General features: G+C 40.1%; 4 protein-coding genes across 15 annotated transcripts; 2 read left to right on the top strand and 2 right to left on the bottom strand.

Annotated features, from left to right (window-relative positions):
• The first annotated feature begins 84,655 nt into the window (after positions 1 to 84,655).
• On the top strand, positions 84,656 to 110,853 carry CRBN (cereblon). The gene is made up of 11 exons (XM_022572518.3): positions 84,656 to 84,765; positions 88,299 to 88,411; positions 90,511 to 90,713; positions 91,556 to 91,705; positions 96,211 to 96,370; positions 104,201 to 104,263; positions 105,412 to 105,496; positions 106,180 to 106,295; positions 106,780 to 106,844; positions 107,690 to 107,821; positions 109,162 to 110,853. Exons 1-11 carry the CDS (start codon positions 84,699 to 84,701, stop codon positions 109,340 to 109,342), a joined length of 1,335 nt encoding a protein of 444 aa, XP_022428226.1. The 5' UTR covers positions 84,656 to 84,698; the 3' UTR covers positions 109,343 to 110,853.
• Positions 110,167 to 129,323, bottom strand: TRNT1 (tRNA nucleotidyl transferase 1). 2 transcript variants are annotated; one of them, XM_089919575.1, is made up of 8 exons: positions 129,259 to 129,323; positions 128,005 to 128,179; positions 121,980 to 122,173; positions 118,858 to 118,996; positions 114,840 to 114,966; positions 113,404 to 113,597; positions 112,508 to 112,761; positions 110,167 to 112,314 (listed from the first exon to the last, which is right to left on the bottom strand). In XM_089919575.1, the coding sequence occupies exons 2-8, from the start codon at positions 128,150 to 128,152 to the stop codon at positions 112,066 to 112,068; spliced, it is 1,305 nt and encodes a 434-aa protein (XP_089775701.1). In that variant the 5' UTR covers positions 128,153 to 128,179; positions 129,259 to 129,323; the 3' UTR covers positions 110,167 to 112,065. The 2 variants fall into 2 exon arrangements, with proteins under 2 accessions (XP_089775701.1, XP_022428227.1); XM_022572519.3 differs by lacking the exon at positions 129,259 to 129,323 and adding an exon at positions 128,803 to 129,170.
• An 18,463-nt stretch (positions 129,324 to 147,786) lies between these two features.
• On the top strand, positions 147,787 to 190,533 carry IL5RA (interleukin 5 receptor subunit alpha). Of its 11 annotated transcripts, XM_022572523.3 has the most exons (13): positions 147,791 to 148,168; positions 149,445 to 149,580; positions 153,105 to 153,172; positions 153,768 to 153,852; positions 155,381 to 155,526; positions 156,495 to 156,633; positions 157,317 to 157,470; positions 157,545 to 157,732; positions 159,827 to 159,972; positions 163,273 to 163,411; positions 175,867 to 175,963; positions 177,226 to 177,310; positions 181,867 to 183,898. In XM_022572523.3, the coding sequence occupies exons 4-13, from the start codon at positions 153,780 to 153,782 to the stop codon at positions 181,951 to 181,953; spliced, it is 1,254 nt and encodes a 417-aa protein (XP_022428231.1). In that variant the 5' UTR covers positions 147,791 to 148,168; positions 149,445 to 149,580; positions 153,105 to 153,172; positions 153,768 to 153,779; the 3' UTR covers positions 181,954 to 183,898. The 11 variants fall into 11 exon arrangements, 7 of the variants coding, with proteins under 7 accessions (XP_022428235.1, XP_022428234.1, XP_022428232.1 ...); XR_002644390.3 differs by lacking the exons at positions 153,105 to 153,172; positions 177,226 to 177,310; positions 181,867 to 183,898 and adding exons at positions 168,859 to 169,935; positions 173,012 to 173,086 and having other exon boundaries at positions 147,787 to 148,168; XR_016394747.1 differs by lacking the exon at positions 153,105 to 153,172 and having other exon boundaries at positions 147,788 to 148,168; positions 176,048 to 177,310; positions 181,867 to 181,905.
• Positions 190,534 to 190,903: 370 nt separating this feature from the next.
• CNTN4 (contactin 4) lies at positions 190,904 to 515,146 on the bottom strand. Its single transcript, XM_022572532.3, has 21 exons — positions 513,380 to 515,146; positions 506,295 to 506,470; positions 435,280 to 435,375; positions 382,108 to 382,305; positions 366,750 to 366,852; positions 363,569 to 363,753; positions 350,859 to 350,995; positions 348,503 to 348,632; positions 334,099 to 334,249; positions 272,054 to 272,181; positions 222,766 to 222,941; positions 217,905 to 218,025; positions 213,716 to 213,874; positions 211,459 to 211,608; positions 209,667 to 209,737; positions 208,375 to 208,609; positions 206,308 to 206,420; positions 205,552 to 205,738; positions 205,011 to 205,123; positions 197,439 to 197,607; positions 190,904 to 195,062 (listed from the first exon to the last, which is right to left on the bottom strand). The coding sequence occupies exons 1-21, from the start codon at positions 513,658 to 513,660 to the stop codon at positions 194,962 to 194,964; spliced, it is 3,180 nt and encodes a 1,059-aa protein (XP_022428240.2). The 5' UTR covers positions 513,661 to 515,146; the 3' UTR covers positions 190,904 to 194,961.
• Positions 515,147 to 576,716: the final 61,570 nt, after the last annotated feature.

Below are 576,716 nucleotides of genomic sequence, written 5' to 3'. Positions count from 1 at the left end.
TTAGGCTTAAGGTGTTTGGTGATTTGGCATAAGTGTAGGGAGGATGTTGGGGAAGTGTTGCTGATCAGTATGAGTGGGGTTCCTTTGATGTTTTTCAGGAGGCACAAGTAAGGATTGGGGTTTCTTTTAAATACCCTACAGTGCCAAGACCGTGCTTCTTAGAATGCACCTTCGTGTAAATACTGGACCACGTGAGGCCCACAGATATATTTAGGCTACAAGTTATCATCTTACCCATATTCATTCCCAAAAAGCAAATATCTTGTATTTATTTCTCTGCTGTTTTTCTCCCCTACATAACTTACTCACCTTCAGCATATATATATGTGTGTGTGTGTGTGTGTATATATATATATATATATAGATAGATAGATAGATAGATATATAGATGGATGGATGTATAAATTCTAGCTGCCTTTTTCTCTCTTTCATTGGTTGTCATTTTTAAAATTTTTTATTTGCATACAATTTTATGGGTTACTTTTCATTTACAGTTACTACGAAATATTGGCTGTATTCTCCATGTTGTAGCATACGCCCTTGAGCCTGTCTTATACCCAATAGTTTCTACCTCCACTCCCCCACCCCTACACTGCCCCCTACCCCCTATGGTAACCACTAGCTTGTCCTCTAAATATGCAACAAACTAGTGAATATAATAACAAAAATGAAGCAGATTCACAGATATAGCTGCTTTTTAAAATAAATCATCATTGTTATCACAATTATTACATCCACAAATATTTCCCAGTCCTGTAAGACCTCACATTCAAGCATCCCTTCCTTTTCTCTTGGCTCTTTCAGGTTTTTGGTTGGTTGTTATTCCTCAGTTCACTGCCATCAAAACTATCAAGTGGGCCTTAATTTTTCTAATAAGCAGTCCAAAGTTTGAGGCAGGTAAACACTTAAGCTGAAGCATTCAGAAGAAATTGACAGAGAAAAGTTGAGGCTATGTCATATCAACTGACTGAGCTGCAGCCACTGTAAGGTCCCATAATTATGTTCCTGTTACTCCCTACAAGATGCTACGTAATCCTCTCATCAAGCTGTGCATTTGAAATATTATCCATGAGCAAAATTATCAGGTTAGATTGATTTTCCCATCCCATGTTACTTACATAATTGAAGCTATAGTCCAGCAGCCATAAATCAAGTCACATCACGTTGAAGTGACTGAGTTCCTGGTGGGGTGTTGGAGAGACACTTTGATAGCACCCTGTCAAGATTTCGTTCCTGGTTCCTTTCTCCTGTGAGGTGAGAGACCAGCTGAGCCTCACGTTTCCCAAGCTGACTGGTGTGATAGCATAGTCTCCTTTATTTACTGAGGGAACTCATAGGCACTAAAATTTATCTTTCCAGAGTGGAATACAGCAAAAATTTCCTGAACCCTCACATAACCAGTGGCATCCAGGGTAATACAGGGAGACCAAAAAAGCCACCAACAGCCACCCAGGGCATTTTTGGTGGCACAAGCTGACCAGAAACAATTTCTCCAGAGAAAGCAGATAGGCTTATATCTAGAATATTCCACTACATATGTCAGAAAGAAAGATTTTGAAGTGAAAGTTATACATTATAAAGGAAAATGTGTACTCAGGAGAGCACATTACTTAGTTCATAGTAGGAGATACATAACGATTGGTTAAATAAATATTTTTAAGTTAAAAGATGTTGATGGTTTAATTTTTCTTCAAACTTTGTGCTTGTTTTGATAAATTCCATACACAATTCCATAAGTTTCATGAAAGAGGAGAAATGGGTTTTTTTAGATGCCATAATGTAGAAAATTCTCCTGGGTTTTAGTTCTTAAATTCATTTTTCAAAACTTTTTATTTTGAGATAATTTTAGACTTAGAAAAAAGTTGCAAAAATAATGCAGAGTTCCCACATTCTCAGCTTCCCCTTCTGTTAACCCCTTACATAACTGTAAAACACTGATCAAATCTAAGAAAGGAAACTTCTACACTGCTATTAATTAAACTGCGGAATTTATTCGGGTCTCACTAGTTTTCTACAATTGACTTTTTTCTGTTCCAGGATTCAGTTAGGATCCCAAATTGCATTTAGTTGGCATGTTTCCTTAGTCTCCTTTTATCTGTGACAACTTCTTTTTCTTTCCTTGTCTTCATGACCTTGTCACTTTTGAACAGTACTGACAGTTGTTTTAGAGAAAGTCCCTCAATTTGTATTTGTCTGATGTTTCTTCACTATTAAATTGGGGGTGTGCATTCTTGGAAGGGATACCACACAGGCGATGTGCTTCTTTCTGTATCAAATCAGGGGGTACGTGATCATCGATAAGTATTATGGGTGATGTTAACTTGGTCACTTGTCTAAGACACTTTGCCAGATTTCTTAAATATAAAGTTACTTTTTTTCCCTTTGTTATTGCCAAATACTTAGAGGAGATCCTTTGAAACTATGCAAATACTCTCTTCCTGCTTAAACTTTCACCCATGAATGTTAGCATCCATCAGGGTATCTTCCCAGAGGCAATTGTTACTCTGGTGTGCCAAGGATGATTTTCTATTTCATTCTGCTTATGTTTATTAATTGGAATTCTTCCGTACAGAAGAGTCATTGTTTCTCCCTGTTTTATTTGTTCATGCATCTATATCAGGGTGGGCTCATGGATATTTATTTTGTACTTTGGGTTATATTCTAAAACTGTCATTTATTTGATGCTCACATTGGTCCAACTTTAGCCATTCAGAGCTCTTTCAGTATGTACCGTTTCGATATGCCCCATCCTTCTTGTTTTGTTTTGTTTTTGAGCCCTTCCTCACTATCTGGCACTCCAAGATGCTCCAGATTCATCTTCTATTTTCCCTGCCCCAGTCCTGGAATCAACCAATTCACCAAAGAGCCCTTAGTTGCTTTTACTGGAGAATGGTGTTTAAAATGGTGATATTGAAGTGCCACAAATTCATCATTTTTAACATTTATTTGCCAGGTCAGTGCTTCAGGAAGTCTCTGTTATGGACTAAATGTGTCCCCCCAAATTCATATGTTGAAATACTAACTCCCAGCATGATGGTCTTAGGAGGTAGGGCCTCCGGATGGTACTGCAGTCTGAAAGTTTGTGTCTTCCCCAGGATTCGTATGTTGAAATCCTAATGCCATCGTGATGGTATTAGGAGGTAGGGTTTTTGAGAGGTATTTAGCAGGTGAGGGTGGATCCTCATGAATGGGGATAGTGCTCTTATAAAGGAGACCCCAGAGAGCTCCCTCATCCCTTCTGCCAGGTGAGGACACAATGAAAAGGCTGTGAACCAGGGATAGGGCCCTCACCTGACACCAAATCTGCCAGCACCATGATTTTGGAATTCCCGGGCACCCAAACTGTGAGAAATAAATGTTTTTTGTTTAAGCCACCTAATCCGTTGTTTTTGTTATAGCAGCCCAAACAGACTAAAACAGTCTCCCATCCCATCCACCCCCATTCCCGCCACAAAACATAAAACACAAACCCTCAGCCCTAAATATATCTAACACATTGACACATAATCGTGTTGACCAAGAGTAATATTTTTTTTAATTCACAATCATGGCATGGGCAACAACCAGTCACATTGAATACTAGCCTAAACCCTGGGGCAGGGTCCTGGACTTGCCCCCTGTGACAGGTATTTACAACCCTTTATTTCTAGGTCTTGAGGAGATACTGGGAAAGTGGAAAGTGTAAAGGGGACCCATAGGAGGAGCCACAGCAGCTTAGGGTCAAGGGACAGGCATGCAGGGGACTCAGCAGCAACAGTTTCCCACGGGTAGGATTGTTTCTGTACTTTAAATATTGGTAGAGCCATCGTGATACCATGATTTATAATGAGAAATATGTATTTGGTCTTCATCCCCATTTCTGGCACAGAGCTCCTAAAACCATTGAAATTTCATAAGTTTGGAAGTGATAAAGATGTCTCTTCTTAGGTTATGAGTTGAGTTTTGGAACGCACCTGAGGAGGGGGGCTGGTTGGCAGGGGACCCAACCATGTGATTCGAAGGTTCGAGCTTTCAGTCCCACCCTCCCAACCTCCTACCCCCGGGAAGGGGAAAAGGGCTGGTGATTGAATCAATCGCCAACAGCCAATTAGTTAATCAATCATGCATATGTAATGAAGCCTCCGTAAAAACCCAAAAGGACAGGGTTCAGAGAGCTTCCAGGTTGGAGATTCTAGGAGAGCAGTGCCTTCAGAGGGCATGAAAGCTCCACGCCCTTTCCCCCTACCTAGCCCTATGCATTTCTTCCATTTGACTGTTTCTGAGTTATACCTTTTTACAATAAACTAGTAATCTAGTAAGCAAAATGTTTCTCTGAGTTCTGTGAGTCACTCTAGCAAATGAATAAAATTCAGGGAGGGGTGCATTGGAACTTCAAATCTGTACCCATTTGGTCAGAAGCACAGGTGACAACCTGAACTTGTGATTAGCATCTGAAGTGGGGAAGGGCAGCCTTGTAGGACTGAGCCCTTAACCTGTGGGATCTGATGCTGTCTCCAGGTAGTACATAGTGTCAGAGTTGAGTGGAATTATAGGCCACCCATCTGGTGTCTGAGAATTGCTTGGATGTATGGGAAACCGCCCCCTCCAAACACACACACACAGACACAAATCGGAACGGGATGACATAATTGTTAGCCCTTCATGTACACAGCAGCTGAATATCAGGCTCTCTGTTGATACCTTACAGGCGGGGTCCTCTACGAACTGGATGCTAATCCTGAATAGTGATACTGGATATGGGTCAGTTTAACCTTCTAGCTGAGGGTCAGGACTTTGGAGTCAGCTCAAACTGCATTTGAATTCCATTTCTACCACACACCAGCCGTGTAATGCTAGTCGAGTTACTTGTCCATTCTGAGCCTCAGTTTCCTCAGTAGAAGCAAATAATGAGAATACCTACCTCAACGGCGTTATATACATGATATAATCCATATGGATCACGGCATAGTGCCCAGCCCAGAGTACTGGCCCAGCAAACGTTAACACTTTACTGCTAGTGCTATTATTATAAATAATAATAATAAAGATAATAATGTTAGTCATTATTTGATCTATCATTGAGTTTACTTTTTTCTACCCTCCATAGAACCAGCAAACACTCCAGTATGTTCTCTGCCAAAGGGGAGGGACTCTGCAATTTTGTCAAGATGATGCTATGACGATGAGATGGAACATTCCACCTCCAGTTATTAATTACCTGGCATATTTCACAAAACTGATCAACTTTGCATGGCATGGTAAGGTAATGAAATTTTGCTTTTTTTTGTCTTTACGAAGCCAGAAACGGTAATTGCATAGAAGAAATTTGATCTCTGTTTGCATGATTAGGTAGGATGTCAATTAGTCTTCATGCTATAAATATCTTGGGCACAGTTTTAAGGTTTGCACCACCTGTAATTATACTCATAGAGTACTGAGGCAAAAGTAATCTTAATGAAATTTTAGTTTGATAAACTCGTTGTGTACAAAAGAAAATTGAAAATCAGAAAAGTAAAGGGACTTTCCCAAGGTCACACAGCAGCATAATATGTTTACCTCAGGACCCCAGTGCTTTCTTTCAGACACAAAATACCATTCTGCAGATAATTAATTAGTACCCACTGCTTAGAGGTGAAAATTGTGCCCTGATGACTCCAGTGTTTAGCTGACTTGTGTTGTATACCATGTCTTTAAGCTGGCAGCATCTAAAGAGGTAAGCAGAGAAAGGTTCATAATGGTGATAACAGTATCCTTTCAGATTCCACAAATGTTAACTCATTTTATGGTCAATACATCCCTGTGATCACTGTACTGTAGATAAGAAAACTTAAGCTCTTGGATCTTGGATTTGGAACGATGCACTCCTCTTGTGGCAATCAAGGAAGACTTTGTGGAAGAGGTGGTGTCGCAGTGAGCTTGGGCTGTTATAACAGAATACCATAGACTGGGTGGTGTAAACAACAAACATTTATTTCTCACAGCACTGGAGTCTGAAAGCCCATGATCAGGGTGCCAACATGGTTGAGTTCTTGGTGAAGTCCCTCTTCCTGGTTTACAGATGCCCATCTTTTCATTCTGTCCTCACGTGGTAGAGAACAGAGAGGGAGGAAGCAAGCTCTTATCTTTTCTTATTAAGGGCACTAATCCCATTCATGCGGGCTCCACCCTCATGACCTAATTACCTCCACAAGCCTACCTACTAATACCATCATATTGGATGTTAGAATTTCAACATATGAATTTTAGGGAGAATTCATTCATTCCATAACAGATGGCACTTAATCTGGGACTTGAAGGGTAACGTAGAATTTTACTCATGGAATCAGAAAAAAAGGGGAGACGTTCCAGGTAGAGGAAACAGGGTGAGCAAAAACAAGTGGTTTATCAGGGTGTTAACAAAATCCCTCTTACGCCTTGATTTAATGTATTAAATACTACATGGGAGGTACCAAATGAAAAAGGTATTTTCATTGGTTGTAGAATTTCAAGGGCTTATCAAACAGTTAATGAGCAAAAATTGTGTACATTTTGTGGTTACAACTTTAACAAATAGGCAGAAGGGGAATTTGAATTTTATCTTCCAGTGTCCATAAAATAGCATCATGGTACTGTAATTATTAATATAATCATTAAAAAAAAACAGTTTAGTTAAATTTAAGGAAACCTAGACTCATGAAGGCATAGTGTCTTCATCAAAGCAGCTCTAGTCCAGACAAAGCGAGCCTTCTAAATTGACTGTGATGCTTTGAAATAATTATAGTGTGTTCTGAAAAGCAATTATTATCAGTCGCCACTGCTTTCCACCACGAGTTCTAATTTAATTACATTTCCTCTGTTTAAAATGTGCTGTACTCTAAGGTACAGCAAAGGAAAAAGGAATTTGTTACTAAAAAAAAATAATAAAGGTATTTTTTACACTGAAGGTAATTAGTCTTGGACATAACTGCTTCCAAGAGAGACACGGGATTTTGAACTCATTAATTTCAAGTGGTCATTGCTACAAAAGAATATTCATCTTCAGAGGTGGGGAAATAGTTATCTCCCAGGTGAAATGAGTATAGAAGGAAAGAGACAGAGCGTGTTCATCTATTCACCCTACCAGCTGCTCAGTGCCTTCCAGGGATCTCTTTCAGCCAGGATTACTTATTCCAAGAAAAATGAAGCGTACAGATTTGTGTTATCGATTGTGAATATTTAACAATTGCATTTGGCTTCCAACTCCTGTTGATGAAACAACCATTTTGCACAACTTGTGAATTCACTTTTCCCATATATAATGCTGAGAACAAAAGTGGCTGTGCGCTTCCCTGGCAGAAAACCAAGCCATACTGACTTTTTACAGAAAAGTCTTTCCCCATCATTCTCACAGTACATGGCTTATCTGGTGGCACTAACATTCCTCCTGTTTCTAAATTCGCTGTCTCCCTGCACGGTGGTGAAGAATCATTGCGTTCTGTGGGTGGAAAGAGTCCTTTTGATCACAGGCTCACCGATTTTATACAAACGACGTGACTGAGAGTTGTGGGCTTTAAATGGACTCCTCAGGTCACCAAGATGCCAGGCAGAGCAGAGACTGGATGCCAGGTCACCTGCCTTTCAGTTCCATTGAGACAGGGAATATTCTATGGGAATGAAATTGGCATTTGACCTTGACCTGTAGAATGAAGTTAGGCTCCACCCTGCCCCACAGTTTTGTTTAACTGTGATTAGTCACCGCTTCTCAGAGGCTTCCTAACAGTGTTTCAAATCTGCCATGTGAACATTCCTTTAAGACGAATTTTAACTGCACATTTCTGGATCCTATGCCAGACCTATTCGATCAGAACATTCACAGTGAAGTTTTAAAATATTGCTCTTCCCCAGTAGCTCTCAGTCTGGGTGGAGGAGCTTGATGTAAAATTCAAGGAACCTCTTTGGAAACACACATACCAAGTATTCCCTTCACTACTACCCCTGGTAATATACCTAAGAATGGACTCTGAAAAAGAGTATCCCCCAATATGAAAACCATTGCTCTGAAGAACACAGCAACAAAAATATACCAGGTTAAATATCCTGCAGTAGAATAAATGTGTTCTGTGTACTTATTTCTAGCTGCTTATAGTGAAAGACACAGATAGAATGATTAAAAACAAAGAAAAAGTAAAGAGCAAAATCAATGAAATAAAGATGTCTTGGGAGAGAAAAACTGTACAGAAAATGGAAGTTAATGCAGCTAAGACAGAGCACATAGCAACTTCTGTGTTTCCTGGCAACCAATGCAAAAAGGGAAATACAAACTGCTGCAGTGCTCTCATACTCTAACCAGTTCAAAGGAGTGTTGGGTTTTTCTAAGCATGAAATTCTGAGAGAATTTAACAAAATAACATTGAACATCATGGGAGCAATGTTTGTCCTTTTGCATGGTTGTTCTAGCACTTTCTGAGTATTGTGAGACAATGCAATAGGACTCGGATCCCTATATATCCCTTGGTCTCATCTCATTGTGCATCATGGGGCAAAAAGAGAAGCAGAGGCAGAAAAGGACATTTTGGGGGAGTAATAACAGCCTACCTCAGTTTGCCTTCATCATGCAAATAAAGATTTTCCACGTGAAGCTGTTGCCATGCACAGCTGCCATGCAGCTGCCACGTCACCATCAAGCTAATGACGCCTGTAGAGATCCAATCAGGGGAATTTTGCATTAGGTGCACTGCAGTTCACCAATGCCACACCACAAGAACACAGCCTTAAAGACTCAGACATCCAACCAATCATATACTTTGGAGAATATACTCAGACATCCAACCAATCATATACCTTGGAGAATTCTTGGAGAATATGAGCTCCGGTTCACTGCAGGAGCTTACTGCAGCACCCCTTACATTAACCATCCCCAATGTGTCAGTGTAAAAACCAAGCTGCTCTTCCCTTTGGCTGAAAATTCTATGACGTGAGTGGTGTTCTGTCAAAATATTTCTCAGAACTTTTCTTGAGCCTATAAAACAAAACTAAACAAAACAACTTATCTACAGGTCAGTTACTCTCCAGAGAGCCATAAAGATAATTTTTTGTTTATGTAAAGGGGAAAAAATTGTTAAAAACGAAACCACATAAAGACGTTAAAAAAAAAAAAACCCACAAAATCTGGCCTACAGGTTTTATCTGACTCCTTTTGAATGCTCTGATGAAACTCTAAACTATAGTAAGTTTGCCCTCCAAAGGAAGAGGCTATCAAAAGTAATGCAAATAGTCTATCTTAGCCATGTTTTCTTGAACAAGTAGATTAGGACTTATGTGATTTCGTTCTTCTCATAGTGAGGTGCTGTATATTTTTAAGTCTTGTTTTTAAACATGCGGCCTATCACACCAAAAGATATTATCAGGCATATTGGTATATCATCTCCCAGGAGGAGGAGGCCTCAGACGCAGCAGACAGTTTTGTTTGAGCTGCCAAGTGCTCTGGAAGAGAAATGTCACCCCCTCACCAAGGGGATTTCACGCTGGACTGTGACTCATATTGCTAATCGTGTGCCTGATTCTCAGGTCATGCTTGAAATCATCCAATTCTAAGGGGGGCTCCTCAGAGATTATTTTTCTTTTGCAAATTTGACACTCAAATTAGAGAACGGAAGTTACAAGTCTCCAGGCCTCTCCTTTCTTTATCCATCCTTACGAAGACTTTACTCCTCTGCTGTTCCATCTCAGCCAGAGAAGTCTGAGGTCCTATGTCAGTCTGAAAACACTGAAGATTTTTCTTCACTGGACATTTGTACCTGAAAGCTAGCCCTGAATTGTGTCCCTTCACTCAGGGGTGGACTGAACAAAGAATTGGTTGGCTGTCGGAACCTTTGGGGGTGGGAGAAGGTGGTATCAGCGTAACGCTGAAGCTGAACACTAGAGCTTGAAGTCTAGTCTCCCCCCGCCCCCCACCTCATAGAATCACCTACTGCGCCACCCGTTGTCCCAGATATGAGTTGTGTACTCCTGGAGGACCCACATCACCTCTCAGAGACACAAAGCATTTCTAGGAAGGATTCTAATGACTCTTAGAGATGCTTCTGTCATTCTCTTCCTCTCCTAAAACAGTCGAAAGTTCTATTGGTGAGTATAAGATGGCTCCCCAAATCACACAAGAATATGCAGATTCTCAAGGAGGCTAAAAGCTGCCACGATGACACACCCCATAAAATCCTCCTGATGGGACCAAATATGGAATAACAGTAGCCTTGAGCATCCCCTTGTCACCAGGGCTGGTGACAAGTAGAGAGGAGAGAGCCCATCTAAACACACTTCCCCGCCCCCCCCTTCACCTTGGGCTGAAAATACAACTTCCTACATTCGTTTTGAAATGCAAATAGGTTCTGTCTTATTTCTTCCTGAGACAGGCTTGAGTCAGAGGACAAAGGACTTCGTGACAAAAGAACAGAAAAAGGGGAGTGGCACAGAAATCAGAGGCAGTGTTTGCCGAAGGAGAAACCTCATCTTTTCAGTATTTTTGCCCTAGGCCCCAGTTCAACTTAAAAGCAAAAAAAAATTTACTCTGAAGAGCTAGATATCATCCTCTTACTATATATTTTACTAAAGATTTCCAAGGACAATATTTTATTTAATAAAATAAAATTTTTCCTAATAATAAGGCTAGTCAATATTATTATCTTCTTTTTTACAAGAGGCCTAACACTTGCTTTATGGATGCAAAAAATAAATAAATAAATCTCATCAGCCCAGTATTACTTGGAAACATTAAATGTCTAACAGGATGGAAGAAAACTGAAATTCATTGTGATTAGGGGAGTGGAAGAAAAAGCTAAGACACTCAGAGAATAAGAAAAAGTAGCATAAATGGGATAACCTCTGAGCACGTTCCAGCTCTCAGCATTCCAGGTTAACATTTCCCAAAGTGCTGTCCTGCAGACGCTCTGCCTCAGGTTCACAGGTATGCCGAGGACACAAGTGTTCCATGCTCGAACGTGTTTGGGAAACTAACAAAATAAACTAACAAAATTCTTTGCTGCAGGTCTTCCTAGGGTTATTAACGTGTATAAAATATTTCCTAAAGGTGGTGGGTAGGCATAATTAACCCACCACTTTTCAGGTTTTTGCAGGCCTCTTCCTTGCTGATTTTTACATCAGGAATCCAAGATCTTTGGTTCTATAGCTACTTCCATATAGTTGGTGAAGTAACTCAAAACACTAACCCTGGGTTGTTGCATCCTTGCTACTCTCTGCTCTGAAGGACTGTGGATAAGTGAATCCTATAAATAATGAAGGAAAAAAAGAAGAGGCAGTCACAAATACATTGGATCAGTCAGTGTTCACACCCATCCCTAAGAATCCAACTTCAATCTGATTCAAGGGCTTTGTGAGCTCATATTCAAAACGAAAGGAGAATCTATGTTCTGCATCCGCCAGTGATATTTGGGTCTGAGGCATCATCATTGGTTCTTTATGGTAAAAGGCAGTTTCCAGTGATTTCTAAATCAGTCGGTATTTTAAATCTTCTTCCCTCCGACCCACTCCACACAGACAGAACAGAAAACTTAAACTGAATGATCACGAAAAACAAAGGTCAGAAGTTTATTATATACACACAGATGCGATTTTAAGAATCTGCTCTATGGGCCTCCCAGGCTTTATTCTTGGCTTAACTAGCTTCCCTTAAGTCACTGAGAGTCAGCTCTCAAAACCAAACATGGAACGCCAAGACTTTTGTGCCAGGAAGGCACCAGAATGGTATGAAGTATTAATCAAGCCAGGTGGGAAGGGGTGAGTGAGATCTCTTTATACTTCTAGGTGAGCTTCAGTGATGGTCATCAATATAGTGTTACTGAGCAAAATTATATCAGGCAGACCAAATGGAATAATCCCTTAAACAAGAAGAAATTGTTTGCAGGTGCAAACAAGCATGAAATAGAATTCTGCTAATGAGTGTCTATTACTAGCTAAACACATAATCAAATTATTTAGGCTCAACTCATGACAGTGAGAAATCAATTATTTATCATAAATCTGGGGCTGTGTATTGACCATCTTGGTATGTGTCTAACCTGGTTTGTAATGAATAAATGTTTTGGTTTCAAGAGTGTGTTGTCATTAGCACATAGGTACTAAAAAAATCAAAAACAGTTGAAAAGCTCTGAAAAATCAAAATGGCTAAAAAGTTTTCCTTCAAGGTCTTTTAAACACAAGAAGTATATGAGGGTAAAAATTAAATTTCTTCTTTTTAAGAAATGGTCCTGAAACAGTTGGCTATCCATGTTCAAAAAAATAATCCTGAACTCAGATTAGCTAAACTTAATAAAAATTTAACACAAAATGGATCATAGATCCAAATGTGATACCTAAAACTACAAAATTTGTAGAAGAAAACCTTTGTGACCCTGGGTTTAGTAAAGATTTCTTAGGACACAAAAAACATGGTTCATAAAAGAAAAAGAGTGATAAATTGGATGTCATTAAAATTAAAATCTTATTTTCAACAATACTGTTAAAAAGAAAATAAAAGCCATAGGCCAAAGGAAAGTATCTGCAAAATTCCGATCTGATAAAAGACTACAGTCAAGAATATATAAAGAATTCTCACTCTATAATAAGAAAATAAACAACCCAATTTTTTAAATAGGCAAAAATTTGAACAAACATTTTACCGAAGAAGACATATGGTGGCAAAGAAATACATGAAAAGATGTTCAACATTATTAGTCATTAGGGAAATGCAATTTAAAACCATAATGCGCAGTGATTATACAACCATTAGAATGACTTAATTTTTTTAATTGACAATATTATATGACTGTGAGGTTGCAAACCATGGTTGGCAGAATAATGCTGCCCACCTACCCAGCCCCCAAAGAAGTCCACGTCCTACCCCCCCACACCTGTGAATATGTAATGTTACATGGCAAGGGGCAATTTTGATTGCAAATCAAAACAAATTTGTTAATTAGTTGACTTTAAAGTAAAGAGATTATCCTGGACTAGCCAGTGTAGTCACAAGGATCCCTTAAATGTGGAAAATGAACGTGAAGCATCTGTGTCAGAGTGAAGCCATGTGAGAAAGACTCCACCAGCCATTGCTGGTGTGGAAGATGGAAGGGGCCACAGGCCAAAGAATGTGGACAGCCAGGAGGAGCTGGAAAAGTCAAGGAAATCTTCTCACCCTAGAGCCTCCAGAAAGAAGTGCAGTCTGCCACCACCTGCCGTCCTCTATTCTTCTGACTCTTTCTTTTGAATAGTGTTTACTACATGTTTTACAAGCCTGATAACCTATATTAGATGTTTTAAGGGAGAAATGAGGTATTTTGGATATCTGACCTCCAGAGCTACGAAATAATAAGTGTGTGCTGCTTAAAGTCACCAAGTTTGTGGCAATTCGTTATAAAAACAGTAGAAAACTAGTACAGAAACTAATTGGAATGCTCCTAAATGTCTGATGAATGCATAATGAGTACAAAAATTGTTTTGATGGGAAAGCAAAACTTGGCATTATCTAATAAAGTTAAAAATACATCTACCATATGACCCAGCAGTCTCATTCCTAGATATTTAAACATTGATCCACTCAAATGTTTATTGCTACTTTTTTCATAATTTATCTCTGATTAGTAGATAAATATGTAGTGGTATATTCACAATAGAATGCTCAGTAATAAAAAGGGGGTGAACTCACTAAAGAAAAGGGATGCAGACAATAACAAGGATGACCCTCAAATGTAACAAAGTAAAAGAAACCAGACTCAAAAATCTATGTATACTCTGTGACTATGTTCATATGACTTTCTAGAAAAGACAAAACTATAGGAAGAGGAAACAGACCACCGGTTCCCAGGGACTGGATGGGTGAGGAGATTGATGGTAAAGGGGGTGAAGGGACTATATCAGATTGTGGTGGTAGTGGTTACATGGTTGTATGTGTTTGTCAAAACTCATAGAGTTGTGTACCAAAAAAGGGTAAACTTCACTGTTTGTAAATTTTACCCAGTAAGCTTGAATATATGTATAAATTATCCATGCAAGACAAGCTGCCTTTGAGTCAAGGAATCTAAGAAACGCTGTCTACTGATGGCCCCTTGCTATTGTCTCATAAGAGTTACGTTTTGGAAAAAGAAATTTTAGAACTGGAAGGAATATTTTTTAACATCTTTATTAGAGTATAATTGCTTTACAATGGTGTGTTAGCTTCTGCTTTATGACAAAGTGAATCAGCTATACATACACATATATCCCCATATCTCCTCCATCTTGTGTCTCCCTCCCACCCTCCCTATCCCACCCCTCTAGGTGGTCACAAAACACCGAGCAGATCTCCCTGTGCTATGTGGCTGCTTCCCACTACCTATGTATTTTACATTTGGTAGTGTATAATGTCCATGCCACTCTCTCAGTTCGTCCCAGCTTACCCTCCCCCCTCCCCGTGTCCTCAAGTTCATTGTCTACATCTGCGTCTTTATTCCTGTCTTACCCCTAGGTGCTTCATGACCTTTTTTTTTAGATTCCATATATATGAGTTAGCATACGGTATGTGTTTTTCTCTTTCTGACTTACTTCACTCTGTAGGACAGACTCTAGGTCCATCCACCTCACTACAAAGAACTCAATTTCATTTCTTTTTATGTGCCACATCTTCTTTATCCATTCAACTGTCAGTGGACACCTAGATTGCTTCCATGTCCTGGCTATTGTAAATAGAGCTGCAATGAACATGGTGGTACATGAGTCTTTTTGAATTATGATTTTCTCAGGGTATATGCCCAGTAGTGGGATTGGTGGGTCATATGGTAGTTCTATTTTTAGTTTTTTAAGGAACCTCCATACTGTTCTCCATAGTGGCTGTATCAATTTACATTCCCACCAACAGTGCAAGAGGGTTCCCTTTTCTCCACACCCTCTCCAGCATTTATTGTTTGTAGATATTTTGATGATGGCCATTCTGACCGGTGTGACGTGATATCTCATTGTAGTTTTGATTTGCATTTCTCTAATGATTAGTGATGTTGAGCATCCTTTCATGTGTTTGTTGGCAATCTGTATATCTTCTTCGGAAAAATGTCTGTTTAGGTCTTCTGCCCATTTTTGGGTTGGGTTGTTTGGTGTACTGATATTGAGATGCATGAGCTACTTGTAAATTTTGGAGATTAATCCTTTGTCAGTTGCTTCATTTGCAAATATTTCCTCCCATTCTGAGGGTTGTCTTTTCGTCTTGTTTATGGTTTCCTTTGCTGTGCAAAAGCTTTTAAGTTTCATTAGGTCCCATTTGTTTATTTTTGTTTTTATTTCCATGTCTCTAGGAGGTGGGTCAAAAAGGATCTTGCTGTGACTTATGTCATAGAGTGTTCTGCCTATGTTTTCCTCTAAGAGTTTTATAGTGTCTGGCGTTACATTTAGGTCTTTAATCCATTTTGAGTTTATTTTTGTGTATGATGTTAGGGAGTGTTCTAATTTCATTCTTTTACATGTAGCTGTCCAGTTTTCCCAGCACCACTTATTGAAGAGGCTGTTTTTTCTCCACTGTATATTCTTGCTTCCTTTATCAAAGATAAGGTGACCATATGTGCGTAGGCTTATCTCTGGGCTTTCTATCCTGTTCCATTGATCTATATTTCTCTTTTTGTGCCAGTACCATACTGTCTTGATTACTGTAGCTTTGTAGTGTAGTCTGAAGTCAGGGAGCCTGATTCCTCCAGCTCCATTTTTGTTTTTCAAGATTGCTTTGGCTATTCGGGGTCTTTTGTGTTTCCATACAAATTGTAAAATTTTTTGTTCTAGTTCTGTGAAAAATGCCATTGGTAGTTTGATAGGGATTGCATTGAATCTGTAGATTGCTTTGGGTAGTGGAGTCATTTTCACAATGTTGATTCTTAGAACTAGAAGGAATTTTAAAGATCAGTTTTCAAATCATTTTTGTTTTCAGAATCCTTTCCCCAAGTACAATAATATTATTAAGTAGATACTGTATGCCATACACTACAGCAAGCACTTTACTTCTTTTAACCCTTAAGACATCCCTGTAAGGTGAATATTTTTAATAGTAAAAATAATAAAGGATATGTTGTTAGTAATTATACAGGTGTGCAAATGGAGGCTTATAAAACTTCACACAGCTGCCAATGGTGAAGTGGACATTCAAACTCTGTCAGTTTGATTCTGGAGAATATTCTTGTAAGCATTACATTGCACAGCTTTTTTCTACGAAATTCTTAGAAAGCAACTGTGTGTGGAGCTGCTCTGGGTGCTGAATGTGTGTCTGTGTGTGTATGTGGTGGCAGTGGGGGTCTGGGTCCTGTTGGTGGTTTCACAGTAACAGTAGAATTTGAACACTACTAATCTGGTCCAATGATATAATTAAGTAAGAAGGAATTTGCAGCTAAGAAAGGTCAAGTGACTTGCTCTAGGTCACACAGCTGGTTAGTGACTGTCCTGTCACTCTCCTGACACTGGTCAAGTGTTCCTTCCTCAACTCACAACACAGAGCCCATTTTGAATACAAATATCTATCCTTTTAACCTATGCAAGGCAAAGTCAAATAGAAAATTTATCTATTAATTTAGATTTCCCCTCTTTATGCCATATGCTTCCATTTTAAAAATAAAATACATTCAAAGGAGTAGTATTGATCCCAAAGAAATGAGTTGTAGAAGGGTAAATAAAGGCCCAGCTGTTTCCAAAATATGTCCCCTTGAAGCCTGCACTGCATTGGAACCCCAGTGCATGTCATTTCCCCTGAGAACTGCACATCAGACCTAACTGGGAACAAAGGCCCAGCTGATCTTCCTCCAAGTAAATCCCAGGAAAATACTACCGCAGTTGACAAAGTAATGCGGACCAATTAAGAGTTCAGTATAGTAAGGTGCTAAAAAATGAAGTATGTGAATTTCACTGTACATATTCTCACATTACACGAGACCAAATGGATTTCTATGGTATCTCATTACACAGGACAAGAATAAGGATTGGTGGCTTTAAGTAACTTTCAATAGAAGGTAGGTGCAATATGGTCTCAGTTAATTAATGTGAGTCTGATTCTGTTAGTTCCACTGACCTCCTGGGATCTAGTCCAGAATATCCAGTCAGCACATCTTTCATTAAACAGTGATGTATAGCAGGGATGTACTTGCTTCATTCATTCAGTAATTTATTGAGCACCTACTATGTGCCAGAACTGGGCTTAATGTTTTCCATCCATTACCTCAGTGAGTCCTGTATAACATTCCTAGAACATTCCAGTCCTTCCTTCAGTTTTCTGAGCCACTCCTGTGTCTCTCCCAGCTGGTGAGCCAATACATTGCATTCTTGTTGGTTGATTTGTTTTAGACTAATTCGAGATGGATAACTTGTAATTGCAAGAGTCCTGACAAATAGAAAAGAAATCACTAAAGAAGAAGTCCAAATGTCATTGTATGTATGCGAAGTTCTTTACCGCCGTAAGAATTAAAAATATGAAGTGAAACAGTAATATCATTAGCTCTCTATCAAACTAAAGAAGACCAAAAGATATAATGATACTCAGGGCTGGTTAAGGTAAAGGAAGTGAACTCTTATAAACTCCTGGTGGGCGTGTAACTTCAAAAGCCACCTGAACGTGTGAATCAGCATGTGGCATGTGCGTTCCTGTTAACCTAGCAATTCCTCCTCTAGTAATTGATTCTGAGGAAATAATTGTATACGCTTACAAAGGTGCATATACAAGAATGTTTACTGCAGAATCATTCATAATAAGAAAAAATTGGAAGAAGCCCAAACGTCCCTATTTGGGGGATTTTTTGGGGGGGGGATTTTTTTGAGGTAACATTTGATTTATAACATTATATGTTTCGTGTGCATGCCATTATATTTCTACTTCTGTATACCCTAGAATGTGCTCACCACCAAAAATGTATTCTCTGTCCATCACCATACAGTTGATCTCCTTTACCCATTTCTCCTTACCTCTGGCCTCTTCCCCTCTGGTAACCACTACTCTGTTCTCTGTATCTACTTGTTTGTTTTTGTTTGGTTTGGTTTGTTCATTTATTTTGCTTTTCTTTGTTTATTCGCTTTTTACTTCCTCACATGAGTGAAATAATCTTTCTCCATCTGACTTATTTCACTTAATGTAATACACTTAAGGTCCATCCATATTGTCACAAATGACAATATTTCATCTTTTTTTATGGCTGAGTAGTACTCCGTTGTGTTTATGTTTACATGTATGTATGTATGTATATATCACATCTTTTTTATCCATTCATACATTGATGGGCACTTAGGTTGTTTCCAAATCTTGGCTATTATAGATATCTTTTGAGATTAGTGTTTTCATATTATTTGAATAAATACCCAGAAGTGGGATACCGAGGTTACATGATAGTTCTGTTCTTATTTTTTGAGGACTCTCCATATTGCCTTTCATGGTGGCTGCATCAATTTACATTCCCACTAACAGTGCATGAGGGTTCTCTTTTCTCTACATCCTTATCAACACTTGTTATTTCTGTTTTTTTTTTATAATAACCATTCTCATAGGTGTGAGGTGATATCTCATTGTGGTTTTGATTTGCATTTCCCTAATCATTAGTGATGCAGAACCTCTTTTCATGTGCCTGTTGGCCATCAGTGTGTACTTGTTGAGAAAAAAAATGTCTAGTTAGCTCATCCACCCATTTTTTCATTGGGGTGTTTGGTTTTTCTGTTGTTGAGTTGTATGAGTTCTTTATATATTTTTGGTATTAGCCCCTGATGTGACCTATCTTCTGCCATTCAGTAGGTTGTCATTTCATTTTTTTTTTTGATGGTTTCCTTGCTGTGCAGACGCTTTTGAGTTTGATGTAATCCCAATTGTTTATTTTTGCTTTTGTTTCCCTTGCCTAAAGGGACACATCTAGAAAGATATTGTAAGACCAATATCAGAGAACATACTATATATGTTTTCTTCTGGAAGTTTTATGGTTTCAGGTCTTATATTGAAGTTTTTAAGCATTTTGAGTTAATATTTGTGTATGGTGTGAGATAGTGGTCTAGTTTTATCTTTTTGCATTTGGCTGTCCAGTTTGGGGGGAATTAACTTTTTAAATGATGGTATGGTGATAGAGATGAATACTGTTCAACGGTTTTAATGATTACAGCAGATCCTTATGTAGTGACATTTGAAAATGTCTACAGTGTACTTTCATGTGATCAAAACATGATACAGAATAGGAAATATAGTGTGACCTAATTTTCATTTAAGATGTATGTGTTTATATGTATGCATAAAAGAATCTGGATGATCTGGTTATCTCATGGAGACTCAGGATAATGAAGGAAATTTTACTTCTGAGGAATTATTTAAATATTTCACAAAAAGTTTATATTATTTAAAAATTCAAAAATATGTTGCCATATTCTTATGGGAGGAAAGGATGTAGGAAAAGGATTAGACCAGTAGCCTTGGGAATAATCACATCATGGAACAAGTGAGCTACTTAGGCTTTAGTTAAACCTTCTGTGAATGCAGAGCAGCTACAGACTGACAGACAAGATTTGGAAGAAACATGTAAAATTTTCATATGGTCCAAAACATAGGAGCTAATCTGGAGCTGGGTTAAATCTCCACAGCTTTTCCTCCTTCTGTGCCAAGTGCACCACCATTAGAAGTAGACCCCTATGCCCAGCCCCTACTCCACTAACAGCAGTTTTGATCTCCTGAATTCAGTGACATGACTCCATCACTGGGATTTGTAGAACACTGGCAGTCTTTACTGAGAGGGCAGAGAAGGTTTAGGTTTCCCCACTTTTAGGTTGAACCGTTTGAAATTGCCACCACTGAACCACTTCGACCTATAGAAAGGTCAACCTATGATTCATCAAAACACACTCTAACACAGAAGTTTATATTTTATACAATCTGTACGAAATGTGTCTTCAGCAGCCCATAGCTACTGATCAAGAGGTAGCACATATTCAGTCTGAGTGGGTATTTGGTCGCTCAAGTTTGGATGATGTAAAAAGGCATGGTTGCACGATCTGAACTGTGTACGGTTGCTAACATTATTTCAAAAAGGTTGGTAGAAACTCATTTCAAAGCTCTCCCCCAGCCACCACCCACGTACCACACGAATTTCTATCGCATCTCTGTTTTTTCACACTTACTAGAAGAAGCTTTTAGAATATCTTGTTGTTTTTGCTTCAGAGAACTATTAAACACAGAGGCAAAGCATAAAATCAAACTGTGAAAGTTCTCAGAAGCTAAAGTATGCTCTGTCAAAGACGTGAGAGCAAAGCTAAATCAAATAATGACTTGTAATTTTTAGGTGGCCTAAGTTATAAATTGCAAGGCAGCAAAGATAATTAAGAATAATGTTCGAAAAGGTAGACTCAACATAAATCATATAAAAAGGATAGCAAGGCTTGTCAACTGGACCAATTTTGAGGCAGGTTTTAAGCTGGGTGTGTCTGGAAGGCACCAATGCAGGTGATTAGATACAATCTTCAGCTTAATGTGCAGGAAAAGCAATTGGGATGAAGCAAATCAGTTTCCTGGCTCTGATGCAGGGAATGTGGAGGGGTTTATTAAATTTAAATTTAAATTTAGATTTATGGCCAGTGTTGATCAACTAGAAGGAAACTGACATTATCGTATCATTCATTTTTAATTTCTAGCTTCAGATGCCTTATTAAACAAACAAAAAATAGACCGAAAGAAAAAAGTCAGCATCAGTTACAGAATAAATCTTGCCTTTTCCCATAATTATTTCATTCTATACTCATTTATTCCCTGCATCGGGGTCACAGACAGCGCACTGCAAGTATAGAACATTATGTTAAGGTGTAGATGAGACACAGGGGGAAGACATTTTCTAATATTGACCTTTTATATACATGAATCAAGTTATTCACATTTTAAAAGATCTTTTTATGACTGATGATGCCAGAAGCAATAGAATTTGTCTAGAGAAAGTAGTGCCGGGTAGCCATTTCTTCGGAGGTGGTTTCTAAGCAAAGTCAGATGTATTGAGGTACGAGGATGAGCAGAGAGGACAAATGTGGGAGTTATCCAGAGGACTTGTCACTCCCACATACTGGGGTGGATAAAACTCAGCTACTTCATTCTGGGAGATGCTCCTGAGTCCTGGTGTGACAAGGCAGTGTCCCCCTTTCAGACACTCCCCCACCCTTATGCTGCTTTGCCTATGAGACGCAGCACGGAGTGCAAATGAAACCAGTGTAAGGTGGAACCCCGGAGAGGGATGTTACTCAGGTTTTACCACGTAACGGGAGGGGACAACAAACAGCTTAAAAACTTGAAATGTGATTAGGTCATGAATGTGGAGGTATCTGGAGAAACTGATGAGAAAGGAGGAATATACTCTACCCTGGAATAAGCCAGCTGCTGAATTTCCATGAATGGTGAGTTTATTTTCCAGGCTCATCTACCAGGACCTCTGCCATTGCTCAGTTGTCAGAAGTCCCAGATATTCAATTCCCACCACTGTATGGGAGTAGACCCACCTGTCGCCGCTGATTGATTCCTAAATCCTTGATCCCCAGGTGTGAATATAGTTTCCCGGTGCAATTCCCACCTGACTGGATTGTCAAGGAGTTGTGCCTTGGCTCCCTGACTCAGAGTCTCTACAGATTCCTTCCCGTTAGCAGACTTCTAGTCATTGCCATCTCAAGGCCACCTTGTCCTTTTGCCACTTCTAGCCTGTCAGGGAAATAGCTCAGTCCTCCCCTGCTCTGGGGGATTGGAAGAGAGACTCTTTCTCCCCTAGAGGGGTTGGAATGAGAAGAATTTAGGGCAGATGGGTGGAGATTGGTGTTTTATCTTGCCCATTTGCTGATATTGTTAGCACTAAGTAGAAAAGGAGTTTCTGGTCCCCTACCCCACACCTAAGCCCCACTAAGGAGGCCCTCAAAGGCCCCAGTGAGCCCCAACTCCAAGTCACGTATCCATGATGGCAGCATTTGTTTCCATAGTGCACACGTGGTACATCGTGATAGGTTGATGACGGAAGATACCCAGGATAGTTTTCAATGGTATAAATATGTAGCCGATGACTATTTGAGTAACATAGCTATCACATTGCATCAAACTCATGAATTTATGGATTGTGTAGGATGAAGCTATGGTAGAAGTGGTGAGTTTATTTAAAGAATAAACATACAGGCGGTACAGAGATATTGAAAAATAATGAAGGGCCGCACAAATGACTGGAGGTCAAGGGCACTCACACTAGAGGATTTAAGGAGCACAGGTAAGACACCCACAGCAGCGGGCCTGGGTGGTTCTGCCAGGAGCCTTGTGCAGAGCTGGGTCCTTGATTTTACACTCTGCCCTAGAGATTGCCATGATGCCAGGTTGAAGCAAACTTTCCCTTGTCCAAAACATCTGGCATGTCCCAGTCCATGAGCCAACACCAGAATTCAGGATAAAGACAAGCTCCAGTTGTGTTTGCCAACTTTGGACCCAGGTTCCAGCTTCTCCCCTGGACCCTCAAACACGAAAGTGTTGATGATGCTTCTCCCAGTATCATGGTGGTTTGGGCCCCTCCTTCTAGGGATGACTCCGCTGAGTGCTGCTAGACAACCCGGTTGGGGCGGGTGGCTGATTCACTGAGGGACTCAAACGTGAGTTCCCCCACCTACCCTCAGGGGATCAGGGCCGTTTGGGGGCATTATCCTCCATGGAGCCAGGAGAGGGGAAATTTTCTCCATCAGTGTCTGTAATAATAAGGGTCAGCATTTAGAGTGGTCCTCTGAGTGAGGATCTGTGGAGTAATGTGAGAAAATATCCATGGATTAACACTGATATGGATATTCAGAAATTTCACTTGTTTTTTTTCCTGGTTCTGGGCTTTGTTAAAACTACTTGAGGTTTTATGGTTAGTAAGTGAGGAGATACTGAATATTAATAGAAAATACCTATATGGTAAGTGTATTAGTTTCCTAGGGCTGCTATAACAAATTACCACACACTTGGTAGCTTAAAATAATAGGAACATAGTCTCTCACAGTTCTGGAAGTTCAAAATCAATGTGTCAGCAGGACCATGTTTCCTCTGGAGGCTCTGGGGAGAACCCATTTCTTGACTCCTCTGGTTTTGGGGGACTTTTCATATTCCTTTCACTCCTTGGCTTGTGACCACATTATTCCAATCTCTGCCTTCATCTTCACATCACCTTCTCTTCTATGTGTGTTTCTCCTCCTTTGTCTGCTTCTTATAAGGACACTTGTGACTGAATTTAGAACCCAACCCAGATAATCCAGGATAATCTCTCCACCTCAAAATCCTTAGTTTAGTCACATGCTCAAAGACCCTTCTTTCAAATAAGGTAACATTCATAGGTTCCAGGGTGTAGTAGTCACAGTATTCCAGAGAAACAGAACCAACCGGATGTGTGTGTGTGTGTGTGTGTGTGTGTGTGTGTGTACACACAAAGAGATGCATATGTATGTCCACACACAATAGGGTGTCTATGTGTGTGTATATATATGTACACACACACCTCAGAGATAGTGCAGGTTTGGTTCCAGACTGCCGCAATAAAGGAAATAAAATATCACAATGAAGCAAGTCACATGGATTTTTTTTGTTTCCCATTGCATATAAAAGTTATGTTTACACTATAACGCAGTCTATTAAGTATGCAGTAGCATTACGTCTAAGAAAAAAAGTACATACTTTAATTTAAAAATACTTTATTGCTTAAAAATGCTAACCATCTTCTAAGCCTTCAGTAAGTTGTAGCAGTAACATCAAAGATTGCTGATCACAGATCACCGTAACAAATATAATAATAATGAAAAAGTTTGAAATATTGTGAGGGTTACCAAAATGTGACACAGAGACATGAAGTGAGCAAATACTGCTGGAAAAATAGCGCCCATAGACTTGTTCGATGCAAGGTTGCCACCAACCTTCAATTTGTAAAAAAAAATGCAGTATCTGTGAAGCTCAATAAAGCAAAGTGCAATAAAATGAGGTATAGTATGCATGTATATACATATATGTGTATATATGTGTGTACACACACACACAGACACACACACAGATTGATTGACTGATTGATTGAGAGATTTATTTTAAGGAATCGTCTGATGGTACTGTGAGGGGCTTGGTGTGTCCCAAATCTGCAGGGTAGGCCAACAGGCTGCAGACCTGGGAAGGAGTTGCCGTTCAAGTCCAAAAGTAGTCTGCAGGAAGAATTCCTTCTTGCTTGGAGAAGGTCAGTCTTTTTTCTATTAGGGTCTTCAACTGATTGGTTAAGGCTCACACACATTATGGAAGGTAATCTGCTTTATTCAAAGTCTACTTATTTAAATGTTAACTTCATCCAAGAAACACTTCATAGAAAAATCTGGAATAATGTTTGACCAAATATTTGGGCACCATGGTCCTGCCAAGCTGATACGTAAAATTAACTATCACCCAGGGATTCAGATGTGGGCATATCTTTGGGAGCCATTATTTGCTTACCATAATAAACATATATTATTTACTATGGTAGGCTGATACCATAGTAAATGCAAACTTATGTACTTCTCTAAGCTTTTATAGATTACCTCATTTAATATTGACAACAACTTTAGAGGTAGAATTATTATTATCTCACCTTACAAAAACAGAAACTGAAACAGAGAAGATAAGGAATTTGACTCAAATCACACAGTTTGTAAGTGATGGAGCCAGGGTTTGGACTCAAAGTCTGGTTTAATCCATCAAATTTGGACTAAGGGGTCATCTTTCTGGTAAATCTCCATCTTTATTGTGTCATGGACCTTTGAATTACGTTCAATATTTCACATTTCTGCTGTATATTTTTTACTTGCTAATTCATTGTATGAGAATAATAAATACTAAGGGTAGGGCAGTTTCTGTACTAATTTCTCCTTTTTCCTCTTCTTTCTCATCCTCCTAGTGCAGCGATTACATCACACCCTGTTCTGACTTCTTACACCTACCTCCAAAGTGGCCTCTGCCTTCATTTGACACTTAATAAACACTTACCGGGTCTTGTCTCATGCCAGGCCCTATTCCAGGTGTTGGAGGCACAGTGAGAGCTCTGTGTTTTATGTCAGTGCTAGCAGCTTCCTCCTGAACCCACGTATTATTCCATTATCTTTCCCTGAGCGATGCCGGAAATTGGCTCAGAGGAGCTAAGAGGATGCCTGTCCTCTGATTCAGTTCATACCTAAAGGGGTCAGTGAGATACTCTGAGTATCTGCTGATCTTGGGAGAAGATAGCAAGGGTGTTAAAGTATTTATAATCATCCAGGCCTTTCCTTATCTCAAAACCTGGGTGTGGCCAAGAAATCCAGCACATCACAAGGATGAGCCGGACAGATGTAAGTAAAGATCCAGGTAGAGCTTAGGCAGCTTTACGCTGCTGCTGCTTCTTCTCGGGCTTCCAGCAGAACAAAGAGAATCTCCGTCCTCTTAAACTGAAACTTCATAAAACTAAGGAGATTTCAGTATCTGTTTCCCTTTTCCTAAAAACTGCTTTCGAAAGATTGAGATTTTAATATCTAATGTTGTGTATTTTCTGTTATAATTAAAGTTTAACGAGACTCCTTTTCTATTGTAGGGCTTCTGTTTTCTAAGTGCTTTCACACATGTGATCTGGCTCGGCCTCCCAACAACCCCACTGGATAGATAGGACAGGGAGGTGCCTCATTTTATAGATGAAGAAACCCAGACTTGGGGGAGTGAAGTGCCCAATCAAGCCTGAACAGTAACAACAGGCACCTCTGTTTTAGAAAGATAAGAACTGCCGTGGTCCTTTATCATCTCTCCACCATCGAAATGATTTTCTCGAGCTGGCTAAGTCCTAACAGTTCCTTGAATAAAGTCAGGTTATTGAAAATGACCTAATACATTCTATGCAAAAATTTAAGTACTCTACATAATTTCAGTCCTTTATAACCTATTATGATACAACGAGGGAAACATATAAATTTTTATTGCACTTATTTTTTGTAGCACAGTGTGATGACAGAAACTGAGCCACTTAGATAAAACTGCTCCAACCTGACCTGATTAATTGGTCAATCTTTAAGCCCTAGCTACAGATGAATATAACTGATGACGAGTATAAAGAGATATGAAACTGATATATAGCATATCACGTTATTATAAAGCAGAAACTAACACACCATTGTAAAGCAATTATACTCCAGGAAAGATGTAAAAAAAACCCCTTTTTGCCTGGGAAAATGTGAATGCATATTCTACACGGGGGGTTTTAAAGTGGTGATTTTACTCTCATATAATTTATGCTAAGTTTTCTAAACAAAGTTTTACCAGAGCTTCTAGAGCACATATACCCCACACATGGAGATACCTACATACATACACTATATACAGTTAAAAGAATAAGCTGAGGTATCGGACCACTCACATGAATCAGTAATAAGCTCTGTGACCTTAGATAAATTACTTAATCTCTCTAAGAATTGTCTTCATTTTCCAGAGATAGGAAATTAATCATTTGATCTGTCTCATGGACTTGTTTTGACAATTAAATGATATAAGGACTGGACAATGGTAGGGCATAATTGCTTGCCCACGATTAAGGCTCAGTACGTATTATCCACTGTTGTTATCATTCACAGGACAGTCTCATCTACCCAAAGTGGTTTAGACAGCAATACAAAGGAGAGTATAAAAGAGAACCAGAGGGCAAAAATCAAAAGGCCTGTGTATTCCTTTCCTACTGCTGTTATAACAAATTACCACAAATCTACAAGTAAAAAACAACATCATTTATTATCTTACAGTTCTGGAGATCAGAAGCCTGATATCAGTTTCACTGGGCTAAAGTCAAGGTGCCAGCAGGCCTGCATTCCTTCTGGAGGCTCTAGGGGAGAATCTGATTCCTTGTCCTTTCCAACTTCTAGATTGATCCTTCCTTCCCATCTTCCATGCCAGCAATGGCTGGTCAAGTCTCACACTGACATTCCTCTTCTATGGTCACGTATCCTCCTGCCTCCTTCTTATAAGGACTCTTGTGATTACACTGGGCCCACCCCGATAATCCAGGATCATCTCAGGATTCTTAACCACATTTGCAAAGTCTCTTTTGCCACGTAAGGCAACAAGTACACAGGGTCTAGGGATTAGGATGTGAACATCTTCGGCAGGAGGGGGCATTACTCAGCCTACCACAGTGAATGCCAAATATATGTCATAGGGGGCTTCCCTGGTGGCGCAGTGGTTGGGCGTCCGCCTGCCGATGCGGGGGATGCGGGTTCGTGCCCCGGTCTGGGAGGATCCCACGTGCCGCGGAGCGGCTGGACCCCTGAGCCATGGCCGCTGAGCCTGCGCATCCGGAGCTTGTGCTCCGCAACGGGAGAGGCCACAACAGTGAGAGGCCCACGTACTGCAAAAAATAAAATAAAATAAAATAAAATATATGCCATAATAACCATATGTTAAAAGTTCATGGACTCCATTCATTGGAGAGTTCCAGCTCAGAGCCTTCCTTCTTTTAATTTTGGTGCTATTCCAATAAACTTGGTGCTTTAATTCTTAGTAGCCCATTGCCAATTAGAAACAGTGAATCATCATGTGCCTGGAAAAGGCCTGGAATTAGGGACCTCACTTTCCCCACATTCCATTGGTCAGAACGGGATCACGTGCCTGCCTTCCTCCCCAGACTCGAAGGAACTGGGAAATATGGGTTGATACCTAAGAGACAAAAGAAAGAGTTTTGTAAATTTATACCAGCATCTGTCACATTCTCCAGCTGTTGTAATAATCCAATTTAGAAATGAGAGCAGAGGAGGGTCTGAGAGGGTAAAAAAACACTGGAAGGGAATAGAGACATAACTAAGATAAGCTTCCACTTTATAGTTTGCCAAAGACCCATAGGGAACAGTGGGGAAGGCCTGAACGTCTGAAGTCAACAGCTTAGTCTGCATTGGCTTAGACAGAGAGCCTTGGAGGCTGAGCCAGACTGTCTGCTGGAATGACTCAGAATGACTGCGAATGTCCCAGGCTGGATTAGAGACCAGTGAGCTGATCCACATTGAAAATGCATAGAACTGCTTCCTCTGAGACAGTTCTCTCTGATGAACTGAGAACATCTAGGATACCAAATTTATGCCTTCTAAAAGTAAAAAGGGATACTTTTTAAGTGAAAGCAAATATCTTTCCATTTTGCTTTCTAAAGCTGATTAGTAGATAACAAAAGCAGAAAGAAATTAGAGAACTGGGAATTGGCCTCAAAGCACAGACTGAGTCCAAGTAGCTCTTAGGGAGATTGACTCAGTTGAAGTGAGTTTTCTAGCACCTCGTTCTTCTCATCACAAAACATCCCTTTCACTTTTTTTTTTTATTTTAACATCTTTATTGGAGTATAATTGCTTTAGAATGGTGTGTTAGTTTCTGCTTTATAACAAAGTGAATCAGTTATATATATACATATGTCCCCATATCTCTTCCCTCTTGCGTCTCCCTCCCACCCTCCCTATCCCACCCCTCTAGGTGGTCACAAAGCACCGAGCTGATCTCCCTGTGCTATGCGGCTGCTTCCCACTAGCTATCTATTTTACGTTTGGTAGTGTATATAAATCCATGCCACTCTCTCACTTCATCCCAGCTTACCCTTCCCCGTCCCGGTGCCCTCAAGTCCATTCTCTACGTCTGCATCTTTATTCCTGTCCTGCCCTGTTACTTTTAGAGGTAAGCCTTTTCCTTCCATACTTTTGAAGTTAGTTTTAGATAGGATTTGGAGTATCGGGTTGCCTTTTCTCTGGGTTTGAGGAACAGGAAAATTAAGCTTAAATACAAAGTTACCTCTAAGTTACCAAGTGTTTTGGTAAAGTAAAACAACTGGTGAGGAAAGAAAGACACCAGGCAGTCCCATAGAAAATAAAGGCATCAGGATAGGGTATGGATTTTTAAAGCCATGTGTAATCTTTTCAGCATGTCTGAATAATTTGAATTAGAATGTTAGAGCCCATTATTTTCTGTAGTTTTAAAATGACCATGAAAATGTACACTCGTCCACAGTCCAGGGTTAGGAGAAACAAAGGTACCAGATGGAAATCACAGAGTATGTTTGATGAAATCTCTGTACTTAGGAAATCTCTAATACCCTTTGCTACTCTGTTCTAAATCTTATTTTAATTCGGCTTTCGTGAAATTTTGAGACTAGAATAGTCTGGACTCAGCTCAAGAATAAATCAGTACCAAATGGAATGCAGTCATACAAATAAAAACCTCTTCCAGCCCTGGCACTGTGGCTCCAAGTGACCAGAGAACACACATTTGCCTTAGAATGACCCCCTATTGACAAAGTAAGTTGACTAGATGAGGTTAATGTCCAAATCTCCATGTAAGCCACCCTCTGGAATCAAACAGTTGCTTTTCTGCAAAGTGGAAGATTGTAAATACAAATGAAATACTAGATATGAAATTCTTTTGAAAGCTCTAAAGTACTACACAAATGCAGACTGTTAACATTTTCAGTAGATTTGTTCATATTCCACGGAGGCATGTTTGCTGCAGATCAGGTATCACATACCTATTGGAATCAGATCTGGTTTCAAAGCCACCATTTACTAAACATCACAGCCTGGGCAAATTTTGTAACTTCACTGAGTTTTAATTTTTTCATCTTTTTTTGGGAATAATAGGAACTTCATAGTTAGGAAGATTGAGCAAGAAGGGTCTGGCACAGTGCTTCAGTTAGCATTAGTTTCATTCACTTACTTCCTCACAGCATGAGGGTCGGTAGCATCTCTCTATGAATGTGGATATCCTTGGTGCAGGATTTTGACTACTGAAGTTCAGAACCTACAGTGAATAGAAGTCACCATAAGATGTGGTCCTTTGGCTAACCCAAACAGGAAATCACTACATGCCTCCAAGTAAACCAAAGGTTAGGTCACCTGGCACAAATTGGAGATGCTGAACCTTATCAGATGGAGTGTTTGCCTACCTATCAGGCGAGCCCTCCTGGCTGAACTTCACAAACCTCTTGAGTCTGAGAAGAAATTAGAAATGTCAAGGGCAGAAAGCGCCTGTGACTATTCTACACAGTGATAATTCAGAACCTTACACCATTTGAGAGAGAAGGGCGGGGCAGGGAGTAGAGGGAGAGACAGAGGCTGCAAAGTTTCACTTCCATAAGATTGCTAACTGCCCCCGAGACTCAACATCAAAGACGGGCTTTGTTTTTGAGAATTGGCACTTTTCAAAACCCTGTGTGCCAATTATGTTCCAAGCATGCTAACTACTTTACATCAGTTATCTCATGTAAGCCTCAGATGACAGCTTTATGAGGAGGTACAATTATCATCACGGTCTCTAGGTCACCATGCAGGTATTCCAGCTTTAAAGTCCATGCTGGCAATGACCTTGTGTTATGTCCTGTCCTCAGGAGAACCTCTTTCAGATAAATCCACAGATAAAAGAGAGTATTTCGCGTTGTGTGCAATTGTGCCCCTGGCTGTTCGAAGATAATTTTAAGTTGTTCATGACATTAAGTAACATTGACTAGCATAGTAAGAAAATTACTCCCTTCCTTTTTTTGTACCACAAGGAGAACCTCTCAGCTTGGTGTTGGCATCTCTTAACTCCTCTAATGCTTTTTAATCCCCGAGAGAGCAGACCTCAGGCTGATGAGATTTCTGTTGCCAGTACTGTCTAGCTAGAGATTAATATCTGTTCTTGCTTTCAGTATATATTTTTAATTTCTAATTACTGCTGTACTTCTATTTATGGGAGTGAGATACATGTTTCCTTTTTAAGTATATTTCCATTTATTATAAATTTACTTCCATTAAAAATAGCTTTAAGGTGTACACCTAAGACCAATATGTTGTATGTCAATTATAAATAAATAAAAATAAATAAATAAATAGGAAGACGAGGAGGAAGGGGATTCCCACCAGGAAAATGAGAAGCAGACAGAGCTTTCCTCAGCAAATCTCCATGTGAGGCTCCCTCCATGCAAAGTCAGGGTGAAAAATAGTTAAGAGGACAACTGATGGAGGAGTGAGGGAGATGGAACTGTCTTGGGTGGCTGCCAGGTTTCAGATTAGATTCAACTTTTCTCAACCAAGATTCCTGGAAGCGTCAAAAGCTCTGATGTGCAGAGGTGTCTACTGTATATAGTAAATTAATTCACTACCCTCCTAAGCATCTAGAATGGTTCTATCTGTGCAAAGAAAAAATAGCTTTAAGGAACGTTACAGAGTAAATAATAGTACAGGTGGCATAACAATCGTGAAAAGTAGTACAACAGCAATGCTCAGAAACGTAAATGTGGTGTATTCTAGACCAAAATTTGAGACATTCTCCACTGAAATACAGTAGAGGCGCCCTAATAGAAGCCATTGTAAAAGGGTGAATCCTGCCCTCAAGTAAGAGCTGCAGTCCCAATGGTTTTCCATCAGGGGCAGTTTTCTCCCCCTGGGAACATTTGGCAGTGTCTGGACACCTTTGGTTGTTAAAATTTGGAGGTTGGAGATGGGTGTTGTACTACTGGCATCTAGTGGGTAGAGACCAGGAATGTTGCTAAACATCCTACAGTGCACGGGACAGCTCACCACAAACAATTACCCAGTAGCGTTGAGGGGGAGAAACCCTGCTCTACCCTGACTGTAAGTGTTGGAAGTGATTCAGCTACTGCCACCTATCTTATCTGAAGGCCAAGTCCCTGTTTGATAAAGTTCAGATATCACCTTATGGTTGACAATTCTTGTGGGGTGATTTGACCATTGGTTGTAATTTTCTGCTTGTTCCAAACACATTATTTGATTATAAAGTATCTTTATTTTAACTTTTAATTCAGAGAGAGCTCCAGCAGCGAGCTACAGTCTTGTCCTTGGTCCTGTTATAACCAGATGTGTGGGCCTTTGGATAACCATTTTTTGAATTGTTTCAACTTTAAAAAGGAACGTCATGTGGGTAGTTCTGATCAAAGGAGTGCGATAGTTTTTATTGCAGCTGCTTCGACCATTTCATTGAAGATTTTCCTACAATTTTTATCTTTTAGCTTATTTTTACCCTTTCACTTGTAATCTATATTTTATTTTTTTCAATCTTTCTATAATGGCATATAACTCACGGCATGCAATTAAACAGGTGTGATGTTAGCATTCTGAACCTCAGCTTCTATATTGGAGAATGCACAGCAACCTGATCTGAAATTGTACCAACCTTGGTCCATACCCGGAAATTGAATTTTCAGGCACATTACATGAGCTCATTTTTTTGTCTCTTTCTCCTCAATAGAAACTTCAGAAAATAAAAATTAGTTCATTGAAGGTTCTATCACTGGGGAGATAAAAACATCAGAATTTTGCTGTAATGACATTATCCTGTGTTCAGTGAAAAATACTAGTTTCACCCCTAAAATGGAAATGAATCATGCAAAAGTCTATAAATTCATTTTTATAAAAGAATGAAAAGATATTCAATTGCTTGATTTTTATCCTAGAATTACCTGAGGGCTGGGAATCTTGGAAGCACAACAGTGTTTACTAATAACAGACCCCTTACATAGTTAGCCCCTACCCACGAACTCAGGCTATTTGTCCATGTTGGGTGGTACTTTATTGACTGAATATTTGTCAGTTCTGTGCTTCAGCAATGCAAAGCAATTACAAAATAAAATTTCAACTGCTACAAATCTTGCCCCCAAAATGTAGGATTTCAGAAAGTCTAGAGTAGGAAAACTGTTCTAATTGAACACAAAGCCATTGACACATAAGGGTCTAAAGAGTTAGACAGTTAGCAATGAAGAGGAAATCGACAAGAATGATTGCAAGACAAATGCCTCAGAAGAGAAATATTTAAATATCAAAGTTAAAGAGAGACTCCTGGGAAAATTGATGAAGCCTTCAAACACTTTTACAGAAGTGACTCTCTTGATTATCACACCGTGAAAGTCAAACATGAAATGAAGGTTATTGTTTCACTTTACGCTTCAGATTGGTCAGAAAAGAATTATTCTCGCCCCCAAATAATCAATGCTTGGTTCAAGCTGTGCTCATTCTGACATTTTATACATAATTACATTTATAACTTAAATGTTGTTAATGTTGCAATAAAATTTTATAATTTTGATTTCATTTTTCATGATATCATTCCAATCAAACTTTTCACTATTTGCTATGAATTTTTGGTTCCCATATTAATTACATTCATTTTAAATGGGCTTTTGACAGTACCAATTATCCATGGACAACTATCACCTTTTGTAATAGCATCTCCTAAAATAGTAGAGTTGAAAGAATTTTCAGAAGGCCTCAAGTTCACCACTCTTTTTCAAATAAAGAAATTAAGACTGAATGAGAATGTCACCTGTCCCAAGGTTACAAATTATACAGAACATTTTTTAAAATTTATTTTATCTATTTTTGGCTGCATTGGATCTTCGTTGCTATGCTCAGCCTTTCTCTAGTTGTGGAGAGTGGGGGCTACTCTTTGTTGTGGTGCGTGGGCTTCTCATTGCGGTGGCTTCTCTTGTTGCGGAGCACGGGCTCTAGGCGTGCGGGCTTAAGTAGCTGTGGCATGCAGGCTCAGTAGTTGTGGTTTGAGGGCTCCAGAGCACAGACTCATTAATTGTGGCACACGGGCTTAGTTGCTCCACGGCATATGGGATCTTCCCGGACCAGGGCTCGAACCTGTGTCCCCTGCATTGGCAGGCAGATTCTTAACCACTGCACCACCAGGGAAGCTCTATACAGAACATTTTAATAGAGTATAAAGATCACCATAGGCCAATACAATAATTTCTAGACAAGAAGGATAACTTTTTTTTTAATTAATTAATTAATTTTTGGCTGCGTTGGGTCTTCGTTTCTGTGCGAGGGCTTTCTCTGGTTGCAGTGAGTGGGGGTCACTCTTCATCGCGGTGCACGGGCCTCTCAGTATCGTGGCTTCTCTTCTTGGGAGCACAGGCTCCAGACGCGCAGGCTCAGTAGTTGTGGCTCACGGGCCTAGTCGCTCCACGGAATGTGGGATCTTCCCAGACCAGGGCTCGAACCCGTGTCCCCTGCATTGGCAGGCAGATTCTCAACCACTGAGCCACCAGGGAAGCCCTGGGATAACTCTTTTGAAGACCCTTTGTTGGTGCTTCTGAATTTGAAATTGTTTATTTATATAAGAGTAAAAAGCATAACTATTTTTGCCCATATTCTTCAGTCCCCTTTATGTTTTCAGTAAATGGGTAAGCGAATAGGAATTATCCCGTATTTACCACTGCCTCTGGGTTAGTCATTTGCTGCTCCTCCTGAAAATCTATTCCAGCTCAGTGTTTATTTTTATTTTCTCCTTCACCTAGTGTAATCTGTGATGGATCACTATGCAGTTAATTCAAATTACCAACAGATCAGTATGATAATCTTGTCAACTACCTTGTATTGAATATGGTCTTTATTTGACAAGTTCTCACTGTCTCGTATGAGAAGCCATATGAGTGCATCTCCTTTTGTCACACTCTGAGGATGATGAAATTACCATGTTCTTACAGTGTTGTTTCTCCCCACTTCCATCCCCCCCACCCCATTTATCCCAGGCTTCTCAAACTGGTGATCCATGAGCCAGAGATAGCCCAGAAAAGTGTTTTCCCTATGTCAATTTCAAAATCTATGTCATTTTTAAAAATTTGTATTAGTGGCCAGCTTCAAACATTGGATTGTTTACATAACTCCAAATTTCTAGCTTCTCTTTGGAAAGGGGGCAGATCTTGGAGTATCAATTTGCAATCCGCACCAGTTTGCCAAGGCTTGGTAACACCTGGCCCCTTTTTATAGAACACCCGTTTTGTAGTGTGCCTCCATAGCATCAAATCCTAGAGCCTCTGTAAAGACAAAATAACAGTTGCTATGTTGTATTTGTGTGAGCCTTTTTCTTACAGTGATGTTGAGGTGAAATATTTCATGTACCCATGTCCATAGAGAAAGAGGAAAGATGAAAAAAACAGAGAGGGCTGCCTATCTCACAGAGAATAGGAGGGAGCCTTCTTACATTCAGTTGTTTCCCCCAGGGATCCCATCAGCACTTGAGTTGGCACTCTCTGATTTAACCTATTGTTCTCCATCATTTAAAGTGTGTACTAGACTTCTCAAGAGAAACAGAATCATTAGGACTTTTTTTTTTTTGCGGTATGTGGGCCTCTCACCGTTGTGGCCTCTCCCATTGCGGAGCACAGGCTCCGGACGCGCAGGCTCAGTGGCCATGGCTCACGGGCCCAGCCGCTCCGCGGCATGTGGGATCTTCCCGGACCGGGGCACGAACCCGCATCCCCTGAATCAGCAGGTGGACTCTCAACCACTGGGCCACCAGGGAAGCCCCATTAGGACTTATTTAAGGTAGCAGTTCATGTGATTACGGAGGCTGAGGAACTCCACAGTCTGCCATCTGTAAGCCTGAGACCCAAGAAAGCTGGTGTTGCATTTCAAAGGCCTGAGAGAAGGGGAGCCAATGGTGTATATTCCACTCCAGGTCTGAAGACCTGAGAACTGGGAGCATGAAGGGAAGGAGAAGATTAATGTTACAGCTCAAGCAGTCAGGCAGAGCTAATTCAAGCTTCTTCTGCCTTTTTGTTCTGTTCAGGCCCTCAACAGATTGCATAATGCCACCCCCCTACACACACACACTGGGGAGAGCCATGTGGTTTACTCAGGACATCGATTGAAATGCGAATCTCATCTGGAAACACCCTCACAGACACACACAGAAATTATGTTTAACCAGCTATCTGGGCATCCTGTGACCCAGTCAACTTGACAAATAAAATCAACCATCACAGTGTTCCTGGTGAGGGCATGAAAAGTATGAATCAACAAATGAATTAACACAGAAGAGAAGTGTGTATATATGCTTTATGGACCAAGGAAGCCCGTCCATGGGGATATTCCACCAGTGTTTGAAAGTGTATACCACAAATCTTATACCCGAGAGTTTTTTTGTACTGGTCTACTGGATATTTGATTATCAGATTGTTTATTCCCAATCCCATGCCTTTTCCAAAGAAGTTTGAGTTCTGCCAGAAATTTACATGAAAAGAGGACAAGACAACAAAAAGTCTCTCTCTGGTATTTAGAGCTTTAAAATCATCTTGGATTTAGTTACTCATTTTTTACTTCCTTCCCTCCTCCTTTTATAAGGTCACCATAAGGAAGTCTCATGCTATCTAAAACTGATTTCAGCTTAAATGGAAAGATTTGCTTGCTTATCTTTTTTTAATTTGAAGTATGATTGACATACAATGTTATATTCATTTCAGGTGTACAACAGTCATTGGGCATTTGTATACATTGTGAAAGGATCACCAGTCACCATATAGAGTTACAGATTTTCTTTCTTATGATAATAATTTTTAAGATTTACTTTCATTTTTAGAATACATAATTATTGACTACAGTCACCATGCTGTTTGTACCTTACATCCCCATGACTTACTTATCTTATAACTGGAACGTTGTACCTTTTGATCCCCTTTACCCATTTTGCCCACCCCCAATCCCCCTCCCCTCTGGAAACCACCAATCTGTTCTCTGTATCTATGAGTTTCCTTTTGTTTGTTCATTTGTTTTGTTATTTAGATTCTACATATAAATGAAATCATAAAATATTTGTCTTTCTCTGACTTATTTCACTTAGCACAATGCTCAAAGTCCATTCATATTGTCACAGATGACAGGATTTCATTCTTTTCTGTGGCTTAATAATATTCTATTCCATTATATTATATATAAATATATATATGTAACATCTTTTTTTTTTTTTTTTATGTAACATCTTTATCCATTCATCCATTGACGGACACTTAGGTTGTTTCTATATTTTGGCTATTGTACATAGTGCTACATTGAACATAGGGGTACATGTATTTTTTAAATTAGTGTTTTCATGTTTTTTGGATAAATACCCTGAAGTGGAATTGCTGGATCTTATGGTGGTTCTATTTTAAATTTTTTGAGGAAGCTCCATACTGCTTTCCATATTGGCTGCACCACTTTGAAGTCCTACCAACAGTGCACAAATGTTGCCTTTGCCAACACTTGTTATCTCTTGCCTTTTTGATGATAGCCATTCTAATAGGTGTGAGGTGATATCTCGTGTGGTTTTGATATGCCTTTCCGTAATGATTAATGATATTCAGCATCTTCTTCATATACCTGTTGACCATCTGTTTGTCTTCTTTGGAAAAATGTCTATTCAGATCTTCTGCCCATTTTTAAATCAGATTATTTGGGTTTTTTATTATCATTATTGAGTTATATGAGTTCTTTATATATATATGTTTTTTTAACATCTTTATTGGAGTATAATTGCTTTACAATGGTGTGTTAGTTTCTGCTTTATAACAAAGTGAATCAGCTATACACATACATATATCCCCATATCTCTTCCCTCTTGCATCTCCTCAATTTCATTTCTTTTATGGCTGAGTAATATTCCATTTTATATATGTGCCACATCTTCTTTATCCATTCATCTGTCGATGGACACTTAGGTTGCTTCCATGTCCTGGCTATTGTAAATAGAGCTGCAGTGAACACTGTGGTACATGACTGTTTTCGAATTATGGTTTTCTCGGGGTATATCCCCAGTAGTGGGATTGCTGGGTCATATGGTAGTTCTATTTTTAATTTTTTAAGGAACCTCCATACTGTTCTCCATAGTGGCTGTATCAATTTACATTCCCACCAACAGTGCAAGAGGGTTCCCTTTTCTCCACACCCTCTCCAGCATTTATCGTTTCTAGATTTTTTGATGATGGCCATTCTGACTGGTGTGAGATGATATCTCATTGTAGTTTTGATTTGCATTTCTCTAAAGATTAATGATGTTGAGAATTCTTTCATGTGTTTGTTGGCAATCTGTATATCTTCTTTGGAGAATGTCTATTTAGCTCTTCTGTCCATTTTTGGATTGGGTTGTTTGTCTTTTTGATATTGAGCTGCATGAGCTGCTTGTAAATTTTAGAGATAAATCCTTTGTCAGTTGCTTCATTTGCAAATATTTTCTCCCATTCTGAGGGTTGTCTTTTCGTCTTGTTTATGGTTTCCTTTGCTGTGTAAAAGCTTTTAAGTTTCATTAGGTCCCATTTGTTTATTTTTGTTTTTATTTCCATTTCTCTGGGAGGTGGGTCAAAAAGGATCTTGCTGTGATTTATGTCATAGAGTGTTCTGCCTATGTTTTCCTCTAAGAGTTTGATAGTATCTGGCCTTACATTTAGGTCTTTAATCCATTTTGAGTTTATTTTTGTGTATGGTGTTAGGGAGTCTTCTAATTTCATTCTTTTACATGTAGCTGTCCAGTTTTCCCAGCACCACTTATTGAAGAGGCTGTCTTTTCTCCATTGTATATTCTTGCCTCTTTTATCAAAAATAAGGCGACCACATGTGCGTGGGTTTATCTCTGGGCTTTCTATTCTGTTCCATTGATCTATATTTTTGTTTTTGTGCCAGTACCATACTGTCTTGATTACTGTAGCTTTGTAGTGTAGTCTGAAGTCAGTGAGCCGGATTCCTCCAGCTCGGTTTTTGTTTTTCAAGATTGCTTTGGCTATTCAGGGTCTTTTGTGTTTCCATACAAATTGTGAAATTTTTTGTTCTAGTTCTGTGAAAAATGCCATTGGTAGTTTGATAGGGATTGCATTGAATCTATAGATTGCTTTGGGTAGTATAGTCATTTTCACATTGTTGATTTTTCCAATCCAAGAACATGGTGTATCCCTCCATCTGTTTGTATCATCTTTAATTTCTATCATAAGTGTCTTATAGTTTTCTGCATACAGGTCTTTTGTCTCCTTAGGTAGGTTTATTCCTAGGTATTTTATTCTTTTTGTTGCAATAGTAAATGAGAGTGTTTCCTTAATTTCTCTTTCAGATTTTTCATCACTAGTGTATAGGAATGCAAGAGATTTCTGTGCATTCGTTTTGTATCCTGCTACTTTGCCAAATTCATTGATTAGCTCTAGTAGTTTTCTGGTAGCATCTTTAGGATTCTCTATGTATAGTATCTTGTCATCTGCACACAGTGACAGCTTTACTTCTTCTTTTCTGATTTGGATTCCTTTTATTTCTTTCTATTCTCTGATTGCTGTGGCTAAAACTTCCAAACAGTGTTGAATAATAGTGGTGAGAGTGGGCAGCCTTGTCTTGTTCCTGATCTTAGTTGCAATGGTTTCAGTTTTTTACCATAGTTCTTTTTATGTTTTAACATTGACTCCTTACTAGATATACAGTTAGCAAATATCTTCTCCATGTGCTCAGAGAGCTTTCTGCCTGTTTTCTTCCAGAAGTTTTATGGTTTCTGGTTTTATATTCACGTGTTTAATCCATTTTGAGTTAATTGTTGTGCATGGTATAAGAGAGTGGTTCGGTTTCATTCTTCTGCATGTGGCTGTCCAGTTCCCAGCATCACTTATTGAAGAAACCGTCCTTTTCCCACTGTATATGCTTGCCTGCCTATCTTGATAAGAGCTGACTAATACCTTTTTCTTCTCTCCAAGTAAAGAAATCTCTAGAATGTAAAAAACTGTCGATAGCAGGTCCCAATTCCCAACAGACAGAGAGCTCGTTTACGTAACATTCTGCTTTGGAGGCTACGCTTAGAAGTCAAGTCCGTAATCAAAGCTCCAGTGGAATATTTTTAAATGCAGCCAGTAACCATCCAGATATTGGCCATACAGGAGAGGTAAAAGCTCTTTGGCATGTTTATATCTGACATCATCTCTTAACCTCGAAGAAAGGTAATGAAACTTGTACTCAAGAGAGATTATATTATCTACTTCAGAATAAATCTGTTTAATGAATATGTAATAAGCAAATTTTTAAAGAAAATAAAATTCCTGGGGACTCTTCAGAAAAAATTTAAAATCACAATTTGAGAATGTGTTTACCATATAACTATGTAAATGATAATTAGCTCACAATTTCTGAGCCAGAAAGTTTCTTCATTAGTAAGTAATGCGCTAGAAAGAAAACAAACCACTACCACAAGATCTGCCATGACCAGCATTGGTTAAATATGGATTTCTAGAATCCTGTTTTAACTAGCTGTATTAAAATACCCTGTAACAATATCAAACAGTAATAAAGACACTTGGAAGGAGGGGTGAAAGAGAAATGAAACAGCTGTGATAAAAATAAAAGTACTTTTATCTTGAGTGATCTATAGAATTATGAAAGGGATAGGAGATGGTTAACTGTGGTGAAGGAGCTTCATTTGTGTTGTTTGCCTATTTACGGAGGGGGGCGGTAAGACAGAGGTTAAATGAGAGAGCTTATTAATGCTTTGCTCAACCCTTTTAAGTCCCTTCCCCACCCCCAGCCATTACTTTCCAAGGCAATTGGAAACTGCTTCTGGCGATCAAGATCCTTCACCATCTTGCCTTTGCTTCTGTGTTTTAAACAGATTTCCTACTGCTCCCCTCAGAAAGTAGTAAGGCCCAGGGTTATGCGTCTGGGTTTAATTTCTAATTCTACCATTAACTGTGTGTGGGACTTTGGATGAGATAGTCTCCAACTGTAAAAGGGGTCATTCATCATAGGCGTACATGAGGATTCAATGAGGTACTAGCCTATGTCACGGACTTAGCTCCATCTTTGACATAAAGTCGGTGTACCAGAAATGTTAGCTATTACGAAGATAAATTTAACTTCTCTCTGTTCGCTAGTGGTGACCTAGCTTCAGGCTTTTGTGCGTATTAGTCCTTCCACCTCAAAGAGTCTTCCCACCCCATCTCTTCAAGTCCAAATCCATCCTTCACGTGCCTTTTCATAAAGCTTCCTGACTCCCCACCTCCTCTGAATGTCACCTTTAGCTCTCCTGCTTCCTCTTCTTTTCCCCGAAAGACGGGCAGTCCGCAGTGGACCACACACTCTGTGAGGACAGGAAGTATGTCCTGGTCATCTTAGTTATAGTCACGGTGCCAATGCCTGCGTCCAGTGATAGTAAGTGCTAACACTGGGGGATGAGAGAGGCAGAAGGAAAGGAAATGAGGGGAGAGGAATGGAAGCCAGAAGGAGAAGAGGCAAATGGAAGATGAGAACACAGATACATATAAGAGAAGCCCCACCCCCACCCCCGGAGGGCTGAGGAGGGAAGGACTGAGTGGGGGAGAAGGAAAAGCAGATCAGAGGTATATGCCTATGGTTTTCCCTCTATGGTTGCTGCTGCCAGCCAGTAAATGGCTCCTACAGCTCTTCAGTGGGATCTCTGCTAGAATAAAGCCACTCTGTGTAAACAGTATCCCTGTGTGGTCATCAGAGAATGTGCAATAGGCCCTCTGTGCGAGGGAACATATAATAGGCTCTCTGATGAAGTCGCTGCTTAGACCCCTTGCTATCTCTGTGCACAGCTCTAATGAAATCTCAGAATGTGTTAAAACTAGGACCACTGGAATTATAGTGTTGGAAGGGCTGGAGGGGGAAGGAGTTAGCCCTTCAGAGGCTCATGAGCTCTAAAATGATGACCCCTTCCACCACCACCGCTGGATGCAGCCAGCCTCAGCATCCATGGAAATAACTCTCACTGTGCTGCTTGCTCACAATTCTGGTTCTTCCCTTACTTACACTCTACAGCTGCTGCTGCCTGTTTTCTCTACAAGGTAGATTTGGGGGATTTCTTTCTATTTTCAGCCATCCTGTTAGAATTTAATAATCCTCTTCCGGGGCTGTCTCTGCCTGAGATTTTCATTACTTGAGGTCCAGAGCAGCTGCTGGAGAGGTCCTGATAAGGAAGGTTGAAGCTGGGTGTCACTGGGGACAGGAGGGTGCCAGTCCTGAATTCTCCTCCCTGGAGCCCAGCTGTCTGGAGCTCAGGGCCGATCTTGCAGACTTCAGAGACAGCTGTTCATGATGTGTGGTTTCAGGGGCTTCCGAAGGGGCCTTGCTCCCAAATTCTCCCAGGTCAGCCTCTGTTCTTTGAAGGACCGTGGACAAAAGTAAAGGCTCAGCATACAAATACCCTGAGATAATAGATACAGTTTGATGTCGTGCTATGTGCTCAGTCTCACACTCTGCATTTTACAGATATTATGTGCTTTAAGTTAGTCCCTAGATAATTGTATTCGTTTGTATATTCATGACATTTACAAAGCATCTATGCTGTTTCAAAACATGGAGATAAAGCAGTTAACAAAATAAAGTCTCTGCTCTCCTAAAACTTACAGAAATAAACTAATAAATATATAATATTTCAGGCGGTACTAGTGCCCTGATGAAAATGAGCAAAGCCCAGACAGGGAGAGGGGAGGATTGTTGTCTTATATAAAGGGATCAGGGAAGGCCTGCCTGACAATGTCATTCTTGAGCAAAGATCGGAAGGAAGGAGGGAGTAAACACGCTAGGAAGAGCGGTATAAGCACGGGGGCCAGAAGTGCAAAGGCCCTGAGGCAGGAGCATGTTGACTGTGTCCCAGGAATAGCATGGAGGTAGGTGTGGTGGGATTGGAGTGCGGCAGAGCAAGCGGTAGATGTGAAGGCAGGAGGGAAGAGAGCGTCCTGGTCATGCATGCTCTGGTCGGGGTTAGAATTTTGGATTTCCTTGAGTGAGATAAGGAGTGCTGAGCAGGGAAGTGCCATGAGGTAAGTTGTGTTTCACAAGATTCACTCCTGTTGTGTGACAAACCACAGGAGAGAAAGTAGAAGGCGGCAAGAGTCAGCAAGAGGTGATGGCTTGGACTATGGTGGTCAAAGTGGTGAGAAGTGGTTGAGTTCTCAATACAGTTGCTAATGCATTGAATGTAGAATATGTATAATAGAAAGAAACAAGCCAACAAGATCTCCAGAGCTTTCAGCTGGACCATTGGAGTTGCCATTTCCCAAAATGGGAAAGGCTGAGAAAGGAGCAGGTTAACCTACATCTCTGAGGTAGGGATTGTTGCCCCATTTTACAGATGGAGAAACTGAGGCATTGCCCAAGATCACATAAGTAGAAAAAGATGAAGTGAATTTGACCCTAACCTTGTTTGATTCTATCAACCTTAATTCCACAAGGGAAATATAAATTACAAAATATGTATTGTGTGATAATATATCTTATAAAATAAATTATATTACTTACGATTCTCTTAGTTACACGTGGCAGAAATTCTAGAGAAACTAACTGAGGCAAAAATATAGAAAATAAAGTAAAGGAGAGGGTAGTCAACTCTGTTGACTTGTGTGGCTGGGAAGTATACTGGGGTAGGTAACTTATAGAACCGAAGAACGAGCTTTGGAACCTGGGGTCTCAGGACCTGAACTGAGGGCTCTGAGCCAGTAGGACTCTCTCTGTGCACCTGGCATCCTCTTATTGCCTTCTTCCCTTGAGCATCATACTTAATGTCTCCCACCTTTGAGGGCCTCTTCCACAGGATGTCAAACATGGACATTGGCAATTACAGCTGTAGATTCCAGACAGAATAGAACTTCTCTCTTCCAACATTTATATACCAATCCAAGGTATAACATTTTATATTATTATTCAAAATAATTATTCCCCCAATAAGAGGATTGTACCTCCCTATCCATTGCCATGGGACTTGCCAGGCCTCTCATGGGATAAGCCTGCATCCCACTTCATTGGCTTTGAGCTTGGCCACGTGACGTGCTTTAGTCCCTGGAATGAAAGTGAACAGTGTATGTCAGTTACAAACATAAGCTTTATAGCTTTAAGAGACATCACAGGTTTCTGCCAGCCCTCTTGCTTTTCTCTTGCATCATGAGACCAGGCATACCCCTTACAGGGGCTGCTCCATTGGCCTGGGTCCAAGAATGAAAAGATACGTAGAGGCCCAAACCCAACATTAATCTGCTGAGGTGTAACATGAATGAAAAGACGATGTTTGCTGTTTTGAGCCACTGAGCTATTGAGGATGTTTGTCATTACAGCAAAACTGCCGGATAGGCCGAGGGGTCTCCCTTTGGTTATCTTAATGTCACATGCCCTCCCTTGGACCAATGACTGAGCCGGGGGAATGGAGCTCCGTGTTACTGAAGGTAGCCTAGGCTGTACTGTGGTAACATTCCCCACACCTCTGTGGCTCAGCCGATCAAACTTTATTTCTAATCATACAAATCCCAGTGTGTACCAGCAGGGCTCTCCTCCATCAAGTAACTCAGGGGTCTAGGCTCCCTTCTTACACCACTGGATCTAAACACCTGGCCTCCAAGGTCCCGGGACATGGAAAGAAATCTAGAAGTCTATAAAGGATGTCTTTAAGGGCCGTGATTGGAGATTGCAATACCATTCTCATCCATAGCCCACCGAGTAACATGATTCCACCTAATAGCAAAGCAGGTTGGAAAATAACAAAGTTCTCCCATGTGTCCAAGGAGAAGAAAACGAAAGTGAATTTGGTTATCTGGTGGCTCAATCTCTGCCATAAGAACTGTTTGCCCAGCCTAAGCCATGTCCCACCTCTGTTGTCTTTATTACAAAAGGAGAATAGGAACAGTGAGAAATCCTGAACAGTAGAAGCCACTGTCCACTCTGCAAGGTAATATTGCTCTGGGTCACTAACTGTACTGGCTTAGGAACCAGGAACCAGCTCTGGTTCTGTATCTTTAACTTAGAAAGAAGAGCAGTAAAACCTTTATCCAGGAGTCTACTTTCATCATATGTAAAATGTCAAAATTAAATATTTCGGGGGTCATGGACCTCTTTGAAAGTCTTGCAGAAGCCAAGGACCCAAAAATTGCATAGACACAGGAAAGATTTAGTGGGTTCAACATCCTTCAAAGCTTATGTGCTTCAGGTCACAATCCTAGAAAATGATACGTCAGGCCCCTTCCAAGTCTGACACTTCATGATTCAAATGGATAGATCTGAGGGAAAAAATGGAGGGAAAAAAGGAGAGCTGTTGGGCAGTGGAGTGGAGACCTAACCTACAGGCGATGTGCTCTGCAAACCTGCCCCATGGAGTCTCATCCTCTCCTTTTCATCTGTAATAAAACTTACCCACAGGGCTTCCCTGGTGGCGCAGTGGTTGAGAATCTGCCTGCCAATGCAGGGGACACGGGTTCGTGCCCCGGTCCAGGAAGATCCCCCATGCCGCGGAGCGGCTGGGCCCGTGAACCATGGTCGCTGAGCCTGTGCGTCTGGAGCCTGTGCTCCACAATGGGAGAGGCCACAACAGTGAGAGGCCCGCGTACCACAAAAAAAAAAACTTACCCACAGACATTTTTATCGTGTCCCATTGGAACAGGTCAAAAATATATATATCAGGTAGATTTATTTTCACACATTTTCAATGAGTTGACAGTCTGTTATTCTTAACTGAAATATGGTTTGGGCGATATCATCTCATTTGCAACACAGCCCACTTTGTGCATCTGAGTGACAAATTGTTGATCTACAGGTTGGTAAATAAGGAAACAGCCATCAGCTGTGCCCTGTTTGCAATCGATCATTAACATGAATCAGTTTTACATGATGCATTGTATATCTTAGAGCAGAGAAAAGAGCATCTGTGTAGGGCAGAGACTGGAGAACAGCTTGATGATACCACCAACTTCTCTAGGTAGTTTGGCACTTATACCGTCTGCTACTTGTCTGTTTATCAGGAAAACGGGTCTCAGTCCCTTTCATTAAAATGTTATTCTTAAGAAAGAAAGACACCTAGTTGCACCCCACAGGATTGGGGTGTTGGGGAGAAGTGGGGAGGTTAGCCTCACTCCATTCTGCAGCCATAACTGAGATCCTTGCTTTAGACTAACCACTGTGGAGATGTCCAAGGTGGTTTTTGTGGCAGAGACAGGATGGGGCAATTTGAAGGTATTGTTACTCCTAGAATTAAAAAAAAGTTTAAAGGGCAATCCCTAACTCTGGCATCTTCAGAGTTGAGAGTTTGTTCATTCCCTCATTCAGAAGACATCTATTAAGTGCCCAAAGTGCATTGGGTATTGTTGTGAGATGACAGAGGTCCTGTTCCAAAGCTCGAGAGTCCTATTCGAGTTGGGGAGATAAGATACCTGTCACAGAGTCACCTAGTTAGCAAGGAGATTCTAAAGTCAGCACCAGAGGCCCAAGATGCTCGTAGTCAGCATTCTGCACGAGGTCCCAAGGACAGGTGTGGGCAGTGTTGAGGACCAAGACGTCTTGCTCAATAAGTCCAACAGAGCCAGGTTTCCCAGTAGTTGGGACAGATCATCAGTTCTTTGGTTGAGTAGGATATGAAGGAGTTGACTTCCCAGAAAGAGGAAAATCAAGTCAAATTTGGTGATGCTCAGTGCTGTCTCTGCCTTGGGAACGACATCTGGTGCAGCATAAGCCGTATGCCCACCTCTGTAGTCAAGGTTCACTATGTGAACCTCTCAGTAAACTGTATGGGACAAGTGTTTAAAGATACATGTTTGCATTACAGCATGTCCTAAAGGGAAGTCCATGAGGGCTGGGACCCAATATTTCTTCTTATCTGCCATCTGGGTCTATTCCAGGGCAAATAACCATTGAATGGAATGACATGTGAAATAGTCTATTGTATATAAATTTAAAACACATCATTTATCTTTCTTCTTTTATCATTTGCTACATACCTTTTTTAAGTTAAAATAACCTTTTACAAATGTTTTACTCTGTACACTGAAATATATTTCAAGCTAGAGTGTGAAAACTGCTGTAAGACAAGGACCGTCAAGTACTACTAGTCCCTTTACAACAAAGGAATGGTTACTTCCAGGTGAGATCATTGAGACTGACTTCATGGAGAAGGTGGAGTTTGAACTGATCCCAGAGGATGGTGAGATCTCAATATTGAGAGGTTGGGAGAAAGACATTTCAGCTGGAGAATATAATCAGGAAAGGCCTAGAGGTGGCCATGTGTGCATGTATATCACAGAGGGCAGCCATAGTTAATATCACGGAGGCAGCGATAGGTAGTGATGGAAAATAATTTGGAACAGAAAACTGCAAGGCTTGAATGCCAAGCATAGGGTTTTGAGGAGGATGTAGGGTGTCGGGACGTTTTTCAGGTGAGAGTAACATCATTAGACTAGTGGTGGCATAGTTTTAAAGCATTAGAAGTGGAAAGTTTGGAGGTTTGAAGGCCGCTTAGTATACAGCCCAGAGGTATAAATCTAAACTAGTCAAGATGTAGGAGGAGGGGATAAGAGGAGGAAAATGGTTCTATGGGGGCTGACTCCATGATTTTAGCAGTTAGCTTTACAAAGGGATGAGAAGAGAATGAAGAATTAGAGATGTGTGTGCCTGTGTGTGTGTCTGTCTCCCCAATTAGACTGTTAAGTCTTAGAGGGAAGGGACTCTGTGTTCGTGTCTGTATCTCCTGAAGTAGCTAGCATAGTCCTTAGTACACAGTTGAAGCTCAATAATTGCTTGCTGAATTTCATCCCTTCCCACAACATTTTTGCCATCTATTCCCAGAAACTCTGCTCCCTAGAGGATAGAAGACAGTTGGTCCCCACGATAAAGCAAACCTAGGTCTTTCTGGGTCATAATATCATAGATAGTCCTCTCAGGTTTAGACAGAGAATGGAGCCAGCCATTGGTAATGGACTGGAAAATTGATTTCCTGTATGGGTAACAGCTAGAAGGATATCTACCCTTTATGTGGTTTCGTTGTTTGATTATTGCCTTTTAGTGATTTGGAATAATAAAAACTCAGAGACAGACCATTAGTCCAATGTTTCTTACATCACAGAACTACTCACTGCTTTGGCTAGACTTTCAGGCTCCTTGCCTGAAGATTTCCAAGGTCAAAAGATCACTGCCCTGACATTATTGGATGATTCTATTCGTTTCCAAGTTCTACAACTTTTACCTTTCTCCTCTATGGTTTTTATGTCACAGCTATGGACTGCTATGTACTTGTAAACACCAGCCTGACCCCTGCCTTTTTCGTATGGCTGGGATCCCTTCAGGACCTAAGGTTACCTACAAATAAGACAGAAGACTATTTAGAAGGATCGTGGGAGACTTTATTAACACGTCACATTCCCGTGGAATAGGAGCCATGCTGTGTTCAAATTCAGGCACGGTTGGGGAAGGAAAACTTTCACAAATATTTTTAAGCTGAATTTTATGATATTTGCAATGGCTTTCCCCGATCACCACAGCGTCCCACGTAGCAAAAAGGACATGGATGTGAAGTCTGATGAGGGGCCTCCTCTCGTTCTTGGGTTTTCCTAGATTAATACTATCAGATTAACTCACCTCCTTGTGATTTGACAATCCAAATTTTGCTTATCATTGGAGTTGCTGGGGAAAGAAGGAGAGAGATACTGTAGAAAAAAAACCAGAGATACTCTAAAGCATTTAGTCGCAGCAACAGGAAGGGGAAACACATCACAAAAGCCATCTTGTAATTCTACATCAATTCCTGAAAACCCACTTAAGGTCCTTTTGCCTTGGGAAATATCGCAGGTCTTTGGCAGACAATAGGGTGAAGGGGACATGATATTCTCCGGTATCACACAGCAGTAATCTGCACCTACCAGCCCTATTTTTTTCACCTAGAGAAAGTCAGCTGCTTCTTCCACATTGCAGCTCTCACATCTCCATTTTCTTCATGGGGCCATATGTTCTCAGTTCTTCCAAGCAACCAGCTACTTAGGGATTCAAAGATGATCAAGACTCAACCTCTGCCTTAAAAGTTCACAGTCTCCAAATTGTCATGGTTTCCACACCCTCCTCCCCTGCCTTTCCAAGAGCCTTTTCCACATACTCTATGATGTATCATCGTTCTGTGAAATGCGGCATTTGGGATCAAAACCAGTAGTGTCTATCTAACCTGACCAGTTCGGAAGGTAGTGGGACAGAAACCTTCCCTGTGTGTTAAACATTATGCATTTGGTAATGATACCTAAGAACCTGCCAGCTCACGATGAGCATATGCTTAACTGCAGCTCTCTGGTCCAGATATCCTATGTGTCTTGGTGCAATCTTCTTCTTTAAACTTTAGTAAAAGGCTATATATATATATGTGCTTTCCCATCAGATTTATCTTAATGGTTTGGACTCTTGATTTGTGGTTTATTAGTATCAAAATCCTGTTTAGATGCCAGACCCTAGCAGACCCTCTGGTCTGCCAAATGTGAAGCAATGCACTATAAGAAGTCAGGTGCTGTCACTTCCAAACCCCTCACCACGGAGTACTCTAGAAAAGGGAACAAGAAGAGTTGAGGTTCAACACTGAAAAGAATACCTATATGCAAGTTTGCTATAAAGCAAACTCTGCCTTTTTAGGGAAGAAAAAAGTGAAGCTCTCTATGAAGAATTTGAACATTCCCCTTCAGACTGTTTTAAAGATATAAATCTAAGTTCATCCATACAACACTGAATGGTTTGCTTAATATCTGGCACACCTGGCTCACAGGCTAACTCCCTCCCCCATGCCTGCGTGCAAGTATCACATCATCTGGAAGGAAATGGCATTTCCATAAGCTCTTTCAAGGAATTTAGTGCTCCAGAAGGAGCTATATTTTTCAGGGGCTCCCAAACTCACCCCTGAGATACCATAAAAGATTAAGCTCGCCTCATTCATGGGAAGTAGCTTTTTTTAAATTCCTGATTTATTTCAGATTTGTGTAGTAAAGCATTCTGATCAACCCCATGTGGATAAGAGAAACAAAGAGAATAGAAATCATGACACAGAAAACATTTGCTGAAAACTGTTTCCTTTTCCCATCAAGATGCATTTCAACAATATGCAAATTAGGTGGTGCCATTGTAGAGTAATTATGTTTTCTTAATGTTTCCACAACAGCTCTGCTTTTGCCAGACTTCAGTATTTTAGCAGCATAAGGGTCACTTTGGAAGGGATGAACACCCATTGTATCTAGAGAAGGAAGACCTTGGAAAATCAAATTCAGATAATGCAAAGAATATACTTTCCATTGCTAATTTGTTTCGCAGTTATCTTAGCAAGGGAGAAAAATAGAGTGCTCTCTCCAGGAAAAAAATATTGGATAAAATGCAAGTGAATTAGAAACATCCTGAAATGCAAATCCCTCAAATTCTAAACCTATACTTAAAAACCTTCCCAGGACCCTTTGACACACAGGCTGGATCGATCCCCGTGTAGCTGTGACTCATCAACGTGTGAGCCACTGGATGCAAGTTCTGGGCAGTTAATAAATGCTATCTTTTGTCAAGTCAATTTGCAAAAATGCACTAGATTAAACAAAGTTAACCAAGTTTTATTCCCATAGGAACATTCTTTAATATGGTGATATTGAAGAGTTGTCCCAAGCCAGATAAAAGCATTCCCAAACTGTGTGGAAATGGAACCCTGTTTTCACAGAGACTCAAGAGATCGGTGTGCCAAGAAATGCTCTTTGGGGAACATTGGCTACACCAGTCCCCATTGTTAAAATAATAAAACTGTAGCCCAGGAAATTAAAGAGACTCTTCTGAGGACACCCAAGTGACTCAAGGTCAAACTAGAAATAAAATCTCAGATTCCCTGATTCTCGGCTCTCCACTCCCTCTTGCTCAGTCACTGCCTGCCTGTTGGCAGAAGCTCATCTGATATTGACACATTTATAAATGCTTCCTTTTTAGAAGATTCCAGAATTTTTCTATAGGGAACAACAGATAGGTGATATCCTAGTTTATGCTTTTCATATCCTAGATGAATTTTACAGTTTAAAAAATGCATATCTGCCCCTAGATAATTGTTTAAATAGATGCAACCCTTTACAGCAGAGGTCCCAAGCCTCCCTGCCTCCAGGGCCAGGGAAGGACTGCACATGAGACAGCTCAGCTTTAGCCAACTACTGCTTTGTGGAAATCTGAGCCTTCTGTTACTAGTTCTGATTATTTTAAGGAGAAAGCCAAAAGTGAATGCTTTTGTGTGAAAATCATCTACTTGAAATTGTAACAAGTGGCTCAAAATAAAAAATAAAACAAAATGTGGGCCCAAAAAATAGATCTACAGGTAGAATTTGGCCTGTTTTCAGGCTGCTGGTTTTCCATCTCTGCTTTACATTTTCAAATTATTCCAATTCTCTCCTTTGGCCCTGGTTGGGGCAGGTGCAGTGGTGGGAGAGAGACTCTGGGAGTCCTGGGACACAGGCAGACACTCAGCAGGTCAGAGCTGTTGCCCACTTCCGTCTTCCATGACGACCAAATGACGCAAAAGAAGAGAGAAAGCCCGAGAGAGACGGAGAGACGGCCAGAGATACAGAGAAGTAGAGAGAACAGTCAGGATCCTGGGCTCCTCCCACTCCACGTTTATCTCAGTCTTCTTTTTTGTTCTTTTATTGGTTTGTTTTTTTTTTTTGCGGTTCACGGGCCTCTCACTGTTGTGGCGTCTCCCGCTGCAGAGCACAGGCTCCACACGCGCAGGCTCAGCGGCCATGGCTCACAGGCCTAGCCGCTCTGCGGCATGTGGGATCTTCCCGGACTGGGGCACGAACCCGTGTCCCCTGCATCAGCAGGCGGACTCTCAACCACTGCGCCACCAGGGAAGCCCTCAGTCTTCTTTTTGATTTCTTAATGTATTTTTAGTAGAGTTTGTTTTTTAGAGCAGTTTTAGGTTCACGGCGCAATTGAGTGGAAAGTACGGAGAGTTCTCATGTACCCCCCGTTCCCACACAGTGTCCCCCACTATCAACATCCAGAACCAAAACGGCACATTTGTTTCAATCAAGGCACCTACACCGACTCATCATTAGTCCGTGGTTCACACTAGGGTCACTCTTGGTGTTGTACATTCTATGGGTTTAGACACATGTATGACACAAATCCATCATTATAATATCACAGTGAGTATTTTCACTGCCCTAAAACCCTCTGTGCTTTGCCTTTTCATCCCTCCCTCCCCCCAACCACAGGCAACCACTGATCTTTTTACCTTCTCCATAGTTTTGCCTTTTCCAGAATGTTGCATAGTTGCAGTCACACAGTATGTAACCTTTCAGATTGGCTTCTTTCACTTAGTAATATGTATTGAAGTTTCCTCTGTGTCTTTTCATGGCTTGACAGTTTGCTTATTTTTAGTGCTGGGTAACATTCCATGGTCCAGTTATACCAGAATTGATCCATTCCCCTACTAAAGGACATCTTGGTTCCTTGCACGTTTGGCAATTATGAATAAAGATGCTATACACATCTAGTGCAGGTTTTTGTGTGGATATGAATTTTCAGCTGCTTTGGCTGAATAGCAAGGAGTGAGATTGCTGGATTGTACAGTTATGTTTAGTCTTGTAAGAACCTGCCAAACTGTAGCATTTTGCCCTTCGACCAGCAGTGAATGAAGTTCCTGTTGCTCCACAGCTCTTACCTCTTTTAATACCTGATACAACTTCTTGTTCTCAGCTTACTGATGGATATGTAGTCACCCAGTGAAGTGCTAGAGGAAGTTTCTGCTTCAGGGGCTGGGTCTCAGAATACCTGAGGGATGAGAGCCCTTCTTCTGTTCCTTGTGGGTTTGGTTCATTTTGGAAGTTGGACGTTGCCTGGCAAAGCAGCTTCTCACCAGGGTCTGGCCATAGGCCTCAGGCCCTCACGAACTCTCTCCCGACATTTTCATTGGGAGAAATCCATTTCCTCGCTACTATTCCAAAAAGAAGTTGGGCAGCATAGATTGTGAAAGATTTTCCCCTCAGGCTTTTAAAATAGCCCAGCCTTTAGTCTGAGAGTTGGCAAATTGAGCTGAGTAGAGATATGGATAAAATTAGAAAGTCGTAAAGCCTGTACGGCAGCAAACTTCGCTTTTTAACTTCTGTAACACTTTTCTTACGTAGCTGGGCTCAATGACATGCAGGCAGAAGACAACTTTATTGTCTCCCATTATATGTTCGAATTCACCACTTGGATGAAATCTTGGTCAGACCTCAGAACTTGCAGATAATTATAAAATCTCCCCATAGGGCTTCCCTGGTGGTGCAGTGGTTGAGAGTCCGCCTGCCGATGCAGGGGACACGGGTTCGTGCCCCTGTCTGGGAAGATCCCACATGCCGCAGAGCGGCTGGGCCCGTGAGCCATGGCCACTGAGCCTGCGCGTCCGGAGCCTGTGCTCCGCAACGGGAGAGGCCACAACAGTGAGAGGCCCACGTACCGCAAAAAAAAAAAAATCTTCCTTTCAGTGCAAGAATCAAAGCTCTAAACTCTTATCTGATAGTAAAGATTCTCAGCCCCAGGCTCAGTAGTGCTTTGAGTCTCTTAGTTTTGCTGAAGCCAGAGGAGACAGAGGGAGCCCCGTGGTTTACTTCTTGGTCTCCTGGTCCTCAACAGCTGATTTACCCTCCAGGCCTGGGACCAGGGGGTGGCAAGCAGGTGAAAAGGGCTCAATCGCATGTGGCTGATGCTGCCATGATTTGGCATCAGGACCCTCTGCACTTGGAGGATGTTTGAATCTATGTCTTTCTCTTTGGTGCATTTTTTTCTCTAGTTGACTACTTTTGTAGGTTTCTCAGTGATTCCCTTCTAGGAACCTCCAGTTGCCCCACAGGGACATTTGTCTTCATCAATTCTCATAAGATTCCCTCCCTTAGGCTCTGGAATAACACCACAGGAGTTTACACCGATAATTGTGAATAAATTATCCAAACCCCTGATGTCTCAGTTTCCCCACCTTTGCAACAAGATGATAATAGAATCTACCTCATAGGGTTCTGAAAAGGATTTAATGATATTATTAATGTAAAGTGTTTAGACTAGAGCTTAGCATATAGTAAGATCTAGTAATAAATATTGTTATTGTTAATATAATGTACAAGTAGTTTGAAGGCAGTGTCTAGAAGATTATTACCAAAGACACAAATTCCGTGTCTAAGAGGCTAAGAACTAGCTACAAAGAATTCTGGCAAAGAGAAATAAGAAATATGTTCTAAAGTTACACATGATGTCATGGTAAATTAGAAAAACATTGGACTCACTTTCAGGAGACATGGATTTTAGTCCTAGCTCTGCTATCAACTGCTGTGTGCTCCTGAAAATGTAGCAGAAACTGTCTGTTCTGCAGCTCATCTTCCTCCCCAAATTTAGATTAAGAAACATGGTTTTCAGTTCATCTTTTAATTTTGCTGGTTTGGTACTGGCCAAATTGTACAGTCCTCAGTGTCTTCATCTTCAAAATGGAATCAGCAGCCCAGCCCACCCCAAAGTTTTGGTAAAGATCAAGTGAGATGCTCTGTAAATGAGCACTCCATAAACTCTAAAGTCACTCAGCGTACATTTATTGGCCAACTCCGGCCCCAGATGCTATGAAACAGTAAACTATCACTAACATCACCATGAAGGAACTAGGTCAACTCCAGTGTTTCTTCTAGCTCGAAAATTCTTGGAATCAAATCATAAAAGAAGGAATCCTTCCCATTGTCCATGAATGGTTTGTAGCTAGTAACGTAGAGAAACATCGGAAGTAACTCTCTCCAACTGAACATCCCGTGGTGATGGAAACGTTCTATGTCTGTACTGACCACTGTGACAGCCACTAGCCACATGTGGCTGCTGAGCCCTTTAAATGCAGGTAGTGCTCCTGAGGAGTTGAATATTTAATTTTACTTAATTTAAAATAACTTACATTTAGGAGAACTTGCAATGTGTTTCACTGGCACTGTTTCACCTGTTGTTGGAGCTCATCGGGCTGTCCAGCCCCCCACCTCTCCACCAGTTGTGACACATTCCTTCCACATCTACCTACATGAAAGCATCCGTCTGTGATGAGGACAGTGCAGTGGTCCACACAGAGTCCAGCGCCAAGAGGGAAAACCGTGTGGCTAACAGGGTCTTGGTGCTCCGGCTGGGTGTCAGGCCTGAGCCTCTGAGGTGGGAGAGCCGAGTTCAGGACCCTGGACCACAAGAGACCTCCTGGCCACACGTAGTATCAATTGGAGAGAGCTCTCCCAGAGATCTCCATTTCAACGCTAAGACCCAGCTCCACTCAATGACCAGAAAGCTCCAGTGCTGAAGAACACCCCCTGCCAAACAACTAGCAGGACAGGAACACAACACCATCCATTAGCAGAGAGGCTGCCTAAAATCATAATAAGTTCACAGGCACCCCAAAACATACCACAGCATGTGGTCCTGCCACCAGAAAGACAAGATCCAGCCTCATCCACCAGAACACAGGCATTAGTCCCCTCCACCAGGAAGCCTACACAATCCACTGAACCAAACTTACCCACGGGGAGCAGACACCAAAAACAACAGGAACTACGAACCTGTAGCCTGCGAAAAAGGAGACCCCAAACACAGTAAGTTAAGCAAAATGAGAAGACAGAGAAATACACAGCAGATGAAAGGGCAAGGTAAAAACCCACCAGACCGCACAAATGAAGAGGAAATAGGCAGTCGACCTGAAAAAGAATTCAGAGTAATGACAATAAAGATGATCCAAAATCTTGGAAATAGGATGGAGAAAACACAAGAAACCTTTAACAAAGACCTAGAAGAACTAAAGAGCAAATGAACAAGTATGAACAACACAATAAATGAACTTAGAAATTCTCTAGAAGGAATCAATAGCAGCATAACTGAAGCAGAAGAAAGGATAAGTGACCTGGAAGATAAAATAGTGGAAATAACTACCACAGAGCAGAATAAAGAAAAAAGGATGAAAAGAATTGAGCACAGTCTCAGAGACCTCTGGGACAAAATTAAATGCACCAACATTCACATTATAGGGGTCCCAGAAGAAGAAGAGAAAAAGAAACGGACTGAGAAGATATTCCAAGAGATTATAGTTGAAAACTTCCCTAATATGGGAAAGGAAATAATGAAGCCCAGGAAGCACAGAGTCCCATAGAGGATAAATCCAAGTAGGAACACGCCAACACACATATTAATCAAACTATCAAACATTAAATACAAAGAAAACATATTAAAAGCAGCAAGGGAAAAGCAACAAATAACATACAAGGGAATCTCCATAAGGTTAACAGCTGATCTTTCAGCAGAAACTCTGCAAGCCAGAAGGGAGTGGCAGGACATATTTAAAGTGATGAAAGGGGAAAACCTACAACCAAGATTACTTGACCCAGCAAGGATATCATTCAGTTTCAGTGGAGAAATTAAAATCTTTACAGACAAGCAAAAGCTAAGAGAATTCAGCACCACCAAACCAACTTTACAACAAATGCTGAAGGAACTTCTTTAGGCAGGAAACACAAGAGAAGGAAAAGACCTACAATAACAACCCAAGACAATTTAGAAAATGGTAATAGGAACATACGTATTGATAATTACCTTAAATGTAAATGGATTAAATGCTCCAACCAAAAGACATAGACTGGCTGAATGGATACAAAAACAAGACCCGTATATATATGCTGCCTACAGGGGACACACTTCAGACCTAAGGACACATACAGACTGAAAATGAGGGGATGGAAAAGGATATTCCATGCAAATGGAAATCAAAAGAAAGCTGGAGTAGAATTCTTAACAGACAAAATAGACTTTAAAATAAAGACTATTACAAAGGACAAAGAAGGACACAGTATAATGATCAAGGCATCAATCCAAGAAGAGGATATAACAATTGTAAATATTTTTGCACCCAACATAGGAGCACCTCAGTACATAAGGCAAATGCTAATAGCCATAAAAGGGGAAATTGACAGTAACACAATCATAGTAGGGGACTTTAACACCCCACTTTCACCAATGGACAGGTCATCCAAAATGAAAGTAAATAAGGAAACACAAGCTTTAAATGACACATTAAACAAGATGGACTTAATTGATATTTATAGGACATTCGATCCAAAAACAACAGAATACACTTTCTTCTCAAGTGCCCATGGAACATTCTCCAGGATAGATCATATCTTGGGTCACAAATCAAGCCTTGGTAAATTTAAGAAAATTGAAATCGTATCAAGTACCTTTTCTGACCACAACTCTTTGAGACTAGATATCAATTACAGGAAAAAAAAAACTAAAAACTACAAACACATGGAGGCTAAACATACACTACTAAATAACCAAGAGATCACTGAAGAAATCAAAGAGGAAATCAAAACGTACCTAGAAATAAGTGACAATGAAAACACAATGACCCAAAACCTGTGGGATGCAGCAAAAGTAGTTCTAAGAGGGAAATTTATAGCAGTACAATCCTACCTCAAGAAAAAAGAAAACCAAGAAGCAAGAAACAAGAAAAATCTCAAATAAACAACCGAACCTTACACCTAAAGCAACAGGAGAAAGACCAAAAAAACCCCAAAGTTAGCAGAAGGAAAGGAATCATAAAGATCAGTTAAGAAATAAATGAAAAAGAAATGAAGGAAATGATAGCAAAGATCAATAAAACTAAAACCTTATCTTTGAGAAATTAAACAAAATTGATAAACCATTAGCCAGACTCATCAAGAAAAAAGGGAGACGACTCAAATCAACAGAATTAGAAATGAAAAAGAAGTAACAACTGACACTGTAGAAATGCCAAGGATCATGAGAGATTACTACAAGCAACAATATGCCAATAAACTGGACAACCTGGAAGAAATGGACAAATTCTTAGAAAAGCACAACCTTCCAAGACTGAACCAGGAAGAAATAGAAAATATAAACAGATCAATCACAAGCACTGAAATTGAGGCTGTGATTAAAAATCTTCCAACAAACAAAAGCCCAGGACCAGATGGCTTCACAGGTGAATTCTATCCAACATTTAGAGAAGAGCTAACACCTATCCTCAAACTCTTCCAAAATATAGCAGAGGGAGGGACACTCCCAAACTCATTCTACGAGGCCACCATCACCCTGATACCAACACCAGACAAAGATGTCACACAAAAAAGAAAACTACAGGCCATTATCACTGATGAACATAAATGCAAAAATCCTTAAGAAAATGCTAGCAAATAGAATCTAACAGCACATTAAAAGGATCATACACCATGATCAAGTGGGGTTTATCCCAGGAATGCAAGGATTCTTCAATATACGCAAGTCAATCAATGTGATACACCATATTAACAAACTGAAGGAGAAAAACCATATGATCATCTCAGTAGATGCAGAAAAAGCTTTCGACAAACTTCAACACCCATTTATGATAAAAACCCTCTAGAAAGTAGGCATAGAGGGAACTTACCTCAACATAATAAAGGCCATATATGACAAACTCACAGCTAACATCATTCTCAATGTTGAAAACTTGAAACCATTTCCTCTAAGATCAGGAAAAAGACAAGGTTGTCCACTCTCACCACTGTTACTCAACACTGTTTTGGAAGTTTTAGCCACAACCATCAGAGAAGAAAAATAAATAAAACAATCCAAATTGGAAAAATGTAAAGCTGTCACTGTTTGCAGATGACACGATACTATATGTAGAGAATCCTAAAGATGCTACCAGAAAAATACTAGAGCTAAGCAATGAATTTGGGAGAGTAGCAGGATACAAAATTAATGCACAGAAATCTCTTGCATTCCTATATACTAATGATGAACAATCTGAAAGAGAAATTAAGGAAACACTCCCATTTACCATTGCAACCAAAAGAATAAAACACCTAGGAATAAACCTACCTACAGGGACAAAAGACCTATATACAGAAAACTGTAAGACACTGATGAAAGAAATTAAAGATGCAAACAGATGGAGAGATATACCACATTCTTGGATTGGAAGAATCAACAATGTGAAAATGACTATACTATGCAAAGCAATCTACAGATTCAATGCAATCCCTATCAAACTACCAATGGCATTTTTCACAGAACTAGAACAAAAAATTTCACAGTTTGTATGGAAACACAAAAGACCCTGCATAGCCAAAGCAATCTTGAAAAAGAAAAACGGAGCTGGAGGAATCAGGGTCCTGGACTTCAGACTGTATGGCAAAGCTACGGTAATCAAGACAGTATGGTACTGGCACAAAAAGAGAAATATAGATCAATGGAACAGGATAGAAAGCCCAGAGATAAACCCACACACATGTGGTCACCTTATCTTTGATAAAGGAGGCAAGGATATACAGTGGTGAAAAGACATCCTCTTCAATAAGTGGTGCTGGGAAAACTGGACAGCTACATGTAAAAGAATGAAATTAGAACACTCCCTTACACCATACAGAAAAACAAACTCAAAATGGATTAAAGACCTAAATGTAAGGCCAGACACTATAAAACTCTTTAGAGGAAAACATAGGCAGAACACTCTGACATAAGTCACAGCAAGATCCTTTTTGACCCACCTCCTAGAGACATGGAAATAAAGACAAAAATAACCAAATGGGACCTAATGAAACTTAACGGCTTTTGCACAGCAAAGGAAACTATAAACAAGGTGAAAAGACAACCCTTAGAATGGGAGAAGATATTTGCAAATGAAGCAACTGACAAAGGATTAATCTCCAAAATTTAGAAGCAGCTCATCTAGCTCATTATCAAAAAAACAAACAACGCAGTCCAAAAGTGGCAGAAGACCTAAATAGACATTTCTCCAAAGAAGGTATACAGATTGCCAACAAACACATGAAAGGATGCTCAACATCACTGTTTATTAGAGAAATGCAAATCAAAACTACAATGAGATATCACCTCACACTGGTCATAATGGCCATCATCAAAAAATCTATAAACAATAAATGCTGTAGAGGGTGTGGAGAAAGGGGAACCCTCTTGCAGTGTTGGTGGGAATGTAAATTGATACAGCCACTGTGGAGAACAGTATGGTGGTTCCTTAAAACACTAAAAATAGAACTACCATATGACCCAACAATCCCACTCCTGGGCATATACCCTGAGAAAACCATAATTCAAAAAGAGTCATGTACCACAGTGTTCATTGCAGCACTATTTACAATAGCCAGGACATGGAAGCAACCTAAGTGTCCATCGACAGATGAATGGATAAAGAAGTTGTGACACATATATACAATGGAATATTACTCAACCATAAAAAGAAACGAAATTGGGTTCTTTGTAGTGAGGTGGATGGACCTAGAGTCTGTCATACAGAGTGAAGTAAGTCAGAAAGAGAAAAGCAAATACCATATGCTAATACATATATATGGAATCTAAAAAAAAAATCGTTCTGACAAACTTAGGGGCACAACAGGGATAAAGACACAGACATAGAGAATGGACTTGAGGACATGGGGAGTGGGAAGGGTAAGCTGGGACTAATTGAGAGAGTGGCAGGGACATATATACACTACCAAATGTAAAATAGATAGCCAGTGGGAAGCCGCCGCATAGGGAGATCAGCTCAGTGCTCTGTGACCACCTAGAGGGGTGGGATAGGGAGGATGGGCAGGAGACGCCAGAGGGAAGGGATGTGGGGATATATGTATACGTATAGATGACTCACTTTGTTATACAGCAGAAACTAACACACCATTGTAAAGCAATTATATTCCACTAAAGATGTAAATAGATAAATAAATAAAATAACATATTTAAATAGCCACACTTGGCTAGTGGCTACCATATAGGAAAGTGCAAATTTCTAGCACCTAAGCAGACGGTGGTGCAGGAAGAAAACAGAAATGCAGGCCATGGAGTCTGATTTGAGAGATGTATTTGCAACTTGGTGGGAGTGTATGTTTGACTGCAGATGTTTGGTTTTTTTGTTTTTCAGTTTTGAACACTAGAACTTGGATAATTTGTATGTATCTGGAAAAAACTCCAGCTTAAGTTGTAAAGATTTGCCCAGTTCCTTGCCCTGAAAAGGGGATGGGAAAATCCTTAAGCTTTCTGTTCTTACAGAGTATAATTATGTGCGTTTTATGAACTAGGAAGAATCAGGGACTTTTTAGAAATTTTCCACTCATTGGTCCTTAAAACAGGCATGATTTAAGAGGCACTAGATACAAACAAATGCATTTCTTCCTAAGTGTACCATTGTTGGGGATGTAATAATGAATGATTTAGAAAACATATATTAAGTGTCTCTAATTGTGTAAATTCTGTAAATCAGACCTTGCCGGATGGTATTAGAGGCAGGTAGGCTTACAAATTCACACCCTGAGTAGCAGGTTGGCATGTCTTTTTGAAAACAGATATTCTGAAATGCCTGGTGTAACCAAAGGGATGATAGAGTCCAAGTTCAGTCTCATGCCAGGCCCGGGCTTTTCCCCACTTCTATGAACGTGGTGAAATTTCCCATATCTATTAAAATGAGATAGCCAGACAGGGGAGACAATGTATACATAGGAAGAACTCTGTGTTTCGCCTCTACTATTCATGCAGAACTCTTCTGTCACCTGATGTGTCAGCTTTTTCCCACACCAACCAATTCTGTAATACTGGCTGGGTGTCCTACAGTTCAGTTTGGTTCTGACCTAACTACCTAGAGTTAGGTCAGAACCCCCAGGTTAAGGGTCCAGACCCACAAGACTGCCCCACTTCAGATGCCAACCACAAGTCCCAGGTTGTCACCTGTGCTCTAACCAACCAGCTATAAATCGGGGTTCCTGCAACCGTTGGGTTTGACAATTTGCTAGAATGGCTCACATAACTCAGGACAACATAATTTACTGCTTTATTATAAAGAATATAATAAAGGATAGAGATGAATAGCCAGATGGGAGAAGCTGTTTCCTTACCTTTTCCATCTTCTAGATTCCTCCTGCTTTCCTTGGCCTGTGGCCTCTTTCCCCCATCTTCACAGCACATTGGTTTAACCTCTGCTTCTGTTGTTCTATCTCCCTTTTTCTCCCCTTGACCCTCTTGCCTCCCTCTTAGAAAGATGCTTGTGATTAGATTAGGTCCACCCAAATAATCTTGGATAATCTCGCATCTCACGATCCTTAACTCAATTACATCGGGAAAGTCCCTTTGTGCCATGTAAGGTAACATATTCGTAGGTTGTGAGGATTAGCCTGTAGACACGTGTGGGGACCATTATTCCATCCCAGAGTCCTAAGCAGGTAACAAGCAACTTGAACAGTGAGCAGTGTGCCGCGGGCTCTCTGCTTTGCTTGGACCAGTGGTTCTATGAGTGCTCTTCCTGGACCAGCAGCACCTGGGAACTCGACAGAAATGTGCCTTCTTCAGCCTCACCTCAGACCTGCAGAATCAGAAACTCTAGGGAAGTGGAGCTCGGCAATCAGTATTTTCACGAACTCTTAGGATGATACTGATGCACCGCTGAAGTCTGAGAACCACTAGCCTGGGGAATGATTTGGGGAACCAAAGACTGATATTCTTTTCATGCTCTTGGGAGCAGCTGTCTTTCCTGTATTCTCTGTCAAGGAGAGATGTCTTTAAGTTTTTTAGAGGCTAAGTTTCTTTACGATTTAATATCATTATGTATGTGTCATAGTTATTCCCTGCATTGCTCCAAGTGGGACTTAAGATGGCTTACAAAATCCAGTGAAGTCATGTTAAGTAGGTGAAGTTTTAGTCCAGTTTTGTTGCCTCTGGGATATCTGTGCAGGGGAGACAGGGTTTTGAGGAGAGGGCAGTGGAGGGCCCTCTACCCCTTTTCTCCTTTTTACCACCCCATTCTCTACTCCACCGGAGCAGCCTTGCATGTATTATTTATGAGTCAGAAAACACCTTGTTGGAGGAGGTTGGGTAAAGTATGAAGCCACTGATTTACAGAATTAGAAAATGTTAGAACCAGAAGAGGTCTCCAAGAGCATGTTTCCAAGGCTCTCATTTTACAGATGACTCTGAGGCTCAAAGAGGTCACACACAAGGTCACACGGTTAATGTGTGGAAGTCAGTACTAGCGGCCCAGATCCCTGATTTTATGCCGGTCACGTAGCACCTCCAAGACAAATAAAAAGTATGAAGTGTTTTCACCTAAAACAAAGAAACGTGACTAAAACAAGGTGACTCTGACCTGCTCTCATTTTCATTAAGGCTCCATATACTGTGAGGAGAGTCAGGTAGCAGAATGTGAAAATGAAGGTACTGGCTGTAATGCGGAGCCGAATGAAACTGAAATTTATCTGAGGTGTGTCCAGAGCAAGGGTAGGCATAAGAAATCATTCTAGTTCTGTAGAAATAAAAACCCTTTGAAAGCAAAGGTAAGAATTTTAGAAAATCATTGGGGTACTTGAGGTTTCTGAAGCTAGTTGCTGGGGCAGGTGGATGGGGAGTGAGAAGTTGCCCGTACAAAGGAGTGGGGTTATGAGAATAATGTGAAAATCCAGATGCTAAATTATAGAGCCAACGCGAGGAGTTCTTAAAATTTCTTTATAGGAATGAAAATATACAAGAAAAGTGTTCACCGTGAGAGCTAGCTGAAGAATGAAGAGCAGGATTTCCTTTCTTTTTTTTTTTTTTAACATCTTTATTGGAGTATAATTGCTTCACAGCAGAAGATGAAAATGTTGATGATTTAAAATGCAGAAATTTCTCACCATGGTCTAACGCATTGAAGTGTGGGGCTTTAAAAATAACCAAGAGAATATTTTCTTGGTGTCTCTTTTCTTTTTCTTCTTTTCTTTCTTTCTTTTCTTTTTTTTGTCTTGGTGAGAGGGAATAAGGTTATTCTAGTGGTAAATATGATTTGGGGACTGATGAATTCAAATCATTAGCATCAGTATGTAGGGTCAGACCTCCTAAGAGGGGCTACTGACCCACTTATTAATTTTCACAGGCAAGGTTAGGGGAAATTTTTCCACTTTTAAAAACTTAGCTGAGCAATTTTTAACGCCTTTCTTTTCCCATCTGCTTTCGTTTCTTTATTCATTAAGTAGAAAGAGTGTGTGTGCGAGAGAGCGCGAGCGAGAGATCCAATTTCCCGCCATGCACTCTCTGTAAATGTCAACTGCGCCATCTGGTGGCAAATGGGTATTGGTGCACCTGGCCTAAATTTCGCTTTGAAAGATGAACATCAAATTTGAAAAATATCAATATCGTGATTTCTCATTACCTTCAATCATTAGATACCAATTCTGATGCCATGAATATTAACTAGAATTCAAAGTGAAAATTAACTAGATGCTTGTTGTAAAATATTTGTTATGAAATGAAGGGCAATTAAAAATTTAATAGATACAAAACTTTTATCAGGTTCTTACCCATTAACAAAGCTTGAGAAATTGTCCAGGTCTGTGATGACAGCTGGGAAGGCTTTTATTTTCCACCCAAACTCAAGGGGGCCCCCCTCAACCCTCATCCTTCTCTACTTCAGCCCCTTATTATTTCTTTCAGATTTATTTTTTATAATTTCCTATTATTTTTATTTGCTTTTTCCTCCAGCATTGCTTTTAAAATGAAGTAAATTTCACAAGATTAGGGATTGCTTTTGTGGTTTTCACCCTTGTACCCGCAGTGCTTATAGTAGACACTCAATAAATATTTGTCAGTGAATTTAGTTGAACTAAAAATACTTCATAATAAAACCTGAAATTTAAGAAAAGCACTTATATGAACAACCAAATTAGAAAACTCTCTCTGAGTGAAGTAGACTAACATTTTTCAAGAAATTCAGTCAAAGTGGTGTGGATATATCCCCGGTAGTTTCAGAAACTGCAGTTTTTGAGGCCATGCTTCTGACAGTAAAACTGCTAGCATGCATCCGTTTTTCAGTGGGGTGGCATTCGTTTTAAAAGCCCCCTTTTTTAGGCTGGCGTCTTTAGCAGTAAACTGGTGCCTTTCAGAATCAACAGTCAAGTCAAAGAGCAGCTGGAAATAAACATTTCGATGTTTGCCAGATTCCACTGGGTTATTAAGTGACCTTTAGATAACTGACTTAAGCCCCACCATTGTGAACTTCATAACTCGCTAAGCTTGTAGACGTCAATGCATTGGAAGCAAAGTGCTCGGGCTCTGCTTTCTTGGACGTGAACTTAGTCATGTCATGTGAAGCATTCATTTTCAATCATAGTACTACACTTGTACTTTGAAGTCTGACAAATGCCAAGTGTTTCCTGACATACATATTCTTATCATGCAAACCTACTTGAGCAGCAGAAGAAATGGTGGAAAGATAACTGAATTGCACGTGGATTTGAGGTGGACACGGTGCAGATTTCATGTTCAGTTTAGTACATTCAATTTAGAGAGCAATCTTGTAGGTTCCCGAAGATCCTCCTAGGGGCATTATCCACTTTACTGAAAGTTCAAGAACCTCCCAAAGGAAAATGGGGTGCAGAGGAATTAACCACCGTAGTAAAGTCTGGCTCATATTTAGGGGAGGGGATGTGCTCTGGTTGGCCCTTCTTCCTCCTCCTGCCCGCTCAACGCTTGCTGGGGATCCCAGTGGACCCTGGAGAGAGTATGGAAGTGGGGCTCTACCAGCTGAATTATTGTTATTTACAACAGTAGGATCCAAAACTTAATGTTTATTAAAATCACCTGGGAAGCTTGCTAAAATGCAGAGTCCTGGGTCCAGCTCCTTCTACGTCTATAGATGTGTAGGAGCCAGGAGTCTGGCATAGAACACACCTTGGGACACCGCTGCTGACTACTCTCGGCCCTAGGAGTGCGTGGCCTCTGTCTTCTTCACCGCTGTGTCCCAAGCACCCCAGGCACATGGTCGGTATGCAATGGGTAGCTTGTAGGGTGGGGATGAGGGAAGGGTGGATGGGTGGAATGCTGGATGGAATGATGCAAGATTATGTGTATTCAGGAACTTAAAGACAGGGTGCACCAGAGTAGAAGAGAGACTGGTGAAATTTCTAAGGTTCCCACGGATCCTTTGAATTTCTCTTTAAATTTCTGATACATCATATGTTGCATTTGCCCCCTGATTTTCTGTGACCTTTATTTAAATACCATCTCTCTTTAGAAACAGAGTAATTTCGTCACTTGGGATTAAAAATGATATTTTTGTAAAATGGCAAACCATCTTGACATTTCATAACAAGCCTTTTAACAAATTCCTGTTCTCAAAACTCTTCTTCCAAGTAGAACAAAGCCTCCCATCGGTGGTTTTATAAAAACAAAATGCTTGTTTGCCACGAGAGTCCCGTCAGAAGGGCTACGGGGGGCAGTGGAAAGAGGGTAGGCTGTGCGCCAGAACAGCTGGATTCCACCGACAGCCCCTCTTCTGTAATCATCGTGTGACCTTGAGCAAGTAACGCCCCTGTCTGGGCCCCAGGTTCCTCCCCAGTAAAGTGAGAGGTTTCACCAGATGGTCTCCAAGGCCTTGTTGGCTGTACCTGTTTTTTAGAATCACTTCGAGGCTTTGGATTTCCCCCCATACCTCATCCTTGGGAGCAAAACACAGACTTTCCTGAAGGCCTCCACTGAGTATATTGGGGGAGGCGGAATTATGCCCCCCTAAAGATGTCTGTGTTTGATCCCCAAAACTGTGCTATCTTACGTTGGAAAAGGTATTTTGCAAATGTGATTAGGTTAAGGACCTTGAGATGGGGAGGTTAACAGGAATCATCCAGGTAGGCTGCGTCTAATCACAAGTCCTCAAAATCAGAGAACCTTCCCTGACTGTGATCAGAAAGAGAGATGTGATGATGGAAGCGGGGTCAGAGAGGTCACTGGTGGCTCTAAAGACAGAGGAAGGGAGCCCGGGGCCAGGGAGCACGTGCCGCCTTCAGAAGCTGCGAAAGGCAAGGTTCAAGCCTTGCCTAGAGTTTCCAGAGAGGAATGCAGTCCAGCCAGACCCGAAGTGGACTTCTGACTTACAGAGCTGTAAAATAATAAACCTGTATCGTTTAAGCTGCCACATTTGTAGTGATTTATTGTGGCAGCAATAGAAAACTAACAAGTATGCCCTAAGAATCCAAGTACTATTCAGGAGTTTGGCATTTTCCATAGCTCATTGGGTGGGAAAACCAGGACCTCCTGGGAGAGGACTCGTGAGGGTCATTTGGCCTGGGCCTCAAACTCATCAGGATCCTCACATTTAGACGTTTTGACCTCGGTCTCTAAAGAATTCCTTTGAAATGTGTGTGTGTGTGTGTGTGTGTGTGTACCTATATGTGTATGTATATGTACATACACCAATATATTCAGCTAGAGTGATTTTTCAGCACCCCTAGGAAAACCATTGAATGGTCTAAAAACACACTTGGTAACTCATAACAAATGCCACTCAGGCTAAGCCGGTTGCGGTGGGTACACCCAGTACAAATAGTAAAAGGACCTTCTGAGGCAGCTAGCCTCTATCATGTAGCTCTGGATCATAAACGTAATGAGTCTGGGTCTGAGGAACTTGGAAGCCAAAAGTAGCATCCAGATACATGTGAAATGATAGAACAGAAGGGGACCGTCAAGATCTCCCAGGCCGCCTCCTTCACCTGCAGGGAACTAAACTGAGGTTCCAAGGATCAGGAACTGCTCCAAAACAAAACCTGAAGTACTCTTTCTGCTACAGCAGATGTTCTCATCAATGAGAAGAAAGCAGGATTGGAGAGTAAACGTTTATCACAGTATCTTAGAATCCGCATTGCCTCAGCCTACCTTGCAAATCAGCAGGTGCATCACGTTTTGAGGTCTTGCTCCCCAAAGCAGGAAACTGACCCTGATTTGAGGGGACAGCCGTGGAAGGCGAGGCAGCTGGATGTACGAGCTGACACACAAGCTGTCAGCTCAGGCTGACTAGAGACTGGCAGACACATCCCCAGATAATAAACAGAATCTCTGCTTTAACATGATCTACAATCTACTTTGGCCTAAAGTATCTGGAAAATGTGGATATCATCACTAGTTTGTTTGATCCCTTAACTAACATTAATGATCACCATTTAGAATGATAGAGCTGGAAGAAACCTTAGGAGTGTCTAGTTCATTCCTCGAATCATGTACATGCAAACGGACTCCAGAGGTTAAGGGCTGCATCCTAGTGGCAGAGCCAGCATTTCAGCCCCATTCATCAACCCCCAGGCACTTGCTCATGCCCTCTGCTCACTGGAACCTACATGATGCTTTTCTGTGAATGAAGACTCTTGAAGCATCATGAAAAGTGGTTTTAGTTCCAGCCCATGTACTACCTTGTCAGTCTGAGAACTGTGTCTCTTGAGTTCAGAAGTCATGTTCTCCGATAGAGGGGAAAAGAATGGACTTGTAATCCCAACTCTTGGGTGACTTAATAAAAGGCATTCCACTTCTAGGCTGAGGACACAGCTTTTTCAAGAAGACTGGAGTGGAAAGCACTCGTTACTCGCCAGTGATTTGATACTCTAATCACCACAGTGTTTGGGAAAACCACAGATTCCTCACTTACTCTCCTCTCATCCAGGTAGCACTGTGTGAGCAGTGTTATTACACAGTGACTATCCAGACACTCAGCTTAATATACTTAACAGTAGATGTCCATCCAGAGTCATTAGATAAACCTGAATTTGATGTGAAACCTAATTTGAAGATGTTGAATGAAGAGGCACCCAAAATGCTTACCTGTCAAGTGCTACCATTTTAGGAAAATTCATTTTACTGTTAATGCTTAAGGGACTGGGGAGGATTCCAGAATTGGGGTATCTGCATTCTACTCTGATACTTGATGGCTGTCCCTGTGCTGGTTTCAGATCTCATCCTAGACGTGAAATGCATATGTAAGACGGGTTGCGTTCAGTGAGCACTGTATGTGGATTATCCATTTGCAATGATTGATAACGCCACAAAATACTCTTAACTTTGAAACTGTGAGTACTAAAATGTTATCTTACTTTGATCGTTCTGAATGCACTTTAAAATCATGCAGTGCCTTGGAGTCATTGCAGAGAATATTGCTTTTTATAGGTCATGGAACCATAGAACTTTGGAAGTGAACAGGACTTTATGTCATTCAGGTGAGGGTTGATAACTAGGTTTTGTATAGTTGCCAACTACAATTGATTGGCATGGCTCTGGTATGCCACGCTGAGAAGAACTCTTTGGCTACTGGGGCTCAATGGACGAGTGTTATGTGATCGATTAGCAATCTCTGCCCTGGCCAGGAGGAAAGAATAGTCACTGGCAGAGCACATATGTTCTGTCGTTAACAAGTCCAAAATTTACAAGCAGCCCATGCAGCTCAATAACAAAAAAACAAACAACCCAATCCAAAAATGGGCAGAAGACCTAAACAGACATTTCTCCAAAGAAGATATACAGATTGCCAACAAACACATGAAAGGATGCTCAACATCATTAATCATTAGAGAAATGCAAATCAAAACTACAATGAGATATCACCTCACACCGGTCAGAATGGCCATCATCAAAAAATCTAGAAACAATAAATGCTGGAGAGGGTGTGGAGAAAAGGGAACACTCTTGCACTGTTGGTGGGAATGTAAATTGATAGAGCCACTATGGAGAACAGTATGGAGGTTCCTAAAAAAACTACAAATAGAACTACCATATGACCCAGCAATCCCACTACTGGGCGTATACCCTGAGAAAACCATAATTCAAAAAGAGTCATGTACCAAAATGTTCATTGCAGCTCTATTTACAATAGCGAGGACATGGAAGCAACCTAAGTGTCCATCATCGGATGAATGGATAAAGAAGACGTGGCACATATATACAATGGAATATTACTCAGCCATAAAACGAAACGAAATTGAGTCATTTGTAGTGAGGTGGATGGACCTAGAGTCTGTCATACAGAGTGAAGTAAGTCAGAAAGAGAAAGACAAATACCATATGCTAACATATATATATGGAATTTAAGAAAAAAAAATGTCGTGAAGAACCTAGGGGTAAGACAGGAATAAAGACACAGACCTACTAGAGAATGGACTTGAGGACACAGGGAGGGCTAAGGGTAAGCTGTGACAAAGTGAGAGAGTGGAGTGACATGTACATTTATACACTACCAAACGTAAAATAGATGGCTAATGAGAAGCAGCCACATAGCACAGGGAGATCAGCTGGGTGCTTTGTGACCACCTAGAGGGGTGGGATAGGGAGGGTGGGAGGGAGGGAGACGCAAGAGGGAAGAGATATGGGGACATATGTATATGTATAACTGATTCACTTTGTTATCAAGCAGAAACTAACACAGCATTGTAAAGCAATTATACTCCAATAAAGTTGTAAAAAAAAAAAAAAGATACTTTCTGAAATTAGAAACTAAAAAAAAAAAAAAAAAAGATGAATAGCCTGAGGCCAAGCATAGCTCAAAGGACTGGTGACAGTCAGCCAGCTGGTCTGTGGCTGAGCAGGACCGGCCACCTCTGTAATGTCAACTCGTGACTTCTAGAAAATAGGAAATCAAATAACAGTTTCTTGGGTGTCTAAAAACTTTGGCAGGGAAAAAAAAACCCACAGCAAAGCAGAAAAATATATTTGGACGGTGATGTACATTACCTAGGAAATTGGTGACAGTTTATGGAAAAGTTCAAAAGAATTTGATCTTTCAGTGAGCACCATGTAGTTTATAATCATGCTTTCAAAATTCATTTTTATACACTCAATATATCTGTTTGGATGCCTGTTTAATGCAAGGTACTGTATTAGAGTGGTGAGAATAGTAATGAGACATTCCAGGCCGAAGTCCCCCAGCATCCATTCAGGAGACATTTACTGAGCACTTACTTGAGGCAGACAGTGCACTCATTCTTGGAGATTTGAAACCAAGTAAAACTCTGCTCTGAAGGAGTGTTCTCTTAGTACACGATATCTGGCACCACAACCAATGGTTAGAGCAACTTTGTTTTGTCTTCTAGATCTTCAGGGGATTCCAAGAAACCCAAGGTAGAGATGACTCTCTAAAGCAAGCTAAAGCATAGTAAGGGAGAAGCTGGTAATTTTTCAAACTCAATACCCAATAAAGATGGGAAACTTCAGGTTGTAAATATTTTAATCTTTTACTGAAGTAGAGCCCACTTCCTAAATCAAAAGGCATGGCTCAAGAAATAGAACATTACCAACCCAGAAACCCCTGTGTTTTCCCTCCCCATCCATACGCCTCACATCAGCCCCAAGGGTGGCAACTATCCTGACTTCCAACACCAAATATTTTTTTCAGTTTTTGAACTTATATCGATGGAATCACATTACATTTTTTGTTTTCTGTCTTCTTTTGCTCAACAATAGTTTTGCTAGAATTATTCTTGTTCTATATAGCTATAGTTCGTCCAATTTCTGTTACTGTATAGTATCCCCTATATAAATAGACTTCAATTTCTTTATCCATTCTGTGTTTGGAGGATATTTGTGTTACTTCCAGATGGGATTTGTCCCCGAAAATATTTCTATGAACGTTCTTGTACATGCATCTCTACCGGGGACATCCCTGCGATGTAATAGCTGGGTCACACGTGTGAGCATTTTGTACGCGCTTCCACAACGTTTGCCAGAGTGGCTGGAACCAATTTATACTCCTGCCTGTCGTGTTGGAGAGTTCCCATTGTTCCACAGCCTCATGAAGATTTGCTATTCTTAGTATATTTAATAGTAATCAGTCTCGTAGGTCCCCTAGAGTTTTAATTTGCATTTTCCTAAATTACTAAGAAAGTCAAACGAGTTCTCATGTTTGTTGGGCGTTCGGATATCGTCTTTGGGAAAGTACATGTTCAAATGTTTTGCTCATTTTTCTTCTGGACTTTTTACAAAAGAATTGTACAGGTTCTTTGATAAGTTGGATTATATTCAAAGTAAGAACTCCTTTTCATCAAAAGACACCACAAGAGTGCTTCCGTCAGGGTCCAGTCAGGAGACATAAACCACCCCCTGTTACTTGCAAGGAGAGAGTTTAATACCAAGAATTATTCGCTAGATACAAAACTGCCATCTCTGTAACGGAATATCAGACCGAAAGAAAACACCAAGGTCTCGCGGAGGTGGCAACTGCCAGAAAGAGGTGCCCCGACCTGCCTCCCAGGACCGGGGGAGCACAGGGAAGTGTTGACACCATTAAACTCAGAAACCCTGAGAAGGGGCTCCCGCCCAGCCTGCTGAGCAGGAATTTGGGTGTCTGAGGAAGAGGCACAGCCACCTGGTGCTGGGTCTCTGAGACGGGACGCAGGAGTGCTGGAAAAGCCGCAAACTGGATTTGATTGCTGCTCTGGGAGCAAAGTCACACTGTTGCAATGAAGTGCTTGGTGCCTTGGGAACAAGAAGCAGGCAGGAAGGCTCGGTGCCCAACTGCTCCAGCCTCGCAGTATCCCGCTAGCGCCCCCTACCGGCGGCTGTCCAAGCCGAGCCTGGTGGGCCAGGTCGGGCCCCATCACCGCAAATAGAGAAGAATGGGGTCGGAACTGAGAGACGAGAGCTTAATACTTATCATGAGAACACGAAGGCAAAGAGTGGGGAAGATAGAACCAACAACGGGCTTGAATCTAGGCTTGAGATGTGTAGCAGTTCAAAATAGCTAACCTTTAGTAGTTAAAATAGCTAAGCTAAGCACGTGTTTGCTGTGTACCCGCTTGCTGTAAAGCTTCACCACATCATCACACCTCATCTCACATCAGCCCATTAGGATGAGCACTCTCACTATTCCTACTGAAACGATGAGAAAATAAAGGCAAGAGAGTTTAAGTGACCTGCCCAAGGTCATCCAGCCAGGAGGTGCCAGGGAGAACAGATAACAATTCAGGTCAATCTAACTCATTTTGATCTTCATACTCCAATCCAAAAATAAAGAGGCTTTACTGTAAAACTGTACAGGATTATGGTAAATGAGACAGGAAAATTCATAACAGGTCTCCTGACTCCAGGGAACTTTTACAGTCATCAGGATTTTCTGGTCGTATTAGCTCATAAAAATATGGCAGGTGACATCGATATCTTTCCTTCTTTACCTTTTTTTGAAGTCCTTATCTTCTTTTAGCTGGTCTTTCAGGCGTCCTTGTCACTGTGGTGAAAAATACCACAGATTCTACACATGTGCTTGAAGCTACTTTTACTGACTGTCGCTTTGATTTCTGTACTTTGTTTTCGCAGATGGTAACTGTCTGGATGAGAACAGTCCTTTGCCTTTTCTACAATCGAAACCTAGACCCACGCTGCTCCCAAAGCCGTAACCAATAGGAAAACTGTCCGGTTTATTCCCTTCCTATACACAATTGTCTGAATGCAGTTGAAGCACCTATAGACACAGCCACTGCACTTTCCTCATTGTGGACGCTGCGTCCACATGCTGAGATCTGGAGAAACTGTGAGAGCTCTCTTGTTCATTTATCGTCCGGCTGAAGTGTAGGGTGAGCTAAAAATCTGACTTCCTTTAAAAGCTGAACCTGTGCGGCGCTCTTGTGGAATTAGTTGGGGGAGCCAAGTCTCACTGGGCAGCCTCTGGCTCTCAGGCGTCTCCTCGTCCTCCCCTCCCCACGCCGTCAGATTCTCCACCTGGCAGCCAAATGCTAATTGCCAGACCTGATGGCGTGACTCCCTGCTCTGGGGAAGGGGAAAATTCTTAGTGTGGTCCTCAGGGTGTGCTCTCCCTGCAGCCTCACCTCAGCCACCTTCACCTTCACGCCCTGTCCTCCAGCCCGTCGGGTCCCTCCTGCCTCAGGGCTTTTACGTATGTTCTTCCCGCTATGCCATCCCCTACCCCACAGACACAGTGTTCCCCACCCCACCCCCCTGGAGTTGGCCCTTGCGCACGCTTCAGGGATCACTTCCCGAGGAAGGGGTTTGGGGCTTCCCTCCCCAGACAGGCCAGCTCCTCCCGTGAGAGGCTCACAGCTCCCTGGAGTTTTCTGTTCCAGCATTCATCATTTGTGACATGTGCTTGCATGTCTAAAAAATCCAAGTCTGTTCTGGTTTTCCCACCAGAATGTAGCTTCTCGGGGAGGATGCAGTTGCTGGTTTTGTTCACCATCGTGTGTCCTCAACGCCTAAGAGTTCACTGGAACATGGGCATCGTTGAAAAAAGATGTCATGAAGGGGTAATTGACCTCCATGAGCACAGCTGGTGGGGGGCAGTGAGCAACCTCTTTATCCTAGATCTGCTCGGAATTTTCCTCTCCACAAAGGCCATTGCAAAGCAATATTCTCGTGTCAGCTGCTTTCATTTGTTTTTATCTGTCTGGGTAGGCTCTAGCTTGATGCACCCTCTGTCACAGCAACACACACAGGTTGTGGGGGGCGCTGCATGGGCGGTCCGATTGGGAGGTTCTCAGGCGGGGCCCAGGGATCTGCATTTAACAAGCACCCCAGGCTTACCTTGAACACACTGGCCCAGCCACACACTGCTCCATCCCCACCCCAGACCAACCTGACCTCAGAAATCTTGTCTCCATTTCAGGACCTCTGTATCTTTAACATTCTGCCCTGCATTAGTTTCCTTTCACCACTGAAATAAAGTGCCACAAACTCGGTGCCTTAAAGGACACAAATTTATTGTCTTATTGTTCTGGAGGTCAGAGGTCCAAAATCAGTCTCAGAGGGCTGAAATCAAGGTGTTGGCTGTGCTTCTCCTGGAGGCCCTGGGGAGGCTCTGTTTCCTTGCCTTTTCCAGCTTCTAGAGGCCGCTGAGTTCATTGGCTCGTGGTCCCTCCTCACCGCACCTCTGCTTCTGCATCACATCTCCTTCTCTGACTCTGACCCTCCTGCATCCTTCTTGTAAGGACCCTAGTGATGATACTGAGCCACCCAAACAGTCTACGGTAATTTTCCATCTCAAGATTCTTAGTTTCACACATCTGCAAAGTCCCTTTTGCCACATAAGGTAACATAGTAACAGGTTCCAGGGCTTGGGCTGCGGAGCTCTTTGGAGGATCGTTATGGCACCCAGCATATGCCGCAACCCTCCCCGCAACATCCTTCCTTTCCTCCTGTTTCTAAGGACTGAATGTCCCTCATATTTGCCAAGGCTTTCACCACACCCGCCTCCCTTCTGCTCTGCCCCTTGTCCCACAGGGTGTGTCCCACCTGTGGTCAGACCATGCCTCTCATGGTCTTCAACTAGAGTGACTAAGTTCTTTTTGGAGACAAACTGGTGTGAATTTGAATTGCCAGCTCTGCTGCTTCCGTGCTGTGTAGGTTTAATAACCAAACTTAACCTCTCTGGTTCCCTTCTAGTGGGCTTAAAAATGCCTACATTTGGGGCTATTGGGAGAATTAACTGAAATAATGGATGGAAGCTCTCTCCCAGGGCTTGGCAGGTAGAAAGCGTTCAGCTAAGGTAGATTATAACAATCATTATCTTCCATGTGTTTCCCCTTTCTTTTGTCCTAACTTGGGGCCTGGAGGCCTATACTACCTTTTTTTATTGACGTATATTTATTTACAATGTTGTGTTAGCTTCAGGTGTGCAGCAAAGTGATTCAGTTATACACATATATATATGTGTGTGTGTGTATATATATATACGCCCTTTTTCAAATTCTTTTCCCTTATAGGTCATTACAGCATATTGAGTAGAGTTCCCTGTGCTATACAGTAGGTCCTTGTTGGTTATCTATTTTGTATACGGTAGTGTGTATATGTTAATCCCAGACTCCTAATTTATTCTTCCCCCCCTCCCCCCTTTGGTAATCAGAAGTTTGTTTTCTATGTCTGTGGGTCCATTTCTGTTTTGTCAGTTAGCTCATTTGATTCATTTTTTTTAGATTCTACATATAAATGCTATCATGTGGTATTTGTCTTTCTCTGTGTGACTTAAGTTCACTTAGTATAATAATCTCTAGGTCCGTCCATGTTGCTGCAAGTGGCATTGGGTTCTCTCTGAAAGCCATCCCTCTAACAGCACATACTATGACAGGATAGACAGAGGCTGGACTTTTCTGTCTGTCACGTTCTTTTTCAAGTTGAATTTGGTCCAACAGTTGTTTATCAACCCCATCCCAGCACTGGGCTATTCACGGAGCATACAGAGATGAGTGAGGCATGGTCTCTGTCCTCAGCAGACACTCCACAGATAATGGGACAGATAAAAATAAAATTTCATAATAAAGTGGCAAATGCCATAGTTGCTTGGAGAGATTGGGAAAGATTTTTGGATGAAGGGACCCTTGAGCTGAGTGAGGTAGGAAATACTTTTTCAGGAAAAGGCTTATGGCTTTTCAAATTCATTGATTACATCTCTGCCCAAGGCATTGGGCCAAACCATCATCAGCAACATTTACACTTGACTATTTCAGAATAACAAGAGCTTCACCACTCTGTTCTTTTAAGCCCAAGCCTGGCACAGTGAGAGCTTGTGCTGAGGGCCTGGCTAATCCCAGGATGCTCTGCTTTTCCAGGGGCAGGCCTGACGTATATTTAAAGCAGAACAGTCGCTTTGCTTGATTGGAATATGGTGGCTGCCCAAGCATCTTAGCCACCACAGAGAGACTCCTGCTGAGAGTTCAATAGCCATGTGATAAAGCACAAAAGACATCAAGCTGGACTGTAAATCATTGGCTCTCTGACTTCTTAGCTCTTGACTCATTACAGCAGTGCAAAAGCCCTACCTCTGTCCATCCTATGTGTTCTGGCTTTCTAGAACAAAAGAACTCCAAGATGGCTAGATGATGGAGTGAACACAGTAACAATCACATCTCTGAAAATGCTTCAGTCAACCAACATAATGATCAGCAAGGGCAAATCCCCAAATAATTTCTCAATTACATCAATTCATGAAACGATGAGAGCAACAGTCCAGGACCAAGACCGACTGAGACAGCACAGACGCAGTCCATGGAATCCAGAACCCTTCCAGAAAGTGCTGGGAACCCCTTCACCTCATGCTTCCACGTTCTCACGCTGCCATACTTGCTGTACTGCCAAAGCATTGGGTAGTTTCCAGACTTCTTGATAGAACAGAAAATGAAAGTGTTTAGCAAAGTCTAATAATACCCCAATTTTAGTTTATGAAAACCAAGTTTCAGTTGCCCTTATTTTTAAACTTCATTAATAAATAGTCCTCCTTGTGCATCAAAATGAAAATCTCTATGTGCTTGTGTCTACTGTCTCCAAAGAAAAGACTTTCATCCTGGGATGCATTTACCACCCATCCAGGAAAACCCCTGCAGCCTGCAGTGGAGTCAAGGCCACACCTAATTTTACTAGTCTAGAGAAACCTACATGCATTCTTCATCTTCCCGCCCCATGGACTTGCTTCTCCATGTCATCTGTCTTGGGGGAAGCTGAGGGGTGTCCAAAGAAGCAAGAATAGTGCTCCAAATCTATAGTTAAAGGACAAATCTGGAGGTAGATCTAGGCAGTGGAGAGGTGAGGACCAAGTGGATAGGATAAAGGTTAAGGAAAACACTGTGAGCTAAGATCTGAGTTCACCAAGTCATAGAAAATGAAAGCTGATTGGGACGTAGAAAATTATTCAGCCTGAACCTCCCACTTCAATGGGAGAAAGTGACTTGTGATCATAAAAAATAGGGATGATAGCACCTGCCTCTCAAGATTGCTGTAGATTCAATGAAAGGATAGCATGCGTATCAATTTTGGATCAGAGTAACCATTTAACATGTGTTTTTGCTGGTCTGCAAGTAACAGAACCAGAACTAAGTCTTCTAACTTAGAGGAGGTGCTCTGTCAGGCTGCCAGGAGGCCCAAGCACACAGGAAACTCATAATAAAACAAGGACAATCTCAAGAGCATGATGCTGGGCCCAAGACTTGGTCCGCTCAGGTGGATTTTATATGTTTCTGTTTGGATAGCAATGAACCTCGAGGCCAGTGTATGACTCCATCTAGTAAAGTAATTCTTTATACACTACTCTCCCACGGCAGGAAGTTCTTCTAGATAGCGCTTGTCACGTTGTGGCTTGTGCTCTCACTTATGTGTGTCTTATTTCAACTACTATTGTGATCCCTTTGGGAAAAAAAAATACACCTTTTAATTTTTTTTTAATTATGATAGTACTTACAGTTATGTTTACTCATAAATTATTGTAATCATGACATCTTGGAAAACTAGAAAGGTTTTAGAAGCCAGTGGGGGGAGGGAGGAATCCCAGTATCCAGAGGCAACCACTATGTCAGAATATTTCTTTATTTTGGTTGTGTATTATTTTGTTTGTCCATTTCGTTCCATATATATCAGTCAGGATTTTCGGTAACAAAAAGAAACTGATGCTGACTCATTCAAGCAGAGAAACAATTTGTAAGGAAGAGATCAAATGACTCAGAAAATATTGGACATTGACTTGGTTTCCACCTTGCATGTTTTAAATAATGCTCTTTCGAACATCTTTGTGTGTAAATTTTTGTCTGCTCTGTGAATTATTTCCATGGGATAAATTTCTAGATGTAAGGACTGAAGGTGAATCCTTTTACATAATAAGATCCCTCTTCTTGGGTCCTTAGTTTTTATTAAGCTCTCAGATGGCTACCATTAAGTCTGTAAGTAATTTTTATGAAGGAAATTGAGCGAGTGATACATCCCTTCAGTGCTTGCCGATCTAACATGCTTACACTATAAGGCCTACCGACTGCTGGTTGCTGTAGCCACATGCAGCGGTCTGATGTCATCAGTGAAATGTGGACAATTGAAGGAGAAGCTTCTTCGTGTTGCCACTGCCACGCTAACTAGCCCTGTGTCAATGCCGAGTCCAGTGGTTTCGTAAGAGTGGTGAGGACCCTCTCCTCTTAGAAGGTCCCTGAACTCCTTATAGAAATGCGTCTGCTCCTTCCAGCAACCGTCATGGTTTACATACAGTTTCTTTTGACAAAAAAAAGCAACGTATAATGTGGCCGCTGCTCTGGGTACTTTGTTAGGTTGTTTATATGCTGCTTCCCCCGCCCCTCACCTTCACACTACAACCCAGCCAAGGGCAGAGACTACATTTCAGTCATCTTTTTTCTCTAACTAACTCATTATCCTCATTTTCCCAGTAGGATGTAAGCTCCCCGAGGACAGGCACTCCTGTGTGTTTCCTCGCGCTGTCAGTTTCCCTGGTTCCTGTAACATCACCTCGCACACAGCACACAAGCAGTGAACATGCTTATTAATCTGAGTTGAAGAAGAGCCAAGTAATTCAGAGTCTGGAGTCTTAGAATGATTTTTGTCTCTGAACACGTCCAGGTTCTGTTCTCAGCTCTGGAGCTGGCTTACACATCATCTAAGCCTTTTTCTGTCTACTTGGTTTTCCAGTTAGTTTCTCTACCGAACACATTATTAGACTGTTTTATCCAACTTTCTATTTTTCTTTCATTGAAAGCCACATTTCTCATGCATCCATTAATAACTTCACATGACATACCTTTCCCAGTTAACACCAAGGATCTACATTTTTCTGCCTCTTCTTGACGTGAAAGGTAAACTAAAGTCAGTGGTAGGTAAGAATGCATTTACTAGAATTTGGGGACCCAAATCCTCTTCACGCCATTGGAATCATATTTATTCAGACCCTAATCTGAGCGGTTTTTCCTTTCTCTCTTCTAATCTCCCTCTTGAGTTGCTTGACCTTTCATATAGCGCAGATGTTATGAGATAGTTTATTCTCATTACGTCTGCACTGGTCATCGTGCTGGTCTCTTATTTTTGAGCTAGTAGCTTATGAAGTTACTCAATTCCTGGCCTTGGGTCACATCACAGCGTTTTAGAACTGTCCATGGATTGTCGAACCATGGTGCCCCTTAAGTGTAGAAGTGTGATGAGAGCTAAAAGCATCGACCTCAAGCGTTCCACTTTCATTTGTTTATTTATTTATTTATGCATCCGTGTAAATTTTATCTGGGCAAAGTATTCTGAAACATATATGGGTATGTATCTGAATATATGTGTATATATGTGTATATATGTTTGTACACATATGTACATTCATGTATGCATACACACACCCACAGACACACAGGAAAAGCTCTGAGTTGGTTCCACCCTGTGGCAGATGTTACTGGTGCAACTAAAGTACAGAGTATTTTGAAGTCAGGCTTGGATTCACTTCAGCCAGTGCAATATGCGTGGAGGGGACAGGTGCCACCAGCAGGCGGGAACACTTAGGAGGCAGTGCTGAATTCTTCAGGCCTTTTTCTATACCATGGCAATCGGTGATTATAGATGTATATACCTATAAAGAGATGGCACAAGGCTGAAGAAGCAGACTAGACTGGGGATCCATCTCAGAGGATCATCAAACCCAGAACAGACCTGATTTGGGAGAAAAAAAAAAAAGAAAAACTTGTGTTAATCCACTGAAATTTTGTTCTAATTGCAAAACTTCACACATCCTGGCCATTGTAAACCGTTACATGCAAGACCAAGAATAAAAGGACAGCGGGGGGAGACACTGAAATGACCCAGCCAAGACCACAGCTGGAAACAAGGTAGTGACTAGAACCCAGGACTCTGTACTCTTTGCTTTGCGTTCATCTCCCTGTGATACTCTGGATGCCTTTAACTGCAGTGGAAACAGCACGTGGCGTCAGGAAAAGCTCCTGGATGAGTCATGAAAACAGTATACAAGTTTAAAACCATAAATTGCCCAACACTTTACTGTCTTGCACAAGCTTCCCTCTTTTACCTGTCAGGTCAGAGATGGATGGGATGGCAGGAAGTCTCAGTAAATTGCAGCATTAAGTATCATCACAAATAATCATTTTTGCAAATAATCCAACCTGCTTGGACTTGAATAGGCTCTGGTGTATCTGCAAATATTACCGTAGCAGTCAAAGATGTATATAAAGGTATTTTTTCGAATCCCAAATGATTCACCATATTACTGAAATATGAAAGCGAGTAGTTAATAAAATTGTCAGCATTTTGAAGGGGCCATGAAATATCCTGATACATCTGGTTTTATGCCTTCTCTCTCCCCTCTAGGGCTGCATAAACAGCCAGGATCCATCTTTCATTCCCTTTTAACTCTGAGATTTACAGGATAATAGATGCCAAAATGCACATCCTGTGACAATGGCTTCCAGACCCAGCGCTTGAAGGTGAGAAGCAAAGAAGAGATGCATTGCCCCGATAGAGTATTACCTTTCCTGATATTCGGGTTGCCCGCACCCCACCCCCCCACAAATTAAAAAGATCTCTCCACTTGGGCAAGTTTTGAAAACTAGCTATGGTTTCTGGAAATTAGGAACATGAGACTTAACAGGATTTTAATTCCAAAGATTTTTTCTTAAGTTAGTAACAGCACTACTTCATGAAAATGTTGCAGAGCTACAAAGAATTGAAGATCCCTAACTCCAACCCTTTCTTGTCAAGGAGTGCTAAACATGACTTGGAATCCTCCACAGTGATTGTTGAAGACTGCATAGACCCGGCACAGTGCTCCAAGCTCCTCAGGAGCATATAATTCATTGTCCAAACTGGCACACTTTGGAGAGGGGAATGGGGCAGTGGGTGCTCTGGTCCACTAGACACACACCACGGCTGCCGTGGTCCAGTTAGGGTTGGTGTCACTCTCCCTATACGTGCCCATACGACAGGTGGCAAACACAATGCCGAACGGATCCAGGCGGGGCCACCCCATCTAAAAGGGCAGCTGCCATTTTCTTCAAGGCAAGTGTTCCCACACATGAATCTAAACTACAGTTGCCAAATGTTCCCATTTTTAAAAGGAAATCAATATTTGTATGTGTATCCTTCAATGTCTAAATGTTGTCAGTTCATTCAAAAACTCAAAATACCACAAAGACCAAACACTGCCTTCGAATTCTCTCTTGGGGGTCACCAGTTTTTGACCTCTGTCTTAAGAGTGGTAGACAGAAGTGTCGCACTGGAAGACTGGGAAAGGGCTCTGGGGCCGAGGTAAAGCTGTCACTTACGTGTGCTTTTGCACACAAAGGTAAAGAGTCAGAAGATTTACGGAGTTCCAAAATTAATGAACGAATCCCTTCATTTAAAAATGATAATATTATAACTACAAGTAAACCTAGCTTTGATTTTTCTGAAGTTCATGATTTCCTTTGAAAGCTCTTTTTGGCTGTTTGGACTAGCTGGCTGGTTTTATTGGGCAAACCAGTATGGAGCTTAATCTTCATCCCTGCAGGAGTGAGTAGGAACGAAATCTCTTCCTTTAATCATGAAGGAAAAACTTTCCGTTTTCGCTGTTCTCCATGGCTGCCAAGCCGACTTTCTCTGTGTTACATCAGCCAGAAGAACTGTGTCTCCTGGCTGCCACGAACTGCAAAAAATCACAGGGAAGGGGAGTGGGCTGTGACGGGCTTAGAGCAAATGTGACTCTGGGGGGCTGGGCACACCGTTGCCCCAACCAAAATGAGGGTTCTTAGCCAGGAAGAAGAGAGGAATTGGTGTCGGGTCAATCAGCAGTGTCTCCCATAACTGTGCAATTCATTCATTCCTTCATTCTATAAACATTTTTTTGAGCATTTATTAAGTGACAGGCCCTTGGGACACAGGAGTAGACACAAGGGGCATAGATCTCTGACTTCCCCCACTGAGTTTACATTCTTGGAGTGGGGAGGATATTTTTAAAAAGTAAGCTTCACAGTATTTTAGAAGGTGATCAGTGCTCTGAAAGAAAATAAAACAGAGAAGGAGGATAGAGGGTGATGAGACTGGGGTGGGGTTGCAGTTAGATATTGGGTAATCTGGGAAAGACTCCCTAAGGGGGGACATTTCATCAAAGACCTGGAAGATGTAAGGCAGCAAATCACATGCCCACACAGGGGCAGAACATTCCAGACAAAGGGAATAGCCAGTGCAAAGGCCCTGAGGTGGGAGCAGCCCCTGCCTGGTTGTGTAACAGAGGGGCCAGAGCAGTGGGAGAGCCTGGACGGTAGTGAAGGGAGGTCAGAGCAGGATGTGGAGGCCACTGGGAGGAGGTGGCTTACAGTGAGGTGGGGAGGGAAGGAGGGGCTCTGAGCGGGGTGGTCACGTGGTCTGACTCTGGCTCCTTTGTTGAGAATGAGCTGTGGGCACCAAAGGTGGAAGCCAGAAAACCATCACTGAAGCTCTTGCAGTAATCCAGGCAAGAGGTCATTGGCTGCTTAGACCAAGGCGGTAGTTTTCTTTAACACATTAAAAATCTATTTGCAGATAATACAAAAGCCAGAAGGGAGCCCAAAATGTCTCTTCCCAGTATGTGTATCCCTTGCTGCTAACATAGTGTAGAAGCCAGAAATTAAAAGTGCAGTGGGGCTTTTTTGATTCGCATTTTCTCTCATCTAATATCAGCCTTAATTATATCCTATTAAAGTTAATTCTCGAACTATAAGACAAAGATCTATGAAATTATAAGTTTCCTTTCCCACTGGTTTGCAGAGCTCCTTATCAATGAATACATTTCATACAAACAAGAAGGAATGTAAGCCACTCAGTGTGATGCCTTATTTCAGGATAAAGTCACCCAATTAAAAATAAATGGTGAATGATCATGTTTTCCTTTCTGGTTTTAATAACCAGGGCTTAATTCAAGAAACCTGCTTGCTGAGATGTTTTTGTTCAGTGATCATTTGTTGTTACCCCTATTGAAAGACAAAGCTATGGAAGACTGGGTAGACTCCAGCGAAGGGGGGAGGGTAATGAAATGAAGGCGGGAGCAGATGGTGAATGTGAATGGAGGCCAGGAAAAGGAGGTGAATGGGGAGTGAAAGGTACACAGATGGTAGCATCAGTGACCCTGGGGCTGAGCACAAAGGAAGAAAGAGGAGCGAGTGCTTTTCCAGCCACATCTGCTGACCCCGCCAGGCTCACAGCTGTCCTTTCTTGCCCACAGGGTTCTTGGTTGACCAGGGGTGCAGGGCACAGTGCTGGTACCACCTCTGGGGAGGACCCGGGAAGGTCAGAGCTTCCTTGTTTAGGGGCCAGATGTTTGCTATGTAAAGAAACTTCTGCTGCAGGTAAGCACAGTTCTTTGCAATTCTATAAACCATACTAAGACTGCTAATGTATATATATATATATATATATATATATATGTGTACTTGCTATCACCGTTCTCTCTGTCTCTGTCTCTGTCTCTCTCTCTCTCACACACACACACACACACACACACACACACAGAGCCCAACCTTTCTCTCATTGTACTCTCTCTCTCTCCTGCATTCTCCTTTCTCTCATCCTTCACCTGTCTATAGTGACCATCTCAATTCTACTAACCCATCACAATAATGTATCCTATGTCATTGTTATTAACCTATAGTCTGTAATTGTTATATATAACCATAAAAGGCAATGCTATCATTAATACTGCAGCCATTGTTAATTAGAACAAATCTGAGATGCTGTTTGACCCACTCTCATTTTGCAAATGGGTAAACTGAGGCCACAAATGACTCGACCAAGGCCCGAGAGTGTGTTCAGGGACAGAAGGCCGAGTGACTCTGAATGGATTCATCAGCCTCTCTCCCGAGGTTTTCTTTCGGCTTTTAACTTTTCAGTGAGCAAACTTTTGGAACAAACATATTTTAAAATACCGCATTCACTATTGTTTTCTTCAGAGCAGTCCTCTCACCCCTCTCCTCCCCACCATGTTTAGGTGTTTTATGGCATATACGGAATTGTCAGTTTCCTCCTTCACTGAAAAGATGACTTGAAAAGATACTAAGGAAACTTCTCTTCATCCTCCAAAACAGGAACCTTACCAGTCAACAGAATTATGTATCTTTTTGCATTCTGCAGTATTTTTTTTTTTGGCCATATAATGACTCATTTCTGTTAAAGTAATAATGAGTAAGCTGTTTTATATTCTGACAATCTCACGTGCCAATCATAGGCCCTTTTGTATTCTGTGTTATCATCATTTCTAGTATTTGTTTCCGACCAATACATGTTAATTATATATGTAAACTACTTAAGACTGTTGAAAAGAAAATCAGCTACAACCCAACCGGCCTTGGAATAATTGATGCATTGGCCCAGTCTCCATGTATACGGTTTTTATTTTAAAAATTGGAGCTAATGCTATATAATTGGGTTTCTATTTGCTCCCCGGCCCCCTCGTTAAGAGCGAGGTGGAGACTAAAGAATCTGAGCCTGTTTCTCCACGTGTAAAGTGTCGTGCCAGGGGCGGGAACAGGCGACGGCTCTCACCGAGCGAGGCGGGCACCAAGTCACCAAGAGCAGCGGACACAGCGCTTGGTCCCCGTGGCGACGGCCCCCTCGCCCGCTGCGCCTTTCCGGGCGGGCCGGCGCGCGGTCCGCCCCGCGGGCGCCGCCAGAGGGCGCTGTGGCCCCGGACGCGACGGCGGCGGCGCGGCGAGAACCCTCCCCCGGCGGCTCGGCCGCCGCCCTGTCCCAAGCTCCTCTGCGGGTAAACAGACATGGCCGGCGAGGGAGATCCGCAGGACGCTGGGAACAACATGGGCAATCACTTGCCGCTCCTGCCCGGTAATCGCCCGGGGCCGGTCCCTGGCGGCGGAAGGGGGAGAGGCCCGAGCCGTGAGCGGCACGGCGGGGCCGGGGAGGCGGGCGGGCGCTGTGGAGCCGGCGGGGCCGCGCCGGAAGCGGCCGCGCATCGGGCCGCCGGCCAGAGACCCAGTAGCGGCGCTTCTCCCCGCGGCTCGGTCCCCCGGGCTGGGGACGAGGGTTTGGGAGGCGGGGAGGGCGGTCTCCCCCAAAAGGCAGGGATCCCATGCTGTCCATCCTCCGTGTGTCCAGAACTTGGCTCCCAGGAAATGGTCTGAAACTGGGTCGGGGGAAGAGAGGGGGACTGGGACAGAGCTCAGCAGCCCAGACTTTTCCTCGACTTCTTCCCTTTGTTAAGGGTGACAGCTACCATGTATTATTAACTGTTACCACGTCACGGGCCCTGCCATAAGCGCTTTGCATGCGTTTCTCCGTTTAATCCTCTCCGCATTTCTTTTCTAATCCGGATCTGGTGGGTGAGAAATGGATTGGTAGATTAGTGTGTGACTTGCCCAAGGTCACACAGTTGCAGGGCCAGGACTCCTATCCGAGTCTATCTGTCTGCATAGGTGGTGTTTCTCAACCACTTCACGGCCAAGACCGTATTTGGTCTGTTCTTAGGCACATAGTTCAAACACATGGTAGAACAAGCTTAATTAGAGATTCTTAGGACTGTGATGTTAAACTCAGTTTTCTCTCTCTTTTATGTTTTATGAAAATTTATACTTTGGACTTATGTTGGAATACTGGGTACAAAAAAACCTGGAATCATTGTACAGTTTTGTCGTGGAATGCTCTAGACAGGAGATGCTTTCCAAGAGGTGTATCAGCCAAACGGAGACTATTAGCTGAGTCCCTTCACTGTGTGTCAGGAAGTATGTTAGGTGTCCTGGAGATGAAAAGAGGTATGATACACAGTCTGATACCTGAGGAGGTTTATCATCTATATGAGGCTCCTGAAAGTATAACTAGCAGAAGGCTGTTGATTTAGGCCAGTTAAGCAAATGCTCTTACCCTCCATCAGAGGGAGGGATTGTTCAGGGCCGAAACGGATTGGGGGAAAGCCCTGTGGGGTGTCCTGGAGACATCCAAAAGCCTATAACTTAGGAAAGGCTTGCAGAAGATAAGGCCTGGAAGCTTGGGTCGGAGTGGTGGGAATCTTGCATCTCTTGCCGGTGAGACTGGGGGTTTCTTCTGTAGGTTGCAAAGAAACAGTTGTGGGTTTCAGACCTAAGAGAAGCTGTGCTTGGAGGACTAATTTGCCCACTGGGAGTGGCGTGGGTTGGAACAGGAAGAGACTAGAAGGCATGCCCTCCATATAGGAGGGGCCTTTTCCAGAGAAATAAATCAGGATCAGACTCAGTGGTCGATCCGGAAGCAGCCTAGCTGAATTGGACTTGACTGAAGAGCTGAGCTGTTTTTTCAGAGGCATCAGCCCCGCTCTGTCTGTGCCAAAGCCAGTGTGTCAGGGAAGATGCTGATGCTCTGTTGGCATCCGCATGCTGCTCCTGCATGAGATGAGTCACCACACTTCACCCTGGAAGCTCTCAACAGTCAGTGTGTTTTGTCAAAAAAAATCGGGTGCAAAAGGGCTCAGAGAGATTGTCAATACGATAATCATGCTTTTGCAAATCATACATGAGTTTTATTTGTAGAAACATTGGATTGTTCATACATCCATGTAGAATGAATTGTTTTGAAGAGTAATCCACTTTAAATGCTAAGGAACTAGCTTAATATTTGATTCGAAGAATCTGTCCCAACCAAACAAAACATTAATAGATAAACAGCCAAGTGGGGGAAGTAGGTTTCTGCCCTATACATGAGAAAGACTACTTTGTGTAAGGAAATCATTTAGAGACGGAAGTTGGAACAGTTAAAATGTAAATTTTAAAATTATGAATTCTAGCCTTTAAGCTAAAATTTGACCTTTTAAACTCTGTAATAGAGCAATAAAGTGTCAAAATGCTTAGTGAAAGCAATGCTGTCAGAATTGTGAATGCAAGGAAGTAGATTCAGAATATTTTTGTCATCGGTTTAGATTTTTCTTTGTTATCTCTCGGTCTCTTAATGAAATTCCTTTGTGCTTAGGAAAATTTTGTATGAAGTGTTCAACCACTGCACATTTGAATTTAAATTGAAATAATTATGTTGTTCTCTTTGACAAAGCCTTATGTATCTAAGAAATTTATAAGAATTGATAGAGAGTCCAAGGCATTTGCCATGTTGAAAAACATTTATATTTTCTTGTCAGGGACCTAGCTGGAGGTGGTTTGATTTAAATAGTGATATGCACAAAGGAAAATAATTATTTTGTAAAGACATTTTATCCACTTAGAAGTTTATTTGGGGGCTTGCTTGCTTTCTTCCTTCCTTCTTTCCTTCCTTCCTCTCTTTCTCCCCTCCTTCCTTCCTTCTCTCCCTCCCTCTCTCCTTCCTTCTTTCCTTACTTCCCTCCTGTCTTCAGAAACTCTTTAAAGTTAAACGTTTGAAAGAACTTTAGAGATTGTTCTTGTTCATGCCTGTCATTTTTCAAATGAGGGAACTAAGGTTTAATCAGGTGGGATGAATTGTCTGAGGTGTCAAAATTAGTTCCTAGCAAGGGAGAAGAGGTAAACCTCCTCTGCAGAAGAATTTCAAATCATTTATGCAGGTAGGTCCCCCTTCAAGGAGGTGGAACATAATCCCTGCTTCTTAGATGTGAGTTGTCCCCAGTGATTTGCTTACAAAGAGTACAATGTGGAAAGGAGGGGGAAAGTAGCTTTCCAGTGGAGAAATCCGACTAACACTGCCTCATCCAGGTGAGCACGGTCAGCTTCAGTAGGTATAGGTGACGTCGATAGTGTGCACCCTTGATAGGACATGATGAAAATGGCTCTGCACCTTCCTAGGCTTCTTCCCCAAAACACAAATCCTAATTGAGGGACATTCTACAAAAATGCCTGACCAGTAGTCCTCAAAACTGTCAAAGCCATCAGAAACAAGGAAAGTCTGAGAGACCAGCCCAGCCCAGAGGAAGAAGCTAAGGAGACATGAGCTAAATGTAATGTGGTGTTCTGGATGCGGTCCTGGAACAGAAAACGGATATTAGATAAAAACTAAGGAACTCCAGATAAAATGTGTTTAGTTAACGGTAATGTGCCAATGCTGATTCCTTAGTTATGACAGACGTACCGCACTAATACAAGACATTAGCTATCAGGAAATGGATGTGAGGTATACAGGAACTGTATTATCTTTGCAACTTTTCTGAAAGTCTTAAACTCTTCTAAAATTAAACATTGACTTAAAAAAAGTAGTTGGTGGCAGAGCCCAGCCTAGACCCCAGCCCTCCAGCTGCCTCTTCACGGTACTGTCCAGATTCCCAAGTGTGTGTGGTGTTTACAAGAACCTCTCTTTTCATGGGCCCAGAATCCTCATGAAGGAATTATGTATTTGAAAGGGAACATAGCTTTTACATGTTCATGCCTCTGTTTTTCGTTTGTTTTTTTCCTTATAATATTGTACTTCTACAGCAGAGGGTGAGGAGGAAGATGAAATGGAAATGGAAGTGGAAGACCAGGATAGCAAAGAACCCAAGAGACCAAACATCATAAATTTTGACACTAGTCTTCCGACATCACATACAGTATGTAATTTTGTAACAGATCTAGTATGATAAATACGTACATTTAACTGTAGATGGAAGTTCTTGAAAACGAATGACTGCTTTTAGCATTACTGGAAATTACCTCACACCAGAAGTTGTGGATGAGGACGTGGGCTCTTGACAGTAGATAAACAGTCTTAAGCTGTAATTTTTAAGCACTTTGATACCATGTGTGTTACTAGTTGTAATTCTTTGAAGAATTGGTGCCCTTCTTACGTCTTTGCTAGTAATGGGGCTATTAAAGTACTTCTTATTCTCTGTACTACTGGGTCCCAGGGTGTGATTTAACATTCTAGCATTTTATACTTGCCATTTATGCTCTTTGGACATAGAGATGTCTAGCTTAGTCAAAATCAAATATCAGGTTGGGGCTTCCCTGGTGGCGCAGTGGTTGAGAGTCCACCTGCTGATGCAGGGGACACGGGGTCCGTGAGGATCCCACATGCCGCGGAGCGGCTGGGCCCGTGAGCCATGGCCGCTGAGCCCGCGCGTCCGGAGCCTGTGCTCCGCAACGGGAGAGGCCACAACAGTGAGAGGCCCATGTACCGCAAAAAAAAAAAAAATCAGGTTGGCCAAAAAGTGCTTTCGGTTTTTAAGTGAAAGTAAAAGACATTTTTCATTTTCACCAAGAACTTTATTGAACAACGTATTCACCCTTTTGTTCCACTACCTTCTGCCATTTTTTAGGCAACTTCATAATTCCATCTTCCCAAAACTTTTTATCTTTTTGAGCAAAGAATTGTTCCAAGTGCCTTTTACAGTCTTCCAGGGAATTGAAAATATTTTTCCATTAAGAGAATTTTGTAAAGACCAAAATAAATGGAAATCCAAAGGTGCAGTGTCTGGTGAATACAGCAGATGAGTCAGAACTTCCCCGCCAGGCTGTAACAGTGTTTGCCTGGTCATCAAAGAAACATGCGGTCTTGCGTTATCCTGATGGAAGATTATGCATTTTCTGTTGACTAATTCCGGACGCCTTCTGCTTTCAGTTGGTCTAATTGGGAGCAATACTTGTTGGAATGAATCGTTTGCTTTTCCAGAAAGAGCTCATAATAGAGGACTCCCTTCCAATCCCACCATATACACAGCATTACCTTCTTTGGATGAAACCGGCCTTTGGTGTGGTTGGTGGTGGTTCATATTGCTTGCCCCACGATCTCTTCCATTTGCATTATTGTACAGTGTCCACTTTTCATCACCCATCACAATTTGTTTTAAAAACAGAACATTTTTGTTACATTTCAGTAGATAATCGCATGAGGATATACGGTCAAGAAGGTTTTGTTCCCTTAACTTATGTGGAACCCAGACATCAAAGTGATTCACATAACCAAGCTGGTGCAAGTGGTTTTCAGCGCTTAATTTGGATATTTTGAGAATGTCGGCTATCTCCCACGTGGTATAATGTTGATTGTTCTGAATTACTGTCTCGATCTGATCGCTGTCAACTTCAACTGGTCTGCCCGACCGTGGAGCATCGTCCAGCGAGAAATCTCCAGCACGAAACTTCGCAGACCACTTTTGAAACATTCGCTCAGTCACAGCATCTTCTCCCTACATGGCACAAATCTTTTTTTGTGTGTTTCAGTTGCATTTTTGCCTTTCTTAAAAATCATACTGTGATGAAAATGTTGCTTTTTTCTTCTATCTTCAATATTTAAATGAATACACAAAAATTCACCAATTTTGATCAGTTTTTTTTTTAAATGCACGCTGATATGACAGCTGTCATGGTAGTCTGACAAAATTGTTTCGAGTGGAGTTGAAGACAACTAAGCACTGCTAGAGCCATCTTACGGAAAAAAACGAATGAACCTTTTGGCCAACCCAATATTTTGAACTTAAAAAATGCTCTTGAATTTTTATGTATGTGAGAGATTCTTCACAAGAAATTAGAAATTCTACTTCTAAGAGTCAAAAATGGATTTTCATGTGGGAGCTGATACAACAAGTTTATTATTTAAATATTTGTACCCTCTGTGTGTGTTTCCTTATGCTGATTTGCTGTTCAGTCTGTCGAGCTTGTGTTTCTGTTCCATATCTGTACTGACACTGACCTTGTGTGTGTCCCTCTGTAGTATCTGGGCTCTGATATGGAGGAATTTCATGGCAGGACTTTGCACGATGACGACAGCTGTCCGGTGATTCCAGTTCTGCCCCAGGTGCTGATGATCCTGATTCCCGGGCAGACCTTACCTCTTCAGCTTTTCAGTCCCCAAGAAGTCAGTATGGTGCGGAATTTAATTCAGAAGGACAGAACCTTTGCGGTGCTTGCATACAGGTAAAATCTTAGAGCTGACTGACTTAACAGTCTCTCGTGCAGTCCCAGGAGAGGTGGTTTTAAAGCCCAAACTGACTACTATTCTGCATGCACAGGAGATGGGATGAGGTTGGGAAGTAAAACATTCGGATAAGACGTGTGAAAGTGCAAGTTGGAGTATTTCGGTATGATCATTACCATCTAAATTAGGCTTTACCTTTCACACACATTTGAACTTTCTGGTATTTGAGAGGTTTTATATCATTAATATTTAATGAAAACATTTCTAGAATCTTATTTTCAAGAACTATCTTTATTTAAAGAAAAAGAGGGCTTTACATTGTAATGTAAAGGATTACTTTTGCAAAAGAGCAACTAGTTATTTCACCGCCTCAAAATTCCTAAGCTGTCCTTTTACAGACCCGTGCTAAACTGAAGCTGAATTTCAAGTATCCCATGACAACTGGAGGAAATCAGTGGTAGAGGCAGGAAATCCATACAGGAAGGTCCCCCTCCCGCCCCTGCCCCCCAGTACAGTGCTGCTGAGAAGCAGCAGAAAGGACGGTCTGCTGAATAAAAAGAATGTTTGGTTTGGGAAGGGAGAGTTTAAACTCCTATCAGTCCTAAGTCATTTTCAATGACTAGCAATCTATTCTTTTCCTAATGGGCTCTAACTGTACTTCCTGAAGCCTCTTTATATATCTCAATCCCCTGTGTGATTCTAAAATAAATAAAATTAAATAGCTTTGCAATGAGAGCCGATTGCTATAAATTGTTTTCCCGTGTGTATTGCTTTTGTCAACTTTGCATATCTGAAAACTAAATGTTCAAAACTGTTTCCTTTTTAAAATTTACCTTGGAAGTAATGTACAGGAAAGGGAAGCACAGTTTGGAACAACAGCAGAGATATATGCCTATCGAGAAGAACAGGATTTTGGAATTGAGATCGTGAAAGTGAAAGCAATCGGAAGACAAAGATTCAAAGTCCTTGAGCTCAGGACACAGTCAGATGGGTAAGAAACACCATCTATCTTAAAGCTCCTTGAACATCATAAAATGAAATGGTTTTCCTATATTTTTTCTGTTTTGCTGACCCTTCACATTTTGTGACTTTTAACTAGTTGTTCTTTTCCCTTTGAAAGTATAGCTTAGGGGTTTCCAACTTTGCTGTGCATCAGATGCCCTGGAAAGTTTTTCAAACTATAGATGCTTGAGTTCCAACCGCCCCTCCCATCCGTAGAGAGCCATCAGGCTGGGAGGGAGGCCACAGCATCGTTTCTGATGATTTCCAGGTGATTCTAATGTCCCTCTAGGTTTGGGAACGGTAATGTAAACCCTACAGGCAGTGTCATGTGGGGCAGGGCTTCTTTGGGGTTGAAGACCTCTCTTCAGATTGAAAAGGGTGGGAGGTCAGAGCCTGGCAAGCTGTGTGTGGCGTGGCATTCCTGTGCTTGGGGAGCCATGGCGGTCAGCCTGCCACCTGCTCCTTCTGGGCTGTGAGGAGCGTTTACACGGAGTGCCCATCTCCACTGTGAACGTGCTTTCACCTGTAACAGGTCATATACTGAATAAGTGACCAGGAAGCACCTGTCATCTCTGTGCCATACCCAGTTTAGAAATTCTCAGAGTGTTCTCTTTTAGCAGTTAACTATTCTGGCGTGGCTCTCATGCTTAGGGTTTTCTCACAAATTTAAGGAATAACTCATTTTAAAAAAGGCAGTTCACCTTTGCTCTTAAAACAAACAAACAAGCAAACCTCCCCAAAAAAGCACACAGCATATTGTCCTCAACGCTGCACGTTTCCTTTTATAGGAGTGATTCTTAACTATGGTACCTAAGAATCACCACTGAATCACCAGTGAAGTCTTAGAAACAGATTCTTGGGTCCCCCCAGCCCTAGTGAATTGGTCTCTTATCTGTAGCCACGGTTGAAAATCTTGTCAGGTCTCTGTGTTGCACAGGTCACGTCTTCCGAACACATGGACACTCAGAGGGATCTTTAAAAAAGAATATGAGCTGCCTGTGGGCAGTAACTTTTTGTCTGTTCCTGTTCACATAGTGGGCATTCATAAATATTATTGACCTATGAAAATATCGAGGGGGTCAGCCACCCTTTGGAGCTTGAGAGAGCATAGAAGAAGGAGGGGTGCAGAGCCCTCGGGGGAGGGGTTAGTGCTACCCTCCTGGTGACCCCCACCCAGAGCATTCGCTGCGCAAACCCTCCGAGCACTGAACACAGCGTACTGTCATCGTAGGGTTGTGAGTGTCTCCCTCAAGAGGCGAGCTGCTTAGGACGGTGGCTGAGACTTCTGTGTGTCCTGCATTTAGGACCGTCAGTGTTACGTGAATGAATGAAAGAGTGTACCCCGAGGGCTCTGCATTGAGACAGTTGGCAAGCTGTTTTGTTGCTGTGGATTTTACTAACGGTTCCATTTTTAAAGTACTTCCTATCCTCATGCTTATAAAATTTTGAGTATTTGTGAATACTGTATTCCAGAGACCATAATGGCAAAGTGACTTGGGGAAAAGTATACTTCTGAGACTGTCGACATCAGTGACTTGTGATTGTGGACAACTAGTTTGAACACAAGATGGCAGTAGACCCTTAACTGTGAAAGCAAGTCAAGGGATATACCTTTGACTCTAGTAGAGATGAGTGTGAAACTGATAGGGCCAGACGGGACTGGGAAAGGGCCCATTCTCTGTAGTATCCCTGAGACCCACTAACACAGCCTCTCACAAAAGTGAGTCTGTTTTAATTTGAAAGACCTCCACGGAGTGAGAATCCTCTGTCTCCACTGCCCTTCTGGTTCTGTCACTACCTTCACTGGAAATGGTGAAACAGAAGAAACTATGGAGATAATCTAGTGCAAGCTCCTCTTTTTTCAAATAAGGAAACGAAGTGCTAGAGAGGTAAGCAATTTGCCTAAGGTCATACAACTAGAGGGCACCACCTGGCTGGTTCTGGGTCCCTAACTTCCAAACCAGTGCTCTTCCCACTAAACCTGAATTCCTCCATCACACGTTTGCACCTCAGGCCAGTTTCCTTTTCTTTAGTAATGCAGTACCAGGTAATAGTCATTTGTCTTCTACATAAATGACTCTTCATATGTAAAAAGCATACTGCTACTTTTCCAGAGTGAGTCTTTATTTCTGTGGCATCTTCTGAGCACATGGAAATTTATTTGAAAAATTAATTTTAAAAAATGGAAGTGTATCATTGAATCACCATAGGACTCTTCAGGAGTTCCTGAGTATTTCTTACATGTAGAGAGGAAAAGGAGATTAATACTCTATTTGGAATTACCAAAGAAGTTCTCTTACCTGTCATAATTGAGATGAATAATTTTTAGTGAAAAGGGTTAATTAAAAATGGAAGTCATAAAAATTTACACATATATACTTAAACATTTTATTTTAACTTAAAATATATAAATGTCCCTTCGTTCATTTTACGTTTGATGGAAAGACAGGATACTTTCTTCGAATTGGGTCTGCAGATTAGAGATGGCACTAGTCTTTCTTGCATTAACAGCTTTCATTTTGCATCATCTATCTGCAGTGTATACCTGTAGTTTTTCTTCAAAGAGAGGTTCTGAAGATACTCACAAGGCTGTCTGAGCACCAGAAGCCTTGCAGATTTGTGCACTTTTTTTCTTACCGTTAGAATTGTCTGAACCTAATTTGAAAGCATTTTTTTGGCTCAACCTAATATTCATTGAAGCAGTTTTAACTTTGTACTTATATTTTATCAGTTGCTATAATATTTATATAAATTGTCAAACAACAAGATTCTACTGTATAGCCCAGGGAACTATATTCAATATCCTGTGATAACCATAATGGAAAAAAATATGAAAAAGAATATACACACAGACGCGCGCACACACACACACACACGTGTGTGTGTGCACGCGCGTCTGTGTGTGTGTATATAACTGAATCACTTTGTGGTACATCAGAAATTAACAGAACATTGTAAATCAACTATACTTGAATAAAATAAAATTTAAAAGAAAACTCCTTCCACTTCAAAAAAATATTTATGTAAATTATGCAACTGTAATCACAAAACAACTGCCATAAACAGGTCAGGAAGAAATAAAACTAGTTTATGTTACAACCAAAACTCAGCTGCTGGGAGAAGCAGCAGCCGTGTGCAGCAGACCCTGGGCGGGCTTCACAAAAGGAACAGAGAGCAGTGCTTAACCCTGTGAGGCAATTCAGACAGCCTGTGTACAGACTAATGATTAAAACGATCACTAAGCTGATTTTTCAGTAGCGTTACTGTTTTTATCATAATAAACTCTTACATACTAGGTGGGTAAAACATAATTCTTATTCAGTTACTTTTGTTTTTAATGAGCTCTGATAACATAAGAACATTAGAACGTAGTTTGAACACAGTCAGATTTATTTTACCGTCTTCCAAAGTCATGTAGACATAAATTTGAGCTTGCAGGAAGGAATTGAAGTTAGTGGAGTGAGTCTAATATTATCGTTAAATTAAACCTACCTATTTTCAGACACATTTAGCTATTTTCATTTAATAAATCAGAAGAAGTATCAAAGTGTCATAAGTTTTTGTGGGTTGAGACAGTGGTTACAATGAAAGACCACTTTAGAATTCCTAAGCATGATTAATAGTGAAGCAGAGACTTGTAATATTTTTGTAATTACTTTGTAATATATTTGACTTCATCAGTCTGACAGTGTTTTGTTCCAGCATTTGGATGTGTTGATACCTTCTGCATTTGAAAAGGTATGCTGGGAGATAAAATGGCTCGTAAGACGATGGTTCGGAGGTACAACCTTCCTCTTGGCATTAATTCATGATGAGATGTTTGCAATTATGATATTCTCAAGTAGCATTCTAGAATGATGACTTTACTGTCATGAGAGTTGAAGTAATTTTTAAAGTAAAAAAATAATATGATGGATATTTTGATTCTTTGCATATTCAGGGTAAATGCTGAGGAATGAGAAAAGGAATGCACATAGAAATAAGGCTACTAATTCTTTAGTCTTATCTAATCTTATCCACGTAAATGGGTTCTTGATTTCTCTTCCTTTCTCTACCTACTCCTCAGGTTTGGTGATTTATGAGAAGGCATAGATGTAGGAGTCGGGCAGCGTAAAGAGACGGGGCGAGGGGAGGGGCGGGGTGTCTAATGATGTCTGAGAAATTAATTTAGAAGTTATCAAGATATGCATAGGGGTTGGTTGTATATTGATTTTTTAAATTTTGTTTCACTTATAGACTATCTGAAATGTAAAAATCTCCCTTTCCATTCCACAGTGAGATAAAAAATCTTAGGTTACCTTTGGTTTTAACTTTGGTACGATTTATGAAACACAGTATTTTTTGAAAATTTCTTATAATAGCATTTGATGAATATGTTGAAAAAAGAAAACTGTGAAACTCTTAGTATTTAAAATTACCCATAATGTTTAGAAACTTAATAGTTGGAGTTAAGATTATCTAAAAAATGAACATGCCTGGTTCTCTTTATTTCAGAATCCAGCAAGCTAAAGTGCAAATCCTTCCTGAGTGTGTGTTGCCTTCAACCATGTCTGCAGTTCAGTTAGAATCCCTCAATAAGTGCCAGATGGTTCCTTCAAAACCTGTCTCCTGTGAAGACCAGTGTTCACATAAATGGTGGCAGAAATACCAGAAGGTGAGAAACTTATTTTTTATGCCTCTTCAAAAAAAACAAAGACAGGTTGCTTTTTTCCTGTTTAAGAAAGAAAAACAAACAACTCTCATGATTTCCTTCCCCAGACTCCTTCTGGACAATACTGTAGCCACGTTTGATCATGCTGGAGCTTCTAAAAATGTCATAGGCAGCTGTGTATGTAAAAGCAGTTTGCAACAGTAGTAAAATGTTACCGTACTGTGAGGTATTCCAGCTATTATGCCTGTAAGTTATGTATTAACTAATAACGTGTGGTGTTAAGTTCTGCAGGAGGCTCTCATTAGACTGGTCAGATGAGGTGCTTGGCTCTTGAGTCATAAACGCTTTACCTCAGAAAAAGCGTTTGGGAGAGTGCACAGGAGTGAAGCACGTTTTCCTCCTTCTGCACTTCTGAAAGGAAGATTTCTTTTGCCCTTTTTGTACAACACTATTGACATCACAAAAATTGACTGGAGACTAGGTGCTCTTTAAAAGTATTGCCTGTTGGGGCATTAATTCCTGTATATACCCTTTTGGCTAGATCATTCTTTCTCTTAGAAAAAATACTGATGAAGCTTGTTTGTACTCATTTGTGAGATGTATCAGTTACGAGTATAAAATACCTAATATTTATGATTTCTACCTAAAGGAAACAATTTGCTAGTTCCTAAATTTAGAATCAGTTGGCTTTTTGAGATTTATCTTTTAAAAATATGGAAAGACAATTTTCATAGTAACCTGAAAAATCCTGTGCTAATCATCCTTTACTCTTCGTCATGTAGAGTCGTGAAGTTTTTAATTTTGATGTGGATTAGCATAGGATCCTAATTTGATGTGATCAGCATATATGATTCATAAGAGGGTCTCATACACTAGTCACTGTACCTCCACTTTTAGTGGTCTTGCAGTAGAAGTCATCCAGTTTCCAGAGAGAGCTTTGTGCAGGATGGGTGGTTGATGGGCAGCACGCTCATGACTGGCTCTCTGTAGGCTCCTTGGTCTCATTTTGTGTTTCAGCTGACCAGTCTGTGTCATGATATACTGTGGTTTAATTCGTGTTTCTAAGACGATTCTGATGAGAAAGTTTAATTAGACTGCCTGAAGTTTCCCAAGCTCTGACACTAAAATTTTTGAAGGTTTCAGAATATTGATACTGCCGTAAGTTTACAGTAGCTTTTGTATAGCTGTGCAATACTTGTATTTTCAGACTTGATACAGGCACTTTAAATATACTTTTTCTCTTGTTTATTTTAGCAGTAGAACAGTGGGAGCTTTTGCTGTCATAGTCATTTTCAGTGTAACTGCTGAAATAAGTATGTGGAGGATAGCTCTGTTGGTACATGGCTCCGTGGAGCGGTTTTGGAACGTGTGGAGTCATTTAGGGCCTAACGGTGTGTCTGGCACTGGGTGGTGCTGAGATGTGGTTCTTTGGTGGGGTAACCACATCGGGGTGTGCCTCCACAGCCTCAGTATTTAGACAGCTGTGTATTTCAGTCACTCGATAAGTTTTCAGAAGGTAGTAAGTATTTTGATTTATATAATAGTTCTTCCATACCAAGATTTTTGTTAAAAACTCTTAACCGCTTATAAATCGTTAACTGTTTGCACAGCTCTAAGCATAGTGTGACAGCGATTGGAGTTAGTTCCTGACGTAAGTGCTCTGGACGACTAGTGCTGTGTTGTCTTTGCAGGTCCTTGCCATCTTAAACCTGAACTTGGGTTAGGCAAAACTTTTTACATGTAAGTTTTGTGTGACTTACTGATTAAGCTCTTCCTTTTCTGTGGTTAAAGCACCTCCACGTGTTCACATTGAATTCAGAATTAGGCCTTTGCAGCTGGGTTGTCACTGGCTCAACAACAGCGAGGAAGGACACATGTGCAAAGGCCAAGGAAGCACATTTTTGTTTGGAACCAGATCTTTTGACCTTTCCCTGTTGTCTTATTTCTCCAGTAATTCTGGACTCTCAAACATTAGCCCTCAGTTATCTTCATATTCAGAGTTGCCAAGAACTAAACAGAAGGTGCTAAGGAATGAGAGAGACATAAAAGGCTTTCAGAGATAGAAATGCCTCATCCCATGTATTTTTCAGATCGTTCAAGGGGTTCCCTTGCTTAAACTTTGGGTAGAGTTTCTTAGGTTCTGAAATTTGGATCTAGATCACTAGGCCAAGAAAAATTGCTAGCTGAGCTATTTTGGACTCCAGGTGCCTTACAATCTCTGTTCTACTTTAGAGAGACCACTTACAGCCATCCTGCCGGCATCAAAACGTGGAGTGGAGCAGAGGGAAGGGATGGCAGGTGACACCGGTGGGAACTCCACTGGCCCTGGTCCCGTCTCAGTGGGTCGTCCTATTGCACCCGTAGCCGGACACTGACTTGCGTCACAGCGCTTGTCTTCAGGCAGATCTGGGGCTCGGGTCAGCCCTCTCTGTAGCGTTTATTTACATCTGACTTGTGTGTCTTTGTGCCTGAGAAATGGTTCACGGGGCCAGAACTGGGAGATGCTTAGTTGATTCTTAAGCCAACTCACAGTAATCGGGTTGCCACACACTTTTCCTCCAGAAAAGATACTTAAAGGGTCTAGGAGTGGAGTGTAGTCTTCCTGACATGTATGCAGTTAACCTTGACACTGTGCACACACCTCTCTTAACATTTGCCATTGAAAACTAAAAAATCCAAATGACAGAATTATTTACGCTTCTGTTATCTTCCATCCTAACAAGGGAACATTGGAGAAGATGTCCCTATTGATTAAGGAGTTAGGCCAGTATTATCAGGAAGCACTCTTCCAAACCCACTTCTATCTGGAAACCTTCCTCATTCAGTGATTCGATCTTTGAATCTCATGTTTACTTATTTCCTTTCTTATCACGGTGCCTTTCTCTCTTCGCTGGGCTTACTGTAGTGGGATTTCCTGAAAGAGAGGAAAGTGTTGTTTCACCTACTTGGAGTACAATGTGAATGTTTCTAAGTACACTCCCTGCTTGCCCAGACTATCTATCTACTTGTTCATTTGTAAAGCCCTTCTATGTTAATCAGAAAAAGAGTTGAGTATGAAGTATAAAAAGAAATCACACGTGGGTGGGCTTCCCTGGTGGCGCAGCAGTTAAGAATCAGCCTGCCAATGCAGGGGACATGGGTTTGAGCCCTGGTCCGGGAAGATCCCACGTGCCACGGAGCAGCTAAGCCCGTGCACCACAACTGCTGAGCCTGCACTCTAGAGCCCGCGAGCCACAACTACTGAAGCCCACGTGCCACAACTACTGAAGCCCACGCGCCTAGAGCCCATGTTCCGCAACAAGAGAAGCCACTGCAATGAGAAGCCCGCACACCTCGACGTAGAGTAGCCCCCAGCTCGCTGCAACTAGAGAAAGCCCGCGTGCAGCAACGAAGACCGAACACAGCCAGAACAAAAATAAATAAATTTGTTAAAAAAAGAAAAAAAGAAATCAAATGTGGGAACATATTAAGAAAGTGACTGAAGAGTATCCATCTGGTCTCTGCTAAATTTATAAGCCATGGTTGCTCCTGCTTCTCGTACAGAACAGGGAGGAACTGAGCACTAACTCAGAAGGGGGAGGCCCCAAACAGGAGTTCACAGGTTAGCGTCTCAGTCTTCTTCCCAAGTTTCCTTATGAAAATACAGATAAATATTCTAACTTCTTTCCTTTTTCCTACGTAAAAGGATCCATACTGTCCTGCACCTTCCTCTGTCCTAAGAGTGTAGCAGATTCTTCTGTACTCGTTTCTGGAGCCCTGCTGCCTTCTCTCGGAAGCTGCACGGTATTCTCTGTATGGATGCACCATAATTTATATAACCAGTCCCCTCTGGACGACAGACCTGCACTAAGTGCTGCGTAGAAATGACCTTTCATACAGGTGAATATATAGGGCAGAGTTTGAGAAGTGGGATTATTGGATGTCAGGGCAGCTGCTCTTGTAATGTTGACAGGTGTTTTCAAAGTACCTCACTAAGAAGGTTGTTCCTATCTGTGTCCTGATTGTCAGTGTTTCACCAAGGCTTTAGAGTATCCAGCTTAATTTTTGCTGATCTGATAAGTGAAATACAGTATCTTGTTGGAGGTTTAATTTGAGTTTCTCTGAATATGAGTGAGGTGTGGCATTTTGTGTTTCAGAGCGATTCGTATTTCCTTTAGTTGGTATTGTCTTCAGAGTCTTTGCCCTTCATTGATTGCTAGGAGTTCTTTACTCATTAGGAAGCTTATCCTTTCGTCTGACTGATGAGTCCCAAATATTTCCTTTAGTTTGTCATTTTTTTTGTCTTTTAACTTTGTTTTTGGTGTGCTGTCATACATAGTTGAATTTATCTTTTTAATACTTCCATATTGTGAATCATAACTAGAAATACTTCCCTGTGCAAAGGAGTCTTCATTCCTTAAGAACAGGAAAACATGTAATCTTTTACTTCTGATTTCACTGTCTTTAATGACCAGAGTGTAAGCTTTGATCCAAGTGTAGTTGATCCTGCTATGATTTCAGTGCTCCTTTTTCCAGGTGGCTCCCGGTTGTCCTGTGACCATTTTCTGAGAGGGTCATATTTTCCCTCCCTGAGATGCTCTTATTATAGACCAGATTCATGTTTTTTATTTTTTCTTCTGCTCTGTGATCCGTTTGTTTATGCCTCAGCAGGATGCTGCTATAACTGTTGACAGTTTATAATCTTGTAAGTAAGCTATGACCAGCAACCCCTCACTGCTCTTCGCTTTTTAAGGTTTGTTTGGCTACTATTGCGTCTTAAGTTTTGCATGTGAACATTAGAATCTGTGCTTGCCTTGTTCCAGGATAATAGTAGTAGCAGGAGGAGCAATGATATTTGTTGTCTATTTTTATCGTAAAGAGAAGAAAAGTCTTGGAATCGTGGCTATGTGTATTCAGGGACTTCCTCCAACCAGAGTAGGGATTTCCCTGGCATACGCCTTAAGCTTATAGTTGTCCATCTGCCATTATGAGCTTATAAGCCTCGGGATCAAGAAAAAGCTTGCCATTCCATTCCAGTCTTATAAGCAAGTAGGATTAGATGAAGGAAGGAAGGAAACAGAAACTTGTTTCAAAAACTCAAAAGCTTGAATTATTTGGAAACTCTTTCTATCATTTACATTGCTGATTGTGATAGGCCTTACTACAACAAACGACCACCTTTGGTCACTGTGTGAACCAGTGGTAACGTTTTACTATTCACACTTAGCCTTTCACGTTACTCTTCCAATTTCATTGCACTTCAAAGAACCATTTAAGTGGAGTTTGACATTTTTTGAACATTCTACATTGTTGGGAGGCAAAGCCGAAGCTACAGTTAAGAGGCTTAAAAATGGAAAAAATGTGATGGATTACCTCCACGTAACAGACAGTAATTTGAAGGGCCTTTCTGCCTGCTTTCAGGAGTGAGTCCTATTCCTGGAGCGAATACTACTTCATTGGAGAATCAGTCATTGATCACTTTCAAGCACCTAACTTTTTGGCTAGTATTAAAATTTTCTTGAAGTATAGCCCTTTTAGGAAGTAAATCATGGTGTTGATAGACTTGAAGAATGCCCATAAATTGCTGGGACTTATCGTCAGTATTACCCAGATATAAGTCGGGCCTTTCCTATTGTGCCAGGAATCTAAATGGAACTCTTAAATCTGAGGATATTGAAGTGGCTTAAATTTTGGCAGTTCAGTAAAAGCTAGCTGATCTCTTCTGGTTTACTTCTCTTCAGCTTGTACACTTGACTTTGTAAAGGGTGTAATACCAAGGTTGTAGTACGTATATTTAATTGATTTGTAAATACAACTGTAGAATCTGTCAGGGTAATCCTGATAAAGAATTTTAGAGGCCGCCTCACGTTGAAACGCCTCACGTTGAAAAGCAGGGAACAGAGACCTGAGGCTGCAGCTTGTTCACATTCACAAAGCCTGGTAGGAGCAGATCGGATGGTCATGACGCTGACCCTGATGGTGCCTTGCCCTTCATATCCTATTCGCTGTATATTATAGTGAGAAGTAATGTTTATATATAAATACATTATGTTAATTTCTTTTTATCTTTCTGTGGGTGTCAAATTACTTGCTTTTGTATCACAGAAGTGATCATTTTGATGTGTAAAGTATATATTAGTGACTGAATTCAGAGTGTGTCAGTCATCCAACCTGAAACTTCATTGGATCTTTGTCATTTCATAATGCTAAGTACCCCTCTAGAAAGTACGCTTCTGCCCACTAAAACGTAAGCTCCACAGGGCAATGATTTTATTCTTTTGCTGTGCTTTTAATCATTGGTAAACACCAAATGCATAAAAATGTCAGGTACATCCTAGGTGCTCAGAATATTTGTTGAATAAGTAACGGTTGGAGCCAGACCCCCTGAATGCACATCCTAGCCAGTCCCCACTTACCAGCTGTGACCTTGAGCAAGCATCCTTCTGTGCCTGTTCCGTTACCTTTAAATTGGGGTGGTAATACTGCCAGTCTCATCAAAATCTTTGAAGACATGTAAAGTGGTTGCCGTTACTATTACTGAATATTCAGTTACCTGACGGGCTGTTAGCATTTTTTATTCTGTAACTGGACTCTGACAAAAATTCTTATTAGCGTTAGGTTTTGGTATGACTCCTCAGGCTTATTAAATCACTACCTGAGCCTGTGCTCAGAGGCCATCCCAGACCATCTTTGGGTAGCTTCAAACATAAGAATTATATTGAGTCCCAGATTCTTCTTTAACAAGAATCCACTGGTTTGAGCTGTAGCCCACGAGCCTTTGAGGGCAAGTCTGTCGTTATCCACGTAGCAGTTTCTGATTTATTCGTAAACAAGTATCACATCCTCTTGAGAGGCAGCTCCAAACCACACATCCCTAGTGTGAACTCTAGACCTTATCTTCAGCATCCTGGCCACTGACAGTGAAAGTTCCCATTTGTGACCATCACAGAAGAGCAACATTACTGTCTCATCTTAGTGCCTAGTCTTCTTCTAAGAGCGTTAGAGTAAGATTGTGGGGCGGGGGGAGTAGGGGGTGAGCTCTGCAGTGCGTTGGTTAGTTTACAACCATCAGCTAAGATCCCAAGTCCTCTCTGCATTGGCCGTGTACCCACGTTCCCCATCTCGCACCCACTCACTTGGTCTTGCAGGTGCAAGCGTAGGATTTCCCTTTTATCTTGTTAAAGGTTATCTTGCCTTTCTTGTTCCACTCTGATAGTTCTTTCTGATCTCCCGTACCCCTTTCCCACCCAGTTTCACGTGTCATGCCATCTGTCAATTGACAGCTTGTGTACAAAATTATAAATATGTGTACATATGTAGGTCTTGTTTTGTTTATTAAGAAAATGTGATCATTCTTTATATTGTATACATTCTCTGGTGGGGTGCAGAATCTTCTCTGGTGTCAAAGTATTCTGTTGTATTTAACTATTGTTGAGAGATGGTTAGGTTGCTTACAACCGCAGCGCATCCTTTCAATCCTGTTTTCGTATCCTGTAGAACACTTCCCTTTCCAGATTTTCTTGGTTGTTTTTACACATCTCTTCTTTCAGGTGAACTTTAAATTATACTTCTAAGTTCCAGTCTCATTGGTATTGCATTGAATATATACTCTGAGGACTGACATCTTAATTATTGGGTCTTCGCAACATTGAACTGCTGCAGGAATTCAAGTAAAAACATCATTGTCAAATATAATAGATAATCGTCTATTATGGGATTATCTGCAAGCTTTTCCATCTTTTTGAAATTAGAAAGTCTTCCTGGGCCAAGATCATTTTTTAAATGTGTTTCTTTCTACTATAAGATCTTGATTCTGTGGTGGTTTTTAAGTGACTTTTTTTTTTCTGTTTTCAGAGAAAGTTCCATTGTGCAAATTTGACTTCATGGCCTCGCTGGCTGTATTCCTTATATGATGCTGTAAGTAACTTACCTTGAACTTTGTGCTCCTGGGGGAAGCCATGGCATAATTAAGGGTCATTAGAACAAAATAGGCTTTCATACCCAGTGGGGTTCAATTTTTGGAACTAATGCCATTCATTACATTTAAGTGGAACAGGCAGGAATCATACTGCTGGATAGACTTGGCTCTTAATTGGACAGGTTTTTAGTCTTCCCTCAGTTTATAGTGGCTCGCAGCTTCAGGACAAGATATTGAGGCATTTTAGGGTTTATTAAGCATTTGAAATTTCGCTGAGTCAAGGGCTAGTTACATTTAGGAAAAATAAACAATCCTTCAACAGTGTTGTGGTTTTTTCCTAAACAAGTGTATTAACTTCAGTTTCCTGATCCCTGGTGTACTAACTGATGCACCCACCGGTGTTTTTGCACCTCACGTTTTTTTATTAGGCATCTTGAAAAATTCATTAAGAGACTACTGGAATAGTTCAGAGAATCTGGATTTTAGACGCAAGGACTGTGTTCAAAGCCTGATTTCTGTTACTGTTCCTGGGGTGTGGGGCAAAACTTGATTATCTATAAAATGGGGAGAATGGTAGTTATTGTCTTTGGGACGTCACAGACGGTCAACAAAGGTTGTTAGCCTTTCGCTTAGGGAATCAGCCCGCCCACAGATATGGAGCCCTGGGCAAACTAAACCCATAGGTTGTGAGCACTTACCACATGGGCAACACTAAAGGAAACTACAGTTCCTTCTGCCCTTCAGCAGCTTTTGAGCCATTACAGACACACACTAGACAAGAGTGGTTTTTGCGTCCACTGGTGAAAAGACAGCATCTTATGTAGTAAGTGCCAAGGAGGGTGTTGTAGGTGGCAAGTGCGGGTGTAGCTTACAGGGACCGACAGAAAAGGCTTCCTGGAAAGGGGAAGAGGAGGCCTCTGAGATAGCCAGCGCGTGGGAGGAGAGGCCTGGAAAGCCAGCCTAGTGCTGTGCAAAGCTGGGTCTTCCATCATTTCTGCCTAAGAAAACAGACACATTTAAACACGAAATTTTACTAGGTAGTGATGACTTAAATTGCTGCTAATATATATTGAGTTGACAAGCTGCCAGTAAAGTGTAAACAGTCTGTGAACCTTACTATGGCTACTTTTGTTTCAAACAAAACAAGGAAACCTTAATGGAGAGAATCAAGAGACAGCTACATGAATGGGATGAAAATCTGAAAGAGGATTCTCTTCCTTCAAATCCAATAGGTATGAAAAATCAGTTTCCTTCCTGTGACCTGTGATGCCTTATTGTTTTATGTTTTCTGTTTAATGAAAATGAAACCCCCAACATTTTTTTACATTGGTATTCTGAAAAGCATACCCACTTCTTTTGCTTTGAGCAATTACAAAAAAATGAGTATTTTTTAGTTAGTGGTAGCAAAGGTCTTAAATTCTCTGAGCACTCCTATTTTAGGCAAGGTTTTCATAAAAAGTTCCAGTTGCAGTAAATGGTGTGCATCCAAAAACACTGTCTGAGTGTAAAATACTCTCCTTTCCCTGGTCTTCAAGGTGCCACTGAAAGTGACTGCAGTACCAGGACTTATTATTACCTTACTTACAGATCTGTTAATTAGGTACAGTTAAGCTGTTCTTCGAGTCTCGTAGCAAATAAGTGACTTATTCTAACATGGGTTGAGTTCATGTTTAATTTAAAAGACGACATTTACAAAAACAAGCATGGGAAAAGAAGTTACATTGTAGAACCTCCTAAGAGTATATATACTTGAGAGCTGGTATACTGTAGTACTGTTTATAATTGTGTGAAATGTGTTCTTTGGGAACCCCGTAGAGAAGGGTTTATTTCAAAAGGATGTTATCGCGTTCATAAGCTGTCCTGATCTTAACTCCTTCCTAAGTTTAAAGCTTGAAAAACCCACCATGTCTTTAAGATTTTTCTTACAGAGTAGCTGCTTGTCTTCCTATTGATGATGTATTAAGAATTCAGCTCCTTAAAATTGGTAGTGCGATCCAACGACTTCGCTGTGAACTGGACATTATGAATAAAGTGAGTAAAATGAATACGTTTGGATGCCCATGTTCAGTCAGTCTAGAGAGCGAGGGTGCACTGTTAGGACCAACAGAACTATCTGTAGGCTCCATTCATGTCATGGAATTAGAGAACTAGTTGTCCATCATGGTTTGCATTAAAAATATTTTAAAGGATTATTTTATATATTTCATTTGGGATCATAAGACAGAAACTTGACTTGTTTTGCATTCCTCAGATATAACCTGTATGTGATCTTCATTTAGACTCTGAACACTTGATTTCTACATGAACCATGTATGGTTTTTTATATATGTGTCACTATTTCTGTATCCTAGAAGGTCATAAGTTTTGTGAGTGAATATGTTAGATCTCAGATTGTGTTTTTCTTGTCCCATCTTTAAAACTATGTTGTTGAACGGTTGGAAGGAGAGTATGATAATCAGAGGGATCAACGCCTTGGGAGCATTTTCCCCACTAATTTTCTCTTAAATTTTTTTAGTGTACGTCTCTTTGCTGTAAACAATGTCAAGAAACAGAAATAACAACCAAAAATGAAATATTCAGGTGAGATCTTTATTACATTTTTAGCATAGATCTGAATACGTTTTGCCAACCGCTGTAACAGAATTACAGGCAAGACCGTATTTCCGTTCTCCATATAAATGACAAATACTCAGCAAATGAAATAGGGCGGGAATTAACTCTGCCGTTGGGTAAGACAGTCTTCCTGATTGGGTACCCAGAACAACAGTGGGGGCATGTAAACCATTTTTCATAGGTAATGAGCATGGTGAAGTAAAACAGCTGAGCAGTCCTCTCGTCCCCACCCCCGCCACCACCTTCCTTGTTGAAAATCTGTCAATTACAGGATATCTTCTTAGTGCTTAAGGACCTACCTCCCATGATATTTCACTCAAATATCAGTTTCGCCACATAGCGTCAAAGATAAAGGACGACATGCTTCTGAACATGTACTGATGCTGTGTGACAGTGTTTGTGTGAAAATTATTTTCTGACAACAAAGTCATTATGAATCAAGAAGGGAAGAACTGCTGTTTGCAGAGTACTCAGATGCCCAAGAATGACCAAGTGGAAACTTTTCATTGGCCTTCCCCTCTCAGGCTCCTCAGGCTCCTTTAGGGGAAGTTGAGTCCACATATTTGACAATGTATATCTTGAGGAAGATTTAAAAAACTATAGCAGTATTTTCCTTTTTGTCATCATGGTGGAAACCATTTAGACCAAATAAAACTGGGCTGACTGCCAACCTCTTAGTAGTAGTTTTAACTAAAAGGTTCAAAACTATAGCTCTTAGAACCTTGTTTCTTGGTGAACTTTTATTTACCCCCTACCCCCAACCCCACCCCATTTTGACTTGCCTTATCCTCTGTACTGATTCTTTGTTTTAGTTTATCCTTATGTGGGCCGATGGCAGCTTACGTGAATCCTCACGGATACGTGCATGAGACGCTTACCGTGTATAAGGCCTGCAACTTGAATCTGATCGGCCGGCCTTCTACAGAGCACAGCTGGTTTCCTGGGTAATGTGGTGGTGGTCACTTTTTTTTGGTTTTGCCTTAATTGGGAAGAAAAACCCAGAGTCCTAAGCAGAGCTGCTAGAATTATAATCAGAAGTAGACAATGAAGTGAATAATTCTATTTAAATGTTCATTTCATGAACGGCTAGAAAACGTTCTTCTTGCACAGTCTCACTGAATGTAAGGTTAGGGACAAAGAAGGTGGCAGCTGTACTTCTCCTCAGATTAACTATACACTTAATCAATCCACACTCATTGTCCCGTCAGCTCCATCTGAAAATCAACTGTTGTATGACCCAGTAAAACTACATTTGACCCTTAAACAACGTGGGTTTGAACTGTTTGCATCCACTTAGACGCAGGTATGGTTCACTAGTAAAATACTACAGTAAATACTACAGTTCTGCCTGGTCTGCAGTTGGTTGAATCGTTGGATGCTAGAGGAACCACAGATACGAGGGCCAACTGTAAATTAAGGATTTAACCCTAACCCCTGCGTTGATCGAGGGTCCACTGTGTATCTGTATTCTGTAAGGTGTTAAACTAGAGAATGTTACCCAAGCAGTAGACACGAAACACGCAGAAACCATGCTTGCTTTTCTCCTAGTGTGCACGTTTTGTTTTGTTTTTTACTTTAGCCCAGTGCCCTTCAGAGTATGACTGTGGGACCAACAGCACCACCTGTTAGATTCCTTGAGCCATATTATTTTCAAGACCCCCCCCATTATTTGTCCAAATACTGGCTCAGCCTTTTTATTTTGAAAGAGGCAAGCTGAGTAGGGATTAGTGCTTATACTTGCTGTAAAGCCATGGCTTGTATTTTTGGATGAATTACCTGACAAATCATTCTCATTTTAGAAATCTTTCTTTCTTATGTGAGAAAAACACTTACCTCCCCCATCCCCAGTTTTAACTCACACAAAAGTGCATATTTCTACACGTGGTTGCTGTTTTCTAACTAACTTGAGTGCAATACAAAACAAAATGCAGGTGCAATTTAGTGTGGGCCTGGCAACCAGCAATTTGTATAAAAACATCTGTATTAATAAGATTTTTTTCTTTCTTGGCATTGGAGAAAAAAATTTTAAGCACAGCTTAAGAGCACAATCAAGTAATATATATAAAGACTGATGCATTACCATGATGAACCATTAACAAACTAGAAAATCTTTTAGAAAATCTTTTTGTGAGGTTTGTCTCAGGAAACTGTATATAAATCCAAACTCAGAGTATTCCTTCTTCCCATTCTTAGAATTTGGCTCTAAGATCTGTCTTCCCGACAGGTTATATGGTGACAGGCTGGGATACACAGCCTCAGCTGATACCTTTCCTTAATTTTATAGGTTCGCCTGGACCATTGCCCAGTGCAGGATCTGTGCAAGTCATATTGGATGGAAATTTACAGCCACCAAAAAAGACATGTCACCTCAAAAATTCTGGGGTTTGACTCGATCTGCTCTGCTGCCCACGATCCCAGACACTGAAGATGACATAAGCCCAGACAAAATAATACTCTGCTTATAAACGAATACGGTAGGGATAAGGTTCCTTAGCAAAATCGGTATTCTAACATCAGGTCAGGTCTGCTTTGGAAATTACTCCTTTTGATGCATACCGAAGTAAAAAGCGACATTACATGGAAGGTTGCAGTTTCCTAGTCAAACAACAGTATTTGAAGATTTAGACTAAAATATACTATTGAAGAGGATGAAAAGCAGTCTAGAATATGTGGTTTCGGGAGTTATCTATTTTAGGAGCTTGGTGCTCTTATTCTGTGGGATCTGACAGGACATGAAGACCTCTGTAAAACAAACTGGTGAGAGTATTTCCTGCACAACATACCTGAAATTCCTATAAATTCTTATAATGTGAGGGTTCCTCACTTGATCCATGGAACAGAATGGCACGTTTGTATCAGTGCTCCAAACAGCAGAAGTTTCCAAAAGCTAGGGTGCCAAGCACTAGTACTGTTCCTTTTTGAAAGAGGCAAGGCAGTGCGTATTATTTTAAAAGGGCTTTGTTCTTTCTGATTTTCATTAATGAAACTTTCAAAATTTACAAATCAGTATCTCAGAGAAACTAAAGAGTTACCTAATACGCAGTTTGAGCCCCAACATGTTTGTTAAGTGAAAATCGTATTTTGTGTATTTGCTCAGTGTGTGGTTATTCTGTCCCAAAGTTCCATTTCAACCTAAGACTACTGTGGAACACAGATGCTAAAACACGTCCCCTTCCTCCAAGTGAGATGTGCTAATGTATTTTATAGGCTACTTTGTTCAATGTAAACTAAAGAAACTCTGTAAGTAAACTGTAAGAGCAAAACTAAATTAAACATGTTCTTTGTTTAAATAATGTAAAATATCTACTCATAAGCAGATAATCTAGGTGTAAGAAATAATTCTTAAGATAAAGTTCTAGACAGACTGATTTGCCACCTACCTCTTTGCTTATACATTCAAGGGGTTTATTGGATACTTTTACATTTGCGTAATTTTGATGTTCCTTCACTGCTTTACATATTCATTGGGAGAAGTTCAGCTAATCGGGTACAAGGGATGTGGCCAAAAACGGACTGTTAAATTTCTCTTAAATTTCTCGTTTGAATTTGTCAATATTTTCTTCTTCCAAACATGCAATGGTTTTGACTGCCTAGCCTGGAATCGGCAACCGAGTATCATGTTGCACATTTATGTAAAGAGAGTAAATGAAAAGCAACTCAAGAACGCTGTTGGTTTTTTAGCATGTGCCCCTTCTGTATTCAATATGCCTAACCTTTACTTTGTTACGACTAATAATAATAACCTTGGGTTTTTAATGACTCTATTTGTTCATGTAGTCAGTCAGTCTTACACTGAACTAAAACGTCCTCTAAAGGGGACTCTAGGGAGTTCTTTTCAGTAGCACGGCACATCTCTTTATATCTAAACCAGGTGTAGTGAGGGAACATTTGGCCCCCTGAAGAGTGTAATCTCAGAATGTTCTATATTATTTACTGACACTTGCAAATAAAATTTCCTGGTATATAAAAACACGCATACTATTTTAAAAAGTCTCTTTATACATGACGAAACCAGACCTCAAATCTGCATACTTCCTATATAGCACAGTACGAATTCTACAGTGTTGGTTCCAAATAGGTATCTTAAATATTTCAGTGGGTTATAAGACGTTTAATTACTGACCTGTGTGCAGTCGTTTCTGAGGCTCCCTTTCTTGCAACATAGCCCCTGTTTGTACACTGTCACACTTCCTCTTAGCAGGGCTTTAACAGAAATATGCTTTTCAAGATTGTTTTATCAAGGTCCCAAATTGCTATTTACCAGTAGCACACAAAGATGCTCTGACTGGCTACACAGAAAGGAAAATCATAAAATGTCAGAATGAACAATACTTTGTGCCATACACCTCTTCACCCACTGCAAGCATCTAGCCTCAAATCTTTAAAGAGCAAAAGGCCATAACGTTTATTTTACTTTAAAGAGACAGGAGTACCGTCACTATGTAGATGGCACCTGTCATATATACACACACACACACACACACACATATATAGATACCCACATTTATCTTCCAATTCCTCAAGACTAACCCTCAAGCTAATCTTTCCCGGCTTAGCAGGAAGTTACGGAAATTGTTCATCATGGCAGAGAAACGTATCAACTACATACTAAAGTACAGCTCCCTAGAACAAGTCCTGAGTGTAGGAATGACGGCCACCTGGGACACATCTGATCTTCACATTTTATATACGCAAATCTGTCAGCTATTTTCAAGCACAAGTTTATTCTGGAATTCAGATAAAAACCGACACTTATCATACACAATTATTGTAGAAAATTAAACCAGGTATTTCCATTGCAAATACTAAGAAACACCTTTTTCAAGACAGTTAGTTACCACGTGTTAGGATTAATCTTAGTACTGCCCTATGCAAAAACAAACCAAAAAACCCGCTTTTTTAAAAAAAACCTAGACAGATTAAGCGAAGCCAACTCCTTTTTCTCCTCAGTAGGAACTATTCCAAAAGAATTGCAAGGTTCAGTGATATAAATCAGATTAAGAGGAGGTAGACTTTCCTTTAATGCCTGAAATATAATTATATTTCACAAAATAAGACCTTTACTCTTCTGAAGAGATCCTCTAAGCTGGCTTTTATTCCAGTCTCTTCAATCTCACTAAGGGGGGACGGGAAAAAACTAGTCTTACCAAAATGTTTCTGCTTTTTTAGTAGCCAGCTCTCATCAAATTTAGGTCTTCTTTATGTAACTTAGCAGTTCATCTTTTTCCATTTGGTAACCACTTTTCTTCCACTGTTCTCTCAACTGCTGTAAGAGAACCCCAATTTCTTTTCCGGAAGAAATGCCCACTTTTCTGATGTCATGGCCACTTACAGGAAATGGAGGAATGGACCACTGCTGCATTTCCTTCAGAAGACCGTGCTCTCCTTGGTACTTGAGGAGTTCACACACACGAGCAGTTGCATCGGAGTCTCTAGACTAAGGGCCAAAGTCAAACATTACCACACTTGCTAATGATCTTATCCTAAAATTTAAATAAATGCTCAATGTGAAATTTTTCATTTAAAATAAAAGAAATTCACATAATACTTTGTGGGTCTTAGTATTAATAAATGTGTTCCACAATTAGCAAAGATGATTTATATTCTGACCAAGCCCAGAACATACTTACATCTATAATGAAGTCTTGATAGGGTTTCAAAGGTTCTGAACTATCTGTTGCTTTAATTAAATCTTTCCTGTTTTTAACTATAAATAAACCAAGATTCTTCTCTTCTTTTGAAATCTTCAACCTCAGATCCAATTTTGTGACATCATCCTGTACTTTTAACAGTGAGGTCAAGAGAGTCATTGGCTTTGGGGAAAAACCTTCAACATTTTTACTGACTTTGTTAAATTCTTCTAAACTTGCACTAGCAGGTAAGCCTGTAGGGACAAAAGCATTTTTAACCCACTTTTAGAAAGAATAAATTTAATAAAATAAATTCATATCTTAAGCAAACACTGTTTCCGTTTGCAGAAATGCCCTGGCCCCAGGGCTCACTATGGGTCCAATGTGCTGCTCCATCTTACAGATGAACCACTGGTACACTGCTGCTGCCCTCTCCCACATCGCAAAATCCCGCTGTTGCTTCTGAATATTAATTTTAAACCTACTGAACTATTTCCATGTATAAGGCAGGTCTTCTCCGTGCTGTACATGCATTAAAGCTCCTGGAAGCTCTCAGCCCTTCCATTAGACAGATGCCATCACTTTCATACCCCTCTGTTAGATTCAGAAACTAACACGTAAGGAAATAAGGCAAGTCACAAAGCTGATAAGTAGCAAAGCCTCACTGAAACCCAGGATGGACTGACTCCAGAGGCCACTTTGTTCCACCACAATGTGCTGTCTCTGAGCTGTCCCCTACCTGTGAAAAAACTGTCCTACTCCTGACCTCAAAGTTTACCATCTTTTAAAATACTCCATTTTTCCTTTTAGAATTGTTAAACATTTTTTTTCTTACGAAATTTTTAAACCAGATGTGTTTCATGACCAAAAAGGCAAACTTTTTAAGTTGGACTCACCTATGTAAGGAGCCACATCAAGATCATAGATGAGGTGAATCAAATGATTTATGTGGTTACTAGTAAGAATTTTTTTTAGTTCCACCCAAATCCTCTCTCCTGATATTCCAGCCAGGCCTTTTGCATTTTCTGCAATTGCTTCCAAAGTCTCAGGATCGTGGTCACCAGGTGTATCTACAATTTTCCCATAAAACCTACAAAGCAAAAGTCTCAGAGTGTACTACCTCTATGCTGGTGTTTCACCAGAAAAATCTGCTTGTCATTTTACCAGTACTATTGCAGACATCTATTTAATCAGAAACAACAGAGAAGTAGTTAGGTCTAGGAGGGACCTTAACAACCATCTTGGTCAGTTCACCTTCTCTCTTTTCTCACATGAGAAAACCTGAGGTCCAATAAAGTATAAGTAACCTTAAAGTCAGCAAGAACCAGACCCCGGCCTCACTGCACTTTCACATCACTGACTGAAACGTTAGAATGGCCATCAAAAGAGGTCTCTGAATTGGTACTGACACTGGATGCATAAACCAGAGCAGTCTTCTCCAGGCACTAAAACAAGACTTGAAACGCCACGCTGGAGGAGTCTTAATCCCTCAAAGGTTGCCTGTCTGTACACATCAATACTTTTAATTAAGAGCTTCAAATAAAACAAATCTCGCTGCAGACAAGGGAGTGTATTTCATGGACTCTCAGAACTGGAAGCATTAAAGTATACCTGTTCTTACCACTCGTATCTTCAAAATTCGTTCATTAGTGATCTAAATTAAATGATTAAATGGCTATGGCTGTGCCTCAGTCTCTGTCCTATTATTTGTAAAGAGAGATGGTTTGCAAACACTGAAGTCTAAAGGGATAGCATTTATTGACAAAATATGTAGACTCTGTCAAAGAATATTCTGAGTGATCCCAACCAGTGAAAAATTAATATCAGTAGACATAAATTAGCCAGTTACAGTAGTTTTCTTAGAGTTCAGAGTTGAAAAAGCATTGATACCCACAAGACCACCCAAATGCATTTCGTACCTCCCCAATTCTTCGGACAGATTTCCCATGACCACCTAAAACGGTAAGCCACATGAAGGCATACTTTGACTCACTACTCTGTTCAAAGCACCTGGCACAAGGGTTGGCTTGTGATAAGCCCTCATATCTGTGTAATGAATGAATGGTGCAGAAAATAATCAGAAAGAAAAAAGACCTTTTTAAAGCTGAATTATTTAAAAGATCATCACAGAAAGGAGCAAATAACTGCTTTGCACAATGAAAAGATGAAGTATCTAAGTATCATGAGTCACAGTATCCTGTCTCTTGGAGACAGGCATTTGGGATGTCACCACTGTGTACAGCAACCTGCTGTGCATTTCACATGATCAGAATTATGCTCTGGTAATAATATTCAACACTGTATCATTAATGTAATTTATAAAAATCCTTACCTGAAATATCTTAAAATTCGAAGATAATCTTCTTGTATCCTCTGTTTAGCTTGTCCAACAAATCTAACTTTCTTATTTTTTAAATCTTCATAACCATTAAAATAGTCAAATAAAGTACCATCGAAACCTATTCATTAGAAAAGAGGGAAGAAAAATCACTATTAACAAATAAGAACTGGAAAACAATGGCACATATGCAATGGAATATTACTCAGCCATAAAAAAGAATGAAATCTTGCCATTTGTGACAACATGGATGGATCTCGAGGGCATTATGCTAAGTGAAATAAACCAGACGGAGAAAGACAAATACCGTATGACCTCATTTTTATATAGAATCTTAAAAAAACAAGCTCACAGATAGAGAACAGACTGGCGGTTGCCAGAGGCTGAGGCCAGGGGCCGGTGCAGTGGGTGAAGAGAGTCAAGAGGTGCAAACTCCTAGCTGTAAAGTAAATAAGTTCTGAGGAGGTAATGCACAGCATGGTGACTATAGGTAACAATACTGTATTCCATATAAGATAGAAGACCTTAAACGTTCTCATCACAAGGGGAAGAAAATTCTGTTACTATGTATGGTGTCAGGTGTTAACTAGACTTTTTGTGGTGATCATTTCTTAATATATACAAGTAGCAAATCATATTGTATACTTAAACTAATGTTGTAATTTCAATTACTACCTCAATTCAAAAAATTAAAAGGAACTGACAAAAAAATTGGAAAACTTAAGGAAATTAGCTAAAAACTATCACAAACAGTAAAAACTAAGCGAAGTGAAGACTTACAAGGTTGAAATACAGACATGAATAGCATTCATCTATATCCAGTATCAAATGGAAGATATAATGGAATAAAAGGCTGCATTTACACCAGCAATTAAATACACTCAATAAACTAAACAAGACCTATGCCAGTATGAAGTGGGCTGAGACAACATCAAACAAGCTGATGTTCAAGTGAATAATGGAAAATAAACAAGAACTGCCAAAATAATCCAGAAACAATACACAGTAGTAAAAACTCTCTGGAGAAACTAAGTACTAAAAGTAATAAATAATAAACCATAGGAAACAATTTTATCATCCTGAAATAGGGATGACCTTTCGTCGTCCCTATTGGTAAAATATAATTACCAAGAAGAAACAACAAAACACAACACCAGAGCCTTCAAAGAAATTAATAAATCCAACTACATAAAACATCAGATATGGCTGCATAGCAAAAAAACATCACAATGCAAAGCATTAGACAGATGACATACTGGGAAAAACACATTTCAGTCTGTATCATAGAGACAAATGGCTAATTTTGATAATCTACAGAAAGCTCTTAAATAGAAAAAGACCACATAAATGGAAAAATGAGCTAAAAATATATACAAGGAAATACAAAAAGCCTCTTTAAAAATGAAGATTTTCAACCTTAGTCATAAGAAATGCAAGTTTATGAGACACCATTTTTCAGCTTTGTATCAGCTTGGCAAGGATCCAAGTCTTATTACACTGTCAGCAAGGGGACAGTAAATCTGATGGTGCCACTTCACCATGCAGCCTTTTAAACTTTGCGAATTTTGAACCATGTGAACCTAATATCCGTTCAAAATGTTGTAAACCAATTTCTACCACAATATGCTCTCTCACATGTTGAACAAAATGAAAAAAAACCTAATTTTAATATAAAGTGCATAAAACCTCAGGTATGAATAAAGTGATCAATTCATCCCAGTTATCCCAGGACCTTGCTGATTTTAAAACTGAAAATCGCAGGTCTCAGGAATTTGTTCAGTCCCAGGCAAACTGAGACAGATGGTCACCCTGAGAACAAAGGAGGAAAAAAAGAAACACTTCGAGCAAAGACACAGGTACCATTCAACCACCCAAACGGGGAGCTCTGTAAGCCTAAGAGAGACTTCACCTCATGGCATCACAGAGAGGAAGCACTGCCACTACTACAAAAAATGACCACTTGTCATTTTAATTCTCTTGAACCTGAGTGCTCTTTGATTATCCCAAATGCAAAGACACTGGTAAACTCAGGCTTAATACTTGCCAAGCTCTTTTGGTTGATGTGGCATTTTGACACTTAGAGCCAATTTATAAGGCTCCAGATTCAGAAACATATAGCAGGAAATGAAAACAAATAAACAAAAAACTACATAAAGAGACAAAGATAACGATTACAAAGTAGAACATAAATGTGGTATATATCTGTCTCTTCATGTTACTTCTCTTAATGAAGAGACTCTTAACTCCCTGGGGAATGTGGAAATAATAAGATCTTTTTCAGTGAAGGGAAGATCAAATTTGGAGGAAAAAAACATAAGTGTGACAAAACGGAAAATAAGGGTTTGAAAAGCAAAGTAACCCTCACCCCCAGAACCAGGAATGCTTTATCTGATAAGGCTTGAAAAGTCTGGATGGGAAAATGAGCTAAAGGTAAGGATTACTGAGTATATATCAGTGTGTACTTTGTTTTGCTCTGAATACCCTTTAAAAAAAATGATGAATAAAAATGAGAAATAAAGCTGTGTTGCTGAGCATAATGTGGTGGTTAAGGATGTGACCTCTGGAGCCAGGATGCTTACGTTGGAATCCTAATTCTCCAATTTACCAGCTGCAGGACTTTGAGCAAATTATCGTGAGTTAAATACCAGGAACTACTCATAGGGTTGGTGGAAGATTACATTTATGTGATGGGCTTAGAACAGTGGCCGGCACATTATGAGGGTTCAGCAAATGTTAGAAAACAGTAGTACCAATAAGAACAGTTTTTATTTTTATAAAATAGTATCTTGAAAAAGACTATTAGTTTCTTTTAGTTCTGTCTGCATATGAGAAGCTAGTTGTAAGATTTTTCATACACTGCACTAGTTGGAGCAGTTTAAATAAAACTGATGTAAGAAGAAATTAACACCTGGAGTTACCACCCCCTAATGGAGAGAAAGCATGCCTCCAGCTGGGCTGCCTTTGGTCATAAATCACCCAGGCTTCGGAAACCAATCAAGGCTCTCCATGACTTGAGCTCAAGTACTTAACATCTCTGAGTCTGTTTCCTCATCTGTCGAACGAGTTTAATACCCACTTTATGGAACTTTTCTGAGAATTAAATGAGCTAAAGTACATCAAGTGAGCACTGATGCGCCTCGAACCGAGTAGGTGCTCTAGAAATGTTATTTGGCATTAATGTAATTAGCAAGAGGTCCCATCTGGGCCTACAGCCCCCTTCCCCATCCCACGAAGTGGAACCCACTGCTTATTCCTTTCACAGTTACCGTGCCCCAAAGTAGGTTACGAAGAGTGGATGCTCCGTCTCTCTTTTCTAATCCAGAGATTTAAACCTAAAGAGCTTGTCTAAAATTTAAAGGACAAAAAATAATGCTTCAATTGTGCACCAAAACACTAACCAAATTCACATCTACTCCCATTATGATTCTCACTCCTTTCATGAACAAGTTAAGCTGAGATGATACATAGGTTCCCTCTCACACGCCAACTCTGACGGAGTACAGACAATTCCTGAAACACAGTGCTACAGAAGACTGTGAAGTGGTGCTCGGCACACGGAGCAACAGGCAACGGAAGAGGTGAAGTCACTGACCAAGTGCACCACCGGCACCAGCAGAGAGGAAGGGGTGGAATGTGTGCACGGGAAAGACAGAGGAAAAGGGGCACAGCGTGTGTGTGTGTCTGAGTGCACGTTTCTGACCCGAAACCTAACATTTTTAGATGCGATTAATAAGGTGCCAGGCACTGTGCCAGGGATTCGCCATGACCAACTCCTTTAATCCTCACAACAACCCTGCAAAGGAAGCTAATATCACCTTCCTCATTTTACAGCGAGAGAATGATGGAGTCCGAGGAACCCAGGGATCTCGGCTCCAGGGCCGTCTTTAACCAATAGGCTGTCTCTTAGAAGAAACTAATGCAATCCCTCATGCTGGGGAACGTTTCCAGGATGCAGGTTTCACTCAAAAAGAAGGCATTTGGACTGAATTAAAACATTATCTACATATATTACCTAAAAACATAGAATTTATAGTGAGATCTCTGCGTTCAGCATCTTTCTGCCAGTCAGTTGTGAATTCGACCTCAGCATGTCTTCCATCAGTGGCAACGTCAATCCGTAGTGTAGTTATTTCAAAATTTTCTTCATGAAGCTGGAAATAAATATATGTTTTTTTAAAATTCGTTTTTAGTATCACTGGATGAATTGAAAATAACATGTTAGTCCTGACAGGTATCTTCTTTCTTTTTACAGTCAACTAGTGCACATATACCTTGAGACAGGAAGACACCCACAGTATTCAAAGATAGATCCAAAGAATATTTTTAAGAAATAATAAACCCATCTTAATTAAAAAAGATGAGTCTGACATATAAAAATGGCATGTCTGACAAATCATGTGGCAGAAGGGAAGAGCCCTTAAAAACAGTATATTCTGGTTCTTCAATTTCAAACCAGACTACTCTTTGAAATATTTTTTAACAGCTCCAGTTTGCAAAGAGCTGAATATCAATTTACAGAATATATACCAGAGTGAAGGACTGACAGAGGAAGAAATACAGGTACCACACCCTGCAGCTCCTTTACTGGTAATCATCAATGAGGTTAAAATACAGTGCCACATATATCTCGGGAAGAGAGATTACCTCCAGCTGGGAAAAGGTGGGTAGCCTCATGTTAGAGGGACATGCGGTCTTAGCCTTGAAAAATAAGTAGGATATGTACATGCAGATGTGGGAAGAAGAACATTCAGATGAAGAGAAAAGATGACCAAAGGCACAATGGAGAGGAAGAGGGATACGTGTAAGAGAAAGCACACTGCACAAGTAGCCTATCAGCATGTAGGGGAAGACAGCAAAGGTCGCTACATGCCAAGCAGGAGTTCGGAATCTCTTCATTAGGAACTGAAAGTCATTAATGATCAGTAAAAGTCTGTTCTAGAATTCCTCTCAACCTCATGCATACTCTTCTCTACAAACAAACTAGTTCTCACTACAGAATTCCAGAATCAGGAATTTGAGGCACAAGTTATCCCAAAGAAAAGGGCATGAAATATGAAGACTGCTGAAAATCCGTGTAAGAAAAAATTAGACCTCCAGAGTGACTCCCTCACCCAAGCAGAGAAACAGAGATTAACCAGAAAGGCTGACTCCAAAATAATCAGAACTTGGGGCACCAGACACGGGACCATGGGAGTGATGCACCACAATGAAAATAACATGAAGAAAAACCAACATAACCCCTATCCCTTTCCCCGCTTGGTTTTCAATATGCTAACAAGCAGGCTTATTCTAACCTGGGTAACACTGGAGGATTCCTCTGAGGTCTCCTAATGAAAAGTCCTCCTGATATTGACAGTGGTGGTCCCATAACTAACTGGCTGACGCTTCCCACACAGAACTACAGTAAAGTGCTCAGGTCATTATGCACACAGTAGATCACCCAAACATAAAGAGAGACCGAAAAATACCCACACCGAAGGAAAGCCAACAGCAAAGACAGAACAAGCTCAGAGGAAATAAAGACATTGTCGAAGTACCTAAAATTGATGCCCTAAGGGAAATAAGAGAAGATACTGCATCTGAAACAAGAACAGGAAGCTTTCAAAAATACTGTAAGAAAGACCTTGAAAATTTAGAAGACAGAAAAAGTTGCCAATACAATAGGAAAACTGGATGATCAAGTTAAGGCAATCTCAAAGTAAAATAAAACAAATGAGAATATAAAATAAGAGACAAAAGATAAAACTAGGAGATGAGCCCCTCTGGTCCAACATCCAACATCACGGGATTTTCCAAAGGGAGAGACATTTAACAAAGGGGATGACATCATGAGGGGAACACAAGGGGGCCCTAAGTGCCCTACACAATGAATGAAAAAATAAATCCGAGCCAAGGCACGTCATCTTGAAATTGAAAACACCAGAGATAAAGAGATCAGAAAGGCTTCCAAGAGGAGAAAAAAATAATAATTATCAGGTCTCAAACAAAGGAGAGATTCGAATGAGCTCAGACTTCTCAATGGCAGCACTGGAAGGTAGAAAAACAAAGCCTTTTGTACATTTCTGCCTGAAAATAATTCCCAGCCTTGAATTCCACACCCAACCAAACCATCAGATCAGTGTGAAGGTAAAATAAAAACATTTCACACATGGAAAGCTCTCTGAGGTTACCAAAATGAGGGCATAATCCAGGAAAGACTACCACGGGATCAGGAACCAGGAGGTCTGGTAAGTAAGAGGCCAAGGAAGCTCACAAGATCTGGTGTGGGGAAATCCCAGGACGTGAGTGGGGAGCCGGCCTAGGGCGCACAGATGGGAGAAGACAGACTGCAGCCGGTGAGCTGGCTCCAGAAAAAGGAACTGACGTGGTGAAAGCCACCGGGAGGAACTGCACAGCACAGGAGGAATGAATGAGCAGCACACGAGAGCTGTGTCACAGAACTACGCCGTTAACTGCAGGGAAAACCCAAAGCACGGAACACGAGGAATGTAGCTGAAACACACTGCACGATCTAGCCATAAACAACAGTTATGAACTGATTTAACCAAAAATTATGGCATATGTGTACTGAGAAAATGAGGGAAGGAGCATCGTATGTGCTTGCTGTTGAGGAGGGTGTGATAAGAAGGCTCAATCACCTTCCCTGCAGGAAGTCAACAAGCAACATCTTAAGACTGGAAATTAAAAACGAAAATGGGGCTTCCCTGGTGGCGCAGTGGTTCAGAGTCCACCTGCCGATGCGGGGGACACGGGTTCGTGCCCCGGTCTGGGAAGATCCCACATGCCACGGAGCGGCTGGGCCCGTGAGCCATGGCCACTGAGCCTGCGCGTCCGGAGCCTATGCTCTGCAACAAGAGAGGCCACAACGGTGAGATGCCCGCGTACAACAAAAATGAAACACTGGAGCGTAGAAAGGTCTTTTCTAGAAATGTGGAGGGAAAAAGTAACTACTATAAAAATAAAAGGGCCTTCAGCAAAGGAGGATGCAGGATTTAATAGAGGATAGAGGAGACTGACTTTTTTTTGTTAAACTAGGCTTTTTGTTATTCGCTTTTTAAAAACTACAAATGATCTATAACAATTCTTTAACTTACCAAAAAAGGCAATGCAGTTCCTGTCAAACTTTTCACTTACCCTGGCAGTGATCGTCCCGTGCTTTTCTCCTTTGTTGTTGATCATACGAATGCCGACTGACTGAAACAGCTCCTTCATTTGAGCAGGGGTAGCAGTGGTAGCAAAATCCACATCCTGCGGCTTTACTCCGCTTAATAAATCCCTCACTGCTCCTCCTGCTATTCTTAATTCATGATTTTCTTTGACAAATAATTCTGAGGTGAAAAAGAACGTTTTCTGTTTCAGTGTGTTTCTTTTAAGCGCAGAAGTACAAGTTTTCCCATCTATTTGGGACAGCAGAGATTACTGAACTCAGCCTTTTTACATAAAAATTGGGAGATCAAGGCCCACAGCAATGAAGTGACCTGCCTACAGCGGAATGCCTCTAACAAACATGAGAAGCAGGGAACGTGCAGAATTTCTTTTAGGTTAATTCGGAAGATAATTTAGAATTCCACAGTGCTTCAAGGTCATCAATGTAAATTTGAATTACTACTAAACAGTAAGGTGAATAATTCCGCGCTCTCTCTCTCTCTCTCCCTCCGGATTTATGTGCATACTTTAGAATTGTGAAGTGTTCCTGCACATATTTCTCTCTGTGTATTGTGCTGAGGCAACATATTCATGCAGGAAGCCATCAGCATTAGTCTATCACACCACACACGATAAACGTTATAGCTAAGAACCCTTCAAGAAAGAATCGACATCTGATGTCTGAAACCAGCTCAGAGCTCTTCTATGGAGAAGCCATATGACACTGGGGCCACCATGAGGACCTGAGTCCAGGACACCCAAAGCAGGCAGAGGACAAGGCCGAGTCCACCACAACCACCCATGTGACTAAGGGACACCACAGGGACCCAGTGAGCATGACGTCCAGGACCCGGCCTGACACCACCACCCATGCCTTGGTGTTGCTATGAGTTGGACACGCACAATGAGGCCCAGGTGGCCTCCTGTGGACATAACCGTGGCAGAGAACATCCACAGCAGACAAGGCCACCCTGTGACCAGGATCAAGACAACTTGTCATCATGTCTGAACAGATGACACAAACACTGTCCAGACAGCACCGGGTAACAGTTCATACGTGTGATACTCTTAGTTCCCAGTCAGCGTTAGCCTCACGCTGTGTATGTAGGCTTCCCATCTTCCAGGTAAGAATCATTAAGACAATCACAGGTTAACCCCTGCTTCCTGACACCACCTGATGCACAGCAAAGCCCCGCTTCTTCAACTTGCCCCAAAAACACGTGATTCAAGCTCAAATCCTACAAGACGTCCTTTCTACACCCCTGTTACTCAGAGGCCCCAAGGTGCCCCAAGGTTCCCCACGGTCAGGGCTCCCCGTCTCGGCAAGGGGTGCTCCCGCTGGCCTTTGGCAGGAGAGCGCTGACCTGAGCGTTTGGCTAAAGGCATCAGAGCTCTAGCAACACTAATCACAGCTCAAAACGTCATCGTCCGTCCCCACGCCAGTCTCTGTGCTCTTTGTCTTCCTCCTCCTCTGCCTGTTCTTCCCAGGCCTTCCAGCTGCAGACCTCTGCAGACTCCCTAAAATGATCTGCTAAAAAATAACAATGGTTCCCTCCCTCTACCTTCTTGCCTTAACTAAAGGCTCTCCCACAGGGTTACCACTTCCGTGAGTCCCCTCCCAGAGGAAGTGTGCAAACTCCTTTAACTCCACATTTCCATTCAAGTCCCAATGAGTCCTTAAAATGAGGTCCATGGCCCCTTAAATTAAAATATAAAAATCATCTGTTAGTCCAAAGTTTTCCTGAGACTTAGAGAGGTAAGGTAAACAAGAGTTTCATGAAGTAGTACTTACCCTTGCTATACATACCATGCAATCTAATCTATTCTATTCTTTATCTCTTTTCCTCTATTTTTTAATGCTGGTCATGACCACTAAGGTGACTTTATGACCCACTAACTGGTCACACAGTGGGGAACACACACTGACCCAGCTCACCCTTACTCAACTCCTGCTACCTCTCCGCAACGGGAGAGGTACTCAACTCCTGCTACCTAAACTCAACTCCAGTTTAGGAAGTCTCTCCCCGTGGTGGAGTAAAGTGAATTCCACCTAAGCTGGGAGAGCAGCCTATCTTTAATTACATTAAAATTACCTGTTTATGTCTTTGTCTCCCCACTTCTCAGAGTAGCAAACCTATCTCACTCAACTTTATACCAAACTGGCTCACGACGGAACTGAACTGTGATACACAAGCTTAAGAAAAAGAACGAAAAGAAAAAAAAGAGGGATCGCTTCACTGAAAAGTATACTTTTTAAAAAGCTTTTCTTCCTTCAGCTTAAGAGAGTACATAAGAAACTGTTGGAATGCAAAAAATGGGCAAGTTTTACTTTCATTTGAACCTACTTTAAGAGGATGAAGGTCAAGGCTGAACACAAAGATAACCACTGTTTTGAGATTCTCAAGCTCCGTCTAGTAAAATAAAATTGTAAGTTCAAAGTCACCCAGTGTATTAACTACATTACAGAAAAAAAATGTTCCAGAACTGGAAGTAATCTATTCACCATTTTGATTAGCCCTATGGAAATGGATAACTATGTCCAAAAGTTCTCACAATCCTAACATTTCGATATAAATGAGAATGGCACATAAAGGCATATGTACGTGCCTGTGTGAAAGAGCAGTCATAGAAACTGCAAGAAAGGCATGATTTTATATTGACCCAAAAGAGTAAGGCTTATCCAGCTTAAAGAGGCTCCTTTTGCCCCTCAGTTACTGACGTCTTCAATCTTACAGAAACAAGGACACATTCCACATTCCCACAAACTTCGTAAACTACATAAATACTCAAGTGAACATAACACCTCATACAACTAAATTTAATTGTAAATTCAAGCTTAAGACTCATGAAATGCAGGATCTCATCATTCCAAATGGTCTTAATTTGTGTCAGCTGCCACAACTGACAGCAAGCTATTATTAATCAGTCTGAAGAGCAGCCAAAAGACCAAGACATTAATTTGTCAGAAAACTTGTAATTGTCTTCTATCTTCGAAATTTTACTTTAATTTTCAGTCAAATTTTCAGTAACTGCTTCACTTTACAATTTTGAGTTTTGAGTATTGGAGGTTGTACGGATGGAGAGTGGGCAGGAAGTGTTAGTAAAAAGACCACTACACAGCACGACTGTTACTACCAGAAAACAAGCTATCTGTTCCTTAGCGTTTCTAGGAACTCCCAAACTTCAAGAGTGATCAGCTGTTCCAACTGTCCCAAATGTTAATACGACTTGGTGACATCACATACCTAAGCAGCAGCGGACAGCTAACCATGGACCACTATCTCCCAGCAACCCCGGCCTGTCCACTAACTGTGTAACTTAGGCAAAAAGCACTAGGTTTGGAACTTCAGTCTCATGTATACAATGAAGAAATAATTTCATATGCCACTGGTATTATATGGCTGTCCTTAGCAAAAGGAAACATAAATTACATGACATAAACTGACGTTATAAAACGCTGTATGAGCATAATACACTGTCCTAATCTCCCAAATTCTTGCACGCTGGGAACTAATTTTACATTTGGCAAAACAGCTATCATGATTTAAGAACTGGTACAGTATGAAACTGCACAGCATCACAGCCACCTTTTTTTTCCTTTGTGTGTTTTTGTGCATTGTTTTCATACAGAACATTATATTTTACCAGGATACTCAAGTCTTTAGAAAGTAGCAAAGATCAAATAAAACTAATTAGTTGATTTTCTAACCATTGGGCACTGCACCAAAAGATTCCATTCTTACCAGTTCCACTATAACCTAGAAAAATGCAATCTTAGAAGATGCCCATGCTCCCATTTGCCAGTCTTTCGAGGACCAGACCACTGGGCAAATACTACCACTCTCTTACCATACTATTCCGTCTCTAACTTCCTTAGGACTTCACCACTCAAGGTGGAGAAAACTCAGCTCTTGAAGTCAGGGTTAGTAAGCCAAATGCAACTGTTAAAATAAAAAATGTTCAAGGACCTACAGTAATCAATATCCACAGCCTTGTTTCCAAAAGAAAAATGCAGAAGGATCTGAGATAGGTCCCCAAGAGTTAATTCCCTACATCCAATCATTTGGCCCTTACAACGGAAGACGGGAAGAGTGGGCGCTGGGAAAGGCATGTAAAGAAAGAACAAGCTAGAATTCAACTCGAAGCTGAAGCTTCTAGATATGAGCCATACAAACAGTGGCCACACGTGGTTCTTGAGCACTGTGAAATGCGGCGAGTCTGCATTAAGACGGTCTGTGCGTGCTAAGGACCAGATTTCAAAGATTTACAAGCAAGAGAAGGAATTATCTCACTCATAATTTTTACACAAATTTGACATTAAAATGATGGTATCTTAGATATACGGAATTAAATAAGTTGATGTACTAAAAATAGTTATTAAAATTCATTTCACCCATTTCTCTATTTTTTTAATGCAGTTACCAGAAAAGTTTATGTAGCATATATGACTCACTTCTATGGGACAGTGAGTCTCTAGCATTTTTCACTCTAAGTAAAAATCACGGGCTTCCCTGGTGGCGCAGTGGTTGAGAGTCTGCCTGTTGATGCAGGGGACACGGGTTCATGCCCCGGTCTGGGAGGATCCCACATGCCGCGGAGCGGCTCGACCCGTGAGCCATGGCCGCTGAGCCTGCGCGTCTGCAGCCTGTTGCTCCGCAACGGGAGAGGTCACAACAGTGAGAGGCCCGCGTACCGCAAAATAAATAAATAAATAAATAAAATCACAGCAAAGCATCTGCTTTAGGCCCTCCACTTCAAGACTATGTGAAGAACCTATAAAAATCAACAAGTTCTGGACCATTTACCTCTGACATACACCTAAAAAAATCACCTTATTTCAAGAATAGGAAAGTAGCTTTGTCAACATGCTAATGCAAGGAAAGTCATTTTAAAGCAATGGTTCCTCCACCCTCTGGTCATGAGAATTAAGAGAGGAGAGTTTTTATCAAAATTTATAAATGCCCATGCTCCCTAGAGATTCCGATTCCAGTTCAGTAGGGCAGGAGTGGGACACCAGCACCTGTATGTTATAAAAAGCTCCCCAGGTGAATCTAATGGACAGCTCCCCAGGTGAATCTAATGGACAGCCAGGGTGGCAAACCAACAGTTAAGGTCATGTTTCTACACCCATACACCTTAATATATTTCTGAAGGCGTGACTAAGATACCATAGGCTTTGAAATGCAGCTGTGTGCACTGCAACAGCAGTAGCTAATACTGAGAACCAACATAAGAAATGATAGAACTGCGGCAAGCAAGATGAAGCTGCTATAATCCGGCACTTAGCTCAAGTTGTTTCCTGTGTTCCTTCCAGATAAGTTCTGCATGTGCACAAATGGACGTAACTCCCACTTCCTTCTACCTTCAGTTGTTTCACAGAGCACTTATACCTGGGGTGGAAATATAGCTTAGTGGTTACAAGCTGGGTTCTCAAACCAAGACTGTACAAGTTCAAAATCCAGCTCTCCACTTACTAGCTATAAAAACGTTGGAAAAGCATTTCACATTCCTAAGCCTCTGTTTCTTCAACTATAAAACAAGAGAAAAAGTACCTACTCCTTAAGTTAGTAGGCCCAATTCTGTGATGCATATAAAGTACCTGGGTTTTGTTTTTTTTTCCGGTACGCGGGCCTCTCACTGTTGCGGCCTCTCCCGTTGCGGAGCACAGGCCCCGGACGCGCAGGCTCAGCGGCCATGGCACACGGGCCCAGCCGCTCCACGGCATGTGGGATCCTCCCGGACCGGGGCACGAACCCGTGTCCCCTGCATCGGCAGGCGGACTCTCAACCACTGCGCCACCAGGGAAGCCCGAAAGCCATGCTTTTTAACTGCAATCATTATTTGCCTCTTCTCATGATTTGGCTATAGCTTTGGATTACCCATGCATGGGAAACCCTGCTTTCATTAGCTTAACAACAACAAAAAACCATAAATGTTGGCTAAAAAACGTTAACCCTCTGCCTCTCCATTTTTACAGGCTTCCAAAGCAAGAGGAGGCATCCTAATCTCTCACCTGTCAGACTCTTCAAGCCTTCTGTGAAAAGTGACTGGAACTCTGGAGACTGCAACTTCATTGTAAACAGAGAGTGCTTCAGAAGGAACAGTCTACTCCAGCTGCAGCTCAGCAACTGCCTGTGCCAGGGACCCAGGCACCTCAGCATCTGGAGATAAAGTCACCAACCACACATCTACAAGACAAGCAAGCATGCCCAACAATGAAACTTCCAAGTGTAGGACAACAAAGGGATATTCTGCGATTTTACTTATCAACAGAGAGAGACATTCATCTCCTGTTCAGATGAGAGGCTGAAAAAAGCGACAATGGGAGGGAGAATTACAGTTGGAACTACGCTTGTCGTTATCCGGTTTTGCACTCGTGAAGCACATACTACTGATACTACACCCGCATGTGTATTTTACTGTTAGGGTGCTCTCCCGGGAGGTGGTTTAAAGCGTGAGGGCTGCCAAGAACAGTGGCTCTTGAAAATGTAACTCAAAGACATGCAGGAACACTTGGTCTCCTCCAGAACAAGTCACGGTCACATACTTGCCCCCAAGCACCTGAGACTTATGACCCAGGGATATTTCCTAGGCACTGTAAAATAAGGTATTTCCCCATGACCGGTCCTTGCTCCCGGCTTCTTCCTCATTCACCATCCGCCCCTCGCATCACGTCTCCTGAATCCCACCCATCCACACCCCGCCTTCCGTCCTCCCACCCCGCTTTCCACATAAGGTGGGCCTCCGTGAGGCAACAACAGAGCTCAAGTGACCCCCAACGGAAACCACTAGAGAAGAACCATTTCTTTACTTGGAAAGCGGGTTTCAAAGGCGCTTCCCACCAGGGGGCGAGCTCCCCTCATCCAGACCACTGGGGAGGACAAACACGGCGCTTCCTTCCACCTCCGGTTCAACTCAGAAAAACCCAGGGAGGGGGGACCCAGGCCCTGAAACGGCGTGTCCCGCCCCTCCCACGACAGGTGCTGGACAGAAATGGGAGACCCTCAGGGGCCCGGCCGCGAGGAAGGGAAAGAGCCCGGGGGAAGCCCGATGAAGCAGCCCGCGGTCAGCGAGACGTGGCGGACACGCGGCCCCGCGACCTCCACGTCGGGCTCTGTCCCCTAGTGCGGAAGAGGCCTCTCACTGCCCCCGGCACCCGCCTTCCCCAAGACCCGGCCCGCGCGAGAGCCCACAGGCAGCTCGCGTCGTCGCCGCCGCTCCCCCTCCCAGCGGCGCGCACCCGCAGATACCCCGCGCGCCCGCTCACCGGCCCCGCTGCGCCGTCATCGCCGCGCGCACTTCCTGGCGGCAGGCGAGGGGACGTCACTGACGCGCGCCGATCAACGGCGAATGGGAAGTCGCAGCAGGGCGTGGGCGGGGCCCGCGCAGGCTCTCCCCGGCCCTTCCACCTCCCCGCGGAAGCCGCTCGCTGGAGCGCGGTTCCCCAGCTCCTCCCAGGGCCAAGCAGCCAGTCGTCGCTCCTGGGGCGACCCGAAGGACCAGGGTCTGTACATTTGTTTTAATTACGTCTCACCGCGCCTCTCTCTGGCCCTGAGGTAGTTAGGCGCCCATCTGCACTGCATACCTGTGTGACCTTGGTCGAGTGACCCCGGCTTCCTTTGTAAAATGAGACGATCACTAGAACCTCTCTCAGGGTCTTGTCAGGCTTAAATGTCACGTTATTCCCTAGTAAAGAGGCAGTGCTCAGTAAATGTGAACTTGTTATTGTTGCCTGCTCCCCGGTTCGCACTTGACTCATGTTACTATTCTATACCTTATCTCTGCCCAGGAGTAAGAACACATTTTTTAAAATACACGTACCTAGACAAGACCTAGGCAGAGGGTTCGAGAGACATTCGTTTTAAATTAAAAGCCTCCGGTCCGTTGAAATTACTGGGTATATTTTAATTTTCCCATCTGAGGTTTGTAACCGTTGGCTTTCACGGTCTGGAGACTTGTGCAGCTGTAGAGCGAAGAACTTGGATTTGATTCAGTGCTTTCGTCTTTCGGAGAGCAGAGAAGAATGAAGAAAGTGGCCAAAGAGTGGGAGGACAGCCCTAAATTCTTAACATGGGAAACTTCCAAGAAGTTTTCCAATAACCTAAAAAATAACTAAAATCTGCATCGTGTAATGTCGTTTTAATATTGTAAGTGTAGTCTTTTTGCTTTAACTTTAATGTCCCTAAAACTGTCCTAGAAAAATTCATATGCTATGGTATTTCTGTGGCTTCCCTTGATGAGACCTCTTATCTTCAGAGGGGTTAAGCATCCCATTTTGAGGCACATATGACTAGCCTTCCAAGTTGCCACTCAGAGACAAAGCATTGATTCAATCCAACTCCTTAACACAGTAATGAAAATACATATATATATATATGTATATATATATATATATACGTCTCCTAACTAAGTTGGCCAAGAAAAAAATACAGAGAGCATTTAATGTAAAAGAGACCATCAATGGGGACTTCCCTGGTGGCACAGTGGTTAAGAATCCGCCTGCCAATGCAGGAGACGTGGGTTTGAGCCCTGGTCTGGTAAGATCCCATATGCCGTAGAGCAACTAAGCCCATGCGCCACAACTGTCGAGCCTGCACTCTAGAGCCCACGAGCCACAACTAGTGAGCCCGCGCGTGCCTAGAGCCCATGCTCTGCAATAAAACAAGCCACCGCAATGAGAAGCCCGCACACAGCAATGAAGAGTAGCCCCCGCTCGCCGCAACTAGAGAAAGCCTGCGCACAACAACAAAGACCCAACACACACACAAATTAGTTAATTAATTAATTAAATTTAAAAAAAGAACCACGCTCACAAGTAAAAAAAAAAAGAGAGCCCATCACTGAAGACATATGGACATTAACAGGATAATAGGAGACACTATGGACAACTGTATGCCAACCAATTTGATATTATAGATGAAATGGACAAATTCTTTGAAAAATACAACTTATCAAAACTGAAACAGGATCAAACTTTTAAATCTGAATAGCCCTTTACTATTAAAGAAATCAAATTTTATTCAACAAACTTCCCATAATTCCGGGCCCAGATAGTTTCAGTGGTCAAATTTATCAACCACTTAAGGAAGAAATAACACCAATTGTGAAGAATTTTTGTTCAGAAAATAGAGGGAACACTCTTTCTCTCATTTGAGGCCAGCGTAGCACTGATAACAAAACTGAAATAGATATTACCCAAAAAAGAATTTACAGTTCAACATCCACATGAACACAGAAAGAAATACCTCTAATAAAATCTTAGCAAATTGAATCCAGCCAGTTGGATCAAGTTGGGTTTATTCCAGGAATGCAAAGTGGATTTAATATTTAAAAACCAATCAATGTGGGCTTCCCTGGTGGCGCAGTGGTTAAGAGTCCGCCTGCCGAAGCAGGGGACGCGGGTTCGTGACCCGGTCCGGGAAGATCCCACATGCCGCGGAGCGGCTGGGCCCGTGAGCCATGGCCACTGAGCCTGCGCGTCCGGAGCCTGTGCTCCGCAACGGGAGAGGCCACAACAGTGAGAGGCCTGCGTACCGCAGACAAACAAACAAAAAAAAACAATCAATGTTACTCACCATATTACAGGCTAAAAAATAAAACCTATATGATCATCCCAATAGATGCAGACAAGGTGAAACCTAGCAGGACCTTGTGGGGCTCCTGGTCACAGAAGCCTTTCAAACACTTGCTAATCAGGGAAGGGAGGGGATGCAGAGACAAGGGAAGAGCAGTCAAGAAACATTAGTGTACCCTTGGGGCAGGATCCTGGTTCTGCCTCAAGGGAGACATGTAACAATATCTTTGAGCTCTTTTACAGAACTAAAACCCCCCAACAAATGGAAGATGTTAGCATTTTTCATTGCAGAGAAGCTCATCATGAGACCATGTAAGGCCAGATGAAAGGAACGGTAGAAGCTCATTAGTAGATCACCTGAGGCTAGATTAAAGGAGTGCAGGCCCTGCACACACCCTGATCCTTATCAGCAACTCCACTCTAGAACCATTGCTGTTAAACTCCACCAAATCCTCCAGGTTGGGACTCTCAGTTTTTGAAGGGCACAAGCCCGCTGTGTCCCCCTTTGCGTGGCAAAACAATAAAGCTATTCTTTTCTACTTCACCCAAAACTTTCTCTCTGAGATTTGATTCGGCACCAGTGCACAGAGGCCGAGTTTTCAGCATCAAAAGCACTTAAAATTCAAAACACATTGATAAAAACTCCAAAAATTAAGAAGACATCCGGGCTTCCATGGTGGCGCAGTGGTTGAGAGTCCGCCTGCTGATGCAGGGGATACGGGTTCGTGCCCCGGTCGGGAAGATCCAACATGCTGCGGAGCGGCTAGGCCCGTGAGCCATGGCCGCTGAGCCTGCGCTGAGGCCACAGCAGTGAGAAGCCCGCATACTGCAAAAAAAAAAAAAAAAAAAAGACTTCCACAATCTGGCAAAGGGTATCTCTGTAAAATGAACAGCTAATATCATACTTAATGGTAAAATATTGGCTTTCTCCCTAATATCAGCAACAAGAATGCCCATTCTCCGTACCTCTTTTCAACATTTTACCATAGTTCAAGCCATTAACTAAGGCAAGGCAAAGAAATAAAAGATATAATTGAGAAGGAAGCGAAATTGTCTGTTTTCAGATGACATAATAATTTACACGGAAGTCATAGGAACTGGCAAAAGTACTAGAACTAGTAAGTGAACTTAGCAAGGTCTTAGGATTCAAGGTTAATAAATAAAAATTATTTGTATTTTTATACAGTAGCAGCAAATAGTTCTAAATTCAAATTTTAAGAGTAGCTGAAGTATATGGATATAGATATATAGATACATAGTATAGTGTAGAAATAAATGGAATAAAAGAAGCTATATGGTTGGTAACCAAGCATAGGTAAAGTAATTCAACATCACGCATTAGGGAGATGCAAATTAAAACCACAGCGAGATGTCATTACATACCTATAGCACATTTTAATCAAAAAGAAACAAACGGGCTTCCCTGGTGGCGCAGTGGTTGAGAGTCCGCCTGCCGATGCAGGGGACACGGGTTCGTTCCCAGGTCCGGGAAGATCCCACATGCTCTGCAGCGTTTGGGCCCGTGAGCCGTGACAGCTGAGCCTGTGCGTACGGAGCCTGTGCTCCGCAACGGGAGAGGCCACGGCAGTGAGAGGCCTGCGTACCGCAAAAAAAAAAAAAAAGAAAGAAAAAGAAACAAACAAACAAAACCCCTGGTAATATCAAGCGCTGATGAGGATGCGGACCAACTGGAACTCTCAGACATTGTTAGTGAGAATACGAAGTGCTGCAGCCACTCTGGAAAACAGTTTGATGGTTTCTGATAAAGTGATGTATACACTACCCACCATACAACCCAGCAATCCTGTTCCTAGATATTTACCTGAGAGAAATAAAAGCTTATGTTCATACTAAAAAAAATGTATGTGAATGGCTACAGTAGCTTTATCAATAATCATTCAAGCCTGGAAATAAGCCAACTCTCCTCCAATAGATGAATGGATAAGTAAACTGTGGTCGATCCACACAAAGAAATATTACTCAGCAATATAAAAAAAGTTAACTGCTGATCCACACAACACGTCTAAAACTCCAATCAAAAAAGCCAGACTCAGGAGGCTACACTCAGAATGATTCTATTTATAGGACATCCTGGAAAAGGCAAAACTAGAGAGGCAGAAAACAGATCAGTTGTTGCCGGGGCCTGGAGACAGAGGGAGGGATGTACTACAAAGGGGCAGGAGAGGATTTTGGGGGGTGATGGAATGGCTCTATATGTTGATAATCGTGGCAATCACATGACGGTGCGTCTTTGTCAAAACACACAGAAAGGTACACGAAAAAGGGTCAACTTTCCTGTATGTAAGTTATACCTTAATAAACCTGACCAAAATATTGTCTTTCTACGTATTAGCAGAAAAACACCTAGAACATGAAGTTTTTTAAAAATATATTTTTAAAGGCTCTCAAGGAATGCTTATTCAAATGGATTCAATTTTTAAAGCACTGACATAGAAAAGGAGAATGAAGAACTTTGAGGGTATTAAAGGGGGAAGAACTCTGTAGATAAAATGCCCCCCTCAACGCTCCTCCCCAGTGTAGTGAAGCTAACCATAGCTCTAGAGAAGTCCTCTGTCCTCCACACAGGATGTTTACTATTATCTCTTAATACAGACCCATCCTGAGGACCATAAACATTACCTGCCAAGAAGCTGACATTTACCACACTGAAATCCTAAAGGAAGTTTTTCTCTTTGTATAGTATATACCCAAAAGTAAACATTATGAACAGACAGGACTTTTAGGGTTCGGCAGGTATCTATACTCTGGAAACATCACAGCCGTGAGTATGATTCTGCAGTTAGAAGGCGAAGTATTATTAAAAAGAAATGTCAATAAATTGAGATAAGAACAGTTTAGAAACATGTATCAATATTTATTATATATACCAACTTCAGGCCTTAACAGTTACCAATGCTTGTTTGAAAACTCACTAATGCTTGTTGCGATATAAATTCAGTGCTGGTTAAAGATTCTCTCAAGAGTGGACAGCTTCCATATTTCTTCACAGGAAATCAGATCTTTGATTCCAGTCTATATGTCTAAGTGGCCAAAATTTGGGTCCCAAATGTCTAGTTGTCTCTTCACTCATCTAAGTTTTGGTTGTGTTCCTCTGAAACTGATTCATTTCTGCAAACTAGAGAGAAGTAATGGTGTATGTATAGCAGTTATGAATGTAACACTGTTTTCTTTCTTCCTTTCATCCATCCATCCATCAAATGTTTGTTTAGTGTCTACTATGACCAATGACATGCATGAATACTCACAATAAAGATAAGTTTATCTAACTATTTATATTGTGTTTAGAACAGGGCCAGGCATTGTATTAACACATTAATCCTCACAAACAGCCAATGAGGTATTTTACCAAAGAGGAAACTGTAGAGAGGTTAATTTGTCCAAGGTCACACAGGTAGTAAGTGGTAGAAGCTGAAGCCAAACTCAGACATTCTGACTCAAAAATCACCACTGTCCTCTGAAAAAGGTGGAAAAACAGACAGGGACCAACAGATCATGCAGGGCAGGGCACTTCACAGGATGACATTTGGTTTCTTTTTAATGGTAATACAAAGAAATTAAAGGTTTTCTACACAGGGCTTTCTATAAACCCATTTGTGTTTTCACCGGATGGGTCTGGCTGTAGCATGGAGAATGGCTAGAAGGGTCTGGTGCATAAATTTATTATCTCACAGTTCTGGAGGTCAGAAGTCTAAAATGGGTCCACAGGGCTGAATTCCTTCTGGAGACACTTCGGAAGAATTAGTAGTAGTAGTAGTAGTTTTAAGGCCAACTGGCCCGAGGCAGGGGAACACAATCAGATTCACAGGTTGCATCAGACCGAAATTCTCCGGACCACCCAGTTCCAGGAACTGACCTGGGGACTTTGAACCCAGCCCAGCCTTCCCGCCTTTCGAGGGGCAGGACTAAAGGTCCCCCAGGGTACCCGAAAAGACCACCAAATAAGGAATACCCTGCGCCCTCCCAGATTCACCACACCCCTTTCCCTTCTTCCCCTATAAAATCTTGCCCGACCCTCGCCCGGGTGCGACTTCTCCGGCCCCTTTCTCTCGGACCAGTGAACCTCGCCCGGGAGCGCTCCCTAATAAAGCTCACTTGAAGCTTTCCTCTGTTCCGTGGTGCCGTTTGTTAAGATCCGACCTTACAGTAGTAGTCTTTTCCAACTTCTAGACGTTCCCTCCTTCCATCTTTAAAGCCACCAGCGCAATATTTTATTTCCTCTCTCAGCCTCCTGCCACTTTCTTACAAGACCTTTGTGATGACATTGCCCCCCACCCCCACCCCGGATAATCCAGGATCATCTTCCCATCCAAAGATCTTGACCTTATTCACATCTGCAATGTAAGGTGATGTGTTCATGGGCTCTGGGAATTAGGATATGGCTATCTATGGGGGACCATATATCAACCTACTGCAACCCCAAGTGTGTGCTTTAGTGACTGGGGGATGGGAAGACATAGGAACACCATGGATTATTAAGTTACAAGCCAACTGACTGCTCAACTTGGGACGTTCACTTCATGGATCTTAATGAGGAATACTTTTTTTTCCTTTTCTGGGCTTTAGGCAGGTGGTTTTATTTCAAGTAAAAACACAAGGCTGAACAGAGGTAGAGCTATTAAGTGGCAGAGTGACAGCCTTCGGGATCATAGTTCTGCATTCCCCCTGGCAGCACCTCACTCCAGGACCCTTTAGCAAAAGCCCTAATTAATCACTGCTCCCAGGAGCATTTGCATTCAAAAATAGGACAGGAAGGGAGACTAATGCTTTGCATAAAGATATGAATTTATAATGAAAGCATGTTAGGCCCCTTGGAGATATCTGAGGCAATATGTAGACAAAGGCAGAATAAAAACATAATTATAAGCAAATTTTAATATTCTGCAGTTTTGTAGTGGTGGTAGTGATCTACTCAAACCTGTCCCCCACCGTTTTCTTTTTTTTTTTCTTTATAAGGCACGCTGAGTAATTTGTTTAAAAGAACAAGTTCTGTTTCAAGAGTGCATTCTTTCATTAAAACAACAAAAAGTACCTGTTTGAAGAAAAAGTCATTCACTCGTTTTGTTCTCATAAAAGTTTAATAGAAGCCAACTAAAGTTTAAGATGTCCCAGAGGACAAATATATTTCTCAGCAAATGTAGAATCGCAATTTTCATTGGTGCTAGGGGATTTTCCACACAAATGCAATTTTATTTCACATTTAATACAGGTAAGTAAATAGACAAATCAATTTTAGCAGTTCTGAAATTTCATACTGGGTCATTAGTTTTAAAAGATGGGACTTCAGTAATAGTTAAAAGAACAGAGGCCCAAGGGTAAAGACTGAGAATAATCACCTTCAAAATTCTGACTTAGCATCAGCCTCAGATCAGAACCAAGAGTGGTGGCACAGTGGTTAAGCCTCTGCCTGCAAATGCAAGGGACACAGGTTCGATCCCCAGTCCGGGAGGATTCCACATGCTGTGGAGCAACTAAGCCCGTGCGCCACAATTACTGAGCCCACAAGCCACAACTACTGAAGCCCGTGACTGTAGAGCCTGTGCTCTGCAACAAGAGAAGCCACCACAATGAGAAGCCCTCATGCCTCAACGAAGAGCAGCCCCCGCTTGCCCCAACTAGAGAAAGCCCACGCGCAGCAATGAAGACCCAACGCAGCCAAAAATAAACAAACAGATAAACATTAAAAAAAAAAAAGAGGAGTGTAAACCAGCTTTCTTGTGATGTTCTCCATCAGATTTATTACTTTTAAATATAGGAATTCCTATGGAATTCCTAGTGTAATTACACAAACCCCCTCTTCTTTCCTTAAGACTGCATACTCTGATGGATTCTGACAAGACCAAGCTAGATAAAATTAACACCTGTCCTCACATCTAGTGGTAGAAACAGAGATATAAACATAATATTCAGTGCAGCATAAAAATAAAATTGACAGGTAAATGCAGCAATTGAACATACAAAGTAAAAAGAGTAGAGTCAGAGAAGAGAGTCTTCCCATAGGAAATCAGACTTAACCTAAAATAATTAAAACTTTCTCAAGACGAATCTCCTCCCGCTTCCCCAGCAACACCAAGTAAGATATTTAGTCCCAGTTAAGTACTTGTTATACTGTTCCTTTTAAAATAATTATGGCAATTATATAAGGTTTTGCCATCCTGGGCAATGTGACTTTGGAAAGCACCATAAAGAAGCTGTGCTAAGTAACTTCCCTGAGCCTCAGTTTATTTATATGTAAAATAGGTTTACAGGAATGTGTGTAAAGCAATCGAAGTCCCAAGCACATAGGAGGTTCCTTCTAGACTAAAAGGGAACACTAATTTACATTAGTAAAGTAAGTTTAATTTTTAGTTAGTTTTTTTACATTCTAGTTCATTTCCTTTATCTGGCTTTGAGAGCAAAGAGCTGGCCCCTGCAAAATCATTTCACACTATAGACTTATATCAAATCCTTATGTTGTTCACCTTAAACTTATACAATGCTACATGTCGATAAGATCTCAATAAAACTGGAAAAAATAAAACTGATCACTGAGTAAAGAACTGAAAAAGCTTAGGTTACTGAGATTCCTTACTGAAAAAACACATGCTTTTAAATTTAGCTGTACACAGTAAATCCCGACTGATTTTACACTGGAATTGTTCTAATAACACCTGGGATTCTATTTAAACCCTGTTAGTGCATCTTCCTATTTTTTTAATAACAGTTTTATTGAAACATAATTCACATGTCATAAAATACATCTATGGTTTTTAGTATAGTCACAGATTAGGCAGTTGCCACTGTAATCAATTCTAGAGCACTTTCATTACCTCAAAAGAAACCTCAAACCCTTTAGCAGTCACTTCCCATTCTGCCCAAGTTCTCCCCATCCAGCCCTAGGAAAACACTAATCCACTTTCCATCTCCATAGATGTGCCTATTCCAAACATTAAATGTAAGTGGAATTATGCAATATATGGTGTTTTGTGAACTGGATTTTTTTTGAATTTTTGAATTTTATTTAATTTTTTATACAGCAGGTTCTTATTAGTCATCCATTTTATACACATCAGTGTATACATGTCAATCCCAATCGCCCAATTCATCACACCACCACCACCACCACCCCCGACGCTTTCCCTGCTTGGTGTCCGTATGTTTGTTCTCTACATCTGTGTCTCAATTTCTGCCCTGCAAACCGGTTCATCTGTACCATTTTTCTAGGTTCCACATATATGCGTTAACATAAATTCCACATATTCTTAACCCACTCATCAGCTGATGGACATTTGTGTTGTTTCACTTTGTGGCTGTTATGAATAATTCTGCTATGAACAGTCACATATAAATTTCCGTGTGGATGTATGTTTTCAATTCTTTGGAGTATTTGCTGAAGAGTGGAATTGCTGGGTCACATAGCAACTCTATGCTTAACTTTTTTGAGAAATTACCAGACTGTTTTTCGAAGTGACGGCACCATTCTACATTCCCACCAACAATCTGTGAGGGTTCCAATTTCTCCACATCCTCACCAGTGCTATTACTGTCTCTCTTTTTTTTTTTTTCCCGGTACGTGGGCCTCACACTGCTGTGGCCTCTCCCGTTGCGGAGCACAGGCTCCGGACGCGCAGGCTCAGCGGCCACGGCTCACGGGCCCAGCCGCTCCGCCGCATGTGGGATCTTTCTGGACCGGGGCACGAACCCGTGCCCCCTGCATCGGCAGGCGGACTCTCAACCACTGCGCCACCAGGGAAGGCCTTGTCTATCTTTTTTATTTTAGCCATCCTAGTGGGTGTAAAGAGGTATTTCACTGTGCTTTTGATTTGCATTTTCTTTCCTGATGGATAATGATGTCAAGCAGCTTTTCATGTGCCTATTGGCTATTGGTACCTATTTTGAAGACATTTCTATTCAAATCCTTCACCTATTTTTAAATTGGGTTATTTCTCTTTTCACTGTTGACTTTTAAGATTTATTTTTTTTGTGGATACAAGCCCCTTATCAGGTATTTGATTTGCAAATATTTTTTCCTATTCTGTGGGTTGTCTTTTCACTTTCTTGCTCGTGTACTTTGTTTTTATTTTTTAATTGAAGTATACTTGATTTACTATGTTGTGTTAGTTTCTGGTATACAGCAAAGTAATTCACAGATATATACTTTTCCAGATTCTTTTCCATTATAGGTTATTACAAGATATTAAATATAGTTTCCTGTACTATACAGTAAGACCTTGTTGTTTATCTATTTTCTATAAAGTAGTGTGTATCTATTCATCCCAAGCTCTTCGTTTATCCCTCCCCCGCCACCGCCTTTGGTAACCACGAATTTGTTTTCTATGTCTGTGAGTCTGTTTCTGTTTTGTAAATAAGTTCATCTGTATCACGTTTTCAGATTCCACACATAAGTGATGTCGTATGATATCTGTCTTTCTCTGACTTACTTCGCTTAGTATGATAATCTCTAGGCCCATCCATGTTGCTGCAAATGGTATTACTATTGCTGGTGTCCTCTGTAGCACAAAAGCTTCTAATTTGGGTGAAGTTTAATTTACCTTTTCTTTCCTTTCAGTGCCTATGCTTCTGCATCATATTTAAGGAACCACGGCCTCATCCAAGGTCACAAAGGTTTATGCCTGTGTTTTCTGCTAAGAATTTTATAGGTTTAGCTGACTGTTAGGTCTTTGGTCCCTGTAGAGTTAATTTTTATACATGGTGTGAGGTAAGGGTTGAATATCATTCTTTTGCATGTGTATATGCATCACTTACTGAAAAAACTGATTTTCTCCCCCACTGAATCATCTTGGCAACTTTGCCAAAAAAATCAGTTGATAACTAATGTGAGGGCTTATTTCTGGACTCTCAATTCTATTCCATTGATCTCTATGTCTCTAATATTTTTAAAATATTTTTATTCCGGCATTTGCATTGAATAAAACATTGGTATATATAGAAGCATAAGAAATTTAAAGGAAATATCATAAGAACCTGCTGTATAAAAAAATAAATAAAATTCAAAAACAAGAAAATAAAAAAAAAAAGGAAATATCAATTCCCCTGTGGGAGAACAAGCTACTGGTTCCAATTTTCACACCTCTCTAGTGGTTATATACACACATGCCCTTGCCTTATCAAGGTGGGGGAAATGTACTGTGAGTGTGGACCATCTGACCCTGGGCTTGTCCATGCAATTAGCTCTGACTCTTAGGATGTCAGTGAATGCGACATAAGCAGACACTTCAAATGCTCTTGTACAGTTGGTCTTACTTTCTTGCACTTCGGGGATCACATGAAAAGAATATGCCCTGCACAGCCCCAGGTTCCAAATGAACAACAGATGCTTGGAACAATCCTGAAGCCGCTCTGTGACTGGGAGCCCAGCCAAGTTTAGCCAGACCCTAGTTAAAACTCAGAGGCTTGGGCAAGAAATAAATGCTTATCACTGTTTCCCACTACAGCATTTGTGGTTGGCTGCTCTGTAGCAATACCTAACTAAAACGCCTACCACTTAGAGAGAACCACTCCTATCAGTTTGGTCTTTTGACAGAAAATGAGATTATGAAAAATAATTATATATTTATATATGCATATCTGCACTCCTGTTGTTTTTACTTAGCATTTTCCCATAATACCCTGTGTTTAAAAGTTCTTGATAAACACTCCTTTTATTATCCACCTATTCCAACCTTTAAAAGCCTTACATTTCTCTTAACCATTTCTACATTACTTTTATTATTATAAGTAAAAGTACAATGAATTGTGTTTACTTTCCCTCTCTCAGATAAATCTTCTACATTTCACATGTTTTCCAAGGAATGGATTCCTAGAAGTAAAACCTTCAATAAGCACCTTTAACCAGGGTTCAAGGTAAAACCACTGCATCCAGATTTCCATGTTATTACTATTCATATTTTCACTTACACTCTTCAGCTAAACCCAGACTATTTAGTTTCTTAAGAAATACAGGCAAATTTGATTTCACTTTTTGAAAAACCATTTTTCTGAATCCTTCTAGCATGTTCCATTATACTGTCTTTGGACATTTACAATTTATTCTAAAGAAGAGTCGTTCCCACACACAAAGAAAAAACAAACAAGAAAACAACTATACAAAGCCCTCCCTTTCTTATTTTCCTTTGGGCTTATTTGGAAATAGGGCATGGGGACAAAACGTGAGCACATTTGTTTTTGCTTTTAATATTGGCATAGTCATATACCTACAGTGATGGTATCCAGGGTACAAGCCAGGTCTAATTTTCTTTATATCTGTAACAGTGCCTGGCACAATGCATAGGTGCATTCAATAAATATGCGATGAATAAATGTATGTAAGAAATTAAGAAAATGTTAAAACAGCCTTTCAGGCCAGAAATTACTGCCCTCACAATGATTAATAACTAGTTTTAAGGCTTCTAGAGTGACGAATATGCTACAACTAAAATTAGATATAGGACTCTAAAGAGCAGACCAGATGGCTGAGACTATATCTGAAATTTTCTGGGTTCTTCTTAGCAAACAATTGTATCTCTCTCTGTTCCCTCTTCAACTTTCCTTTCCCCAAGGAAAAAAAATCACATTTTTTTTTTCAGATCATCTAATAACAATTTTTGTTTGTTTGTTAACAGGTTTATTGTGATTCATACACTCAACTAATTCACTCAAACCCCTTTGTAGTTAATATTAAGTAGTATAAAATTTCAGGATTAATGCCTAATTCTATTTTTTTAACATCTTTATTGGAGTATAAATGCTTTACAATGGTGTGTTACTTTCTGCTTTAAAACAAAGGGAATCAGCTATATATATATACATATAGCCCCATATCTCCTCCCTCTTGCATCTCCCTCCCACCCTCCCTATCCCACCCCTCTAGGTGGTCACAAAGCACGGAGCTGATCTACCTGTGCTATGTGGCTGCTTCCCACTAGCTATCTATTTTACATTTGGTAGTGTACATATGTCCATGCCACTCTCTCACTTCGTCCCAGCTTACCCCTCCCCCTCCCCGTGTCCTCAAGTCCATTCTCTACGTCTGCATCTTTATTCCTGTCTTGCCCCTAGGTTCTTCAGAGGCTGGTATTCTGTTTTTTTTTTTTTTTTTTTTTTTTTTAGATTCCATACATATGTGTTAGCATACGGTATTTGTTTTTCTCTTTCTGACTTACTTCACTCTGTATGACAGTCTCTAGGTCCATCCACCTCACTACAAATAACTCAATTTAGTTTCCTTTTACGGCTGAGTAATATTCCGTTGTATATATGTACCATATCTTCTTTATCCATTCATCTGTTGATGGACACTTAGGTTGCTTCCACATCCTGGCTATTGTAAATAGAGCTGCAACGAACACTGTGGTACATGACGCATTTTGAATTACGGTTTTCTCAGGGTACATGCCCAGTAGTGGGACTGCTGGGTCGTATGGTAGTTCTATTTTTAGTTTTTTAAGGAACCTCCATACTGTTCTCCATAGTGGCTATATCAATTTACATTCCCACCAACAGTGCAAGAGGGTTCCCTTTTCTTGACACCCACTCCAGCATTTACTGTTTGTAGATTTTTTGATGATGGCCATTCTGACCGGTGTGAGGTGATACCTCATTGTAGTTTTGATTTGCATTTCTCTAATGATTAGTGATGTTGAGCATCCTTTGATGTGTTTGCTGGCAATCTGTATATCTTATTTGGAGAAATGGTCTGTTTAGGTATTCTGCTGATTTTTGGATACGGTTGTTTATTTGATATTGACCTGCATGAGCTACTTATAAATTTTGGACATTAATCCTTTGTCCATTGCTTCATCTGCAAAAATTTTCTCCCATTCTGTGGGTTGTCTTTTCATCTTGTTTATGATGTCCTTTGCTGTGCAAAAGCTTTTAAGTTTCCATTTATTTTTGTTTTTATTTCCATTTCTCTAGCAGGTGGGTCAAAAAGGATCTTGCTGTGATTCATGTTGTACAGTGTTCTGTCTAGGTTTTCCTCTAAGAGTTTTATAGTATCTGGTCTTACATTTAGGTCTTTAATCCATTTTGAGTTTATTTTTCTGTATGGTGTTAGGGAGTGTTCTAATTTCATTCTTTTACATGTAGCTGTCCAGTTTTCCCAGCACCACTGATTGAAGAGGCTGTCTTTTCTCCATTGCATATTCTTGCCTCCTTTATCAAAAATAAGGTGACCATATGTGCGTGGGTTTATCTCTGGGCTTTCTATCCTGTTCCATTGATCTATGTTTCTCTTTTTGTGCCAGTACCATACTGTCTTGATTATTGTAGCTTTGTAGTATAGTCTGAAGTCAGGGCACCTGATTCCTCCAGCTCGGTTTTTCTTTCTCAAAAATATTTTGGCTATTCGGGGTCTTTTGTGTTTCCATACAAATTGCGAAATTTTTTGTTCTAGTTCTGGGAAAAATACCATTGTTAGTTGGACAAGGATTGCACAGAATCTGTAGATTACTTTGGGTAGTAGAGTCATTTTCACATTGTTGATCCTTCCAATCCAAAAACATGGTATATCTCTCCATCTGTTTGTATCATCTTTCTTTCATCAGTGTCTTGTAGTTTTCTGCATACAGGTCTTCTGTCTCATTAGGTAGGTTTATTCCGAGGTATTTTATTCTTTTTGTTGCAGTGGTAAATGGGAGTTTCCTTAATTTCTCTTTCAGATTTTTCATCATTAGTCTATAGGAATGCAAGAGACGTCTGTGCATTAATTTTGTATCCTGCTACTTTACCAAACTCACTGATTGGCTCTAGTAGTTTTCTGGTAGCATCTTTAGGATTCTCTACATATAGTATCGTGTCATCTGCAAACAGCGACAACTTTACTTCTTCTTTTCTAATTTGGATTCCTTTTATTTCTTTTTCTTCTCTGATTGTTGCGGCTAAAACTTCCAAAACTGTATTGAATAATAGTGGTGAGAATGGATAACGCTGTCTTCTTCCTGATCTTAGAGGAAATGCTTTCAGTTTTTCACAATTTAGAATGATGTTTGCTGTGGGCTTGTCGTATATGGCCTTTATTATGTTGAGGTAAGTTCCCTCTCTGCCTACTTTCTTGAGGGTTTTTATCATAAATGGGTGTTGAATTTTGTCAAAAGCTTTTTCTGCATCTATTGAGATGATCATATGGGTTTTCTCCTTCAGTTTGTTAATATGGTATATCACATCAATTGATTTGCATATATTGAAGAATCCTTGCATTCCTGGGATAAACCCCACTTGATCATGGTGTATGATCCTTTTAATGTGTTGTAGATTCTATTCGCTGGTATTTTGTTGAGGATTTGTGAATCTATGTTCATTGGTGATACTGGCCTGCATTTTATTTTTTTTTGCTGACATCTTTCTCTGTTTTGGTTATCAGGGTGACGGTGGCCTCGTAGAATGAGTTTGGGAGTGTTCCTCCCTCTGCTATATTTTGGAAGAGTTTGAGCAGGACAGGTCTTAGCTCTTCTCTAAATGTTGGATAGAATTCGCCTGTGAAGCCATCTGGTCCTGGGCTTTTGTTTGTTGGAAGATTTTTAATCACAGTCTCAATTTCAGTGCTTGTGATTGGTAGGTTTATATTTTCTATTTCTTCCTGGTTCAGTCTCGGAAGGTTGCGCTTTTCTAAGAATTTGTCCATTTTTTCCAGGTTGTCCATGTTATTGGCATATAGTTGCTTGCAGTATTCTCTCATGATCCTTTGTATTTCTGCAGCGTCAGTTGTTACTTCTCCTTTTTCATTTCTAATTCTATTGGTTTGAGTCTTCTCCCTTGTTTTCTTGAAGGTCTTTTCCTTCTGTGTTTCCTGCCTAGAGAAGTACCTTTAGCATTTGTTGTAAAGCTGGTTTGGTGGTGCTGAGTTCCCTTAGCTTTTGCTTGTATGTAAAGCTTTTAATTTCTCTGTCGAATCTGAATGATATACTTGCTGGGTAGAATAATCTTGTTTGTACATTTTTCCCTTTCATCGCTTTAAATATGTCCTGCCACTCCCTTCTGGCTTGCAGAGTTTCTGCTGAAAGATCAGCTGTTAACCTTAACGGGGATTCCCTTGTATGTTATTTGTTTTCCCCTTGTTGCTTTTAATACTTTTTCTTTGTATTTAATGTTTGATATTTTGATTAATATGTCTTGGCATGTTTCTCCTTGGATTTTTCCTGGATGGGACTCTCTGTGCTTCCTGGACTTGACTGAATGTTTCCTTTCCCATATTAGGGAAGTTTTCAACTATTAATCTCTTCAAATATTTTCTCAGTCCCTTTCTTTTTCTTCTTCTGGGATCCCTATAATTCGAACGTTGGTGCATTTAATGTTGTCCCAGAGGTCTCTGAGATTGTCCTCAATTCTTTTCATTCTTTTTTCTTTATTCTGCTCTGTGGTAGTTATTTCCACTATTTTATCTTCCAGGTCACTTATTCCTTCTTCTGCCTCAGTTATTCTACTATTGATTCCTTCTAAAGAATTTTTAATTTCATTTATTGTGTTGTTCATCATTGTTTGTTTGCTCTTTACTTCTTCTAGGCCCTTTTTAAATGTTTCTTGTATCTTCTCCATTCTATTGCCGAGATTTTGGATCATCTTTACTATCATTATTCTGAATTCTTTTTCAGGTAGACTGCCTATTTCCTCTTCATTTGTTCGATCTGGTGGGTTTTTACCTTGCTCCTTCATCTGCTGCATATTTCTCTGTCTTCTCATTTTGCTTAACTTACTGCATTTGGGGTCTCCTTTTTGCAGGCTGCAGGTTTGTAGTTCCTGTTGTTTTTGGTGTCTGCCTCCAGTGGGTAAGGTTGGTTTAGTGGGTTGTGTAGGCTTCCTGGTGGAGGGGACTAGTGCCTGTGTTCTGGTGGACGAGGCTTGTCTTTGTGGTGGGCAGGACCGTGTCTGGTGTTGTGTTTTGGGGTGTCTGTGGACTTATGATTTTAGGCGGCCTCTCTGCTAATTCATGGGGTTGTGCTCCTGTCTTGCTAGTTGTTTGGCATAGGGTATCCAGCACTGTAGCTTGCTGGTCGTTGAGTTGAGGTGGGTCTTAGTGTTGAGATGGAGATCTCTGGGAGCGCTTTTGCTGATTGACATTACGTGGAGTCGGGAGGTCTCTCGTGGACCAATTTCCTGAACTCAGCTCTCCCACCTCAGAGGCTCTGGCTTGACACCCGGCCGGAGCACCAAGACCCTGTCAGCTACACGGCCAGGTACGTGGGAGTTTCTTGCCTTTTGGAAAGTCTGAGGTCTTCTGCCAGCGTTCAGTAGGTGTTCTGTAGTTCTTCCACACGTAGATGTATTTCTGATGTATTTGTGGGGAGGAAGGTGATCTCCACGTCTTACTCCTCAGCCATCTTGAAGGTCTCTCTCATCTAGTAACAATTGATCTGGTTCCTTTTTGGCAACTGCGAAAACAATTACCTTGGGGATCCCAATGGCTGTCCTTGCACATGACATTCACTGACTTGCAGGATGTCTCATTGAGGGTCCCAATCATCTGTCATCTTACAAACTGAAGCCCTTATCTCACCTGGCCATCACCTCTCTCTGCGTCTCCTCTGTGGGGACCTAGGCCCCTCGGTTCCCAGTTGTGCAGTGGCTTCTCAGGGCCTGCCGTCACTCACCATCTTGGGCTAAGCCTGGAGGTCCCCTTGCAAAGGCAAAGACTCCCACCTGGCTCAGACACTTGATACATTAAGTGCCTCTGTTGTCTATTCACACACGGGCAACATTTTTTTTTAAAGTCAGTTTTGCAAGTCAGTGGGCTGGAAACTCCCCAGACAGAAATGGAACAAAGGACAGGAAAACCCAACTAGGTTTACTTAAACTGAAGGTACTGAGGAAAGGACAGCTGAGGTGCTACACTGGGAACCGGGAGATGACAGAAAAGGGAAGGTCCCAGGGTACGCGCAGACTGACACAGCCACCGTTACAATTTGTTCAGGGCGCGTCCAGGCTACCGACGCCAGCAACTGATGGCACCCGGAGACTCTTTCTCCCTCCTCTGCCCCCTCCCATGGCACACACCCATCTCTCTGAGGGCGCAGGACCTGCTAACATAGCAGAGAAGGGTTAATGCATCCCCAGAAAACTGAGAATTGCTGCTCAGCTTGTAGGGAATGGTGGATGCCCCGTTTTTCTGTCAAATCATGTGCCTGGTATTGTGTAAGTAACAGAGGCGCTATACATACCCTAGTTGACTGAAGCACGTAAAGAAAACAGAAACGCAGGGCTGGAAAGTGCCCAGAGAAAACCTGATTACCTTGTCACCCAGGAGCAAACGTTCATTTCAACTCCTGAAGAGAACAAAGCATCTTGAAAGAGAATGAAAATGCAGATGAGACAGTTATCAGATAGTGGCTATCAGGACAAGAGAGATCCTTCACTTTGCAGCAGCTTAGTCCTCGGGAGTTTCGGTTAAGGCTCGTCCAGAACTGCCCGCTCACAAACGCTCCTGAATATTTGCTTAGAGTAGCCCTGCTGCCATCCCATCGTCAAGGAAACTGGCTGTGAGTTTTTAACCATTACAGCTGCGATGATGAAACAGTGAAGGAGATCCGTCTCTAAGTCAAAAAGTGCACCCAGAGATAAGGTTCATTTTCAATGCCCTGCGGCTGCTTCTGATGACATGGCACTGCACTTCTCAGTAAGTGGGGATCCAAGGCTGATTCATCTCCAGTGAGCAAATGTCTCTTTCTCTCTAATAATACCCTGGGCTCCACCTCCTAATGATTTCATTACACAGTGGGGGCGGAGGGGGGATGGGAAAAGGGACAGAGAATGATTTATAAATATACGGCCAACTTTTAAATAAAGGGGAAAACAAAACCCCTTGAAACTCTATTACTAGCAGGGACAGAACTAATACTGGTGCTATGGACATGGTATCAGGCAGGTCACAGAGACTCTGGGTGTAGCGTTCTATTCCTGTGTGTTGGCTAAGTAACTGAGGTGTGCAAATCCGTGCGAAGGTGAGTCACATTAAAATAACACCTACAGTACTTGTTGATGTTTGTGTAAGAGGTTTGTTTCCCACCGTTGCAGATACTTTAGTGATTCAAATGAGAACATGCATTCTGCCAAGATTTCTGAGGAAATATGTGAATTTAGAAAATAGGGTACAGGATATAATAAAATATCTCAATATTGTGAGGAAGTTTCAGTTAATTGAGAAAGCTACAAATTAAGAAACAACAACAACAAAGAAGGAGATGATTGCATTGCCTCTAACTGAAGGCATTCTGTTTTTTGTTTCTTCAGGGGGTTCTAGGATTTTCAAACAATTTTTTCAAAATCGTTTGATTTTATATAAAATGTACAAAAACTTGCTGAAATATCTCACTTGGTTTTATGTTCAGTAATTCAATTTTCACCCAAAGCAATGTAAACATATCTCCATGTATACAGAAGAAATGGATGGAATGAAGAAAAAAAATAAAGGAGAAAGGAAGACAAAGAAAAATCTGAATCTCTTATTAATTAGCCTAAAATTCATCAACACATGTAAAATGACTGCTTTTATAGCCATATTGATTACTGTATTTGATACCCAATTTAATGAATTATCAGGCCGAAAATTCCATTACCTGGTGCAGCTTCTACTTCTTGTGAAAGGGTATGCCTTCTTTCGTAGTTATTGAAAAATATGTTAACGTATGTAGCTATTTGTTCAAAGTTCGCATTTCAAACATAATAAAGTTTTGGAATGCAAATCACCTCATTTGTTTTCATTACTTGAAATGCTGCTTGGGGAAATTTTTAGGCAAGTTACCAAAAGTATCACACCTCCCCCAAAACAGACCAGGCTTGTTATATGTTCCCAGCCTGCCGTGCTCTCATCTAACTTGTCCCTATGCTAGGTTTTACCGTAAAGGGCTTGACATGTTAAGGGTTGTGTGTTAATTTGCCTTTACTCTTTATAGGGCCAGGCATGTGCAGCACCTGCCCTGCACCTGACACTGTGCTAGGGGCTGATGGACGTGGTCCTGGCTTTCTGCTACTGAGTGCAGTCGTGGGAAACAGGAGGACCGCAGGAGACAGCTAAGCCCAGGAAAGGGGGTGAGTCTGGGGAAGGGAACGCATGGAGGTGGGATGACAGTGCACCACGTGCAATTCGCTAGAAGACATCCAACCTCTGGGAGATTTGCAGCAAACTCCTTCTGCCAGCAGTTTCCAAATACTCAGGGTGGCAGCACCTTTTCTGCCTTGGCTAACACGTGTTTATGACTGTGGCAACAATCTGAATCCCTGAGTTACATTTTAGGACTATTTCAGAAAATTCATCAGAAGTTCCGTAGCAGGAAAAGAAAGAAAAGTTGCCTGCCTTATATATGGCCCTTGTTACCCACTTGTATTTTTAGGAGTGTGTAGATTTCTCATTTGGGGGTAAGGCAACACACCTAGCTACCTGTCTAAACATGTCATTTGCATTTTACACCTTGGGTTATTTATTTATTCTTCATCCCCCAAGAGATAGGTTTTATTGCTGATTACGCTGTACAGGAAAAAAAAGGAAAAAAGAAAAGACGAAGTAAAAAGTAAACTCTACTTTTAAGGGCTTAACAGACCATGAATCCTCTCAGTTGCTTTTCAATTTCTGTTCACTGAGATTGAGTTTGAATTCACTGTCACCACAGTTGACTCAAAAAGTTTCTTTAAAAAGGGTAAATTCAACTTTGGTTATAAAAAACAAATGTACCAGGGCAGAAAAATATGTGGGAAAGAGAGAGGGGAAAATATTGTCTGAACTTCAATAGAATCTGACGAATTCTCAGGAACACTGGGGAAATTTGTCGCCAATTGTCAGGACTTCACCCAACTTTCTAGAAACAGCTGTAGTGCAAGAGATGGTGCTCTGGTTTCCTCTAAATTTCAAAGAATATAACACCTACTAGAAGCCAGATTCTCAAGAGAGCGCTCGAGAAATTTTAGATTGACTCAGCGAAATGTCACACGAACAGGTAGCCCACGGACTCTCTAAGACACTGAGTGTGGTTTTTTTTTTTTTTTTCTTTTTTTGGCTGCATTGGGTCTTCGTTGCTGCACATGGGCTTTCTCTAGTTGTGGGGAGCAGGGCTACTCTTCTTTGCGGTGCGCGGGCTTCTCATTGCAGTGGCTTCTCTTGTTGTGGAGCACAGGCTCTAGGCGCGAGGGCTTCAGTAGTTGTGGCCCGCGGGCTCAGTAGTTGTGGCTCACAGGCTCAGTAGTTGTGGCTCATGGGTTCTAGAGCGCAGGCTCAGTAGTTGTGGTGCACGGGCTTAGTTGCTCCACAGCACGTGGAATCTTCCCGGGCCAGGGCTCAAACCCATGTCCCCTGCATTGGCAGGTGGATTCTTAACCCCTGCACCACCAGGGAAGCCTGAGCGTGCATTTCTGACAATCGTTAAGTAGGAAACACATGGTTTTTTTTGTTTTTTGCGGTACGCGGAGCTCTCACTGTTGTGGCCTCTCCCGTTGCGGAGCACAGGCTCCGGACGCGCAGGCTCAGTGGCCGTGGCTCACGGGCGCAGCCGCTCCGCGGCATGTGGGATCTTCCCAGACCGGGGCATGAACCCGTGTCCCCTGCATCGGCAGGCGGACTCTCAACCACTGTGCCACCAGGGAAGCCCGGAAACCCATGTTTGCTGCATTCTGCTGAATTTGAATCTTATTTTAACAATGTAACGGTTTTCTGCTGGATTTTAATTGGTAGCCGTGAAAAGAATGAATTGAACATGTCATTCTGATATATTTTTAAGGTAGCGAAATAGCCTATTGCACAATGAAATATTACCCAGTTGACATCTATATAGCAGTATATCTTTGGATTAAAGAGATGACCCCAAGAGATTCAAGCTGTTTTTCCAGTAAAGGTGATTGCTATGCCTGGAACCAGAAATATTAAGGCGACATGAGCAAAGGCTGAAGGTGTTTTCAGGGAACAAGCAGAGCAAACAGAATTACAGAAAATACGGGATCAATTGTCAAAACTCCAGTAATACCCAGCCTTGTATGGAATTTATCTGGCCCACAAAAAATTGTCATTCTTGGTAAAATTTATACTCCCACTTGACTATCTCATGTTACCTATAAGACAACCATTTTTCGGTCAAAGTTATCATCCTGTTTAAGAGAAAATATCACAATAAGATGGGGGAAAATAGCGTATGGCTGTTTTATGGCCAAAAAATTAATCATTGAAAAATTTTTGAATGATCAAATGAAAATTTGAAAAATAATTCTATATTCAACAGCTATAAAAGCAGAACACATAGCAAATTCTAGGGGAGACTGCTTGGTTGTGTAAAATATTCAATTATCTCCCCACTGAGACATTCAATAGTTTATTACTTCAACAATTTAAGTGCAAAGGATAGACATTTATTATTTTTACAAGTATGGTTATAACTTACTACTTACTCTGTCAGGCAGTAAAAGTCACTCAGGAATATCAATGTTACATTTTTTTCTGACCTAGAATTCTTCCTGTTAATGACGATTACTGCAAAGTTAGAACATATGTGATATTATTTCCGGAAATGCTGACATTTCAAAGACATCAGCTTCTAAACTTGAAGAGGAAGCTATCTTTGTTGTTTGTTAACGATTTTTTATTTTTGCTTCTCAGGCTTAGTAAATTACTAATGCTTCCCTTTAATTCCTTAACATTCTCACTTATTGAAACCTTTAAAAATACAAGAATACTTGCTTTTATTGTCACTGTTGTTTTAAAAATTCTTTTCCTACATGGTGTGAAATCATCAGAGAGAAAGAAACAGGATTATTTTTATCAAAAGCGGCATAACTCTGATTAGTAATACTTAAGTTTGTTTGAAAAAGGAGTTAAATGCTTTGTATGCTGTTTCTGTTTTCTATGTTGTGACATTTTACTAATTTCATTAGCAAGTTAAACAGTGATAACAGTAAGTTAAGTTGTAAAAGTGAAGAAAGCGTGGTTTTTGTACTTCCTGAACGTATCCATTTAGCCAAGTTCTATCTTCTGTGGTTCTACCAGAATTATGTTTGGAAAACACCAAACCATTTAAATAAATCTTTAAATTGAAAATCATGTCATTTAAATTAGTACAGAACAAAGGTTTTATGGTTGGAAGATCTGAGATTGGGTCTACGTTCCATGATTTACCAGACACGTGATTTTTGGCAAATTATTTAACTCGTTAGACACCTTTTCACCCTCGTAAACTGGATAATAACCACACACCATTTCACTGGTGGGGAGGTGTGGGAGGTAGCTCATGAGAGAGAACAGGAAGAAATGCTTTGTAAAAGCGAGGACAGCACACAGCAGGTGGAACGTTACTTTTGTTCTTTAAGTTCATATGAAAAATGCCTTCCGAAATTTTTGGAGGAAACACTCAAGATTTCTAATCTACAGTTCCCAACAAGAGATCCTCCACTCTTTTCTTTCACATGTAAAAAAAAGTTGCTGAAATGACCTAACCACTTTTTCAGATGGCCACACTTGAGTTATGCTAACTTTTCCACTCGAGATTCCTTTTCATTGTCTGCTTATTTCAAATAAATAGAAATATTGTTTTTATCTTCTCCAGGCCTATTAACTACATCTTCATTTTCTTTTATAGCCTGTTCCTTTCTGGCTTCATCAAAAAATTCAGCCTCTTCACAGTTCAAAGTACCACACACATTCTAGGTTTGTGATACAAATTTTCTCTTTCCTACATTAAAATTGTTTTAGATTTAAGTTTCTTGTCATGTTGGCTCATATTTAAATACTTATTAATGAAACTGGCAATGGTATTTACTTTCAATTTGATTAACTCTGCCTAGAACTTTTACCGTTCAAAGATCTGCTCTGGTCTCCCGCTGAATAGCAATCCTCTCCTATTTTCTTTCTTCTCTTCCGGCTTTGCATGGCTGTGTGCAAGGCCACCAGAGATGCCTGTGCTCACTTGTGTGTGTGTCAAGAACTCTAGTTCATCCTTTAGGACTCAATTCAGAAGTCCCTTTGCTCCTACTGTGCCCCATAAACATCTTTATGGGAGCAGCTTTTAGACTGGAATTACAATTATCGAGTTACACTTCATTCTGCCTCTCAGATTACGGATCCACACTGGCAAGACAAAGCCCAAGATCTCTTCATATTGGTATTTCTAACACGTAACTGAAAGGTCATAAATGTTCGTTAAATGGCAAAATGACTACATTTTTCTTTATAAAGGAGCTGCCAGTTTTTCTTTAAAATGGCAACAGGTGGCAATTTGGATTTTTGTCTCTGTTTTCTGTAGGATGTCATCATCATGGCACCTGCATCACTGATTCTTTTGGGGGCCACAGTGATACTGCAAGTAGACTTACTTCCTGATAAAAAATGTAAGCACCGTCTATTAAATTCAATAATATTTCTTTTTCTGAGAAAAAGTACATTACAAAAAGGATAGCATTATTTTCTCCTAAATAATAATTAATTAGGAAATTATGATTTTTTAAAAAGGGATGGAACATTTATTCTTATCAGAATACAAACTCTTTAAACATGCTCTATTTTAAGAAAGCAACGTCGGCTGAAATGCACATTTTACGCTGCAGTTTACCCACACTTCATATTCCAAGTGTGGGTAAACGGGCACTCAGAATAAAGCTGCAGCTGATGGCCGTATTTGAAACGTCTTCCCAGGCAAGGGAACGGTTCCAAGTCCTCACAACCGAAGAATAAGAAGCTTCCAGTAGGTTTGCTTCAGAAACTTGTTCATCAATGGGTTTAAGAAAAGAAGAACTGCCACATGGTTCCCCCATCAGCACTGTCTAAGAGACCTTGCTATGGCCATGACAATGTTCTGTATCTGCACTGTCCAGTGATAAGTGACTATCGAGCACTTGAAATATGGCTCATGCAGTGAAGACAATGAACATTTGATTTTATTTAAATAAAATAGCCACATGTGGCCAGTGGCTACCGTAATGGGCAGTGCAGTACAGACAGAGCCTCAGAATACTGTATGTGGCAGGTGTGGAAGGAGAGTCAGGGACGGCTACTGAATATTAAAGGTCAGTGGAAACATCCTCACATGTAGTAAAGGAGGTTTCATAATTGTACAATATTGTAATTTTAGCAAAAATTATAAAGTTGTATAAACATATGCCCAAGAAAAAAGATAATGAATGTATCACATGTTAATGTCACTCTCGTTGATAGAAGCATGGGTAAATTTTTCTTTTCTTGTTTGAGCATTTGTGCTTTCCAAGGTTTCTAAAAAGAACAGGCATTGATTTTGTAATTTAAATGAAACCTCTTATTTTGTGAAAGCTTTTATTTTCAAGGCAACATTAGAGAGCAGTTCATTAACGGGGGGAATAGAACACTTTTCTTTCTATAAATGCCTATTTGAGTAATTTTGCTCACAAGTTTTTTTGACCTTGAATCATAATAAGAAATAAATCCTTTTAACATCATGAACCAGTACACATGCAAATATGTGAGTACATTTATAATAGAAACAAGAGGTTCATGAAACAGTACTTCTTATATATTTGATGCACCTGGTATTTTCTATTCTATTTTCTTCCATGTCATTAAACACATTGCTACCCACAAACTAATACATTACTACAGTCCATTAATGGATAATGACCCTTTGAAAATTATGCTTGTACTGAGTAATGATACAGTAAAATATTCAGATTTCAATAAAATACCTGTAGATGTTATAGGTAAATACCTGGGCAAAGTAAAAAGAAAGTGAGCTAAAGACATTTCTAAGGAAACTTTTCCCAAGATTATTTCAGTGTTATGCGTTCTGATAGCCATAATAAAATACTATACTACACAAAATAATACTTAACAACTTTAAAATGCTATGTAAAATTAAACATTCTGTGGCTTTTTTCTTTCGATCTACAGTTTTACTTCTCCCACCTGTCAATTTCACCATTAAAGCTATCAATTTAGCTCAAGTTCTTTTACGCTGGGAACCAAATACTGATCAAGAACAAAGAAATGTCCAGCTAGGGTATCATGTGAAAATAAATGCTCCACAAGAAGAAGATGTAAGTGTTTATTCTGATGGCAATCCTCATTTAAATTTTAATTTTGACTGCATTTTCCTTATCAAAGAAATTTTAACTGAAAAAAAAAAAGAAAACCACTAAAGGGCTTTTTGTTATATTCCCAGTAGAGCAATGTCTCTATGGAAGTGACTGAGAACCAGTGCCACACCTGCATTAAACAGCAGCTCAGAACATTTTAACTTTGGGACAATTCTTCCACTTAAAAAACTTCTGAGGTACAACGGTTCAGATATTGGTTTTATATAATTTCCTCTAAAATAGCCAAAAGAACAGAAGAGAAAAGCCGTATAAAAGAGGAGGAGGGCAGGGTACCTAATCAAAGAGGCCAAGCTCGAATCCCAGTTCAGCCATTTCCTGCCTTTAGAATCGTGGACTAGTCACTTAACCTCTCAGAGCTCCAACTTCACTGCAGGCATATATTAAAGCACCAGGTACCTAGTAGATGCTCAATAAAATTAAACAAATTAAATTCCAGTCAATATGGAATTCTAGAGAATTTTCCGTCAAAAGTTACCTCTGGGGAGGAGACTGGAACTAGAGATGGTAGTCAAAGGAAACTGGAGCCTTCATTGTAACATTTTGTTTGTTTTTGTAAGAAGCATTTATTCAGGTATCCTTGAAGAATTAATTTTTATATTTGTATTATGTATTTTTGAAACATGTACACATCTCGAATTGGGTAATTTATTTATTCATTTTTAAAACCACTTTATTTTGATATAACTGACCTGTAAAAAGCTGCACCTATTTAATGTCTACAACTTGATGAGTTTAGGGATAAAGACATAACCTTGAAACAGTGGGTTTAATTTTTTCTAGCAAAACGATTTCATTGCATTGTGTTTACGTGCCATTTTAAAAGTGGAAGAAAACGCCTAGTTGATTAAAATAGTTCTCTCAAGGCCACTTCCCCTTTGCATATCATGACTTGTGGGTCTTATTTTTAGTATGAAACCAGGAACACTGAGAGCAGACGCATAACCATCCTTCATAAAGGCTTTTCAGCAAGTGTGCAGACGGTCCCGTGGAACGACCGCTCCCTCCAGCCAAGCAGCTGGGTTTCCGCGGAACTTAGAGCCCCACCAGGTAAGGCAGGCCTCTAAGAGCCCAGTTTTATATTTCAGGCTTTGTAAACACAGGAAAGTCAGAAAACAAACACCTCAGTTTTCTCTTCTTTTGTCAGTCACCAGTTCCTGCCCGGTATCCTTTTACCTCATCAACATCCTCACCAAGACCATGATCACTTCTCAGTGTCATAACCCAGCCAACTCTGGCTGGCACGTCCCTGCCAGCATTGCGGCTGTTTCAACTCCCCAGCTCAAAAGACAGAGGGTCATAAACTAAATCTGGGCCAATCAGGTCTCTCATAATTGGGTTCCAGGACATCTTTCCAACCACCCCCTACGTGATTCCTGCGCTCTTCTCAGATGGATTTACAGCCATGACGCCTACACACTAGCACAGTCCTGCCTCGGAGCCCTCGCTTTCCTGGGCTCACCTGACTGCTTTTCTGAATCCTTCCTATACTTCATAGCCCAAATCAAATCGTACCTGCTCTGTGAAGCCCTTTTTGATGTCCCCAATCACTACCCTTTCTAGAGAAACAATCTGAAGCTGTCATGGCAGTATCTTGCTCTTTTTTTAAAAAAAATCTTTATTGGAGGATAGTTAATTTACACTGTTGTGTTACTTTCCGGTGTACAGCAAAGTGAATCAGTTATACATATACATACATCCACTCTTTCTAAAAAAATTTTTTGACCATCTAGGGTCTCCTGGAACCTCAATTGTGAATTTAACTTGCACCACGAACACCAAGGCAAATAATTACACACACTTACGGCCGTACCAAGTTTCTCTTCACTGCACCTGGCTTGTTGGCAAGGATGCCCCTGAGGATACGCAGTATTTTCTCTACTATAGGTTAGTATCTGTTTTCACTTTCGCGAGTGGGTTGACTCCTCCAGCCTTAAAAACTTATGAGTGTTCCAATTCAGGTATGGCTCTTGGACTGAAGAATGCCAAGAATACAGCAAAGACACCTTGCAGAGAAATATCGCCTGCTGGTTTCCCAGGACTTTTATCAATAGCAAAGGGCGCGACTTGCTTGCAGTGTATGTTAACGGCTCAAGCGAGGAAGCTGTGATCAAGCCTTTCGATGAGCTCTTTGCCCTTCATGCCATTGGTAAGACGGGCTTGACTCAAAGCCAAAATAACCGAATCGCAGAATCTCAGCACTGGGAGGGGTTATAAGGATCACCTTGTTTAGCTACTTGTCTGATGCTAAGTGACCATCTGCCCGCTGCTTAAGAACCACAGTGTCAAGGTTTCTCAGCCTCCGCGCTCCTGATAGCCTCCGCGCTCCTGATATATTTGGCGAAAGAACTCTGGGTGTGGCCTGTCCTGTGCCTTACCAGGTGTTCAGTAGCAGCCCTGGTCTCCACCTACTAGATGCCAGTAGCACCTCCTCCCCCGCAAATTGTGACAATAAAAATGTCCCCTAGGGGATAAAATCTCCCCTCGTTGAGAATCACCGCTCCAGGGAAAGTAAACTCACTGCTGGAAGAACCCCATATCATCTCTCAGCAGCTCTGGCTCGTTTGGTAACATTTCTGCCCATGGGTCCTGTGATGGGCTGGTGCCACCCCCAAACAGGTCTGATTCTTTTCCCCACAAGATGGTCCCTCAGTTATCCAAAGGCAGCCAGGTTTCCCATCCTGAGATCCCTCTTTCCCGGGCTACCGGCCCCCAATTTCTAATGCACTCTTCTTATGATCCTCTACCCTCCTGGACTTTCTCCTCTGGGTGTTCTTGAGTTTGAGTGTCCCCCTTACCATGTGGTTCTCAGATCTAAGCCTATCATTTAAGCTTTCACGTGCTCAGTTCTCAAAACTGAAGACCTTCTCCTTCATCCTAGATACCTGTATTAAGGCAGCTCATCAGGAGCCTCTCACATAACATTTCCGGTTCTGAACGTTCAAGGTTTCAGTGGTGGCCTCTGCTTAGTAGCGTGGGCTGTGGAGCCAGGCTGCCTGGACTTGGGTCCTGGCTCCTCCACTGACTTGCTGAGTGACCTTAGACAACCTGGTCATTTCTCTGGGCCTCGGTCTTTTTGTCTGAAATATGGGGAGAAATCAATACTTCCTACAAGGTCTTTGTGACAATTAAGTATGTTGATAATTATAAAGTGCTTAGAAGAGTGCCTGGCCTAAGTATCCATTAAATACGCAAAATGGGATTGTTTAAAGGACATGGTTTGGCATGGGACATCTGTATCTGTTTCTATCATCCATGTGTGTATCAAACGGAGTATAACTTTGTTTAAAGAATCACAGCACTTGCTAAAGAGATTATATAATTCTCTTCGATAGAGTATTACTTAGATGACCTAAAAATATCACTTTCATGAAAACAGGTGATAAAAAATGCTGAGGGGGACCTGAGAAACAATGATATTAAGACACCAATGGACACAGCCTGGGACAGACCACGGGCATTTTCTTGTGTGATATTCATTTTATTGAGACCAATTTCGCAGATTACTGAAAGAAATAAATGCTCTTTTGATGAAAAATGTTTTGGCTTAGGGGATGGTAGGCTCTGGAGCCAGTGGGCCCCATTCTTAGCTCGTCCCTATGACTCAGTAACTGTGAGATCTAAGTCACATAACTTAAGACAAGGACACTCAGATAATTTCTATCCACATCAAGTGGCCATAAAACAATCATGTGAGATCTCAGGGGAAAGAACTGTGGAGTTATACGTAAAGACAAGTTTAGCCCAATCCGTTCTTTTTCTGTAAGAGAAAACGAAATCCTCACAACAAACCAAAACAAGATACACAAAACAAAATGAAATAAAAACTGAGTCCCAGGAAGAGGAAATGATCGGTCCAGCCACACACCTGCTTCATAGAGCAGGGCTTAGTGGAGGCTCCAGGGCATTTTCTCTCCAGGATCAGGTTTGTCCTCAGATCCGTCCAACTCGAGAAGTAAAAAATGGATGGTGGGCTGGGTCTTGCAGTAAGCTGAAGGAAAAGACATTTAACCATTCGATGCCCTTTGAAGCAGGAATCCCTGAGGTTTACGGGAGAGATCTCTCCTTTTGCACCACAAGACGGGAGTCAGATGTGAGCCACTGGAGTCCTGTGGCTTGCAGGTTCATAGATTAAATCCTGGCGTACAGTACTCGAGAAGACACAGCTTAGAGATGCCTTGAGAAATGTGGGTGGATTAGATTTACCAAGCGTGATCACCGACCTCTCGGTTCTTTAACCTAGATCGAGTAAATCCTCCAGCAAAAGTCACAGCAGAGATTGAAGGAACCTGTCTCTCTATCCAATGGGAGAAACCAGTTTCTGCTTTTCCAGTCCATTGCTTTGATTACGAAGTGAAAATTTACAACACAAGGAAAGGGTATTTTCAGGTAATGCTTCAGCTCATTCTGATATTCGATAATAGATTTCTTTTAGAGACATTTAAAAAATTATTGTCAGTGACTGCGCTGGTTACCCCTTGGAATCCCATCTACCTGGGTTTTATGAAAATAAATCAAACCTTACTGGCTTTTTGTCTTGAAAGGATCTATTACTTTTGGTTGAAAATAATGCAACGGATCAGATAAAAGTTCATTAGCACCACTGTTGGTGAAATGGTGCAGCTGCTACAGAAAGCAGTACGGGGATTTCTCAAAAATTAAAAATAGAATTATCATATGACCCAACCTTTCTACTTCTGGGTACATATCCAAACGAATTGAAAGCAGGGTCTCAAAGATCTCTGTCCATCCGTGTTCACAGCAGCATTATTCACAAGAGCCAGAAGAAGGAAGCAACCCAAGTGTCCATTGACAGAGGAATGGATAAACAAAATGTGGTCTATCCATACAATGCAATATTGTTAGCCTTAGAAAGGAAGACAATCCTGACATGTACTGTATCATGGATGGACCTTGAAAACATTATGCTAAGTGAAATAAGCCAGTCACTAAAAGACAAATATTGTATGAATCCACTTATATGAGGTGCCTAGAGCCGTCCAATTCATCAAGACATTGGGGAGACAATGGTGCTTTGTGGGGCTGGGGTGAGGGGGGAATGGGGAGTTTTTGTTTAAGGAGTAGTTTCAGTTTCGCAAGATGAAAAGAGTGCTGGAGATAATGTGAATGTACTCTACTACTGAACTGTGCCATTTAAAAATGGTTACGATAGTAACTTTTGTGTTGTGTGCATTTTACCACAACTTAAAAAAAAAACTGCCTCCTTAGCCCTAATGGACAAAAAGTTCAAGGGGAAAGGAACTGAATGAAACTCAATATTTACTGAGCATCAACTATGCATTATGCTTTATTATCCTCACAGTTACTCTATTATGTAATGATCATTCTCATTTTACAGGAAAGTGAGGCACAGAGAGATTAAGTAAGTTGCCCAGAGTCACAAAGCAAGAATAGAATAGAAGTCAGGATTCAAACTTCTGCCTTACAAATTCAATTCAATTCAATTCAATTCAATTCAATTCGGGTTAATAAATATTTACGCGCTGGCTTCTCTGTGGGATATACAGAGATAAAAAGGTACTGTTTCTGCTATCAAGGGGCCTGGTCTACTGGATGCACTCCCTCAGCCTCAGAGCTGCCTGACCATCGTAAATGTCAACGTGGATACAAAGGAGGGAATGGACAAAGCAAGCTGCCAGGGCCTCCACCCAGGGGAGGGGAATTGAACAGAATCTTCAAGGATGAATAGAAACTTGCTTAGTGGGAGAAGCAGAGAAGGACTTTTAGCCAGCACTTCCCCATGTATTTAAGCACACATGGTGAAAGACTGGCTTTCTTTTTAAAATTTCTCATCCACCCTACATTTGTACTTCTGTAAAATACAATAAAAATGATTTGCTAGAAAAATCACATATAGCCAAAGACAAGCCCAGTGATCCTGGTCTTGAACGCCATGGCAATGCCAGGTTGCTATGAAAGCTCCCAAATTGTTGTCTCCCTTTCTATATTTATCTCCTCAAGGATCAGCAATAAACAGCTCCTGACTCACACCAGTCCTCCAACCACACTTGGAGTGGCAGGGGTTCTAGGCAGAAGGAGCAACTCCACAGCATGAGTGAGCATGGTTCCTTCAGCCAAGTGGCAGTAATTTAGTCAGCCTGGACATAAGGCCAATGTTGGAATCATAACTCTAGCTCTTACACTGGGACTTCTCCCAGAATGACTCTAAGATTTTGTTTAAAAAAAGAAATGGTTTTTCTTTTTAAAACCATGGTCATAGGCAATGGAAACCACTAAAGTGTTTAGCTTGATAGAAAAATGTGAACACATCTGCAGAATCGCAGAATTATTTTGGAAGCAGCATGAAAGCTGGGTATGGACGGAGAGGGGACATGTGGACACAGAATACCGGTTTCATGGCTACTGCAAGAGTCCAAGCAAAAAATGATGAAACCTAAAATGGCAGTGGTTTTGGAGCAGGGACAAAGAAGGGAGAAACACATTCACGAGTAGGTAAGATACAGGCGGCCAGGGACACATCTCGGGTTTGGGGTATTAGCTGCATGGTGGGGACACTGACCAGTAGAGAGAACATACACGAAGGGTTTGATTGTGAGAAAACAGCCTCATTTCAACACTAGACAATGTTAGCCTGTGTTGCCTACGGCAAATTGGCATTTACTGAGTGCTTATTATTAGGTTGAACTGCCCAAAATGGCTGCTTTTGCAGGTCAAAAATGGGTTGGTGAATATTATCACTTTTCATATGATTCAACCCAATATATCTTTAAACTTGGGCTTTACAAAGTTAATTCCATTTAATTCAATAATCCATTTGGTGGTATGGTTCCTATTTTACAGATGAGGAAACTGAGGCTCAGAGAGGTCAAGGAAATTGCCCTGCAGTTAGTTGGAGGTAGACCTGGGATTCAAACCCTCTTCTTCCTAGATTCAAGGTCCTTTTGCTCTTTCTGCTTCCTTATTCCCCCTCCATCCCTTGCTCCTTGCCCCCTGGCTTGGGGTGAGACACTGTATCAGGGATCAGCGCACTTTCATTGTAAAAGGCCAGAGAGTAGGTATTTTAGGCTTTGCAGGTCATACCGTTTTTGTCACAATTACTCAGCTCTGCCATCAATACAAGCAAATAGGCGTAACTGCGTTCCAGTAACTGTGCTTGTGGACACTGAAATTTCAACTTCATGTACTTTTCATGAGTCACAAAATATTATTCTTTTTATATTTTTCAAACACTGAAAAATATATAAGTCATTCTTAGCTTGCAGTCCCTACAAAAACAGGTAGCAGGCCAGACTGGCCATAGACTGTAGTTTGCTGGATCCTGTTGAATATGACGGAAGCCATGTGATATTGTTAGTTAGGCGATTAGAGAATATCCAGGGACAAGATGAGGGAGGTTATGCATTCTGCTATGTGCCACTCCAGTCTTTCAGTCTGGAAATATCAGTTGGACCCGGATGCATCATCTAGATCTTACAACTGCCTGTTTTATTTATTTTGGTTACTACATAGCGTTCCCCCCAAGGGTGACTGCCAACACCTCCATAGTGAAGTGGTCTAGAATAAACTAATCGATGTGAGTCTTACTGATTTTAAATGGGTCACTGAATACTGAGTCACATTACTTACATACGACCTCCCATCCTGATGATTGCCATAATTTAAATTGCGTGTCCAGGGATTCTTACAATGATATTTTTTCCCATTTAGACAGAAAAAATGACGACCAATACATTCATCTCCGTAATTGACGGTATTTCTGAGTATTCCATTCAAGTGAGAGCAGCAGTGAGCTCTGTGTGCAGAGCGGTGGGACCCTCCAGTGAGTGGAGTCAGCCTATTTATGTGGGTGAGTATCTCGTGTTTATTTTAAAGCAAGTGACCTTACTTGTAGTTATAACAGATCCTCCTGGAAAGTGTACACCTTCACTTGTGAGTCCTGAAATGCTTTCACGTCCCTACTAAGCCTCATCCTCTGTCAGTCTGCTGCCTTTTTGACCAGAGGTGGATTTACCATGAGGCCAATGAAGCTCCAGTGTTCCAGCTTCTCACTGGCAAGAGCCCTTCCAAAGTCTAGTACTTTTTTTTTTTTTTTACAGATTATCTGGTCCTACTTCTATTCAGTTTTACCAAGTTAATTTTTTTTGGTTTTGAAATAACTGTAGATTCATATGCAGTCATAAGGAATAATGTCAGGAGAGCTCATGTAGCCTTTACTCAGTGTCTCTCAAGGCTAACTTCTTGCAAAACTGTAATATAATACGGCAACCAAAACAGTGGCATTGCTACAACCCACTGATCTTATTCAGATTTCATATCTACTCATTTGTGTGTGTATTAGCCCTATGCAATTTTATCCCATGTGCAGGTTCGTGCATATGTCACCACAAGGGTCCTGCCTTTTGCCCTTTTTTAAGCTCTTTCATTCCTCTCTCCTCTCCTCCATTCCTAACCCCTGTCGACTACTAATCTGGTCTCCATTTCTATAATTTTCCTATACCTAATTCTGAATTTATACTTTTGTTTCATTTCATAAAGAAGATTCCAAAACTGAATAAGCTCAGGGCCCACAAAATCTGGATCCAGCCCTGGGCCCTCAGCGTAACAGACCTAGAGGATCCCAAGGACTGGCATCACCTGGGCTCCTGCATGGGTTCTGCAGCTGTTTTTGTTTATGATTAAACTGACTAGCTTACTTGGCAAATAATATGATCATTGTACCTGTCTGTGGGACTGGAGAAGGGTGATGATGGTGGCTCTGAAGGAAAGGGCAAATTTCCGTTCTCCTTTTATGTCAGATGGCAATTCCATAACTTGGAGAGGTGGCCTTGCACCGTGATGCTAGAACATGCACACCCTGTGTTTGATACTATCTGCGTACCTTGGCCAGTTAAAAAACAACTAGTGTAGCTCCTGCATGTGCCACAGACATGCAGCCTGGGGATGCAGACGTATGTGGCTAAGTGCTGCATAAGAGCTATAAGGACACGAAGAGGAGGGAAGAATTCTGGAGTCTTCCACAGAAAGCTCAGGTTTAATGCCAGCCTTAGCACGTACTGACTACATACCCTTGAACAAACCACTTCTCTCTGCCCATCCGTGGATTCCCAGGACTAAGGAGGTAATTAATATCCACCTCTCCTGTCTCACAGGTTATTGTGAAATACAAACAACAATGACAGCAGATAACATTTATTGCTGACTATCCTCCAAGCCCTGTGCTAAGTGCTTCACGTGCACTAGCTTCACTAATCCTATCCACCAAACTGTTCTGCAGATGAGAAAACAGGTTTCGAAAGTTTAGACAGTTTGCTTAACTCTGCATGGCCAGTAAGTGGCAGAGAAGGAATTCAAACCCAAGTTGACTGACGCCAGCACCAGAGACCTTAGCTCTATGGCATGGGGGCTGGGACGCTGCAAGGTGCAAAGAGCTGAACAAATTAAAGACGCACTTAAGGGATCCTGGTAGCTAACTTTGTGATTATGGCTGGTCAAGCACGTGAATATCACTGTCCCTCAACGTACGAGGTAGTTAACGCTCCACTGAAGGGTGTACCTAAGGAGAGATTTCTTTCGGCACATGCTAGGATTTTCTGTCATTTCATTCATTCATTTAGGCTAATGGGTGTCTCTGCAGGACACTCCTGGGCAGTGACCCATGGGCCCATGTGGATGTAAGTCAGACCAGATGCATAGCAGGGAGATTTCCAAGGGAGACTGGGAAAGACAAGGAAAGACCCGAGAAATGGAGCTGGGTTCTGAGTCTGCAAGGGGACTGGTCTTACTGAGTCGCTGAGTTTCCAAAGGGGAAAGGAGCCCCTAGAGCTGTGTGACACGGCCAGCACAGCCTTATGGCACGGCCACCACATCACCGCACTGGGACTCAGAGGACCAGCATGAGGCTTGCTGGGAGAGGAAGCAGAAAGGACAAAAGGAACTGAGAACCGGCCAATTGCACCTACTTCAGGTTTCTGCCAAAGCCAGTCTTTCCCCCTCCCCCCTGCCTCCTCCCCAGGTCCAGGCCCCAACCTGACCAAACAGACCCACCGCATGCAGGCACCCCTTCCACACCGCTTTATCTGCACAGACGAAATCCACTCTACGCCCCGAGAGGGGGACCAGCAGAAGAAACGTGAATCCGTCTCAGGGAATTTTCAACAAGGCTATGAATTTCTTCAAACGCCTGCGACAGAAGCTTAATTTTCATGACCCACATTTGGTGGATTTTTTTTTAATGCTTTGTTATTCCCCAAAGGCCGAAAACTCATTGGCCCCCAATTATTGACATTTCTGAGTGTCTTCCCAACATCACTGCGCATATAGTTTCAGAGTTTTTGGTTTTTTTTTTTTAATTCTGTGTGAGGACCTCAAACTAACTTGGAGACCAAGGTGGGAATCTTGGCTACGGAGCCAGTTCTGATTTTTTAGTGTTTGGGTTTTGAGTTCTCATCAGTGTTGTCTGTTGAGAGTTTAGAACTTAGAGAGCAGAAGAAAGCGAGAGACAAATCAGGAGATCTAGGTTTTGGTCGTGGCTCTGCCAGTGCCTAACTCTTTGACTGAAGTTAGAGATGCGGAGATAATATTTCATGAGCCCAGTTATCGGAGACTGCTTCCACAGCTGTGTTGAGAGGGAATCTCAAGTTACATTTAGGTCATCCGAAGGCGCGGTCATCTGTTGTCACCCCTGCAGGGGACAGAGTGGTGACCAGCGTGGCAGGGTTTGGCTGCCCCCGACCTAGTCAGTCACCTCTAACCCCTCTGGGTCGCAGTTTCCTCACCTGTAACACGTGAGTCTCCTCACTTGTAAGTTCTTCCCTACTCTGCCTTTCATGTTCTCTTACCCCCATCAACCGCCAACAAAAGTGCTGAGAGAGAGATTGTGACCTGTGCTGAGAGTTTATTTTAAGCTTGTTTTTAATTTATTTTTCACTCTCCACTTTAGAGCTGGCGCCCCATGATTATTTTCTAAATAACAGCTTCCTAGCTTGGAACCGGGCTCATTATCGTTTGCTCTCAGGTGTGCCTCACTGCCATCATCCACGGCAAATCCCATTTCATTTGCTGCCAGCCTGGTCATGAAGATGAGCTGGTTAATATTACCACGCACCTTATAAATCCATCCTTTCCGGAACTGACTTCCCTGCTCACTTTAGGATCATTAGTGAATTTAATCAATGCAGGCTCTCTACTGTCATCAGGATGATTAATAAACATCACAGGAAGCTCGGGCTCCTCTGGGACATTCCACATGGCTCTTCCTTACCCCGCGAGGATGCAGCAATAATAACGCTCTGCTTGCAGCCTACCAGGCAGGGTTCCCGCTCCATTCATTTCCTCTAGACATCCTTCCTCCACTCCTACCTTGTCTTAAAAATGGCACCCTGGAGCCCCCCTTCCACTTTCACACCAAGGCCCGACTCACATATCACCTCTTTGTTAGACATTATTAAGTCCACCTCCTTTATCTGAGGGAAACGGAGGCCCAGAGATATTAAATAATTCAGTAGTTATCAAACAGCCAAGAAGTGGCTATTAATGGATAATATTCTCAAATAGGTGACACAGGAGTCAATTAGCAAACTGGGATAGATTCAATTTACTAATTAACCCATCATCACCCAGGGTTATTGAATCAAGAGAGAGACACCAGATGAGTAAGTTTTGACTGATGAAAAAGGAGGGCGGAGGAGAAAGGACTGCTGTCCTGCTCCAGTTGGCAAGGTCCCTGGACAGTCAAGAGGCACAGGGGCAGCCATCAGGGGTCCAGCCAGCCACAGCGTGCTCCTCACCTGCCCTGAAACTCTGCCCTCCTGTTCTGGGATTTCCAGAACATGGAATACTTCTTTTTTTTTCTCAGATGCAAGGAGCAGTTTCATCTTATCAGCCCTCGTTATCAGCTGCCCTTCCTCAGCTGGCTTCTCTGCCTTATCTGAAGGGCTAACTTTCCACACTTCTTCCTCCTTTTGCAACTTTCTTAACTTCCGGACAGACGCTTCTGCTCCCTCGTTATCTGGGCCATCTCCTGTTTACCAAAACCTGGTGTCTCCTGAGTGGTTTCTGGTCTGAGTGAAGATATTCCTTTTCTCAAGTCCATCATCTTCTCTTCTCTCTCCCCTCCTGGAAGCTCAAATATCATGCAGGAAACAAGCAATAATGAAAACAAAGTTTCCTACAATAATGCCCTTCCCCGTGGAAAAGAGTGTTACACGTGCATCCACCCAGCCGTGTTGCTGGTGTATCAGTGGTGACGGGTCTTCCCCCCCACCCCCACCCCAGCACACAGGCCCTGCCCCTCAAACAAAATCGGGTTTTGCCCTGACATCACTGAAGGCCGTATCTGAAGGCCAGGATCTATTCGATGATGGTACCAGGTACCAATTAAAATGTATTTACAAAAAAAAAAAATATTGCTTTAGGCTTGAGATGTATAGCACTTACACCCCAGGGAGTAGGGAAAAGTTCACCGCACTTCTCAGATGCCTCAGCTGTGCGGTCAAGGTCGACACGGGCTGGCGGCTTCCTTTCCGGGCATCTTCCTCAAGACCTGTTACTCACAGGAAATCCTGGCCGTGGCTTTCTGTCACAGTTTGTTTGCCTGTGTGTGTGTGTTTAGGGTGGGGGGAGCCTTAGAGTCACATCACACATTCTAGAATCCGTAAGGACTTCATGAAAAGAGTTGGAAGCAGAAAATCAGGGAGGGAAGTTAGAACTGGGTCTGGGATGGAAGCAAGGGTCCCACAGGGAGACTCTGCTGCCTTTGTCCTCGGACTTGACATTCATGGGCTGTGAATGAGTGAGGAAACCCGGCACACCGGCCCCAGGGCACGTGGAATCAAAACCTGGAGGGCGTGGTGCCACCTTCAAGATCCTCCAGCCCACCTCCTACATTTTACACTTTGCCGGCTCCACCCTCAGACTCCGTGCCTGTGCTCTTTTTCTTTTCCTTTTCCCACCATCTTTCTTTCTACATCCTCACACTGTTGTGAAAAAGGGAGAAAACCAGGAAGGAGAAAGGTGAAGGGGAGACACTGCAGAGAGCTCAGATCCACTTTCCCTGGGTCTTCCAAATGAATTTTGCAAATTCAAAAGCTTCTGTGAAGAAATGGCAGGCTTCTGGCTCATTAGCGACAAAAACTGATTGAGGAATAAAACGTTGACCCAGTCAGTACCTGGGAAAACCCACTTGGCTTCCCTGAGGGGGATATAACGTGACGATGCTGGGTTTTCTTTGTAAATGGGGGGTTTCGGGTTGGTAAATGTGGTGGCCGCTTTGATCCGCTGTTTCCTTTTCCCCAGGCTCCTGTGGTTTCCAGGCTGGTAGCCGTGGCCTGAGGGCGGGCCAGCAGGGAGCCTTCAACCTCTGTCCCCGAATGTGAGGAGCAGGGGCTCCCCTGTGCTTTCAGGCCCGGCCGCCTGGAGGTGTGGTGTCCACACCAGACTGCCACGCGTGACCTGTGCCTCGAGATGGGCCCGCCAGATGACGGGAGGAAGGTGGGACTCCCCTCTTGGGGCAGGCACTGTGCTTGGCGTGTTCACCTATGTTATCTTATGTATCTTCACAAACACAGGATCTTCCTAATTTACAGATGAGCAAAGAGACGCAGAGGGGTTAAGGAACTACCCCAAGTGACAGAGCTAGGAAGTGATGGATCCGGACCTAGAACACAGCCACAGGACTGGGTCCACGCCATGCTCTTTCTGTGATGCTTCATCACCCCGTGGGTGACAGTGCCAGCCAGGGAGACAGAGGCAGGAGGACTGGCTGTGGAGACTGGCGGCAGTGAAAGGGTCGCCCTGCAGCTCATGAGCTGGTCAGCCTCCGTGGAGCCCAAGCAGTGGGGACATTTTCATTGACCTCTTCAGGCTACTCTAGTCTAAATATCCCCTTACGAGTTGTCCGTAGCGTTCATTTTAATATAAACCTCCTTGAGGGTGCGGACCATCGTGCTTTATGCCCTCTCCTACCCTCTAGTATCTTGAATATCTGGTGTTTTCTTTCCCTCCAGGCCTGAGCTTATGACTCTGCCTTCTGAGGATTCTGAAAGGGCTCCAGCCTTAGTCTGGCTTTCATGATTTAGGGAAATTATCTTGATGCCTTAGTGCTGACACGATGTGTTTAATCATAATCACAGTTATAATAACATTCATTGAACACCTCCTATGAACTAGCACCGGGCCAATCACTCTGCAGGAATAACTCAGCCAGTTCTTATCCCCGTTGAGCAAAGCAGGTGATGGAAGCTCCTGAGGGCTCCCTGCTCAGGGTCACCTCTGTTGTAAGCGGCCGAACCAGGATGAAAGCGCTTCACCCCTGTTTCTTACTTCTACGTGAAGACTGCAGCCTCTGCAGCCAGCTTTCAGTTGCTTTAGCAGGTTGGTAGAACAGGGCCAGCAAACCCCTTACAGGGAAGAAAGTTCTGGGTTGCCTAGGGCCCCAGAAAGCACACACCTCTCCGTGCTGTGTGCAAAAGTCTGCAAAGAAGAAGAAGATGGCGAAGAGGGGTTCTCTATTTAGTTTCATCAGGTCGTGTCCTACTGGAGACAAATGCAGACCAACAGTACGGCAGCGATACCTCTAGGGAATCCTGAGTGCGCAAAGGTACACCTACACACCCGCCCCCCCATCCCAAGCATCTCCATGTCCTTTCCATATTTTGGGTCATTGAGCCCAATTTCCCCAGATGAACACAGAACACGTTTTGTGCATTTTGCTCTGGACCCTGGACTACCTACGTTCTGTCCACTGAGGCTGCATTTGCCGACCCCTCTCTTTCACTCTCCCAAAATCAGGTAAAGGGATTTTTTTTCCCTAAAAAAAACCTCCCACAATCCACTTGACAGCTGCCTTAGAAAGCTCGCCCACCCAAAGGGCTTGCTTATGATTTTTGCTGGCACCGTGAGCCTGTGACCGGCTTGGCGGGTCCGTTCACAGACGATGCCACGGCCTCCCGCTCTAATGAGAGACAAGTGCAGGAGGCTTCGTAGACGAATGCACCTGCATCCTCTCAGTTATCCAGGCCTGTCAGTGCCCTCAGAACTCCTCCCAGCGCCTGCTGGTTTAACAGAGTAGGGCTGCTTCACTGGAAGAGCCCCATCAATTTACTAATGAGCTCTTTTCCTGCAGAACCTGTTGTTGAGTCTGAAACTAGATTCAAATGCAATATGGAATCCCTAAAAGTCATACTTGTATGAACAGCTTAAGGGTGGAACAAGCCTCCAAACCAAATCGACCTTCTAAGTGTTATTAGTCTGAACTACAAAGATCATACAATTCTAGAACAAGTGGGGCTGCAGCACCGGGAGGAAAATGACTTGACAAAGCTCTGAGGGCAGAGCTGGGACGAGGTCCAGGGCCTGATTCTCTTTAAACACCAAGCTATTCGTCCCTCTCCGTCCCTTTCCCACCATACACTCCCGGGATATACAGCACGAGCAGAATTTTCATTAGTTGGCTAACTGTCAAGGTTAAATGGTCAAGACGTCAGAAACTGAGGAAGCCGAGGTCACCAAGAAACCAGACAGCTGAGCTCCCAAATGCTCCAAGTTGTCAATATTGGGAGAACATCCTAGAATGAGGTGCAGAGTCTGAAGGGCTTCTTCTCCTTGGCAGGACAGGCTTTGCGACTCCGTCTTTCTAAAGCTCATCTCTGCATAACTAAACAGCGGCACCCATCAATTTCTTGAAAAGAAACATCCGTGGCTTCCGTTTTAACGGCAGAAAACTCATTCTTGAGTCAGAGAAAAGATTCAAGTTACCTTGAAACGCTTAGTTCTTAAGAAAATGTCCAATGTCAGAGACCCCAAAATTCAAATTAATGATGTACCGAGGGGCCTCCCAACTTTTATAGAATTAAAATTCTTAATCATTTTGACCGGAAGGATATACACTGTCGGTGGGAACTGTACCCCTGTTCTACCTTCAGTAAAATCAGAGGAGGTGCTGTCTTTAATTCATTTTACTTACATAACTGACTCTCAACTTCGTTTTTGCATTCATAAATAACGTTAACGGTAGATAATCCCCAAGCAATTTCCATTTGGTGGTGAACATGTGAAACCTTTTTCTTGCACTGAATTTACCTGCCAGTTTAGGTTTTCTTTGCAGTAAAGCTGACCTCGGCTCTGGGGGGTTAGCTCTGTTCTCAGGTGGCGGTAGGGGAGTAGTTCTGAAGCAAGGTGGGACACTGCAGAAACCAGGCGGGGAGAAATGACTCATGTGCCCCCTCCCTCCAGGCAGTGACGGTGACTTTGCTTTCCACATAGTACCTTGCATGCACCAATAACTTCTTTTTGATCGAAAGAAATAAACTCAATTGCCTCTCCAAAGAGGTTTTGTTAATTCAGAGAGAATCTTCACTTATCAATGTGAGCACTCAAGTGAACAGCTAGAGAGTGGTTTAACTGAAAAGATTTGTGTAAGCACGCTCAGAAGTGAACGACACTTTTATCAGGACCTGACATACCAGCCTGCAGAGAATTGCACAATTTGAGACACCAACGGGACCCAGGGTGCCACCCTGATAATATTGATAACACGACTCATTCTTTCTGCAGGACTCAAGCTTCGCCTGTTTAACCTACTTGTAAACAGGAATAATTTTGCTACTTGGCATAACCCTTGCTAAATTTATGTTCCATGTACATGAGTCTAGAGTTTCTGAATGTACTTGTTAGGGGACTTGCATAATGGTTCAGAGTGTACTACAGTGAGTTTCAGAGATGGGGCAATGAAGCAGGCAGAATCCCTTATTCAGGAAATCAGAGTGGGAAATAAAGCGAGCTGGTATTTGACTTCACGGTAGTAGTATGTCCCAGTTGCTCTTTATATTAGCTACGTGCAAGTGCAGTAAAAACTAGGTTTAACGGGACACTCGGTGACAATCCAGAGAACTGAATACTAATCCTAGAACCAGTGAGTGTCTATGGGATTTGGGAAAATAAAAGGTTTGTAAAATGATGAAAAGCAGAGCCCCAGAGAGCCAAAGTGTGGCTACCACCTGTTTGTAAAACAGCTATAAATACATGAAACTTCTTTTTCAACGCCATGGTCAGAGATTTTAAATAAAGTGATTCGGTCCTGGCTAGAGCCTAGGGAGCATCGGGAAGACTGGTATCTTACAAGGCAGCCCCCTTCTACTGCAGACACAGCCCGCAAACCCAGCCATGCCCAACAGCTGAGACACCACAACAAAACAGGGCTGCCTTGGAGGGAAGCGGTATCAGGCCGGGAAGAGGATGCTCGGGAGGGTGTTCCGTGACAGAGAAATGTTTAGGATGTGTTCCATGAAGCGCCTGCCCATGCAGTGGGTCCTGGGTTTGGGCGTGGTGGGCAGTGGGACGGGGTCCCTGCACCGTGGTTAAGAGCACGGCTGCTCAGCACGTCCTGGGCTTCACCCCCGGCTACCAGCTGTGGTCCTCAGCTGACCCCCTCCGCCCTTCTCTGCGACAGCTCCTCCATCCATCAAACTAGGACAGCAGCGCCCACCCTGAAGCACTGCTGTGAGAATTCAAGTGAGATTGCAAGGTGAGCACTTTGCAGAGTGTCTGGTACCTAAAAAGGGAATGTCAAAGCATGTATAGAAGATAAGCTATTGGTGACTGCTGGTTTCTGATAACTTTTATTTTTTGTTCTTTTCTACAACTTTCACCAATGAAAATATACTAAAGTCAATTTTGTGAGAGGTCAGTATACACCAAATGACAATGCCGTGGATTGGGTCAGGGGTACTAAAAACTGTGCTGCATTGAGAGCGTTGTTAAGGGTCAGAGTTCAACTTCCTCATATTTGCAGATGAGGAAACTGAGGCCCAGAACGGCCACCTTCACAACAAGCTAAGAATAGAGCCCAGGTTTCCAGACTAGGCAAACTCGTGACACAAAAGCATGCATGTCTTGCATTTATGATGGTACAGATGAACCTATTTGCAAAGCAGAAACAGAGACACAGATGTAGAGAACAAACGTGTGGACACCGGTGGTGGGGAGAAAGGGGGGTGGGATGAATTGGGAGGTTGGGATGGACATATATACGCCACTGGGTATGAAATAGATAACTAGTGAGGGCCTGCTGTATAGCACGGGGAACTCTACTCAGTGCTCTGTGGTGACCTGGATGGGAGGGAAATACAAAAGGGAGGGGATGTGTGTATACATATGGCTGGTTCTCTTGCATTTACGGTTGGGTGTGATGTAAACCAAGTGGATGAGGAAAGGAGGGAGGGGCTACAGAGAATAAGAAGAATCCAAGTGCCTTCCAAGGATTCCAGTTTGGGATCTTGCAAGAGGGGAGATCAGAATGGGGAAGTTATGAGGGAAGTTGTTTTGATGTGAAGAAGGGTGTGAGTTTGGTTTTGAATGTTGTCAGCTTTGAGACACATCCCAGTGGGTTCTGCCTACAGGCAGTCTCAGATCCAGACTGGGAGCTGGGCAGGGATAAAGACTCAGGAGAGGATGCCATGGAATTAAAAGATGAAGCTGTGCTCAACAAACATTTCAAAGTTCAAAGAATAGACCATAGTTGAAAATACCAAAGGGTTAAGGCTGAGCGGTGAGGGGCAGTTGAAATTAGAAAGGGGGGAAGGAAATGATATTGAAGAAGAGGAATATTTGGGTAAAGGAGCCAGTGGCTTGGTTTCCAGGTGGGTGCAAGCATCAAATCTGAATTCAGGAGGGAAGTCAGGAAAAATAAAAGTTGGAAAAAGAAACTGACCGTCCTTTGGCTTCAACCAGGAGGAAGCCACCAGCAAATTTTTAAAGTGCTTTCTGAGATGGGAAAAGGAAGCTGCCTGAATCCCTTATTCAAGAAATGAGGCTGGGAAATAAAGGAGGTATTGGATAATAGTTGGGAGAGATGGCAGAGCAAAGTAATGGCTTATTCAAGATAAAGGACTCTATGAATATTTGAAAGCAGAAGGGAAGACATGAAGGAGAGATTAAAGCTTTTGGGAGGTAGAAGAACTCTCAACTAAGAGTTCTCAGGAGGCCAGAAAAACAAACAAAAAAAGGGCACGAGATCAAGGCAACACTGGAATCACTAGCATTAAATCCTCGAGACATCTCTCCACCCTGATACCTGGAAAGATGTGAGTTTTAAGTATTTTGGGGCTTTTGGAAGTCTTAAGATATTTTACAAGGGACTTGAAAATTCCACTTACATTCACTTCTCATTTTATAATAGAAACCGTTAATGGCAAACCAAGGATTAAGACCTGCTTCTCCTGGGGTGGGGTGTATATCTCACCTCTGTACTTAGAGCTGCTGTCACTAAATTACCTGTGTCTTTATTTGCTTATCGACTTCTTCCCTCAATTGCAGGAAGGGAGGGTTCACATGCTTTCTTTTAACACTGTCTCCCAGCAACGTGTATAACGTCCCACACATAATAGGAGCCCAGTAAATATTGGCTAAATGGGTGAATAAAGGAATGAATGAACACAGAAAGGACCCATGCATTCAGGGAGATAACTCAAGATTTGCATTCCTCTCTAAAAATGAATCAGACAGTTTAGCAAGCAGGTTACCCTTTAAACACTATTTGGTAAATGGCCTTGGGTTTTTCTTGAAGGTATTTCCAGTACCTTAAAAAAAAAAAAATCACACACACCCCAAAGCTATCATCAAAGCCCACAGAAGAATCTATCCTTGAGTATAGATTAGAAGCAAATTTAACTAGATAGTCGGGCAGCATGTGGCATATTTATACTTTCTGTACTGAATCAAGTTAGCATCTACGTTTTCATCTGTGAACAACAGGTATAAACGTAAGAGGTGTTGTGAGGATAATTCAGATTGTAAACTTACAACGGAGTCTGATACCTTTGCTGTGAACTATGAGTATTATCCCACACTGTACTTCCTCTAAAAGTCCAACTTTGTAAAATGTTTTGATTGTACTGCAATTAGGTTACTGAGTAGGCTTACATTTTTGCACCTTTTTCATCTAAAAACCTTAGTACTCACCAAAAGCTCCTAAGCTCCGAGATCCAGCTGGCATATTACCTAGAATATACTCCATTAATATCCGCTCACTGATTAAATAATGCCTCAAGATTAAAAGTGGCCTCACTGCCTCTGCCGTTATTTCATTTCACTCTTGTATCAACTCTGTGGGACGGATGCTCCCTGCCCACCCTGCCCCATTTTACAGATGAGAAATCTAAAGCTCGGGGAGGTTAAGCTACTTTCCCAGCATCACCAGCGCCTTGAACTCTGACCCAAGCCCCCTTAGGCCCTAGCGAAGTCATCTCTCTTTTCTGCTGATGATTCTAGTTCTGATTTCGTTTGCTTTGTTGTTTTTTTCATTAGGAAACGATGAGCAGAAGCCCTGGACAAAATGGTTCCTTATTGCAGTTATGGCAACCATCTGCTTCATCTTGTTGATTTTCTCACTCATCTGCAGAATGTACGTATTCTTTTTATTTGGGTGCTTTCACTGGGATCTAAATATTGGATTTTTACCTTCTTGCCATGCATCCACTGGATGCAGGGTTCTTGTTATCAGGTGGAACGTACGACATTGTTGTGTCTTCCTGGGCAGCCTTTCCAAGATGAGTGTGGACCAAATAAAAAACTGGTAAACAGTAGGTGATTTACAGAAACTGGATACAGAGCACAACACAGCCTTCGGTCGTTAGATACTCCCTTCCTGAATTTGCCGACAGTCTATTCATCTCCGCAAAGGATTTTTTTTTGGCTGCACAGCGTGGCATGCGGGATCTTAGTTCCCCAACCAGGCATCAAACCCGTGCTCCCTGCAGTGGAAGTGTGGATTCTTAACCACAGGAATGCCAGGGAAGTCCCTCTATGAAGGTTTTTACATTTGTGTTTTTTTGATTCCCTGACTGCCTTCCACTCCCTACTTGGTTGCCTCTGTTGAGCCCCCAGGGCATGCTTGTTACGTCTTGCGTAAAGGAAGGCATCCCATTGGATGCTGAACTCACTATGGTGCCTCCTGTGTTATGATCCCCAATTATGAGGTACCAACTCCTACCCTGGCCCTTCGGTCATCCAGTCCCTTACTGGCTGATCATTCCCAGGTCAGACAGATTCTAGAAGTGTCATGCAGATTTGGTGGCCAAACCTAGAGCTTGCAAACGGCCCCATAAGAACTTCTCATCCCTTCTGGCGTCCGGGAAGGCCAAGTGCCACTTAGGAGGCTGCAGAACAGGTTCTATCTTATTAGCTTTTTCATAATTTAGAAAGTGACTTTTATTTTAAACAGCTTCACTATTATAAATGTCTTATCAGATGGCATCTACAGGCTGGGGGGCGGTTGGCAGCTCAAAGGAGAAGAAAAAGACAGTAAACCCTGAGAGCTGGCGCCTAGGGGGAGAGGCTGCCTACCAGCATCGTGGGTAACCCTGGGGCCCCACGCACTTGATGTACATCATTTTCAGCAATCAGGCCTGGTAACACGCACCAACATGAAGCAATTGTCATTTTGTCTTCCTCGGATGATTCAGAAGTCCCATCAGAGCCTTGCAGCACCCCCAAGCTCTTCAACTATTATTACAGTGTAGATATTTGGAAGTCTTAGTCAATGAAGATTTTGAATTCACAAAACAGCAGGTCCAGGGATTAACTAGGTCAAGTTTTAGAGTAGATGGTTAAGGACAAGAAAGGCTGCTCTTGCTTATCTATTTCCCTCCTTTACTCTGTTTTCAGATGCCACTTATGGACCAAGGTGTTTCCACCTGTTCCGGCACCAAAGAGTAATATTAAAGAATTCTTTGTAACCATCAACTATGAGGTAATATTGAAGGTTCTTATGACATGTCATATCTACCCAGGGTTGGGTCCTCAGGGATCTGTCACTGGGTCATTCGTTTTCCATGTTACAAGGCAGGGTCTTTACCCAGGAGGCCAGGTGCCTTCAGGTTGCTTTTGTCATTCTGCTCTTTGGCTGATTGTTTTAATATATGTTCATTACAGTCTTTGAATATTGCAAAGGTCCTACTCCGTTATGAGTGTCCTCACCAGTCAGACTTGAACTTCTATTTTCTATCACCCAGCTCTTATCACCCAGACCTTGGGCAATTCCTTCAACCCCATGGGCCCTGACTTCCATTTCTGCACAGTAAGGGGCACAGATGCGATGGTCCAATGACCTGTTTATCTCTGACGTTCTAACAATCAGTGTTTCTACACATGGGTACCCCAATCAGTAAAGTTTTTCAGAGGGATTTTTCCTAGTTCCTTAGTATAAAGAACCATAGAAAAGGCAAATGATTTCCCCAAATATGTTTTCTTAGGCGCTGTTAACCATTCAGAGCACTTAGGCTTAACTGAATGCTCACTTACCAATGGCATCCAATGGTTCTAGCATCACATGGTAGAAGTCATCCTTTCCCTAGTGAAATGCCTTGGCATCTTTGTTGAAAATAAGTTGTCCATGTATATCTCTGTCTATTTCTGGACTATTAGGTTTCATTGATCTATTTGTCTATCTTTATGCTAATACAAAGTCTTGATGACTAGAGCTTTATTGTAAACTTGGAGGCCAGGTAGTGTAAGGCTTCCAAACATGACTGTTCAAAGTTGTTTTGGTTATTCTAGGTCCTTTTTATTTCCATATAAATTTTAGAGCCAGTTTATCAATTTCAACAAAAAAAGCTGCTGGGATCCTGATCAGGATTGTCTCGTATTATAGGTGCATTTGGGGAGAAGTGACATCTTAAACATAACGAGTCTTCCGATCTGTAAATGTGACATCTCACCTTATTTTTGTAGGTTTTCGTTAATTTTTGTCAGCAAAGTCTTGGGATGTTCAGTGTATTGCAGGTTGCTTGTTAAATCTGTCCTTAAATTGAATGGTTATTTAGATCAGGGGCCAGCCGACTTTCTGTAAAGAGCCAGATAGTAAACATTCAAGGGCCAAATGCTTTATCACACTGCCACTGTAGTGGGAAAACATCCACAGACAATATGCAAATGGCTCTGGCCAATAAAACTTCATTTACAAAATCTGGCAATGAGCCAGACTCAGCCCACAGGCTGCAGCCTGCAGACCCTCATCAGGCAATTTTCTTAATAAATTTCATTTTCTCTCTGATAAAGTTACTCAGGGTAGGATGAGTCAACTGGTGACTGGTTGTAGGGGCGTTTGGGTCGATCACTCACTCACCAAAATGCATCACTGCAGTAAGAGGTGACCTTTCTTTAGAGTTTGCAGTTCGGGTGTTTGGGATGATTCAGCGGATGACAGTTACTGACCTACTGAAGCAGGGAATCGAGGCTGGCCCAAGAGTCACCCCTACCCTCAGTTCCACCCTTGTGGTCTCCTTTATCAGGAGGACCGCCGGCTTGCTCTTGTTAACCCATAGCTTTTCTGGAAGGAAAGTGTGCCCCACTGTGAAACTTGTTTCTCCTCCTGTGAACTCGTGCCGTGGATCCCTCCTGGATCTGGCACACTCATGCCTGGAAAGCACCTGTGGTTTAAGGAGCAGACTCAAGTCATCTGACCCAGCCTCTTAATAGCACACCTTAGTGCTGGTATCTCATTTCCCTTCACAGTCCCCAAAGATTTCCTTGCACATTCTGCGGTTGGTAAAAGAAACTGGCTTAACAGCTTACTGGGTAAGTTTGCGGTTTGTTGTTAATTAATATCAAGTCATGGGGACTTCCCTGGTGGTTCAGTGGTAAAGAATCTGCCTTCCAGTGCAGGGAACGTGGCTTTGATCCCTGGTTGGGGAACTGAGATCCCACATGTCACGGGGCAACTAAGCCAGCGCCACAACTACTGAGGTCAGCGCCTCAACTAGAGAGCCTGTGTGCCGCAAACTACAGAGCCCACATGCCCTGGAGCCTGTGAGCGGCAGCTAGAGAAGAGAAAACCCACACACCAAAACTAGAGAGAAGCCCGCACAACCAAGACCCGATGCAGCCAAAAAAAAACCAAAAACAAACCATCAAGTCATGTGTGCAAAACAACTCTTGGGGTAGACAGGCTGGTTTCAGAATAAGCAAAGGATTTATGTCAAAACCCATCACTGCCAAGCTCTTCCGGACAACGCACTCTCCTCTCACATTGCAGCGGGTCAGGAAAAACAGATCAGTGAGAGGGATGGGGTGGGGCGGGAGGGCCGCAGCATGGAGGGGGAGAGTGGGGAGAACTGGGGAAATGAACGGTCACCTCCTGCCCTCAGTTCTACCACCTCCACCTGGAGGAGTAGGTGCCTCAGTACAGAGCTGACCACAGCTGGGCCACGTGCGGCAGTGCCCCAGCCTGTACCTTCAAAGGCAGAGCCTGTGCAACCCACTTTTGGGGCCTTTGCTACAAGGACAACGAGGGGGCCCATTAGAGTTATGGGCAAACCGCCGGGAAGCCTCCCCCTGGTGGGAAAGGAAACCCTCTGCTTTTCATCACCGCTCATACTTCTAAGCTTGATGTTGGTACCCAGAATCCTGGGGTTCAAAGGGTAGCTGCCAACCCAGAGAGGCTGTTAAGCATGTTTTTGCTTGTCCAGGCCTGAGTCAGAAATTGTTCTGTAACGTTCAAGACACAGGTTCTGGTGGGAGGAGAGGGAGGGAGGAAGCAGGGGGATGAGCTTTTTAGTGATAAAAAAGACTCACTGAAAAAACTCTTATTCTCAGCTTTCCATTGGTTACAGACAGGTTTCCAGCCATTCTCTGTTTCTACGCTGGTAACCGGAGAGGGTTCCTTCCGAGATTAAGTAGACAACAACCTATTAAAAGTACATAAGGCAGAGAGCACAGCTGCCGTGTTCATCACTGCGTATTCGATGCATCACGTGGTGTCCAGTGCAAAAAATGTGCTGGGACTTCCCTGGCAGTGCAGTGGTTAAGACTCCACGCTCCCAATGCTGGGGACCCAGGTCCAATCCCTGGTCAGGGAACTAGATCCCACATGCATGCTGCAACTGAGAGCCCACGTGCCGCAACTAAGAAAGATCCCCCGTGCTGCAACTAAGACCCAGCACAGCCAAAAGAACAAAAGTGTGGAATGATTCCTACATGGTTGGTGGGAATGTAAGTTAGTGCAGCCACTATGGAAAACAGTATGGAGGTTCCTCAGAAAACTAAAAATAGAACTACCATATGATCGAGCAATCCCACTCCTGGACAAAACTATAATTCAAAAAGATACGTGCACCCCTGTGTTTACAGCAGCACTGTTCACAATAGCCAAGACATGCAAACAACCTAAATGTCCATCGATAGATGAATGGATAAGGAAGATGTGGTGCATATATACAGCACAATGGAATACTAGTCAGCCATAAAGAATGAAATAATGCCATTGGCAGCAACATGGATGCAACTAGAGATTATCATATTAAGTGAAGTCAGTCAGAAAGAGAAAGACAAATACCACATGATATCACGTATATGGGGAATCTAAAATATGGCACAAATGAACCTATCTACAAAACAGAAACAGACTCATAGACATAGAGAACAGACTTGTGGCTGTCAGGGGCGGGGTGGGGGGGAGGGATGGGCTGGGAGTTTGGGGGTGGTAGATGCAAACTACTGTATATAGGATGGCTAAACAACAAGGTCCTACTGTAGAGCACAGGACACTATATTCAACATCCTGGGATAAACCACACTGGAAAAGAATATGAAGAAGAATGTATACGTGTAGAACTGAGTCGCTTTGCTGTCCAGCAGAGACTGGCACAACACTGTAAATCAACTATACTTCACTTAAAAAAATATGAAAAAGATGTGAATGAGTAAAGGGGGTCAAGGAATACAATCTCTTACAGAAGGTATTTTTTTTGGTCATGAATTTTGTAATTAATATCAGCATTATCTATGATAGCCAAAATTGGACATAACACCCCTATTTAAGGGAAGACTATAGTCAACTGTGGATGGCATACAATGGAACTATTCAAAATGAGGCAGCCAAAGAACATACAGTCATCCCTCAGCGTCTGCAGGGAGCACGGTTCCAGGAGGCCCGGCAGGCACCAACAACCGCAGACGCTCGGGTCCATTCTGTAAAAGTGCGAAGCCTGTGGATACCGAGGGCTGGCTGTATGGAATTTAAAATAAGATGTGATGCTACGTGGAAAGAAATCCACTTAGAAAGCTCTTCATATAACTGTAAAGATAACTTTCTATCTAGAAAAAAGGGCTGAAGACAAACAGTGGGCTGTGCTTGGGAGTTAAGTTGATCGGTATTTTTTGGTTTTCTTCCTACTTATTTTCCATACTTTCTTCAGTGACCATTTACTATTTTCATAAGCAAAATTGACTTGAAACCAATTGTAAAGAAATTCAAAGACTCAGAAAGTTCTCTAGAAGACATCTAAGGAAGGATGATTTGTTTTGCAGAAAACTGGTTCCAGTGAAACAGAAACTGAAGTCATAAGCTATGCGGAGGAGGCTGGATCTGAGACCCTGGAGGACTCTGTGTTCTGACTGTCCCCGGAGCATTGTCAAAACCAACTCACACGCACGAGCCCCGGGGATAAGAATGGGAACAACTGTTTCTTGGCTAAGAGGAGTTTGGAGTTTACCCAACACTCAATTTAGCTGCAAGGGGAAAAACACCCAGACAAATCCCTAACACACAGGTTGATTGATTCATCTGACTGTCCTGCCAGGTCTGATCTCTGCACAGGGCAGCACCTCCTCACCTGCCAGCCTCCTGATCTGCATCACTCACCTCAAACACTTCTGCACGAGAGACAGTTATTAAGGCTAACATCAACTGTGTTTACTCTGGTAGTGCCACGTTGACTGGTTCAACTGCCAACGGCAACGATCAGCTAAAATCTCAGGAAGAAGGCATTTTGCACCATCCTGGAGTGAACAGTGAACTTGGATTGAAGGCTCTCTTCCCTAGAGCAAGTGGGAGCCATGGTGCTTTTATTCTGAGTTCGGGAATACTTTTTCTTTCAAGTAGTGTGTGTGTGTGTTTTTATGTGTGTGTGTGTGTCTGTGTGTGTGTGTGTGTGTGTGAGAGAGAGAAAGAGAGAGAGAGAGGGAGGGAGGGAGGGAGGGAGGGAGGGAATGAATCTCAAGTTCTACAGGCACAATCAAGTTAGCATCATTTGAGGCAAACTAATTTCAAAACCTAAGAAGCTAACATATCAGTCCATACCAAAGGAGGGGACAGGATTTTGTTTGAAGATTATATTCTCAAAACCAGCCTTGATATTCTGGGAACATACTGAGAAAGGCATTGGGTGGAATTGTGTTGGAAGGGGATCACTTAATTAAGAATGAATTTTCTGAAAAGACGTCTGCTTGCAAAGACTTCAGAGCAACCTGTTGGGCATCTGGTCAAGTAGTGCTGGGTCAGCGCTAGCCTTGGAGGTTTGGAAGGGGTCCTACAGGTATCCCAACAAACATGCCAAGCTAGACAGGAATTCCTCCTCTAACATCCTCCCGTATGAGTCCCTGCGGGAGGTGGGGTGGCCTCCCCACCTCCCGGGTGGATGGGTGGCCCCTGTGATGGGCCATGGGCTACAGGTAGAACGAAGTACAGGCGTGGCCTGGGCAGAGAGGGGTTAGGAGGGACAGTTGGTACTTGAAGGGATCCAAACAGTGCTGACTGTACACGGCCCTGGAGCAGGAAGCTTAGAACAGGGAAAGGTCACAGCGCTCAGAACAAACCTCCACCATGGCTGACTCTTTACATGCTTTTCATAGTTGATTTAGTCACTCTGATGGAGGAATGGGGCATGTTGACTACCAAATACTTCCAGGGGTTGTGTTTCTTTTCATTTCTTTTTCTTTTTTTTGGTTGTGTGGGGCCCTCGTTGCTGCACGCGGGCTTTTCTCTAGTTGCAACGAGTGTGGGCTACTCTTCACTGCAGTGCGCAGACTTCTCACTGCAGGGCATGGGCTCTAGGCACACGCGCTTAGGTGCTCCGTGGCATGTGGAATCTTCCCAGACCAGGGCTCGAACCCGTGTCCCCTGCACTGGCAGGTGTAGTCTTAACCACTGGGGAAGTCCCCAGGGGTTGTTCTTCTGATAACCATCCACTGCAAATAGCAGGGACCTGGGCCTAGGACAGTAGGCACAGCAGTCTGTCATCTGTCAGTTATTGCCTATTTCCAAGAGTTATGGACTGAATGCGCCCCACCCCCCATTCACATGTTGAAACTCTACACACCAATGTAGTGGTATCTGGAGGTGGGGCCTTGGGCAGATGACTAGGTTGGAATGCTCATGAATGGGATTAGTGCTCTTACAAACGGATCCCAAAGAGTTTTTCCCCCATGTGATGATATGAGAAGTTGGCCTTCTGCAACCAGGAAGAGGACTCTCACCAGAACCCCAGCATGCTGACACCTTGATCTGGGGCTTTTCCAGCCTCCAAAACTGTGAGAAATAAATTTCTGTTGTTTATAAGTCCCCCAGACTGTGGTGCTTTGTTACAGCAGCCTGAGCTAAGACACCAAATGTCAGGAGCTACACCACACGCCTCCCAGACATCACCTCTAATCCTGAGAAGCCCACATGGTACGATTGCCCCTGTCTGACAGATGCAATCACTGTGGCTCAGAGAGCATGCTGGAGAAGAAATGGAGAGTGAGGGGCTGAATAACAGGCACTAGTGACCCCGGAAATGTGGAGGGGACGGTTAGGAAAGAAGCTGAAGCCTGCTTAGGGGGTGGGACCAGGAGGGCACGGCTGCATGGCTGGCAAAGTATCTCCTCAGCTGATGCAGGAGCTCTGGGATCGGTGGTGAGGGATCTGCAGGGGTCTCAGGTTAAGCATTCTCAAGCTTGAGCACATCAGAATCACCTGGCGGGGTCACTAAAGCAGATCAGAGCCTGTGACCGAGTAGGTCCAGGGGGCCTGAGAATCTGCTTTCCCCTAAGCTCTCAGGTGACACTGATGCTGGTCTCCTGACCCCACTTTGAGAACAGCTGCTCCAGGTGATTCTGCTGAATATGAAAATTTGAAAACCAACTGTTTTGTTGCAGGCAAAGCCCTGCAAAAAAAAAAAAAAAAACACAACAAAAACCCTACCCCTTTTTCGACTTATTACTCCACATCTGATCTCTTTCAAACTGGGGCCCGGAAACCTAGGACTGTGAAAACTGCCTCTGCCAAGGAGGCTGGACAAGGAGAGAGCCGTGCCCAGTGTGGCCAGTTCTTTCTGTTTGGTGAGGTGCTGGCTTCACACCCACCTGCCTCCACCTCAGTAGCAGCCATCACCCCGGTACTGAGCCCGACCCACCGCCTGATTTGGGGAAATCAGTGTCAGGGCAGCAGACAGCAGCCCATGTGTCTCCCTAGAGGGTTAGGCCCTTCCTTTTCTGCCTTGTGGAACTCACACTCAGTCTTTGGGAACGTGTACCCCACGTCTCCTCCTTCGTGAAACCTTCCAAAGCAGAGTTTGCTTGATCCTGCCTCCGGGGCCTCGTTCTGGGCCTCAGCCCCCCCTCTTCCAGCGGCTGCCCTGTAGGATGGGCCATCCAGGACGATGGGGCTCATGTGAAATGCATTTTTATCTGCAGCCTCTGGGACAGTCCCTGACTCTTAGAAGGGATCAATGCTTCTTGGACCCTCTTAAACCCTCTTCCCACCCCGTCACAGTTCCTTGCAAACAGTTGGAACTGAATGCTATCTGGTAGAGATCATCAAGGTCTAAATTGAAAGCACGGAGAGGAAGACGGGTGTCTAGTGAGAACATGATTGGAAATAACCAGGAGGCTCGCGTGTGCCCGGCCATCTGGCTGGTGTAGCCTGGGTCTCTTTCTGCTGATAATGTGACTACGCTACAATGTGTAAATTACTATACAAAAGGACTTGGGTTTTGAGTGGTGTGTCCTGTTTTCACCGCCCTGTCATGGCAAATCAGAGTGTGAACGCTTCACAGCAAATACCCTCGTCAGCAGGTTGATGAGATATAAGCACCCACCTCTTCCCATCTCCCACCAGGACACGGTGGACGGCCACCTCCCTCCCAAGAGCCTTCATGGTCACAGGCTCAGAACAGCGGTTCTGAACGACAGCCTTTCCAATAACGATTTCAGCCCCATCTGAAATTTAGCGTTTGCGATGCGCTGAGCTCAGCAGGGGACGCGCCGGGAAGACCAGAGGGGGAAGGGCAGTTTGCCAAGAGCTCGGCCACCTGAGCCTCACTGAAATGCCTTAAGGCCTGAAGCTGTTGATGCAGTCTGGGGAGGAACTCCGTGTGGGCCGAGAACATCCTGATTAAAAATCCAAACGTTTTCATGGGGGAGGCTTGTATGTGTCAGGCCCATCTGCTGGTGGAATTGACAATCCTTAGGTGCTAATTTGTTAAAGAAAAAGTAGATATCTGGAAGCGAGAACGGAGAACTGAAAACAGTCTTTGAGCGCACGACTAAAGGTGAAAAACCTAATTAGAATAGGACTTCGTGTCAGCTCAAGGGTCTCCGTGACGACCCCTGTGCAGCTATTCCTGCTTCCACAGCCTACAGACCAAGTTCCAGGTTTTCAAAAACTATTTCTTGTTAAAGAATTAACCGTGTTTTTTCCCCCCAGTATCCCCCTTTTAGGTAACAGATATGAATGTAAATGCAGTTGAGAACGAGAAACGCCGAACACAATTGACAGTGAATTGTCTGCACGTTGAACAGGAGCACATTTCTCATTTCCCCCCCAAACATTCTCATTCTTTGTCCACACTACTGTCAGCATTATCGCTCAGCTAGGACCAACGCAGCAGCCTCTCAGTATCCTGGCCTCCTTACTTTGAAGCATCTCAGCAGAAGCACATCTACCTATATCACCCCTGTGCAAAACCCTTAAATAACTCCAGCACTTTCCAGCACCTTCAGCACCTTCAAGTTCAAGCTCCTTTTAAAACAAAGTCCCCTCCGGCTTGGCTTCTCCGTAGCTCTCCAGCCACGTCCCCGGGGAGCACCCCTGTATCACAACTACCATGTCCCTCATCCCTCCAAGCCGCGGCTGAAGCTTTCTCTGATGGACAAGCCCTTTCAATCTTTTTTTTTTTTCCCCCATCTTGTAGACAGTTTAGCTTCTAAATCTCGGCTCTTTGCCACCAGGAAGTCTATGTTCCCCAAGTACCTTCTGTTGCGTTCTATTTTATCACTTATTATTTAAAAATTTTCTGTCTCCTTTAAAGGAGAAACACTCCGAAATCGAGAAGGCGGCCCTGTTTATCTTTGTGCCCTGAACAACTGCGTAGGAACTGGTTGAACTTATACCATGAAAAAGAAAGTCAGTTTCTTAAGTGTAAGCCAGACTAGACAACTCTATTCAGCTCAGATCGAAAGAACCGAACCCTAGGCAGCACTCTCTTATTAACGCTGTGTGGGAACACCAGAAATATCACTAGAGTTTAACAAAGAAGTTACAAGAACTCACGGTTGGCGTGTCTCTCCCTTCAGAAACGCCTGCCTCGACCTCAGCGGCCGGCTGGCACCCGGGCTCCCGGAGCCTCTACCGCCCACCGACCTTCCGGGAGCCCGTACCGCCCTTTCTGCTCACGTGACTCACGTGCCTTTTGTTAAAGTTCCAGTGGGCTCTTTTCCCCGTGAAGGTGTATTATTCGTTTTCTTTCAGTTATTAAAATGAAAACCCAAGATTTGTCCCTGCCAGGTGATAAAATGAAAGACTGCATAAGCCTGGGGGAAAACTGTGGGAAAGAAATCAACGCTTACGCAACTGGTGTCATAGTTGAAAGGTCGGCCAGCTTCCTCTTAAAGGGCTCGACGACAGTAAACCTTTTCAGCTGTGAGAGCCATCCGGGCCTAGCTCCCTGGACACACACACACACACACCCCATCCTCGGAAAGGGGGTGGGAGAGTTCAGCAAACCAAAGAGAGCTTAAAACAGCAAACCTCGTGCTGGCACCCTCAGAGGCATCAACCTTCAAAGAACTGATCACACATCAGCAAGACCCTGGAATTTAGCACTAGAAATGAATTACCTCAATGAGCAGGCAACTTTTCCCCTGCATAAACTTGCCAGATTTAGCAAATAAAAATAGAGGAGGCCCAGTTAAATCTGAATTTTCGGTAAATGTTGCATGAGACATGCTTATACTAAAAAAGTACTAGTTTCGAAATCCAAGTTTAACTGGGCCTCCTGTATTTTATCTGTCTACCCTGATCTTGTAGGATAGCCCGAGTGTGAAAAACAACTCTGAGACACCTGAAGCCAAGTAAAACAAACAAGCAAAGACCCTCCTTTGTAGTTGAAGAAGTCCAAGCAGCTGAGCTAGACCACTGTGGTGCAAAGAACTCACCACACCTGAGCTGTATGGGTTCTCCCTGCAGGAACCCTACACCTGGGAGCCCTGCCCGTGCCCCTGGTCACTTTTCAACAACCCGGTGTACAACTTCCTAGGAAGCTCACTACCCTTCTTGTTGGGAACCGGTATCCTTATCTATCTATCTATCTATCTATCTATCTATCTATCTATCTATCATCTCCCTTCCTCCCTCCCTCCCTCCCTGTTGGTATAAATATCTAACTTTTTGGAGAGAGGCCTGGAGTCACAAGCCACCAGCATCTGAATTCCTGGCCTCCCTGGTCAGCTGTGTGACCTGGAACAAACCTGTAAACCTCCCAGCCTTGGTCCCCCATGTACCAAATACGAATACTATGTGGGAACTAAACCAGCAGGATGACTTGCAGAGACTGGCACATACTAAGAGCATCATTGTTGTCCGCAATTATTATTATCACTGCATTTCTCTGTATTGTGACAAACGCCGTGGCTGGTCTCTTGGCTTCCCCACCCAGTCTCATTCCAAACCAGGTGATTTCACACCAGCCTTAGAGTGTCCCCATCTCCTCCATTCTGCGGCCTTTGTGGGGTCCCCCTTCCTGACTGCCGGCCACTACCCTGTGCCTAGAACAGGGCCTGGTACACAGAGGGCACTGGGTTCCTCTGAATGGCTGTCCTGTGCCTGGTCCTAATTCAGAACCCCTCCCCCTCCCAACCTCAACCTCACACACCTCCCCTCCCCCCTCACCACGGGCTTCTTGCTGACTCAGTGTCCTGACTGCTCTCTGGTTGAATTTAAGAGACCAGCTTCTTACCCTCTCTTGTCCTTCCTCTCAGTCAATCCTTATTTCTAATTGTCTGTGTCACCATGGGCTTGTCGTGTCACCTCTTTCCCTCCATTTCATGAGTGAAAAGGGGATGAAACCTGCATCTGTGCTTCTTAGTGTAAAGAGTCCTTTAACACTAGAAAAAAAATTCGAGTTATTATTCTTTGTTAGTTAAAATCCTAAGATATACACATTTCCTGGGATAGTTTTGTATTCCTAGCAACCGGTAAGAATATGTAGTGAAAGTCCAATTTACAGAGATTGGGAATATCACATTTAACTTACTTCGGCTTTGCAGTTTCCTGACATTCAGCTCTATCATTTGGTTGACATTTTTTAAAAACTGCTTTCTCTCCGTGTGGTCTATATTATTGGAGGGCTTCTCATCTACAATGGAGCAGACTGTTGGTGATAAAGAACAGAGGCCGATTTTGTTGAAATTGTGAGCTCTGCTGAGTGTTGTAGGTTTATCCTTGAGTTGTGGAATTGGAACATTTATCCTGCATGGCCCATTTAGCATGAGGGGAAAGGGGCCTCCTTTCAGAATGGACAGTCTGACTGGCACATGGTAATCATATCCTGGCAGGAGGGCAGAGCCTGGGGAAGTCACTCCAAATGGTGCCAGGGATTCTCCACCTTCTAGTTTTGTTAGGGTCAGAGATGGGGGCATACGAGCCTGGTAACAGAAGTTAAGAATCATAGCCAAACTGTAACCCTGAGATACTCTCTGTCTACAGGGAGGGAGAAGACACGAATGCCAGTGATTTAAATACCAGATAGTGGATAGACAGACACTCATGAGTATCCATGACACGCTCTGGAATCACAGAAACGAGAGGTCAATGCCAGATAGGGAAACTGAGAGAGGTTTTGTGGAAAACTTGGTATCTGACTGAGGACCCTACCGCCTAACTTCTTTTATTAACATTATCACATATTTTTATTTTATTAATTTTATTATTAAAATGATTAAATATTAATATTTATACTAAGAAGTGGAAATACTTAAGAAAAAGATGATAATGGATGTGTCAGGTGAGTTCAACTCATTCTGGTTACGGAACGCACCCACATTCTATGTCGGTTTTTTTGTGACTGTCTCAAGTCACTTGGGAAAAAGAACAATGGCTGATTTATAGAATAATTTGCTAGTATTTGGAGAGCTGTGATTCTAGAACTTCACAAATGTTATCCTGTCGAATAAGTGGCAATTGTCTGAATATGTAAGGCCCCCGTGTGTGTCATTTTGTATAGAATAATTTGGGGTAGGTCCAGAGATTGACTCTAAGTCTTTGATTTTTAAAAGGCTTGCTCCTGAAATCACTATGGGTGGCCAGAGGATTCTTCAATTGTCACAAAGGAAAATAGAGCCAATTCTTAAATCAAGACTACAATGAGATACCACCTCACACCAGTCAGAATGGCCATGATAAAAAGTCTAAAAACAATAAATGCTGGAGAGGGTGTGGAGAAAAGGGAAACCTCCTACACTGTTGGTGGGAATGTAAATTGGTACAACCACTATGGAGAACAGAATGGAGGTTCCTTAAAAAACTAAGAATAGAGCTACATATGATCCAGCAATCCCGGTCCTGGGTATATATCCAGAGAAAACAGTTGTTTGAAAAAATACATGTTCATTACAGCACTGCTTACAATAGCCAACACATGGAAGCAGCCTAATCGTCCATCGAGAGATGAATGGATAAAGAAGATGCGATACATATATACAATGGAATACTACTCAGCTAGTAAAAAGAAAGAAATAAGGCCATTTGCAGCAACATGGATGGGCCTGGAGATTATCATACTAAGTGAAGTAAATAATCAGACAGAAAGACAAACATCATATGATATCACTTATATGCGGAATCTAAAAAAATGATACAAATGAACTTATTTACAAAACAAAAACACTCTCAGACTTAGAGAATGAACTTATGGTTACCAGGGGGAAAGCGTGGGGCTGGGGGGAGGGGTAGATTGGGAGTTTGGTATTGACATGTACACACTGCTATATTTAAAATAGATAACTATTCATGGAAAAGACTCTGACAAGTACAGGTTTCTGGTAACTGACTATACTGCTGAACTGAATGAATGAGCATTTTCAGAGCTCTAATGGAAAACTGATGAACTCATAAAAGTGCTAACAAAAGATCAAGACGAAAAAAAAAGTAATTACATGGGACTGAGTGACCTGATAAGGATGATTATAATTCTTGTGACTTTCTGTTTGAATAAAAAAATAATCAAATAAAATAGATAACTGACAAGGACCTACTGTTTAGCACAGGGAACTCAGCTCAATATTCTGTAACAACATAAATGGGAAAAGAATTTTAAAAAGAATGGATACATGTATGGGTATAACTGAATCACCCTGCTGTACACCTGTAACTAACACATCATTGTTAATCAACTATACTCCAATAAAAAATAAAAAAAAAGAAAATACAGCCAGTTCTTGATTATCTGTGTTAATGGAGGTGAACAGTAGCATTGATAATCCGATATGGTGTGCAAAAATCACCTGGTGGTTGATTACATTAAAATACTTTAAAAATTACATGACATTTTAGTAGCTAATTATGTGCTATTTATGTACTTTTTAGAATTCAGCATTCCTGCAGCATACCTGCAGTAAGGTACAGGTGGTGGGAGAGACTGGGAAAAGGTTCATCAGGATAGATGGCTGCTTCCCAGATGTAAATAACCAAAAATTGGATGGTAGGCATAACTCAATCATTATTTTAAGATAAAAGCTTAAGGCAGCTCCCACCTCAGGCTGGAAGAATTCCAAGCTCACCTGAAGATGAAGTTTATCACCCATGTCTTCTGCTCCCGTGGAAAGATGCTGTTTCGTACACAGGGTCTGTGGGCTTTATAAAAACTCAGGAATGCTGAGAGAATCCACTTATCTGGCAAAATAGAATCTCCTTTTATACAGTTAAATCACAGGTGGACTATTCACACACAAAATGAGCATCAGAGGAAGTGCTGGGAAAGATTAAATAAGCAAAGCAAATAGGCACTTTTCTAGTGCTTCTCCTTCAGAGTCACTGTGCAAAAATCCCAAGCAGTAATGCATCCCCCCTGCACATATTAACTGGTACTAGGGGTTGGGGAATCCTGCCTGGAGGGCTAAGCATAGAGAGTGTGCTGCTTAGACCTTCTTAGCGTTTATTATCCCATCTTCTAGAAACATCATCTCAATTTTCCTTTAACAAACTCTCTCTCCCCTGAGTGCATGATCGAGATGCTCAGGCGGTATGACACAAATTGGATTGATCAGCCTCTTCTAGGAATTTGGATACTGAACAGAGTGGCATCAAAATCAGAAACAGAGCCAATTCATCCCCACAATAGCTCCCCCAAAACACTTTGCAAAGTTCCTGCAGGCTTTATCCTCGGAGTGGCCTGCTTCTTATTCTCGCCAAGGCTTGGGCATTCAGTGTCTCCTTGGCTCATGTTATCTGACCAGGGTCATTCCTTTTTGTTTGCTCAGGTTATCCAGAGTTGCTTCTGTTGCTTGCAACCAGTGAGCCTAACCTGCAACAACCATGGAAACCAACAAATCAGACACGTTTGGGTGAAGGTGTCCACGGGGCACTTTTAAAAAACATCTTGAGCTCGGTCAGACTCAGCTAATCCAGGGCCTCACGTATCAGATGATGAAGCTGAGAGATTAAAGGACTTTTTCAAGGCATCAAGTCAGAAGCCAGGCCTTCTGACACTTTCTGCCACCTTGCAAAATAGTGACACAGTCTCCTCTGACTGGTTCGCTAGGGCACACAGGTAGGCAACTGATGCAAAATGCTACTTCAAAGACCCTTTCGATCAATTAAACAATGATTATTTATTGCAAGGCACTGTGCTAGGCACTATGGAGAGTACATGGAAGATAAGACCAAAGTCCCTGCCCTCAAGGAGCTTACAATCTAGTTGGGAAGACAAGGCATACATACAAGGAAAATTAAGTAACAATACAGGAGTTAAGTTAAAATGCAAGATAACAGTACAAGAGATTTCCAAAAGTAGTACCTGATTAATTACTAAATGAGGGGTATCGACAGGGCTTACAGCTCATTCAGAGGAAGGATGTCACCAAGGACTGGAGCGTGGGAAGGCTTCACAGACGAGCCTACCCTAGGACAGTGGGGATTCAGGTGATAAAGAACAGTGGGGGGTATTTCAGGAAGGGGCAACCAGATGCCCAAAAGGCACAGAGGTGAGACCAAAAGCAAGCAGTGTTCAGGGGCCAGTGAGGACTCTGTATGGCCGGGTACAGAGTTAAGCTGTTATTACATTAAGAAGGGCCTCAAGTTTAGATTCTATCCTTTTAGCAGCGGGGTTGGGGAAACCTTAAAACAACAGATAGCCTTAGATTAAATACAGAAAAGACTTAGCTAATGCAGAGGATCTATTCAAGTTTGATCTTCAGGACATTTATTTGTGGATTTTTGTCCCTCTCTACCTCCAAAGAGGATTTGCAATGATGTTTTCAGGGTTGTCAATTCCAAAGGAAGAGCTCTGGGTCAACTAGCTTTGGATCGTGACCAGAGACTTCTGAGTCCCTCTATGATCTTAAATTATAGCTAGCACAAGGATGAGCTAACAAATTCCCTGACAGGCAGGCAGGAAAAATGCTCCCAAAAGACAAGTATCTTTACAAATGACAGAATATTTATTAACAATACCTTTATAAAGAGATTACATATGCTAGATCACTGGTAAATATTTACACTGGGGTTGGGAACTACCTGGGGTATCATTTTTTTTTCATTCATTTTATTATTTTGCTGATTTTTTTTTGCATGTGATTTAAAATTTTGTTTTATTTTAACATAGAAGTAACCATATGAAACTAAGAAAGGAACACAGCTTGAAATACTGACAATATTTTTTTTCCAGTTACCACCCTAGTTTTTAGACAAGTGGAATCCTGATTATGACTTTATTGGATAAATATAGCTAGAAGGTTGAAAAGTTAAGGAAAAATGACAAATTACAGGCAAATTTGAGCTCTCTGAGAAAGAAGAAAAGGTGGCAGCGTGTCTACATGTGAAAATTTTTATAGAAAATTTCATTGCCTTTTATATGCACTGTTCCACTAGTGTCAGCTTACAAAACCTCCCCCATTATTACAAATAGTTCTTTTCATAAGAATACAGTTTTCTTGATATTGTCATTTTCCAATGTGTGATTTTAAAACGCAGAAGATGAAGCTTGTAAAGCAATGAGGCTACCTATTGCAAAACAGGAGACTCACTGAGATACCACACCATTGTACTAAAGATCTTTTACAGAGTCATGAAAAAAATTCTTTGTGGCAGCTAGTTGCTGAAATAGGAGAAATCTGCCAGACTCCATACATAATTTTGATTCAAAAGAAGGGCTCTATTATTAAAGAAATACACATATTATCTATAAGAAATTTTGTAAAGAAGTTACGAATCCATCAACAGAGAATTACCCTTTTTGTTGTTAAATGTACATTCAAGACAGATACATTTAAAGATAGTAAAATTATCTTTTATCCTTTGAAAGACATGGTTGACTCTATTAACTTTTGGTCTATGTTACTACAGGATATTTAACTTCCAATGTCATGTCTAAGATAATGCTACTGCTACAAAGACAATGTTCACTGAGTTGAGGGAAAAGAAAGTCTTACCGTAGGATGCTAAATTCAGGGATGGGAATATTGCACAAGGTGCCTCTTGGGCAAGTTAGCTTAGGTTTTGAGATTGCAGCCATTCCTGAAACCATCTCAGGTTGTGCTGAACAACAGAATTCACAACAGGGCTGGAAAGCATATTGTACATGGCAAAACGACTTGATTCAGTACATTAGTCATCCCAAGAGTCATTTCCATACAGCAGCGTTGAGTTACAGACCAAGTCTTCAGCTGTTCTGCCACTAGACCCTTATAAAACTGTACAAGGGATCTGCAATGTATTTACCAAGGTGAGTTTCCAACTCTGTCTTTAAAGGAACTATTTTCAAATAATAACCATATGACTGTGTTGCCCATAGCATTTTACAGCAGAGGAAAAAAATTAATATCTACATTTCATGTTAACTTTAAAAAATTCTATAAAACACTAAATATATAATAAAAAATATGCATATAAGGACATATGTAAACTGCTTTGGTAACATCATATTACAGATGTCTTCAGTGCATTGCAGAGTTTCCAAAGAAACTTCAGACAAAGCTAGATTTGCTTTGAGGAAGTACTGTAGAATGCCATTCCTAAAGAAGCAAAAAACATTTTTTTTTCCAGTAATAAGATGTACTTGAACAACAATATTACTTAGTACTGGGTGTCTTCAAAACAACTAGCTAAATGTTGCTTATATTATAAACTGCAAGTCCTTTAGAGAACTGTTGTCATAAACTGGACCTGGCTGTGAGGGAGAGCATGATCGTACTGATGGCCGACAGCGTGCATGCGTTGGAAGTGGACGGCCCCGCTCCTCTTGCATAGGCATCTGGAGAGAGAAGAAATTTACTCGCCTCGGCAACAAAGGGAGGCGGGGCCCCAGGGATTTTGGAAACCGAAGAACTATCTGAAGTCTACTGGAAATGACCATCTCTTATTGACTTTTTCAGTCTCAGTTCTATGACCCCCTAGCTATGAACCTGGGAGCAGGTGGGGAACATCTCTGGATCTCTGTTTAAGCATCTGTAAAAGGAGGGTGTCCCCCTCTAACATGAGAAGAAACTTCAATATGACTGGTAACATTACTGATAAATACTATGATATCAATGATGCAGCAAAATAAACATTGATGTTCCCTTTCGAATTCAAGCTTAATGCTGGGCACAGAGCCACATGACATTTAATTCCTATAAAAACCCTGAAGACCTCTGGTATGGTTATCACACCATTTAACTGCTAAGGAAATGGGGGCCCAGAGAAGTAAGATAAGTCTAAGATTACCCAGTTAGTAAATAACTGAATTGGGATTCCAACTCATGTCTCTCTAAACATTCCTCTTTTTTTTTTTTTTTTTTGCCCAACAAGATAATCTCAATCCTTTTAAAACTTTTTCTTATACATCTTACATTTTTTCACAGGAAGAAGTTACCAACTGTCATTTGAGGTTTTATCAAGATCGTAAGATCTCTGACCAACAAAATGGAAAACCTCTTGAGAAAGAGATCATGTTTTGCTCACAGTTACATCCTTATCATCTAATAATTTTACCAATAAAATTGCTTAAAATGTTTTTGTAATGAATTAAACCAAGAATCATCAGTCAGTCTTTAAAAAAAAAATCCTTGCAATGATAAGCAAGTATGAAGTCAGATTTAAAGAAAGTGAGATAAATTAATCCCAAAACAAATTCTCATCTTGTGTTTTTTTGGCCTGAAGATAATTTCCACATCTCACTGTAAATCTGGTTCCTTCCAACAGAAGTTAGAGTCCTCTTCTGATATGTAGAAACCAATTCTCCCCAGTGTTTTAGAAGACAAAAATGCCTTTAGTGTTTGTATGCAAAAAAGGTGCAGTAAATATAAACCTCATCTGGAAACTGGCAAATTACTCCTGAATTCGGAGCATGTCTTGGGGCAGCCTTGGTTTCCCACTTGAAGTCCTGTTCTATGTCCATTAACATTAACAAGTGCTTATTCAGAAGAAGGGTGAAATGACCATTAAACATTTTGTTTTCTGATTTGAGGCATCCAAATTTTATAGATGTAATTAAAATGGCTTAGTGGATGCTTTACTAAAACTTGATATCAGCAAGAATACTAGACCCTTTCCTCATCTGAAAACTACTATGATGGACACTCACTCGGCAAAGGGGCTGAAGCTCAGAACTCTGTAGTGAGGGTTGCCCATGATTTAAAATATCGTATCTCCACTGATGGCTTGAAAGTTCATATCTCCAGCCTTCACTGAACCCCTTATCTCTAGACTGTTAAATCCAAAGGCCAATGAAAATCTATACTTAGATACCTAATGGCAATCTTATACTTTTTATTATTGTGGTAAAATACACATGACGTAAAAGTTACCACTTTAAAGTGTACAATTCAGTGACATTAAGTTCACTCCAATGCTGTACAACCGGGACTGTAAGCTAGTTCCAGAACTTTTTCATCATCCGAATGGAAACCCAGTACCCGTTAAGCCACAATTCACACCGCTGGCCAGTCACTAATCTGCCTCTATGGATTTGCCTGTTCTGTTTTTTTTTTTCTTTTAATTTCAAATAAATAAAATCATACAAAAAAAAACCCAAAAAATAATATGCTGCTGAGATATTTGCAAACATAGTATTTGAAAACTAAGTTGAATGTATTTGGCTCAAAAAAGAACACACTCTTCAACAGTCTTTGTAAACAAAGATAATCTTGACTATCTGTAGACATGTGCATTTATGTACATATGTTACATACGCATGTTCAAAATAAACAGTGTCAAGTTCAAAATATTTTTGGCCAAAGACATTATATTGTGTCACTACGGACAGGTTTCCAGAGCATTTTAAAGAACGCTTTGCTTGTTCTTCCTGAGTCATGCTTTTAACTTTCTAAGCTGTAATTTTGGGGTTATTGTACATGCAAACTACATGGGTCCACATGGAAAAGCCTGGGTGACTGATTTGGGGCTGCTTTAACCTGATCTTTGATAGCCAGCTGATTAAATCAGTCAAAACTAGTCAAACTGTCTCCTGCACAAAACTACCTGAGGTCAGCAAATACCAGTAGTCTGAGGAAGGGGGATGGTATCGTCCATTTTTATTTTAGCTTTTTTTTTTTTTTTTCGGGCTTAATTTCACCCTAGCCCTGACTCACTGGGAAGCTTAGGAGATAGGGCAGACAGGGAGAAGGGAGGCAAAAAAAGACATTCTTACTTGATATCTTTGGAATTCGAATCTGTTCACTGCTGCTGCCATCTCCTCCATCACTGAATGGCTTAATTTCTATTATATAATCTTCATCAAAAGGCAAAGAAAGCTCCACTGATGTTTCATTTGTTTCAATGACAGATGTGCTGCTTTGTCTGCTCCATCTGTACAAGACCTGCCAATATGGAAAGAATAGGTATCACCTGCTGTCCTCACAAAGGCCCCAAGGATGGAGCATTCCTTCACTTTCACCTCTGGGCACCAGTGAAATGCAGGGACGCCGAGGTTGTCAGGCTGCCCACTTGCATTTGGAAGGCTCATTTAATAGCGAGGGGCATGTCTGCAGCCACCACTGATTTCATTATGAGGAAAGAGTTTAAAGCGTTGTGCAGCATGGCAGCGAGGCTAGCATGAGTCTAACGACGTGCTGTGTGGCCTCATGTAGCCTCTGGAAGGTCAGTTAACACACATGGAGAAGGTGGATATACAGAGCTCAGTTACGCATGAGGGTCTTTGGCATGAGGACAGACTTGGCTGCTGTGTGACCGTGGTCCACTTACTTTCCCGCTCTGAGCCTCACTGCCCACATCTGTAAAACGGGGACAATAACACCCACTTTTCTGGGAAGTCTTTACAATTGCACAGGACTGAATAAAATGAAGGGCTCAAAGGAAGCATGTAAGAAACAGTATCTATGAAGCCTTAAAAGGAACAAAAGGTACAAACATACACGGCAAAGGTTAGAAGCAAAAAGTAAGGTGTAAAAATCAGGCCAAAAGTTATCATTATTATTAATCCTTTGGAAAGAGGACATTTCAGAACAGGGAGAGCATCTCTGAAAGACAAGTGCTATAACCCCCAGAGGACACTGGACCGCTTTTTCAGCTACACAGAAAAGAGGGGATGTTATGGGGCAATTACTCTCACTCTAGAAGTGTCTGTAGCTTCAACAGTGCCACTCATGTAGCTTCAACAGTGCCACTCTTTGTTCCCCTTCTTGGTTTCCTCTGGGTCAGAGACTAGGCTGGTAGTTCATGTGAAGAGATAGGCAACTAGCTCTCTTGAAAATACATTCACCACCTGGCATTGCCTACTGTGGTCACCAACAATTCCCACCAGGAACAAAAGATAAAGGCCCAGAGAGGTGCACCTGCCTTTCTGGATATGATAATTGTGACGAGAACTGTCCCACAAATACTTTCTGATGTTTACAATGAGCCAGGCACTCTATTGACATGACCATATTTAACTGCCACAACAACCTGACAGGACAGGCACGGTTATTCTTTTCTGCAGATGAGAAAACTGAGGCCCAGAGATGTCACAGAGCTGGTGAGTGGTAAGATGAGGGCTCCTAAGCCTGTACTCTTAAATCACCATAACCCATCATTTCTCCTGACAATAAAAAAAAAAAAAAAAAAAATAGGGTTGGGTAACGTGAATGGTTCTGGTCCTGGCTGTGTGTTAGAAGCACCTGGGGAGCTTGTAAAAAATACTGAAGCTGCAGGCCACTGGTTCTCAACAGGGGTGGGAGGCGGAAGGACCAGTTTTGTTCCCTGGGGCATCTGGCAATGTCTGCAGACATTTTCTGTTGTCACAACGAATGGGTGGGTCCTCCTATAACGCAGAGGACAGTCCCCACAACAGAGAATTATCCAGCTCAAAGTGGCACCAGTGGGGAGGCTGAGAAATCCTTCTCCAGCCTCGCCCCAGCCCTCCTGAGTCAGGCTCCATAGCAGAAGGGTCCAGCCCGTGACACATTGTTAAGAAAGATCTTCAGGGGATGTTCATTCAGTGAATTATGAATGAGATCAGCGTTCTCCAACCCGACCCTCATCAGAGTTGCCTGGAGGGCTTATTAAAACACAGAACACTGGGCTCCACCCCAGAGTTTCTGATTTAGTGGGTTTCAGGTGGAACTTGAAAAATCTGCATCTCTAACAAGTTCCCAGGTAACACCATTGCCTCTGCTCCAGAGACCACACTTTGAGAACCACAGGACTGGCTCCTCTTTCCCTAAGACCCACTGTAAATTCTGATTGGCTGAGGTCAGAGACATAGGGTTACCCGCCCTACCACTGCAAAAAAAAAAAATCAAACACAAGTGAAATTCATAAAATTCCCTTAAAACGGTTTAGATCCCATTTGTTTCCTGGCATTTCATCACCTTTATTTATGTCTCTCTAATACAAGGTGGAAAACACAGTTTCCTTGAGGTGGAAAGATTCATAAGCGTCCCCCTTCCTTCTCAGAGCATCAGTTGTATCAAGCTCAGCATCCCCTCACTAATGATCAGGCTCAAATAAATCCTGAGGCACATTCAGGACTGTCACAGCATCTCATCATGGCCCTTCAGGAACATGAGCTGGCTGATGGGATGCAAGGGCACACCTGGCTTTGAGGAATAAATTGCTTCTTTGATTCAGCTCTGCCAGAGCGCAGAGGATTCAACTAGTTTCAATTGTAAATCCAAAAGAAAGACTTCCAGGAAGAAACTGCCCTTTTATCAGCATTGCTTATCAGTCTTCTAATGATGGGGACTGCAGTGGCACCTAAATAAAGGCCTGAAAAACCTTTATTTACACTAAACACTTGGTTCAGCTGATTGACTTAAAGGCTGTGCTTGCATTTCCTATAATCCAGAGCGGAAGACACAGAGGAAGAGTGAATTTGTGAGAATACTGATAATAGAATCAAACGTTATTGAATGCTTACTATGTGTTTGAACACTTTATATTCTATGTGCTAATACAGATTACCCCTTGAGGTAGGCATTGTTATTATTTTGATTTTAAAGATGAGAAATCTGAGACCTGGAGATGTTTAGCAATGTGCCCAGGGTCTCATGGCCAGTAAGTGGGGGATCCAGCATTCAAACCCAGGCAGTCTGGGTTCACAGCCTATATTCGTAACTGAGACCAGCTTGGCCACCACTGTGGGCAACTTGCTTCCCCTCTCTGGTCTCTGTCTTCATGAATGCAAAACAAGGGGGGTTAGATCATAGAAAGCTTGTGGCCCATGGGTAACATTTGGCCTGCATATTTTAACTATTGGGCCCTTAGTGGGTTTACATTTTTTTTTTTTTTGAGTTAGATGTCAACATGTACAAACCAAGAAACTATACATGATTAAGTTTTGGGTTCTACTAAAAACTGGAAGATATGGCCACACTGGTCTACATTCCTGTCTGGCAATAATTGGCTGGAGCTGAGAAGCTGATGCCTATCCTGGACCATCACAAGCTCTGTAGCTTATCACACTCTCCAACACTTCCTATTGTGTCACATTGGCATGTATCTACCTCAGGACCTTTGCATACCCTGTTCACTATGCTTGGAACACTCTCAGAGAGCTGCCTATCTTATTCTCTCCTTTTTTCATGGCCCAATCGAAATGTCACCTCTTGATAGAGCCTTTCCCTGTGCTTTATTTAAAATAATGTCTCTCCTATCTATCCCATGGCACTGCCTATTCTCCTCACTCTTGGTACTACTTTATTACTTCTCTTGGTACTACTTTATTACCACTTGATCTATTTGTTTACTGATGGCAGGCAGAATAGCTGAGTGGTTAAAAGGTGGGACTCTGGATCCATACTGCCTGTGTTCAGAGCACAGGTCTTCAGTATACTAGCTGTGTTAACAACACTGCACCATATACTTGAATGTTGCTAAGAAAGTAGATCTAAAATGTTCTCACCGCAAACAAGGAATGGTAATTATGTGATGGGATGGAGGCATTAGTAAATGCTACGGTGGTGATCTTTTTGCAATATATAAGTGTATCAAATCAACACACTGTATACCTTAAACTTACACAATGTTATATGTCAAGTATATCTCAATAAATCAGTGAAAAAAATACTAGCTATGTGAAGTAGGCAAGTTACTAAACTCTATGCCATGAGTTCTTCATCTATAAAGCTGGGGCTAATAACTGCACCTACTTCATGGGTTATTACAAAATTAAGAATTAAAACAGTGCTTGGCACGTATACTGACAGTATTTATTGAAAGGATTAAGCTAACTGAATTCCTTTACATAACCTGCCTGGCTCTGTAGACAGTTTAGTTTGTGATACTGAAACCAGACGCTCTCTTTTTAGCTCAAGTATCATAAAGTAGCTTGACACTTTGTGCTGAAAGAATATTTTGCGCCTTAAACTTTCTAAAGTCAACTTCTTTTTGAGACTATTTACGCAAGCAGAAATCCCACGAATCTCAACAGTTTAGGTAGAAAACCAAAAACACACACACATACACACAGATGTATAATTTTTACAGAACTATATATATCCCTGAACATTAACACTGTATATGTAGCATTTCAATATCTATAACCAGTTACAGTGAGATTCCTTGGGATCTAAATGAGGATGTGTAGGGAGTCTGGCTCCTCCAGTCCCAGCCCTAAAGGGCAGGGAAGGAATTGAGTCGAACTGGAAATCAAAAGTCACAAAGGGCCCTTTACTACCACCTGGTCTAACCTTGTTAATCCTCTTTCCTCTACTGTCAGCACATGTGGTTTCTGCAACATTTTACACACTTCATACCCAGCCATGAGCGATGCTTCCTAAGGCATGAAATTCCCAACTCGGAGATGCCACTCTATTTTTCATAGACATAGTTTAGATCCAACGTGAAAAACCATATTTGGGGGAAAAAAAGCGCCTAAATCCATGGCTCTTGCTGTGTTGTCTTTTTATTTTTTTCCTGAGATAGTCTGTTCTTTCCTTGATTTCTGGATAGGACTCTATCTTAAGCTGTGGTGTCCTTTTTGTTTCTTTTCTTTTTTTCTTTTTTTTTTTAAATTAAGTCTGTGGTTGAGCCCTTGTGATGAATATGTTAAATAAATACATTTTGGATCCCCCCCATACCAAATTAGCCTATATCATCCGATCTGCTGCTCACATCTGAAAAGGTTCCATGCTCTCCAGTTGTAATTTGTTCCAATGTTTTTTTCTAGCTCTATAGAAATAAAAAGTTTCCACAATTCTCCGTGAAGCCCCAGTTCTTTTCTGGGAGCTGAATACTGCCGTGTTGGTCTTATACTGCTTGATTCCACCACACCTGCCCGATTCTGTGCTGCTCAGGGGAATCTTCTGTCTGCAAAAGTGTCTGTTGAATTTAAAAAAATATATATATAAGAAGGGCCTCCTTGGAAAAGTGCTACCAAGACAAGCTCATACGAGAGTTTCTGAGAGGGGGCAGGAAGACAAAGAAGTAGCAACTAAATAATACTCATTTTCCAAGTTTTCTTCTAAAAATGCCTATAATCTTTTAGACCCAGTTCACTGAAGTAAAATTCAGCTTGCATACAGATCCCTGCCCCGTGAAAGCTGAGGGCACTCCAAGTCACTTTACTCAATGGCCTTCGGTTTTCACGTCTGCGAAAGGAAGGGCTTTGGCTGAATGATCTTCAGGATTTCTTGCCCGACTAACATTTTGCTTGGTTCCCTGAAGTACTTTAGGCAGCTCCCTGCCTTTCAAATTTATTTCAGCACCAGCTTCAACATGAGCTTAAAATCTAGTAAGAGGTTCACTCATGGAACTTGTGCCCCTCCACAGGGACTCCTAAAGCTTTCTGAATTTTTATTGTGTTTTCTCTCTCTGTTCTACTGGGCGACACTGGAAGCAGGGAGGAAGACTTTCTCGCTCCCGTTTTTTTTTTTGTTGTTTGTTTTTTCACTCTCCTCCTTGGTTTGGTTAAATTAATTCGTCTCAGATCACATCTGCATCTCTCTCGTGCTGTGTTCAGTCCCGGCAGTGTTAGCCTGGGTCAGACCCCAAAGTTGCAAGGTCTGCCTTCACTTTTGCCTTCTTTCTTTGCTTTCTTTGAGCCTACGCTCTCCTCTCTCATCTTCCAGCCTACCAAACCCCACATCTCTCTCGTCTTACATGAAACTGATCAGATGAACTCTTTCCCATTATGTCTCACTAAGAGACTAATGATTCAGGAGTTCAAGAAATGAGGGCTCCCTTTAATACCACCATAGTGAATGCATCCTTGGCTTGAGAAATCATGGGGACTATTCAGGCACTGTGCTCGTGAGGTCCACAGTCTGGGGATTCACAATAAGTCATCAGCCAATTACAATTACCCGAGAGGACGGAAAGTACTTTAAAAAAATCTGACAAATAGCGAGAGCTCTGGCCATCAGGGAAGGCTTCTCATCTTAGACCCGAAAGATGATTAAGGATGCAGATGTAAGAGGCGGCAGTCCCAGGGAGACGGAATAGAGATGCAAAGGCTCAGGGGAAAATGAAGATACTGGAAGATTTCTCCTTTAATAAAAGAGAAATGCAGTCCCAGAAAGGTTACATGATTTACCTAAAGTCACATAATGACTAGAGCACCAAAATGTGGTCGTTTTTGCTCTATTCTGTAAGGCCCTTCCAGAAAGTTTGCTTTTACAAAGGGATCCAGTGAAAGGTCTGAAGATTAGTTCTTAGGGAATGTTTCTCTGCTGGCAGAATACAAATCACTGTGCCACATGGATGAAGGAAAAATAGCCCATAGCAGCGAGGGTTTCTGAATCCCTCTCTAATCACATCACCTAAGGCTCTATGGCCAACGATGTCAACTCCCAATTCCAGCCCTGGCTTTACTAACTGTAACTAATGCCTGACAGCACTGTCACTATGCTTCTCTCAACAGCTGCATCCAAAAATGTCACCAAATAGCAGCCTGCAGGCTTGATGCATCCTGCAGACTAGTTTTGTTTGGCCTGCATTGTCTCAAATGTTGTTTAAAAGTAAAACAAAACAAGATACTTAAAATGCCCTTTAATTGTGGCACCAGGGCTACATCCATTTTCTTTTCTAGTTCTTTAAAGTCAGGCTAACATTTATGGGATCAGGCAAACGAATGTCCTAAAAAATCCTTGTGTATATGTATGTATATGTACGTATGTGTGTGTGTGTGTGTGTGTGTGCGTGTGTGTGTGTGTGTATACATACCCCTAACCATAGGAACATGAACAAAAGAGATCAACCATTAGTAATAGGGAGAAGTTACTACTGTTGATTAAAAATACCATCAAGACAAGCACAGAACAAAACTGACAGTAGAAATGTTTAAAATGTGGTTCTTCATGATTTTTTGGAGACCCAACCACAGGGTCTTTAACTATTTCTGATTTTCTCTGCCTGAGCCCGAACTATAGGCGATTCTCTAAATCCTGACCAGCTGTCATGGGCTGTTGACAAAACTCAGACCAAACCACTTTGGTGCTTGGGAGAAAGAGGCTGACAGAGCGCTGTCAGGGAGAGAGAGGACAGGGTACTTTTTTTTTTTTTTTGCGGTACGTGGGTCTCTCACTGCTGTGGCCTCTCCCGCTGCGGAGCACAGGCTCCGGACGTGCAGGCTGAGTGGCCATGGCTCACGGGCCCAGCCGCTCCGCGGCACGTGGGATCTTCCCGCACCGGGGAACGAACCCGTGTCCCCTGCATCGGCAGGCGGACTCTCAACCACTGCGCCACCAGGAAAGCCCCGAAGACAGGGTTCTTAAGATTCATGAGAACAGTCTGTCCCCACTAACAGCAGAAGTAGGTGCCTCTGCAAAAAGAAATTACCCACTTTGTATCCTTTTACTTCCGACTCATTATCCAGGGCCTTCACTTGATCCCAATTCAGGATAATTTTGGAGTCCGATGAATTCCATATGATGTTTCCGGGGGGTTGACTTGGCGCTGTAAAAATTTAAGATATACGAAGTCACAGATTATTAAATCTCAATGGATTCTGAGGAATATCTCCTTCCTAGAATTCGAGAGTGGAGGCAATTTAACGGGCTATTGCACTAATATGTGTCTTCAAGGTCACTAAAATATGACGAGATACAGCATTGCAAATGGAAAAAGATTCAGTTGGTCACCTAACATTTATAGCTAAAAGAAGTGGCCCTTCCCAGTGAGGAGAAAACATTTATCTTTCTGTCCTCCGGAGCAATGAATTTTGTATGGTATTTGGAAAGGTTCAGTTAAAATGCTAAGGTAAATCTGAATTTCCATAGTGATACCAATTAGTATGCAAATGATCACTGGGAGGTGGGGATGGGAATGAGCTTGGAATATGTTTGATGAATCTCTAAAATATTTCTGAGCAAGAATGTTCTTACGTGGCTTTCTGGTTGTCACGTTGACCGTCGCACTGGAGGGGCCTGTCCCTGCAGAATTATATGCCTTGACAGCTAAATGATACAGAGCGCTGCCTTTTAAGTTGGTGATTTTTGTTGATGTCTGATTTCCTATTGTTCGTATTTTTCGAGCATTTTCTTCTTTGTCATCATGTCTCCAGTATTTTACCTGAGAAAATAAAAAGGAAGACCTTGGATGTCATACCTATTGGGGATGTCTCCAACGTCATCAGGTGATTTTTTTTTAAATACAAGATTCTTATGACAGAGCTAATTTTCTATACAGCAAGTTGTAAGCAGAGCTTTCAGAACCAAGAGCTTTGTGCGTGCTGAGAGATCATCGATAATTGCAAAGGCCCCCTTTTTGTTCTTAGCTTCAGAGTGAGATGGTAAACTGGCACAGTCATGGTTGGGTATTTCTCCCTTTTTCCCCACCTTGTTTTGAGCCCAAGTGATCCTCGGTGTATCAGAAGTCAAAGCTCATTTTGCCAACCATCTTATACATGCTTAGACCTGCATGTATTTAGACAGAGCTCTCTGGAGAGTACCATGGAAACGGGTAATCTCACAGTGGAATGCTCAGGGCTTCCATTCACACTCCTTTAGAAACAACGATTCTCTAAAACAAATGCCTCTAAATGGAACTTTAGGTCTTTTTCCCATCAGAGGGTGTCTAGAAAGTTCTCATTGAGGGGTAGGGACCCTTTCCCAGAACCAAGGCACCTGTCTCTTGCTTACCTCATACCCTTGTATCCGACCTCTATTCTTTTCCATGGGGGAGGCCCAGAAGACTTCAACATCTGTTGCAGAAAGACTTCTGGCAAAGATGTTGGCTGGTGCTTTGGTGGGTTCTGCAGATAAGTATGGAAAAAGTTATGACTCTATCAGCTGCATCAGAATAGGCTTCTAGATGCAAAGGCATCATATGGGCAAAGAATCAATGATTATAGAATAGTCCTTAGTGATTATGATCCAAACCCTCATTTTACAGAGAAACCATCATTAACAGCTGGGAGAGAATGGTGATGGAGATGGTGGTGAAGAGACTTTTTCAGTCTTTGGCTTCTAAATTTAGGGGTAGGTGGAAGGGAAGTAACCCAGGACACTTAAGTTTAAGCACCACGTTTCACAGCCAGCAATTTATTTAACACACATCCTTCTTAATTAGCATTTGTCCTAGGTGAGAGTCATAGTCACTGGTTACGAAAATTAGACAGAAAAAAGGAGAGTCAACTGACTTGACTAAGTTTCAGGAGGGCCAGGTGACAGTTCAGTTCTGCACAGCCAGCTGCACATCTTACGAGCTTGGCTGTACAAGTCATTTATGCTTTCTGGGCCTCAACCTCCTCAGCTGCAAAGGAGAGTCTGGACCCAGTCCGTCCCCTAAATTTCAGTTCTTTTTGCCAGGTTTTTGCCAGAGCTGTGTAGCATTTTTAGGTAAAGGTTTTCCTTCAGTGGTCTTTCTTAATGAACAACTCAGGCACATTGTGAGTTATAACACAAATGAAAGCCTGGTTTTGATTTGATAGCTGTATTTTTTTCTGATGCAACTCAAATCAATATGTAAGTATTAAATAATTTTAAAGGTTCATCTAGTACGTTTACAGTCAACTTGTGTGCTCCCTCTGGAATGCACATTCTGTTCCAGAAAATGGTATACATGGAGACCCCGAAGGTTTTGTCTATTTATAACAATGTGTGATTCTATTTATGTGTTAATTCATTCAGTATCTATTAGGGGTCTGTGTGTCATACACGTTTCGACACTGGTGACACAGAGGTAAAAAAAAAATAGCCGGCCCTCAAGAAACACACAAAACTAAAATTCAAAGTTCATAATACACTGAGATGAGAATTATAATAGAGCAATGTTAAGACACAGGGAAAAAGAGAAGCACCTCACTCCGTGGGCCTGGGGAAATGAGAGAAGGCCTTGGTTGTTTGAGTTGAGTTTTGAAGGATGACCATGAGGTCACAAGGTGGGCAAAGCAGAGAACTTTAAGAGAAGTTGAAGCATATACTAGGGGCTCAAGCTTGTTTGGAGAATTGCAAGTCCTTTGGCTATGGTTGGAACATGGAGTATGCAGGGAAGAGGGGCAGGAGTTGAGGCAGAAAAGAGAGGTGGGGGCTAGATCATGCAGGACCACCGAGTCTAAGGGGCTGACTTTTTTAACTGGATGGAAGAATTCATTGCATCTTCACTTACTCCAAGTCAGTGACTCAACTTTTAATGTGGTCTCATTCTGAACATCACCTTTGAAACAATGAAGGTGAGCTCCGATGGAGATGAAGGCCATTAGGAGAGGTATTCTGAGAGCAGGGATGGCACAGAGGCAGTGAAAATGAGTGAGAACCCCTAAACATGATAACACCGGGGATGGCAATGAGAGCGATCACACTGCTCTGTGACTTACTCTATTCTTTAATAACAGAATAACTTTTGAGTACAATGTGATTTATGAAAAAAATCATATTGAGAGGAAGTACAAATTATATTTTGGCATTCACTTAAAGGCATAAAATAAAATAGAATTCTGTTGAAAGTAATGTGATAAATACATAGACATGAAGATCTTATATGGTACCTGAGATTTTGGTCCTTAGCAGTGGAATTAATAAAGGATAAGCATTTGTTTTTATACACTGTGGAGGTGCTATCTTTCTAAGAGATTGGTGGTAGATAATGAATCATATTTTTCATAGTACGCTTCTCTTGATTCAGGATATGCCTTCAGTTTATGGGTAGAGTGCTAAATTGATTGTACGTCCTAAAGTCAACATCTCAGAATTGAAGAAACATCACACCTTCTTCTGCAGAATATACCACCGTGGTGGGACTGAAAGGGCCTTCTCCTTTATTGTTGAAGACGCCCACTTTAACCTCGAAGGGAGAGAAGGGATGCACGCTCTCATTCCTGAACACGTATCTGGAGGCGTCCGCGGAGGCCAGCACGGTCAGCATCCAGATCATTTTGCCATAAGGCCGGAAGGCCACCACGTAACCAAAGCCTCTGCCGTTCTGTAATTCCTCAGGGACCGTCTGGGAAGAAAGGGAGGCGGTCTTCAGAGGCTGCAGTACTTTGATGCAGATGCTACATTGTTTTATTCCACTCCCCACCCCCACACACGCCCCTGTGTTCATGCTATCTTATTGGGGGCTTTGTCGAGAGTCTTCAATTTGGGATTTGCCATCAGTCTACCAGAGATATTCAGGGGGGATTGAAGCAGGGTTCAAAAAAAATCAATGAAAACCTGCAGTGGAGAGCCTGGCTTCCTGATGGGGGAGACCCAGCTCTGAAACTGTAGGAAATGACTGTGGAAGACACTGGACAGTTGATCTAAAAAGCAACATTCCCAACATATACCATCTAGTAGGATCCTTCCTCCAGGGTCACACGGACACTCATTGAAAGAGCTCTCACCAAAGAAGTGAGGACCATCCTGGCTCAGGCAAGATCTTCCCTCTCAGCCCGGAAGTGCTGGGCTGGAAGGGGTGAGTGGTTTCTCTCACTGCTGGGGCTCTGGTTAAATGACAGACTGGAACTTCCGTGCCTGTTGCCTAGAATCCTTCAAAATCATTGCGGACTCTTTCTGAAACTATGACCTCCTGTCTCAAAATCAATTTTTAATAAAGTGGTGACTAACACACCTCTACGTTGGTGAAAAAATACTTTACACAAGAGGGCTCCTGCAGCAAAGCCAATCTTAGGAAATTGTGCTGGTACACAGAGTCTATTGTGGGCAGATGTTTTAAATCAATTGGCCTTGCAGTAATTCAGGAAAAAAAGAAAAACTGGTTTTCTCTAAACCAGCCTTCTTTAATGTGCATATTATACATATATACATTTTTTCTTACGTTCTCTTCCCTTTCATGATTGTTTTTCCTGTGACCAACCGAATTAAAACTTGACTCCACAACTGATGGGCAAGCGCCATCTTTTCCTGCTAGCCATTCACGTGAGAGGGAGTGTTTGCACTCAAACGGATTTTGGCTGTTAAAAACAGAGAAGGCAACTTCCCATATACGTTTAACACAGAGTAAAATAATACAATAGCCTAGGCTAATGTATGTTCCTTTCGTTCTTTGATTCATTTACCTCCCAGGTTATAACCAGTTCAGATTTGCTGCCTCCGCCTCCACTGACGTTAGCTGGGGTGACTTCGGGGACTGTTCAGGAGACAAAAAAACAAGTCATGTCAGGTGGCAAAGGCCAAGAGGGCCAGCAAGGTTGCCTGGCTGAGGTGACTCGTTTAAACAGATACTCGGATGCACACAGCTTTGTCTCCTGAGATCAGAAATTGTATGGTTCAGGGTCCCGAAGCATCAGCTCGCGGAAGTGAAACATACCCAGGAAACTGCTATTAGTTACCTCTTTCCCATTCAACAAGAGGCACACCTGTTATCTGACATGACTGAACAATGATTCAGCTCCACCCCTAGAGGCCAAAGTTCAGGGGGATGAGGAAAGGACTGAGGTTCTGGTTCTAAGGCTTGGGTAGGCATCTATGAACCACGTGGCGGTACACAAAGAAGTGATGATACACACTCTGCCCGTGCAGAGCTCAGAATCTAGTTGGAGGGTGGGAACACATGCAGGACGATTACAGAGCGATGTCGACAACCAACAACAGTGCGGCACAGACAGAACGGAGGAGTGCAGAGGCCTCCTTTTACAGGCCTCTTCTGTAAAAGAGGGCAAATTATGCTAGCTTCCCCCTCACGATCGCTGAGAGGAATTCATTAAATTACGACTTTGGAGGGGAAAAGGAAGCATGGGGTTAGCTATGGTATCATCCTGTAATGAAAGACTCCAGACAGAATCTAAAAATGTCCGGCTGGGGTACAGATTTGGTGACTGGGAATGTCCCCTTGGATAAAGCCAACGAAATACAGCCAGATGGATTTGTGTCCAAGAGTAGGGTCAGAGTTTCCATTTGCTCTGGGGCCTTCCTCTTCCTTCAATAAACATTTGGCCTCATCGCAGCTGGGACCTTCACACACACCCACACTAGGCCTCCCACTCTATGTGAGACAAATACAAGGGATGCAGATGAATTTATGTTGTTCTCTCACTGTGCTCACCCAAGCTGCGTACACAGAAGCTGCTATAAAACTGCCGGCCAGGCTTGCGTGAATTACTAGGATGTTCCCAACCTTAGCTTTTGGGAAGGGTTTATACCCTAAGAAAATCTTACTGAACATTTCTGAAGAACTTATTCTTTGCCACTTGACATTTCTGTGAGTTGATTTCATTTGAAGTGTGGGTGTGCATTTGAAAAAATAATAATCCTGGTAGGAGAGCCTTGGTGACAAAGGAACCAGTGAAGAAAGACGTGGTGTTTGAGAGAACGAAGCAGAGTGTCTCGCCCTGTACCAGGGAACCCAAGGAAGAGTGAGAACATAACTCTGGATTGAAACTCACTGCTGGGACTCACAGAGACAGAGAACAAGCTAGTGGTTACCAGTGGGGAGAGGGAAGGGAGGAGAGGCAACGCAGGGGTAGGGGAGTAAGAGGTACAAACTATTATGTACAAAATAAGCTGCAAGGACATATCACACGGGAATATAGCCAATATTTTATAATAACTATAAATGGAGTATAACCTTCAAAAGTTGTGAATCACCATATTATACACCTATAACTTATATAATATTGTGCATCAACTATGCTTCAATAAAAGTTAATATATAAAAATAAAAACAAAAACACCAACAAAATAATGAAACTCCCTGGTGGTAAAGCTGAGCATCTATTGGTCTCATTTCTGATGATCACAGTCACTCAGGGAAGGGTGGGCTAGCACAGAGCCTCATTAGGGCTGAAGTGCAGGGAGATTCAAAGCCTTTCCCTAAGAAACAGGAGCTCCTGTATCCTTGGTGCTACTCACGGGCCTCTTCTGTCCTCCGCTTCTCAGAGGGCTGACTGGGCTCCCCAATCCCAATCACGTTGGCTGCAACTGTGCGGAATTCATATTCGACCCAAGGGTTCAAACCCACCACAGTTGCTGTGAATGTCTTCCCATCAATGAGCTCTGGGACTGAAAGACATCAAAAGGTGAGCATGTTTCATAGGATTCCACGTTAGGAAGATAGGAACTTCTATCCATCATCGTCACCATTACTGTGTTCGGGGCATTGCTGCACGTCTGAGGGTAGCTGCACAAACAGCCCTTGCAGGGAGGTAATCCCAGACCTCTCTGTGCCAGACTAATAAACTCAAATCACACACCAGCAGATGACATCACGAAAGACAGTCTTCAAAGCCCAAAGCTACTTGACCATAATCACTATTGTTCTCACCTCACCTGTTTTTCAGCATTTACTGTATCGGGCTGGGCATATTGTTTAATCCTTCCAACTACCCTATGAGTAAGGTGAAATTATTCTCTTCATTTTTATAGATGAGGAAAACGTACCACATGAAGGTCAAGTGACTCGCCCAAGGTCATACTGGATTTGCACCTTTGTCTGACTGCATGGCTCAAGCTCTGTAACTTATTATAACAATGGAGTAATAATGTTATAAATCCACACAACTACTGTTAATGAACTGTGTTAGCATACCAAAAGAAAGAATCTGTAAACATAAAAGGAACGGCCCATGAAGAATAGAAAAAGAGTCAGAGAGGCAGAATTTGATAGTGTTCATCCAGCAGGATTTGCGGAAGGCCTCCCTTCACAGAGGACAGGGCCCCCTGCTTGATGCCACAAGCCATGGAGCTCTGGACTTGGCTTCTATGCTCACTGCACAACCTTTTGGGTTTTGAATTAATTACTATGAAGATTTCCCAATGGGCCCAGGAGACTCAGAGGGACGTCCCCTGTGACAAAGCTGAGGCCCCTGTGACTAGGCTTCAGTGGCTTCTAGCCTCCTTGGGACCACACTTATAGAGTCCTTCCCTCCAAAGGTGAAGAAAGTGGGTTCTGGAGTTAGACAACCTGGATTCTAGCCCTAACTCCACACTCAGTAGCCAAATGACCTTGGGCAAGTTGCTTCGCCTTTCCATGCCTTGGTTTCCTCACCATAAAATAAGGCTAATAACAATATCTATTCACAGTGCAGTTGAGAACACTCAAGAAAAGCACTTAGCAGAACATACGGCACACAGTAAGGGCTTAACCAATTCCAGCTGTTTTCTTTTGTAAACCATCATTATTATCGTCATGAGAATCAGCAACTTCACCCCACTCCTTTCCTTCATTATATTTATTCAGCAATTTATTTTTTTTTAAGTATCACAATCATTTCTGTATGGGGTCATAACAATTCTTATTATTCCCATTTCACAGAAGAGGAAAATGAAGATGTATAGAAATCTGCTGACTAGCAAAGTCAGGACTAGAATTCTTATCTCCTTAACTTCCAGATTTTTCCTTTCCTTCCTTCCTAATACACTCCCGTGACTCAGAAGAAAGTCAATGATTCAGCTGGAAACACAGAAACCCATTTCAGAGGTTAGATGAGCTAAAATGGAAAGACTAGAAGAGTGTGTAACTTGCTTGCAATAACTACTTGTTTGTCCACATTTTCCTCAAACGAAACCTAAATAAAATAACAAAACGAGTCAATTTGGAGGTATAGACAGCAGCAGGGATGGTACGGCCAACACATGTATTCTTTAATTTTACAAAATCTCATGCCTCTTCATGCCCAAATATATCCATCTAAAAAAATGGGCAGCAAGTCAAGAGGCTCCACGCGGCCCTTAGATACGGGTTTCTTGAAAGCAGTGTACAAAATTTACAAAGACTGTGATTAAACAGTAACATAATCCACTGCTTTTCAAAGTGCCCCACTAGTGGTACACATATGATTTTAGGCAATGCACAGATAGATGATGCATTTTATTTTTATAACTAATGTATTTTAAAATGTGTGTCAAAAATATAACACAACAGACCTACTATCATTGCAGACTTATTGCTTAGAACAAATTAACAAACAAACAAATATGAATCAGTAGAAAGAAAAATATCAAATAGTATACTGGTTGAGGTATAGGAAACACTGCCATAAAGTCTCATCTGTAGCTGTGTCTGAATGAGAACCTAGACACCTCTCGGCTTCTGCCACAGAGCTGTGTCCATTCTGCTGAGTTTCAGAAGCCCCTGTGAGACACCAGCACCGGGCATCCAACATGGTACCTGTATTAACTGCTTGCCAGCCCACGGAGAACGGAGTCCTGGCTTGAATGACATACATGGTGATGGGGCTGTGGTTGTCAGGCCCGGGTCTCCAGGAGAGCTGAGCAGTGGTGTCTGTAATTTCATCTATGGCCACAGCCTCTGGGGGGCCTGGAGGACCTGAGAAAAAGAGCAAGACCCTCAGAAGTTGAGCAGAGTGTTCAAATGTCCAAGGATGGGACCACTTTGTTGAATGGGGCGCTGACCTATTCAACCTTTGATTCATCCACCCACAGATTCATCACTTGTCAATTACTTTTTGAATAGCTATTAGGAGCCTGGCTTTCTTCTAGGCTCTGAAACTACAGACATGAGCGAGACGTGGCCTGGCCCTCCTTCCACGGCTTCACAATATAATAGGAAAAACCAGTAGGTATACAAAGAATTACAATAGGATATTTGTTCTAGATGTCAAGAGAGAATATTGGGGTACCACCAGGGCCCAAATTCATTAATCCATCCATCATATATTACACGTTCCTACTATGGGTTGGACACTGTTATCTGGGTAAGTGAAGATTGGAGCCTTCTGGAAATGGTCACTTCTACCCCTGATGATGTGAGCGAAGGTGACTTTAGAACGTTGGGGGTCTCAGTGCTGCTCTGTACATTCCAGCTGCATTGGAATGTCCACGTAAAATGCCAACACGCACTTGCGTGCCAGGGAACTGCTGTGAAAGTGGCCTGTGTGCACGAGCCCCAAGGCTGTGCCTTCTTCCAAGCGATTTCAAAATCGGGTTGAGAGTCGAAGGACCACATTGGCAGTTTCTGTAAGTTTCACACCTGTATTTTCCTCCTTCTGCTCTGGATGTGCATTGTTTCTGCCATTGTACTTAGACCATTGAAACGGGAGGAAATCAGTTTTAAATGAAGGCTTGTAAATCATAAAGAAACAGAGGGCTGGAAAGTGGTTGGTAAGCAAACACAAAAATAACAGCAGAGCCAGAGCAAAGACTCAAAGCTGTCCTTGATTCCAACATGAAACTCTCTTAGCAGGCGGTTAAAGGCATTTCTAACAAGTGACCACCCGGGCAGAGAAGGTGAGTGTGAGGGACACATAACGACACAGCTTGTGTCCATTAGACAGGAGGAAGGAGATCTTCCTGGGAGGGATGTGCTGAGGCCCAGGACAGCAATCACATGTTCTTCCAAAATACTACGGGGCCACGGCGCAGGGGCAGGGAAGAAAGAGACCTTTCACAGAGTGCTGAGAAGTTAATGGCAATTTCTGGAAGTAACACTTTGTTCTGGGACTCACTTCCGCACCCTTTAAGTGATGCCCTAAATTTCTCTTTCCTTTTTTAAAAATCATTTCTTAGAGACCCACAGATGAGACTAAATTTATCTTCTCCCTCCTACTCCTGAATGAAAGGTCTGCAAGTCGGTATGCTGGCACTGATTAATTTTCCATGGTGACATTTCAGCATGTCAGTCTAATGCCACCTAGATAGAACTGAGGTAACCTCTGGTCTTCAGGACTCTTATTAATCAGAGGAAAGTCCAGAAGACAATATAATCTTTTTTTTTTTTTTTTTTCTCACCAGCTTTCTCATCCTAGCATTCCCATCCTTTCTTAAAATAGATGTTCCTTCCATGGCCTTTAGAATCAAAGTACCACAAGGAGAAAATTGTTCCTCTCCACATTCCTCAGTGAATTAAATTGATAGAGGAAGATCTGAGCCCACTGTTGGCAACTAGGAAGAAGGACATGAAGGGGTGGCATGAAGTTGGCCACGGGGGGTAAGATGGTACTTTCACAGCGCGGTTTGCTGTTTGTTATGTCCCTGCTACCAGCCCCACCCAAGTGTAGATATGCTACACCCTGCAGAATGTTTACCACCTTTGTTTTGGGGAAGTTGGGTCTCTCTTTCAAAATGACAAAATGAGCAAATGTTTATCCTCTGAGCAAAGGGGTAACATGGTCTGGGGCTCAAACAGTTTGTGTCACAGGCAACAGCAGAGGGAATGCAGGTGTTACACCTGCATCCCTGTTTCTTTCTCAGGGAAGGGTGGCCTTTCTAGCTGCTGTTCGAGTGCTCTAGATTAAATAAAGTAGATATCAGAGAATCAAGGAAGCCAGAGACAAGACTCCAAGCTTTACTAGTTTCAGACACAAAAATCTCTTACAGGTCAGTGCAACGCATACCAGCCTTGCCTCTGCAACACGCAGAAAAGCTGAAAGGGCAGAGCTAGGAGGAGGTAAAACAAAAGATGATAGTTTAAAATGGCATATTAATTTATTGGCTTTATTAACTGATCAGGCTAGATGTTCTTTTAGACCGCATTTGCAAATTCCTCTTGGTATTTCATGTTATTTTCTGTGAAATGAAGTATACAATATCATTTAAGAAATTCAACTATTACTAATTTAAATATTTATTAGTCTAATTTATTGGTGTTTAAACTGCTGATCTGAACACTATTCTAATGAAATAGAGGATACATTTTCAACAACAGAATTCTTTCGGTCCCCAGTGGGAGAGCAGACCAGCTCTGGTGTATTTTAAAGTGGAAATAAACCCAGTCCCGTAGGTTATACTGTGGGTAGCTCTACCCAGGTTGGAAGTTCTTTCTCTTCTCTGGCCCTTATTCCTCCCATTACAGAAAGGTTTTTAAGGCGATTTAAAGGGGAACCAAAGCAGACTTGATGGAAAAGCGATTTTTCTTATCCTCTCTTGACAATCAGTTTGAGTTGCTAACTTCCACACACCTCCCCCCTCACGTTATGCCCACAGGATATAGCAACACCTTTTGTGGCTTCCAATAATATCTTATTCTCTGTGTACTCAGATTCATCCTGCCTCCAAATCTGACACCTCCTGTATTTGTTTGCTTGCACTCAAAATTCTGCTGGCCAAAGATTCCTAAACACCAATAGTTAGGGTTCGAATGAAGGAGATGCTGGCTAAGAGATTATTTGGATGTTCTGATTTGGCTTTACATTTAACTTTAGCAAACCCCTGAGCACGCATCAGTTTGATTCTGGCATGTACACTGGTTGACAAAGACTTGAACTTTAATTAAAAAAATAGTTCTTAAAAGTCCACTTACTGTGCCTTTAAACATTGGTTTGTTGAGGCTCAGCCAAGTCATTCACAGCCATTTGGATGAAGTTAGGCCATGTCTGTCATATGCAAGAGAATCTCACCAATGTCAGTTTTGACATCAACTTCCTGCTTATTGACTATATCCCAGGCAGGAACTATTTCCTTCTAAAGCCATATTTTAGAAACTGGACAGAAGTATTAACTTTAGGGGAAAACAAATGGGAAAAACTGGTGATGATTTTACTTAAGCCACTGTTACATCAGTGACCTAACTCACTACAGTAAGTCCCCTACACGAGAATGAGTTCCATTCTGAGAGCGAGTTCGTAAGTCCAATTTGTTCCTAAGTCCAACAAAGCTAGCCGAGGTACCCAACTAACACAGTCAGCTATATAGTACTGTACTGTAATAGGTTTACAATACTTTTCACACAAATAATACATAAAAAACAAACATAAAAAATAAAGAAAACGTTTTTAATCTTACAGTACAGTACCTTGAAAAGTACAGTAGTACAACAGCTGGCCTACAGGGGCTGGCATCAAGTCAACATGCAAGAAGAGTTACTGACTGCAGGAAGGAGAGGAAGTGGGAGATGGTAGAGTTGAAAGATTGTCAACAACGGAAGATGGAGGGCAAGCTGCAATTTCACTCACGCCTGACGTTGATGGAACGCAAGTTTGCATCTTTGTAAGTCTGCAACTTGAAGGTTCGTATTTAGGGGACTTACTGTAATTTGGTTGAGCCCAGATAAAACAGCAAAAGGCACAGTTTCATCCTTCTCTAAGCTATTTGCTTTTCTTAATCTAAAGTTATTCTGTTCTAGTTATTCTGGTGTTGAACTCCAACACTATCAATCAGAGTACTGGGAGCATTTATAGGAGTTATTTTCAGTACAGAGTAACTGAGTTTGCTCTGCACTTTCTGATCCCCTACGAGAAACAGCTGCACAGAAAACTTCTGTAGACTCTTAACCACTGTTTACAATGTTTACCTTCTATCGTCTTTTCCCCTGTAATTCTAAACCATTGAGGTTTTTAGAACTCTGTGCAGGAGGAGATATCACAAGTATATTTTAAGAACAAAACCCAAAATTCCCATACCTCTCACAATCAGGTCAGCAGCGGCAGACAGCTTGTCTACACTTGTCTGGACCATGCAGACGTATTTCCCAGCATGCTTCAGCTGGATGTTCCGGATCATCAAATCACCAGCTGAATCCTGCTGATAAAGTAGGGGAAAGTGGCTACAATTACTTTTTAATGAGCTCTAAATATCATTATCACATGAAGGACACTGTGACTAATGGATTTATTTTACACTGGCTGATGAAAACATTAGTGATGCAAGCCGTGACCTATTAAAAATACGTGAGCCTGCCTGAGAGATAACAAGAGCAACATCTTCAGAACACCCCTAGGACAAGACCTCAGGTGTCTGGCTTCTCTGTGTCTCTGGAGCAGTTTGCCATCCACGCTGGAAGCACTTAAACTTACGTAATAAAGCAGCTGCTGACCTAGTCCTGTGGGTTTCTTCAGATATGCCCTCAGCCTACAGCCTTCGCTGGCACTGCAGTACTTGGGAACTCTTTATTTGGAAAGGGGAGGCAAGCCCACATTTGGAAGCATCTGTATTTTGCTGCACACCCCTGTCTTACAGGCATCATTCTGACTGCTCCCAGGTTTGAATTAATGAATTATGAGGACCAGACTCTCCAAGGAAATCTTGCATCACCTAGTATGGAACGGGGCTAATTTGTTTTCCAATGCCAAGTGTATGTTTGATCAGCAGATGAATAGGACTAATTACATCCCGGTACGGATGTCTATGTGCCCTAGAAATATTTCTACATCATTCACCAGCACGGGACTTTTAATACATGTGAGGAGATGCCTCCACAGGCCATCACAAAGCTGGCATTTCAACTGAAGAACACTGCTACACCTTGGAGTTCGGTTTCAGAGCTCTGTTCATCAAAAACTTGGAGAACAACTGCTTGAGCAAGCGAACACCCAAGGGTTCAGAGTCAGGAAGCTATGCTTATTTCTAAACCTTGATGGATGACAAGATAACATAGGTTATTTTGGCCCTCTTGTTATGCTTCTAAATGACAATAATATTGGATAATACTTAATGGTACTTAATATCTGGCAGGCATATATTACACCAAATACTGACATGTCCTGTGAGGTAGGTACTTTTATTATCCCTACTTTACAGATGAAGAAGCTCAAGCACAAAGAGGTTATTCGTCTTGCCTAGAGTCACTTAGCTGATCAGTGGCAGAACCAGAATGTGAGCCCACACGGTTTCAGGCTCCAGTTCCTACTCGTTACCAGACTGCTGTACTATCAGCTGGAAAGATCTAATTCTCATTCTAAATGTGTACTTAGTTTTCCTCCATGGTTTCAGTACAGCATATTACATATTTACCCACGGCAATGAAAGACACAGAACTGCCAATAGTTGTAAACAGGATTAGAAGAAAGGCAAAAGCATATCGTCAAGAGAGAGCTGAAGTTTGGGGACTTAGTTGTCTGGGGCTGATCCCTGCTGTGTGACTTCCTGTGAGTCTCTTAATGTCTCTGGGCCTTAGTTTATTGACCTGTGAAAGAAGGATGCATTGCCTACCGTGCTAGCTTGTGAGAATCAAATGAGATTTTATGTGTATGTGAAATCCTGAAAACTGTGAAGCACAGGGTAAATTTAAACTAGTACTACGGATGGCTACGATCAGTTTTCCTTGTGAAACAATTATGTCAAAGACATTAATCTAATTCAAGGAGAGCTGTGAATTTTTTTTTTAAACCTGAAATCTGTATTTCATTTATAACACTTGGGTTCTCATCCAGATTCTACTATTTACTAATCAAGTCTTATAATTGCTAGTAAAATAGGGTAATTGCTACCATATTTCACAGAGATTCTGTGAGGATTAAAGAGCTGATATATATGAAAATGCTTGATAAATGATTAGGCACTTTGCAAATATAAGTTATCATCACCATCATGATTATTAATACTACTTTACCTAAGACATTTCATGCGCTAGGACTTTGAACAGAGGCTTAAACAAAAAATATGCCTCACAAGGGGGTATGTGCAGGGAAAGTGGGAAGTCGTAGTGGTTTAAAGGAAATGGCTACACTATCTCAATAATTTGTTTTATTCAACAAGGGCTTGAAGGTCAAAGAAACCAGTTGTAGCCAGCAGATTTCAGAGCACAGCAATCCATTAACAGAATTTTATGACTGTGTGGTTTGGAGTGTGCTCTCCTTATTTGCAGATTTTGACCCGATTTGTGTTTTTAACGTAAAAGTGAAACAAAGAAAAAAATAAACTCGGGATTGAGGTATGAGTCTCACAGAAGGAGACTCCAGTAACTTTCTCTTTCCCTTCAAAGTCATACAGACCAAACTGTTTACTGAGATCTACATTTATGTTCCTACCAAAGAGAACAAAACAGCACTGCTGTCTGCTCTGTTCCTGACCGAACACTCAAAGCCGCTCAGAGGACAATGAAATAATAACTCTTCCGAACACTGCAATAGGTCGGCTCTCTCAAGCATCGTCTGTACCACACTGACACAGGAAGCAGAAACTGAGAAATGGGCTTGACTTCAGAATTGCTTCCTTACCTCTTCTGTTATCCAGCGCTAACCCTATAGACACTTATGATCCTGGTGGCTAATACACTTAGCTCTCACAATTTGTAGCGCTGTCCCGCATTTTGCAGTTACTTCTTAGCAATAGTTGATTGGTGCTAGTACTGGTATCACAAAAGAGACAAACACTTCCCATACAAAAGGCTAATGAGAGTGATTCCATGGACAGAGGTCTCGACAAAAGGCGGTCACTAGTGCTTGACTCCATCACGGTTATCTCCATCTGTGCCTCAGCCCTGGCTGACGTGCAGCCCGTCCAGCATGAAGTGCATATCTGTCTGATTGGCAGGGCATCTATTTTGATTGCCCAAGCATCTGTTCTGATTGGTTGGTGCCTGTGCCATTCTGAGAGATAATATTTTTATTTTTTATTACCTCTTATGCCCAAGACATTTATTTTAGTCTGAAAACAAATAGTCTGCTTAATCTATGAAGGTTTTCTCAGTATATATGCTTATGTTATTAGAATTAATGTTACCCTCCTTCAATGAATACAACCGTTAATGTTTCTCACATACTTCTTTTGTGGTAGGCATTGCGCTATGTAGTTTTCTAGACCTGAAGGTATTTAATATCCTCAATGCCTTTGTGAAGTAGTTAATATCACTCTCACTTGGGCAGAGTTATTAGGCTGAACCGTATCAAAGTGGTTCAGAATGGTTAATAATGGCAATTTCATCCAGCCTTCCTCAACCAGGACTCCAAGAGAGAATTACTAACGACTCGAGCCATCCACTGACGTAATGAATTAACTTCTGTCTCATGCATCTAAAATGGTACCAGTTGTATACGATCCTTGGGAGAGTTGAGAAAATAGTTACTCAAATCATTTTTGGTGTTCTGTAATTCAGTGGAGAGGTACTGTTTGACAAAGGCAGCGAGAATGTAAATAAGAGGAATAGCATTATCTTTGAGAGGAACATAGGCCCTCCACATGTTAATAATCTGTAAGCCTTAGCCCATTTATTCCCAACATAAGGGATGGGGGTAAGATGAGGTGAGTAAATCCGATTCCTGTGGGAGCATGAGGGATGGGAGGGCTTTTCAACACAGACTCATGCTTATATTCTGCTGTCTTTGATTGGACTCCTCCATGATAATAGCAGCCAGAATGAACCTGTTTGTTTTTTTTTAACTTTTATTGGACTACAGTTGATTTACAATGTTGTGTTAGTTTCAGGTGTACAGCAAAGTGAATCAGTTATACATACATATATCCACTCTTTTTCAGATTCTCTTCCCATACAGGTCATTACAGGGTATTGGGTAGAGTTCCCTGTGCTATTCAATAGGTCCTTATCAGTTATCTACTTTACGTATAGCAGTGTGTATATGTCGATCCCAATCTCCCAATTTATCCCCCCATCCCCCGAATCTTCATTGCTAATAGGAGAGTAGGGCTATGTTAGGGCAGAACAATGTTTTTTTTTTAAGATTTTTTTGATGTGGACCATTTTTAAAGTCTTTATTGAATTTGTTACAATATTGCTTCTGTTTTTTTTTATGTTTTGTTTTTTTTGGCCGTGAAGCATGTGGGATCTTAGCTTCCCGACCAGGGATTGAACCCGCACCCCCTGCATTGGATGGTAAAGTCTTAACCACTGGACCTTCAGGGAAGTCCCAAGGGCAGAAAAATTATTTTTGAGAATGATTGTGATAGATTCAAACTGTTTCCAGAGTTAACCTCTTCTTTGTGTAAGAGTTCAATGATACTATGTGTATTTTATGGAAAGTAAGGCATTTTGAAAATTCAACGATTAGAATTCAAGTTATCTGGAGATACTAAATAATCCGATCAGACTTTCAGATTCGAGAAAGAGAGCCCTAACCTCACAATGGTAAGTCTTCTACAAGAGCCAAAGGGTGTTTAAACAGCAGCCTAAAAGCATCTGAGTAAACTGTCCTTAAGCTATTTTCTTCATCAGGTTCAATGGCATATGGTACAGTATGGGGCAGAGAACTTGGGATTTGAAGTTTGAAGCTGATTTCTGCAATTTAGTAGCAGTGAGGGCCAGGCAAGTCATATAGCTCCCATTAGCCTCAGTTTTCTCATTCATACACAGTAATGAATAACTAACCTATAGGGTTAAGGATTATGAGGATTAAGAAAAGGCATGGCCTATAGGTGGCTCAATGAGCAGGGCTGCAATCATCACTCAGAAAGGAGCAGATATTAACCAAGAGTTTTCGGAAATAAGGTGTTTGAACAAAAGTTAGTCTAAACGACTCATCTGAGTCAGTTTTGAGACCTTTAGTTGCTGATTGCATTTCCTGAGGATAGTTTGATATTAATACTTACCCCTCCGACTCTTTCAAAGTGGTCCCCGTCTTTGTCAAAGTCTATCAGGTGTCCATTAAATGACCAAGTAAACACGACGTTTAGCGAGTGATCGTGGGTTACCTGGCATGGCAGAACGATACTTTCTCCAACAGTGACATCCATACTGGAAGGGGGTACCATTACCCTTGTTGGATCTGGAGAGTGAAAACAAAGCAAAGCAACAAAGCCTGTGAGCTGGTGTGGAAATAAAACGTAGAATCCAAGTGCAGGATGAAATACTAAGGAGCTTTGCTTTATTTTGTCTTAGTCTGTGCCCGGCAAACCTTAGTCATCTGGGAAGCTCAGAGTCGGGCCAGGAGGTCATTTTTAATATGAAAAGATGAAAACACTTATTATGTGAACCTTCACAGAGCAGCAGAACTCAGCTGGGGAGCACTGGGGTTAGCTCTCTTAAGACACTTATGGAAGGGCCTACTGCTGGCAGACTGCTCTGAAATTATCTCTTCAAAAAGGTTTTTAGATCTCCCCAGTTTCACTAGAAAGCAATACTACAGCTGAGCGCAAACAGGAAAATCCATGTTAATTTGAAGTTTGTTGGGGTTTTTTCCTATTATAAAAGTGATACATGTTTAGTATAGGGAATTTAGAAAATTCAGGGAATTTGAAAGAAGGGACCAAAACAAAACAAAACAAAATCCTACTTAGTTTCTGACTGTCCAGATAAAACCCCTATTTTCATTTTAGTATAATTTCCTCCTGTCTTTTGGATTCATAATTTTTCAGTTGTCTTGTTTTGCATTATTGTAAACATGCTACACATGTGATTTTCCTTTTTTCTCTAATTAATATAGGCTTATACCTTTATCCACATATTTTTATAATCTGCATAATATGCTGTTAATAGTTTCAATCACTTTGAAACTAGTAAACATTTTAGCAAATTTTATTATAATTATAAATAATGCTGTAATGAACATCACTGACAAAATTATATGTATATATAACTTTTTTTTATTGAACGATAGTTGATTTACAATGTTGTGTTAGTTTCTGCTGTACAGCAAAGTGATTCAGCTATACATATATATACATTCTTTTTCAGATTCTTTTCCACTATAGGTTATTACAAGATATGGAATATAGTTCCCTGTGCTATACAGTAGGTCCTTGTTTATTTTATATACACAGTAGTGTGTATCAGTTCCTCCCAAACTCCTAACGTAGCTCCTGCCTTCCCCTTCGGTAACCATAAGATTGTTTTCTATGTCTGTGAGTCTTTCTGCTTTGTAAATAAGTTCATTTGTATCATTTTTTTAGATTCCACATATCAATGATATAATAATATTTGTCTTTCTCTGTCTGACTTTACTCATATATTACTTTTTTTTTTTTTTTTTTGCGGTACGCGGGGCTCTCACTGTTGTGGCCTCTCCGGAGCAACAGGCTCCGGCCGCGCAGGCACAGCGGCCATGGCTCACGGGCGCAGCCGCTCCGCGGCATGTGGGGTCTTCCCGGACCGGGGCACGAACCCGTGTCCCCTGCATCGGCAGGCGGACTCTCAACCACTGCGCCACCAGGAAAGCCCCATGTATTACTTATTTAAAATAAGGACTACTAATTCATTTTTAAATTCACCCTTTACATTACAGTTTTAATTGGGGACAGAAAGGACTTGCTTAGCCAAGATAGTTTATAAACTCTAGAACTACATTCACACATAGGTAGTCTCTTATTTCTCACTGAAATAGGCTTTCATAAATGGTGTCAGAGAATAAAATGGTGAAAAGCAATTTGAGTTAAATAAAAAGGTCATATAAGTGCCTAAGGAATAAAATTATGAATTCAGCCATATTCCAGAAATTTCTCTGTACAAGTCAAACAAAACCAATCAAACAAACCATAATAAAGAAGACAAATCAAAAGCAAAGAAAAACAATATAAAAACAATGGTTAATCCCCTTCAACATTCACAGGATTGTGTTTCACACGCTGTGTGGCACATAAACATTTACTGAATGTAGCTCTTAGATTAAAATCTCAGCTGAGAATTTTGTAATGGAGTCTCATAGAAGACTTTTGATTGGTGTTTTTTTCCAACAACCCACCCACTAAAATTTCCTCTTTAAAGAGAGTATTTAAAACAGTTTTTCTACCCTTTTATCCAACTGTGGAAAGCAAACATCTCAGGTTGTTAAAAAAGGAAAGTCTGTGTCCATAAATAGATTATAATCTAGTGGAGGGACATACTTTTGCTGTTTTCTGAAAGTAGGTAAAGCTCATGATGCGTGGACTGGTGTGCTTTTAGTCACTGCTGAACGAATGATGTCCATGAAATGAGAAGTGAAAAACAGGTACTCCTAGCTAAGAGGTAATGGGAGACAAAACTGTTTGTTTCAAAGCCTGAGGCTTTTTGCAAGTCACATAATCAAAATATACTCCATTGGTTAACTGACGCACAGGAAAAGATACAAACTGAGATTTTTTTAAATGAGCGAAGGAGTTGAGAGCAAATCGCCTTAGTATAATGCTAAGCAGAAAATCTAGGAATAGTTCCATTTGACTTAACATGTCATTTATCATTTTTTAATTTAAATTTTCACCTATAAAATGAAGATTGGAACATATAATTCCTGGACAAAATGATATATGTCTGTGGTTTGTATTTGGCAAGATGTCACCTTATTCTATTTTAAATAGCTGTCCATTGATTTCACAATTTAGATTTTCATTTTAATGTACCTTCATTCATTTGTTGATCTATCTACCAAGCACTCATTAGGTGTTATAAGGATAACAGTGCCCTAGTACCAAGAAAGATATAAAAAACTTATTTGTAAAAACTAATCGAGCCCCTCACATTCTAGATACCATGTTACACGCTTGACAAGGATTGTTTCATTTATTCTCAACAAATACGTAGTATTATCGGCTATTTAACAGATGCGGGAAACTGATACCTAAGGGTGGTTGAGGAATTATCTATTGTGCTAAGCTGACTCCCTTCATTTAGCTGAAAACATGATATCCATTCACAAATCATCCATGCAACAAGGCTAAGGGCATAATATAGCAATTTGCACTCTTGATTATGTGTAGTCAGCTGAGGATATGTAAATGCAGAAGAAATTCAAAGAAGGCCATGGGGTGAAGATGGTTTCAGAGGGCTTCACTGCAAGAGTAATCAAGTTACTGCCTTAGACAGGTAAAAAGAAGTGATGATTTTATGCCTGAAATGCTGGCTCTAACTATAAGCTTACACATCACAATGATGAGTGCAGAGTCAAATGTCCACGTTCAGGTCCTTAAAAATGTCTTGCAGTTGGCACCTACCCTAAAGCCTAGAGTCATATACAATTCTGGCTGACATTTTTAATTGACATTTGTTTCCTAAATAAATGTTCATCCCTTTATGCACGTGTAGCTATCTGGGACAGATTTTATTACTGGTGAACTCAGTTGCCTGTTAACCAAGGACGAGAGAAGTGCTCTAAATCAAGGATTATGCTGGCACAGTTGCTGTGCTGACAGCTGCTAATTCATTACCTTAGCACTTGTCACCAATTCACATTTTGAGCCCTGAAGTACCAAGAATCAATGCAAAGGAAGACAAGCACTGTACACACAACAGAGAGGTCTCCTTGGCACTAGAGAAGATTAAACTAAAGAGGTTCAAAACCTCATTAGCTACTTGGTTTTCTCAAATTGTATGCTTGTTCAGTACTCCTGTTTTCTGTGTTATGAATTCTGATGCTTTATACTTGATGAATTTCTTGAAATTTGAATACAAACACTGTACACAAATAAACAGATGGCTTCTTCAAAACAAAACTGTCTCCCCTCCTTTGGTTTTAATTCATTGAGATCAGGAAGAACCTATATTTACAACTTCTGTTCTGAAGAGTCACTCCAGCTATTGTTCTGTGCACAGAACTCTCAAAGGCAATTAGAACTCAAGATGTGAATTGATGTCTGGGTTTGGATGTAATTAAATAGCAACAATAAATAGGACCAACAACACTCCTAAACTTTCTAGCTTGTGGTTGGTTCATCCCACAGAGAATGATAAATTTAGAACTCCAGAGGATTGATGCTCAAAATATAAATATAAATATATATATATATATATATATTTACCAAGCGCTTAACTTTCCTAGAGTAAAAAAAAATTCTTTTATGCTTTATAGTGTTTTCTATAATATCAAGAGGTCAGAAAGTAAACTATGCTTTGTTCTAAAGGTCAAAACAACCATGGGAAGGAGATTTAATTATTAAGCACTCTGTTAATGATTAGGTCAACAACTAGATGCATAATTTCTTACATTAACAATGAAATATCAGAAAGGGAATGTAAAAAACAATACCTTTTAAAATCATATCAAAAAAAATGCCTAAGAATAAACCTGACCAAGGAGGTGAAAGACTTATATGCTGAGAACTATAAAACATTAATGAAGGAAATTAAAGAGGATTCAAAGAAATGGAAAGATATCCCATGCTTTTAGATTGGAAGAATTAATTTTGTTAAAATGGCAATACTACCCAAAGCAATCTACAGATTTAATGTGATCCCTATCAAATTACCCATGACATTCTGCACAGAACTAGAACAAGTAATCCAAAAATTTATATGGAACCATAAAAGACCCAGAATTGCCAAAGCAATCCTGAGGAAAAAAAATAAAGCAGGAGGCATAACTCTCTCAGACTTCAGACAATACTACAAAGCTACAGTAATCAAAACAGTGTGGTATTGGTATAAAAACAGACATATAGATCAATGGAACAGAACAGAGAGCCCAGAAATAAACCCACACACCTACGGTCAATTAATCTTTCACAAAGGAGGCAAGACTATAAAATGGGATAAAGACAGACTCTTCCACAAGTGGTGCTGGAAGAGTTGAAAAACTGCATGTACATCAATGAAGTTAGAACACACCCTCACACCATGCACAAAAATAAACTCAAAATGGTTTAAAGGCTTAAACATAAGACATGATATCATAAAACTCCTAGAAGAGAGCATAGGCAAAACATTCTCTGACATAAATTGTACCAATGTTTTCTTAGGTCAGTCTCCCAAGGCAATAGAAACAAAAATAAACAAATGGGACCTAGTCAAACTTATAAGCTTTTGCACAGCAAAGGAAACCATAAAAAACAAAACAAAAACAAAACAAAGCAAAAAACAAAAAAAAACACAAAAAATGAAAAAACCTACAGAATGGGAGAAAATATTTGCAAGTGATGTGACCAACAAGGGCTTAATCTCCAAAATATACAAATAGCTCATACAACTCAACAACAGAAAAACAACCTGATTGAAAAATGGGCATTAGACCTTAACAGACATTTCTCCAAAGAAGACACACAGATGGCCAGAGGCACATGAAAAGATGCTCAGCGTCACTAATTATTAGAGAAATGCAAATCAAAACTACAATAAGGTATCACCTCACACCAGTCAGAATGGCCATCATTAAAAAACCTACAAATAAGAAATGCTGGAGAGGGTGTGGAGAAAAGGGAACCCTCCTACACTGTTGGTGGGAATGTAAGTTGATGCAGCCACTATGGAGAGCAGTATGCAGGTTCCTCGGGAAACTAGAAACACCATATGATCCAACAATCTTACTCCTGGGCATATACACGGACAAAACTATAATTCAGAAGGATACATGCACCCCTATATTCATAGCAGCACGATTTCCACTCCATCGACATGAGTGGATAAAGAAGGTGCGGTGTATATATCATACTACACGAAGTAAGTCAGAGAGAGAAAGACAAATACCACATGATATCACTTACATGTGGAATCTAAAATATGGCACAAATGAACCTATCTACAAAACAGAAACAGAATCACGGACATAGAGAACAGACTTGTGGTTGCCAAGGGGCAGTGGGGAGGGAGAGGGATGGAGTGGGAGTTTGGGGGTGGTAGATGCAAACTATTACATTTAGAATGGATAAACAACAAGGTCCTACTGTAGAGCACAGGACACTATAACTAATCTCCTGGGATAAACCATAATGGAAAAGAATATTAAAAAATGTATATATGTGTATAACTGAGTCACTTTGCTGTACAGCAGAGACTGGCAAAACATTGTAAATCAACTATACTTCAATAAAAAATGTAAAAAAAACCCTCACATACATTTAAAGCATGTAATAAAAATGTGGACTCTAACATCTTAATGTTTTTTGTAATCTCTTAAATTTAGAGGGTTTTTTTTTAAAGAAAATTATCTCTCATATTGAAGAAACACTTTATGTTCACTGTACTTTCTTTCCCTATTAATTTTAGCTAAAATTTAATGTTTAATTTTCATTTTTGTGTTTTCTGCTTTGCTCAAATTGCTTAAGGACAACATGTATACTTTTATAAAAACAATTATTTTTCTTAAAAGAAATCTGGCTGCACATATTCCAAGATGTTAACATTGATCAATTCTGAGGAGCAGGAAAAAAAAAAACCAATTAGATGTATAAGTTGTAACATATTACTCAAGTCATATTATATTCTGACTTTCACTGTTGGAAGAAAAGCTTTCTGATTTCAGGCTTTTGTTATCTGTAACAACAAGTGCCTGTAGTTTATGGGATAAGAATTCCATTTTGATGTTGCTTGCCTTTTATTACATCAACCCTTCCATTTCAATTTATAATTTCTTTACCTTTCCCTCACAGTGCCAAGCTATTCACTTGGTGCCTATCAAGGAAAGTGTTTAAAATGTGTGTTTTAGTCATCTTCATTCATGGGAGGTATACGTCTCCTTTTGTTAGTGAATTTCTTAACTGTAATGGTTTTGATGATGCCTCGCAGTCAGGTTGTGTCTTCTTTTTTACATTAAATTTTGTAGGGAAACTTTAAAAAATGGGATCCTTCAAAAACAAGAGTTAGTGAAAGAGCTGACAGTCAACTCACCTCAAATGACACCAAGGGGGACTGGACAGAGAACTATTTTTAATAGTCGTTAAAGGCCACAACAAAGACAGTTGATTAATGATCACAATCAACCTGGAGGGAGAATCTCTAGGGATGAATTTAAGCTCTCTCTGGTTGGTCATATTTTTTTAAAAATAAAAACAAAACCAGTGCTGGATGTACTATTTTTCATCGATTTTGCATAAAACACACATAAAAAAGGGATGCCCTACCCATGAGATGAGACTCAAAATTCCCAGTGATTTCAAGCTGGACCAGTTCTTTATTTTAGGATGAGATCTAGTAGGGGTAAAGCAAAAAGCTACACTTATAAAATCAACTACATAGGTTCAGGCTGGGGGAAAAACTGGGTTGGCAGTTCACATGGAAAACACTTGAGCATTCCAGTCTCAACATGGCCCGTGCTGCTGCCAAAGAAAGCTAATGCAATCTTAGGCTGCATTTCATAGCATGTGGTATTCCGTCTTAGAGAGGTGAAAATCCCATTATATTCTTCATTAATGAGACCACAGCTTACTAGGAACATCCTTTGGATTCACTGACAGAGCAGTCCACCTAGGTTAGTGAAGGAGCTAATAAATCTGTAACAGTTAAAAAAAATGAAAATGTTTGACAGGAGTAAGAGAAATGAGAGGAGACATGAGACCGGTCTGCAAATATGTGCAGGGTTTACAGGCAGAAGATGAATTGAGCTTATTTTGTGTTGTCCCAAAGTAGAAAGCAACAGTACGTACAAAGAGGCACAGTTTGGCTCTACATAAAAGAGAACTTTCCAAATAATCTGATCTTATCAACAGGAAGATGGGCTGCTTCAGGAGAACATGCATCACTATTTCTCGAAGTATTCAAGTGGAGGTGGGCTCCATCAGAGAGGGTGTGTCAGGAGACACTGAAAGCCAGCCAGGGTAGATGAAGCCTGTTATTTCTCCTAAGAGTGTATGAATCCAAACAACTTTCCCAACGCTTTCCTGACTACTCTCCTCACGGGTGATCCTTTCCTTGTGTAAAGCTTGTCAGCATTAACTGTCCTATTTCTTCAACTTTAAGCTTGAGCACTGTTGTGGAATATCACTGACATATATCCCGTTTCTCCCTTGTAATCACGTTCCTGGGGGTCGGGGACCACATCTTACACTTTTATAAACCCCCGTGCCTAGCTCTGTCCCTACTCATGAGAGTCGTTTAAAGATTAATTGGGTGATGACCCATGAATGGTAGTGTTGGTGACTAACCAAAGTAGGGACTTGAACCTTGACATGCTGTACGTTGGGAAGCTGTTGTGCTGTATTTCTTATTATTTATCCTGACTTAAATTGACTACTGAACAGAAAAAAGTAGCTACCTAAGGGCTCAATCACTGTGCAAACTCTGACCCTTTGTCTGTGCTCATTGCTGATTTTTGCCTCCAAGGCCACACTTAGAATTTTTTCTTGCTTTTAGAACATAATTCATTTGAAAAGTAATTTATTTAAAAAATAATTTATTTCGAAATAATTTCAAACTTATAGAAAAGTAGTCAGAAAAGTACAAAGAACTCACCTTCGCACAGACCCCTCCACTGTTAATATTTTATTGCATTTGCTTATTTCCTGTTCTTTCTTATATATAATAAAGATATGTAATATATATATGGTATTATCTATAATTTATATTTACTTATTATCATTAGTCTTTTTCTGAACCTTTTGAGAGCAACTACAGACATGCTATCTAATGGGTAGACATGCTACCCTTAAACATTCCAGTGTGTATTTCCCCAAACAAGAACACTTTCTTAACAACCAGCACAAAATCCTCCGAATAAGGAAATCAACCCTGGCACATCAACACTATGCAATTCAGGTCCCATTCAAAATTTGCTAACTTTCTCAATAATGTCTCTTTATCTTTTGGTCCAGGACCTGACCCAGGAATAAATGTTGCAATTAATTGTCATGCTTCTTTAAACTCCTTCAAGTTAGAACATTTCTTCAGTCTTTCCCTATCTTTCAAATCCTTGACAGCTTTAAAGAGAACAGACCTTACATCTTGTAGGATGACTCTCAACCTGGATTCATCGGATGTTTCCTCATGACCTGATTTAGGTCTGTATTCTCAGCAGGAACAACACTGAAATGCTGTGTGGTACCTTCAAAGTGTGTCAAATCAGGAGCTGTGTGATGTGATGTGAACTCATCTCAACACTGACCAATGACCATGATAACTCTAATCACGGGTCATGCTGGCGTCTGCCTGCCTTCTCTACTTTGTATTTAGCATTTTCCCCCTTGCAACTGATTAGCATTTTGTGGGGACGTATTCCAAAATCACACCAATATTTTGATGCTCATCAAACCTCCACCTCCCAGCCTTAGGATCCACTGAAGACTCCTGCCTGAAGCAACCACCTCTCTGATGCTGCAAAATGGCAAATCTCCATCATTTCTTCTACATATACTAGATGACATTCTACTTTAAAAAAGAGCTTTCCTGGGACTTCCCTGGCGGTCCAGGGATGAGGGCTCTGCAATTCCACTGCAGAATGAATATAGAGAATGTATCACTTTACTAAAATTGAAACACTCTGAGTTCCGCATTTCACACCTGGGTGAAAATTTAAGTCAATACATTTATAAAATACCTAAGGCATTACTTAAAATTAATTAAGCTTTTGGAGAATAATTCATTATTAAATAGAATAAAATTTAAACCTAAATTGTCCAACAATAGATGAATGGATAAAGAAGATGTGGTATGTATTTACAATGGAATATTACTCAGCCATAAAAAGGAATGAAATTGGGTCATGTGTAGAGATGTGGATGAACCTGGAGTATGTCATACAGAGTGAAGTAAGTCAGAAAGAGAAAAACAAATACCCTATATTAATGCATATATGTGGAATCTACAAAAATGGTACAGATGAACCTATTTGTAGGGCAGGAATAGAGACGTAGATGAAGAGAACAGACATGTGGACACAGTGGGGAGAGGGGAGGGTGGGACAGACTGGGAGATTCGGTTTGACATAAATACTCTACTACGTGTAAAACAGATAGCTAGTGGGAACCTGCTGTATAGCACAGGGAGCTCAGCTCAGTGCTCTGTGACCACCTAGATGGGTGGGATGCGGGGAGTGGGAGGGAGGTCCAAGAGGGAGGGGATATAGGTGTACATATAGCTGATTCACTTCATTGTACAGCAGAAACTAACACAACACTGTAAAGCCATTTTACTCCAATAAAAAAAAATAAATAAACAAACAACAGAGATTTAAGGCCAAAAAAAGGCATTACTTAAAATTAATTAAGCTTGTAGAGAATAATTCATTATTAAATAGAATAAAATTGATTAATATTCTAATTATTCTTCTCTGCTAGGTCATTTGGCTCTACATTTGAGAGCAGCTATCAAAACAAAACAACAGCATAGTTTCCGGTTTGTTCTTTTTCTCTGACTTACTTCTTAGAAATCCATTCTGTCAGGGAGTCAGGTAGGAAGCAGGGAAGGATGGGGTAGGTAAGGTTATCCTTGAGAAATCTACACTACTTAGTTAAAAGTCCTTTTCAGATTGCTCCATTATTGCTACTTTTGAGAGTGTGAATTCTTCTCTTTGTTGTATTTGTCAACTATCTCTTATGGTGGCAGACTTCCTCACTGTCTTTATTTTCCTTTCCTCTGGTTGTGGTGAGCGGGGACTGCTCTTGGTTGCGGTGCACGGGCTTCTCATTGTGGTGGCTTCCCCTGTTGCAAAGCACGGGACCTAGGTGCACGGACTCAGTAGTTGTGGTGCACGGGCTCAGTAGTTGTGGTGTACGGGCTTAGTTGCTCCGCGGCAATTGGGATCTTCCCGGACCAGGGCTCGAACCCGTGTCCCCTGCATTGGCAGGCGCATTCTTAACCACTGAGCCACCAGGGAAGTCCCCCCTCACTGTCCTTCTAATTTTGGTTTGGAAGTTCATCTTATAAGGGAGTTTCTCCCTCCTCATGAACATTCCTCCCTAAGTGTGGTTGTAAAGCCCCGAACAGGTTATGGGAAGGGTTTGCTGTTTACACCCCATGGGGGAGCAAAATATAGGGCATCCCACCTTATATTGTACAGGCCTGGCTCTTGTTTCCTTAAGTGGCCTTGCTGCTCACTCTGGCCATAAATAAATTCCCTTTAAAAGTTCTTAAATCTGAGAATTCCCTCTCCCCTACCCCGCCCCTGTTTCCTGGCAGGGAGCCAAGATCCAGGCCCTGACTTAAGGCTTAGGCAGCTTTACCTGCCCAAATACCTGGATGAAATAAAATATATTCAGTGTATAATCATCTAGATAATATCAGGCATCTATGTATTTGGTATTTGTTTCCAAGTTTCCATATTGGTTATAATTACTACTCTTTTGGAAATCTTTTAGACACTTGATTTCTTTTAGACTTTTACTTTTCACTTAGATTTGTTTTGTACTGAGCAGCTAGGCCTGTGAATGAGAATTTAGAAAATTTTAAGACAGATGGAGGCCAATTCTCTTTGTTTATCTTACCTCTCTTTTTGTTAACACAATTTAAATCTGATTTTGTTGAGTGAAAAAGTGAAGGGCCCAGTTGAAAAAAAACCAATGATTTTATCTTGGCTGAAGACAAGGAAACCTTCCCATTTTTGGTGGTGGAAAAACCATAGCGATGGCATAGGGCACTTCAACGAGTCAAGGTTTTTAAGCAATCCATGCCAAGAAGCACTGCCACGTAGTATTGTGACCTGGTTCTTTGAACAACTTGTGCACCTTGACAAACAACACTGGAAGAAAACATAAGGCAAATTCTGACCCCAGTCGGACTGAGCAGAAACTGGAGCCTTCTGTAAAGCAATTTACAAATCACCCCTGAGCAGAATGCTTACGGATCTATTTTCAAGTACTAGGGAAAAAACACAAAGCAGAGCTGTTTAATAAGCCTGACTGCCACAAATGGAAGCTGCTACGCGCGAGCCAATTGAGGGTGGCCAGGTATAGGTACTTGGGAAACAAGCAGTCAAATGATAAACAAACTTATTAGATTTGCCTGGTCAAAATGTGTAGCGTAAAGCACCTACTTAATTATACAGACTGCTCTCATGCCACCCGGTTGCCTTTCAGGCTTCCAAGTCAGTGACAATGATTAATAATGACTTTCTGTTTTGTCCTGTTTTGTTTTAAATAACCAAATTATCATTTATCTTAAAATTATTCATGGTCGTCTTGTTTGCTCTTTTATTACCTGCCACCAGGGCAAGCCAACCTCCTGGGTTTGGATTTGTGCCATGTTTTAGAAGCAAGATTCTCAGTTGGGATGTCTTTCTAAATGGAAAGAATTGTCTGCAGGTGTGTAAGTGTCCACTATGAATAAGAATATTCCGTAAGCAAACTAGAAGCCATCACAGAGGTAGAGTAGGATATGCTAAATTTGCCCTCTCATATTTTCTTTGTGAAGCTTTCTCTAAGATTTAAAAGGAATGATCTAAACAGACTATTAGAAAAGACTATTCTCATTGACAAATTAAATAAATTGCATCTTCAAGTCAAGATATAATTAACATTAATTACTCTATGACATTTTTGGGACTGTGATTGAAGATGAAAAAGAATGGTAAATGGGAGTTACAGGTATCTTTTAACTATGGAGAAACATTTTCATTATATAATAATTAGAATTTTTCTTTTTGAGATGGGGGGATTATAGGCCTGTTGTTTTGTAGTTACTACACATGAGTAACTCTCCCTTATGAGTCATTGGGTAAAAATTTACAAAGAAATCCCATTAGTGTCAGTGAAAAAAAGTAAATCCCATCGCATGCCGTGCATAAGAATGGCGTAATGAGGTCTTTGCTGATTAAAGGAATATATAATTGTACTTGATGGGCATCTGGCTGTATCTACCGATACAAGGTAAGAGAATATTTACCTAAACTACAAAAGAAGTGAAACGACTTCCACAGACAATGCATTCCACTGTCATTATATGCAAAATAACAACTAGTGCCCCATTCTTGCAGTTTGCTACACGGGGAAGAATTAGGATCTGGTCAGTAGGTGGTGCCAAAACCACAGGAGAAGGAAAAAGCATTGCGTCTTGCTGTTTATCTGGCTCCTGTCAGCAATTTTCTACGTGTTTTCAAATTCCTCCACTTAAGAACTCTGCAACTTGGAAAAGAGGCAATAATTCTCATACTCTAAAGTGGTATTTCTTCGTTTGCCTACCGATGTAAGAGAAGGTCACCGAGGAGTATATGATGCTTAAAAAAGAAGGTATGACTATCTTTGTGGACATGCCTAGGCCCCTCCCTCTATGTGGTGCAGGAAGGATTGATGTATAAAGCTTTCTGCACAACAGAATCAAACAAGCCACCCACCCTAGCACCTGGGCCACTACTGACTAGCTTGTCTGGAGGCTTGTCCATAATTTTAAGTGAACTTTTTCCTGAAACCCTTCAGGATGGACAACTATTAATAGCTCCCAGGTCCCTTCAACTGCTGAGATCTCCTGTGTGCACGGCAGGTAAGACACCCTGAGTTGAGCTAACAGGTTCCTCTCCCTGTTGCACTGCCTGCTTCAGAGTGTGACCTGTATACACATTCCATGAAATTTAAAGGAAGAAGAGGGAAAATGAGGACAGTCCTCAATGAAGATTTTGTTACTGCTCTTCACTGGAGGAGAAACAGGCAACTAGCTGGGAAACACACTCCTGTCGGGAAGAACTCGTTTCTGGGGTAGATTTTGAGGGTCACTGCACATTTAGTTCAATCTTCCACACCAGAGACAGGGAAACTTTTCTTTCCATTGAGAGTTGCTGACCCAAAGAGGGGAAAAAAAAAATCAGTTGAGGGTCAGCAAAGTAGAAAGCAACTTAATTTAGTTTATTTTCAGAGAGATGTTTACAACTTTTCATGTCTTTCCAACTAGGTACAGGGAACATGAAACTCTAAAGGTACATCAAATAATTTAAAACTTACATCTAATATCTATAAAGGATAGTGGAGATGAGGGCGAGTGGGAATGCAGGGAGATGGAGAAAAGATGAAAATAGAGAGAAACAGCAAGAGAGACAGAGGTAGAGAGCGGCAGAGTCGCCTTCTCCACAAACACCAAAGAGACTCCGCGCTGAATCAAGGACACAAACACCAAGAGGAAGGCACGCAGAGGCAAAAGAATTTTTGGGAAGTGAAATAGCAGTCCTTTGTGGAGCAACAAACATTCCATCCTTTGGTTTTTAGGCTATCAACAAAGTCTTTGTTTTTTTTTTTTTTTTTTGGCTGCACTATACGGCATGTGGGATCTTAGTTCCCTGACCAGGGATCAAACCTATGGCCCCCGCACAGGAAGTGTGGAGTCTTAACCACTGGACCACCAGGGAAGTCCCAGAAAATCTTTCTTTTTACCTCCACCTTAGCTGCCTAAAGAATTTAGATAGAGCGCCTGTTTCCAGAACAGGGCCATCACCAGAAACATCTGCCAAGAATACGGGCTAGGTGTGGCAGGGGAAACTCGGCAGGGCCTAGAGATCAGAGCCGCTCTGTGTCCCGGTGTCTCTGCCTGGCCCAGCAAACATCTGTGTACCAAACATCTGCTTTTCCGTTTCCAGGTCCATTGCCTTCCTTCTCTTTGAGTCCCAAACCAGTACCCCCAACACCCTCTTTTGTTCTTACCTGAAGATGGTATTTAAAGTGAGGGTTTTGGCCATTTGGGGGAGTTATTCAGTTTTCCTGGGTCTCTCCCATGTATACCAATGGTTAAACTTTTGTTTGATTTTCCTCCTGCTAATCTGTCTCATGTCAATTTAATTCCTAGACCAGATGGAAGAAACTAAAAGTGTAGAGGAAAATGTCTTCCTTCCTGAAAGTTGCGTCTTGCTACTTGCACCTAAAGTGTGCTTGGAATTTAAGTCAGAGTTCTAGTTTGACCCAAAGTCCCACATTTTCTACATATTCATTGACCGTCCTCTACAATGACAACTGTGCTTTGCCGTGGTGATTACATGAAGCACTGCGGTGTTAATACCATCTAAATATACTGAGTCACGATCAGCATTAAAAATTGGTGAGATATTTTAGAAAGGGATTTATTAAGGGCAAAAAGAGAAATTGTTTTCTGGCTAGGTCTTGGTTAACTGAAAAAAAAAATTAACTACTTCCTCATTCCAGAAACATGTTAATTACTTGAATTAAAACCAACCAACAAACCCCCTAAAAGTATATTTGTGTGTGCATGCGTTCAAATGTCCATTCTTCAAATCCTTTTAGACTTTACAGGAAATGTACTCATTTCCTATACTACCCATTAGAATCTAACAGCTCCTTTCTGGTAGGGAAAATAGTACGGCAAGACCCCAGCACAGGTTATAACACATTATTATACAAACACATTATTTGTATGACTCGTGCCAAGTCCCGAGGGTGTCTCTCTGGGCTGTGGTGCAAAAGAGTGAACAGAGTTTTGCAAATTGCTGTAGTATCAAATAGACCAAAACTCACAGTGAGGTAAGTAAGAAAAATCAATTCATTCATTCATCCAAGCAAGCAAGATATATAAAGCACATGGCCCTTTACATTTGGAGATCATTCTACAGTTTACAAAACAGTTTCTCACCCATTTCCACAGCTCTCTTGAACCTTAACTTAGACTCCACTGGGAGTTATTTCTGTATCAGGTAGAAAGGCAAACAAGCTCACAGAGATCGTCATGCATTTGGCCACTATACCAGGATACACTACTTTGCTTAACTCCAGAGAGGACCATTTCTGCAATGTTACCTTGTGCAAGACAGCAGCCAACAGAATGCCCTGTCATTTCTTCCCAGTCTGGAAGCTCCCAAACAATGCTGGGTGACCAGAATCAAGCTGGATGCTCATTTCACTGCAAATACGCCCAATCCCAGAGCTTGCCTCGGAAATGGCACCTGGGAGTTATTTCTCATGGAGTAAAATACCTTCTTTGAGTGATTCTTTGATGTTGACATAGGTTGGGCTAAAAATGTCAGCATGATAAAACGTATAAAACACTTTATTTAGTGCCTTAAAAATCTCGTTTCCAGGTTTGGCCATACATCAGTGATTAGGTATATAACCATCAAGAAGTCATTCGACATCTGAGCTGTAGTTTTCTCATCTGTAATTTCGAAGTGACGGTATTTGGCATTCCAGGATGACTATGAAATTCAAACTGGGTTAATGGATTTTCACATGCTTCATAAACAATAAAGTTCTACCTGAGTGTGAGATACTATTATTACCATTACTATTGATGCCGAAGATTTGCTTGGGAAATAAAGGAAAAGGAGAGACCTATTTTGAGGATAAAAAGAGGGTGACATTCTAAGGGAAAGAGCTCACTGTGGTAAGTCATAGTTCCAAGACAGCTGCTGGCTGCTTAATAAAAGCCAGTGAAGATGACAAAGTAATTTCTGGTTCAAGCATGAATGCTCAAGTATAGGCGTTTACGTTCGATTGCCAGATGCTTCAAGCTAGCAGCTAAATCCAAAGCCACCAAAGACACTTCATGCAACGACAATATCCTGGCCTCTCACGTCAGAGCACTGCATACATAAATGCACATCCCAAAAGGAAAGGATGTCACTGGAAAATTACCCAGGAGGAAGAGTAATTGTGAAACTGAAGAGAAAGATGCCAAATTCCACAAGAATCATTAAACTACTGGTTAGAAAAGGAAGTAAAACATGAATAGGGAGGGACTCTCCTGGTGGTCCAGTGGTAAAGAATCCGCCTTCCAATGCAGGGGATGCGGGTTCGATCCCTGGTCAGGGGAACTAGGTTCTCACATGCCGTGGGGCAACTAAGCCCATGCGCCACAACTACTGAGCTCGTGTGCCTCAACGAGAGAGCCCGTGTGCCACAAACTACAGGGCCCACTTGCTCTGGAGCCCGCTCCACAACTAGAGAAGAGAAAACCCGCACGTCGCAACGAAAAGCCTGCACACGGCGATGAAAGATCCCACGTGTCGCAACTAAGACTCGACACAGCCAAAATAAAATAAAAAAATAAAAAATAAATAAATATTAAAAAAAACATGAATAGAGAAAATGCAGCATCTATAGTACTGGGTGATAAAAAAGATAACACTGTTGTTTTCTAACGATGAAGATGACCATCCTTCTCGATGCGGGAAGAGGCTACATTCATTTATGATTTTTGGAAAGACTTTTGGAAATCTGTCAACGGAAGATTTAATGTGGGTGATTTAACAGAAATTGTTAAAATGTTTACCTGTGTTACTCTAACCATAAGTTAAGACTGTAGTGTATTTATCAAGGTGATACGTAATGTGTTAATGCAACCTTCCCCCTTTTGCTTTGCGGTTACCTGGTAAATAATTTATCCGAGGGGGAAGAAAAGAAAACAAGTAGACTTATTATGGTGCCTAGCTCTTGTTGGCTGGAATTATCATTTCAGGTTCTTGGTGAAACGGTGATGATCCATGCTGGCCACAGCACCATCCTTGGACACCTTCGTCATCATCATCATTGCAGCTTACATACATTATGGAATATATTTACATAATGACAAACATTACATTTACCATGTGCCAGGATCTGTGCTAAACACCTGCATTTATGACCTCACTAAAACTTAAGCATTGTGAGGGCAGGGAACATACCTTTCTTGTTCAGCACAGATACCTTGTATGTAGCATAGTTAATGTCAAAATAGGTGCCCGATAAATATCTGTAGCAGTTAAATGAATCACCAGCAGTTAAACCTCACTACTCTATAATAGGTATCATTATTATCACCATTTAATATACAATGAATTTGAGGCTTCCCTAAAGAGGCTAAATATATTTCCCAAGGACACAGACCTAATTAGAGGGAGAAAACAGGTATTCAACCCCAGGGCTGGTTGACTGGAAAGCCCTATATGTTACTGATTTCCATTCCAATATGACTGCAGCTTACTGCTCACTTTAATTCATTTTCAAAGAGGCGTTTGGGTGGCTGCCAACGTTTAGGTATAAATGAGCTTTGCCTCATTCCCTTTTTATTCTGATAGAGTGTGACATGATGTGTTGGAACTAGAGGTGTTTGCAGGAGTGAAGTCATAAGAAGGAGGAGGGAAGAAAGGAAATCCAACGGAGCCCAGTGTGATGAGGTGAGAAAAGGATTCAAGAGAAGAATGGCAAGAATCAGCTCTGGAAAAGCCAGAAAGGAATCATTAAGCTTTATTTCAAATGCTCTGAAAGGTAGTAATGTCCTAGTTATTTATGGAAACCAGCTCCATAAATGAAGGCTCAGCTCAAGAGGAGGAAAAATATATGGATATAAAGTATTTCCAAGTTAAAAAAAATCATTGCCACATATTATATATTGGAAAATTGGACTCCTTGAATGATGGACAATTTTGTTTACAGATTAAAACTGTGAAGAGTGGAGCCAGACTTCCTGAGTTTTAATTCTAATTCAATCACTTACTGACTGTGTTGATCCTAGGAAAATTATTTCTTTTCTCAGAGCTTCAGTTTCCTCAGATTTAGTGGGAATAAGAACATATATCTGCTACTTTGAGGACTAAGTGAGTAAATTAATATAAAGATTTAGAAACTGAGCTTGCCACATAATGTTAGCTATTAGTAAGACTCTAGCAAAAACAAAGATGCCTCCATATTTCATTCTGAGTAAATGCTGAAATCCTTATCATGGCCAACAACACCCTACCTGACCTCAACTGACAATTTTATGGAAGATAGAAATCTGAAGAACCTCTTTCAGGTGTAAAGATAAATACCTGTACCATGCATATCCAAAATGAAAACTGCTGTGTAGACTCCAGACAAGAAAAGAGGGTGCAGATTCTAGGTAGACAGCTGCATGTACAGACAAGAAGTGGTTAAGAAACTGAGCTGCGGAGTCAGAAATATCTCTCCCGCTTACTAGGTGACTGATTGCGGGTAGGTCACTTGACTGTAAGTCAGTTAATTTGTTTCCTACCTTTAGTAGTCCTGTGGCTACGTGTAATAGGACTAAAACATGTTAAGTGTGTGATACAAGCTATCTCTCATCATCATCACCATCTTCATCGCTGAGCTTATTTGTGCCTGGATTCCATGCACTGTAACTGCAAGAACCTTCAGAGAACATCAGCTTCCTCTAACGTGTAGAGATCGGGGAGGGGGAGAGCAAAATTGGGTGAGAGAAAAATGTCCTCATAAATCTCCAAAGCAATACAGTGGGTCTCTAAGTTATGACCAAAATCTGCCTCAACCTTACACGGAAGCAAAAGAGAAAACAAATTGACAGCTACTAAAAGTGATAACGGATGCTCAAAACAATTTGCTGCTAGTGGAAGTATCATAAGGAAATTATCATTGTACATAGACATTTCTTTGCCAGAACAGTGTACAAACACCCAGATAAATAGCACAGGTGCTGTCTTGTACACTTGCCAGGGCCACGCATCAAGGCTGAAGACGTTCCCCGGAATGACATCAAGTCAAGAGATTATCGTGCTTGTTGTATTCACATTCCAGGACCTCCATTAACTCTCTGGACATCAACAGACACTGTGGAAAATGCTGAAGACAGGACAATGTGACCCTGAGCTGAGGAGATTAATAAGCGGTGAATAACTAAACTAGCTCACTGATAGTTTGATATGCTGATTTCTACAGCTATCTTAAAGGATTATTTGAGTAATTTATGGGCCATGGCCAAAAATATACTTTATTGGGGGACACGAAAGGTCTGAGCAAAGCCTAGGTGAGTGCCGTCTTTAGCTTTTAAATACAGAATCTTTTAAAATCTTTGTTTTCTCCTCTTGTCCTCTATTTCATAATTTTCCAGAGGCCAGAAATCACGCAAGGACTAAGCATCAAAACGAATTCCCAAAGACACCGTAGGATTGCTCACCACACAGGGTCACCCTGAGGCATACTGCTTGACGCTGTACCAGCGATACATGTGGGGAGGTGCGGTACCAAACTTTCGAGGGAATTCCACTCTTCGACAGAAGTCAGTAGAATCAACTAGTCATTCAGAGATCTGGATTCCAATCCAGAGATGGACTTACATGATGCTAAACACAGATTTAGAATCCTCATCACGTTAGTGGCTGAGTGTCACACACTCAATCACTATTTCTTTCACAAGCTCAGTCTAAATCATCATGGCTATACAGATAATCTAAGAACAGTGGCAAGTGGGACTTGAATAAATCAGATAAATTACATAAGTCTTGATTTCACAGGGCTTTCCCTTTCCATGCTATTTGACTATACAGAGCTGGCCAAAAATAATTTACATACTGGGATGATTTTATGAGAACAGAATAATAAAACAGCAACAAAAAGTAATCACTATGATTGTATGTCAGTTACTGTGCTAGCTTCTCTCCGTAAGTGACCTCATCTCGTCTTCATAATAACTCTGTTAGGATTCTGGGACCTCTCTAAAATCTCTTTGAACAGTAGCACAGGGATTGTTTACAAAAGGGCATAAACTGTAAGGATAGAAGAATGGTTGCGGATGTCGGGAAGCCACTGGATGGTCAGCAGACAAGAAGCCCTGATCCTAAGCTGGTAGTGGGGAAACAGAAGGAGCAGCCTGACTTACTCTTTAGACTATCCCCCCAAGATCCAGGAAGTGGTGGCCTCAGTTGCCACCGGAGGTGCAGGTGATAGAGCACTGGATGAATGTTGTTTAGAATTAGTTAAGTCCCCAGTTACTTTTCCTCATTCCATGCAGCCAGATGACTAGCTTCCTTGCCCCAGAAGGATGCCGAGCTTTTACTTTCTAAGCAGATAACAGAGGAAGGTTTCTGAACCGGAGGATACCAGGTTCAAATGAGGGTAGCAAGCATTTAGCGAACATGTGTTCTGTGAATGTTGGGGTTCCCAGCTCCCTTCCTCAATATGGCTCCCCAAACACTGGCAATGAGATATCTGTCTCTAGGGACTGTGATGAATTCAAATGCAAACACCTAAAAATGTTGACATAGGGGGGGGTTTTCTCCCAAAAATGGCTCAGTCATATTGAACTCTGAGTCAATAAACTTGACCCACAGGTTCCTGGCTTCAAGTTAGCATGTGAGTGCCTCCCTCTTCCATATGAGCCAACAACTGAGAATCACTAGACATCTGAGGACAGCTTCTAACATCAACGATCAAGTCCAAGGCAAGTACAGAAAATCTATCATTAATATTTTCAGAGAAACAAGAGAGATTGAATTCATGCATAGACAAAAAAACCTCCCAATATGCCAAATTAAGGAACATTCAGAGACTAAAAGAGAGTTGCTAGAAATTTAAGCCATGGTAATTGAGAGGTAAAGGGTAACTTGTCTAAGACTAATCTCCTGTGGGCTGGCCTCCAGGAAAGGAGGAGATTTTTTGCCAGGCTCCATGGAAACTAACCATGGCCTAGCGTTTAAGGCAATTAATCCTAGTCAACTCTAACACTGGGCCTCTAGTCCCCAATAATGTCAGTGTTCTTCCCCAGTCGTGAACACTGAGGTGGTGTTCCTGCACTAGCTCAAACACTAGGAACCACAAGGCTTGGCCTCTGTTCTGCAAATTGTGCTAAGAAAGAAGCCGTGCTTCCATAATCGTGCAGTTTGAAGCCCTATAGCCCAAGGTTCAGCAACCCCTTTTGTCATGTGACAGTTAGCTTACTTCATTTCTGCGGGTCGCCCTAGAACGCTGTGGACAATGGGGGACTTGTATTCCTACTAGTGCTCATGTCTCCGTGAATTTCTCCCTGGGAATGCTGCTTCAGCAGGTGTGATGTGTGTGCAGCCTGGATATTTGCCTCTGTAAGCCTGGCAGTGGCTGAGATGAAAATTAGTTGGAAGAGAAATCTGAGGAAAGTTTCTGGAGGATAGAGCAAAAACACAAAGAGATAAAACATGGGACGAATGAAAGAGAAAATTACAGGAAAAAGACAGGAGAGAAAGGAATTCTTAATAAAAGAAAATCCCCAATTTCCCAGAAGAAAAGGACATCTGTTTCCAAATTAAACAGGCCCATTGAGTATCAAACAGAAAAGAGAAAATTAGATTTCACACCAAATCACTATACTGTAACATTCAGAATAATGGAAATGAAGAGAACAATCTGTATGTGTCTAGAGGGAGACAGAGAAAAACAAAACCAAAAACAGGTCACATGCAAAGGAATAGAAATTAGAACTGTTTTGGACTTTTAAACAGTAATGTTGGAATGCGGAAAGCAATGAATCAATACTTTCAAAATTCAGAAGAAAAACAACTTCTAGCCTAGAATTCTATTCCCAGCAAAAGTATCATCATGTGTGAAAGTAAAAGAAAGAAACTGGGAGAAAAGCAAGCTGTTTTTCAGGAAATCAGTGCAGGATATGCTTCAAAAAATGAAGGAATACATGAGATCCAGGAAATAGGTGATCCAAAATAGGAAAGAGATGATAGAAGTTTCCAGGAGGATACAGGATGGTGAAGTAACATCCTAGAAGGATAGTTTACAGTAAATGTTTAATCACATCTAAAAATTTTTTTGAAAGCTGGCCAGAAGTTTTGGTTCAAATTTATGTTATAGAAATTAATGTATAGAAACTAAGTAAATAAACAAAAAAATGTAGAGAAATAAAAAAGATGTGAAAAGAAAATATTCAATAAAAGGAAATTAATCATGGTTTGTTCCATTGCTCACTTGGGAATAGCTTTGCATAGTCATAATTATGTAATCACGGATTCATTATCTAACCAGGATTATGATTTGTTTATAATAGGAGGACATGGGCAATAAGAAGGGTATTATGTAGGTATGGGGTGTGTGAAAGAGAGCTAAAAACTCATTTTCTATAGTAAGTCAAAAAATAATCCCTAAAATGGGAAAATCAAGCCATAGCAAAGCAAGCATGTTATTTAAAGATATAAAAAGCCGTACAAAACCAAAAAAAAGTCCCCCCAAATGAAAGTGGTTACCTCTAGGAAAGGGAAAAAAGGCAACAGGAGAGTTTATCTTTCTCATATTAACACTCCATATATAACCCTGGAGAAAAAATTAAAACTGAGAAAACAAAATTTTGTCAGGTGGACATTGCTATGCCTATTTCAAAGATGAGGAAACTGAAGCTCAGAAGTCACACAATTCATAAGTAGCAAAGGGGAAATTGTAACCCAGATCTGTGGTTGTTCTTAACTAGGATGGTGAACCTAATTGCCTCTAGAAGGGAAAAGACCCATCATTTTGCAGATTGTCTTTTATGCGTCAGGTTGTAGGCTAAGTGTTCTGCATAATGTACCTCACTTAGGCTCATGATAACTTGGAGTGGTGGGTATTTTTCCCGTTTTACAAAGGCAGAATCAGAAGCTTTGAGAGGAAGTGGTGAGATCTGGATTCGAAGGGAGGTTTCAAAGCCCATGCTAAGGAGCCCATAGCACTGAATATTTTAATCCTTCCCATCACATTGAATAAGTTGGGGATATTGTCAGTCTTTATGTAATATTCCTAAAAAGTTTTCTCAATGTAAGCCCTGCTTCTTTGACCTGCTATTTTTGAATCAAAAATTCAACTCTGATGTGTTTGTTTTCTTTGGAGGATCTGTACCAGCTAAAATGTTACCTGACACATTTTTCATTCTGTCACCTAACGTTCATTTAGGAGAAAGGCAGTTTTCTGCTTGACTCATTACACCTCCAAACAAAGATTTTGGTGTGACACATTTGCATTTTCTCTAAACTGACAACAGAAAAGGATCTTAGTGCAGGCAGAAAACTGTCCAAACTTGATATAAGATCATCCTTCCCAAGAATTAACAGCTCTCCTCTCCTAGCAGGAGCCATTGTCTCAAATACGGAAAAACACACATTCTCTACATGGCTGAAGAGTAAGTGATGGTTAATCTATATCACCAAGGGCTCTCCTCCAAGAATCCAGAGGAGGAGTGCACCACAGAAACATCATCAACCCCAAATATCCCAGTTACTTAACATTACAAGGGTCAGTTCTGGCTTATCTGTGTTGTCCAGTCCCTCAACAGCATTCTACTTTGGATGAAAAACTATATGATAGTCTACAGATAATTCATTGTTGCCCCCATTTTTGTATGCGGGAACTGAATCGACTGCATCCCCTACTCTTTTCTTGCTCCCGTGCCAACCTATGTGTTACCAAGCCAGTCCTTTGTAATGGAGATGGACAAGGTGGCATCTTACCTTCTTGGTATTCTCGCTTTCTAACAGGGTATCAACCAGAAAACAAGTACGCATTTTCCTAACTTAATGCATTGTTCTACATACTGTTTTAAAATAAAGCTGACTTAAATTCCAAGGTGCTTTAAATTAAACCAAACATGACAAACGACAGAACCGTTTTGGTCAGATATTACAGATAACCACGGGCAGATCCAGGTGACATCTGTGTAAGGTATTGATTAAAGGGAGCTGATATCCATCTTTCCAAGCACAGAATAATCCTCTGGCCTTACAGAAATGATGGCAATCTTACAGAGAAGGTTACTCAGATACATGGGAAATCACATCTGCTCCTCGAGAAAGTACAAGTCACACAGAGATCAGTCAGACACCAGGCACCCCCACCGTCCCTCAGAAAACAGAATCCAAGGCAGGCGGATCCTGGTTTGTCAAACACCTAGTAAGAAACAAGACATTCTGCAGGTCTGAACAGTTTTGCCTGCTGAGAGCATCGATCTGTGGGTTTTATAATACATGTGCCATGACAAACAACATAAATATAAGTAGATAAAAAATAACGATTTGCTTTTTCTGAGAAGAGAGTGACTAATCTCTCAGACCTCAGTGCTGCTACAAAAACACTGCTGGATTTTTGGCACAGTCATAGGGAACCTTAGTAAGACACAAATTTAAGCACTTTGAGACACTGCTCTTGACTCACTGTAGTGGAGTTGATGGGGGGGCAGGCAGTGAAAGGAATACAAGCACAATACTACGGACTGTCAATTAAAGGTACCTACTAAATGCCAGGGGCTGTTCCCTGCTTTACACAGAAAATTTGAATCCTTACAACAGAGGGACTTTCCATTTTATAAAGGAGACACTAACACTCCTAAAGACTTATTTTTTTAGGTCAGAGACGTGCCCAGAAGTCTTGGGCTTGGTACAGGAAACCAGGCTTTCAGACACCAAAGCCCATATCCCTTTCACTGTGCCCCATCGACCTCTACTTTCCCCTAGTCTGTTGCTTATTAATTTCCTTAGCCATTGCTTTAATAACAAGAATTTGGTGAGCCCCTTTGGGAGGCAACATGAAAGAGTAGAAGGAAGAACAGGCTATTGTACCTTAGCTTGGATATGTAATTTGCCCTTTCTAGTTTCCTCTACAAAAAGAAGGGGCTGGAAGAGATGATCTACTCTCTTTCAAGGATCTCAACGGGTTCTTTCAATTGGGTGAATTCATGAACAGGCTGTGAGAATAGGATGATTTTAACATGCTATAAAAGGAGTCTTAGTTAATGGGGTCTATTCCTTCGCTCGTTTGTTCATTCATTCATTCAAGAGATATTACAGAGCCTCTAATATGGGCAAGGCAGGTGCTAAAGACCATGGTTACGGGTCGGTAGCTCTGATCCTCATGAAGCTTACATTCTAGGTAGGGTGATGGATGATGGGCTTATAAGTAAACAAAACCAAAAAATATGTTTAGATGCTGAAAAAGTGTTTATGAAATAAATGAATAGGGACCATGTTAGAGAATAGGAAGAAACTTCTTTTGATAAGATGATTAGAGGAGATTCCTGAAGGAGACCTGAGCTCTGAAGGATGACCAAGAGTCAGCCACAAAATGGAGTTAGGAAGTAAGGTGGTAGGAGGAGAACTTTATGATATAGAGAAAAATGATCCAAATATCTCATATTATTATAATTATAATAAAGACAAAGACAAACATGCAAGCATACTTGCACGAACACATACACACACACACACACACAAATAGACCCTACTTCTGGTAGGTATTTACATCATCAAAGCCCACTGGTAAAACAAAAACAAAAGCAATAGAAAACACATAAATACATAAATAAATGAAATGGATTCACCTTGTCTTTTAGATGAGGAAATTGAAGCTCAGAGAGATGGTGAATTTTGGTCCCGGTCACCCAGGCTGAGAAACTAAATAGACAAAAGTTAAGGTTGTTTAATTAAGCCCACTGGGAGCAGACTCTACCATGTACCATAGCATCTAAGGTTTGCCTCAGTCCACGTAACTGGTGGGATTTGTAATATCCAGAGTCCAACACACAAGTTCTCCTTGTGTCTCACCAAGATGGCCTCAGGTAATCAATTCAACCCAGTGACACAGCCAGCAATGTTAGCTACTGCTCCAGGCTAGCTTAGGGGATTTCATAGGAGATTGTTCTAGAGGCTTCAAACTTTAAATTGCCAATCTATACCATAATGACAATACTAATGACACCTAATGTTTACTGTATGTTTACCACATGGACAGGTAGTGTGCTGAGCATTTGAAAGAATTCTCAGTGAATTTTCTCAACATCTTTATGAGGTAGGCACCATTTTTACTTTCACTGTATGCTTATCTGACTCAAAGACTCAGAGATAGTAGAGTATAATGGAAACAACAGTGGACATTGTGTTTTAAGATTGGATTCTGACCCAGGATTACTATTTGCTATAGCTGGGTATCTGAAATATGTCACATTACATTTCTGAGCCTCAGTTTCCTCAATTTCCTTAAAAAATGGGGAAATAAAACTAGTTTCTATTTGCCTCACTCAGTCAAGATGGTGTGTGTTCTGTGTTATGTGAAGTGTGTGAAGTGGCCAGTATTATTTTCTTGTAGATACAGAGTCATCTCTTCATTTATTTGAATAAAATATTAGTGGCAGATGACACAGGAACTCACCCAAGCTAAACTGTGTGAGCAAAGCCTGTAAGTGCAGTTTGTCTACAGGACCCAGCGGGCACGGATCTAAGAAATGTTAAGTCAGTCAAAACGCTAAAGAAGGATAGCGGTTGGCTCCCTTGCCTCCTTGGAGCAGTCCTTCAGAGTTATTTGAGACGCTGGGCTTAAAGTCCTAAGAATGTCTGCTGAATAAAATGTAACTCTCAACTTAAAAAAAACAAAAAACAAAAAGGATAATGGTTGGGAAGGAAGGCAGAGGGATGGCCTAGGATAGGAGCACATAAGTAGATTTAAGTTTCTGATAATAATCTAGTTCTTACATTGGTCATGGGCCTATAGATATTTGTTATTTTAATACAATAATAAAAAATTCAAAGAAGAGTTATAAACATCCAAGGGAAATAAGCGCCCATCATTATTGGATGTCAAATAGTTGGGAGTTACTTCTTCACCAGAAAAATGAACTATGCCTCATTTCTCATTGATTTATCAAAATTTACTGAATGGTATGCTTGGCATTAGAGATTCAAAAATGAAGAGGAATCAAGGGGGAGTCACAACTAGATGGTTACAAAAATGTGATAGGTGAAACGAGAGAGATGTTCACAAAGAAATATGGGAGTAGTATCAGGGGGTAATAAGGATAACTCCCCATGGATGGTGCTGCGACCAAATGAAAGAGAGCGCTCAGGAGGAAGTGCTAAAGCTAAGGGAGAGGAAAAGAGAGCTAACATGGCAGAAATGCTTTATTTGTGAAGCCAAGTACGCACAGGCATAGACAAGATGATTGTAGAACATGGCTGGCTGGCCAGGTGCTGGAGCTCTCAATTGGTGGGCTGTGAACAGTAGTCAGAGAGAAGAGGAAAAAAATATTTGAATGCTGATATGTGCTAATGAATGGAAATACATATCGAGTTTAGTCTTCCCAACAATCCTGTGTCATAGGGTCTGTTATACCCATTTCACAAGTTCACTCTGAACAGCCTGGAGATGATAATGCTGGGATTTGAACCTCATTTGTCTCTCTGCAATGCTTGTATTCATCCCCCTTTAATATATTAGTAGAGAAGGAAAGAGGTGGACCATATTGGACATACCAGAGACCTTCTCTACTCAGTTACTCTGCTGTTAATATCTGGCATGGTGTCACAGCAATAGAGAGGATGCTGCAGAGCTACAGCGGATGGAAGACGTGGTGAGAGTACTTCTCCAACCATGTCTTCAGGAGCAGAATGGAGGGCTGTCATCAGAGTAGAAGCAGGATCAGGAGAATCACCTAAGTAACTGAGAATCATAAAGCTGGTGATCCCTAAGAATGTGTCAAGCTCTAGGAATTATATGACACCTGGATATCAGAGTTGGTATATTTATTAGTCCCTTTTCTTTTTTTTTTCAGTGTCCAAAATGGATCATAACTTATTTTTTCCTTTTAAAATTGAGATATAATTCACATAACATTCTTCTTTTAAAGTATACAATTCGGTGGTTTTTCTATATTTACTTTTGTGCAACCATCACTACTATCTAATTCCATAACGTTACATGACCTCAAACAAAACAAAACAAAACCCTGTGCCTATTAAGAGTCAATCCCAATTCTCCCTTCCCCTATCTTCCGGCAAAAGCTAATCTACTTCTGTTTTCAGGAATGTGCTGGTTCTCGACATTTCATAGGAATGACAACATACAATACATGGCCTTTTGTGTTTGCCTTCTTTCACTTAGCATCATGTTTTCAAGGTTCATCCATGTATCAGTACCATGTATCAGTATTTCATCTCTTTTTATGGATTAATAATAGTCCATTGTATGGATAGACCACATTTGGTTTATCCGTCCATCAGATGATGGACATGTGGGTTGTTTCCACTTTTGGTTATTATGAATAATGCTACTATGAACATTCATGTACAAGTTTTCATTGCTTTCTCATACATCTACACGGGGCTCTGTTTTAAAGTCAGTATGTAAAACAAAAGTTTTGTATACTGAAAATTGCCCTTAAAAAATCAAAACATTATTCAAATGAGCCAGTTTTCTCACTATCTCTCTCTTTGGCTATGAGCCTGTTGACATGGCTGGCTTGTGTTTGGTGGCCATAATGTATAAAATCAACATGTAGTCAAACACTGGAATCCCATTCAGTGCAGTGAAGTGATCATATTTTCAGAAGTATATGAAGATTGAGGCACACTTAGCCCAGGGTCCTTTCAGATCCCAACCTCATGACCATGCGTGGATGGACTGGTTGATAAAACTGCCCACACCACATAATTTTCATTTTTTCTCTTTCCTTCAGGGATTATAGCGTGAACTAAGAGAAAACAGATGTTCATACAATGCAAATCTCCTGCGCACGAAGATTTCATCTCATTTTCTTTGAGAGCCTGAGTGAGAGCACCTCTGGATAGATTCTTTTTGTTGTTGCCATTGAGTGAAAAAGAAATTGGACATTAGAGGGCTTTCATGCTGTATTCCAACTTAAGCACTTCTTTATCAAACCACAGAACTTCAGAACTGGAGGAGGCCTTAACTCTCTCTATTCAAGGCTCTTCATTTTACAGGTGAGAAAACTAGAGTCTGAGGCAATAAGATCCAAGTAGTGTCACCCACTTGGCCACTAAGAGATCTATAGGACCAGAACCCAGGTGGGCAGGACCTTGCTCACGGTTCTTTCCACTGGATGGCAATCATTCCCACATTCACAAAATTTAGGAAAATTAAGCCATACCTTCTGAAGTTTTTTTTTATTTTTTTTACTGTTCACAACCTTTATAACCCAGCACATTGTCTACTGTTTCCTTCTTTCTCACTCTCTCTCTTTTTCTCGTGCAAAAGCTGAACTCTAACCCACCTCTAGGCTGGCAGGGGTTCCACGAAGACAAGTTAACCAAGGGAAAGCGCTATTTTGCCTATAATTTATGGCTTTTCCTTTATACATACAGAGCTTTCCCAAACATACTGGCACATTAATGACTGCAGCTGGAAGATGGCACCCCGATTTTCTGGAGCTGAAGCTTAGCACCAATTTTGTCATTCAAACACAGTAGTCACATCAATTAGAAACATTCATGAACATGAGAAAATGAGTTTGTAGGTATTTCACGACCACTATTTTAGTACCATTAAGCCACATTTCCCCTATTTCTTTGGCAGTTGACAGGAATCCTCAGTCAGCAGCTAGAGACAGCAGTCTTTTTGTTTTTGTTTTTGTTTTTTGTTGCGGTACGCGGGCCTCTCACTGTTGTGGTCTCTTCCGTTGCGGAGCACAGGCTCCCGACGCGCAGGCTCAGCGGCCATGGCTCACGGGCCCAGCCGCTCCGCGGCATGTGGGATCCTCCCGGACCAGGGCACGAACCCGTGTCCCCTGCATCGGCAGGCGAACTCTCAACCACTGCGCCACCAGGGAAGCCCCGAAAGCAGAGTCTTTTTAAAGACAGGGCTAATTTGTTTCCCGGTGAGAGGCGACAACCTGCCTCAATTTGCTTCAGATTTCTCAAAGATAATGACTTATGTTCTCTTGTCCCAATTAACCACTGGCTGCTCCTGAGAAGATCGTGTCCATTCAGATAACTGAGTTTCTATTCCCACTGATAACCTCCTGGTAGAGATATGGGAGTGAAATGCAGATTTGGAGTAAAATCTTGTACAGAATTATAAATAGAAAGATTTGAAACATTCCCCTTTCCAGTCTTCTTTCTCTTATATTCCCACCATGGTCAATTTATATCGACTTAATAATTTAATAATTGGAAATAATCAAAAGGCTGGTCTTCCCCCCAGAGTCATGAGACCCACTTAATACTGCATGTCAAATGCTTACAGAGGTCCTGGCAGTATCACCAAAGTGTTGATTAAGAGATATGAGACAGTAAGGAATAATGAGGTCTGGGGTCAATTTAGAGAGCACATGCCCCCCTGTCTAAAAGCATCCCAGTTCAAAAGTTTTAAATACTCTCACAGCCAAAGAAAACCAGTCTGTGGGTTCAAGTAAAGTCAGCCATGACAGCTACCAGTTTGCAACCTCTGGTCTACAGCTGACTTTTAGAGACTCTTGATGTTTCCTAACACTCCTCTTCTCTCTCCTCCCCTGCCTCAGTCCTTCTCATTCAGTGGTGAGTCTGGGAAAAAGCAATAAAGAATTTCGGGCTCCATGCCTCTCTTTCTCCTGCAAGTGTGAAGGAAGCACATACAGTGGTTTGATTCTCCATGTTGCAAGGTTCAAGGGAGAGATCTGATGTTGTACAGTGGCACAAGTCTACCCAATTTGGAGTTCCGTTTTAGGAAGTGCACCGTTGCTGTTTACCCAGTCACATTCTTTTCTATACGCTGTATGAGTTACAAAGCTGACATCTGATTGCCATCTGCCGGACTGCCTTGGCTTACCTCTCAAAGGGTTCAAAACTCAGGCAATGAACAAAGGTATCATTTACTGAACACTCTCAAATTGCAACATAAAATTAAAGAGAAAATTGATTCTTTTATAGGACTCTATTTTAAGAATATACTGTTCATAATTAGCAGAATAACCTTTTCAACCCATGCTGCACTGCTGATTATGGATAAATTCATGCTGGGAGAAAAAACCAGAAAGAGTCTGCCATAAGAAAATAAAGTCAACGTGACAGAATTCAAGCTAGTGGCAAAATTTTTGCTCAGGGCTAGAAAAACACACAGGGCAGAAATAAGTTTTTAAAACCATAAAATCAAAGAACGATAACATTTCAGAACTGGGAGGTTCACATGGATCCAGGTTTACAAGGTCACCTAAGTAGGCCATGAAAATGCTAAAATGACTAGGAAATGCCCCTTACAGTGGTCCACTCAGACCACACACTGCCCCCTGATGCGTGAATTCTTTATGCAGTGTTTCCCCGGAGTACTTGTCCAGTCTGGAAATGAACATTATTGATAATAGAAAAATCGTTAGTTTCATCTTCTGCATGGTCTAATTATTTGAAACTTTTTCATCTTATTGAACACAAATAATATCCTGTGCTCCAACATTTATCACCCATCTATTCAGGGACTGCCTTTTGATACCACATAGAGTTTCACAGCTCTTTAAATGTGTGAAAACATTGATTATCCCTCCCCTTTCACCCTACCTAAATCCTCTTCTTTGCTTAACCTCCTTCATCTGTGTCTCCTATCACTGGCTCAGTTGTCTTCCTCTAGGCTGATTTTAAATTTTAATGTCAGTCTCAAAATAAAAACACAATCCTCCTCCAGTTATACTTTCATCAGGTCTACTGTAGATTTTCAGATTGTCCCTCTCTTGTTTCAGGTCCTCTATTAAGGTGTAGATGTAATTTGCTTTTTTTTTTAAAAGCATAGAATATTGTTAACTCACCTTTAACACACAGCCTCACCCTAAAATTTGACTCTTTCAACCTGGTTTTTGGAGACAAGTGAAAATCTTTACATTCGCCACTATTAAAATTAATCTTGTTACATTTGGTTCACATGATTATCTTTTCAAGGTCATTTTGGATACTGACTTTGTCATTTCATCTATTCTCTAATGGTTCATGTGATCAGAAAATGTACTCAGCATATTATTAGTAACATCATGTGTCACTGATAAGAAATTCCAATAGGAAAAGGTTGAGGAAAGTGCAGAGGGATAGTTCAGGATCTCCCCTCCAGGTTGACATGAATGCCCTAATCTACATTTTAACCAGTCCTGCAAATTATCCTCCAGTATCCTCTCTCCATCTTGCCCACACAGGTATCACAAGAGAGTCTTTTTAAAGGCTTCTTCCTGATGCTATTTTGACTAGCAGGAGAAAGAAACATATTTATAAGAAAATAAGGCTAGTACTTATTTCTTGTTCAAAAATCTATGCTGGCAGAAAGCTATTAATGACAAAAGAAGTTAGAAAACAGTGTGTATAGTATAATCTTTTAGTAACAAGGATATTTATTTACAGGTTAGAAGACAGACATCGGGACTTCCCTGGTGGTCCAGTGGTAAAGACTTTGCCTTCCAGTGCAGGGGTTGAAGGTTTGATCCCTGGTTGGGGAGCTAAGATCCCACATGCCTCGAAGCCAAAAAACCAAAACATAAAACAGAAGCAATGCTGTAAAAATTCAATAAAGGCTTTAAAAATGGTCCATATCAAAAAAAAAAAAGAAGACAGACATAGATTTAAACATACACACACACGTATATACACATACACATATTTCATATATATGCATGCCTAGATGTAATTCTGGAAGAAAACATAAGGATTATATGGATCTCTCTGAATGATGAGATTATCTTTTCCCCTAATATTTCTATAAATAATATGCATTATCACATACTTTAAAAATAATTTTAAAAATCCTCTGTTGGTGATAACTGCTTTTCTTTTTAAATTCTCTTAGAAGATGTAGAATTTCCCCTGAAGTTGGTGCCAAGATCATTTAGGTACAGTTGATGGAACCTGTTTTCTTTGCATTAAAAAGAAAATCAAAATGTTTGCCTCTCTATTGTCCACAGTTGCTGAAATGTGATCGACAGTGTTTCACGGGCTGCCTCTCTGGAAGTGTTCTCATCTCACCTTTCAAATGTATTTTTTCTGAACTTGCTAGGGATTTTCATTCCTCTCATACATTAGATAAATTTCTTCTGCCTGCAATTACCTTTATATTTTTTAACCTGGTGAACTTATTCATCTTTTTTTTTTTTTTTAATTTTTGGCTGTGTTGGGTCTTCGTTTCTGTGCGAGGGCTTTCTCTAGTTGCGAAAAGCGGGGGCCACTCTTCATCGCGGTGCGTGGGCCTCTCACTACCGTGGCCTCTCTTGTTGAGGAGCACAGGCTCCAGACGCGCAGGCTCAGTAGTTGTGGCTCACGGGCCTAGTTGCTCCGCGGCATGTGGGATCCTCCCTGACCGGGGCACGAACCCGTGTCCCCTGCATTGGCAGGCAGACTCTCAACCACTGCGCCATCAGGGAAGCCCCTCTTATTCATCTTTTAATTCCCAGTTCAATGAATACCTTCACTCCCCTAGTTAGTCACTCACTGTTTTCTTCCTTCCTTCCTTCCCTCCTTCCTTCCTTCCTTCCTCCCTTCCTCCCTTCCTCCTTCCCTTCCTTCCTATTCCTTCCATAGTTTGAATACAGCTCTATTTCTTGGCTATTGGTATGCATCCTTAGACTGTGAGCTCCTAGGTTTTTGATCTTTGATGTATGCAGGTATTCCCTGGGGAACTTACTAAAAATGAAAATTCCTGGGTTGCACCCCTGGAGGTTTTTATTCATCAGGTCAGGGGTCCAGGAATGTGCATTTATTAAAAAAAAACAAAAAACCCAAAAAAACCCCTAGACAATTCTGTGGCTTGTGGTCCAAGGCTCACAGTGTCCTAGAGGGAGAGAGATGGCTACATATTTTGTGTCTTTAACTATTCCCTCATATTCAGACTGCATCAGTGTCCCCTCATCATCTATACTGGTCTTTATAATTCAGTTTCTTTTGTCTTATTCATCAGAAAGTATTAGCACAAACAGCACCAGATGTTTTACTTATGCTGTGGGCAGAGACAGTGGAGATAGATGTTATATCAGAAGAGATGTGGGCTAGGATTATAAGAGTAGGTATGGAAGAGAAGGCACTTCTGACTGGACCCTTTGGATCTCACTCTTTTAGGCCAAGCCCAAGCTTGACTTATATTTATAAGCAGTTCTACTGCTGGAGAGAGAAAGTGGGGGGGGGGAGTTAATATGATAATAGGGAACATGTTTTCCAGTTCGGGAAATTTTCAAAGCAGATGTTGCTAATCTTCACTAAGGAACATGTCTTGCACTTTTGCACACTGATTATAGAACTGCTAGAAGGCCGTGTAAAAATTCACTGTTGTTCTAAATGTTCTGCTTACATTTCTTCTCCCATAACCAGTAGCCTACTTTCAGCTCTTCAAATGGCTGCATAAAAGAGACAACCATTTTAACCTTTTAGAAATGGATCTTGCTAGAGTAAATCAGAGAGAGTTGATGGAAATGTTAATTAACTTGCTTTCATCTTGGTCAGGTTCTGTATTTAACCTAAAGGCCTACACAGTCTTTTGGATGGTTTTCTCAGATGTGATTGCCTATGACAGCCAGAGAAAGTCAATCATGGTGTGGTGAGGTTACTTGTTTGGGAGGGCAATACCCCTCCTGCCTCTGGCATAGAGAACAAATGCCAAGAAAGGAAGGTAGGTGAGAGTCACTCATGAATTATTCTGACACATCTCTTTTCTGGTTCAGGGTTTGCAATAGGCCAAATTTTCCTTTTCAAGGTTGGGAACCAAGTGCTGGCTTCCCCCATGCGGCCGCCTCTAAAATACAAGGAGCAGGATGACGTGAAACACACACACACACCCCTCTGCTTATGAGAGAGCACGTCCCTATGAAACCAGTCTGCGTGACAAAACATTATTCTCAAAACACAGGGAGCTTCAATATTTGGGAACAGAAGATAAAAGTGCTTAATTTTACTTTCCTCCTTATTTATAACACAATTAGCCATTCAAAATCCATTTCAACATTGGACATTATAAAAAAGAAAACTCACTATAGTTGAAAACAAACCACGTGGATCTTGAAACATTTTATCACTGAAAAGCTCAATGTAAGCCATTTTTTTCCTTCAGTAGGGGACTAGCTGTATGGCAAGATATAAGAGGACAGATGTAACTTAAAAGGACGTACGCGAGAAAGAGAGGGATTTTTATTTACGTATTTGAAAAATATATAACTTTAATAATGCTGGGCATGTGTTCAGACGTGGTAGCAGAGGTAGGTCAGAGATGTATGCTTTTTAATATCAACCTCCTCTCAAGTAAGGATTTTATCACATTTATAGCTAAATCATACTGATTGTAAGACAGCTGAAATGAGGCAATTAGTATGGCCTATGACAGCCGTGAAGAATGAAACGTGAGGTTTTCAGGGCAAGCCAGATGGATATCTTCAATATACTTCTTATTATCTGCTTGTGGTAATAAGTTCAATTAAAAACCAGTACAACACAAGTCTCTTTGAATTGCAGGGAAAGCAATCAATTATGTGCTTCACACTTAATGAAGCCAAAGAGTCACATTCTGTTTGCCTTTTTGTTTGTTTTGTTTATTTTGATTGGTAAGTACTCATTAGGAAATAACCGTTTATTTCATTCTACAGTAGGGTTTTTTCCTTAAAAGAAAATACTTGGATTAAACGGGTTAAATATCACTAGGAATAAGGTCTTCTCTATTCTACAATGTCTAGGAGAGAAGGAGAAAATCAGAACCATTCTCTGGATGATTTTGACTATAATATCTGAGCACGTAGAGGAATTCTGACCTGAGGTTTTCTTTTTAACTAGAGATATCACACATGTAAAACTACAAAAAATGTTTACTGATACTCATATTCCCATTTCTAGAATTAACAATCTTTAACATTTTTCCCATAGATCTCTAGCCTTTTCCCCCTGAATATACATTTAAAATTTACCCCCCAAAATATTATCAATACAGCTAAAGTTCTTTCATGTAACCTTCCTCCAGATTCCCTCCCTCGCAAATATAATCACGAGTTAGCGCTTATGTTGAGCATGTATTTGTATGTTTAAACATTATATGGTATTATTTTTATTACTAATTCTCTATTAAATCATATTACATGCATTGTATGAAATACTACCATATGTATTATTCTTTAATTTGCTTGCTTTTTTTTTTTTTGTCATTGCAAACAACATAATGAACATCTTTGCAAGTCTACCTCAGAACACGTGTAATTTCCTCTAGAGTAAATACCCTGAAATAGAATTGCTGGGCCAATTTTACTTGTTCTCCCCAGTGACTATTGCAGGTCACATTCCTACTCACACTGTGTGAGTACCATTTTCTTCACATTCTTACCAACAGGAGGTTTGGTTAGATGTCTATCTTTTGCCAGTCTTATATATAAAATGTCATATCACACTGGTACTTTAATTTGCACTTCCCTGATTACTAATGAGGCGGACAGTTCTTCAAAATCTTGTTGATCCACACGATGTCTTTTATACTAAAGGCAAGTACGTGAAAGCTGCTTTCAGCATAGTGGCCTTCCTAGGAAAAGGGCAGAGTTGGCGTAGAGAAGCACAATAGTTAAGGAATTATGTCTTTCCTCTGGACCAAGAATGGAGAAATGATGGGTAGGATGGAGTCAGGGTAGACTGTCCTGACATACAGTCTTAATCAATTTAAATCTCAACATTATAAAAGGAGAGAGGCTCTTTTACAGAGATGATCAGACAAGAGGACGATCATACCCATGACTGATACTGCTAAAGGCACACTATTTAGTAAATCTATGTGGCCCTCATTAGGGCTCACAAGAATCTCAGGGGAAATAATTATGCTCTGTTTCACTGAAATCTTGGCTTCGTGTCTTTGTATAAAGAGAGTTCTAGGTTATGTCATGCTCCATGTGCACAGGAAGAACAAGAGGCACAATCATCTACCCTTTCTTTAAGCTTCTGCTATCTGACTTAGCTGCTGCAAACTGCAGTGTGGTAGGTCTTCTCACATCTAACAGGATCTAGTACTGAAATGTTCTGGCCACTGTTCTTCTACCAGGAAATCTAACATAATTAGCATTTAGCACCTCTAACAACAAACTTCTCCTTCCTATTCTAGATGACTTGGGTCAGAATTTGTGTCAATCCTATTAAAAAGACCCTTAATTATCATCTCAAAATAACTGGTTCCAGTAGAAGACATCCAATTAGGTTGAAACGTATTGTTATAAGGGCCTGATGTTAAAAGCTTTTGTTGTGGGTTAGTAGCCAAATGTCATTGCTGGTTACTGATTTCTGATTGATCCACAGTCAAATATGGACAAAGCCTTGAATAACTTTACATAGAAGATGTAGGCTGCTTCAAACTCGTTTTCAAAAAAGGTTCCAATTGAAAAGACTCTACATTATCGTGTCGGTCATGCCACGCACGGGAAGGCTGATATTTCTGAACTTCCTACAGTTAAAACAGAAGAACAATTTTTTATAGTGCACTGTAGTAATGCTGCAGAAACTCTTCGGTGTTGGTAAGAAAATTCCTTTCTGTCTGCTACCTGTATGTATAGGATAGTATCTTGTCTTCTAAACAGAAGTAAACTCTTGATGGAATAGACAATGAGGACTAATTCTGACAAGGAAAAAAATGAATTAAATGCTCAGGAAGCCAAAGGAACATCTTCACTTTGCAGGGTTACGGAATGAGAACACAAAATAATCTCTTATTAGGAATATATACGGTCTTAGTTAAATACTACTGACAGCCCTTTTTCTATCAAAGACAGTTAAACTACAAGCTCATTTTTCTCTTAAAATAAAAGTAATTCTGTGCACTGAATAAAAATTAAAGAAAAGAAATATACTTATACGTTTATTCAAAATTTTTAAAAATTTAAATTAAATTTATTTATTAAGAAATCTTTTAAAATCCAGATGGAATCAGGATAAAATTTGTATACAGAAAAACTTCAAAAGAAAAAAAAGAAATTATTAGTAAAAGAACAGCCTGCAGCCTGAGAGATGTGTATTCTACATGTTGGAGAGTTCGACTGATTTAGGCTGGTGACAGTAAGAAGTTCAGGAAGAGATTAATACCTTGGAAACCCTCAGATGACATGTTTATATGCTCAGCTGATACACTTTAGGATTCTCCCTGGTATAACAGTCTGGTTCTAGCAGTGTGAGGGTTTCTCAATTCCTGGACAGTCAGAGCGAGTACACTGTTCCAGTGTCTGCCAAGGTTTTATCCTCCACTTTCTCAATCAGCCACTTGCCTCTCCTCTGGATTTTCACCTTACATCCAAGTACTGAGATCAATCCTTCTGATACTGGGGTGGGGCTAAGGGCCTGGGAAAGAAATCGCCCTACCCGTTCCAGCTTGTAATCAGACTCAAGGAGATGCGAAAATTTCCAGTTGTGTTGTCACCTGACTAGGCTACACCTTGGAACAAATTTTGATGATCTGTCTGGGGAAGGAAAAGGTTCTCAAAAGAAAGGATTAGTAAGTATTTTTCTGTAAAGGGCTGAATAGTAAACGTTTTAGGCTTTGCTGGTCAAGAGGCAAAACTGAGGATATTATGTAGGTACTTATATGATCTCTGTCATGGCTGCTCAACTCTGCTGCTGTGCAAAACCACCATCATTAATAGGTAAACGAATGACACAGCTGCGTTTCATTAAAATCTTACTTATGCACACTGAAATAAGAACTTCATAAAATTGTTACATATCTGAAAGTATTATTATTCTTTTGATTTCTTTTCAACCAGTTAAACATGTGGAAACCATTCTTAGCTGCTGGGCTGTACAAAAATAGATGGCTAGTTGGATTTGGCCCGTGGGCCATAGTTTTCCAACCCCTGAAAATGCAGTCTTCTGAGACTTTGGTGTGTATGATGAGCTTATTAAAAATGTAGTGTTTTCAGGTCTCATCCCTAAAGATACAGATTTGTTAGGTTAGGGGTGAGGCATTGGGAATCCACTGAACTTCCACTTAGAAGGTGGCATGTACAAAGTTCTTTGATGTAGGATATGGTTTCTCAAAGCATGGCCTGGAACCACCAGCCACAGAGTTACTCAAGGTCACTTTGGACGTAGTTCAGCTAGATAACAGCACAGCTTATAGCCCTGCATTTCATTTTGAGCCCTGGAGGTGATCAATAAGACCTAGGGCTGCTATTACCATAATTATCTTGATGGACTATATCCAAGACAAAGAGAAGTCACTCATCTTGAGGACTGCTACTTAGAAATATCCGTTATAGGAAACCTGTACAGAAGACACTGTGTCATGCAAAATGGCATGCCTTTAACTCTGCTCTAGAGATAAAAATGAATTAGTAAGTACAATACTGCATGGAAATGTGGCCTGCTTACCATATAGTTCTTAACAATGTTCACAATCGCTAAAGCACTTCTTCCAGGAAAGGTCAAATATGATGCTTTCTGTTAGGATCCAAGGGTCTGACTCGAGAACTCTTCTTGCTTAAAATGAAATAGCAAACCAAAATTCCAAATAGACGCTAACTAGCTAAAAAAATTAAATCAGTCAAATTTAGAAATTCAGATGATGGGATGATGATCAAGAGCCCCCTGGGCACCTGTCAGAATTCTGCAGTTTGGAAGCCTGCTCATGCATAATCTGGATATTTCTCCATTTTGTGGTTGCCTGCTAGAGATGTATTTTAAACCTACTGTACCTGCTGTAGTGGATTTGTCCTCTCTTTCCCTGCCTCTACTTACTGCCCCTGTGTTTGACAGTATCTTCAGCTTCTCTCCAAAACACTGGGGTGGGGGTCGGGGGAAAGAGAATTGGATTTTAAAAGTGTTGTTAATGACAGAATTATTGTAAAAAGGTTAGAGGTGTGTTCTCATTCCTGACCTTCACAGTGTTTTAATCTGAGACATGGGAGGAGATCAAAACGAATACAAGCACATTTTAAGGTTAGAGTGCAATTTCTCTGATAAATTAGTCCCTTTGTAGATCTCTAAATTGAATTAAAACACAGTGCTCCATCTATTTTGGACTAAACTGCTACATTTACATTAAAGGTACAGCACTCAAGTATTCTGATGTGAGATTCAGGACCTGGCACAGTTCATACCGAGTTCAGAATGGTTTTCTCTACCTTTACCGTGCTTTACGGGGCAGATTTCTAAACTGTATTTCTCCATTTATGTTAATGTCCTTCTCGGAGACCTGGTGGTCTGGGTGCCCCTTTGCACACTTGTGTACTTCCCATTAATGCTAATGGGACTCAGAACCAAGCAATGGGAAATAAATGTTCTCTCAAACATCTTCTGACCTTACCCAAGCAACAGGATTAACCCTGTGAAAAAATTAACCAGATAAAGCTCATATTGCTTTGTCCCACCTCACCTGGAAGAATAATATAAGAATCAGAGGGCCTCTGTGGAGAAAGTGACTACAGTTGAATACCAGGAAGAACTCTGCTTTGAAACAAATGAACTCCCCCCACCATCAGGTGGGGAAACATCATAGTTTGACTTCACAGTTCCTGCCTACAGATCTCTGCCTTCCTCTTTTCATAGGCCACCGGGCTCTTCTGGTCCCATCCTTCCCACTCTCCCGTCTACTATAAAATCTCAGTTTTTAAAGTACTCATTTGTACAGATGAATCTATTTGCAGGGCAGGAATAAAGGTGTAGATGTAGAGAACAGACATGTGGACACGGGGGGATGGGGAGGGTGGGACGAATTGGGAGATTAGGTTTCACATAAGTACACTACCATCTATAAAATAGATAGCTACCGGGAACCTGCTATATAGCACACGGAGCTCAGCTTGGTGCTCTGTGACCACCTAGATGGGTGGGATGGGGGTGGGGTGGGAGGGAGGACAAAGAGGAAGGGGATATACGTATACATATATCTGATTCACTTCACTGTACAGCAGAAATTAACACAACATTGTAAAGAAATTATACGCAAATAAAAAAAAATAAAGTACTCATTTGCCTCATCAAAAACTAGTATTTTCCGAGCCCAATCCACCAGAGGGCAGACAGCAGAAGCAAGAAGAACTACAATCCTGCAGCCTGCGGAACAAAAACCACATTCACAGAAAGACAGACAAGATGAAAAGGCAGAGGGCTATGTACCAGACGAAGGAACAAGATAAAACCCAAAAAAAACAACTAAATGAAGTGGCGATAGGCAACCTTCCAGAAAAAGAATTCAGAATAATGATAGTGAAGATGATCCAGGACCTTAGAAAAAGAATGGAGGCAAAGATCGAGAAGATGCAAGAAATGTTGAACAAAGACCTAGAAGAATTAAAGAACAAACAGAGATGAACAATAAATAAAATAAATGAAATGAAAACTACACTAAAAGGAATTAATAGCAGAATAACTGAGGCAGAAGAACGGACAAGTGACCTGGAAGACAGAATGGTGGAATTCACTGCTGCGGAAGAGAATAAAGAAAAAAGAATGAAAAGAAATGAAGACAGCCTAAGAGACCTCTTGGACAACATTAAACGCAACAATATTCGCATTATAGGGGTCCCAGAAGGAGAAGAGAGAGAGAAAGGACCCGAGAAAACATATGAAGAGATTATAGTCGAAAACTTCCCTAACATGGGAAAGGAAATAGCCACCCAAGTCCAGGAGGCGCAGAGAGTCCCATACAGGATAAACCCAAGGAGAAACATGCCAAGACACATAGTAATCAAATTGGCAAAAATTAAAGACAAAGAAAAATTATTGAAAGCAGCAAGGGAAAAATGACAAAAAACATAAAAGGGAACTCCCATAAGGTAAACAGTGGATTTCTCAGCAGAAACACTACAAGCCAGAAGGGAGTGGCATGACATATTTAAAGTGACGAAAGGGAAGAACCTACAACCAAGATTACTCTACCCAGCAAGGATCTCATTCAGATTCGATGGAGAAATCAAAAGCTTTACAGACAAGCATAAGCTGAGAGAATTCAGCACCACCAAACCAGCTCTACAACAAATGCTAAAGGAACTTCTCTAAGTGGGAAACACAAAAGAAGAAAAGGACCTACAAAACCAAACCCAAAACAATTAAGAAAATGGTCATAGGAAATACATATCGATAATTACCTTAAACATGAATGGATTAAATGCTCCAACCAAAAGACACAGGCTCGCTGAATGGATACAAAAACAGGACCCATATATATGCCGCCTACAAGAGACCCACTTCAGACCTAGGGACACATACAGACTGAAAGTGAGGGGATGGAAAAAGATATTCCATGCAAATGGAAATCAAAAGAAAGCTGGAGTAGCAATACTCATATCAGATAAAATAGACTTTAATATAAGGAATGTTACAAGAGACAAGGAAGGACACTACATAATGAACAAGGGATCAATCCAAGAAGAAGATATAACAATTATAAATATATATGCACCCAACATAGGAGCACCTCAATACATAAAGCAACTGCTAACAGCTATAAAAGAGGAAATCCACAGTAACACAATAATAGTGGGGGACTTTAACACCTCACTTACACCAATGCACAGATCATCCAAACAGAAAGTTAATAAGGAAACATAAGCTTTAAAGGACACAATAGACCAGATAGATCTAGTTGATATTTATAGGACATTCCATCCAAAAACAGACTACACTTTCTGCTCAAGTGCGCACAGAACATTCTCCAGGATAGATCACATCTTGGGTCACAAATCAAGCCTCAGTAAATTTAAGAAAATTGAAATCATATCAAGCCTCTTTTCTGAGCACAATACTATGAGATTAGAAATCAGTTACAGGGAAAAAAACGTAAAAAACACAAACACATGGAGGCTAAACAATACGTTACTAAATAACCAAGAGATCACTGAAGAAATCAAAGAGGAAATCAAAAAATACCTAGAGACAAATGACAATGAAAACACAACAAGCCACAACCTATGGGAGGGAGCAAAAGCAGTTCTAAGAGGGAAGTTTATAGCAATACAATCCTACGTCAAGAAACAACAAACATCTCAAATAAACCATCTAACCTTACACATAAAACAATGAGAGAAAGAAGAACAAACAAAACCCAAAGTTAGTAGAAGGAAAGAAATCATAAAGATCAGAGCAGAAATAAATGAAATAGAAACAAAGAAAACAATAGCAAACATCAATAAAACTAAAAGCTGATTCTTTGGAAGAAAAATAACATTGATAAACCATCAGCCAGACTCATCAAGAAAAAGAGGGAGAGGACTCAAATCATTAAAATTAGAAATGAAAAAGTAGAAGTTATAACAGACACCACATAAATACAAAGCATCCTAAGGGACTACTACAAGCAACTCTATGCCAAAAAAATGGACGACCTGGAAGAAATGGACAAATTCTTAGAAAGGTATAACCTTCCAAGACTGAAACAGGAAGAAATAGAAAATATGAACAGACCAATCACAAGTAATGAAACTGAAACTGTGATTAAAAATCTTCCAACAAACAAAAGCCTAGGACCAGATGGCTTCACAGGTGAACTCTGTCAAACATTTAGAGAAGAGCTAACACCCATCCTTCTCAAACTCTTGAAAACTAATTGCAGAGGAAGGAACACTCCCAAACTCATTCTATGAGGCCACCATCACCCTGATACCAAAACCAGACAAAGAAAATATAACAAAAGAAAATTACAGACCAATATCACTCATGAATATAGATGTAAAAATCCTCAACAAAATACTAGCAAACAGGGGCTTCCCAGCTGGCACAGTGGTTGAGAGTCTGCCTGCCGATGCAGGGGACACGGGTTCGTGCCCTGGTCTGGGAAGATCCCACATGCCGCGAAGCGGCTGGGCCCGTGAGCTATGGCCGCTGAGCCTGTGCATCTGGAGCCTGTGCTCCGCAACAGGAGAGGCCACAAGAGGGAGAGGCCCGCATACCACACACACAAAAAAATACTAGCAAACAGAATCCAACAACACATTAAAAGGATCATACACCATGATCAAGTGGGATTTATCCCAGGGATGCAAGGATTCTTCAGTACATGCAAATCAATCAGTGTGATACTCCGTATTAACAAATTGAAGAAGAAAAACCATATGATCATCTCAATAGATGCAGAGAAAGCTGCTGACAAAATTCAACACCTATTTATGATAAAAACTCTCCAGAAAGTGGGCATAGAGGGAACCTACCTCAACATAATAAAGGCCATATATGACAAACCTACAGCAAACATCATTTTTTTTTTTTTTTTTTTTTTGCTGTACACGGGCCTCTCACTGTTGTGGCCTCTCCCATTGTGAAACACAGGCTCCAGACACACAGGCTCAGTGGCCATGGCTCACGGGCCCAGCCGCTCCGCGGCATGTGGGATCTTCCCAGACCGGGGCACGAACCCGTGTCCCCTGCATCGGCAGGTGGACTCTCAACCACTGTGCCACCAGGGAAGCCCCAAACATCATTCTTAATGGTGAAAAACTGAAAGCATTTCCTCTAAGATCAGGAACAAGACAAGGATGTCCATTCTCACCACTATTATCCAACATAGTTGTGGAAGTCCTAGCTATGGCAATCAGAGAAGAAAAAGAAATAAAAGGAATACATATTGGAAAGGAAGAAGTAAAACTGTCACTGTTTGCAGATGACATGAGACTATACATAGAGAATTCTAAAGATGCCACCAGAAAACTACTAGACCTAATCAATGAATGTGGTAAAGTTGCAGGATACAAAATTAATGCACAGAAATCTCTTGCATTCCTTCGAACAAACAAAAGCCCAGGACCAGATAGCTTCAAATAAACAATCTAACAAAATGCAAATCTCTTGCATTTTTCACTAATGATGAAAAATATGAAAGAGAAATTAAGGAAAGACTCCCATTTACCACTGCAACAAAAAGAATAAAATATCTAGGAATAAACCTACCTAGGGAGACAAAAGACCTGTATGCAGAAAACTATAAGACACTGATGAAAGAAATTAATGATACAAACAGATGGAGAGATATACCATGCTCTTGGATTGAAAGAATCAACATTGTGAAAATGACTCTACTACCCAAAGCAATCTACAGATTCAACGCAATCCCTATCAAATTACCAATGGCATTTTTTACGGAACTAGAACAAAAAATCTTAAAATTTGTATGGAGACACAAAAGACCCCGAATAGCCAAAGCAGTCTTGAGGGAAAAAAACGAAGCTGGAGGAATCAAACTCCCTGACTTCACACTATACTACAAAGCTACAGTAATCAAGACAATATGGTGCTGACACAAAAACAGAAATATAGATCAATGGAACAGGATAGAAAGCCCAGAGATAAACCCATGCACCTATGGTCATCTAATCTATGACAAAGGAGGCAAGGATATAAAATGGAGAAAAGACAGTCTCTTCAATAAGTGGTGCTGGGAAAATTGGACAGCTACATGTAAGAATGAAATTAGAACACTGCCTAACACCATACACAAAAATACACTCAAAATGGACTAGAGACCTAAATGTAAGACCGGACAGTATAAAAATCTTAGAGAAAAACATAGGAAGAACACTCTTTGACATAAATCACAGCAAGATCTTTTTTGATCCACCTCCTAGAGTAATGGAAATAAAAACAAAAATAAACAAACGGGACCTAATGAAACTTAAAAGTTTTTGCACAGCAAAGGAAACTACAAACAAGATGAAAAGACAACCCTCCGAATGGGAGAAAATATTTGCAAACGAATCAACGGACACAGATTTAATCTCCAAAATATATAAACAGCTCATGCAGCTCAATATTAAAAAAAACAAACAACCCAATCCAAAAATGGGCAGAAGACCTAAACAGACATTTCTCCAAAGAAAACATACAGATGGCCAAGAAGCACATGAAAAGATGCTCAACATCACTAATTATTAGAGAAATGCAAATCAAAACTACAATGAGGTATCACCTCACGCCAGTTAGAATGGGCATCATCAGAAAATCTACAAACGACAAATGCTGGAGAGGGTGTGGAGAAAAGGGAACCCTCTTGCACTGTTGGTGGGAATGTAAGTTGATACAGCCACTATGGAGAACAGTATGGAGGTTCCTTAAAAAACTAAAAATAGAATTACCATATGACCCAGCAATCCCACTACTGGGCACATACCCAGAGAAAACCATAATTCAAAAAGACACATGCACCCCAATGTTCATTGCAGCACTATTTACAATAGGCAGGTCATGGAAGCAACCTAAATGCCCATCGACAGAGGAATGGAAAAAGAAGATGTGATACATATATACAATGGAATGTTACTCAGCCATAAAAAGGAACGAAATTGGGTCATTTGTAGAGACGTGGATGGATCTACAGACTGTCATACAGAGTGAAGTAAGTCAGAAAGAGACAAACAAATATCATATATTAACGCATATATGTGGAACCCAGAAAAATTGTACAGATAAACAAGTTTGCAGGGCAGAAATTGAGACACAGATGTAGAGAACAAACGTATGGACACCAAGGGGGGGAAGTGGCAGTGGGGGTGGTGGTGGGATGAATTGGGAGACTGGGATTGACATATATATGCTAATTTGTATAAAATGGATAACTAATAAGAACCTGCTGTATAAAAAAATAAATTAAATTAAAAAAAAGAAATTTGTGCAGATGTGAACCAGATCACAGGAACAAAGAGGAAAAAAAAAACTAGCATTTTCCTAATATACACTGAAAGAAATAATTACTTAAATGAAAAAAACCAGTTTAACTCTGGATTGCCTAAAATAATCTGTTATATCATACATGCAGAATCGCTGTTTACATTTTACTAGAAGGCAAAAAATGAAGTGTTAAGTTTCTTAACATAGAAAGAAGTTACTATGTCAGCAACATTTATATCCACCCAAGTAAGGAGGCGATCATTGTGCATTTCATCACTGGTGTCTCTCTAAGCTTTGTACCATAATTCACTACAAGAGGAGCAGCAGGGAACTCTATGCATGGTTAAGAATGTTTTTATCCTGGGGCTGGTGGTACTCCTGGGAGATGGACTCTGATGGGAAAGAGAGGACTTTCCTTCCTGCCAACTATTTTGAGAGCTGAGGAAGTCAGTTTTATGAGAAGGATACTAACCAAACACAGGACATAACTTATTCCTACATGTGAAAATACCCCAGTTTCAACAATACATAGCAGCATATATATGATGTCTCTGCTCAGTTGTTCATAGTCTTTCACAGTCTCAGTCATGTCTTTGTGGCAGGCTCCCTTCTCTTTACTGATTCTCCTAATGGGTGGAAACTTCATGAATTTCCATTTCAATAAGATTTAGAAGGTATGTAGAGCCATTTTGTTAAAATACAAACAACAACAGCAAAGCAACTACTAATATTTCCTAAGTGCCAAAAACCATGTTAAGCGGTTCACATGGATAATCTCAGTCATCAAAACAACCCGATGATGTCAGCACTGCTATTATCCCCACACAGGTTAATTATCTCATCCAAGGTCACGGAGCCAGTAAGTGGGAGAAATAAGATTCAAAGCCAGATCTCTCTGAGTCTAAGCCCAGCCTCTTCATCACTACTGAAGACTTCTGCCTACTCTTCTATTTTATCTCCATAACTAGCAAATCATCTATAGTCAGGTGTCAGCTCTGTCATTGATCAGCTCTGAAACCTTGCGGTTCCTCCTGGTCCTAGTTCATCACTAAGTTTCCTTTTGTAGCTGAGAAAGCTATACATTAGCAAAGATGTCTAGCTGAAATTTTGTTTTACAAATCTTACTAACTTCTTTTTCCTCTGCCCTGTGAAACACAACGAACACATAGTCACATACCCACACTATTGCTCTGAGTGAATAATAGGTTGAAATAGCTGGAGTCCATCCAAATACAGATTTACGTCTGACTCTTGAACTTACAGTTTTCTATCTGCATAGACAAGTATGTTTATGATAAAAAGGCTTCTGTAAGTGGCAGTACTTTTCCAACTTCTAATGACTCCGAAATACGTAATTAGGTAATTTTTAGTTTTCTTCTTTAAATTAAAATAGAGGCAAATATTCTTTTGGGGATATTTTAATTTGCCTTAGGCTATCTTACTTCACAGAGGGAGCTACAAATGGGCAAGAGGGAAATAATAAATATGCTATAACACATCTGTATCTATTATAGAGAAACAGGAAAAATGAGTAAGATTTCCTGGCACAGTAGAAAGAACCAGGGAGAATGCAGAATCAGGATTCCTGGGTTCACATCCCTCTTCTGCTACTGGTGACCCTGAGAAACCCACCAACCTAAGCTTTATCTTCCTCAGTCAGATCATTGCCAAGATCCCTGACTCGGGGGCAAGATATAAAGTGATAGAAATGCAAATTAAATGTAAATTAAAATCTCATCTCTCACAATTCTTACTTGGTACTTTCAGTCCATCCCATCAACCTGGTGTTGGAATAGACTTACATCCTGTGCCATGCCAAGAGCATAAAGGAGTTTCTGTCTCTGCTATAAAGCACCCAGGCTAAGGGATGTGGAAAATTTTCTTTCTTTAAAACTGACAGGGTTGGCTGGGTGACTGAAGCAAAACACAGGGGTGGTCAAAGCCCTTTATTAGTATAATAATCCACATCCATACCTCTGAATAACCAAGGCAGCTCTTTTAAAAAATCGCCAATGTCATTGCTTAAACAATGTTAGCTAAAATTAGTATTTGAGTCGCGGGTTTTTAATTTGTTAGTACAGTGTTCCTAGACATGAATTCCAAATCTATAGAGACTTGAAAGAAATTTAATTAAAGGATTGAAGATAACATTAGTTACAATACTATAATAGCTACAATGGCTGTAATTCTCAAAATTGTATTGGATGATCCTGAAATAAGATAGCTTTTCAATCATATGCATTACCAACAGTTCCCTAAGAATTATTAATCATATCATGTTTGCCATGATGAATTAATTTAGCAACACAGTGATATCTGTACCTATTAATATGAAGGATGTCACTTCAATAGATTACATTATTTGAAATGAGGACACACATATTAATCTATATGTTCTCTGGGTTAGTAATTACCTTTTACTACCAGGTTTCCAGTACTGCTAGCAGTTCCAAAATGGTTAGTGGCTATGCAGGTATAACTTCCAGCATCTGATTTAGTCACATTGACGATTCTGAGGCTTCCATCTTCAGAAATGGTAATTCTGAAATCAAAGCAAATAAACCCAAAATGGTAAGTTTATCCCATATGACCAACTGGAAATTATTTCCGTCATTCTGTCCTTTTCAAACTATTAAATCACGGCTACATCACTTGGCAGCTTCATCTTTAGGATATTCGTCTACATATACATGATTAGGATGCATGACTCAGTACTCTTAACACTTGCTAACATGGTCTCAACAGTCTGTTGGAATAACTATTAGAAAAAGGAGACTCGTTGAAACCATTCTCTCTCTTTGACAGCTCTAACCACATTATGCAAAGAGAAGGCTTACTGTAGATCACCGTTAGTCTTAAAAGACTGCTGAAGAATAAGAAAAAATAAATCCCTTGATGGGCCACTTTATGCATTTTCATTGAAAGTGTTTTCTTCTAGATGAGAAGGCTTAAATTAAGTGAGTTATTATTAAGCATATTTCTTTCTGAAATATGTCAGACAATACCCTTTTAAAAAGATGCAAAAACTGAACTTAAAAAATTAAAATATGCCACAACATGGTATGACTTTGGCAAAATAGCACACGTAGATGGCACATCTCAGGGCCCACAATTAGGGACAAATATCTACTACCAGGTGGGAAGGAAACGCTTTCACTGACAGACACAAAACTGGAACAGGAAGGATTCGAGAGAACCCTGTTTCAAACTTGACTACAGCTGAAGGGAGGGATGCAAAGATGAATAAGACACACAGCATGGCTTAGAGGCTAGTTGGAGAAATAAGAAAGGTACACAGATGGCCCATTCAAGGTAAATGCCTGTTGAATCTTCACTGTATCTTTCAAATCTACCCACTTCTGTCTATCTCTTCTGCTCCCTCTTTTTCACCCAACCCTTCACGACAGCCTCTTAAATGATCTATTTCTACGCCTGCCCCTCAAATGCATTCTTCAGTCAGTGGCCAGGGGATCTTTTAAAATATAGATCAGACTACGTCACCCCCCAGGCTTAAAGATCCTTCTTTGGCTCTGAGTTGCACTCAGAAGAGATTCTTTCCTAGAACCTACAAAGCCTAAGGGATCTGGTCTTTGCCCTTCTCTAGCCTACTTTATTTCATCTTAATCTTTCTACCCTTCGGTGAACTCTAGTCACACTGGGTTTCTGCAAGTTCTTAGAGTATCTGAACCCCTTTCCCACCTCAGGACCTTTCTGTTTGCTGTTCTGTCTGCCTTGATATCAGGGCATAGCTGTCACCTTCATACCCTCTCAGGACCTCAAGCTGTTCCTTATAGACTTTTCCTGACTCACATTTCTAAAGTGAATTTCCCTTTTCCTGTTATTCTCTTTTCCTGCAGCCACTTTATTTCCTCCCATTCAACACAATCCAGAAGTTTTGTTTACTAGTTAACTGTCCTATCACATGGAATATCAGCTTCTCTGAGGGCAGGGACTGTGTTTGTTTGAGGACTCAATCTCCTGGATCTAGTACACAGGACCGACATGTAGTAGATGCCCTGTAAGCACCTGTTAAGTGACGGAGTGAATGAGTAAATAAATATCATAAAAGAAAAATCAATATTATGTTAAAGGAATTCAGAGTCACTGAACCACTTGGCACTAGTTCCAACCTTAACAGAGTCCTTTACAAAAGGACTAGGATGGGCACAGCTTTACTTAATAGAATTTTGGCTAAACATTTTAAAATCAAGGGAAGATTTAGATGCACTGGGTCGCAAATGCTGCATATACTTTTCTCAAAGGCTCTTAGGGATAGAGAAGTGACAGCCTTCCTGGCAACCCATTCCAGGTTCTATGATTCAGGCTGATGAGACAGTATGAAGGTGTGAGAACTCTACAAAGGATGCTGGCATCAGAAGGATGGGTGTTCAAATTCCAGTTCTATCAGCTCTAGCTGTGTGACTGGACGGAGGCAACTTTTTCAGTTTTAGCTTCCTCATCTATAGAATAGAGCTCGTAGTACCAATCTTCTAGGATGAGAGTAAAAACTTATGTAAGAGGGTCAGTGAGAGTCCTGGTATTTATTAGGTAGTAGTTCTCTTTTATCTTCAAAACTGTCCTCTTATTTAATCATTGGTATATATGGGGAAAATGGGACACCATGTGACAACCTGAAGGCAATATATGAATTAACTGGGTCATCCCAAATCAATGTACAGGATACAGACAAGGAGGCCCTTTGTTCATTTACACCATAGATATACACATAACACTTGCTCAATAAAGAACGTATGATACCCCATTAGCCAAAGAGCAGAATGTACTTACAAAAATAGAGTGGTGATGAAATCCTAATTACCTCAATACTCAGAAAAATAGCTTTAAAGGAATTAAGCATATTCCCATTTACAAAATAATCTACTGGACACTGTGAAATGTTGGCATACGAGAACTCAATAAGGAAGGTGACATTTGTGTTTTCGACATGGAGTCTACTTCCACGAAGTAACATAGGCCTACGGTGTATTAAACGCTCTGAGGGGTGAGCTGACTCTTTCAAAGCACCAAATTTATACCATTTAAAATTCCCCAAACCTAAAAAGCCTGTATCACACTGCATACTGTATAATGCCAAAGGATATGAATAAGGAAACAAGCACAGGATTTGTCATCAGATGACCTGGGTCCTAGCCTTCACCCTGATACTTGCTAAGTGTATGACCTGTGGCCAAATGACTTATGCTCCAAGACAAAAAGGTTTCTCACTACTGACATTTTGGACCAGAGAAGTCTTTGTCCTGGGGAGGATGTTTAACAGCATCTTTATCCTCTACCCACTGTACTCCAGTAGCTCTGCCCCTCCTCCCAAGTCGTGACAAACACAAATATCTCCCAAATGTTCCCTGGGGGCAAAATCACCCCAAGTTGAGAGCCACTGATCTACATCAGTCTTTATTTTTTAATGACACAGGATACTATGATGATTATCTTATACAATAGATAATATACGTGGAAGTTTCTATTAACTGTAAAGTGCTGTACACATGTTTTTCCCAGTGTCATTTCCATCCGTGCATCCCTAATTTTGGTGTTTCCATTGCACAAAAGGCACCTAACATATTGTGGCTACTCAGCTATGGGACCCAGCTAGCTCTTCACAACCTCTCACAAGGCTCTTCTTTCCCTTTATGGAAATCCATGGTTTCCTCAAAACTTCCCTATCCAATTTCCTACGGCTCTCATGAAATGAGAAAGGAAATTTACGAACTACTGTACTACCCATCTTCAAGATTTTAGTGGCTCACAGGGGTTTAGTGATTTAATCTTCCCATTGTTTTTCACAAAGAGTTGAACAAAGAGCTAAGCCTCCAGTGCTAGAGTTCCAGACAATGGAGAAGATCAGTGAAGGAGAAAATTTGTAGAAGGATTTGTAATTTTTAGTAGCTGTCATTAAATCACATCATACTTCTGTGGCCGCTTACTCTTTCTAGGGATAATCCAATTGTGGGCGCAATATGAAGTTGGGAGAACTGCTCTTTTGGGAAATTCAACCACTTCCTTATCTGAGCAATGCAGTGTAGTGAATAAGGACATATGATCTGGAACTCAATTGTCTAGCCTCAAATCAGGCTTGTACCAGTTACGAGCTATGTGACTTTGGGTAAGTTAATGTCTCCGTATGTAAATTTTTTAATTTGAGACACTGTAATAATAAAAGTAACTATAGGGCTTCCCTGGTGGCGCAGGGGTTGAGAGTCCGCCTGCTGGTGAAGGGAACGCGGGTCCGTGCCCCGGTCCGGGAAGATCCCACATGCCGTGGAGCGGCTGGGCCCGCGAGCCACGGCCGCTGAGCCTGTGTGTCCAGAGCCTGTGCTCCACGGCGGGAGAGGCCACAACAGTGAGAGGCCCGCGTACCGCAAAAAAATAAATAAATAAAAATAAAAGTAACTGTGTCCATAGGGTTGTTGTAGAGATGCGCAGTGCTGAGAACAGCGCGTGGCACATAAAATGCACCACGTAAGTGCACTAGCCAAGTGCTCTATTAACTAAAGCCCTGTTCCCTCCTAGACCCATTGTTTCAAGCATTAATAAAGGCCTCTGTTAAGACCGAGACTGCTCTGCAGCAGTTCTTCCCCTCTGAAGTCTGGCAACACACGATTACGCTTAAGGAACACACGGGTGACCACAAGTTGTCATGGAAGGGGATGAAAAACTGGACTCATGCACTTGTAGATATCTACTATCTACCTCCTGTATACCAGGCCTCTATAAATCAGGAGGACCTTAGATGGTTATATAACTAGAAATGATTCCACTGTGTTATATACCATAATGCACACATTTGTATAAATGTATAGAAAAAGCGGCATTACTTTTTCCAGTGGAGAAGCTGTTTCCCGTACTATCTAGAGTATAAAGATGGACAAGGACGCAGGAGGCCTGGCCAATCAGGAGACCCTATTCTCCTCTCTGCAGTGATTGGTTTAGAAATAGGCAATTCACCAAAATCAGGAGCTATTTGAGGAAACCGTCTTTCTGCTGAATTGTTAAGTCTGGAGATGGGCGCCTAGAACCGTTGGCAGTCGTTTTGCCTGCAAAAGAAATCATGTCTTCAGGAAGCCAAGCAAAGATACATAGAGCCCAAGAGACACAGAGAAAAGGAGAGGTCGAGACCTTACGACATCTTTGAACCCCTGTTTCCATCCATGCCTGAAGGCTGCAGTTTCCTTTGGATGCTCTGGTCATACGAGTCACCAATTTAAGACATTAGAAATCGGGTCCTAAGCCCTTATAACTGGACGAATCCAATCTCTTAAGGAAATTACCGAACTTGTTCGGGAGATGGCGGCGGTGAGCGTGGAGAGGACGGAACGGATTCTGCAGATGATTCTGTGATGTCACCTCCACAGAACCTGTTGCTAGAAGACCGATTAACTCCACTATGGAGGAATAACCATGGGGCTCTGAGTACGAAAAAACTGACATCAGCTTCTTCAAACCCAGCTATAACATATACCATTTATTTCTGCAAATAAAAGCTAACTATACAATGACCTATTGCTTTGAATCTGCTTTTTGGGAATTTGATGAGGGATGAATTAGCTACAGAGCTAACATTTGGCCTTGGGGGCTAATTTGGATGAACTCAAGGAACTTCTGAAATGCACCTCCATGCTAATATTTAGATACTTGCTTCCCTTCAATGTGGATCCTATACCAACTTAGAAAAAGTATTTTTCACCTAATACTACTGCATCCATTTTTGTTCTATGAATAAAGTGCCTAAATCCAGTTCAAGGACAGTTTCATTTTCATGTCTATTTCTTCATGAGGTTTCAAAGTTTCTACTTCATTTTTGTTTCCCTGTTTCAGACCACTGACTGACCTGTAGCTATTAGCTTGATATTGAACTCTGACTCCTCCTAATACTCACGCATAGTGATGGAGTTAGATAAAAAGAATTGAAAATGTAAATCTGTTTCTGGCTTAGAACAGAAAAGTTAACCTTGACCTACCTGCTCTTTTTAAAACATTGATAAGTATCAGAGAAAAGTCAAAGATGATAAATCAGCAAGCAGTAAAAATAAAAGTATGACATAGGACTTAACTTTCTCTACAAGAGAAGAGGTCATCTAATTCACAACATAATAAATTACCAATCACACAGAGAAGCAGTTGTTCCTCCACTGTCATTTGGAGACTTCAGATCCATAGTGGCTGGGAGCATATTTGGAATTATGAGACAAATTGAATCTCTCTTTCTCAGTATGAGGCTCTGGGTTACAGCCATTGAAGAGCTGACCTTGTCAGTCCTATAAATCTAACCCTGTCTGGGGACATTGGACCTTTAAACATGCTGATCTTTTCTTTTTGGGGGCTTTAGTAACAGAGGACAAAAACTGCCAACTCCACAATATCCTGTCACCCTACAGGGGAGGGTTATTCTAAAATGGCGACCTATGATGTTCTGGGTAATTCTCCACGGAAGCCCAGTTGCTGATAACAGAGGCAGCATGTCCTCGCCTGCCTCTGAGTCATAAGGAAACACTTCCCTTATAAGTAAATCCCTTTAAAGTGCAGCTTAGAAAATCACTTCTCCCCTTCTGCAAAGGGAGGAATTATGGATTGATAATTTCCTTTCAACAGACAATGGAAGTATCAAACTGTTAAGTTAAATTGAATATTATCTTTAATATTGTTAGATCATGACTCACTTAAAATTTTACGTAATTAAAAAAACAAAAACAAACCTCAAAGGGTCACAACAGGTTGCCCCTTTCTTTTATACATGATGAGTTCCAGAAAACATGTTTGGAAGTTAAAAGCCTGAATGTCAAAGAATCGGTTTACACGTTACACTGGGAGTGAACACTGGCGGAAGGTTGTGGGGAAGGAATAGTTCGGGAATTTGGGATTGACACGTACACACTGCTGCATGGATAACCAACAAGGACCTACTGTATAGCACAGGGAACTCTGCTCAACGTTATGTGGCAGCCTGGATGGGAGGGCAGTCTGGGGGAGAATGGATACCTGTATACATATGGCTGAGTCGCTTTGCTGTGCACCTGACACTATCACAACATTGTCCATCGGCTAAACTCCAATATAAAATAAAAAGTTAAAAAAAATTAAACAAACGAAGAAACTTCAAACACGGTCAACAGGAGCACTGCTACGTCTCAGCTCAAGCAAACTGACAGGATGGTGGGGTGCTGTCACAGGACCCCTGATCCCAGGAACCACAGGTGATGCCCTAGAATGAGGAACTGCCTAGCCATAGATGCATTTGCTTCATTCTGCAACAGAATTTTCTTTTAAACCAAATAATTGGGAGAGTTCATGTAAAAACTCATTCCTGGCTAATTTTGGCAAATGGGAAGATGGGGTAGTCCTGCAACACTTCCCCTCAGGGCACCAGTGGGCTAGAGGAAAGGAGGGGGAAACTCCTTTAAGCAGCTGGTGGGCTTTGTAGCTCCCACCATCCCTGGCTTGAACAGCTCATTAATGTCTCTATCTCACTCCTGTGGCCTTTTGAAATTACTTTAAACCTTCGTGATGTGCTGAGCTCATGGGATAGGGCTTGGGGGTAGCCTTTAGGTTCAAGGCCACACTTGCTTCCCTCTTGGACTCTCCCCACCCCAGACATCCCACACAGAACAGAGCAGTGGAATTCGAGGAGAAATTGGGCTTTGTATTCGTTTCCTAGAACTGCCATAGCAAAGTATCACGAACCGGGTGGCTTAAACCAAGAGGAATTTCTTGTCCCACAGTTCTGGAGAGCAGGAGTTTGAAATGAAGGCACTGGCAGAGCTGGTTCCTTTTGGGGGCTCTGAAGGAGAGTCCTTCTTGCCTCTCTTAGCTTCTGGTGACAGTCAACCATCCTTGGTGCTCCTTGGCTTACCGATGCATCACTCCAATCTCTGACTCCATCCTCACAGGTAGTTTTTACTGTGTGTCTCCCCACGTCGTCTTCCCTCTGTGCATGTGTCTGTACCCAAATCTCCCTCTTCTTACAAGGACCCCAGTCATTGGTTTAGGGTCCATCCTAATCTTGTATGACTTCATTTGAACTTCAGGTAGATATGAAACTTAAGGGACATTCTTTAACCAATCGTAAGTGTTAAGAATGGAAACCCACCAGAATTATTGGTCTAGGTTGAGCAAGCAGCTTCAGCGCCTACTTTGCAGCCATCAGAGGATAAGGAGAAGGGGTGATGTGGGGGGCAGAACCATCACACGTGGTCTCCCCAGTGCATCCACTTCCCTTCTCCATGGGCCTGGCCCTTTTCCTCAAGAGTAGCTAAAAGAGACTTGAAATTATTGCTCTTTAGGTGGTAATAAACTAATAATCACATGTGGTGGACATATATACGCTACCAAATGTCAAATAGATAGCTAGTGGGAGGAAGCCGCATAGCACAGGGAGATCAGCTCGGTGCTTTGTGACCACCTAGAGGGGTGGGACAGGGAGGGTGGGAAGGAGATGCAAGAGGGAAGGGATATGGGGATATATGTAAACATATAGCTGACTCAATTTGTTATACAGCAGAAGCTAACATACCATTGTAAAGCAATTATACTCCAATAAAGATGTTAAAAAAAAAAATCACATGCAGAGTCTGAAGGACAGTTTGATGTGGTAATGGATAAAGTGTAGAAGGGTAGAAGTCCAAGAGGAAAACAAGGATTAAGGCCTACCTCCAATTTCAATTTTTTCTTTAATTAACCCAGTTTATTTGTTGGAATCAAGTAGAACTTCCATTTTATCTGTTCTTTGTTGTCTAGACGATTAATTAGTATTTATTTTGATGTTAAAATTATGGTCAAAATTGGGTAGAGGAGATCTCTACCAAACGGTGACCTACGGTTTTCTAAATAGTTCTGCATAGAAGCCAAATTGCTGGAGAGCTGCCGTATCTTTACTTGTCCTTGAGGCAATAGAAATACAAAATAGTTTTAGAATATGACACCCATGAAGTAGTCAAAATTCTGAAGGAGTGGAGAGGTGGTAAGGAAGAGACAAAGATTTGTCTTTTCAACCTATCAACTAGAGAATCAGCCTGTGACCAACAGACCTGAAGACGTATGTACTCAGAGCTATCCCTGGCTTTGTGCTAGCTGAGAAATAGGAAAAGCCTGGCAGGTTAACTGGCATTGGTATGCTGTAGACATCAGCAAAACACACCAAAACACTGCTCTGAAGATAAAAAAATAGGACTTGTTTGGGTTTGAATTTGGCTATCTATTTTCGTAAAATTCAAAAGATATTTTATATTTTGTGATGGTTAATTTTATGTGTCAGCTTGACTGGGCTAAGGGATGCTCAGATAGCTAGTAAAACATTATTTCTGAGTGTGTCTGGGAGGGTGTCTCTGGAAGAGATTAGCATTTGAGTTGGTGGAGAGAGGATAGATTGCCATTGCCAATACGGACGGTCATCGTCCGATCTTTAGAAGGCCTGATAGAATAAAAAAGCTGAGGAAGGGAGAATTCGTTCTCTCTTTGAACTGGGACACCCATCTTCTCCTGACCTTGGATGTCTGTGCTCCTGATTCTTGGACCTTTAGGCTTGGACTGGGACGTATGCCTACTCTCAGGCTTTGGAACTCTGAATGACACCACCAGCTTTCCTGCTTCTCCAGCTTGCAAACGGCAGACCGTGTGACCTCCTGCCTCCATAACTGTGTGAGCCCACTTCTATAATAAACCTTCTCCTATATATCCTATTGGTTCAGCTTTTCTGAAGAATGCTGGCTACTACAACTTTTAACTGGAATTTGCTTGAGTTTATATACTTAATTTCAAAAGATACATGGAAATGCTCAGCCTGATTGGGGAGAATGAATTATCCTGGTTTATGAAAGAAAGACTGTTTCGTAGTAATGCTAAATTTATAAAGAGTCAACTGAGAGCTCTAGAAGATGGCTTTCCTCCCCATCTTAAGAATAAAGGATGCTTTGGATGACCAATTTAAGTGAAGGTCAGTGGGAAGAAACTTACTCTAAGGGTGGTTTCAGGCCAGCCTGTCATTGATCTTTCTGTGTAATGTCCAAGGCAGCAATAGACATCGCTATTGAACAGACACCCTGGTGATAAAGTTCCCTTAGAGATAATTTGCTTTCTGTCATCAGATTCGAATTTAATAAACCAGTGAGCAACCTGTGTGTTTTTGCCTGCAGAACAATTGGCAGTTCAGAGCTACTGCCCTTGCCTGCAGCACTGCTGGAAAAAGAAAATAAACTCATGTTTGTTTAACCTGGTTTGATCCGGCTCTAATTTTCTCTGAACAACAGTTTTAAAAGATTCATAAAATAACCTGGAAGGATCTATCTGCCCAGGGCAAGAAGAGTATTTAATATTGTAAAGTTCATTTTAATTATTCTTTATGACATGGTGTGTGGATAAACGTAGGAAATACATTTCTTGGGCAGGTAAAACTTTGTAATTTTCTGTATTACAAATAACACTAAAAATACCATGTTTGGGGGAGAAGAAATAAAATACAGGACATGGTTTTGTCTAAAATCTGCTTCTTAAATTGCTACCTTTCATTCAGGTAGTACTTCTCTGTGTCTCTAATAATATAAAACTTAGAATTCCTTTTCTCCAGTTTCTTATGACCTGAGATAATTTCAAATAAACTTACAAGGCATTGGGAAGATAAATGAGGTGGGGACAGGAAGGTAATATAATATTCTATTTTCTGTACCTCTATGTATTTTTATTAAAGCAAGAAAATGAGAAAAAAAACTTATTATTAAGCTACAGGCACTCAGGAAGCTTTATGTAACAACCTCTTAGGACACTAGGACAGTTTAATAACCAAGTGCAGCTGTCTTTAGAAATCATTGGAAATAAAGAAGACATGCACAGAAATGGACCAAAAGACCCAGAGGAAATATACTCACTTGAGCGTTGGGCAGGGCAAGGTGTGAGAACGCTTGTTAAGCACCTACAGTGTACTACTGGATGCTGTTGAGTGCTTGCACTTATCACATTTAATCTACACAACAATCCTGAGAAGTGTTATTATTCCAATTTTTCTGTTGAGAAAAATGAAATCCAGAGAAGTGACTGAAAATGTCCAAGTTTAGTTAAGAAGCGACGGAGTACAGTTTCTAACTCAGATCTCACTACAAAGCCTGCACTCTTTCTACCAAGCCATCCTGCAGGGCTGGAGGGCCCAGGAAAGAAACGAAACAAGAAGCAGAAGAACATTACAACCACGTGTGAGAGGTTTTCCTTAAATTTGCCATTAGATCTTTGATTATAATTAAATACATTTTTTTGGCTTTTTCATTTTACTTGTTGAAACTGCTTTTCCTAATATTGAGAAATGTGTGTTCACATTGTTGTCTCAAAGCAGAAGCAAAAGAAAAGAATGTATAAAAACACAGCAAAGTTGTAATCACAGAAGGTTCCTTTACTGGGAAGTGACTAAAATGCCTGGAAGACAATGTTAATTATTAATTAGAAAGGGAGAGTCACTACATAGATTACATAATTTAGTAAGGAGAAGAGGCTTCTACAGCACAAACAGCTATACTGGCTATGCTGGAGAAAAAAAATGTTTTAATTTGATTATGTAACCAACTTTCAACCCTTTGGGAATTGCAGGATCAAGGTTTATGTGCTTCAACCCCTCAACCCAGGACTTTATAACACTGCTAAGAGAGAAAATCAAAGTGGAGTCTCCTAGTTCCTGCAATATCACGATAGAATCCCACTATCAGGGCCCAGCAACAATTCCGTAAGTCCCCCCTGCCCTGCACACGAGTGGCACCTATCAGTTTTTGCCTTCTACAAAAGAACATAAACTCCTAACTGTATCACCATAATGGTCGTACAATCTAAACTTTCCCAAACTCCCCAGCATGCTCCCAGTTTCTGTCATATTCATGTACTACCAGATGGCTTGAATCCTTGCTCCAATATTTATTAGACACGTGACTTGGGAAAGTCTCTTAGCCTCTCCGGGCTCCAGTTTGCCATCTCTAAAATAAAAATAACAGCACCTCCATTTCACAGGGTTTGTGAGAAGGTTAAATGTAGAAATACTCATGAAACATTTATAACTGTGGTGGTGCATAGTAAATATCTAATAAATGTTAGCTGCAATGATCATTTTTACTATTATTATTTTCTGCATCATTATCAAAAGTAATAGTCACAATATTTTCTTTAAATGGCTCAAAGTTTAAAATTAAAGTAATTAAATAAAGGAAACCAGTATCATTTGTCATAAATAGATGCTAAAGATAAAAATAAATATGATAAAAACATACCTAAGATATCACATTCTAGCTGGGTGTGCTTATCTGCCAGGATACTGAGCTGACAGCCTGCTTTTTCTTTGGCAAAAGAGGTATTAATCAGAATTTCAAAAGTGCTCAGACACAGTAGGACCAGACTGACTTTCTCCCTGGTGGACTCAGGAAAGACAGAGAACTACGTGGTTCACTGGCATTCAATGTCTGTATACTGTGTACCGTCCTTGGAGAGGCCCAAGTCTTATACTTTGTGAAACACACATCTATTTCAACCATGTTCCCAGGATCAAGCTCCTTTTACAATATTATGACCAAGTGGGCCATCAACCTGTGTTGGGCAGGTCCCATTATGGCAAATTCATGACACTGCAAGGTTGTCCAATCTACTCACATGGCATTTGTCATATACTGCCTCAATATCCCATCACCCCACCTACCCAAAGAATTTCCAGAAATCAGGGTCCAGGTATTACACTTTTTTCTGTCGCCTTATTATTTCATATATTCCTTTATGTACAAAGAGGTACACAGTAAATATATTGATAATTGGATGAAAATTCAGTCTTGAGAATTGTAGAGACACTAGTGACACCTCCTTGGATGAAAACCTTGATTTCTAACCTTTTTTGGTGGGTGGAAGTCAGAGATCTCTTTAAGAATAGAAAGCAAATTATAACATTCTCCCTCCCCCACAAATGCAACAATGTACATTGTTTTTGAAAGTGCATAAGCCTCCTAAAGCTCCCCCTGACCCATGGCGCAAGGCTAAAGAGAAATCTTTGCCCTGGAGTAAACAGAGATGCCATAAAAATTTTAGTCATGAAAGTGTGTAAACTGTATTACTGTTTTCTATGAAGCTCAGTAAAAAGACTCTACATGCTGAAATTAATATTGGGTATTTTCTTTTCCAGGGGAATCATTTGTATGTGCCCTGTACCTGCAAGTCTATTTTGCACTGGAGAAACTTCCACGATCAACCCGAGTCCTTGCCCCAATCTTCTTTTCTCTCAACAAATACTCAACCAAGTGTCATGTGAAAAATGTACACAGGAACCTCATGGTTATAATATTTTTTCCTCCCTGGCTAGAAAAGAAAGTGATTTCTTTTCAAGGAAGAGTCTTCACTCTTTTCGGACAAACCACCGAAAAAGAACTGTGAAGTCACATAGGTAATGGGTTCCAATAAATAATTCTCATGATGACAGAACATTTAAGGAATTGATATATGGGTCCTCCTCTACTTAATAGCCAAAGTCTGCAAGGACCTTTCCCTAATTCCAAGGGGAAGCTGACGACAGAAGAGGTGAAGAGCTTAAGAAAGAAGCTTAAGAAAGAAGCTTAAGAAAGAAGCAGGAAGCTCTTATAATTAAAGGTGTCTTGGGGACGGACAGAAGATAGTAATTTAGATATGTCAGTGATAAGGGGAGTTCGATAAGGATGTTGTCGGGGCGGGTTTTGAAGAGAAAAGATCATCGTGAATCTGACTTACTTAAAGTGAAGGACAGGATAATATCGGAACATATTTGTACTGTGTATATGTACAAAAGAGTTTTCTGGCAAATCCTCCTCTAATAATCAGCACACCACATTTCTTGGAAAATCTGGTAAATGGGGCTTTTGCATAAATGTTAAACTTGAATGATGAAAGGAATATAGCAGCCCTGAAAATACTGATAATCTCAAGCAACAAACCAAATGTGCTACCATTCTTTTTCAAAGAAATCACAGTAGTGAATTATTCAAATTGGATATCTCTAATCATTAAAAAATCAGACTGGCTGATATGAGCCCCAACACTCTTGAAATCCTGCTTAATACCTCTTTTGCCAAAGAAAAAGCAGGCTGTCGGCTCAGCATCCTGGCAGATAAGCATACCCAGCCAGAATGTGATATCTTAGGTATGTTTTTATCATATTTATTTTTATCTTTAGCATCTATGCTTTTTTGCTTTGCTTTGCTTATGTGTCCAACATCTCAGGGATGCAGAATTGTTAGACATGTTTGCCTTGGGGAGATGATAAGATTCAGATAAAGAACTTACTAGAAGCTTTTTCTCGATTGTGTGCCTGGGAGTGAATAAATCAGTGGGTGTGTGTATGTGTGTGTACATCTATGAGTTCGGTCCAAAAATGAGGAGCAGAATGATGCTTAATATTTACGAGTTAGAGTGATATATGGGAAAACTGATGTGAGTAGTAAATTCATTTGTAAAAATCAAGTAACCTGAATAACAAGTGATTTAGGATATTCGCTTTGTAGCGGTCAAATAGCAGAGTGAAACAAAGTTGAAAAGGGTATAAAACGTCAGGAGGTCTGTATAATTAATCAGCAATCCTACAAAGTATGCCATAAATTAGAGCTACAATTACACTACTGTGCTTGGAAAATAAGAAACTGGACTTTTTATATAAGCACTCAGACTTAATTTTAAAAATCTATCTCTAGCATAACGTAAAGTGCACTTTAGGAAATGTGGCTAAAAGAGTTGATGCTTCCATCGCTGCTATTTACAACCTAATTTGCAAGTTTTTACAGCATCTTAATAGTTATATTGCAGTTAAGAAAGAAATAGGGTTGCCATTTTTGAAGGTCCTGTCAAGAAATAAAACTTTAAAAGGCACTGGAAGATAAAGCTTCTCTGGATGCTAAAATTTACTACGAACAATTTTCCTTTTTTGAAATTAAGTATAAAATTTACTTTTAAAATATAAGTTGTATCTTTGCAATTTTCAACCTCATTTCTTTCTACAGACAATATACTCCAAGGTATTCATTGTACTAAATTATTTATTCCAAACATTCCAGAATTTTGCATTGTTTTTACGTTACGGGTAAAGATTTGTATAGTTTGGAAGAAAAATGTTTGCTGAGTATAAATTACAACACGCGTGGGGTTCCTTGCCAGCTTATGTTATACCACTGAGATGATTCCAGGTCATTCACTAGGATCACTTTTCTGAGAAAAGGGCATTAAGGGAGGCCCAACACAGGGGAAGAGTCTGTTTTTGACTTTCTACACACATCCAGCCATTCTCTATCATTTGCCCATGTAGCCTCTCAGAATAAGCCCTAAATTATCAGCTTTTAAGTATACTAGTCATCTTCCTAATTTTGGTAGCCTTCTCAAGCAATAAAATAAGGAAACACAGAGTCCTTCATTCTTGGTCTGCTCTATGTTTTAGCCTAAATATAATCAGGCCACAGATATTTCCTGAGCAATTGTTACATAAAAGGCACTGTGATAACCACTACAGGGGATTCAAAAGGAAAGAAGCAGCATTTCTCAGATCAACAAGTTCTCCTGTGGAGTGGACATCTACTGTGTTGCCTGCCTAGAATCCATTCCTGTTTGTCTAGTAATATTAATAACCCCTATTTTCCCTTGGGGATCCATGTCTCCCTATTCTCAGGCCACAGAGTTTGGTGGTTGTAACACCATCCTCTGAGTACCAGGTTGTTCATGTGACTCAGGCAGGGCCAATGAGAGTATCCCATGCTCTTGGTTAAGGACTGGTTCAGGGGTAGGCATGTGACTTACTCTAGGCCAATCAGGGTAAATGAGTGTTCTAAGACACTTACTAAAACAAATGGAAAAGAGGTAAGCATTTCCTCCTGGAGTTACTAAAACGGAAGATGATCTGCCAAGGGTCACCTCTGATTCATAGCGGGGAATAGCTTGCCTGAGAAAGAAACCAAGAGAAATCAAGTCTTGAAGACATTCCTCTAGCACAGAGACCAAACTCTGGAGTTTTCAGGTACGTGAACCAGTAAACTCTGTTTGAAGGGTGATGAAAATATTCCAAAACAGGATTACGGTGATACTTGCAAAACAGCAAATTTACTAAACCTCGTTGAATTTTACACTTAAGATGGGTGAACTTTATGGTATGTAAATTACACCTCCATAAAGTTGTTTAAAAATCCATTGTGTGCCAGTTTGAGTTGGGTTTCTGTTATCTGCAATCCAAGGAGTTGGGACAAATACACAGTCTTACTGGTGAGAGTGTGGACAGAGGAAATATTTGTATGGCGAGAGATGACGCGTCAAATGGTGAAACACCAGAAGGGGTCATTATGGGTGCTTAGGCCGATTATAACTGTCCACTTCCTTATCTACCTCCTCACCAGACTCTGAGCTCATGAAATATAGTTCCTTTCCTCTCTCTCCTCAAAATCTAGTGCAGGGATGACTCAGAGACACTATAAACATGTTTGTTCTGTGGTAGTGGCAGTGGAGCTGCTGGGAAGCTGTTCTTGTGAGAAATAGCTTGCGGAAAGAGAGTGAATTCAAAATGACCTTGATTGTATGACACACAAGAGGAAGTGTTTGGCTTCCCTTTTGGTACCTCATCAGAAAATGCTTTACTGTCTTAAAACAAAATCAGTCAAAGTTTGTCGTTAGTTCTATGTCTGTTTCCCAGGAAATTCAGGCAAAAATTATTTGACACAAAGAAGTCTGAACTGGGCAAATTCCCTGGATAACTGCTAAAATTTTCACCTTGCTTTGTCTACCTGGGGACAGAGTTCTTTGGAGGGATTATATAACCCAATACATTTAGGTTGGCCCCTCCACATTTTTTCTCAGCACTGAAGCATTTCTTTAGCTGTTTAGGAACACATTCCAAAGTATGAAATGATACATTCAGATATTTATCTTACTTTGGAGGAAGGAGGAGAAAAAAAACATATTGTAATCAACTTCCAAGACGCTTAGAAAGTGATTTTCTTGTGAGAAAAAATACATACATGCCCACAGATTCCCTACTCAGTTCAGCTGCTGACAAACATTTTTGGAACTGTTCTTGAGATTCATGCAGAAAAACAGCAAACGCAATCTCAGCTTATTTGTTCGGGCTGATAACATCTGAAGAGAAGCCCAAAGGCATGGCCTTTTGAGATAAGGCAGACTTCCCCAACTTCCAACTGAAAACGTGCATGGTTCAAGGACAGATGACGGACTCTGCTTTTAAAAGGGGGCACAACTTTGTAACTTTTATTTGAAGGTAAATCTCATCAAAATCGTTGTCATGGTTTTTCATAAACTTCTCTGAAGCAGGTATGTAGAAAACAAAATGGCTTTCCTCCCAAACTTAGCCTTTTAGAATGTGTCCACGTACATACAAAGTCTGACTGAATTCACCACTCACTTACTGACTTACCACGGGCATGTGTCCAATTTCCTTTTCCGAAAAATGAAGGGGTTTGAATTAGTGTTTTCTGGCTTGAAACATTCATAATCGTGTTGCCAGTCAATAAAAGGATTCAGACACTTTAGCGAAAGGAAAAGCGATTTGGCTGATTGAAACAATCTGCCTATGTAGAGGACATAATGTCTTTTATTTTGCACATTTTAAACTAAATTCAAAATATCAGTTGTTTTTAGGAAAGCCATCCAAAAACCATGTCCAACTTGGATTTATACCAGCTGTTAATGATAAGAAAATAAAGTGAACTGGAAATTTGTACTTTCCAAATAATGAAGAGCCAAGATTTTAAAAAATTGTGTATATTACTGGTTTAATTCTTCTTTCCTTTGTTTCCTCTCTCCTTTCTATCTTACATTCATTCAATGTCTTTGAGTGCTTACCAATCATGGTAGGTTCTTGGGCAATAAATTTGAATGGGAAATAGTCCCTGCCTTCAAGCAACTCACAGTCTGGCTAAAAAAGAAAATCTCACCACCATCACCATCAAAAAATAAGAGATTAGACAATGTGGTTTCTTTCCTGAAGGGATATATATATATATTTGTAGGATATACTGAGAACATTTGGCAGAGGTGCTGAGAAGGAATGAATTGTGAAAGTTCTTTCATGGAGATAAACTGATTTTTAAAGGATATGTAGGAATTAGACACATACATGGAAAGGACAGTATGTGATAACAGAACCTCATTGTCAGGCATTAACTTGAGGAAGAAAGGAGGCTGGAGGACTCAGCAAGGGACCAGGTCACACAGAACCTGTATGTCATGCTTGAAACAAAGATTTTATCCTGGGGACAAGGACTTCAAGCATGGGAGGGATACCACTGGATTTGCATTTTAAAAAGATCACGCTAGTGAATGAGTAAGGAAAATGAATCTGAGTACAAGACGGAAGCCAGTGGAACCAGGAAGAAAGCTCCTGCCAGAGTCCAGGTGTATGCGGCCCAAGAGATAGCCACTAAGCACACGTGGCTACTTACATTTAAATTAATTAAAATTAAATTAAACTTAAATTTCAGCTCCTCAACTGCATTAGTCACCTTGTGAGTGGTCAGTAGACACGTGTGGTGAGTGGCTGCCACACTGGACAATGCAGATATGGAAAAGTTCCATCATTACAGAAAGTTCTATTGGATGCTGCTGGACTAGACAGACAAGAGATGAAGGGGCTCTGAACCAGGCAGCTGTGGCCGGGATGGCCAAAAACAGCACAGGAGGGACATTTTAGAGGAGAATTATGTGAACAAACATATGAAATGGATATAAGAAGGGGCGTGAACAAAGGTTCAGATGTGCTTGATTGCAATGAGACAAAGGATGTGGGAAGATGTTTTGTATGGCGGTGACGACCTGCTGCATTTAGGTTTATTAATTATGACCATGCAGGTAGAAGATGATGTCTAAGATAATGCCTTAATTCTAGAATTACATTTTGTAAATATGGTATAGTTTAATAGAATCAGTGAACACTGGAGTTGGGAGGGGCCAGTCATTCATTTTACATATCAGAAAAATAAAGTGAGACCTTTGTCTCATTCACTGTGATATCCCAAGCCCCTATTATAATGCCTGATGTGTAGAGAAGCATAAATAAACTCACTGTGAATGAATGAGGCCCAGGCGTGATGTGAAGCAGTATATAAGGTGGAATAATCATAGTTCCTGAAGCGAGAAACATGGTTAAATTTCCAGTTGTGTTATGAATTAGATGTTGAATTATAGGCAAATTATAAGTTTTCTAAACCTTGGTTTCCTCATTTATAAATGAAGCATTGGGTCACTGCAGGGATTAAAAAACTAACTTACAAAATATTGCTTTTAAAACTATGAAGAACTTCACTTGCATAAGATTGTTTATTATTATTATCCAGGCTTATCTAGTTCCTTACTCAAAGTCTGGCTGTGGATCAGCAATACTGTTATATCTGGGTGCTTGCAAGTAATGCAGAATCTCAGTCCCCAGCCTAGATAGTCTCTATCAGAATCTTTATTTTAATAAGATTCCTAGATATCTGTATGCTTCTTAAAGTCAGAGAAACACTGAACTACTTACTAGCAGACTTGGTATTTCAACTCAAGCCTTTCAATTCTTAGAAGACAATGAATGAAGCATCAACACAATTACTAAGCCAATTTGGTGGGAAACAAATGTACTTGAAGTGTGATTTATTCACATTGGATGTTCATAACTAACTGATGGCCCTAGAAAATTGCTAGACTCCAGTCTAATTTTCTTATGTAGATGCCGTCTTGGTGGTGGCTAAATTTCTCCAGTGAGATTGCTGACTACTTGGATGAGGACAGGAATAACACACCAACTTCTTCTCCAGATGCTACAAAGGTGAGAGGGAACCCTCCCATATCGTGTATCAGTCAGGGTGCAATCAGAAGGCAGAAACCACATTATGCATGACAGAATTAAACTCCCAAATGATCTCTACCATCTGGAACGCTGGGCTGAAGATAATAATAAATGACATTTAATAGGGATAATTATAAATGTTTCTATGAAGGTTCAAAAATATTAATAATGAAAATATGATATTCTTTCATCCATTAAACAGATATGTTATGAGAAACTACTGTGTGGCAGGCAATGTACTGGAAAAGCCTGGGTGAGCCAAGCTGATGAGGTCTCTGCCCTCACGGAACTTAAATTCTTTTGGAGAAGACCATTTATTCTATGGATGACTTTTCTCACATTCACTAATTCAACAAATATTTCTTGAGCATCCACTGGAAGCCCTATACTCACAGCAGTAAATACGACAAATAATGTCACTGCTCTCCAGGAGCTGACATTTTAGTGAAAGGAGAGAGATAAGAAACAATAAAGCAAATATATGAATGTGGTAATTTAGATCAGGAATATGTGCCAAGAATAAAATACAGACATTAATAAGATAGATTTGTGTGTTCCAGCAACAGAAAGAAGGCTAGTGGGAGGGGAGAGGAGGGGGTGAGATATGACTTTGGTTGCTAAGGCTTGAGCCAGACCGTGTAGTAAGAAATTTAGATTTTATTTCTAAACCAATTTGAAGCTAGTCATATGCAGAAATGTAAAATTATATCATAATATCTGCTATAAAGGACAAGTACACAGTATTATAAGAGTTAATAATAAGAGGAACTGAGTCTAAGTAAGTGATGATGCCACTGAAATCTGAAGCAAAAGTAAGAGTTAACTAGGCAAAAACAGAAAGCAGGAGAGTGTATTCTCGATAGAGGGGAGAGAGATGATCACAACAGGGGAGACATGGTGTAGATTAGAGGAACAGTGAGGAAATTAACTACTATATTTCAGGTGACCTAAACTCAGTCTGATACAATGGATTGATGAGGTTGCCCAAACTGTGAGCATAGTCGTGGGCAGAACGGGGACGGAATAGCCCCAGTCTACTCTGTGCTGATCAGACTGCAGCTGGAGCTAAGGCACCATCATTCAACAGCCTTTGAAACACTTTTCTGTGTTTATTTAGGACATATCGATGATGCGCGGGAAGAAGGGGGACGGAACTCTAAGCCTCTTCACCTGAAAATGAAGGAACGGTGCTCAACATTTGTTGTTGTTTCTTGACTACTTAGCATCCTTCTCCCCTTATAGTAGCACCTACTTTTTCTTTTGAGGACATCTTTTCCCACTGGATTTGACCTGGTGGGGCTGTAGTCAGGGGCTCTCTCTTCCCCTGTGGCCTGGGACCTATGCTACAATGGTCACACACAACCACTTTCCCCTAGAATAGCAGGACAAAGAGCCGGAAGATGGTTGGGATTTATTAAACTCAGCAGTGGCAGCCTGATCAAACTACCCCCATAAAGAAACAGCTTCTGCATTTCCTGTTTCCTAACCCCAGAGAACCAACTTGGGCCCACTTAGTTTCAAAACTTGCTTCTTCCATGGATTTTCAAAGTCCCCCATATCCTCACAGTAAAATTCTTGTTTGCTTGAGTTAGCTAGAGTTATTTTTGTTAACTGCAACCAAAGAATGCTGATACATTTAGCTTTGGTGAACAAAAGACTTGGGTGAACCTGGGGACAGGAGAGCTGCTGTTTCCAAACATTTCTGTTTCAGAAAAGAAAGCTTGGATTTCTCCTACACCATACCAGGGAGCTGGCTTGGAACTCAATGATAAAAACTCTATTTATGGATAAACATCTTAATAAATAAAATTTCCCTAAGGGGTACAATTCTCCGTGAAAGGCCACCAGGTTCTATTAGTTGAGGTATTTTTAGCAGAAGAGAGCTAAACAAGTTGGGCTTTTCTTAGAGGGATTTCAAGAATGGCAGGGGGGCGGGGAATAGTTGAAATGATTTTTATAAGGTCCAGAGATTCAATAATTCTCAAGGTTCAAATGACATCTGTCATATAACTTAAATTTTCAAATGCAATTTTTTTGGCATATTTCTTGCCAGTATATTCTCCCCAAGCTTAAACAGACTTTGATGGAGAAAAAAAAAGGCAATGGATTCTTATAGGAAGTGCAATTAAAAGCAAAAATACAAAAAAATCAAGCATCTAATGGATTGAAAAAGTTAGGACATGCTTTCTAGACCAATTTCCCTGTATAAAATGCTTCTCAAAGGTTATTCTGAAAAACAAACAAACAAACAAAGGTTATTCTGTGCACATGGCTTTGTTTTCACCCTCAAAGCATGACACCATAGCTAAACTGCAGCCTGGTAATTTCATTCTCTCCGATCCACATTTTAAGTGTTTGAGACAGTAATAATAGCCTTTGCTTCCCCAGCTATTAAGCAGGGTAGCTTTGCATGACTGAAAGGATGGCTGGTTTCTAATGACGTGGCTTGGTTCAGAGGTGGGCATGTTACCTTCAGCAGGAATTCGATAATATTTAATGTAGTAGGCACTGAGGCAAATAAAAAGTGTTTTTACTTTTACATAAGGTATGCCCTCAAGGGTTGTCATTTTTTATAATGAAGATATTCCTGTAGTTGCTGAAAAACTACTGTGTAAGACACTATTCATTGTATTATCAAATATCTCTCATGAGACTCTGTATTAGTTACCCATCACTGCATAGCAAATAGCCACCAAATTCAGTTGCTTAAAACAACAAGCATTTTTATGGCTTATGAGTCTGTGCGTTGGCTAAGTGTTGGCTGGAGTGACAGGGGTGACTGGGACGTGTGTCTTTTCCTCATCCAGAAGACTGCCCTTATCTTATTTGCAGCGTAGTGACAAGCAGCCAGGGAAAAGCTCTAATGGGCAACCACTTTTTAAAGCATTTGCTTGCATCAATTTTACTAACATTCCACTGGCCAAAGCAAGTCACATAGCCAAGCCCAGAGCCAAGTGGGAAGGCAATGTCAAAGGGCATGAATGCAGGCAAGTGTAAAAAATTGGGGGCATTGCTGCAACCAATCTACTACTGGATTCAAATAATAATTGAATTGGCTATATAATTGGCTATCAGGAGAAAGTTGTCTCTTTTCAATAACATTTTTCAGACAATGAACCTTAGTAGCTCACTGATTTCTCTTTTGGCTTAGGTTACTAGGAAGCTCAATATATTAATATGTATTTATCCAAATCACTACTAATATATGCTTCTCCCTTCTTGTACAGGTCTAACTGTTCTATATGAACAGTCTCATTGTATATAACTTGTAAGCTACCTCAAGTATTTTTTTTTATTTGTTTCAGAGAGAGATTGTATATTAACAAAAAGTGACTATATGGTCATTGTCAATTAAGTATACCTATAGACATCAAAATATCTATGGACAAAAGAAGAGAGAGACACTTTCTTTTTGAAAGGGGCTTTAGTCATTATCACATATTACATTCTCCTGGTTCTACTGTGAACCAAAGTGACAGCTATACATCTCAACAAAGGTTTTTCTGGGAATTACCTCAAACCAATTTCCACTAGGGATGTAGCCTCTTAAAATCTCCACAGGTTCAAAACGAGAGGTATTTTAAAATTCTGAACTCACACCGAAGAAGGTGACAGATGTAAAGAAAATTCATCCAAAAATGAAGTTCTTCATTTCATTTTAGAATATTTTCTCTAAAGATATCATGGGACAGATCTTCAAAGGACTTTGAAGATATAGCGGCAGTGTTTCATATCCATATGATTGAGTCCAGGAAATATTACCTGAGCCTTGGCAGTAGAATTTGAAATGCTGACTTGAAATATTTTCATTCAAGTTATACCAACATTAAATAGAACTAGAAAGTTATTAAAGCTGGTTTTAACATTTTCTTATATATTTCCTCTGAACTGACAGCAAACTCTCATAGCTAGTGAGACAAAGAATTAATAGGTATTAAAAGTCTTTGGGGGAATTTACCTCTGGAAGACACCAGAGGATTTTTACAGATTCCAAATTATTTTTGATGAGTTGAAGATTTCTTTGTGATAAATCAGCCACAAATCAATATGAATCTGAAAATAAAGGATGAGTTCTCCCATTTAAATGAAGAATGGGCTAGGTATTCAATTTAATGGTAAGGAAATGATTGAAATTAAAATAATAATTAGACTATCTATACCAATTCTAAAACAAGGGATACCTCCTCAGTGATTTTCACACAATAGGTTGAGAGGTATCAATGTGAAAAGGGCTATAAAAGATACAATCAATCTGAAGAATTCAGAAACACCTCGTGTAGACTTGAGGACTTTCTGGTTTCATCACAATGAAATATGGTTAGGTATTTATAATTTTAAAGAGCTTTCCGCAGAAACTCTATAGATATTATGGACATAACTTAAAATATATTGCCTTCTGAAAACTTGCTCTGAAAATATCACCCACCTCCTTCTTTTTAATATATTTCCCCCAGAAGCTAATTTCATTGACCTAAAAGGACTTCAAAGGATTCTATTCTATTCTTCTTCTTTTTAAAAATATTTTATTTATTTATTTGGCTGCATCGGATCTTAGTTGTGGCGTGTAGGATCTTTCTTTGCGGTGCACAGGCTCTTAGTTGTGGTGCGCGGGCTTCTCTCTAGCTGTGGTGTGGAGGCTCTAGAGCGCGTCGGCTCAGTAGATGCAGCATGCGGGCTCTCTTGTTGCAGTGTGCGGGCTTGAGAGCGTGTGTGCTTAGTTGTCCCACGGCATGTTGGATCTTAGTTCCCCGACTGGGGATCGAACCCGCATCCCCTGTATTGGAAGGTGTATTCTTAACCACTGGACCACCAGGGAAGTCCCTATATTCTTTTCTTGATGTCAAATTATTGTTGTAATTTCCTGTAATGATATTTATTCCTGTGCAGGAAGGAATAGTTTATAGCTAATGTTAAGGGCTTATATATTATACTCAGTATGATCCAGGGGAAGGCTCTAGCACAGATGCCGAGAACTTTGATTTCAATTAATGCCTCAGTTGCTCTCTTTATGGGCATGTCTTTGCCTGTAGGTATGTGGATACCCAAAGAAATGCTGATCCTTCTGTTTCCTAGGGGCACAATTTTTGTCTAACAAATCATTTGGGCAAATTAACTAGTCAATACAATGGCTGTTTCATCTTTATGCTCGTTGCCCTGCAGTTATGTAGGAATTTAGAAATTCATAAAATCTATATTCCTTAGGTCTAGTTTTAGTTTCCCCACTTGACTCATGGAATGCAAGGAATACCTCTCCTTACCCTCTCCACAAACGTACATGTTCATTATCATGTGCGGTACCTCTTAGGTGTTATCTTTTATGGAGACTTCTCTGATTCTCCTACCTTGAATTTCTTTCTGCCACCCCTGATTCTTGCATTCCCTCATTTTCACTGCTTCTTAAGGGATTTCTTACTTCCTATATTATATCATAATGCTTCCTGAGGTAGACTCCATAGCTGCTTTCTTTTTATCACTTACAGTTGCACTGGGGGGGAGTGATGACAGAGATAATTTAAAAAGTGCAGATTGTTTTTGCTAAAGTTTAAAAGGAACACATTGCAAAGGTAGCAGGGAAGATGCAAGGCTGGTTATGGGAATTCAATAGTCTGAGTTATGCTGGTGAATTTCCATGGTCCACTACCTTAGCAACCACTGATCCTTGTACTGTCTGCACCATTTTGCCTTTTCCAAAAAGTCATATAGTTGCAATCATACAGTTTCTAGCTTTTTCAGATTGGCTTCATTCACTTAGTAATATGTATTTCTTCTATATCTTTTCTTGGCTTGATAGGTCATTTTTTTTTTTAGTGATGATTAATAGCACATTGTCTGGATGTACCACAGTTTATTTATACATTCACCTACCAAAGGACATCTTGGTTGCTTCCAAGTTTTGGCCGTTATGAATAAAGCTGTTGTAAACATTTGTGTGCAGGATTTTGTGTGAAGATAAATTTTCAACTCCTTTGGGTAAATACCAAACAATGCAATTCCTTGATTGCATGGTAAGAGAATGTTTAGTTTTGTAAGAAAACACTAACTCTTTCAAAATGGTTGTACTACTTTGCATTCCTACCAGCAATGGATGATAGGTACTACTTCAAATCCTCACCAGCATTTGGTGTTGTCAGTGCTCCAGATTTTCACTATCCTACTATAGTACTATCTCATGTTGTTTTAATTTGCATTTCTCTAATGGTGTGGTATATCTTTTCATATGATTATTTGCTGTCTGTATACCTTCTTTGGTGAGTTGTATGTTAAGTTCTTTGGTCCTTTTTAAAAACTGGATTATTTTCTTATCACTGAATTTTAAGAGTTCTTTTTATATTTTGGATAATAGTCCTTTATCAGATATGTCTTTTGCAAACATTTTCTCCTAGTCATTGGCTAGTCTTCTCATTCTCTTTTTTATAAGGTGTAAATTTTTTTTAACTTGACATGTAGTTGATGTACAATATTATATAAGTTACAGGTGTACAATATAGTGATTCACAATCTTTAAAGGTTTTATTCCATTTGTAGTTATTATAAAATATTGGCTACAGTCCCTATGTTGTACAACATATCCTTGTAGCTTATTTCATACATAACAGTTTGTACCTCTTAATCCTCTACCTATAATGCACCAGTGGGGAGAAGATTTTTATGTCTATTTTCATGAGATACTGTACAGTCGCCCCTTGGTAACCATGGGAGATTGGTTCCAGGACCAGCCATAGAAACCAAAATCTACAGATGCTCAAGTCCCATAGTTGGCCCTTCATATCCATGGTTCTGCATCTGTGTATTCACCCAACCATGGACCATGTAATACTGTAGTATTTATTGAAAAAATCTTCATATAAGTTGACTCATACAGTTCAAATCCGAGTTGGTCAAGGGTCAACTGTACTTTCTTTTCTTGTAATGTATTTGTGTGGTTTCAGTATTAGGGTAATGCTGGCTTCATAGAATGAATTAAGAAGTATTCCCTCCATTTCTGTCTTCTGAAAGAGACTGTAGGTATGTGGTATAATTTCCTCCTGAAATGTTTTGGTAGAATTGACCAGTGAATGTATCTGGGTAATGTGCTTTCTGTTTCGGAAAGTTATAAATTATTGATCCAATTTCTTTAACAGATATAGGCCTATTCAGATTTTCGTTTTCTTCTTGTGTGAGTTTTAGCAGACTGTGTCTTCAAGGAATGGGCTCACTTCATTTAGTTTATCAATTTTGTGGGCACAGACTCCCTCAAGGTATTAATTACTCTTTTCATGTCCATGGCATCTGTAGCGATATCCCCGCTATCATTCTCATATTAGTAATTTGTATCCTCTGTATTTTTTTTCTTAGTTAACCTATAAATTCCTATTCTCAATTCTTTTGAGGATATACCTATAAGTGAGACTGTGGGATTATATGGTAATTCTATTTTTAATCTTATGAGAAATCTCCATATTCTTTTCCATAGTGGCTGCACCAATTTATACTCCCACCAGCAGTGCATGAGAGTTCCAATTTCTCCACACTATCTTCTAGTTTGACCCTTCCTTCTTGTATAGACAGCTATGTCCAGCATCCACTAGTCCTATACCTAATAATGGCCATTTGAAAAGCCACCCCTCTTCCAGTCTCAGCCACATAATGTTGTTAGGTTTCTACTACTAAACCTTTGAGTGAAACATGGAAGCCAGGCTTATACTAATCACAGAATTTAATTTCTTCACAGTGAATTGATTAGGGATGATCACATGACCCAACTAAGTTAATGATCTGCAATGAGACTTGTTCTGGGACTTTCTGGAAAATGATTCTCACTCTTTCCTTCTGGAATTAAATATCTGAAGACTTAAGGTCTGGAGCTGCTGCAACTATTTTTTGGCCCAGAGAAGGAAAAGAGTCAACATGGTGGAGAGAAGAGCTGACCTTGTGTTTATTTTGTTACCTGCAATGAGAAAAGCCTAATACACTCCACCTGACTGACACGTGCAAATACCACTTACTATGATGATGGTTGAGTCATGCTAACAAATAATATTTATATGCATTTTAGACTTGAGTCCTGGGAAATATTTTATCTTTAAATCTGACTTTGCATATTATCTTGCTCATTATGTGTGACTTATAATTTTCAATTCTTAGATTTTGGTGAGCACCTGGCTGTCTTCTCTGCCTACTATTTTTTAATGGTCCTTTTAACTTTGGAATGTTTTATAAGACTTTTCTTGACAGATTTGCCCTCTTGATTAGTTTTGCTTTAGCCAATATTAAAATAAGATTGCACTGCTAGAGAATCAGCCTGCTGTTATCTACCACATGCCCCTTCAAAATATTCCAGGTGATGGGAAGGGGGAGAGGGACCAGGGTTAAACATTCGTTTTACAACCTACTTAATTCTGACAGTAGGACTTCTTATGGTGAGAGAAAAAGATCAGAGAACAAAAGCCACGACTTAAAAATCTAAACAAAATTGTCCAGAGACAGAAGCTTAAAATTAGTACCAGACACAGAGGATGAAAGCACTAGAAAATTCTATATGGTATTGTTGTAATTACTTACTGGACCTAGATTGCATGACTATAACGTTATTACATTGCAAGATTAAACGCACTGAAGCTATAGGTCTTTGCTATCCATCCTAGGCATGAAACGTTCCAACTCCAATACATGAATGGTCCTTCCCCTCAGTGCAAAGAGGAGGAAGGAGTCAGGCATTGTTGGCCCTATTGATTTGGGTGACACATGTTCTCTGAACCACATAGAGGGACTCTCCGTAGACTGAATGAAATCCAAAGGTCAGAGAAGAAAAAATTGATAAATATAATTGCAATTTCCTTGCAACACCATATTTGATGACAAGACATTTGACACTGTGACAATTTAATATGTGGAAAAGGGGAGAAAGACCAGACATACTGCCCATCTGTAGTAACTGATGTTCTGCAAGTTCCCACTGGGCACAGGGGGACAAGGCTCATAAATAGCTTCTTCATGTAACCCAAAGGGAGAAGGTGAAAGACCTTGTTCATTTTGGTGACATTTCCTCTTTCTCTCTAGGAGACAAGTTGACATGATGACATCAAGCAGAGGGACCAGAGGAGGCTGGGTGATGTGTAGGCAATCAAGATAAGGTTTCTGAATGAAAACTCAATCTCCCTTAGGTCAGCCTTGCTAGGGTGCAATTATCTTGTATGACATCCAAATAAATCTCCATTTTGGAAAGAATTAATATCTATTTTAGAAAAGGAAATGCGGGGATGAGTGATTCAGAAATCCTCCATTCACTGTGTATTATGGAAACTAAAAGCTGATTCTAAAGTTATCGATTTAATTTGGAATTACTTAGTGCTTAGATAAATGGCTCTAACATTTTTATCTAGAGTCTGAGCATAGTACCTGGCACATGATGTTGCTGCTAAATAACATTTTAATGAATAGCTTGATGAATTAATGGCTCCATTAATCAATGAATTCCTGCAGGTGGTTTGGAGGACATTTGTCGTCTAAATCAATAGGCCCAACAAAGCTTGATGGCTTTCCCCACCTTTCACTGAGGGGAAACATGGTTCATGTTTTGGAGTCAGAACTTTGCACCGCTGGCAAGTAAGCAAAGACTGAGGTAGATGTTCAACAGGCTACTTAATATACTAATCTGAAGTTTGTAGAAGTCTGGGCTAGAGATAAAACTTGGGCTCCCTTAGCATTTAGAGAGCTTATAAGGCTGTGAATTAGATGAAGACAAGACACCTAGGAAGAGGGAACAGATAGATAAGAGGCCTAAACACTGGGTCCTGGGTCACTTTGGAGATTGTAGAGATGAGAATACAACAGACTCAACTAAGAAGGAGTGACTGCAGTGTAGAAAGAAAACCAGGGTCCTGGATATCAAGTAAAACAAGGGTTTCACTCTGGGAGGAGTGATCCACACCTGTGTCCAATGTTACTGAGAGACCAAGGTGAAGAATGAATCCTGGCCATTAGATTTGACAATCCATGGGTCACTAACCTTCACAGGAGTGGTTTCAGGGTGTGTTGGGGAAGGTGAGGGCAGCCTGGTAGGTGATGGTGTCCCACATAGGAATGGGGTACATTGGGGGACACATTTAAGGGAAGGGTGAGATGGTGAGATCAGCTATAGGTGTGGTGAGCTTGAGATCACACAGGATATTGATATGATGGTGTTTATGTTGTTTTGAAGTCAAATAAATCTACAAATGAACTATGGTTTTGCCACTTACTCATCTGAAAGGCTATGGGTAAGTTAGTTAACACTGATGAGCGTCATTCAGTTCCTTCAAGTGTAAAAGAGCACGATAATAATGAGATGGAATGTTCTGGAGAGATTCATATAAAGTATACACCTAGCGCATATTAGTCACTTGAAAAATGCTAGCTGTTACTGTAGTCATGTTGGTGGAGATGCCCAAAATATGACTGCTTGGAAGTTCCCAAGGTTATTATTATAATTCTCATTAGAATCCTAGAGATTTGAAGTGGCTGATGTGAACTTCAGTGACTTAAACAGCATTTCTCAGGAAGATACTGAGTTGCCTAAAACTTAAAAGTATTTTGAATGAATTGACAAAATCACGTAATGCCACAGGATCTAGCCAGTAAAAATGAAAGAAATGAAAATACGTTCTATACTTGCATTATGAAATGATATCGACTGTATGTTTTAAATCGAAAAGTCAAGTTATAAAACAGGTATGAGAGAATGCCATTTTTGTAAAAATGTGTATAGGTTTAAAATCTATAGAATAAAACCTCCACAGTGCTTTACCATTTCTAAAGCACTTTCCCCTTTAATGCAGTCTCACCAGAACACTGTAGGTATTTATTATTAAGTCTATTCTAAAGACAAGAAATTAAGTGACTTGCTCAAGGCCACAGAGATGGTAAACCTTGGCCACTGATTCCATTCCCCACATCTAGTCCTTTTCATATCAAATCATGTCACTGCAGTAGCCTCAAGTTCCAAGAGTCTCCGGGACTGAGTTCAAAATACATGGGAAGCTGTGAGCCCAGACAGGCTCCGTGTACATCTGCAAAACCACCTAAGGCTTTTAGACAAGGCTGTTCTGGGAAAAAGTAGTTCTCATGCCGTTTATCTTTCTTCTCTCTTTGTGAGGACTTTTGTCTCTGCTTTAGTAGAAGCTCCCTATTACAGGGGCAGCAGGATTTCTCTCCAGGATTTGGAGCTTCAGGTCAGGGGTGGTTGCCAGGCCTTTCTGTGTTGAGTGACTTCCAGAACCCACCAGGCACCTGGGTATAGGGTTGGAAATCCCCTGGGTCTTGCTGTAGCTGTTGTTAAATCTGTCAAGTGTCCTTTAGTTCACCCAGTCATCTAAGTGCCCCCAGCACAGGGATCCGTGACATATGTGGCTAGCTTGGGAATTAAAATCTATGCATGCCAAAACAAAACTACTTTCTAAAATAGTGTTTAGAAGGTGAAGTCACTAGAGGCATACATTCACACATATTATGATTCTGACTCTTGCAAAAAAAGAGTTGCAATGAAAGGAAATAAATGGAACTGTCATAGAGAGATGAGTCACATTTGCTGTTCTGATATACACATGAAGGAATGAAACTTTGTTTGTGGGAAGTTATAAATAAATATATTGATTTAGTATCTATTACATGCCAAACACTGTGTTAAGAACTTAAGATACCACAATGACCAAGGCAGGCAATGTTGTCCTCATGGGGCTTACAGTCTAGTGTAGGAAATGGACTCTAAACCACTAATTGCAGCTTCAAATGCTCTAAAAGAAAAGTGCATGAGCTATGAGAACAGGGATTTAGACCATCCTGGGATTCAGGAAGGTCTCCATGCAGAGTTGAAATCAATTCATCCAAGAATACTGGAGTATCTCTTTTTCCTCCACACCCACAAGGTGCTGGGGGGCCTCAAATTACAGCCTAGGTAAGGGGTCCCATGTTGCCTTTGATATTCTGCCCCAATGCCATCACAATGCTGTCAGGGCAACGGGCACTCATTTTGCTGAAAGAGGGTCTCTTTCAGCATCTCTGGGCTCAAGTGTACTGCACGGACATGGGCAAAGTACCCTATCTGGACGTCACTGGGACGGGAACCTGCTCATCATCACAGACAATGGCAGGTCTAACTGCTGAGCACAAAATGCTTATATAACAAGATACTGATGTGTTAGGGGTTTCCCAAACTCATTTGGCATGTTCAACCCCATTGTCCAAATCTCCTTCAGCGAGAATCAATGAAGCAGAGAAGTTCAATGATTCTTCCTGGGAGGATACAGATGCCAGACAACCTGAGTCTGCACAAAGGCAGCCAAAAGGTTTCATCCAAAGAACTTCACAGATGCCAGTGTAAGAACCAGAATGCTGAGCACATGCCCATGGCGGTGGGCAGTGTCACACTCCAGTGCGTGCTCTCCTTCTAGAGAAAAGAGCTCTCTGGAGGGCATGCATTTGTTTTAATTCCAGGGAATCCTGCCACTCCACATGCTCAACTAATGCCATTAGTCCCGGACAACGTACGTAATCAAGATGGTAACTAGTTAAGTTGAATGCAAATGCCTTTGTGAAGCACAGTGCTTCAAACTGCCCCTCATAGGTTTTAGATATTCAAGATAATAAGTTGTCTAGTTCAAATGGGATAAGGTGTAATCATTTTTAAGAACTAAGATAAATACCCAAATGACATTAAAGGGTTGTTTCTTATTTTTCTAAGGCAGATTTAAGGAAAAAAAAAAGCTTGTTACAGATGATCCATCTGTTTGCTTAAATCAGTTTGGGATATGGGGTTTTAAGTAACCAAAGCAGACCTTGGTTAACTTATGGAACTTATTTGAAGGATATGGAGTAGCTTACAAACTGGAGAAGAAACTGAACAAAAATGGCTTGGAGAGGATAGAAATTAATAGTAAGTAGCTCTGGGGAAGTAGGGAGTAGAATCTAAGGAGGAGTATCCCCAGGGAGCTGCCATCAAAGGACTCTGCTCTGACTTTGTTCTGCCTATAGGAAAGTTCTAATTCCTGAAGAGGGAGAGAATCTGGTTGGCTCAGCTGTGCCCGCTCATACCTCCATCCACTGGATAGAGAGGGCAGAGCACTGGGATCAATAAATTAGAGAGATGGCATGAATGTGAAAAGGTACTTCCTGAAAAGATGGTTTTTTTTCATAATATCCGAATTCTTTCTGATGTTATCTCATCTATGAACCCAAGAGAAATCTGCCTAATTTACCATCACTCTTTTTGGTTTGCATGACAGGAACAAGGTCTCTCTGCAGAAGTAGCATGTCAGATGAGATGTAGGACAAGAGGAAGCCAGACACTGAAGATAAGTGAGGTGTATTTCAGTCCAAGGGAAGAGCAAGTGCAAAGACCCTGAGGCAGAGAAGAACTTGATGTCTTTGATAAACTATTTACAAATCCAGTGTGATTACAACTAAGTGAAAGAGCTGGCAAATGTACATACCTCAAAATATAAAAATACTTTGTTGCTAAAAAATGTTAACCTCATCTCAGCCTTCAGCAAGTAGTAACATCAAAGATCACTGATCAGAGATCATCATCACAAATATAATGAAAAAGCTTGAAATATTGCGACATTTACCAAAATGTGACACAGAGACACGGAGTAAGCAAATGCTGTTGGAAAAACGGCACCAGCAGACTTTCTTGATGCAGGCTTGCCACAAACCTTCCGTTTGTAAAAAAACGCAGTATCTGCAAAATGCAATAAAACAAGGTACACCTGTACCTTGAGCACGAGGCTTAATATCACTGAGTCTCAGTTTATTAGATCTTCTTTACAATGGTCTAGTACATAACCCAAAAATCCTCAGGGAAAGCTGTGTTTTAGAATTCAGGATTTCTCATATTAAGAATCATACTATGGCACGTAGTTTATTGTAGGTAACATTCCCCCAAAAGTCTGATGTGGCATCTAACCATCCAATACATGATTTAAACACAATTTCTGCAATTAAACACAAGATAAAAAAACAAAACAAAACAATTAAACAGGAGATAAAAAAAAAGTCTATAGCCTCAGTTTGATTTTGCCACCAGATGAGTTTGCTACAAAACTGCCAAAAATAGACAAATAAGTAAGAAGAAAAAAGGAAAACAAACAAACAAACTCTTCTGTTTTCAGAGCATTTTGGATCTCTAAGGTACAGATACAGGACTGTGGCTCCATGCCTGAAGGTAAGGGTGTTCCTTGGTCCTGGCACTAAGGGAGAGTCAATACATACTTGATAATTTTCCCTTTTCCATCACTTACCCACCCCCCCGTCTCCCTCCAAGTCCTAATATCCAAGTAGAGCAGAGTGAAAACGAAGCACTCCTGCTGAGGGTTCTTCCTTATTTGTTCCACTTTGCATCATGAACTTCAGTTCCTTCCTATCCCTGGGCTCCATGGGCTCGAACAAATGTGTAGGTTTGCAGATCACAGAGCCTGTCAGGTCTACAACATAATGGGACCAACTGGGAACACGACTCACAACCAAATCCCCCAAAGAGAACAAGACTTTGTAGAGTTTCTAGGTCAGAACCTACTCTAAGGTGAGCCATGAAAGCTCCTTTATATAGTAACTTGTTTAATTAAGATAACAGATGTTACGATTATACCAGTCCTAGCGAGCCAGTATTTAATTGGACACTCATTCACAAGGCTTGTGACTGGTAAAAACCAGTTCAAACAACCATTTCCCTTGTATGAGGTTTTTTTTCATATTACATTTTTATTTCAATTCAGTGGCCTCAAATAAGTGGCCTTAAATAAGGATGAAGGTCATCACTGAAAACTTTGAAACTATTCTTTTATACCAAGTTTGTATACGTTTTGCTTTGCTTATTTATTTATTTACGGTATGCGGACCTCTCACTGTTGTGGCCTCTCCCGCTGCGGAGCACAGCCTCCGGACGCGCAGGCCCAGCGGCCATGCCTCACGGGCCCAGCTGCTCCGTGGCATGTGGGATCTTCCCGGACCGGGGCACGAACCCGTGTCCCCTGTATCGGCAGGCGGACTCTCAACCATTGCGCCACCAGGGAAGCCCTGCTTCATTTTTGATAAGTGCTTAAGAGCTCAGTAGTCAAAGAAAAAAAAACACATTATAAATTCAGAACTAAATATTAAATGGCCTTATAGAGAAGCAGAAATGATAAAAGCTCCGTCAGCAACATCATGGGTCTTGGCTTTGAATAATTATTAGAAAGCAAACGAACATGGTATTATAGAGGAGGATCTAGTTTAAGAAGTTCTCAACTGGATACTACTCTTAGCTCTAAAATTCTACTACTTGGATTCTTTTTTTTTACTCTGTGCTCTAGTGCTCCCAGTAATAAAATGGAAAAGTACAATTTCTACTCTAGTTACCTCATAATGTTGATGTTAATATAAAATTTAATAAACCAGGTGTGATGTTTCTGTGGGTGTTTGAAGGTACGGGGCAAAACTAAAACAAAACAAAGCAAAACAAAACAAAATCCACTTTTCTTTAGGCCATGTTCTTGCCTTGTGACTATGCCTGCTTGAAGGACAAAGGTAAAAGTAATTAGGAATTAAATACTAAGAACTTCTGAGGAATAACTGACCAATGGGTTTTTTGAAAACAATGGTACCACAATTCCACTGTTATATAATCACATATACAAATGCATACATCTGTAGGCAAAGTGGGCATTCCTTCTGGGTAAAGCAAACACTTTCAAGCCAATTGGTAGGCAACTGTTTGTGGCCAGTATAAATACCTAGGATTCTAAAACTGTATAACATAATGATCTGAATAATATCTGTGTCTTTATAACCAAGTATTTACTAATCAACAGACACTGCCGGATGCCAGATTAACAAGGAAGATGATGAAGCCGCTAAGAAGTTGTTGCACATTCCTGAACGGTGCTCGAACTTTCAGCCAGGAAATAACTAGGAATAAAGCCCTGCTCTTCTTTGGTTAATTGTAAGCTTGAGTCATTCATGCTTTTATCCCACATACACAGAGCTGGTCTGCGTTTGATACAGCTATTCATTGTAACAACTAACACCCTTGTGGAAAAATATGTCAGGAAACACTTGCGAGTATCTGTAGCTTTTACCAAGCTTTTTCCATCTCTGACACTGTGGACTGGAAGAGTCATGCTAGAATCCCTGTCCACCCGCATCTGCATACCATCCTGAAAGTAGCATTCTGCCATTGGTCTTAATGATTCTCTTGACTTATTTTATAGCATAGGCCTGGTCTAAACTGATAACACAAAACTGGTAACAGAAGAGCTGCATCTCATATTCTTGACAGTAATTACAATCTTGAAATTTCTTCTAACCAACCTTTATTAAAATTCTGACCATTACAATTAATGATGGAATTTCTAAAGTGAATGAACCCATACATTCATTTAGATGAAAGTTTTCCAAAGTTTTTTTTCCCCCTGAAGCCCCAGCTCCTTAAGGTATTCTGTGTCATAAGATTCAACTCCAAGTAAGTTTGGGAAACACAATTCTTGGAGATTCTCAGTGCAAATAGCATAGTAAAGGCTCTGAGAAGGTTTGAAATATAGACATTATACTTGCTCGATCACAGAATACTGCTTTATATAAAATGTGTCACACACCAACCCCACCCCAAGAACTAGCTTTGAAAAATACTGCTGTAGATACTTAAATCTTTACCCTTGGGTCAAGCCTCTCCATTTAAAAAGAATAATAAATTAACTATTCATTCATTCATTCTTGGCCCCATCTCGCAGAACTGAATTTACTAACTTGCCTATTATCACTACATGCCTTGACAAATGTATAAAAAATATAAGGCACATCTATGAAATCTTGTATCTACTATAGTAATTGTGTCTCACAGGAAATATTCTTCTAAGATTTCACTATCAGGCAAAACAACTACTTTAAATTTTACAAATACTACAGTTCTTTTAACTAATTATGTTTCTCTCTTTGCTTAGGTAGTAAGACAGGTACAGCCAAATCTGTGAATTATAGAGAATGTGTTTCCATGTACTAATTTCACTTCTGACATTTTTGTTTTCTACTGATTTCCCATTATTCCCAATCTCTAAATTACTAACTTTTATCTTTTCTATTGCTTGTATTTTTTTAAAGCAGCCTCAAATCCTTTGTGAAAGGAGGTACACTGTAAGTTTACCGATTCTTTTCTCCATTTGTTCAACAATTACTGATGCAACTCCTCAGCACTATTCCTGTACTAGTGCTGGATAAACAGTGGTGAATGAAACCAGGTCTGGTCCTACATAGCTTACACACTAGTCTGGGAAGATAGATAATAGGTAAAACAGACATAAGTATGTAACCTCAAATTCAGAAAAATGCAAGGAGGAATTGAAGAGGAAAGACGGCACTGGAGACCTAAGGAAAAACAAGATACACACGGTCTTAGATATTTTGCCATTTTGATTAGTGAAGGGGAGGATATTGAAACAAAAATAATACAATAAGGAACCAGATCGTGCAGTGCCTTTAAGGTCCTGGTCAGCAGCTTCTGTCTTAAGGGTTAGTGATAAGATCTGAATTATGTTTCAAAAAGACCATTGTGGCCGTGGTACAGGGAGCAGGCTGGAAGGGGCTGAGTATGGTACAGGGCAACTGGTTAGGGGATGTCATGGACTGACTGTTTGTGTCCCCTTGAAATTCATATGTTGTAATCCTAACCCCCAGTGTGATGGCATTAGCAGGTGGGGCTTTGGAAAATGATTAGGTCATGAGGCGAAGCCCTCATGAATGGGACTAACACCCTATTAAGAGACCCCAGAGAGCTCCCTCCGTCTTTCTGCCACATGAGGTTAGAGAAGACTGCTGTCAATGAACCAGGAAGCAGGCCCTCACCAGACACTGAATCTGCAGACACATTGATCTTGGACTTCCCAGAGACTCCAGAACTGTGAGAAATAAGTGTTTGTTGTTTAAGCCACCCAGTCTACGGTGTTTTTGTTATAGTAGCTCAAATGGACTAAGACGGAGGCTACCGGAATAATCCAACAAGAGATGATGGTGGTTGGACTAGGGCACAGACAAAGCAGATGGAAAGGAAATAGATTCTATATATTCTCTGGAAGGAGAATTACCAAAATTTACTAATGCATTGGATATGTGGGACGTTGGAAGAGGAAAATCAAAGATGATTTCTAGGTTTCTGGCTGGAACAACCAGAGGAAGATGGGGTAAGCAGAGGAAGAATAGGTTTTAGGGTGGAGGTTGGAGGCTGGAATGAGTTCTCTTTGGGGCATGTCAAGCCCAAATTGCTCAATCCTAGACTGAAGATGTACATTCGGGAGCTGTTAGTACAGATGGAGTTTAAAGCCATGGGAGGAGGTAGATGAGGAAGATGAAGATACGCTGACCAGAACGATGCAACAGAAAGTGAAAGCGGAGGGAAAGTGTGATGATGAAGGAAAGAACAGGGGTGACTGAAGGTGTGAGAGTCCTTGAGTAAACGAGATGGGGAAGAATAATTTTAAAGTGCATTGTTTTTTCTGAGTCAGAACACATTGAGTTCAGCTGAAAAACATTTTTCTTGGTGTTAAGAGCAGGCAGTTTCATTTTTTCTGTAACAATTTTATGCACCCTTTGGAACAAACCACCTCTTTTCGAATAAAACCCTTTAGAGCAAATCAATATATGGGAAAGTCAATGTGTGTGGAAGCAACAGAAAACATAAAAAGCACAATCCAAATCTTATCTAATTGCTATCACATTGACCATAGATGACACTCTAGGCACCTTTCTCTCTGAAGCACACGAGCACCTCCCATGGCCACACTTTCATAAGATGACCTTGACTCTCATTTTATGGAGATCATGGTCAAGGCCATATTCCATGAAATTCCTCAACTCCCTCTTTCACACATTTCTCTGTGCCCTCACCTACCCTCCCTTCCTCCCCACAGTCAGAGGAGACAGGTTCATCCTTCTTTCCCACACTTGATTTCAGGTCTGACACCTCCTGTCTCCTTGAGAATACCTCCCCTCTCTTACATTGTTAACTCCTTCTTTACCTTGGTGTGATTCCCCTCAGGCTATAAATATGCCCCAACGTCCTCCATCCGAATAACATCCTTGCCACAAACATGTCGCTTCCCTCCAGTGTATCTGATCTTTCTCTTTTCATTACATGACACCTGCAAAAATCAGTTACTGCATCCAGTTGCTGATCCGGCCAGAAAAAACTTTTGCTCTTATTGAAAGTGTTTATTTCAAAGTCACTTTTCACTTCATTAACACCACTCCAAATATAGTTTGAGGTCCTGATTCTTTACGACCTCTCAGTGATACCCGACAGTGTCAAATACTGCCAATTGTGATACTCTCTGACCTGGGATTTTACAACACCCCAATTTCCTGATTCTCCTCTTAGTCTTCTGAAGAATGTTTTGGGGTTTCTTTTTCTCTTTCATGCACTCGACATTTTGGAAGAATCTATCCAGAACTCTTTTGTTTTCCCATTTTTTCTCAATTAAACTTATTCACCGTCGTCACTTCAAAGAAGATGAGCTGGAAAGCTGTTTCTAGTCTTCATCTCTCCCATGAACTCCAAACTGGCACTGCCAACTCTGAGCTGTGTTATGTCCCGCAAATAATGATGTGCTGGTAAATGTTTAACAACTGGCCCTCTATGGAAAAGAATGTCCTGATGTGTGCTAATTTCCATGGTGTAAATACTCCCGCTATGGTCAGTGTCAAGCTACCAAGGTGACATCACTGAACATGGTCCTGAGGAGAGATGTGCACGTTTGGCTCTTACAAGCCCATCCAAGCGGAGTCCAGGATACCTTCTCATGATAAGCCTTTCAAATTCAACACACTGACACTGAACTCATCATGTACCAAACTGGTTAGTCTACTTCCAGAGATGATAAGTAGGCATTAAAAACCCCTTTTTTATTATTGGTCAAAGGATTCAGGCCTATTTTTGCTATATATTTTGCAGCCATTTGGGTAGGTTACTTTGCTTGGAGGGAGGAATACATCCATCAAGTAACTTATCTTATACAGAGCCGCTTCCAGCATTGCTGACTTACTTCACATGATAACTTTCAGAGGTGTGGAGGGTTAAATAATTTATGCTAATAGTATCAATGATTTGTTTTATTTAAAAGTGTAAAACTCCTATGACATAATTATGTTTCATGTAGGAAGGACAGTTGAATTACAACCTATTTCTTATTCTGGGGAGAGGAGGAGGAATTGTATGCATTAAAACACACACACACACACACACAAGTGCGCGCGCACACGCACAGAGCAACTTTGCTTAATAGAGCCTTTTATCTACTACCTGGGTTTCTCATCAGGCAACCTATAATTCTACTATATGTACCCTCTAGGTGCCATATGTTGTAATTATATAGAGAGCCAAATGTTGCTCTAATTAGATCATTTAGAAAAGGGATTTAGAAACACCATGATGGATATTTACTAGTAGAGATCTAATTAACTCTGACATATCTGTGACTGAAATATGAGGATAAAACTGCACTATAGAAATATAGGGTCAAACATAGTGCATGACACTAGACCTTCAATATTTATACAGCATCTACCCGGTCTAGCAGATACTATTTCTAGAGATGACAAAGTTAGGAGGAACCCAAATTATCTGCCTTGTCTCTATTGAGGAGGCACAAATATTGTCTTTCTGGTTTTAATATCCAGTCACATCACTTCAGTTCTAATTGCTCTGAATTACATGCCACTTTGGTTTGAATATTTTCATGATCGTGTAAATCCATTTGACGATACAGAGCTATTTTCTCTGAACAAAGGCACTGCTGAGGTAGTTCGAGGACTTAATTTACCTCTTCTCCAAGGGGCTTACATGGTTCTAACCCAAGCCCTGAAATCAGACCATTATGCCTCTTTCCCCAGGAAACTAGAAAGCCATGGATCTGAAGGCTGCCAATTTATTATTGAAAATACGAAATGAGTAACAGTAAAAGCTGCTTCTGGCCAATTTATCTATATTAAAGGCATCAGCAATATTCCAGTTTCAAAAGGGAGGTAATGAAAGCAGAGCTTTATTTTTACTAATAATTTATTGGCTTACCACCAGATTCCATGCTCTCTTTAAGTAGAGAGAAGCATCTAATGCTTGTTCCTTCTTCAAGCAAAGCTGGTAGAGACATGGCTTCTGGAATAAGTGTGACCTGGATTTGGATCCCAGCTCTAACACTACCAAGCTTTGCAACCTTAGGTAGGGTGAAAACCCTCTCTGGGCCTAGATTTCCTTATCTAAAAGATGGGGTTAATAATAGGCCTGATCTCATTAAGTTTTTCTGAGGACTAAAAGAAAACACATTTAAAGTGTTTAGTAGAGGGCATAGTCAAGACTGAAAAAAGTGAGGTAATATTATTCACAAATGGGAGAAAAGCGATGGCCACAAGATAACTAGGAAATACAGGAAAAGAGCCAAAGTAATCAGTATCCTGAATCCCCAAGGATTCCCAAGGCACAAGGTTTATTCGTGAATGTACTAGTGACATAAAGGGAGATCAAAGTCTCATTTCAACTTAATAACTAGAGATTTCTGAGCTGTTTCAGAGCCAAGACGACTCACAGTGTTTCTGTCACTATTATTTTATATGTCAACATTATTTCAAAACGTTAATCATCTCTTGTTAAGAAACCTGAAGCATCTCCCTACTGATTATTCTTCTATTTCTTCCATCTAAACTCGACCGACACCCAGTCTCCCACTTGGCTGGATCCCTTTTGACTTGCTCACATCTGTCCCTTCATCTTGCACATACACGAGCTCCCACACGGAGACCTCCCGCTTCCCCCTCTGCCTATGTCAGCCACTTTCTTTCACAGCTGCTTAGACTCCAGCTGGGAGCCAGTTCTGGCAGACCCTGCCTAACTCTGAGAGTTTCTTCTCTGTGTGTTCCCTAAGCGCTGCCGCCTATTTCTGTTTGGAAGATACTATGTTAATCTTTACTTCACTGGTGTTTTCCAAATTGTTTCATGTGTGTATATATTGTCATAATAGCTGAATTTTGTAAAACCCTAGGAAGCGAGTCTTGGGGTTTCTATCTCCTCTCTCCTCCTTCAACTGAAATAGACCATTTATCATTTAAAAAATAATTTTTATAATCATAAAGTGAAAATGAAAACCCCTCTGCAAAACAGTCAGTGTAAACCACAGATGCTCAACCTGGGATGAAGAGTTCCCATCGGTTCATTCTTTTACTGGTTTTCTAGAAATTTGGGGAAGAGGATCCAGAAATACACTTCCCTCTCCAACGCCAACATCTCTCACTTTTGGGTCTTCGCTTTGCAAGCTCCCCTCTGCTGATTTCTCCAGGGAGTTCACGGCTTTAGGGACATTAAAAGAAGTTCCCTCTAGCAAAATTTGGGAGCCACTGCTCTAGAGACAGAAGGGACAGCATTTAGGTCTCCAGCCAAATTTACTTCCTCTTCACTTTGCATTTGAGGGACCCAGTAAAAGTGACAATTTAATCAAAACGTAAGTCACAAAGAACAGGTAAAAGAGAGCAAACCAAAATAAAACCAAAATAAAAAAGCCAGGCAAAGGGAGAGTTGTGTTACTGGAAGATGTTTTAACACCCCTCATTTCTAGAAACATGCCATGAGTTGGATCGAGGGACACAAACTTTTTCTGTAAAGGGCCAGATAGTAAATATTTGAGGCTTTGCAAGCTAGGTGGTTTCTGCTACAACTACTCAACCCTGCCGCCCACGTAGCACAAAAGCAGCCTAGACAACTTGTTAATGAATGAGTATGGGGCCGGGTCCAATAGAACTTTATTTGTGGATGCTGAAATTTGAATTTCATCTAATTTTCATGTGTCACAAAATGCTCTTTTCCTTTTTATTTTTTTCCTATCGTTTGAAAATGTAAAACCATTCTCAAGCATGTGGGCTGTGCAAACACAGGTGGAGGGCTGGATTTGGCTGTGGGGCTGTAGTTTGTCAAGCACTGGATAAGAGAGTTTTGGGCAAAAAGAACAGCTTGTTGAAAAGCATTGTGGCAGGAAGCATAAGGCCATTTGAAGAAATGACAGGAGGTCCACGTGGCTCGAGAAGTAAGATTCAGGGAGACTAGGAGAGAGCAGTTGGGACAGTGTGGCTGGACCGTGACCAGTTTAGGGTTTTGTTGGTCATGTGATGGGCTGTCTGTCCTGAGGTTAATGGGAAGCCACTAATATAGTGCCACACCTGGTTGTGCATTAGAATCACCTGGGAAACTTAAAAACCTATTCAGACTCCTGGTTTCAGCTCAGAATTCCTTAGAAAGAATCTTTGGGGACAGAGAGTGGGATTCTGTATTTTTAAATGTACCTCTGTTGGTCCCAATGCAGTTAGCTCAGCACCAGCCTGCAGACCTGAATTTGGGAAATACTTGTGGATCTCTGCTTGAGGGATGGAGAGACCCTAGGAAGGTCAAGTGAGTTCCCAGATGGGTGCACAAGAAGGCCTAGCAGATGCTTTCTGAATACACACATCAAACACAACTGATCAAGGATGAGAAACAATTTAAAAGGACTGCGGAGAGCCATGCCCAAATCATTTCCTAACTCTGTCTGTTCCCCAGTGAAGTACCAGTTCCTCAGCCTGCTTCTGAGAAATTTTTCAGCCTGATCTCCCCCTGTTCAAAAATTCCTCTGTACTTTCCTTTTGAATATGTTTTATTCCTGCTGCTCCTTTCACTTAAATATCCCATCACCACCTTCTCCACTGATCTCCTCTAAGAATCAGATGATGCAGGATGGTTGGTTCATTCATTTCGTACAAAAATCCTAAGTATCTACGGTATTCTAGGCACAGTACCAGGAGTGGGGGCACTCGTGTGCTCAAACACACATGGCATCTTTGTTCATGGTCATTTCAGCCTGTTATGGGAAATAAACAATAAAATAATCATACCCATAAACACAAAATTTGTAACTGTAAAGAGAAGGAAGGAAGGAAGGAAGGAGAGAGGAAAGGATGGAAAGAAGGAAGAAAGGAGAAAGAAAGAAATCCATACTCCCAACTCCCAGGCAAACCACCGTTACTATTTTGGTGGAGTTCCTTCCAGGCTTTTTCTCTGCATGTATATCAAAATATGAATATGTATATGCGTGTTGAGACTATACAATGATATTTTATATACTGTTAAAAACTAAAATTTATACCTGTAAAAGATGAAAAGTCTCTTTCCTTTAAAGCACTGTAGAAATTTTTTCCCTTTCAAAATGACACCCGTATGGTGTTAGGTAGTGTTCTAATTTCATTCTTTTACATGTAGCTGTCCAGTTTTCCCAGCACCACTTATTGAAGAGGCTGTCTTTTCTCCATTGTATATTCTTGCCTCCTTTGTCAAACATAAGGTGACCATAGGTGCGTGGGTTTATCTCTGGGCTTTCTATCCTGTTCCTATTGATCTATATTTCTGTTTTTGTGCCAGTATCATACTGTCTTGATTATTGTAGCTTTGTACTATAGTCTGGAGACAGGGAGCCTGATTCCTCCAGCTCCATTTTTCTTTCTCAAGATGGCTTTGGCTAGTCACGGTCTTTTGTGTCTCCATACAAATTGTAATATTTTTTGTTCTAGATCTTTGAAAAATGCCATTGGTAATTTGATAGGGATTGCACTGAAGCTATAGATTGCTTTGGGTAGTTTGGTCATTTTCACAATGTGGATTCTTCCAATCCAAGAACATGGTACATCTCTCCATCTATTTGTGTCGTCTTTGATTCTTTCATCAGTGTCTTATAGTTTTCTGCATACAGGTCTTTTGCCTCCTTAGGTAGACTTATTCCTAGGTATTTTATTCTTTTTGTTGCAATGGTAAATAGGACTATTTCCTAAATTTCTCTTTCTGATTTTTCTTTGTTAGTGTATAGGGATGCAAGAGATTTCTGTGTGTAAACTCAAAATGGATTAAAGACCTAAACGTAAGGCCAGACACTATAAAACTCTTAGAAGAAAACATAGGCAGAACACTCTTTGACATAAACTACAACAAGATCTTTTTAGACCCACCTCCTAGAGTAATGAAAATAAAAACGAAAATAAATAAATGGGACCTAATTAAATGTAAAAGCTTTTGCACAGCAAAGGAAACCATAAACAAGACGAAAAGACAACCCTCAGAATGGGAGGAAACATTTGCAAATGAAGCAACTGACAAAGGATTAATCTCCAAAATATACAAGCAGCTCATGCAGCTCAATATCAAAAAAACAAAAAACCCAATCGAAAAATGGGTGGAAGACCTAAATAGACATTTCTCCAAAAAAGACATACAGATGGCCAACAAACACATGAAAAGATGCTCAACATCACTAATCATTAGAGAAATGCAAATCAAAACCACAATGAGGGATCACCTCACACTGGTCAGAATGGCCATCATCAAAAAATCTGCAAACAATAAATGCTGGAGAGGGTGTGAAGAAAAAGGAATCCTCTTGCACTGTTGGTGGTAATGTAAATTGATACAGCCACTATGGAGAACAGTATGTATGTTCCTTAAAAAACTAAAAATATAACTACCATATGACCCAGCAATCCCACTACGGGGCATATACCCTGAGAAAACCATAATTCAAAAAGAGTTATGTACCCCAATGTTCACTGCAGCACTATTTACAATAGCCAGGACATGGAAGCAACCTAAATGTTCATTGACAGATGAATGGATAAAGAAAATGTAGCACATACATACAATGGAATATTACTCAGCCATAAAAAGGAACAAAATTGAGTCATTTGTAGCGATGTGGATGAACCTAGAGTCTGTCATACAGAGTGAAGTCAAAAAGAGAAAAACAAATATCATGTATTAGTGCATATATATAGAATCTAGAAAAATGATACTGATGAACCTATTTGTAGGGCAGGGAAAGAGATGCAGACGTAGAGAATGAACTTGTGGACAAAGTGGGGGAAGGGGAGGGTGGGACGATTTGAGAGAGTAGCACTGACATATATACACTACCATGTGTAAAATAGATAGCTAGTAGGAAACTGCTGTATAGCACAGAGCTCAGTGCTCTGTGACGACCTAGAGGGATGGGATGGGGAGGGTGGAAGGGAGGCTCATGAGGGAGGGGATACAGGTACACATATAGCTGATTCACTCTGTTGTACAGCAGAAACTAACACAACCTTGTAAAGCAAATATACTCGAATAAAAAAAATGACACCTGTAGAACCGTGTTTTAAATTATGTTCATAATCTCAAATGTGTCTTATACGGAGGAAGGGTGTGACAGATGTCTACTGAATTGAATATATCAGGGATGTGATGTGGGAAGTTTGATCTCGTGGAAGATTTGAGTGAGGGCTGGTTTCAAATAAACCAGTTAAGAGGTTAGTTTAACAGTGGCAAAGTCTATACAAGAGATAATAAGGGTGGAAACTAGGACAGGGGCAGAGGACTGACTGACAGAGAAACAATGAACATGGGAGACAGCTAGAAGGATTTTATCAGGTGTTGCCTTTAGATTGGGGACCTTTTTGAAAATACTTCCACATAAAAATTCAGCTCTCTTGCCAGCATATCCTGAGGCACAACCAATACTGTGAGCATATGAATAGAACAGGTGGCAGGTAGTCCCTGCCTGAATTTGGAGATCACTTTAAATCCTGGCCATAAAACAATATGACATAACTATACTGAGGTAGGAAAGGCTGGTGGCTGAGGGTTAAATTCATGGAGTCTCCACAGGACAGGGTCTGTGTACCATTACAGACATTTAAAAACAAATGTCTCTAAACTCTTCCGCAACTGCTCTTCAGGGGAACTCAAAGCCATAACTATTTTATGCATGGCTCTAGGAGAGACAGACGGAAGGAATGGGGGAAAGTTCCAGGTCTCAACTGGAGAGCAGGACAAGCTCTGCCTATTTCCATGACTACACATGCAAAATTTAAATGATATAGTACTGCCAATAAGCAGGGCAACAAATTCTACCTAGAGCAATGATGCTCAAGTTGCTTTGATGTTGTTTTGCCTCCAAGACAGGATTTCCATTATTACAGAGATGAAGTGCCTCTAATTATTGCAATAACATAATTGTTCCCCAGGGCAGAATTCCTAATAACAGTGCTGTATGCCTCTGCAGCCCCTGTAAGAGATATCCTGAGGGCAGGTTTCTCATTAAGAGCACATATATAGACACGCTGCCTCCAGAAGGGAAACAGAACGCCTGCAGCAATAAACTTTCCTTTCCACGCAAGGATTGCATCAGCCTTCTGGGCAAATACCTGCCATCACATTTGCTCTGCCTCCCAGACTGCCAGTGTCTTCAGACCAGAGTTTCATACCTTATAGACAACATGGAGTTTTGCTGCCCTGTGCTGGGATTTTCCTCCATGTTTTACATGCATTTCAACTCTTCCAAAGGCCTTTGGGAAGAGAGGCAAATTAGAGCCATGATCTAATTTCACCTTGGATGAAGACTTCAATGTCTCTAGACAAGACACATGCATTTTATTCCTATTTGGGTTGAACAGTCTCATAGGATGTTAGACTTGCTCTGATTATACCGTGGGGGGTCAGGCAAACATAAACATATATTTCAGTCTGGGAAGGAATGCCTAAGAATATGGATAATTATACCATTTTATTGTCTTCAGAATGTGTCCACTGTGGCCTCAATGTGCTCGCCCAAGGTGATGTTAAGGTTCCTAGGTCCAGCACTCATCTTTGAGCCATTATTTTGTCGGACCGCTTGGAAGCACCAAGCGCTTGCTCCTTCTTGAAACTTTCTGCTCCCTTAGTTTCTGTTTACTACGCTCCCTTGCTTGTTCCCCACGTCTCTGAATTCGCACTCCAGTCCTCCCAGTGGGCTCTGCTTCCACCCATTCTTTGCATGTGGCCGTTCCTCAAGGTTCCTTCCTTTGATTCGCAGGGGTTCTCATGCTACAAAACTCTCTCTGGATTCACTTCTCCACTCCATGGCTTATTATCTACTGGTGACATCTAGGTCTCTGTCTTTACTCTCCTGAACTCAGACCCACAGTTCCTGTTAGACATTCATTCACTGAAAACTTACTCTGTACCAGGCATTGTCCTAGATCCTACCGCTACAGAATTGGACAAAACACAAAGGGCTCCATGTAACCGTGATGGTCCTTCAAAGTAGAAGAGAGAGGCAGAAGAGGAGGTTGAAGTGCTGTGTTGTGAGAACTCAACTGGACGGCACTTGACTTTGTTAGCTCTACGCCATGCGCCAAGGAATGCAAGTGACCTCTAGAAAGCCAGACACCGAGTCTCCCCTAGAACCTCCAGGAGGAACACGTGACTTTAGCTCAAGAGGAACCATTTCAGACTTATGACCTCCAAGGCTGTATAATATTAAATTTGTATTGTTTAAGCCACACACACAAACACACACACATACACACGTCTCTGTTTTCATGGAATTTACATTATGATTAAATGGAGGGTGGAGAAAACAGATAATAAAACAAAAAAGCAAATATGCAGCGTGTTATATGGTGATAAGAACTATGGAAAATATAAAGCATGGAAAGAGGATGGGGCGGTGTTTACAATTTGAAATAGGTTAGTTGGGAAAAGGCTTTGCTGAGAAGGTGGCACTGAATGGGAATTCCAATCTGAGTGTGACATCACCACTTACAGGCACCTCAGATTTAACATGTTAATACTAATGTCTTTATTTTCCCCTCTCAAACTTGTTTTTTCTGTACTCTGCATTGTGGTAAATGGCACTGCCATCTACCAGCTGCTCAAGTTAGAATCCTAGGAGTCATTTTCTTTTTTGCTTCCTTCTTTCAAAAATCTTTCTGCTTAAATTTAAATTCTACTCTTTAATAGCTCATCTATCTGACATCAGAAGACTGACATCATTAAAGTCCTTTTGATTTCTGTCCCAGCCTACTGCCTGCAACTGGTCTCTGTACCTGCCAAGTCTTGTTCTCTGATTCCTTCTCCATGTCACAGGCAGAGCAACCTTTCTGCAGCACGTGTATGACTCTGCACTCCCTTGCATAAAATCCTTCAATTCTCTCCCAGAGTTCAAGTCTAAACTCTAAAGACATAAAATTCAAGGCTTCCACAATCTATTGTTGACCTACCTTTTCCAATGCTCCATCTTAATATATCACCTTTATAACATACGCCCTAGGATTATTGAAAAACATATTGCTATTTTGCTACTGGGCCCCCTGCACTGTTCTAAGAGCATCTTTTTTAAAAATAAATTTATTTATTTATTTATTTATTTCCGGCTGTGTTGGGTCTCTGTTGCTGCACGCGGGCTTTCTCTAGTTGTGACGAGTGGGGCTACTCTTCGTTGCGGCGCGCAGGCTTCTCATTGCGGTGGCTTCTCTTGTTGCAGAGCATGGGCTCTAGGCGCGTGGGCTTCAGTCGTTGTGGCACGCAAGCTCAGTAGTTGTGACTTGGGGGCTCCAGAGGGCAGGCTCAGTAGTTGTGGCGCACGGGGTTAGTTGCTCCGTGGCATGTAGGATCTTCCCAGACTAGGGCTCGAACCTGTGTCCCCTGCATTGTCAGGTTGCTTCTTAACCACTGCGCCAGCAGGGAAGTCCTGTAAGAGCATCTTGAGGGCTGGGTTTATGTCTCCGCTTTCTCTCTGTCCTCAGTGCCAAGCAAAGGGCTTAGCATGTGGCAAGTATCAATGAATATTTCGTTCGTTGATCAAAATTTGTGTTGGCTAGTTTGACAAAATAGCCCTGCTGCTGTTCTGAAACCATGCCTGTGACATGCAGGCTGTAAGTTTCAGATTCTTTTCGGAAACATTCAGCAGCATATCTCTACTTAGTTATTACACATTAGCTTGATACAATGTATTAGCCTAATGTCTAAAAGGAAGCAGAGAAATTCTCAAGGATGAGTAAGAATAAGAAATCATTATTCACACATTGTTAATTAGAGTAACATTTCACTCATTTCTTCAGCTTCAGTGAGAAATAAAATATTTTCTCTAAGTGAATTTTCCAGACAGCTAGATTTATCCCTTTAAGCACTAAGTTAATTTTTAAAAATTATCACTGGGAGGGAGTGGTCTTTCTATGATGTACACTCACCTGTCTTACTAATCTAAGCTCACTGAAGATAATTTTTCCTCTTTAGGGACCTAATAAAACAGTAATTGTCATTGTTTGCTGCAGAGGTGAAGAAACATATTTATTCCCTTATTAATACTGTTTTAATTCCGAGCGGCACATTTAATTCTGGCTTTCAGAAAGACATTGAAAGAAATGCTTAAGACAGTGAGAGGATGCCAAATAATGTCATGTGAAGATGATCAGGGACATTTGGGCTTGGAAAAGAATTGAAAGAGGACTTGAGAATAGCTTGTTAGAATATAAGGGGAAGAGGGGTGATGGAAAAGAATTAGATTGTTTAGTATAACTTCAGAGTGGAAATTACAAGGATATTGGTTATAAAGAAATAATCTAACAATTAGTTAGGTCTCCATCTTAGATGTAACCACGGAAGGTGAGGGTCTAGCCATTGTGGGGATCCCTGTCCTGGAATGGAGGCTAGGCTCCATGACTAGAGTAGGAATTTGACAATACTGCCTGCCTAGCATCCATTTATTCTTTTTCTGGTTGTAGGACCCTACATTTCTTCGGAGAAACCCCTGTCCCATTCTCAGTCCATGAGGTCTGAGGTGGCGCTTCTCCAAGGGCCTCGTAGGATAAGCACACGATCATGTGCTTCTAATCAGTGCATCACACCCCCTTGAATGTTACTGGTTCAGGGAAGATCACTGACCAAGGCAGGTTTATTCAATTTCATGAACACCTATTCTGGGACTGTTAGAAGAGAGGGCAAGCATGGTGCTGCTGGCAGGCATCCTACCGCCAGGACAGGACAACCCATCAGAAAATGGAGCCAACAAAGAGCAAGGCACTGGTGAGAGACAAAGAGAGCCATCCACTCCTGATGTCACCGTGTAAGCACCTGAACCTGGTCACACCTCAAGTCACAGCCCATCCCTGGTCTTCTCAAACATGGAGCCAATGAATTCCCTTTTGTACTGAAGCCAGCTCTGAGCTGGGTTTCTGTCACTTGCAATCAAGAGTCCATCCAGGTTGGTTTAATGGCTCCCTATAATTCTAGGAGCCTAGGTTTTTATTAATGGTTCTATTATTTCTATATTTTGATGTTTTTGTTTGTAATAGATCAACTTCAACCTCATCTGCCTCAAGTGCCTTCTGTCTAGAAACGAAAAGTAAACAAAATTATCAACTTTATTCAGTTAGTTGGCTTAACGGCTCAATTAATCCAAATGATGCCACTGCCTCGGTGGCATCTAGAGGCCTCTCCTGAGAAGTAAAGTACTTGCACCTTTGTGACAAGTCATCCCTGTTTTAAATGTCTGCTATTGCCTACACTCTGATCGCTGGATAAATATACAAGAAAACAAGAAATGATTTATGTTTATGGCTATTCTGCCCACACAATGGCAAAGCTATAAAAATTGAAGATTCAGTCTTGCATTTAGATGATTGGTTTAATATAGATAAGGCCAGTGTAAATCTGATTTAAATTTCTAAAGCTTTAAAAAACCAAAGTAAGGACATACAAACATATTTTAAAAATTGCTCACATGTTAACATTAAATCAGTATTTTTGAATCCATACCCACTGAGATAACTATAATACCACCATATAAGATCAAAATGTAAACATTTAAAAATGCTGCTTCTTATACTTTTATTGTAAACTCATTTGTAGGCAGTTGATTAGTTAAATTTGAAATTAAAAATCACTTAAGTAGAATTTGGCAAAGTCAAAACATAAGCTCTAGGGAGAACATTAATGAAAAGTGGTGCTTGATCACAAATTTTGTTCCACTGAAACTTGGTTTATATCGATATTTTGTAATTGAGATGAATAATCTTTTATTCAAACGTTAAAGGCCATCATTAAAAAGTCTACAAGTAACAAATGTTGGAGAGAGTGTGGAGAAAAGGGAACCCTCTTGCACTGTTGGGAATGTAAATTGGTGCAGCCACTACGAAAAACATTGTGGAAGTTCCTGAAAAAACCAAAAATAGAGTTGCCATATGATCCAGCAATCCCACTCCTGGGAATACACCCAGACAAAACTATAATTCGAAAAGATACATGCACCCCCTATGTTCATAGCAGCACTATTTACAATAAATAGCCAAGACATGGAAACAACCTAAATGTCCGTTGACAGATGAACGGATAAAGAAGACATAGTACATATATACAATGGAATGCTAATCAGCCATAAGAAAAGAATGAAATAACGCCATTTGCAGCAACAAGGATGGACCTAGAGATTATTATACTAAGTGAAGTAAGTCAGAAAGAGAAAGACAAATACCATATGATATCACTTACATGTGAAATCTAAAAATACAATACAAATCAACATATCTATGAAACAAAAACAGACTCACAGACATAGAGAACAGACTTGTGGTTGCCAAGGGGGAGGGGAGAGTGGGGGAAGGATGGATTGGGAGTTTGGGATTAGCAGATGCAATCTATTATATACAGGATAGATAAACAACAGGATACTACTGTATAGCACAGGGAACTATATTCAATATCCTGTGATAAACCATAATGGAAAAGAATATGAAAAAGAATATTTATACGTATAACTGAGTCGCTCTGCTGTACAGCAGAAATTAACACAACATTGTAAATCAACAATACTTCAATAAAATTTTGTAAAATCTTTTATTCAAATGTTAAAGGTTTGCCTTTTGATTCTTAGGATTCCACATCTCAAAAAAGAATTAGGCGATGAGGGGAAGATGGCGGAAGAGTAAGACGCGGAGATCACCTTCCTCCCCACAGATACACGAGAAATACATCTACACATGGAACAACTCCTACAGAACACCTACTGAACGCTGGCAGAAGACCTCAGACCTCCCCAAAGACAAGAAACTCCCCACGTACCTGGGTAGGGCAAAAGGAAAAAGAATAAACAGAGACAAAAGGATACGGACGGGACCTGCACCAGTGGGAGGGAGCCGTGAAGGAGGAAAGGTTTCCACACGCTAGGAAGTCCATTCGCGGGCGGATACTGTGGGTGGCGGAGGGGGGAAGCTCAGAGCCGCGGAGGAGAGCACAGCAACAGGGGTGCGGAGGGCAAAGCGGAGAGATTCCCGCACAGAGGATCGGTGCCGACTGGCACTCACCAGCCCGAGAGGCTTGTCTGCTCACCTGCCGGGGTGGGCGGGGCTGGGAGCTGAGGCTCGGGCTTCGGTCAGAGCTCAGGGAGAGGACTGGGGTTGGCGGTGTGAACACAGCCTGCAGGGGGTTAGTGCACCACGGCTAGCCGAGAGGGAGTCCGAGGAAAAGTCGGGACCTGCCGAAGAGGCAAGAGACTTTTTCTTCCCTCTTTGTTTCCTGGTGCGCGAGGAGAGGGGATTAAGAGCACTGCTTAAAGGAGCTCCAGAGACGGACGCGAGCCGCGGCTAAAAGCGCGGACCCCAGAGACGGGCGTGAGCCGCGGCTAAAAGTGCGAACCCCAGAGATGCGCATGAGACCCTAAGGCTGCTGCTGCCGCTCCCAAGAAGCCTGTGTGCGAGCACAGGTCACTATCCACACCCCCCTTCCGGGGAGCCTGTGCAGCCCACCACTGCCAGGGTCCTGGGATCCAGGGACAACTTCCCCCGGAGAACGCATGGCGCACCTCAGGCTGCTGCAACGTCACACTGGCCTCTGCCGCCGCAGGCTCGCCCCGCACTCCGTACCCCTCCATCCACCCGGCCTGAGTGAGCCAGAGTCCTCGAAGCAGCTGCTCCTTTAATCCCGTCCTGTCTGAGCTAAGAACAGACACCCTCCGGCGACCTACACGCAGAGGCGGGGCCAAATCCAAAGCTGAGCCCCAGGAGCTGTGAGAACAAAGAAGAGAAAGGGAAATCTCTCCCAGCAGCCTCAGAAGCAGCAGATTAAATCTCCACAATCAACTTGATGTACCCTGCATCTGTGGAATACCTGAATAGACAACGAATCATCCCAAATTGAGGAGGTGGACTTTGAGAGCAAGATTTATGATTTTTTCCCCTTTTCCTCTTTTTGTGAGTGTGTATGTGTATGCTTCTGTGTGAGATTTTGTCTGTATAGCTTTGCTTCCACCATTTGTCCTAGGGTTCTATCCGTCCGTGTTTTTTTTTTCTTAAAAAATTTTTTTTCTTAATAATTATTTTTTATTTTAATAACTCGATTTCATTTTATCTTACTTTGTTTTATTTTAACTTCTTTCTTTCTTTCCTTCCTTCCCTGTTCCCTCCCTCCCTCCCTCCTTTCTTCCTTCCTTTCTCTCTCTCTTTCTTTCTTTCCTTTTCTCCCTTTTATTCTGAGCCGTGTGGATGAAAGGCTCTTGGTGCTGCAGCCAGGAGTCAGTGCTGTGCCTCTGAGGTGGGAGAGACAACTTCAGGACACTGGTCCACAAGAGACCTCCCAGCCCCACATAATATCAAACAGCAAAAATCTCCCAGAGATCTCCATCTCAACACCAGCACCCAGCTTCACTCAACGACCAGCAAGCTACAGTGCTGGACACCCTATGCCAAACAATTAGCAAGACAGCAATACAACCCCACCCATTAGCAGAGAGGCTGCCTAAAATCATAATAAGTGCACAGACACCCCAAAACACACCACCAGATGTGGACATGCCCACCAGAAAGACAAGACCCAGCCTCATCCACCAGAACACAGGCACTAGTCCCCTCCACCAGGAAGCCTACACAACCCACTGAACCAACTTTAGCCACTGGGGACAGACACCAAAAACAACAGGAACCATGAACCTGAAGCCTGCAAAAAGGAGACCCCAAACACAGTAAGATAAGCAAAATGAGAAGACAGAAATACAGCAGATGAAGGAGCAAGATAAAAACCCAGCAGACCTAACAAATGAAGAGGAAATAGGCAGTCTACCTGAAAAAGAATTCAGAATAATGATAGTAAAGATGATCCAAAATCTTGGAAATAGAATAGACAAAATGCAAGAAACATTTAACAAGGACCTAGAAGAACTAAAGATGAAACAAGCAATGATGAACAACACAATATATGAAATTAAAAATACTCTAGATGGGATCAATAGCAGAATAACTGAGGCAGAAGAACGGATAAGTGACCTGGAAGATAAAATAGTGGAAATAACTACTGCAGAGCACAATAAAGAAAAAAGAATGAAAAGAACTGAGGACAGTCTCAGAGACCTCTGGGACAACATTAAACGCACCAACATTCGAATTATAGGGGTTCCAGAAGAAGAAGAGAAAAAGAAAGGGCCTGGGAAAATATTTCAAGAGATTATAGTTGAAAACTTCCCTACAATGGGAAAGGAAATAGTTAATCAAGTCCAGGAAGCACAGAGAGTCCCATACAGGATAAATCCAAGGAGAAATATGCCAAGACACATATTAATCAAACTGTCAAAAATTAAATACAAAGAAAACATATTAAAAGCAGCAAGGGAAAAACAACAAATAACACACAAGAGAATCCCCATAAGGTTAACAGCTGATCTTTCAGCAGAAACTCTGCAAGCCAGAAGGGACTGGCAGGGCATATTTAAAGTGATGAAGGAGAAAAACCTGCAACCAAGATTACTCTACCCAGCAAGGATCTCATTCAGATTTGATGGAGAAATTAAAACCTTTACAGACAAGCAAAAGCTGAGAGAGTTCAGCACCACCAAACCAGCTTTACAACAAATGCTAAAGGAACTTCTCTAGGCAAGAAACACAAGAGAAGGAAAAGACCTACAATAATGAACCCAAAACAATTAAGAAAATGGTCATAGGAACATACATATTGATAATTACCATAAATGTAAGTGGACTAAATGCTCCCACCAAAGGACACAGATTGGCTGAATGGTTACAAAAACAAGACCCATATATATGCTGTCTACAAGAGACCCACTTCAGACCTAGAGACACATACAGACTGAAAGTAAGGGGATGGAAAAAGATATTCCATGCAAATGGAAACCAAAAGAAAGCTGGAGTAGCAATTCTCATATCAGACAAAATACACTTTAAAATAAAGACTATTAGAAGAGACAAAGAAGGACACTACATAATGATCAAGGGATCTATCCAAGAAGAAGATATAACAATTATAAATATTTATGCACCCAACATAGGAGCACCTCAGTACATAAGGCAAATACTAACAGCAATAAAAGGGGAAATTGACAGTAACACATTCATAGTAGGGGACTTTAACACCCTACTTTCACCAAAGGACAGATCATCCAAAATGATAATAAATAAGGAAACACAAGCTTTAAATGATACATTAAACAAGATGGACTTCATTGATATTTATAGGACATTCCATCCAAAAACAACAGAATACACATTCTTCTCAAGTACTCATGGAACATTCTCCAGGATAGATCATATCTTGTGTCACAAATCAAGCCTTGGTAAATTTAAGAAAATTGAAACTGTACTAAGTACCTTTTCCGACCACAATGCTATGAGACTAGATATCAATTGCAGGAAAAGATCTGTAAAAAATACAAACACATGGAGGCTAAACAGTACACTACTTAATAACGAAGTGATCACTGAAGAAATCAAAGAGGAAATCAAAAAATACCTAGAAGCAAATGACAATGGAGACATGACTACCCAAAACCTATGGGATGCAGCAAAAGCAGTTCTAAGAGGGAAGTTTATAGCAATACAATCCTACCTTAAGAAACAGGAAACATCTCGAATAAACAACCTGACCTTGCACCTCAAGCAATTAGAGAAAGAAGAACAAAAAAACCCCAAAGTTAGCAGGAGGAAAGAAATCATAAAAATCAGATCAGAAATAAATGAGAAAGAAATGAAGGAAACAATAGCAAAGATCAATAAAATTAAACGCTGGTTCTTTGAGAAGATAAACAAAATTGATAAACCATTATCCAGACTCATCAAGAAAAAAAGGAAGAAGACTCAAATCAATAGAATTAGAAATGAAAAAGAAGTAACAACTGACACAGCAGAAATACAAAGGATCATAGAGATTACTACAAGCAACTCTATGCCAATAAAATGGACAACCTGGAAGAAATGGACAAATTCTCAGAAAAGCACAACCTGCCAAGACTGAACCAGGAAGAAATAGAAAATATGAACAGACCATTCACAAGCACTGAAATTGAAACTGTGACTAAAAATCTTCCAACAAACAAAAGCCCAGGACCAGATGGCTTCACAGGCGAATTCTATCAAACATTTAGAGAAGACCTAACACCTATCCTTCTCAAACTCTTCCAAAATATAGCAGAGGGAGGAACACTCCCAAACTCATTCTACAAGGCCACCATCACCTTGGTACCAAAACCAGAGAAGGATGTCACAAAGAAAGAAAACTATAGGCCAATATCACTGATGAGCATAGATGCAAAAATCCTCAACAAAATACTAGCAAACAGAATCCAACAGCACATTAAAAGGATCATACACCATGATCAAGTGGAGTTTATTCCAGGAATGCAAGGATTCTTCAATATATGCAAATGAATCAACGTGATACACCATATTAACAAAGTGAAGGAGAAAAAACATATGATCATCTCAATAGATGCAGAGAAAGCTTTCGACAAAATTCAACACCCATTTATGATAAAAACCCTGCAGAAAGTAGGCATAGAGGGAAGTTTCCTCAACATAATAAAGGCCATATATGACAAACCCACAGCCAACATCCTTCTCAATGGTGAAAAACTGAAAGCATTTCCACTAAGATCAGGAACAAGACAAGGTTGCCCACTCTCACCACTCTTATTCAACATAGTTTTGGAAGTTTTTGCCACAGCAATCAGAGAAGAAAAGGAAATAAAAGGAATCCAAATCGGAAAAGAAGAAGTAAAGCTGTCACTGTTTGCAGATGACGTGATACTATACATAGAGAATCCTAAAGATACTGCCAGAAAACTGCTAGAGCTAATCAATGAATTTCATAAAGTAGCAGGATACAAAATTAATGCACAGAAATCTTTGGCATTCCTATACACTAATGATGAAAAATCTGAAAGCGAAATCAAGAAAACACTCCCATTTACCACTGCAACAAAAAGAATAAAATATCTAGGAATAAACCTACCTAAGGAGACAAAAGACCTGTATGCAGAAAATTATAAGACACTGATGAAAGAAATTAAAGATGATAGAAATAGATGGAGAGATATACCATGTTCTTGGATTGGAAGAATCAACATTGTGAAAATGACTCTACTACTCAAAGCAATCTACAGATTCAATGCAATCTCTATCAAACTACCACTGGCATTTTTCACAGAACTAGAACAAAAACTTTCACAATTTGTATGGAAACACAAAAGACCCCGAATAGCCAAAGCAATCTTGAGAACGAAAAATGGAGCTGGAGGAGTCAGGTTCCCTGACTTCAGACTATACTACAAAGCTACAGTAATCAAGACAGTATGGTACTGCCACAAAAACAGAAAGATTGATCAATGGAACAGGATAGAAAGCCCAGAGATAAACCTACGCACATATGGTCATCTCATCTTTGATAAAGGAGGCAGGAATGTACAGTGGAGAAAGGACAGCCTCTTCAATAAGTGGTGCTGGGAAAACTGGACAGGTACATGTAAAAGTATGAGATTAGATCACTCCCTAACACCATACACAAATATAAGCTCAAAATGGATTAAAGACCTAAATGTAAGGCCAGACACTATCAAACTCTTAGAGGAAAACATAGGCAGAACACTCTATGAGTTAAATCACAGCAAGATCCTTTCTGACTCACCTCCTAGAGAAATGGAAATAAAAACAAAAATAAACATATGGGACCTAATGAAACTTCAAAGCTTTTGCACAGCAAAGGAAACCATAAAAAAGACCAAAAGACAACCCTCAGAATGGGAGAAAATATTTGGAAATGAAGCAACTGACAAAGGATTAAACTCCAAAATTTATAAGCAGCTCATGCAGCTCAATAACACAAAAACAAACAACCCAATCCAAAAATGGGCAGAAGACCTAAATAGACATTTCTCCAAAGAAGATATATAGATTATCAACAAACACATGAAAGAATGCTCAACATCATTAATAATTAGAGAAATGTAAATCAAAACTACAATGAGATATAATCTCACACCAGTCAGAATGGCCATCATCAAAATATCTAGAAACAATAAATGCTGGAGAGGGTGTGGAGAAAAGGGAACACTTTTGCACTGCTGGTGGGAATGTGAATTGTTACAGCAACTATGGAGAACAGTATGGAGGTTCCTTAAGAAACTACAAGTAGAACTACCATATGACCCAGCAATCCCACTACTGGGCATACATCCTGAGAAAACCATAATTCACAAAGAGTCATGTACCAAAATGTTCATTGCAGCTCTGTTTACAATAGCCCGGAGATGGAAACAACCTAAGTGTCTATTATCAGATGAATGGATAAAGAAGATGTGGCACATATATACAATGGAATATTACTCAGCCATAAAAAGAAACGAAATTGAGCTATTTGTAATGAGGTGGATGGACCTAGAGTCTGTCATACAGAGTGAAGTAAGTCAGAAAGAGAAAGACAAATACCGTATGTGGACACATATATATATGGAATTTAAGAAAAAAAAAGTCATGAAGAACCTAGGGGTAAGAAAGGAATAAAGACACAGACCTACTAGAGAATGGACTTGAGGATATGGGGCGGGGGAATGGTAAGCTGTGACAAAGCGAAAGAGTGGCATGGACATATATACACTACCAAACGTAAAATAGATAGCTAGTGGGAAGCAGCCGCATAGCACAGGGAGATCAGCTCGGTGCTTTGTGACCACCTAGACGGGTGGGATAGGGAGGGTGGGAGGGAGGGAGACGCAAAAGGGAGGGGATATGGGAACATATGTATATTTATAACTGATTCACTTTGTTATAAAGCAGAAACTAACACACCATTGTAAAGCAATTGTACTCCAGTAAAGATGTAAAAAAAAAAAAAAGAATTAGGGCTAACAAGTCAGTATATTAGGAAGTATTACTCAACACTGGACACAGTCAAAGAATTTTTCCTTTTGTGTTGTTCTAACAATGTCAATCCTTTCCTAAAATAGGAATTCTAAAATCTTCACTTCTGAAATCTACATACGATTGCTTTTGTTCACTTATCCACTTAATTATGCTTCTGCTTTATCAGAAAAAAATAGAGGAAAATGGTAGAATTTCTTCTCTGCCAATGAGAAAATAATGGTAATATCTTTCTTATTTTTCACACTGTTCAGAACTTACAGTGTGTTCAGCTGAGATTATGTCTTTCTCGTAACTTAAAAACTAGCAGCCCATGGAGTCAACTTGGTCCATGGATGTGTGGACCATATTGTACTAACATTAAAATTTAAAAAAGGTGCTGATGATTAAAAATTAAGATAGTTCAAATTAAATTCCTTATTTCTAGTTTCCCTTGAAAAATGAGATGGTGGGGAGTCAATGGACCTGCATCTCCATTTGGTGGCAAAAATATGCTAGAATTGAGTGGCAGGTGTCTCCCTTGGATGGGGCATACACTGAAGTCCTCACCATTCCCCTTTAAATTACACCTGGCCAGCTTTTGGATTCATTTACATTAGGGAAATCAACCTATCTGTTTAATACATTGTGAGTGAGGTAGCAGGGAGAAATAAAACTGAGAATACAGCACCCATGGAGAGAAAAAGTGCTAATACTGATAGTTTGGGTCATGCCTGGTGACACTGGAGATGGAGGTGATAAATACCAAGACTTGAGTAATGATAGGGAGTTCCCTCACTTTAACGATACCTTTAGTGCCACATAAATGTTGAAGCAATATTTGAACCCCATTAATCAAGTCAGAAGAAAAAACAAAAATTGGAGAGAGATAAGTTTGGGGTAAGCTAAGTGGTAGAAACAGTCAATTAAATTCACTTATTAAAAATACTTCTTGATATTGATATATCATTTTCCCAAAGTTAATTTAATCAACTTATAGCAATGATTAAGTTATAGCAGTGGTAAACAATCATTAATACTGTTCAAAATGTTAGGCTGTCCCTTTTCTTCTAGGCACATAGTAAGACTGTATTTCCCTGCTGGGTTGAATTTGGGCAGAGCCATGTGACTTGTTTTGGCCATTGAAACATGAGTGAAAAAGAAGTGTTTCACTTCTGGGCAGAAGCTTTAAGAGCGCATGCATGTTTAGCCACCCTCTTTTCCTTCTGCAATTCGAATGTTCCAGAGAGTGCTATTCTACCAGCCTATACTTTAGAGGGCAGCAAAGCCCCCAGCAGACCCCTGGTGCGCGTGCAGTGTGGATGAGAAATTTCCTTTTGTTGTTTTAAGACACTGCAGCCTTCTTGTGACAGTGGCAAAGCTTATTTACCTCTCCTGGATTTTGATCTACCATGTTGCTCGAGCTTCATTCATTCACGGTTTTTGACATGTCTGTCTCTTATCCAAATTATTAAAAAAATTGTTTTCTTTATATCATGGTTATATTAAAACTTTAAAAATGCAGCCTTAATCTAAGCAATACATATGGTACATAAAATAAGAAACTGTGCTCTCAAGTTCCAACTTTGGCTCCAGATTTAAATGCCATGCCAATAATTTGTAAACTATACTGCTTTCTTGGTATGATAGAAATCAGAGAGAGATGTATATTACAGATTTAATATATGTGAATGCACCATCTATAAACCATATCAGGTTTGTTGGCAAAAATCATTAATAAGGACAATATCATCAGTGCAATTATCTACTTTGCATATGCAAATCCAAAGGTGTACAGGTATAAAGTTGATACATACACATTTTTACAGCCTTCCCTAATTGCATCTTTGAGTACTTGACCTTTAGCATCCATGAAAATCGTTATGTATAGAGCTGGTAAATGTGATCTGATGTGGGACATGGACTCATGTGCAATTATCATTTTCCAACAGATTGAGTAGATTACGGAAAGGGGTGGGGGATATATTTTATGGAGGTGATGGCCAAGAAAAGGTCTTAAGAGATACCTGCCATCTGTCACAATGTGACCTAAAGCCCCAACAACCCCTGTAATTACACTGTATAAACAACATGGCTTCTAAACGTAATTCCCTTACAATAGGAAACACAGGTGACGAGTTTAGATATCAGAAAGAAAAAAAAACAAAAAACTTTTCAAAAAAAGTTTCTTTTTGGAACTCTGTTTCACAAAGACATGATTAAAATGATCAAAACCATCCTATTTGAGAATGAGTTTTGGAATTAGAGACATTTAGCTCCAAAAAAGGAGAGACTAACAAGAGACATACTAGCCACTGCCAAATATCTGAAGGGGTTGTCATCGCAAAGAAGAACTGAATTTACTTGTTTATACGAAAAGGAGGTAGGATGGAGAAAAGTGGGCAAACCTACAAATAAATTTTAGGCTAAAATTAAGAAAGATTATTTCTAGTTGCTCATCTTTGGGCAGCTCCAACAGTGTTCAAGAGGGATCATGTGACCTCTCTGTGCAGGAAGGGCTTTCTAGAATCTTAATATCAAGAAGGATTATAAAGACCAACTAATTTACCACCCTTTTCCAAAGCTTCAGTTCTTTGACTAACAGTTAATTCACGAAGAGCAGAGAGTAAATTCTTCCCTCTAGGACTATTAATAACAGACCTATAAATTATTGCAGGTTAATCAAATATTAAAATTATTTCAAGATAATACCTTTCATTTTCTCTTAACACGTCTCTTCCTTTCTTCCAGGTGTAGACAGGTTTCGGAGAGGCTTTCGGCTTACACTCAATGACAACTTCACCTCCCACTTTGACAAGAGTTACTCTTTTTAAGAGGGTTCTTGAAAAATCTGGGCCCACAGCTGGAAGAGAATATAGAAAATAGAATAATTAATTATTATGGAAGAAAAAACCCACTAGATCATTCTTTATAGCTTTTTTCTTTCTGTAATGGACTTATTGCTGTCTTGGGCATCAAAGGGAGGATGCTACATTTTTTTCTGAAGTAAAGGGAGTAGCAATGGATGTTTTGATAGATTATGAAAAGTTGAGCTGTAATTTGTATATGGTAAAATATACCAGTTGTAAGTGCACACAGCTTGATGCATTTGGTATACTCCAACGTGAAGATCAAAATATAGAACATTCTATCACCTTACTGAGTGATTCTTTAAAAAAAATTATTCCATGTTCAAATGAAGATAAATTTTAAAAATTCAGGGAAGCTAAAAGGAGAGAAAAAACAAAAACCCATAAGGTATTTTTCTGATTGTGTAGACTAAACCTTCCCTTCATTGATAGTTACCACCTCTGCTCTTTTCCATAGCACTCTGTTCATGTCTCCATCAGAAGATGTGCTGAAATGTCTATAGCATCACCATCTGTAAAGCTTCTCCTTAAAATCAACGACTTTGTTCGGCTTTCCACTACTACTGCCCAATGCAGTGCTTGGTTCTTGCTGGATAAGTTGTGACTTACTCTTAAAAAACTCGATTCTATCCTCACTACCAGTATTCTAAAAATTCATTCATGTTGACACCAAATATGTAGTTATGGGGATATAACATTAAATAATTCTTTCTTTCCTAAAACAAAAGATATACATCTGTATCCTTACAGAAATATAGAAGGGGCCTTTCTGAAAAATCTCTATTTTCTTCTGCATTAGTTGAATTAACATGTTTTAGGATATGTTGTGAGCACAGATTCATCTCCTGGAACCTTAATTTTATCATATTTAAAATCCCTAACTCACTGCCATTTGACCTGATGGAATTTAAGATTTCGTACCATGCTGAATGTGAAATTTAAATGCTAGCCACAAATTACTTAAAAGAGGACAGGTAGTGAGTGTGTATGTATGCAGGTGGGGAGGACGGAGATCAGTTTTTTTAAACGTACCCAAACTGTAAGCTGGTGATTAAAAAAAATAAAAGCAGGCTTCAGCAGAAGCAAGGTAAACCTTTATTAAGTGCTTTTGTCATGGAAATACTTTCAGTGTCTAGAAAGAAAGAAAGAAAGATGGAAAGGTTACTTTTTACTGGGGTGATGCAATGTACACATGGGGCTGGTTTTACTATGTGAAGATTAAAGTAAATAAAGGAATCTAGCAGGCAATTGATACTTCAATCTGTGCTCCTTGGATTCATGAGGGGAATCTATAATTCAAAGAGTAATTCCATAATGATAAATGAAATTAATAAGGAGAGTGCAAGTACAAATGTTTTTGCTATAATTAGATAGATGCATTCCTTGTATGATCTGCAAAACCACATAATAAAAATTATAGGGTTCTGAAAAAGATAAGGTCAGGACAGACATACTCAATATTTATGTAACAGGAATACTAACAAAAACAATAATCATTCTAGTAAATATGTTAGCATGACTAAAAAGACAGATTAAATCCCTAATAGATAAATACTACAAAAAATACAGGACTTCAGTGTGTGTGTGTGTGTATGAAGACAGCTTGATGAAACAAGGGAGCTGGAAGAGAGAAGAGTTGAGATTGGTAAAGTATAAAACAAGTACAAAGTGCAGAAGAGAACCACGCTCTGAACATCGCTATGTTAGTGTACGTGACCAAACTCAGTCAAGAGGAAAATGTGGGCTGAATGGGAGTCACGGTCAATGTGCTTTCTGCCTTGGCTAGCTGTGTTGACCTGAGTTAGTGGGCCTTGTTCTCGGTTGCTGGAACTAGTGACATACACAAAGCCAGCATCTGCTATACTGACCTCATTTGCCCCTCCCACACATGCTAATTTTCAACACAGAAAAGTTACTTTTTTTTTTCTTTCTGGCCTCACCGCATGGCATGTGGGATCTTAGTTCCCCGACCAGGGATGGAATCTGTGCCCCCTGCAGTGGAAGCACAGAGTCTTAACCACTGGATCGCCAGGGAAGTCCCACAGAAAGGTTCTTGTAGCAGAATAGACTCACTCCCATCTTACGGAAACACCTGAACTGACACATTAATGTAAAAAAAAAAAAAAATCAAGTTTCTAGAACATTTTAAAAAAGGGTACTGTGTGAAATAGAGGTACAAATCTGTAACATACAAAAATCCCTTCTTAAAACTATATCTTTCTACACACATTTTTATCACTTTAGGCAGACATTTTTCATCTGTTCAACAGGAATTCTGCAGTTGCATTTGAAATGAGTTACATAAATCAAACCATGCACAACGCATGGGTGTATTTGTCAAAAAACTATGTATTGCGTTTACACTTTGAAATAGCATGATATCAGCCACACAGAAGGCAGAAAACACACATTCCAGTGTCAAAAGAATTTGTACTGTTCGATGTATGTGCATATTATCTTTTGGATATCCTAGAGATAAGACTGCCTTTGAATGTCTTTCACTAATAAAAATGGAATTATAAATTCAAATGTTTTCTCTTTGTCTACTTCGTTTGCTTAATTTATTTCTAGTGTTACCAAACTCTGCAAGTCTATCAGTTGCCACCATAAGCTGCAATGCTTCCTAGGGCAAAATTGTCAGACCTTCATCTGTTTCTGAGTACTTGATCCATCAATGGTGTCTTAATACTCTGCCATTTTGTGACCATCTTTCACACTCGAGATACCCCAAAGCTTGTGGGATGACGCTCTTTCATGTCTGTACCTTGTATTTATTCGGATTACTAACCAGGAGAGTTAGTAATCAGGAGAGGAGAGGCTCGAAGGCAAAGTAAAAGGACTCTGTTAATTTGACATTCACAGAGAATCAGGTTTTATAAGTTAATGGTAAGGTCCCAATAGGGCACTGTTAGAATCCAACCTTTGCTGGCACTGGAGAAAGTGAGTGCACTTTGAAGGTGAGATTTCAGTGGGTTCCTAGTAGTTCAGAAAAGATAAAACCAATTGTCCAATTACCCACTTGAGTCTGAGAGTAGCACCAATCCTGGGAGATCCTCTTTTGCTAAATCTAATACACTTCGAGGACAATATTTTTTACATGGATGACTAGGGGGCACTGCTCACCCAGTGTTGGAATAAGCCACCTCTTCCCTGTGGGAAATCAACTTTTTATTATTTATCAATGATCTTTAATTCATTAACATTACATTACCTAGGAGAAGCATCATCCGGCTGAGAGAAGCCTTCTATGCAATTCTCAACTGTTTGTTTTTACTTAATTAAATGGCTCTTGGTCACATGTCAAGGGTATTTTAAGTGGCCAACAGAACCCTTGAAAACTGAAGTTGTGCCTTAGGATCATTTCTCAAGAGAGAGAGTAAGAATGATAACTCCTTAATGGGATGTGCAGTGGCAGTCCCATCTGGGAAATAGATGGGTGTGATGTGTTACTCTATTATTGAAGGGGAAAGGATAATTACGTGTGCCTTTTCTATCATAGTCTGTAGACACAACACTGGGAACACTGCCAGTTGATGGAGACTATTAAGGATGGCTCTTTTAGAAGTTCAGAATTTCATATTATTTTAACTTTTATTTATTATCTTTATTACCTCATCACTCCATAAAAATAAACCCAGAGTACATATATTCATTCAAGTATTTCCACCACGGAAGAGACAGTGCTGGTATCAGATACTAAAACCCCAAACCTCTCCTGGTTGCTGGGTAGGTAACTAGAAAGCTGGCTATACTGGAAATATTCTTCTTTCTGGATCCATCATTTCAGAACGGCTGATGCAAAATCAGCCTCCCTGACTTGGGATGATATTCACAAGACTGTCAAGAAATGCTGAAGTAAGAGTTTTCTGTTCTAACATCAACATAATGTGTTCCTTCTCAGTCTCTGACAATCTGCCCTGCTGGTTTTGGTCTCATTCACTGAACGTCCCGTTTCCCTAGGGCTCCTCCTACCATGGTACCTCTTGTTTATGGGCTCCTGCTCTTTCGGGAAAGTTATTATAAAACCAAACAAATAACATTTACAGTCACAAGGTTGCTTTGCAGATTAAATAAAATACATGTATTGTACATAAAGTACTTAGTTCAATATTTTCCCAGAGTAAGTCCTTTATACCAACTCTTCCCCTCTGCTATTACTACTATCACCACCACCATTTTTAGAGCATTTTAAGCTGAAAAGCTTAAAGAAATATAGCTTTGTTTGAAAACAGAAAAAAAAAACTTTTTATTTTGAAATAATTATAGATTCATAGGAAGTTGCAAAGATAGTAGAGAGAGGTCCTGTGTATCCTTTACTGAGTTTCTCTCAGTGGTTACAGCTTACGTGAGCATAGCACAACATCAAAACAAGAAAACTGATCATGGGCACAGGGTGTAGAGTTCTATGTTATTTTATGAAATACTTCGATGTTTGTACCTTTCACTGAAATAAAGATACAGAACGCTTCCATCACCACAAAGATCTCTCTCAGGCTACCCTTTTAGAGGCACATCCAACACCCTCCTGTCTGTCCTCCCTATGCCTAGAATCTACCAATCTGTTCTGCAACTCTATAGTTTTGAGTATATATATATATATATATATATAAAATCATACATTATATGATCTTATGGGATTTCTTTTTTTCAGTCAGCATAATGCTCTTGAGATCCACCCAGGTTGCTAGGTGAGTTCCTTTCTATTGCTGAGTAGTCATATCTTATATCTTACCCATCCTGGTATGGACGAGAAATTCATCTTTACTGTTGGCATTTCAGGCACTGTGATAACTGACAAATGCTTTTAAGCACAGGAACCATTTCAGGATCTTTCAACACTTTCTCTGTCAACAAGTAGGATGCAGATTAGCCCTTTTTTCTTTTTATAAAGGTTTGAAAGCCAAAAATTAATTGTGTAGACATAGGTGGAATCTTTCTTATTCAAAGAAAAAGATTTGAAAGCCATTTTAGAACGTCATTTCTTATACAATAATTAACATGTTGATTGAAAATCATTCTTACATGTTTTAAAAGCTTTAGCTGCTAAACCCCTATTAACCTCCCTTGAGCTACCCTATCTGTATGACGATCTTAAGACAGTATGTGTTTTTAAATATCTGGAAGCACTTGACCTTGCTATATCAGTCCAAGTTAGTGACATTCCATTACACTTGGCACAATGTCCTAAACACTCACACATATTTGTGTCCTTGGTTAAACAAGTAGTGTATGGCAGTACAATGCCACATTTGATTATGAGTAACTTTGTCATGAGATCGAAATATCTGTTGAATTTTATTTATTTAAAAAAAAAAATTTTTGGCTGTGTTGGGTCTGTTGCCGCGCACGGGCTTTTTTCTCCAGTTGCGGTGAGCAGGGGCTACTCTTCATTGTGGTGCGCAGGCTTCTCATTGCGGTGGCTTCTCTTGTTGCGGAGCACAGGCTCTAGGCGCGCGGGCTCAGTAGTTGTGGTGCGCGGGCTTAGTTGCTCCGCAGCATGTGGGATCCTCCCAGACCAGGCCATGAACCTGTGTCCCCTGCATTGGCAGGCGGATTCTTAACCACTGCACCAGCAGGGAAGCCTCTATTTGTTGACTTAACAGAAGAGGGTAATTAGACTGTGAGAATTCTGGAATTCCAGTGGTTAAGAAACGGTAGTACTTGCAATTAGCAATTATTAGCTCATCAGTTCCTTGAAGGCAGAGACTATGAATTATGGATCTTGGACTTAGCACAGTCCTCGGTACGAGGTAGATGTTCGATCAGTATGTGCTGAATTAATGTGTGCTGTAGGAGAAAACTCAGGAATTAAGTTCCAAACAGGAAATTCCCTTCTCATGATGCTTTGGCTGGATATCACAGCCCTTTCTTTTATCTAAGTGGCGCTGTAAATGGCTTCTTGAACTTCCTGACTTGTGTACAGGACACTCTGTCCTCTCTGGACATCAGTCAAATGAAGCAGAATTACCCAAGAAACAATCTGGGCTGTTGATATGGTTGTCCCTTGGCATCTGCTATCCACAGGGAGATTGGCTCCAGGACCCTGAAGGTACCAAAATCCACAGATACTATAGTCCCTCATTCGAATAGCATAGTGCAAGGAATACAGCCAGCTCCCCATAACTGGCAGATGCAGAGTGCTGGCTGTATTCTCACACCATGTGAACTGGTGTGATGGTAGATGTTTAACAACTGGCTCTCCAAGCAAAACAAAACACCAAAGAATTTGGTTTTCGGTGCTTGGCAATTTCTGTGGTCTAAATACTCCCATTAGGGCCGAGTTCAGGCTACCAACAAGAAGTCACTGAACGCTGAACTGAGAAGGATACATCAACTCAGCTCCTGCCAATATGAACTAGCTCCGGCACATAATATCCTTTCCCTGCTTCCCTAAAGCACATATTTAGGAGAAGGGTACAGGGCAAGTGGGCCCTGGGAGTTCAGCTTTCCCCAGATTTGGGCCTTTCTCTGAGGCAACACACGACTGTCTTCCCTTTCCTCCCGGGTTCTCCCAGACAACCCAGTGGTGAGAAGATGGGAACTTCAGTTCCCTTCCAATTCCTTTGATTGGTACACTCTGTTTAAAGAATCTGTATCCTGACACTTTGTGAGTGACAATAACACAGCAGTTTTAAGGGCTTCAGCTACATGTGCCCTGACCTAGACATGCGGGGCTCAAGAGAAACATACTGCAATGTGGACAAGCGATGTTTATATAGCCCAGCAGTGACTGATCTCTTGCTTATCATGTTGCTTCAATAAGGCACTTAATTGAAGGAGTTTTTGGCTTTGTTTTTTTGTTTGTTGCTTTTTAAAAATTTTTTTTGCCTTTGCGCTATGCTTATTCTCAACCACATTCAAAAGGCTTTATTAAAAGCAATGTGCCTCATACTAAGTACAGATGAATTTCGTCAGGAGCCTAGAAGAGCCAATGTCTGTTCATGTTGGGAAAAAAAAAGCTGGAATGTTGTTGGTACAAACGCTCTGTTTCTAGAAGAAATCGTCTCACGTGAGTAATAGAGCTTTTGTCAATACTAGGTTCAATCATGGAAGCATGGATTAATTGGAAGTAGAGTGGTTATACCAACAAATCATTATTCCTCCCTCCAACTCCTACTTGCTTTTACAAGTTAGCTACTCCGCTGGGATGGCTTAAGATTGGATAACAAAGGGTTCTATAGAGCAGATCTTAGATGGGGCACCTAAATTTAACTGATCATAAGAATCACTTGGAGGTCCTCCTCAACTCTACCCACCATGAAAGGGGACCTGAGAATTTAAATTTTACTATTTTTGCCACTAAAACAGTGATCCTCAGAGCAGAAGCACTGGTGATCACCTGGGAGCTTGTTAAAAATGCAGGCTCTTAGGCCCCCACCCCAGATCTGAAATCAGAATCTGAATTTAACAAGACCCCCAAGTAGTTTAAAAATGCATCAAGGTTGGAAACTCACTGCTAAATCTTTGTGAACACCAATTCTAACACTCGCTGGGTCAGGCTACTAAAAGAGAATCAATTTGCTGCCAGAAAGTAGTGGAGAGAAAAAATATTTCATTTATTTATTTAATCAGTAATTCGCAGAGACTTGCAGTGGCTAGTGATAAAAGACCAAAGTGCTAAATACATTCAAAATATGGCTGATGTCAAACATAGGAAAGGTAGGAAACTATCTTACTAGACTTAGTACAATAAAGTGAGCTACTCTGGGGCCAAAACAGACAAGTCAACGTGATGGGCAGAGGGAAAAAGAATATATTTCTTTCTAACTAATAAAAAACCAAACAAAAACAAAAAACCAAACCAAATCAAACCATATAATTTTTTAGAAGACAAACTTTCCTCCTGATTCTACACCTTAACAATTTATTGGAAACCCCTTTATGTAAAGGACTAAGGACTTTGGAATGGATAATGCCTTCATAGCACTTTTACAGAAAACTCAGACTTCGGTGGAAGGATAGGTACATCCGGCCCTCAGTATCCATAGCTTCCGAAATCTACAGTTGGTTGAATCCAACAACACTGAATTTGCAGATACAGTGGGCCAACAGTACATGGGATTAAGACTCAGTGATGCCTTGGGCAGCATTCCTGAGTTATATTTTAAACTCTAACTCACTGAAGGCATTTCTTTTGGGGAAATGACATAAGGAACTGTCACAATATTTATCCTTCAGATTTCAAAGTCTCCCTTCAGTTGGCTTTAAGCCACCGAAGGGAGACGCCAAGAACATCTAAGTATAATCCTCACATGGCAGCCAAAGTCACTCTGTGGGCCTAATTCTAACTCACCATCTTGGTAAAATGGGGCATTTAAGACATGGTTGAAATCTCTGATGCTTGATATTTCTCTTCTGCAGAAGGACTTCAGTTTCAGAGTCCTGATTTAAATCAGAAGGTTTGCCAGGTAGACCATATTCAACTTAAACAAACAGACAACAACAACAAAAAACCCTCTGTTCAGGCTAGATTTCCTATTTTAGGATCGTGGTTTCCCAAGTGCAGTGTTGGACCGGCAGCATCGGCATCACCTGGGAACTTGTTAGAAATACACATCCTCAGGCACCACCCCAGAACTACTGCGTAAAAAACTCTGGAGGTAACGCTCAGCGATCTGTGTTTTAACAAGTCCTCCAAGTGATTCTGATGGCGTGGTAAAGTTTGAGAATCAATACCATGGGAAAACTTAATTACCTTCTGATCTAATCGATTACAGCAGTAAGTTCCCAAACTGTGCTGTCCATTGGAATCACACCTGGGCGGCTTTAAGGAATAAAGGGTCTCGGGGTCCCAGGCCCAGGGATTGAATTAGTTGGTAGGGAGTATGGTAGAGTATTGGGCTCTTAAAGAACTCCCCAGATGACTGTCATACGCAGCATAATTTGAGAACCACTGCCATGGGGTTTTCTGGTGATTTTGCAGCTGTCTCCATTATAAGCTTTTGGTATGGATCCTAGTTAAAAACAGCAACAAACAAACAAAACACATCTTACTATATCGCTACACTTTTAGATTTGCAAGAAGTTTTCACATGTGATCTCTTTTAGTTTTGGCAATGAGGAGTAGCACCCTCATTTTACTAATAAATGTAGGCTTAGCAACTTGTTAAAAGATACCAAATTTGCATTTGAGATCCAAGTGCATAGCTTCCCCTTTTCAGGACGCATTATGCAAAGCTCCTGCCTAGATGACATTTGGGTAAGAAAGGCGTCCGTCCTCTCATTGGATGCTGATCCCACTCAGCATTGGATGCAAATCAGCACATTTGATTATTTTGTAATCTGGCTCAAGGAGGCAGTTGAGAAATCAGATGCAGATGAGCCGTTGTGGAAGTCCCTGTAAAATAACTTTCAGTTTAGCCTTAATGTTTTTCTAATTTGTGAGCCAATCATTTGGACAAATGCCAAATTAACCAGATAATTGCTCAAGCCTGCACCTCACTTTAATTGGACCATCAGTTCTTTAATGGCATTGGAATGTCCTGCCAGGGTCTGATGTTCTCCACCACATGGGCCAGGAGAATCCCCACGGTCCTGAACCATCAGACGGAAACTCCTCGGGGTGAAGCTACTTCTATCCCTTACACAGTCTTGGCAAAGTCAGGTCACATTCAAGACCACTTGAATGTGAAGACACCCACTTGCTCTTTGAGATAGCTCAACCCATTTCAAAATCAAAGGTACTCTAGTGACACTGCTGGTTATGACCCAAGTAAACTGGACCCAGTACCCAAGCATCTTGCTCTAGCAAATCACTTGTCTTCTGTACAGAATTGTTGGTACCCTCACTCAGATTCTTTTTTCTGGCCCTAGCTGCTGCGAGCATTGGTTGTCTAACATCTCCAGCTGTCTCCCCTTCTCTGGAAAATTGACTGGGAGGTTTTGCTCCATCTGCCCTGCCATTGCTACCACCACCTAAAGGGCAGTCCAATGAATAACTGATACAGAGATTTCTTTTAAAAGGCCAGCCTCCTTGCCTAAGGTGGGAATAGCTCTGAGATGCAGTTTATACTCTAGACATCCCCCTCCAGGATGCGATATAGGCGAGACTTCATCTGAGACCATGTCCCTGCTCAGCTGCCCTCCGTCGCCTCCCTAGCTTGCTTTCTCTTCCAGGTTTTTCCCAGAGGACACTCCTCCAGTGACTCATAGGTACCTGAATCCCTGCCTCTGCTTTTGAGGGCTTAGGCATCCTCTTTCTTTACCACACGATACATACAGAGTGACATTAGTATTCTGTCGGAGCAGTACAGAACATCTCAAGTTTAGCAATTCAGTCAGCATTCCCTAGAACCAATATGATCATCTACCTAAGTGGACACAAACATTAAACATGAATAGAAATATTTCATTAGAAAAGTTACTTTTAAATCAATAAAATACCTAGTTTGTTTTTTTTAATTATAATTTTTATAAAAGACACAAATTTCCTCAAGATTATAAGAGTCTATTCACTCTAGCTCCAACATGCCTTCATAAGTGGAGAGAGAGATGCGATGATGGTATGACCCAGGGAATTGTGTGGCACCCCAGGGATGCCCACGAGCATATGTCACACGAGTGAATCTCATCCATGACCTAGGCTAACACAGGAGAAAAAGTCTGGGAACAGTTGCCTTGAGGAATAATAAACTATCAATTGCAATAGGTCAGTCACAAACAAGGACATTTCTATTTGATGTACTCATAACCAGGCCTACTCTAATATACTAACCTCAAAGTAAAAGCCTCTCTATGGCATTCACCCACCGGGTGAGCAAATCACCCAGCACCTAGGTTAATTATTTAGCAGTTTCAATCCATTAATTATAGATACGTTACATATACATGAAATACCCAGACAGAACACATAAAACAAGACCAAGGGAAAAGCCTCTTAAATGTATGCTTCCTAACCATCTCTTATTCATGACTTTAGGGCTATTACCCAGCATGAAAGGGAATCTCCTCTCTAGCATTGGAGGATGCTGAAATTTGATCGATAGCTGGAACCAACCTCCATTTTTTTTTCCTCATACTGAAGTATCTTGTTTTCATTTTGTTTCTTTGTTCATTTCAACCTCTCTAAGATTCTAATACAGGTAATAACTGCTCAGTTATTTGATCCATAAGAGTCAAACTATTACCATTCGACAAGAAACAAAGTGACTTGTGAAACACAATCGTATTAGAGCTTACCCAAGTTAACCAATATTAATTTATGTCTATTTTTAAATAGTCAAATGTCTTCTCCCTCCTTCACTTCAGATGGACTCTAGGATTCACCCATTCAACACTTAACTGCCCTTCAAGTCACTTGGAATATACTAGCGTGATTTTTTTTTTTTTTTTTGGACAGGAAAAATGGGATATTAAAGAGGGAGCTTCTAAACTTGTTTAAGATCCTCTAAAATTGGCCGTTAATTAATTTTTCCTTCTTTCTCTTTCAAGTTTAAAGTTTGCCTGTACGCTTTATGTATTTGAATCAAAAATTCTGAAAAACATTCAGGATTCTCTATGGGCAAGAAACCATCCAGATGTTTTATAACTTTGAGCCTTTGTTCAGGCCATTTCACTCCATTCTGCAATATTCCTGGTCCTTCTCTTTTTTTTTTTGCCTGTACAAAAATTATTTTTCAAAGCTCACCTGACTAGCCCAGTCCATTAGCTAAACTCTTTCCTGAATTTCTGGAAGACTTACTATTTTCACCACTTGCTTGGCCTGTATCATTTACTGACATGCCTTACCCTTCTCATACTCAACAAGGTTGAAATCGGGCGTTAAATAACCTCTCAGGCATTTTTATCTTATCTTTACTGATCTTGCTTGCTGATCTCAAGGGACTTAAGAAAGGACTCAGATCAAGAATTCATTTGGAATTAGCTCCAACTGGAAATGATTTGAAATAAACCCCTGAATGTAAGAGTTGAAGCAGTGATTACCACCTCACAGGCCTTGAACCCTGGCAAGGGGGAAGGGAAAGGAGCTGGTGAGGATCTTGGGATATATAAATGTAAATCATAACATACATATATAGAGATAGATATAGATATGGATATATAGAGATGGATGTATACACACATACACATCTCTACATACTGTTATGTTCAGCTGTGGGTACGTGTTCTTGATAAAAATCATTTAACAGCCTTTCTCACTTTTGGCTCTGCTTTTGGGACTTTAGTCATCCTCTATCTTTATCCCATGACTATGTCCCATGATTTCCAGTCATCTGTTACTGTCAAATTTTTTCATTTTAACTAAGGGACCTACAAAATCTTTTAAAATTATCACGGCGTCCCCAGACTTAGCAATTGGCCAGCACTCACTTAGAAGGTTTCAGGACTATGTGATTCATTTCTTAGGCCACACACCCTCAGTTTTAGCTGTTCTGCTAACCAGCTGACATAGTGTTTAATAGAGAACACACTTCTTTCTGCAGAACATCTGAAGCAATCTACCTTCGTGAACTGCGCTCCACAAGAATCGGCTCTAACTACCAATAATCTGAGCCCATTTGGCCACGGTGGGATCATTGTACTTGTCCTGGAGGAAGTTGGAATTATTGTTCTCAATATTTATAGGGTGGGAGATATATGTGTTTAGGTCATCCTTACAGCAGGCCAAGCCAAGGTGATGATGACTCCGGGAGAAAAGAATTCCCCCAGGCCTCTTTGAGAAACACTGCAGCCTTGTGAACGCTCACAAATTCTTGTCTTTGATGGGATGTTGGTTCAAGTAAAGAATTTGGTGAGAACAACAATTATGGGGTGGGTAATTTCTTTTCTTTTTTTTTTTTTTTGCGGTACGCGGGCCTCTCACTGTTGTGGCCTCTCCCGTTGCGGAGCACAGGCTCCGGACGCGCAGGCTCAGCGGCCATGGCTGACGGGCCCAGCCGCCGTGGCTCATGGGCCCAGCCACTCCGCAGCATGTGGGATCTTCCCAGACCAGGGCACGAACCCGTATCCCCTGCATCGGCAGGCGGACTCTCAACCACTGCGCCACCAGGGAAGCCCGAGAACAACAATTATGGAAGCTTTTCCATCCGTTTTTACCTTGCAGAGGGTGGAAGGACATTCAATTCGGCAGCAACTACTTATGCATGTCAGATCTACAGTCCAGGCACCAAGGAGTGCTTTACAGAAGGGCAAGTCAGGTCTCTGAATCTGGGAAAATTATCAGGGCTTATGGAATCAGCTCCCTTTGTGTGCTGCCTTTCTCTTACTTATAATCTTTCTATTATGTTCTCACTAAGAAGAACTGCTGCTTAGATATTTAAGATAAATTCTGAAGTCAGAGTCAAGATTTTTCTACAAGACAAATGCAAGTTGATGGCCTGGAGCTCTTGTTTCCTTGTTTTGTTTTGTTTTTTTTAATGCCCATAGGTTTGTTAAATCACTTAACTTGTGTTTTCAATGATTTACTTAACTCATTAATTCATTTTTTTAACACTCTCTCTACTCCTTCATCACTTAGTACAGTCGTTCATCCTTACATTTATTCACTCATTATTTATTGAGCACATACTTTGTGCTTCAACATTGTACTAAGTCCTGAGGATTAAATGATGAGTTAAACCAAATATGGTCCATCACATCATGGGGAAGCTATAGGGCAGTTAGAGAAAAAGACAGAAAAATCACATAAGCAAATGTAAAATGCAACAGTAGCATGATATATGAAGAGGGGACAGAAAAGCACTCTAGACAGAGGAAACAGTGTGGACCAAGTGGCCTGTGGAGGAAGGGAGGGTGGTGAACATGCAGCACAGAAAGCTCAGCATTGCTGAAGAGCAGAAGGAAAGGGGCACATGGTGAAAAATGGAGCTGGAGGGGCAGGGGCAGAACACCAGGGCATAGCCTGGAAAATTCAGAGGTGAAAGAACAAGATGCACTTTGCTGGCTGTTCAAATACACCTTTCCACACCAAGTCCGCTCTTCCTCTCTCCAAGCCCAATCAGAGTGATAGCAACAGATGCCAAAGCATTTCATAAACTTCACTCAATTTAGAAGAGGGGTTGATAGAGGAATAAAAATGAGCGCCAAGGGAACTGCGTCACCCATTGTAAACGTCAGGAGAAGCTGATTTAGAAAGTGGTCTCCTCTTATTGTTTGCAGAATGCATTCCTTGTTTCTCAAGCGGTATCTTTGGTCTAAAGATTTCTTCACCCCCTTTTCTTGGATTGAGCGTTTATGTTTGGCGGAGGACATGGTAGTTTAGTGATTCTAAGAGTTTTTACTTTTTTCTTTCCAGTATAAACACTCACCTATAACACTAAGCTCTGCGCTGGAAAAGATAACTCCATGTTTATTTTCTGCCACACACTGATACATGCCAGCATCTGAGAGGTTCACTATTGTTATGTTGAGTGTTCCTTGCTCGATATGAATTCTATCCTGTGAAAGAAAAGAGGAACACAAAACAATGACCTTCTACAACTGAGACCTTAAGGCAATTTTGCTGCATGTTATATCAAAGGGGCTTAATGGGAAGAAAATAGCTATCACATAAGCAATTTACATACCATGATCTATTTATCTGTCAACTAAATTTGTGGCAGGTCAGATGCTAAATGGAACAACCCTTACATCAGTTGGTAAATGGAATTTAAATTGTAGGACTCTCTTGAGCTCTCATTGATTTAACAGTGAAACCATTCAGATTAATATCCCCTCTAAATAGATGAACTTGAAATTTAAAATGCTTTTTTTACTCCAAGGCTTTGTGCTAACTGTGGGTGAGGAGTGGGAAATACAAGTAAGTTTACCGTTTAGAGTAGTTCAGACACTCAGATTATAATCAGGCAACACTCTGAAGGTTAATAGGATTGTAATCTTCTTGGATGAAGCAGAGACAAATATGTAACATCAGCCGAAATTTACTAAGAAAAAGAGTAGGTATTAGTAATTTAATGTTCCCTTACTCAATTGCTATTGGTGGCACGATCTAAGCTTAGGACCATCTGCTGGTAGCCAATCTGAAGAAAGCAAAGTTAGTGTATGGAACAATAGAGCATCCTCATTCATCAGCCTGAGGCTACATAACTTGAGGGGTCAATTTTTATAAGTACCCAAAAGGATCTCCTCTTCTCCAGAAGACCTGCCATTTAAGAAAGTAAAATATATAAAGACATACTGGTTTTCTGTTTGCCCCAGGGTTGTGATTTAGTTGGGTGGACACTGTATTGGGCTTTGATCAAATCTAAGCATCCATGTTCTCTCACATTAAATAAAGGGAAGAAAATGCCAGTTACCTGGGTACTTACACTCTAGCGATTTGAGTTTGGCTTTTAGAATTGAGAGAATCATGGGACCAAAAAGAGTCCAGCAGTGACAGGCAGAGGTGTGGGTGCCAGGGTGTGGGCTAGGCTCATCACACCAGCCCGTTTCGGAGGCTGCACACACCACACTGACGTCCTGGCCAGCGCTCAGAGCAGCTGCTCTTCTCTGGGGGCTGACGGGGGAGGAAACCTGAGCACAAAAAACTGGCTCTCAACTTGGGGCCTGAGGAAAATGTCAAATTTCAGCGAACATTTGACTTCAGTAGGAAAATACATAAGGAAAATTAAACTAGACACAATTGTTCCTCATTCTAAGGTCCCACCTTCACTTATTTTTATGGGCATTATACCTTCAGTTATCTCTTTGAGCATCCTTAACAGACTTATTCCGATTTCTGTCTTAGACTGTTCTACAGGTTGGTTATCTTTCTACAAAAAGTGTTTTTGCATATGGTTTGGGATATTGGTGTGCAGGCTTATTTTGAAAAGGAGTTATTTTTGTCTGTATTTTCCCCTCTATTTAGCAGTTTTGTGGTTGCCTCCACCTGAACCCCTGGCTCGCTGGTCCAGAAGCAGAACTACTCATGGCTTCTCTCAGGTCCTGATCTGGGAGGATGCTGGGACTACTGCAGCTCCCGTCCAGGGCCAGTAGGGGGCATAACTTGTACCTTCTACCTCTCTTACGTCACAGAGTCCTATTAAGCCAGGCAGCAGTTTGTTTGCTTTTGCACTTAAGCCTTAGCTACAAGGATATTGTACCCTTGTCTTCAGGAGGATTTTTTTATACCTGAGCTCTCAGCTCCTACTGCCTGCTTCAGGGCCTATAGGCTGGTGCCTCCCGCCTCACTCATCACTTTTAGTTTTTCTTCCATTTCTGTTGCATTAGAGATGTTAGTCTCGAGCTTGCATATGGCATTGCTAAACGTCTGAGGCAGAGTGGGCATTTTGCTGGTGAACATACTGGACCATGTCGTCCACTAGTCTCCTCACACTGAAGGGGAGAATTTGGATGCTGAAACGTGTTACTCACTCATTCTTGTCTAGCATACACACAAATTTGCGTCTTGGCACAATTACATGTTCCAGACCTTCAGCATAACTTTCCAATTGCAAAGCCAGAGATGTTAATCTCTGAAGACCAAAGGTTGAACAAGGCTGGAGAATCAGATTTATGTACAGTTTGTATTTATCACCTGCATTCGCTTTCACTTTTTCCACTATTTATGGCGTTGGGCTGCATACTATTTTGGAGACAACTGGTCATTTTTCTGTTTCCATAGCAACAACACCACATTCAACATTACAGTAAATATTAAGACACAATTATCACCCAGTTGCTTACCCGAGTTAACAGTGGTTCACCATTTTTCAGCCACCTGTATGTAGGTTTGGGCCTTCCATTGGCTTTACATTCCCAGAAGACATTTTCTTCAATGGCCACATGAATGTCATTTATTTTTTGAATCCAATTAGGTTGAGCTATAGCAGTTCACAAAGCAAAGACATACATTCAGTGTATGTTCAATCCATGTTTATCATATGCAATCAAGGGACAAAAACAGGCTTATAATAAAATTCCTTTTCCAGAGGTTATGCAAATTATAAAGCTGGGTAGAAGTTCAGGGGGTGCTTTTAGAAAACACCCCACCCTATGTCCAACTCTGAATGTCACATTTTTGCAGCTCACGTGGCTGGTTCTTTCATTACTAAAGGCAGAATGAATAACACTACCATGAGTCATATGGTAAAATTAACTGCCCTTCCCCCCAAATATCTATTCTTCCCTTTTTCCTTTTAATAAGAGAAATCTCCCACCACCAGCCTACTACTTTTAGCTGGGCTCATGTCTTTTCTAGCTACACACTGCATTTCCAAGGTTCCTTTGCAGCTGGTGGTAACCATGGGCCTAAGTTCATACCAATGATATGTGGTGTGTGTGAAAGTGATGAGAGCAACTTCCAGGTTACTGACTTAAAGATACTTGTCCTGGACCCTCACTGCCCTTCCCCACTGATTGGAAAAAGTAACAACTGAAACAGCTTTGGGCTCAGAGATGAAGCTATGCAGGATGAAAATGCTGACCTGCCAGCCTCAGACCTTGAATGACCTTGTGGAGGAAAGCAGCACCAGACCCACCTGCCTATTTTTGGAGATACATGTGAGAGAAATAAACTTCTTATTTAAGGCACTATACTTCTGGGTGTCTCTCACACACATCACATGGATACTTTTTGTGACTCCTTTCTCCTTCGAGGCTATCATCATTTTCTATTATTGACTTCTTTCATATTGATAGAATGTTATCCACAAGTGTATGGGTCTGGAATTCCAAATCTCTGAATGAGTCCTGGTTTTTACCAAAACCTTCTCAGGAATCAAGTCCTGCCCACAATCTAACACAGGAATTCAAGACAGCACTTAATTCCCACACTGCCCAATGCCCTCTTCCACTCTCCCCACCCAAATTATGCCTAATTTTTCATGCTTCAATTAAGGTCATATTTTCTTTCCTTGCTCTTAAGGGAGATAAAGACAATGTTAACCTACGTTCCCTAAAAAGTCTTCAAAAATATCAAGCCTTCCCTAAAGCACAATTCGTGCCATTGGTAACTATAATGGCAAACATATTTAGGCAGAAGACCCTCAGCACAAAGTTCATGCAGGAGAGAAGCACAGCTGTCATTCTGGAATGTTATTTTGTAACAAGACACTTCCATAGGATAATGCCTACCAATGTAAATCTAACAGTCAGAACTGGTATCAGTATTTAATTAGAAGATGCTACTCAATATTCTTAACTCGTCTCTTTGCTGACTTGATCTCAGTATCTTTATTCGGTGAGGCTACTGATCATCCATAATTTAATTCAAAAGGAAATGACTAGAGTTGAGGCCAAGCTATCTTATCTTCCCAGCAATAAATGAAACTGTAAAAACACTAACAAGTCACTTAACCAGCAGAGGTCTCTAGGTCCCTGAATAAATGCTGCTTTCTCCTTTTATCCCTCTATAAGCAATTTCATGTTTTTCAAAGAGCAAAGCACAATTTTACAAATCCTCTACTGATGGGGATGATGCATTGCTGCATATGCGGAGAGGCTGAAAGGGTCAACTTTCAAAAAAGTTATAACATCAACAAGTATTAACTTGAACGAAGGGTTATAACCTTTATCCTTGAAAGAGCTGCAAGCCTACCATTTTTCTTTATCTTCCTGCTGCTAATGCAAAGGAGCTCAAAAGGTAGACACCTTTTTAGTTCTCTGCCTGGAAAATCTGATGTGCAATCCTGATAAGGCTAATGGCAGTTGTCTGCCTGATTTCACATTCACCCTGCTGAATATTTACCCCCCACAGAGTTTATGAAAACAAAGCAAAAAAGAAAAGCTACAGAAATCTGTGTGGAATATTAACAACTAAGCCAAACTTTTCAAAGAGAGTGAGGAAGAAAAAAAAAATGGAAGGGCAAATGTAACTTATGAAGCAATGTCAAGTTGAAGTTCAAAAAGGAAACATCAAAACGATGTGCAGAGACAGAGATTTCAATGTCATAGATTTCCTGTAACTCTTGGGCTTATTCATTGCTTTCTTTCAAAAATACAGAAAGCTGGAAGCACTACCTTGCAATCTCAAAAAGGAGATGGGGAAGGGAAGGGAGAGCCTTGAGAGGATTTTGAAAAGACCTTGCAAAGTTCTAACTAATTAAACACTTCTGAGGGCTCATTCTGTCTCTTGCAACAGGGTTATGGAGGTTAAGGTGCTCGACAGGAATGCTCCGTGGTAGTGATTTGTGCTGGTCAAGGTGAAATCAATAGCAAATTCAGCCTTTGTGAGACATCGTCAGGTACTTTCCTTTTTTTTAAGTAAAATTAATTCGTGGAAACCAAATTTGAATGGTTAAAAACCTATTCCTCCCGAAGTAAAATGAATTCATATATGCCAAATTTGAAATGATATAAACATGTTCCTCTTGAAGTCAATATCTGGACATGGGCCCAGGGGGATCACGATTGCAATATCATATTATATAAACGGCAAAGAATGAGATAATGTTTTTTTTTAACATGCCAACTGCAGATCTACAGGGCAAAAGCCCACACAGTGAAGGTTGCTCCTGCCACTCACTTAGATTGGATGAATCATCTCTAAGTGGGTGAGTTTTTTGTAATAGAATAGTCCTGTGCCTGATGGAAATTATTCATATCTCTACATAGCTCTTCGGGTCACCCAGTTCAAAGTCCTTGGATGACAAATGGTCCATTTTAGTGCATAATAGAAAATATTGTTTCCTGTAACTTGTTTTTGATAATGTATTTGGGTCCATTGTATTTATCACTTAATATCTAGGTTCGACTACATTTTATAACTCCATGTCTGAAAAATAGCTCAAAGGAAGGCTTGAACAGGTTGATTCAGCCCTATTATTTCAGGAAGAAGGTTGTGTCTAAACGCCTTTTGGGGCATTATATATATAGATCCCAAATACTAAACAGAATTAATCATATTCACATATTAAAACAGAACCGTCTGTTTTGGCCATTCATTTTCTTTCAAGGTTTGAATAGAAGAATCCCTCCTCTAAAACATCTTAAGTCTTGTTCTCAAGATATAAATTCAAATATAAGGTTAAATGGTTGTGTTTTATTTGACCCTGTGACACTGTTAGTCTCTTGGATAAATGAACAAGCTCTTCATTTCAATCTTTAGATCAGTAACTGCCAGAAATGACCTAAGTCAATGTGTATTCCAGCCACTGGAATCATGCAAGCATCTTATCCAATAACAATTTATATTGCAGATAGATATAATTGGAACTTAGTGGTTAAACAATTTTCAGACATATCTGGCTCTCTGACTGTCCAAAACCAGAAATTTCTGGTAGAAAGAAATGCCATCATGAGCCTTAGACCTTAGAAAGTTAAAAATTTTAAAGAAAGGATATAATGGGGAAAAACAATTTAAATTGCTATTAGGATGATGACCTGTGGGCATTCAAAATTATTTCTGGCTGCTTATACAGTCTTGGAGAAGATGAATCATGTCCAAGGAATGCAGGGGTTTGGCTAACATTACTTAAGAATTATACTGATAGTGAGCTCTATGAGCCTGAAGATAAGTACTTGGCTGTAGTTTACCATATACATAGTTGCTTCCCAAATCTTTATCTCCAGCTGGAATTCTTATACTGTTGACAGGATCATTGAGATACTGTCAATATCTTTACCCTGAATCCAACATTCCCAGTATTGGCACTTGAACTATTCATTTTCCAACCTTACTGTAGAGCGTCTTCCAATTTATTGTTATAGTTTCCTCTTAAACCCTCAACTTCTCATTTGCAGAAGTCACTAAAAGGAAGGACGAGCTTCACATGAAAGACTCACACTGTGTTCTGTGCTAGGGTCCTCTGACTTCAGGCTCTCATGCACTCCCCACACAACACCAGCAATCAATATCGTAATGAGCGGCGGTCCCCGACCTTTTTGGCATCAGGGACCGCTTTTGTGGAAGACAATTTTTCCATGGACGGGCGGCGGGGGATGGTTTTGGGATGACTCAGGCGAATTACATTTACTGTGCACTTTATTTCTATTATTGTTATATTGTAATATAATGAAATAATTATACAACTCACCATAATGCAGAATCATTGGGAGCCCTGAGCTTGTTTTCCTGCAACTAGATGGTCCCATCTGGGGGTGATGGGAGACAGTGACACCCCAAGTGTGTTGCTTATGTCCAGTCTACTCCATAAGATGCAGCTTAATTGTCAATTGCCACTCACTGATAGTGTTTCTGCAAGCAATTGATTTATTATGGTCTCAGTGCAGTCAAACCTCTCTGCTAATGATAATCTGTATTTGCAGCCGCTCCCCAGTGGTAGCATCACTGCCTCAGCTCCACCTCAGATCATCAGGCGTTAGGTTCTCATAAGGAGCATGCAACCTAGATCCCTTGTACGCTCAGTTCACAGTAGGGTTCGCGCTTCTCTGAGAATCTAATGCCTATGCTGATCCAACAGGAGGTGGAGCTCAGGTGGTAACGTGAGCGATGGGGAGCGGCTGTAAACACAGGTGAAGCTTTGCTCACCAGCCTGCCGCTCACCTCCTGCTGTACCTAACAGGCCATGGACTGGTACCGGCCCATGGCCGGGGGTTGGGGATCCTTGCTAATGAGGGTTTTCAAATTCAGTTCTATGATGCTCAGAGAGTTCTTGGGAGGGACATCCTTCAACTAGGACAGCCTTGCTTTGTTTTAAATATTGAACATTTCATGTTTAAAAAAGTAACGTGACAATTTAACAATACATACATGTTGAAAAGTACTATTTTGAGGTATCTAAATCTTGTCCTTTTGTAGAAAGAGCTTTGAATTTGGAACCTGGAGATTGAGTGCATACATTTTCTCATTTGAATCAAGGGGAGGCTGGACTTGATGGTGTCTAAAGTCCCTTCTGACTTTAATGTGCTAAACCTTTAATTACCTCTTGAACCATCTGAATTCTTGGATCTCCTGGGTTCTCTGTTAATTACCGTTTCACTCAGACTTTCCTATTTGTGATCTCTTCATCTCTGTGTAAGTTGCACTGTACTTTTACTCCTGGCAATGGCAGAGGAGGTACCACCAGGCCAACTGTCTCACAGGTAACGATGATAAGCCACAAAGAATATAAAAACCAACAATGTGAAGGCACACTTAAGGTTAACCAAAAGCAGGTACGTTTCTATTAATAGGTACTCATTAATATATAAAACAGATATGATTGTAGGAAGTAATCCACGCATGAGATAATGGATAGGATGTGCGAATGTACTTTGCACACTGTAAATGTTGTACAAGTTAAGAGAACACTGCCATCATTTCATATTTTTAGGCTAATATTTAAAGTACTCTGTCATCTGGTTCTACCTAGTTCTCTCACTTTCTGTCCAAGTAGGCCCAGTGAACACACAGCTCCTGTCAAATGAGGGTCTTCTTTGTTCTCAAACCCAATATGCCAGCTCCTGCCTCATATCTTTGTTCAAAACAACTTGTGTTTTTGGAATGTTCTCCTCCCCTTCATCCCTACCCAGTGTTCACTCTGCGGAAACACCTCCTCCACGAAGCCTTCCCTGATCTGTCAACTGCTATCCTCCTGAACACATACAGCTCATAGGGCACGGACAGCAAAACTGTTCTGTGCCATCAGTGTATTGTTTTGAACGGGTTGGTTTAACTTTTTTACTCCTACCTAATTTCTATAAGAGCATACGTTTTCTCTTTTCTTCCTGGATGTGCTGTAGTCATTTCAGAACTTGATCAATGAATAAAAAAGGATTGGAAATTAGCCATATGTTCATGAAAAAGATCGTAAGGCTGGTTCACTAAGCCCACTGCCACCCAAACAAACCAAGCTATTATCTAGTTTAACACAGACTAATTTCTTTATGTTTATTTTTAATCCTCAACTCGGTCACTGCCTACTGTTTCTCTGAATGTGCTCTTATTGGTTTAAATACATTCCTTTCTCCATCCCCTATTCATCTTCTGAGCAGAGTACTACCAATCACAAACACTAAAGTACTTACATAATATCTCAATCAGCATCACTTTATATATGTTATTTCTCAACCTCATAATAACCTGCAAGTTAAGTGTCATTGTCCCCATTTTACAGATGAGGTCCAGAGACATTAAAGTCCAGATTCAGAAAGTGGCTCAGTTAGGCCTGGTACACAGGCCTTGCTTGGTTGCAACATCCGTGCTCTCCTGACAGGCTCTCAAACTATACCCCTACTGTCAATGGAGAAGGGAGTATTCTCTTGGACCCATGATTCTCAAAGTGTGGTCTCAGGACCACTGGGGTTCCCCAAGTCTCTTTCAGAGAGTCCATGAGAGCCTTTCTTTCCACCTACACATCTGTGTGAGATCAGATTTTCTTCGTACACTTCAACCAAAACAACAATCGTGACAGATTGAATACAGAAGCACATACCAGAATCTAGTTTTTTCTGCTAAGATAGACGTTAAAGATATTTGCAAAAACCTAAACAACATCCCTCTTTTTTGTTTGGAAAAATACAGTTTTCTTAAAATACGTTAATTATGTTAATATGCACTGATTATACTGTTGTCATTTTAAAATACTCAAATTCTTGGGATTAATTTCTAATATGCTATATATTGGTAGAAATAACCCACATAAGCAAAAGTTTTTTGGAGTACACAGTAATCTTTCAGAGTGAAAAGGGGACCTGAAACCCAAAATTTGAGGACTCCAGCTTTAGAGAAGCACGGAAACTTTCAGATAAATGAATCTATGTATGCAAAACTTGCTACAAGTAAATTTAAACAATATTCCTTGATAGATAAAAATTGTAACAGTTACTTCTGCCTTCTGTGATGATAGAGTAAGGGAACGGAACTGCATTTCACTACATTGTCTTTGATGTGACTTTTTCTTCCCGGGTCTGAAGCTTCTAATGGGGTAAGGACCCTGTACCCCTACTCCTGTATTACTTTCCACTGACCATTATTTACAAAGTGTTTCAATGTGCACCCCTTGAAAAATTGCACCAACCCACTTAATTGGAACTACCAGCTGAAGTGAAGGAAACAAAAATTGTTGACTATCTGAAGTGACACTCAAGGAGACTGAGGGTCTCGGTATCAGTTCTGTCTAGGACAATTAAGCAGACTACAGCTTTACGGCAAAATTACCTTATCTGCTGTGTTCATTTTTTAGCCACTCAATCCCTTAAGCCACTTGGTGGGGCTGAATATTATCTAGTGATCACATATACATAGCACATCTGTGGGGAAATTAGTATGAGATGCTACACGATGCTTCTGTATTCTGACCTTAGAGATAATCCAACACCATGTGCAGTGTCATCATGGCTACAGTTTTGCCTTTAGAGCCAAAGGACCATGGCCCACAAGGTCTAGACATATAGCCATAGATGTAAGTTGGAGAGAAAAATTAAAAAGAGCTCTTTTGGACTCAATAATCAGGTGATCACCTTGGAAAATAGGAAGCGAATAAGTCAACTGTTCAACTGGATGTTTTAATTTATGTCTTTGGTTGTGGAAAATAAGCAGAAGAAGTATCTGGATGATTGATGAATTTTTTTCCCCTTTACCTATTTTATTAAAATGTCTTATTGGCAGGAAAAGGAACACAGGAAGAGCAGGTCTAGTCATAGCTCTGATTCTCACTCATTCTATCACCTTGGGTAAGTTATTTTATGTCTCTGGGCCTTTTTTTTCTTTTTCTTTTTTTTTAACTTATAAAAATCAAAGAGAAGGGCTTCCCTGGTGGCGCAATGGTTAAGAATCCGTCTGCCAATGCAAGGGACATGGGTTCAAGCCCTGGTCCAGGAAGATCTCACATGCTGTGGAGCAGCTAAGCCAGTGCGCCACAACTACTGAGCCTATGCTCTAGAGCCTGCAAGCCACAACTACTGAGCCCTCGCCCCACAACTGCTGAAGCCCGCATGTCTAGAGCCTGTGCTCCACAACAAGAGAAGCCACTGCAATGAGAAGCCCACGCACCGCAACCAAGAGTAGCTCCCGCCCACCACAGCTACAGAAAGCCCACACGCAGCAACGAAGACCCAATACAGCCAAAAATAAAAATAAATTTTAAAAAATCAATGAGTTGGCCCCAGTAGATCCTTCCAGCTCAAACATTATAGGATTCTATGAACAACAGCCTGTTCACCGCTCAAATATTATATTCCCTATTTCCTCATGGTGAAGATGATTTTACTCTCTTAACACCCGTTACATATAGGAGAAATTGAACAAAAGGCATTAAATATCAGGTTCCTTTAGTTCATGCTTCATTATTCTAAATGATGTTACTCTATCGGTCTATTTGTGCAAAATGAAGTGACTATACAGACATAATGAGGTGGAAAGATGAATAATTATCAAGCGAATTAAATCCATTTTATACTTCCTTTTCCTTTTTTCAAAGATAATTACTTTAGCACCCTCCTACTTTGTCTATGTACAGTGGCCATAATGCTTGATGTGACAGCAAGCTGCTAGCTTTCATGGGAAGCAGGAACACCTTTGCTTGCATGTAATTTAATCTTAGGATTCACTCTACCGCTTGAAAACAGCCTAGCACGAGAGCAATGGTTCTTACACTGTGGACTCCAGCCAAGCTGCATAAACATGACCAGGGAACTTAACAGAAATACAAATTCTCAGGTCCCACCCTAGTTCTACAGAATCAGAACTTCTGGGGATTGAACGCAGTATTCTGTATTTTAATAAAATTTTCAGATTACTCTAAAGCACACTGAAGTTTGAGAACCTCTAGCATGAAGGAACAGGCATAGCATTTGGAATCTAGCTCTATATAACCATGTAACTTCAATCAGTAACATTTTCTCTTTGGGAATCAATTTCCTTATCTATAAAATGGCTAAGTGTAGGAATGGCTCGGGAGTGTCTTACTCATTCTAACTCCAAAATATATGTGAAGCCTCCATTTATTCTCCTTCTTTGAGTCCTAGCCACCAACCTCTCTCACCTGGTTGGCTTCTTGACCGGTTGTCCTGCTTTTACTCTTGGTTCCCTATAATCTAATCATCACAAAACAGCCAGAGTGGTCTTTTAAAAGCATGAATGTGATTGAGTCATTCCCCTGCTTAAAATCCTCCACTGGTTTCCCGTTATGATCAGAATAAATCCCAAACTCTGCGGCTGGCTTACAAGATACTGCATCATCTGTCACCCTCCTATGTTTCCAAACCTTTTGCCCTTTCTCACTATGACTAAGTTACCCTAGCTTCCTTGATACATCTCACAATGCAGTGTTAATTGCAATGTTAAGTAGTCTCCTGTCTCAGGGCCTTTGTACTTCCTTACCTTCTGCCTGGAATGTACCACTCCTTGAAAGCCTGGCTCTTTTGCATCCTTTAGGTTTCAGCTCCAAAGTCAAATCTCAGACAAGTCTTCCCTGACTACCTTATCTTATGAAGCCTTTCTTCTGCTCCTAGTTATTTGCTATCATATCATCCTACTCATTTTCTTCACAACTCTTACCACGCTATGAAATTTTCTAGTTCATTTATTTGCTTAATAGTAAATTGCCCATCAATTTCTAGTAAAAGACAAGCTCCTTGAAGGCACGGATTTGTCTTCCAACCCTAAGTGCCCAACATTGCCTGCCATATGGTAGGCAATAAAAATTTCTTTTGAACAAATTAATAATATATTAAAGTCAATTTAGAAAATGTCAATCTTTAAGTAACAAAGATCTGTAGTATTTTAACCCTGAATATATAACAGATCTATTTTTAGGAAGTTTTTTATGCTGAAAAATACCTGAAAGAGCAGATTAAAATTAGACCACACAGACAAGTATAGGTCATGGCAAAATAAATTGGGAAAATGGAGATGGGTAAAAATGTTTTATGTCTGAACTAGTTTCAGTTCTTCCCATATCCCAACCACAAGTAGCACATGCTAACCTAAAGACACAGCCACAGTGGAAACACACCAACCAGGAACAGGGGCTTCTATCGTCCTGACACAGGGAACGTAGGAGCAATGGAACCATGCCCAGCAGGCCTTTGGAGGAAGGTGAAAGGGTTTTAGGGCAGGATCAGAAAAATTGCCAATTTGTCAGGCCAGAACAGAAGTGAGCACACCTGTCCGTGGTTGTTGAAGTGAAGAGGTGATGAATGGGATGCAGCAACTTGGAACCAAAAAGGAGAAGCAGGTTTCTAAGCTGAAACCCATGGTTTATAATCCCTGAGCACAGCACATCTTAATGTTGTGAGAAATTTTCTTGTTAACAAAGACAGAACGTTCATGGATAACTGACTGGGGCTACTTTCTCCCCTTTTGTGAAATATGTGGTGACTTTAATGCTAATAACTTATTTAACTTGGAGATCTAGGCAGCTGGATATCAGAAACGCAGCATTGGACAAACCCACTAGACACCAGAAAAAATATATAAAAAGAAAGAAAAAAAATGACAGCCAAGCACTTTTGTATAACTAAGCTCTCCTGTGACAATGAAAACAATTAGATAGTTTCTGTGTCAACTAGCTGATATGCTAGTTGAGGATAAACAAAAGAATAAACATAGATGCAAAAGCCCAGCACCATGAAAGTCAACTTATTAGACAAGCTTCTAACACCTAGGGTGGTTGACAACTAAGGAAAAAGCTGAGTTATCTTCAGAAAGTAGGCAAATTTCATTCTGCTTTTTTTTCCATGTGTGGATGCAGACAACTTCCTTTAAAAGGGAAACACCGTTAGGACCTGATTTTCATCTCCAGGCAGGATCCCTGAAAAAACCTTTCACTATACAAGGCTGGAGGCCAGTGACAAGGTTGATTTTCCAGAACAGTAACACTGGACTCTTCTATTTCTCGTGCAGGAAACCTTTGACCTACTAGAAAGCACTATGTCAACTCCTGGTAACAGACTATTTCACACCTTTTTAACATAGTGAAACAGATATTTCACTTCAAAGAAAATCATGAAAGTGAAAAATGACTTCAATCAATTATTCGAGCAACACAAGTAACACTTAGGAACCACCGCCACTGGATGGAAATATCTACCCAACTAATTAAAAAAAAAAAATTGGTCATTTACCTGAATATTTTCAGGTTGTTCCTACCTGATACAGGAGAAATAATTATTACACTGGAGAGAAAAATGTACCCTAAACACTTAAAAAAGACAGCAAGTGCATCTCACTGAACAAATCTGTAACCTTCAGTCTTATGTTTTTCCAGCCAATGAACTGTGATGTCTTTTGCTTTTCAACCAATCAAATAAGGTATCAACCATGACAGTTTATGAAAGAGCAAAGATCAAGCATCAAGTCTGTCATCTGGCATGAGTAGAGTTGGTCCTTTATTGTTGAAGGAAGATGGGTGATTAAAAAAGAGTGCAAATGTATTCAAACAACTGGTGCTGAAGTCATCATGTGAAGCACTTGGTAAAATCATGTGTGTTCTTCCACCAACTGGCCAATGTCAGAAGTAGGAGTCCAAAATGCTGAGGATCAGATGGGGGAGGTTGCTGAAGGCTAGCTGATATTCAAAATCTCCGCCCAGTTTCTAATCATGCTTCTAAAAAACATTACATGATTACTGAACAAAATTCTTTCCCCATATCTTAAAACCAAAACGCTTTGGAAGAAGAATTGATGAAATAAATACACTTTCGTGGTATTAGTTACTGCAAGAAATAGGAAGGTTTAAAGCCTTTGCTACAACTTGCCCCTGCCTAAAGAACTGCTCTCATCCTTTTAATATACACTGTTGTTTATTTAAGCCATTCTTGAATACTTATCGATCTATAATATTTATTTTCAATACCCCAGACAGATGGGATTCAGGCATGTTCCAATTTAGGAGAACTCAATTTGCTTTCAAAATGCCTATCCGATGAAATCCCTTTCTGGATTTCAAATCAATACCCTAACAGGGTTTCCAAGATAGGCTCAATTGATGACCACTTGCTAGAGGTTTTACATTTATATTATGTTTGGATCAATGCCGATGATTCGATTGGAATAGGAGCAGCTGCGCAGAAGAAGTCTTTGGGGTGAGAGAGATTTGTCATGCTTCACTCTGGTAAGAACTAAATTTGGACAATGTGCATTTTGAAATGTTCATAGTACCATATTAAATCACTACCAAACAGGAGCAATTACAAAGGATTAACACGAATGAAATTCGAATGAAGAAAAGCAGAGAGCAAAAAAAAAAAAACAAAACAGGAGCAGGAATAACAAAACGTTTCCTGTGTCAGTTTTACAGCTTGATGGCAGGAGAGAAAATAGGTCCTTTGCAAGTGTGTTCACACTAATTTCTATCCCCCAAACGTATCAGCCTATATCTTCCATCCCTGCCCCCCATCCTCACTCTCCCCACCCAGAATCACCCAGGGCATGCTAATTAATCAGCAAACCAAGGGTTTTACACGATCCTATTTCGAACAATCCTTCTGAAAAAACCTGAATGCAAACCCCCCAGCTTATAATGTTAATACCAGGAAGGTCAACAAATGATAAACTGGAATCACAGTCTTACCAAAGAAAGTCAGCTGTCCCCTTGCTATGTTTTTCCCTCTTGAATTTTCAGCCACACATTCGTACCAACCAGCGTCCTCCTGCTGAAAGTTGGGGATTTCAAGAATTCCATTTGACTTGTGTCTTCTGGCTTTCCTTGCTATCGGCTTTCCATCAGCTCTTCTCCAGATAATAGTTGGTACTGGACTGATAGCAAGAAAAAATGGCAGTGAATCAAGTTAGAGAGACTGTTTCTTTTATTTGAAGCCATGCTGCTTACAATCCCTTCCTTCTTGCTTCTAAACATTATTAGCTCGCACTAGACAGTGCTCCCCAAATGTCATTTATTCACATATCACTATTACGATTTTAGTGATATCCACATCTCCAGTATTATTATATACTTAGTGTTTTCCTTAAAATCAAATAACCTTTCTTAACCTTAAATAAGTTAATCTATATCGTATGCAATATTACCAATGAAATAAAAACAGATTTTTATATGCTCGTTCTATTTTTTCTAGTGCATCTGTTTCTTTTAAAATCATAAATATGAAAATAAAAATGTCCATGCACAAATGTGGAGAATTAAAGATGCCTTCCACTAAGATGAGGTCCAGGCCCCTCTCTCCTTGAAACTGGTGGGTTCTTTGGCTACCTGGATTACTGAAATAAGGCAGAAGTGATGTGTCAGTTTCAAGGCTCAGGGGATAAGAAACTGGCAGCTTCTACTTGCTGCCTGTTGGGACACTCTCTGTGGAACCTTATCAACTTGTAGCAGTCCATTAGGAGGGTGGTTTCAGGAAACTTTACTTAAGTAGTGAGATAAGGAAAGAAACAATCTGTGGGGTCTTTAAGTACTCTCAAGACATCTATCATCCTCCAGCTGAAACTCTTAGGACGCATCTTAAATTGCAAGGGCATCACTGAATCTGCAAATCAATGGTTTAGTGAGCTAACCACAGCTTTTAAGATTGCGGCTTCCTAGCAGGGGATACAATTGTTACATATTTATTTTTTACAAAAACACACACAGACAAGTAATTACACTAAAGACTTGCTAATCTTCTCTGAAAAACCTGAGATGGTATTTAAAAAATTAGATCCATCAACTCCACTATACTTGTTTTAGAGGAATTTAAGTTCATTAGGCAGACACTAAATGGAAAGGCAGAAAGGGCTCTATCAAAAGTACATTATGGGTGTCTTTACATGTGATGAGATAGACACTTAATACGTGCCTTTACAAATAACTGTACTTAGAGATAGTCTCTCTGCTCTTAAGCGGGCCATGATGATGTGTTTCCGCAGCTGGATGTGCATACCCAAACATTTCTGTGTAGATTGGAGAAGCCCAATTTGGGTCCTTTGTTTTCATTCTAGTGCCATTCAAGCAGCGTGAATAGTGTGTAATTCATACCCCCTTTGAAGTGGGAACAACATAAATTTTGCTGTCTTCCTCCACAGAAGATTTTTCAAGGTGTCACCTTGCAGAGTTCACCAAACACATTTCTAGCCTATCCAGTTACCTTCTCTCATCTTTTCTTTGAATTAAGTTTCCTAATATATATATAAAAATATATATTTATATACAATAAAAAACAGGACCATCTTCTACTGTTTGGCAATCTGCTTTTAGTCTCTTAGTAATAAACCATGGGCATTTTCTAGGCTTCACATGTTGTTTTACAACTTGACTTTTAATGTTGGTACAGTGTTCAATCCTACAGCAATGTCATAATTTTTTTAACGGGGTAAGTTTTCAGGACATAGGAAATGATCACTGTATTTTTCAGCACCAAAGTAAAGATACTACTGCAGCGTGTACTGCCATGACTTGAAAACAGGAAAACCAAAAGAATCCTTCCTTTAGAGCTAAAAATAAAATTGAAAAAAAAAAAGGAACAGCTTTCTTCCATGGTTGCTGTAAAACACAAAATCATGTGAATATAGATTACATGCTGACACAGGGGGTGAGTAAAAGTTAGTGTTGCTGCCTTAGCCAACATTTGGGTACAGGAAAAGGATAAGGAGTTAGCAGTGAGTTAGCCAGATAGGTGGGGTTGGGCATAGAGATTCACGTGCATCATTAAAGTACACAGATGACCAAAAATTCTTATTTCAGATGACAGTTTTTATCACTGATACCAAACCTTTCTTGCAGGGTTACTGGCAAAATCTTAACTGATCTGCTTTTCATCTCCCTTATGCCCTCTGACAGATACTGTAACGGAAACTCTAACTGGTTCCCAAGTGGGCTTATCTAAGAAGACTCCACAGATTGAATAATAAAATTGTGAATAATTTTCAGATGACTCTGTAAAGTAAAGACTCTCTTAGAGAATATCAGGTCTTACCAATCTCTATCCAAAGCAGAAGGAAATCGAAATCTAAAGTAGAAAGAAGATGCTACTGCTTACATGTGGAATCTAAAATATGACACAAATGAACTTATCTATGAAACAGAAACAGACTCACAGACATAGAGAACAGTCTTGTGGTTGACAAGGGGGAGGGAGGTGGGAAGGGATAGATTGGGAGCTTGGGATTAGCAGATGCAAAGCAGTACATAGAGAATGGATAAACAATAAGCTCCTACTGCATAGCATAGGGAGCTATATCCGATATGCTGTAATAAACCATAATGGAAAAGAATATGAAAAAGAATATATATATGTATGTATAATTGACTCACTTTGCTGTACAGCAGAAATTAACACAATACTGTAAATCAACTATACTGCAATAAAATAAAATTTTCAGAATAGTAGAAAGAAGAGACGGGCAATTTAAAAGGAAATACAAGTTTGATGCATATTCCATAAACTGGGACCTGAATGAAAGTCCACATTTTTCCAAACAGTCAACTTCACTGTACCTCAAATGAAGGCCATTGTTTTCCTGTCATTCTGGGTTACATGTACATTACAGGTCATTGTAATAAAACAAAGCACTTTTTCAGAACTGCCCATTCTCCTCTCCTTTGTGGCCATGTCCATTGTGGTAGCCTAATCCCTCTCCACGACACATCCCCTCTCCATGATGAGAGGGCGAAATCAAAGATGCGCACGCAGAATCACAGCGAGAGAGGCTTGGCTTGCTTTTCAGTAACTTCAGAAACCATCACGGTGAACAGTGCAAAGAAAATTCTACACTTGCCCAAGCTGGAGGGAGGACAAGGGAGAAGAGAAACCAGGACTTACTTTCCTAACGCAAAGCATTCCAGCTTCACTGTTGTTCCTTTTGCAGTCGGGACCGTTTCCGGGAACTGCACTTCTATTTTTGGCTCATATTCACCCATCACCCCTGTGAATAAACAAAGGAGCTAAGTCTTGGAGATTCTTTTAAAACATACACAAGTGTTTTTCTGTTAACGTAGGATGCTCCTACACATCACTGTGTGTGCAATTAATTCCTTCCTTCAAAAACGGCTCCTATCTCTTAACAGCCGTGAATCATGGCTTCTCTCCCAGTTACTGCTACAGAAAAATTTGTATCACAGCACCACACCATCTGCCTAGGAGTAAATTCTCCATGCATACCCCACTGCTTCTTGAAAATACTTTTTTAAAAAAGTAGTCATGGGGCTTCCCTGGTGGCGCAGTGGTTGAGAGTCCGCCTGCCGATGCAGGGGACACGGGTTCGTGCCCCGGTCCGGGAAGCTCCCACATGCCGCGGAGCGGCTGGGCCCGTGAGCCATGGCCGCTGAGCCTGCGCATCCGGAGCCTGTGCTCCGCAACGGGAGAGGCCACAACAGTGAGAGGCCCACATACCGCAAAAAAAAAAAAAAATAGTCATGGAAGAAAAAGAGGAAGGGGTATAAAGTCCTAGTCACCAGGAATATATTATTTTTGTGGAAATGTACTACAGAAAATTTAAAATACATTCAAATAATATGTTCATGCTTTATTGTGTCTCTATAAAGACAATTTCTGAGTAATCAATTTATCACCACAAATTACTTTTCTTTCACTTTTGAAGGTCAATCTGAATTAGTCATAAATTGGTATATGCAAGGTAACACAAAATTCTTATATTTTTAATATATTCTGAAACAATGACAAAAGAACAATAGGAAGTAACCACTGAAAACAACCTTTAAGTTATACCCACCTTGCCAATGGCAGCAATGGCAGGCTTACCTTGAAGGTCATATTCTCCCACTTTCCCATATCCTGGAAAGTTACTGTACAATTACAGCCAAGGCAGCAGAGCCTAACAAATTAAGTCCACGCTTTATAACTAAATGCTTATGAATGATTTCTTATCAATACATTCTTGACACTGTCTACCACTACTAATTGTTTTAATATTTCTATTCAATTTCTAGTCATCTCCTGTGGTCTCTGGGTCAACTGTGCCAATATAAAGTTTAAAATTATCTAGCTTACTAAAACATGATAGGATCCTCCGTTTCATCTCTTCTTTAGGCTTCCCACAGTTAGAGGGAAAAGAGACTGAAGGATTCAGATGGAAAGGTTAAAAGTAAGGAACAGAGGGGGACAGGTACAATGCCTAAGAGAAACAGTTCCATTCATTTTGCAGAGGTGACCCTCTTTATCTGCAGCTTCACGGTTTGGGAAGCAGCAATGGGATTTCCTCAATGTGTAAAAAAGACATCAACCCCAGGTAACAGATGATGCATTAGTCTAGCTAGGTTTGCTGTGACATATGTCATCAAAAGCGCAGAGTTGAACATACTTGTTCGTTTTTATCCTTTCATAGACTGACAGGGAGGAATGGATTTGGAAGACACCTTTGAGTTAATTTGGTTCAGTATTCTTCATCTTGGCATTCATGGATGCATACTTTTCTGCAGAAAGGACCCTTACCTAGCAACCCATACTAGAAAGGACCTTAACCCCCACAAAATGAAAACCACAGTTCTAGTCTGTCCCTGCCTTTCACAAGCAAGTCTGTAATCTCAAAGGGCTTAAACTGTTTGTCTTTAGCCCCACAACAGACTAGTGTTCAAGGTTGCAACTCTGGTCCCTGAGTCCTCATCTCAATCTTTTACTATGGCCTCTGGCCACTGCAGGAGTAATACTCCAAAACTAAATTCCAATACACGAAATCCATGCTTGACACGTTCAGATACAAAACCATTCCCCCCTTTCTGGTCAGTCTCTGAGTCCTCTTGCACTTACGCTGGGTTTGCCTTCCCTTGAGCATGTGCCCTCACCGCAGGACCATAAAGAGACAGTGCTTGCTAACGCCCGCATTCGCACACTTCTGCTCAACTTGCTAACAAACAACCCATACAGCTGACTCACCATCCCATAAATATCAGTAGTATGACTCGGAGCTCAGGAACAAGTTAACACCTCTGAGTGCTGTGTGTGCGGCTGTGTACCCCGAGAGCAGTGTTAATTAGAAAAACAACTGCCTTGAGAGAAAGAGGTCTTTGGTCCTCCCGGGAAATCAAGACAAACTACATTGTGGCGTATTGTGAGTGGAAGGGAGATGAAATGATAAGGTTAAAATACGGAGGGTCAAGATTGTCTCAGCCATGATCAGGTTTTCCCCCTACTCCCTCATTCTATCAACACTACATATCAACCTGGTTTCTGTAATCCAACTATGAAAGATCCATCAAGGATCAAAAATGTCTCACACATCCTTGTCCTGAGCAACCAAAATCGCACTGCTCAGTGTCCCAGGTCCCCTCAGCTATTATCTCCTCAACCTAAAATCCCACCTATTACGGCCCCGACTCAAAATCCCTTCCTCCAGCCTCCTGTACCCCTTTCCTTAGTACGCCCTACACTCTGTAGCCCACAGCAGTCTTTAAATGACCAGAAAGTATCAAATCTCTTTTGCTTCAGTTCTCACTGTTTCCCATGACTTACTGTAAAAAACATGTAATGATTTTGTAAATTGACTGAGTCGTGCAACCATCAGCATAATCCAGTTTTAGAACATTTTCATCACCCCAAAAAGACCCCTCATGCCTGTTGACAGTTAATCCCAGAACCAATCCCAGCCCCCGGCAACCACTAACCTGCTTTCTATGTCTATAGATTTGCCTTTTCTGGACATTACCTATAAATGAAATCATACAATGTGTGGTCTTTTGCATTCGGCTGCTTTCTTTCTTTCTTTTTTTTACTGCCCTAGATGCCAGGAATACAACTGGGAGTGTAAGGGAGGAAAAACTATTTCTCTACCTTTCTAAAATTCTTTTGGCTTATTTATTAATTTAGACATTAACAGGAGAAAAAACAAATTAATTTTGTACATATGGGAGCCTCACACAGGCATGAGAGGGTCAAAGACAGGCGGGCAGTTAAAGCCTATAGGCCATCCTGAGCTAAGGAGGAGGGGGCAGGGATATGGGTCTTCAAAGGGAAGGAAGACAACTCACAGAAATATGGGAAAAGCAAATGTTTGGTAAACAAAGTTTGTTATGCCATGCAGAGACAATAGGATAGAGTTAGGAATTTGAATAAACAGGTCCACTGAGCTCTCCCCAGTCTACCACATCTAGGCCATACTCTTTGTAGTTATCTCTGGTAATAGCTCTCTTTCTGGACCCGGCCCTCTATCTAAATCCTTTTTTTAAAAAAAATTAATTTATTTTTTATACAGCAGGTTCTAGTTTATTAGTTATCTATTTTTATACATATTAGCATATATATGTCAATCCCAGTCTCCCAGTTCATCCCACCACCACCACCCCCGCCGCTTTCCCCCATGGTGTCTGTACATTTGTTCTCTACATCTGTGTCTCTATTTCTGCCTTGCAAACTGGTTCACCTGTACAATTTTTCTACATTCCACATATACGTGTTAATATACGATATTTGTTTTTCTCTTTCTGACTTACTTCACTCTGTATAAGTCTCTAGGTCCATCCACGTCTCTACAAATGACCCAATTTTGTTTCTTTTTATGGCTGAGTAATATTCCATTATATATATGTACTGCATCTTCTGTCGATGGGCATTTAGGTTGCTTCCATGATCTGGCTATCGTAAACAGTGCTGCAATGAACACTGGGGAGCATGTGTCTTTTTGAATTCTGGTTTTCTCTGGGTATATGCCCAGGAGTGGGATTGCTGGGTCATAGCCATGTTCTTCTTAACTGCCATCTTGTCTTGCCTACCAGTTGGCTCCTCACTGAACAATTTTTTAAAGAACATCTCTTTCAAATTTCTGAAATATTTTGTTTATTTGTGACTTCTGCCTTCATCACAATGTATCCTTCTCATGTTTAGTTCATGTGTTTAGTTCTGTCTTCCATCCAGATTGTAAACCCCATGATGTCAAGTAATATGTCCGTCTTTTTTATGCTTGCTTTTATCTTTGTCTCTGCACTTAATAGGTGCTCAGTAAAACAGTGCCATGAAACATTTTACAAATAAACTTCTGGGCGCTCTCGAATAACACTGCTGTTTTCTATCATCTTTACAGCTATTTATACATTTGTCATCTCTTCTGTTGTACTTTTACTTCTTTGAGGAATGGAAGTACTTCTGATTTTTTTCTGTTCCTCACAAATCTTAGCTCAGTACAAGGCATGTGGAAAAAACTGTGATACGTAGGAATTTGTGAAAGGGAGGAAAAGATGTAGAAATGTGGCTCTTTATACTGGGACACATAATAGCCATTAATTCAAACATGGAAGTCTTCCCAGGCATGGAAGTTGTTTTTAAGTATTATCATGTCTCTTGTCCAAGTTCACTCACTTCAGATCATGTTTCTCTAAAATGAGCTGTGTAGGCTGTTTATGTGGTCACGTGGAGTGATTTCTGGGTGGACACACAGTGATCTGTATTTATGGCTATAGGAACCAAGTAACAGAGTTATCAGTAATGGTGAAGATTGAATGGTATTTATGGCAGTAGTTATAGAACATAAAGATAGGGATCAGAGATGAAATGGCATGCATTTCACTGCTCTTTAAAGAATTTTTATTGTATGTAAAGACTGTCCTAGGATTTAAGTCATAAAAAAATGAAGGAAGCCATTTTCTTCAACAACATTATGAACATTTTTTGGAACACCTGTGAAGCGTTCCATTTAATTTGATTACATCTGGCACAGGCTACATTTTTATTTGACTATTTCTTTCATTTCAACTATTTTGGCCTTTTTCTACATTAAATTTAAAAACCTGTTGCCTTTTTTTATTTTTTAAGAAACAAAAGGCCCCTTAAAAGAGGAGCGCATTTTTCAAGTCATTCCTCTGACCACCTGTACACTTTTGAACATAATTGGTCTATAGCTGCTCTGGTGATTTACATAACAATTAGGCAAAAAGGGTGAGGCCATTGATGGAACTGCTCCAGAATCCTTTTTCCATCTTCAAACTATTTATGAAGTTGGGAAGATATCAAGGCCTAGGTATGTCTACACAACCAAGGTACAGCTAAAGTAAAAGTGCATACAATATTGTCAGGATCAACCAGGATTTATAATCTCAGCAATATTTCCTTTCTCCTGACTGAAATATATATGTATTGCCTATAGAGAAGACTCTTGCTTTCAATTCTAAATAGAGATACCTATATCTATAATTTTAAACATAAGGTGAAAAAAGTCTTAATTCATTAAAATGCATTGTCAATGTTTTCTATTCATTGAAGTGAGAGCACCGGCTGCTACAATAGTGAAAGTTATATCACTTAAAATTTCATACATCAAAGTCTTCAGGAGTCAGGGGCTCAGGTGTATTCACATTCCACTGAATTCAATAAATATTGATTTAACACCAACTATAGCAATGGGGTTACGATGTGCATACCACAGACCTGATCATTATCTGCATGACATTTGTACTTAACCTTTTCCAGTGCCTTGCATAGTGATGTGGCGTATGCACAGAACAATTAATTGTTTATGGAATAACTGAGTTTATTTCCTAAAGAAGACATGCTACAAATTTCTAGGTGTTTTTTCCAAAACCAGTGTTCCTAAACTTTAAATCGCCTGGAGGGCTTGAGTTTCAATTAGTAAGTTGAGATGGAGCCTGAGAATGTGCATTTCTCACAAGTTCCCAGGTGATGCTGATGCTTCTGGTCCAGGGAATGTACTTTAAGAACTTCTGTAGCAACCATGAGGTGTTGAGCCAAAGCAAGAAGTTGCACGGAAAAGTAACATACATCATGGGCTAGTCATTGGGAGATGACTAGTAACGCAGGGTCGCACCAGTCACAACGCCAATCAAGAGCCTGGATCCTGCAGACGACCTTGTGGCAATGATTATCTCCCTTTCAAAGTCTGAAAAATTATTAAGGCTGATGCTAATGTCTGTAAGAACTAGAATGTGACAGAATAACTGCCAAATTATAGAATATAAAAGAGAAATCAGCCACACACCACTCGTGTTTAACTACAATTTGCAGACAGACTGTCTTGGCAGAAGGAGGCCAGTTTGCAGAATTTTGTGCCATAAGATTTTGCCAACACCTGCCTTAGCTGGAATCTGCGGTTGTAAATTAAACCACAGAAGGGACTTTTACCAACTTCTACAGAGTGGGATTTTCTACTGAAGAAAAACTGCAAAAATTGTCCTATGAAAAGTTCCCACATGGCCTTTCTTGAGGAATGAATCATATGATATATATTCCATTTATCTAAAAATATTTGGAAATATCTGATTAGTCATACACATTTCTTTGGCTGAGTTCACTATTTTACTCTTTTAAGAAAGGTTTGTTTTGCCCTGTGTTGAAGGAGACATTGTAGGATCTAGGGGACTGTCCATGGAATCTCCACCACTACCCAGCCCATAATCAGTGAATTCCCATTCGAGGCAATAATTGTGCAAATAAGAACTTCCCCAGTGCTGGAAAAGAGGAATAAGACACCTGAGGGGTATATGTCACTTACACTTGGGGTTTTAATGTAACTTCAGAAGCCTGTGGGAGGTGAAAACAAACCCCATTATTTGACCTCAATCAAACCTACATCTCTTTCCTTCCTTCTCAATAGTTAAAGTACAGAGATAACCTGAACTATTCCAGAAAGGTGTCTCCTATGAATGTAGAGTAACTATTTATCCATGCTTGCCTGGGACAGTCCTGGTTTACAACAAGTCCTGAAGTACTTTGCTAATAGTTTCCAGTTTGGGCAATTAATCATAAAGCCACCATCTTTTAGGTGAAAGAAAGCTGACTCTTGTCTTTTTTTGGCGAAGTACTTTTGTATTGATCCTACTAAAAAGTTCTTCATATTGTGAGCTAAACAACTCTCTCTCCCTCTAATTTTTTATGTCTTTCTTATGTATGTATGTATGTATTTATTTTTGGCTGCATCGGTTCTTAGTTGCAGCACGCAGGATCTTTGTTGAGGCATGAGGGATCTTTCGTTGCTGCACGTGGGCTCCTCTCTAGTTGTGGCATGAGGGTTTTCTCTTCTCTAGTTGTGGCACACAGGCTCCAGGGCGCATGGGCTCTGTAGCTATGGTGTGCAGGTTCCAAAGCACGTGGGCTCTGTAGTTTGTGGTACGCAGGCTCTCTAGTCGAGGCGCATGAGCTCAGTAGTTGTGGCATGGGCTTAGTTGCCCCGTGGCATGTGGGATCTTAGTTCCCTGACCAGGGATCAAACCCGCATCACCTGCATTGGAAGGTGGATTCTTCACCACTGGACCACCAGGGAAGTCCCTCTCCCCCTAATTTGTACATGGTGGTCCTAGTTCAAGTCTTTGGAGCCACAAAGAACAAGTCTTGATGGACAGTCTTAAAATATTTAAAGATATTATCCTGTTGTCAGAGATTGGCAAAGTTATTTTTTGCATAGACACAGATAGCAAGGATTTTATTTAGGTTTTGTGAGTCATGCAGTCTCTGATTCAACTCTGCCACTGTAGCTGGAAAGCATCCAGAGACAATATGCAAACAAATAAGCATGGCTACATTCCAATAGAATTTTATTTACAAAAACAGTGGTGGGTTATATGTGGCCCATAAACTAAGGGTTGGCTAAATCCTGGCTTAGAAGAAATGGGGAAGATAGCAAAGTATGAGAGAGTCAACAGCATCAACAAACTATAGAACTCACAAGATTTCAGCAAGCTTGCCAAATGCTGAATCACTTACAAGTAAAATAGAGAATGTAATTAAAAATAAGATATCATTTACAATAGCAATAAAAATTACAGAGAATCTAGCAGTTAGCTAAGAATACTCAACATTTTTATGGAAAAAAATGTTTAACCTTGTTTAGAAAAGCAGGCCACAGGCAAGAATGGCCTCCAGGAGGAAATTTGCCAGCTCCTGGTTTAAACAAATACTGTATCCACTGCCTGGAATTCTTATCCTCCCTGTTAGATTGGCGAACTCTTTACGGAAGCTTGAGCTGATTCCCAAGACCATGCCAGGCTTCCTTACACACAAACCTTGATTGTTTGCATAATCTCACTGAACCTTCACTGCTCCTTGGTAGCTCTTACCACAACTGAAGCTTAAATAATCCTGCTTTAATTCTCCATCCTCCCCAGTCTGGCTCCACTCCTGCCTCAGGTTGTAATTAGGCTCCTAAGCTAGACTATTATCTATGAGGACATAGAAGACTTTTGTATCCCTAGTGACAAGTATACAACAAGCAATCAATGAACATTTCTTGCTTAAATGCATGATCAAATGAATGCCCAAGTCATCTGTATTCTAGGCTGGACACCTCTCCTGTCCTCTTTCATTTCAAATCCCTCCATCTGTAAATGTGTTTCCTGGAACTCAATTCAATAATTCCAATAAGGATGAAACTTTAGACCTTTCATTAATTTGGAGTTCTCTAAAACTGCAGGCTCCCAGGGGCTCTGATCACATCTTTTTATTTTACAGTGTACTATACACAACAGGTACCTAATAGATGCTTCCTAACTGAATAGTGAAATGACCATCTAAGACCTTTTAGCTCCCATGGACCTGAAATGAATCTGACTATGATAGAGGTCTAAAGCTGACTGACAAGTTCCTAAGCTTGTCAAGGTTTCAAAATATCCAGATCATTGAGACACTATTAAATCAGATTAGCAATGGCAGTTTAGCAAAATATCTCACATCCTTTAGTCATTCAGATGCTCTTCTCATAAAACAAGTTTTATGCCCACAGATCCTCAAATGTGAGGTTGTCAGAGAATTAAATGAAAGACATGATCGCTGTGACAAAGCCACACAAAAGTTGCAATCAGAAGTGAGAGTAAAATAAAGCAACGTGTTTTGGGACAAACCCTAGATCTTAGGTAATGTAAAATTATGTGCAAGTCAAGGGCACATCTCTGCCTGTTGCCAGGCAGAAGTTTCACCCTTGCCAGTCTAAAGGCTAAATCATCAAAAAAAGGTTTTAGATCAAGTTTACAATCAAAAAGAGATCCTCTTAATGCCTAGGTTTTTAATCTGACGGCTAGGTTAATTAAATGGCCTACAATTGAAGCTGATCTATTCAAGAAGGCCCATTGTGGTTGTTAATGCTCACTTGAGGATCTAACCCAATTTGGGGCAATATTAGGAAAGTTTACTATGAACAGATGGAAGTATCATAATGAAGAATACATTACACTCCATCGATAATCCAGAATATTCTAGAATATTCTAGCTTTCTCTTTTCTATTTTTTTAGTCTTTGGTCTTTAATTTGGAATATTGAAGGGAATGTAGTCTTCTGAGCCACTAGGAAATCCAATGGCCACAGAGGTTAAGGTTCACAAAATGACCCGTGATAGCCTGAAAGAGTGAATGTACCTAGTTTTGCATTCAGATAGGATTGGTTGTTAGCACTAAGAAGAAATCTGATCCAATGAACAGGATCTGTGTGGTGAGTTGTATTTGACATTATGTGGCCTGTGCAAATGCCGACACTGGAGTAAAGTAAGGTAGAGAATTGTGACTGGCAACTCAGAAAACAACTAGAAGGGCCCTTAGATATAACTTATTATAAATCACTCATTTTTATAGCTAAGAAAACTGAGGACCAAGCAAATGGCATGATTTGTCTCACATGAGTTAGTGGTAGATCTGGGACTACACCTCAGAATCTTATGACTTTTTATTTCTTCTTGACTTTTAGTGCTACCCTTCTTTTACTGCATCCTAGGTGGCGCCACAGCAAACAAGACAAAGCTGGATGGCACCGATGATGGACACTCTCGATCCTATGTTCAGCACGTCCGTTTCTGTCCCACCTTAGACTGCTCTGAAACTCTAGGCTGCTAGGGTTATCAGGTGGTCTCTCGTCCACTAGGTTAAAATTTGATTTATGTTGAGAAGATTAAATGCTTCAATGCTGACCTTGTTCAATGTTTTCATGGCTAAATAAAACTAGGCTTGGGGAAATGGGTCAGGACTTAGAAAAATATGGTCAGTTATTTTGTTATATTGAGAATACAAATTTTTAATAATTTAAATTTACAATGAAGTATAATAAACATTCAGAAAATTATCTTACATTTTAACTTCCAAAGACAATATATATAGTGAATATAAATACATGTATATTTATACACACACATCCTACATATATATGCTTATCAATGTATAAAAATATGGGGATGGAGGAAGGAAAGAGAGACAGAGAGAGGCAGAATGTGAATTCTAAGATAGGATAAATCCTTTGTTTCCTGTTCCCTAGTAGCTCTTCTATTGAGAGTTCTAATTAGCAGTAATATTCAAAAATATTTAACAACCAACGTGCAAAGCAAAGAACCATCAGACACACACTGGCTGTAAACTGCTCAACATTTGTCTTGGTTCTAATAAGCAAAATAAGGAACTGCCCAACCAATACCCAGCCAGTCTCAAGGAAAACACAGAAAAAAGGCAAAGGCCACACAATAATTTTTCATGCTCAGTTACATACCTGTTTACGTAAAGTACATAAACAACCTCACAGACCTGATCTCATTTTCCCAAGACTGTCCTAATTTTTGCTAATTTTTTTTATCTTTAGCCATTTTAGAGCAAGTCAGGGGTAATAACTAAAGACAGAAAAAGTAGCCATTATGATTATCATCTAAATCTACGATTTCTCTCCTGGTTATGCTCCATGGGTGGTCCATTACCTTTGTTTATGGAAATATAGGTACAATTCTTTGAAATCTGTGGAGGAAGCAAACAATGGAGCAAGCTTATCATCAATAACCAGCAACTGGGTTAATACTGATCCTTGGACTACTTTAGTATCTGTGCTAAAAATAATTATGATATATTTTTCTCAATTAAATCTTTTTCTTTCACGGTACCAATGCAACTGGTGCACTTTCCCACATAATGAGTCTTATTATCATTTCAAAGCAGATTTGAAAATACCCAGATAAGGGACTTCGCTGGTGGTCCAGTGGTTAAGACTCCGCACTTCCACTGCAGTGGGCGCGGGTTCGATCCCTGGTTGGGGAACTAAGACCCCACATGCCGTGCAGTGTGGGAAAAAAACCTAGATAAATAAATATTAACTCTAATGTAAAATTCTCTCACATTTGTCCAGCTCTCAGTTTTATAGTACTTCCTCGTGATGAACACTACAAATAACATACAGTTTTTAGGAGAATTCCCAAAATAAAATTTGCAAAATCATAATGTAAATACGTAAATCCAGAGGCCAAAAAATCTTTTCTGAACCTCAGTTAAATAGCATGGTAACTGGAGACTAAGAATTTGATCCCACTGCTGTCCTGACTTACTTCTCTGGTCCTTAGTTCCCTTCTTTCTCGAAGAATAAAGGTGTAAAATTGGGTGATCTCTAAGTGCCTTCTAGATCCGATAAAATGTGAATATCCCTTTCACCAAACATTTTTCTAAAACAAAAAGAAAATCTCTAATCACTGAAGAAAAATGAGAAAACACAGAGAAGCAGAAAGAAAATAAGAACGGAACATTTTACCACTAAAAGTTAACTGCTTTAAAGTTTAACGCTGTTAGCATTTTGGAGGGTAGGATTCCAGCTTTCTCTGTCATTTTCCACATACATTTTACAAAACAAGGATAACAGTATCCATTCACTCTGTAATCTGTTTTTTAAAAATATAATTTGTGGAGCATATCTTAGGTAGGGAAGTTATTGATGTACAAAACAGTACTGCTGTGCTGTCACTGTTCAAAGCAGTTTACCTATAATTTCACACACGGAGTAAGCCTCTGAGGTAGGTACTGCTGTCCTCATTTGACTGATGAGAATACCGTGAGGTGAGGTTAAACTGATGTCCAAGGTCACGTTGCTAATAAGTGGTGGGGCTGGATTCCACCCAGGGAACCTGGCTTACCTCCTCAACACCCTGCCCTACATTTCAGTCATGATCTGAGATGTAGGCAGGGGTGAGCCATGTGAAGAGCTGGGGAAAAGGGAACAAGTATGAAGGTCTCGCAGAACCACAGTGTGTTGGGGGAGAGAGCTAAAGAGGGTCAGTGGGATCAACATGGAGCACACCACCCTTGGTTCCTGATAGGAACATGGACTGATGGGAGTTGTCCGCTGTTCACTTCTGACTCATGGTAACCTTTGGGGCTGGAAACAGTCACAGTCCAGACTGCTTAGTTGAAACTCTAAAGAAATAACCTAAATATTGAGGATACCTAGCTCTTTAAGCTACATCTGCACTTAGCAAGCGAAATGATCAGCCATGCCAATGAGTTCAGTGCAGGCAAAAAGCTCCATTGCCTTGCTTATCCACATTTTGGAGGCAGAAGGAGGCTATGAAATTTTGAGAGAGCTTCAGTTATCGAGATGCTTATACAAATTCTATGCTCACCTTGCACTTAGCAGTCTAATATACAGTCACTAAATACCAGACTGTGCAGAACGATGATTTCATTGATTTCATTCTCACAGTGTACACTTTAACAAGAATGTCATTTTTATTTTGCAATCTCTTCTTGATTTATCTTTCCCCTTTTCTCTCACCTCCAGACAAGAGCTAATTAAAGAATCTATTTTGTGTTTAGTACTACAGTTCGAGCAGCCATTTTATGTATTCCAGCCTAAACGGGAAAGACATATTATGAATTTTCACCGTGCAGCTCTCATGGAAATTAGAAATGAATGGGCATTAATTGCTGAAGAATGAGATCCTTAGTCTGCTAATTTTGTGATAAAATATTCTAATAGAACACATTTGTCATCTCTATGAAGATATACTAAGCAAGTCGAGATAAATCTAAAAGCCAAGCGGAAGGCAGAGTTGTGGCCAACTTGTGTCACCTAGGAAGACTGTGGACTTCCCGTGTTCCTGAATTTTTGTTCCTTCTCTCTGAAGCAGCAACTCTGGGTGATGTTTCTCCTGGGCTGTGTCTTAGTGCATCAGAGTCAATATTTGACTATATTTTCTCCTTGATATACCAAAATGGACAACACCACTGAATGGACATTTTGGCATAAGCGTATTACGGGCAGAGGCCAGAGGGGCTGTATTTTTAAATAATTCAGTACAGAATGCCCCTGGAACACATATCTCGAAACAGATTTTTTATCCTTAGATCTAGAGAGACGGCACTGATAGCTTTTTAACAGAATCGATCCTTTGCCTACCTTCTTTGTTCAACTGATGAGATTGTTCAGTTTTATTCAATGTAACTCAGCTTAATGCAACACAGTCATTTAACATTTGTCGTGTGGCAAGCACTGTGCTGCACCCTCGCACCAAACTGGATGAAAACTGTGGTCTGTGCTTGATCACATGTCAGTGTCAGCGGGGCGGGGAGGGCAGGCTGACAAGTAAATATGAATACACCAGATGAATATTATGATAGAGAGATGGACCAAGAAGCACAAAACAAACAATTCTTTCTGTTGCCAAGGGAGAAGTTATGCTTTTGGCTTCATAAATAATGACTAAAATAATATTCTGAATTTCTCCCTTGTAGACCTGTTCAGTAAAACCATTTCAGTAAATGGCATTCCCATCCACCCAGCTGCTGTGCCAGAAACCTATGTGTCATCCTCGATTTTCTCTTTCACCACCTCCCACAGGCAATGCATCAGCAAGTCCGGGCAGCAAACTGCATCTATATCCTGAATCCATCCCCTTCTCTCCTCTCCCGGTAGTTCAAGCTGCCACCGTATACTGAGTGAATTACGGCAACCGTCTTTAACTGGACTTCCAGTTTTGACCCGCACTTTTTTAAAAGTCCATTTTTCACACAGTAGCTAAGCAATCTTTTAAAAAAACATACATAACTCTCTTACATAAAACCCTCGAATGGCTTTTTGTTTCACTTGAAACAAAACAGTCTCCAACCTCAACTCAAACCACCCTCTTCCCTGGTCACTATGCTCCATAAGGCTCACATTCTCTTTGCTCTCTGAACATGCCAAGTGATTTATTTTTAGGCCTCAGGGCCTTTGCATGTGATGTTAACTCAGCCTGGAAAGCTCCTCCCTCTGATCTTCACAGGACAGACTTCTTATCATTCAGGTGTCAGCTCATGTCATCCCTTCAGAAAGGTTTTGCATGACAACCCTGTCTAAAGTAGACATTCCGCCCCACAGAACCTCTGTTTCATCATACTCATTTATTTATTACTATCTAAAATACTGCATTTTGGGTTTTGTTTATGTTTGGTTGTTTGTACCTGTATCCTCTGAACAATGTAAATGCCATGAGAAGGGGTCTTATGGTTTTTGTTCACTGGTGCCCAGAGTAGTGACTGCCACATAGCAAGTGCTAAATGAACATATGTTAAATGCATGAATAAGTAAATGAATGATTGAAATCTACATTATTTGCTCAAAAATTCAAGCTTGGTCTATGCTGTAAGGATGCTCAGACTTTCTCTGCAGAGGTGGCTTAAGAAGGCACCCGATACAGCATAGTTGAGAGGGAGGGGTCACACAGACATGACCTCCTGAAGAAAGTAATATATTTGAAGAAACTGGAAGGACCAGTATAAGTGAGTCAAGAGACGAAGAGAAGGAAGAGCATTTCAAGAAGAGGGAACAGAATACATATAAATACTCATCGTGAATGTACAAGGACTCATGGTGGGGAAAAGGCATGGTGCTATTAGAATTTGGCATACAAATCGGCAAGATGGTCTTCAAAACGCACATGATGAATTACCATATACTGTTATGCCATCCATCTAAGTAAGTAAAGTGAAACTCATATGTTTTCTTGAAATATTCTTACCAAAGTGTGGGAAATTAAAACTTCTATCTCAAATAAGACTTGACATTCTTGCATTTCACTGTGGTTGGAACTATGTCTTCAGTATCATAAATCCAGAAGTTATTTGGATAATTTAGAAGTTCTCTTTGGACACTGAATACTAAATTACATAGAATTGATTAATGAGCTAATTGTTTAACCTTCTTCTTCATTTTGCCTGTGTACACAATTTAAGTGGAAAGAAACAAGAAATAGATTCCTTTGTTATTTATAGTCACCTAAATGCACATTCCATTCCTGTTGAGATTAGCAATTAGATTTCTAATTAGTCTTCCAAAATGGATTCATGGGTTTATTTCTTACATAAGTGTAGGAAATATAGGTACTGAATGTAGAAAGCATTAAACTTTTCTTAAATTTAATTGACACAGTCAAGCTTTGCATGCCAATAACATAACAACCTCCTGAACTCAACCTATGATCACAAAAAGCAGAATTACGAAAATCCCTTTGAAAACTCACCATCATTTCTCAGTATTAGCGGTGTGGGTGGCCCCAGGACCTTTTGGTTTGTTACTGTATTTGTAACCACACAGGTATAATTTCCAACATCTGATTTTTCTACTTTGGCAATATACAGATTCCCAGTCTCTTGAGAAACGAAGCGGCGATTATCCTGATAGGAAGGGTATTCATTGAAAATCCAGGCATAGCTCAGCTCTGAAAGCAAAAGGAATCATCATTACAAATATGTCTTTTGTAAGAACTCTACTGTACTCATGAAAGAACTGGTCAAGTTAAAAATTCATATTCCTGCCCAATGGTCCTTTTTCAGCGGGCTAAATATCAATAGGAAGTAATTACAGTCCCTTAAAGCATTTATAATCTTCCTACCATCAGTCACTGAGATTTTATTCCTATATGACTAGAAGGTACACTGATAGCCGATTAAGAGAAGTCCAATCTCTTTAAATCAAGGGAGTAAGTAAGCATTTATAGTTTGCTAACCATGTGCCAAGCACCATGTAATTACTTACAGAGCTAATGCTCAAATTACAGACCCAGAGAGTCTACAATCTTGATATACCCTGGAAACTATTTATATCACTTCTTTCAATTGATAGATAATAATCATAATATTACATCACGGTGCCACATACTTGCATAGTACTTTGCGGGTTTCCAATACATTTTATAGTTTTCCATTAACTGAGAAACTTTGGCACAGAGGAACAAAGTAACGAATCTAAACTCAGTCCTAGTTAGAGACAATTCTGAGTCTCAATCCAGTCTTTTCCCAATGCCTCTTACTCTTGATGCAAATTCTTACTCCTTTCTCACTTGTGAGGTTGAACTCCTTTCCCACTATTTTAGTGAGATGGGGATTTAATATTGTAGCAAATACTCACTAAACATACAATGACTGGTTGCCTGGTCCCATAAATGCAAATCTGTATTTTTAGAAAATTAGCTGAAAAAATTATTACATACGTAAGGGAGTGACTATAAAGTAGCCATCAAAGAGCGACCTTCTCACAAACACTTACTCATCCCAGAATGCCAGTGGGATAAGTGTAATAGGCAGTCATACCTGAAAATATTCCTTTGAAAGATCTAAGTTTTCTTAAGAACTAGGTGAATGTTTTGTGAACGAGCACGTCAGCCCATGCTTTCAATTTCAGAAAAGAAACCTAAATGACAGTGAGTTTAAATGATTTGCTGCAGTGAACTACTGTGCTCTGAGGAAACCAAACTTTTTAGCTCCAGGCATTCCATGATTCCTCTCTTTAAAGTGTGATCCCCAGATTTGTTCAAAGCTGGAGAAGTGATATAGTACCCACTGGCACTGATTAGCCAACATGACCTGTTTTATTTTCAAAAGTTATTTTAGGCAGGAAGAGGAAGCAACTAGAGGCAAAGGGAGTCTCAGGTTTCAGAACTAGTTGGTTGTTGTGTTCTTGTATGCTGCTCTTTAATATGATCCTGGCCTAAATTCTAAATGTATGGAGTGTCCTTGGAAAATGGCAGAAAGGTCACCTCAGCTTTGTATAGAGAATACTAACTATTGGAAAAGGTACTTGTTGTTTAGTACTTCAGTGAGTCCCCAGTTGTAATAGGCCTCAATAACTGAATGTGCAACAGGAAACATATTCTGTCTTAAATAACCCACTGTTTGCATACAAAGGAGGAGTCATGCAGATTTCTTTCCCTTTATCACTGGATTATAACATTTCCGTACGCATTATTTTAGAGAGATATAATTATGTTTATATGAGAATAGCTAATCATTTTATTTACACATGTGCATGTAATTATAAATAACCCCATGCCGATGTCAAGAGGATACTCAGTGTAAATAAACAAGTGCTTCCCAAAAAGCTAGTTACTTCCTCAAGAAACTAAAATCTGGGGGAGGAAAAGCCCCTCTAATAGGTCATGAAGAAGTACCATGTGATACGGCAATTTTCCCATAAAAACAGGAGATTTAACAAACAGCACAGAGCAATGTACTCCTCTCTCAATTTGGTATGTGCGTTTCAGGAAAACAAAGTAATCTCTGAGCTTCTCAATTTTCTCATATGAACAATGAAGAGAACACTGCTTATCCCCTAATTAACTATAAGAGAGTTTTAAGAATCAATTAACATATCCAAAGTCACAAGGTGTAAGTTAGAAAGTAATTTACCAGCAAAATATTAATTAACACACACTTCTCCAAGGAGAGTTATAATCACATATATAAACTGTATATATATATTTTTTCCTGAAGATCTTTTTCAAAACTGTTGCTAGTGGCTAGTGCCACAAGGCTTTCTTAATTTTGTAGCAGAAGGACAGTTTAGTAACTAGAAAGTTGTATGGACCACGCATATCAGGAAAAGACATCTGCTTTGTTATTTTCCTAATTGGAGTAAAAAAAGAAAATGACGAGAAAAGCAAAACTCAAACCTGTATTCCATAAAGAAAGCCATTTAAATTTAAACACTCTCCCTTTCAATTTCTTAATCCATCAAAAGGGGATAATTAATAAATGTGATACAGGTATGTGGTGATGATCAAGTTACGTGAAAGCCCTCTGAGTCATAAGCACATCTGTATCATTAAAAGTTAATCATTTTTAAAGTAAATATAAGAACAAAAGTCAATGAACATGCTGTTGATCTATTTAAATTATTTTGGTTTCACTGATTTTGTTACTTAGTGCTTTAGTTGGAGATGCAAACAACCGTAAACATATTCTGCAGGATTTTCTAAACTGTGGTCCTTGGAATATTAATTCCCTGTTAATAGAAGTTCTCTACACCCCCGTCTACCTCAAATTTAAAAAGGTTACATGACCAAATGACTTTAAGAAGCACTGGATTAAGTAAAGTTTAACTGATTTAAAATTTTTTCCTTTCAGGACTTGCAAGAGGTTTTTAACATTCCAACGTTCCTCAAATTTCTTAGAGAGTATGTAAGCCATGCAAACTAATTTGATATAGAACTGCCTCCCAACCCCTCCACCCACACACTGTTTTTCTAAAAAATTATTAAGATGTCACAAAACCTAGGTTGGGAAACCCTGAACTAATGCAATGATTTCAATTCAAGAAATGGTAAGTATAATATAAAGATTATTAACTGTATTACTTCAGTTCTGGGGAAAGCCATTAAGTTACAATAAACAACAGAAAACAACAAAATGTTGAAATAAAGTTGCAATAAGTTTCCGAAATTGTAATAGTAATATAACACTGTAACCATTTCCAATGCTGTAGACAAAGGAACAAACCATAGTTCTGAAGACAAGTCTCAAATGGATTGTGCTAAGGATGGTAACTAACATCAATTCAACATGCAACCTTTGTAAAATACTGTTGAACCCCAAAGTGCAAAGGTTAGCCAAAGAATCTTGGCTGGTGCACTGGTGAGATCACATTGAGCTAAACGCTGAGCCTCTTGAAGGGGGAAAGTCTCTAAAAATGATATTAATTTATTTTTCTTCACAGCAAAGAGCACTACCTGGAATACTGTATTTTTATTTGCCCACAACAATGAGTAAGGAGCATGAGTAATATAATATAATGATAATGCAGACATCAAAGCAGGGAAATATGTAGTAAGACTAAAAATTACACAACATATAACTTGTCTTATCTGTTCTTTTTAAAGGTATGAAAGAGGAACAAAGCTGAAGGCATCACACTCACTAAATTCAAACTATACTACAAGGCTGCAGTAATTAAAACAGTGTGGTATTAGCATAAAAACAGACACACAGATCAATGAAAGAGAATAGAGAGTTCAGATATAAACCTATACATATATGGTTAGTAAACTTACTACTAAGGAGCCAAGAATATACCATAGGGAAAGAACAATAATTTGGTAAATGACATTGGGGAAACTGGACAGTCACATGCAAAAGAATGAAACTGGAACACTACCTTGAACCATACACAAAAGGTAACTCAAAGGGGATTAAAGATTCAAATGTAAGACCTGAAACCATAAAAGTCTCAGAAGAAATAATAGGCAGTAAGCTCCTTGACATGGGGCTTAGAGATGACTTTCTGAATGTAACATCAAAAGCGAAAGGTAAAATAAGCAAGTGGGACTGCATCAAACTAAAAAACTTCTGCACAGTGAATGAAACCATCAATAAATTGAAAAGGCAACCTATTGAATGGAAGAAAACATTTACAAATCATATATCTGATAAGGTGGTTAATATCCAAAAGATATAAAGAACTACAACTAAGTAGCAAAAAACAAAAAAATCTGACTAAAAATGGGCAGAAACTTCCTGTTGGCTGTTTGGCCTGAGGCGACTCAGCACTGGAGCCTACCCAGCTCTTTTTATTTTTTTTTAACATCTTTATTGGGCTATAATTGCTTTAAAATGGTGTGTTAGTTTCTGCTTTATAACAAAGTGAATCAGCTATACATACACATACATCCCCATATCTCTTCCCTCCTGAGTCTCCCTCACTCCCACCTTCCCTATCCCACCCCTCTAGGTGGCCACAAAGCACCAAGCTGATCTCCCTGTGCTATGTTGCTGCTTCCCACTAGCTTTCGGTTTTACATTTGGTAGTGTATAAATGTCCATGCCACTCTCTCACTCTGTCCCAGCTTACCCTTCCCCCTCCCTGTGTCCTCAAGTCCATTCTCTAGTAGGTCTGTGTCTTTATTCCCGTCCTGGCCCTAGGTTCTTCATGACCATTTCTTTCTTTCTTTCTTTCTTTTTTTAGACTCCATATACATGTGTTAGCATACGGTATTTGTTTTTCTCCTTCTGACTTACTTCACTCTGTATGACAGTCTCTAGGTCCATCCACCTCACTACAAATAACACAATTTCATTTCTTTTTATGGCTGAGTAATATTCTGTTGTATATATGTATCACATCTTCTTTATCCATTCATCTGTCGATGGACGCTTAGGTTGCTTCCATGTCCTGGCTATTGTAAACAGAGCTGCAATGAACATTGTGGTACATGAATATTTTGAATTATGGTTTTCTCAGGGTATATGCCCAGTACTGGGACTGCTGGGTCGTATGGTACTTCTATTTTTAGTTTTTTAAGGAACCTACACACAGTTCTCCATAGCGACTCTATCAATTTACATTCCCACCAACAGTGCAACAGGGTCCCCTTTTCTCCACACGCTCTTCAGCATTTATTGTTTGTACATTTTTTGATGATGGCCATTCTGACTGGTGTGAGGTGATATCTCATTGTAGTTTTGATTTGCATTTCTCTAATAATTAATGACGTTGAGCATCCTTTCATGTGTTTGTTGGCCACCTGTATATTTTCTTTCAAGAAATGTCTATTTAGGTGTTCTGCCCATTTTTGGATTGGGTTGTTTTTTGATACTGAGCTGCATGAGCTGCTTGTAAATTTTGGAGATTAATCCTTTGTCAGTTGCTTCATTTGCAAATAATTTCTCCCATTCTGACACCCGGCTCTTCGGTGGGGCTAATGGTGGACTATAGGAGGGCTCACACCCAGGAGTACTTCCCAGAACTTCTGCAGCCAGTGTCCTTGTCCCTGCAGTGAGCAACAGCCATGCCCTGCCTCTGCAGGAGACCCTCCAACACTAGCAGCCGTGTGGCTGACAGGGTCTTGGTGCTCGGGCCGGGTGTCAGGCCTGCTCCTCTTAGGTTGGAGAGCTGAGTTCAGAACACTGGTCCACCATAGACCTCCCAGAGCCATGTAATATCAAATGGCGATAGCTCTCCCAGAGATCTCCACCTCAACGCTAAGACGAAGCTCCGCTCAACAACCAGCAAGCTACAGTGCTGGACACCCCGTGCTAAACAAATAGCAAGAAAGGAACACAACCCCACCCATTCATAGAGAGGCTGCCTAAAATCATAATAAGGTCACAGAAACCCCAAAACACACCACCAGATGCGGTCCTGCCCACCAGAAAGACAAGATGCAGCCTCATCCACCAGAACACAGGTACTAGTCCCCTCCACCAGGAAGTGTACACAACCCATGGAACCAACCATACCCACCGGGGGCAGACGGCAAAAACAACGGGAACTAAGAACCTGCAGCCTGCAAAAAGAAGACCCCAAACACAGTAAGTTAAGCAAAATGAGAAGACAGAGAAATACACAGCAGATGAAGGAGAAAGGTAAAAACCCACCAGACCAAACAAATGAAGAGGAAATAGGCAGTCTACCTGAAAAAGAATTCAGAGTAATGATAGTAAAGATGATCCAAAATCTTGGAAATAAAATGGAGAAAATACAAGAAACATTTAACAAGGACCTAGAAGAACCAAAGAACAAATAAACAATGATAAACAACACAGTAAGTGAAATTAAAAATTCTCTAGAAGGAATCAATAGCAGAATAAATGAGGCAGAAGAACGGATAAGTGACCTGGAAGATAAAATAGTGGAAATAACTTCTACAGAGCAGAATAAAGAAAAAAGAAAGAAAAGAATTGAGGACAGTCTCAGAGACTTCAGAGACTTCTGAGAGTCCCAATATTCGAATTATAGGGGTCCCAGAAGAAGAAGAGAAAAAGAAAGGGACTGAGAAAATATTTCAAGAGATTATAGTTGAAAACTTCCCTAATATGGGAAAGGAAATAGTCAATCAAGTCCAGGAAGCACAGAGAGTCCCAAACAGGATAAATCCAACAAGAAACATGTCAAGACATATATTAACCAAACTATCAAAAATTAAATACAAAGAAAAAATATTAAAAGCAGCAAGGGAAAAGCAACAAATAACATACAAGGGAATCTCCATAAGGTTTACAGCTGATTTCTCAGCAGAAACTCTCCAAGCCAGAAGGGTGTGGCAGGACAAATTTAAAGTGATGAAAGGGAAGAACCTACAACCAATATTACTCTAACCAGCAAGGATCTCATTCAGATTCGACAGAGAAATTAAAACCTTACAGACAAGCAAATGCTAAGAGAATTCAGCACCACCAAACCAGCTTTACAACAAATGCTAAAGACTTCTCTAGGCAGGAAACACAAGAGAAGGAAAAGACCTAAAATAACAAACCCAAAACAATTAACAAAATGGTAATAACAACATTCTTATCAATGATGACCTTAAATGTAAATGGAGTAAATGCTCCAACTAAAAGACATAGACTAGCTGAATGAATACAAAAACAAGACCCATATATATGCTGTCTACAAGAGGCCAATTCAGACCTAGGGACACATACAGACTGAAAGTAAGGGGATGGAAAAAGACATTCCATGCAAATGGAAATCAAAAGAAAGCTGGAGTAGCAATTCACTTATCAGACAAAATAGACTTTAAAATAAAGACTATTACAAGAGACAATGAAGGACACTACATAATGATGAAGGGATCAATCCAAAGAGAAGATATCACAATTGTAAATATTTATGCACCCAACATAGGAGCACCTCAATACATAAGGTAAATGCTAACAGCCACAAAAGGGAAAATTGACAGTATCACAATCATAGTAGGGGAGTTTAACACCCCATTTTTACCAATGGACAGATCATCCAAAATGAAAGTAAATAAGGAAACACAAGCTTTAACTGATACATTAAACAAGATGGACTTAATTGATATTTATAGGACATTCCATGCAAAAACAACAGAATACGCTTTCTTCTCAAGTGGTCATGGAACATTTTCCAGGATAGATCATATCTTAGGTCACAAATCAAGCCTTGGTAAATTTAAGAAAATTGAAATCATATCAAGTATCTTTTCCAGGCACAATGCTATGAGACTAGATATCAATTACAGGAAAAAATCTGTAAAAAATACTAACACATGGAGGCTAAACAATACACTACTAAATACCCAAGAGATCACTGAAGAAATCAAATAGGAAATCAAAAAACACCTAGAAACAAATGAGAATGAAAACACGATGACCCAAAACCTACGGGACGAAGCAAAGCAGTTCTAAGGGGAAGTTTATAGCAATAAAATCCTACCTCAAGAAAAAAGAAACATCTCATATAAACAACCTAATCTTACACCTAAAGCAATTAGAGAAAGAAGAACAAAAAAACCCCCAAAGTTAGCAGAAGGAAAGAAATCATAAAGATCAGATCAGAAATAAATGAAAAGGAAATGAAGGAAATGATAGCAAAGATCAATAAAACTAAAAGCTGGTTCTTTAAGGGGATAAACAAAATTGATAAACTATTAGCCAGACTCACCAAGAAAAAAAGGGAGAAGACTCAAATCAATAGAATTAGAAATGAAAAAGGAGAAGTAACAACTGACACGGCAGAAACACAAAGGATCATGAGAGATTACTACAAGCAACTCTATGCCAATAAAATGGACAACCTGGAAGAAATGGACAAATTCTTAGAAAAGCACAACCTTCCGAGACTGAACCAGGAAGAAATAGAAAATATAAACAGACCAATCACAAGCACTAAAATTGAGACTGTGATTAAAAATCTTCCAACAAACAAAAGCTCAGGACCAGATGGCTTCACAGGCGAATTCTATCAAACATTTAGAGAAGACCTAACACCTATCCTTCTCAAACTCTTCCAAAATATAGCAGAGGGAGGAACACTCCCAAACTCATTCTACGAGGCCACCATCACCCTGATACCAAAATGAGACAAAGATGTCCCAAAGAAAGAAGACTACAGGCCAATATCAATGATGAACATAGATGCAAAAATCCTCAACACAACACTAGCAAACAGAATCCAACAGCACATTAAAGGACCATACATCATGATCAAGTGGGGTTTATCCCAGGATGCAAGCATTCTTCAATATATGCAAATCAATCAGTGTGATACACCATATTAACAAACTGAAGGATTAAAAACCATGTGATCATCTCAATAGATGCAGAGAAAGCTTTTGACAAAATTCAACACCCATTTATGATAAAAACTCTCCAGAAAGTAGGCATACAGGGAACTTACCTCAACATAATAAAGGCCAAATATGACAAACCCACAGTCACCATCGTTCTCAATGGTGAAAGAATGAAACCATTTCCACTAAGATCAGGAAGAAGACAAGGTGCTCACTCTCACCACTATTATTCAACACAGTTTTGGAAGTTTTAGCCACAGCAATCAGAGAAGAAAAAGAAATAAAAGGAATCCAAATCAGAAAAAAAGTAAAACTGTCATTGTTTGCAGATGACATACTACACATAGAGAATCCTAAAGATGCTACCAGAAAAGTACTACAGCTAATCAATGAATTTGGTAAAGTAGTAGGATACAAAATTAATACACAGAAATCTCTTGAATTCCTATACAGTAATGATGAAACGTCTGAAAGAGAAATTAAGGAAACACTCCCATTTACCATTACAACAAAAAGAATAAAATACCTAGGAATAAATCTACCTAAGGAGACAAAAGACCTGTATGCAGAAAACTATAAGACACTGATGAAAGAAATTAAGATGATACACACAAACGGAGAGATATACCGTGTTCTTGGATTGGAAGAATCAATATTGTGAAAATGACTATAGTACCCAAAGCAATCTACAGATTCAATGCGATCCCTAACAAATTGCCAATGGCATTTTTAATGGAACTAGAACAAAAAAATCTTAAAATTTGTATGGAGACACAAAAGACCCCGAATAGCCGAAGCAATCTTGAGGAAAAAAAAGGAGCTGGAGGAATCAGACTCATTGACTTCAGACTATACTACAAAGCTACAGTAATCAAGACAATATGGTACTGGCACAAAAACAGAAACATAGATCAATGTAACAGGACAGAAAGCCCAGAGGTAAACCCACGCACCTATGGTCAACTAATCTATGACAAAGGAGGCAAGGATATACAATGGAGAAAAGACAGTTTCTTCAATAAGTGATGCTGGGAAAACTGGACAGCTACATGTAACAGAATGAAATTAGAACACTCCCTAAGACCATACACAAAAATAAACTCAAAATGGATTAAAGACCTAAATGTAAGGCCAGACACTATGAAACTCTTAGAGGAAAACATAGGCAGAAGACTCTATGACATAAATCACAGCAAGATCTTTTTTGATCCACCTCCTAGAGTAATGGAAATAAAAACAAAAATAAACAAATGGGACCTAATGAAACTTAAAAGCTTTTGCACAGCAAAGGAAACCATAAACAAGATGAAAAGACAACCCACAGAATGGGAGAAAATATTTGCAAACAAATCAATGGACAAAGGATTAATCTCCAAAATATATAAACAGCTCATGCTGCTCAATATTAAAGAAACAAACAACCCAATCCAAAAATGGGCAGAACACCTAAATAGACATTTCTCCAAAGAAGACATACAGAAGGCCAAGAAGCACATGAAAAGCTGCTCAACATCACTAATTAGCAGAGAAATGCAAATCAAAACTACAATGAGGTATCACCTCACACCAGTCAGAATGGGCATCATCAGAAAATCTACAAACAACAAATGCTGGAGAGGGTGTGGAGAAAAGGGAACCCTCTTGCACTGTTGGTAGGAATGTAAATTGATACAGCCACTACGGAGAACAGTATGGAGGTTCCTTAAAAAACTAAAAATAGAATTTCCATATGATCCAGCAATCCCACTTCTGGGCATATACCCAGAGAAAACCATAATTCAAAAATACACATGCACCCCAATGTTCACCGCAGCACTATTTACAATAGCCAGGTCATGGAAGCAACCTAAATGCTCATCAACAGACAAATGGATAAAGAAGATGTGGCACATATATACAATGGAATATTACTCAGCCATAAAAAGGAACGAAACTGGGTCATTTGTTGAGACGTGGATGGATCTAGAGACTGTCATACAGAGTGAAGTAAGTCAGAAAGAGAAAAGCAAATATCGTATGTTAACGCATGTATGTGGAACCTAGAATAATGGTACAGATGAACCGGTTTGCAGGGCAGAAGTTGAGACAGAGATGTAGAGAACAAACGTATGGACACCAAGGGGGGAAAGCCACGGGGGTGGTGGTGTGATGAATTGGGCGATTCGGATTGACATATATACACTCATGTGTATAAAACTGATGACTAATAAGAACCTGCTGTATAAAAAAAATAAAAGAAAATTCAAAAAAAAAAGAAAAAAAACTACAATGAGGTATCACCTCACACAGGTCAGAATGGCCATCATCCAAAAATGTATAAACAATAAATGCTGGAGAGGGTGTGGAGAAAAGGGAACCCTCTTGCACTGTTGCCGGGAATGTAAACTGATACAGCCACTATGGAGAACAGTATGGAGGTTCCTTAAAAAACTAAAAGTAGAACTACCATCCAACCCAGCAGTCCCACTACTGGGCATATACTCTGAGAAAACCATAATTCAGAAAGAGTCATGTACCACAATGTTCACTGCAGCTCCATTTACATTAGCCAGGACATGGAAGCAACCTAAGTGTCCATCAACAGATGAATGGATAAAGAAGATGTGGCACATATATACAATGGAATATTACTCAGCCATAAAAAGAAACGAAATTGAGTTATTTGTCATGAGTGGATGGACCTAGGGACTGTCATACAGAGTGAAGTAAGTCAGAAAGAGAAAAACAAATTCCATATGCTAACACATATATATGGAATTAAAAAAAAAAGGTTCTGAAGAACCTAGGGGCAGGACAGGAATAAAGACGCAGACGTAGAGAATGTACTTGAGGACATAGGCAGGGGGAAGGGTATGCTGGGACAAAATGAGAGAGTGGCATGGACATATATACACTACCAAATGTAAAACAGATAGCTAGTGGGAAGCAGCCGCAGAGCACAGGGAGATCAGCTCGGTGCTTTGTGTCCACCTAGAGGGGTGGGATAGGGAGGGTTGGAGGGAGACGTAAGAGGGAGGAGATATGGGGATATATGTATATGTATAGCTGATTCACTTTGTTATAAAGCTGAAAGTAACACACCATTGTAAAGCAATTATAATCTAATAAAAATGTTAAAAAAAAAGAAGGGCAGATCTGAAGAAGTATTTTTCCAAAGAAGACATACTGATGGCCAACAGGCACATAAAAAGACACTCAACGTCGTTAATCATCAGGAAGATGCAAATGAAAATCACAATGAGCTATTATCTCATACCTGTTAGAATGGCTATTATCAAAAGGACAAGAAATAACATGCATTGGAGAGGGTGTGGAGAAAAGGGAACCCTTGTGCACTGTTGGTGGGAATATAAATTGGTGCAACCATTATGGAACACAGTATGGAGGTTCTTCAAAAAATTAAAAATAGAACTTCCATATGATCCAGCAATCCCACGTCTGGGTATTTACGTCAAGAAAACTAAAGCACTAACTTGAAAAGATATCTGTTCCCCCATGTTCATTGCAGCATTATTTACAATAGCCAGGCATAGAAACAACCTAAGTGTCCACTGGTGGATGAATGGATAAACAAATCATGTATAAATATAAATACACACACACACACACACACACACACACACACACACACATATACAGAGAATGGAATATAATTCAGCCATTAAAAAAGGATTAAATCTTGCCATTTGGGACAACACGGATAGACCCTGAGAGTATTATGCTAAGCGAAATAAGTCAAAGAAAGAAAGATGATTATCACATGATCTTAGTTATATGTGGAATCTAAAACACAAAGCAACAAACCAAGTTTATAGATATGAAGAACAGATTGGTAGTTGCCAGAGGCAGGGGGTGAGGTAGGAGGAGAAATGGGTGAAGGGCATTAAAAAGGTAAAAAACAAACTGAATTTATAAAATCTTAAAACAAAACTCCCTAGCAATTCCATTACCTCAACATAATGATAGCTATTGTTCGGAATACCTTTTCATTTCTTGCCTATATGCCTGTAGGCTTTTCATGATTTTAACCATAGCTTAAATTTTATTAAAGAAAAAAAAAAAAAGGGAATTCCCTAGAGGTCCAGTGGTTAAGACTCAGCGCTTTCACTGCTGAGGGCCCAGGTTCGATCCCTGGTCAGGGAACTAAGATCCTGCAAACCACACGGGATGGCCAAAAAAAAAAAAAGTGTTTTTTAACAAAGCAAAAAGCCAACAACAACCAAACAAAAAATATGACAATTCTGAGGCCTCGAAAAGGTAAGACTGGAGAGTCAGAAAGTGGCAAAACAGACTACATCTTAGTCCTTCTACCTACACTCCCATTCCAATGCTCCCTCCCAAAGTAGTAAAAGCTTTTGAAGCTTGAAAGCAAGGAGTTAGTATTGCTATATTACTCATGAGACAATGCAGTTCTCCCCTAAGAGCCAGTCTATTTTTATCAGAGCAGAACATTAATTCACTGGGTTACATGAAATGCTGTCCACATTCCGAAAAAATAAAGCCAAGTAAATAAAACAAAATAAATGCTCATGTGCTGCAAAATGTATCCCACTCCATCTGATTTCCTTAGGGACTTTCATGCAATATTTACACTTGTTCAAACTTGACAGATTTCTTTTGATAAGTTTTCACACACTAATTGCTCTGGAAGTGACAGACAGTTCCTGTCCCATTGGCAATTTTTATCAACTGAGTAAACAGATACTTGGAATGCAATATTTAATAGATTGTGAGGTTTCTGATGCTCAACTGAAAAATACTGAGACTGGTTAGAATGTGATAGCTATTAAGGCAGAAGGACCTAGGGATGGCTTTCTAACTCGTAGCATCTAAGTCTATAGGAAATTAACTATGAAACATCTCCCTCTTAATTGGTTCCTTTTTCCATATCTTTGGGCCAACAGTGAAGGATGTTTATTATTTTTAAAAGAAGACATCAATCAAGGAATTTTCAAATTCAGGTACTCATTGAGCAAGTTTACCCTCTGATCAGAGTCCTCAAGATGAATGCTCTTAACTTCACCTTGATGCTGCCTAATTTCTTTCTAGAGTTATATTATGTTGCACGACATTCTGAGTCATATCCCAAGGGGTAGCAAAGATGTCAGTTTTCAAAGATACCGTTCTTAATCCTCAAAGTTTTAAATTTGAAAGGGACCTAAGTCCAACCCCTGTGATTTTACAGATCAGGAAGCTGAGGCCTAGAGAAATTACATGCCTGGATGACAGGCACACATTTGATAAGTGGGCAGAAATGGGATGATGGGGTAGTTGCAATATTCAGATGAGCTGGTTCTGTTAGCAAGCCATATGTTCCTCTCAGGATTTAATCTGGAGCTAGAAGAGATCACTTTTCTTTATCTGTAAATTTAAAGAGTAGAATTAGATGACCTCTAAGTATCTTCCAGCATTAAAATCCCATGATTTTATAAGCACACCATCAAATCCAACACCCTATTTTGACAAATAAAGAAAGTGGGATCCAAAGAGACCCAGTAACTTGCTAAGATTCACACAGGTAGTTTATTGGCAGGTCAAGAACTAGAACTTTTATACACACACACACACACACACACACACACACACACAGGCATACGCACTTATATTTGAGTTAAGCTGTGCTGTGTAGAAGGATAACTGACTTGATAGTCAGGAGACCTGGATTCTAGTCCTTGCATTGCAACCAGTTTGGGCTTTGGCAGTTGTTTCAACAGCACGAGAGCCTCCTGATCTTTAGATAGATTTATACGCACCTCTCCTACTTTTTGCACAGTCTTGTGAGGTTAAATTTCAACTAAGATATGATTCTAAGCAAGTAGATGTGATAAAATGTATTTTAAATGATTCTACAAACGAAACAGGTTTTGAGAATGCAGTCATTGGTTTACTTTTTGGCCAAATATTTACCTGGCATTAACCATTTACAAAAGCATGGAGCTCAGGGCTGGAATGGAGAGCAGCTAGAAAGACAGGGATCACAATCAGTGGGTAGTCTGTGTGGGCAAAGGGGCAGAGAGCATAACCCAGTGGAAAGATCCCTGAATTTGGTGTCAAGCAACATAGACTGAGTCTTGGTTTCAGTGCTTCTCAGCTAGAAAGTAATTTCTAAGTTTTCTCATCTGAAAAACAGGGATAATAAAAAGAACACCTGTCCTGCTAGCTGGGCATCAACTATGTTAATTTAAGTCAATTTTTTAAAGATTCTGCTATTTTTGTTTTGCTTTGTTTGTTTTTGCTTATAAACTGATCGATAAGTCATTTGTCTTCCTCTGACCTGAGGAGAAGGGAGACATTATAAATTGTAAGTAATCTCATTAATTCCAGAAAAAAAAAAAGAACTCAGGGAGAAACCTTAAACGCAAAGCAGCCCTAGTGATTATGCACCATAAACAGGTAGTGGGAGAGTCAAAGAAAAGAGTGTGTTTTTCTATACTGAAGTGATATCCCAAGAGGGGGTGACCGATAGACTTCTGACTTCTGAAAGCTGAAGCCTCTGGATGACACCTCTAATACGAAGACACTAAATGATCAATATAAGTATATTTGAATAGCATCTTGGGAAATAGGAGTGGAGGGGAGGTGTCTGAGACGAGTTGAAATTGAAGGGCTGGAATAGGACAGATATTGTACCTCTGTTAATTAGAAGATGGACTTATGGGTGTTCAACACCTATGATAATGGCCACAGCCCTTGACAACTTAGGTTGCTGAAATCATGGCTGTGGCTGAAAGGACCCCTGTTATAGATGCTCTGTGTCCCAGAGAACTGGGTTTAAACAAGGAGCCCATCACCAAGCAGGACCTCCCAGGGTTCAGACACTATTTTGCACTATTCATTAGTGCTGAGTGGAGTAGGGACGGCATATATGTATCACTTGGACCAGCAGGTGCCATGCCTTCTCTCATGGCAGACACTGAAAATTGACTATGCCAGACACAGATTCACAATCCTCAACGCAGCGCTTCAGGCTGTTACCTCCAATCAATTGATGTTGGCACATGAAGTCAAACCTTTTTACCATCTTTGCAAAAGTGATTTAGGGGAAATGAAATGGTGACCATGTGAGGCAAGGATTAGATAAGACCCAGTACTAAAACTCATCCAAACTCGTGGCAAGCATTTCTAAAAATAAGCCTCCTGACTAAGCCTCATGACCACTCACTGTGTTCAGTGATTTTTAGTACATGCTCTTTACTCACTCAGATGTGGCAGTGGAGGTATGGGAAGGAAGATGGAAAGAGAGTATTTTCTAGTCATGTATACAGCTCTTGAATATTGCTCTTGTGTATGGCTCATGATTTCCCCCATTTTATGGGTGACTTCTTGTTTTTTTTTGTCTCTGTTTTATTGGGAAATTGGACAGTTTTCTGGAGTATAAATTTTCTTTAAACATTTTTAGGTGGAAGTTTAGGAATTTAACTTGAAGGCAATTTAACACATTGCTCTGACAAAAAGCCAGAAATGAGTATATGATGGAACAGGTATAAAACTCACACAAATTTAAAGGTAAAAGGAAAAACTTCAACAAAATCTGTACTTTGCAGTGGATTGCTTCAGGATATGCTCCCAGATTCCCAGGGGGCAGATGCTGACTCTCCTTTGCTCTCAGAAATGGATCAGTAAAAAATGTGAGAAATACTGCCTAGGCCTGGAGTCAGCAAACTTTTATACTCCAAGGGGAGAAGCCCTATAATTTTTAGACAGAATAGCATCCTTTCTGTTAGCATACTCAGACTCTTGAGTGGAGGCAGGAAAGTGATGGCACATGAAACGGATTTAGCTTACAAAACTGTGTGTGCCTTTTATGGCTAAAACTGTTTTGAAAACACTGAAAATCAAATAGACATCTAGATAATTAGGGTTTTCTTGAAACTCAAACACAGTTCTTAAATATCAGGCTTCCAGAGGAATCAGGGGGGTGCACTAGTGGGTCCCCAACTAGAGTGAGCTCCAGAATTATCAGAAGGGCTTGTTACTACACAGAATGCTGGGTCCCACCCCCAGAGTTCCTGATTCAGGACGTTGGGATGGGGACTGAGAATCTGCATGTCTAACAGGCTCCCAGGTGATGCTGGTGGTGCTGGTCTGGAGACCAAACTTGCAGAAACACTCCTTTAAAAGGCTGACTACCTTAGGCTCTCATTCTATCAGGGAAACAACTGGCAGAGCTGAGCACCAGCTTCCCACTTGGAAGCAGGCAAGCGGTCTTCTGTTTGCCACAGGCTCTACCAATCCCTAGTGTACACCAGGCCCACAGTACTCAGTAGGCAATTTAGCTTGTGAGCTCTGCTTTGGTATCTAGAAGGAAAGACAAATCAAGGTACGGGAGTGACCCTTAGTTGCATGCTTTTGTTAGCATGAGAATGGTACTGGAGACCATAAACGCAAGCCAACCTGAGTATTTTGATGAGATGAAGGTGGAGGTGGTGCTGAAACGACACAGAATCAATATCAGAGCTTTGCGTGATTGTAACAGGGAATGGTCCAGCCTGCTCACTGTGGTCAAACTAGGAAGGCCACAGCACAGCTTGAGTGGACTACAATGGCCAGATGAAAATACCATTCATTGGGGATTACAGGATTTTTCTTTCAGTTATTTGTTAAATATTTAGCATTTAAAGCAGTCAGAGTAGCACCATATTTTATGAAGAGCTCAAACAACAGCCAAAGTTCATTTGAAAAGTATTAATCCCGTGAAGCACAGATACTCTTCAAAAGCCAAGTATAAAATGTGAAAAGCACATAAAAGTTGATGAGCTCACTGCCCAATTCTAGAAAGAATACCACTTTTCCTGGGGTAGTGGGAAAACAGAACGTCAGATGACAAAACTCTTTCAGCTTAATATTTATGCCCTCTTCATACAATGCCCTCCCCCAGATGCGAGATATCTGTAGAAGGTGTAAATTTCCTATTGCAGGGGGAAGGGCAAATGCAATCAGCATACAAGTCCTGTTTTTGGCACCCATGGCTGTCTCACCATTACCTCTCATTGGCTTAAGGACATTCATTTTGCCAACTTCAGGCTGACTGCCACTCCACACCAACCCACACACAACTGCCAGATGAATCCTTCTATGGAACCACTCTAAATCAGGCCCCTCCTTTGCACACAAGTCTGTTGTGAGCCCCGATGCCTCTTGGATTAAGTAAAATGCATCAGACTAGTATTCAAGTCCTTCCAAAGCAGGACTCCATATTATCTAGTCTTAGCTTTACACACTTCTTTACATGCAGATCTATATTTGGGAGAGGATTCCTCAAGCTAAACTCTACAAAACTCCAGGGAGGCTGAGGAGGGGCAGCCATGATTAATTTATTCATACAATACATCCTTATTCCCTCAGGGATCACTTTTTGATACAAAGATTAGGCACCAAGGGAAGGCTCTGCCCCCACTGTTTGGCTTTAAGTAGAGAGCTCTGTTGTAAATCTTTTGTGTGATTTGCACTTCTCAACAAAATTGTATCTTAAGGAAGGTTCATACTGCTAAGTAGGTTCGTTTAAGGTAACATGGAAATACAGTCACTGCTCCCCTGAGAGTCTCCCTGCCCAGGCCAGTGCACTGTCTTCCCAGGATTCCCTTCTCACTTCTGCTTAACTCAAACACTGCCTTCTGCAAAGAAGCCATTTTCTGGCCTGGGAAATATAAGTGATCTCTCCTCAACAACCAAATAAGCATGTGTGTCTTTTCTGCCTCATAGCAACTGCACTTTCTCACACATACTAAAATGTTTTTCCCATATGAGAATGGTTCAATTGTTTGTCTCCTCTCCGACTACCAAACTTGAATACTACTTGTGCACCAGAATACGTACAGCAGGAGAACACAGGTTTCACTTTGGTCCCTCACATTCTGGAAGCAACTCAGGTAAACACTAGTTGAATTGAACTGAAATTCCAAATGTCAGAAGTTTCCTGGAGCCACAATTTCATTACTGAACTCGAGGCCCAGAGTGCTAGTGAGAAGTAAGTTAACTGCAAATAAGAGGCTACAAGACTTTCATCAGACCACTGATGGCAAATCAAAATCACTGAAATCAGAGAAGGGCAAAAACATCAGAGTCCATATATTTTCAATCAGAATGCATAAGCCCTTTCCCTAAAAAAGCTTTCTTTTTCTTTTTTTTTTTCTGACGCTCGGATGCAGTTTACCAAGTTTACAAAATGGCAGAAAGAACAGATGACTGATTCATAGTTCTTCGAATATCCAAGAGTGAGAAAGACTTAGGAAAAGCAGAGAGGTAAGCATGCAGGGGTGAAGCTGGTCCACGCGACTTAACAGGCTAAGTGACATATATTGAAAAAAAGACTTGAGTTGCCGGATGACGCCTGTGTGCCCTGGCCAGATCACAAATACTCAAAGTTAGCAGTAATCCTTGGACTAAGATATTTACATGCACAAGAAAGGTAAACCTAGCTCCACTGAGCCAGATTTTCCCATCTACCTTTAAGTAAGGCTACATCTTATAAGTGCAGGCTTAACTCAGAGATTATTGCAAGTTTGGTTCCTGACCACTACAATAAAGTACCTCATATGAGGTGCTCTGGTTTTCCAGTATATATAAAAGTTATGTTTAGACCACACTGTAGTCCATTAAATTTGCAATAGCATTATATCTTAAAAAATGTACATACTTTAAAATTAAAAAATATTAATACTTTATCTCTAAAAAATTCTTACCATCATCTGAGCCTTCAGTGAGTTGTAATCTTTTTGCAATAGTAACATCAAACATCACTGACCACAGATCACCATAATATATATAATAACAATTAAAAAGTTTGAAATATTGTGAGGATTACCAAAATACGACACAGAGATAGAAAAGAGCAAATGCTGTTGGAAAAATCGCGCCAATAGAACTTGCTTGGTGAAGGATTGCTCCAAACCTTAAATTTGTAAAAAATGAAATATCTGTGAAGTGCAGTAAAACGAAGTGCAATAAAATGAGGTAAGCCAATACATTAACAGAACCATAACTTGCTTAATTCTTTACATTTCTGAAACACTTTGGTATCTATTATCTCATTTGTTGGCTCAGACCATTTTTGGAAATAAGTAGGATAAAGATGAGTTCCGGGGACTTCCCTGGTGGCACAGTGGTTAAGAATCCACCTGCCAATGCAGGGGGCACGGGTTCAAGCTCTGGTCCGGGAAGATCCCACATGCCGTGGAGCAACTAAGCGGATGCGCCACAACTACTAAGCCTGCGTTCTAGAGCCCACAAGCTACAACTACTGAAGCCCACGTGCCCTACAGCCTGTGCACCGCAACTACTGAGCACACACACTGCAACTACTGAAGCCTGCGCGCCTAGAGCTCATGCTCTGCAACAAGAGAAGCCACCGCAATGAGAAGGCCATGCACCACAACGAAGAGTAGCCCCCGCTCACTGCAACTGGAGAAAGCCCGCACACAGCAACGAAGACCCAGTGCAGCCAAAAATAAATTTTAAAAAATTGCTGTTAAAAAAAAAAAAAAAGATCAGTTCCGTTGGAGACAGAGGAAATGTAACACACAGGAAAGTCAAGGGATCTATTCCAAGACCACAGAGAGAACCAGTGGAATTAGTCTTGGGATTAAAACAGACATCTCTTAAGGCTGTGGCAGAGATTTCTTTTTCTGTGCTACAAACCATCACAACCACAACCTTCAGATTAACTGAGCCAGTAATGTGGTGGTCCAGGGGTTATCATGACTGATGCTCCACCCCCTTTGCTGACAGAGCTGCAGTAAGGATTGTGGCAAGGATCGTGACAATCTTGACTGTTTTTGTATTCCACAGTACCTAATCCCAGAGCTGGCACTCAGGAGATGCTCAGAATTTCAGGGAACTAGCTGACCAGCTAAATCCTGAAATATCAGGATGTACACATCAAGTGTATCATCAGGATTTAAAGACATGTTCTAAGAAAAGGCTGCACCAATCATCATTAATAGAATTTGTGCTTTCCGTCACAGCATAATCAAAATCTGTTATTACTTTAAGCTAAGCCATTTCTGGCAACAGAGGAAAAAAAAAAGAAATATTCAATGTGGGAAATGAAATACATTCACAAGAATGAAGAAAAATTTTGAGTAAACGGTAAAAAAAAAAGTCAATTAAACTATAATTATTTACATTTTATAGGATTGAAGGATTCAAGCAGTAATATGGTTAGCTGAATAAGCTTTCAAGCAATATCAACTCCCACACAAGTCAGCAATACACAGTCTTTTCACCAGATTATTAAACAGTTCTACACCCTCCTCAGTTAAAGATGTGATCTAAAATTCAAACAACTGACATTTAAATTCTGAGCATAAATTAACTTTAACTCAATCAAATTTATCAAGAAAATACTATTTTTCACTGGAATCCAAGATACTTTTTCTTGTCTCTTCCGTTTATCTTGCCAATGCTGAAGTGAAACCCATACCAAAGCATTCGGCTTGGTGGTCTACTAAAAATGAATCTGTCCTTCCCCAAAGAGAAGTATTTTCTGTTTTTATTTGGACCTTTAAAAACAAAAAAAGTTTTGTACTGACTGAAATGGTCAAGTTTTGCTTTGAGGTGTGGCAGACAGGACCAGATGAAAGATTTATCACCCATGAGTTAGAGTTCATTATCTGGTTTGCCATGAAAGGCACTTTTCTTCTTCTTATCAATATTTCTTCACTTGGTTCTCATAGTATGGAATCACCATTCCTCAAAGGCTGGTTATAGGAATGAGGGTGAGTCATGAGGTAAACCAATCATATTACCTCCCTCCCAAGGCACAGTGACTGGTCCAGTAAGGGTCATATGACATAAGCCAGCAAGCAGAATTTTATAAAATTCAATCTGAGCACGAAGGGCTTTTTTTCCCTCAAGTTTCAAGACTCTGTCTGTGAGCAGAGTCCTCCATGCCCGTGTCTAAGGTGCTCCTGACAAGCTGGTGTGAATGGGTGAAAGGAAGACTCAAAGCTGACAGGGAGAGTAAGTGAGTGCACGTGGTGTTGAGTTCCTTGAGAAAAATCAACTCGGAGGAAACATTCTTGCCCTTCATGTAATCTTCTTTTTCTTAAAAATCAATAAATTGTTCATTAAAAAATAAAAATTCCCCAGGGATACTGAATTCCTGTCCCCTGCAATCAAAAGTGTCTTGGCTAATATTAACTCTTGCCATTTCTTTTCCTTATTAGAGATTTCCCATACCTCCTCTTCCCAATTTAGTAATGGCTTCTTCTTACCATCCTTAAGTCCCCTCAGAATGTCCTTTGAAAAATACTTGTTTACTAATCTACCATCCACCCACTACCACTTAAAACTGTTCTTTAAATTAGTGACTCTTAGGAACTGTGGATTCTTACCCATGACTCTTCTATGTCTTTTAAGGCAATAAAACAAAGACCTGCATGAAAAAAGGCAGCTTCAAGAAAACTTTTCAGTAAGAAAAAAACAAGTGATGATCACTGCCCTTTATCTGATGTTTAAGCAAATCTGTGTTTGTTTTTTTAAATAAATATTCTTACCTCAGGTGTTTTAGAGTATTTTCTATAACTGGTCAAGTATCTACCCTAGTATTTGGAGTTAGACATACCTGCTCCTGAAACCCTGCTTTGTCACCTCTATGAGACCATGGAAAGTTACTGATCTATGACTCAGTTTTCTCATCTGAAAAGTGGGGATAATAATACTTACACTTCATAAGTATTTGAGAGGATCAAGGGTAACTTGGTAAGCAAAGTGCTTAATTACAATTAGCACAATGTCCAGCACATACAAGCACTCAATAAATGTCAGTTAATATTTGTTGTTATTATGGATAAGGCAAAGATGGTGACTAGAACTGTCTGATAAATTATATATTCATTCAAATTCACTCTAAAGATACATTCTAAATCATCCACTTTCAGATCAGGATTTATGATTAATAAAGCTATACTGACATCTCAGTATATTCTTTCTTTTTCTGAAATTATTTTCACTTATGTTATTCATTTGATTCATCTCTAGGAGGTAATATCTGCTTTCAGGAAAGGAAAGTGAAGAACAGAGAGAAAAATGACTTATTAAAACTTGGCATTAAACAAAGCTAGTCCAGAAAATCAAATCTTCTGACCATTTGTACAGTGCTAGTATACTTATGCCAATAAGTGGAAATAGCAAAATCATAACTCAAAATTAATATGTTTTCTCACTTTCTAGAAACTGAGATCAGGGAGAAGCTGGGGAAGCAATGACAAACAGAGCTCTGTGGGTAATAAATACTGCACTGGGGAAGCTTAGCATTAAAGTTAAAATCAGAGCTCATGTATTACAGATTTTAGCTAGAATTACTCTAGAGAAAATCTGACCAACACTTTCCTTTTCAGAAGCAGGGAGAGGCACCTAGAGGGGCATTAGATAACTTTCATGTTTTTTGCTTGTTTGTTTTGTTTTGCTTGTAGTTAGTAAGTGATTAGGGTAGGACTTGGTATCCATGACATTAGTCTTTATACCTATTCTTCTCTTTTCATACAGTGTAGTTGAAAGGTGGGAGGGGAGGAGGTGTCCTCCACCTAACTTTGTGATCTTGGCCAAATCACTTAATCTCTCTAAGCCTCAATTTTCTCACATGTAAAGAAGGGATAACCCTTACCTTAGAGGCTTGATGACCAAATAAGACATCTATGTGAAAAGGATTTGTAAACAAGAAAACACCAAGCCAAGGTGAGAAATCATTATCGCACGGGCATAGCGAACAGATTTCAACGTGACTACAGAGCCCTGCCTGATTGGTATTGGCGATCTGGAATGCTGTTACGGTTTTGAGGATGCACTGGGACCCACAGGAAAAAGGAGTCATAATAGATCTGGGATGCTCCCATGGGTACAAGAGTGGGAACTGGGAACACATTTAACAATATTTAGGGTGCTGCCCCTGTGTAAATGAATAGTGGCTAGGATGGGGAGGGGGAAGTCTTTAATTAAGAGACTATGTTCTACAGCATAGTTTTCTTTACCTCTCTGTTCCCACAAAATGTAAAATTCTGTAAAATGAAAATTACCAAATTCAGCGTTGTCCTGAAGATGCAATTAAATAGTATATGCAGAAGAGCTCAAGAAACTGCAAAGCAACCTCCAGTGGAGATGGATTAATACTATTATAGCATAAAAAAATTACACATGCAGCCATATCTTACCCATAGAAAATACCTCCTTTATGTGCATGAAAATAAAAGTTAATTACCCCTCCATAATACAGACAAAACAATACGAAACTGACGTTCTTAAGTGAATGTTAGTAAAAATATTTTGCCCACTTTTAATTTCTAGCTTTTTGCCTGTCACTTTAAATTGGCTAAATGTTTGACAGATGTTCAATAACTGACATAGCTTATCTTCCTCTCTCAGGCTCCTTTCCTACTCAACTGCCAGCATTTCCGGTTGCTATAGCAACTGTAAACATTAATGATTATTCTAACAGGCCAAGGGAATTTAAACACATTCTTAAGGAAAAAAAAATTATCCATCTCTGGCAAGATGGAAAATATTATATGATTTGAATTCCTTAGTTATAGCATTTATTAAACGCACAAGCCTATTTCTATAGGTCGCACAGGTAATGATTTTTATTTTCTCCCATTTGACTAACAAAAGGAATTGTGGGGAACTGAGAAACTCAGTTTTCTCCGATGTGAAGGAAAAATAATTAGTCTGGATAAACGATAAATAAAAGAGCCGGAGGGGGAGCTTTGAAAGCAACCACCTGAGGTCACATGATACAGAGCATTGTTTCACAGGTATTTGGGTACAAGTTTAGGTCCTTCCACTTAAAGCCTCAGTGGTTTCAAGAGTAAAATTGGGATGATGGTATCTATCCTACCCACACATGTCACCCTCAACTGTAAAATGTACAAAATATGTGGTATCATTACTATCGTCTGTGAGAAAGTAAATAGTAGTCTACCCTTTGGAGGAAACTGAAAATAAATAAAAAGACAGTAGCATTGACAACATTTATTTCAAGCTGTTGGACCATGGGCCAGATCTGTATAATAGTTGTGTTCTATTTTCCATGCTTATGGTATAAATTTTTAAAAATTGATTGCTAACAGACAAAAATTGAAATATTTCATATAGAATTCCACATTATGGTTTCTCATGAAAAACCCTAAGACCAGGCAATACTAAGCCTATATTTCTTCAAGGCAACAACTGGCTTGAGATGAGTAGTCGCTGGCATGGTTGAGTGGGGCACATAAATCTTGGCCAGACCTACATTGTCTTATTCATTGACATCCTTACATGCCTGGGGCTTAAAGACAGAAGAGTTTTCAAACTCTGGCTGAACCTCTTATATACATCCCATGCATTCATAAAATAAACCTTCCTGACTTCCATCAGTCCTAACCACTTTGTATTTCCTGGTTTTCTTGTGCAAAGCAGGGGGCAGCTAATACCTATGCCCGACTTTGGTGGAACCAGCACCGGAGAGCTGCTTCTGCTCCCACTGGTGACTAAACAACTCCTGAGGTCCAGCGACTGACTAGGGCAAGCTTAAAGGGAAGAAGCCATCAAAGTATTGCCTTTCTTAAAGGGCAGAAAGCCTCAGTAGACATTTTTCCAAAGAAGACATACAGATGGCCAACAGGCACATGAAAAGATGCTCAACATCGCTAATTATCAGAGAAATGCAAATCAAAACCGCAATGAGATACCACCTCACACCAGTCAGAATGGCCATCATTAAAAAGTCTATAAATAACAAATGCTGGAGAGGGTGTGGAGAAAAGGGAACCCTCCTACACTGTTGGTGGGACTGTAATCTGGTGTAGCCACTATGGAAAACAGTATGGACGTTCCTCAAAAAAACTGAAAATAGAGTTGCCACATGATCCAGCAATCACAGGCCTGGGCATATATCTGGACAAAACTATAATTCAAAAAGATGGCACCTCTATGCTCATAGCAGCACTATTTATAATAGCCAAGCCATGGAAACAACCTGAATTTCCATCGATAGATGGATGGAAAAAGAAGATGTGGTACATATATATACATTGGAATACTAGTAAGCCATAAAAAATGAACTGTCATTTCCAGCAACATGGATGGACCTGGAGATTATCATACTAAGTGAAGGAAGTCAGAAAGAGAAACACAAATACCATATGATATCACTTATATATGGAATCTAAAATATGACACAAATGAACTTATCTACATTTGTTCTTGTTGCTTCGCTTCCCCCCACCATCTACCCTCATCTCCATTTTTCATCAGGAACTATTTCTCCTCCCACTCTCAGTAGATGTTATTATATGAGTGAGGCCGATCCTCATTCTGGCTCCAGGAATGGGCACGTGTTCTAGTTCTGCTCAATCAAATAACCCTCCAGTTATCCTAATTAGTTTAGAGATGGGCATATGACTCAAGGTGACACAACACAGGCACTTTTGAAACTTTCGCTAAATTTTGCAGAAATTATTGGGAATGCGGCATTCTCTTTCTGCTAGCGTTACCATGCAGTAAGAGTCACTTTTTTTCTTTTTGCAGTACGCGGGCCTCTCACTGTTGTGGCCTCTCCCGTTGTGGAGCACAGGCTCCGGACGCACAGGCTCAGCGGCCATGGCTCACGGGCCCAGCCGCTCTGTGGCATGTGGGATCTTCCCGGACCGGGGCACGAATCCGTGTCCCCTGCATCGGCAGGTGGACTCAACCACTGTGCCACCAGGGAAGCCCGTAAGAGTCACTTTGAGGAAAGTCAGGCCAAGAGATGGAGAGACAGATTCCTAACACTATCATTAGAGAAGTAAAATCTAGCTGCCTCTAATGGGAATTTTACACCAATAGATTCTCATCTTTGTTTAAGCCCATATGATTTGGATTTTGGCCCTTGTAGCCAAAAGGATCCTGCTTAACCGAACAATTAGATAATGGACGTAGTATTAAAGAGTGCTATATAATCTTACCAAGTGTCCAATGGCCAATTGTATGGTGACTTCTGGAAATCTGTTTTCAAAGTCTACCTTCTAAATTCTCTTTAAAACACACTTATTCCCATTGCCCCGCCCTAGTCCTGCTCCTGTCCTAATACATCCTTGGCATCTCTGCTTTAATTCTTCTTCCTCAGATGTGTATGCAGCCTCATTCTAATTGAAAAACATGTTATCTAAAAGCCTGTGCTAAGATTTTAGATACAATGTCACATCTACCAACTGTTAGCCACGTGATCTTGGGCAAGTCACTTCAACTCTCTGAGCTGTCCGGCTATGGGAGCATGAGGATGAGGAAGCAGGCAGGTAAGTATTCCCTAAGGTATCTCTGTAGTTGATCTCTTCTGATGGATGGTGGTGAAGATTCAGGAGAGACGTGCGGGCTGGAATGAGGGAAGGTCCTTCTCACTAAAAGCTCTGAGCACAAGCGTTCACTGTTCATCTCATATTTGCTAGATGGACAGGAACTAGTATACTATGAGTTGGCACAGGAGAGACACAAATGACAGTAAACCACAAACGGCCTGGTTATCCGGCAAAGAAGAGCCTGAGGCTGCAGCAGGGTCAGGGCTAAGGTCTGCACAGAGCTATTTTCAACTGGCTTCACAACACAGAGCTATCACCTCCTGACGTGTCAACTTTAGCTCTAAGGGACAACAAGATACATATAATTTTAGCATTCTTGCCACCCTTCACATCACTAATTGCTGGGTGAACACTGATTAGCTGACTCTTTTTGATGATGCTGACCCTAGATGCACTTGTTCAGCTTGTGGTAGAACTTCTTTTGCTCCCCATAAGCTTCTCAACCAAGACCTGTTGAGCAAGGGGTGATCTCAGTCTTTAGCTGACTCTCTGCTTGTGGATAGTTGCATGGAGCCCTTACTGACCTCTAAGGGTAGGGGTGCCAAGGTCACAGTTCAGCTATCAGAAGAAATGGCCAAGTCTATCTCTGGAAACACTTGTCTTTTCTCTCCTGAATATGATAAAGAGCTGAGAAAAATAAGAGTACAATAAAAAGATTCAGACCAGAGAACTATGATCAACAAGCTGAGAGTATGTAAGAATAGGACTGCATATAAAAGAAAACATAAGCACATTCTGCAAAACAACATTTAAAAAATGTGTGCATGGAATACTGCTTCAACTGAATTTAAAGTGGCATTACATGATAAAAACGTGGACAAATAAGTTTGGGAGATACCGGATTGAAAAAAGTTGGGTACATTTATTCACTACATTTTTCCTAATCTCAGCACTGTAAAATCTCCAAAAGATTTGATATGCAGTATTTACCAAAACAGGGAACTGCCTGACACCCTCTTAAGCTACAAGAGTTGGTCACTGGAGATGAAAAATGGCATTTCTATTATCACAATGTCATAGTCATTCAGGAGCTATTAAGTAAAATATATGATTAGGTCAGCAGTCTTTATTTAATTTATTTATTATTTTTGTCTGCGTTGGGTCTTCGTTGCTGCGCGCGGGCTTTCCCTAGCTGTGGCAAATGGGGGCTACTCTTCATTGTGATGCGCGGGCTTCTCATTGCGGTGGCTTCTCTTGTTGCGGAGCACAGGCTCTAGGTGCGTGGGCTTCAGTAGTTGCAGCACATGGACTCAGTAGTCGTGGCTTGTGGGCTCTAGAGAACAGGCTCAGTAGTTGTGGTGCACGCGCTTAGTTGCTCCACGGCATGTGGGGTCTTCCCGGACCAGGGATTGAACCCGTGTCCCCTGCATTGGTAGGCGGGTTCTTAACCAGTGCGCCACCAGGGAAGTCCCAGGTCAGCAGTCTTTAGCTGACATTTATTTTGAAAAAGCTGCATTATAAAAGATCTAAATAAAAAGTGTGGGAGAGGAGGTTCAAAGAGGCAATAAGTCTAAGAATGAAGAGCATGATCGATCCTTAAGTAAGACAGGTCTTAGTTCTCAGCAGGTTAGTTCTAAGTCATTTACTCTCCTTAAGTCTCATGCGTAAAATGGGAATAATAATTTACTTTTCTCACAGGATTGTTCTGAGTATTTCACCTCCTTTGCTATTCTGTAATTTTGCTATGTCTGTAATGGGATTATAATCTCTACTTTCGAAAACTGTTTTCAAATAATTTTAAAACTCTCTTATCTTCATACACTGTTGGATCCTAGAGTTGGTTGGTTAATTGAAAAAGTTGGTAGGGGCTTCCCTGGTGGCGCAGTGGTTGAGAGTCCGCCTGCCGATGCAGGGGACACGAGTTCGTGCCCCGGTCCGGGAAGATCCCACATGCCGCGGAGTGTCTGGGCCCGTGAGCCGTGGCTGCTGAGCCTGCGCATCTGGAGCCTGTGCTCCGCAACAGGAGAGGCCACAACAGTGACAGGCCCGCGTACCGCAAAAAAAAAAAAGTTGGTAGAAGTGTGAGACCATAAAAAAAATTCCATATTTACATCTTAAACATATCAAGCAATTAAATTTACATATTATTTATCTATTTATATAGTTTACATATATCTATTATTCATTATTAAAAATGTTTATTTTTCAGGAAATTAAATTTATTATTTGTCATTCTTTTGACATAGAACCAAATGCCCCTTTGTCTTTTTATTTTTTATCTTTTTTAAAAAAGTTTACTACTGACTGGGGTTGTTGTTCTCATTTTCATATAAACTACACTCATCACGTACAATCTGCCCTCATATCCCGTCTTGATTTCCTTAAAAACAGACTTGTAAAAATATATTAGTAAAGAATCCTACAAGAGTTTAATGATTCCCCCCAAACTCTTATAACTGTCTTGCCCACAGCGTCTTTATTTTTTACTGACTTGCCTTTATTGAGTCTTCCCCAAAGGATTTCCTGTAGTTTTTATGGAAATGGAAATTCTTTCCTTTTCATGATATTTCAGCACTTTATATAATATTTAAAGTACAACCGGCATAAACAAGTTTAGGACTAAAAACAACTGATTCTTGGCAAGTATGCAACTCAACGGGTAGCAACAGAGAGATACACGTTTACCTGAGAGTAGCCTTCCAGCCACGAACCTACAGCTTGCTACATGGAACGGTCACTGTGTATCACAGAAGGAATGAAGAGAATCTGCTTATCCAGAAAGTTAGTTAAGGGACTGTGCTTTAAAATGTCATATTCTGCTTTATTGCCCCATAAACAGACTCTTGCTCATCAGACCACGTAACTTTACCTCAAGGTCTCTGCAAAGGCTGCCTAGAGAGGCATTGCAGGTTGACTTCTAATTGTGGTTGGTACCACTAGGGGAGACTAATGTGGGACTTTACAGGTATGATCGCAGCTCAATGACAGATGAATATGGAGAAGAGCATTTCTAGGTATCCCTCAACTGCATAATATTGATGACTGTCCAGTCCATACAAAACAGAGCATTTCAAACTTTTCTACTGATGTATCCCTCACTGAGGAGTAGATCAACACACACTTCTGAAGGCCCAGAAACAAACCCTGAAGCACTTCCCCTGCAAGTCTGGAGTGTTTACATTACTTACTTATTCTGCTTCAGAATGCCGTGGCATAATATATCGATGCTGGATTTAACATAAAATGTTTTAAAATATTACCATGAAATTCCTCAAATCTGTTAATAAATATAATTCTCAGGAATGAGCATTATGTCACGTGGTGTCAAACACTATCAGGAAAAAAACAAAAACCAATAAAAGACATGGTACTACTTTAGAAATATCAGGGAAGGAGTAAAAATGAGCACAGCTATGAAATGAGAGAAGGCGGCCAGCCATGCTGGTGTCTGGGGAACGAGAATTTAAGGCATGGAAACAGCAATCACAGAGGGCCCAATACAGGCAGGGGCACATTCATTGTCTTTGAGAAACAGTCTATGGCTAGAGCCCATTGAGACAGGGGATGGTGATTGAGAGGTAGCCAGGGACCAGTTTATGGAGGCTACTAGCCAAGATAATGGTTTTATATATTTTTTCCTGAGTGAGATATAAAAGCCTTTGGAGAGTTTTAAGCAAGGAAGAAACATGAGATGACTTATATCTCAAAAGTATCATTTTATGTCCTGTGATAAGAAACAGCTGGAGAAGGGCAGGAACAGAAGCAGGGGGGCCAGCTAGGAGGCAGTTATGAAAGTCCAAGATGGATATGATGGGAATCTGGATGAGGGTGGCAGTGGTGGAGGTGGGGAAAAGTGGCTAGATGTAGAGTATATTTCAAAGGTACAGTAGACAGGATTTGTTAACAGACTGGATGGAGGTATAGGAAAAGAAAGAAATTAAGGACTATGACTTAAGTTTCAGTCTTGAGCCACTGGCTGAATGGAGTGAGTTGCTGTTTCTCATGACTGGCGAAACTCTAGGGGGATTAGATTTAGGAAGAAGATCAATGCTCAGGTTTGGTCACACCATCTTTGACATAACTATTAGGAAACCAAGCATGCTAATGGCCAGACAATGGATACATGAGTCTAGGATTTAGGACGGAGACATGTTGCAGATAGACATTTGGGAAATATGAGTATAAACATGGCAACTGAAGCCATGAGCTGGATGACGTGACTAGGGAGTATGCACATATAGGGGGTCCTGAGCCTGAGGATGCTTATAATTTACTTTAAGAAGATGGGAAGATGACAGGAAAATGAGACGAAACCAGGAAGGGAGACCAAAATGTTAAGCCAGTAATATAAAGGGGGTACCAAGAGAGCTGTAGCCCAAAGGCCTAGGGAAGAAAGTACTTCAAGAAGTTTAGAGTGATCGACTGTATTGAGTGCTGCTGACTGGTTGGATAAGACGACAACTGAGAATTTACCATTGGCATTAGTACCCTGGAGATCACTGACGAGACTACTTTTGCGCAACTGTGGAGAAAAGTCCTGTGGGGCTGGGTGCAAAAGGCGGTGAAACAGAAGATGGAGAGACAACACTTTGGTGAAGTTTTGCTGCAAAGGAGAGCATAGAAACTGGGTAGTGAGGTCAGAGGAGTTTCTAATTGATTGAAGATGTGAGACGCTGCTACATTTTTAAATGCAAATGGGGATGACGTATCAGGGAAGGAGAATATACCTAATGCAGGAATGAGAAGGAAAACAGTGGCTAGAGCAAAGTTCTTGAGTGAGTGAGAGGGGAGAGTATCCAGCCACAAGGGTGACCCTAAATAGGAACCCAAAGAGATTCTGTGTTTGGGTTTCAGGGAGGGAGCAGAAAGTATCCATCACTACAGCCATTACACAGGACAAAGAATCAACACCTCTTAGTTGGCTACTGCAACTACCACTTCCTTTGTCTCTGCACACACTCCTGCCCTGCTGCAGCCATTTTCTGCACTCTTCAAAAGAGTTCATTTTCAAACTATAAATATAATTACCTAAAACCAAATGGCTTTTCATTGCACTTACGTTACAGAACAAAATTCCTTATATGGCTTCAACTAATCTTAGTAAGAATACTTTAAATGTTAAATGAAGGCTCAATATCTTCTCTTTAAAAAATTTTTTTTAATTAATTAATTTAATTTAATTTTTTTTTTTTTTGGCTGTGTTGGGTCTTTGTTGCTGCGTGTGGGCTTTCTCCAGGTGTGGCGAGCGAGGGCTACTCTTCATTGCAGTGCGCAGACTTCTCATTGTGGTGGCTTCTCTTGTTGTGCAGTACGGGCTCTAGGCACCTGGGCTTCAGTAGTTGTGGCACGCGGGTTCACTACTTGTGGCTCACGGGCTCTAGAGCGCAGGCTCAGTAGCTGTGGTGCATGGGCTTAGTTGCTCCACGGCATGAGGGATCTTCCTGGACCAAGGCTTGAACCCGTGTCCCCTGCATTGGCAGGCGGATTCTTAACCACTGTGCCACCAGGGAAGTCCCTCAATATCTTCTCTCAATGAAAGTTGTCTTGAAAAAAATGGGGGAGGCAGTTTCTGTAATTTTTTTGTATGTTTCAACAGAAGAAAAAAAGGTCCCTCTGTTTTCATATCATATATTACAATGTGACCTAGTTAATCCTTTAAGAGCTAGCTTTCAACACCTTTGATCAGCTTCTTACTGTGATATGAAAGATTAGATCTTGTTCCTAAGACACAATCTCCCACTGAATATTTCCTTGGTGAAATGTTTAATATTGTGGCCAGTGGAGGAAAATGAAATTCCTACAAATGCCTGTGTTATCATGAATGAAAGCATTTCTAACAACTGTGAGGCATCATCACTTTCAACCTAGACCCTTCTGTTCCTCATGGATACACTTTTCCCACATAACAAAGAGCCTCTGGGGACTTCCCTGGTGGCGCAGTGGTTAAGAATCTGCCTGTCAATGCAGGGGACATGGGTTCGAGCCGTGGTCCGGGAAGATCACACATGCCGTGGAGCAACTAAGCCCATGAGCCACAACTACCGAGCCCGCACACCACAACTACTGAAGCCCATGCGCCTAGAGCCTGTGCTCCACAACAAGAGAAGCCATCGCAATGGGAAGCCCGTGCACCGCAACGAAGAGTAGTCCCTGCTTGCTGCAACTAGAGGAAGCCCGCAGGCAGCAAGGAAGACCCAATGCAGCCAAAGAAAACTAAACAAACACATACATTAATTAATTAAAGAAAAAAAAAGAAAAAGAGCCTCTGACCCACAAAATTTAAAAAGATTTCTTCAAAAAGGATTGAGCAAATAATCAAATCCCTAGGCTACTGGCCAACTGTAGATTTGATACTGGAACCAGGTTGGGAGTGTGGGAGTTGATAAATTCCTTTCTTCATTTCTGGCTAAAGAATGGAATCCTTGACTTGGTCTCCATAAGACGGTTGATGAAATTGTACCAGGAATATAAAAATGAAAGTAATCCTAATTTCCTTCATTTGTAAATAAATTCTATACCACACTACCTTTTCTTGGTGATGATGGTAGAGTTGGCAAAATATTTTTGTGTGTGTGATTGTAGGCTATAACAGTATAACAATATGAAGCTGTTTCAAGGATTGTAGCCTCTGTAACTACCCTGGTAATAATCTCTATGCTGTGTATTAACATATCAATGCTCTGAAAAACTGGACTTAAAGTCAAAATCCACTCAGATATAACATTTCGGGCCCAGTCTCTTTGGGCGGTGCAAACAAAAGCAGATATGTTGGTCTTTGTTGGGAAGTCTTGTCCAATAACGAGATTGGCATCAATCATTTATAGTTTTGAAAGACCTTTGACTATTTTACACTCACTTTTTGGTTTCACATGATAAAGCACGATAGAAAAACTGAGGGAAGAGAAACAGGCTCCTTGGCATTGAGCATATGAGCAGGAAGTATCAATTAGAAAATAGCAACAAAATCATTAGAAATATCTTCTCACTTGACCTTAGGCAAGACTTTTACTTTACAGATGTAGCTCACACAGCTAATTGCTAGAATACTAGAACACAGCTCTTTTATACTCTGGTCCAGGGCTCTTATTATAGTACTCTCACTTGAAATTTGGGAGATTTAACTTTTTAAAATTCTGGACTTCGATCATTTTTAAAGGAAGAAGAAAAGGAAAGACACTGAGGAGGAGGGGGTAGAAGAGGAGGAGGAAAAAAGGAAAAGAAAAAGGAAGACCTGAGTCCACACTCCCATATGCCAGCAGTGGGTTCAGTGTTAAAACCCTTTCTTCTTCTCTATGGACAAATTTATCTCGGGTTAACTTTCTGGCTTGTGACCCCAGAAACCTGATGAAGGTTAATGTCAGTCGTGTGACCAAGCAACGTTGTTATGGTAAAAGTGACCCAGGATTGGCACCCTGCATCTGGCTGGGAGGAATACAAATGAACTATTCATACATATCTGTGTTGGGCTTCCCTGCCTGTGATGATTTTCACCACTGGGCTTGTTCCTCTGCAGAACTTTGGAAGATCTGCCAATAGAAATGTTACAAGATATCTTTTTAAGACTTGGGCCTTCTAAGTCAGGAGGCTCCACACTTAACTGATTCTTAATTGTTTGCTCTTAAAATATCACTTGGAAAAGAAATAATTTAAAAAATAACTCCCTGGAGATATGTGTTTGGACTATTCCAGGACTCCCAGTGAAGAGAAGGGTCTGGCACAGCTCTGCTGGCACGTCCTGGGTCCTACCCTTAAGTACCTGTTGCTAAGTGTGATCCACAGTGATCATGTCATTTCAATTGTCTAGTCCAGCCTATGAACACTCTTTTGGGTGAACTGTAGATATAACCAGGTGCCCCTTTTTGATGAAATGTATGCTCTCTAGTTCACCAGAGTCTTCGCCATTCCCTATCATCTTACACCTGGCTTGTTCTAATTCAGTTTCAGTGTGACCTCTGAAAGTTTTCGAGCCCAGTTCTAGATTCTGGGTGAGGTAATTTCTTCCTACAGTAACTTGACAAGTAACCTGTCAAGGGAAGCCCTGAACCTCTCAATATTTATGAGCTTTAGAGAAATAAAAATCACTCACCTACAGGAGTCTAACATATTTCTGTTTTGATCACCTCTTTGTTCTTTCTTGTGTTTTCTGGAGAAAAGCAAAGACCTGCCATCCTGGCCCAGTGGGTTCCCAAATTCCTCTTTCCAGCCCCTAGTTTTTACCTGCACGTAAGGTGAATTAATAAACACTCTAGCCAAAATCTTACAGGCAATTTTGACTTACTTCAGAGAATTCTTTTTTTAACAATTAATTGGAGAATAGGTCTTGACAACATATTTATCTATCATATCCTAGGACAATTCCGTAGCAGACATGGAAAGAAATAATGTTTTCAAAATAACTGCCCTCTATCTCCAAGGATTCAACCTAACAATTAGAAATATACCTTTTAAATAAAATTTGGAATGTGTGTGTCACTGTGGGTGTAGGGTGTTTTTCTTTTCTTTTTTTTTAAACTGGTTACAGGCTGTCACCAAGCTAGAGGAAGGAGACCATTAGCACGACATTCATAATTCAGTATTTTCAGGAACTTCATTTGAGAGAACAATCTACCCGTTTTAGTTTTTATGAGCCCCCTATGAGTTACAGACGCCAGATGTCTTTTCTCTGGCCGTCTCTCTGATGACAAGCATAGTGGCACATAAAAGGAAAAGCAGTCGGTGTTGGGAAGGAAATTCACAGCTTACAGCGGGCCAGTCCATTATTCATGGAGAAAGTCACAGGGTAGTTAATGTATGGATGTCAGACTTTCCAACTTTCAGAGAGTCCCCTTGGGAAGTGGTGCTGACAGATGTGTTGAAGGCAGAACTGCAAGCAGAGCGGGGTAGTCAGCAGGGGATCATTAGTCTGCTTCAAGAGCTGGGGCTCCTGAGTGATTAAGAGGTAACAGCTTACAAGAGCCATGCATAAATTACACATCCCAGGGTCAACGCCCCAAATTCTTCTTAATTTTTTCTTACAAGGCATAGGGTCTGAATGGCAAATAGATCCTACTAGTCTGTCAACAAAAACCTTTACAACTTTAATATTTCTCATACTATCTATAAAAGCCAACTGACTCTTTAATTAATTAATCCTGGACTGTCTCCCAGCTTCTGTTAGAAGACGACTGCATGTGAAAGGGTGTCCAGAAGAGCACTTTCACGTGCTTGTAACTCATTTTAACAACACTTGTTCACAGCAAAGATGAAAGCTGTTAAAGCTAGGATTAGGGAGGATTACTTTTAGTCTTAGCCAGCTCTGTCTTTTAATGAGCCCATTCATTCTCAACCTGAAAATTTCAGTACAGTGAAGGAGGACAGAATATGTCACCTCAAAGCGTGCCATGCTGGCATATTGATTACTTGGAATTAAAGTTACTTAAGAAACGGTCCGTGCAAGCAAGACACTCTGACCCTCCTTTGTCCTCCTGAAAGCAGGAAATAAATCTCCCACGTGAAAGGCACTCTCCCTGTACCAAAGGTAGAGATCATCCCTTATCACCAGAGATAGGGAATTCAGGGCCAAGAAGGATGTATATAAACAACTTTGTTACTTTTTCACTAATTTACTACCCTAGGGCCAAACTTCTTTGTCTTGTCAATTCTTCACAAGTTTATTGTTCTTGTGTCTAAAATGTATAAAAGCTCCTTGCTTTGGTCACTTCTTGGAGTCTCATATTTGTACGGGCTCCTTACATACAAAATTAAATTTTTTTTTCTCTCGTTAATCTCTTAGGCCAATTTAATTATTACCAGTCAAAGAACCTAGAGGGAACAGAGGAAAAGTTTCCTTCCCCTACAATAGCTACATGAAAATTTCTACACCTTAAACTTTATGGATCTACCCTGACATAAAAGCAGAAGTCACACGCGGTGCTTAAGGGGGGAGCACCTAACATGAGGTTTATTGAATGAAGCCGCTCATGGTCAGAAAACTGGCTGAACATCATTCTCTGCTTTACCCTAACATCCTCAGCCCTGAACCTCTGGATTTAATTCGGACTTGATCCTTAATTGCTTATGAACTGTCTGGAATGCTGGTACATCACGAGATAACTTGTGTGGATTGCATTTTTGCTGTTAAAGATTGCTGCTGGGCATGTGGGATTTTGTGGAAAATAAAAGGAGAAGGTCTACCAGTGGAAAGCAAATTTGGTATGGTGTCTGCTACAAAATAAACCATGGCATATTTCAGATCACAGCCACTTTCAGGCTTTGGACCACTGACTCCCCCTGTCCCCCCACCCCACCCCCCTGCCTCTGCCATATTTCACTGGTTGATTTTTAGTGGCAAACGCCGCATTTCCCCAGCTGAGATGACTATGGAAATGAAAAGAAAAGCTATGTCAACTTGAATTTAAAGTTTTCTGACCTGAAAATGAACTAGTCCTCTTAGCATAATGTACTCCCCTGTAAGCAATTCTCTTAACTAGGCTACAGTGCCATTGGGGAATGGGGGTGTTTATTTTTTTCATTCCCTGCAGAAAGTCAAATCATCTGAGCATTGATCAGCGCAGATTTAATGCACAACACTGCACGTTTGCCCCAGTAACACAGTGAAGGTCTGCCACTGGAGATTCAAAACAGCTCCAGGCAGAAGCAAAGCATATTACTGCCAACCCAGGCATTTTTAGTGATAACCATCTCTCAAGGCAGGGTAGCAAGGACAGCTATTAATAACCAGAGTGATTTTCAAAAGGAAAATAAGTAATAAGATAGCTATACGTCTGCACATCATAGAAACTCCTCCATGCAATGCAAACATCTTCTTGCCTCAAAGGCTGATACAAAAATACTTTTATGGAGAAGAAAGTAATTAACAATGGAAGATCATCTAAAATCTGAGCTGGAAGCAACCTTGGAGATCACTAAATCCAACCACATACTTGTATTTTTAAATTTTTTGTTATGGAAAATTTCAGACACACACCAATTACAAAAGTAGAGATAATGGTATAAGGAACCCTCTTGTATCACCCAGCTTCAATAATTATCAACATTGTTTCATTCTTGTCTCTTTACTCTCTCTGGGTGTTGGCTACAATTTGATAGGACACAGAAGTATCTTTCTACAAGTCATTATATTTTTCTTTTATAACTTTTTGTATTTTAAATTTAGAATATGGGAAGAATTTAAGCAAAACTCTTTTTGGGTTATCTGTACTTTTAAAACTTTTTGCTCCTTATATATATACATATCCAAAAATGGTTGTTCAAAATGTGTTGAGGAACTTCCTATTTACTTAAATAATGTCGCAGGGATTTTGCCATCTATAAAATGGCTGTATAAGCCAATAATATCATCAGGTTGTTGTAAGAATTACATTAGTTAATTTATGTAAAGCTTTTAAAATAGTGTCTGAAATATATTATCCACTAAATGTGTTACTAACATTCATAAGTGAGGCTACCTCCCCCTTTTGCTGTCTTTGTCAGGTTTTAGTCCCAGTGTTATACCCATTTCATAAAATGAACTGACAGCTTGCCTTTTGCTCTGAAACACATTATTTGGAAAGGGAATTACCTTAAAATTTTGAAAGAGTTCTTTGTAAAATTTATAGGCCAGAGTACTTGGAGAAAGTAATTCCTGACAACTTTGAATTCTTTCCATGATAATTAATCTATTCAGATTTTCTATATTTTCTTGGTTCCATTTTGTTGCTTATATACTCTCAGCAGATTGTTCATTTCATCCAGATGTTCAAATGAACATAGGGTTGTACCTAGTTTTCTCTTATGACTTTAAACATTATATACAAAATTATATGCTCTTTTTAATTTCTAATTTTGTATATAGTCATCCCTTAGCTTACCATCTGTGAGGAACTGGTTCCAGGATCCCCCCTTGGATATCAAGGAAATCCATGGATGCTTGAGTCCCTTATATAAAATGCTGTAGTATTCGCATATAATCTATGTACATCATCCCGTAAATTTAAAATCATCTCCAGATGACTTATAATACCTAATACAAGGTAAATGCTACATAGTTAGTTGTATACATAGGTAAATGCTATATAAACAATTGCCAGCAAGCAACCAATTCAAGTTTTGCTTTTTGGAACTTTCTGGAATTTTTTTCCATGAATATTTTCGATCCTTGGCTGGTTGAATCCGAGGATGTGGAACCAGTGGATACAGGGGGCTGACTGTATTTGTACTCCTCTTCTTTGTTCTTGATTATATTTGAAGAGGAATACACTTGTATTTATCTTTTCTTTTGTCTATCAAAACTCCTCTGTGCTGTCTCCTGTGTACTGTTTCTATTTTCTCATCCACTAATTTCAACCTTTGTCTTCCTTCTGTTTCCCTGAGGTTTGTTTCATGTTCTTTTTTAACTTCATGAGGTGAATACTTAGTTTACTCATTTTGATTTCCAGAATTCCTTGCTTAATAATGAATTTAAGGTTACTGACTTGCTTCAGAGCAAACTTTTCATAAATTTCGTTAAGCATAGATCTGTTTTCATTTCTTCAATTTTGAAACGTCTATAAATTATGGTTTTTATTTCTGTTTCAACGCAGGAGATACTAGAAAGCAGACTTGAAATTTACATGAGTTGATTTTAAAAAAAAATTGTGGTTGTTGTCATTGTGTAAAATTGATCTATAGCTAATTTCTAGTGTAACTACATTATGGCAGAAAATAAGGCCTGATCTGTACAATTTCAACTTGTTGAACCTTTTCTTTTTTTGGCTTAATATATAACCAATTAAAATAAGCATTATATAGGCACCACAAAAGGAAGTACATAAATACATATTGTATTATTACATTATTCAAAGTTTTGTATCATTATTCCTATTTACTTAACTATCAAGTTACATCACAAACGTACTTTAGTAATTTCTCCTTGTATTTCCAAATGTTGAGTATTATAAATTTTTTTTTTTTTTTTTGCTGTACGCAGGCCTCTCACTGTGTGGCCTCTCCCGTTGCGGAACACAGGCTCTGGATGCGCAGTCTCAGCGGCGATGGCTCACGGGCCCAGTGGGATCTTCCCGGAGCAGAGCAGGAACCCGTGTCCCCTAGCATCGGCAGGCGGACTCTCAACCACTGCGCCACCAGGGAAGCCCGAGTATTATAAATTTTGACCCTATGTTTTGCGATGTTTAAAAGAATAAAATTGGAATGCCTTCCTTGAGGTTTCTGTATTTAATAATAAAAAGTATCTTTTGCCAATTTACTGTTTTTGCATATAAATAATAATTGGTCCTAAACTAATAATTCTACCCTCTTTTCTTTTAAAGTCTACTTTATAGAGAATATTTTATTTCAAATAAATGCCATCATACTTCGGTTAGATCACACAGGTTTTTAATTCAATTGTATGCTCTCATTAAATATAGAAATTATACCTCTATATTTTCTGCCACAGGTCATATATTCTTATATCTGTCATCTTTTTTTTTTTTTTCTTGCGGTACGTGGGCCTCTCACTGTTGTGGCCTCTCCCGTTGCGGAGCACAGGCTCCGGACGTGCAGGCTCAGCAGCCATGGCTCATGGGCCCAGCCGCTCCACGGCACGTGGGATCTTCCCGGACTGGGGCACGAACCCGTTTCCCCTGCATCGGCAGGCGGACTCTCAACCACTGCGCCACCAGGGAAGCCCTATCTGTCATCTTTTTTGTGTATTTTTTATTTATGCTGTTTTTCTCATTTTTCCTTTTGGCCTTTGCTTTAATAGATTACTATTTCTTTGATTGAACTGTCTCCAGCAACTTGGAAGGTACACATTCTGTTTTTATATTTACCTAGATTTCTATTTCCATTAATTATTAAAATAAAGAATACCTTTTGGCTCCCTCTCAAAGAGGAGAAAGTACAATAAGTGTGTCATGATATAAAACAAAATGGTACACACATATATACTGGTCAAATATCTTTATCAATTACAGTGATTATATATAGATTAGATCTTTACTCCCTAATTGCCATATTTACAAAGCTTCCTGATCATTATACTTTCCTTTTACATATTAAAAAACAAAACCAAACAAAACAACTTTAGTTACTCATGCTTATCACTAATTCAATTTCCTACAATGCTCATTTGGCTTTTTACTGAGTCTGCATTCCAGATTTTAATTCTTTCATTACTCATTTTTGTTAGCGCCCTTTAAACCCCAGTTAGTATCAGAGTTAGGTCTCTCTTCACATGAGCATCTTTGTTTCACAGATTCCATGGTTTCTTGTGCTTGACAGAAGGCACAACAGAGATGCATCTTTTAATTTTATTGTATTTTCTTAAGACATCTCTTTCACATGCATTTCTGGTGTCTGTTTTGTTTTGCATCCTCAGGCAACAGGTGACACTTCCCCCCTTCCACCCCTCCCCTCTTTTAACACTGAATATTTTCTTAGGTCACCGTGATGGAGTAGTTTTTTTATTTAACTTTGTCTATTAACATTGGTTGTAATTCTATCCAGGTCTTAGCTTCACTAACCAAAAGTGGGTGTATCCCTTTATTCCTCCAAAAGTGTGTGTGGGGCAGCTTCCAGAATTCCTATCTGAGGAACTCAGATGGAACTTTCTATTGCTTCAGTTTCCACCTTCAGAGTAAGCTGGTATCACCCTTTAGCTATGTCCACACCCAATATGCCATGTTAGCCTCTTTCCCTATAAAGTATTGGCTAGAATTGTTAATTTCCTAGTAATTTTTTGGCGGGGAAAGATGGTGTACAGCATGTATGTGTGTGTTGGTAAGTATGGTAGACCATTTCCTCTGGATTCCTTAGAAAAATGTTTCCTTTATAACAATCGAACACCTAATTTTTAAAACAGGTGTCCAGATTTAATGTGTATTTCATAGAGAGATACAAAGTGGCTATTGCGGCTACCGCTGAAAGCTTTTAAAGATATCCTCTCTATCTCCCCATGTTGTCAATTTAGTTCTTTAGTTATTAGTCTTTACTCTAGCCTGAATGTTTGTGTCCCCCCCAGAATTCATATTTTGAAATCCTAAACCATAAAGGTGATGGTATTAGTAGGTGGGGCCTTTGGGAGGTCATTAGGTCATGGGGGAGCACCCTCCTGAATGAGATTAGTGCTCCTGTAAAAGAGATCCCACAGAGCTGCCACGTTCCTTCCACCGTGTGAGGACACAGTGAAAACGTGCTTGTAATAAACCAAGAAGAGAGCCCTGACCTGATCACGCTGGCACCCTGATCTCAGACTTCCAGCCTCCAGAACTGTGGAAATAAATGTCTGTTGTATATAAGCCACCTAGTCTGTGGTATTTTGTAGTAGCCCAAACAGACTAAGACTGTCAGATGGTCACTTCTCAACTTGACCTGTGCTACAACTACAGGTAATTTTTCAAGTAAATTTTTGATGGTTACCCTCTGTTTCTAGTCTGATTAGAACATTGCTTCTTTCTTTGTTTTTCATAGAAAGCTGGGTAATATAAATCAGCCTTGGCTTCCAAGAACCCATTCTAAAACTGCCTTCCACTCTAACTTATCTCACGATGCTACTTAAAAAAATCTTTAGCAATTCCTAACTTCTTTCTGGAAAAACACCCAAATCATTACCACCACATTTGATCCTAGTTTCTGCCTGTATCCCAACCTGAGACTTATCCTACTCTCCCTGCTGCTCTGGAGGTCCCACCACACTGCCTTTCTCTCCTGGCAGGCAACCTCCTAGACTTATGCACTGTTCCATCTGTAATACTATTCCATCTTTCATCCTTCAAAATCTAAGCTCCAGAGCTACTTTTCAGAGAAGCCTTCTCCCAGACTACATCATGTCCTTCTATTCTACATGATCAGATCATTGAACCCTATTCTTCTCCCACCTCACAACCAAAAGCACACGTCCCAGTGTGATTTTCTGATTAGCCTCTTACTCCCCAGCAGACCTGTAGGTACCATGGTAAGAGGAACCACTCTGTTTTTGTTCACTCCTATATCTGCCATGTCTGCTAAACCCCTGACATCTGAGAGGTGCTGCCAAAGTTCGATGCTTTCACTTTTAAAAAATAATCTATTCTCCTCAACCTCAATATCCTGATTTACATACTCCACTGGGACCCAATCATAAATCTCATTCATCACAACACTTTCACTGAAGTAACCTGGAACTGCACATTGAGAAGGAATGCTGGCTTGCAATATACTGAACAAATTCAAAAGGCAGCAACACTTACAGAGAAGGTGTAGGGATGTCTTTGTTATAGTTAGGTGTTGATTTCAGAGGTGTGTCATACAGGCCTCATTTGGCAGTAAGTGGGAACCACAAAGGGAAGAAACACATGATACTTAAATCAGCTACAATTTATTCTGAAAATCCCATTTGTCTTCTCAAAAGGCAAACCTGAGTTTGCATGAAATGATAAGAACTGGGGCTTCAAACACCTATAAAACTGAAGTATTTTGGCATTTCCCAGGCGTTTCCTATTGTATGTGCTGGTTTGAGGGAAAAAGAAAGTGTACAAATTCCACATTACTTCACAAAGTAGAGATTCTGTGGATATTTCTGAGACGCTACATTAGCAACTGAAACTATCTTTCCAGCTGTGCCCACCATGTGGATCTATGAATTACTGTGGAGTGTCGTTACAACACAGCTGCTTCCCAGGGGTTAATTTTGATGGTGAGGATGGTGATAATGTGTTAACCTGTGACTAGCTGATGTGAGAAAAACAGGGTGTGTTGCAGTTAGAAATGGGAGGAGCTTTCTTGGCTCAATATGATACGGCTGCCCACTGTCTCATCAGCAGCCAGGACCCACCTAAAATATCACGAACATTCTCCCAGCCAGCCTCTGCACTAAAGATAGGACATTTCTTTTAGTTCATAATGTAGGCAGAGTTGGTCTCTCTGTGAAAGGATTACTACTTCATGTGAAAATTTGTGTGTATTCTATATGTCTCAAATGCCAAAATCGTTAGCGAATACAGTTAACTCAGATAAGCATGATGCGTAAAAGAGTTTTTCATCCATACTGTTTGTCCTCGATGAACAAGCGACTTCATTAAGTCATTTCCTTTTAAATCAGCAGCTATAATCCTACCTTTAGTCAAAATGCCACCGTCTATTCCCTTTGCCTATAAAAGTGAACTTTACTTGTCCAAATGCATAGTGTTGTCTGGTCTTTGATTTGACCAACTCCAGGTATTTTCTTCTTAAATGTCTGAAAACTAAACTGAATGAGTTAAAAAATATATCAGAAAAATGGCCAACTTTTTTTTTTTAAGATTTTTAAAAAAATTATTTATTGATTTTTGGCTGCTTTGATTTTCGTTGCTGCACGCAGGCTTTCTTTAGTTGCGGCGAGCGGGGGCTACTCTTCGTTGCGGTGCATGGGCTTCTCATTGCGGTGGCTTCTCTTGTTGCGGAGTATGGGTTCTAGGCGTGCGGGCTTCAGTAGTTGTGGCACGAGGGCTCAGCAGTTGTGGCTCACAGGCTCTAGAGTGCAGGCTCAGTAATTGTAGTGCACGGGCTTAGCTGCTCTGCAGCATGTGGGATCGTCCCAGACCAGGGCTTGAACCTGTGTCCACTGCATTGACAGGTGGATTCTTAACCACTGCACCACCAGGGAAGCCCGCCAACTTATTTGTGCCATCACACTCAGAGGATCAAGATCCCTGAGAGTGGTGAATATTCCACTTTTGAGACTTCAATTTCTGATCTCCCAACCTGAGTCTATTTCCAAATTTCCAGGACTCAACCAGCATTTCTTCATTCTATGTACTGCACCATTATCCTGCTTAATTCAATGTAACATCATGATGTACTGACCTGACAAAACACCGATTTGTTGATGAAAATGTATCCAAAGGGCTGCTCATTTCTTTCTCACCTGAAAAGATGAGATTCATATTTCCAGTGCGCATTAAAACAAGAACACTTGCCATATATCCTGCAGTGATTGTCCACTGGATTATTTATGAAATGCTCAGCCAGGTTTATGTTGTTGAAAGCTCACTGTTGATCATGTGTTCCGCTCTGGCTGGTACATCCCTGGTAGCACTCTTAACTGGGTATGTAATGTGTTTTTCACATCTCCAGACTCTTCACCTCCCACCTAGCACCTGGGTTTCCACATAGCATCACCTCTCACTGCCTTCTGGGACAGGACAACTCCAAAAGGGAACTCTGCATGCAGCTGAACTTTGTTGAATGATCACAGTTTGTAGAACACTTTGCTTTTATGGATCAAATCTCACTTTCCAAATACCATTTCCTTTTGGTGCTAATGTGTCTGACCCTCATTCTGATGGATCAGTGGTCCTCCAGTTCTACGGATCAAACCTGGAGATAATCACTTTGATTTTTTTTTTTAATGTTTGGAAAGAAAATAGAGACCTTCTCAACTTGAATTTAAATCTACAAATATAGTGCCTATTATTAAATAAAGAACATGGAAACATCTGCATAAAAGCAAAGAAGGAAAAAAGAAGAGATAGAAGAAAATTCTTGCAATGTATTTCTGCTAATTTTTTTTCTAAACTAAATGATCATCTTTAGGCTACTGAACACTAAGAAATTTAATTAACTGCTATTAAGTAGCTAAGTGTATTGCTAAGTGCTACAGCCTGGGACTTGCTATAGATGCAAAAACAGCTTAAACATCTCTCTTACTAGAACTGAAAGCGGAATGAAGGTAGAAAGTGTACAACTACCACTCCTGGGGAACTTTTCTTTGAAAACAGACCAGCAATTCTCTATACAGGTTAAGAAACTGGGGGCTCAGAATTATTCTATGACCAGGGAATGCTTGCTGTCTATACAAACTCATTTCTTCTACTTATAAGTATATAGTTGTTGACATCTAGGCATTCAAAAGTAACGTCATGAAACCTTCAGATTGTTTTAAAGAACTGACAGGAAAATTCAAAGGCAAAAAGTATGTTGGCAGCATCACGGAACATGCTTAACCAATTCTGGAGATAACTGACATCAGAAATATTCATCCCAGTTCTTCTTGTCACATCTAGTGATGGAGAAGCTCACCATTCTTCTAGAAATGTGGAGTCTGATTTCTCCCTTTTGCTTCCCTTGTTGATTCCTTCTTTGAGCTACGTCATCTCATGGCTGAGAGAAATGGAGCTTGTATCTGGTGTGGTAAGGACAAAAAAGTCCTAGTGGCCTCTCCTCCCAAACATGAAACACTCCACCAGGCCATTTAGGTTAGACAGTTTTCTAACAAGTAGTCCCTGATCAATGTGGCTTTTTTTTTTTTTTTTCTCAGTTGGTGAAAAAAGGGAGGTTTAATGAATGGAGAAAAGCATCATCTTCCAAACTGTTTCCCATTACTCTATACTGATTAAATCACTCTTGTGCTATAACCTCCGCTGGTTGGCAAAGTGGGAAAAGAAAAAAGGGATGAACTGGCTCAATAACTTTCAGATAAAAGAATCCAGGTTTGTATTTTTCAAAGGAACATGGTAGAGTCAAGGAGCATCAAACAGGATTGCTTTAAGAATATTTAAAACAAGATTAAAAAAAATACCTAGTACTATGGTGTTGATGAACCTATCACTAACTAAGTATTAACCTCTCCTCACTGAATTTCAATAGATGTGTATTCAAATGAATATATAATGTCTTGGGCTTAGAAGTGGAACTCAGAATGCATTTTCCATAGAAATAACACCATCCAAGTTGGTTTACCAGAGTTTGATCCGTAATATTCTTGAAGACTAGAACAGTAGTATTATTTCAATGCTGCTCCAACCAGCATTTTAAACATTATTTCACGGGATCCCACATCCAGAAAACCTTCTCAATCACTGACCTCCAACAAGGTCACTCTTAACTTACTGAACACCTGTGGTTCTAAAAGTTATTTGCAGGAGATAGGGCATCTCTCAGGTAAGTCACTTCTCAGGTGACATGAAATGGCCATCAAAGGGCAGCTATTTCAGTGCTGACCAAACATTAAGGACTCAAGATCCTAAGAACATAATTTATCACTTGTTATTTAAGTGTCTTAAAAACTGAGTCTAATTTTGGGCACCTTCCCTCACTAAACACACACACACACACACACACACACACACACACACACAGAACGAGATGACTCAAGTGCAATGTTGGCCCTTCATCCTGATGTGCACGTTCAAGCATGTACCCACTATAACCAGAAGAGGAGACTGGTACCACACTTAGAAAGGGACTCTTCTTATAGCTTTTCATGACAATTAAGTGACTGTTAATCTTATAACCATCTAAAAATTTCAAATTTTGTTTTAAAATAGCCATACAAAATAAGCTGAAGATTATGTTCCCTAGTCTCTTAAAAAAAACTCTGCAATATTTTAAAGCCCTTAGCTCCTCTGAGGCCCACTTAATGCTTTGTTTCTTCTAAGGAAATGAATGGAGCCCAGGCACATACTGTGCACACTAATGTAACATGCAAACATAAAGAATTACATGGGGCTTGGCCTCTGAGAAGATGATTGGCAGGGTTCATCTCAATTGTCATGCTGAGTCTTTAAGAGCAATTTTCAAATGTTAGGAGAATGGCTAAATCAGCATTTTAATAAAGCCACAATGCCAGAGCATGATGAGTTTATGTTAACAATAGATGCATATTCCAGATGAATCTCTTGGAAGATATATCTGAAAAATATTTGCCTACTTAAAATTTGTTAAATGAATGTAAATCAAGAATCATAATATGTCTTCAAAGACAAGCGATTTTCTGATTTAATTTTAATTCCAGGCTTAGGCAAATGAAAAAATCAAACCAGGCCTAATTAATAAAATCAGGAATGTTTGGATGTTTGAATTTTGCAAACTGGTGCCACATTTATTATGTCTTTAATCCTTACAACACACTGGGGGGATTTAAAGGACAAAGATAAATTCCATTTGGCTGGCATAATGCTGTGTGAGGATTTGAGAGTTATGCTGGGAACCAAGATACGGAGAAGGAGAGCCTGAAATCTCTGTGAGAGAAAGTAGAGGAATAAGTTGGAAATGGAGGGACTGCTTCCTGAGGAAGGTGGTCAGTTGTCTAATCAATAGAGCGAGAAAATTAGAACCTAGCCAGGAAGATGTCAGTATCCAAAGGTGTCTGATATGGCAGGCAGGGCCTGGTAACTAGACTATCTGGAGGTTGCAATACTCAGAATCCAAAGGATAGTGTGTTATGGTTTGAGGTTTGGAGCTGGATTAGAATGGAATCTGCATGTACCTTTGGGTGAAACATGAAGGCAAAGAGCTAAACTGTCTGGACTGCAGTGGAATGGGTTGGTATTTGGAGCTAATATGGATGCCCCCGAAAATCTAAAGTTATATAAAATTGGTAAGCAGTTTGGGGCAGTTTGGGGCAGGCATGGAAATAAGGCATGCAGAGGGGAATTAGGCACTCCTGCCTTATTCATTATACATTCTTGACTAGCATGTAGATGTCTTGAAGATTATTCTGGGCATAAAGGATGCTCATTTTAGCATAGCAAGATTACTTGTGGCCCAGTGACCTGTCAGCATAGTTTGGACTAATTAAGAAACTGGTGAGCCGGATTCTGAAGGTGACATCTTGATGCCGGAAGCTGAGTGCGTGTGGGGAGATAGAAAAAGAATAGGGCTCAGAGAAGTTATATAATTGGCTCAAGTGAGTTAACAGCAGCACTAGGATTAGAATGTGGGTGTCCTAGTTCCATGCTTTTACCTCTGTCCTACAGCAAAGACAAATATCCAGCTGAAATAACCATGCTGTCGGAGGGCGTGATTGATTTTTTTAAGACTATAATATTCATGATATGTCTAGATCAAATCACATTTCTGGGCCCCTGGAGATGTTTGCAAATCGAAAGGTTTTTGCTGGGACAAGACCTACTTGATTTTGCAGGGCAGACACACAAGTTTTCCACCCTGGCTACATATTCGAATCACCTGGAGTGCTTTCAAAACTATGAATGATGTCAAAGGAACCAATCTCAAAAAAAAATTCAGACTGAATTGATATGGGATGGCACCCAAAGAACTAATGCATACAGAGTACAAAAAAGTAGTTGTACGGTTGTCTCCTGGCTATAAAAAAAAATGGGGCACATTCTACGCAAAGGTAGCTCCTAGACCTGCCACTGATTAACGTGTGACCTCACTTAATCTCTTTGCTTTCACTTTCTTATCTATGAAACACATGTCCTCATTTCTTATAGGATTATTGTAAGGATCCAAAGATAATATAAGGTAAACTAAAGATTATAAACACCATAAGGAACTCTACAGATGCCGTTATAAGGTCCCTGAGTCTGGTGCCGTGCGAATGGGATCTAAGTTTAACGGGGATGTGTTCAGCGTAAAAGCATCCAACGACGACAATTATAGCTAGTTTCTCTATAACTCATAACAACGAAAATAATCTCAGAATCAGAATCATGTGGCTTTCTTTTTTTATACTGTAGGAAGGCATGCTTTCTCTAACAATGACGTAGTAAGAGCTGTCCAAATGTAAAATGCTACTTCTTCATGTGAATACCTGAGAAAAAGCCAGTCTTTTCTTAGTTGTTCACCTCTCTTAACAACAATGACAAAAATATAGGAAAGCCTGAAGTGATTATATTTTATTTTAAATTCTTTTAAATACGAATTGGACATAAAAAACGTTTAACACTTCTGCTTGGGTTTGATGTGGAAATGAAAGTACTCCACCTCAGCAGGGTGAACCTGGGCTGGTTTTGTAGAAGGTGATCAAAGTGGGTGGATCTTCAATCTGGTGCTGCCTCAATCTGTTCCAGCCAACTGGAACAACACTTTTGGGGACTCTGCCCTGGGTTTATGGAATCAGAATATCCGTGGGCAAAGGCCAGGCACCTGTGGCTCTAACATGCTGCCCTGGTGATGCTTCCGCTTCCTGCACACCTCTAGCCAGAGGTGCGGAGTGTGGGGGAAGCATAGGTGAAGCTCAGGGCTTTTCAAACTTTAATGTGCACATGAATCACTTGGAGATCCTGTTAAAATTTGAATTCTGATACAGTAGGCCCTGTGTGGCACCCAACACTCTGCCTTTTTAACAATCTTCCAGGTGAGGTAGATACTTCAGGTACAAGGACCACATTTTGAGCAGCAAGGATCTGGGTGACATATAAAAGGAAGGTGGAAACAAAAACATCCTTTGGTGAACAGTTCATGAGGATTTCACTGGTGAATAAGCGGTCAGTTTTAGTAAGCTAGGAGGAAGAATCTCAAAGTACCTCACTTCTGTTCCTATTTAATGAGTGGTTGAAGATCACAAATTCCTGCTGCCAAATGACCCTGGAGTTGATGGAAAGCACAGTGAAAATTCTAGGTCTCAAAATACTCTTGTTTCTAATCTAAAGAAGCATCATAGACAACCAGAGCCCCATCATCCATAGTGATTTCTATTTTTTGGTGTCTGTGTTAAAGATTTAATAGTACAATCTATGCGGCAACATCACATCTGAATTTGTACCTATTAACCAAGAAATGACAAAGACGCTATGCATGGTGATTGGTAGAGCACTGGAAATACGTGCTGACGGAAATGCTTTTCAAAGTAGATTAATTGCTGCTCATTTCTGTGTTATCCTAAGAAGGTCTGACACTGCACAGCTTTTGAAATAGGACATGCAGCATCCCTTACAATGGATTTCATGCCATTACCCAGTATCCCACTGATACAATAAAAGGCTGACTCATTTCCTTTCCTCTTCATGATCTGTTACAATAGAAACTGGGATACCATATGCTGGGTTTAAAACGCTCAGTATGTCCAGCGGCTCTTGGCGATGCTGCCAGCTTTAAGGTGATCACAGCCTGGAGAAGCAATGAGAGGATCACTGCTGGACAGTTTGCATTGGAGGGTTTTGAGTAACTGGGGAGATTTCATCAGATAATCATTGACTCCACTGCCCCAAACTGATGGATGTCTGTGATGCTCTCTTATAACCTTCAATACCCACCTTGTTTTCTCTCAAATTTCCTTGCCTTGCCTGCCTTGCCTACAGTATTACTGAGCTCACAGTTTCTAATAGAGCCCATAATGAGAATATTTATTTCCTTGTCTTTCAACATCAAGACTGTCAGGAATGTCAGCACAACTCAAGGAACTGGATTTCAGAGCTGCTGACTGCTGCCAGCAGAGACAAGCAAATTTCAGTAGATGTCTACAGAAATTTTTAATATATTTCTGAGTGGGAAGGGGAAAGTATTCAGGTTCATTCATTGTGGAGCAGCACAACAGTGCTTCTTGTGTTTTGCGTTTCCCAAAGATATCATTGTACCAGGGATTAGTGGGGTATTTTTTTCTCAATATGCTGTAAGATTAATTTTCAGAGTTGCTGCCATGTTATGAAAGATTAATGCTGTGAAGGTAGCCTGCAGAAGAAATTAGCAAAATCTTCCTTTCTTATTTGATCAAATTTCATAATAAGAAGAGAACTGTTAATGTGAGTGAACATCACTTTAACCTAAATAGATGTCCAGTTAATTGCTCTCCTCATATAAAGGACAGGACTTCAGTAATGCACATACAGTTTATAAATATGTTTAGTTTTTATTCAGCAATTATTATGTAATGATAGAACTAAAAGGGATCTGAGAGATTTCTTTTAATCTCTTCGTTTAGAGATGAGTAGAGAGATAGAGAATGTGAACATAGTAGCCCAATATCAAATAATGATTTGAAATAGAGCCAGGACCAGAATTCATGTCCTGGACTCCAAATTGAATGCTTCTGATACTAACTTGGCAAGAAAATTAAGTCCTAAAGAATAAACCCATTTCTCAGAAGACAAACTCCTGAAATGTAATCTGGATTCTCTGCCAGTCTCAAACACTAGAAACCCTAACAATTCCATACCCTCCATCCAGACTTGGAGGGGTGCCTGCCTCTTCCACCTGCTTATCTATTCACCATGCTTGAAATGCAAGCCACGTAGCTGTTTTACTAATTGTTATTTCCTGCTAAAAACGTTAGCTGGGGCATTAGGTGAGAAGGAAAAGTTAAAACTTCTGAAGACAGGACAAAAATAAAATGGTGTTTTCAAATTCTCAGTTTAAAATATCTTCTTTTTCCATCACATGTAAAGCCAAATGGAAAATTAAGGTAATAACAAGGAGAGCAGGTATCAAACTAAATTTTAGCCAGAGTGACCACAAATGGAGTTTATCAGTCTTGTCAGCACAAACTGTAGTGAAATCCTAATAAATATCACTAACTACTAAACCTCCAGACTCCTGAACTCTGTATGTGCAGTCAGAGTCACCTTCCAGTCATCATTAGTCCTTTCTGCAGACACTGCAACCTGCCTACACATCGTCTCTCCACATTCTCCCTTATTATCAAAATTATGATTTTTTAGGGCCATCGTGTATCTGTAGAAAATACTTGATTTTTGTGTCTCTTTTGCCACTGGAGTGATCAATGAAATGTACATAAAAGTCCTTGGGCAAAGCAAACCTTCCATAATACAAAAGCAACTCGAAATGAAGAGACTTCTGACATTTGCCCTGCCCTCTTCCCATTTCTACCTTTCTGCACTGGTGCCTTAGCCATGCCGCATGTTTAGGACTTCAGAGAAGGATCAAAAAAAGGACTTGGGTCCTGGAAGATGTCCCCCAAAAGTGGTGCCAGCTTTATACCACATACCTTTGGAAGTCTTATGTGTGAGAACAACACAAACCCAAGTCCACTGAAGCCAGTGTTAGCTGGGTTTTCAGGGACTTGCAATGAAATGCATTCCTAACTGATCTGGTCATTATAAGTCCTTACAAAGTCATCTTGGATTCTGTGGTCAAGGGACTTTGGTTCTGGGTCTGATCCCTTCCCAGACCAACAATGAGATGAAGTGAAGCAAGGCCATCTTTTAATACGATCAAGTCGGAAGAAGTGTTGGCGGTTTTACCTACGTGGCTTTACCAAGCAACAGGATTCTGATTTTGATTGACTCAGGTATCTTTCCCCTTGAGCCAGGTAGACAGCAGGGGGATGGAACATTTGTACAATCTGATATTTTCCTGTCCTAATTATGGGAGGCACTGACGATGCTTCCTCGACACAGAGGGACTTTGGGAATCTCTACAAATGACACTGTCCCCCTTTCTGATGCCAAGAGGGTGAACAATCAGCAAGAAAAATAGCAGCCGGTGACATGTGCACATTTCGGTGCAGAGTTACCTCCAGCATGGGCTGGTGGGCCGCACAGCAGTACCATCCCCTGACCTTGGCGGACAGACACGGTGCTTCTCGTTCTTGTTTTAAAGTTTTCAAGATCTGTTGGGAGACATAAAGGAAAAGGAGTTTAAAATTTAAAGTCCTAAGACATTCTGGAAGACTAATACTACTTCAAAAGAGGACAGTCTTCTGCTGAGAAACAGCCTTTACAGCACCCGGATCAGGGAAATTCAACTTTACCGTCTTCTTGCATGATACTGTCTCATCCTCTGTGACTCTATATACTGTAAGGTAGCCACTTGCCACATGTGCCTATTTAAGTTAAAAAACAGTTAAAATCAAATAAAATGTATGAATTCAGTTCTAGTCACACGAGCTGCATCTTAAGTGCTCAAGAGGCACACGTAGCGACTGGTTTCCATACTGGACAGCAGAGTGAGAGAGAACATTTACATCAGTGCAGAAAGTTTTATTGGGTAGCACATGTCTGGATGGAGTAAGTGACCTCCCCAACTCTATCTGTAACTGAATATCATTATCAGGATGTATATTCGTGTTTTTTGATAGTCAACTGTTTACTTCACAAACCGTTCCATTATATGCAATTACGTTTGTTACTCTATAGGTACCTAGAATATGACTATCTCTGTCTACACACACACACACACACGTTACATACAATGTGTAAACAGACATACATACACAATTGTTTTTAAAGTTCCTGTGTATTTTAAAATACTTATAAGGTACTGTCCAAGGTTCTGTTTGGAAGAAAGTTCCCCTTTCTCAAGGAGGTCAAATCTGGTTAGAAAGATAAGACGTTACAAGCCCAAAGATCACAGTTGGAGTCAGTAAATACACAGTTGCCAATAACAATGAGTTAATATAAGAAATATGTCTAATAAAGTGACAGGCATATTATTGTTCAAAAAGATTTTTCTTTCATCCTTCCAACTGCAAATCCTCTCAGCAATGATTGTTTTAAGTGCCATTTCATTTCTTGTTGTCTGAAACATTTGATGTAATAACCTGTTACCAGATTTGAGGATTATTCTAAGCCAAGTATGTTCTATAGGGTTGCAAGCCCTGTAGCTGTGCACATCAGAGTTCAGTAACATTTATTGACTATTTCCTCCATTTTGGCCATTTTGGTAAGTATTTTATGGTGATTATTTCAAGTGATCCTATCAACAATTATATGAGTTAAGTACCTTTAATATCCTCATTTTACAGACTAGAAAAGAGTGGCACTATAACATTTGTTAAAGGGTACAACATCAGGGAGTAATGGAGCTAGGAAATAAACCTGGACAGCATTGCTACAGTTACAAAATGGAATGTTTCCACACTCAGGCTTGGTTTCAGGGAGTGTTCACAGGGTTAAAAATAATTTATACACCGAGCTGATCTCCCTGTGCTATGTGGCTGCTTCCCACTAGCTGTCTATTTTACATTTGGTAGTGTGTATAAGCTCGGTGCTTTGTGACCACCTAGAGGGGTGGGATAGGGAGGGTGGGAGGGAGATGCAAGAGGGAGGAGATATGGGGATATATGTATATGTATAGCTGACTCACTTTATTATATAGCAGAAACTAACACACCATTGTAAAGCAATTATACTCCAATAAAGATGTTAAAGAAATAATCTATACACAAACATGTCTTCATTACCAGCTTCTTCTAGAATTAGGCAAATCTGAAGCTCATATATTATTGCTTTTATCAATTAAACATATACAAATTTGGCTGCCAGCTCGGGATACAGACATTATGAAAAGAAAGCTTCTGCCCTGTAGGGACTCAAGAGTTTGGTGGGCAGGACTGACAGGTAACACCTAATCATGGGAATCCAAAGACTGCTGAAGTTGAGGTGTGCAGAGCGACACCTTGAGGACCCGCATGTACTTAGTGCAAAACAAAACGTGACTACAATTTAAGTTTTGATGTAATAAAATTCCTTTTATTACATTTCTGATGTAATAAAATTCCTTTTATTCCATGAGTACCAGGTGAGGCTAGGACATGATTTTTTCTTCTCTTTAAGGAAATGGTTTGAGAAGCCTTCAGAAATGATTACACTAGAGATTTAAAAAACTTCATTATGGCATTAATACTGTAAACCATTATCCCTAAAAATGATACTGAATCATTCTAAATTGTCACTTCTGCATACAGGTTCTTAAAATAAGTCATCTAAGGTTTGGCACAGACATCTCATCCAATCTCCAGAGTTGCATGAAAAATTAAGAACTGATAGGTAATTGAGATCAAGTCTTATCCAGGCAAAATCCACCTTGATTCTGACTAGAGAAAGAGCATTAGGAAATGGGAAAGAAAATGAAAAATATATGCAATGATTTTTTTAACTTGTCCTTATTGAGTTTTTAAAACTGCATTCCTGTTTATTTCCCTATAGTTTATGAGTCCATGCAGTTCCACAGGATTTGGACAGTTAGAAAATTGCATTAATCTGGTATTTGAGATAATATTTCGATAAGATTCTTAGCAGTTAAGTGAAATAGATTCCAGATGGTAAACCCTACCTACATAGTGAATGGAAATATTGCATTTGGGCAGATCTGAGTTTGAAAATCATCTCTGCCATGTATTATGCAAGGTTTAATTTTCTCATAAATAACATGAGATGTAATTAAATGTAATTTATTTTGAAAAAATGATGGGAAAAGATTAAATGAGGTAATATTTAAAAAGCACAAAGCCTTTCCTGCTACAAGTTTGGTGCTTACTATATGTTCTGTTCACTGAGGAATAATGTAATCCAGTGGCAAATCATACCCCTATTATTCCATTTAAGAAAGGGTTTTGAATAGCAAATGCACTCTAGAGAGAGGTGAAGAGGCTAGTCAAAGCCCACCATATTTATGCACATGTTCAAGAAAAGATTGCATGTCCATTATTGGTCTTTTCAGACGTAATTATCCATTCAGATCCTAACTGCTAGCAGCATGATAATTTTCCAAATTAAAGAACTATGTGTGTGTGAATGGGGATTTTTTTGAAACGTGGACATGGCCAGGCCTTTCCCAGAAATATTCTCAAATATATTATCTTATTTAGGGTCATTTAATCTCCAAAGACTTGGTACTAGGTAATAATCAGTAGCAAGAGGCATTCCAAGTTAGAATACGTTATAGATAATGTTATGTCATCATGACCGTAGCACTCATAGCAATAATTGGATCTACTTGCAAAATGTATTGAGTTCATACCGTGTGCTAACAAATTTTCACACAGATCTCATTTAATTCCATTATAGTTTTAATTCCCAACTTTCAGGTGATGTAACTGAATTTCAGAACCTTCTTCACACACTGAGAAAGTGGCCAGAAGAATACAAACTCATCTGCCTCTCTCCAAACCCACCACTATCAAGTACCAGAATCTATCATTTCCCCACTGACTTAGTGAAGCCAGTGAAAAAGGGCATTCAAACTAGTTATTTCACATCCTAGGGACCAAAAAAAAAAAAGTTTGTTTGAATGAATTTTATGCTCTTCAGTGAATATGTAAGAAAGTCTACATTTCAATGCACAATGCGATGAGTCGGTATATTTGATTCCAAATTTTCTATTCCTTTGCTTTTCCTTGCGGGTGATCACTTGATGGGGGGATTTTAAACATCAGGTGCAAAGGATGGAGTGGAACAAGGAGAAAACAATCAGAAACCACCGTATTAAAAAGCAGGATTGCTGCATTGTTAGGGAGGTAGCTGAACCATGGCACTTGGGTAGCATTCCCTTTAGCTCCGTGCAGCTAGCTACTAAAGGTACCTGAATAAATGATGTACTCTTATGGCAAGGAATTAATATCCAGGTACTGTAGTTTCTCAAAACATTTTTTGCAGCTTTTTGTATGGTTCATTGAAAAGTGACTTGTAGACTTTTTAAAAAAATGAGTGACCATACATTTTGGTGTTGACTTCATTTATCAGCATTTTATATAAATCTTTCCAGAAATCATGGGCTAAAAAATGCACAGTTTTGTGGCAGATGTGTTTTCCTGTCATGTTTTTCTGTGAAAACAACTGTCCTTTGTTCTTCTGTAGAATATAATATTAGCACTTTATTTTTACATGAGGTTTTAAAAAATACACTATTATAGTACTTGGAAAGTGTAGCTCATTGAGAGCTTAGAGGAAGTGCTTTAGCAGCTAAATTCCTTGAGAAGTAAAAGTGTACAAAGGTCTTAAAGCTGCAACATGAGATAAATAATAAAAGCCTTAATATATGAAAACATTTGGAATTCAGCCCACAGAGTAAATCAGAGAACGAGGGGGAAAAATCCCCAGATATTTACTGTCTGGAAAGTTATTAAATGTTTAGAGCTGGGGATGAGGTAGTCTATAAAAAATACCTGGATGGGTTGAAAGAAAACAAAATCGAGGGTCCAAGATCTTTTTTGAGAAGTAATAACAGTAAATAAGAAAGAGTAACTTTTTTGGCCATCATTAAGGGACTGCCCATCACACTTATGAACAGGAAGAGTTAAAGCCACCCACAGGGTGGAGCCAGCGCAGAAGAGCATAAGAAATTCAGCTTTAAAATGGCCAGGAAAGGTTAATGACATAGTAACATACATCATGCTTTGTCAAGAATCCGCAGAGGGGCAGGAGAAGAGGAAAGAGGAAAAATGATACAGTAAACCATGCAAGTAATGCACATATTTTTAACGCATGTATTATTTACTACAAGTTAAAAAAATACCTATTCCCTTTTTTCCTGACTTGGGTAGACCTGGATTCTATCAATTCTCACAGGGTGACTTTAGAACAAGAAATTGTCAGTGACAGTTGCCTTTGTTACTGCTTCCTTCAATTTTGAAAGAAGCAATCAATTAAAAAATCAATATCAGCTTGGAAAAATGGTCAAGTGATATATTTGTTATGAATATAATTCCCATAATGATGACTGCACTATTTATTTTAAAAAGAGGTATTTGGGGGGCATAACTTTAAAAACCAGTTATCATGCAGCACATCTAAAATTATGTCTTGACTCTGCCATTTGCTCCTTGAGTGTGTACATATGTGGATTTGCATGGCTTCTTGGATTCTAGGGACTCAGAATGACAATAAGTCTAACTTTACAAAAACCTTATGAGTTGCAAAGTCACATTTTTGACATTCTTTCCACACAAGAAGGAAGAAACCATTAGGGAGACTGACATGGCTGCCGGGTTTTTCCTGTGAGAGTGTATACAGCAAGAGGAAGAATTACTTAATGGTTTAGCACACTGGCTCTGGAGTCAGAAGGACCTGAGCACAAACTCGGTACTCTCACTCTTTAGCTGTACGATGTGGGTGAGTACTCTCCTTGAACTTCCGTTTCTTCATTTCTAATATCAGGAAAATAATTCCTATCTCATACGGCTCTTTAGAGATTAAGATCATGAATATAAAGCACTCAACACAATGACTGGCCCAAAGTCAGTAGTCTGTAGATGCTAGCACTGTCATTATCATTTCTGAGCACCACAGGAAAGTCTACAGAAAGTAACTCACTGGGGCAAAGCTAGTGAGTAGTCAGGTCAATCCCACTGTGGCAAAATAAGCTGCTAAGACTTAAAACACCTCTTCTTTTGCTGGTCTTAACTGTGTTTTCAAGTCTAGACTGGTGCTAAAGCAAGCCAGATACCTTATCCTTTGCAGTGCATGGAGTGTACTCTTCAGGTGACTTAAAATTAAGAAACACTCCCATATACTGAATTCAGGTAATTTTCCTAAAGAAATTCCTATGATGGTATATTCTGAGCAGGTATTACTTTTTAACGTTAAGGTGGGAAATATCATTTTCATAAAACAGTAAAAACTGATGTTTGTGTATCTTTATAAAGGATACAAAATGTTATTTTAACAGAGAAATAAAAGACGAAACATTATTTACTGATTATATAAATTTACTCGTTGCACTTAAGATTTGAGGAGTTTACACTGTATACCAGATGAAAATAGAATGAATATAAATGGAACCGGAAAAATATATATATACATTATATGTTTGTCAGTATCTTGCTTTTCCTATGTCATTAATTTTTCCATTTGTTTAGCCAACCTTCAGCAAATAATTTTTGAGTTCCTCTTTTCCTCCGAGTATTGGTGTCAGCCATTTTATCTCTCCAACAACTAAGTAAAACAAAACAATCAAAAACCTACAGATATGCTCAAGATCTGACATTAAATATCGCAATTTGTTGGCAGTTTAAAGTAAGGGATCAAAATCTGATTCTAGGTAGCAGTTTGACTTTGAAAAGAAAAGCCAATCTCTTTCCTGGAGATCTTTGTATAGATAACAAAGGACCTTATCAGTATTCCTAAATTAATGTACACACACTTTACAAATGACTCAGTTATAGAAATTGTTTATGACCTTCTTCTTTCATAGCCTAATGCTACTGCTATCGACATCCCTATGAAAATCCTTAGAGCACTTGTTTCAAAGTGAAAAAGGAAGAACTCATGGGAGCTCTCCCAGGTGCTGATTCTGACCCTCACAATGTTTTCCCTCTGTCTGAATTTTTCCTCAACCTATTTAGTCATATCAGATGAAAGTCTATAATTTAGGGATTACTTTGGAATTATAGAAATGCCATTTTAAACCCACATATGGCTGCAAATGCATTACCTTGCTATGAGTCACTTACAGTGAAGAATTAATTAATTCAAAGAGATTGTTTCCTCTTAAATAAATAAGAGCAGTATGGATTCTTTGAATGTGAGTTTTGATTAACCAAAAAAGAAACAAAGAAAATGTAATCTATAGAGTAATAAGGAAGGCAACGTAGGGCTGAGAAAGCTCAAGAAAGGAATAATGACTTAAAAATACTCTTAAATTTGATTTTCTTCACAGGTGTTTCTTACTGAAAGAGTTATGTACCAACAAAACTACCTATAAACAATACTAGTTTCTCACTCAAAATTCTTTACCTTATTTTTTTGTAGAAGAGCTGAAAAGGAAAAAGAAAAAAATACATATAGGGTGAGAAAGGTGTGTGCAGATTGCCACAGACAAATTTGTCTGGGGTCAGCAATTCTGCATTTAGCAAGAGGTTACTCTCCTCTTTCTCTTCCTGCACCACATTTCTACATCACTTTTTCTTTCCAGTAACAAAAGCTAGGCAAGACCTGAAAAGAGCATAATGAATGCTACCTGTTAAGGAGGCTTCTGTGGGCTGATTTTGAAATTTAACCACTTTTGTAAATATTAACTCTTTGGGAGAAATGTAAGGCCAGTTTCAACTAACTTATGTAAAGAACACAATTTCTCACCTTCCATGCATTCATTCATTAAATCCTCACAACAACTCTATGATGTAAGTATTATTACTGATTCCACTTTATAGAAATTAAAAAAATCCATATCCGAGATCACAGTCCTAGTATAAGGAAGAGTGTGGATTAGACCCCAGCTCTTCTTTGACCCACAAGTCCATGTATTTAGCCTCTATTCTGTACTGAATTAGATACCAGGAATGAAACAACACATGTTGATATTCTGGTTGACTATTTGAGACTCATAATTTTTTTACCTCTCTGCTATTATTTTCTTGACTTTACAAGAAAATAAAGGCTGCTTTGCTGCCCTTTCCCCTGTAAGTGTACGACTTTCCTGATAGCTATTTTTATTTCTGATTTCAGATTTTTTCTTTCCTCGTTGCTTTGACATACTCTATTTTACCTAGACCTTCATGTTATTTAAGAAGCCAAAGAACAACCCAGTTTCAGATGTTTGAGTTTCCCTGCGTGTTCCATAAAAGTGTGCACCTACCAGACTCATGAGGTTACTGTGATTAGTACAATCTGGCATCATAAATACTGTTGTTCTCCTTTGGAGACAGGTGCCCTAAAACACAAGCTATTATTACCAGCAATTTTCTCTACAGGAGCATATCTCCTTTTGCATATCATCCTGACTCAGGAGTGTTAATGGTTAGGCATCTGCATTCTCTATCTTTGGTTTCATACTTACATAACACAAAGAGAAACAAAAGTTTCAGAAAACCATTTGGCCTAGAAAATTTTAGAACAAAATATGGACTCTTTGCTGAGCTTTACAATAGCCCTTAGGGATCTGATCCTTGCCCAGGTCCCCAGTCTCATCGCCTGTTAGGTTCCCCCTTACTTATTTATACTGTAACAACCATGTTTTGCTTTCTGTTCTTCAAACACCTTAAGGCTAATCCTGTTTCAGGACCTTTGAACTTGCTGTTCTCTTTGCTTGGAATGCTCTTTACCCATCTTTTAGCTTATCATGCTCATTCCTCGGGATTCAATTCAAATGTCACCTCCTCAGAGTAGCCTTCGCTGAGTTTTTAATCTGAAGTATCCCACCACGCAGCTCTGGTTACTCTCTACCACATCACCTCTTTATTATGTCTTTCATAGAGATCATCACCAACATCTGCGATTACTTTGTTCATTTATATGATATTTGGTTTACTGTTCCTTCTCCCCCGCCCCACCCCAAAATGAAGGCTCAATAGAGGCAGGAATCTTTTCAGTCTTTATCAGGCTATATATAGCACAGTGACCAAAACACGTCTAACACATATGATGTGCTTAGTTACTATTTGCTGAGCACTATTCCCTTTCCTGCTTCACACACTGAGGTGGTGGTCAGGAGACTTGCTGGAGTAGGGTGAACCTTCTTGTAATATTTGTCCATATGACACACTGTCTTCCAGCATCTTGGCTACGATGGACCTTTGTGTGCTCAATGACCAGGGATGCTCTAAAAGATAACTTTAAGAAAAGGTCTTTAATCAACTGCACCGAACCACCTACGATGCCTTAAAATGAAATTTAAAATGAAAGCTTAGAGGCACACTAAGATTGGAATGCAAGCAGCATATGAGACAAACGCATTGCTTGGCAAAAGAAACACTCTCTCACCCACTGACACCTGCCCCAGGGAACACTTGAGATGAAGAAAACATGAAAGGACATCATGCAAATTGCACAGGCTTGTTGCTCTTTGTAATCAGGGCTGTTATCAGCTAGTCAGGGAAATATCCTACAATTATCTGTTCTTCACCTAGTGTAAGAGTTGTACAACTTGATAGACTTATGGTCACTACAGTTTTGATGGAAAGAAATGTGAATGTTCATTTTGAACTTTTACTTCATAGGCTTTTTTTTCTCCCCTCTGAAAATTAAAATTAGAAAGTTGTAATTCACTGCCCAAGTCTTCCTAAGAAACGGGCAACCCTAGTGGGCAAGTCAGATATATTCAAGTAACATTAGAATAAATATCCTCTGAAGAAATGCTGAAAAGGCACTGCATCAAGAGGACATTGTAAAGCTGCTAATCTACAGGAAAAAACTTTGGGGATGTATTACTGGATGGAGATATATGGGCCACAGATCATGATAAAAACCCAGAGACCACAACTCTACCAGCCAAATGATTGGTCATGAAAAACCTTGTTTTAAAGTGAAAGGAAATTGCTTCATATCTGACTTTTTCAGTCCATTTCTTTTCTTTTGTTAAGCTTTCAGGGGTACGAGCCTGAGTAATGAGATGGCTACCGAATTTGCCTAACACTTAATGGCAGTGGATACAATCTCTGAAGGAAGAGGGGCAATTTCTCACTCCTTGATCATAAATAAAATTAGGTAGATGTTCGTATAGTCAAACTGGCTCTTAATTCTATCCATAAAAGTAGGCATTTTCCCCAAGCAGCTTGGGAGGAAATTACTCTGATGGTTAACTTTAAAGGGAGAGGCAAACTTTACTAGTATTTCCTGACACCAATGCTCTGCAGAAGTTTTGCTTTAAAAGCAAGTAGAAGGCTCCTCACTCAGTACTCAGTTGTGGATTTCTGAACTAATAAAATAGGGATTGATGACTCATAACAAAAAATGCCAGTCATGCTTAAATTCATTGCTCCTAAGAAATTGGACATGTTCTGCCATACAGCTATTTGGGGGAAATCAAAGCTTTTGTAAGTAACAGGTTTGTTTAACCACTGGCTAATAGAGGGCTATTTCTTTTCTCTTTTCCTTCCCCTTCTCTGTGTATAAAACATTTCTTGGGACACTGGATGCTGAATTAGCTGTACACTGGTTAAAATTTTTTAAGGGCATAAAAAATGCTGTATATGGATGAAATTCCCAGATGAAGAGCAGCTGTTATTTATGTTGAATTTAAGTTGCTTCGGCAACTCCAACCATATATTTTTATCTCATTTAATTACAGTTTTGAAAATAAAACCATCATCAAATATACAGGCAAGCCATGTGTTTATTCATCATCTATTTAGACTTTGCTATGGGGGCTGTTTCACCGTTCCCTTCACAGAGAGAAATCAGAGATAACGCTGCACTGTGGTAAAACTGCCAGTTTTTGGAAATGTCATCACTCAAGCACCTTGCTTTTAAATACACCCTGAGAATCAATACAGATTCATTCAATACCTACAATAGGCCTCCAATGGGCATCTATCATATGCCAGCCACTGTTTTAGGCACTGGGGTTACATCATTGAAAAATAAAACAAAACAGATCTCTCCCCTTAAAGAAGGTTAAGTGGGTGAAAGGACCATAAACAAAATAAATAAATCATGCATAGCATCTTTGAGGGTGATAAGTGCTATAAAAAATAAGTTAGGGAAACAGGATTGGGAACTGGCATAAAAACTATAAAAGAGGAAGATAATATAAAAGTAGGATCTTGCTACTTTCCATCCCGCTTCCAAATGTGGAGAAATAAATCACTATCCCTCTGCTGACTCAGCTCCTGGTCCCCACGGAGGCTGCAGAGAAGGGCAAAAAGTAGTGTCAAGCGACAAAGCCGTCCTGATTTAGTCTTGTACTTTCTTATTTATAACTGAAGTTGAAGTCTCCTTAGTTCAGGTAACACCTGAGGAAACTAACAAATAAGTATTTTCATCTTCCATCTAAAAGTTTCAAAGAGTGCTGACTTCTTGGTAACTGAGGAAGTGGGAGAAACAACTGAGCAGGCATACTAAAATATACACTGATTTCCTAAGGGAAGACAATTACCAAACCAGTATTGTGATAACTTATGCTCTGCTTTAGATACAGTTACTGTTTTCTGCCTCAGAAATCCTACAAAGCTAGAGAATTTCAGAGGTGGGAAGATCTTACTGTCTGTCTTAGTCTGTTCGGGCTGCTGTAACACATATGCCATAGATGGGGTGTCTTATACAACAGACAGGTATTTCTCACAGTTCTTAAGACTGAGAAGTCCAAGATGAAGGTGCTGGAAGACCTTGTGTCTAGTGAGGAATTGCTTATAGGTTTGCAGACGGCCGTCTTTTCACTGTGTCCTCACATGGTAGAAAGCGAAGAGAGAGGAAACTCTTCGTGTCTCTTCTCATAAGAGAACTGACCCATTCAAGAGGGCTCCACCCTCATGACCTAATTACCTCCCAAAGGCTCCACCTCTTTATAAAAGCACTTTGCCAGGGGGTGACGGTTAGAATTTCAACATATGAATTTGGGGGGAGACGCAAACATTCAGTCCATAATAGCATCCTCTCTTCAATCTGAACTCCCTCCCTTGCCCCCCTCCCTTCTTTCCTTCTCTCCATCAATATAATTTATGGTACCATGTGTGGTGGATGCTGTGGAGAATATTATGGTAAGTTGAACATGATGCCTGACCTCAAGCGGTTTCCAATTTCGATTAGATAGGCACATAAAGAACTCTACTGCAAGGTACAAAGGAAGTAGTCAAGGCTGTAGAGCTATAGAGAGAAAGCGCTATGGGAGTTGATAAGAAGTACTTTTTGCTGGGTTGATTCATCCAGTCAGCATTTCAGCTGCACCAATGATGGACCCAAGTATATGGATCTTGGATCTGGGTTTTAATTTAAGTCAGTACCCAGGACCTGTTTCCTCTCCATCTCTATCTCAGCCCTGCTCATTCTCCCCACTTTCTCTCCTACAGATCAAAGCACACAGACAGCACAGGGCACTGCCTCACTCCTACTCAAGGTGTGGCTGGATTCTTATGAGAACCATAGCATCAAGTATGTCCAGGTCAGTTGCTCAAACCCATCAAACCTAGACTCTGTCAACCATTGAGACTACTGGTTTTCACAGGAGACAAGCTCATATGCAGCTCTAGTCGTATCTTCAGAGCACTGACGTGCCATCTTTCCATCTTCACAACATCACTCCTGAGGTCATTTTCCAGCTCAACATCTCTGCCTCACAACTTTAAGGCTAGAGTTTTGAGAATATTTCAGCACAATCCCCACTGTCACAAGACACTCTACAGCAACTTTACAACCTCACTGTGGCACCTGGATTTCCACAGACTTCTTTAAACATTGTAGACGAAGACTACATCTGTGTATAAGGATGCTACACAGCACAGCAAGTGACAGACCCATTTTTAAATGTGTGCATGTGTGTAGTTGGGTGATCTAGTGAAGGTATTACAGATCACTGCTGAGGCATCCTGCGACTTAAGTGATGATGCAGTGCTCACAACCTTCTTGCTCAGTTGGAAGTTTGGTACTAATTCAGAGGTGGCTCTGGGTTGCAGTAATAATAATAGTAATGACAGCTAAGATTTATTGAGTGCTTACTATGTACCAGGTACTATTTTAAGCACTTTTCAGGTATTAACTCATTTAACCTTCTCAACAATACCATGAAATAGGTACTATTTATTCCCTTTTATCTATGAGGAAATGGAGGCAAAGAAAGTGAAATCATTTGTTCAGGTTCACACTGATAGTAAATAATAATGCCAGCATTCTAACCCAGGCTTGTCTGATTCCAGATAATCCGATGTTTTTCTTTATTTTGAATTTTTGTCAATCTGGTATATAAATGGCAGTCCATGATTTCTAATTTGCATTTCTTCAGTTACTAATAAAGCTGGTTATTTTTTTCATGTTTATGGGCCACCCACATTATATCATTCTTAAAATGCCACTTCATGTCTTTTACCTAGTCATCTAGTGGACTTGCATTTATTCTTACTAATTCATTGATGTTCTTTCCATATTTGGGATCTTCTGTTTGTCAGTTATGTTTTTATAATTATCTTCTCCTCGTATATGACTTTCTTCCCCACTCTCTTTCTAGTATTGTTTGATGAATGGAAGTCTTCTGAGTGTATCAATCTTTGCTTTAAGGCTAACATTCTTAGTTTCTTACCTAAGAATCTCTTCCTTATCCCAAAGTCATAAGGATATTCTCTGCTATTTTGTTTTCTAAAAAGATTAAAGTTTTGTTATTCTCATTTAAGTTCTTGTACTCAATCACAGCACAACACTATCAGGTATCAACAGGCAGTTCTCAGCACTGATGGAATTATGTCCTATAAAATTGCTGCAAACACTTATTCAGTGAATACTGTACTGTTGTTCTGAAGGGAATTACAGGGTTAGGTTTCTGTGAGTCTCTGCTCATAACATTTTCCTCCACCGATCAACACATAACCTTGTATTATGTGTGTTTATATTTAAATACACCTTTTAAATATATAATGTTGATTCACTAACATTAACTCAATGCCAACAGCACTGTAACTTACGCCTGAATAAAGCTTACCTAACACAAGTATTTTCTCTGTAAGGCACAGCACGGCCTTCTCTAGCTTAGGAACACTAGACAGCACTAAAGTACTACACTTTGGGCTATTTTAAACAGCAAAATTACCAACAAGAGCATAAAAACGCAAAAAAAAAAAAGGCACTAAAAAGACTGCAAAAAAAAGACTGCAGTGTTGCGTTGGATTAAAGAGTAGAAACCTGGTATTTTCAAATAGGGACCCACTTTTTTTGAATGCTCTATTTTCCTCCCCCCAAGAAGACTTCATTATTTTACCAAAATTCTTTAGAGGGAACAAAAACGATCTGATGAAACTAACACACTGTGTCTAGAGTGATATGTTAGGCTATGAAGATTCAACCATCTGGTTCAGCTGTGTTATTAATATTGCTCTTCCCGATTACTGTTAACTGGAATATTTTAATTGGTGTAATGTTTTACTACCTTCACAGCTTGAGAGAGTTGAAGCGGAGAGAACAAATTTTCAATAACGAAAGCTAACAGAAACTACCCTGATCTTAGTAAGTTCCATATGAACATACTGTGACCAACAGCACACACTCGCTGTACTAGAAAACAGGATGAAAATCACGTTCATTTGCTCTATTCTTTTAACATATGCAGTGCCTAATATAGGCCAATCCCTGCTCGAGGGGCTTGGGACACAGCAATGAAGAAATCAGACAAATATCCCTGCGCTTGTGGAACCTACATCTAGCCAGGTGAGGCTGGATGATAATAAACATGATAAAATTTAAATTACGTAGTGGGTTAGAAAGTAGTGAAGCAGTGGGAAAAAGAAAACAGAAAACCAGAACAGGGTAAGAGGGACTGGGAGAACTGGGAGGATGGAGAGAGCTGTAATTTATAATGCGCTCAGGGTGAGTCTGAGCAAGATGAGGACATTAGAACAAAGAGCTCCAATTCTGATATTTAAAGGAGTTGAGGGATTTAATCAGGTAGTTATTTAGGGGAAATCATTCCAGGTAGAAGAAAAGGCTCTGAAAGTAAGGATACTAAGCATGTTTTAGGGACATCAGGAAGCCAGCCTGGCTGGAGTGCAATGAGTGAGAGAGGGAGCAGTTGGGAGATGGAGTCACGGATATACGGGGGCGACTGTGTAGGGACCCCTGGAAGGTCCTTGGCTCCTATTCTGAGCCAAAGTGGAAGCCACAGCAGGTGTCTGAGAAGAGTGACATGGTTTGACTTATGGTTTTGTGGTTATTCAACTCAATTCTGTTCAACCAGAATGACTGCCTATTACCTCCTGGGCCAAGTGCTAAGAAATGAAAGACGTAAAGATAAATTAAGATAAAGCCGCTACCCCTAAAGAGTCCCTCATCTTGTAAGAAAATGTGGACAATTACCTGGTTCAAAACAGACAATGAGGGCCTTCCCTGGTGGCGCAGTGGTTGAGTCCACCTGCCGATGCAGGGGACACGGGTTTGTGCCCCGGTTCGGGAGGATCCCACGGGCCGCGGAGCGGCTGGGCCCGTGAGCCATGGCCGCTGAGCCTGTGCTTCCGGAGACTGTGCTCCGCAACGGGAGAGGCCACAGCAGTGAGAGGCCCGCGTACCGCAAAAAAAAACAGACAATGGCAAGAGCTTTAGCAGATGTGTAAACAAAGTGCTATGGGATCACAAAGGAGAAAGCAAATTATTTTTCTTTCAGGAAAAAAATATAACAACACGGTATATAACATTCAGTCTTGATCTGGAAAAAAATTAAGATTTCAAGAGGAGAAAAAAAAAGAAAGAGAATGACAGGGTAAAGGACAGCTTGCACAAAGATCAAGAGGCATTAAATATATGTAGTATGGTCATGGAATGACAGTCAGGTGTCTGCACAAAAATAAGAGGAATGATGCTAGAAAGGGAGGTAAGGGTCATAGCGTAGACATTGTTACCACCCTGGAATCGTATTTTGTTTCCCACAGAGTAATCTAATAAAATAGAGATGGTTTAAAAATGTTTTGCGGTTAGTTGCAAAAGGTAAAAAATTATATCGATCTCTTAGAGATTTACCGTTCACGGTGCAGAAAAAATCCACAGTAAAGGGATTTGCTTAACTTTATTAAATCGATTATTTCCTAAATTTATTTGAGTCTGTACACTTTGGAAGTGCCTCTATTAACATCCTGTAGAACCGGAGTTCACCAATTTGAGAAACATTCTTACAAACAACAATGGATAGAGCAGGAATTTGAGTGTGCAGTAGGGATGCTATCGTGAGCAACATGATAATTATCAGGATTTTGGAAAGTTAACTCAACTTATGGAATGGTCTGAACTCTTAACTTAAGGACGAACACTTTGGGGGTATAGCAATAGAATAGGATGAAGCTAAAAATAAATACAAAGGTATTTGCCCTCCTTCATTTAATCTCTTCCAGAGAACTTTAAAGAACACACTGTCTTATATAAGGACTTAAGCAATTAACATTTCTTCTGATAAGTCTTAAAGAAAGAAGTTGAAACACAATGCGAACTGGTAATACTTCTTCATCTTTATTCAGAACACTGGTACCAGCCTAAATTAGATTTCATTGAATTAATGTAGCAATGAGAAAACTTGGGGGTATATTTAGCTTGTGTATTAAGTATGGATTTTATTTTTAGATTCCAGCTTTTCATTTCCATTTTTTTCCTCAGAGAAGTAAAGGCGCATTAAAAACCATACTATGGAATTAAAACGGATATTGAAAAGTGAACTTAATCAAGTGGTATTTTTAGATCAGGGGAGGCCAAAAAATTCTGCTTGATTGGCTTTAAGAAAACTCAAATTCATGCCAGCCATGCTGATGAGTTCTTCAACTTTCCACATTTTGGTTTCTTGAAAACCTTCAGATATAATTCTAAAAGTGACATCTCCTAATAATTATTTTAGTAAGAACTACAAGGAAGAAGGAAGGTAGTTCAATTTGTTCAAGTTATGGTGTAGCTTAAGTCCCTATTTTTTTGTCCAAAACCAAGTACATAATGAAATTGAAATGCACTTGGATTTACTTTAAAAGAAGAGAACAAACACAAACTTAACTCCCTGCGTCAGTCTCAACAAACCACTAAACAAGTTCTATACTGAGAACAAAACATCCTGTTGTTTCCTCCAGCTGTTTCTGTGATTAATGAAAGGATAAGAAAAGTAATTTTCGGAATTCTGATAGAGTTGTCTAACTTCTCTACAGTAATGAACACATAAAAATTAGGCGTAATGAAAAGATTACTTTGCCCACAATCAAATTTTACATAAATGTGATTAGTTTTTGCATTGATCATACATATTTTTTTGGACAAAAACACAAATTTGAATCAAAAGATACCTTTCTATTACTCAAAAATAAGACTGTTACGAGTACTAGGAGATGTTTCATACCTATTTAATAGAATATATAATAAGGGTCCCCTCCCCGACGGGATTGTCCCCTGAGTTGTGGGGAGAAAAGGTACTGAGGTCCCACCAAATTCCAATTATACAAGTTGCACTCCATTCTTGAGAATGGGAAAACAAAGGACACATGTGACGACCTTTGCACCAGACCCTGGAGAGAGGGGAGGGGGGTGGATGACTGAACTAATGCCATCAGGAAAATGTCTGAGCCCTTCGCCCCTCACCCACTCAGTATCCCCAAAATCTTGTGTTGCACCCAAATCTTTTCTAGCTTTTTATTTGAGTGTAAGGTTAAAGTGTCTGCCTGCTAGTTCCAATTTTGATATTTAACCTGCCTAACTGGGATTATTTGTCCTTGACTATGATACTTTCAAAATATTAACCATTTTCATGTAAATCATTTAACTATACCAGTGGATTTGATGATTCTTTCTGACACCAGCAGATCATCATACTTGCAAAATGGAAATGTGGGTATCACATGGGAATCTACTTAACCTTGAACAGAGAATTACAGCATTCCAAATTTTCAAAGGACTCAAGAGATCATTTATCTCCACTCCCAAAGGAAGCTGAGGCTGAGAGCTGTCACGTGACTTGCTTTGAGTGCCCTGTTTGTCACAGAGCTGGGATTAGAACCCAAGGTGACATTTTTCCTGCTTTTCCATTCCACAATATTGTACAATGCCAATGTTTCTTGCATTATTATTATAGTTCATTTCTGAGAACAATGATTTTTCTCTGAACAAAAAGGGGATTTATCATCAAATGAGTTTGGGATTTACTACTTCCTGTATCTCCTTCCTGGGGATATACAACGCACATTACAGCATCAAAAACTCGCAGAAGTCCTGCAGAAAACAAACCTATGAACTGTTCATTGCTGATCTCTCCTGAAGTAGTGTCCTCCGAAGCATACATCGAGAACAGCTACAGTGGAGCATCACGCTAAGTTTTCACTAATGGATACAGCACCAGACATTATTTGCAGAGGCTGAAATATTTCTGTGATGATATAATCAACTTTTAGGATCAGAATCTGTAAAACATGAGACATGTTTTTCATTATTTGTCCCAAAATATTAAAAGAGGTGAATGGACAGGAGAATATATCTGAAAGTATGGCAGATATGAAACATGCTAAATTTTCCTATGCTGTAAACTTGTGTCATAAATTGACAACAAGATGTGTGGCAGTGCACATTTTTATTTGGTATTCCCAACTAGTCAGAGCCTACCAGAAAAGTGGGAGGCAGCAGTTGGTCATTCTTCTTAGATATGAATAAGTCTCAGAAATGTATGAGTCTTCTTCGTGACTCATACATACGAGTGGGTTACCTGATTGTTACTTGAGTCCATTCAACTTCCCAGAACCTGGAGCTCATGACTTTGCTGTTCTCTCCTTCTTGTATATGCGGTAACTGTGATCACGGCAAGAAGTGGTTACCTTTTTCCCTGTTATGTTTTCCTATGCTGCATGGAAGGAGGCAAGGCCATACTGGTAGCCACAAACGAGGTTATCACAAAGGTCTGGAAATTTGAGAGTTGGAACAAGTATATCATTCTTGGGAACTGTAGATAAGAAATAATACTTTTTAAAAGTCCCTTAAATAGCAGTGATCAAGAACTGAAAAGAAAAATCATTTAGGTTCTCAATAACTGCAACTATATTTGGTTAAACTATACCATCCCATATTTCATGAAGGTAATTACCAATAATTAAGGGCCCCAAATCCCAAAGTAAAGCCCCAAATCCCTTTTTTACATTATAGATGGAAATAAGCCAAATGGTTATGGGAACAAGCTAGAGGTAGAAAAACTTATGAGCAAGGACAAAACTTGCTCTTGGACCTTTTCTGACAAGATTTCATAGGTTAATAAGAGAAATTAGTGGACTTACTGGATAGATAAGATGAATAACCAGCCTTTTCAAAGCTATGAAGAAACAGGCAGAAGTATGTTAGGAGCTGAGAGCGAAATGCATGACCTCTGTTTCCAGCAAATACACCTATTTCCATTTAGGATGAAACTAATTGTGAAGTTTTTTTCACTTGAACTCTGGCATCCTGTTTACAGCATTTTATACAAGGTTAGCTTTCTTCGTTTCATTGCCCATAATGTGGAAATAATTCAGCAACTGCACTTACTGCTCCTCGGTAACCATAATGAAAACAAGAATACTTCCCCAAGGAGGTTCCATGTCTCAGGTCATTGGTGGTGTGACAGAGATGTCCCTATCCTTTATGAAGGCTACTCTCTGCTTTGCAAATCTTTATTCACCAGGGGAATGTTCCCGTGAACACTGGCATTTCAGAATCTATGTTATAAAAATGCACAGTATACATACACCCCTATATACACCTCTATATTAATTTTGTGGGATTTATTGTTATTACACTCATTTTAAAACAAAGAACCTAAACTAAGGGTCTCTCTCTCTCCCTTTCTCTGGGGATGGAAGATACGGAGTTAAAACAAAACACCCTTTAATATTAGAAGTGAGTGGTAAGTGAATGGAATTGGATGTGACAGGTGTCTCTTAGCAAGACGGTTTCTGTAGCTGATTCCTCGTGAACGACTTCCACATTTAGCTGAATAATGCTATCCAAATCCGAGTGCATTTGTTACTTCAGCTGGCTCTCTAGAATTTTTGCTTAGGAAGCTCACAGCCACAATTAGTACATATTCAGTTGCAAGCTAAAAGATGCATGTATCAATTGGTTTTAGATATTTTAAAACCATCTCACTCAAAACTCAGAGCAATTTTAATATTCACGCAAATTAATGTTACTTTTTTTAGCCAGGATTGCGGATCCTCAGGTGACCTATCTCTGAAATAAAGATTGTAAACAGCCATGATCACCAAAGTAGTCAGGTAGTAGAAATTTCTATTGTTTGATTCCAGTGGTCTAACATTCCTCACTGCAAAAAATGTCCAATTAGCATCCATACTGGAAGAGCGTAGGGATCATCTACATTTATGGAGACCAGGTAGAGTGGGCTGAATGATGCTTAAAAAAAAAGGGTATGTCCACATCCTAAGCCCCAGAATCTGTGAATGTGACTATTTGGGAAAAGTCTTCGCAGATGTCGTTAAGGATCTCCAGATGAGAGGATTATCCTGGATTACCTGGGTAGGACTTAACTGGCGAGTATCTTTAATAAGAGCGAAGGAGGGAGATAAGACAGACACGCAGAAGAGAAGGCTATGTGAAGAGGAAGGCGTGATATGGCCACAAGCAGGGGGAGGACAGGGCAGCCACCGGGAGCTGGAAGAAGCAAGGAACAGATTCTCTCCTAGAGCTGCCAGAGGGAGTACATTTGTACCACGCTTGGGACTTCCAGGCCCCAGAACTGGGAGAGAACACATTTCTACTTTTTTTTTTTTTTTTTTTTCTGCGGTACGCGGGCCTCTCACTGTTGTGGCCTCTCCCGTTGCGGAGCACAGGCTCCAGACGCGCAGGCTCAGCGGCCATGGCTCACGGGCCCAGCCACTCCGCGGCATGCGGGATCTTCCTGGACCGGGGCACGAACCCGTGTCCCCTGCATCGGCAGGCGGACTCTCAACCACTACGCCACCAGGGAAGCCCTCTACTGTTTTAAACCACCCAATTTGTGCTAATGTGTTACAGCAGCTTCAGGGAAATACACCAGGTGGGCATTCCTCTGCGTTTTGAACTTGGATAAAGAGTCACAGATATATACAGGTTTTCAGTTCCCTTCTCTTTTAAAAAGTTATTTCTGAATTAAATGACGAAAATTATAAGAATAAATAACAGCCCCATTTTACTATCATGTGCATAACTCCTTACAATAATCCTGCCAGTTGTGTTACAAAACTCATTTTAACACTAATCTCAGAGCAGTTAAATGACTCATCCTTGTTGAAACAGGGAGCCTGTAGGGACTCCACCCTTGACCTTCCTTTTTTCACTTCGTTATTCAATACATAATATGATTAGGACCCTGTGCTCATGATCACTCTGCTGACCTGGAGTTTACAGCCTAGCAGGGAAGATGAATATTAAGCAGCTAAATCCAATCTCACTTGAATTTTATAATTAAACAAGAGCAATAATACCTGTAACTTCTGCAAACTGATGCTGGCAGACGCTGATTATCATTAAGTATTTATCTATTTCATGTATAGAATTTACATCAAAGATAAGATCACTTTCTCTGGAAAGGAAGGAAGTCAAGGAAATGTAGGAGTTACAGGTGGCAGGAAAAGACAACTCATTGGCCATCCTCTGAACTGCTTTTCTGGAAGGTAGACAGGTCTGTGACAAATAGCAAACTCTGCTACAGTGGAAGGCATTGGATAAATCCATACAGTACTCACAGAAAGCAAAGTGATCTTCCTGCACTTAAGACTTGGAGGCTGGTTTGCCTGCCATGTTAAACAGAAAGTTCTCGGGCAGAACACCTCCCAGTAAGCTTGTTAGCTGGGGGCCCGGGTCACATGGAGCACATCTGCCCACTTAGGCCCTTACTCTGCCATGCTTGCCCGGCTCTGCTCCTCTGCCCTCTGGGGATGTTGTGAAGTGACTATCCCTGAAGATCTTTTGGAAGAAAAGTAGCAAGCATCTGTCCTAGATGTCTGGGTCATACACCTGATGGAGGCACTGAGCTGGCACAGCTGATCTCTCCAGATCTATCGTGGATCGATGCCACCCTTTTTAGCTCACTCAGCCACAACGAATCCCTTTAGATGGCCCGGAATACCAAAGAGGGACGCAGCAAAACGGCAGCATTTAGAAGATAAGAATCTCCTAAACTCAGGTTCAAATTCTAACTTTGCCCTTCTTTCATCGTAACCTTGGCTTTCTCGTGTTTAAAAGAGATGATGATTTTTTCCCCCTACATATAAAGTGCTATTATGTCAGTAAATTGTGTCACGTGGCGTCTGCTGAATGCTAAGCGCTAAGCGGCAGCTGCCGCTATTATTATATTCACCATTGTTATCAAATCCACCTTTGGAAATAAAAAAGCTACCTCACCTGTAAACTCTACCACATGGCTGAAACCATGCACACTTCCCTAGTCTGATGGAGCCAGGACCACAGGTCGGGTTCAAAGTGAAAAATTCACTCTTCATCTTGCAACCAGATATATACCTTTCGAAGTCTCTCTGAGTTGGTTTCTTTTCCGCTTTACCTCTCTGCACTGTTCTTTGGGATCCCTCTGTTTTGTATCAGAAGGAAACTTTGGAGTTGCATCTACCTGGGTAACCAGGTCAGAGCTAAGACCTTTCAGGTATGTCAATTTAAAGTGATGATGGTACAATAATAATAACTACACACCATTCCACATTTCACACGGGTCATATCTTTAATCCTTGCAACTGCCCCATGGATTAGTTGTTGTTATTATTATCCTTATTATTATTTCACAGATGAAGAAATATTCAGAGTAAGAGACCTGCCCATAAGCACACAGTTATTAAAAGGAGTCAAACTTGGATCCTACACAGTCTGGCTCGAGAGACTTCCTTCAAATGGTCAGGCAAATTCCTAGGGATCCTGTGTCAGTATAATTAAGACTAGATGGACACAGTATCACACACAGTGAAGATCTACCTGATTATACATTGAGGACGATCTTAAAGGCATAAAGAGATAAATGTACATGGCGGACAGGCAGAATCAGAACACTTTTTTCCCCTTTCTTGTCATGTCTCTAAGAAAACTGATACGCTGAACTTTGTAAAGACCTACGTCTCTAAGCGTTTAAAAGGGGAAAGTTTTTTGTCATTTCTTAAGCAACTACAGTGGTTCTGTTCTCCTGCTGGCCCTGGGAGTTCGGGCAAGGCTTCCCTGCCAGCTGGAGGGATGGATGGTTCTAACAAAAGACCTTTGGACACTGAGCTTAATGGTTTTTCCATTTAAGGGTTGGCATTCTACTGACTTCTTTCTTAGAGCCTTTGAGGACGAACGCTTTCTAATTTGACCTTTGGAATAGAAGTTTTAGATACTATTACAATTTAATTGCAAAATAATTTAAAAAGATATAGCATATTCTCCAAAAGATGGAGGAGAATCATTAGCCAAATAATGGTGTTTAAAAATCATCCTGTCACAGATGCTTCTTTTGTGTATGTGTATTTGGAATATCTGAACTCGATAAGAATGTTGTAAATAGGTATCGGTACCGTTTGAGAAATCAATTATTTATATCTCCACACTCCAATTTATCCTTACATTACGAGGTAGTGAATATTGAATCAATTTATCTTCCATTGGGTTAAATAATCCCCAATTGTATCATACAGTGAAATGAATGGGTGCCTGCAATTAGGGAGGACACAGGACACAGAAGAAAATTCTCATTTCAGAAATCCGTTTCCCTTGAGTACCTCCATGACTTCTCCACTCCAGAGTGCCCACTGGCACTTTTGCAATTTGGCCCATTGCACCTCATGCCCGAAGAAAGAGACATATGAGCTACTCTCTCACCAAAGAGTTTCCTTGCCAGTGATGTGAAATTCATTAGGGATGCTGGCTAGTGTCCTGAGGAAGGAGGAATCTCACCTCAATTGTCCCCAAAGTGGGGGACATTACATATGCCAAGACTGTTTAGAATTTAGAAATAGAAGGGGTAAAGAAGAGCCCACCATCACCCATCATCTAGATGCTAGGAAGCAAGCCTCCGGAGTAGGGAGCACAGAAGAAGAACAGGGGTAATCATGCCTGATTTCTGTAGTGAGTGCTGCTTACCAAGCTGAGGGAACAGTCACATGTACTTCATTGACAGCCTACACCGCCCCCCCCCCATTCTGATGCCTGGGCACAGAGGCATGCTGGTTCATAAACAAAGTGGAAAGAAAGGGACTCTGAGGAGATGTCAGAGCTCATACATCAGGCCTAGAACAACCTGAGAAGCACTGAGGACAATGCCAAGCAGAAGAAGAACCTGATATAAGTTATTGAATAAATGAATGACTCTGTGTTCTGGTAGGATCTTCCTTACACCATCACTGGAGAAAATCTTTTAAATAAAATAATAAGATGAAATTTTTGCACGTACCCTTACATATACTAACCGATGTTTAACCAACTACATAGGGAATACTTTATTGGCTCTAATTTAAATTTTAAATGCAAAAATTGAAGCTTCTTTTAAGACAACAAAAAAAAATTGTTATAACAATGAGTATGCATTACGAAGATGGTGGCTGTTATTAATTTCAGTTAATAGCTAGAATTATTTATTATTATTATTATTATTATGAGCAGCTAATGTTAATAGAAAAAGGCACAGTGTTATGTTTAATGTATGGGTACTAGAGTCTTGCTAGCAGGGTTCAAACCCTGGTTCTACCACTTACTAACTGTGTGATGCTGGGTAAAATACTTAACTTCTCTGAGCTTCATTCTCCTCATCTATTACGTGGGGAGAATAAGATTTCTTATAAGTTTGTGTGAGGATTAGGAGAGTTAATACATGTAAACTGGTTACAATAATGCCTGGCACAAAGTAAGTGCTCACAACATACTAGCTATTTCTGTTATGATGATGATGTGATAGTATTATTATTACTACTATTGTTGTTATTATTATTTTTACAATGTGGCAGGACTGTGATAAGTACATTCCATGTATTAGCTAACTGAATAACCCTATTAGCTCCATTTTACAGATGAGGAAAACAAATGGAAAAAGTAAATAACTTGCCTGTGGTTAAACAGCTGACGTGACAGAGACTGGATTTGAACTCTGGGAATTTTGGAACCTGCAACTCAATCATTACAAGATTTTGCCTTTTCTACATTATCTAGTGAAGTGTGCAGACATTTATCCAATAAACACCATGGCTTTCGTATCAATAATTCTTGTATATAATGACTGCTGTATGTCTCCTCAATTTACTTCTCCTAAGGTTTAATAATCCTGGTCATATGCCTTTTTAAATTACCCTTCTCATAATTCTTATTAACATAAAAAGTCAATTTTTTTATTTTCTTGAAAAGCTGTCAAGTTTCCTTATCCCTTTTAACCGTCAAAGTCAAACTGCACATTCATTTTATACCATGTGTCTACTGTTACATCAATTTCTGATACAGTTTCTGCCTGCATGAGTGTCGGAAAAAAAGTTCAAATAAAAAATAGAATCATTTGAGTGAATTACTAAGGCCACTCACTGCATTTGAGGTTGATATTTTATTGTTAGCCACAAGACTGACACCAGATTTTGTTCTCCTGGAAATATGCCCTTGCTGATCTGTGATGGTATTCACCATACAATTCAATTGCACTTCACAGAAATGGAGCTCATAATTTTTAAATACAGGAAACCATATGCAAAAGTGTGCTTTTTCTTGAGGCCAAGTCACTCTTAGTTCCCTAGGACCTGTTTTCTTTCCTGAACACGATTAAAACTCTTGAAAAAGAGATGAGAAAAGTTTTGAGAGTTACCAAGATTATTCGTTATTTCAGGCAAACAGGAGGTGATGATGAGGGGTGGAGATCACTTCTTGTCTTTTAGGTCTAAACTCAAACATCCACCTCAGCAGAGCCACCACTTGGGGTAGCAGAGATTATGAAGGATAGTTCTGTCATCTGAGAGGTCTTCCTGATCACTCACTCCCAAGTTTCCTTCTAGTTCCCATCTACACAAACCAGTTGTATTTTCATTACACCATAACTTCTGTATTAAATGATTCTGTGTTTTTATGTATTCTCTCATCTTCTATTTGGCTTCATTCTAGGATATAAGCTCCATGAAAGAACTTACTTGTCTTATCCATCGCTGTATAATTATGAGACATAGCCAATCTCAATAAATAGTTACAGAACAGATGAATGTGTCCATCTCTATGATTAGATGGAGGAACAAGTAAGAACCTAGGGACTTTCAGGTCCCGGGCCAAGTAAGCTAAAATGTGAGGGCTGATTCAAGCAGGAGTTACTCAAGTTTAACCATCCAGGTACACAAAAAAGGGACTCTTTGTAAGAATCTCTAGATTCATGCCATCGCTCCTTTCAACTCTACAGGAAAAGGCAACTAGTCCTTATTGAATGCCCTCTGCGAGCCATGGCATTTACTTCATAAAAGCACCGGGTGAGGTGAGTCATAATCCTTTCATATAAGTGGAGGTGAAGCTCAAAAAGGTTAAGTAAGTGGCTCAAAGTGAGACAGCTGTGAAGTCATAAGCAGAGCCGGGATTTTAATCCAGTGATGTCTGCCACCAAAACTCTACTCTTTCTAGGTCATGACAGTGCTTCTAGGCTACTTCCTTCTGCCTAAAAACTATTCTTTCAGTGAAAATACTGCTGGGTTTCCTCTGGGTTCAGGTCCTGTTTCCCATGGTAACATCTCAATTCTGACTCATGTATCATCAGTATGATTCAGCCTTCAGTGAGATATTTTAATCAGGTCACACATATTAATGGTATATCACACCTAGAAGGAAGCTTAGAAATGATGTAGCTGTTGAACCCTGACTCTGCAGATCAGAGAGAATGAAGTACAGGCAGGTAGATGCCCTGCCCAAGGTGATACTCTCACCTACGCAAAAAAAATCAGAGAAGACAGCAGGGTCTGAGTTTCTTTCCTTGCTGAGAGGTTAAACAGATTGCTCAAGTTGTAAACCATCTTTCCTACCTGGGTGGATATACCAGTGTACATTTGATAAAAGATATCTGAGAAATGGCTCCTAGAATTTAGCATGGGAGATTCCATAGTGGGCACAAAACCATAAACACACCAGAATGAAAACCAAAATATTTCCACATCAGTGTAAAGTCACTCTGTTCAGGGCAAAGTGTGGCCTGAAATGTAAATCGCGTAGGTGATAGCTTGATGCCCTTTCAGCACTAACAGACTGCGCTCGTCATATTATCTTCTTTCCCTTTTGGACACAGTTTCTGTTTTTCAGGCATCAGAGGGTGCTTTGTGTTGACTCTGAGTATCGTTTCTACCACTTATTAGCTGTATGGCTTCAGGCAAAGACCTTAACCTCTCTGAAATTCAGTTTCCTCATCTGAAAAATGGGGTTAACTATATTTTCCTACAGCGTTTCGAAGATCATATGTACAAGCTGGAGAAAGGTAAGAGAATCGGTCCAAGGTGTGTTAGGCCTGCCGAACTAAATGATTAAAATGCTTTCAAAACACTGAATGTGATAAAAAAAAGAGCACACACGCGTGCTCTTCTGGTCTGGCACAATTTCCACCTCTCTCTTTTGATATCTATCCCCCTCTTCCATCCACTCATGTTACCCGCCTGGATTGTACATGAGTCTGAGTTTCTAACTCCTGAGGGAACAATAAAGAGTGTTGGCTGTTATTATCCCAATTTTCTAAATGCCTACAAGTAAACATTTCAGCAGGTGATGAGACGAATACAGATAATCTATATAATCTAAAATTTGAAATCACGGAACAATATTGTCTGTTCTCTGGCAAATATACACCCAGAAAACCAGGAAGGGTTATGATTAATAAAAGAGTATATTGACCTTTCCAGAGGAATTATGCATGGTACCTTTATAACAAACACTGTAAAATGAAAAACAGACAAGAAAATTGCAGGGTTCAACCAACTAGAGAATGGATTCATCGTGAACACTCATTAGATGTCAACCTGGTGAATTAGGAACAGTGGTAGCTAGCCTGCAGTGAATGATATTCAAAATGCCAGGAATGATTTTTTTTTTTTTAAGTGCCAACTCTTTTCTAGTCTTGAGTTCAAATGATGTCTTATAACATAGGACGCATGAGATTGGTTTCAGTTTTTCTAAGCACTGGATACATTTCAGCACAAATATTGATATTTTCAAGTAATCTAGAGAAAAATCTTTAAAAGTTTAAAAGCCTAAATCCTACAGAGAAAAATCACAATTACCTTCTACTACTTCTTTTGGTTCCTACTCTTCCCTTTCATTCCTTCTGATCCTTAGATTCCCATGTAAACCTCCATGTTGTACCTCTGGCGGTAAAGAGGGGACACCAATGTGCAAACCATAGGTATGACGGGGGAAGGGTGACCCACAAGCCCTAATAATAGCATCTGGACTTCAGCTGACAGCTGTGACCTTCTTCAAGATGCAGTACCTCTAAGCCCTCAACCGTTCTCGACTTTACAATTAGGAAACTGGATCCGTGGTCTTAGGGATCCCTTACCTAGCTCAGTAAATACATGGATCAGGGCAGGACACTCAACAGAAACACAAAATTGATTTCAGGTCACCCTTTAGCCCTAAGATTATGATCTCCCTTGAAAGCACTTCATACATATCAAGTTGCCTTTCGTCACCCCAGGGCTTTAGGATACATGCCTTCCTTTTCTTTTCTTTATTACGCATTAAAGAGCAGAGAGATAAAGAGAAGTAGCAGCATATCCTGGAAGCCACAGGGAATGAGCACTAAAAAGATTTTCAAAGTAGCGTTACTGACTTTTGGTCCCCAAACTGAACCATGACACCAGGTCTCCTGTCTGCCCAGTGGTGTATCATGACTTCCTAGAGAAACAACCAGACCTTTCTGGGACTTAGGCTAATTCTTTGTAAGGGAGGCAGAACCCTTTATGAACTGTCTACTCCTACCTGTTAAAAAAAAAACACATTCAATAAGAAGGTAGGAACCAGTTATGGGTATGCATTTTCAGCTCTTTATTGCCACTAGGAAACCAGTTACTAAAAAGCTGCTCCATGGAAGACAGAGTAAAAGGGTTAATACAGTGTTCCCAGGCATCTTGCCCACTTCATACATATATCTTTAGGATACAGCCTTGATCTGATTTGCAGAACAGTATTATTGCTTACTCTTTTTTCCATTTTTTAAAAGTCTTTTAAAGTGTTTTATATTTGATTTGTTAATGATGATAAACTTAGAAGAGTGTTTTTCCCCCTACTTTCAAAAGGAGGTTTCAAATGAAAGTTACAGAAGACTAAAGAATACAAATGGTATTTCCTGAATTCAGCAAGTTTGAACTCACCGGAATTAAGATTAAAAGCACCTTTATTCCTTGTTTAGGTTTCTGGCAGAGATTTTATTTCAACTGATCTTATGGCATATTGGTTTCTTTTCATTTGAAGCCACGCACTCCATGTATAATTCTTTCTATTTCTCACTTTTCTACTCATTTGTGATTTTGGCAGGATCATATTTAATGTGCCTCCTGTTTTCCAGAGCTCCTAGACAGTGGCATGTGCTCAGTTGGTATTTAAGTATAGATCAAAATATTTTTTTACTTTACCTGGGCTTGAAATTTTGAGAGAGAATTAAAATCAGCAAAGAGTTCACACTGACTAAAATTCATAAGGCAGGAACTCTAAAGAAGATTATTTAATTTTGTATGATAAATAGCATCACCATTTACTTTCTCAGGAAATGAAATATATTATTACAATTATGAAAGTGGTACTTTTTTACTAATGCGAGAATAGAATTTTAAGCGCAAGGGTATACATAAGGTAGAGCAAGGACTACAAACATACTTGCCTATAGGGGTAAAAAATAAACATTAAATGAGTGAAATGGGCTGGGTTTAACTGCATATTACATATAAGATCAAAGTGGTGGAATAACATGTCTCATCAACAGGAGCTCAATGGCAGCCATGGTTGCTAGAAATTCTATGTCTTAAAGAGAAGCTTGAAATCCTGATTGCTTTCTGGAGGAAAAAAACTTAAAAAAAAACCCAGAGTCTTTACTCTTAGGCCGAACACCAAACACAAAGCATATAAAAGAAAACATACTCACATCGAACACACAGAGGGTTGGAGGGTCCAGAGCCCTTTGGAGATTATAAATGTGTTTACTGGATGAATACAGTGGGTATGAGAAATCAATTTCACAGAAGCTAACAGGCATAAATGATCTCTTACACTGAAAACATCCATGTAGTCAGGCACTAAATGTCTAACATTAGAAAAGACGTTAGTAGTCAGAACACGGTGCTTACTACAGCTTGAATTAAAATATTTAGAATCATTCTGCATCTGCACTTGGCCCTCACAATGTAGATTTTTTTGGCAACCAGTTTTCTCTTATTCTAATACTCTCATATATAATACTCATACTACGATTCAGACATACTCACCAACATTTTTGCTTCTGTCATGTGTTGCCCACTACAGTTGGTGGGATTAAGACTGTCCCCATTTCTTTTACAGATGGCTAAGAAGCACATGAAAAGCTGTTCAACATCACTAATTATTAGAGAAATGCAAATCAAAACTACAGTGAGGTATCACCTCACACTGGTTAGAATGGGCATCATCAGAAAATCTACAAACAACAAATGCTGGAGAGGGTGTGGAGAAAAGGGAAACCTCTTGCACTGTTGGTGGGAATGTAAATTGATACAGCCACTATGGAGAACAGTATGTAGGTTCCTTAAAAAACAGAAAATAGAATCACCATATGACCCAGCAATCCCACTACTGGGCATATACCCAGAGAAAACCATAATTCAAAAAGACAAATACACACCAATGTTCACTGCAGCACTATTTACAATAGCCAGGTCATGGAAGCAACCTAAATGCCCATCAACAGATGAATGGATAAAGAAGATGTGATACATATATACAATGGAATATTACTCAGTCAAAAAAAGAAACGAAATTGGGTCATTTGTAGAGATGGTGGTGGATCCAGAGATTGTCATACAGAGTGAAGTAAGTCAGAAAGAGAAAAACAAATATCGTATATTAACACATATAGGTGGAATCTAGAAAAATGGTACAGATGAACCAGTTTGCAAAGCAGAAATAGAGACACAGATGTAGAGAACAAACGTATAGACACCAAGGGGGGAAAGCGGGGGTGGGGGTGGTGGGGGTGGGATGAATTGGGAGATTGGGATTGACATATATATACTAATATGTGTAAAATGGATAACTAATAAGAACCTGCTGTATAAAAAATAAATAAAATAAAATTCAAAAAAAAAAGACTGTCCCCATTTCTTTAACAGTGGTATCAGTGAGTGTTTAATCTTAAAATAATAATGGTCAGCTGGCTCTTCAAATCAATGAATAAATTAATGAGTTTCTCATATCACTATTTAATTTTGGTATGGCCTATTGGGAGTAAAAATCGCAATAATTTGAAGTAATATATTGCTAATCTACCTTATTAGTCATTAATCCTTATGAAGGCTTTTATAAATAGTTTAAGAATTTCCTCTCCTGATTTGAGGAGTTAACAATAAAACAAATAACTACCATAACTTACTGTGTGGTTTCTAGGTACTTCAAATACATAATCCTGGACCTAAAAAGACATATACAGAACATTCTATCCAACAATAGCTGATTACACATCCTTCTCAAGTGTACATGGAACATTTTTTAGAATAGACCATATGTTAGGCCACAAAACAAGTCTTAGCAAATTCAGGAAGACAAATCAAACCAAGTACCTTCTCTAACCATAATGACATGAAACTAGAAATCAAAAACAAGTGGAAAACTAGAAATTTATGAATACATGGAAATTAAACAACACTCCCCTGAACAACCAATGGATTAAATAAGAAATTAAAGGGGAAATAAAAACGTTTCTTGAGATAAGCAGAAAATGGAAACACAATATACTAGAACTTACAGGGTACAGCAAAAGTAGTTCTAAAAGAGATCTTCACAGCAATAAATGTCTGCATTAAGGAGGAAAAAGATCCTCCAAAACAACCTAACTCCATACCTTAATAAATTAGGAAAAAAAGAACAAACTTAGTCCAAAGTTAGTAGAAGGGAGGGAATAATAAAGATTAGAGCAGAGATAAATGAAAAAGAAATGAAAAGATTAACCAGACTAAGAGTTGGTTCTATGAAAAATAAACAAAACTGATAAACCCTTAGGTAGATTAACCAAGAAAAAAAGAGAGAGGACCCAAATCAATAAAATTATAAATTAAAAAAAAAATACAGCTGACAGCATAGAAATACAAAGAATCATAAGAAGTTACTGTGAACAACTATATGCCCAAAACATGGACAACCTAAGAGAAATGGAAAAATTCTTAGAAACCTATAACTTACCAATACTGAATTGGTAAGAAATAGAAAATCTGAATAAACCAAATACTAGTAAGGAGATTCAATCAGTAATCAAACATCTCCCAATGAAGAAAAGCTCATGACCAGATGGCTTCACCTGTGAACTTTACCAACCATTTAAAGAAGAATTAACACTAGTCTTTTGCAACCTCTTCCAAAAACTGAAGAAGAGGAAAGACTCCCAAACTGATTTTAGGAGGTCAGAATTATCCAGATACCAAAGTCACATAAGGGCACTAACAGAAAAGAAAATGACAGGCAATATCCCTGAAAATATAGATGCAAAAATTCTCAACAAAATACTAGCATACTGAATTCAGCAGCACATTAAAGGGTCATTTGCAATGATTAAATGGGATTTATCCTCAGGATGCAAGGATGGTTAAATATATGTAAATCAATCAATGTAATACAACACATTAAAAGAATGGGAGAAAAGAATCATATGATGATCTTCATAGAGGCAGAAAAAGCATGTGACAAAATTCAACATTCATTCATGATAAAAAACTCTTAACAACTTAGGCATAGAAGGAACATATCACAACATGATAAAGGCCATATATGACAAGCCCACAGTTCATATCATACTCAGTGATGAAAGGTTGAAAGCTTTTCCTCTAAGATCAGGAACAAGACAAGGTTGCCCACTCACACCATTCTTATTCAACATAGTACTGGAAGTCCTAGCTAGAGCAATTGGGTAAGAAAAATAATTAAAGACATCCAAGTTGGAAAAGAAGGAGTAAAACTTCTCTATTTGCAGATAACATGATTTTATATATAGAAATTCCTACAGGCTGAATTAAAAAACTGTTAGAACTAATCAATGAATTCAGTAAAGTTACAGGATACAAAATTAACATACAAAAATCAGTAAAGATGAATTTTCTAATAAAGAAATAAAGAAACCAATCTCATTTATAGTAGCATCAGAAACAATAAAATACTTAGGAATAAATGTAATCAAGGAGGTAAAAGATCTGTACTCTGAAAACTGCAAGATACTGATGAAAGAAATCAAAGAAGACACAAAAAAATGGAAAAGTATCCCATGTTCATAGATTGGAAGAATTAATATTGCCAAATGTCAATACTACTGGGACTTCCCTAGTGGCGCAGTTGTTAAGAATCCGCCTGCTAATGCAGGGGACATGGGCTCAGTCCATGGTTTGGGAAGATCCCACATGCCTCGGAGCAACTAAGACCATGTGCCACAACTACTGAGCCAGTGCTCTAGAGCCCGCGTGCCACAACTAGTGAAGCCCGTGCACCTACAACCGAGGCTCCGCAACAAGAGAAGCCACTGCAATGAGAAGCCTGCGCACCACAACAAAGAGTAGCCCCTGCTTGCCGCAACTAGAGAAAGCCCATGTGCAGCAATGAAGACCCAATGCAGCCATAAATAAATATATAAATAAATTTATTTATAAATTTATTTATTTGTAAAAAAATGTCAATACTACCAGAAACCATCTATAGATTCAGTGTAATGGCTACAAAGATTCCAATGTTTTTGTTTTTTACAAACAAAGAAAAAACACTCCTAAAATTTATATGAAACCACAGAAGACAATGAAAAGTCAAATAAATCCTGAGAAAGAAGAATAAAGCTGGAAGCATCTCACTTCCTGATTTCAAGCTATACTATAAAGCTATAGAAATTAAAACACCTTCAAGGTGGCGAAACAGTGAGATGTGGAGATCACCTTCCTCCCCACAAATACATCAGAAATACATGTACATGTGGAACAACTCCTACAGAACACCTACTGAATGCTGACAGAAGACCTCAGACCTCCCAAAAGGCAAGACACTCCCCATGTACCTGGGTAGGGAAAAAGAAAAAGGAAAAAACAGAGACAAAAGAATAGGGATCGAACCTGCACCTCTGGTAGGGAGCTGTGAAGGAGGAAAAGTTTCCATACAGTAGGAAGCCCCTTCACTGGTGGAGATGGGGGGGTTGCGGGGGGGAGCTTCAGAGCCACAGAGGAGAGCTCAGCAACAGAGGTGCAGAGGGCAAAGCAGAGAGATCCCCGCACAGAGGATCGGTGCCGAACAGCACTCACTAGCCGGAGAGGCTTGTCTGTTCACCCACCGGGATGGGTGGGGGCTGGGAGCTGAGGCTCAGGCTTCGGAGGTCAGATCCCAGGGAGAGGACTGGGGTTGGCTGCATGAACACAGCCTGAAGGGGGCTAGTGCACCACAGCTAGCCGGGAGGGAGTCCGGTAAAAACTCTGGAGCTGCCGAAGAGGCAAGAGACCATTGTTTCAGAGTGCACAAGGAGAGGGGATTCAGAGAACCGCCTCAACAAGCTCCAGAGACCGGCGCGAGCCGCAGCTATCAGTGTGGACACCAGAGACGGGCATGAAACTCTAAAGCTGCTGCTGCAGCCACCAAGGAGCCTGTGTGCAAGCACAGGTCACTACCCACACCTCCCCTCCCGGGAGGCTGTGCAGCCCGCCACTGCCAGGGTCCCGTGATCCAGGGACAACTTCCCCGGGAGAAAACATGGCGCGCCTCAGGCTGTTGCAATGTCATGCTTGCCTCTGCCACTGCAGGCTCACCCAACATCCCGTACCCCTTTCTCCCCACGGCCTGGTGAACCAGAGCCCCCTAATCAGCTGCTACTTTAACCCCGTCCTGTCTCACCGAAGAACAGATGCCCTCAGGCAACCTACACGCAGAGGCGGGGCCAAATCCAAAGCTGAACTCCAGGAGCTGTGCGAACAAAGAAGAGAAAGGGAAATCTCTCCCAGAAGCCTCAGGAGCAGCGGATTAATCTCCACAATCAATTTGATGTGCCCTGCATCTCTGGAATACCTGAATATAATATGAATCATCCCAAAATTGAGGCAGTGGACTTTGGGAGCAACTGTAGACTTGGGGTTTGCTTTCTGCATCTAATTTGTTATTTCTGGTTTTATGTTTATCTTAGTTTAGTATTTACAGTTTATTATCACTGGTACATTTGTTTATTGATTTGGCTGCTCTCTTCCTTTTTTTTTAATATATAGATATATGTCTTTTTTTTACCTTTTTCTCTTTTTGTGAGTGTGTATGTGTATACTTCTTTGTGTGATTTTGTCTGTATAGCTTTGCTTTTACCATTTGACCTAGGGCCTGTCTGTCCATTTTTTTGTTTTATTTATTTTTAAATATAGCTTTTACTGCTTGTTACCATTGGTGGATTATTTTTTGGTTTGGTTGCTCCCTTCTTTTTTTTTTCCTCTCTCTTTAATTACTTTTTAATTTTTAATAATTATTTATTTATTTATTTATATTTATTTATTTGTTTGTTTGTTTATTTATTTATTTATTTTCTCCCTTTTCTTCTAAGCCGTGTGGCTGACAGGATCTTGGTGCTCCGGCCAGTTGTCAGCTCTGTGCTGCTGAGGTCGGAGAGCCGAGTTAAGGGCATTGATGCACCAGAGAACTCTCAGCTCCATGTAATACCAAACGGCAAAAGCTCTCCAGAGATCTCCATCTCAGTGCGAAGACCCACCTCCACTCAACGACCAGCAGGCTACAGTGCTGGACATCCTATGCCAAACAACTAGCAAGACAGGAACACAACCCATTAGCAGAGAGGCTGCCTAAAATCATAATAGGGACACACACACACCAAAACACACCACCGGACGTGGTACTGGCCACCAGAAAGACAAAATCCAGCCTCATCCGCCAGAACACAGGCACTAGTCTCCTCCACCAGGAAGCCTACATAAACCACAGAACCAACCTTATCCACTGGGGGCAGACACCAAAAACAACAGGAACTATGAACCTGCAGCCTGCGAAAGGAGACCCCAAATGCAGTAAGTTAAGCAAAATGAGAAGACAGAGAAATACACAGCAGATGAAGGAGCAAGGCAAAAACCCACCAGACCAAACAAATTAAGAGGAAATAGGCAGTCTACTTGAAAAAGAATTCTGAGTAATGATAGTAAAGATTATCCAAAATCTTGGAAATAGAATGGAGAAAACATAAGAAACGTTTAACAAGGACCCAGAAGAAATAAAGAGCAAACAAACAATGATGAACAACACAATAAATGAAATTAAAAATTCTCTAGAAGGAATCAATAGCAGAATAACTGAGGCAGAAGAATGGATAAGTGACCTGGAAGATAAAATAGTGGAAATACCTACCACAGAGCAGAATAAAGAAAAAAGAATGAAAAGAACTGAGGACGATCTCAGAGACCTCTGGGACAACATTAAACACACCAACATTCGAACTATAGGGGTACCAGAAGAAGAAGAGAAAAAGAAAGGGACTGAGAAAATATTTGAGGAGATTATAGTTGAAAACCTCCCTAATATGGGAAAGGAAATATTTAATCAAGTCCAGGAGGCACAGAGAGATTCATAGAGGATAAATCCAAGGAGAAACATGCCAAGACACATATTAATCAAACTATCAAACATTAAATACAAAGAAAAAATATTAAAAGCAGCAAGGTAAAAACAGCAAATAATATATAAGAGAATCCCCATAAGGTTAAAAGATGGTCGTTCAGCAGATACTCTGCCAGACAGAAGGGAATGGCTGGACATATTTAAAGTGATGAAAGGGAAAAACCTACACCAAGATTACTCTACGCAGCAAGGATCTCATTCAGATTCAATAAACAGTATACTAATTAGTATATTAAACAGTATACTAATTAATAACCAACAGATCACTGAAGCAATCAAAGAGGAAATTAACAAATACCTAGAAACAAATGATAATGAAAACATGATGACCCAAAACCTATGGGATGCAGCAAAAGCAGTTCTGAGGGTAAGATTATAGCAATACAATCCTACCTCAAGAAACAAGTAACATCTTAAATAAGCAACCTAACCTTACACCTAAAGCAACTGGAGAAATAAGAACAAAAAAACCCCCAAACTTAGCAGAAGGAAAGAAATCAGAGAGATCAGATCAGAAATAAATGAAAAAGAAATGAAGACAACAATAGCAAAGATCAATTACACTAAAAGCTAGTTCTTTGAGAAGATTAACAAAATTGATAAACCATTAGCCAGACTCATTAAGACAAAAAGGGAGAAGACTTAAATCAATCGAATTAGAAATGAAAAAGGAGAAGTAACAACTGACACCGCAGAAATACAAAGGATCATGAGAGATTACGACAAGCAACTATATGCCAATAAAATGGACAACCTTGAAGAAATGGACAAATTCTTAGGAAAGCACAACCTTCTGAGATTGACCCAGAAATAAATAGAAAATAGAAACAGTTTAATCACAAGCAATGAAATTGAGACTATGATTAAAAATCTTCTAACAAACAAAAGCCCAGGACCAGATGGCTTCACAGGCGAATTCTATCAAACATTTAGAGAAGAGCTAATACCTATCCTTCTCAAACTCTTCCAGAATGTAGCAGTGGGAGGAACATTCCCAAACTCATTCTATGAGGCCACCATCACCCTGATACCAAAACCAGACAAAGATGTCACAAAAAAGAAAACTACAGGCCAATATCATTGATGAACACAGATTGAAAAATCCTCAACAAAATACTAGCAAACATAATCCAACAGCACATTAAAAGGATCATACACCATGATGAACTGGGGTTTATCCCAGGAATGCAAGGATTCTTCAATATACGCAAATCAATCAATGTGGTACACCATATTAACAAATTGTAGGAGAAAAACCATATGATCATCTCACCTGTTGCAGAAATCTTTTGACAAAATTCAACATCCATTTATGATAAGAACCCTCCAGAGAGTAGGCATAGGGGGAACTAACCTCAACATAATGAAGGCCATATATGACAAACCCACAGCAAACATCATTCCCAATGGTGAAAAACTGAAACCATTTCCACGAAGCTCAGGAACAAGATACAGTTGCCTACCCTCACCGCTATTATTCAACATAGTTTTAGAAGCTTTATCCACAGCAATCAGAGAAGAAAAAGAAATAAAAGGAATCCAAATCGGAAAAGAAGAAGTAAAGCTGTCACTCTTTGCAGATGACATGATACTATACATAGAGAATCCTAAAGATGCTACCAGAAAACTACTAGACCTAGTCAATGAATTTGGAAAAGTAGCAGGATACAAAATTAATGCACATAAATCTCTTGCATTCCTATATACTAATGATGAACAATCTGAAAGAGAAATTAAGGAAACACTCCCATTTACCATTGCAACAAAAAGAATAAAATACCTAGGAATAAACCTACTTAGGGAGACAAAAGACCTGTATGCAGAAAACTGTAAGACACTGATGAAATAAATTAAAGATGATACAAACAGATGGAGAGATATACCACATTCTTGGATTGGAAGAATCAACATTGTGAAAATGACTCTACTACCCAAAGCAATCTACAGATTCAATGCAATCTCTATCAAACTAAGAATGGCATTTTTCACAGAACTAGAAAAAATATTTCACAATTTGTATGGAAACACGAAAGACTCCCAATAGCCAAAGCAATCTTGAGAAAGAAAAATCAAGCTGGAGGAATCAGGCTCCCTGACTTCAGACTATACTACAAAGCTACAGTAATCAAGACAGTATGGTACTGGCAGAAAAAAAGAAATATAGATCAATGGAACAGGATACAAAGCCCAGAGTTAAACCCACACACATATGGTCACCTTATTTTTGATAAAGGAGGCAAGAATACACAATGGAGAAAAGACAGCCTCCTCATTAAACCCACACACATATGGTCACCTTATTTTTCATAAAGGAGGCAAGAACACACAATGGAGAAAAGACAGCCTCCTCAGTAAGTGGTGCTGTGAAAACTGGACAGCTACATGTAAAAGAATGAAATTAGAACACTCCCTAACACCATACACAAAAATAAACTCCAAATGGATTAAAGACTTAAATGTAAGGCCAAACACTATAAAACCCTTAGAGGAAAACATAGGCAGAACACTCTATGACATAAATCACAGCAAGGTCCTTTTTGACCCACCTCCTAGAGAAATGGAAATAAAAACAAAAATAAGCATATGGGACCTAATAAAACTTAAAAGCTTTTGCACCGCAAAGGAAACCATAAACAAGATGAAAAGACAACCCTCAGAATGGGAGAAAATATTTGCAAATGAAGCAACTGACAGAGGATTAATCTCCAAAATTACAAGTAGCTCATGCAGCTCAATATCAAAAAAAGAAACAACCCAAGCCCCAAATGGGCAGAAGACCTAAATAGACATTTCTCCAAAGAAGATATACAGATTGCCAACAAACACTTGAAAGAATGCTCAACATCATTAATCATTAGAGAAATGCAAATCAAAACTACAGTGAGGTATGAACTCACACCAGTCAGAATGGCCATCATCAAGAAATCTAGAAACAATAAATGCTGGAGAGGGTGTGGAGAAAAGGGAATCATCTTGCAGTGTTGGTGGGTATATAAATTGCTACAGCCACTATGGAGAACACTATGGAGGTTCCTTAAAAAACTAAAAATAGAACTACCATACGACCCAGCAATCCCACTACTGGGCATATACCCTGAGAAAACCATAATTCAAAAAGAGTCATGTGCCACAATGTTCACTGCAGCACTATTTACAGTAGCCAGGACATGGAAGCAACCTGAGTGTCCATCAACAGAAGAATGGATAAAGAAGATGTGGCACATATATACAATGGAATATTAGCCATAAAAAGAAACGAAACTGAGTTATCTGTAGTGAGGTGGATGGACCTAGAGTCTGTCATACAGAGTAAAGTAAGTCAGAAAGAGAAAAACAAATACCGTATGCTAACACATAGATATGGAATCTAAATAAAACAACAAAAGCGTCTGAAGAACCTAGTGGCAGGACAGGAATAAAGACACAGATGTAGAGAATGTACTTGAGGACACGGGGAGGGGGAAGGGTAAACTGGGATGAAGTGAGAGAGTGGGATAGACTTATATATACTAACAAATGTAAAATAGATAGCTAATGGGAAGCAGCCTCATAGCACAGGGAGATCAGCTCAGTGCTTTTTGACCAACTAGAGGGGTGGGATGGGGAGGGTGGGAGGGAGACACAAGAGGGAGGAGATATGGGGATATCTGTATACGTATAGCTGATTCACTGTGTTATAAAGCAGAAACTAACACACCACTGTAAAGCAATTATACTCTAATAAAAATGCTAAAAAAAATTAAAAAAATAAATACCAAAACCCAAAATAAAACAGAAAAAAACCACTATGGTACTGGCATAAAAATAGACAAATACACCTATGGAGCAGAATTGAAAGCCAAGAAATAATCTCAAGCACAGAATCAACTGATATTTGTCAAAGAAGAAGAATACTCAATATAGAAAGGACAGCCGCTGGGAGTTCCCTGGTGGTCCAGTGGTTAAGAATCTGTCTTGCAGTGCAGGGGACGTTGGTTCACTCCCTGGTCGGGGAAGCAAGATCCCACATGCTGTGGAGGAACTAAGTCTATGCGCCACAAGGAAGAGCCCACACGCCACAACAAAAGATCCCGTGTGCCAGAACAAAGACCGAACACAGCCATACATAAATACGTAAATAAATAAATAAATAAATAAATAAATATTTTCTGAAAAAAGAAAAGACAGCCTCTTTAATGAATGGTGCTGGGGAAATTGGATATTCACATCTAAGAGAATGAAACTTGACCCTACATTACACCACTCACATAGATTAACTCAAAATGGATTAAAATCTCAGATATAAGACCTGAAACCATGAAACTCCCAGAAGTGCACCGTAATGTTCATTGCAGCATTATTTACAATAGCCAGGTCATGGAAGCAACGTAAATGTCCATCAACAGATGAATGGATAAAGAAGATGTGGTACATATATACAATGGAATATTAGCCATAAAAAGGAATGATACTGGGTCATTTGTAGAAACATGGGTGGACCTAGAGACTGTCATACAGAGTGAAGTAAGTCAGAAAGAGAAAAGCAAATATCGTATATTAACGCGTATATGTGGAATCTAGAAAAATGGTATAAATGAACCTGCTTGCAAGGCAGAAGCAGAGATGCAGACAAAGAGAACAAACGTATGGACACCAAGGGGAGAAGGAGGGGTGGTGGTGGGTTGAATTGTGAGATTGGGACCGACATACATACACTAATATATATAAAATAGATAACTAATGAGAACCTGCTGTATAGAACAGGGAACTCTACTTAATGCTCTGTGGTGACCTAAATGGGAAGGAAATCCAAAATAGAGGGCATATATGTATACATATAGCTGATTCTGTTAGTACGGCAGAAACTAACACAACATTGTAAAGCAACTATACCCCAATAAAAAAAAAATAGGAGATTTAAAAAAAAAATTACCAATAGGAAACATAGTGCATTAAAGCTCTTGATATACATAAGAATAGAAACATAATGGGTTTGCTTTGCCAATAAATGTATGTTTTTGTTTTAAAAAAAAGAAATTCCCAGAAGAAAACATAAGGAAAAAGCTCCTTGACATACGTGTTAGTAATGATTTTTCAGGAAATTACAGCTAAAGCACAAGCGACAAAATAAAAAATAAACAAGCAAAACTATATCACACTAAAAACCTTCTGCACGACAAAAGAAACCATCAACAAAGTGAAAAGACAACCTATGGGACGGAAGAAAACATTTGCAAACCATATATCTGATAAGAGGTTAACATCCCCGCAAAATAAATAAAGAACTCATATAACTCTATAGCAAAACAAACAATCCAATTTAAAAATGGGCAAAGGACCTTAATACACATTTTTCCAAAGAAGACACACCAAAGGCCAACAGGTATATGAAAAGATGCTCAACATTACTAGTCATTATGGAAATGCAAATTAAAATCACAGTGAGATATCACCTCATTCTGTTAGAATGGCCATCATCAAAAAAGACAAGAGATAACAAATGTTGGCATAGATGTGGAGAAAAGAGAATCTTTGCACACTGTTGGTAGGAATGTAAATTGGTGCAGCCATTACGGGAAACAGTATGGACGCTCCTCAAATTAAAAATAGAACTACTATATGATCTAGAAATTTTACTTCTGGGAATATATCCAAAAGAAATGAAAACACTAACTCGAAGACATATCTGTACTCCCTTGTTCAGTGCACCATTATTTACCATAGCCAAGACATGGAAACAACCCAAGTGTCCGTCAATGGATGAATGGATAAAGAAGTCATAGTACATATATATACAATGGAATATTATTCAGCCATAAAAAATGAGGAAATCCTACCATTGCTACAACATGGGTGAACCTTGAAGGCATTATGCTAAGTGAAATAAGTCAGACTGAAGAAGCAAATTACTGTATAATCTTATATATGGAATCTAAAAAAAAAAACAAAAAAAAGTCATAGACAAAAACATCAGATTTGTGGTTACTAGAGGTGGGGGCAGGGATGGAGGGAGGGGGAGAACTGGAGGAAGGTGGTCAACCGGTGCAAACTTTCAGTTAAAAGATAAATAAGTACTAGGGATGTCAGGTATAACATAATGAGTATAGTTAACACTGCCATATGCTACACAGGAAAGTTGTTAAGCAGGGTGACCCTCACATCACAAGATAATTTTTTTTCTTTTCTTTTTTATTATATCTCTACTAGATGATGGATGTTAACTAAACCTATTGTGGTAACCATTTCATAATATTATGTAAATCAAACCACTATGCTGCATACCTTACATATATACAGTGATATATGTTAATTATTTCTTAATAAAACTGGAAAAATACATAATCCTCTTTAGTCCTCATTGCAAGGTATGTACTATTAAACTCACTCTTCTGAAGGGAACACTGAGGTTTTGAGGAAATTAAATGACTTATCCTAAGTTAGCTACATCTGCTAAGTGAAAGAGCTACCACATGAACTCTGATCAGTCTCATCCCAAAGTTTATACTCTTATAAACATCCCTTTTATTCCAACATAATTATTATTATTATTTTTTGCGGTACGCGGGCCTCTCACTGTTGTGGCCTCTCCCGTTGCGGAGCACAGGCTCCGGACGCGCAGGCTCAGCGGCCGTGGCTCACGGGCCCAGCCGCTCCGCGGCATGTGGGATCTTCCCGGACCGGGGCACGAGCCCGTGTCTCCTGCATCAGCAGGTGGACTCTCAACCATTGCGCCACCAGGGAAGCCCCATAATTATTTTTAAAATAGTAAAATTGATTTCTAATTAATAACCAATTGCCAGAAACGAAAGCCGTTAAATATCTGTCAAAGTCTCAAGTCATTTCAACATGTTGATGTCAATAAAATTATTACTCTACCTCCCTGCCCTCCCCCACAATAAAAATCAAACACGGCTGCCTTGCTCTCTGAAAATTCTTTCATTGTCACTTATATTTAAACCTGACAGTGTTGATCATTTAATCATCTGAAGTAAATAAATGCCACTATGGGGCATTAAGAGACTAACATAGTAAAGAACCTGAGTTGCAATTATAATTTGTATCTTAGCAACTAATAGCGAAAGTTGATTCTAGCACATCTATACGAGGCAGCATTACAGCCTTGGGAATATTGCGACAGTCCTTAACAGTATAATGTTGTGAGTCATTTGCTTTTGCTACTATCATAGATAAATTATTTTGGACCTGCTTAGTCAAAGCCCTCAAGAATTCTCATTAAAAGTCAGCTATTATTGTATGTGTTGCTTTCTTCCCCTTTCTTTCACATTATACTGAACCCAACTGTATTGGTTATTCCATGCATTATAGTAAGCTGAAAAGAATCAGCATGATAAAAACAGCTTGCTTTAATAACTAGGGGAAAGGAGTTCAGCACTATAATAGTTCCATTTCCTGTCTGAAACAGCATTTATTAAATGTAGTCATGGTTAGAGTAAATTAAAATTTTTATAATGGATATGAGTGAGAGCAATAGGGATTTTAAAGGGCGTTATATGCTGTAAACAGGGAAAAACAGTAGTGAAAGCTGAGTGGTCTTAGTCTGAGAGCTTAGGAGATTTTCAGGCACACTTTGCTTAATTTTTTAAGTTAAAATATATTAACCTACAATATTATGTTATTTTCAGGTGTACTACATAGTGATTTGACATTTGTATACATAAAGAAATGACCACAATATGTCGAGTAACTATCTTCTGTCCCCATACAAAGTAATTACGATATTATTGAGCATATTCCTTATGCTGAATATTACGTCCCTGTGCTTATTTATTTTATAACTGGAGGTGTGTACCACTTAATTCCCTTTGCCTATTTCCTCCACCCGCCACCCCACTACCCTCTGGTAACTACCCACTTGTTCTCTGTACATATGAGTCTGTTTTTGTTTTGTTTGTTTTTTACATTCCACATGTAAGCGAGATCATACGGTATTTGTCTTTCTCTTTCACTTTTGTCTTTTTCTTATTTCACTTAGCATAATACCTTTCAGATCATCCATATTGTTGCAAATGGAAAGATTTAATTTTTCTAATGCCTGAGTAATATTCCATTGTATATATACATACTACGTCTTCCTTATCCATTTACCTATCAGTGACAAATTGGCTTCTCAAAGATCATACTGGTGGCTCACATTGTGGGAACATAATTTAATTCATTTCGCTTAGAGGAATCCAATTCATCAAATTTAAAATCTTTAAAACAACTGTGTCATGGTTTTCTTTTATACATCCATGGAATATAGATGATACGAAGTATTTCTAGGATAGATTTTTCTTAAAACTAGAAGCTAGGTACTATCTATCAGGAAAACCAAATACTATTGCATTAAGATATACAGTCAGAGTAATAGGTTAAGTCGTTGAATGAGAAATATTTTAAGAGCTTTCATAGAAAAAAAGATACAATTATACAGCTAGGCATGTTTGGAAATATGCCAGTCATACTGCGAAGAGTTTATGTTGTGTAAAAGGACATATATCAGATCTGACTGCTTGCGGATGTCTGGGGCAAGATTCCTCCCAAATAAACCAAGAGTTCATGACTCCTGTTTGTCCCATTGATATGCTGTGTGTCAGAAAGCCTGTAACTGGGGAATTGCAAAGCCCACTCTCCTGGTTACTTGTGAGGTGACTCAGTTTATAGGAACTAGGGAAGCTGACAGTAACCTCAGTAACCTGAACTATCAGTTGGTCTTCCGTCCCTTTGCTGCTGCCGGAAAGGGTCGGGTGCACCCAGCCAGGTGTCAGATGGATAATTGATGCCAGGCTCATTAGTTAAAGCACACCTTTACTCAGGCAAAGACTGATAAGCAGCTATACTCCCTGGTAAAGCCTCCAAACACAGTATTAGAAATATCAGTTGAAGATGTTTCCAGTGGTAACCATGAGTCACTACCCTCAGCCCCTCTTGACTAAATTTGGTCTCTAGATCATCTGCCTAAAAGAGCAGATGAAAGGGCTACATCTATTTCCAGTTGGCAAACATGCATAACCTAGGTCTTTGAACCCCATGGGGTCAGCAAAATCTTATTAAATAAAACAGTGCAGTGGATGCCTACAGGTAATTCGTCATATATTTATTGAGCACTGACTCTCCAGCACAAAGCCTGAGTGCTAGGGAATCAAAGATGAGGAAGGCAGTCCCTTCTCTCAAAGAGTTCAGTCTATCAAGTCTACTGAGGCGAGAGGGCATGCCCTATAAATGTGTGCCACAAATATGCTATGAGATAAGTGTGTACAAAATGCAAGCCACAAAGTAAAGCGGTTAGTTCTACCTAAAGAGCAACACTTCAGTCAACAAATCTTGGGACTTCCCTGGTGGCGCAGTGGTTAAGAATCCACCTGCCAATGCAGGGGACACGAGTTCGAGCCCTGGTCCAGGAAGATCCCACATGTCGTGGAGCAACTAAGCCCATGCACCACAACTACTGAGCTTGTGCTCTAGAGCCCGCGTGCCACAACTACTGAAGTCCACACGCCTAGAGCCTGTGCTCCACAACAAGAAATGCCACCGCAATAAGAAGCCCGCGCATGGCAATGAAGAGTAGCCCCCAGTTGCTGCAGCTAAAGAAAGAAAGCCCACGCACAGCAATGAAGACCCAACGCAGCCAAAAAAATAAAATAAATAAATAAGTAAATTTAAAAACAAATATCTGTTAACTGTCTTGTGTGGGTCAGGTCCAATGCTAGGCGTTGGTATCACAGCAGTGAATATAAAAGAAAAGGTTCTTGCTGTCATATAGTAAAGGAAACAATCAATAACTTAGTAAATAAGAAAAAAAGGAGATGATCACAGAGTGTGATAATAATTGCCATGGTGGACATTTTTTAAATGTTAAAGAGATTAAATGGTAGGAAATGGCTTTCTAGAGGGTCATCAGAGATGATGTGCTCCTGCAGGAACTCTTCATGCAAAAGAGTTTTGTATGGGGAAGAGGGTGATGATAGGAGTAAAAGAGGAATGGGAGAAATGAGGTTTGAAAACAGATCTGTAAGAATGAACTGGCTGGAAATAAAAACACGCAGTGTTTGAACCCCAAAACAAGCTAAAGCAGGGCCCTAAAGGAGTCCACGTGAATTTTTAATTGTTACAGTCACTGTACAGAGCATATGGATCATACCATATGAGATTAGTGCTCTTAGGATGCAAAAGCAAACCATCCCTTATGCCTGCTGGAAAGCCATCACTGTCCCACGGAGCACATGATGAATAAAGAGCACCAGCAGGTTGCTGAACTTCACAAGCATAACCAGTCTTTTGCGAAGCTGAAATAGCCGTCTCTGCTTCCAAAGGATAAGGGCTGGTCAGTCCACGGTTGAATGGAACTTGACAAAAGAATCTTGGGAATCTTGCAAGAACAACAGGCTGTTTTGTAAACTGCCCCCCCCCCCCCCACAAAGCATCTTTTTCATGTTCTAGATGGTTAATGGAAATGAGAAAATAGTATTCAATAAACATCTTGAAGCCAAATGACGTTGCCTTGTAGTCTATGGTCACATCTTGGTTCCTGAACTCCTCTAACAGTCATCCCTCTGGGAGTCTTTACAAATGAAAGCAAAGAGATACCTGCTAGTCTAAAGGACTGAAGGTGCTGCCTCACCTCTTCCCCTTCTATGTCTAGTACACAAGAACAAAGTCCAGAGCTTCTTGAAAGCTTTCTAAAACTCAAAACATACAATGTATCAGTTTCTGTCTAAATGTTCTCAAGAGCTAATAGAGTGGACAGTAAGCATTATTTTTTAGTCAATGTGTAGAGAAAAGGAGTCCCTCCTTCACTTGATGTGCACAAGGAGAAAATGAGTGACTGGTTACTTTGAAGGTAGAGGAGAGAAAGGAGATACAGTAACTTAAGACTCATGTGGAAGAGAAATGAAGGAATTGCTGTGGGGATGGTATGTTGCTCAGAAAACAACAAGCTTGGCAGTGAAAATGGAGCCTGGGAGGTGATGCTGACTTATCTTTTCTGAATTAGCATAAGTCGTGGTCAAAAGCCTACTGAGCTGAGACGAAGTCTTCATCATGACGTAACACCAGAGCTTTGGTAACACCTAAACCTCAATGTCTACAGGTCGTTCAGAAAGGAGGACACACTTTCTATCCACAGGTAAGGAAATCAGTGGTGTAGACTTACTGCAGCACGTTCTTAAAACATGTATTTCTCATTCAGTGACTTAACCTATTACTATGACTTTGTATTTTAATGCAATAGTATTATTTTCCTGATAGCACCTAGCTTCTAGTTTTAAGAAAATCCTGCAGGGCTTCCCTGGTGGTGCGGTGGCTGAGAGTCCACCTGCCAATGCAGGGGACAGGGGTTCGTGCCCCGGTCCGGGAAGATCCCACATGCCGCGGAGCGGCTGGGCCCGTGAGCCATGGCCGTTGAGCCTGCACGTGCGGAGCCTGTTCTCCGCAACGGGAGAGGCCACAACAGTGAGAGGCCCGCGTACCACAAAAAAAAAAAAAATAAATAAATCCTGCAGCAGTCTCATCTTCACTCAGAATCATACATGCATCACCCTTCTGAGGTCTTCCTCCAGTTTCCAGGTGTCCTCAAATAATTCTGCAGCAGTGTAGCATGGAAAATACCCAATAAACATGTTTCATTCACTGCTCTACCTACTTATAAGAGCAAAGTGAAAAATAAAACTTAAATGAGTTAATACTGTCATTGAATGAAAATGGTACAGACTTTCAACTTGAACTAAACTTAAATAAGTCAGTACTACTATTGGGGAAAAAAAAAAAACACCTGTGTCTTTAGACTTGTTCTTTTGCCTAGTAAAATATGCAAACTTCTGTCAACTTGAAGAAAAACCTATATATAAAGCAAAACTTCCTTTGACTCTATACTCCTTTTAGCTATTTCTTTTTCTCTTCCCTTCCCCTGGTGCATCCTTGCTTCCCCTACTTTATTTCCCATTCACTCGTCACCCCACTGCATCTGGATACTAACCTCAGCTCCACCTGAAATCAGTGGCAAAATCAACTCTCTATCGCCAAACCCAGTAGGCATTTTTTAGTTCTTTTCCTATCTGAGTTCTCATTTCTCTTGCTGCACAGAACATTTTCAGCCTCTCTCTGAAACTTCCTGCTCTCTGCCCTCTTCTAACTCCTAATCCTTCCTGGATTCTTTCAACTTCCCCTTCCCTTTAAACACTAGCGCTCCTCAAGGTGATCTTGGCCTGCTGTTCTCCTTGCTTTCTTTTTTAGGCAATCTGATTCACTCTCTTGATTTTAATTCTAACCTTTAAGCTCATGTCTACTTACTGCAAATCTTCATCCCTGTTTGATGTATTATCCTCATATATCCAACAGTCTGATTAGCACAGACATATATACTTGAATGTCCTATGGGTAAAGTGACTTTACATCCTAGTTTTCCCTAGATAGTTGTGGTTTACATGTACTGTCCTGGCAAAATTATTAATAATGGCCTTTTTCACATTCACATTCATAAGTACCCAAGTTCACATGATAAATCATAAGACTTGGTATGTCTTGTTTTGTTTTGTTTTTTGCAGTGCGCGGGCCTCTCACTGTTGCAGCCTCTCCCGTTGCGGATCACAGGCTCCGGACACGCAGGCTCAGCGGCCATGACTCACGGGCCCAGCCGCTCCGCAGCCCGTGGGATCCTCCCGGACCGGGGCAGGAACCTGTGTCCCCTGCATCGGCAGGCGGACTCTCAACCACTGTGCCACCAAGGGAAGCCCAAGACTTGGTATGTCTTAAAATGAATTTGCCTTATCTTAATCTCCAACCCTAACCTGCTTCCAGACTCAGTCAGTGACACCCCACCATGCAAAACAAAACTCTCAAGTCATTCTGTACTCTTCACTCCCTCTCCCCACACTCACTCAAACCATCCACCAAACCCTGATGATTTTACCCCGTAAATATTTTGTATAATATGCCTCATCCAATACTTCTGCTTTTGTCTTAGGACAGACTCTCAACATTTCCTGCCTGGAATATTAAAAATGCTCTGGCATTCCAGCTCCCTAAATGTACACTCCAAAATGAAGCTAGAGTAATACACTTCTGAAATGCAAACCTGATTATATCATTCTGCTGCTTAAAATTACCTTGGAAATCATCACCCACCGAAAGACTAACTCATCATCTCAAAGGAGGCCCCCCGTAACCTGGCCCTTACCTCTCCCTCTTACCTCTCTCCTGGCCTCCCATTCCCCAATTCATGTTTGACAGCCTTGATATCTGGAGTGATTCCATGCTCCCTGCCTATCAGTGAAGAGTCAGGCTTTCTTGTCTTTGCAGCTCATTTTGCATGAAACATCCTGCCAACACTGGGCCTCTTTAACTGTCAACCATCTGTCAAGACGAGGCTCAGTCACTGTCCCTCTTGGGGAGCCTCCTGGGCACTCCCAGAATAGGTTGTATGTTGCTCCTCCAGGCTTCCACAACATACTGTGCACACCACTGTGTTTTCATTCACCGTATAATTTCCTGGAATACTTTATTAATACCTTATGCCTTTCTCTCCCATTAGCGTGCAAGATCCCTCTTGGTCGCGTTTATGCCTTTCAGACATTTCTTCTTTATATCTTTTTCTGTTGTCTTTTTCCAACAAGGCATGTCCTACTTTTAAAATTGGAAGGAAAATATTCCCTTATACTTTGTTTTAGTGAATCTTTTAAAAGAGCCATTGCTACTAATATTATCCTTATTAAAGAGAATGAAACTGAGGCACAGAAGAATAAAATGACTTGACAGAGTGGGGTGGCATATGTGAGACAGAAGAGACAGCCATATAAACTGTGTGGGCAACTGCCCACCATGCCACTCGCTTGTATAACTTCCCATTTGCATTAAAGATGGGGCACCCAAATCTATTTTATTACTCAGCTTCAATTTTCACTAGCTTCACAAAAGGGAATATTTTTCATACAACATGGTTATAAACTCAAGCTAACTTCTTCATCTGATGCTAAGCCAAAGAAACAGTTATTTGTACGTTCTGATCCTGGTGGAAGAAAGAACGGCATGCCTTTTTCCAACGTGGGCACCTAGACCCACAACTTCAGGGAATTTTGAGGGTAATTTTAAGTACTGTATATACATTTTGCTTTCAGTGCTGACTTTGAAAACAAATTCCTGGAAGATGTGTGAGACCCTACCATGCTCTATTCCAGAACACTCCTGCTTCTAGACACTACTGGTGCAGGAGAAGCAGTATTTTTCAAGCACAATGGCTTCTCACTCTGAATTTTTAATAGAAAAGCAAACCCCCCCCCCAAAAAAAAGGAAAACACATGGTCTACACTGGCTGTGTATGCATGGCCCGTGTTTCCGGGAGTAATCTGTCGTGTCTGGTAGCACAGTCCCTTAGCCGTGCCTCAGGTGGTAATAGAATCCCACGGAATGTTTTACCAACTAGTGAGTGCTGCTTTTAAACCCTTGCTATTCCCACTGCATCAGCTTTTCAAACAACAGTTCTTAACCACATGACACTTGAATTTTACATTCGTTTGCTGAGTCCAGTCTACTGATTATCTCCAGATCACTTCTATTTGTTCGTTTTAGATCCTCCGTAGGGCCAGTGTAGTGACACGTGTAATAGCTGTGCAGAAAGAAGTGGAAAAAAAGAGATAATGTTCTAAAAAATCGGCAGGTTTCAAGATTCTTTGTCTTTTATGGAGCCAGACTGGTGAGGGATTCTACACAACACTTCCTCTCTTGGGAAGAAGGAAGATGGTTGCCCAGGTTAAAGGATGGGGATGTACCTGGGAACAAAATGCAACAGTGCCTTATCCTAAAGGGTTGCAGAGTTCCAACAGCTGCCTACAAAACTAAATGGAAAGAGAGGGAAGAGAGGCCACTCTTTCCTTCTTCAGTGACAGGATATAATTAATCTAACCTTGAAAACAAGACATAACACAGGTGCTGAGGTCCAAGAAATGAGCTCCAGGGAGCACTACAGAGGCTAGCATTGACTGCTGGAGACAGTCTGCTGCTCTTGCTGGTACTTTCAGTCTGCTGGTTGGGATGCTGGCTCTGCTCATGTTTTCTAAGGGTTGATACTACCAGCAAGAAGCATTTTACCTGCCTCCCATTCTATCAGCTCATGTTGTTTTTAAAAGCACTGGTTCATAGTCTTTTTTTTTAACATCTTTATTGGAGTATAATTGCTTTACAATGGTGTGTTAGTTTCTGCCGTATAACAGAGTGAGTCAGCTATACATATACATACATCCCCATATCTCCTCCCTCTTGCGGTTCATAGTCTTTTGTATTTAATGGGGCAAGATAATTTTTTTTTTTAAGAAGGGAGGTGTGTGAAATCAACATAGATATTTCTAAGTATTGGTGCTAAAAACTACCACCATTCTTACTACCATCTTCCACCATCCTCAGTTCATACAAGAAATAATTTTTCAACATTAAAAATTAGAGGCAGGTATAAAATCAGGACAAAAAAATGTTTTTTAAATTGTCTAAGCTCTGCCTTTTTAAAACAATATAGTTTGGGGAACCTGCATTTGAAGGCATACCCCCGAATATCTTCTTCACAAAACAATGACAGACATCAGACACCTCACAAGTAAAGATCCATTGATTTGGCTTAAGAAAGGAGCCCATTTTAGATCAGCTCAGTGCTTTGTGTCCACCTAGAGGGGTAGGCTAGGGAGAGTGGGAGGGAGACGCAAGAGGGAGGAGATATGGGGTTATATGTATATGTATAGTTGATTCACTTCGTTATACAGCAGAAACTAACACACCACTGTAAAGCAATTATACTTCCAATAAAGATGTTAAAAAAAAAAAAAGAAAGGAGCCCACTTTAACTGAAAATAACAATGTGGTGTAGTGAAAAGACATCACGACTTGAAGTCAAAAGTCTGAGTTTTGATTCCGAGATCTGACACTTACTAGGCAGGGACTTGAGGAAGCTGCTTCTCGTCTTGAGTTACTCGTTCCACAGTTGTACAATGGGGATGATGATGATAAATCATACCTCACGGGGCTTTCGTAATGACAAAAGTTAATCATAGGTTTGAAAGTGCTTTCTAAACAGTAAAATAGTATAGACAACTTAGCTACTAATTATTTTTCCAAGGCATAACAGTGGTGGCTTACATTATCAAGGAGAAAGTGAAGCAAGCCATTGACGAAAGGACCAAGACATATTCTGTGGAGTGACAGTTTCCTTGGCTTTACCGTCTTCAGTGTCAAGACAAAACAGGGAAAATCATCAGGATTATTTTGGAGGCAACCAGAGGACAAGCTCCTCCACATTTATTTCCTTAGCTCTCTACAGCTGGCTAAACGAGACTGTGCCAGCAAACCAGTAAACACCGCACTGATTTTCTTTTTTTTATAAACACAATTTCAGCTAAAAGACATTTCATAGTTAATGAATTGAATACTGAGCCAATTAGCCAGATCACCTACTTGCTAGCTGTAGCAACATTGATTTTGTGGAAATATTAATTATCTAAAACAAGATTTCCTGCTTAACCTTCAGAACAAGCTTAAAATGCACTATTTTACATCACTGCCAAGGTTAAGAGGAAGATGTTTATGATGTGATGAAAATTTATATACCTGGATTTACCGTTCATTTTAGAGGCATCAAGGCCACCTGGTCAAATGAAGGATACATGTGTGATGCTTAATTTCCAGTAGGAAATGGCAATGACACTCAAGGTGATAAATATGAAGGCTCCACAGATGTAATACATTCATTCATCTCTAAGTGCCACTCTTTGCCCAAATTACCTACATTTCAGCGATTTAAAAACCTCAACTCATGTAACATTTGTACACAAATGTTTTCTAGCTTCAACATTTGGTTGGCAAACAGTAAATGACATCACACATCTACGGCTATGTAATGATATTTTAAGTTCTTCTTCCCTCTAACCAATTAAAGAAAAAAATGCAAAAATAATAAGAGTGAAAGCTATTTAATTTAAGAGCTTTTACTGAGTGTCTGCTGCCTGTGGAGCACTGTGTTACATGCTGGGCTATCAGGATAGGGAAGCCACAGAGCTGCCACCAGTAAACTCATATTCAAGACTTTGCTCCTTATCATTATTAGGACGTTGGTCATAGAGCAAATCAGAGAAAGAAAGGGGATCAGAACCCAGTGTCTGGGACTCCAAGTTTGGCACTCTCAGGTAGGAGCATTTCTTCAATGGGCCTTGCATTTTCCACCATGAAGTATTCCATGGACTAATTATTATCTCTATTATCTGCCAACGGGACCACTAAATGAATATTTTAAAAAACAGCTCACTGGGCTTCCCTGGTGGCACAGTGGTTGAGAGTCCACCTGCCGATGCAGGGGACACGGGTTTGTGCCCCAGTCCGGGAAGATCCCACATGCCGCGGAGGGGCTGGGCCCGTGAGCCATGGTCACTGAGCCTGCGCGTCTGGAGCCTGTGCTCCGCAACGGGAGAGGCCGCAACAGTGAGAGGCCCGCGTACTGCAAAAAACAAACAAACAAACAAACAAAAAAACAGCTCACTTACAAAAGGCAATAAACAGCACTCCTATAAACTTCATGGTTTTTTTTTTTAGAATACACTAACTAGGCCCTGATTAGCTGTGGCAAACAGTGGGTCTATTTTATAAACCAAGCACATGACAGCTGTTCATCAGGAGTGGTCGTAACAGCCCTCTGATCAAAAAGTTATATGCACACCTGACAACAAAGGAAATAAGGTCTTTGGGAGATCTCCTCTCTCCTCCTGCAGAACAACATCTCTTCCCAAAGCAAAGCACGTTTATCTTTGTCTCTGAGGTTTTTTTTGCATGTAAAGTGTTGAAATGTCAAGGTTGCTATCCCTACTAGCATCTCTTTGGGACCCCTGCTTCCATGTAGAGTAACCTACTAGTCTGCTTATCCAACAAAAATGTACTGAACAAAGCAAGGCACTGGTAAACTTTCTAGTGGGGTTGATGAGCAATAGACAAACTGGTAGATACAATTAAAGACTCTTATTAGGGAAAATGTAAAGAAAATCAACAGGATATTGAAAAGATAGGACTGAGGAAAGCCACTTTAGCCAGCATGGCAAAGGTAGCTGATATCAGGATTTTGCACCAAAAAAACAAAAATGACCCTTATTGTGACTGTGGACTTTAACTCTGCTTTGGAAGAAGTGGTGACAAGAGATGCCTTGTACCATCTCATGGGGGGTTAGGAAGGCGAGGGGGAGTAAGATTTATTGCTACAGACAGGAGATAAAATTCTGGGAGGTTCTTACTTTCCATTGCCCAAATCCCTAACCTCATGAAATGTTTTCTCTTTTGCTGGTGGTTTGTCCTTTCCAGCACCCAGTATTGTTACTTTCTCCGTCTAGCGGCACAGTGCTGTTGTTGAAAAAATAGGCACTAAATATTTGTTTTGATCAGGTTTAAATTTAACACATGCTTGTTTACATCTTGGCTAATGAAGGAGGAATCAGTGAAGAAGGAATGGGGTTTCTCCAGGTGGCACTTGCCTTATAAATCTATGGGATGACCTCTGAGGGTACCTGTTTACTAGAGACAAAGACAGACAGAAAGACAGAGGACCTTCTACACATCTATTCACAGATATAAAAACTCTGTGTAACATAACGACATTTAATGACATCTAATCATATTTAATTGACAATAATTTAAAATTATTAAGTGAAATTAAAAACACAAATGAGACTATTAGAGCAGAACCTCATCAGCCGTCAACGTCATGAAAACAAATAGCTTCACTTTTCTCCTTTACACCAGAAACTTTGCAGATATTTCCTAATTCTTCAAACAACCAAGTGAGGCAGGGAAACCAGAAAGAACATCGGCGGCATCAGGTGAGCTCTGTTCTCGAGCTACTATCATGACTTCCTTAGCAACTTCAATCTTTTTCTCTCATCCTTTGCAGAAATTTGGTGTTGAAAAATAAGACTAGTGATACTGAAATCCTGAACTGCACTCAGTGCGGTCTCTTACTGGCCAAAGAACAAAGCACAACTTCACCTTTTCACCCATGGATGCAAGTGGAGGTTGGTTAACAATATGACATCCAGAAAAAAAAGAGTCTGGCTCTTTTATTAGTATCACACTCCAAACTCAGTTTGGAGTTTCTTGGCAAATTGTTTCCTCTGATGGAGATGCATTTTCACTGCAGTAGAAATAAAAGAGTGACAGTATGGTGTAGTGATGAATCAGGCAAGTATTGAAGTCAAATGACCTGGAATCTGCTCCTGGCCTTTCAACTTCCTAGTTGAGTGGACTTTGGCTAGTCATTTAACTTTTTCATACCTCTGCTCTCTCCTTTGTAAAATGGGAATATCGAGAGTACCAGTGTCTAGACTTGAGACAGGATTAAAAGACAATTCATATTTGACTGCCTGGAACATGCAAATCAGGGAAGAATTGTTACCTCCTGTTGTTATTATAGGTGGTTGGTTGGGGATGTGTGAACTGATGATTGGACTTACAGAAAGCTCCCACTGTACTGAACATGATGTAGATTTCAAGGCACTGAGCATGTTTTACAGAAGCACGTATATGAGAATTTTGCTAATCTTTAGCCAGTAAACAGATATACTTCAAGGTCTTGAGGTAAAATGCAGAATAAATAAATAATCTTCACTCTACTCACACCTTATCACCATCTTCTACTCTGCTGTATTCACCTCTTTCTGCTCTGTGTACTCCAGCCATACAGGTGGGTCTTCTTTGATTCCCCTAAATGTGCCACATTCTATTCTACCACAGTGCCTTTGCACATCCTGTATTTTCTGTCTGGAAAATGCTTCCTCTTGAGTCCTTACATATCCTTCAGATCTCAATTAGAGTCCCTTCCTCAGGGGAAATTACCATCTGTCTATGTTCTATGTCTATGTCAAAGTACCAAAACCATTTTTTTCCCATTTACCTCAGTGGATGATTACATACTTCTTGTGTAATGACGTGATGAACACCCCCTGCCCCCTGTTAGAATGTTAACTCTAAGAAGAGGGACTGGGTCCTGTTTTCTTTCCTTTCCCAGAAAAGAGTGGATACTCCGAAAAAATTCTGAACTAATGAACACCATATACAGCCTGTGTTTTCTCCTCTGCTGAAATGCCTTGCTCTTTTCTCCACACCCCTCCATTTTGCCTCTCCTTGAACAACAATCTAACCAACTACCTTATAAACAAACACCACTTTCAGGCCATCGCTCCATTCCCTCTCCGCTGCTGCTTATTCTGTCCTTTGTTCCTTAGAAATCAAGACTTCAACCTTCCTAATACTCACCACACTTGAGGTTACGTCTCCAGTATCTGTCTTCCCTGCTGGATGTAAGTTTCATATTTGTCTAGTGCATTGATGTGCTCCTGATCATCTAACACAGCACTTACTACCTAGTTGGTATTCGTTAAGTATTTATGGAAAGAAAGAAAAACAAACACACAAAGGAAATCTCCACACTGAATATTGATAACTCAATTTTTTGCAACACATGTACTTGGATGATGTGGTGGTACTTCCCAAAGGTACTTAATTTTTCAACTATGCAGGAGGATTAATAATTTCCTAATAGTATAAATAATTACTTAGCAGAAATCTCAGGTTGTGATTACTGAGGTTGAATTATATGCAGGATCAATGGTTGTTTAGAGTATAATGAAGCTTAGTATCTTAGAGAGACCAATTGCTAACTGTTTTTGAAACCTTGGAACATCTTCCATGTTTAATGCTCAGTAAAATGTAAAAACGTGAATACAGTTGGATTTGGAGGGTGCACACCGACCAGTGAGAGGGCCAGACAAAATCACCCTAGAACCGGAGCGTTTGCAGATGAAGTACCGGAGCACTTGTAGACAAAGGAGATAAGAAAGCACAGCATTCATGTATCAATGTACATTCTGTACATGAACAGGTAAAGGCATGTTGATAAACATACAAATTATATTTCCGTGGCATATTTCATTCTCACAATTTTAAAATACTATCATTATGCTTCTTCTGAGGACACTGGTGTTGAGAGGAGTGTGGAAACTTTCTCAAGGTCACACAGCCTTTCGGTGGTAGATACAGAGAATGTCAGCTCCGAAGGCAACGTGGGGGTTGTAAGGTCTTAGCAAATTTAGGAGAAATCACTTATTATAAATTACTCTAGTGGAGATAAGAAAACTGACATTTCAAAATAAACGCTGGGTCAGTAGTATTCTCTGTTCTGAGAAAACCCACTAAGGACCGTTTAAGGTGTGCAAATATACACCAATTACCTCCACACAGTTTTTGGAAGAGTTAGAAGTGGAGATGCGCTGGCCAATGTTAAATGGTCTGGTTGCTTATTCAGTAGTTATCCTAGGACTTCGATGCCTTAGAGAAAATTATTTCTCTGTGGATTTAGAGTTTGCCTGGCCTGTAAGATAGTGATTGCTCGTAAGAAATTGCAAGCATTCTTCCTTGAGAGGTTGACGAAAACAGAACTAAGACTCTGAGAAGTAAGAAAAAAAATGAGTTCTTCCTCAAATTTGAGGAAACAGTAAATTAGGTTGTCAAGGCTCCAAATGTGATGTTATTTAAGCTTACATAGCTCCGAATTTATCAATTTTAAATTTTATATAACACATCCAAAGGCAATATGCTTTGCTTACAGGAAAGTAAGATGGAGTCTACAGTTAATATGCATTATATATATATATATATATATATATATTTCTTTGACCTTATGATGCTATTAATGGATACTTTTGATTTCAAAACTTGCTATAAAGCTACAGTAAACAACACAGTGTGGTACTGGATAAGAACAGACATATAGATCAATGGAGTAGAAATTAACTCTTATACTTAGAGTCAATTGATTTTTGACAAGAGTGCATGACCATTCAATGGAAAAAGAATCATTTCTTCATTAACGGTTCTGGGACAAACAGATATCCGCATGCAAAAGAATACATTTGAAAAAATTTAAATAGAATGAAGTTGGATCCCAACTTCAACATACCCAAAAATTAACTCAAAATGGATCACAGGCCTAAACTCAAGAGCTAAAACTACAAAACATTTTATTAGAAAACATAGGAGTAAATTTTTGTGACTCTGGATTAAGCAATGGTTTCTTAGATATGACATCAACAGCACATGTAACATTGTATATATGTGCCACATCTTCTTTATCCATTCATCTGTTGATGGACACTTGGGTTGCTTCCATGTCCTGGCTATTGTAAATAGAGCTGCAATGAACACTGTGGTACATGACTCTTTTTGAATTATGGTTTTCTCAGGGTATAAGCCCAGTAGTGGGATTGCTGGGTCGTATGGTAGTTCCATTTTTAGTTTTTTGAGGACCCTCCATACTGTTCTCCATAGTGGCTGTATCAATTTACATTCCCACCAACAGTGCAAGAGGGTTCCCTTTTCTCCACACCCTCTCCAGCATTTATTGCCTCTAGATATTTTGATGATGGCCATTCTAACCGGCGTGATTGTGAATACCCTATGCTAACACATATATATGGAATCTAAAAAAAAAAAAAAAGGTTCTGAAGAACCTAGGGGCAGGACAGGAATAAAGACGCAGCCGTAGAGAATGGACTTGAGGACATGGGGAGGGGGAAGGGTAAACTGGAACAAAGTGAGAGAGTGGCATGGACATATATACACTACCAAATGTAAAATCGATAGCTAGTGGGAAGCAGTCGCATAGCACAGGGAGATCAGCTTGGTGCTTTGTGTCCACTTAGAGGGGTGGGATAGGGAGGGTGGGAGGGAGGGAGACGCAAGAGGGAGGAGATATGGGGATATACGTATATGCATAGCTGATTCACTCTGTTATACAGCAGAAAGTAACACACCACTGTAAAGCAATTATACTCCAATAAAGACGTTAAAACAACAAAAGAAGCACATGTAACAAAAGAAAAATTAGATAAACTGACTTCATCAAAATGAAAACCTTTGTAGTTGAAATGACGCTGTTAAGGAACTGAAAAGACAACATATAGAACTGGAGAAAGTATTTGCAAATCATGTATCTGATAAGGAACTTGTATCCAGTATATATAAAGTAATGTTACAGCACAATAATGGAAAGCCAAACAACCCAATTAAGAAACAGGCATGAGATTTGAATATATATATCTCCAAAGACAATATTACCAACAGTCAGTAAACACATAAAAAGTTGTTCAATATCATTAGCCCTTAGAGAAATGCAAATTAAAACCAGAGCAAGATATCACTTCACACCCACTATGACAGCTAAAATAAAAAAGACAGGCAATAACAAGTGTTGGTAAGGATATGCAGAGATTGGGACCCTCATACACTGTTAGTAGATTATAAAATGACACAGCCAATTTAGAAAACAGTTTGGCAGCTGCTCAAAATGTTAACATAAAGTTACCATTTGACCTAGCAATTCCACTCCTAGGAAGATACCTGAAAGAAATAAAAACATGTGTCCACATTGAAAAACCTGTAAATCAATGTTTGCAGCAGCATTACTCAGAACAGCCAAAGAGTGGAAACAACCCACATGTCCAGCAACTGACGAATGGACAAACAAAATGGTATTTTTCCATACAATGGCCTATTATTTGGCCATATAAAGAAATGAAGTACTGTTACACACTACAACATAGACGAACCCTGCTAACATCATGCTAAGTGAAATAAGGCCACATACTGCATGATACCACTTATACGAAATGGCCAGAATGGGCAAATTCATAGAGACGGAAATTAGGTTACTGGTTGTCCAGTGCTGGGCGGAATGAAGAATGACTGTTAACGAGTACAGGGATTCTTTTTAAGATGATGAAACTGCTCTGAAACTAGACAGTGGTGATGGTTATACAACTTTGTGAACAGGTTAAAAACTAACTAAATTGTACATCTTAAACTGTTGAATTATATAGTATGTGACATATCTTAATAAAATTGTTGCTGAAGAAAGATGGTACTGGAAGTCAGAGGCAACGCTTTAACGAATTTTGTTTTTTAAAAGAGAAACACTAAAAAAAAAGTACTCAGGTCAGGGAAATAGACTATTTTAGAGGAAACAGTACCTCATAGGGTAGTAAAGGCCAAGGCACTTCTGTTTCTCTTATATTTTTACATGGGCTGATTCATATATTCATTCAGCTTAATTTATTCCACAAGGATTTATTCAGCACCTATTCATAAGTACCTGTCCTCTGGGTGGTAACGTTTGAATACAATAGGAGAAAGCAATCGCTGAACTTAAAATTAAGAAAATCCATTTGTTGACTCCCTCACATCCCCTAACCCCTATTAAATAAATCTGGGCTGCTTAAAAGATAGCCTATAAGGCATAATTAAACTAAACTTTATGAGGTCAAGCTAATACACTGCTCACAGCACAAGACTGCATTGAATTTGGGGTGGGAGAGAAGTAAATGCTATGAAAAAAAAAATTGAAACGCTAAAGATATACAACAATGCAAATATTTCGCAGCAGATCAACACTGTAAATATCATTAGTGTGTACCCTAAATACACATATCAGGAATAGATTACCGACTGGCAGCACCATCCGTCAAGGGTTTAGCGGCTAGTACAGAATTGCATCTCTGGTAAAATATCTAACAGAATAATTTAGCTCTTGGAAAAACAGACACACTCACACACACTCACACGCACATGAACTCACACACACATGCACACACACCTTATCATGATGCTCCTGAGTTTGAGATTTAACCTCTGAACCCTAAAGCATTTGTTCTCTCCAGGGACCACATATTACAGCTGTGAAGTAAAAACCAGCCAGCGTGGTGCATAAAATACATGTCCACTAGGAGCCAACTGGCTTGTTCTGATTAGAGGCTACTCAGTGAAAGGTGCTGATTGGGAAGGCAGCAGAATCGGGCCCTTGATAGCACAGGGGCTTCTTTCTGCAGCCAGAAATGTCATAACACGAATCGTAACAATGCATGAGAGACCACAGTAGAACTGTTACAGACACAGGTTGGCCAGATACTCTAAATGTGATAATAGCTGGTTTCTAGGACTTCAGAGTGCCAGACAAAAAGGTCAAATTCAGGGAAAATGACCTAGAAAAAAAGTCCAGAGAGAGGGTCTAGGGGCCAAAAAACAACTCAGAATCACTTCAAATCATTACACTATGGAGAAAGGGTCAATTCCACCTATTTTATACTGGGCTATTCCAAGAGATGGGCAGAAATGTGCTGGCAAAAAGAAAAGCTTACTCTGAACTTCTGCAGAGTACTATCTTTTTCCAGTATTTCATCAAATCATACTACACAAAGATTAAAACCCCTTTTATGCTCCCCAGAGGAAAATACAAAGCGTGACACAAAACTTGCCCAGATTATTCCACATTTAATCAAGGCCGTCCCTCTCAGTACTTTGCTTCCTAATACAGCTCAGTTACAAAAGTACCTGACCTCGGTCTCACTCCTAGGTGGTTTTATTTTTTCCTTGATGAAGGTGGTCAGGAAATTAAAGATCTACTAGTTTCCTACCGTGGCCATAAACAAGTTACCACAAATTTGGTGGCTTTAAACAAAAGAAACCTATTCTCTCACATTTTGAAAGCTATTAGTCTGAAATCAAGGTGTCGGCAGGGCTGTGTTCACTGCCAAGGCTCTAATCCTCCCTGGGCTCTTCCAGCTTACGATGGCCGTTGGCAATCGTTGGAGCCCCCTGGCTTCTTCTCTCCAACCTCTGCCTCCATGGTCACAGTGCCTTCTCCTCTGTGTGTCTCCTCTTTTGTCTCCTGAAAAGTCCTTGCCATGGAAGGCAGCTATGCTAACCACGATACCACCAACGCCTGGGCAAGGACCTTGCCATGGGATTTAGGGTCCAAATGCTTAACTCTGGATGATCTCAAGATCTTTAATTTAATTACATCTCTAAAGAGCCGTTTTTCCAATTTGTTCCACAACTGTGTTTTCACTCATCATTCGTTGCCTCTTGGTATAATGCAATTTTCCAAAGCGTTTTCCATTTTTGCCAACAAAGTCTTCCCAATGACAGGTTCTAGGTGGATGTATCTTGTACTAAATTATTATTCTAACCACTACAGGTGGTCAATTAGATTCTGAATTTGAACCATAATCTCTCACATAAAAACTCTTGAAAAAGAATGCGATACAATGAGAGTGTTCTCTAAGTCGACACCTTCTCCCATTCAAAAACTGCTGCCTCTTTCACCTAACTGGTGACACTTAACTGATGGTAGACCAAAACTTCAAACTTACAGCGCAGTGACAGCCAGATTTGATCCTCAGTGTCTAAAAACTAAACTTGCAAGACAACCAAACAAAATTATTTTAATATTTAGTGACTGAATTATTCCAACAATAAAACAAAAAGGGATGACATTTTAGTAACATTACTTTAAAAAAAAGATACGAAGTGTTAATTGTTTTTAACTTGGTGATTTCTTTTAAAGCCCTGACTCATCAAGCCTGTATAAACACCTATCTGGTCCTGGTTGCCAATTTTAATGTGTACTGTATTCTTAAGAATGCACCTGAATTTTTAAAAATTCTCTATACTTCATTGACTTAGTCATGAACTACTCTTTGTCAGACCGCAAACTGGACTGCAGGATGACTGAAGGAAATATACCTAATAAACGGATAGCTACAATTAACTAGCATCTGTACATTACAGGTTTTGTGGAAGAGACAGAAAAAAAAATACAAGTGAGAATAATGCTGTGTACTTGTGAATTTCAACTCTTTGTACCACATCTCACAACTGCCCACACCACTAAGAACCAACAGCACACCTATGTGCTAACTAGTTCTGCATTATGAAATTCTCAACAGACACCAGTTGTCACCATTCTTTTTAGTACTATGGTAAGTAGCAGACAATACCTACTAAAAACATTATTTCAGAAACTCAGCAAGTTTGGGTTTGAATTCTTCTAACTATTCAAATGAGAAAATTTTAATTCTTTCATGGAGGATCAAAGCCCTTCATTGATAAATGTTAGCAGCTTTGCAATTCAAATACTTCTTAGTTGATCAAGTTTTAATTCATCTAAATATTCACAAATTATTTATCCAAACAGTCGTCCACCAACATTTTATTGCTCAGAAACAAAAGTCTGCCTATTTAAGCAGCCGGCCTTCCTAATTAAAAATCAGTCAAGTCAGTCCTGAGTTTGGCCATCTATCAAACTCCCAGTTATTGTTCTGATTGCACATTTTATTCTTTGGCTATGAAATTGAAATTTACTGTGAATAACTGCAATGATCAAGACTCAAAAACCAGGTTGCTGGGCTTCTCTGGTGGCGTAGTGGTTGAGAGTCCGCCTGCCGGTGCGGGGGACACGGGTTCGTGCCCCGGTCCGGGAAGATCCCACATGCTGTGGAGCGGCTGGCCCCGTGAGCCATGGCAGCTGAGCCTGCACGTCCGGAGCCTGTGCTCCGCAACGGGAGAGGCCAAAACAGTGAGAGGCCTGCGTACCGCAAAAACAACAACAACAACAAAAAGAAACCAGATTGACAAAAGCCCCAGTTGGAGTACAGTAAAACATTCTAAATTTAATATATTAATCTTTATTACCATCATCACCACAATTGTCAGAGGGTACCTAAGTTAAGGAGAACTCAGACAAGGCTTACTTTAGTACCCATAAGAAAGATCTTTTTCAACGATGTTATCTGATCAGCTACTGTTCATCAATGTGATATTTTCACCATAAAAATTGTTGACTGCACATAACTGGTAAACCAAAATTAATCTCAGAATGGATTGGTTTATTGAGTTACCTCTCTCTCTCTCTCTCTCTCTCTCTCTCTCTCTATATATATATATATATATATATATATATATAGAGAGAGAGAGAGAGAGAGAGAGGTCATAGAAGGCCAATATGAGGTGGTTTTTGCACCTAAGTTTCCCTTTCATTTATCATCTTCATCCTTCTTTTTTCTTCCTTTTCCTCTTCTATTCCCTTCCTCATAATACAAGCTCAGGAGGTACACATGCAGGGTTTGAATAGAGTGTACCAATCTAGTTTCTTTTCCCACCTCATGCGAGGTACCAACAGAGATCAGCATATCCATCGCTTCCTTCAAAAGAACACCACCTCACCCACAGCCAAGACCATGCCAGTTTCCCTACAGCAGGCAGGCGACTTGAGTTTGTTAAGTGATTTAATTTTACCGTAAGCAATTTGGAGGTACTTATGTATGAATTATAGTTGTCCCCAGCAGGAGATGAGTAGTATTAAGTCTTCTGTTTTGAAGATCTGAACTGTTATAAAACAGCTGAACTTCTTCCAGGAAGAAGGCCCCAAACAATGTTTATGAAGCAATCAGTTTGACAGGCTAAAATCTGAGAGTTTTTGGATTAGTCTCTTGGAAGCCCTTCTTAACAATCTACATTTAAAGTACATCTATTTTCACAGGTGGGGGAGGAATAATACAGGAGTAAAAAGACTTATAATAACATGTCATTTACTGCTTGGGGATATAAAGTTTGCCAACTCACAGTTATTTATCATAAAATATCAATATTCAGAATGTTTTACAACCTACTAGCAATAAACTGGAAATTTGCATATTAACTTTTAGAGCAGAAATATTGTTATTAATTATTCTCATTATGGAATCTGAAACCAATTATATTAAAATTCGAGCCACAAATGTATGCATAATTTTGGTACACAACATTATGGTTTTAGATATTAACAGCAAATCAACATTATGACAGCATCAGGAAGCCTATAACTAAAAAATTAAAAACAAACTAATGATGGATGTACTATATGAAAGGTTGTAAACACAATGAAAAATCCAAGTTTGTGTCTACAAAAGAAACATTTTATTAATCACCCAAATCTATAGTTTGAACATGAATTCCACGAGGAAAGTGTAGTTTTAGCTGTCATGAGGGAACTATGCATGTCAAATGCCATGTAATGAGCACCTGCTCAAAAGTCAGGTAGCCAGATTCCTGTGCTGGGTCCTCTCCCTTCCACTGCACCCTTGGTGAAAATTATCTCATTTCACTAATCTGCAGATTCCTTACCTATGAAAGAAAAATAATGCCTATACTTCCTTGGGTTATGTTGAGAACTAAATGGGATAACGCTTCCAAAATGCTTAGCCTCATCTCCGACCTAGAGTAATCAAATCATAATAAAAATTATAACAATAGCTAACAGTTATTAACCCCTAATGTGTGCCAGACAATGATCTAGGAATTTTAGGCAATATTAATTTATGTGATCTTCACAATAAAGGAGGTAGAGTTATTAACCCTATTTTATGGATAAAGAAACTGAGGCAGAGAGAAGAACCTTGTCCCAGGTCATAGGGTTACAGGATAAATTGAATTTCAACCCAGGGAACCTAACTTCAGGGCTTGTGCCCTTACCCCCTATACCTAAGTGTTTAATAAAGGTTAGTTATTATTCTTATTTTAAAAAGACAGAAAAAGGAGGGGGAAAGAGAGGAAGAGAAGAAAAGACAGAAGGAAAATACAGAAGCAGCTTTTTCATCATTTTCTCATGCTAGGAATTATTCTGGGCTTTTGTATATGCTTTATAATTTAATCTTCATAACACCCTAAGGGGGAAGTATGGTTATCCCCAGGGCTCTGATGAGATGTCTCAGTTCTAGCAACATTATAAGACACATAAAGTGGAATGGAGCAATGGACAACATTCCATTCTATCTAAACTTAGGCAATATAGTATCTCACTTTCTCAAGCCCACATTCACAAATTTTTAAAATAGTGACTTGGGTATTTTATAAGCGTGTAAGTGTAGATTACAACTTACTTAAAAAAATCCACATCTATATGTCAGTGAACAAAATTGCCTTGCTGCCTAATTGTGTAAGGTGATTCTCAAGCAGATTTCGATTGGGATGCTTGGCTGGGAAGTAGGTAGGTAGGGTGACAGAGCTGTAGCACTTCATTCTGTATAGACACAGCCTCTGAAAAAATCCCCACCATGAAGCAGTGAAAGTAATGAACTGAAATTCCTTCTACTCCTGGCCTTATCTTCTGATTCAGGTACCTACGTAAGAGTTAAAGAACATTCAACTTGCTTTACCCCTTGTGAGAAGGGGAGGTTAAAGGAAAGCTATTCCTAAACACTTCATTGAAGCTATGTATACTCTCACGCCAGGTTTTCAGGATACAAGTGAACTTTGATGGCATATTTTAACATATGATGCCCCAACACATACCCTTATCTGGAAGTAGGATGGCAATTGTCTTCTACACAAACTCAAGGTGGAAATACTTGCATCTACCTCTGAAGCACTCCCAAAGGACTGCCAGAAAGTCCTTAAATGCAGTGGTTCAACTCATACCCCACACATGGCCTGATGACTTTAACATCCAATCCTTATAACTTATTCATTTATTCAACATTATTGCAAGTTTACTAAATGCCAGGCGCTGGGTAGACCCTGGTAAATTAATCAATCAAGTTTGCTAGCCCAAGGTGAAACAGTAGGACTAGATGGTAGAAGGGGCATTCGTAGTCTACTATTAGAAACAGGCTAAATGACAGAAAGAGAAGTGATTGACCCTGGCTTAATATTGCAAGGGGACTGAAAACAAAATGTGCTCCAAATTACATTACAATACTCTATGCTCATGAAAATGTCCACACCTTATCAAGAGTGACTTCAATTATGCTATGCCTGTTTAATCAAGGAAAGTTTTCTGTCCTAAGAAAAGCGGGGGTTCTTAGAGGCATCATCTCCATTAATTAGATTTTTTGCTTATGTGAATTAATTCATTTTTTAAATGCTAAATACAAGAGATTAGCAAATTCTGTCTACAAAAGCAGTATAAAAATATTTTTTAAATAAATCATAAATGATGTCTACCTTATCAAATTATCGTGTGGATAAAGTTACAGAAGGTATATAAATGAGATTTGAAGGTGTAACATGTTAGATAAAGATGAAGGGATTTTTTTTCCTTATAAATCAAAGTGAGTCTAATGTAGACACAAATCAAGGTATGCTGGATAGGAGCTGAAGCTGCCATTCCTTGGTTCTCACTTATTAATTATGTAAATAACAAGTAATTCAGTAACTTCAATCTTTAATTTAATTTTTTTTTATTTTAAGATACAGGCCAGGAAACCTTTAAGGTCCGTTTCAGCCATAAAATCATATGATTAAAAATGAAGAAATATTCTTACTTGTGTATTATAGTTCAGTAAGTATGGTCAAAAGGCAACATCTTTTTCCCTCAATGATTATGAAAATGCTTGGGAGAAAGCAATTACTCGGTAACATTTAAAAGATGTCATTGTCATGCTCCACCTTATATCGATGAAGAAAAACATTTTATTCTAACCAATTAAAAATGATTTTTGAATAGAGGCAATGTCTTTTAATTTTTTTTTTTAATTTAAAAAGGATAGAAAAGAAAGGTCTAGAAACTATATGTTAACGATCAAAATGCTAGACTCCAGAAAATGACTAGAATAGAAAGGGTGCAGGTTTACCAAAAAAAATATATCCTCCCCCAAAATAACTTTATACATATATTTTCTTTGTTGTGTCACTGAATAGGCAATTAATAAAGCAACTTGTTTATTCCTACATATAAATTATTCTAGACTCTGGAGATATAAGGATGGACAAGATAGCCTCACCTCTCTTACAACTTAGATTCTATCATAGAAGTCAAATAATGAGGAAAAAGAAATACACAAAATCATTCCAGATCATAGTGAGTCCTAATGATTGAAAACCATGTTGTTATGTAGAAAAGTAGAGGGCAACAAAAAGGTAGGCAGAAGACAGGAGAAGAAATGGAAGGAACTGCTTCTTAGGTTAGACATGGTGATATGGAAACTTTCTCTCAGGAGGTCACACCTAAATTGAGAACTAAGGATCATAGGAAGTGAGCGTGTGAAAGATCAGGAAAAAAGCAAATAAGGCAGAGGGAGTGAAAGTATCAAGGACTGGTGCGAAAGATAGTTTGTCATTTTTGAGAAATGAAAACAAGGCCATGGTAATGAATTTGAGATTTAGTCTAAGTGCAGTAGGAGGCATAAAGCAGGAAAGTAAAATGGTCTCATTTACATGTTTAAAAGATTACTCTGGCTGTTTTATGATAAATGGTTAAGGAAGATCTAGACAAGATTCACAGAGACCAGGTACAAGCGGATGTTGTAGAAATTGTCCATCTTGATTTCAGCAAGGCATCCGGCAAAGATTCTCATTACTCTAAGAACAAGTAGGAGATACTGAGGTTCAAGTATAGTATGTATGGGTAAATGTGTAGCTAATTGAACACGAGTAGGTGAAGGATATTGATTTATAAATTTAATCTCATTTTATTGGACATTCTCTACTGGCAGGCTGCCCTGTCCCGGTCAACATTTTGTATCAATTATTTGAATGGACACACGCTTATCACATTTTCTGCTGACACTGAAGTAAAAGGATAATCAATATGTCAGATTTTTAAAAAAGATTTAAAACAATTTCAACTGTGATGGAACAAAGGGTCACAACACAGAAGGTGAATTTAATAGGAGTAAATATAAAATTCTGAATTTAGGTATTAAAATAACACAATTGGGTAGCTCTGGATTAATGGCCATTCATGAAAAATCAACCCTCTAATTTTATATGAAAAAAGTTGAAATATGAGACTGGGGGTTTAAAAAAAAGTGAATATCAATGTCAGCCCCATTCATCAAAAGAGAAGCTCACATTGTGGGATACTACTGTTCCCATTGTCCTCTGCAAGGTCAAGGCACACGCAGAGAGTTGGGTACATACATTTCTATAGGGTCACAGTTTAATAGATAATTGAATAAAATTGTGTTGTGAAGAAGATGGTTGTGGATTGAGTACCTGGAGAAGAAAAGAATTCTGGGACAAGGGACATGAACATATTTTCACGTGTCTGAACCTAACCAGAATCATGGAGTAAGCACTGGGAGTGAAGGTGATAGAGATTTACATACTTAGCCCAATTTTAAGGAAGAGATATTGTGCTTGATTTTGTGTTTTTGAACAAGTACAGCAATCACAGGTCAGGGTGCTTTGTGATGAAAAGGTGAGCTCTCTATCTTCAGAATTTTTCAAGCTGAATGCTTATCAGCGGACGATTATGAGGGTGGCAGGATGTTACGCATAAGAAGTGGGATAAGCAGGGTGGATTCCAAACTCAGGCACCTCAACCACAAAACGAGTGGTAGAGCTTTTACTATGGCTAAACTATTCTATTTAAATGACTATCCCTGCATATGAGATTCTATCTTTCCAATATTTTTAGTAGTAGAAATGCCTGGACTTCTACAAAAGGAGAGCCTTAAAAGTTAGTAATTTGTTTTTTAAATGTCATAAATTAGAAAAGCAAAAGGTTGTTAATGCTATGTTAATCTCTTTTCTGTTCCTGTTATTGTTACCGTTTTTAAAAAAATTTCCTACACTGTGAAATCCAAAAATCAATGAAGTACAAGAGTAACTGAATACAGAGATTTCCCTACTCTGAGAGTCTATGATTATTTTCTAAAATGAATCCAACAAAATCTATTTGTTAAAAATATAGATACCACATTTGTGTTAAACCAAAAGAAATAAACACTTTGGTTCTGTAGCACTCAATCAGACATATCCTCCTATTTTTCTGCTCACCTTAGATTATTTGGAAGACTACTGCAGAAGACATTCACAAAGAAAATAAGCCTGGTATCCCATATATACCTAATACTTAGAAAATTCATTTCTCAACTAATCAAAATGCCACCAAACAGCAATAAGAAATTAAGTACTGAATATTAGGTATATTTGATATTGAGTTTCTGGAGAGGATTCTGTTAATGAGAATACCCTACAGCGTTACTGCCAACAGACTTTGTAATTAGGAAAGCTTCGACATTCATGCACTGCTATATGAGTTGGGATTTTACACAAGGAAATATATAATCACAGGCAAATACATGAACCCTTAAAAATACAGCTGAACATCAATCCTTCAAGGTGTCTATACTCAAATGTGTACTCACTGCTCTTGCCTGTGGATTTTATTTTCAACTTGCGATCTCTAAATTCCACTATCTTTCACATGCTCATGAACTTTCATTAGCTGGTAATCCTGAAAGACGGCAATTTGCTTTTTAAATGTTCTAAACCACAAATATAAAAGGTAAAGCTTTGATTGCCTTTACTTTTTGTTTTTTGCAGTTGCTTTTAAATTTTTCCTTTTCCTTCAAATAAGTAAAAGTATTACAGAATTATAGGATTAAGAGACTACCAAGCTTTTTTCTTTTCCAACTGTGAGCTTTATGGCTAAATCGCTTGTCACACGGACTATTAACTTACTGGTAATTCAACTGCTTGCTTATACATATTCGCTTTAAAATGTGTGTGTGTGTGTATGTGCGTGTAATTTGTTGTACATGTAAACTTATATGTGTATAAATTTGAGTGTATGTGAATTTATGTGTATAGAGCATCATATAACCAAATTATCATACAGTCAAACTATCTCAACCCTTATAAAAGCAGAAGAATACATCTTCCCATTCAGATTTACAGTTTACCCTACAATGAAAGATATTTTGCAAATATGAAAGAAGGGTAAAGAAGAGCAACATGACAAAGTAAAATCTGTTTGGTGTTTTAAGATAAACTGTTTTAAAGGCTGATTGGTACAAGGCACAAAAACTCAAAGTCACATTTGCAGCAGGATATAATTGCTACTTACAAGCAAACTGAAGCTTTGCTTCTCTGCTAACAATTGTTCCAAATGAGTTTGTTGCTCTGCACTGGTACGTTCCAGCGTCTTGGGTTTTATTGGGGTTATTGATCAACAAGCTGCCTTCAACAACACTGTAGCGGAAATCCATACCAATGTCAACATCTGTTCCATTTAACTTCCACCTATAGTATAAAAATGCCAGTAGATAAAGCCTTGTAATATTAATCAATAATTCTGAGTTGTCTAAAATACATAAAAACTATGAATCGCATGAAATATCATCTGTGACTGTTTTTTAACCATGGTAAAAAAAAAAAATTAGAAAAGCTCTACCCAGCAATGGTGTCAACATAGATGCATACACTTGCTTTAAAAGAGCACGTCCTTTTAAAGTAAACAAGATATTAAAATTTTAACACTTGTTTTTTGGAAATTTCCCATAGCATCTTGTACAACTTTCTTCAAATAGCACTCCTCAGTAAAAGTCCTTCTTCTGGTTTGCCATCATTCTTTAAATGGGTCTATACAGATGATAGAATACACCCTTTTCCGGTAGATTGCTGAGTATTTGATGAAATTGCAGAGTTGCTTTGATTTGGTCCTTAATATGACTGAAATGGCTGACTACAAAGCAGAGGAATTCCATTGATCTAGAGTTATCTTAGGAACCAAACTAGCCTTCACCAGGGATCACTTTGAAGATCTCCTTAGCTACCAGCACTCAAACATCAATCAACCAGCCCAATAAACTGTAGATCAGGCCATTAGGTAACAGACACAAAGAGGGTTTTCTTGCTTTTCTGTTTGTTTACTTGGATCATCTGTGTATCTGAGTATAGGGCCTGGCCCAATAAATCAGTTTTAGTGGGACTCACACATTTAAACAGAAAAGCTTTAGTAACAAGATCTCCTTTTTTTTTTTTTTTAAACAGCCAATAACATTCCAGAGAGACCTTATTTTAACCAAACTGCATTTCAGTAAGTTGTTTTAATACGTACAAACTTTTGAACTAATACAAAACAACGATTATCTTTTTTTCTCTTCCTTCCCCACAATCCTACATAAAATAACAGGTAATGAATATAGCATAGTCGGAGTATCTGAATTATCAACCGTCTCCTAGTAGCGTTCCCACTGGGAGGCCAAAAATAAGGCAACACTAGACCATAAAGGAAATTGATTGGAAGCAACAACAGGAGTAAAGAATGAGAAACAGTGATCTTATTTCCTTCAAACGGTTAAAAAAAAAACACTCTTTAAATGTGTGCATGTATATACATACTCATTGTGTATCCTCTTATAACATTCGGGGGCACTAGGGCTGGTATGCATAATGTAAAAGCATTGAAATGAAAAAAATGAAGGCCAGTCAGTTTCAAGATTTTGGATACTGGGTATCATCAGAAACATGTTTAAAGAATGAGTGCTTTCTTTCCACCAAGACGTCCGTCTCTCACACTTCAAAGTCAATCTTAAACTACACCTCTTCTCATGAAGTCTTCCTCAGTATTCCTAGTCAAGATAAATCAAAGCTTCCCCCAAGCTCCTACAGAATTCCCCTTACTTGTTTAGGTGGGAATTCTGCCTTCACCATAGATAATTTGCCTATATCACTTTCGTAGTCTCCCTTTGGTAACCTAGAACTTGACACTCCGTGTGCTCAATAAAGGCTTGTGGTATTTCACTAAATATTTTACTTCTTGGCTGGATATTTTAGCTTTGAGCATACACAATTTAAGAAGCATCCTAGCCCACCACAGCACAGCAGTGTACGTTTGTTCACGTCTATGTCTTTGAAAGGTGAAAATACGGAAACATGAGGCGTGGGAAAGGTGGGCCAGATCAGGAAATGGGACATAGCTCTTTAAGTGTCTTTTTATAAGAAGATGGGTATTAGAAACTGACATTGCTCTTAAGCTTGACAGTAATTCTCTCTGTGTTCTGACACAGACGAGAAAGTAATATGCAATAAAAAGAGAACGACTGGGTTACATCCTAGCAGGTCTATATGCTCATGAATCTCCAGGGCTGACTGCCTGCCCTAGACATTTTTTTGAGTCAGCTGGTCACATCTCTGTCACAACTCTCACTTCAAATGAGAGTCGAGCAATTTAATATGACAAGTGTAAGAACTCAAAGAGGAAGCTGGAATCTAATGTGAGCTGCAAGCAGAGAGCGGAATGTAGGAATGGGATCCCGTGAGCCTTTTTAGAAAAGTCTTCGTAGGGATAATGAGAACACCTCTGTGGGTTTGTCTACACTCGTCATCTCAACCAGAATGCTCTGCAGAAAGTCCGTTACTCTACTCTATTACCTGCTTTTACATACAAATAGCAAAGGAAAACGGAATATTTAGAAAATAAGGCGCTTGTTGTGAAACGCAGTTGAGTCTCCATTACACAGCACTATACCAAGTTTTATTGCGATGCCGTCACTGTTCATTCCAACTGAATGTGGACTGCGTTGAATTCCTTATCCGATACTGAAACAGTCTTGAAAATAGTCACAATTCATTTTCAATGTTTGAGGAGTCTTTTAAGAACTGGTAATATAGAGGCGATGCTCATTTGACACAAAGAGATTTTCCCAAGGGCCAGGACGTGGGTGAGTCTTGTAAGCTGATTTCTGAATTATTCAGGGGATCACAATCCCATTCTCTCCAGAGAGTGAGGTTGTGCACAACCAAATACTGACACTGTGAAGCTCTGTAAGGTACCATTTTTCAGACCTTGCTGGGAAGCTGTCTATAGCATGTGTTGTAGCAAAACCCTCTCTCTTTGTTCCCTGTTTCAGCTTGGCACCGAAGAAGGGGCAGGACCTTTCTGACCTGAAATTTGTTGTCTGCAAACCAAGCTGAATACAAACTTCACAGCAAAAGTATTTCCACCAAGTACTTGACCATTCTTTCCATCGGGAAATGGAGGCTGACAGCCATAAGTAATGTCACATGTCCTTCCGGAACTTTAATACAAGGAAAGTGGGCACAAGTCAAAACTTCTTAAGTTTTTCTGGGTCTGGGTCAATCCTTACAAAATTGAGGGGCAGGAAACAATGAAAAGAGAAGGCTCCGTTCAGGGAATAAACACAAAGAAGAGAGGTCAGTCGGGGCATCTGAGGGAAAACGTAATGGCGAAGATCCCCATGAAGAACCCACCTTGAATTTCTCCTAGGGGTTCCTCCCCTCAAAGTCAGCCTGAAGACTGAAAAAGTTCAGCCAGAAAGATGTTTGAAAATACCTGATCTCTCCATTCTTTCTCTTGTTCTTTCCTTCTACAAAAGGGAGTTTTTAGCTCCCAGGTACCAATCAGCTATTTCGTCACAGAGAAACTACCAAAAGTATACAGGAAAGTGAAGTACACTGCAACCAACTGCTAGTGCATTTGATTAAAAGTTTTCTTCTCAGCTTTTCCTGGCAATCTTTAAAAACATAATAGGTTTCTGATCCTCTGCTTGTTTTAATAACAAAGCAAGCCGTATATCTAGAAACACAATGTTACAAAAGCAATGTTAATTAAAGGTCAGAGTTTGGGGAAAAACAAAGCAGCCACCTGCCAAATTCTGCTGCAAAATTTCTTCTCATTTATGGCTAACATCTGAACTTATACTTGGCGATGTATTAAAAACTGGGGCCATTTAACTCATTTATGTATGTAGGAACCTTTGCCTCTTGCATTTATTTATTTATTTATTTTACTACGTAAAACATTTAAAAATGTTTGATTTAGCCCTGAATTCAACATATTATAGGGAGAATAGCTACGTATTCTGATTTATCCAGGACATTGCTGGGTTTACACCTGTCCTCCTGGAATAATTATTAACAGTGGCCTTTTCCTCTCAGAAGTGTGCTGGTTTGGATGATAAATTACATGTTCACCCTAATTATATGGTCCATTAGAGAGGTTTTTTTTGTTTTTCTTTCTGGAATGTACTTCTTTTTTTTTGTCCCTATGACAAAAGGTCATTAGCCCTCCAAATTCACTTAAATATCTCCTTTCCTGTGAAACTTTCTCTGATACCTTCCCTCTCTATCCTGAAGCAGACTTTCTTTTCTCCAGAATGCCCTAGAACTTGGACATCCTTTATTCACACTTCCAGCATAGCCCTGTACTTCCACCTCCAGGCTCTGACCCCCAAAGCACACTATTTGAGTATGTCGTGTATTAATCTTTGAATACCTCAAACCTAGGATGGAACATTGCAGCTGCTTTAATGTAGTGGTTTAAACATCTTTCCTAGAGGATGTATTTTTCAGAATCCCAATATATACCCTAGTTCAAAGCAGACCTACCATGATGGAATCTTGGTTAGAAACTCTATAATGACTCACCCCAGGTAATTCCTGAGTCAACTCCTTGGACCCTGGAATTCACAGTTTGAAAAACACTGGGGGGGTCTGATGAGTAATGCTATGTTTGATGAATGAATGGGCACACAAACTAAACTCTAAAACAATTTCCACTACGTTAATACTACCATCCTGTATGGGATGTCCCTTGCCCTCTGCCAATTTGAAAACTATCAATACCGACCTCAGTTCAAATTCCACTTCTGTGCCCCCGGGGTGACTCCAATTTCTTCCTCCCCTAAACTATGACACGTGTGCCATATACTCTTTTGGTTTTTATATACTACTACATATTGGTTATTAGCTTAAGGTTTTCATCATTAAATCTGAATAGAGGTAAAATAATATTTATAATATGTATGTAAATTATATAAAGGATGCCGAGACAATAAAGATCTGTGTTTAAGAAAAGGAATATTATTACTCTTGAAGTCTCCTATTTCCATTTTGTTTCCAATCACTCTTATCTCAATGGTTAATTATAATCTTGAATTTTGGCTTTTTCATTCCTTTGATTTTATGATTTTATCATGTATGTTAGTATCCTTAAACAACTACTCCATCTTACTGCCTTTGAACTTAGTAAATACGGGATTATAAACTTTGCATTCTTCTATGACTTGCTTTGTCTACTCAAAGTTACGTTCCTGTGACCCATCATGTTTTTGTAGCTATAATTCATTCATTTTCACTGTTGCATGGGGTTACCGTGTATGAATATGCCAGGTTATATTTATGTATTTTATATTACGTTAAATTTGCTCCTCTAAATTTCTGTCAATTTGGTGGGTTTGAAAGAGTGTGTCGTTTTAGTTTTAATTTGTATATTTTAATATACACTGATAATCTCTTTATATGATTAATAGATATTTGATATTCTTTTCTAAGAAGTATCTGATCAAGTCTTTTGGAAATGTTTTTATTAGGTTACTTGTTTTTTACTTTTTGATTTGTGGAAATTCTTTAAGTAGTTTACATATTAATCCTTTGCAAATAATATGTATTAAACATATCTTCTCCCAGTTGGAAGCTTATAATTTTACCCATCCCAGTATATTCTGCTAAACAGAAATTCTTAATTTTAGTGAAGTTAAATATTTTCTTCTATGATTTGTGCTTATTTGTCATTATTGAAAAGTTTTTTCTTCCCTCCAAAGTCATAAATATGTATGCCTATTTCCTTTTAAAAGTTTTGTAAATTTCCCATGTTGGTCTTCTATTCACTTGGATTTGATCTTTGTGTACCCTGTGAGGTAGGGATCTAACTTTATTCCATTTTTTTTAAACACATGGATAATCCACTGTGCAGTATATATCTTCTCTATTTATTTATAATATTGTCATGACTTTTAACTTTTCTTTTTTAATCTTCACAATACAGTATTGTTTTTATTATTTTTATTGTTTAGTGCAATTGATTTTTACGTGGAAATATTAACCTTTACCATTTGTGTTACTTATCATTCTTTCTTATATCTAAGACAGTATACCTGGGATCATTCTTATTCTGCTTAAACTATATCTTTCAGCATTTTCTCTAGTAAGGATCTGCTGGAGTCAAACTTCAGTTTCTGTCTGTCTGAAAACACATTTACTTTCTTCTCCTTTTTAAAAAGTACTTCTGCCATACAAAAATTTGACAGCTAATTTCTCTCAGCATATTGAAGATTCTGTCTTCTGTCTTGATTTTTTTGTTGTTATCGAGAAGTCAGCTGTTGGTTTAATTGTCATCTCTTTGAAGGTTAGCTGTATTACAACTTTGGCCTACTTTTAATGATCATGTCTTAGGGTTGGTGTTTTGCTGTTTCTCCATGATAATTCTAGACAGGGCTTTACTTTTATTTGCACTGCTTGAAATTCACTGGGCTTACTTAGTCTGTGGCTTTGAATGTTTAATTAGCTTTGGGAAATTCTTAGCCTTTCTTTAAATATTGCCTCTGCCTCATTTTTTTTTTTCCTTTCCTTATGGAACTCTGATTAGATATGTGTAAACGTTTTCTCTTAATCTCTTTTTTCTCTGTCTCTCTCTCTCATATTTGGATAAAGAGGAACACCTCTTTATCCATTTCTGCTGCTTTTAGACGATTTCTTCAGATATATCTTGCACTTTACTAATTCTCCTTTCAGCTGCGTCTCATCTGTTATTAAAACGACTTAACACCAAGGTTTGAAACAGGCAATTACTTTTGCTTTTAAGTCCTTTGGGAGGCAAGGTTACTTCTTGTTATATTCACTGTAAGAATGTAGTCCTTGGGTCCCGGGTCTATTCTGGAAGGTGTTCACATGTTAGACTCTCCTTCTGGTTGAGTCTAGGCTTTCTCTTGTGACCCCAGTCCCCTGTGAAACTGCAAAATCCAAAGCTGCAGTTCACATAGTTCTTCAAGGTGAAAATTGCTTTCAGTGTTCAGTTTTCTTCTCTGGGTTCAAAACCCACTTACTAAGTATTTCTTTCTTTCCTGCCAGTTTATTGATGCATTTTTAAAAAGGTGTTTTAAAAAAATATGTTGTTAAGTAATGTTAAGGCTTTCAGTGAGATAGTCAATCAGGATATTTAATTCCTGGTACTGCCAGAAACAGAAGCTGGGTACTAAACTTTTCATGAGCACGAGCATCTCTTGAGCATCTCAGGATATCCAATGACGCCTATCTAAAAGCTCTTTATGTAATCAGCACTCCATAAGTATTGGTTGTTTAATAACAGAAAGTATATGCGTGAGAACACATGCTTTTAAGTTAACAAACCTGATATGAGGTTTTGGATTCCCTTTAACTTCACAAGTGAGCTTCACTTTTTTCTCCTCAGAGTCCAAAGGGAACATTACATGACTTGGTTCTTGAATGAAAATTGGGCCATGCAGTGTGTAGTCATCTGAAATAAGAAGAGAAAATGTCCCAAAATGAACATCTTCCAAATAGGGACAATGACAGGAAATAACAACAAAATGAAAATAAAAGAGGTAAACTAACAAAAAAAATAGCAATACACAACAGATTCGTTCCAGCCTCTGGATGAAATTTCCCATTGAAGAATAATCTTTGGAATTATGAAGTGGAGATATGGACTCTCCTATTTCATACTGATGACTTATTTTTACCAACAACTTCCAGACACCGAATGGCTTGGCATTCCCTTTTCTCTCCTCCACTTCTTATTGTTCCACCTGTCTTTAGCCCGGCCTTTTACTTTGTTCACATTTTGGGCCTCCTACATGCCTTTTGTGCTGCTGTCATCCTGGAAGACTGTCTAATGTCACAAAGTTAGAATGTCTCTGCTCTGTAACGGGATACTATAGTTGGAAGCAAGCAATGATGATTTCTTAAATACATTAATAAGGAGAAGCAGCAGTGTACTGCTAAAATATGTACAAAACTTTCTTAAATTGGATATGCAGGTAGATAAAGAATAACCTAGAGTTAATGACTCTCAAATTATGTGTGGTAAATTAACAGTTTGTTTTTTTTCAACCTGTTATGGACCCATAGATGGATACTTGTGTAAGTATCACACAGCTGAGATTGACTAAGCACATGAGTTCAGTAATAACCAGACTGGTCTATACCAAGTTCAAAGAGGTATGAGTTTCTGAATTCCTTCTCTCAGTAACAGAAATTAAATGCATAAAACTTATTTTGTCATGGAGCGGCAACAAAGCTCAAAGAATGGAACAATCCACAAACTAGATTTGAAGGAGCAGTGTAGAGTACATATGCTTCCATAGTTAACACATAATAAATATTGGTCAAAAGCCACCTCACCACCCATATCATGAAGGTGGTTTTCATTCTTTACAATCTAGTCCCTTTTTTCCTAGAAGGCTTTTCTAGACCCTCAGGTCTTCCTTTAACCACATGATTCATAAATTATATACATATTTCTCTGTGGACACATCTTTTTCTATTAAATGCATTTGTGCCTTTCTTTTCCCTTCTTTGGACTGTAAGCTCTAGAGCATGACTCTATCTTACCCGTTTTTGCGTGTCTTGTAGTACTAACTACAGTAGCTTATACATCAAAGACGGTCAATAAGGATTTGTTCTATCTGAGGTATTTTTTCACTTTTTAATGTATTCAGTCAGCTGATTTAGGCACTGCCTAACAAATTTTGAGACAGAGGGCCAGGGTCTATGATGTAAAGTGATACTGAGTAGCACCCTGTAGCTGACAATCCATTTTCCCCTTATATGGATTATTTTGATGGCTGTGAATTTTAACTGCTATCCTGGAAAACCTTCAAAACCAGCTTTTTGTTGATAGGTGATAGGATGAGACTGAACTCATTCAGGTGAATCAGGACTGAGGAAAAAGAACAAAGCCGATTTGGGGATCTAGGTGAAACATGGTAAAGTAATTTCTTTTAAGTTTTGTTTTTTTTTTTTTTTTTTTTTTTTTACATCTTTATTGGAGTATAATTGCTTTACAATGGTGTGTTAGGTTCTGCTTTATAACAAAGTGAATCAGTTATACATATACATATGTTCCCATATCTCTTCCCTCTTGCGTCTCCCTCCCTCCCACCCTCCCTATCCCACCCCTCCAGGCGGTCACAAAGCACCACGGAGCTGATCCGGGCTTTAAAAACTCCGCATGTTGAGGTTGGGATAGAAGAAAAATTAAGGACACAAGAAAATCAAACAGAATTTTAGAGGAATGGGGACAGCCAATGACCTTGTTGAGAGAATAAGCAGGATATGGGTTCAGAAAGACTAGGAACTGAAATTCAACGCCTTGTGTCAGCTACTAACTCCATGACCTATGGAGAATCACCTAGTCTCTCTATGCCCCAATTTTCTCATCTATAAAGTAACAGCGTTGGACTCACTCAGTGGTTCTACATTGGTTAAGGGTGAAAAAGAAGCCATGAAAACTTTCCCATAAACGCACATGCACATACACGTGATATTTGCATTCAAAGATGTCATGAATTATATTACCACCACCACCCTCTCTCCTCAGTCCATGTATACAATCTCAGGCTAATGAGTGAGTTAAACAAAGAAAACAGGATTTACCAAAGAACACAGAATAAAAGCACGGAGTAAAAGTACACAAAAGTATTTTTTTAAACACTGGTCATTTAAAGCTAGATATTTCAAAATCTGCATATTTACATTTCAGATTTTCAATGACAGTTATTTTCAAAACAATTTAGATACTGGTCAACAGTTAGCTCAATGCAACCTTGAAGAATTAGGTGAATTTTTAGCATATTTAGTTAAGTGACAAACATGACTCATCAAGATCACTAACACAGCAGCAAGTTTGGTAGATTTTTCTTTAAGGGAGAAATATATTTCTATTGTTGTCTCAATTCCAAAATTATGTGTGTGTGTGTGTATATATATATATATAATATCAATCATCTCAGTTCATTGGTGTTCTCTGGTTTGAATTTCATACAGGAATACACAGCCTGTTACTAGTAATTCCAAATAAGAATAAAACATAACAATGATTATCCAGGATACAGCTGAGAGACTTTGGATTAACATCTGTACTATTTCTCAATGTATCCATGCCGTATTTAAATAACAAAAAGAATATTTTTTCTGTGTATTTTGTAACAAGAATTCATAATAATGATGCTTTGCATTTGCTATAATTGACACATTTCATCTGAAGTTTTTATTTTCTCTTGGTTAACCAAGCTCACTGCCTAGAAATTAACATTAGCATAAAGGGACCAGCATTTCAGTTCTCATCTAAGGAAATCCACAGCCTTTCAAGCATGAACTATTTGGTTTCACAAAGATGGAGGGAGAGATTTTAGAAAGTTGCTATCCAGGTGTAGAAAACAGATATTCTAACTTTAATACCTTTAAGACCAGGGTTACCAATATTTTAAGAAAAATGAGTTAAGGAGTTGCTTTATTTCCCCCAAACCTTGAGGTGCCTGGGTTAAACAGCCCTGAGAGTGACATTCTCAAATGCAACATGGAGCATGACACCACTAAGTTTGTTCTATCCGTGTGTAGGAGCCACAGAGTGACTTTCAAGTGGCTTGAAGGTATACACAAAACACTTTGCATGTGCTATTTTCAAAGCTGAGAAGATTAACTTCACCCTTTCCTTTATCACAGTAAGTTGTCCTATGTAACTAGTGGAGTGGCCATGATTTTTCAGCCTGTGAGGTAAAGGAGCATCTCAGGAAGCAACAGAGGAAAGGATTAATAAGCCAATACACCTCAGTGTTGGTCTGTGGACCACCCGCATTGTAATTACGGCATGCTTATTTTTTTAAACCCCAGTCCAGACTGACTACACCAGAAAAATCTGGGGTCCATGAATCTGCCTTTTAACCTGGTTCTCTGAGGGATTCTTTTGTACACTGAAATTTGAGAAGTACTAACACAGACCCTTCTGATCCTAGCTCTCCATTTCCTAACAGCAGAACACCAGCCAACACTGGCTTTAGACCCACCCTTAGGCTTTCTCTCTTAAGCAAAGTTTAACCAACAAATTCTTGTTTGAAAACATGTAGAGAAGGAATTTTAGCACATGTTTGGACTAATAGTTGAGAGGTAAGAAGCCAAGAACAGAAAACTATAAAACTGACCCACACAAAGAAAATGGGTGGACTTGTCAAACTCTGGGACTAAAGCTGTATAAAATAACCCTTAGAACACTCACAGTTGAACTCAAGAAGCTAATTGTGAGAACCCCCAGGGCTGCACCCCGTTGACAAAGAAGAGGCATCTCAGGGAGACCCACTAGTCCACTTCCCTGTAGTAAAATCTTACCCTCACTTGATACACACAACATTCCTGCTATACCCACCCTTTATTTATATGTAATGAATCTCATCTTATTTAAATGACAGGCTGTTCAGATTGATGTTTTTACTTTGGGATTACCAATAGGGTGAAAAGTCACAGTGGTGCTCCCCTGCCTTGGAGAAGTTAGGGGAATGGGCTCACATTGTTTTTAGGGATCTCTCAGGAAAGGAGAAGGCAAGGATCTTTCATGCTTCCGGGAAGTCTCAAAAATCATGGTTAAGAAGAAGGATGGGGGAAGCAGCCAGGTAGTCAGAAACCCAAATATAATCTCATAGATTCCAGACCACTGATCTCAGCCCCAGCTTGGGGGATTTAGTGCAAATGCCGATACTGGTACATCCTGATTTTCTGGATTCTCCCCTCCTTGACAACTAACTGCCAATCGGTCGCTAGGTTACCTCTAGCCCCACCACCCATGATCCCTAAACTCTATCCCACTGAAGCTCTCCAATTTTTATTCAGGGATAGTTTAAAAGAGAAGAGAGAAGATCTATGTTAAAGAAACCCTGCTTTCATGCTTCAATGAAGAGTGGGGAATGTTTGGATCTTCAGAAAAGAGTAGAGATTTCATGACCAGAAACTTATTTTGGTTAAAGATCAGGCTACTCTAAACCTTTCTCCCCTTTTGCTCAAATATTAATTTAAATAAATTTAATTTAAATATTAAATTTAAAAGTTAATAAAAAGTTAAATAACTTTTAATGTAAATATTAAAAGTTACTGAAAAACATTGCTCTCAACCAGCAATTCTCAAACTCCTTTCCCCATTTGATTCTTCTCTTTTTAGAATCTATTCTGGGGAGAGATAAAACCAATGTTTGCCAGCCAACTTCTTCCTTTATCCTCCTGCAAGCAGCCCAGAAATAAAATGTATTGCCAGGGCTACTCTTCAAAAATTTAGATTATTGAAAGAGATGCAGAGAATCACAGAATTTTAGATTAGAAGAGATTATGTATTCCTAAATGTATTTCCCCAGATCACAGACTAAAACTGTACTGCATCTGTAATAGAAAGAAAAATGATTTTCACCTAAGAATAAAATAATACTCTAAGAAAAACAGTAATAAAACAACATTGGACCACTAGGTGTGAGTGAAATCACTGATGTCCCAAAGATGCAGATAAAATAAGTGATAGCTAGATGTCACATTCTATCTGCAGCTTTGGGACATCATTGATTTCACTCTCTATTTTATTCTTTGAATTAATTTGGCCCATTTCTGCATGTCCCCAAAGTTCTCTCCCAGGCAAGCAGGATGCTGCTCAGTTAGGCTACCAGAAGCCAGACTGGGCTAAGGAATTGGAATGGGTAGGGCCAGCATGAAGTTTTCTGAGACTGACCAGAGAAAAATAAGGCTGAATCTCAGGTGATAGTAGACTCAGGGAAGCAAGACAGAGGCCTGAGTATCAGGTCAGCAAACTCTGGATTCCAAGTGAAAGGTCAGCAAAAGATAACATGCATAAAGGAGCAAGTGAGAGGGGAGGTAGAGCTTACAGAAATCCACTGATGCTAAATATAGATTTTTTTTTTTTTAACAGGGACCCGTGAACAGTCCTAAAAGGTAACTGAGATGGGAAGGAAAGTCATTTAGCCGCTGAGCCATATTAGACAGCAGGGATGAATTCAGGGTAAATATTTCATAGAAGATAACTTAATAAAAAAAATAGTCAAGCTATCTCCAAAATAATTATTCCTCAAAGTGTGGTCTAGTAACCTCATGCACCAATACCCCCTTACCTGGGGGTGCTTGATAAAAGGCAGATTTCTGAGCTCCTGCCAGACCGACCCAGCACCTCTGTTCATTACTGTGCATTCTGAAGCTGGAAAACTAGTGCTTTCAATTACGAATTGAGCACAGATAACTTTCAGCCCTAGACCAATTAAGGACACCAATGAAGAAAAACAACGCTGCAGAGTTTTGTTCTGTGTGCTAGATTACTCCGTAGCTACCATGTATGTGGGATGGGGTAAAAGGTCGTGTTTTGCAAGCATAGCCCTTTGGTCAATGTGCTTCTCTTCCGCTGGAAATATTTTTCATCTGTTGCAAACTCAGTGACACAACTCTGCTGGGAAAGGACAAAAATGCAGTACTATGATTTCATCCTAGAAAACTAAAAATACCGGATTCAATTCTACTTGTAATTGCTGTGGAGTTCCCAGGCGTCACACTTGAGGGTTGTTTAGGCCCTTCATCCTCACGGCAGGTAGAAAGTACTGCCATAGCAGCCAAGAATCTAGGACTATGATATACAGTCAATTTTCCTACAACATCAAATAGGTTGTTTGATTAAACACCTGGTCTTGGGCAGAAATGGCAACGATCTCAATTCGGGAAGCCAACTCTAAGAGACCTAATGCAGAACAACAAGGGCTTGAAATATAAGCTCAGAACATGAGCCATGGGTTTAGATGAGAGTTTTATCTGGGTCACATCTGGAGGGCAGGTGGACTGTTGCATTCGGCACGCACAGAAGCATCCTGACGCGAACCACAGAGGCTTTGCCGTGTTGTGTCTTTTACTCTGCATCCTGCAGAGCCCTTGACCAATCCAGAGAGTAAATGCTGCGTGTGTGTGTTCGCGGGTGTGTGCATGTTTCTGTGTGTGTAATCAGGGAGAACAACGCTGCCTTATTGGATTGCAGAGCAAAGCCATGCCACGGGGGACAAGGAACGGGTAGTCCCGCTAAGCTGGTTTGCTGGGTGTGCTCCAGCGTCATGGTCACATTTCGCTTTTTCAAGGGGGAAGCCCAAAGGGGAGAACCAGATGTTCCAAGAAGGGCACACACAGGGCCCACTGTATCTGGCTGGCTGTGAGCCTTCTCCTCCAGCTTTTCTAATGATCATGGAAATTCGTTTTGATTAAAAAACTGTAAGGTCAGCAGCATCTCCGTGGATCCAAATTACTCACAAAACGTATGGGCAATAGCCTAAGGAAATTCAGAAACAAATGAAATACTGTAACAGTGATTTTCCAGAGTGTGAGAATTCCTTTAAAATTGAATAAAATTGAATCTACTGATCGTAGAAATGACTGGACAGCTGTCAAACGGTCATTAAAAATACGATTTACTGTTGTTCGTCTTTATAAAATAAATAGCAGGGGATGTTCAAAGGCCCCACACAAGGGCTTATGTGTGAAATTAGCCTACACACAGCATTTTTATTGAATAATTATTCCATTTGGTTCTATTTGGTTGTTCAGTTGAATGGAGCAAAGGCAAAACAGATACTAGAGGAGACAGACATTCCTACTTAAAAGATAACGCATTTCTTTCATCCATTCTTGCTTCCACCTTCCTTATTTATTTATTTTTTTAAGATATCTTTATTTTATTTTTTTTGGCTGCGTTGGGTCTTCACTGCTGCATGCGGGCTTTCTCTAGTTGTGGCCAGCAGGGGCTACCCTTCGTTGTGGTGCGCGGGCGTCCCATTGCGGTGGCTTCTCTTGTTGCAGAGCACGGGCTCTAAGCACATGGGCTTCAGTAGTTGTTGTGTGCGGGCTCCGCAGTTGTGGCTCACGGGCTCTAGAGTGCAGCCTCAGTAGTTGTGGCACACGGGCTTAGGTGCTCTGCAGCATGTGGGAATCTTCCTGGACCAGGGCTTGAACCCATGTCCCCTGCATTGGCAGGTGGATTCTTAACCACTGCGCCATCAGGGAAGCCCCCACCTTCCTTATTTTAACTCCCTCAAGTGAGCATTTTAAACAGTAAGCAACAGAGAAGTCTACTGACAGATGGTATATGTTTTGAAGGCAGAAAGTGAAAGAAAATCCAAACGAGAGGTGAACTCTTCTACTCTTTCTTTGTTCTCTGGTTAACAAAATGATGCCACTGCTATCACACGTCATGTCACACATAACGAGGACCTAGTCGTACGTAATGCCAGAGCTTAGAAATGATGGGACGTGAGAAAGCATGAGGAGATAAAAGTGGCTCTGCTTAGAGAAATTCTATGTTGCTGGAGGAATGGTCTGTAGGAGTGGAAAAGAACAGCAAGGGGAGCTGTGTCAACACATCCTACTCTGACCTTGACCTCAAATTCTGACCCATTTCAGGGGCAATGGATTCATTACTCCTTTTAAAAAAAACAACAACTGGGTATTTGGGGTTGGTAGATACAAACTATTACGTTTAGAATAGATAAGCAACAAGGTCCTACGGTATAGCACAGGGCACTATATCCAGTCTCCTGTGATAAACCGTAATGGAAACGAATATTAAAAAAAGGAACGTATATATATATGTAAAAGTGAGTCACTGCTGTACAGCAGAGATGGGCACAACATTATAAATCAACTACACTTCAATTAAAAAAAAGTAATTGGGTGATTTTGATGTCAAGCCTCAGGTATGAAAAGAAAGATGACTTTTCAACAAATGCAAACACTGTGCAGCTCAACTGGAGGCAAAAAATGACCTGAGCTGATATGAAGCTATATATAGCTTAGCATGAATATTCACGTTTTTTTGCTACAGAATTATAAATGTGTTTGATTATGGAGTGCTGACCCAGACTCAGCTGGGGATGTTACATAATACTGGGCATGTTTTGTTCACCATATTTCTTTTCTAAAATCAGAAGGATTCTTAATTATCAGACATTTTGACCCAGTTTCTGATCAGTATTCACAGGCCTATATACTATATGTCATTTCCAATGATACATATAGAGGACATACAGCGTGCAAAGAAGACACCATCCTGCCCTCATGGCAACCACCCTGCCCTCATGGAGTGTTTACTCTAGAAGGACTGACAGACAATCAGATAAGTAGAGCTAACTTTATATTTTTAATTAATAGACTTCATTTTTAGAAAAAAATTGAGCAGAAAGTACATGTTCTCATATATCGTTTCTCCCCTGCTCACAGCTTCTCCTATTATTAACATCTGAGAGGGAGGTGCAAGAGGGAGGGGATATGGGGATATATGTATACATATAGCTGATTGACTTTGTTATACAGCAGAAACTAACACACCATTGTAAAGCAATTATACTCCAATAAAGATGTTAAAAAAAATCTTGCTTTAGTGTGGCACATGTGTTGTAACAAATGAGCCAACTGATACATTATTATTAACTAAAGTTCATAGTGTACAATAGGGTCCACTCTTTGTGTTGTGTATAATTCTATGGATTTTGGCAAAGGTATCGACATAAGATGTCTGCACTATTACTCTATCACACAGTTTATTGTCCTAAAAACCTCTGTGCTCCACTACAGCTCTTTAATTTATATTCAAATATATTACTACTGACTCATGAGAACAAATAAGAGTATAAAACACATATGTATATAACTGATTGGTTTTGGCTAAAGAAGTCTAAACATCTGGTATATCTGGGTCGCTAATTCACTTACTATTGCCTCCCTAGTGACATCAGTATATAGTGAAAATCTATGGCTTTTGCCTGCTCAGAATCCATCTCTCCTCTCTAAGGTAAGAGCACTCTACCCTTTCTTTGGTGAACCACCTTCTCAAACTAGGTGGTCTGGATAGGCTAAAATCCTCTGTCCAAGTCAGGAGGAGGTAACCCAGGCCTGGCCAGTTAATATTCCATTTCCCTGACTAAATTATGGTTCCCATCCGTAATAATGCTATTCCAGAGCTTTTCACGAAACTACTAGGGCAAAAATCCCATTCAGAGCCTAGAACTGCTTGGTGGCAAGAAGCGTGGAGCTTCCAAAGGTCCCCACAAAGACAGCCTAAAAAAAATGAATGATGCCAAAAAACCAAGAATGAAGCTAAAACAAAACCGAAGGATGGAGGCTGACTGAGCTTTGATGATATTGAGATTTGGAGCCAGTTCTGTCCAAAGCAAGATTTATTCCTAAGATGCCCAGATATGTGAGCAAACGACTGCCTTTATTTAAGCCAATTTGAGTTGTTTTATCAGCTGCAGCTAAATGACCCCTAATTGAAACTGTATTCATAGAGAGTACATACCAGTTTATTCATGGGTTTAATCCATGTTATTGCTCTTCTTTCTATTTCCTTTTGACAATTGTCTACATGCACTTGTATGTAAAAATGCACACAAATAGGCTGTCGGCAGTCTGGCAGGCAAAGATTTTCTCTCTGTGGATCTAAAGTTCATTTTTATGCCTCCACCTTCACCTGGTCAGTCCTATGATCAACAGCACCCTAGAAGTCTCCTCCTTTGAACTGCGCCTCTTCTGATTTCTGGATATGTATGCTGAGCCCCAACAAAATATGTCTTTCCCATGCCCTTCCCCATCACAGGACACTATTTCTAATGGGAATATATATATATATATATAAAACTACATGTTAATCATTCCCCAAAGTCTTAGCTTCCAGCTGAAATTCATACATTTTAATGGGGGCCTTTTCAGAAGATCATTAACCTAAAACAGTGGTAATACTCCGAATGTGCTTTATATGCTTTGGGTGCCAAAAGATGCTCCTGGGACACTTAAAAATTAATATAGAACTACATTCTTCTCCCCAAATTCTGAATAGATAGATTTGAAGGTGGGGCACAGGTATATGCATCTGAATCCTGCATGTCAGGTTATTCAGATGCATGTGTTCTACAATCATGAGTCACCATTTAAGAAAGAAAAATCGGGGGCACACCAGCAACCCTAGCAGACTGTTTCAAGCACCAGGTGGCTGCTACAGCTGGTAACCAACGAAAGAGAGCTCTTTCATTTGTGTAGCTCTCAAATCAAATGCTGGAAATGCCTCTCTTTTATGCCCTGGGTGAGTGGAGGATCTCCCAACCTACATGCTAACAGGAATAAATTCTTTGGTGCAATAGGAGGTGTCAGTGATTGTACCAGACCTGCTTTGGCCCCTGATGCTTTCCTTATCATGTATTAAGAATATTATCATCCAGATTTGTCCAAGCTTCTGCTGTTTCCCCAGCTCTCTCTCCAAGCCTCCCACAGCCAAAGTACCCTCCTTCTCAATGAAAAAAAAACTACAGCCAAAGGGTGAGGTTGTCTTTCTGCCCTCAGTCATAATTTCACACTTCCTTGGAGACCATCTGCTTTAAGCCCTTCTGGGGTGAACTGCTGGTGTTATTATCTCCTCAATGACACCCTAAGTGCCCCACTGCCTTCCCTGACATTAAGATGCCTGAACACAGAACGCCTGCAGGCAGTACTTTCATGTTACATGCACCGTGGCTTTTCAAGGAATATTAATGAACCTTTGCACCTGTCTCTTCAGCAGCTGAGGTACCCCATGTCTGTCTTTCCTTAAATGTTTCAGGTTTTCAATTTGGCACACAGTGAATGCGTCAGTATATATATATATATATATATATATATATACACACACACGTACATACACTGGGAAGCGTGAAAGGGAGCAATCTGAGACCTGTTCAAGCAAAAGTCTAACAATATATTTCAAAAGGAAAGATCCACTAAAGCTGAATTTCATATGCTTCTCTTTCTGGTGTGTAGGTACTTTAGTGATTTTGCATATCGTTGCTTAGGAAACAAGGCTGTCATTGTGTCCCTGATGAAGTTGGGGTGGAGAAAAAAAATAAGATTTAGTTCATGGCAGGCAGTGGGCTCCAGGCATGAGCCTTCCTGGTTGGACGTGGATATGTTAATTGAAAGTTGGTAAGGAAACCCAAATCAGACTTAGGTTTTACCTCCCTCACTGACTGAATCCAGAAGTCCTGCTAGAGAAGGATAAACACAACTGCAACCACTCAATTTAGGCAGAGATGTGCTCCACTTTGGCAAAAAGATGCTTAGGAAATCACAAGTCAAATTCTACCTTCCCTTCTTTAAAAGGTAACACATGTGCCTCCTATTTAGAGACACGCTGAATAATGAAAATAACAACTCTCCATCATAATAAGGCCAGGCTCTGTGCTGAATAAAAATACTAAGTAGGCCTTGTCTCAGGCTACAACAACCCTACTGACAGGTCCTATGCTTCTCCTCACTTGCTGACGGAGAGAGTGAGGCCTGGAGATAACCCACCCTTATAATGGGTGTCAAAACAGGGCTCTGAACCTGGTTTCTTCTTCTTAGAGCCCAGTACTCAGCGGCGCTAGGATATACAGTGGCAACTGCCCTCTGTATGTTACCCCCAACAAAAAACAAAGGAGATTCTGATACGTTGAGTAAGAATGGTATCATTAAATGTGAGTGGTTTCAGACTTTTAATCCAACTCCTTTTTCGAGGCAAGGAAACAAAGGTTTTCAGAGGTTAAGTGGGCACACAGACACTCAGTGATGGAGCTCGAACCAGAATCCTGATTCTCTGATTACTAGTGGAATTTTTTTGTAGTACCATAGGTTCCCTCCAGTTTACTATTTGGATAACAGTAGAATTAGTCCACTTTTACCTAGAAATATAGTGGAGAAAAATGACCAAGTCATCCCTTAGGGAAGGGGATAATCTATTTTGTCAATATTTATGTCTTGAAACTTCAGGAGGAAATAAGTGAAAGCCTGTTTCTTTTCAATAGAGAGCAGAAAGGATAAATGCATTCATCATATGCTATACTTGTTACTAATTCTTTCAAATTACAAAGTTGTTCTTTCGGGGAATTACCAGCATATTGATGCACGGAAAGGATATTTTGTCCTAAAGTATCCTCTATAGAAAGCTTTGTAAAGGAGGGGATTCATAACCTTTCAGGACGACAAGCATAAAATGTGCATCTAATTACTGGCCATTCTGCCTTTTCTATGTCATTCTGTCTTAAGGTAGAGTGGCATGCATGCTGATCTGGGCAAACACAAAGCAAAAACTCCTTCTGTAAAGGGATAAATGGCAGTAAAAAAAAATGCCATTGACGTGAATTCACAGGCTTATCAAAGGAGGGAAAAACGTTTCCTTTGCTTTCCAAAGACAACGTAAAAAGCATGTCCATTAAATTGTTGGGCGCTTTGAATAAGTCATCCACCTGTCTGCTTCATTTCACTGACAATTGATGCTCAAATTCCTTCCCATAGACCTGCAACCAGAGAGGAGGTGGGTGACCATGACCTTCTCTATAACAAAAATACCTGTTTGCTTAAGCAATACAGCAACTAACCAGGCAGTAACTGACAGGGCATACTGGATTATCATCTTTCACTCATTCAACAAGTATTTAATGATTCCCCACTATGCACTAGACCATATTCAACACACTGAGGATAGACAGGGAAGTAGATCAACACGCTGCCCTAAGAGAGCTCATGTTCTAGATTGCGGAGGCAGACCCTAAGTAATTTATACAGTGTGTTGAAAGCTGATTACTGCCAGGAAGTAAAAAGAAGGGGCACAGAGTCCAGGTACGGTACTGCAATTTTATATAGGGCTGCCAGTGAAGTCCTTTATGAGAAGATGATATCTGATGTAAGGCTTGAAGGAAGTGAGGAAACAAACCAGGAGGGTACCTGGGACATAAACAGTGCAGGTAAAGACTGCAGTGACTGCAAAACTCCTGGGGTAGTGGGAAGGTACTTAGCGTAATAAACACTTTCCCACTTTCTCTCTCCCCACTCCCCGGTTCCCTGCTCTCCACCCCTCCACACACATATATATACACATATCCCCAGTGTATGTGGAGCCCGGGAACAGAGGGAACAGTAACAGGAGACAAGGAGGAGAGGTAGCAGCTATACCACCTATCAGAGCTTCCCTCTGCCATATTTCTGGCAGTTCTTCAACCTACACTGTGTAAGTGAAAGCAGGTATTATTGCTATATCCTCAGTCTACAGACAGACAAGGTAAGACACACACAAAATCCACTTGAGGGACCCTGGTACTACCACGATGTTTCTTTGTCTCTCTCAAGGGATGCAAATGGAATTAGGAAACTGTAATTCTTGACCAATTTTCTTATGTAGAACATGCCAAGATCTGTACGTTACTTACAGCATAGGAATTAAAAGCATGGGCTTCAGACAATACTGCCCGGATTAAATCTCAGCTCTACCTGTGGGTAACCTTGAACAGTTGCTTAGATTCTGTGCCTCTGCTTCCTCATTTGTGAAACAGTAGCACATATGTTATAGGGTTACCTGTGAGTGTTGAGTGCCTTAATATTTTTAAAGTGCTAAGAACAGTGCCTGGCACCTAATGAGTCCTACATAAGGAAGGAAACACAAAATGTCTACAAATTCCCTGTTTCAAGACTCTGATTTGGGGAGGGGAGTATTGGAAATACAAGGGAGAGAATGAACCCTGTCCTCTGCAGTCCAGATGCAATAACAATTTTCTGAATGTAAATCGCCAAGGACATAAATTTTTTTTTGCCTCAAGAAAAGTAATAAAGTGGGTCAGCACATATTGCTCCTCTTATCCCCCTGCCCGACCAAGTTAGTAGTCTGGATGGTTCGATAAATACTCAAGTATGAGCTGCACACAACCCATCTTTAATCTTCTCCCAAGTTTCTGAATGAATGATCCAACATTCACGCTTAGAATACTTGTCTAAATCAAAGAAGGTCGCCTTCAAAAAGGGCTGAAAAGAATACGGGCAATGTCCCTGTTTAAAAGGGAATAAAAGAAATATAAATCCCTTTGATTGGTTTCTATCTATTGATGTCACAACATTTCTATCCCAACGACATCAAAAAAAGCAAAGTATGATGTGGAACAAAATTAGGAGACATCTCTATTTTCGGCAGGCAATAAAACATCCCCACCAATGAAACAACCTTTTTTTCTGCTCCCCAAACGTTCTGTACACTCCAATACTTAGCTACCCAGATTATGATGATACTTTATTTACTTGCCTGTTGACTGTAAGTTCTTTCAAGATAGGAACTTCAGTCAATGTGGTCTTAGTTCCCCAGACTTCATCTTTCTTTCTGACATGCTGTTGATATCTAAACCATCTCTAATGAATGAGTTAGTGAATGAAGGAAACAACTTGCCAGTGATTATAAGCTGGTATGTAGCAGAACCAGGGTGGAAAACTAAATATCCTGATTGCTTGTCAAGTACTATTTACAACAGAACTTGGTGCTTCTGGAAGATCTTTTGAGAGACCTAGATAAGGCTTATTCAATAAAGAATGTCAATTTTTGAATTTTCTATGAAAATTGACTTTTCATTCGCTTTTAAAATAGTCTTATCTTTATAAAGTCTGTTTCTAATGACCTTCTATAGAGGTCACTCTATAGAAGAAATCCTTTCCATTCATTCATTCATCCACTCATTCATATGATGAGTTTCTTCTGAGCATCTACTCTGTTCCACATGCTGAAGATACAATAATGAACAAAGACAGATAAGGTTTCTCCCTTTGTTCATTAAACATCTATTCACCACCGACAAGTTGATGCTTAGTAACTTAAATAAACAAACAAAACATAAAACAAAAAACCTGATGTGGACAGGCCTAAGGCATCATCTAGTCCAGTAACTGGTTCTTATCATTTACTGAGTCACAGAACATATCGATAAGAAGGTAGAGAGGAATTGATATCTACACAAACTTTTACATAAAATTTCGGGGGTTACCAGACAGACTTCCCTGAAGATCATCTATGGATTTCAGGTTTAAAATCCCTGATCCAATCTGGGTCTATCATTTCATACCTTGTGTGTGTGCGTGTGCGTGTACGTGCATGGGCTCGTGTGTGCATGTGTGTGCGTGTGCATGTCTAAGCTTACTTTAAAGACACAAAGTAAAAATGTTTACCTCATATTACAAACCTCATAGCAAAATATTAACTATAGCTAAGTCTCTAGGGTATTTCAGAGGATTGAGAAGTTGCAAAAGTGAAAATAAAATGTTTTAAGTGGTAGGGAAACAATAATTAGAGAGAATTTGTTCTCTTTTAGTGACAAAGTAACAAGAAAAAATATTTCAAAAAGTACAACTTTCGTTTAAGTCTTCTGTACCCTCAGGAAATCAACAGTGAACTACTGGTTAAAGTGTAAGTTAATCTCATGAAAAAGACTGAGTGAAATACAACTATTTTGCCTGGGTAATAACCGCCCTCAAATAAGGAGGAACCATTCATTACCAAACTTTCAGGATCTTGACCCAAAATGCATCCTGAAGTAGGATTTGAGCAATTGTTAACATTTCTTCAAAGATAATTCAGGAGTTGGCAGTTGACAGTTGAAAGGCTTTTACTCTTGGCAAAATTTCCAGCATGTAACCGAGGGATTTATAAGCCTTCCACAGATAATTACTGAAATGTGTGAACTACTTGGCCAATACACATAGGGGATTCAGTGTGCTATCAATACAGCAAAAGCTACAGGGTCAGAAAAAATAACCATGAAAATACACGCTTTTGGCGAAAATATAAATGAGGCTATTTTGGTAAACTGAAGAAAGGCTAGTGATGATTTGAAGGTATGACTATTAAAACATAATAATTATAGCCAATCTTTATGAAGCACTTAAAATATCATGGGCCACAGAACATCAGAAATATTTGCAAGTCATATATTTGATAAGAGCCTGGTATTCAGAATATGTATAAAAACTCGTATAACTTAACAATGATAAGAGAAACCAATTTAAAAAAATAGGCCAAGGATTTGAATGGACACCTCTCAAAAAAAGATATACAAATGGCAGATAGGCACACAAAAAGATGTTCAACATCACTGGACACTAGGGAAATACAAATAAATGAGGTACCATTTCACACCCAGTAGGTGTTATACATAGTTAAACAAAAAAAAAGAGAAAAAATCAAACGTTGACAAAAATGTAGAGAAACTTGAAACTTCAAATATTGCTGGTGGGGATATAAAATGGTGTAACTGCTATGTAAAACAGTTTGTAGTTGCTCAAAAAATTAAGTGACCCAGAAATTCCACTCCTAGATGTATACCTATGTCAGAGGTCTCTAAAGACACCCCAGGTTCAATGATCTGCTAGGAGGACTCACAGAACTCAGCACATAGTAGGACTCACAGACAGGATTCATTACATCACAGTGCAAAAGGTTACGGAGCAAAATCAGCAAAGGGAAAAGGCACATGGAGTGAAGACCAGAGGAAACCGGGGACAAGCTTCCAAATTCCTCTCTCAAGTTGACTCACACAAAAGCAATTCATTTTGAATACACCTGCGAAATGTTGTCTAACAGGGAGATTCATTTGAGATTCAGTCCTCAGAGAGTTTTTATGGGGCACTGGTCATGTAGGCAGCCTCTGCTCGGCACATAGCAAATTTTCAGATTCCCGGAAGGAAAAGGGGTATCCAGCATAAAACATATTGCTTGTATAAGCAGTTTAGGAGCAGTAAGGCATTCTTATCAGTTAGGGTAGGGCAAAACCTACAAAAATGTGGGTTCCCAGATGCTAGTCAAGGGCTAAACTTTTATGTCATCCTTTCCAACAGAGCAGGCAGGCCTTCTAAGTTACCTCTTTTCTGTGCAATACCCAAGAGAATTGTGGTGACAGTTGCATACACTGTGAATATACAAAAAACCATAAATTTTGCACTTTAAAATCATTACAATTGTGAGTTCTACCTCAAATGAAAAATAAAAACTTAGCAATGGTAAAAGAAGATATGTCTATTTGGTGTACTAGACGTAATTGATGTATTAAAAACGTAATAAGGACTGCTATGGACTAAACTGTATTCCCCGCCCCCCACCCCCACACAATTCACATGAAGCCATAACCCCCAGCGTGGCTGTACTTGGAATAAGGAAGTAATCAAGGTTAAACGAGAGTAGAGCTCTGATCTGACTGAATTAGTGTCCTTATAAGGGGAGACACCACAGAGTTTGTGTTTTCTCTCTGCCATGAGAGGACACAGCAAGAAGGTAGCTGTCTGCAAGCTAGGAAGAGAGCCCTCACCAAAACTGAATCAGCCAGTACCTTCATCGTGAAATTCCCAGAATCCAGAATTGTGAGAAAATAAATTTGTGTTATTTAATCCACTCACTTTGTTAAAGTAATCCTAGCTAAGACACGGACTATGCAATATACTTTACATAAAGTACGTCACTTAATTCTTAAAACAATGCTGTGACAGAAATTCTATTCATGTTTCCTTTTTACATAAAGCCTTAAGAAGATTAATTTGCTAAAGTAGCAAGGTAGAATTTAAAGAAAGGTTACCCGATATTAAAAATCCATGTTCATCATACTCTATACTGCCTCAAATTATAGTGATACTGTGAAGAAATTTCCAAATTATGACAATATATAATATAAAATAGGCTCATATTTTAAAATTTCCTTTGTATATATAACTTACCCATTTATGCATGTATTTTCACAATTCCTTTTCCTTTATTATATTTCTTTTCGGTAACCACTTCCTTCAGAAACACCCAATTCCACGTTGGGCACACAAAGACACTGCTTCATTCTTCTCTTGTTGGAAATCACCACACAAAGCAACAAGTAGCATGTAAAAAGGAAGTGAAAACTCTATCCCAGACAAAAACAGGAAATATCTATGTACAGTTGATTCTTGAAGAACATGGAGGTTAATCCATGTATAACTTATAGGTGGCCCTCCGTAACTGATTCCTCCACAACCGTGGGTTCAACTGATAACAGACCTTGTAGTACTATAATATTCACTATTGAAAAATATCAGAGTATAAGTGGACCTGTGTAGTTCAAACCCGAGTTGTTGAAGGCAGCAGAGGGCTGCCAAATCTGTTGGAGTCACCTAGGAATTCAGAAAGGTCCTGAAAGAACCTGATAATCTCAGACAAAGCAATAGAGTACAGCTCTCCAAAGCAAGCTGCCCAACCAACAGTAACTTGTTTGGAATAAAAAGATGTTTTTATGGACTGAGACCAAGGGTATTCTGGAACTGGTTTTGTAGAAAATCTCAAGAAACGAGGAAGGTGAGAATGAACATGAAATCACACAGAAAACATATATATGCCAAAAGTTATGTTTTGGCAGCAGAAATGACTTATTTTGAGCAGCACTATAGGTATTGATCTCTGTTGGCTAGAGAGAATTAAAACCTAAAAAAACATGACAAAGATAAAACCTTGAGTCAAAAGGAGAACCCTTGCTGTATGGAACACAGTACTGGCTTTTTACAGTACTAAGTGGTTAATAAAGAACTCACCCTATTCAAAGATGGGTAATGTAAAAAAAGAAAACAGCACAGAACATATTGAATGAATTAAAAAAAGGAGAAATGGAACAGCAAAAGTAAATGGCAGAAAAAAGAACATGAACCCAAAATACACTGCCACAAAACAGATGAGATGTGATCAACTATATTATCATATATTAAGTATCTTAATAAAGCAATAACCTTATAAAAGATACACTGGTTGCAGAGATTCTAAAGCTCAGGGAAATAAGATGTGACATCAGAAGAAGAGGAATAAAAGCTCAAGCACAAAGATGTGGGATATGTTAAAATCATCATGGACACAAAAATGAAATTAGAAATTCTACAAAGGAGAAAAGGCATTGTTAATATAATAATAGACTAAGAAGACGGAAAGGAAAACAATGAGAAAATGAAATAGAAGTGAATTAAGAACTGAAAAGGAAAACCATGAAAATAATAAGATTTATGGTTACTGAAGTATAGCACTTTCAACATGTGCTTAGTTCATACCCTTATGGAAGAGAATTGTACCACTGAAACAAGCCAAATGATTCAAAGATGTAAATAATAAAAAAAAAACTTCGTAAGTAAAATTAAAGTAAATAAATATAAAGGTAAAAAGCATTACATGTCTCAGAAACAACTGGCCCAGAATAATGAACACAGATATGTAACAAAGTACAGTATAGTCACTAGATAACCATAAAAAAAAAAAAAAAGATCCTTTAAGCACTGAAGCAAATCATTTACAAAGAAAGTCGGCTTCAGACTTCTCTAAAGCAACATTTAACGTGAGACACTAAAGACATTTATAAACACCTTAGAGAAAAAAAAAAGTGTGATCACAGAATTTTATATGCAAACTGTCATTTGAATGACAACACAAAGATATTTTAAAATGTGCATAATGCAGGAAATCTACTTTTCATAAGCCTTTCTTGAAGAAACCATACCAGTAGCCAAATGACAGAAAAATTGAGAAAATACCACAAAAGGACTAGAGGTGAATACTGAATCCTTATAATTGCAGAGTTAATACTAAAACAAATGAGAAATTATACACAACAGAATGAAATGTCACAAACCTGACAATGCAAATTCTATAACTACAAAAATTTGGCAAAGGGGGGAGAAAGTGGGAGGTAGTGGAAGTACACAGATTTCCTCATCTTTTATGTTCAAAAGATATTATTTAAAGGTAGTAAGATGTGAACATTAAAAGATATAAGGAAACTATATAAAATTATGTGACATTAAAATGAGACACTGGAGCGGACAGCGGGAAGGAATCAAGAGGCAAAAATTTAGTAATTCTACTACTGTTCACAGTAGGGAGTCAAAAAACAATACCTTAAGAAATGAATGATTAATTACATCATATAGTATTATCATCATGAAGATAATTACCACACCCACATATCAAAATAAATATACCTACCAAAAATAATCATCAACTACATGTGGAAATATTTTTTAAAATGATAAAAATGGGGCTTCCCTGGTGGCGCAGTGGTTGAGAGTCCTTCTGCCGATGCAGGGGACACGGGTTCGTGCCCCAGTCCGGGAAGATCCCACATGCTGCCGAGCGGCTGGGCCCGTGAGTCATGGCCGCTGAGCCTGCACGTCTGGAGCCTGTGCTCCGCAACGGGAGAGGCCACAACAGTGAGAGGCCCGCGTACCGCAAATAAATAAATAAATAAAATAAATAAAATGATAAAAATGGGTACCATATCAAAATATGACAATAAAAGCAAACAATTATTTTATGTGAAAGAAATATTGAAAGATACTCCCAGTATGAATCACAAAGCAAAGTCTAATGACTTCCTAAATAAAAGTGTCACGACCTGTTAAAAATTACAGGATGGACAAATGTATACTCAACAAATGCAAGTATAAAGAAATCAGAGGAGACCATATTAGTCGTAGACAAGGCAAAACAAATGAATCAAAGGAGAAATCCTTACAAGGATAAAAGCTCCAGTCCACAGAGAAGACATTGTTGTTATTAATACATCTAAAAAGAACAGCAGCAGCATTTACATGGAAATAATGTAGGAGATATAGGGGAGAAATAGACTAAAACAAAATCATACTAGGAACCATTGATTTGTCTCTTTCACTCTGTGACAGTTTAAATGGGGAAAAAATTAATTAGATAGGATTTCTAAATGAAATAATTCTAAGTCATATCTACTTGAGATAGATAGATCTATATCTATATAAAAAAATACGGCCAACAGAGCAATGAACTTCTTTTTATGTGCCATGTAACAGGTGTAATTGACCATAGTAGTCACACAAACTAAATAAATTTCCAAATAAAATAATAGACTAATTACAAACTAGAAAAAAAACACTTGAAAATTTAAAACAATCAGTGATTAAGGAGAAAATTAAACTGAAAACTGGGGAATATTTTCAGAATGACATAGTAAAATATCACACAAAACCTATGATTCAACAAAAGCAATGCTTAGAGGAACCATGTTGTTTAATATAATGAAATAAGTATGTAAGTAAAAAGCAAAGTAAAAGAACAACAACTAAAAATGAAGGGAAGAGAAAAGTAAAAATCAATCAGAGAATAGAATAATGGCTCAATTCATCTAATTTAAAGAACCTATAAAAGACTTAAATGGTTAAACAATCTTATACAAGAAAAGAATAAAAGTCCAAAAACACCAAATAAAAAATGAAAAGCCACGAACACAAAGCAGAGAAAATTAAAAGAATCCAAAGAGATTGTCTCAATTCTATGCAAACAGATGATCAGTAGGAAAATATTAATGTTCAAAACTAACTCTAGGGACTTCCCCTGTGGTCCAGTGGTAAAGAATCCGCCTTCCAATGCAGGGGATGTGGGTTTGATCCCTGGTTGGGGAATTAAGGTCCCACATGCTGCGGGGCAACTAAGCCTGCACGCCACAACTACTGAGCTCGCATGCCTCAACTAGAGAGCCTGCGTGCTGCAAACTACAGAGCCTAGGCACTCTGGAGCCCGTGTGCCACAACTAGAGAGAGAAAACCTGCACGCCACTAGAGAGAAGCCCAGGCAACACAACGAAAAAGAAAGGTCCTGCATGCCTCAACGAAGATCCCTCGTGCCAAAACCAAGACCTGACGCAGCCAAAAAAAAAAACCCAAAAAACTAACTCTAGAGGAAGTAGAAAATCTAATTAGGTCAGTTAGCTGAGTAGACAGCTGTCCAAGAGCTATCAAAGAATCAGACACAGATGGATTCACAAATTCCACAAACATTTAAGGCGTCCAAAGCTATTTAGCAGTTCAGAAGCTAATAAAATGAAGAATTATTCTTCTAAATTATTCTTCTAAATCCTGAGAAACATATATACCATAATTCAGCAAAAATAGCTCGCTCTCTGTCTCTCTTCCTCCTTCCTGCCCTCTTCCCTCCCCTCCTTTCCTGCCCCCCCAACATACACACACACCAATCTCACTTTTGACATTCTACTAAATTCCAGTTAGATAAATGTGCAGATGAGAAAAATATGTATTCTACTTCCCTTAATTTCAAAGTTACCTTTGAACTAGTTTAAAACTAAATTCATACTATATTCCCTTGGGTAAAAATGGGGACTTTGACTGACCTTCCTCATTTGAAACTGTATTCAGAATGTTTAAGTTTTATACATGACATGTATAAAGGACTCCATAAAATCCAGAATATAGAGCAGGTGAACGGCAGCATTTAGCAACAAACAGGGGTCTAAAGCACTGATTATTTCAAATTGAATTCTGTATAAGTAAAATCATGGCTCACCAAGCCAAACCTCCATGAAATCTGATGCTTGGAAGAGGGCTAAGAAATATTTAGCTGAATCTGATACTTACTGTAAATGTTCCTTTTTACTCTGAGGTCACAATTATGTAATTTAAGAGCCACATCTCCTCTGTAAGAGGCCTTATAATTATTTCGTTTAGGTTGTCTTATTATGTGGTACTAATTTCATCTAATTAACCACTCACAAATTGAACAGATCAAAATTGCTCAGAACTACAGCAATTTTCTTCATGACTAAACAATATGCCATTGTCAAAGAAGATTAACAGGTAGATTCACAATGTTATTTCTGCATTTTTATCTCTGCTTTCTTCTACATAAAAACACAAAGCTAAATCTGCCACAGGGATATGGATGCAAGGAGGTGGTGGAACTCAATAGAGGAATGAAGGACATAATATGTATATACAGTATGATAAAGTTTAGGAGAATATTTTGATCTAGGGTCATTTTCTAATGATAATTTTGTTGATTTGAATATATAATCTTTGTCTATATATAGGAGAAGCCTTTATGAAATCTATGAAGATTTCTCTGTAAAGTTTATGAGCACTTTTAATTACAGCAGAATCTTTGTGCTACGGGATGAACATTTGAGATTTGGATTTTTGTAAGTGATCCCAAAGTTCCACCTCACATCTTGTGATTTTGCTGAGGCACCATTTTAAACTGGAACCCTTGAGAGATCAGTAAGCAGATTCAACACTCACTCAGCATTGCCATGTGGCTTTTCTAGCACCTCATCATGCACAGAATAAATACAAGGTTTAGACTAAACTTCATTTCTTTGTAGAAAAAAATGCCACCCCGAAGTCATGCTACTAGGTATTTGTGAATTTAGAGATTTCCATGTGTCAAAGGTCTCCTCATCCTTAATAATATATTCTATTAAGAAGTGTGTTTTATAAAAGGCCATGGTTTCCCCCAATAATCTGAGTACTGTCAATTGTTTTCCATGCATTTATACTATTTAACCTCATCCTCTATCAAACCTCCTACCTCAACACTGGGACTGGACATCAGGCTGCCCTCTTGGTAATTACTCTGGCCTGCTCTCTTGGTGAAGATTGATCCCTATAATAGCGTTTTCTTTGGGGCTGAATACTTGTTTGACTTGGCTGTGTCTTTGGACTACAGGTCCCATGCCTTTGGCAACGTGGCCTTACACCACAACTGCAAGTTAAAAGATGTTATCTTCTTCTCAAACTCTTAGGTTCCTTTTTGGCATAGCATCTAATTCCCTGGCAGTCCAACTAGTGATGAAATGTCTCTAGTCTGAACCCTTCCTCACTTGGCTGTTCACTATATAGAGCCCGGCCATCTCCTAGGGCTACATGCGTATTTGTCTGTAGAACAGTGGGAAGAACTCAGTTTTAGAATCATAAATGATTTAAATCCCAGCTCCTCTATTTGCCTCATTTTCTATAGAATAGTATTATTATAATACTACATTATATTCAATATAATAATATATAATTATATATACTAGTATACAATAATGTTATTTCTTTATAATTACATTTCTTTATAATAGTACAGCCCTCCGTTGGTATCCACAGGGGACTGCTTCCAGGACCACCCCACTCCCCCTCACAGCCTGTCCGGCAAGTACCAAAATCTGGGGCTGCTCTTACAGTCAACCCTCCGTATTGTCAGAAGCGAAACCCACACACGACACGGAGGGCCAACTATATTATCAATTATACATATTTTTTAAAAGGATTGTTGTGGAATTTAGAAAACAGTCAAGTAAGAGTCTGAGCACCCTGTGTGGTGTGCAGTGGTATGACTGTGTAATAGAATTTTATCTCACTATGGCAAACTAGCACATTGCTGGGCTCTCAGTAGATGTCAAATAATAATTTATTCTGGTTGCTATACATTTGTTTTGTATTAAAAGTATATAGGCATATATGGAAACAACCTAAATGTCCACCAACAGATGAATGAATAAAGAAGATGTGGTACATATATACAATGGAGTACTACACAGCCATGAGAGAATAAAATAATGCCATTTGCAGCAACATGGATGGACCTAGAGATTATCATACTAAGTAAGTCAGAAAGAGAAAGAAAAAATACCATATGATATCACTTATATGTGGAATCTACGTGGAATCTAAAATATGACACAAGTGAACTTATCTATGAAACGGAAACAGACTTGCAGACATAGAGAACAGACTTGAGGTTGCCGAGGGAGAGAAAGGTTGGGGAGGGATGGATTGGGAGTATGGGACTAGCAGATGCAAAACTAGTATATACAGAATGGATAAACAACAGGACCCTATTGTGTAGCGCAGGGAACTATATTCAATATCCTATGTAAAAAAGAATATGAAAAAAAAATATATATATATAACTGAATCACTTTGCGGTATAGCAGAAATCAATGCAACACTGTAAATCAACTATACTTCAATAAAATAAAAATTTAAAGAAGTATACAGACATATAACAACAATTCAAAGAAAACAATTTTTTTTTTTTTGCGGTACGCGGGCCTCTCACTGTGTGGCCCCTCCCGTTGCGGAGCGCTCCGGACGCGCAAGCTCAGCGGCCATGGCTCACGAGCCCAGCCGCTCCGCGGCATGTGGGATCCTCCCGTACCGGGGCACGAACCCGTGTCCCCTGCATCGGCAGACGGACTCTCAACCACTGAGCCACCAGGGAAGCCCAAGAAAACAAATTTTTTTAAATGACATGTAGTTCCACCTCAAACAGCTACTTTTGGTATACTTCCTTCAATTGTTTTGTAATTCAACTATAATAATAGTTGTAATCACAATGTATGTAGAATTTTCTATCAAGCTTTTGTTCTGATGATAAGTACTTTCCATCCTTCTTCAGAGCCTCCATAAACTGCATTCTAAATGGCTGTGTAATTCAGTAAGTGCTGAGTGATTTTTAATCTGTCATTAATAGGCAGAGCAGATCAACCATGAAGCCCTCTGATGAACTATGCTATGAATAACATATTTTAAAGTTCTTAATACAATGAAAGGAGAGGTGAAAAAAACTGGTTGATACCTGTACGCTTGAAAATATTTGTACCCAATGAACATAGGTTCTAACTGTCACTAACTAGTGAGAGGACTGGGCAAGTTCTTTATTATCCTTAGCAGTCTTTGGACCCTTATTATAGAATGGGCCGGAATTTATATTCTTTCAAAGGTTCTTACCAGTTTTATAATTTTATTATGATACATTTATTATGGTCCCAGTTCTAACACTCATTAGTTGGGTGACTGGACCAGTTCTCTAGCAGATGAAGAGGTTATAGTAAATGAGTAGTTTTCTTTCTGTCATGCTAATCCTCTATGTGGTTAGCAATTCTAAACTGGACAGTGGTGCTGATGGTGTCCCCTTCCTACATCTTCAGGGACCTTGCCATCATCCTAAACTCCCTCCAGTTCTAGATATTCTTCCTCCTTCCTCTTACAGAAAAGACGACTCTTCAATATACGAAGTCTCAAGTCCCTTACTAAAGCTGGGCCAAAGATATCTATTGTGGTGCTGGTATGGTATTTTACTCCCTTTTAAATTAGTTCCCAACATTTAAAATAAAAGTCCACACTTAGAGCTCCTCCTAAAAAACTGGCATCTCTTATCACACTGGGCCAGCACTCCTACTAGGCAGAAACTGGCTGGAACCCAATAGATGCTGACCACTTTGGATGAGCCACGCGTTCTCCGAAGTCTGGACCACAGCCTCTATGACCACCTATCATCATCTACCTGGTGAGTCTCACTCATTTATTTCCTTCCACAGGCATCTGGATCTGTGACCCTGTATTATGTGTAATACTACTTTGGCTGAGGAAATCATCAAAAACTGACAATGACTTTGAAGGCCAGTGCTACAAACAGTTCATTTAGAAAATGTCAGAACACTTCAGGCTGATTGACCTTCACTTAAATCCAATCCCAATTCCACTGGTTTCACACTCTGCCATTTCACTGATTAAATGCACGTTGTATCTGCTTTGGTAAAGCTGACTTCTCTGCTTTGAAGCTTAGGGTCAAGTACATTTTCATACTGTAAGTAAAAAGGGAAGAGATTGGTCTTCTTTGAGAGCTGTTCTGGGTGCCTACTTTGCATAAATCGTCACTCATGAAGCATGTTCCTTTCTGACAGACTTTATGAAATTATTCATCAGAGGTAGAAATGGCCTCAATTAGATACAATAAATGGAGCATTTAATTAATTTGTGACAAAACACGGGTGGCCAGAAAAATAAAATCATATCTAAAATTAACTAAAGACAGACCACAGGATTGGATGCTTTCTCCATATCAAAAAATGAATGCAATTGACACCTTTTAACATTTGTCCTTTATCTGTCTTGTAACAAAAAAATTAATTTCCTTAGTCAAAGCTGGAAAACAAAAGACCAGGTTACAACTACATAGAGCTTTCAGGAAAAGGAAATTGCACTAGTTAAGGAAACAAGAAATTCTGGGTGCACCTGTCACTATTAAAATACAAAACCCAGAATAAAATTGCCACAGTAATGCACAATTAAAATGATTCCTGACTGGTTTTTCTTTTCCCTTTCCAATGACTACTTCTGTCTAGTCAAGAGAAGCAATCTGGAAACTGCTTTATACATACCCCATACAAGATGGATGCCATAAAAGTACTGTATTATTTGGAGTTTTCTGAGGTCTGTACAATGAGCAATCAAAGTACCCAAACCAAAATTACTCTCACGGACTACACATGAACTAGAAACCCAAACCCCCATTGATCGTGATGCAATGAAATACACAAGGCATTTTTACAATAGTGTATTTACTAACTGTGGTTCTAACTATAACATGGGCCAAATATTATAGCTGGGGCTAGCAGTTTAGTTTGTATCAATGACTCTTCCAGAAGAAAGGTAACAATATCTACAGTGATGATTAAATATGTTAACAAACGGGGTGGGGGATTAGCAATAAGTAATAATTGGGGAAACATGCAATGCAGAATTTAAATAATTAAAAATGTTTTTAAAATTTGAAATTGTTCATCTTACAGAATTGGAAAGTAGGCTGGTCTGAAAATCTAGTGTAAGACCTCGGCCTTGGCCTAACTATTGATACATGCACTTGCTATAATTCCCTGGGTTGAGGCTCAGCAGTTCCCATCCTTGGCAGCATGTTACAGTAACAGGAGAGCTTCACAAATCCCTGGTGGACAGGATGCACATAACCAGTCAAATCATAATCTGGGAATAGGACCCAAGCGTCGTATTTTTTTAAAGCCAATGTGCAGCTAAGGTTGAAAATCACACCATAATGCTTATAAATTCAGATCCCTTTTAAGATTAAACAAATAAACAAAAACCCTATGAATACATTTCGTATTCTAAAAGGATGGTTATCTCTATCAATAAAATTAGGCTTGTCTGTTATAAATGCAATATGCATTTTTTGCTGGATTGTCATCAAATGTTAAGGCTATATTTGTGATGATCTGGTGTAAAACACAGCTCCTGCGGTCTAAGCAAAACAAAATTCACTGGGTGGGAGGATGGGGTCTTTGGGACATCTGAAAGAGATATGCCACCTTTTATTCTGAAGATGTCAGTAGTAATAGCCATTAAAAGAATATGTACACACATTTCTGCAATGCAATATCCAGCATGAAGCCATCCATACATAGGTGGATTTACACTTAACGTCTTATCAGAACATTTTACATGAGAAAATGGAGAGGTTATATGTAATATATATATATATATATATATATATATATATATATATATATTAGATATATACCACCAACAAATGTATATATTTTTCCAAACTTGTTTGTTTGCCTATTATAAAATGGTAAGATTTTTACAACAGGAAAAAGTTCTATGATATTTTCCTGGAGCGCATAGTTCTGTGTGTGTGGACTGCCTTTCCAGGAAGATCTCCAGACCTCAGGCTGTGAATGAATATTCACAGGGTGGGACGCAGGCCACAGGGCTAGCACCTGGGGCCCATGCCTGTATGTTCCTTTATTAAAACTTCCCACTATCGTCACTGATGGCGCTCACTCATGTCACAGAGCTTCAGCATAGCAGTGGAAGATAGAGTAATCCTCAAAAATCTGGAGTCTGCCCCCTCCAAGAATGGGCGGAGTCTCCTAAGGAATCCTTCATTTTCTCCCCTCCCAACACTTACAACAACTCCTCGTAAATAATATGGGTTACTTTGAAAGTAGTATTTGGTTATAAATGATTACCTTCTGTTGGACGCTCCTTTCCTTCTTTAAGTCCCATCGTGTTATTAGCAAATGAAGATATTTTGTCATCATTATTGTGCTTCTTAAAGTATATAATGAAGACCAGAATGACGGTATATTTGAACTTCATGTCACTAGCTTTCATTTTTAAGTAAATGGTAACTATGTGATTAACCCATTGCAATTGTGAAATATAAAATAAGACAAGACAATCTTAAGAATAATGTATTCAATATTTGATCAGCACTCTAGCCTGAAGCCAATTTGTTCTCATTTTCTTTCCTCAGTTTCCAGAAGAACCAAGACGAGAATGGGCTGGCATTATAAAGAACAAACTACCTTCTTTGTCCACCATATTTCAATATGACTATGTAGTAAGTAAAATAAAAATATTAAATTTATTGAATTATTTCCGTACTTATTAGCTTTAATTATGGCTATGGTGGGACTTCCCTGGTGGCACGGTGGTTAAGAATCCGCCTGCCAATGCAGGGGACACAGATTCGAGCCCTGGTCCAGGAAGATCCCACATGCTGCAGAGCAACTAAGCCCATGAGTCACAACCTCTGAGCCTGTGCTCTAGAGCCTGTGAGCCACAACTACTGAGCCTAGGTGCCACAACTACTGAAGCTCATGCACCTAGAGCCCATGCTCCGCAGCAAGAGAAGCCACCGCAATGAGAAGCCTGTACACCGCAACAAAGAGTATAGCCCCCGCTCCCCGCAACTAGAGAAAGCACACACGCAGCAACGAAGACCCAATGCAGCCAAAAATAAATAAATTAATTAATTAATGTAAAAAAGTTATGGCTATGGTAATTCGTTTTCATTCGAGCACATGAAATCCAGTCAGATTTACGAAAATTCAGACGTATTTTAACTTACATAAGTGTCAAACAAAATTAAGTTAAAAAAGGATACAGTAACAAAAATCTATAAACTTTCTTCCCTGTCACTGCCAAAGCAGAAATTCTGGTGTGCTGACAATAACAGGGGACTGTCAACTGGAAAACCTGACTTACAGATCTGGTTCTGCTATTAACTAGCTGAGAATTTTTACACGTCTATCTGTGTTGTCTCTTTGGAATTAAGAGGGTTGAACTAAATTATCCCTGAAGATTTTTTGAATTTAATTTTCCATGATTTTAAGGAAAAAGAAAACAATATTTATCAAATGGTAGGTAAAGTTTTATTTTATAACTAAATACACACACATATATACAATCTAGTCCTTCCCTATTTCAAAGACTCTTCCAGGCACTTTGGAAATACTAACTCACTTTAATTTTATTCTAACCCGGTAAGTTATGTTTTACAGTTGAGGAAACTGAGGCACAGAGATGTTAAGGGATTTGCCCAAGATAATATCAGGAGAGGTGGGAGTTCAATCTAGGCAGTTTATTTCTGGAGACCGTATGATCTTTTATTTCCTCCCCCAACATTGTATGAACAATTTTAAACATGCAGAAAAGTTGAAAGAATTGTACATGGACACCCACCTACCCATGGGTAGGCTATACTCACTTACACTATACAAGTATCCTTTTCCTATGGCAGGTAAAATTGAATAACCACAGGTAGATCACCTGAGTCCAAACTGCTGCATTTTTACGTGCAATGATATCATCCAGCCCACTGCCCCATACTACAGGAAATGGGTGTGGCACAGGGTCTGATGTGATGACACGAGGCCTGATCATCTTCTGTGAAAAGTGAATTGCAAATGTTGACTTCAGAGTCAAACAACAATAACACTAAAGACCAACACAACCATTTCTACCTCACTGATTTATATTTCACAGTACTATATAATTAATGAAACATCTACAGTTGTCATTTCTCTTAAGAAAGTACACTGTTACTTTTTCAGCAATGACAATGGAGTATTGTCTGAGTGACAGATATCAAGAAGATTTCACTGATCATAATGGCGGGCATAAAGCAGACGATGGATTAGCACAAAAATGACATCCATACGTTATGTATTATGTCACCGGCTTTCCCTATTATATAAAGCATACTTTTAAAATGGACTTCTATAGTCATTTCGCTCTTTTACTAGATTAACAGATGTCTCACCTCCACCAAAGGTGGAGATAAAAACTTTACACTTAATGTTTTATACAGCCTATATACTGCTGAAGTTAGAGCAGTTTCTTTACAACTCAGATTTAATATACACCTAATCCAGTGCTCCAGTGATCTCTGATCCCATCGTCCCTCATACAGTCTTTGGGATACAACTTGAGATGGTTTAAGGAAAATGAAAAGGAACATAGTCTTCTTAAGACTTAAACTTCAGCTACCATTGTCTATAGCCAAGTTTAATAAAATATAGTACATATTAAAGTTTTTTATTCAACATTTTTCATTTCATTTTCTTTTTTTATAAACATCTTTATTGGAGTATAAGTGCGTTACAATGGTGTGTTAGTTTCTGCTTTATAACAAAGTGAATCAGTTATACATATACATATGTCCCCATATCTCTTCCCTCTTGTGTCTCCCTCCCTCCCACCCTCCGTATCCCACCCCTCTAGGTGGTCACAAAGCACCGAGCTGATCTCCCTGTGCTATGCGGCTGCTTCCCACTAGCTATCTATTTTACGTTTGGTAGTGTATATATGTCCATGCCACTCTCTCACTTTGTCCCAGCTTACACTTCCCCCTCCCCATATCCTCAAGCCCGTTCTCTAGTAGGTCAGTGTCTTTATTCCCGTCTTGCCCCTAGGTTCTTCATGACCATTTTTTTTTTTTTAGATTCCATATATATGTGTTAGCATACGGTATTTGTTTTTCTCTTTCTGACTTACTTCACTCTGTATGACAGACTCTAGTTCCATCCACCTCACTACAAATAACTCAATTTCATTTCTTTTTATGGCTGAGTAGTATTCCATTGTATATATGCACTGCATCTTCTTTATCCATCCATCTGTTGATGGACACTTAGGCTGCTTCCATGTCCTGGCTATTGTAAATAGAGCTGCAATAAACATTTTGGTACATGACTCTTTTTGAATTATGGTTTTCTCAGGGTATATGCCCCGTAGTGGGATTGCTGGGTCATATGGTAGTTCTATTTGTAGTTTTTTAAGGAACCTCCATACTGTTCTCCATAGTGGCTGAACCAATTCACACTCCCACCAACAGTGCAAGAGGGTTCCCTTTTCTCCACACCGTCTCCAGCATTTATTGTTTGTAGATTTTTTGATGATGGCCATTCTGACTGGTGTGAGGTGATACCTCATTGTAGTTTTGATTTGCATTTCTCTAATAATTAGTGATGTTGAGCATTCTTCCATGTGTTTGTTGACAATCTGTATATCTTCTTTGGAGAAATGTCTATTTAGGCCTTCTGCCCATTTTTGGATTGGGTTGTTTGTTTTTTTGTTATTGAGCTGCATGAGCTGCTTCTAAATTTTGGAGATTAATCCTTTGTCAGTTGCTTCATTTGCAAATATTTTCTCGCATTCTGAGGGTTGTCTTTTGGTCTTGTTTGTGGTTTCCTTTGCTATGCAAAAGCTTGGCAGTTTCATTAGGTCCCATTTGTTTATTTTTGTTTTCATTTCCATTACTCTAGGAGGTGGGTCAAAAAGGATCTTGCTGTGATTTATCTCATAGAGTGTTCTGCCTATGTTTTCCTCTAAGAGTTTGATAGTGTCTGGCCTTACATTTAGGTCTTTAATCCATTTTGAGTTTATTTTTGTGTATGGTGTTAGGGAGTGTTGTATACAAAGTTCCTGCCTTATAACAATGGTAAACCATCAATGCATTTTTTAAAGTCAATCTGATTGTATATAAATCCATATTTTAGTAATTTGGAGACACACACAGAGACACACAGACACAAAGACACACAACGCAAGGTCCAAACAGGAAGCTAGCTATTCATGCTTTTTCTAGGTGTATGTAATGCTCATCTCTAGAATAAAGAATAAATCCCAGACATCACTTGAACAGTGAGAGATCTAGCCCCCTTCCCAGGGGTGGCTCATAGGAGAGGGCCCCCAGTATTCTAGCACAGCGGTTCTGAATATGGTTTTCAGACCAGTGGCAGCAGCAACTGGGAACTTAGAAATGCAAATTTTTAGTACTTCCCCCCACCCCGGAAGTACTGAACAGAAGCTGTGGGAATGAGGATAGTAAGCTGTGTTTTAACACATCTTCCAGGTGACCCTGATGCTTACTAAAGAGAACCATTATTCCAGCCTGTATGATATGAAGTTCTTCCAGCAAAGGACACCAGTCTTGCCACTGTGCTGATGAACCAATTCTATCCACTGCAGCCATACTATTTTCTCTTCTTTTTTAAGCCGTTAAGAGATCACTTTGGTTGTGTCTTTTTAATATATATTTATTTATTTTTGGCTGCGTTGCATCTTTGTTGCTGTGCACGGGCTTTCTCTATTTGTGGTGAGCAGGGGCTACTCTTCGTTGCGGTGCACGGGCTTCTCATTGCAGTGGCTTCTCTTGTTGCAGAGCACAGGGTCTAGATGCATGGGCTCAGTAGTTGTGGCACGAGGGTTTACTTGCTCCGTGGCATGTGGGATCTTCCCAGACGAGGGATCAAACCCATATCCCCTGCATCGGCAGGCAGATTCTTAACCACTGCACCACCAGGGAAGCCCTTTGGTTGTAATTTTAAAATTGCTCTTACTTTCACAGTGTTATCCTATTTTCTATCCCATTATTTTATCTTCCTTATTGTCATTAACTTTAAAGGGGGTTTTGAAGTAGTAGTATATATAAGAGAGAGTGTGTTACAGTTAACTTCAACTTGGAGAAGAAGCTAGTTCATTCCTTCCCATCTCTTCTCCTCTTCCCCAATAATTGTATGGAGATTTTCCAAATTCAAGTTTCCTTTTTCCTGCTTTCTTTACATTTGTTACCATATTAAAAAAAAATGTAGTAAAATACCTAACTCTTTCATTCTTATTTTTTGGGCTAATAAACACATGTAAACCATATTTTTTCCTCTTAGAATGGCCTTTGCATTTTCTGTTAATTTAGATATACTGTGTTGTCATTATCACTGGTTTATAACTAACTGTGATTGCATGCAATTTTTTTTTTTTTTTTTTTTTTTTTTGCGGTACGCGGGCCTCTCACTGTTGTGGCCTCTCCCGTTGCGGAGCACAGGCTCCAGAAGCGCAGGCTCAGCAGCCATGGCTCACGGGCCCAGCCGCTCCGCGGCATGAGGGATCCTCCCAGACCAGGGCACGAACCCGCGTCCCCTGCATCGGCAGGCAGACTCTCAACCACTGCGCCACCAGGGAAGCCCTATGATTGCAATTTCGTTTTCTCCTTTGATTCAATTTTGAAGTTTAATAATAACTTTGTGGTTTGTTTTTTATTTGCAATTTCTAATTTTGTGATTCTGTGCCAAGATAATGTAGATTGTACAATTTTTAGATTTCTAGATAATAGAATTTATTAAAGATTTCTTTGTTGCATAGTAAATCTTTTACAATTAAGAACTAGTTGTTACAAGTGAATCAATACGGGCGATTTACATCCTTGAGATTTTTCTTTCTGGTCAAACGATAATAAAACAATAATAATACCCTTTAACTAAATGCATTTCTTATCAAATGAGCTAATGGATATGAAAACTATAAACAAATTATGAAATGCTAGATTTTTATCCATTTCATGAAAGCTGTTACATTTCGATTTGCCTAACCATTGCTATACCCTTACATTGTACGATATAATTTTAATTTATTCAATCATTTGTTCAATCTTAGCTAGGTACCAGGTACTATATCAGGCACAGATGATATAAATATGAATAAGAGATTACTCCTGCCCTCAAGGAGTCTTTAGTGAAAAAAAAAGCCATGTGAAGAGTATAGAAAGTGTTATAAAAGATCATATATATATATATATGGAAGATCTTAAGCAATTTATTAAACGTTATCTCTGCCTCAGTCTCTTCATCTCTAGAATTAGGATAACAACTTATAGCAGCTGTCACAGTGGTGTATAAATCAAGAGGCGCAGCCCTCCCTCAACAAAGGGGTGAGCACTGGCCTATCTTTCAAACTAAGTCAATCAGATATTATTCTAAGATTTTGGATCCTGAGCAATAAGCCAGAGATAGGAAAACTGTAGCAAATTTTAGAGCCCATTCATTCCACTGGCCACGCTGTCCTTCAGAAAACTCGATTGTGATGTTAACCGACACCTTTCACTCTACTCTGTCTCCAATCTTCTCTGAATCTGGCCAAGATCTCCATAATTTCTGGGAATTCCTAACTTTTCAGTGAATTCCTTTTCTGCTTAAATGATCTGGAATCAGCTTCTGTTGCTTGTATCCTCAGAATCCTAACTGATCAAGAAATTTTGAAAAATGATGTTTTATTTCCACAAGTAAAACAACTGTGAAAGGGGAGTCACAAGATTAAGACTGAAATCCTAGAGTATATAATTTACTGGGCAAGTTGTTAACCTTGCTAAGCCCCAGTTTTCTCATCCGTGAAAAGTGGGGTAGTCCTTGGATGCTATCACTCACGTGTTGCCCTATGAACCATTTGTCAGGATGCTCTCTGGATGCTCCGTCTTCATCCTCCAACTCCCTACATGGCTCCAGGGGCAAACCGTTCACAAAAGTCACTTCCAACAAAAGGTGGATAAAGCAGATTTCCAAAACATTTGAATTACAGCTCAAATGCCATTTTAGCCATGATACTCCAGGCTGAAGGTGAACATCACTGTGTTTTCATTAGCAATGCTCACGACTTTGTGCCATGTTTCCTAACTTATGTTTTCCCTCATTTTTGCCTGCACTGGACCATAAATTACACTGAGGTACTATCCCTGATTTAGCTCTCATTTCCAAGATCTAGATTAGTGCCAATCATCAGTGCTTACTCAGTAAATATCACAGGAATTTTTTTAGAATGGGTTATTCCTACAGATGGCTACTCCATGGATGCTAAGTGAGTGTCTGTACCTAAAAGGAAGGCCCCAGGGAAAGGTCATGATGAGTTTTGTTATGCTCTAGTGAGAATAGAAGAATGAGTATCAAACATTACTTAACAGATATGGTTCTATTTAACAGAGGAGGGTGTGGGTACAGTATATTACACAATTATATCAAAGACCCACCAAATCAGTGGTGAAAACAATGCTATAGAATACTCCTTTGTGTTTGTAAACAATTGCATCTGATCCCACATTCCAGCCACTTTGGACATGCTGTACCATACAGGGACAAAAAACAAAACCAAAACAACAATGAAATAAATCAGAACAATAACCAGACCAAACATTTTCATTCAGGTGCATAAGTGAAAAGCATTCTTATTGCATCCCATTATTAGATTCTTTGACAGAAATTGTTTGCTAAATGGAATTTCTTTCATTTTCACCGAAATTTATGGCCAATTTGAGGGAGAATTTAATTGAATATCTCATACTGTAGGGAAAACTAATAACTAAACTGAAGTGAACTTTTGGAATTGAGCCACATAGATGATAAAATCCTTTCTCAATTTTTTTCCCCCCAAGGGAATTTATTTTAACTCTATCTAAGTGAATCAGATGACAGGCCACTTTCAAACCAACTTACAAACGAGTACTTCTACAAGGCAGACATATGTCAAGAGTCCCCCCTTCCGGGAATGTGAAAAGAGAAGTAGAATAAATCCAGGAAGAGGTCGAAGAGCAGCTAAGAGTCAACTTGTTTACACTGTTGGATTTCACATTTGCTCGCAATCCAAATCATGCATCCATTGGACCCTCTTTATTACAACAATAACACTGTGACTCAAAAGCACCTGGAATTCTTGCCCCGTCTCCACCACCAACTGCCTATGTAACCTTAGGGAAGGGAATTAACCCTTCCGGATCTCAGTTTTATTAACTCTAGGAGAAAAGAACTGGGTATGATGATTTTATAGTTCTTCAATCTCTAATTTTGTCTTTATAGTTTTTTAATCCCTAAGTTTATCTTTGAAAATAATAATCTCATCAGGGGTTTGCAATGTGATGGATTTCACATGGGCACTAAATGTCCAGTTCAAGAGTTGCACTGGCCTATGGTACCATCCATGTCTTACTGTGTCACCTCCTTGTGGCTCAGCAGCACACTGCAAGAAGGAGGGGTGGCTGTGCTAGGCAGAGGACAGGTTCCCAATCACACACACTCAGAGGCATAGACAGCTTGCCACTCCATCTACCTGGTGCAGCATTATGAGAGGAGGAATCATCTGTTTCACCAGCTCACCCAGTGGCGGCAGCCTGGGCGGATGCTCCAGATTTGTGTGGAGATGCAGCTGTATAACCCCAACAATGTCTACAATGCCAATGATCAACATATTTCTGTTGAAGAATCAGGCCCACGAGGCCAAGCTGTACAACCATTAACATCTTTAGGCAACAAATGTGATTCATTCAGAGACCAGCAATGACCCAAGAGGCCACATTGGTGAAATGACGGTATTCGCACATTGCTGACTTCCATTCCAAATGGATGCAAACCCAGTAAATAAAAGTGTCTGAAATTCACCCGAAACACAATGGACTAGCCATTTGGACACTTGCACCACCGCCCCCAACTTTGGAGTGAATAGGGGACTGATTCTAACGGCAACTGATTTATTCTCCAAATGTCATTTCCAAATGAATGCCGAAATCAACCAAAAAGGCTTAGGTGGAAATCCATTCTCAATTTACACCTAAATTTTACGAGTTCAAATGAGCTGTACTTGAAAATGTCAGGTAGAATTCTTTTATGAAGTTGCAGATGACTTTTGGGAGCACAGATCTAGTCTGAAGTGGTATTTGACAATCCAGGTGCAGCATTCAGAGAGGAGCTGAGCAAGGAACAGTCAAGTGCAGAGGAGACAGAGCAGCAGGTGTGAAACCCTTGCAGAAACATGCCAGACATGTCTTCCTGCAAATTTACAATGATAGAAATCGCCACTCCAAAGCCTTCCCCAAATGTCGTAGACCTTGGTAACCTCCAGTTATAAGCCAGAGGGTGTATTTTAGGGCTGACTGATTAGACTCAGTTTTTAAAAGGTTATCATCAGATTCTCCCAAGCATTAGGCATTCCCCCAGTTGTAAGTTAAACACCTTGGATGAGTATGCTAACAATTCCAGGATACTAAAATTATGTATAAATGATTATCGTTACATATTTTACTTTTTTATATCTTAATGGAAGGCTCAAATTCCATGGTCCATAGACATAAGACCATGAGTAAGTAACTTCAACTCTGTCAATAAGATTTGAAACATATGTTCCAGCTGTACTGACTTGGAAATGTATGCAGACATCTGACTGGCAAAGCACATGGCAGTCAAACTTCATGTTTTTTAAAAAGTCATCACCACAGAGAGCAACTTCGAATCTGTAAAATGGGCAGAGGGAGAAATACTCTCTCTGTGGACACTTCTAGCTCTAGCCTCTTGGAATGCTGCCTGGTCAGTAAGAAACCAGTTAATCTCTAAAACAGAAACTCTCAAAGTACTTTGCAAATTTCCGGTATTTAGGCAGAGCAAGAGGCTGACTCAGAGGCCCAAATATAGAAAGAGGAAGGGAAAAGGGCAAAGAAAATTGAACATTTAGGCATCTCCTATGCACTGGACTTATATTTTAGCTTATTCAAGTCTCCCTAAGCCATGAAATATATTCCCACTTTACAAATACAGAAAAGTATGGATTTTCTAACTTACCATGAAGTAGTATACCCCCTTATAGCCTCTCTCTTGACTGTATCTATCCCATGATGACTTCTGCCACATCTGAGCATCTTTACCAGTGGCTGTCTGAAGAGGTCATGCCTTTTTTACTTACAAGTGTGATGGTTAATTTTGTAAGTCAACTTGGCTAAACTGAGGTGCCCAGTTGTTTGCTCAAACATCAGTCTAGATGGATATTGCTGTGAGGTAGTTTTTAGGTGTCATTAACATTTTTTTTTTTTTTTTTTTTTGCGGTACGCGGGTCTCTCACTGTTGTGGCCTCTCCCGTTGTGGAGCACAGGCTCCGGACGCACAGGCTCAGTGGCCATGGCTCATGGGCCCAGCCGCTCCGCGGCATGTGAGATCTTCCCGGACCGGGGCACGAACCCGTGTCCCCTGCATCGGCAGGCGGACTCTCAACCACTGCGCCACCAGGGAAGCCCAACATTTTTTTTAAAATTTATTTTTATTGAAGTATAGTTGCTGTACAATATTATATAAGTTACAGGTGTACAATATAGTGATTTATAATTTTTAAAGATTAGACTTCATTTATAGTTGTAATAAAATATTGGCTATATTCCCTCTGTTGTACAATATATCCTTGTAGCTTATTTTATACCTAATAGTTTGTACCTCTTACTCCCCTACCCCTATCTTGCCCCTCCCTCTTCCCTCTCCCCACTGGTAACCACTAGCTTGTTCTCCATACCTGTGAGTCTCCTTCTCTTTTGTTATAGTCACTAGTTTGCTGTATTTTTTAGGTTCCACATATAAGTGATATCATACACTATTTGTCTTCCTCTGTCTGACTTATTGCACTTAGCACAATGCCCCCCAAGTCGATCCATGTTGCTGCAAATGGCAAATTTTTGTTCTTTTTTATGGCTGGGTAGTATTCCATTGTATATATGTACCATATCTTCCTCATCCACTGATTTTTTGATGGACACTTAGGTTGCGTCCATATCACGGCAACTGTAAATAATGCATGAACACCGGGGTGAATGTATCTTTCTAAATCAGTGTTGTTTTTTTCAGATATATACCCAGTAGCGCAATTGCTGAGTCACATGGTACATGTATTTTCAGTTGTTTGAGAAACTTCCACAATGTTTTCCACAGTGGCTGCACCAATTTACATTCTCACCAACAGTGTATGAGAGTCCCCTTTTCTCCACATCCTCACCAACATTTGTTATTGTGTTCTTTTTGATGACAGCCATTCTGACAGGTGTGAGGTGATATCTCATTGTGCTTTTGATTTGCATTTCGCTGATGATTAGCTATGTTGAGCATCTTTTCATGTGCCTGTTGACCATCTGCATTTTCTTTTTGTATACGGTGTTACAGAATGTACTAATTTCATTGTTTTACATGCAGCTGTCCAGTTTTCCCAGCACCACTTATTGAAGAGACTGTCTTTTCTCCATTGTATGTTCTTGCCCCCTTTGTCATAGCTTAATTGACCATTAAGTGCATGGGTTTATTTCTGGGCTCTCTATTCTATTCCATTTTTCTATGTGTCTGTTTTTGTGCCCATACAATATTGTTTTGATGACTGTAGCTTTGTAGTATAGGCTGAAGTCAGGAAGCATGATTCCTCCAGCTCTATTATTCTTTCTCAAGACTGTTTTGTCTATTTGGAATCTTCTGTATTTCCATACAAATTTTTAAAGTATTTGTTCTAGTTCTGTAAAAAATGTCACTGGTATTTTGATAGGGATTGGCATTTAAAACAGTAAACTCTGAGTAGCAGATTATTCTTCATAAGGTGGGTGGGTCTCATCCAATCATGAAAAGGCTTTAAGAGAAAAAAAGACTAAGAATTCTCTCTCCAGACTGCCTTCAGACTCAAGACGGCAATATCAACTCTTCCCTGAGTCCTGGCCTGCAGAATTCAGACTTGCTTGTCCCCATAATTACATAAGCCTATTTCTTAAAATGTGGGTTTCCTGGCTATCGAAAACTAGAGCATTCCTGTAAAGACTTGTGTAAGCTGAAATGGTGTAAAGAGAAGCAGTTACCTTAGGGCACATCATGCTAATGGATGCACAGATTAAACTGAGATAAAGCACAGATGCTCACAGACACAGTTCAAAGCTATGGTGGCTTAGTGCTAAGATGCCCAGTGTAGTTGCTGGGGAAGGAGGTTGGTGGTGCCACTCTGGCTACTCTGGGTACCAATTCCGTCTATAGGCTCACTGCAAAAGAAATGCTGAACACTATTCTCACTTTTTTTTGATAAAGAAAAAATCCTCTTTGGACTTCTTTCAGTTAGTGAAAACAGGTATTAAGTAGGTCTTTTGTACAAGCGAAGTGGTGTAAAAAAAAAAAAAGTGGTGGACTTTCCAAAAGCAGGAGATACCTGTAAATATCTTTCTCTCTGTATATACATGTATCCTATTGGCTCTGTTCCTCTGGAGAATCCTGACACAACAAATGGCAGAGAACTCAACCAAAACTGGCTTTAAAAAAATCTGTTGTCTGACATAACTGCAAAGTCTAAGCTCTATTGTCTATTTTCTATATTTGTAGGTGGGCTCCTCTTTGTGGCAAAAGAGACGGTCACTGGCCACCTGGGCTTACATTTTACCATGCCAAACATCATAATCAGTGGGCACTTCTCCTTCCACAAAGACTCAGCAAGAGTTTGAGGAATCAGGAAGACTGATCCTGTCAAACCTGGGCTTCTTTTAAGTGTTTTGGGGGGATGGTCAGGGAAACCCCAATGAACTAAAAATAGGAGATAACTAATCGTCCAAAGGAAAATTAAAATGCTATCACAAAAGCAGAGGAAGTGGATAGTGGGCAGGCACACCACAGACACCCCTACACAGTCCAGGGCACTCAACTAGTACTTTATACTGCAGGCTATCTTTACATGAGCACCTACATTATCTCCTTAAATAAACTATAAAGTTATTAAAAAGACCACTTCTTAACAGCTTGTTATATTTCCTCTGGTCACTAGTAGTGTGAGTTCTAAATTTTCTACCCTTGTTCTTGACACAAATCTAGATTCAGGAACGCAAACGCCATTCATAGAGCGTGCACAGTGAGCTTTGTGATGAGTGATATATAAAATTGAGTGAAGAGTAATTTTTTAAAATTCATAAACCTCCCTTTCTAAATACTGACAAAGACTGTACAATATGGCCTAGTCCACTCATAGCAGTTACTTACCTAAATGGCTATCTTAAGTTGGAAAGCATCAAATAGAGTTTGGTTTCTGGGATGCAAATGATCCATGGGACACAAGTCTTCTGAAATAGATGAAAACCTTCCTCTCAAATATCAATAGTATAAGAATCAAATCTGCTAGTTTATTTAGGTAAAAGAAGTAAAGAAGCATCCCCAAATGGCAAACCTCCTTCCTAAGACACTTGAAGCAACTTACTATTGATTTATAACTATACCTTTTTACAATACACACTACATAAAACTCTGCTTTGCAGAAACTATTTATTACATTTCTGGTCATTATGATCAGGTCATTATGATAATCAATGCTGATTCTTTATGACCCCTTGAAAAGCTAATACATTAGTTATAGGCCTTGGCCATCGAGCAAAAATTCTAATTTCCAACAAGACAACTGTGGCAAAACTTAATAATTAAAAAATCAAAAAATATCTTCATACACACACACACACACACACACACACACACACACACACACACCCCTCATAAGCCCTCTTTTCTGTCATAATTCATTCTTAAAAATAACTATAGTGTCTCCAAAACCTCTACCCACTGTACTCATTTCTCACCTCAATGCCTTAACTCATGTTGGTTCACTTCCTACATTTCACCTCCCAGCTAATATTTGGTCATCATTTCAGATTCAATTCTGGGGACATTCCTCTAAAACTACTTTCTTTAAATCAAGATTGGACTAAACTACCTTCCGGAGTACTCCCACAGTACCCCTTGCTTATTGCTAACATGATTTACAACATCACATTGAAATAATCTGGCAAAATCATTGTCCCCCTGCTGCTGTGCATATACTTTTGGGCAGCAGGGGTTATGCCCTGTTAATCTTCTCTACAATACCCCCTCAACCACCCAATATCCCCCATCAGATGTCTTTCACAAGCCCTGTTCAAAATAAACTGAGGAGGAGGGTTTGTGGAACTGACAACAAATGTACAAGGAAAAGTTATTCATTTAAAAAGAACCAAAGGGAGATGGGTTCAAGATGTCAGAGTAGAAAGACATGCTCTCACTCCCTCTTGCAAGAACACCAGAATCACAACTAACTGCTGAACAGTCATCAACAGAAAGACACTGGAACTGACCAAAGAACATACTCCACATCTAAAGACAAAGGAGAAGCCGCAATGAGATGGTAGGAGGGGGGCAATCACAATAAAATCAAATTCCATAACCGCTGGCTGGGGACTCAAAAACTGGAGAACACGTAAACCACAGAACTCCACCCAATGGAGTGAAGGTTCTGAGCACAACGTCAGGCTTCCCAACCTGGGGGTCTGGCAACAGGAGGAGGAATTCTCAGAGAATCAGACCATGAAGGCTAGTGGGACTTGATTGCAGGACTTCGACAGGACTGGGCGAAACAGAGACTCCACTCTTGGAGGGCACACACAAAGTAGTGCGTGCATCAGGACCCAGGGGAAGGAGCAGTGACCCCACAGAACACTGAACCAGACCTAACTGCTAGTGTGGGAGGGTCTCCTGCAGAGGTGGGGCATGCCTGTGGCTCACTGTGGGGACAAGGACACTGGCAGCAAGAGTTTCGGGAAGTACTCCTTGGCACGAGCCCTCCCAAAGTCCACCATGAGCGCAACCAAAGAGCCTGTACTCTCCAGTGCTGGGTTGCCTCAGGCCAAACAACCAACAGGGAGGGAACTCAGCCCCACCCATTAGCAGACAAGTGGATTAAAGTTTTATTGAGCTCTACCCACCAGAGCAACACCCAGCTCTACCCACCACCAGTCCATCCCATCAGGAAGCTTGCACAAGTGTCTTAGATAGCCTCATCCACCAGAGGGCAGACAGCAGAAGCAAGAAGAACTACAATCCTGCAGCCTGTGGAACGAAAAGCACATTCACAGAAAGACAGACAAAATGAAAAGGCAGAGGACTATATATGAGATGAACGAACAAGATAAAACCATGGAAAAACAACTAAATGAAGTGGAGATAGGCAACCTTCCAGAAAAATAATTCAGAATAATGATAGTGAAAATGATCCAGGACCCCGGAAAAAGAATGGAGGCAAAGATCGAGAAGATGCAAGAAATGTTTAACAAAGACCTAGAAGAATTGAAGCACAAACACCTAAAAGAATTAAAGAACAAACAAAGAGAGATGAACAATACAATAACTAAAATGAAAAATACACTAGAAGGAGTCAATAGTAGAATAATGGAGGCAGAAGAATGGATAAGTGACCTGGAAGACAGAATGGTGGAATTCACTGCCACAAAACAGAAAACAGAAAAAAGAATGATAAGAAATGAAGACAGCCTAAGAGACCTCTGGGACAATATTAAATGCACGAAAATTTGCATTATCAGTGTCCCAGAAGAGGAAGAGAGAGAGAAAGGACCTGAGAAAATATTTGAAGAGATTATAGTCAAAAACTTCCCTAACATGGGAAAGGAAATAGGCACCCAAGTCCAGGAAGCACAGTGAGTCCCAAGCAGGATAAACCCAAGGAGAAACACACTGAGACACATAGTAATCAAATTGACAAAAATTAAAGACAAAGAAAAATTATTAAAAGCAACAAGAGAAAAATGAAAAATAACATACAAGGGAACTCCCATAAGGTTAACATCTGATTTCTCAGCAGAAACTCTACAAGCCAGAAGGGAATGACATGATATATTGAAAGTAACAAAAGGGAAGAAGCTGCAACCAAGATTGCTCTACCCAGCAAGGATCTCATTCAGATTCGACAGGGAAATCAAAAGGTTTACAGACAAACAAAAGCTAAGAGAATTCAGCACCACCAAACCAGCTCTACAATAAATGCTAAAGGAACTTCTCTAAGTGGGAAACACAAGAGAAGAAAAGGACTTACAAAAACAAACCCAAAACAATTAAGAAAATGGTCATAGGAACATACATATCGATAATTACCTAAAATGTGAATGGATTAAACGCTCAAATGAAAAGACATAGACTGGCTGAATGCATACAAAAACAAGACCCGTATATATGCTGTCTACAAGAGACCCACTTCAGGCCTAGGGACACATACGGATAGAAAGTGAAGGGATGGAAAAAGATATTCCATGCAAATAGAAATCAAAAGAAAGCTGGAGTAGCAATACTCAGATCACATAAAATAGACTTTAAAATAAACAATGTTATAAGAGAGCAGGAAGGACACTACATCGTGATCAAGGGATCAATCCAAGAGGAAGATATAACAATTATAAATATATATGCAGCCAACATACGAGCACCTCAATACATAAGGCAAATGCCAACAGCTATAAAAGAGGAAATCGACAGTAACACAATAACAGTGGGGGACTTTAACACCTCACCTACACCAACGGACAGATCATCCAGACAGAAAATTAATAAGGAAACATAAGCTTTAAATGACACAATAGACCAGGTAGATTTAATTGATATTTACAGGACATTCCATCCAAAAACAGCAGATTACACGTTCTTCTCAAGTGCACACGGAACATTCTCCAGGATAGATCACATCTTGGCTCACAAATTAAGCCTCGGTAAATTTAAGAAAATTGAAATCATATCAAGCAACTTTTCCGACCACAAGACTATGAGATTAGAAATGAATTACAGGGGAAAAAATGTAAAACACACAAACACATGGAGGCTAAACAACACGTTACTAAATAACCAAGAGATCACTGAAGAAATCAAAGAGGAAATTAAAGAATACCTAGAGACAACTGACAACAAAAACACAATGATCCAAAACCTATGGGATTCAGCAAAAGCAGTTCTAAGAGGGAAGTTTATAGCAATACAATCCTACCTCAAGAAACAAGAAAAATCTCAAATAAAGAATCTAAAATTACACCTAAAGGAACTAGAAAAAGAAGAACAAACAAAACCCAAAGTTAGCAAAAGGGATGAAATCATAAAGATCAGAGCAGAAATAAATGAATTAAGAAACAAAGAAAACAATAGCAAAGATCAATAAAACTAAAAGCTGGTTCTTTGAGAAGATAAGCAAAATTGATAAACCTTTAGCCAGACTCATCAAGAAAAAGAGGGAGAGGACTCAAATCAATAAAATTAGAAATGAAAAAGGAGAAGTTACAACAGATACAGCAGAAATACAAAGCATCATAAGAGACAACTACAAGCAACTGTATGCCAATAAAATGGAAAACCTGGAAGAAATGGACAAATTCTTAGAAAGTATAACCTTCCAAGACTGAACCAGGAAGAAATAGAAAATACGAACAGACCTATCACAAGTAATGAAATTGAAACTGTGATTAAAAATCTTCCAACAAACAAAAGTCTAGGACCACATGGCTTCACAGGTGAATTCTATCAAACACTTAGAGGAGAGTTAACACCCATCCTTCTCAAACTCTTCCAAAAAATTGCAGAGGAAGGAACACTCTCAAATTCATTCTATGAGGCCACCATCACCCTGATACCAACCAGACAAGGACACTACAAAAAAAGAAAATTACAGACCAATACAACTGATGAATACAGATGCAAAAATACTCATAAAAATACTAGCAAACAGAATCCAACCACACATTAAAAGGATCATACACCATGATCAAGTGGGATTTATCCCGGGTATGCAAGGATTCTTCAATATATGTAAATCAATCATTGTGATACACCATAACAAACTGAAGAATAAAAACCATATTATCATCTCAATAGATGCAGAAAAGCTTTTGACAAAATTCAAGAGCCATTTATGATAAAAACTCTCCAGAATGTGGGCATAGAGGGAACTTATCTCCACACAATAAAGGCCATAGACGACAAACCCACAGTAAACATCATTCTCAATGGTGAAAAACGGAAAGCATTTCCTCTAAGGTAAGGAGCAAGACAAGGATGTCTACTCTCGCCACTATTATTCAACACAGTTTTGGAAGTCCTAGCCACAGCAATCAGAGAAGAAAAAAAAATAGAAATCCAAATTGGAAAAGAAGAAGTAAAACTGTCACTGTTTGCAGATGACATGATACTATACATAGAGAATCCTAATGATGCCACCAGAAAATTACTAGAGCTAATCAATGAATTTGGTAAATTTGCAGGATACAAAATTAATGCACAGAAATCTCTTGCATTCCTATACACTAACTATGAAAGATCCGAAAGAGAAATTAAGGAAATAATCCCATTCACGATTGCAACAAAAAGAATAAAATAGCTAGGAATAAACCTACCTAAGAGGGTAAAAGGCCTGTACTCTGAAAACTATAAGACAACGTTGAAAGAGATCAAAGATGACACAAACCAATGGAGAGATATACCATGTTCTTCGATGGGAAGAATAAATAATGTGAAAATGACTATACTACCAAAAGCAATCTACAGATTCAATGAAATCCCTATAGAAGTTACCAATGGCATTTTTTACAGAACTAGAACAAAAAATCTTAAAATTTGTATGGAGACACAAAAGACCCAGAATAGCCAAAGCAATCTTGAGAAAGAAAAATGGAGCTAGAGTAATCAGACTCCCTGACTTCAGACTATACTACAAAGCTACAGTAATCAAGACAATATGGTACTGGCACAGAAACAGAAATACAGATGAATGGAACAGGACAGAAAGCCCAGAGGTAAACTCACGCACCTATGGTCAACTAATCTATGACAAAAGAGGCAAGGATATACAATGGAGAAAAGACAGTCTCTTCAATAAGTGGTGCTGGGAAAACTGGACAGCCACATGTAAAAGAATGAAATTAGAACACTCCCTAACACCATACACAAAAATAAATTCAAAATGGATTAAAGACCTAAATGTAAGACCGGACACTATAAAAATCTTAGAGGAAAATATAGGAAGAACACTCTTTGACATAAATCACAGCAAGATCTTTTTTGATCCACCTCCTAGCATAATGGAAATAAAAACAAAAATAAACAAATGGGACCTAATAAAACTTAAAAGCTTTTGCACAGCAAAGGAAACTATAAACAAGACAAAAAGACAACCCTCAGAAAGGGAGAAATTATTTGCAAATGAATCAATGGACTAGGGATTAATCTTCAAAATATGTAAACAGCTCATGCAGCTCAATAATAGAAAAAAACCAAACAACCCAATCCAAAAATGGGCAGAAGACCTAAATAGACATCTCTCCAAAGAAGACATACAGATGGCCAAGAGGCACATGAAAAGATGCTCAACATCAGTAATTATTCTAGAAATGCAAGTCAAAACTACAATGAGGTATCACCTTACACCAGTCAGAATGGCCATCATCAGAAAATTCACAAACAACAAATGCTGGAGAGGGTGTGGAGAAAAGGGAACCCTCTTGCACTGTTGATTGGAATGTAAATCGATACAGCCACAATGGAGCACAGTATGCAGGTTCCTTAAAAAACTAAAAATAGAACTACCATATGACCCAGCAATCCCACTACTGGGCATATTCCCAGAGAAAACCATAATTCAAAAAGACACATGCACCCCAATGTTCACTGCAGCACTATTTACAATAGTCAGGTCATGGAAGCAACCTAAGTGTCCATCGACAGACAAATGGATAAAGACGTGGTACATATATACAATGGAATATTACTCACCCATAAAAACGAACGAAATTGGGTTGTTTGTAGAGATGTGGTTAGATCTAGAGACTGTCATACAGAGTGAAGTAAGTCAGAAAGAGAAAATCCCATATCGTATATTAACGCATATATGTGTAATCTAGATAAACTGTAAAAATGAATGGTTTTGCAAGGCAGAAATAGAGACACAGATGTAGAGAACAAACATATGGACACCAAGGGGGAAAAGTGGGGGAGCGGTGGTGGGATGAATTGGGAGATTGGGATTGACATGTATACACTAATATGTATAAAATAGATAACTAACAAGAACCTGCTATATAAAAAAAATTAAATTTTAAAAAAAAAAAAATAAAAAGAACCAGACAGTTATATTCTCAAAGTTTAGCTGTTATATTGCTGAGATATGCCATCTTGGGAAAGTCACATGCATGTCTGGGATTTTTGTTTTTCATACAGAAATTCAAAGGGTAAGATCAGTGATCTCTTCCACAGAGTAACTGTAGTTGCAGACACATGTTATTAACTGCAGATGACCCACTACTTAGATTTAAGGATCAATTAGCATTAAAAGTCTCCTAGACAACAGTCAGGAAACTGCACAAATGTGACATGATTAGGATATATCCATTTGATGACCACGAGAACAAAGGTAATAATCTACTGGCATGACCCTAAGAACAAAGATAATAATTTTCATCACAGTTAAGCAGGGTCTGCCTAATGTCACTAAAATATTCAAAGAGAAAACCAAGGCAAGGGCATTCATAAACTCAGGCTGTAGGCAAATTTACCTTGGATTAATTTGTGAATTTCACTGATGTTTTCTTCTGGTTCTAAAGACTTTTAAAGAAAATCTTACAAAATCAACCTTTTGATATTTTATTTAAAACTCAATTCATACTTAGAAGGAGTTTTCTGGGATAATGTTCTGTACCTTGATTGGGGTTTGTTTTACACAGGTGTATGCCCTTGTCAAATCCCAAGAGGTGGCCACTTAAGATCTGTATGTTTCATTGTATATGAATTTTGGCTAAGTATTTAGGAAGAAGTGTATGCATGTGTGTAGTTTACTTTGAAATGCATTGGAATAAAGAACCAATGAATGAAAAGGGGGATGGATAGATAGAAGGATGGAGACAGTAAAATGTTACAGATAGAATCCAGTTGATGGGTATACTGATGTTCACTGTGCTATTATTTGAAACGATGTATGTTTGAGAATTTTCATAAGAAAATGATGCAAAGATTTTCAATAAAAAATTAAAATCAGGAACAGACATTTAAAGAAGTACCACATTTGTCTTTTGAGACTACCATATTTTTTAAAGAAGTATTCTAACCTATGGTGAAGAAATGTAAAAAGATAAAAATGAAATGTTTTTTACTGATTTTTTTTAAACATTTTAATTCAGAAATTTTCTAAAGGATATTTCCCTTTCTTGACAGAGTCATCACAGGATTAAATAAAATGGTGTTTGTATGTATCAGTGTGTATATGACAAAAAATATTTACTAGAGAGTATTAAGAAAGATACCCTCTCAGGATATGCAGTTGAAGGATGTTTTAATCAAAGACATAAACAGCAACAGATCTCAGGGAGATAAATATAATCTCAAATTTTCTGTCATATTAAGAAAGAGGCAAAGGGAAAAATAGAAGATATCTAAGTGCTCAAAACGTGGATGGAACTCACATTCCCTTCCTCCTGCCCCAATCCTCAAGGCTCTGATATTTACATTTTTTTTTAACATCTTTATTGGGGTATAATTGCTTTACAATGGTGTGTTAGTTTCTGCTTTATAACAAAGTGAATCAGTTATACATATACATATGTTCCCATATCTCTTCCCTCTTGCGTCTCCCTCCCTCCCACCCTCCCTATCCCACCCCTCCAGGCGGTCACAAAGCACCTAGCCAATATCCCTGTGCCATGCGGCTGCTTCCCACTAGCTATCTACCTTACGTTTGTTAGTATATATATGTCCAGGCCTGTCTCTCGCTCTGTCACAGCTCACCCTTCCCCCTCCCCATATCCTCAAGTCCGTTCTCCAGTAGGTCTGTGTCTTTATTCCTGTCTTACCCCTAGGTTCTTCATGACATTTTTTTTTCTTAAATTCCATATATATGTGTTAGCATACGGTATTTGTCTTTCTCTTTCTGACTTACTTCACTCTGTATGACAGACTCTCGATCTATCCACCTCATTACAAATAGCTCAATTTCATTTCTTTTTACGGCTGAGTAATATTCCATTGTATATATGTGCCACATCTTCTTTATCCATTCATCCCATGATGGGCACTTAGGTTGTTTCCATCTCCATGATATTTACATTTTTAAAAAAAAATGAGTTACTTCAAGGAGAAAGCAGGCTGGCAAGAAAAGGGAAATTACTGGAACTGTGTGCAGGGAGGGCAGAGGGAGTGGAGGGAAAGCACTGGGCACTGTGGGTTTTCATTGCTTTTCCAAAAGGGGAACATCAAACTCTCTTAGAAGCAAAGCTGCTGCTTGCCAACCTTTCTTCCTGCTATTTGCAGAAATATTTAATCAAGGGATTGCATCTTCAAATATTTGTGAATAAGCAGACAGAATTGCCAGTTGCCTAGTGAGAAACTTAATACTTCTCTTGGGTCCAAGTGTGTCACTTAACTTTAATCTAAGCATCTGAGATGTAATTTGTGCCACATACTACATGAAAATCAACTGGATTGCATTCTGCTGTTCAACAATAACACGGGTGCAGAGTGTTGGCACTCATCACCCCTGGATACTCTGCAAAGCAGTAAGAACAAACATCATCCTCTCTAGCTGGAAGGTACCCACTTGTCTAATATGCTGACACACATGGTGTGCTAAGGAAGGTCATAAATATGTTTGTTATGGCAAACAGCTCGGGTGTTAGCTTGCTTAGAAACAACAAGAAAAACAAAAGCTGTAACAATTGTTTACTTTAACTTGCAGTACCAAGAAAATACATCTAACCTCTTTTGTTAGTGAGACAATTTGTTAATCAAAATACCTATGTTTAGACTTATCCATATGTGCTACTGTCGTTGATAGCTATGCTAATTAGTGTATTCCCTGGAGGCCATATGGCTTTAGGTAAACAGCCTGATGAAACACTATCTTGGAAGAGATATCTTGGAAGACCCTGCAGTTAATAGCTTCTATTACTTTCCAGTGAGTTCCTCATTCGCAGTACCCTAGAGGAGAGAACTCCTACCTTGATTTCACCCAGCTTGGAAATGAGATCATGTGATCCTCAAGCCAGTTGTTGACCTAACAGTCCTTGGGCTATGATTGCACAGTGGGAGGAAAACAGAATCATTTTCTTTTTCTTCCCCTCTGCCTCCTCCTTTGTGTCCTCCTCCTCTACCACTACCACCACCACCACTTCTTCCATCATAAGCACCACCACAATCATCATAGGTTATAAACAAAATAACGTTTCTGCCTCTTTATTACTAGACCATTGTAAGAAGTGTTGGGTAGTTTTTCAACAAACTTTGAGGACACGCTATGGGTGACATGATTTAAAATAAAGTCAAGGAGGCACTGAAGGAATCAGCTTTGAGACGTTCTTGAGGAACACCTTAAAGAAATGGTCACACATTCTCCCAAAGAGCCGTAACTGAGATAATACTGTAAGTCAGGATAACTGCCAATAGAGACAAGTTATGCATATGAATACCTGGCACACATAAAAAAAATAAACAATGATTTTGAATGCAAGACCCACATCAAAGATAACAAGGGTAAAGGTGATTATTTGTGATGGAGATGATTCTCACGTGGTCTCCCCTATATGGTATTCTCTAGGGCAGAGGTTGACAAATATCTTCTGTGAAGGATCAGATTGTAAATATTTTAAGTTTTGAGAGCAAGGGTCTTTGTTACAACTTTGCAGCTAGAGTGTGAAAGCACTCAGAGGCAAAACATAAAGGAATGAATGTAACTGTATTCTAATAAAATTTTACTGAGGGACACACAATTTATATATAAATTTTCATATACAATGAGATATTAGTATTATTTTTCATTTTTTTCAGGCATTTACAAAACTGTAAAGCCATCCTCAGCCCGTGGTTTGTACAAAAATAGGCAACTGTTAAGATTTGCCCCTTTGGCCATAATCTGCTGCCCCCTGCCCTTGGGTGAGGAGTGCAGGGATTTATTACTTAATGATGGGTAATACATTTTCCTTGGTGAATGAAGAGGATATTGTTAAGGATGCTTAAAAACAAAAGGACCTCTCATGGACTGAACACTGACTATTCACCTAAATTGTGATGTTGGCAGTATTACCCGACTTGTGGATTAGAAAATAAAGCTTGGAGAGTTGAAAACCTACCCAAGACCAGGTAGTTAGCATAGGGGTTCGTGTCTGGACTAACCCAAAGGTCATGTATTCCACTATGCTAATTGGCTTCTCTGAGAAATAGTGAATTGAACATACTTGGGACATTTCCCCAGACTACTTTGTCTCTTGGTGAGCATATTCACTTGAGGAGAACACATGAAACCAAAAGTAGAGCAATTTTGTTTCTTACTACCTGTCCCAGAGAATGTAATTTAACTAAAATGGTAGTTGTAGCAAAATATTCACAAGCTGTAGGACACACACTACCTGCTGACCGAATAGAAACTTTATTTGGAAAACCTATTGCTCTGATAGCTCACCAAAGAAACTGGAGATTGCAAAGGGAATAAAAGGGAAATTATTAGCTAGTATGAACATCATAGGCTGTTATGACTACTTTTCTAAGTGTTCAGGTTTTCCATGAGCAACAGAAATAGAAAGTAGTGAGAAGACATATAATCTTAGTTCAGTGGCAACACACACACACACGCGCGCACACACACACACACACACACACACAGACACCTCACAGGGCATGCCTGGCTTTTCATAAAGAATACACATGAAATAGTGAACTGATAAGAACTTTCCTGTATGTTCTGGAAGAAGGGAAGGAGGTGTGGGTTGCTCAGCGTCTCTATAGAAACCAATAAATTTTCATAGCAGTGTATACAAGAGAGGAGGAGAAGGGAACTGGGGCCAGGGCATTGCATTAAAAACGCAGACTTCTTATATCAGCTAATCCCAGAGCGAATTTCAGAGAGTTCACTTCATCCTGACCTGCTGAATCACCATCCTTCCACAGATTTAATTCTTTCTAGTATTGCCCCTCCCCCTGCCTCATTTTTCCCTCTCAGAAATGGTTCCAAATATCTCTAACCTGATCCCATGAAATAAGGGATAGAGCAGGGTTTCTCAACCTCAGTACTCCTGACATTTAGGGTTGGATAATCCTTTGTTGTATGGGTATTGCTCTGTGCATTGGGGGATGCTGAGTAACAGCAGATATGGTCAAATATCTCCTGGAGAAGGGGGAGGAGGGCTTCCCTGGTGGCGCAGTGGTTGGGAGTCCGCCTGCCGATGCAGGGGACATGGGTTCGTGCCCCGGTCCGGGAAGATCCCACATGCCACGGAGCGGCTGGGCCCGTGGGCCATGGTCGCTGAGCCTGCGCGTCCGGAGACTGTGCTCCGCAACGGAAGAGGCCACAGCAGTGAGAGGCCCAGCGAACCGCAAAAATAATAAATAAATAATAAAAAAAAGAAGGGGGAGGAGACACTTATTCCCCCATTCCCCACCCTTCTCTCTCTCTCTCTCCTAAAAGAAGTAGTAAAGAGCTTGTGAAAAGAGGTGGTCTCTAGCAAGATGCAGACAGAGGCAACAGTCATAAACAAGATGAAAGATGAGATCCCTTTGGACTGCAGAGGGGATGCAGTTCTGTGGGAGTAGAGCATCTGTGGCAAGTCAGCCTCCCCCTACCAGGTTACTCCGTGATGTGCCTAGGGAGGTGCTATCCAAGGTACTGATGTTATAACTTTAGCTGAGATTCTTTTTCTAGAGGCCAGAGTTGAGAGCTGCCACATTGCAAGGAACCATCTGGGCTTTGACAGAGACTGTCAGTGGCAATTTTAGCAGACCAGCATTTAGATATCCTTCCCCATTTCCTGTGTTCAACTTCAGAGGCTGGATTAGCTCCAGTAAGAATGGAAATGTAATTTTCTCACCAAACTGGCAAAGATTGGATGGAGCTTCATAGCCAGAAATAAGTTGCTTTAAAGCAAATAAAGAAATGAAGTCTTACACACTACTGTTACTTGTTTATGTCTGCAAGTTGCAGAACTCTCTGTTGTGTTAAACTTCCAGTCTCAATTGTGGATGGCTTAGTATAGAGTCCTCAGGTGTGAAAAGGTTCAGAGAAGCCTCTCCAAAAGGTTCCAATTTGGCATGTGAATTACTGTCAGCTTAAGGCAATAGAGACCTGGCAGACTCAAGGGAAAATGTTCTCTCTCCCTTGACTATTTAAAGGAATTTAGATAGGGGGCCTGGCCCAGAAAGAGAACAAGTACCAGAGATAACTTTTTATCCGAATGACCTATCTGTATGGCAGGACAGGCATCTGCTCTGCTTACTGTCCTGTGAATTACCCTTGTCCTCTTTTAAGGCCCCTATCCCCATCCTTAGCTCAGAATGGCATATAAGCTTCAACTGCCCAACTTGCCCTCCTGTCCTATATTCTTACGGGACCCGTACATACATAATTAAATTTGTTTTTCTCCTGTTACCCTGTTTTATCGTTAATTTGATTATTAGACCTAGCAAAAATGGTTCCTTCCCTATAGGTGCTATACTGAAACTCAATAAGGATTATATCTCCTCGTCTTGGCTCTGCTCTTTGTTTAATGGTTCCCGAACTGCCAACTTTTACAATGTTCTCAACACCTAACTCTCACTAGCGCCTGGGCCACAGAAATGCTTAGATCACTGGCCTGGACTCAAATAATGGCTCCAGGCACACCCAGTGAGGGTTACAAAGACCCACAGGGGGAATAAGGTTGGGTAAATACTTCACTAGGTAAATGTGTGTTTTCTGAAAGTCTTGCAGCTGGTAACTGGATGGGACTATTCATGCCTCTAACCTTGTTGAAGAGTTAACTTTGCTAGACGGTTCCTCATTATCAGGTTGCCTGCACTCATCTGCTATTTTAATAAATGCAGGCTCAGGTTACGCATCTTGCTCAAAAACAGAAATTGTATACCACTCCAGCAAATAACCCTGTCCTCCCAGCAACAGCAGGGAGCTGTGTGCATATGATATATTTCTCTTTGTGTATATACACACATTTGCAATTATTTTAATTCTATGTATTCAGGATGATAAAACACAGCTTGGGTAATCAGTAATTGGCTGCTGTTGAGCCTGGCATGACTCATACCTTTCACACCAAATGATTCCTTTGATTCTTGGGTGGAGGGCGGTGCCTGTGGCCCTTTTAATTTGGCTGCATTGCAAACTGTGTTGGGAAAAAACCCAATGTGATCCAAAGGAAAATACTAAGGAAATAGCTATTTCTCTCTCAATAGGTACAAATAAGCAGATTATTTTTTAAAAGGCACTGTTCAAAGCACAACTGCAATAAGTAAATTTACAATCCCTTCAAAAGTCTGTACAACATATATTCATATTCAATAAGATATCAAATTAGTTACAGGTTTTAACTTCATTTTTGGTGTCTCTATTCCCATCCAGATATAAATACAAACTTTTCTGTTCAATTAAGAGCAAACATGTCAGTATATGTTAATAACTAAAGATTCCAAGGTCTGGGAACCATGTGACCTGGATTCTAACCTTACCATGATGTGAACTTACTGCCAACTCTAAGCTAGCCTCTGCCCCGCCTCTCCATCTGCAGAATGAATGGCTGACTAAATAACTGCTAAGGTTTCCTCCTACTCTAACATTGGATAGTTGCATCTCTCTAATGATACAAACAATCCTACCAAAAAGCCACGCTTCTAACTCCCATTCAATTGTAAAATAATTGCCCATTCAAGGACTAAGAGAATGAAATCAAAAGCAGAGATACGTGTTTACAATTGTCCATCAGAAACGGCAAATTCAAATGTTTACAAGGTGACTGGCTTGAATATAAATGTGGGAAGCCAACCATAAGTGAGTAGTGGGAACTTTGGGGAACCAAGGAGCACACTCCCCGTCTGTAAAAGGCAACTTGTCAGCTCCAGTCTACTGCAGCCATACAGGAATGCAAGACACCATACCATCAAGAGAAGTCAGAAATCCAGACTTTTCCGTTAGATCTCCTGATATTTAAATGACTGAAACTCCCTGTGGACAAACTCTAGTAGGCTAAAGGGAAATCACAGTTCCCTATTAAAAGCTCATTCTCTTCCCAGATAAGGTCACACCTACCTTGGCTTCAATTAACACCTCTAGGCTAAGGACTCCCAAATCTCTAAGATCTCTAGCTTGGCTCTCATTCTTAAACCTCAGGCTATATATTTAATAACCTCCCAGGCATCTCCACTTGGATGCCATGAAATCTAAATCGCACCAACTTGCATACAGTTAGTTTTTTCCCACAGCATTTAAGAATTCAGTTGTGGGCACACTTAACCTGGGCCAAAAAGAGGAAGTTCAAAGGCAGTAAATTTGGATTGATGTAAGAGTTAAACCCTGCCAGAAAGTTGTCTCATTCTCAGGCTGCAGGCATCAGGCATATTGCTAGCTTCCCCTTCAGCACTCACCTGCTGTTTTTTTGTTTGTTTGTTTGTTTGTTTTTTCCGGTACGCGGCCCTCTCACTGCTGTGGCCTCTCCCGTTGCGGAGCACAGGCTCTGGACGCGCAGGATCAGCGGCCATGGCTCACGGGCCCAGCCGCTCTGCGGCATGTGGGATCTTCCCGGACTGGGGCACGAACCTGTGTCCCCTGCATCGGCAGGAGGACTCTCAACCACTGTGCCACCAGGGAAGCCCTCACCTGCTGTTTTAATAAATGTTCAATAACAGGAATCACATACCTTTCCAGAGCAAGTATCTTTGTCCTCCTACCAATAGCTGGGGAACTAGTTTACTGTATAGGATGTAATTCTCTTTATAGGTACTCTTATTTGAAATTATTTTAATTCCATGCACTTTGGGATTAAAATACAGCTTCGGTAGTCAGGAACTGGATGGTGTATTTTCTCCAAACAAAAATCAGTTTAATCTGTGGTTTGGGTTTTCTCCTGCCCAAAATCACAAGGTGTAATACTGCTAACTGAGGTTGGAAATTGGAATAGAAACACAACTGTGAAGCGTTCACTGATGTAAACCAAAACCACCACCATCTGCTCTTTAATTCTTTTACAATACGATTTAAATTAACAAGGGGCTCAGAGGGAAAACAAGGCTTTAATCTAGCAAAGAAAACATAGATAAGTCTCATATTTTAACAAAATAAACAAGCCCACAAAAAGCAGTTAGGTTTTCTCCTTTAAATCACTAAAATGGGGACTTCCCTGGTGGTCCAGTGGTTAAGACTCTTTGAGCTCCCAATTCAGGGGCCCAGGGTTCAATCCCTGGTCAGGGAACTAGATTCCCGCATGCTGCAACTAAGAGCTCGCACGCCACAACTAAAAGATCCCACACGCGGCAACTAAGACCCAGCGCAGACAAAAAAATAAATATTTTTTTTAAAAAACCACTATGATGATCTATGAAGCTTACTTCTTGGATTCTAAACCTTAAAACTGTTTCTAAAATTATCAAAACAGTGACATTTTTGGAAGGACACTTCTATTTTTATGTCTTGTCTTAGAGTAAGACCAAATGCTACTAAATTTATGGGGTAGTGCTACCTCTTGATGTGAAATAAAACTAGATGAAAACATGCAATGGGGGAAGAATTATACTATTTCCATTGGTTTCTTCAGAGGTTTATATGCATTCTTGTATTTTAAGATTATTTTTAACATTTTTTTTGGCATAAGTTAAAGGGAATGGAAAGGGGTTAGGTCACCTAAAGTATTCACTCTCTCACTACTTCTCAAAATGTGATGCTGAAGTTACCTCTCTTTCAATGTCTTTTCTTCAGTTCTGCAGTAAGTTACTGTGCATTTTTATCCCCATTACTTGACCTGACAAAGACGATTCACGGTGTAGACATTTTTTAGGTTAAAGGCCAGATGGTAGATAATGTACATACAAGGAAGAAATGGCAGATTAATATGACAGATGTTTATGTATATTAAAATAACCAAAGCTAATTGCTATGTAAAGAGCTAATAGCTAAATGAATGTAGCTTCCATTTCACAAGAATGTATAGCTAATCTTTCTTTTCCACAAGTTCTGACAAGTACAAATTATCATACTGATCGCTGAACAAGGCAATGGCCTGGCTAATAACACTCCTAAAGGTATTTCTCCTCTGTCCATCCCAATTCATCTTGCCTGAGTATTTCTGATCCTTCTTTTATCATTTTAATGTGTACAATGATACGTTCATACAGATAACAAGAAAATCACATGGATATGACTTTTTGTTAAATTATTTTATGACCATTAAAAAGAAAAAAAAAACTTGTAAGCAGTTTAAAAAATTTAGGGGAAACAGTATTCAAAATTGAAGAGAAAACTTTTTTCCCAAAACAAAATTAGCTGATTACCATTGTTTGGATAAATCTACGTTTAATTTTGTCTGACTTGTTCAGGGTCCATTCTTCATCTCATGATTTATACTGAGATGTCTGAACTCTGCATTACATGTTAAATACATGGGACAGACATCAGACTCTACTTCAGGTCACGCTGGGAAGGAAATAGGAAACACAGGTACTTGGGGTCCAAAGCTTATTTTAAACCCACTTATACAACTTTCTACAATTTCTCCTTTTTTGCCTTTGGCTACAAAATCCATTGTTTTCATATTCTCTACCTGTCCAGTATTCTCAGTTGCAATGCTTTGGTTAGGCTGATCTATTCTGCTCCCTGCTTTCTCTCTCCTTTGTTCTCAATGGGATTCATTCATCTTCCTCTCCCCTTGAAGCCTTGCTAAATGATTGACTTTCAAATTCCTAAATCACACAGAGTGTTAATGGATGTTAATGGCTTCCCCAAGTATTTAAATTTTAAATGGAAACTCTTATAGGTATACTAGAAATCAAAAGAATAAATATTTAATAGTGTGAATTGTAGGAAAAGTAAAGACATTTTAGAGCCAGCATTCTCCACTAGTCCTCATCAAATGAAAGTCTACCTTTAAGGTAAATCCTATAAATGATACATAAAGGTGAGTTTTTTCAGTTTGGATAGAGCAATGGTTGCAGTTTAAGGCAGCCTCAGGGATCCATGCCCAGAGACTCTGTTTTAGTAGGTTTATGGGAAAGCCCAGAAATCTGTGTTTAAGGGAACAACGCAAGAGATTCTACAGCAAGTGGTCTTGAGAGTACACTATAAAATACCTGCCACCTGAAAGGCTACTGGACTATTCATAGTCAAGGATGAGAAGGGCAACACCTACAGCTGCCACTTAGTTGCATCTCTCAGGTACCTTTGCTCAAATATCAAAAGGGTTCAAAATAATCATTATTTTACTGGGTTCCTCTAAGGAATAAACAAGTTAATAATATATCATTGTTGGCCATCATCACCATCAATGTCATCATTAACATCAATAATAATGGAAAAACACTTGAAGTGTGTTCATATGCGCTATGCTCTGGTCTAAGTGTTTGCATGTATTGACTCATTTAATCTTCAACATGTGGACATATATTCAGGGGGACTAACCGAACTATGTTCAAGCATCAGCATATAACTATATTCCTATGATTAAAAGTTAATGTCAGGAAAATCACATCATCAACAAAACTCTTAAAAGTTGCTGGCTGGGACTCTGTGTGTGTGTGTGTGTGTGTGTGTGTGTGTACACAAGAGAGATATGTGCATTTGTTCAGGGTCTATCAATCTTGTCTTGACTGTGTTTTCAAGCCAGCAGCCTTATCTTTACTTTTATTCCACTCAATCTCTTCTTGTCATTTTCCCTTTGTTTGAAAATAACTACACCCAAGTCTGCAAAGCATCATCTTTCTTTTCCACTTCTTTTTGTAAAGAGTTTGTGACATTCTGAGAGATGGACATGCTATCACAATAATGGTGGATTGTTTTGACTTATAGGGAGTCTAAGGAGAAAAAATGTCGCCACACAGGAAAGTGACAAGACAGACCTCAATCGCTCTGAAAGGTGCGGCCAATGACTGGTATGGTCTGTCCAATCTCTCCTTTGGTTTCACAGAATGCCAAACATACACCTGGATGCTGGCAGCAGAAGGAAAACCACCTTATGAAGGATAAGAGCAAAATTTGTTGTTGCTAAAGTCCTAGAATGAAACTAGGAAGACTGGGTACTTTTGCTTAATTAAGATTAACAATGGCTGAAAGGCAGGTCCTTGGAAGTGGACCCATGATATAATATGGCACAGGGTGCAGCTTTCAGTACTCAGAGATTTGACACCCCTCCCTCACCTTTCAATCTAGATCTTCTATTACCCAATTCCAGGTATTCAAACAGAGCTACTCCCCATTTTCTATACACACTTCATGTATTTCACCTGGGTGTTTTTACTCACCCATATACAAGTAATTCCCTTTGCCTGCTTCCAGCCTAGTGCATGTCTAGGTTCTAACTACTCATTAAAGTAGGCGTTTGTGGGCTTCCCTGGCGGCACAGTGGTTGAGATTCCGCCTGCCTTTGCAGGGGACACGGCTTCGTGCCCCGGTCCAGGAAGATCCCACATGCCGCGGAGCGGCTGGGCCCATGAGCCATGGCCGCTGAGCCTGCGCGTCCAGAGCCTGTGCTCCTCAACGGAAGAGGCCATAGCAGTGAGAGAGGCCCGCGTACCGCTAAAATAAAAAAAAAAAAAAAAAAAAAGTAGGCGTTTGTAAGCTAAATGCACCCAGACTGGCTTGGAGAGAATCCATCAGTTTGTTAAAGTGAATTACAATGTTCTTTTGATTTTTGGAGCTGAGAAACAATCCTTTTCCCCAGATGATGAAAGAGATCTCTGACCTCCTCACCAAAAAAGTTAAGAAACACTGCAACCTGGAACCGAGATCATGGGTCACTTTTTCCATAAAGATGTCCTTGATTTCTTCAGCCTGCAGGTCAAGGTCAATGGTTAGAATTTCCTTGAGGGCAAAATCAGTACCTTTTGGCCTGAGTCCTCTAAGAGATCATAAATGTTTCATGGTCAAGGAGTGCATTTTATTTATTCTAGAATCTCAGTATCTGTAGACAGTAGGGACTCATGTTCCTTAACTTGTACTTTATATTTCTGTATCATTTATCAGTAGCTTTGCACCTAGTGGAGGAAGAGCTTTACACCTATGTGTGAATGGATGAAAATTCATACAAAAGAACAAACACAAAAACATTAAACAACTAAGAAATATCCCATTTGCCTAATATTTTAAGTTTGCTATGATACTTTCAAAGGTGAATTTACTGGTTCTCTTGGTATTCAGAATATATTTTTCTTGTCCTTTTCCAAAATTTCCAGGCATTTTTCAATAACAACATTGTACATATTTTTGACCATTCTAGTAATTCAACAGTAATTTAGGATGAAGCAGATTGGTGGCAACAGGAATGAAAATGGTAAATCCATTTAAATGAGTTTATACAATCACCTGCCATAGATTCTGAGTGATTCACACACAGAAAAAACTTACACGCATGTGCACACACACATATATAGAGAATACAGACATATGTATACATACATAGGTGTGTGTGTGTAATTAATGTTCATCACACGTCAGAGAAGGTACAACCACATATTAAGATATTAAGGATGGGTTTTTTTGGAAAGACACAGCTTGAGAAAGGAAGGCTGCTGAGGAACATCTACTTGTTTCTGGACCTCTAGTCATAGGAAGTCTGAGATCTCTCTACCCGCCTCCTCCCTACCTTCTCAGTCAGCACACACGTTTACCCATCACTCCCAGACTCTGCTGCCATGGCAGGTAATTGCAGAGCCCACATCTCCTTGTACAGCTGGTGGGACCACATGTACCCCAAAGGGACATGGTTGGGGCATAACAAAAAGCACTTAGAAATTCTACCTAATTACTCAGTGGGCTAATCTCTGTCTGAACTTCTAGGTCATAATTTATATACCACACTTTTGGCAATTTCTAGCATCCTAACCCATGGTATGGCTAGAACTGTTATCTGACATTGTTATTAAGCTATACATTTATGTCTTGCTTCCCTAAGCCAGATTATAAAATCTGAGTGAGGGGCCATATCATGTACTTTTCCCCTATTACCTTGAATACTTAATACAAGGCTCTAGAAACATTAGGGTCTAAAAAACCTTTAAAACTGTAGCTTTATCTTCTAAAACTGTTCTCTGTACGTTTTATAGTTTAACCATATGATATCATATCCTATTTCCTTCATAACATATAATTTCAAATATCTGTTTTCCTTGTTACAAAAGCAATATTACCACTGTAGAAACTGTAGTTTTTGTGGAAAACGAAAACATATGCAAAAGAAGATGGAAGGTCTTTGTAAACCTACCACCCAAAGGTAATTAATGATAGCAAATTAGCATATTGCTGTTATTTCCTTTTTCCCCCAGGGTATATTTTCACTCTTATAAAACTGGTGTCCAACTTTCCATTCAGATTTTCATTATATTATATACATATTGCATTCCAAGCACCTTTCCATTTCATTAAATATCCTTTAAAAACATTTTTTAGCGGGTGCATAGCTCTTTACTATAGAAGTTCTGTAATTTAATATGAACCTTCATTTGTTTGTTTAGGCTGTTAATTTGTTAATTATGCTGTGATAAAGAATTCTGAACATAAAGAATTGCTCACACCTCTGATCATTAAACAGATTCCTAGAAGAGGAAACATTGAGGCTTCTGATGTGTACTGCCAAATGGCTTTC

The sequence above is a fragment of the Delphinapterus leucas genome, chromosome 10, assembly GCF_059928025.1.
Source record: "Delphinapterus leucas isolate spDelLeu-1000000601 "Yukka" chromosome 10, BTC_Dleu_Yukka2, whole genome shotgun sequence".
NCBI lineage: Eukaryota > Metazoa > Chordata > Mammalia > Artiodactyla > Monodontidae > Delphinapterus > Delphinapterus leucas.
This window is presented reverse-complemented; position numbering and strand designations above follow the sequence as displayed.

Coding starts and splice junctions, on each gene's coding strand:
- CRBN (XM_022572518.3), top strand. CDS start 84,699: ATGGCCGGCGAGGGAGATCCGCAGGACGCTGGGAACAACATGGGCAAT. Junction 88,412..90,510: donor GTCTTCCGACATCACATACA/GTATGTAATTTT, acceptor GTCCCTCTGTAG/TATCTGGGCTCTGATATGGA. Junction 91,706..96,210: donor CTCAGGACACAGTCAGATGG/GTAAGAAACACC, acceptor TCTTTATTTCAG/AATCCAGCAAGCTAAAGTGC.
- TRNT1 (XM_089919575.1), bottom strand. CDS start 128,152: ATGCTGAGGTGCCTGGGTCCCTGGCACAGGCAGTTGCTGAGCTGCAGC. Junction 114,967..118,857: donor TATAAATTCTATGTTTTTAG/GTAATATATGTA, acceptor TCTAATGAATAG/GTTTCGATGGTACTTTATTT. Junction 113,598..114,839: donor CGAATTTTAAGATATTTCAG/GTAAGGATTTTT, acceptor TTTGCTTTGTAG/GTTTTATGGGAAAATTGTAG.
- IL5RA (XM_022572521.3), top strand. CDS start 153,780: ATGGCACCTGCATCACTGATTCTTTTGGGGGCCACAGTGATACTGCAA. Junction 153,853..155,380: donor CTTACTTCCTGATAAAAAAT/GTAAGCACCGTC, acceptor TTCGATCTACAG/TTTTACTTCTCCCACCTGTC. Junction 159,973..163,272: donor CAAGGAAAGGGTATTTTCAG/GTAATGCTTCAG, acceptor TTTCCCATTTAG/ACAGAAAAAATGACGACCAA.
- CNTN4 (XM_022572532.3), bottom strand. CDS start 513,660: ATGGGAAATTTCATCCAGAGGCTGGAACGAATCTGTTGTGTATTGCTA. Junction 506,471..513,379: donor AATCCAAAACCTCATATCAG/GTTTGTTAACTT, acceptor TTTATACTATAG/GTGGAAGTTAAATGGAACAG. Junction 272,182..334,098: donor GTGTTAAGAGAAAATGAAAG/GTATTATCTTGA, acceptor CTTTGATTTCAG/AATTACCATTTCTGAAGATG.